At 45.6% G+C, this 445747-nt stretch overlaps 1 protein-coding gene and 2 long non-coding RNA genes across 11 annotated transcripts; all 3 read left to right on the top strand.

Moving 5' to 3' along the window:
- Positions 1 to 105049: 105049 nt before the first annotated feature.
- On the top strand, positions 105050 to 382066 carry SIPA1L1 (signal induced proliferation associated 1 like 1). Of its 8 annotated transcripts, XM_084792050.1 has the most exons (25): positions 105050 to 105181; positions 105674 to 105734; positions 162867 to 162933; positions 239293 to 239353; positions 273036 to 273141; positions 273911 to 275708; positions 291914 to 292044; positions 293501 to 293689; positions 304363 to 304537; positions 314041 to 314144; positions 316901 to 317058; positions 325067 to 325640; positions 326171 to 326445; positions 332139 to 332408; positions 345463 to 345609; positions 350040 to 350164; positions 352933 to 353051; positions 355043 to 355485; positions 365894 to 366133; positions 366827 to 366992; positions 372957 to 373203; positions 376204 to 376350; positions 377482 to 377596; positions 380377 to 380461; positions 381080 to 382066. In XM_084792050.1, the coding sequence occupies exons 6-25, from the start codon at positions 274211 to 274213 to the stop codon at positions 381221 to 381223; spliced, it is 5352 nt and encodes a 1783-aa protein (XP_084648176.1). In that variant the 5' UTR covers positions 105050 to 105181; positions 105674 to 105734; positions 162867 to 162933; positions 239293 to 239353; positions 273036 to 273141; positions 273911 to 274210; the 3' UTR covers positions 381224 to 382066. The 8 variants fall into 8 exon arrangements, with proteins under 8 accessions (XP_084648176.1, XP_084648181.1, XP_084648175.1 ...); XM_084792055.1 differs by lacking the exon at positions 273036 to 273141 and having other exon boundaries at positions 380380 to 380461; XM_084792049.1 differs by lacking the exon at positions 273036 to 273141.
- Positions 382067 to 390477: 8411 nt separating this feature from the next.
- LOC311603901 lies at positions 390478 to 443285 on the top strand. 2 transcript variants are annotated; one of them, XR_014781315.1, is made up of 4 exons: positions 390478 to 390607; positions 430524 to 430619; positions 431886 to 432099; positions 440925 to 443285. It is a non-coding gene; the product is annotated as an uncharacterized lncRNA (long non-coding RNA). The 2 variants fall into 2 exon arrangements; XR_014781316.1 differs by lacking the exon at positions 390478 to 390607 and adding an exon at positions 427307 to 427440.
- Positions 423176 to 426769, top strand: LOC311603903. Its single transcript, XR_014781319.1, has 3 exons — positions 423176 to 423249; positions 424673 to 424838; positions 426601 to 426769. It is a non-coding gene; the product is annotated as an uncharacterized lncRNA (long non-coding RNA).
- Positions 443286 to 445747: the final 2462 nt, after the last annotated feature.

Here is a 445747-nt window from a genome sequence, read left to right as displayed (position 1 = left end):
TGCTAAAAGTGGCCATTAGCCTAACCTCCCATGTATTCAGGCCCAAGAAGGACAACCGTGTAAGAACAGAGCTGGCCGTGTCCTCTGAGAGTCTCTGCCAGGACCACTGCAGTCCTGGGGCATAGACCCAGCATGTTGGGCCATGCCAACAGCACCTACATCTGCCAGCTGGTCCAGCCCTGCCACATGGATATGCATGTCATCAGAAGCTACCAACGTGAGGGAAGGAAGCTGATTTCTGGATATTGTCAGAACTTAGCCTATGAGAGAAAACAGGAGCAGTGAGCTATGGGAGACAGAGCCAGCTAGAGGCTGTGGGAAATGGCAAACCTGGGTGAAGGCTTTTGGTCTCTGTTCCCTCTCCTGACCCTGATGACTGTCCAAGGTGGGTGGCCCAACAGGCATAGTGAGACCTATGCTGTACATGATATATGTGTGTGTGTATGTATGTGTGTGTGTGTGTGTGTGTGTGTGTGTACACATGACATATTGAGTTGGGGGTCCTTGAGCAAGGCCCCCTCTTCAGTCCTTTGCCTCTCCTTCTGCAGCCAGCCAGACCTTTTCCAAGGGGCTAGCCCTTTCTACCTGGTCCTTTTCTTTGCATTTCAAGTTTCCAGTAGGAGAGAGCCAAGGAAAAACTGTCAATGGCTTATGACACCAGGAGATTTGGAGTGATTTCTCCTTCTGTCCACACTATCCGGTGGGCCGCTCAGCAGGATGTCCTGTGGGTGCCACAGTGGGGAGCCTGAGGAGCAGTAAAGGCTCCAGTGCAAGCAGATCCGGGAATTCCAGGGCCCTGTGTTAATTGCTATCTATCATGTTAGGACAAGCAGACCAAAGGAAAAAAAAAATGTCTTGAGCAGGTGGGACACTAGACTGCCTCCTCCCTTTCCAGTCCTCTAACAAGCACGTGCCCCCAGGGAGCGCCACAGCACAGCATGGCAGCCTCATCAGTCATGAAGGTGACAGGTTCGTTTTCAAGTGACACCTTGGCAAGAAACGGGCCTGTGGGAAGCATCTCTCACAGGTGCCCTCCCCAAAAGATCTGGCTCAAGTGACTGAGCTCAAAAGGGGCCAGGAGGCTGCAGCTGTGAGCGCTCTGGGGGAGGCGTCAGCTTGCTTGGCAGCCTCCTCCTCTCTGCCTGGGCCCTGTCTGGTTATCTCATCTTTCTTCTTTCTCTTGGAATGGACCTGCCTCTGCAGCTGGCTGTGCCTCTCTTGCCCCACATCCCAGCAGCCACACTGGCACCCAGCAGCCCAGCGCTGGCATGGCTCCTGCAGACCTGAGCCTGGAACGCCAAGCACACTAGCATCCTACAAGACATACCCTTGGGTGCTCTCCCTCGGCAGGGAGGATTGAGCAAGACTTGCCTTCTTTCATACATCAATGCCCTCTTCCCACAGGCATTTTTGAGGAGCCTGCCACATGCCAGGTAAATGAATGAAGCCTGGGTAAATGAAAGTTGCCTCAAGGGGTGCATGGAATGGGCCCCATTCCCTCCTCAGCCCCAGCTCCTCCTGACCCCCAATCCCTCTCGCAGGGCATTTTTCCAGGGACTGTCCCTCCAGGCCTGGCAATCAGGTAATGGCAGGAGTAAGCTGTGGCTCCTGGTATAATGCCAGCTGCCGCCTGCCACATGCCCTGTGGCATCTGACCATTCTGGCACAGCTGAGAAAGTGACGGGAGGGGTCCTGAGGATGAGACTGGGAAGAAAACCAAGAAACTTACAAGAAGAACATCGTGATGGGTGGATCGGGGCCCCGGGGGCGGGGGGCGAGCTGCTCAAACTATTGCACTAACCAAGGACAATACAATAGTAAACATTGAACCCCTACTCTCTGATCTACCCAATGGACAGGACATTCTCCACAGCTATGTGGAGAGCGAGGATTGACTTTGACATGAACTCTGGTGCTCCATATTTGACCACCTCCCCTTGGTGGGGAGGCCTGATGGCACTCGAGGAAAAAACAAGCAGGCTACCAAGATGAGACTTGATAGCCTATGGCCATATAGTGGAGGAGGAGGGCCCCCTCAGTCATAGACCTAGGGGAGGGATATGGGTGAAAGCGGAAGGGAGGAATGGGAGGATACAATTGATGGGATAACAATTGAGTTGTAATCTGACTAAATTAATAAAATTAAATTTAAATTTAAAAAACAAAACACACATAAAAGATGAGGTGAGGGTGTGCTAGGTCTCATTGGGTGGGGAAGGGGGTAGGGGGTCAGTCAGGAGAGGTGGCTTTCACGTTCTGAGCTTGGGAACCAGCTTCTCAGAGCCCGAGAGTAGTGCAGGCCATGGGGGAGGGGGACAGGGCTTCTGAGCCAAGGGAACATTCAGTGTGAACAGTCACACCAGCACTGAGGCGTGAACCAGCACCTGGAAACACACAGATGCTTTTTTTCTTCCTCCCCAAACCCTCCATTGCCCACTCAAACCCTCTGGTCTACAACTCCCCTTTGCCAATTTTAGGGACCCTTTCCCATGCCTCTCCCCAAAGGAACCAATTGATTTGCAGATGACAGGTTATTAGTGTGTGGCTGTCTGGTGCTGAGAGTATCTGTGCCGGCTCCTCCCTGTACCCAGCAAGTACAAAGCCAGAGCCTCTGGGAGTCTTTGCACAGCCCCTGGGAGCTAGAGAGTGTTCTGGTGCAGCACACTGCCACAGAGGGCATGTTTCCCCACAAGACCAGTTGCCCAAGGACTCTGTGAAGAGAACCCCAATGTCTAACACATCATAAGTGTATATTTCTCTTCTCATTCTAAACGTTCATTTTTGCATCTAGTGTTTAGTTCCCCCCTCCCCCTCCCCCACCTTTCCCCCTCCCCCTCCCTCTTTTCCCCTCCCCCACCCTTCCCCTTCCCATGAGCTCTAGGACTCTACAAAAGTTAGGCCTGTCCGGAGGGCAACTCAGTAAGAGTATATTGAGTAAATACAAAATTAAGTCAATGACTCTACAGACAATTAGAATAACATAGGGACCCAGGAAGAAATAGCTCACGTGACAGTACCCAAGTCTTCCCCTCCAGGGTTGCCCAAACATTCCTCAGCTGGCCTGCTGAGTCAGCTCAGCTGCAAGGATCACTTACTCTGGTGGCTTGGGCTTGGGCTTGGGCAACTTTGGGGGTCTGTCCAGAGGTAGGGTTCTCAAGGATACACTCTCTCTCTGGAGCCAGAACCTGACTTCTTCATGCTCCCTGGCCTGTCCAGCCCGCTTGCTTCTCACACTGCTAAAGGCATGAGGTGGCTGGGCAGAGTGGGCAGACTTGGAGATGTCTCCTGCTGCCCAGGCTCCTCTGCTTCAAGGACGGACAGCAGGGAGGCCAGTCCATGTAGCCTCGGCTCTCCTGCCTCTGAAGTAGGTGATAGACTTCTTTTCCTACTTGTTTTTATTTCATTTTTAAGATAGTTTTTTTTTCCTTTAGAGCAGTTTTAGTTCACAGGTAAAATGAAAGTAGGTACAAAGATTTCCCATAAACCTCTTGTCCCCACATGAACTCCCCCCCACTATGTTCCACCAGAAGTGGGACACTTGCTGGTGTGTCACTAATCTTGTGGACCACAGTTTCCTCGTGGCTCCTTCTCCAGGCTGCACTTTGTGTGTGGCCATTCTGCTTTTGGTAAGGATCCCTTTCTCTCTGAAGTCCCCTGGTTTACCCTGCTGGTGATCTGTTAGGTCTGATTCATTACAGAAGGAGATCTTAGTCACCGTTGCATCTTCCAGCCCGTCAGGTCTCCCCGATGCGACCTTGTCCGCAGATCAGAACTCCACATAAGCCCACGATGGGTCCTTCAGCCCCAGCCTGTCCCCCGACCTCAGACCGGACAGTGAAGAAGGAGGTAGGGCCACACCCAGGAACTTAGACACAGGCCCTTGCCACAGGGCTTTGGGAGATAGTCACCTTCGGGTGGAATGCTGTCCTACAGGCCCTAGCACAGAGGGACTCTGCCAGCCTGGCAGGCACAGAGTTTTCCTCTGACCCATAAGGGTGTCTCATCTGCAATGCAAAGGACTCGGACAGGATCCTGAAGATGGAAAAGGTGAGGTCCAAGGGTTTTCTAAGCAACAGAAAAGACTAGTGTGTGCCTGGGCTAGGCAGAGGCAGAGGTGGCCTTGGCAAAGGAATGAGAGAACTCCCAGGGGAAATGGGAGTGTGCTGGAAAGTGCCTGGGCTGGGGGGTGGGGGTGGGGCGGTCACTGGAGATATACTGTTTGCTCAGATTCATCAAGCTGTGCATGTCGGAGCTTTGCATTTCACTGAGCATCAGTCCCTCACAAATGACCTGTCCCCATCCAAAGAGGGAAGGACTCAATAAGGAAGCAGTTTCTTTCTCCTGAAAACCAGGTCTAGATGGACAGGTGAGCTCTGCGGAGTGAGTCACCAGGGACCCAGACTGGCAAGGTAGTTCTCATCAGGCTACGTTGTCATCACCTGTGTATCCAAACATCACCTGTGTATCCAAATGTAAACCCCAGGGACAGCCGGCGAAAAGGAGGAAGTCCAAAGAAGGCACACTGGGGGATGTCTTCAGAGCCACGCCTGGAAGTGATGCCCACAGCCTCCTTTCAGTGGGCTCCAGCCCTTTGTCAGATGCGTTATCGCTTTCCTGCTGGTGGAGAAGGAAATGGGTTTGGGTGACGTGTTCTTGAAGAGTGTATTTGTTTCTTTTCCTCATTCAGCCAAGCCATGGGCTCTGTGTGGAGTCCTGGGCAGACAACAGTGGTTAAGTCTCCAGAACAGGGCTCTGTGCTATTTGACAGATGCTCATAGGCTTTGTTTTATTTCATTCTCACAGCAGATCCAGGGGACTCGTTTTTGTTTATTTGTTTGTTTGTTTGTTTTAAAAGAGTGAGGCCTAGAGGGGTTGGTGGAAAAAAATGTTCCTGATGTCAACCAGCAAGATAGAAGTGGGGCCAGGGATTGATCTCAGCAGTCTGAGCCTGGTGTTTCACCGGGCCCTGTGCCAGGCAGACTCTCTGGCCAGTGTCGCGGAAACAATGCTAGTGGCCAGCGTGGAGGCCGCCCTCGCAGTCTCTCTGCAGCAAGCGTTTAAGACAGAGCCACAGCACACTCCTCTGAGAGAGTCCTGCAGCGTTCCTAAGGCTCTGGCTCTGACGCCCTAATTAGCAGGCTTCCTGTCAGGGTGTGTTAACCTGTGCTGGGTTGTGTGGGAAGCCAAGGGCCTTACCCACAGAGCTCTCCGCATGGCAGTTCACAGATACTCTGGGTTCATTCGGAATACTCTCAGAGATCACAGAGAAAGCACAAAGCAAGGCAACACAGGAGGTCAGGAAGAGCTCCAAAGAAAATAGCACTGGCAAAGCAAAGATCAATGGAGTTTTGACAAGTAGAAGAGGCAGCAGATATAACTTTGCAAGCTAGTATGTGACTGTGAAGGGTGGAGAAAGTCAGTAGCCTTTCCTTGTCCCTTTGCAGAACACCCAGGGGCCTTTTGATGAGGCACACCAGCTACCATCCTAGAGACTGTCTGCAGTTGGGGCTGGCAATCAATTCACTCATCATCTGGGAGGCTTCTGGCTCTTACTTAAACTGTGGTGGCAGTCCCAGGGGAGCCCTTGGGCATCCAGGGACAGAGCTTCCCACAATCCCCTCCACCTGCAGCTCACTAGGCTTGCCCCTGCTCTGTTGGGATAAGTTCCTGGGGAAATGGTCCTGGTCAGAGAAGTAGACGGGCGTTTGCGAACTTCCGGGCACAAGGTAGCATCCTGGGAAGGGGTGGGGCTGGGATTTATCATGAATCCATGGACTGAGTGGGTTCTTGAGTAGATACACAGTCACACGGTTACCTGAGCAACCTGGTAGCATTTTGGATTTTGGTCCCCTTTGATTTTTCTTTTCTTTTCTTTTTTCTTTCTTTCTTTCTTTCTTTTCTTTTTTTTTTTTTTTTGTCTTTTTTTTTTGTCTTTTTTTTTTTTTTGTCTTTTTGTTATTTTGTCTTTTTTTTTTTTTCCCAGAGCTGATGGAACCCAGGGCTTGCACTTGCTAGGCAAGCATTCAGCCACTGAGCTAAATCCCCAAACCCCCCCCCCCTTTGATTTTTCTAACCCTGTGATAAGGACTATAATTGTAACCCCCAGTCCCTCTTTTCAGAAGCCTTGGGGAAACTGCATGACCTGCAGTCAGCCCTCCCTAACTCTGTGGGGGTTTGCTCCCCTTTCCCTCATTCTGTCAGACTTCTCCAAGGTACATCGGCACACTTTCTCCGTAACCTCTTCCCTCCGTCTCCCATCTTTTAATTGGTTCCTGATTGCACATTACAAAACCCAAAACTGTTTTGTATATGCAGACTCTTTCTCTAAACGACTGGGAGGCAGTAGGGGGAGAAGGAAATAATCCTTGGTAGAGATGCTGGGTCCTATGCAGGCCGCTTCAGATGCAGGCTGTAACACCCAGCCTGTGGTGTACAGTGAGGGCCAATGGGAAGAGAACGCCCCCCCCCCCCCAGGGAGCCTCAGACCTTAACCAAGGTTAATGTCTGCACCTTGGCTGTACCTCTGGCTTTGGCGCTAACTCAGGTCTTACTCATGTCTGTGGAGACCACAACAGAGTTTTCACAGCTGTTTCTTGCTGACAGACTCAAAACCATTCCAGCACAGAGAGAGCCCTGACGTGGCCACTTAGGGACCCGCTGGGGCTCTCTGTCTCTAAGCTGTGGTCATAGGAGTATATTTCTACCACACGCTGCAGGAAACACAAAGATGACCCAGTGCATGGGGTAGGGGTGGGGTGGGGGTTGTCTAAATGTTAAATTATGCTATGCTGAGGTTGGAGCAGTGGCCTGAGGCTACTGTGAATAAGGCAGCTTTGAATGTCCTTGTACAAGGTTTTGTACTTTCAAGCAAGCTGTGAAGGTAAGGGAGTCAGCCATGCACAAAAGCATAGCAGCTCAAGTCCAGGTGGTGTGTCCCAGGGAGGATGAGGGGTCCTCTTGTGCCTAGAGGTGGAGAGGGGCAGATGAAGGCTGAGATATGGTAGCCAGGATGCGCAAGGCCTCAGAAGGCCTCCCGAGAACCTTGAGAGAGCCAGTGTCGGCTTCCAGCCAAATCCGTTTTACCTCAAAGGTTATCAGAGGTGACAAGAAGGGTGAAAGACATTGGACAAAGCTAGAAGACGACAAGGAAGAAAAGTATGGAGAGTTCCTCAGAGGCTAGGAACTCCAGTGAGCAGAGAGGGTGAGCCTGGGTGCTGGGCATGGTGCCTGCCTGGGACCCACGAGGCAGAGACGGTTCACACTGAGAAGAGGTGGCCCACTACAAACCCACACACCTGTCCCTGTGATCATGGCATATACTTACCTAGCAATCTCCCTGTGACATGCCGAGGAGGGGAGGTGGGCAGGTTCCATAGCCCGCTCTGAGTGCCACACTCTGTCATCTGCTTTCCCTCCCTCAACTCCCACCGCGCTCCCAGCTCTCTGTAATTTGGCTTTCACCCCAGGGACTACTCAAATAGCTCTTCTGACTACCAAAAATCTAAATTACCTAACTCCTCCTCCTCCTCCTCCTCCTCTTCCTCCTCCTCTTCTTCCTCCTCCTCCTCCTCAGCCTGCAAAAAGTCTCCCTGCATGTTTTACAGAGCCTTGCTACGGACATGGGGACCTCGGTCCAGCAGCCTCAGCCTCAAGTGGGGGGCGACTATAAATACTGTCACAGACCAGTCTGTGCCTTAGCAAGACACTGGGGCCTGGGAGGGGTAGTTCTAGCTGCCCATATTTTGGGAATGACAGTTCCTTCATTTTGTCACCTTGAGGAGTTAGGCTTTCCTAGGGAAGACCATCCCCAAACCTCAGTGGCTATCAAGCCATGGATGCAGTGGGGGGGGGGGGGATACCAGGAAAGGATGTGTCTTAGCTACTGCTGTGACTTGCAACCGATGTGTGTTTACTGGAGGCTGGCATGCAGGTGACTAGCCCGTACCTCAGTCTCAAGAGTAAAAACAGCATGAGTCATCCTTCCCCATAAAGATGCTCCGCTCTCGTTTCTAGTTTGTCGTTCTATTGATGTCACCATCTTCCCTGGCACGAGCGTAAAACTTACTCTCCTTCCATTTGCCCTCCTGTCTAATTCTGGCATTTAATCCATGACAAGGCATTGCTGACTCTACTTCCATAGGTTTTGTTTGTTTGTTTTCCAGTCTTTTTTTGAAGCTATTTTACTTTTGGTAACGTATGTGTTCATATGCGCGCGTGCACATGTGAGGCCAGAAGCGGGCAGCAGATCGCCTAAAGCTGGAGTGAACAGGCCGTTGTGAGCTGCCCCAGGACTGGTGCTGGGAGCTGGCCGCAGGTCCTCTGCGGGAGCAGCGGGCGTTCCTAACATCTGAGCCACCTCCGCTGCCCCTCTCACTGCTTATTCTGCTCTTCTCTCCTAGGTGCACCTTTGCACTAGTGAGGACCACTTGAGGTCTCTGTTAGTTTTAGTAAGTTTTATTTGTTTGGTTCGTCTTTTCATTGTTTCTTTTCGTTTTGTTTTAGACAGGGTCTCTTGCATCCCAGGCCGGCTTCGGATTCACTGTGTAGCTGAGGATGACCTTGAACTCCTGATCCTCCTGCCTTCATCTCCTGAGTGCTGGGCTAACAAGCAGGAGGCTACTACCTAGTTTTGCTTCCTTCCTCTCCTTTACAACTCTCTTTTTCCAGATCTGTACCGGCAGCCCAAGATCCTGACACTCGCCCTTCTTTCTGTGAGAGATCCTGAGCCGAATGGAGACCTCCTCACAGAGCTGAGAGTTCCTCTTCCCAGCCTTACCATCCCCAAAGCAGTCAGCTTGGGCATCTGCTGTGTGTAAGCTGTGTGTGTCTGGGTTACATCTAAGCATCTGTGAGTATGTCAGGGCCGCATGCTCCAAACAGTAGGTCCTCAGTCTCTCTGTCCCCAAGTGCTTTGGGGAGTAAATGCCACCATCCCAAGAGAGGACAGAGGAGGTTAGCTTACTGAGCCACCAAGGTATAGGCCTTTGGAACTAACTAAGGTCTGTCTTCCTTGGTGCAGACCAGGCCCCTGCCTTTCTGGTTTGCAATTTTGGCACCTGCTCACTCCTTCCTGCTGCCACATGACTAAGCTTTGGCAACTCGTGAGCATGACAGGCTCCCCCTCTCCTTCCCACCCCCACCCCCTCCCCCTCACCCCCACAAGTGTTCTTTACCTTCTAGTCCAGCCTGGTGCTGACAGCAATAGTTTTCAAACTGTTCTTCGGGATTTTCTTCCTCAAGTTTAGGCTTTGCTCCTCTCCAGGACTCCTTCCTCTACTGTGCTGGAGGGAGGAACTGAAAGTAAGACAGAAACTGAGCTTTCTGCGTGCCTGCGTGTGTGTGTGTGTGTGTGTGTGTGTGTGTGTGTGTGTGTGTGTGTGTGTGTGTCTGTCTGTCTGTCTGTCTGTCTGTCTGTCTGTCCTGGCTGAGTGGGTAACTCCCTAGAGAGACACTCATGCTTTCCTGTGTCTCCAGCACCCAGCCACTATTTTCTTTGTGCACTGGAAATATTCACTGCCTGTCAAGTGTTACAAAACTCAGACTGGAAGAACTAGCTGAGAAGCTAAGATGCTGGTCCCATCTCCTCTTCCACCTGGAACTTGTTTCTCCAGTCCTTCAGCCTCCCCAGGCATCCACAGTCCTCACTAATGCTGCTTCCATCTGATCAACTAGAGCGATGGTCCTCAACCTGCCTAACGCTGCGACCCTTCACTACAGTTCCTCAAGTTGTGCTGACCCCCAGCCAGAAAACCATTTCTGTTGCTACTTCATAGCTGTAATTTTGCCACTGTGATGAGTCGTAACATAAATACCTGTGCTTTCTGATGGTCTTAGGCAACTCCTGTGACAGGGTCATTTGTTCTGCACAGGTTGAGGGCCACTGGATTAGATAGTGGGGTGGGTAATTTATTCCCAAGATCAGAAAGAGAATGAGGTGGGTAGACGCTTCAAGGACGCCAATCAGATCAATATTTGGAAGATATCCTTGCTGCCACAGTCCATTCTAGAGTCTTAGCTTGTGTGTGTGTGTGTGTTGGTCTACCTTTGTGTACAGGTGTGTACTGCAGGCCAGCGGAAGACACTGGGTAACCTCTATCCCTCCACACCTTGTTCCCTTGAGACAGACTCTCACTGAGCCTGAAGCTCACCATTCTTTTGGCTAGGCTGGCTGGCCACTGAGCCTCATGTTCCTCCTGTCTCCGCTCCCCACAGGGCTGGGATTAGGCATGCACACGCAAGGCCATACTGGAATTTATACCTGGATGCTGGGGATCGAACTCGGGTCCTCACACCTGAACAGCAGCTTTTACCTGCTGAGCCCTCTGCCCAGCCCCTCTAGACTCTTAACCAGTTAGGGAGCCCTCTTCTCTAGGAACCGTTCAAGGCAGGCTGGTTTACCTGACAGACAGTCCTGTAAGAGAGGCACTGGCCCTGGCCTCTGGCATCACAGAGTAGCCTTACCATTTCCAGCCGCACAGGCTCCCTGCTTGGATCTCATGGGTGAACTCCAACAGAAATGGTTCCTTGGGACCAGAGACCAGGATTCTTCTGGATCTACCCCCCCCTCAACCAGCCCTGCCTGCTGGAGGCTCTTAGCTGTGCACTCTGATCAAAATAGCATTTACTGGCTGGTGGTGGCGACAGTGGTGCAAGCCTGTAATCCCAGCACTCGGGAGGTAGAGGCAGGTGGGCATCTCTGAGTTCAAGCCCAGCCTGGTCTACAGAGAGTTCCAGGATAGCCAAGATGACACAGAAACACCCTGTCTCAAAAAAAAAAAAAAAACCAAAACCAACTAACCAACCAACAAAACAACCAATCAACAACAGCACAACAACCATTCAAAGCCTGCCCATAGGTTCAGAGACCAAGACCAGAGCTCTCCTCGTCCCCCAAACCGCATGGCCCTACTTCTTTCTCAGGGCTGACAGGAATCTGTCCTGTCCCACAGAAACTTGCTGAGTCTAGCCGGGCTGCTGTGGATAGCGGTAGCTACTGCCCCTGCAATCATCTTTCTGTCTCTCCTCCCCACACACTCCTCACAGCATCTGCTTGCTCATCTCCCACACCCAGGCACTTTTCTTCTATAACTTCTATGGGGAATAGAACAGATTTCTGATAGAGAAACCCTAGAAAAGATGAATTATTGTCTGTGGGGGCTGGCCCAGTAGTTACCAAAATTTCTGAGGGGCCCCAGCTGGGGTGCCACGTGTTCCTGGGGAACATGTGATCGCTTCTCAGCAGTCTTAGTTTCATTAATAAGAACATGTAAGAATAGACTCAGAGGGAAGGTCAAAGATAATTTGGTTGGTATTTAAATGAAGACTAGCAGCGCAGCAAACTGCAAATCCTGGTAGCTCTCTGGAGAAGGGAGATAGAGAAAAGGAAGAGAGAAAATTATGCTCTTCTGAGTTGGGCATGGATGTTCAGCAAGTAGTCACAGCAGCAAAAGGGAGGCAGCTTCCGAGAAAGAGTGAAAAAGCCCAAAGTACCAGAGAAAAGACTCTTGGGCTTTGTACAGCATGAGAAAGACGATGTTGGAATGCAGAACTGCCTTGGAGTGGGGGGGACCAGATCCTTTGTGGCTTGGGGTGGGGGACCTTTTCTTAGCCCTCTTCTTGAAACTTGCTCTATCTCATACCTCAAAGACTAGATGTGTTTGGAACTCGGATAGGTGGACAAACCTCACAGAACCTCATAGCGGATCCTTAGCAACTACACAGACAGCAAGGACTCCAGGAAAGGAAAGTACGTTATCTTATTGAAGGGATAATTATTCCTCCCATCTCTTTAGTGCAGCATTAGGTGAATCTGCCTTCCTGAGGGGTGACCTTGCATTGGCCAAAGAAACTTCATTTTATGCTAGGCATCTGTTTTGATATCCACTAGCCATTCGTCTCTAACTCCTCCAGTCTCTAGAAGATGACTTCCCAGTAGCCCTGGCTTGGTGACCCCCCCCCCCCGAAATATACAGCATTGATATGACTGCTTATTTTGTTTCTGTAACCTGCTTACCCAGACACCCAAGGGTTGTTTTGGCTCACTTAACTTGACAGAACAGAGCAATTTTCCTTGCTTGTGTAGCTACTGAAGGTCTTCTTGTGGTTTTCCCCTTTAAAAAATCCTTCCCTCACCCCACATCTCACAACAATCTCAAGATTGGTTCAGAGACTGTTGTCCTGTTAGCAGCTAATCAATACATCTTTTAATTATAATTGGATTGAGACTATGGTTTTTTTCCCCAGTTCCCTCACAAACTCCATAACAGCCCCATAAGCCAGGTAATTGACAGATTACCTCTTAAGTTTTTGGTAGCTTGGAATGTTAGGGTCTCTATCCAGGCCAGACATAGATTCCGTTTTGTTGACCAGGAGGAAACAGTTCTCCCTTCATGAGCCCCAGCGCCACTATAACATCATGAACAGATTGTGAGATTAGCTAGGGATGGGACTGAACAGGGAAGGCCAGAGCCAAGGCTGAAGGAAACCACTCAAGGCAGCCTGAACCCCAGTGGATCAGTGGATCTGTAGCCAAGACATTATGGCTTGGAGTGGGAGGACCAGACTCTTTGTGGCTTGGGGGTATGGAGATTCTTTGTGTATTGGAGTGGGGCTCCTTTTTTCTTATGGTGGGAGCCCCCTGCTCCCTTTTTTTTTGTTTTTGCTTTTGTTTTTCAAGACAGGGTTTCTCTATGTAGTCTTGGTTGTCCTGGACTCGCTTTGTAGACCAGGCTGGCCTCGAACTCACAGCGACCCTCCTGCCTCTGCCTCCCGAGTGCTGGGATTAAAGGTGTGCGCCATCACCACCCAGCCTGGAGCCCCCTTTTTACCCCTCCTTTTTACACTAGCTCCCTCTGATACCCCAAAGACTAGACGTGTTGGGAGCATCGGTGAGACAGTTCCAGGTGTTGGTGTGCTCTCGATGGGCATCACAAGCGAGCAGGAGGGATGAGCTGAGATGTGGGAGTTAAGGTGAGTGTGATGTCAGTGCGGCGGACTCCTCTAACGCTTCCCCTTTGAGACCCTGAAAGAGACAGCCAAGAACAGCGTAAGCTGAGCCATGATCACACATGGCGGGGCAGGTGTAAAGCAGAAGCCAGCTGAGTTCCCTCCGTTACCAGTCTGGATCGGATCATCATTACGGTCAGACAACACTATGTCACATCAAAGTTACGAAGGCAATATTCAAGGCCCAGAGCAGTACAAAACATGCAGTGGTAGTTTACACTCATTGCACAGGATTAGCAGTGCGCTAGGGATATTCCAAGTGCTTCTGTAAGGCGTGATATCTCTTAATGGTCACACGAGGTTTGCTACATATAAGAGTTGTCTAGAGAAACAATGCAAGTGGAATATAGGTCACCAGAGGAAGGGGATTATCGCAAGGAGTTGGACCATGCGCTTACAGATGATCTACTGAGAGAGTCAGAAAGCTAGAGAGCCATGAGAGATGATGGCATAGGCCCAGTCCAGTCCGGATCCAACGGCCTAAGAACCAAAAGAGTTAGTAACGCAGTTTCAGTTTGGAGGGAAGCGCGCTTGAGACCCAGAAAGAACCAAATGCCAGTTCAAGTCCAAAGAAAAAGAGAGGAACCAACATCCCAGTTTCAGGGCTGTCAGGCAGGAAGAATGACGTCATTCAGAGGAAGGCCACTTTTTCTGTCCTTTCCAGGCCTTCAGTTGGCTGGTGAGACCCACCCTCATTAAGGGCAGTAATGTACAATGATTTCATTGTTAATGTCATTCCGGAATACCCTCAAAGGAACACCCAGAACAATGTTTGACCAAGTATCTAGGTATTCAGTGACCATTCAAACTGACACATGAAATTAACCATCAAAAGACAGGCCTGGGGCAACTCAAGAGTCCAGGCAGAGAGAAAGGAATGAAGAGTCTCTTCCAGATTAAAATAGGTAGTGATGGTGCTGGTGCTGGTGGGGATGGGTGTGTTAAAAAAAAGCAATAGTCAAATAAAAATGAATATGAAAGAGGTAACATTGGAGCTAACCCCTGGAGAACAGGGAGAACTGTCAGTGAGATAAGAGGAAAAGACAAAACAGGAGGGAACAGTGGCTGCAAAGAAATCGAGGCTGCAGCTATTGGCAGTGTAGCTCAATTGGTAGTGTCTGCCTAGCATGCAGAGGGCCCTGGGTTGGGTCACCAAGCTCAAGTCATCCTCCGCCACATGGGGAGTTTGAAATCAGCCTAAGTTACCTGAGGCTTTGTCTCTGAAAGAGAAAGGAAGAGAATGAGAAAGAGGAGGAGGGAGGGGAGGACCACTGAGAAGGAGGAGAAAGATTTTTTACATGCAGGCAGGTGGGGTAAAATAGGCAATGTCCCCGGCCGTGCTCTCGAGAAGCAGGCTCTGGGGTGGCACGTGTGTGTTGGGAGTGCTCCCCTAGTCAGTGTCTGGGTAAGTTGAGGCAGAGGCTCAGGGACGGGTAGGAGAAGCTGGCCTCAGAGCCGGGGAACTTTGTAGTCACAGCTGTTTAGAGATGGCCTAACTTAGGGTAAGGGCTCTGTTCTTGACACTCCCACAATGGCGGCCGTGAGCGGTGGGCATCCTGAGGAAAGCTGAGACACCGTGAAGCAGACTTGATTCGAAATTAACTCAGTAGCTCAGAGAGGTCTGTGGACAGCACCCCATCAGCAAGAGGGGATTAGTACTGAAAATGGTCCAGAGAGGGGCATCTCAGCACGCACTGCACATAAAACAGCACCTGACAAGGGCTCCAATGAGTGGTTGACATAAACGTAGACATCCTGAGGTCCAGCACTGGGGGTGGAGGCTCTCTGTGGGCCAGCACCAGGGACAGTAGACCTAGACCTGAGGGAGGCAGGGGACCTCTAACTGTTTCATGAGTGAGTGGTGACAGAATTCTTCTTTGGGGGGGGGGCGTTTCTGGTGTTTTTTTTTCCCCTCGGCAGGCAGAGGCAGGTGGATCTCGGTGAATTTGAAAGCCAGCCTGGTCTACAGAGTGAGCTCCGGGACTGCCACAGCTACATAGAGAAACCCTGTCTTGAAAAGCCAAAAAGAAAAGAAAGAAAGAAAGAAGCCATGAAGTTGAGAGTGAGCAGGAAAAGGGGGATGGATCTGGGAGGAGTTAGAGAAGATAGTGGGGAGATGAGTATGATCAAAATGTTTAATAAACTATATTAAAAAGTGAAGTGCGTGTGCATGTGTGTGTGTGCGCGCGCGCGCACGCATACACGCATTCTCTATAGGCTTACGGAGTGAGTCAGAAAGCACATTTTAGACAGCACTGGGCGGAAATAATAAGAGGAACGTCCCTCATACTCAGCTCCTCCGCTGGGTGGGTACTCTGCTGAGCAAGGGGTGCTGAATTCATGCGGTTTTCATAACAACCTTTCAAAGAGAGTATCGTACTCTCCTCTGTAGGATGAATAAACTTTGGAGAGATTCATAACTTCTCCAAGCATATGCAGCAAGCGACAGGAAGAGATTTGAACCTAACAGGAAATAAGAAAGACAGGCAGACAATCCAGGTTTCTATGATAGGAAATCTCCCTCCTCCCTCCTCCCTCCTTCCGTCCTCCTTCCTTCCTCCCTGCTCCATCCCTCCTCCCTGCTCCCTCCCTCCCCCTTCCTCCCTTCCTCCCTCCCTCCTCCCTGCTCCCTCCCTCCCTCCTCCTTCTTCCTCCTTGCTCCCTCCCTCTTTCCTTTTTCCATGGGAGAGAGCATACATATGTTTATGGGCTGAGGAGGAGTGGCAGAAGATGAACAATTAGCAAAGGAGTGATAAGCAGAGATGCAAGGGGGTGACAATTGGTGGAGGGACAGGCAGATGCCAGCACAGTACACGTCTACCTGTGACCTCTCTTCCTCTTCTGAGGGCCCCTTGCCTGCCCTCTCCACAAGGAGGAACTTGGAGGGCCTCTGGGGACAGAGAGAACCTTGGGACTTAGTGCTCCTGAGATCAGTTGTGAGCCCCAGGTTAGGGACGAGTTAAATGGACTTCTGTAGCAATGGCCCAAAGATCCACTTATTCACCAGAGGGCTGCTCTGGGCTGGTTCTGTTTGCAACTCGGTGATGTGTTTGTTTGTTTGTTTGTTTGATACAGGGTTTCTCTGTGTAGCCCTAGCTGTCCTGGACTGTAGACCAGGCTGGCCTTGGGCTCACAGAGATCCACCTGCCTCTGCCTCCCACAGTGTGGGATTACAGGAATGCACCGCCATGCCCCGCTTGTTTGCAATCCTGTAATGATGGGCTTCCAAGCCACATTTGGAATTTCTACTGCCCGGTGGCAGAGCCAGGGGAGACCCTCTTTTCCTAGTGTAGGAGGTGAAAGTGCCTGGCTGGAGGCTCCCTGTGGCTCTTAGGGAAAGCAGGGTGCATTGCTAAAGGTGCTACCCTACAAAAAGCATAAAATCCCCTCAGCTTTTAGGAAAGAAATCTATGCCACCTGATCAGCCCGAGTCTCTGCGATATTGCCAGGCAGCATGCCTTCTGTCTGCCCCTTATCACACACTCTAGTTACTAGAAACGCCTGTTGTACTCCTAATCGCAACCTGGGTCTTCAGCCAGCTCCGTGGCTGAGGACTCCCCATAGGTTTGCACGCCATCACAGTGGCAGAACCCAGAACACATCCGGAGCAGCCTGGCTCACTGCCTGCCGGCAGCTTGTTCTCTGCCCTCTCCAAGGATCTGGGATTTATTTAGCCCGTTTCCGTGGCAGCACTGGTGGCAGCAGCAGCATCTGCTTCCCCACGAGTCTGAATGAATCACGGCCACCCACGCTAACCCTTGGCACAGCACAACCCTGCTGGGGACAACTGATAATGAGGCAGCGGGGAGACGCGCCATGCACTTTCCTCCGCCTGGGAGTCAGACCCTGGGGTCAGACCTCATAGAGATGATGCCCTGGGCTGGAAGGCTCTCCCAAGAGCTGTCAGACCAGCTTCGGATAACTTCAGGATGGTTTCCTGTGGCCACTGCCGGCAGCTGCAAGGCTTCTTGGGAGATGGTTGCCGGATTTTGGACTCTGCTCTTACATCTCAACTTCACATTGCAAAATGCTCTTTCTCCAAAGCTAACTCAGGACCCACATTGATCTCTGGGTCCTCTGGCTTTCAGACTTCCCTTGTGCTATCCATCAGCCCTTCCTCTCGGCTGCAGCCTCTCAAACTGCATTCTTCCCCAAATGCCTCTCTCTGAAATGTACCTTTCCTTCATCCTTCTCGTTGTGGTAATCTGGAAAAAAAAATTAGTTCAACCTGTATCATCAGTGGCTGAAAAGGCTTAAAGCTAATCTCAGAAGTGTGTTCTCAGCAGAGAACCTGCTAGAATCCACATTTCCCACCATCCATTGTTCCTGCCGTGCCCACCCCACCCCCCATCCCAGATGTCCAACCTGGGAAACTCCAGGTGCTATGACAATCTGTAAATAAGTCTTAGGGGAGGGTTGGACAAAGAGGCTCAGAGGTTAAGAGCACTGACTGCTCTTCTGAAGGTCCTGAGTTCAATTCCCAGCAACCACATGGTGGCTCACAACCATCTAGAACGTGATCTGATGCCCTCTTCTGGCCTGCAGCAGTACAAGCAGGCAGAACACTGTATTCATACTTAAAAAAAAAAAAAAAAAAAAAAGTCTGAGGGGAGAAAACTTAGAAGCATGGCAGTTTGTGGTCCAAAGAAAAGGTCTGCATCTGTGCCATCTCCGTTGTCAGATTTGGGCCTCGCTTCTGCAGGGGCTCCCAGTACAGCTGTAAATGTCTCTGTTGTGTGTGAGGAAAACTGAAGGGGCTTGGGAAGTCAAAGGTTCAATTTGCACCAACTCTGGGGCCAAGAGTCCTCCCTATCTTTTCTCCAGATTACCTGAGTCCTATGGAAAGGAACCTGTGTGGGTGTTCTTTCTTTCTTTCTTTTCTTTGCCCAGATTGTGAGTCCCCCGAAATGACCACCAGGACTCGATATTGATGCAACATACACAGGGTCCTGTATTATGGCCTCAGAGCCCAGGTCACAATCCTTCCTGACGAGCAGGACAGGAGAGTGACCCGTGAGCTTCAAGGGCAGTGGGTTTATAAAAGGAAAAGACCATAAGGGGAGGGCGGCTTGTGAGTCACAGGAATGTTAACCTTTAGGCAGGTTGGGTGGAGACTGAGTCTAGAGGGGAAGTTTGGGGTTTTTTTGTTTTTGTTTTTGTTTTTGTTTTTGTTTTTAATCTCAGAGGAGCATTGGGAGCTAATTGTATGTAATCGCACCAGTGGAGTTTCTGGAGACTGCTGGCAGGTGTCATTCCCAGAACGCAGGGAGAAGGGTCACCCAGAGGACAGGCTCTCATACAGGACATGGCACTGACTTTGCCCTTACATGTATACATGTTCACGTGTCCTCTCTGCTTTATTCCTTGATTTAGGAGCGCTCCCTGGAGCTTGCCGATTCAGCTAGGCTTCCTGGCCTGCAAGCTGTGGAAATCATCTTGCCTGCCTCCCTGGCAATGGAACTGCAGGTACGTTATACAATACTGGCTTTTTATTGTGGTGCTGGGGATACAAGCTCAGGTCCTCATGCTTGCGTGGCGAACACTTTGCCGAAGGCGCCATCTCCCCAGAATTTGTGCGGTCCTTACTAACAGCGTAGAACACTTACCATGAAGGCGTAGGGACTGAACCGCGGGATGGGGGTGTGGGGAGCGTTCCCTGGGAACTGCCTTTGTCGCATCCTGGAGTAAGCCATTAACACTGTACCAACATGAACAGTGGCCCCCTGGAATTGAAGCCCCACCATCTTTTGTTTAAAGGAATGCAGAGCAGGGATGGTTTTTGGGGACGGCCATTGCCACTTCCCAAGCCAATACACTCAAGAAGTGTGCAGTTACTGACGGGTACCTCCCACAGGCTTTCACGGAGTTTAATCCTCTGCTGCGTTAAAAAGTTATCCCAGTAGCTGGACAAAGAGGCTCACGCCCACACTCCCAGCACTTGGGGGAGTTGAAGCCTGTGTCCAAGGCCAGCTGGGCTCCAGAATGAGCCTGTGTCTCAAAAACAAAGCCGAACAAATATGTAAGTGATCATCTGAAACTTGAAAAATATGCTATACACAGCAACACGCAGACCAAGGAAAAACCGGGGCCCCGGAGCAGCAAGGGATGCATGGCTTCTGAGGAAGGATGAGGCCACAAAGCTGTTGCGGGTTTTTTTTATCTGTCTGTCTGTCTGTCTATCTGTCTGTCTGTCTTGTTTTTCTTGTTTTTAACAAATGAAACTTAGGTCTAAAAAGGTCAGTGGCCTCTCCGACACAGACTCAGTGAAGCAAGCTGCTGGGCCTCTGGGCCTGGTGTGTTTTTCTCCTCACGGGCTAATAACTAACAGAACTCTCCATCGACGCAGCAATTTACCCTCCCCATGTACCACCGCGTCTTCTCTTGAAGCCTGGCCGCCTGCGCCGCCCCCAGCACCCAGCCTCAGAACTCAGTCTGCTCTTGACGTTCCCTTGCCTCTGGTGGGAGATGTGGGATGTGTTTCGTCGAGGGTGGAACATCCAGTTTTTCTTGCCAGGCCCTGCCTGCCAGCGTTTCCTTCACATCCACTCCCTACTTGTACGGGAGGGGGGGGGGAGGGGGGGGGAGCGTTGGGGGGGGTGGAGGGGTGGACAGAGTGCTACGTTTCTGGAAGGCATCTGGAAGGCTGTGGGAGGGCCCCTGCGGTAGCCATGGACCAGAAAAGGTGGAGGGCAGTTTACCAGTACCTTCTGCCCTGCAGCATGAACAGGCGTCCATCAGTCCGTCCGTCTGTCCGTCCTTTCACTTGAGCCTGCAAGTGACAACAGTTACATAAGCTTTGCATGTGGCTTCCAGGGTGCTTTTGAACAGATTCCATCCCAAGTCTATTCGTTTTATGGGGCCGCAAAAGACAGGGCAGAGTTGGGGTTTATCATCTCCAATCCCCCGTCATTTAGACTTTGGCACTTGGTGTCCTTTGTTCCGTCCCGACTGCTCGCCTCTCCCTCCCCACTCTCCCCTCACTCACCTTCAGCAAGTCCTGCTCCACCGAGCTGCACTCAGCCTCAGCCGTCCCCTCAGGGTTTGCTCTGGACCAGGCCACGGACGGCTGACCCTGAGGAGCTTGCTTCATCCTCTTCTCCCTTCTGCCCTTCTTCATCTTCCTCAGAACAACCACCTTCCTTGGGCTCCTCTGTGCACCGAGCAAGGAACTAAGGGTTTGCTGGAATTTTTTCATCTAATGTTGCTTTTTCTTGCTTGCTTTGTTCTGTGCTTGCTCGCTTGCTTTCCTGCCTTGTTTTTGTTTCTTGAGATAGAGTCTCACTGTAGGCCAGGTTGGCCTCCCGCTTTAGGAAATCACCCTGCCTCAGCCTCCTCGCTTTTCACATCTGGCATTATCGGGCCATGATTGCACTCTATCATTTCCCTTATAGATAATATTATGTCCTACCGTGCCTCTATATCATATGTCATATGCCATATATATGTATTTTTTCATGTGAAGACATATGGGTCAAGAGGTATGTAAATTGTTGGAGGCTGCACAGCAGGGAAAGGGACCAACTGGGATGCCCCCAGAGAGCCTGCTTCTGACACCATTCCTACGGTGCCTCGATGTCTCCCTGAACGTGTAAGCAGCTGACACCTGAACAAAGAAAAGGAGCCTTTAGCTTAGCACCATCCACACCACATTTTCCTTTTTGAGACTCAGCGCTTTTTAAAAACTGTGACATAAAAAAAGATGCGTGTATTTATGGTGTTCATATTTTAATCCGTGCACACAATGTGGAATAGCCAGTAATTTAATATATGCATTGCTTCACACCTATTTTCTGTGCTGAGAACACTTAAAATCTACTCAGCAATTTCCAAGTGTGTATAATAGACTACTGTTAACTCTAAGAGTTACAAAACAGAACAGAACAGAACAAAACAAAACAAGAAAACCCTGAGTGATTCTAAAGACCTTGGATTTATGTACCTTGGGCACCATTATCGTCTCGTTTACTGAGTGTTTGAAAAACTGGATGTGATTTTTTTTAAAAAATCATTTCTCAAGTCATTTTTCTTATCACCACACCTATATAAGGTCTCCAGTAGTCCAAGCTAACTTTAAACTCCCTATGTAGCCAAAGATGACCTTACGGACTGTTTGTTTCTTTAGTCTTCCTCCACCTCCTGAGTGCTGGGGTTGTCAATGTGCACAGCCACACCTGGTTTAGCCAGTGCCGGGGATTGAACCCGGAGTGAGTCGAGCACTCTACCAGCTGAACTCTACCCACAATCCTTGTTTTCTTTTATTTTTAGAGAGGGTCTCACCTGGTTACTCAAGTTGCCCTGGCACTCACTAGATAGCTTGGGACGGCCTTGAACTGGTGGCAGTCATCCTGCCTCAGCCTCCTGGTGCTGATGTTGCTGTTATGGCTACCATGCCCGGCTGAGAAACATTTTCTGATATCTCTGCAACACAGTGAACTTCCTGGCCTCAAGACGTATAGTCAAGACTGAGCTCATGGGCTGGTGCCAAAGGGGAAAAGCTGGAGCCAGAGTCAGAGAGCAGGATGGGTATTTTTTGACTCTCACCCATAGTTTTTGTTGTTTTTGTTTTTGTTTTTTTTAGAACTGGATCTTAATGTCAAGAGTCAGAGAAGCAACCAAAATAACATAATGCCTAGTGACAGAGAATTAAAGTTGAGCTGCAGAAATGTCTCCAGCTAAGATCAGGCAGCCAAACACGCCCTTTTTTTTTTCCAGGCAAATTTTCCTCTCCTCCCCCAGCTAGTGCATGCTTCCCAGCTCCCTCCCCACACACGTCCACCCACAGATGTGACAACTGCATCATCAGCCTTTGCCATAACATGAGCCTTCTTCATGGCCCCACTCAAGTGGCCCAGCTGTGACCAGAGAGAGGCCGTGGTGACTGTGGGAGATATTTTCTGTGCCCCCCCCCCCCCCGCCACTTCCCCTCACATATCAGTGGGAGTCACCCATATGTTCTACCTTAACACAGCACCTTTCTTTCGGTGAATGCTCTCACATGGTCCATAGCCCAGCAGGCTTTCCAGGTAGCTGATGTGTTATTACCATTAGCTGGCATCCCGGCTTTGCTTCCACTTATACCCTGCTCTGTTAAAAGCCTAAAGATCAAGAACAGTTGAGTAATTTTCTTCCTAGGGTTTCACACAGTTTCTTTCAAGGCCACCAAAGAGCTTTTCATCACTTCAAAGCAGAGAGAGCCTTTTCAATGGATGCTTCGGCTCCCCTCTGCAGCCTCCAGAACTGGCTTTCCTTTCACCACTTCCCCAGGGGCCCCTTTTCACCAGACACTTGTGACCATCCTTGGCTCCTCATTTCAGTAGCTCCCTCCCACCCCACCCCACCCCACCCCCACCCCCACCCCGAGTCAGGAGGTAAGTGAACTTAAACACAGACTCATCGTGATGCAGGCTGTATTTAGCTCCCTTCGTGCTATGCACCTACTTCGTCTCCGAGATCCTAAAGTCCCAGAGAAGAAACGGGTGTGAATACGCCCCTATCTCTCGGCTCAGTGCCTTTGCACTCAGTAAATAACCAAAACACTCAAGTTTCATTCATAAACGAATCCTTCAACCGTCCTTCTTTTATTAATTAAACCACGAGGGCAATAGTTTAAGTGCCACGAATCAAATAGCTAATCCCACTAGAACAGAGTTTAAGGTGCCCGCGTTGCTCTGAGTGTGGGCGGTTCTGTAATTGTGACTCTTAATCACAGCCGTTGTCAATTTGGTGGGGGATCGCCTGCAGAAGGGGGCGTGGCCTTGCCTAGGTTAGCTCGGCCAAAACGAATCCTTAAGTTGCTTATGAAGATTCATTTTGTTTCTTAAATTTTCTGTGTCTGGGTGCTTTGCCTGCGCATACATTCGTGAACCCTACGCATTCTCTGGCCTGCGGAGGCCAGAGAAGGATATCGAATGCCCTGGAACTTGAGTTAGGGATGGCTGTGAGCCACCGTGGGGGGCGGGGGGGGATCAAATGCCTGTCCCTTGCAAGAGCAGCAAGGGCTCTTAACCACTGAGGCATCGCTCCAGGCCCTTGTTTTTATTTTATCAAACCAGCAGGAAAAGTAAGATAGTAATAAACCTTGATATTGATAAAATGCAGCAAAACTAGTCCCCCCCCCCGCTTTTTTTTTTTTTTGCACATGGCACAAGCAATTGTTAAGAGTTCAGTTTCTAAATATGTGTTCTGGCTAGAGAAAGCCTCCTGTCCTCCCCAGCAAAAAAAAAAATTGTTTAACCCTTTGATGGACTAGAGAGATCTCACTAGTCAAGCAGAAATAGGTTCTGTCCAACACAGTGGTCAGCGAGTGTTCAGCCAGTCTGGCATAGGACAAGGCTCAGAAACAACTAGAATACGAACGCCCTCCTCACCCACCACCACCCATCCCAGGCCGATCCAGAAAACAGCTATCAAGGATGCATAGGAAGGGAGCAGAGGAAGCTCCTGCCAGGGGGCGGGGTCTGGCACCAGGGGGCGGGCCTGACACCAGGGGGTGGGCCTGACACCAGGGGTGGGCCTGACACCAGGGGGAGGGCCTGACACCAGGGGGCGTGCCTGACACCAGGGGGTGGGCCTGACACCAGGGGGCGAGCCTAACACCAGGGGGTGGGCTTGACACCAGGGGGCAGGCCTGACACCAGGGGGTGGGCCTGACACCAGGGGGCGGGCCTGACCCATGTGAGCCTGGACAGATCAACCCTAAGGGTGCATGAAGCGAACTGATAAGGTACCCCCAAAATCTGGGGAAATGGGGTGGGGTAGTTCTTGTTGCAAACCGACTCTATTCATGTCAGGCAAGGTCTCCGGTGAGATGTCCTCACATGACCTTCAGGTGTCGTGAGAGGTAGACAGTCTCTTCTCAGAGGGATACACAGACAGCACCACAGAGATCCCAACCACCCGGGAGCCCGGAGAGCAGTGAGCAAATGCCTGACAGTGCAAGCTGAAGGGGGCGGAAAGGGTTATTTCAGTTCAGAGTTTCAGAGCTGTCGGGTTGGTCAGTCGGTTGGTCAGTCACCACCTTGGAGAAAGAATGCTGGAAGGAGCCATTCACATTAGTGTCAGGAAATAAAGAAGGAGACAGGAAGGGAGTTGTACACTCATTATTATTATTATTATTATTATTATTATTATTATTATTATTATTATTATTATTATTATTATTATTCCTCTTTTGGTTTTTCGAGACAGGGTTTCTCTGTGTAGCCTTGACTGTCCTGGACTCACTTTGTAGACCAGGATGGCCTCGAACTCACAGCGATCCCCCTGCCCCTGTCTCTGCCTCTCGAGTGCTGGGATTAAAGGCGTGCGCCACCACCATGCCGGGCATAGACTCCTCTCTTGTTCATTTTCCTTCCTTTCCTTCCAGAGTGGTCAGTAAACAGAAAAGAAAGCCTAGACTGGCTGCCCGTGACTTGCAACAGCCAGTGCCCTAGGCTTTCCGCTCCCTTTGTGCCCCCTTGCCCGCTAGTGTCTGGAAAAGGGGGTGGGCTTTCTATGAATGCTCTGAGCCACCTTTGTGCTGCGTTTAGGCTTTTTTTAGACCAGGAAAAAAAAATGCTGAAATTAGGAGGCATTTGAATGCTCCTCCTCAAGCCCAGAAAAAGCTCTCTGCTGTTGCTATGTTTAAGAGCCCAGCAGCGAGTTGTTTGGGCTTATGGCTTACCGTTATGTAATAAATATGATTCTTTTTTCACCTTTGGAAAGCTGAGTGCTGCTTGCAAAGACTGAAAATGGTGGTCCCACAATGATGCTTGCCCCCGGGGACACTTGGGAGAGGGTGGGGGAGAAGACAGCAAAGTGCTTTGGGAGTATTCAAAGGGTTGAGAAGATTTGAATGACTATTCAGTTCCCAAAGGAGACAGTAGAGGGGGAAAGGAGAAGGGAAGAGAAAGAAAGGAGGCTGTGTGTGCAGCAAGGTAAGGGATGCGTCATCAGAAAGCACACAAAAGCCGGCAGCAGAAGACAAAGAGTCGCAGGAGATGTGGACCTGTCTATTGGAGACAGGAGATTTTATTAGCTCTATTACATAACAATTTACCCTGGTCCCGGCTGCTTAAAATAGCATGCACTTGTTATCAGGCAGTTGTGGAGTTCAGAGGTGCAGGCTCAGTTATGGTTTGAGTGTATGTCCCCACAGGCTTGTGCGTTTGCATACTTAGTGTCCTGATGGGGGTCACTGTTTTGGGGTGGGTGGGTTGTGGAGCCTTCATGGAGGCAGTGGCTCATGGAGGGGGCGTTGGAGGGGCCATGAGACCTGATAGCCCAGCCCCATTTCCTGTTCTATCTCTCCACTTCCTAAGTGTGGCCTAGTGGTGTGACCAACTAGCCTCTGCACTTGCTAATGGATCATTCTCATCTGCAGCCTCGACCCCTCCTCCAATAAGGGACTGTGTCCCTATAAAATACAACCCAAAATAAGCCCTTTCTTTCCTAAGATGCTTTTGTCAGGGTATTTATCACGGCAAGAAGAAAGTAATGAAGACGGGCATGGTGTGGCCAGTTCTCTGCTTGGACAAGTTCATGCCCGACACCTACATCACGACATCTACACCACAACACCTACACCATGACGCCTATACCATGACACCTACTCCATGACGCCTACACCATGACACCTACACCATGACACCTACTCCATGACACCTACACCACAACACCTGCACCATGACGCCTACACCACGACACCTACACCATAACACCTACACCATGATCAGCAGAATGTTGTTGCCCTTGGTTGCAGGACCAGGACTCAGTGTTCTTGCTGGCTGTTGCTCAATTACATCTCCTCGCCTTGTGCCCCTCCTCGCCGCACAGCTGGTAGTGGCTGTAAGGCCCCATTGTCACTAGCTCTGCACTGGATGCTTCTCAGTAACGTGATCCTTGTGATCTTGTCAAAAGAATTCAGATGAAACACACAGAGGACTGGGCAGAAGATAGAGTTAACTGAAGAAAAAAAAAGAGAGGCTATGCACTCTCAGAGGGTGACAGCAGACAGTGACCAAAGAGACCACAGTCCCAATCTATACTTCTGGCAGGCTTCGTGCCATTTCTAAAGCCTCTAGATTATAACAAGCAGGCTTTCCTGAGGGGCAATGGTGTGCACTTGGTCTTTATCAGAAAGCCTCTGGCTAGGGTGGGCATGTAGCCCTGCTGTACAACACTTGCCTCGGATGCCAGAAGCCCTAGGTTCAATCATGATTCGTTTTACATGATTGTTTTAGCACTGCGTAAGCTGGGTATGGTGGTGCACTCCTGGATTTCAGCACTTAGAAGGTAGAGGATTAGAAGTTCAAGGTCAGCCTTGGCTATATACTGGGTTTGAGGTCAGCCTGGCCTACAGGAGAACCTGTCTTAAAAACAAAAAGTCTCTGTTTAGATAGTAATCCCCTGGCAGCTTAGAGTGTTGTGCCTCCTCCACGGCCAGAGATAGTTAGGTCATGTTCTCCTGACCTATGGTCGGGTCCTGGAGTTCTAATTCTTGGTTTTCTTTTCTTATTTATTTATTTATTTATTTATTTATTTATTTATTTATTATTTTGGGGGACAGGGTTTCTCTGTGTAGCCTTGGCTGTCCTGGACTCACTTTGTAGACCAGCCTGGCCTCCAACTCACTCACATCAATCTGCCTGCCTCTGCCTCCCAAGTGCTGGGATGACAGGCGTGCGCCACCATACCTGGCTTTACTTTTTTTTTTTTTTTTAAAGAATTATTTACAATGAAGTTTAGTTGTTTAGGTGTTAAAATGTTTTTAGGACTAGAGAGATGCTTTCAGTTGATAATGACAAGATGTGATGGCGATTGATTTACATTCAGAATTTTAGATGCAGCAAGATAGGAAAGATGTTTTCTTCAAGGCTGTCAAATACAAACAGCCAAAACACTAAGAATGTAACATTTATATAATTCCTGATTGTGTCATGGTTCTTCTTGCTATAGGTAGTCTATTGTATATATGCATAATAATATAAATGTGTATGTAAAAATTTAAAAATGTTTAATTAATAAAAACATTAAATAAGAAAAAAAAGTTATTTATTATGTCTGCATGTATACCTGTAGGCCAGAAGAGGAATTAGATCACATTATAGATGGTTATGACCCACCATGTGGTTGCTGGGAATTGAATTCAAGACCTCTGGAAGAGCAGACAGTGCTCTTAACTTCAACCATCTCTTCAGCCCTAATCCTTGATTTTCAAGCTGCTGATTATAAGAGCAGTTCTGCCACCAGTGGTCAGGTCTGGGCTGTGTGCTTCCAGGGTCTTGGCCTCTTCTTGAAACAAAGGCTCCCACAGACTTGCAGAAGTAAGAAAAAAACTTTATTCAAAGCAAAGAGCTAGGCCAAATCAGACCCACTGTCAAGAGTAACAATGGACAGTGAATGTTTGGTCCCCAGTTAGTGGAACTATTCGGAGAAGGTTGGGGGGATATGGCCTGTTGCAGGAGATGTGCCACGGGTGAAGGGGGATGAGCTGTGAGTTTTAAAAGCCATGATTAAAAGAGATATGTGTGTGTAGCCCCCCTTCCTGTGTATTATGACGTGAGCTCTCAGCTACTGCTCCAGCACCGTGCCTGCCTGCCAGCTGCCATGTTCCCCACATCATGACAGTCCTAGACTAGCCCTCTGAGATGGTAAGCAAGCTCCCAATTAAATATTTTCTCTTATAACGTGCTGTGGTCATGGTGTCTTCTCACAGCAATAAGTCAGAGCTCTATAGAAAGGAGGGATTTGCTTACTAGTGGTATGGATGGCTGGGGTGGTTACCTATCTTGACTGACAGCTCCTGTTATATTATCATTTTTCTATTCTGTGTATCCCTTCTGATAATACATCTGATTTCAATTTTATGTCTGCTCAATTGTGCATAATGTAAGACAGCCAACAGGAGACTCTCTTTAAGTTCACTTAGAGACAGGGTTTTGCCTTATTGCACATGCACCCCAAACTAGCGCTAAACTTTCTCCTCTTGTGAATGGATGGAATGACTGGATGAGCTCCACGGGTCACGTTCATTAAGGAGACGGGACTCTTCTTCGATTGTCCAGAGAGGAGTGTGTGCAGCTCAGCTCAGGTTGGGGTCCTAGGTTGCTACTAGCTCACTAGATGCATTGTTCAAAGTGGGATGTGTGTGCAGAATTGCACTTGCAGATGAGAACTTTAAGCTGGGGGGGAAATGCATGATTAGAAGAGGTAGGTGTGTGTAGCCGGAACCAAGTGGAGTCCCTAAGTTGTTAAGCTGTTGCCTACGCTTGCCTGCTTCGGGGTCATCCCTCTTGTCCTCTGAACTTGTCAGTGTCTAACCAGCTTCCCAACCCCAGGAAAAAGCACTTTCATGCATCCAGTCTCTGTAATTTCTTTGGCCTCTAGACCTGCTTTTAAACATCTCACCTGATTAATTTAGACTCACCCAGCCACCTCCAAGCAGGGTATTTATTGTGCAGGGTGAATGCACCAGTGATCAGGGATCTTATGGGCCAGCTTAGAATTCTGTCTACATGGTGATCACACTTTGGTGCTAAGTGGGGCCCGTGATTTTAATACCCTACACTACGGGATGAGTGTTTGTGCAGCACCCCCCACCCTGAAATTCTTCTGCCAATGGTTGTACTTTTGAAGGTGGGTCCTCTAGGAGGCTATGATGAGGTAATAAGGGGGGAGGGAGAGAGAGATCCTGCAGGACTTTCTCTCTTTCTGTCATGTCACACTAGAGAAATGTAGTCATCTGCAAGCCAAAGAGAACTAGGGGACTATTGTACCAAATCTACTAGCACCCTGATCTTGGACTTTCCAACCTCTTAAACTGTGAGAAGTGAGAATGTGTTGTTTAAACTGTCCTGCCCACCCTTTGTTGTGACACTTGGAGCTAAAGAAGCCCAAAAGAAGGTCTCCTGAGCCTACCTCCACACGGGCCTTCCGGAGAACAAGCTGTTCGAAGGCTGTGAACGCGCACACACACCCATTATTCGGAGTTTCTGCTGAGTCTGGCTTCCCCCAGAGGACTTTTACTTTGCTTGGTTTTGTTTGTTCTCAGCGTTTTGAGGGAGGATCTTGCTATGTGACCCAGGCTGGCCTGGAACATACAATACGACCCAGGCCGGCCTGGTATGCACTATATTCAAACCAGGCTGCCCTAATTTGTACGTCACACTCCTCCTGGGTGCTCAATTACAGCCGTGTATTGCCACACTGGCTTTCCTAAAGGATAGTTTGTCCCCTTATTCACTCAGGCGATGGATTCCTGTGGTCCTCTGGTTCTTGTCCTCAGGGGTCAAGGAGTGGGTGGGGTCAGATAGCGGCCATAGTGTGGAATGTGAGAAACTTCTCAGAACAACCCACGCAATGGAGGCTACCTGACATCAGGCCCAGAGGAAAGCAACAACAAACAAGCAAACCATGAAATAACAGCACGAAGCACAGCCTTGCTCTCTTCTTGCAGAGGTACACATTTTAAGAAATGAGAAAACAAATCACACCCCTGCTGCTTTCAGTCCTGACTGGCATCTCCAGGAAAGCAGGAGATGTCCCCTAGGAAGAGCAGTGGGCGGTAACTGGAAAGCTAAGCAGCCCCTTTTAGCACTTGATGATTTAAAAGTCTAAAGCCATCAATGGCATTACAAAAGTAATATTGGCATTAATATAAACCAAACGCCACTTCCCAAGGAGTCATAATTCTGGCAATACCATTCCTGACTTCTCTGCCTGTCGCTCCATTGGAGCGTTTGTGCAGCTTTCTACATTCCGTGGGAAGCGACGTATCCTGGGTGTATCTTCCTTCATGCCACAAAGTAAGCATGTCTTCACCTTCCACCAGTGTGGTGTGCGTGTGTGTGCGTGCGTGTGTGTGTGTGTGTGTGTGTGTGTGTGTGTGTGACAATCATTACTGATTCTTGTTATCTCATGATGCTGGTCCCTTCAGATATGTCCTCAATAGAAAAAATATATAGGCATCCCTGACTCAAGACACTGGATTCCTGACGGCTCTGGCCTTGTTCACATCCACTCAACAGTTACTGACAGAACACCCTTTAAAAAAACCAATGAAGCATGAAATATGTGACATGAGATTTGCCCCACGCAGCAGATATTATATGGAAAAGTTTATTATACGAGCATGGGGAGAGAAGGAAAGGGGCCACCCCAGAGAAAGAAAGAGATGGAGAAAGAGAGGAAGAAATGGGAGAAAGGGAGAGAGGGGGAGGGGGAGAGGGAGAGAGAGAGGGGGGGGAGGGGGAGGGGGAGGGAGAGAGGGGGAGAGAGAGAGGGGGGAGGGGAGGGGGAGGGGAGGGGGAGGGGGAGGGGAGAGGGAGAAAGGGAGAGAGGGAGAGAGAGAGGGGGGAGGGGGAGAGAGAGAGGGGGGAGGGGAGGGGGAGGGGAGGGGGAGGGGGGAGGGGAGAGGGAGAAAGGGAGAGAGGGAGAGAGAGAGAGAGAGAGGGGGAGGGGAGAGAGGGAGAGAGAGAGAGAGAGAGAGAGAGAGAGAGAGAGAGAGAGAGAGAGAGAGAACAAGCCAAAAGAGGGTTTGTCCCTTTATATACTCCTAGGCAGGGGCATGCCCAGTGGTGACATCATAGGTTACTAGGCAGACTGGGGCAGAATCCTAGCCGCACTTCCTCTTGGTCAAATGCTGTAATTGCCAGCTGCAATAACCACAATCCTGTTCTCATATCCTTAGCCTAGTAGAGGAGACAGGTAGTAAGAGCGACCTTTTGAGAAGCAGAGGCCACAGTACCAACTGCACTGCCCTCTCTGAAGTGGGGTGGGCGGGCTCATCAAACAAAACAAAAACAACCTGCGCCCCAAGTACAGCTATCGCTACTTTTTCAGATGGTCAAAGAAAGATTGAAAGAAATGAGTTGACTTTCTCCAATCTGTCAGTCGCCAGGAGGGGCACAGTTTCTAGTCATGTGATCTGCCCTGACCGCTGTCGCCTCTTACTCGAGGGTTGGGTAAATAACGGAACAAAAGGCCGAGAAGTACAGACAAGGGGTGACTAATCCCTGAGTCAGAACGTTAACCTTCAGAGCGGGACGCTGAAGCCTAGCTATTTGTTTACGTTTTCCCCAGGGGACCAGGCTGAGCCTTCACAGCAGAGGCCTGGAAATCTGACTCCGGTTAACTATGGTTAGGTTCCCTCCATTTCTTTACTTCCTGAAAGTGGAAGTAAAGGTCGGATTTGCTGGAGGCTGGGAGTCGGGAGAGGAAAGCCTTCACAGGAAGTCTACAGTTAAGCACTCCAGAGCTATGCAGATTGAGGCTCTGGCAACACCTGGGGCCCCAGGTTCACTCCCCCCTCCCCCATCCAGTGCCTCCTGTAGCTGAGGCAAGGCACTGGTCACAGCCACCTGCTACCGGTTCCGGGCTGTATTAGCATTTTGTTTTGTTTTGTTTTTTTCCCTGGTTAAGCTCTTAGAAACTAGAAAAGAATCTAGGACCTGCATTAGGTCTCCTCTCCTTACTGAGAGCCTAACGTATACAGGATGGGGGAGGACAGGCCACTCTTCAAGTGCGGCTCAGTTCTCCACTCAGGGGGGCTGAAAGATCCCCAAAGGGAGACCCTCACTCAAGCCTCGGGATGGCGCGCACCCAAAGACACACAAACGACCGTCTTGCTGTAAACACATGAGGCAGTTTATTGGCGCAGCTCCTGGTCGACACGTATCTCACGCAGGAGACAGAGGGGTCGACCCCGAAGCCCAGGGGTTAGGGGTTTATATGGGCAAGGGTCGGGGGGAGTGGGAAGTTTTGGCGCGGCCACACACGATTGGTTGTTTCAAACATTTGAACATCAGCAAATTGCGTAGGCAGATCTGGGGTAAGCTCAGACTTAATCACATGGGAACAGTCCTTGGTTCCTGCTTTTTTTTGGAACCCGAGGGTCGATGTTTATCTGAGCTAACGACACATCTGGTTAAACTCAAACCTGGAACATTGTGTGCGGGCCTCAAGGGGGGCGGATTAAGCAGACACCATAAGATCAGATGAGGGGTCTTGGCTCATTACTCATTCGACCATGTCCGGTACCTGTTTCTCTCAGGAATTTGTCCTTGTGTATCCTCCCTATCTTTTATGGCCAGCCGGTCCCTGGAACACTGAGTAGGCCTCTGTCTCCTATCTCCGCATTCTTTGTGACTTATCATCTGGGACCTTGGGCTAGCATACCTGTCAACCTGCACTTATGAGTTAGAGAGCTCTGCTGTTCTGGTTGCTTTAATGCTAATTAAAAATTTTCCCTTTCAGGGCAAGCAGTGAGTGGACGAGTGGACGAGTGGACGAGTGGACGAGTATCCACTGGGAGATCCAGAAGATGTGAGCAAGGCGCCTTAGGCGTGGGTCTTTCCTAGACTTGCTTTATAGACTGGGGTGTGGAGGATCTTCTGGCCTTCTGGCTAATGCCCAGCAAGATGCTGGGGACACTCGGAATAGAACCAAGGGCTTCTTAGCCAAAGATGTCCAGAGAGGTAGACAGACAGACAGACAGACAGACAGATACAGATTAAATATGCAGCTATACATGTAGTTACAGCCCATTGGGTGCAGCATTCACAATGTGCTCTGGCACCCTATAGTGCCCTAGAAAGCGTTCATCAGCCAGTGTAAGTCCCCCCCAAGCCCAACCCCCCCAACCCTTTCTAACAACTCCATGGCATTTCCATAGATTTAAATTCTGGAAAGCTGTATCAGTCAGGTTTTTCTAAAGAACAAAGCCGATAGAATTAACTAATACATATCTATATATTGTCGAAGGGACTTTGTAGAGTGGCTCCAGGGTGCAGTCTGAATAATCCAGCAATGGCTGTCTCCCATGGAAAGGCCACGAATCTGGTCTTCAGTCCAAGGGAATGGACGGCTGCTCAGTCCCAGTCTGGTACTGGAGTCCCAGGGACACTCAGTCCACAATGCAATCCTGAATAAGCACGCTCTAACTCCTGTGAAGGAATGGCTCAGGATAGAAGAACTTGCCAGGGAGACAGGACGAGCAGGCAAAAAGCAAAAGCTCCTTTCTCCCATGTCCTTTTGTGTGGGCTGCCACCAGAAGATGCGGCCCAGGTTTACAGTGGGTTTTCCGACTCAAATAATCCAATCAAGAAAAATTCCCTCAGCCTGGCACGGTGGCTCACACCTTTAATCCCAGCACCCGGGAGGCAAAGGTAGGCTCTGTGAGTTCGAGGCCAGCCTGGTCTACAAAGTGAGTCCAGGACAGCCAAGGATACACAGAGAAACCCTGTCCTGAACCGCCCCCCCCCCCAGGTGCATCCAGCTGCTTGGGGCTTACTTCATTTCAAGTGTTGTCAAGTTGACAACCAAGCTTAGCCATGACGAAAGCTTACGTAGAATACCATTGGTACATATAATTTTTCTTTTTTTAATAACTATTAATTATGTACTTACTATATGTGTGTGTGTGTGTGTGTGCCTCAGTTATGTGCGCCATGTTCATGCAGTGCTGGAGGAAGCCAGAAGAAGGTGTCAGATTCCCAGGACTAGAGTTACATAGGGTTAGCATCCATGAGGTGTTGAGAATCCAACCGCAGTCCTCTGGAAAAGCAACACGTACTCTGAACCTAGCCACCGCTCTACCAACTCTACTGATTAGTTTAGTTTTTTTTTTTTAACCAATTGTCTGTTTTCTTTTTCATTCATTTTTCTACCAATTATTTTTATCAATTCTGTGTTTTGCTTTTTTTTTTTCTGGATGTTAGATGATTTTATTTCCTCTCTTTTTTATTTTCTTGTGTTTTGTTTTTTGAAACAGGGTCTCACTTTGAATCTGTGGCTAGCTTCACAGGGATCCAACTTCCAAGTGCTGGGATTGAAGGTTTGTGCCACCATATCTGGCCCAGTTTTATATTACACATTCTCTTGGTAGGAGTGCTTTGTATCTTGGCTGTGAGGGAAAATCTCTCCCTTTACATCAGGAAGCCGCTCCTCCCAACCAGACACCTGCGAGAGCAAGAAGCCCCCTTCCCATCACTACAGGCCAATGTCCTAAGGCACACACACATGTTCACGGATGTAACTAAACCTTGGTTCCTGATCACCAGTCGGTGTCACTCTTTACACACGGTGCACGTGTGCCACCGCTCACTCACACACGGTGCACGTGTGCCACCGCTCACTCACACACGGTGCACGTGTGCCACCGCTCACTCACACACGGTGCACGTGTGCCACCGCTCACTCACACACGGTGCACGTGTGCCACCGCTCACTCACACACGGTGCACGTGTGCCGCCGCTCACTGCCTGCAGCATCCAGATGCTCATCGCCTTGCCCACACTTAGTGTTGTTCCGAACATCTGCAGATGGAAAATACGTGGGAACACTTTCCCCTCTCCCTCTCATACGTAGTTCTCCGGTTTAAAATGTTACATCAAGTTTGAGGACATACAAACAAAAATTTCTGTGTAAACTTTGCACTCGTTCCCCCCCCCCCCAAAAAAAAGTTTGTCACGTTGGAGAGAGAGGAAGTTCTATAAAGTCTGGGTATTGAAGAAAAGTCCTGCTGAGAAAAGATTTCCTGGAGGTGGTTTGTGAGGTGGAGGTGTGCCTCTCTTTGTGTCCAGTCTAGCCACTTTGTTTTAATTTTAATCATGGCATGTTTTTTATTTTATTAATTTTAAGTGGATGGGGTTTTTGACTCCGTGTTATCTATGTTCATCATGTGCATGCAGTGCCTGTGGAGGCCAGAAGAGGGCATCAGATCCCCTTGGATAGAGTTATGGATGATTGTGAGCCACCAGGTGGGTTTTGGGAATCCAACCCAGATCCTCTGCAAGAGCAAATGTGCTTTCACCCAGTGAGCTATCTCTGCAGCCCTCGTGGCATCGTTATTTTAAAATTTTTAATTTATTATAATTTATTCATATTACATCCTGATTGCTATCTCCTCGCTTGTATGTTCCTGTTCCCACCCCCCTCTTCCACCGTCTCCCCCTCCCCTGTGCCCCTTAGGTGAATACTTTGTTATTTCACGTAGCCACATCTGTCAGTTATTTTGATTGCAATTTCTGGATTCCTAGTCTTCAGGAGACCATACCCATTTCACGATCATTTAAAAATTATTCTGTATAAACAAACAAACAAAAACCCCAAAGTTCTTCTGTATATATTAAAGTTAGTTTCTGTGTTAATTTATATGTTAGTTTTGCTTTATGTTTTAGCTCTCTAAGCACTAGAATTAATCCCTGGGGGATGTATCTTTACTCTGTACCCAAGTAAGCAGTATATCAACACTGACCGTTGACTAGTCTATAGTTTCTCTAACTGGTTTGAAAGTCATTGTTTCTTAGTCTGTTCTGTAATGCTACAATAGAGTCCCCGTGACTGGGTCCTTTGTGGGGCAGAAAATAATTTCATAATTCTAGAAGCCAGAAGTCTTAGATCAAGGTACCCCTCTGCTGTGTTGTCACATGGCAGAAAGAAGACGGGTAGAACATGAGAGCGGCCCCTTCAAACAGCCCAGTGATAGTTGCAAGTAACCTAGGAGACAGACTTCCGGGCTTCTCTCTGAGAGAATTTCCAGAATGGGCTAACAGAGGTTGGAAAGACAGCTCAGTGGTTACGAGTGCTTACAGCTCTTCTAATCTCCTAACCTGAGTTTGATTCCTAGCTGCCTGTAAGTTCAGCTCCAGAGGAATCTGGTACTCTCTCCAGGCTTCTAGGGGTGCCCCCCCCATAGGTGGCATACAGACAGATACATGAATTTAAAAAACAAACAAACAAACAAAACCCCCAAATTATTATTGTTGGGTTAACCAGGCTGGCTAGGTACCTAGACTGAATTAAAAACAAAAAAATCAAGTGAGGGGCTAGAGAGAGGGTCGGCTCTGTGGTTAAGAGCACTGGCTACTCTTGCAGAGGACTCGGCTTCAGTTCCCAGCATTCCGTGGTGGCTAACTATAACTCCAGTTCCAGAGGCTCTGATGTATGATGGGCCTCTGGCCTCTGTGATCAACTCTCTCTCTCTCTCTCTCTCTCTCTCTCTCTCTCTCTCTCTCTCTCTCTCTCTCAAATGCATAAAATATAGAAATCAATGTTTAAATTTTAAGTGAATTAAGTACCTCTTTAAGTGGGCACTCATCTCTCTCTGCTCCCTAACCACAGATGCAGTGTGCCTGGCTGCCTGCCTCATGCCCACCATGATGACCCCTCAAACTATGAGCCAAAATAACCTCGCCTTCTTCCAATTTTTTTTCATATATCTTGTCACAGCAAGAAGACAGGCAACTAACACACACCCTTTTCTACAATGCCACTAACTTATTCCCGACAGCACTACACTCCGGTTAAGGCCCTCCCAATGCTGTCACAGTAGGTAGGGATTGTGTTTCCAGTACATAAATTCTGAGAGACACATTTCAAACCAAAGCACCATGTAAATTAAGTTTCACAGGCTATAAATACTATGTGCTTTGTATCTTAAAGGATCCAGTTTTACGGTGAGATACCATAGAAGTGCAAACATTAGGGATCAGATCCATGGCTGGAGTCATGCGTCGGCAGCCACGTTCTCTGCGCACTGTGCACACTTGTACAGAGGTAAAAATATTCTTCTTTGTAACAAATCATTCTGCTACTAAGACACCTGTTAACGATCCATGTCAAGGAGTCTCAGAAAGTGACAAACCTTTTAAGTCATCAGGGTCCCCTAATAAGACAATTATTAAGGCTTCGAAGAGGACATTTAAATGTTTTATTTAGGACTTTTCTAGGTTTGGTGGTGCTAAAGTGATCCGGGGTTCAGTTGTTCCGGGGTGAGTCCCCAGGAGCATTCAGCTTGAGTTGGGTTTGGAGTTTTCCCATTCGCCTGCCACTGATACCACTGTGGCCTGGTGCACTCTTTGACGGCCTCCTCTGTCCATCAGTGGGTGTTCATCTGATCTCCCCACCCTTCTCAAGCCAGGTACACAGGCTTGCAGGTACCAGACTGGGTGTGGGAAGGGGGAAGGCTCACATGATCGCTGCCGTGACATGGGCCTTGTGTTTTAAGGGGGGGGGGAGGCTGGGGGAGGCTCTTAAAATCGGATAGATTGCCCCCAAAGATAAAGAGAGTGCAGCAGGAAACAACACAGTTGGTAATATTAGAGGTCTGTTCTCTTCTCCCCTCTGCTCTCTAGTCTCCCCTGCGTGCCCCCGGTTGTCTCCAGTTTCATTAGTGTCCTGAAGGAAAACACCTGACCTGGGCAGACGCTGCACTGTGGGAGCAGTGGAGAGAGAGCCTTGGAGGGGAGGGTGGCTGCCGATCTGGGCCAGGCATCCCCAGCCGCCCAGCAGCTGTTCCCCCAAAAAGGCCACCGCTGGAGCCCAGCCCACCTCTTTTCTTTTCTTTTTATAATTTTTTTTTTTTTAGAATTTAAAAAAAAGATTTATTTATCTATTACATATACAGTGCTCTGCATGCATGTACACTAGAAGAGGGAACCAGATCTCATGATAGATGGTTATGAGCCACCATGTGGTTGCTGGGAATTGAACTCAGGACCTCTGGAAGAGCTAATGGTGCTCTTAATCACTGAGCCGTCTCTCCGTCTCCCTGCCCACCTGTTTTCACATCAGACTCTTCCTACACAGCTAGGAAGCAGAAGACAACACCCACCGCCTTGCTGGGAGGAAGAAGTGTGTCCAATCTCACCCTAGGTAAATGTACGTGAGCTTTGTGTTTTGGATTTTTTTGTTTTGTTTTGTTTCGTTTTGTTTTGTTGAGACAGGGTTTCCAGTGTAGCCTTGGCTGTGTCCTGGACTCACTTTGTAGACCAGGCTGGCCTCGAACTTGCATTGATCTGCCTGCCTCTGCCTCCTGAGTGCTGGGATTAAAGGCATGTGCTACCATGCCTGGCTTTCTTTCTTTTTTTTCTTTTTCTTTTTCCTTTCCTTTTTTTCTTTTTTAGTGGGTTTTTTGTTTGGTTGCTTGGCTTTGGTTTTTCACCCACTCTGTTCTTTACACCTGGCAAAGTTTGGGTACCACATCATATATCTGTGCTTGTTCCAATGTAATTATTTTTTTTTAATTCCATGCTTAACTTCCTACTTCCTACAAGGTCCAATGTAAAGGCAAAGTATTAGTTTGTGCTTGCAGCACTTACTATGATGCTTCACTCCATGCTTGCTCAGGCTTATTTGCAGAGCAGACTGTAAAGTGCAGGAGGTCTGCAGCCATCCCTGCCAGCCTGGATAACATCCCGGGGGCCTGGGCCAGCATTTAGTGGGGGGCGTGGCTTTGAGCCTTCCCGCTGAGACCCCTCATAGAAATACGGCAGTATGGTTGCTGTGAGAGTTCCAATCCTTAGGTAGATCGGGGGTGACTGTGTTCCCTTTCCCAACTAACGGGCTGGCCTGCAACCTCACAATGGGGCTATTGTTCATGGAGGGACCAGGTGAGAGGCGCAATCCATCACTGCTGGGGCTCAGCCCGATTGAACCTCCAAGCCCCTTCCCAATGACAGGGAGACAATGACATCACCTCAGAGTCTATACAAAGAACTCACTATTCCTCCACGTTCTCTAACGGAGAATTACTTTTTAAGCTGCGTTAGGCATATAATGTCATTACCCAGACCCTCCCCGATTCAGTTCAAGGGCACAGATGATTTGTAGACATTCTCTCGAGTGAAAGAGGAAGCCAAAGCCTGGTTTGCTGAGGGTAAGAGAACAACTCAATTTGGAAGAAGAGCTGATTTCCCAGGTAACTGAAGGTTATATTGACCTTCCTCCCCGCGGGTCTAGTTTCTGCATCTCTTACATAGATTCTCAGTGACAACCCTCATCCCTTATCATTGTTAATATCCATTGTGCCGAAGATTTATTGTTGTTGTTTTTTTTTTTAAAGGTGCTGATTTCTCAAAATAGCAAAGGGCTGTCTTCAGGTCTCACGTAAAGACCGCAATCGAATGAATTTTAGTGCGTACAACCTGAAGACAGGGGTAAGAAATGAGAAACTGCTGGGTAGTTATTAGCGAGCTTGTTTACAGGAATTGAGGTTTATATGTGTCAGACGAGAGTAGGCTGGGCTCTTTGCATGAATTAGTTCATTTCATCTTTACAGCAAACATCGAGGAAGAGAAAATTTTACAAAATTTGTTTTGGTTGTTGTTGTTTGGTGCGTGTGTGCGTGTGTACGTGCATGCATGTGAGCTTGTGAGGGGTTTGCATCCATGCACGCATGCGCAGAGGCCAGAGCGGACACTGGCTGGCTTCCGTTCTTTTCTGTTTTATTGACTTGCAATAGGGTCTCATAGTGAACTCGAAGCTCATGATTTCATTGAGGCTGGTCTGCTAGAGGGGTCTCAGAATTCACTTGTTTCTTCCCACCCCGCCCCCTGTTCCCCCCACCCCACCCCACCCCCGCCACCGCCCTCCTCGCCAATGCTGGGGATACGAGCATGAGCACGCACTGCCATTCCTGGCTTTTTCCATAGGCTCTGGGGATTCAAAGCCAGGTACTTGCAGAGCACACACTCTTACCCACTGAGCCATCTCCTCAACCCTGAGAGGATTCTCAAGCATTTTCACTTCAGAGCTGAGAAGAGCAACCCACCTGTGGGGAGGTCTGGAACTTGTGATGCTACCTGGGGAAGAGAACTAGGATTCTGATGCTAACAGCATCCCGTGGTCCAGGCTCTTACCGACGGCATCGACAAGCAATGGCTATATCTATCTGTAAGCTGTGATTGTTACAAAACAAGCTCTGCTAGCTAGTGTTGCTTAATGCAGGGGTGTTTCAGTTATCAAATTCATCAAGAGCCTTTGTGAGAGGCACGTGTTGACTTTTTCTAGGTGACTAAACTGTGTTATTTAGGCTGGGGAGCTAGCGCAGTCTGTAAAGTGCTTGCCTTGTAAGCATGCGGGCCAGGGTTTAATCCACAGAACCCACATAAAACAAAAACAAAAAACCACCAGGTATGTCTTACATGTTTGTAATTCCAGCCTTAGGGAGACAGAGATAGGCAAATTTCTGAAGCTTGCTGGCTAGCCAGCCTAGACTATTTAGTAGCTCCAGGCCAAGTTCCTGTTTCCTTAAAAGGAAAAAAAAAAAAAAGGTTGACTGGGGGAGATGACTCAGTGGTTAAGAGTGCTGGCTGCTCTTCTGCACGGAGGACTGGAATTGGATTCCCAGCACCTGCATAGTAGCTCACTAGCATGTAACCCCAGTCCCAGAGGCTTGCTGCCCTCTTCTGGTCTTTTCCAGTACTGCATTCATGTAGTGCACAGATATGTGTAGGTAAAACACTCATACACATAAAATTAAAGTAAAGGAGCCGGGCCACCCACTCGGGAGGGAGAGGCAGGCAGATCCTGCGAGTTCAAGGCCAGCCTGGTCTACAAAGTGAGTTCAAGACAGCCAAGGCTACACAGAGAAACCCTGTCTTGAAAAACAAACAAACAAGCAAAAGGAAGAAAAGGTCAAAACAAAAAGTACGTGGTACCTAAGGAATGACACATATGCATGTACACTTGCAATTGCACACATATGTGCATCCCACCACACACACACACACACATAATGTGTTATTATCTCGGAAATGTCAAGTGTTACCTCTTGGATCCAACCCCTTTAGAATCTGCCATTGTCTGTTTGCGTCCTCTCGAAACACCTATGTTGGAATTCTAACCCTCAAAGTGAGGGGAGGAGATCTTTTCAGATCTCATCAGTGGCCACACTGTCCTCACCCCTTCCTCGCTGTGAGGGAGTAGCCATGGACAAATGAGGAAGCGGTTCTCATTAGACACTGAATATAGCAGAACCCTAACCTCCGACTTCCTTGCCTCCAAAACTGTGATAAATACATTTTTATTATTTATTAGCTATTTAGATCATGATGTTTTGTTATAGCTGAGACAGCACCTAAGGAATAAAATTTTTCACATAGGAGTTCAACCCCGTTCTGAATCCCAGCTTGATCCAAATGCTTGAGCTTGTATCAAACAAAAAGCTGTGACTAGCGGGGCTCGTGGGAACTGAGGTTCCTGATCAGGCTTTTGCTCTGATAACAGCTGCTCCAGAGGTTCCCCAGACATTCCCCTGGTTATAGTTTTGTGGGTGTTTCCTGTGCCACTCATGGAGAACTCACTCAGGCCAGTTTCCAACAAGAGACTCGCCTGCCTTAACCCAAGAGCCACTGGCCTTCCTAGCCCGCAAGTGTATCCCCTCTGAAATGAGCTTAAAATTTTAATCTATTCAGTGTAAGAGGAATGGGTGAGGGTTGGAGAGGTGGCTCAGTGTTAAGAGCTCCTACTGCTCCTGCAGAGGTCCTGAGTTCCATTCCAGCACCCACGTCTGGAGGCTCACAACAGTCTATATAACTCCAGATCCACGGAACCTGATGCCCTCTTCTGGCCTCCATGTGCAACTGCACTCACATGTGCACATAACCATGCATAGACACACAGATATATACATGGCCTAAAACAAGTCTTAAAAGTTAAAAAGAGAGGAATGGGTGGTGCACTGGGCAGCTGGAGTATCCATCCCACCTTGTACTGCTGAAGTGATGTTGGGAGACAATACAGAGCTAAAAACAGCTGATGTCCATCATCTGCTTGAGGCCAGGTGCTGTGCCGGGCACTCTACAGCATCATCTCAGCTCATCCTCACAGTCAGTCTTATTGTTTAGAGGAAGAAACAGGCCCGTGCAGGCCAGGAAGCTAAAGACTAGGAAAGTTCAGGATGTTTCCATGGAAAGAGCAGAAGGCGAGCTGGATGTTGAGAGTTGCATGGAGGAGAAGGGAGATAAGGAAACCTCACAGAGCTGGCTCAGTGCTTCTGCTCTCTCCACGGTGGAGGAGAAAAGGTGAATTAGACCATTCTGTGGGTGGCATTGCTAATCGATTTAAATTCATCACTTGCCTTGCCATTTGAGCTTAATCTTATTATAGCATATCTATCCGCGTATCTTTTGTTTGTGCGGATTTTACAGGCAGGGGTTTTTTTTTTTTCATGTCAGCCAAAGTGCATCCGTGTCAGGAGAAATTATTTTTGTATGTATAAAAACAACTGGCCCAATTCTGTGTTCTCCGAACCAACAAATGAAGTCAGTTTAGTTCCTTGTCACAAAAGGTAAAGAGCGGAGCGCTGTAGGAAGGGGAGCATATATACATAACTGCCTCCCTTTTATTTCTAGCACATGGTGTGGTGTCCAGAAGAATAAATTTACAGTGTTTGGCGGAATAGCTGAGAACAGCACATCCGGCGTGAGCTTGGCACGGGGACAGCACCCTTAACTTATGGCTTGCCCTGCATGGTAAGTGTGCAAGTATTTCCACAAGCCAGAGAAACAAGTCTGACTCGCAACATTCCACATCTGACATTCCACCTCTCTTACTCTGCTTGGCACCATCTCACTATGAAAATGCCTCTTATGAGGCACTGTTTCTGAGCTTTGTTCCTGAGTTGTTGAATTTCCTCCATCTTCTCGAATCTGTGTCCTTGGCTGTCATTCTTCTCGTTCCCATTTTCCATCTTCTTGTCTTTCCCCCCCCCCCGAAAGTGATTTTCCCAAAGACGTCTTTCAATCCGTGTAAGAGGGAAATGACTTCATTTTCCTTTAGCGTCTCCCAAAGAACTTTTTCTATTTCAAGGAAGCTGAGATCGAGTGACGTCACCTCTGTACATCTGGCAACCGGTCCTCTGCCCTCAAGAGCGAGCATCACTGTCAGCAGCCATGCAGTTTATGTGCACCCAGCCTAATTTCTGCTCTAATACTGAGTGGTCCAGGTCTTTAAGGTCACAGATTGGTGGCATGCGTCAATCATCACAGAATCTTGAGTTGTTGCTGGATGATGTGAAAAACATACGACTTCCTGTGGCACAGAACAGGAAGCAGACAGGCCTGTTGTAGCCAGCCCTCTGGTGACGTGAGAGCAAGCCTTGGAGTGCAACCAGCATTGGTATAGAATTGAGACAGGAAGAAACTGATGCCCTGCACTATCACAGCTGTCACTATAGTGCACTGTGACTCTGGTGTCCACGTTACCCAATAAAGTTGCACACCAGTCAAATAAATCCCCTCCACCTTGGTGTACTAACTATGGCAGGCTGGACTATTGGAACCACAGAAAGGGCTTTTCACAAACTTTCTTTTGTATAATGATGTGAAGCAAGCCCAATGGGCAGATGGCTCTCTTCCGAAGGGCTCTGTTGAGTTTGTAGAAACCTAAGTTTTGGATATCAAGCATGGTGGCATGTTCCTGTAGTCCCAGGACTCGGGAGACTGAAGCACCATGAGTTTGAAGTCATCCTCATCCTGGGCTACACAGGAAGAGCCTGTCCCTAAGGCTTTGTCATCTCCCCCGCCCCCACATGCCATGAAGCTGACAGGGAGCAAAAATGAGGGACAGACACCTTTGCTTCTTAAAAACTGTGGTCTGGAAATCACAGAAATCAAATCCATCCTTCCCTAGCTAAAACACAGTCACATGGTCATATTAATATAAAGGAGGCCAGAGAGAAAGCTTGACTTTTTGGTAACTCTTAGCCTCAGATAGGATGCTGGCAAAGATCAGTAACCCAGCATGGGGTCCATACTAACACAGAGGGCACATGGTGTCCCCTAAAGGTCCCTGTCCGTAGGAGCCTGTCTTCTACCTCTTTCTTCAGGCCCCTCCCACCTCTGGCAGTCACCACATTCCCAGAGAGCAAACTCATTCCACCGGGCATTAGTGAGCAATAAAGATTTCACTAGAGATCTCTGCGGCATCTGTTCTTTCCTCCAAGGCTTTCCTCCCTTGCCAAGGACTGTACCTCACCTGGCGCTCTTCTCTGGCCAAGCGCTTTCCTCCCAACATCAACAGCTCCTCAAAGTTTCATTGCTCTTAGTCTTTTTCCCCAACTCCAGCTCAGCTCTCAAGAAACTTAGAAAAGGCCTCTTCTTGGAACAGGGTTGGGTGGGAGGTTCTACTAAGACAATTTTTCGCCAGGAAAAAAAAAATTCATTTATGTGGAAAAAAAAGAACAGAAAGATATTCTGAAGTATTAAGTATTTGTCTCTAAGAAATCAAGACGAAGCCGGGTGGTGGTGGTGCACACCTTTAATCCCAGCACTCGGGAGTCAGAGACAGGAGGATCTCTGTGAGTTCGAGGCCAGCCTGATCTATAGAGCGAGTCCAGGACAGTCAAGGCTAACAGAGAAACCCTGTCCTGTAGAAGGGTTTCCTCTAGGAGGTGGAAAGAAGGAATAAAAAAAGAAAAGAAATGCAAATAAGAGCCACAGTGACATACTAATACACACTCATTAGGAGCACTATAATAAAACACACATCAGAAAAAAAGTCATTATTCACTATATTAGTCCATTTTCTGTTGTTGTAACAAAAACAACCCAGGCTGGATATTTTATAAAGAAAACAGGCCTATGAAATTAGCAATTTGGGAGGCTGAAGTCCAAGGCCAGGTGGCCTGTCTATTTGGTCTGTGGTACAGGTCCCCTTAGTCTGAGAAACATCATGGCTGATTTTTTTTTTCCTGAGATAAGGTTTCCCTATGTAGCCTTGGCTGTCCTAAACTCACTTTGTAGACCAGGCTGGCCTCGAACTCACAGAGATACACCTGTCTCTGCCTCCTAAGTGCTGGGATTAAAGGCGTGTGCCTCCACGCCCGGCCCGTGGCCGACGGTTTTATAGTGAAAGGCCATGCAAAAAGGAAAGACCTGTGCCAAGACACTTCCTCTCATTTTTTTATAACCACCATCTCATATGAAATGACTGGGACCCAGTGAGAAAGCAAGCTCACATGAGAACCACACCCAAGCTTTATCCAAGAAAAAGCCCAAGGCTGTGGAAAGAAGGGCAGCTTTACCTTCCTGGTAAAGTAGTACTACAGTGGAAAGCAATATGGAGACTTCTGAAAAAGCCAAGCCCAGAATTGCTCTATGATCTTGTAATTCTGTGTATATACCCTAAAGAGTTAGGGACTTGAACAGATGTTTGCACACCTATGTTCACTGGCAGCATTTTTCCCCATAACCAGATGGTAGAAACAACTATGTATTTTATTTATTTAGAGATGAATGCACAAGCCAAATATAGCATAGGTAAATGAATTTTTTTTTAAGCCTTGATTAAGGAAGCTCTGAAGTTTGCTGGGTCCATGGTTAAGCCTTAAAGGCATTACGCTAAGTGAAATAAGCCAGTTATAAAAGTACAAATATTGTGTGGTTGCGTTTATCTGAGCTTCCTAGAGGACAGACATTTACAGAGACATAATTAACAGTGCAGCAGTTAGCAAGGGCTCAGAGATGAAAAGGATGGGCGTTAGCATTCAATGAGCATAGAGCAAGGGGTGATGAAAATTTCCAGAAATAGGTAAATGTCACAGGGGCACAGCCATGCGAAGGTGTCATGCCATAACCTGTGCACCTAAAAATGGGCAATTTTATACTATGTATATTTTATGACTTCTGTTTGTTTGCTTTTGTTTTTGGAGACAGGTTTCTCTCTGTAGCCCTGGGTGTCTTGGAACTTACTCTGTAGACCAGGCTGGCCTTGAACTCAGAGACTCACTTGTCTCAACCTCCAAAGCACTGGGCCAACATACCTAGTGAGGTTTTGTTTGTTTGCTTGTTTTGCTTTGTTTTAGGGTATTTTTGTTGTTGTTGTTTTTTGCTTTAAAAAAAAATGCATCTTCCCATAGGCAGTTTACCTCAGTTTTGTTTTGTTTTGTTTTTAACTTGGTAGCTTATGACCTCTAGAAACCATATATTTGGGGGACATCGTCAAAGGACATTATCAACTTGTATGAAAACGTTCTTATGAAACTCAGTGCTATTTTCAATGGCTATAAGCTGAATAGTAATAACGGTAATGATAAGGCTGGAGAGCTGGCTCCACCGCTGTGAGAACTATCTGCTCTTCCAGAGGAACTGTGTGAGATTCCCAGCACCCACACAGTGGCTCGCAACAGTCTGTAAATCCAGTTCCAGGAGATCCAGTGGCCTCTTCTGGGCTCCTCAGGGAACCAGGCACACAAGTGGTACACAGCCGTACACGCAGGCAAAACACCCATACACATAAGAATAAAATTAAAATTAAAAACAAGTTTTTTTAAAAAGATAATTTAGTCACTCCATCTGTTCATTATTCGTTTTTAAACTGAATTTGTAAATGACATTAAGAACATTCCACCTGTCTTTATACAAGGCTTAGGGAGTTAATAGCTAGGGCTCTTTTTTTTCTCGGCGGACTTCCTATCCAATAAGAGAAAAGGAGCTAATTACAGTGTACAGTGAGATGAAACAATGGGCCAAGTGGAGAGGAGAGACAGAGGCTGCCGCCCGGGGTTTGAAGCCGAGTCCTCGCTAATGCCTTTAAGCTAAACCTTTGAGAAATGTGGGTGAACACTGAGTTGTATCTGAAGTTATGAAGAGAGAGGGAGGGAGTAGCCTGGGATAGCAGCAAGCCAAAGATGCCACGAGCCCCACCCTGCGAAGCCTCCACCTGGTCACAGGGCATCTTAAGACATTGACCATGCTGGCTGAGTGTGGGCAGGAAAGCAATGTGAGGCCATGACACGATGGTGTTGTCTTTACTGGGAGGATGACCCAGAAATGGGGCTGAACTCAGAAATCCATGCCAAAGCCAACAGTGCATCAGAGCCAGAGGAAAGACAGTGGCTGCCTCAACAGTGTGATTCTAGATATAGGCAGAACCGGCCGGAGCATTCTGTGCAAGCCGGGCACCGACCTGCGCCTGTCAGTGCCTGCTCAGGAGCAGCTGTTGAGCCTGTCGGACAGTAAAGAGAGAGGGCACCATTTTCATTAAATATAAAAGCTTAGGCAGTGTTTCCTGTCAGCGTCTTGGACTCAGCCAACACACACACACACACACACACACACACACACACACACACACACACACAGTAGATTTATTTCTAGAGGCTGCCGAGGGACTAGGACACAGCTGAGTAACCATCACTTCACTATGGCCCAAGTGATAAGAAGAGAGCATCTATGTCAGCCATTCTGTGTGGTTGGAGGCGGGGAGGTCATGAAAAGGAGCGAGAGGCTGTGTAGACTGATGCCTTGACCCCGGGCAAGCTCAAGGACAACTCACTGGCCAGGTTGTTATCAATCAGTGAGTCACCCCTGTCTGTGTCCTTTGCAGCGCCCCCCCCTCTGTCCTGCTTCCTGCTTTCTCTTGAGCATTTCCGCCTTAGGGTCCTCAAGACTCCCCTCCACATCCGCTGCCTCCCTTAAAGAACCTTTATCCTGACTCCGAAAGCCACGCAGTATCTAAGATCCACAAGTTTCCACAGCTATCCCCCATCTGTCCGTGGCTGGGGAACAGAAGAGTAAAGGCCCATCCCTGCGCTTCTGTGGAAAGTCCCACAACTCAACTCCTCTGGTGGTCCAAGTTCTCAGGATCCAGTGGACTTTGGTGAGTCAGGCCCTGACATGATCTTAGTCACAAGGCTGTAATTTCTACCCTTTTCCCTCCTTAGGAGGCTCCTTAATCCCTACAGGTGGGCTAGAGTCACAAAGAACTGGAAATCCCCTGCCTGAGGTCAAGGCACTCAGGTCTTGAAACACAAAGCCCTGGTTGCTCTTCCTGGAAAGAGATAGAAGAAATTATCTGTCCTTCATTTTTGTTCCCCTCTTGGAATAAGGAAGAAGGAGGAGGAGGAGGAGGAGGAGGAGGAGGAGGAGGAGGAGGAGGAGGAGGAGGAGGAGGAGCTAAAGTGATTTCTCAATGAGTCACCTCCTTGCACACTGACAGTCTCACTCTCCGATACCTGCAGACATATCAGCTGGCATCCCCAGTCTGGCACCATGAAGTCTGCCAGAGCCACTGTTCCAAACACCTTTTAGTTTACCCAGAAATCTTTCCCAGGTCCCTCCACTGTAACTCATGGGCACTCCTGCCTGAGAAAAGATTGCTGCTGCTGAATGGTACCTCCCACTGTTCCCCACCTATTCCTGGTGTTCTCCCCAGCACCCCAAAGTACCTGATCTGATTGCTGTACGGTAGACACAGTGCCACAGAATGCAAATGGCTGAAGGCTAGAAATCTGAGCTGTATGTCAGAACCCTCCTTCCTCTCATGTTTCTAAAACTACTTTGGCATTAGGGTCCAGGCATGTGAAGGCCAAGGGAACACTGTCATTTGTGGGGAAGCCAGCTGTCCCCAGACGCAGGCCAAGAAATCCTAGGACCTGATGGCCTGCCCTCAGCTATGTGGCCAAAGTGCCTTACTACTATACTTCAGAAGCGATGGGGTGGGGCCAATGCTGTTCATAAAGGAAGGGCCCCTCAGCTGGCTTTTCCCAGAGATGATGGAGTCATCAGCCTCCCTCCTTCCGGTCTGCTCACATGTCTTTCTTGACTTCCTCAGATGCTTAAACTCCAGTATCCATGAATGAGACATTTCTACTAAATTCCCTTATACATACATACAGTTATTTAAGGTGATTCTCAACCTCAGATTCTCTCTCTGTATTGCGGTTTCTATCCTGGTATGGCACCTGGTGAAGGCAAAAGCTAAATTCTCTCTGAATCCCAAACTAAGGGACTTGATCCAAGTTCTTCACAGAACATTCTCAGCCAGGCCTGGTGGGGCATACGTGTAAATCTTAGTTACTTTAGGAGCTTGAGGCAGGAGGATAGTGAATCCAAGGCCGCCTCGGGTTACATAGCAACTTTGAAGGCGGCCTGGATAACTTAGTGAGACTTTAAAATAAAACTTTATAATTGATTTAAAAGTATTATTATTGTTGTTGTTATTATTGTTGTTGTTGTTGCTGTTATTATTATTATTATTATTATTATTATTATTATTATTATTGGAAGGGCATGTGTATATGCACACGCTGGTACGTGCATGCTACAGTGTACATGTGGCAGGATGAGGACACCTTGGAGAAGTTGATTCTATCCTTCCACTTAGGATCTAGGAATGGAACTTGGGTCTCCAGGCTTACCTGGCTACTGCTTTTACCTATTGAACCATCTCACAAACCTTAAAATAAATTTGTCAAAGGGGCCAGGTATAACTCAGTGATCCAGTATTAGCCCAGCATGCTCTGGGTCAATACCTAGTAACATGCACACACAGAGGAAGAATCTTTAACATTGGGGTCTCCTTTTCCAGCCCAGCCCTAAGGACTTAGGCCAAGCCTCGCTCTAATCCTATATGTGGTGGCTGGGGTGTTTGGTGATGGTTTTAAAACCTCTTCTGCATGTCAGCCCCTGCCCTCCTCAGCCACCAATCCCTAGTCTAGGAGCTGTATCCGTTCACCTCCTCCTGGCTGTGGTTCACGTCTCCATCCTGCTGCCATTCCTGCCCATGCTCAGAGCATCTGATGAGCTGATTTATGTTTTCCAGATTTGTCGCCTCACCCGCATACCCAGGCCGGCAGATATTTTAAGCGCGTGAATCAGGGTGTTTGGCATGGCTTCCTCTACAGCAGAGCTCCGGCTGCAGGCATAATGAAGTTGGGAGGGGGAACAGTTCGACTTCTCAGGGAGGAGCTTTGTGTTGGTAACTAGTCTGCCTGGCAACAGCACAGTGGAAAGAAAGACACAGCCCTCCTGGGTACCGGTGTCAAAGCCCGCACCCCCACGAGTCAGTCTCTTCTGCATAGATTTCCTCCTGCAGGGGACTATCTCCTAACATACCGTGAGATATGGAGATGTGATGAGCAGCAACATCATCAGGCTGTGGCCACCCATGGGCCGGTTTTGAATGAATTATAAGAAGTACATTCCTGTACTAGAGTGGGTGGTAGGAAAAAAAAAACCAGCACAAGGCAGTGCTAGTTGACCCTATAACTCCGTGTGGGCATCTTGTTTGCAGAATGGGGCTGGAGGCAAGGGGGAGAGGCTGGCGTTCGCTTCCATGTAGCCTCCTGAGCATGCTTTGATGAGATGGTCCTGTCTTTTTTTACACAGAATCCGTGCAGAACGAGAGGCAGAGCGGATACAGGACTGGTACGGACTTCTCGACATCTCAGTGTGTAGGCCAGTGACTGACAGAGTCGAAGCTGAGCCAGGGTGTGCCGGGCAGGCCCTGGCCCTGGCTCTATTGATACTTGAGGTCTCCTGAAATGATGTCTGCTCTCCCCTCCCCGCCATCCTCCCCACCGTCTGGAGAATGAGCCGATGATCCCCACAGAAGTCTTTCCGGGTCTGGCATATTCCAGGATTCCAAAGTCAAAGATAGTTTTTTAGCACCCGAAGAAAGCAAATGTTTAAAAAACGCTCCTACAAACGTTTCTCTGTCAGCTACCTGAATCCTTAGCTTCTCCCCTCTCATCTCAGGCTGCACACAGGGCCTTCAGACTTCAGTGTCCCCAGGCATAGGCCGCCGTATCTGGGATACATTTACATTTTTAGCATCAGTGTAATTCTATTTGGTCTCATGCCACAGGAAGTTCAAGCCTGATTCAATTAAGGGGTTTTATAAAATGAGATTTTTAAAAAGGAAGGACGACGTGTTGCATATGTTTACCACCCCCCATCCACCCCCACCCCACCCCCGCTCTTTACATTGTTTTCGGGTAAAGGCACGTTGGGGGCAACTTGTACTCCTGTCCCAGAATCTGTTAGCAATCCACCGAGTCGAATATTTTACTGTCTTCTTTGGAGACATGGAATTTTCGGAGCTGGCAGGGGCTTGGAAGGTAGGCAGGCCCGTAAAACAAAAGCAAGGGGACTCAGGCTCCTCCTGACGTAGGTGCGGGCCTGAAAGTCAAGCAGGGAAAAAAAAAAAGGCCCGGTTAAACCTGGTGAAGGAGAAGGTGGTCAGCAACATAAAACGGAATAGGGCTCTCTTTCCGCTGACAGCTTCCAGAGCAGGGGCGGATCATCTCCTGTGTGTCAGAGAAAGGGTGGAGGCAACCGTGCTGATGACAGGCAGAAGGAGACGCTCACCCCAGGTAACAGCTGCAGCTGGATTTTTCCATAAAACCCACGCTGCTGCAAAGTAAACCTCCTTGGGAACAGAACACGGGAGACAACTCGGGACTCAAAAGGGAAAAAGGGAACATTGAGCCACAGTAAACAGAGAAACCAAACAGTCTCCGTAATTGGCCCGAACCTCAGGTCTGGGTAGACAGGCTTGTTGGCAGCAGAAGCTCGAAGGGAAACTTGAACGAAAAACAGGAGAACAAAGATCCTGAGATGCCCCAAATCTGAGTACCTGGGGACAGTCCCGAGCTATAAAATGGGAAGGCACTGTTCAAATGTGAAATGTTCTCCACGGATTCCCAGCTGGTGTCACTAATTCGGGAGGTGTTGGAAACCCTGAGGAATGGGCCTAGGTAGAGGAAGTAGACAACAGAAGGGGGACCATGCCTTTGAAGGGGGCAGCTTGCACGTCCCTTTCTCCTCCTCCTCTTCTTTGTTGCCTTGTGGTGAGCAGCTTCCCTCAGCCACGATGCTTCTCTGTTGCAGTAGGTCTAAAGGCAGTGGAGCCCAAACCCTTTATTCTGTGCCAACGGGTCCTCATGGTCACTCCTGAGGAAGAGATGGAGAATTCAGTAGGAAAAGTAGGACAAGAGGGTGTCGGAGGTCAAGGCACCAGATTCAATACAGTGACTCTGAAATGTCGAGAGCTCATCTTATTTCTGTAACTCTGGCTGGGTGACCATTTAAAGGAACTATGTAGCAGTTTTGGCGCAGCCAACAGAATAGGAGAATATAAAATGATCAGGACAGAATTATTATCTTTAGTCAATGTCATCAGATATTAGATCTGAGTACAAGGTCACTCTGTCTCCCCTATCCTTGCAAGCCGTGAAAGCACAGCAGAAAAGAATTAGAGCCATCTGAATATATCACACAAAATTATAGGAATAAGTATTGTCTCATGGAACAAGATGAGACAGGCAGAGAGGGGCGGGGCGTTTGTATCAGGGACCAAGACTGAGAGCATCTCACAGCTCCTCCTTTCTACTGTTTCTCACCCATCACCGGATGCTCACTTAGGATGGCTCTCCTCAAGTCATAGTAGGCGTAGATGTGGGCAGGGAAAACAAAAGGCCCTCACTTGCATAATTTCCTAGGAGCAAGGAATTCCTTCCCAGGAGCACATCCCTCAATTTTCCTTCATATCTTGTCAGTCAGAATTTCAGCACAGACTCCCAAGGCCAAAGCAATTGTCCATGGAAATGAGATCAAGAGACTAAGGGAAACTGATAAAGTGCGGGTCTGTAGGATGAGGACTTTCCCCTGGAGCACCTGGTCACCAGACGCAGGTGAAAACACTGGCTAGGCTTCACAAAGAAAGAAGAAAGATCCAAGTAACACATGGGGTTGCTCTGGTTAATGGCCCCAGGGGAAGGAGGTTGAGGCATCCTCTTCTTTGCTCTCTCCTTCAGGGACAATTGTACTAGCCAAGTAACCTTGGCTAACAAATTAGTTGACACACCCAAGGCTTCTTAAGGAGAGAACTCCCAATTCCCACTGATCAGCTCAGTGCCTTTTCTAGTAGGTTAAACTGCTCTTTCCTGGTAGCAGGTCCCAGGAATTAGATATGGCCGACTTGGTGGTCATGAGTCAGACCCATATTGATGGAAACAGAAAGGGTTTCAGAATCAGATCTGGTTCATTGTTGACTCAAATCTTTAGCTTTGAGACAAGGGGAAATGGCGTGATTTCTCTAGGCCCACCTCCACCAAACTGCTTTGGGTGTGTGAGTTCCATCAAGGGGCGTGATACTTTGGAGGCTACAATAACAGTGAGTGAGACATCTGTAAGTCCATGAAAACGGTGTCGTTTCAGGGGCTAATGGAAAAAGAGAAATGAGCAGCAACAGAAACCCCTACTCCCTCTTATCTCACCTTGGCACAACACAAAAGGAAGTGGCAGGGTGCGGGGGGCGGGGGGTGAGGAGTAGGGAGAGAGGTGCAGGACATGAGAGGAAAAATAACCAAAACTGCTGGTGTGTGTCTGGGATGGACCAGCTGCAGATGAGTTTCCTTCTTCTTCTTCTTCTTCTTCTTCTTCTTCTTCTTCTTCTTCTTCTTCTTCTTCTTCTTCTTCTTCTTCTTCTTCTTCTTCTTCTCCTTCTTTTTCTTTATTGTCAGAATCCTGAAGTCAAGTTCTGGGAAAATGTCACAGAGACAAGAGGCAAATGACACACTCTAGACCTTGTGTTGGGGACCGTGGCTCCCTGTCTTTCTGTCTCTCTGTCTTTTATCTTCCTGACAGTGTAAATGTGTTATGGGTCCCCTGTTAGGCTTTCTGAATCCACTGTATTCTTCTACTCTAACTAAACTGACCTACCATGTCCCAGACACCCAGCAAACAAATCTAACAGAAGCTGTGATGATGACGTAAAAAGACGTTGCCTTCCACCAACGACGATGCTGAGAGAATGAGGATCTTGATTCATTTTTCCATGATGGTGAGGCCAGCTAAGCAGTCAATACACCAATTGTCTCTTCCCTGAACTCACTAATAGCTACCATGTGGTTGATGACACGCTGCTAGTCTATTCTAAACTCAAGAGCCAACTCCTGTGGTCCCTGCAAACTTCTGCTACCTCTGAGATGAGTCAATAACACAACGAATTACAGATAGATCTGAGAATTAGGGACCTTTGTGTATTACCCGCTCCCCACCACGCCTCATCTCCCTCCATTTCCTGGGAGATTAACTTTCTTTGCTTTCTCTTTGCTGCAGAACCAGGAACTCTATGCCCCCCACCTATGGACCCAGATACACTGAACCAGCAATCCCAAGCCCAGAAGGGTGGAGCCCATTCCTCATCCCGGAAGAAAAGCCCCTTAACCTCTGGAGCAGAACAGTGCTCCTCACTGCTCATTCACCTTGATGGAAGAATGCTGCTCTATGTGGCCCCTCATTTTGTTTAAGATGCCAGGTATTGAGTCGGGCGTGGTGGTGCATGCCTTTAATCCCAGAGCTCGGGAGGCAAAGGCAGAAGGATCTTTGTGAGTTCGAGGCCAGCCTGGTCTACAAAGCAGGACAGCCAAGGCTACACAGAGAAACCCTGTCTTGAAAAACAAAACAAAAGATGCCAGGTGTTGGTTTCTGGGTGTTTATTTCTCCCAATTGTCCTCTTCTATGGCTTGACCCATCATAAGTCTGGCAGATGTTGGCCAGCCTGTAGAGTAGGAACCACTCTATAAAACCTTCCCAAGCCACCGGCTGTGGTGGCTCACACCTTTAATCCCAGCACTAGGGAGGCAGAACCAGGGGGATCTCTATGAATTTGAGGCCAACCTTGTCTACATAGTGAGTTCCAGGATAGCCAGCACTCCATAGAGAGATCTTGACTCAAAAACCCAAATCAAAAGTCCTCCCTACTATGTATTTCAGTCAATTGTTGAATGAATCAAAGAAAAAGTATGTCTTGGATTTCTGGTTTGTTAAGATTTCTCACCCCATGCCCCCTTTAAACATGCCAAATACTCTGTTTCCTCCTGTTCTACTAATTTATGTAATGATGGAAAAAGAATAGCTGGGCGTGGTGGCGCATGCCTTTAGTCCCAGCACGAGGGAGGCAGAGGCAGGCAGATCTCTCAGTTCGAGGACAGCCTGGTCTACAGAACAAGTTCCAGAACAGCCAGGGCTACATAGAGTGACCTTGTCTCAAAAAACCAAACAAAACAAAACAAAAAGAAAGAAAGAAAAAAGAAAAGAAAGGATAAGAATGTTGGAGGAAGGAGATTGATTGTTCTCTCAATAACAAGAAATGAGTCAGCAACTGCAAATTAATCTGAACATTTCTAGGTGATAGCAAAGAGGGAAGAGTCAGTACACACTGTTTCTTCTATAAGTAAGGCTTGCTTTTATTTAATGCGTATGTAGAAGAACTTCTTGTCATTAGAGACCGGAGTTATCTACTTCAATTATCTTGGTGGGTTTCAATTCTGCCTCCTCCTCTTCCCTTGAAAGAGAGAACATTTTTATTAAAAAGGAAACCTGCTTCTCTTTCTGCGGATCAGCACCTGTGATGTCACAGAAGAAAGTGTTTATCAAGAACCTCCTCCATAGGCGTGGGTGTAGGATCGTGGCTCAGATAACATTACTGAGTTCTGGTGTCACACCTCAAGAGGGACGAGCCTGAGCATACACTTAGATTAGTGGTTCTAAGCCCAAGTCAAGTGTTCAAATCACCGGGGGAGGGGTGCATGCCTTGGGCTCCAGCCTGGGGACTCCGGTTCAATTTGGAGTAAGGTTGGGCCCAGGCAAGGATGGTTTTTTAAAGTTCTCTGGTGACATATATGTGCATCAGGGTTGAAAACCACTGGCTTAGAGTATTGAGAGGTTTATCCATGCCTGGCTTTATGGTCCTGTAGACTAGAAAATTTCCTTCTAAAATTCCCAAGGAAATTCTTCAAATCAATTGGCTGTATGCAGGCAATGATGCCCAGCTCTGACACACACACACACACACACACACACACACACACACACACACACACACACACACACATACACACACTGAATGATGTACACAATGATGAACACAAACTTCTGCTTCATCTCACCCACTAAAAAGCACCATAGCAAGCCTGGCATGGTGGTGCACACCTTTAATCCCAGCACTTGGGAGGCAGAGGCAGCTGGATCTCTGTGAGTTCAAGGCCAGCCTGGTCTACAAAGGGAGTCCAGAACATCCAAGGCTACACAGAGAAACCTTGTCTGAAAAATCAAAAAAGAGAAAGAGAGAGAGAGAAAGTGTGTGTGTGTGTGTGTGTGTGTGTGTGTGTGTGTGTGTGTGTGTGTGTGTGTGTGTTTCTGGAGAGATGGCTCAGAGGTTAAAAGCATTGTTTGCTCTTCCAAAAGTCCTGAGTTCAATTCCCAACAATCACGTGGTGGCTCATAATCATCTATAATGAGATTTGGTGCCTTTTTCTGGTGTGCAGGCATTACACACAGGCAAAGCAGAGCACTGAATACATAATAAATAAATACATCTTAAAAAAAAAAAAGAAAGAAAGAAAACAAAAAAAACCACCGTAGCAACTACTTTGTCAAAATGCTCTCCTGACTTTCCCACGATGCAGGGAGTCTCAAGTTAGCAACAAGTTGTGCATTAGTCTTTGCAACAAATACTCAAAGAAAATGACTTAGAAGAAAAGGAAAGAAGAAAGTTTATTTTGCTCTGGTTTCAGAGTGGGCCATGCTTGCCTGGCTCCACTACTTTGGGCTTCAGGCAAGGCTGACCACCAGGGTAGTGAGAGAGTGGGGAGGAAGAGGCTATTTGCCTCATAGTGGCCAGAAAGTAGAAAGATGGAGACTGTTGAAGAGGACTGCTGAAGGCCTCTGCTGGCCTCCGTGTGATCAGGCACAGGCATACACACAGACACGCACATATGCATGCACATGCATACACATGTGTGCATATACATAATCCTTAACAACTGACAAGCTGTTCCTGCAGCCCTCTGAGAGACACAACTAAAAGCATGAAAAGACAAACCATAGACTAGAGCAAAATATTTGCAAAATACATATCTATTAAAGCATTTATAATTGAAAAGATACAAAGAGCATTTATAATTGAAAAGACACAAAGAACTTTTGTTTTGTTTTGTTTTTCAAGACAGGATTTCTCTGTGTAGCCCTGGCTGTCCTGGACTCACTTTGTAGAACAGGCTGGCCTCAAACTCATAGCTCTGACTGCCTCCTTGACTGCAACAAAACAAAACAAAACAAAAACTTTTAAAATGTGTGTGTGTGTGTGTGTGTGTGTGTGTGTGTGTGTGTGTGTGTATGTGTGTGTGTGTAGGTACAGCTGATTTGGAAGACAATTTGGCAGCTTTCTAAAAAGTTCCTCACTGACTTACCATATGATCCAGGAAGCAAAAAAGATGTATATTTTCTAGAGAGAAATGGAAAATGTGTATTTTTACAATGGCACACAATTGTCTATAATAACTGTTCTTAATTCTCACAAACCAGAAGCCACCTAGGTGTCCTTCTGTAGGCTCTCCACAGAAGGTGGAGTGATCCACAGTGATCGTCTGTGTGGCATCTGTCCAGTTCAATCACTCAACATGAAAATGAAAGGAGCTATCAGCCACAAAAGGAAAGAAGTTTAAATGCATATTGTTAAATTAAAAAAAAAAAAACCAACCCCAATCTAAGAACCCTGCATATTTTATCATTCTACCTTTTAACTTTCTGGAAAAGGCAGGATTATAGACAGCGTCTTACTTTTCTACTGCAGTGATATAGCACCATGTCTGAGGCAACTTAAGGATGAAAGCATTTATTTTGGGGCGTATGATTCTGGAGGATAAGTAGAATCCATGGTCATCATGACTGGAAAACATGGCAGCAGGCAGGCAGGCTGGAGCGGTAGATGAAAGCTTACCTTTTGAGACAACCCTGAGGAAGTGACACTGGAGATGTTATGGGCTTTTGAAACCTCAAGGCCCACCTTCAGTGACATACCTCTTCCAAAAAGGCCATCCCTCCCAATCCTCCCCAAACTGTTCCACCGGCTTCAGGCCAAGCATTCAAGCACACTAGCTTATGGGGCTGCTCTCATTTAAACCATCACAGACAATAAAGGGATCATTGGTTGCCAGCAATCCTGGGGGAAAAGACGAGCAGGCAGAGGATCTTAGGACACACAGCTGTTCTGTGCAGCACCTTAATGGTAGATACAAGATACCAGCTATGTGACAAACCTCACTTAGTGTATAACCCAAGAGCAGGCCCTGAGGTTAGTATATTCTCGCCTATAAAAATAGATTTACCCGGCTGGGGAGATGGCTCAGTGGCTATGAACATTGGTTGTTCTGTAGCAGAGAACCAGAGAACCTGAGTTTCATTCCCAGTGTCCACATGGCTCCTCACAAGGATCTGTAACCCTGGTTTCAGGGGATTCAATCTCTCAGAAATCCAGGAAAAATTCCAATGTACAGAAAAGGAACAAAAAAAAAAATAGATTTTCCCCAACATTAATAGGCAATGTTTTTCCAGGTATGTTATTAGCCAATACTGGTCAGACAAACTTATACAGGAAGCCTCTATAAAGACCTTAGATTTTCGAATCTTATGTCACCAGGTTTTGAAAGTGGGCACCACATATCAAAGCTAAGATGTGGGGAGGGTCAGCTAGGCATTCTTACCCACCAAGACCATCCCTGAATACCAGGGGGCTCCTAAAATTCATGCCTCAGGAAGACTTTTCAACCTCTTAGGCTAATAGTCAAGGACAAAGACCTGCATGATAATAGCCTGCTATGTTGCTGTTGCTGTTCCAGATTAAAGGCACATTTGAGAGCTGGGGATGTGACTCGGTTAGTAAGGATGCTTTGACACCGCCACCCGCCAGCACTACTTAAAACTGGGGGTGGTTGCACATGGTGGTAATCCCAGTATGCTGGAGGTGCAGGCAGGAAAATCAAGAGCGCAAGGTCATCTTTGGCTATAGAGAGAGTTTGAGAATAGCCTGGGCTGTTTGAGACCCTATGTCAGATAGATATCTAGACTGGTAAGTAGACAGACAGACAGACAGACAGACAGATGGACTGGAGGATTGGATGGAGAAGTGAGTGGGTGGATGATAGATAGATAGATAGATAGATAGATGTGCTTGTGTGTGTGTGTGTGTGTGTGTGTGTGTGTGTGTGTGTGTGAGAGAGAGAGAGAGAGAGAGAGAGAGAGAGAGAGAGAGAGAGAGAGAGAGAGAAAGAGAGCTGTTTAGAGGTGAATGAGAGACAGGAGTGTTTAGAGGCAAACTACTGAGGACCAAGATTTAGTTCAGTGAGGATGTGTAGATAGAAAGTGTACGTGCCATTACTTATCTACCAAGCCAGGATCTCCTGATATGGTCTGTGGAAATTAAAACCAAGTGGGATTGGAGGGGTCTGACACAAGCTGATTGCAGGCAAACAGAGCACCCATGGGGGTTGTCCAGAAGACTTCAAAGATGTGGCCAGGATACAGTGACATTTGCAAGCTATTCGGGGCACACAGGTGAGTGCCTAACATCACTGACTTCTGGAGAATGCAGAGATACACTTGTGGCCTGAATGCTCCTGTGCCTGATGGAGTGCCTCAGTGTCTCGGGAACTGAAAGGCACACAGAGCCCCAGGAGCCACAGACTGGAACCTGAAAAGCCTATGACACATGCCTCTCAAGGCATCTAGACCAGGCCAACTCCAGGATTCCCTGCAGAAAGGAAGCTGAGTTATCTGATAAAGATTGTCTTCACAGAGGTTTTTAAATAGTGTGGGAGGTTATTTTCCCTCCCCTCTCTCTCTTTTAAAGAAAGAAGTCACTGCAGTAAGGTACAAATTAGTCCCCAGTTGGTGTACTACATTAAGTGCTTGTCATCTCTCATGCCCAATAAAGTCCTTGCGTCCTTTTGGCCTCTGCTCCAGCAAGTTGTGAGAGACAAAAAAGTTAGTGACAGCTCAGTGGACACATATCAGTCCCTGATAATGATCTGTCTTTTTCCCTCCCCTCCCCTCCCTGCAAGAAGAAATAAGCCATCAAACTTCTTAAAAGTCATTCTCAGGTCAGGCGTGGTGGCGCACGCCTTTAATCCCAGCACTCGGGAGGCAGAGGCAGGCAGATCTCTGTGAGTTCGAGGCCAGCCTGGTCTATAAAGTGAGTCCAGGACAGCCCGGGCTACACAGAGAAAACCCTGTCTCGAAACAACAACAACAAATCATTCTCAAACAGCCAGGTTGACATTGCCACCAAGAGAAGAAAGATGCTGTGTTGCCTGGGTTGACAAGGCGTAGTGCTGGTAAGACCGAACGCTTCAGTATTAGCAAGGATGAAGGTTAAGGAAAGACTGTGGATGAAACCAGCCTCCTGCCCAGCCCTCTCCCTGAAGCAGCCTCAGAAGCTATGCCATTACTGTTTTACTCACTCTGTAAGCATTTATTGAGTTACAGTAGAGGTTTAGAGGCTGGAATTTGAAAAGACAATGTGTCTATACCTCTCCTACCAGCAAATGCCACAACAGTGTGATGACACAACAGTGTGATGACACAACAGTGTGGCAACTGTCTAGTTTCTCAGATTTAACCTGTACACAAAATCACTTGGGATCTTTTGTTGTTGTTGTTTTGTTTTTCGAGACAGGGTTTCTCTGTATAGCCTTGGCTGTCCTGGACTCACTTTGTAGACCAGGCTGTCCTCGAACTCACTGCAATCCACCTGCCTCTGCCTCCTGAGTGCTGGGATTAAAGGCATGCACCACCACCCCAGGCTTGTATCACATATTTAAAGGTGAAAACCACAATTAGCACATGGGGGTGGGGGTGGGATGTGGAACAAGGTGGTCAGTTCTGACTCAAGTTATTTTGCTAACAAGAAGTTCTAGCTAACTTTGAAAGTGTGCCTGCCAGTGTTTAGGGTACACCCAGAGTGTAACCAAATATGTAGCTAACAAAATATAAATTATGACACCACTGAATTATAGATAACAAAGGTGCAAACAGAGTGTAGCTTAGTATAAGGTCAGTTTGACCCTCTGTCAGGGGATTTTCTCAGAGCTGGTGGTCTTTGGGATGGAGTTAGGCTGTTTCTAACAAGATAGAGCCTGACAGCTTTTAACATGATCTCTTCACATGTGGGGGCATGCATGCATGTGCCATGACACTATGTGTGAAGGGCAGAGGACAGCTCATAGGAGTCTGTCCTGTCCTTCCACTGCCTGGATTCCAGGGATTGAATTCATGTCTTTAGGGTTAACTACAGGCACCTGTGTCCAGTAAGCTATCTTGCTGGTCCTAATCCTCCGATCTTTTGGTTCCTGTGATAAATGAGTCAACACAGGAATGCAAATTTTCAGTCCTGCGTACCTTAAAGGCCACCAAAGATGCTGTTTCTAGCGTGCCGACAGTCATGGCCATGGGGGCACTTTGAAGCATCCTGGCTAACCTGTAGGAACAGCAAAGACAAGTTCTTTAAGGGACACCTCAGAGTGCGGTCTTGAAGAACATGAAGGAGTTAGCCCAACAATAAACTGAAGAGTAGTTCCGCTACAGATTAGCATCAAAGGGATAGGAGTGGGCAAGACAAGACTGAAGATCACGCTTGCCTGGAATGCTTGGAAACTTCAGCTTCACTTTGAAAGCGAAGGGAAGCCACTGGAGACCTTTAATGGGGCCGAGGAGTGCTTGCTCAGGATTATGCTTTAGAGTGCTGTCGCTGGCCGCAAGTGGACACGGGTGGGAATGGAGCCAATTGAGGGCTGGCAGAACTGAAGGGTCACTCGCCTCACACTGCTTGGCTAATAACTGCGCACTAAGCCTGAAACCAAGGATTCCACTTTTTAATTGTCTCTCCACAGTTTAGACTAAAATAGCAGCGAGCGTTCCAGGAAAGGACGAAAGCTGCCAGGGCCTGATGCTAAGTGTGACTATTTTGAAGTCCAGATCCAAAGTACTTGAGCCTCAGTCAGCGCATCTGAAATCTGAGTGCGGCTGATCTCTGGGCAGTCCAGCGAGAGGCTCTCCAGGCTGGAAGGAAGCCCAGAGGTTGCTCTCCCACCCAGATCAGGAATCCTTCCCAAACACACCCAACAGGTGGCCCGAGGGCTCCTGTTCACCATTCTACCTTCAAAGAGAAGCTCACAGGCCTTCTGTTCCCTTGGATCAGAAAGTTCTTTCTCATGTTGAGCCAAATTTTTCCTCCCAGGGACTTCTACCCATTAGTCAGCAATGTCTCCTCCTGAGTCTCCTCTCTTCAAGGAAAAACCATTATTAGCCCCAGAGAGCGCAGGCATTAGGAAACGCTAACCTCTAGATCTCATATTTAAAATATAGCAATGGCTGTAAATGGTGTGGATATATTAATGCCGGGGAACACCTAAAAGTACTTACACTCATAGATTTTGTGTTATGTACATTTTAACACAATTTTTTTTCACTTAAAATATGCACAAAATAATGATAGCTCACTCTGTAAAGCACTTGCCTCGGCTGCATGAGGACAGGCGTTGAGCCCTCAGTACCCACATTAAAAAGATGGATGTAGCAGCATGTTCTTGTCATCCCTGTCTGGGGAGGTCTACACAGACAAATCCCTGGAGCTTGATGGCCAGCCACCCTAACCTAATTGATGGGCTCCAGGCCCAAATGAGAGACTCTAGTCTAAAAAAACAAAAACAAAAACAAAAACAAAAAACAAACAAACAAAAAACCTCACAGTAGACAACACCTGAGGAATGGCACCCAGGTGTTTGCACACACTTACACATGCATGTTCCCACACACCAAAGATTCAAGGAATAATACACTGACTAGTTAAAAATAACAGAACACAGTGGTTTGGTTTGGTTTTGCTTTTCAGGACAGGGTTTCTCTGTGTAGCCACAGCTGTCCTGGTAACTCACTCGGTAGACTAGGCTGGCCTTGAACTCTCTCTACCTCCCAAGTATTCAGGATTATAGACTTGTGCCACTACACCCTGCAACACAGTGCTTTGAAGTGAAATGTTTTGGGGCTCTTCAGAATGATGCTGAATCTTTTTTTTTTTTAATTTGTTTTTTGAGACAAGGTTTCTCTGTGTAGCCTTGGTTGTCCTAGACTTGCTTTGTAGACCAGGCTGGCTTTGAACTCACAGTGATCTGCCTGCCTCTGCCTCCTGAGTGCTGGGATTAAAGGCACGTGCCACCACTGCCCAGCCAGATGCTGAATCTTTATTTTGTACCCTTCCTAACACCCACTCATCTCACCTCACAATGTATTAGTCAGGGTCTCCACACCTCTTTGGTTCCCTCTACACCTTGATTCACTGGACCATCTGAATTTAAATTATGATCACTCATTCAGTTACATCAGGACAAAAAAAAAATATCCCTCATTGCTCTAAAACGTGCTTCTCATGAAAGAGAGAGTACACAAATGTTTTCATTCCTACATGCCGTGACCTTAGTCACTGTTGAAGTCACTTTATTTTTAAAAGAGGGGTCTGACATTTACATGTATGAATGACATTCTCAAAGAATTGTTTTGTTTTACAATTTTTGTTTTGTTTTGTTTTTTCATTTTTTGAGACAGGGTTTCCTCTGTGTAGCCTTGGTTGTCCTAGACTTGCTTTGTAGACCAGGTTGGCCTCGAACTCACAGCGATCCACCTGCCTCTGCCTCCGGAGTGCTGGGATTAAAGGCGTGCGCCACAATGTCACGCTTGGTTTTTTTTTGTTTTTCGTTTTTGTTTTTGTTTTTTAATGTGTTAAAATGGGAGGGTCTGAGAGAACACTGAAAGCCCAAAGGACTCTATGGTGATTGGTCAGTGTTTCTGCTTCACCCTGGTCAGAATGGTGATCTTGGGAACACAGACACAGAGTGCGGCAGAAGAGAAAGCAACAGAAGCCGCCGCGGTGTTTCAGGAGAAGGGGTGAGGCTGCGGTAGGAAGCACATGATTTGTCACATGTTTTGTCTCCTGTGCACAATCTGGGTTTTAAGGGTGTGTGTGGCAGAAGCAGAGAGGGAACCAAGAGAAGAGAGAACGAGATCTCAAGGGATTGGGGGGACAAAGAGCGGGGGACATTTGTGACATAAAGGCAGAGGGTGGACTGTTTAGGAGGTAGGTGTGGAGGGAGTGGGAGAAGCCACTGGGAAAGGGGGAAAAGTACAAACTACCATGACACGTATGTAATGACGTGTCTTCTGGGACCCAGTTAGCCTTCCACCAGGCTCTGCCTGTTACAACATCTATCAACCAACCCCACACTGTCCACCAGGGATCAAACTCCCAGCATATAAGACTGGGTGAGAAACCATACCTAAATCACAGTTCCACATCATCACACATCATCAGGGCTCCCTGTGGTCTGTAATGGCTCCTTCAGCCCTGCCCTCTCCTATCTGTCTTTGTTACTTAAAAAAAAAAAAGTCAAGCTAGGAGGTTAAGGTACAACACGAATCCTTAGAAACAGTGTCCGTGGCTTTCATCCCCAGCACGCACGCGCGCGCGCGCGCGCACGCACACACACACACACACACACACACACACACACACACACCTCAGAAAATGACCCAGGTGAAATACTAGGCATCTTGTGCTGCTGGCCATGTGGCTATGTCTGGCTTGGGTTTCCAAGAGCCAGTGAGAGGCTAGTAGCTACAGCTTGGTTGGCCTTGTCACAACAGAACCTTTTCTAGGAGCCCTGGCCATGCCATTCACTGATTTCTTTCCCTCCCACAGTGGCTCTGGATTACAACAAAAGGAAGCCCAGCGCCTGGTTGGGCAGCTGGACACACGTCCAACAAAGATCAGACAGACATAGACTGGGAACTGTGGGACGCTTACTACACGTCCACAACAAAGGATGAGAAGAATCTTGGGGTTTTGTTTTGTTTTGTTTTGTTTTAGCTTAAAGTCTTTGTTAGCTCCTACTTGGTAAGGAAAGGCAGGTGAAATTGCTCTGCTTTACTCCTGTCCTGCTCTTGCTGCTGAGGCCTGGGAAAGGGGGCTCCTTTGGGATCCTGGAAGGTTACCATAGTGGATGGCTCTACACTGTGGGCCCAAAACATATTCTGAGAAATAGGGCTCTCCAGTCCTGAGGTTTGCAAGGTTAGGGCAGGATCTTGAGGCATGATGGAGAAGCTCCATGTAGGGTACCCACTGAGTGGGAGGCAACGGTGAGGTGGGAAAGAAAGCAGGCTTGCTGTCAGAGAAGACTAAAAGGACTCTCCATTTTACTAGTGATTTAAGCAAATAGCCCTGGGCAAGCTGTGCAGCCTTTCAGGGCCTTTGTTTCTTCATGGCTAGGATGGGCGTTGTAATCCAACACTGCATTGGATAACCAGGAGAATTCCATTGAAGACTGACTTAGGGGACTCCTCATGCGCTCTCTCTCTCTCTCTCTCTCTCTCTCTCTCTCTCTCTCTTCATGATGTATGTTTTCTGCTAGGGAAACTGGTACTCTGCTGTGTTGCCGATCAAAGTATGCAGATTTTTAGAAGGGTAATCTGATAGTTTCTCTTAGCTATTTTTAGTTCCATAATCTTCACATTTTCAGTCCACTTCTAGGTGTGTATGTTAGAGTCATTCATAAGCAGGAGAATCACTTCAGTACATCAAAATGAAACCAGGCTGGGCAACATAGTGAAAACCTGTCTAACACAAAACCTGTCATCACTACTACCTACCACAACAAGCCAGGGTGTGGTGGCATAAGCCTTTTTTTTTTTAATTTGTTTATTATTATGTATACAGTACTCTGCCTGCATGCACACCTGCACACCAGAAGAAGGCATCAGATTACATTATAGATGGTGGTGAGCCACCTTGTAGTTGCTGGGACTTGAACTCAGGACCTCTGGAGAGTCAGTCTGTGCCCTTAACCTCTGAGCCACCTCTCCAGGCCCAGGCACACACCTGTAATTTCAGCACTCGGGAGGCAGAGGCAGGTCAATCTCTGTGAGTTCAAAGCCAGCCTGGCCTACAGAGTGACTCCAGGACAGCCAGGGCTACACACAGAGAGGCCCTGTCTCAAAAAACCAAAACCAAACCAAACGAAAACAATAACACTTAACAGACCATCCTAGTTAATTTCTATCACTGTGATGAACACAGTGGTCAAAAGCAACATGGGGAGGAAAGGGTTTATTATCACTGAAGGAAGTCAGGACAAGAACTCAAACAGGCCAGGAACCTGGAGGCAGGAGCTGATGCAGGAGGGGTGTTGTTTACTGGCTTATTTCTCATGGCTTGCTCAGCCTGCTTTCTTATAGGACCACCAGCCCAGGCACCACGCACAACCCATAGCAATCACTAAATAATAAAATACCCTACGAGCTTGCCTGAGGCCTGATCTTATGGAGGCATTTTTCTCAATAGAGGCTGCCTCCTCTCAGATGACTACAGCTCATCAAGTTGATCTAAAAGTAGCCAGCACAGTCCCCGAGCACTGGTACCTATGGACAACATGTCCTGGCATCCCCTACCATCAGTCAGAACTGAAAGAGACCTGGCTCTAGTTTTTTTAAAAAATATTATCAACAGTTTTCTAAAGCCTCCATGGAGGGCAGTCATCCTCCTGGCAATGCAGAAATAGATGTTATATAAGCCTTAGAGCTGTAGATTATAGAATACAAAAAGCCTTAGGAAAAGTGTGGCTTATTATGTCTTCTTATGGATGACAACAATTTAGGCCAATGCAGGTAACCCTGGCCTCTCAGCTAGAAGATGACAGAACCGCACTGCAAATTAGTTAAATTTATGAGTTTAAATTCTCCAGACTCAGCTGTGTCCTTCCCAGTGTGGCAATTTTTTTTTTTCCTCCCTTGGTTTTTTAGCTTGGCAGTAATAGCTAGTTGATAATCCAGCATCTAGTCTCCTTTTCTTGTTTTAAGTTACTTTTCCTTTCTAAGAGTTAAAAATACTCACCTGCAAGCCGTGGGGTCGCTCCGTAGGTTAGAGTGTTTGTCTGTCATGCATGAAGGCAGGCGCTGCATAAGCTGTTTTCCCCATTTAAAAGGAGAGAAGGAGCCGGCATTGTGGCTTCTTTACTCTTGCTCACATAACATGAAGCCATACTCTCTGGGGTGTCCGCTCTGCACTGCCCCTATGATGACAAAGGCTGGCAGGTAGAAACACAGGAGTCTGGGAGATTGGAACGTGGGTGACAGGCAGCACAGGGCCCCACACCAACCTTGGACTCACTACCCCTTGTCACTTTGGTTATGCCACTGCAGTCCTGTTTTCATTTCCCCTCCATCTACCAAGCAGAGCCGAGGACGCTGCAGGGCGTAGGTTCTCTCACGGCTATGTTCCCGTTCCTGTATTCACTTCTCTCCCAGTTCAACCACACACCATGCCCATTTTCCTGCCACCTCCCCGTCCCGAATGCTGCTGTTCCTACCTGCCTTACCCTTGGATGCAGATGTCCAAACCGCTCATCACTATTTTTTATTTTTACTTATTTGAGATAGAGTATCTTATGTAGCCCTGGCTGTCCTGGAACTTGTTATGTAGACCAAGCTGGCCTTGAGCTTGTAGAGATCCACGTGCCTCTGCCTCCCGAGTGCTGGGATTAAAGGCGTGTGCCACCACACCCAGCTAACATTTAAAAAAAAAAAAAAAGATTTGCGTCATTTTTTACTTATGTGTATGAGTGTTTTGCTTACATGTCAGATTATGTGCCTGGTGTGAGCATTCTGTTTCAGATTGCCTACTTGTAATATCAATTGCTGATCTGCCATGGGGGCGTGGCTCTGCCCAGGGCTAAGGACAGTGCTACCCCACCCCCTCCCTCTTCCTCTTTCCCTCTCTTACCCCTCTTCCTCTTCCTCTCTCTTCTTCTCACTCTTCCTGTCTCTGTCTCTCTCTCTCTGGGTACCCCTACCCCCTTTCCTTCTCCCCCATGCTCATTTAATAAACTCCTCTACAACATAGTTATCTGCTGCCTAGTACCTTCTTATACCTTATAGCTAATTCTTAAATATAACACCTGGTGTCCATGGAAGCCAGAAGAGGGCACTAGATTCTCTGCAGCTGGAGTTACAGATGTCTGTGAGCCACCATGTTGGTGCTGGGAATCAAATCCCAGCCCTCTGCAAGAGCAGCAAGTGCTTTTAACCACTGACCGGTCTCTCCCACCGCTACTCCTCTGAGCCTAGTGTGGTGGGACTGCTGGAGTGGAGCTTTTTGTCCTAAAAACTCATATTCCAGGCTCTCCATTGTCCTCACACCCATCATCACTGCCCGTGTCGTGGACAAGGTTGTCCCTTAGCTCAGTAGGACGCTGTGACCTTCCTTTTCCCATTTTCCCTGTGGCAGAAGCCTGCCTGTGCATCTGGTAAAAAAGATGCTAAAACCCGACATAATCAAGAGAGCAGTGGAGAGATGGCTCAGTGGTTAAGAGCACTTTCTGCTCTCCCGCAGGTCCTGGGTTCAGTTTTTTATTTTTTTTAAATTTTTTTCGAGACAAGGTCTCTCCGTGTATCCTTGGCTGTCCTGGACTCGCTTTGTAGACCAGGCTGGCCTTGAACTCATAGTGATCCACCTGCCTCTGCCTCCCGAGTGCTAGTATAAAAGGCGTGCGCCACCACACCGGGCTCTGGGTTCAGTTCTAAGCCCCTATGTGGAGGCTCACAACTGCCTGCAACCTGGCCTCTGCAGGTTCATGCATGTGGTGCATATACGTGTACTCAGCCACATAAACATAAAACAGAAGAATAAAGTAGACATTAGTGAGCACCCTAAAGGTCATCCTTGGGTCTACTCTCTCTCATCAGCCCGTGACAAATCATAGAGTGACCAGTTGGTTGCTAAATGCTGTCTCTCCTTTTCCAGCAGGCAGGCTCCTTGAGAGCAGGGGCCTTCATCCACCCTGGACACTGTCCCAAACAGCACTTGGATGAACAGAGCTTCCTCTAGAAGAACTTGTTTAGTTTCTGAACCGGAAACTTGTGGGAGAATCTTGAAATAGCCCTGCCTGGCTCTCGGCTGCTTATTTTTAGCAGCGGTGCTCCTGGGCGATGCTTGGACTCAGAAGTCTCTGGTGACATCTTTTTTAGCATTGGTCATTCCAGCCCAGGCTGTGGTTCCAGCACTTTATATGTTAAGCTGACAGCAGTGTTTGAACGGAGGGAAGGACTTGGAGAGGTTATAAAAAAATCTACCAGTGCTGAGATGTAAAGGCATTTTAATACCAAAGGTCAAAGACTGAGCTTTCTCTTATCTTTTTCCTGCTTCTAATCTAAAGAACATGCCCCAGTAATTTCCAAATGTAAACAGATGGAATTTGAAAGCAGGTGGATTGACATGCCTGTATTTGCTCAGCAAAAGCCAATAAAAAAGAGTTTTCCCTTTGTTCTTTTTCATTTACTTAAGCAAAGGATAGTATCACCATGGGGGAGCCTTCTGGGGTTCCTGACGCTTGGAAATGATTCCGGGAATAGGTGAGTCAGACTCCGGACACCTGTAAGTGTTAAAGAGGCAATTCGCACCTGTGAAAGGGAGAAGAAAAGTGTTGGTAGAGAAAGGAAAGAGGGAGAGAGAATGGGGACAAATTTCCTGCCGCAAAGCCAGGATGAAGTAGACCCACCTCCCACCACTGCTGCCAGACTTTTTTGTTTTTGTTTTTGTTTGAGACAGGGTTTCTCTGTGTAGCCTTGGCTGTCCTGGACTCACTCTGTAGACCAGGCTGGCCTCGAAATCACAGCCATTCACCTGCCTCTGCCCCCTGAGTGTTGGGATTAACAGCTGCCACCTGGTCTTTTCTGCTACCACTTGCTGCTTCTGCTTGGAGGCTCTGCTTTCTTGAGACCCAAGGGGTTAGATTGCGACGAGGTTCCTGGTCCTGATTCTGTTCTACCCCAGCTTGCTTGCTGCTCTGGAACGAATCAACAGGATCCCTGGCCTCTACAGGACACAGCATTCTTGGCTTTGGCTCTTCACTCTTTTGTTGTTATTGTTTGAGCACAGTCTTGTGTAACCCAGGCAGGCTTCAAACTTGCTATGGCGATGACGCTAAACCCTGCAACCCCTCCCCGCGCTCCAGATCCTTCTGTTTCCACCTCCCACGGGGTGAGGTTATACTCACAGGCCACCACACCTGAGTATCTAACTCATATGTGCGTCTGGGGAAAAAAATGTCTGCCACTTGGAAGACATTATTAGCCTCTTAGAGGATCAAGATGCTTTCTTTGTGTTGCAGATGACAGAAGACAGACCCGGGAGTTCAGTTGATCTGAACTTCTGTAATCACATATTCTTACTGGGGAAAAAAATGTGTTTTCTGATCATACTGTCTACAATGTGCGCTTTAAAATGATAAAAGCCGGATACCGTTGCATGAACCTGTAACCCAGTAGTGGGGGAACAAACTAGGAGCATCCTGGGGCCTGCTAACCAGTCAGCAGAGCTGAAAGGGGCTGGTTCCAGGTTCCCTGGGAGAGCCTGCCTCAAAAAATAAAGAGGAGACAAAGAAAGCCAATATTTACCTCTGGCTTACACACACACACACACACACACACACACACACACACACACGAAAATAGAGTAAAATCATGTCATTGGATGAATAACGTTACTAATCTTTTGGAAGCCGAGAAATCATATGTGAGTTTAAAACAAAAGCAAAGACTCCCCCCTTCTCCCGGGTGTAAAAAGTCTGCAGGATGGAAATGGGATCTGACTCAGCATCCAGCAGGGGAATGTGGCCCTGGGCTCTTGGCAAGCTCAGCTGTTCAAACCTGATGTGAGGCAGGGGTGGGGTTTAAATGTTAAGTCCATTGGAACATGCAAGTCAGGAAGCAAAGCTCTGTGGTGTTTCTCAAACCAAGCCATGCAGGGTATGGTTAGGTGGCAGAAAATTTTTACTCTGTTCCAGGACAGTCAAGGCTATACAGAGAAGCCCTGTCTTGGAAAACAAAACAAACAAACACAAAAAATATGAAGAAAGAAACAAAGAAAGAAAGAAAGAAAAAGAAAGAAATTCTTCCGGGGGCTGGAGAGATGGCTCAGAGGTTAGGAATGCCACCTGCTTTTCCAAAGATCCTGAGTTCAATTCTCAGCAACCACATGTGATCTGATGCCTTCTTCTAGAGTGCAGGTATACATGGAGGCAAAACACTGTATAATAATAATAATAATAAAACTTCTTTAAAAAATTCTTCCTCTGGTGAGTTTGGTTCTGAAGATGTCTGTGTGGCAAGCTTCCTCCTGCAAGGCGATCCCTGAGGTTAAAGGAGGATTGAGCTATTCTACAGGCTTTTAGCCTTTGGTTTCTGTCAATTTCAAACTAGAAATATTTAGAGGGTTAAGATTTTAAAAAGTTACAAATAAAGGTTTTGCTTTCTTCTTTGTATAACCAAAGATGTAAAATATTTTCCTATCACCTAACCATCCGTTCTGTGTATAATCTATCCCCTAACTATAATCTTACCTATCTCTATTGCTTTTTTGTTTTTTATTATTTTGAAGACAGGTCTTGCTATACAGGCCCAGCTATCTTGGAAGTTGTATAGAGTAAGTTAGCCTCATCTCTGTGGCTGTTCGCTGGCCCATTCCTCCTGAGATCTCAGATCTTAGCCATGTGCCGCCACACCCAGCCCTGCACCCAGTCCAGTTTGGAGACCTTGAGCCTAAATTAATGGTCTCATTAGGCTACCTTCCTTCTCCCCGGGGAAGTTAGAACAGCTGAGGGCTTTTTAGGTTGTCATATTGTGGTGAGGGAGGGGTGCTGCTGGCATACAGAAATCAGGAATTTATCAGCCTCGAATATTAACCGTATTGGAACAGAGAGACCATGCTACATACACAACAAGGAAAAAGCTGGTATCTTGCTTGATGGAAAGCTTTGAGGTCTGGCTGGGGAGCTGGCTCAGTTGGTAAAGTGCTGCTGCACAAGCATGAGGACCCGAGTTCGAACCCCCAGCACCCGCGTAAAAGCCAAGTGTGGTTGGTGGTCAGCACCCAGAATCCCAGTGCTGGGGAAGTGAACACAGGCCGATCCCTAGTGCTTCTGGTCAGCCAAGCTAGCGAACTAGATGAACTCCAGTGAGAGACCCTGTCGGACAGAATAAAGTGGAGAGTAACTGAGGAGAGACCTCTGGTCTCTGCACACAGTCACACACACACACACACACACACACACACACACACACACACGCAGAAAGTCGAAGGATCAACGATGGCTACCATCTCTTCTTCACTATCATCTTATGCATTGGTCTTTTGTCCTGGACTTGTCCCCTTCAGCATATGCTTCAAAGTCACCTCTACCTGTCCACTACGTAAAGGTGCCATAGAAGAGCTTTTTCCTATATACTCTCCTTTAGAGCACAGGCAACACGCATGGCTACGCAGCCTCCAAATGCCCCCTACACCAGTCAGGGCTAGGAGTGGGACCAACTGCAACTCCTGCTCCGTGGCACACATGGGCGTTTTAGGAGCACGAATGAAGCAAAACCTCTGTGTGATGAGGAAGAGGAGCGAGGGGCAGGGGTCCCCCTTTCATTCCTCTGAGACACAAAACATCCATCTGAGGTGAGGGTACTAGGTTCTGAGTCAGACCACCTGGCCTCAGGTTCCAGCTGCGCTGCTAATTGCTGGGTGGCATCTCTGTGTTTGTTCCTGCCCCACCCCCACCCCAAATGGGAATACTTTCAGATCTTAATTCCTGGGTTTATGTAAAGGTTGGTTAATCCCTGTGACAGCTTACAGAGCAGTGCCTGGTCTGTGTGAAGCGTTCTCGTAATTATACCTGAGGTATAACGGTGCAGGGTACATCCTAGACTTCCAGATTCCTAGGGTAGACATGACAGAGACAATATGAGGACAGACGGCCTGACAGCCATGCGTATGGTTCTTCTTACACCCTCCGGTGTCCCTAAGCCAATCTATTGGCCATTGTTATTTCTACAACTAAATATATATTTAAAAATTGCATCTGCCTATTATCTATCTATCCATCTATCTATCTATCTGTCTATCTATTTCTATCTCTTTCTTTGTTTTGGTTTGGTTTTTTGAGACAGGATTTCTTTGTGTAGCCTTGGCTTTGTGTAGACTCGCTCTGTAGACAGGGTGGCCTTGAACTCAGAGACCTGCCTGCCTCTGCCTCCAGAGTGCTTGGATTAAAGGTGTGCACCACCACCATCAGGGTTTTTGTTTGTTTGTTTTTATGTTTGGCACAGGTCTTGCTACATAGTCCCAGCTAGCTTAGAAATTGTTGTATAGAGTAAGTAAGCCTCAGACTTGCGGCCACCCTCCAGCCCATGAGTCCCAGCATCTAGGATTTTAGCCCGTGCTACAACACTCAGCACAACACAGCACAGCACAGCAGCTTGAGTATAGTTCAGTTGGGAGCCCAAGAGCCTAAACTAATGGTTCTTACTAGATCGCCTTTTCTTCCCACCAGGGAAATCCCTTTTTCTGGGCATCTTTACTTCCTTTCTCTGGTGCCCATTGTTAACACATCTGTCAGGATGAGGCTCACCTGGCAGGTGCAGGGAGTGACAAAGAGGCTTGGCAGCATGGCTGCTTGCTCATGCTGAGCCCTGCCCTGAGCCAACTGTTTGGTCCAGGCTTAGGCACCACAGCAGCACTGCCGCACAAAGGTTTGAGGAGCTCTCAACACATGTCAGACATAAATGACCCACAGACCGCAGCTGGGGTAGACTCACTCTGCCAAGGCAAGAGAAGGAAAAAAAAAAAAGAGTTACAGACCCACATCCTCCTGCGCCAATACCGGCTTTTCTAACTATGTAAGTGTTTTGCCTGGACTGGCCTGTAAACTGTGGATTATCCATTAGACAATGTCTGAGAAATGTGAATGGGGGAAAAAAAAGGGAGAGAGGAAAAAAACTAATCGGTTTCCTAGGAAAATGCCATATGTCTCATGAATAACTCAGATGTTCTTGCTTCAGGTGGAGAACGCTAAGGCTGACTGCAGAGCCGGGAGTGTAGCCAGAGACCGGCACAGCACAGTTGTGGTGTTGCTATTAATGCTGCAGGCTGTCCTGAACCAGAACAAGGAGAAAGAGTGATGATGATGATGATGATGGACGGTATTCTCAGAGCTGTGCATCTGTATCCTGGATGCCATCACGTCTTATAGCTGGAGGGTTAAGAGCCACTATGGAGGGTGTATGGTACCAGAGAATCCCACTGGGACATCTTCTGAAGACAGTCTGTATTTACTTGATCCCTAAGTTTTAGACATTCAGGGGGAACCAAGACAGGTTAAAGATCCATAAATATATGGAGAGAATTTATGAAGATCAGTGGCTTAAAAAGTGAAGAGGGGAGGATGGAAACTGTATCAACTGGGTTAGAGGCACATGCCCAACATCCCAGCAGAGGAAGGAGGATCACAGTTTGAGGCCAGCCTGGACTATACAATAAGTTCCAGGCCAGCCTGGGCTATAGAGGGCCCTGTGACAAAGCAAGCAAATACATACACGCCTGAAGGAGACCGGAATTCACAATGTGGAGACCTAGTACCTGTCCCAGAGGTGGGAGGGAGCTCAGCCTCGCAGGACTCAGCAGCTTAGGAAAACTAATTACAGAGAAATGGAATGAGGCCAAGCAGCCAGGAAGCGAACCCCGACAGAGGAATGAAAAGCCCAAGTCAGGCATGGCAGAGACTTAAAGAATATTCTGAGCCAGGCTGGGTTTAGAAAAGGTATAAGAACTGTTTACTGAATGCGCGTGTGCGACGGGAGAAGTGGCCAGGGAGTGATGTCAAAGGAGACTGAGTTGTGTAACATGGATCTCAAAGTCTTGGCTTCTGGCTGCACGACCTTTGCGCTCTCTACACCTCTTAGCTCCCTGGGCAATCGTGGTGAGTAAGATTGTGTATTCCAGCAGGCCCAGCCTTGCGTTGGGCATGCAGTCATCACTCAGGACATACTAACTCCCTTTCCCTGTCCAGTCTCTGATGCTAACCCTGTTTTGATCAGTATTGACCTATTTGGTTCACAACTAATGGAGGAGGAGGTCATTCCTTGACCTCAAGTGACATCACTGGTTCAGGCTCTAAAAGAGACAGGACATGTGGGAAGTGAAATTGTGACAGTGCTCTCACTGTGCCACAACTGTTTGGCCATGTAAATACCTTTCCCAGCTACTTGAGAAAGATAGTTAGTTACAAGCTGTGCCCCCAAGGCTCTGTGGCACCCAGCTGAAGCTTGATAATATTTTCTAAATGGATGAAAGTTACTGGTGAGGAAAGACAGGGAACAGTGCAAGGGAGTTGAAAATCCCTGATCGGTCTATTTCACCAATAAAGACTCAGGAGCCAGATGCTGTGGTGAAAAACCTGCTAGCTCAGAGAGGCAGAGAAAGCACCCAGCTCACGTCCCAACGGAGAAGGCCCAAAAAAGGCTCACAAGCTCAGCCTACAGCCCAGGAGGAAAAGGCCAAAACCCACAAGGTCTAAGCCTTGCTAGCTCAAAACCCAAAAGTCCAAAGGCCAAAGAACTGAGGAGCTCAAGAGCTAGCGAGCTAAGCTAAAGAAGTTCCAAACACCAACAAAGACCCTTCTACACACAACTCAAAGTCCCTCCTACTCTTTAATCCCTGTCAGCGGTTTCTTGCGCTGCCTCTTGATCTAGGGTTGACTTTATTAAATTCTGTGTACAGGTAGCTCTTGGATTAAAGATGTGTGTAAGGCTACTGAACCACACCTTAATTACCTGTTTACAATAAACAGAAAGTTCTTTGGATTAAAGGTGTGTTAAGGGCCCAACCACAAGAAACAGGGATTCACAATTCAATCTCTGGGATCACAATGGGATCAAATATCCTACAACAGCTGAGACTGCACAGAGACCATTAGGAGAAACTTGGGCATGGAACCAAAGAATAAGGAAGAAAATGGTCGACACATTCAAAGTGGAATTAGAGAAACACAGTTCACAGTTAAGGGAGAAAGAAAGCTATGCTGCCAACAACACAGGAAAAGAATACAGGTAGAAGAGTCTGCCTCTGTGTCTGTGTTAGACCAAGGTAAAGACAAGAACTCAGTGCCAGCTGGGCGTGGTGGCGCACGCCTGTAATCCCAGCACTCGGGAGGCAGAGGCAGGCAGATCGCTGTGAGTTCGAGGCCAGCCTAGTCTACAAAGTGAGTCCAGGACAGCCAAGGCTAACACAGAGAGACCTTGTCTCGAAAAACCCAGTGCCTTGCTTGGAATAAGATACATAATGACCGCAGATGGCAGAGTACAGAGCTAGTGGATCCTACAGCCTTCTGTATCCCATACAGGGAGAAAAACTCCTGACCCCAAGAAGGGAGCTACACAAATCGACAATCACACAGGGAAGCCTTCAGATGGTATGGCCCATGTGTGAGTGCTGAGCCTCTCAGAAGGAGTCCAGTTTCTCATGCTCTTGTTGCCCTATTCTGAGATCTTTGGCAGGCCATGAAAAACTAGAATGCTGTTCTTAAAGACTGGAAGCAAAGACAGAAGGCAGAGTCTTTCCCTAAATATTAGCCTTTAGAATCCCCCTGGCGCCTATTAAAAAGAAATGCATCATGCAGCTAAGTGTGGTGGTATGTGCCCATGATGCCAATACTTGGGAGGCAGAGGTAAGAGGATCAGGGGGTTGAAGTCATCCTTGGCTCAGTGGCACCTTGGAAGCCATTGGGGTTTGTGAGACCCTGTCTCAAAGCCTACCATCGCCACCCAAATGCATTCTGTATCTAGTTATGAATCTATGTGGAACTCAGTGATAGGAAGTTGACCAATGGAGTGATGTTCTGGGTGAGGTGGATGTGGAAAAGCTAATAGCTAACCCCCTACACACACACACACACACACACACACACACACACACACACAAACTTTCCCCATGGTGGAGCATACCCTGAGGCACTGTGTTGAGATCTAACATGAAAGCAACCCCTCTGTATTAGTTTAGTTAAAATCTATGGAACGTATTACTCATTAGTTCCTGTAAGGAAAAGCAGAGGACAGCAAGCAAGAGAGTCCCCAGAAGAGAGCTAGGCCAGACCAACCCCACTTCCCTCTGTGTAGATCGTAGGAAGACTATTGCAGTGCTCAACTGGCAACATGTCTGACACTGTCCTTGATTATAACCTTACAGTTAAAATCAAGATTCTGAAATGGTGCCAGGCGGATGTGACTCTTGGAGGATTTCTCGTGGCTTTTCTATCACTGTGCCCCTCTTGGCATTTCAATCAGTGATGCTAGCGGGGAGCAGGTCAAGTCCTGAGTGAATGTATGTTAATGACATGAGCATAGCCACAAAAAGATCCCAGTGCCTCAGACCCAGTACTGAATATTGACAAAGGGGTGGCCTTTAGTGAACACCACTGTGTCAGATAGTGTCACACGCAGCTTCCCCATCTTGGATGTTGACTTTGTTTGCAGAAGCTATCAGCCTCACCCTCCTCAAGGACGGCTGCAGCCCGAGACTGCTCCCCTACAGAGACCTTCCCCTGAGGTAAGCTAACCTGCCTCCCCCTTACTTGTGCCGTCCCTATCAAGTGCTGAGTTGCTGGGCTACGGTTGGGCATTTCCACCAGAACCCCACTGCCTACCAGATCTCAGCTTCTCTCTCTCTCTCTCTCTCTCTCTCTCTCTCTGTGTGTGTGTGTGTGTGTGTGTGTGTGTGTGTGCAGTGTGCATTGTTTCTTTATTCATTGTAGCTCCAGTTAGGTCATTCCTTAAGCTGTGCAGGTTATGACAAATGTCAAAAATAGTTGCTCTCCCTACCTAAGACTTATTCTTTTCTTTCTTTCTTTCTTTTTTTTTTCCGTTTTTCGAGACAGAGTTTCACTGTGTTAGCCTTGGCTATCCTAGACCCACTTTGTAGACCAGGCTGGCTTTGAACTCATAGCGATCTGCTTGCCTCTACCTCCCAAGTGCTGGGATTAAAGGCATGCGCCACCATGTCTGGCTTATTTTTACTTTTGAAAGTGTGTGTATGTGCATTGTTGTTGTTGTTATTATTATTATTATTATCATCATCATCATTAAGAGACTTTCACTATATAACCCTGGCTGGCCTGGAACTCAGTTTGTAGACCAGGCAGGCTCAAACTCACAGAGATCTGTCTGCCTCCGCCTCCCAAGTGTTGGCATTAAAGGTGTATGCTCAGCTAGTAAATATAATTTTTTTGCAACAGATTTTCTCTGTCTAGCCTTGGCTGTCCTGGACTCACTTTGTAGATCAGCTTGGCCTTGAACTCACAGTGATCCACCTTGCCTCTGGCCCCTGAAGGCTGAGATTAAAGGTGTGTGCCACCATACCGGGCTTGTAAATATGAATTTTACCACTACTTCATAAATAAGAAAACTAGGGCTCACACTGAAAAATTTAGCTTGTTCAGCATCGTAGATCCTTAAGTAGGTAAGCAAAGACTTAACTATAGGCTCTACAGGCTTCCAAAATCATTGCTGCTCTTATGACATGAAGCTAACAAGTCCAGCTGATGCGTTAGACAATTATCTAAAATATCGATTGTTCACCACTAGACACAAGAGTTGGAATAGCGATCTGAAGTAGAGGCAATAGCTGAGAGCCTAAACACAAAACAAATGACCAGAGGAAACACCAGCCACCCAAATACAAACCAGGAGAGAGTGGCTAGCAGTAACGCTATAGGAAAGTCTCTGGTTTCCTTACACGACATACTGAGTAAACAGTGTGTTATGGCTGTCAAATAACAAGGGTTCCAAGCCGGGCGTGGTGGTGCACGTCTTTAATCCCAGCACTGAGGAGGCAGAGGCAGGCAGATTGCTCTGGTTTACAAAGTGAGTCCAGGACAGCCAAGATAATATAGAGAAACCCTGTCTGGTGGGGGGAGGGGGGGGAGAAAAAGAAAAAAAAGAAAGAAAACAAGAACTTCAGTTGTCTTAACAGACCTAGAGGACCCCAAACAAAGGAAGACCTGAGGTGTGCCGGGCCCTGCTTTAATAGTACTCACCCTGTGGTGTGTCCTGGAATCATGTTTTTAGAGCGATGGTGATAAAAGTGAACTCAAGAAAGGCAGCAAGTGTGGGGAGCATCTGGGAGTACTCTGCCACAGCTAAGACAGAGGGACGTGGAAAGCTGTTTTCAAATGTACAAGGGCCATTTCTCAAGCTGCTATTTGCAACCAGAATGGATCCCGCTCTAGCAGAGGCAGCTAGTCTGTGGGGACACCAGCTCTGTCTGCCTTCAACAGTTATGGCCAATAGGGGCCCTAGGACCTGGCTATCAGATGCTGCATCAGACATTGACCTTCCAGAATAGTCCTTAGGGAGCTGCAGTAAAGAACGCTGGAACACTGGAGCTGGGATTGATATACAGACAACCAAACATGCTGCTTTCTGAACAAAACAGCACAAGTTAAAACAGTGAAACCAGAAACCTAATAGATACACAGACAAGATTCACTGTTTGCGACCAAGCCAGAAAATCTAAAAAGACATAAGGATAAGCCCTAAGAGGATGAAGTATAGCTTTGTTTGTTTTTCAAAACTAGTAATAAAACTCAACATGAGGACAACATTCATCATGTTCTGGGGGAAAGACTTAGACCTTTAGAATTTTATCCAGCGTATTCCATTGAAAGATAGAGGCAGGTAATGAGAATTTGGGGAATGTGGTATGGAAATGTGTCACTGGAATATACTATGTAATATTTCATTTAGGAAGTTGTTGATGGGGGCACTGGAGAGATGGCTCAGAGGTTAAGAGCACTGGCTGCTCTTCCAGAGGACCCTGGTTCAATCCCCAGCACCCACATGATAGCTCACAACTGTCTGTAGCTCCTGGTTGAAGGGTTCCGACACCCTCACAGAGACTTACATGCAGGCAAAGCACCACTGCACATAAAAACAAATAAAGGAATCGTTAATTTTTTTTTTTTTTAAGTTGTAGATGAGGCTGGAAAGATAGCCCAGCTGTTAGAACTACATGCTGTTCCCACAGAGGACCAGAGCTCAGTTCCCAGCACCTATAGCGGTTGGCTTACTATTGTTCGTTAGTCCAGCAGTAGGAGACCCCACACCCTCTTCAGGATTCTTTTTTTTTTTTTTTTTTTTGGTTTTTTTTTCTTTGGTTTTTCAAGACAGGGTCTCTCTCTGTAGCCTTGGCTGTCCTAGACTCACTTTGTAGACCAGGCTGGCCTCGAACTCACAGCGATCCGCCTGCCTCTGCCTCCCAAGTGCTGGGATTAAAGGCGTGCGCCACCACCGCCCGGCCTCCTCTTCAGGATTCTATGGACGCTGCACTCATGTGCGCAACTCCCTCACCACCACACACACAATCAAAATAAATCTTCTTAAATAGTTGCTGATGACTTTGAAATGTAGCAACTAGCGGATAAATCCAAATAAAAAGATGAAAGCATGGGAAAGGCATGTAAAAGACTCAGAAATTGCATCCCCATGGGATGTAGGCCATGGGAGTGACATAAATGTTACAACCTTGAGGTAAAGTTAACAGGGTCAAAATTCGGCCAGGTGTAGCAGTGCATAGCTGTACCCTTCCCACTTAGGAGAATTGGGGCCGGAGGAACAGGAGTTTGAGGGTAGTGTGCCCTGCTTAGTGAGACTCAGGAGGGCAGACAGGCAGTGTCTTAGTCAGGGTTTCTATTGCTGGGATGATACACTGTGACCAAAAAGCAACTTGGGGAGGAATTGTTTATTTTGTTCACAGTTCCATACAATGGCTCATCATCAATAGCTATAAGGGTAGGAACTCAAGCAGGCCTGGAACCTGGAGGCGGAGCTGGAGGGTGCTGCTTACTGGCTTGCTCAGTCTGATCTCTTCTCTCTCTCTCTCTCTCTCTCTCTCTCTCTCTCTCTCTCTCTCTCTCTCTCTCTCTCTCTGAAACAAGGCTCTCTGTGTAGCCTTGGCTGTCCTGGACTCCCTTTGTAGACCAGGCTGGCCCAGAACTCACAGCGATCCTTCTGCCTCTGCCTCAGCCTGCTTTCTTTTAGAACTCAGGACTACCATCCCAGGGTTGGCACCACCTACCATGGGCTGGACTTTCCCCATTGATCACTAATTAAGAAACTGCCCTACAGCTGGATCTTATGGAGACATTTTCTCAGTTGGATCCTGGGGATGCATGTGGGAGGATGGATTGTTTAACCTGAGTCTATTGTGCTTTCCTTTGGGGCCTGGCATGGCCAAGTCCGTATTTTACCATCAGAAGTTCCTGAGAGACCAAGGTGTCAGGAGGCAGATGCACACATGGGACGCTTGAATTCCTGGAATCCAATAGGGCCACCCTGGTTCAAGCAAGGCAGGACCAATAGCCACCCTCTGGCTCTAGACCGCACAGTTCTGGGTAACAAACAGCTAGGGTGGAAGCTTCCGGGTACTGAGGTCGTACAGGGAAGCTATTTTAACTTGCTGATTAACAAATTAGCAAGGGTGAGGAAGCCTAACCCTGAAAGATAGCATCTTATTGTTCTGAGCTCAAAGGTCCAGAGGCTTATCACTGGGCGGAAATCAAGGTTTCAGGAGGGCTAGCTCGCCACCACGCCGCCGGAGGCTCCCTCGGAAGTCCATTCTCTGTCTCTTCCGTGTTCTGGTTCCTGGGAGCTTAGCGGCACAAAGTTAGTGCCACAACATCTGCAACGTCTGCTTTCATCTTTAACCCCCTTTCCCATCTTTGTTAAGGGTGCACGTGATTGTCTTTCGAGTCTGCAAGACTAGGATAGCACCGTGTCTGGGAGCTCTCCTATCGCCTCTGCGAAGACCTTTTCTGCACAGGTATGGAGGCATCTTTTCGGGGGATGTTTCAACCTCTCCCCAGGCAGCATAATCCTGCATGTGGCCTGGTAGCTCCCAGTTCTCCAGATTCCTGACCATTCAAGAGTAGACGCTCCCTGATACACCAGCTGTGAGTTAACGCCTTTCAGTCTTGTGCCCAATTCCCTATGTACTCAGCCTACAAAAAAGTTTCTGTTTTGTGCAACGAAATCTCACAGCGTTCAAATCCATCAGTATCGTCACACACTGACACAATTGTCTCTATGTATCCCATAGACCTGTGTGTCCATGAATATCTGTGTCACCAGACTGCACATTTATTATGCCAATTGATACAAAGGGGAAAAAAAACATGGTCCTTTTCAAGTTATTTGTTTAGAAGTGTGCTCTGATATTTATTTTAAGCTTTTTTTTTTTTTTTTTAGCCATGTGGTTGTTGTGACAGATGGAATACAATGAAGGCTGGCTACGGATGTACCTTGGATCTATTGAAGTTAATACAATGGACTAATTTAAGAGGTTTAGTGGAATAAACCCAGATTTGGCATCCTCTCTCCTTCTGCTTGCTCCTACCTAAGGCAAAGTCTGTAGGAAATGAAACGGATTCAAGGAAACGATGATGGCTTTTGTGGGGAAGGGAAGGCAAGTCCTCAGACACCTGTACAGCACCTGCTGTCACCATGGGGCTCCGCTAGGACTCGATGCTCCAGCCCGTTCCTTCTGAGACATCCACCACTGGATCTGAAGTCTCACAATCCAGGCTGCTGCCGGGCGGTGGTGGTGCACGCTTTTAATCCCAACACTTGAGAGGCAGAGGCAGGCAGACTGTTGTGAGTTTGAGGCCAACCTGGTCTACAAAGCAAGTCCAGGATAGTCAAGGCTACACAGAGAAACCCTGTCTTGAAAACAACAACAAAATAAAAAAATAAAAATAACCCCAAACAATCCAGGCTTCTTGTTCCCTGACCTTATTCCCTGGCAGCGCCTCTTTATTCCTGCCCTGGGGCAGGCAGACACCTCTGCGTCCCTGAGGACCCACACTACCTATGAGGGATGAGGATCACTGCCTCTGGCTGAACCACCTGTCTACCTGGGCCCCCCTCCTCCAGTACAGTTGCTCCATTAGAGGTAGGGAAAGGCACGGGGACCTCCTCGTGGAGTATGTAGGGAAACTCTAAGACCCTGAACTCTCTTTAGCTATCTGGATATTTTGACTCCGTTTTCTGCACTCATGTTTGGTTTTGAAGAAGGTTGAAAACCAGAATCTGTGTCTGAACCTTCCTTTGTTTTTCCACAATTCCCAGAGCCAGAGAGAGACACAGGTTGGGCTTTTTTTTTTTTTTTTGTATTGGGTTTTGTTTTGTATATAGCACATCCCACTGACATGATCTTTCTGGAGTAGTCAGCTTCATGGCATAGAGTAGACACTCTATGCTGGAGGAGAAAGTCTGTCATCTGACCCCAAAGACCTCTAAGGGGAACCTATCATAACTTGAAAAGTTTTTTTCTTTGTTTGTTTTTGTTTTTCGAGACAGGGTTTCTCTGTGTAGCCTTGACTGTCCTGGACTCAGTTTGTAGACCAGGCTGGCCCTGAACGCACAGTGATCCACCTGCCTCTGCCTCCCGAGTGCTGGGATCAAAGGCGTGCACCACCACGCCCAGCTCAAAGTCTTTTCTTTCTTGATCCTGTCTGGAGCTCATGAACATTTGTTCCGGCCCGCGGGGTCATCAATGGGTACCTGTGGAGGGGGCAGACAAGTGGGGGGACAGGAGACATAAAGAAATGAGGGCAAGTCTGGATTCTGATCAAGCCCCGTTTATTGAAAAATTTCACAGAGTTTTTATAGGCACTCAGGCATGGGTATTTGCTTAAGCAAGGGTTGCTATGGATACCTAACTCTGGAATGCTCCAGCAGGTGTCTACCTTTACAGCTGATATAATCACAGAAGATGGAGAAATTCCAGAGAGAAAGGGAAGTTGTAAAAGATGTGGTTAGTCAGGAAAAAGTTCCCGGAACTGCTGCTCGCAGGCAGCTGGCTTTTAATCTGATTTTACCAGTAGTCTTACTGAAAAAGCTAGTTAATAGCCAGAAAGGAGTAGCTCTTACTATGAGCTCAGGGGTCTTAGAATGACTGTCCCCCACAATAAACCACAACAGGTGTCTAACTGCCGAACCACAACAGGGCCAACTGGTTTCTGGTAAATGGCAGACTGCTGGAGAAATAGGAGCCTAAAGGTATAGGCTCTGACAAGATGGCGGAACATTGGCCATAAAGCCTGTCCCCAGCAAACATTTTGTTGACATCAGGGAATTTGCCTGTGATCAATATTCTCAGATCTAGGCAACACCCATTCTTCACCCCCAAAACTGTAAGTCTTATAACTCTGTAACTCAATCCTAATGGTAGATGATTGCTGGGAACCAATTAAGGACATTAGAATGGATCTGTTTAGTTTTTGATTTTCAAAGCTGAAACAGAAGACTGTGAGAATATACCTTGGAGCAGGGTTTTTCCCTGTTTGTTTGTATTTCATGACCCTGAACATCAGGAGAGGGTGGTGCCAGGGGCAAAGTGTGGGCCAACCCTTTTGCTGTTAGAAGTTCCTCAGTGGGAATGTCTAAGAAGCATTAACTCATATATAACTCAGGCATTGAGGGGGAAATTTCCAGCTTTTAAAACGTAAGTTGAATAAAGACATTAGGGCCACAGAGTAATTGTTCTAGAAGCACATGTTTTCATCTAGGCCCTGTGTCTTCCCTCTCCTTTTCCAGTCACAGCCCCCGAGTTGTCACAGCACAAAATGACTCTGTAAATTAGTTAAGTATACAGAGAGAAATCCAGGCAAACGCACATTCGTGAGGAGAATTCTCATTAGGATTCCCAAGATGAGAGGCTGGGATTCTCACTTTGAGAAAGTGCCATAGAACCTTCTGATGATTCACCCGCGATGAGTACATGCAAAGATTACAAAGGATTTCTCCGGCCTGCTGTAGGAGAGCCCCCGGCCATTCCTTCTCCATTTCCTTCACCTTTACCACGTCCCCTGGAAGCTCCAGGGATGCTGGTGGCCTGAGGTTTTTGTGCTCACCGGGGAGCTATGGTGACCACTGTGGGAAAGTTCTGGCGGGTAGGCAGGGCAACTCTTTCTACCTTTCAGAGAAGTCCGTGTTGAGTGCATCCATGACCATTCCTGGACCAAATCCCATCTTGGTTAGCCCTTAGGTTTAAGGAGAAGGATAAAAGGCAAATGGGTGGCTGGCTTTGCCTCCTGATGTCTCCCCTGGCCTATACTCTTCCCACTCAAACCAAACACCTCCCACCTGTCAAGGGAAAAAAAAAATCTGGTGTTAAAATATAATCAGACTTGTAAAACAGAACATGGGGTGATTATTTTAATTACAAGAAGATTCTTTTTTTCCTCCTTTTCCAAAAGGAGCATTTGCCAATGGAGTCCTTTAAATAACCAATCCCTTGCATGTTTAAGAGGAGGAGTCATGATTGACAACGGTGTGACGCATAGTAGAGCTTTTTTTGAAACACATCCCATACATGCGTGCCATTTGGGTGGCCTTGCTAGATGAGGACAATGGCGCTCCAAGAGAACCAAGGCCACATTAAAATAGCATTTCTAGAATCAGAGTGGAGCAAAGTCATCTTTGAATGTTTAACGTCTGGCTCAAGTGATCTAAAGCTGAGTCCTTTCTGTCTCTTCTGCAGCCAGGCTTGCTTGGTTAGATTTATCCTGCAGCTGTTTCCAGAGATATGGAGCTAAGAGTTAAGCCCCCCAGAGCTGGAAGTAAGGCTCAGGTACCATGCCCATCGGTTCTATAACCTTGGAGGAGTTATAATTTCATCTCTTTAAGCCTTTGTTTTCTCACCAGGAAAAGGGATTGGCATGCACATTAAGTACAATAACATATTAAATATGATCTATAACACCCTGTCTGCCTGCTACATACTAAGTTATTAACTGCTATTAATAACTGCTAGATGAACAGGGTGCCATTCCAATGCCCAGGAAATAGGAGAACAGATGTCTTGTTCTATTCTAATTACACGATCCAGAAACCAGGCAAAGACTCAATACACAGCTTCTAATTATCCAGTTAGCTCGGAAGAACAATCTATATCAGATTAAATTCCCACCAGCTACCTTCAGCTAACATAGCTCACATTTCAGACATTCCTTTCTCTGCCACTCATCCAACGCATCGTTTTCTACTGGGTACAAAGGGCAGGAAATTCCTCCGTGTGACTCAGTGGCCTGTTCATTAATTAAGATCAGATCTTCTTCTCTAAGTGAGATATCAAGAGCTTTTCTTGCCACCGAACAAATGGAAGCAACTGTTAAAGTTTGCTCTTTAAAGGTGATTTCTGCTGTAACGTTCAACAGTGGTTCGGATCAGCGGCTCAGCTCCCACCAAAAACCTGTGAGAAATGCAGATTCCCAGGCCCCATTCAGTGATCCGTGGCTGAAGAAACCCTTGGGAGCAATATTGATCTGTCGTATGAATGGCACACCACCCTCTATGTTCCCAGCAGACATCGCTGCTGAGACCTCAAAGCTTTTCCACACGGTGCCCAGAGTCACCACAAATCAATCAACGTTGGCATGGCTGGCTAGCTCTTACTGCTGGGAAGGTCTCAATTAAGCATTGCTTCAGTGTCTTGGATTTTCCCTGCAGGAAGATTATGGCCCTGCCTAAAGAGGGCAAGACCTTCAGGACAGTAAGAGAGTACGTTGATTTCTGAACCTGCATGTCATCCCTGATGTATACAAGCCCGGTTGCTATAGAGCATGAAATTTCCCTCAGCAGAGCAGGCTTAAAGTCTGCAGGGCTGGCTCTCACCAGCAAGCTTAACCTCAATATAACTGCCGTTCAAACCCTGTAAAAAACTATGCTTAACTGCCCAACTGGGCTGCACGAAGGGCTCCTGCTAGCTACCTGACTACCCCCTAGCTATTCCAATATGCCACTTTTTATAAAAAGCTTGATCCCTCCAATTTTACACTCTGGCAACTGATTAACTTTTTCTTTTTTTTTGTTTTCTGGTCTGTTGCTCTTTTCAAAAAACAGTCTATCTTGTGTGAGGGGGAGATTTAAATGATTTTCAACAGGACACATATTCTACAAGTCAACTAAAGAAAATAGAGGAGCTAGGCGTGGTGGCGCATGCCTTTAATCCCAGCATCCAGGAGGGAGGCAGAGGCAAGTGGATCGCTGTGAATTCGAGGCCAGCCTGGTCTACAAAGTGAGTCTAGGACAGTCAAGGCTACACAGAGAAACCTTGTCTCAAAAAACTAAGAAGAAAAAGAAAAGAAAAGATAGGGGAAATTTAACCTTTTGCAGAATTACATTAATGTACATACCCCCAGGACCCTAGGAGAACTGACTATTGTAATCAATCATTTTCCACAGCTCTGAGCTATAGAGAAATCTGGTGGGTTGCAGGATTCTTACTTTCTCTGTGTCGTTTGTAGGGAAATGGATGGAACTGGAGATCATCATGTTAAGTGAAATAAGCTAGACTTAGAAAGGCAAATGCCACCTGTTTTCTAGCACATAGTAATTAATTTAGTTTTTTTTTTATTTTAAAGACATAAAGGGCTGGGGGATATCTCAGTGGGTTAAATGGCCACCTTGCAAGCATGAAGAGCTAAGTAAGATCCTTAGAACTCACCCTTAAAATGCTAAGCATCATGGCATGCGCTTATGACCTCAGCTTTGGGGAGGCAGAGACTGGTGGGCTCCTGGAGCTCTCTGTCCAGGCAGCATAGACTACTGGACAAGTTTCAGGCCAGTGTAAGAGACCTTGTTTCAAAATAAAAGGCCAGGGAACTAGAAAGATTTTATGTAAAGATAGAAAGGCGAGCCAGGAGGTGGTGGCGCATTCCTTTAATCCCAGCACTTGGAAGGCAGAGGCAAGTGGATCTTTGTGAGTTTGAGGCCAGCCTGGTCTACAAAGCAAATCCAGGACAGTCAAAGCTACACAGAGAAACCCTGTCTCAAACAACAACAACAACAACAGCAACAAAAACAAAACAAAAAGATAGAAAGGCAAGAACTGGCTCCACAGAATTTCCATGTGTGTGCATTGTCATGTATGTGCTCCTCTTCACATCACTCAGACAAGAATGATATTAAAATGCTAATAATATTTTAAAAAGTGGATATCACATGAGGAATAACACCTAGGGTTGTCTTCTGGCCTCTGCATGCAGATACATACATGCTTGGGCACGTGTAAACACCAAAGATCAGCAACATGCACACATACATATACACATGCAGAAAAAAAAAGATGTGAAAAGGGGTCTATTTGGGGGGAGGAGGGGACCAGCTAGCGAAGTAAGGAAGACAAAAAAAAGCAATGAGGTTGAATATAATAAAATGTATGCAAATATCATAATAAAATTGGATGAAAGCAAGTAGTGTAGTCTCATTCTCTCAGATGGACAATTCCTTGGGATGTGGGCACCAAGATTTGTGCAAGACATTACCATATTGGCTTGTTTCCCTTTCTTTGTTTGTTTGTTTGTTTGTTTGTTTGAGACAAATTTTCTCTGTTTTAGCTCTAGCTGTCCTGCACTCACTCTGTAGACCAGGCTAACCTGGAACTCACAGCGATCCACCTGCCTCTGCCTCCCAAGTGCTGGGATCAAAGGCCACCAATGCCCAGTGGTTGGTTTTCTTTTTTATTACACTTCTCCATTTACGTCTTTTTGTTGCCAGTGATGGTGGATTTTTTTGTATTATTTCTGGTTGGAGACAGGGTCTCCTGTGCCTTAGGCTGGCCTCCAACGTACTGTGACATTGAACTCTTCCTGCCTTCATGTACCAAATGCTGGGGTCACAGGTTATGCTTCCAAGCCCTGCTTCCTCTTATACGGAAGTTTAGTTATCCGCTCAGTAAAGATTATTCGCGGAGCATTAGATCAACCTATAATCAAATTTGCACTGTTTCTTTTTTCTTCACTATCTGTTGTGGTGTTTCATTATTCAATATCTGAAATGTGTGAAAGTTTCTTATTTTAAAAAATAGAACTTAAAAAAAAACAAACGAACCTCCTTTATCTTTGCCCATATTGTCTAATACATTGAGGCTAACTTGTACAACCCTTCAATGAGTGGGGTTACTTCCTCAATAGCATTTCTGACAGATGGCTACTGCTATTAGTGACAGCAGCTGGTATCTTGGGACTTTAAATATTCAAAGAAATTCAACACATATTCATAACCAGTGTGGCTTGAGCTTCTTCGATGCATGCTGGGAGTTCTCAGCTAGAAAGAAGACTCATGCTGAAATTAACTGGGACAATAACTCAATACAAGCTCCCACTCTCAAGCCACAAAGTGTAAACTGGAGTGTTGGAACGAGTAGGGCATCTGAGCAACAGGCAGTGTTAGTCCTTAGGGGTTACAACTGACTGCTCAGTTGAGGACATTTGTTTAGATTGTTGCAAGCTATGACTGGTATACTGTCCAGAGAATGAGGCTGGCAGAAGTCAGGTGAATTCACGGTTCTATTCATGGGTTGACCAGTTCTCCAGGGGATCTGGATTGGAAACCAGCTGTCTGAAGGTAGAGATGGCAGCTGCGGTGGGATGCACATGGTGCTGCCTGGAGATTAATTTAACTCCTAAGCAAATCAGACTTTAGGTCTAGGATATAGATGAACGATTCAGGCTCCACAGTGACGTATACTATCACATGTCCCTTGAGCATCCTGGGTCTTTTCCTTCCGTATTCTGGGCAGTCAATATACCCAGGAGTGAACCCTCAACTAACTAAGCCAACCACGGCAGTCACGGTCCCTGGCATCTTGCCTCCTTCGCAGTCATCGATGACATGTGACCCAGCTATAACAACGAGGCCAAGCAGAAGCCCTTTGGAAAAGCACTTGTATTTCCGTTAAAGGGGCAGAATGGACGTGGGGCTTAACCCTTCCTTGACCTGCCTGAAATTGTGGAATCAGTAACAAAACGACCAACCGAAGCACAGAAATCCCAACTCTGTTATCATTGATCCATGGAATAATCTCTGAGGCAATGTTTGTTTGTCACTAAGTAAGAATTCAAGCTCCTGTTCAAGCTCTTGATAGATGCTCCATCACTCACCATGAAAAGCACTCCTAGCTAACCTTCCCCACCCACAGTGGAAACGGACATCTTAACTAGTATCACATTCAGAGGATAGAGCTGGAGATGCGTGCAGAAGATGCAACAGATAGGTCACACTGCAATAGCATATAGAAGAGCAGACTGATGCCATGGTCTGATTAGATCTGAAGACTGTGGTGGGATTAAGGTTAACAAAGGACATTAGTTAGCACATTAGAGACTTAGAGAGACAAGGTTGAGACACTAGAGTCCTAGCAAGGCGTGCTAGGATACAGACAGTGTTCCTCTGGGGGCTAAGGAGTCCACATACTCCATCCTTGCTATCTAGAAAGCAAATTTTGGGCTCTAGACTGAGTCATGGCTAATCCCAATCTGTGTTCTAGCTCCTAGCTATAGGATCTTGACAAAACTCTTAAGCTACTTTACTTTCTACATTCCTCTTCCTTAAGATAGAAATAATATTAGCTCACACCTTGTAAATATGTATAGCAAGTAAATGCAATAATTCCTGTAATGGATTTAACTCAATATTAGATACATAGTGCAGTGGTTTGAAAGAGGATGCCCTCATAGGCTCATGTATTTGAATGTTCTGTCCCTACTTGGTGGATTGTTTAAGAAGGATTAGGAGGTGTGGCCTTTTAGGGGGAGGTATATTAGTAAGTGTGGGCTTTTAGGTTTCACAAGCCCACACCAGGCCCAGCCTCTCTTCTCGATGCTTCCATTTTGTGGATAAGATGTCAGCTCTCAGACAGGTGTGATGGCTCATGCCTTTAATCCCAGCATTTGGAAGGCAGAGGCAGATGGATCACTGTGAGTTCAAGGCCAACCTAGTCTACAATCGAGTCCAGGACAGCCAAGGCTACGCAGAGAAATCCTGTCTTGAAAAAAACAAAAAACAAACAAACAAACAAACAAAAAGATGTAAGCTCTCAGCTACTGCAGTGCCATGCCTATCTGCTATGCCTGTCTGTCTGCCATGCTTGTCTGTCTACCATGCCTGTCTCACATGTCTGTCTCCCATGCCTGCCTGCCTGCCCACCATGCCTGTCTGCTTGCCCGCCTGCTATGCTTGCCTGTCTGCCTATCTGCCATGCCTGCCTGCCATACCTGCCTGCCATGCCTGCTTGCCATGCTTGTCTGCCTGCCATGCCTGTCTCCCATGCCTGCTGGCCTGCTAGCCTGCTACCATGCTTTCCTTCATCTCTCCTGCCATGATGATCATGAACTGGCCCTCTGAATCTGTAGGAAAGTCCCCAGTTAAACGTTTTTTCTTTTTTAATAATCTGTCTTGGTCAGGGTGTCTCTTTGCAGCAATAAAACAGTAACTAAGACACACAGTAAATATTCAATATTGGATAAATCCAGGCATGGTGGCACTTACCTTTAACCCCAGTTCTTGGGAGGCAGAGACAGGTGGATCTCTGTGAGTTAAAAGCCAGCCTTGTCTACGTAGTGAGTTTCAGGACAACCAGGAGCTACATAGAGAGACCCTGTCTTAAAAAAAAAATCAATAAAGGATATTTATTTTATTTTGAGAAGCAGCTAAGTATATGGCCTCTAGTGTCAGAATACCTGGACTCAAATCTTACATTGATCACTTACTAACTATATGAACTTAGGTAATTCTCAGTGCCCTTATCTGTCAAGTGGAGGCCGAGATAATACTCCCATCCTTAAAGAGCAGTCATGAGAATTCAGCCAAACGGTGTGCATAGAACACTCAGCACAGTTAAACGACAAATAAACCCTGCCTCATGCGATTGGTAGCTGTACACTGAGCACTATAAAGAGTGTTTTAGACTCATGTCTTGGTATTTCAGTTTCTAAAGACCAAGTCAAGCAGAGTGGCATGTACTGTCATTGCAGCTACTGGACAGACTGGGACAGGAGGATCACTTCAGTCACAAGTTTGAGGCCAGCCTGGACAGTGTAGAAGGACTGTGTAGAAAGTGTTTCAAGAAAAAAAAAAATTAAAAGAAAGGAGAGAACTGTGATGCAAGAAGAGATGGTGGTGGCGGCGGGGATAACTGGTTGAGGGATGGACAGTGTAGACAGCACCACAGAGAGTGCAGGATTGAAGATGGGCAATAAGCGATAGGTGGAGTGGGTGTACGGGAGAGAGTGGGGAGGGAAGGACTCTGCCATCATATTCCGTTATTCAAAGACTGCTTTGTACATGCTATTTATCCTTTCCGTTCCTAGCTAACCTCGTGATCCTTGGGCAAATAAATTGTTTCAATAATGTAATTTAAGAAAATTTACCAATGTGGAATAGTTTTAGCCCTTGTTTCCTAATCACCCACCCCAATAAATCTACTGCTATTTAACAATGCACAATTCAGATTAGACCTAATCCAAGACATACGTAAGAGCGGAAGGCAGAGGAACTGGTACCAGGAGCCATTTGGCACTGGATGCTGCATATAAATTATGGTGAATAATGACAAACAAGATATGTGCACCATGTAGTTGCTGCCATGGCTGTTTTTGTTGTTGTTGTTTTTCTGTGAAGCGTAGTTTCTGCTTTTGGAAAGGAATCTATTAAGAGTTCTTTGAAACAAACAAAGAAATTTCTGTTTCTAGAATGAGGAAAACCAGCGTCTAAGACATTAGTGAGAGACCATCGAGACTTGTCCTAAGTTGGCCAGCATATGCTGCCAAGCTCATGGCTCACCATTCCCCAAATACCCACAGATGTGGGCCAGTCTTTATGAGGTCTCCTGGCTGTGTCCAGTTCCCATAGCAGGCTCATTTTCATCCAATAATGACCAGAATAGATGCTAAGAAACCATGAACTGTTGCCACATCCCCTGCTCACATGTCCTGTCACCAGCCTGGAATCAGCTTCTTTGACATCTCAGTTTAGGCAAAGCTTACACACCCTACATCCTGTGTGTTGCCTTTCCCCAGCACCCCAGTCCTCTGCTACAGCAGCATCCCTTTCGTTGCCGTTGGAAACATGCACCTTCCAGCTGTTAGGTTCCCAGCTTCTCAGGTCCCTTCTTGATAACCATTCCTGATAACCAGAGCAGCAGGGCAGAGCCCACAGAACCACAAGAACATGGAAAATCACGGACTGTCCTGGAAGTCAGCCATCTTGGTAACACATCCCTTGGGAAATAGTCTTCCAAAGTGACCCCAAACCAACTACCTCCTCCCCCCTCGCGCCATAGCCTTTATTGTGCTTTGGCCTCAGGAATCCAGTAGTCTATTAAAATATGAGCATATCCTCACAGACTCTCACCAGCAACCTCAAACCTTAAACTGTTGTGACATATCTGTCTACGAAGCTAAGTGGCTTCATGGCTCATGGCTGTGCTTCCAGGGGAGGCAGGGTCCTAGTTGGAAGGCTGCTGAGCTGGAAACGCCACCTCCTTCCATTTTCTCCTGAAGACGAAGTGTGAGTGTCCCGTCTTGCCACCACAATCCTAACAAACACTCTTGCAAAGGTACGCTTTCTCTTGGTTGTGGTTGACAAGTTTTCCCAGAGTGGTAGGAGCAGCCTACTTGCTCGCCTGGAGTCATTTGAGAATTTCCCCCCACAGTCATTAAGCCCCAGCTATGACTTCTTAGCGTGCACAGCAGCTAGCCCTCAAAGTTGCCCCAGCGTTTAGTTTTCCCTGTAACATATTGCAATTTATTTTCATGTCAGGTGCTGTTAGATAAACAGACATGAGTTATGAGGGACTAAAATTATCAGACAGTTGATTTTACTCTTTTTTTTTTTTTGGTTTGAATTATTTTCTTAAATTTTATTCTAGATTTCACTAGTGTGTTGATTTGGGGTAGAGGTATGGAAAGCGAGTGTACAAAACCTCTTTCATATTCTGGCTTCTCCTTGAGATTGTGCACTTCTTAGAGTCAAGGAGTGTGTTAGCTTCTCTGGCCATATATTATTTACTAGATGATAGGTGATCAATAGAGTATAGAAGTGTGATAAGCCAGACCTTGACAGACATAACTATTGCTTCCTGTCCCTCTCCAGAAGCGCTACCTTGAAAGCCCAGGTATCCCAAGACCGTCTGGCTAGAAAAGCTAGCCCGCAGCGCAGCAGCACTCACCTTCTGCCCATAGCTGCTAAAGTGCAGGTGTCTGGCTGAAGCCTCCAGCCCACCAGCAAGATACCCACGGGGCAGGAGACTCTCTCCAGGCTGTGTTCCCTCGAGGAATCACAGGTTACAATAGACGGTTATTTTAAGCCTCTGAGGTTTAGAGGGATTCGTCACACAAGAGAACAAAATCCTTGGGAGAGTAATATCATGTACGTGACCCTCCCACTCTCTCCCCAGAGATCAGCTTGTGTTCTAACAGCTTACTCGCACGTGACTAGTGTGAGATGGTGCACATGAAAGCAGGTTTTTTTTTCCTAGTTATTATAGCCGGCAGTAGCTAAGAATGCCATGGCACATTCTATGTGCTCTTGGGCAGTACAGATCAGAGGACCAGACCAACCTCGGGACATACAGCTTGCCAAGGGGATTATCTTTAGCATTCAGAATCTGAAGAAGATGAAACTCACAATTCTTTCTTCTGATCGAATAGAGGTATGCGGCTAATAGAACGGGGCTTAAATGGGAATGAGGTACGAATTGCATCACCCATGGTGATGACAGTTAGAACCACAGGATTAAATGAAAATTAACACAAGACAGACGCATTCGCTTTCTTTCTCACCTTCATGGTAGAGCCAAGGATACAGTTGCGAAAGAGAAGAAAGAGATGGATGAGATGGAAGACAAAGGGTTCCGAGCAACAGGAAAGATGGGCCAGGGAAAAGTTAAGCCATTCTGTATGCACTTAGAAGTTTGGATTTAGGGGATCTGGAAAACATGTTGCTAGTGTGTTATGGATTCCCCAAATAACTAATGAGAACAACTCAATAATAAAAGAATGACAGAATAAATAGTGATTTAGCATGAAAATTCTTGGGTAGGTATGAAGAAATTACAATGTCAGTCCTAAAACCTGACAACTGATTGGACTTGTTTTAAATGTTTTCTTGTTGTAAAGTGAGATCTCTCTGTTTCTTCCACGAAATTATCTGCGTTGATATGCAGAAGAAGGGACAGAAAAGTAGTGTAGAAACAGGAGAAATAATCAGCAGCCATTAAGATGCACCATCCTGGGCCGGGTATGATGGCGCACGCCTTTAATCCCAGCACTCAGGAGGCAGAGGCAGGTGGATCGCTGTGAGTTCAAGGCCAGCCTGGTATACAAAGTGAGTACAGAACAGCCAAGCCTACACAGAGAAACCCTGTCTTGGAAAAAAAAAAAAAGACGTATCATCTTGAGGGGCTCAGCAGTTTGGAGCACTGATTGCTCTTCCAGAGGACCTGGGTTCAATTCCCAGCACCCATACAGCATCAACTCACAACTGTCTGTAGCTCCTGTTCCAGGAGATCCATACATATAGTCAAATACCAATGTACATAAAATTAAAATATTTAAAAAAACAATTTTAAAAAAGACATGCCATCTTTTGAGAAATTTGGAATAATCTTTCCCTTTAAATGAAATCTCTTTTTTAAAAGTTAAGCAAACCATTCTTTTTTTTTTTTTTCCCTGTTAGACATGCACTGATGATTAAGTTTATATAAACAGCTGGCACCTGTGAGACAGCTCAGCAGGTAAAGGTAAGCCAGATGACCTGAGTTTGAGCATCAGGACCTGCTTGACAAGAGGAGAGAGCTGACTCCAGCAACTTGTCCTTTGACCTCCACGCATGCATAACAGAACACGTGCTATTCCCATATCATGCACTCACACACGATAATAATTAAATGAAAGTCTCTCACACACAAATAAATAATTTTCACTTTTTAAATAGAAAAACAATCACATGGCAAAAGGGGAGTGAGTGAGTGTACCAGCAAGATATATGAAAAGAAATACTAAAAAATTCAACCTCTAAACTGATTCTGTTGCTTCTTAGACAGGAAATGATCTCATCCAAAGACAGGGGTTGTATGTGTAAGTAACCTTTCTTATTGCTGTGACAAGGGACCTGACAGTATCAGCTTGCGAGAGGCAGCGTCTACTCTCACAGTTTGTGAGAGTCATGGCAGGGCAGGGACAGTGGCAGGGGTGTGAGGCAGCTGGTCACATGGTATCCACAGTCAGGAAGCAGGAAGTGCTGAATGCTGGTGCTAGCTCACTTTCTGCTATTTCCCTCTTTGTTCGGGCTGAGGCCCCAGCTGATGGTTTCCCATGCCCCTGCTGTTAGGATGGGTCTTCTCACCTCACTTACCCCAAAGGAGAAGCTCCCTCAGGAACATGCCCACAGACTTGTCTCCTGCGTGGTTTTAGATTCCGTCAGGGTTGGTGTTCACTATTGACCATCGCAATGTGATTATGAGAACCTGGCCAGTTGCTGATGGACAAAGTGAGGCCTAGAGCTTTCTGAGTCAGGAGGTCCTGAGGGCTACGCATTTTGTAGGGAACAACGAACAATCATCCCACTGTTCTGGAGCTTGTGGGGGTGGCACAAAGGAACAGAAGGTAGCAATGGTGAGTTAGTGACATTAGCTAAGAGCAGCTCTCCTGAGCTGTCAGAAGGGACCTCACAATCTCACTGGTGGTTAGTTGCTGTCGCCCTGCAAGCAAGCACACATTCAAAAAGAAGCCATTCCTTTTCCTACTCAAAAGAATCTGTTGGTAAAGATGGCACTGTTTTGTGAGCTGGGCTCTGAAGAACTCCTGCAGCTCAGCATCCTAAATGGGTTAATAAGGTCCAGACTTGGGAGTCACCTCAGTACTCTGTGTACTACCCAGGAGCCCACATTTTTACAGGCAGTGTGGGTGCTGCCACTGCACATCGTAGCCCAAGGCCTGCTGTACTCTCTCCGACAGTGTGATTGTCCACAACATGCCGCGTTCACCCAGTGCACCACAACATGCCGCGTTCACCCAGTGGTGCCTTTGCTGTTTCTCCCTCCAGGAATGCCCCCCTCCTACTCACCTGCTTCATGGCATAGGCCAAGCTACACTGGCTTCTTGGATCTGTATCCAGAATCTTCATTTCCTTTCTGTGAATTTTAATTATGCTATTTCCTGTGATGTCCCTCATACTTTAATTCCACTCCTCCGCATCTATGACAACACCTTATCCCTTAGCTATTTTAGACCCTGCCTGGCCTGAAACTGACTAGACAGACTAGAGATCTGCCTGCCTCAGGCTCCTGGGTGCTGAGTTTAAAGGCAGGCACCTCCACCATGACTAATTGTGTGTGTGTGTGTGTGTGCGCGCGCATTTTGAGTATGTTAAATTAAATTAATCTATTTTTTTGAGATAGAGTCTCCTTATGTAGCCCTGGCTGGATTGGGACTCTCTTACGTACACTAATATGGCTTTGAATTCATAGAGATCCTTATTTTGTATTTTTAAAGTCCATGCTTTTTGTTCTTGTCTTCCAAGACAGAAGACAAAGCGAGGCCTAGAGCTTTGTGAGTCAGGAAGTCCTGAGGGGTATGTGTTTTGTAGGGAGCCTTGAGCAGTCACCCCGCCGTTCGCCTCCACCTTGGGCTCCATCCACTATTGATTGTTTTCTATTTTTTTTTCCTTAGCATAAAAGTTAATCTAAGTTGAAGATAACGTTTCTCTCTTCCTAACTAAATGCCAGTCTTAAAGGAACGGAAGCCTCTTTGTGTGTGATTTCTCACTACATCTTTCTTATGATCTTATGATCTTCCTTCCTTCTATCTTGGGAGCTATCACGCTGTCTACTTCCCACACTCTGTCATGGCTCCTCCATGCCACGTTCTGGAACATGCCTCCAGACTTCAGCCGGCAGCTGCCTGGGCTGGAGGTGGGTGGGCACCTCACTCAGAGCTGGGACAGTCAGGCCCTCTTCTCTTCAGACTTTTTTTGCAGACGTGGGAGATGTTGCTTGGAATGGGCCCAGGAGGTATTCTCCCTGTGTAGACCAGAGAGATGGAGGAAACTGTTCCACAGAGAGAGGGAAGAGTGAGTAGAGACGAGGGCAGAGAGAGGCAGGAGACCGTGCAGCTGTGCTTGTGGAGCTCATCCCCCACCCAAGGTGCATTTTGGAAATCATAATAAATTTTCTTTCTTTCTTTCTTTCTTTCTTTCTTTCTTTCTTTCTTTCTTTCTTTCTTTCTTCCTATAACAAAGCCCTTGTTTTGTTCTAGTGGACCCACATATTCTGAAAAAACAAAGAGGCCAAGAAGCTTATAGACGGCCTCTTGGTAACCAGTCCAATTCACAGGGCCTAACAAAACACACATTACTTCACTTGGTTTTTTAAAAATGTACCTCAAGGCTGGAGATCTGGCTCAGTGGTTAAGAGCATTGGCTGCTCTTCCAGAGGACCCGGGTTCAATTCCCAGCATCCACATGGCAGTTCACAACTGTCTGTAACTCAAGTTCCAGTGGATCCGACTCCCTCACAGAGACATTCATGTAGGCCAAACACCAGATGCACATTAAAAATAAACAAATATAAAAGTATGTACCTCAAGGGTCGGTAGCACACACCCTTAATCCTAGCACTTGAGAGGCAGAATTGGATCAATCACTATGAATTAGAAGCCAGCATGTTCTTTACAGTGAGTTTCAGGCCAGGTAGGGCAATATGGTATAACCTTGTAACTTTTAAAAATATTATTATTGTTGTTATTGTTATTATTATTTTTTAAATTAAACAAATTTGGAGAGACTAACAAACTTTCCCTCAGCCAGGTGCCTGTAATCAATTCCTGCACACAGGAGGCAGAGGCAGGAAGATCTCTGGGAGTTCAAGGCCAGCCTGGTCTACAAAGTGAGTCCAGGATAGCCAAGGCTACACAGAGAAATCCTGTCTCAAAAAAACACAAAAAACCAAAACAACCCCCCCCCCAAGAAGAAGAAAGAAAGAAAGAAAGAGAGAGAGGAAGAAAGAAAGAAAGAGATTTCCCTGAACCAGAGAGCTACTAAGTCTAGAGGTAGAGGTTGGACATGTGACTAGGCTAGACCAAAGCTACCATGGTGACCTGTATGTTCTGGGCTAGACCGAATCCACCATGTGGACCTCTATGTTCAAGGCTAGACTGAATCCACCACAATGACCTGTGTGACCATGGGTGAGACACTAGTCTCTGTTCTTGCTCCTATACTGTAGAGTCAGCCTATGGGATTGGAATGAGCTCTGTAAGGCAGTTCAGCTTCAGGGAGTTGATCTTTGCTTTTTGGTGGGACTGTGCTTTGTGCTGCCCTCTAGAGGCGGTATGGAATAAGTAAAGTATAACTGCCCAGCAGGCTCACCTGGAAGCTGGACAGGGTTCTAAGAGGGAGCCACTGGATGCACCAGTCTTTAGGGTTCCACTGCCACAAAAGCCGGTATGGGCTGGCCATGCCAATGCAATGACTGAATTCCACTTGGGCAATCACGCCTACCACAAGAGAACAGCAGAGGGTGTGCATCACATCTATGCCCAGGTCTTCATCCCTGGCCACTCTGCCAACAAGACTGTGGTCGTTCCTGAGAACGGTGCGCCTCTGATTCAGTGAGAGAGCCTGCCTGGCGGCAACAAGGCAAAGAGGGGTAGAGGAAGACATCTGGCACCTTCTTCTGGCCTCTGCATATGCACGCCTGGGCACTCATAATTGCATGTGCTATGACACACATATTCATGCACACACACACACACACACACACACACACACACACACACACACACATGTACGCACACATGCCACACACACGCACATAAGCACAAAAGGAAGATCTTCAGGAACTCTGACCGAAAGTCCAGATTTTTGACCAGGAACAAACAGACCCCAAGACCCAGATCTCAGCATACATTTTGCCTAAAGGGATGGGATTTTAACTTTTGAAAAACAAAAAAGCAGAAAAAACAAGCTAACCCATCTGAAATTACTCAGATAGTTGGCTAAATTACAGTATGGAATTAAAGTTTTCTTTGAGGCAGAGATATTTCCTGTAATTTCACTGTGTGTGTGTGTGTGTGTGTGTGTGTGTGTGTGTGTGTGTGTGTGTTAGTGCACATATGCACAAAGAAATACTATAAAATTGTTTGCTGTGGATCTAGAAATACAGCACACTGGTAGATCATATACTTAGCTTGTGTAAGACCCTGGGGTCAATCCTCGGTGCTGAGGTAAAATTACACATAGTGGCCTTGGATATTTCTCACACCCAAGTAGATGCACTCATGATCAACTCCCCAGCAAAATGAACAAGTAAAGGAAATGAGACTTTATATCTGGTCAGTGACTTTGTGATGTGCAGGGTAAGTGGTGTGACCCTAAATACAGCTGCGCTGTTGGCCTATTCATTCTTCCCGCTCCTCTCTTAAAAGCAAGCGATGATGACTCCTTGCTGCTTTTACAGCAGCTCCTGGGTGGGCTCACAGACAGAAACACTACACACGCGCACACACACACACACACACACACACACACACACACACACCATCGCAGAGCTTCTCCTTGCATGCCACCATGCGGTGACTCAGGCGCCTCCACTGCTCTGGGCTCTAGGGAATGTTGTCTCCATAGGCTGCCAGTGTCACAAGACAGATGGGCCTGGGAGGCCTCGGCTGACTATGACTGTATCACAAGCAAGCCTCTTTTTGTTTCTGGGCCTTTAGAAGAGATAGGGAAGGCTGAGAGTGGTGGCGCACGCCTGTAATCCCAGCACTCAGGAGGCAGAGGCAGGCAGATCTCTGGGAGTTCCAGGCCAGCCTGGTCCACAAAGTGAGTCCAGGACAGATAAGGCTGTTATGCAGCGAAATAAAGAGAAGCCTTTCCTGATATCTAATCTACTATGAAATCAGATGAAAGGAATAAAGGGATAAGGGTTGGCTGAAAGAAGATTGCCAACCTCAGAGAGAATAGTTAAGTTCTTTAAAACAGAGCAAAAACTCCCTGAAAGGAAATACTATGGGAGAGATAAATAAAAAGACACAGATCAGAGACTCCTCCATTTATTTATCTATCTATTTATTTATGTATTTATGTATGTATGTATTTATTTATTTTTTCGAGACAGGGTTTCTCTGTGTAGCCTTGGCTGTCCTGGACTCGCTTTGTAGACCAGGCTGGCCTTGAACTGACAACAATCCGCCTGCCTTTGCCTCCCAAGTGCTGGGAGGCGTGCGTCACCACGTCTGGCTGAGATGCCTTCTTTTAAACATAACTGGAGCAGCATGTACTGATGGCTACACAGAAATAAACGATAGGACTGGTGGGCCAGAAATCTCCATCCTGCTGGGATCTTGGGAGCAGTTGGTTTTGTCTACTGCCCTCTGTTAATCCTTTTCCTTTGTTGTTAAATCGCAAGATCTGGCAGCTGTGGCACATGCGTACAGTCCCAGGTCCTGAGGCTAGAAGAGCCCTTGGCCACAGGAAGTTAAGGGAGTCAGAGCAACAGAGTGAGACCCCAAATCTAACAAACACAGAACAAAGAAACATGAGCCAGCCAACCAACCAACCAACCAACCAAGCGAGAATAGGACCATCTTGAATTGTAATTCTATTTCTGGGTGTTGGAATCCAGCAGTGAATACAGATGTGTAGCTCCCGCCATCGGGGGTTGGGGGGACTTCCACTGTAGATAGGAGATAGATGCTAAGCCAGGGAATACTTAACCAAGTCAGAAAGCAAAAGGAAGCCAGAGAAAAATAAAGCTGGTGGGAGCCTGGGGGGGTGTGAGGTCGAGTGATTGCTAATTACGGTGATTACTACGACAATTAAGGAGTGGAGGAAGTTGGCTTTGGTCACTCAACAAGAAGGACCTGAACACAAAGAAACATGGGAAGGCTAAGAAGTTAGCTAGGATGAGGCGACCATTTAGTACGTGCAAAGAGTCTTTTAAGGTTGTGCTGCTAGGGAGGAACCCAGGGCCTCACACCTGTACCTCACAAAGCATTGTACCACCTAGCTACACTTCAGCCCAATTTCCTGATCTTTATCTTCAGCCTGAAAAAGTTACAGAGTGTGAAAATGCACCGTAGAACCTGGGGCAATGGAGGAAAATGCGCCGCTAAGACACTGCCTGAGCCAGAAAGGGGGGTGTTGGAGGCTGTGGCTTGCCTTTGCCTCTGTGGAACTCCTGTTGTGCCTCCTCATGGTTGAGGCTAGCTGGAGTCCCCTTGGTAAACGGGGCTTGGAAACGTGTGTGTGTGTGTGTGTGTGTGTGTGTGTGTGTGTGTGTGTGTGTGTGTTGGGGGGGACACCCCCTGTCAGATCTCTCATCAGAGAGAACAGGAGGGCTCCAGAGGGTGAAAGGCAAACGACCAACATGGTTACCTTTGTACAGACTAAGGGAACTCAGGGACTGAGTCATGCAAGTAATTGGGGGAAGAGCTTTCCTGGCAGAGGGCTTAACAGATGTGAGGCCTGAAGGCAGGAGAATACCTGGCTGGTGTATTTAAGGATAGCAGGGACACCACTGTGGCTGAGTGAAAAAGGAAGAAGACCAAATAAGGTTTGTCTTAAACACATACAGGCTTTTTAATGAGCCACCACATCTTTAATCCCAGCACTCGGGAGGCAGAAGCAGACAGATTTATGTGAGATCAAGGCCAGTCTGGTCTACAAAGAGAGTTCCAGGATAGCCAGGCTGGCCAGGCTAGCCAGGATAGCCAATGTCCCTCAATGGAAGAGCATGGGATGGGTACGCAGAGCCAGAGGTCAATCTCAGCTAAGGACTGAGATGTTGCTGTAAGTGTCAGGAAGCAAAGAAGGGGGCCCTTATGCAGGTGGGCAGAGCGTCTAGGAAGGGGGCGGTGCCCAGCTCTCTTCTCAGATGAAAGGGCAAGGCCACCACAGTAATGATGAAGAAGAAGGTGTGACGCAGTCTTTATAGGGTAAGAGAGTGGAGAGGGAAGCACAGTGGCTCCTCTGTAATTTAACATGGGAAGCTAATTGATTATAAAGCAAGTGCTGTTGCAGACTTCTAATGAGTACTAGTCTGCAGTTGGGAGGATAAGGAATCCCATAGTAAGGCAGAGTTAAAGTACGCGAGGCTAAAAAAACCCAAACTCTCCTTTTTAACCCACACTGGATTTTGGAATCCAACACCGTTCACTAGGGCCTCATAAAGAGCGCTGAAGAAAATTAACAGATTTGGCTAGCACTCGGGGGCGACTGTTTCAAAGGGCTCTCTGGGATTCATGAAATAGGTGGCCTTGAGAACAGTGCCATGTTGGGCAGCCATTGTCTAAGGGTAAAGCTGTTACATTAACGAACAAGAACTGATTCATAACACCTAGAGACGTGATGAAGGTTTGATCCTTAAAACAGATCCATGGATGGATTGACGGTGAAGTGAGGCGGCGTGGTGGTAAAGGTACCTGAGGATTTGAGTTCAATTCCCACAATTTAGAGTTGAAGGAGAGGAATGAAGCCTATAAGATGTTCTCTGATCTTCACATGTGTGCTATGACACACACATGCCTACATACATATATGTGCACACAGAAGAAAATAAATGTAAATTAAAAAAAAAAGATGGCTCAGTTCCTGATAAACTGTGACCCCCCCAATACTCATCCTGTCTCCTTTACCTTCTTCCTTTCTTAAGTTGCTTTGATGTGAGCGCGCATTCATTTGATTTTTTCTTTTACTTGAATTGACATGTTTATTAAATGAAAAGGAATCTGTTCTGAGTTACTGTAAAAACCAACCACCAATAATGCATGCCCTTTACAACTATTACAGGACCAATATTTTTGTTGTCTTTGTTGCTGAGACAAAAGAAACGTCAATATAAAATTATCAACATGTAGCGAAACATAGTGAGAATGACTTATTATAAAATGAAACACTCATTCGCTTTTTTTATTGTTCAATATAAAAGGGAAATATCTGTCATTTATTGGAAACTTTTATAGGTCTGAATGCTACAGAATTTTAAAGCTGTAATAACTTAACACATGGGCTACCCCTTGATTTTTACAGATGTAGTGTTGGAGACAATAAATTTCTCAAAGAACCTCAATTATTAGTGGCATGGAACCCAAGCTCCACTTTCATGGTCCTGTGCATACTTTTAAATCACTGTGCCACTTAAGTTTCTTCCCCCCTTTTTTTTTTTAAGATTTATTTTATGTATATACCAACACTCTATTTGCATGTACACTTGCAGGCCAGAAGAGGGCAACAGATCACATTATAGGGTTGTGAGCCACCATTGTGGTTGCTGGGAATTGAACTCAGGACCTCTGGAAGAGCAGACAGTGCTCTTAACCACTAGGCCATCTCTCCAGCCCTTGCTATTTAATTTCTAATAGAAAAACTTTCAGGAACTTGAGATGGCTCAGCAGCTGGAGACACTTGTTTTGTAAGCCTGGTGATCTGAGGTTGAGCCCCAAAGCCCACATAATGGTGGAAGGAAAGGGAAAACAAATTTCACAAAGTGACATTTTACCTCTATACTCTTGTCTGTCAGGCACCTCCTCACTTTCTCTCTCTCTCTCTCTCTCTCTCTCTCTCTCTCTCTCTCTCTCTCTCTCTCTCTCTCTCTCCCACACACACACAGCAACAGTTAATCTAAAAGTTTTAATGTTTAGGGGTGAATTCTCTTTTTTAATAGTGAGTTCTGTTATATACCATAAAATCTATATTTATTCATCTTTGTTGACACCAAGACTTCATGCTTAACTTTTACCAACAGCAGTGTCTTAGGCAGTAATACAAAACCACTACAGATGTTTCTCCAATTTGGAAAGAGAATGAGATTTCTCTTTCTTTTTTAAAGATTTATTTATTTATTATTATGTATACAGTGCTCTGCCTGCATGTACACCTACAGGCCAAAGGAGGGCATCAGATCACATTCTAGATGGTTGTGAGCCACCATGTAGTTGCTGGGAATTGAACTCAGGACATCTGGAAGAGCAGTCAGTGCTCTTAACCGCTGAGCCATCTCTCCAGCCCCGAGAATGAGATTTCAATCAATAGCCCTTTGGACTTATTTTTATGTACACGGATATGCCTTGCATGCATGTCTGTGCACCGCATGGTATGCTCTGTGTTCCTGTAGGGTGTCACAGATGGGTTGTTAGCTCACCAAATGGGCGCTGGAAATTGAACCTCAGTCCTCTGGAAGAGCAGCCAGTGTTTTTTTTAACACCTGAGCCATCTCTCTAGTCCCTCAACGGCATTTTGGAATTAGGTACAAAGGCATAGTATAAGGATTTGTAATTAAAAAAAAAAAGTTTTGTTTCCTGCCCTCTATGGTGAACAGGATTTTTGAGACAAAGAGAAAAGAGAGAGTGTAACCACAGAAAAAGATATGATTTGTGCAGAAATGAAGAGTGGAGTTTAGCAGGGTGAAAAATTTGAATGTGGGGCAGAAACTGCTGTATGAATTCCAGATACTCTTCGGAGTTAGACAAAGTAAACGTACTGCAGACACACAAGGACTCTTACCTTCAGTTTTAACAACGGACATATAAAATACCTACTAGGTACAAAGCCTGCGGAGGCGTTGAGGAGTGAGCTGTCTTCAGGGGAGTTAGGATGGGAAAGGAATGCATCATGTGGGGGTTGGAGATGAGATTACACAGGAGGGTTGATAAACTGAGTACATGGAGGACATTCAGAAGTAGAGAGGTGCGCTGTCTTCTACAGCACAGAGCCTCTCCGGCCAAAAGCTCCCAGCTCTGAGATGCAGGTCCACATAAGACCTCCGTCCGCCTCCAGCCTTCCCTTCCCCACAGCTAGGCCGGGGCAGCGGGGGAGGCAGGTGAAAACTGCACTCGGCTGTTGAGTCGTCATGGCAACCAGAAGTTCCGCGGTCCTCACTACCCTGCTTCCACTTCCCCCGGCCCAAGCTGGGCTCTAATCTCGCGAGACTTGCCTGAGCGCAGAACCCCGCCGCGGTGATCTCACCCGAGACTGAAAGAGGGAGGAGAGGAGGGAGGGAAGGGATGGGGCGGGGAGAAGGGCCAGTGAAGCGCCGCCACCGCCGGCAACTTTGTGAGCGAGTTCAGTACGTGCGTGAGCGAGTGAGCAGAAAGTCAGTGCAGCGCCGAGTCCTGGGGGGGAGGGTCGGGGGGGTAGGGTGGGCCCGGGAAGCCGCCGGCCCCGGGCTCCCTTTCCGCGTCGTCCCTGCGCGGGTTCTCCATCACCCCAGTGGGCAGTTACCTGTCCCCTCCCCCGCGGCCACTCAACTCCCCCAATACCGTGCCCAGCTTGGAGCTTCGCAGCCGGGACGCTCCCTAGGCGCTGTGCGCTTGTTCCTGGGAGCTGGCGGGCGGGATGGGGGCTCTGGGGGCGCGAGCCGGGGCCCCGGCTCCTGCACAATAGTTGATGCCCGGGGACTGGTCACTTCGGCCCTTGCGGCGCCTAGTGCGTGGCCATTGCGGGTCTTCTTCGGAGCGGGGCTGGGGAGCCGCGTTGATTCCGCCCCCGCGGCTCCTACGCGGGGCGCTCGGAGCCTCGGATCTCCTCAGAGGAGGCGGCGAGCGAGCGCGCCCCGACCGTCTGCACGCTTTCTCTTTCTCCCCAGGGAGAGCGCGCGATCGACGCGCCCCGGACGCGCGGCGGCCCCGGGAAGCCTAGACCAAGCGGTAAGTGGCCCCCAGAGCTGGGCTAGGAGTGGGGGGCGGGGCGGCATTGCTGACAGACCCCCCTCTGTGCTGACCCTGGCCAGGGATTCGCGGCCAGGCGCTAGACGTTTGTAGCCGCTGAAAGTTTGATTTCCGATTTGGTGGCGTGCTGGCGATCGCGGTCCCGGCGGGGGCGAGTCTGCGCTCCGCCGCGTCCGGCGCGCGCTCACGTTCGCACCTCGGCGGTTCTGCTCCGGAGAGGCTCGGAGCCCGGTGTCCCCTCCTGGTGCCTGTGCTCACCCTGCGGCTCCCAATTCCTCAGAGCGACCCTTCCTTATCCGTCTCCCGGTGAGAGCTTTGCAGGTGTGCTGAAGGGGGTAAGGCCCAGAGGGTTAATGCTTGGGAAGGGAGAGGTTCGGCTGCGGGCTCGAGGGTGTTAATTTCCCTCCTGGAGACTGAGATCTGAGGATGCTCCAACCTGCGTTTCTTAGTAAATCATCGAGAGGGTTGGAGAGGAGTGAGGGTGCTGCATAAAGAACTTTTTCTCCACTTGCCCTTTCCAACTTTGTTCTTGACCTTAAAGGCAACTTGCCAGGTTCGTAAATCGCTCCATGGCATTTCGACTTGAGCAAGCAATCGCGTTGGGCAGGTTGAAATTTCATCGGGGCTAGCCGTGTCCAAAACCAGAGGCACGGGAAATAGCTAGCTTTCAAGGGAGGTGTTGTGCTGGATTGTTGGCATTCTTCTTGGAAGGGGAAGCTTTTGGGGACGGGTAACTCCCAGACTGCTTTGGAGCGTTATAGATTTGATTTTTTTCCTGACGGCTGGTTGAGAGGCAGCCTTCACTGAAATTCATACTGCCTGGTACACGATTATGTTTCCAAACTGGAGCCAGTGATGCGATGCAAATTTCAGAGGGAGGTGTCGACTTTCATCAGGTTCCAGGTCTATCTGGATGGACTGGGGTTGGCGTTTCCTCTATAAAGCGAGCCTTTCATGTTGAAACTCTGACTCAGAGTCTTAAAGCCATTTTTTTTTTTTTAAATACTGGTACTCTGTGGGAGTTAAGTGTCAACTTTCTCCTGCTTTCTCGAATGGAGTATATCTCCCAATGCAAAGGTTCTCTGGCTCAATCTTTTGGGCAGCCACAACATTAAGCCCTACCCAGTTGTACCTGCAACCTCGTTTAGGGACAGGAATGATTTTCTGTATCTTGGTTTAACGACTTTCCCATATCCCCCTTTCCTTTCCTGAAAGCTGCAATTAAGCTGCCTTTACCAGGATTTGGGGGGGGGGGAAGCTGATAGGATTATGCAGAGCAGTTAAAAGGTTTAGGCAAAGTCGTTTATGGTCACTGATGTGCCTAACTATGAGGTGACAACCCGGTTGTTAACTAGAATATCATTACTGAAGCATTTTCCCATGAAATATGTTAGTGACACTAAGGCATTAACAGCAGTGACTTCAAATGACCTGAGTGATGGTTTGAACATGAGTGGTTAGGGCAGGCGAAGCATTTGGAATGCTGACTTGCTTCCGTCTCACTGAAGACTTTTTTTCCTTACCTCGCTCTTAAAGGATTCTTGAAGTTGACTATCAGTAATTAGATTTCTCCAGTTGATGGAGAGAAGGAACAGGTTTAGCAGGTGGCCGGAGACAGTCAGTAGGTGTAGCTGATAGCCGCTGTGCAGTTCCCCGGGGTCTGCCACGGTCCTGCCGGTTTGGACTTCAGTTGTGACTCTGTGCCAAGGTTCTGTGGAAGGCTGCCTTACTACTCTGGGCCGTAGTGATGCGTCAGCATGTCACTAGAAGGACAGCCTGAGATGTGCTCTTCTTTTGACTCACTTTTCCAGTTGTATTTCCTGGCTTTTTATTGCATGTTTGCTTTGAATTACATGTGTGGTATTGATGGATTCTCCTTATTTGGTTTTCTTTTTAAGCATCTCTTTAAAGAGCTTCCTAAGAACTTTATCATCATGCTGTAGATTGAGGATGGGGTGAGATTAGCCTTTACATAGACTGTGGGGTCTTGGCTGACTCGAGTTAAGGTGCGCATATGTTGTCTTTTCAGTTGCAGTTTGAATTGTTAATCAGTGACTTTTAAAAATGATTTCTTAGAGTGCAGACAGCAGCATGAGAGGAACCAAATTCAGCAGATTCTTGGCCAACCTAGTGGACAGCTTATGAGGTGAGCAGTAAGGCTTGGCGTCTCTTGCCTATCTGTCTTTTTATTACCAAAGGGCATTGCACAAATCTATGACTGTCCGGAAGGTTTTCAGGTTAATTCTTCCATTTGAGCCCTTTGGCTCGCTAGCCAGATTGGACTAGCAGCCCCCACCCCCTCATCCTCCCCAGCCCCCCCAGCTCTGATGGAGCAAGCTTCTTTGTTTCATTTTACATCACAGAAGCTGAATCTCAAAATTTGAAAACTAAAATTTCCATCTAATTTCCCTGTATTTGTATCCCTTTGAGCCTCATGAGTCAAGTGGTATTTACTGAATGCCACCATCAGAGATGATCCTCTCGGTTTCTGGGACTCCAGTGACCTCTCTTGGCGTTAGGGAAGTGTTGGTCTAGCTTACTGTCATCTCTAAGGTTTTCCATATGACATAGTTTTGACCTTTCAACTTACTGAAAAGGTTTGAAATACTCGTCTTTAGAAGGTGTGGACTTCAAATACCTGCTCTGCCATTTTCTGGCTGGGGTGAACTTAAAAAGCAGCTGTGCCCCTTGCAGAACTCATGGGCTTGTGCTGCAGCACCAGCACACAGTTGTCTCCCAGCTTTGCTACAGAAATTGACCAAAATGTGTGTATGGAAATACATCGTAACTCTCATTTGCAGTTGTATTTTCTTACCCTCTGATGAGCAGATCCTTGGGTGGCTGGAGCTGGAATGGAGTCGGGGCATAGTTCCTTTGGCCCAGCTTTTCCAGTTTGCAAGTGAGGAGCTCCACACTCAGGGAGCTGACGTGATTTGGACGGTAGAAAACTAGGTATAGCTAGCATTCAGGATAACAGGCCTGCCTGCTTCAAACATGTTCCTCTGTTTCACCTTTTGTTCTTTTCCTATTGACTGTGTTGACGTTTGTTTACTCTTTTTTCCTCATACTTAAGTATTCAGTGATTATTAAAGAATTAAAATAAGGGAGAAGCAAAGCTGAAGGAAATAATAGCTACAATTAAAGTTGAAAAGCTATGAGGATAGCATTATTGTTGTGTTTGGTACCTAAGCTGTGGAATTATTCAGATAGCTAAGTTATGGGAAAAGGAGCCCTAAATTAAAATTTCTGCATATGGATGCAGAACATGGAGGCATTAATATTATCATGTTCATCATCATCATCATCATCATCATCATCATCATCATCATTAATGAAACCTTTATCCCCTTAGGGTCCTGATGCTCATTAGAAAGGTCAAACTTTGTTGTTGTCCCATCTTTTCCTTCTCTAAAGTTCATTTGCAAAAGAAAGGAGTTGTACTTTGCCAGTTAGCTCGGTGGAAAGGTTGTGGGGTGTGCGCTTTGGGTGATGGGCAGTCCGGGGAGGATTGCATGTTAGCAGGTGCTGATTGTGGGAGCCCTCTCTGGGAAACCCAGCACGTTTGTGTAGAAACATCCCTGCTGGTGAAGACTGACTTTTAGGAGAGGGGCTGCTTCTGTTCAGGGGATGGAGGGGTAAGTGTTGCTTTATTTCAGGGTTCACAGAGAGGTCTTTGTTGTGCTGTGTCTCTCGAGACTGGCGATCCAAACACAGGCAGATCACTTGGTGATTGGCCTTATGGCAGTTTTTGCTTTCACAGTTGTCTTTTATGCCTTGAAAGTTAAAAATGAAACATACTTGTATGATACTTTGTTTTCCAGATGCACATTTGAGCTGATTATTCCTAAATGACAGCTTGTTTCTTTGGATGAACTTTCATGAGTTCTGGTATGCGAACGGTGGGAAGGTGGGGTAAATTTCCCTGGCCCCAGCTCTCTTCAACTCCCAGAGTTTGAGCAAGGGACAGAAAGATGCAGTGTAGTCTGATTTGGAACCAGGAGGGTAAGGAGAGAAAATTTCATCTTCTCATCTCATCCTTCATCCATTTTCTTCATTTCTTCTGTCTAGATGGAATAAGATGACCCAGATGTAAAGAGACTTTTCTTTTGGGACAGTATTTCACTGTGGCCCTCGCTGACGTGGAACTCACTTTGTAGATTAGACTGGTCTTGAACTCACAGAGTTATGCTTGCATCTGCTCCCTGAGTGAATGTGTTTTCTTTTTTTTTTTTTGTTTTTTTTTTTTGTTTTTTTTTGAGACAAGGTTTCCCTGTGTAGCCTTGACTGTCCTGGACTCACTTTGTAGACCAGGCTGGCCTCGAACTCACAGCGATCCGCCTGCCTCTGCCTCCCGAGTGCTGGGATTAAAGGCGTGCGCCACCACGCCCGGCGTGAATGTGTTTTCTTAAAAACCTGGAGAGATGACCCCCAAAATGGCAAGGAGGGCCATTAGGGTCAAGGTGGTGTGCTGTGAGGTAGGTGACAGTTGCTTCTGGAGGTCTGAGCTGAGCCCTTCCAGCTGATGGGGTCTAATTGGTTACTTATCAGCTGCAGTTCTCTCTCTAATTAGATTTGTAGTATGCCTAACTTTGGGAAACAGGTAATTACATAATGTTAGACGGGAGACGGTGCTTTCTGGGGAATGCTGGCTTGGAGATGGAGAGTTGCTGGTTTTTCCAAACAGAGCATTTACTCGGAGACTGCTGGACCTTTTGAAAGGACATCCAGCCGCAGTTTCCTGGCTTCCTTTCTTCCTCTGAGCCCTTTACCAACGTGTGAACAGGTGCAGCCATTGATTGTTTTTGTGGTTCATTCAGAGCCTTGCTTCCTTTCATAATGAGTTCTGATCTCAGAAGATAGCTATTGAGAAATTTAAAAGCAGAGGGCAGTGAGCCAGCTGCCCATGTTCCTGTAGGCTGGGATCCTACCATCATCAGGTTCCGGATTTCTTCTTTAGCCTTCCTCCTCCTCCTCCTCTTTCACCTCCTCCTCCTTCTTCTCTTCCTCCTCCTCCAGTAAAGGGGGCTGACCCCAGAGCCTCACTAGTGGTAGGCAACTGCTGCACCTCTGACCTGCACCCTTAGCTCTGGCCAGTGTCCTCACCCTAAGCACCTCTGTTACTTTTCTGTGATGAATACTTCATGTAATGAATGGTAAGGTTCAGCTTGGTGTACGATAAACCCCTTGCATTTCCTCTCGTGCACTCAGAGAAGCAGCTGGTTCTGAACTGTGTCAGGAAAGAGAGTCTGTTTAGTCAGAGGGACCTGTAAGAGGATGTTCAAAAGTTGTGCTCAGTTTTACTGCTTGAGTCACCTTCTGTCCCTAGGACTGAATGGGAAGTCAGTAAGGCCTTGTGTTCTAACAAAGAGCAGAGTTGTGGCCTCAGTGCTGTAGAGGCCTCGCTTAGCCTTTGTAAGGCCCTGGGGTCAGTGTCCAGCTTTCCTACCTTCCCTCCCGCCCCCAGAACTGTATTCTGCCATACTGCTTGTCACCAGAGACTGAGAAAAACACCTGTCATGTGTAGCTGACCAGTTTTCCCTCCTTGCAAGCTCCACTGAAGACTTCAGAACTCACTAGCTGGCCTACTAGATGCTAACTTCTAAGTAGCCAGCATTTGATGTGTTTGTGTGTGTGCCTCCTAGTTCAGTTGTGTGGTAGAACTGTGCCTAAGCTTGAATGTAGCTCCTAACTCTTGTCTCCAGTTAGAGGAATTCCTATGCTCCTTCACAGTTTCATTCTTAAAATTAGGACCTTACTGCCTTGCTGATGTGGAGCAGAAAAGGAAGGATGAAGAGTCTAGAAGGAAGTTGAGTCTCAGTGGCTAAGGGCCCAGGAGTGCGTGAGGGTCACAGGAAGGCTTGACAGCCTGACACTCGCTGTGGTGGCATTGCTCTGGAGCTGTTTTCAAAGCACTGTAGCCTAAAGCAGCTTGGGTGGGATGTGCTGGGGGGGCCATATGCATCGTGGCCGGGGCCAGGCACCAGGATAACCAGGTGGCTGAGTGCTGCAGGACACTTGGAAGTGTCTTGCTCCTTTCCAGAGTGGCTTTGTATGACAATGGGGCCATTGAAATGTCTTTTTGGATAAGTTAAAAGGAAAGAGCCTCCAATCTTCAACAGAGTTCTGTTTATTGAAAAAGGTAGTTTGGAAGAAATCTAGAACTGGCTGTCTATAGGTAATGGGTCAGGAAATTTTGCAGTGTGCCTGAGACATGTCAATTCAGTTTGGTAATCGTATGGCCCACTTAAAGCAATGGTAAAAACACAAATGTATATATAGTTCAGTGTTTGTTTCCTGAGACACAGTTTCTCTATGTAGCCTCGGCTGTCCTGGATTTATTTTGTAGACTAGGCTGGCCTCGAACTCAAAGATCCACCTGCCTCTGCCTGCGAGTGCTGGGATCAAAGACAAACACCACCATTCAGTGGTTTTAAACCTACGACATTTTTGTGAAGGACAGCTTTAAGATTGGAAAAAAAAAAAAAAAGGTTTTACATCCAAAACTGTGGATCAGACAACTTTCACTCGCTCCCTTCCCAGTCCCTGGCAACCGCCATCTTTCTGTCTTCTCAATTTGACTATCCCGGGGTGTCACGCATAGTGGGGCTATGTGATCTTTGTCCTTAGTGACTGGCTTGTTTCACTAGGAATAATGTCCCCCGGATGAGCGTGTAGTACATGTCAGAACTGCCTTCCTTTTAGGATGGTGTGTGCGATGTGGTCACCCTTGGTTGTCCTAACTCTTTTTTCCCTTTTCTCTTCTCTTTTGAGACGGGGTTTCTTTGTGTAGCCCTGGCTGTCCTAGAACTTGCTCTGTAGGTCTGCCTCTGCTTCCCAAGTGCTGGCTTTAAAGGTGTGCCTTTGGTCTGAGGCTGGTTTGGAAACACTCACATACAAATATCCTTTCCAGACCTTGTGCTCAGTTCTTTTGAATGTTAATTTAGATGTGAGATTGCTGGACCCTGGATGGATGGTTCTGTTTTTAACTTCTTGAGGCGATTTCTGGTCCACAGTGTTTACCATCATGGTACTTTACAGTCTCACCAATATTCTCCAAGCTGCCAGTTTGTCCACATACTCGCTTTTTGCCCGTCCCCCACTTATATTGTGGCTTTGCTGCATATTTGAGGTGATATCTCATTGTGATGTTGATTGCCTGGTTCTGTCAAGTGTCCTCTGATGTTTCTTGGTCACCATCTGTTCAAGTCCTCTGCCCATTTTTCAGTTTTTTAAAAAAAGAGTTAATTTGTATATTCTAGGTATCAGACCTTAGTCAGATACAAAATTTACAAGTATTTCCTCTATAGGTTCTTTTTTCTGTTGGTTGTGTTTGATGCACAAAAGTTTTTTAAAGATTTAATCTTCTGCTGCGTGTATGCCTGCATGCCAGAAGGGGGCACCAGATCTCATTATAGGTGGTTGTGAGCCACCACATGGTTGCTGGGAATTGAACTCAGGACTTTTGGAAGAACAGCCAATGCTCCTAACCTGTGCCATCTCTCCAGCCCCACATAAGTTTTAAAAACATTTTTTATTTGTAGATTTGTAGTTTATGTGTGTGAGTGTTTTGCCTTCAATACACGTGGACTGCATGCATGCCAGGTGCCCATTAAGCCAGAAGAGGATGTTGGAGTCCCGTAAATTGGAGTTATAGGCAATTGTGAGCCATCATGTTGGTTCTGAGAACCGAACTTGGATCCTCTGCAAGATCTCAAGTACTCAGAACTGCTGGGCCATTACCCCATTTTTGATCCATTACTTCTTGATCTGTTTTTGAGGTAATTTTTGTGTATTCTTTAAGATAAGGCCCAAACTATATTTTTTGCATGTGGATCTCACATATTTCCTAATACTGATTGTTGAAAAGACAATACTTTTTTGCTCCTTGTTCAAGGTCATTTGGCCATATATAAGGGGATTTATCTCTGCAGAAGTGATCTCTTGTCTCTGTCTGACTGTCTCTCTTGAGGAGACCAGACATGTTTAAAAAAGGAAGTAAAGTGATTTAAATGGCAAATGTGAATGAGGCTATCTAATGTTGAGAATTGTGTGTTATGCAGAGTCCAGTGTCCTCAGGAAGCCTCAGAAAAGGCCTTGACTTGATCCTGAGCACTGAATGTTAACTCAGTGGGCATTTTGTGTATGCTGGGGCACAAGACTGGATAAAGGCCAGAGGTCAACCATGGGTATTGTACTTTGGACGCCAATACTTTTGTTTTTATTTTTTTGAGGCAGGTCTCTTACTACCTGGAGTTCTCTAAGTAGGTGAGGCTGGCGGGTTCACAAGCCCTAGGAACCTGCCTGTGTCCACTTCTGCCTCATGTGGCTCTTGTGTGTGTTCTGGAGATGGACTGCAAGATGTGTTTCCCTGGCCTCAGACTGGCTGTCAGTTCTCAAGCCACTTTCTCAGAGCCTCATGGAATGTGTCTTTAATGAAGTCTCTAGAAGTAATTAATTTTTTTACATTTATTTTGTATGTATGGCTGCATGAGTTTATGTGCATACACATACCTGGTACCCAATGAGGCCAGAAGAGAGTGTTGCATCTCCTGGGGCTGGAGTTACAGTCCAACTGTGATCTCCTGTCTGAGTGCCTGGAACTGAACCCAGGATGTCTAGAAGAGCAGTTAGTGCTCTTAACCACTGAGCCATCTCTCCAGCCTTTTCTTATTTACTCATCTAGTGAAAGCTACCTGTTTTACTTTACACACAAGACAGCTGCAGCTGTTTATTATGAAAGTAGTCCTTATGTCTTTATGTGAAGGGGGGGAAAAGTTTTGTTTCCTGGTTTCCAAGGAGATACGTTTTGGCAAAATTTATTTTATCAAGTGCTTTTCTAATTAAGAAAACTAAAGGAAACTGCCTGTAATATATCTTGGCTACAGTTTCCTTAAGGACCCAGGGGGTTCTGAAGTCTTACTTTCTCCTACTCCCACATCCAGGAGGGCCTGGAAACCTCCCTAGTTCGGGGTTTAGCCTTGTGTTTGTTCATCTAGTAAGTCTGTTGCTCATTGTGAACATGCACCCCAGTCACCCTTCTCTTGGAAATGGGGAGGGGTTGAGCTGAGTCAAGTTTCTTTTAGAACCCACTAAATTAATTGTTGTAACTAATGAAATTTAAGGCTTTGAGTGGTTGATACTAGAAACCTTTCGAAAGCTCTGAAGAAAAAGATTTAGGGTTTCCTTTTTTTTTTAAAGACTTGGCTCTGGAAGGTTTCTGTCGGGGCTTTTTGATGATCGGCATTTTGAGTTCAGCCTTTTTCCTGTTACTAGTATCACCCAAGAGACTCACTCCAACACCCTGTGATTGGTAGGGTTTAGCATGAGCCCCTGCTTGCTTGGGCATGGTGCACTTGAAATGCGGTCATCAAATGCAGTTGCACTGGAGGTCTGAGTGCCGGAACTCTGCTAGTCAACCTGGCGTTTGCCGGAGCTGCCAGGGAGCCCATGTTCAGACCACCTAGTGGGAGATTTGGTGTCTCTGTAAAGTTACCATTTCCATTTTAATTTGTTGTTGGGAATCTGATATGTTATTGATTATACATGAAAAGATTCAGTTATGCTAAGTGAAATATAAGGATTTCCTCCCATGAGGGAGGGCTCTCTGTCGCTGCTGTAAATCTGGCCTCACATTGCCAAAGAACACTGGAAGATCGTCCCAGCCTTGCCTCTGCTGCCTGCTACATGGGATTCTGGCTGTTGTTCTTTAATTTCTGGGTGAACGGGTCTCATGGAGCGCTCTAGATGGAAGACACCCTCTTAGAGGGATGCATCAGTAGCAGGCCTGGCTGAGGTGAGAAACCTTTGGGGATTTCTGTATCAAGTTGTAGTTTTAGTTACTTTAAAAATATTTTAATTTATTTTTTATGTGTGTGGGCATTTTTGTCAACACTTATGTCTGTGTACAAAGTGCACACAGTGCCTGTAGAGGCCAGGAGAGGCCCGTCAGATTCCCTGGGGCTGGAGTTACATATGGTTGTGAGCTGCCATTTGGGTGCTGGGACTTGAACCAGCTGTGTTCTTAACCTCGGAACTATCTCTCCAGCCCTCAAAGCTGTGTTTTAAATGACAGAGCGGCTCATAGACACGAAAGGGTGCGGGGTACTGTTCTCAGCAGAATATGATGGTAGAAGAGGGGGTGCTGAGCGGAGACTGGGCTCTGGGTGTACACGTCTGTGGGGCTGGCCTGGTTTGCTGGGGAGATGGTGTGCACTGCAGGTGTGTGGCCAGGGAGGACACAGTTTTCCCAGAGCAGCTGGTGTCATAGAGGTGCTATGGACCAAAGGAGATGACTGGAGGAGCAGGTTTGGGTGGGGAGTTCACATCTGAGTTGATTTGCAGATGGTGGATGTAAGATGCTTGTTGACACCAAGTAGGCAGAGGGCTGGTCCCTCAGTGCTCATGAGCTTGGGGAAGTATCTGCCCTTCTCAGAATTGTGGAGATAAATGAAGGCAGGACAGGCTGTCTTGTTTCTGGGAAGACTGACTACCATCTTACAGCCTGGGGTCTCTGGAACCACTTAGCTCATGGGCCAGCATGTGCCTGGTGAGAGGTTTCTTCTGCATCCGTCCTTGAGTTTTATTTTGCCTCTCCAGGTTGTCACAGACTTCCTTCTGCATAAAGTCAGGGAGGGTACTTGGGGGTGGTGCAGACCGCCTTTTAAGAAACATAGCTTTGACCAGAGTAACTTCATTTAAATGGAAAGGCGTGTATCGGGAATTATATTATTTCACAGATAGTTCATTATTTTAGGCCTTCATAAATTAGGTAAGTTAATAGTTGATCATCTAATAGGCTACATGTCTTAGGAAGACCGCTCTCTGTGCTTCTCAGTTCAGAATACCTATTTATATTGCTAGTTAGTTTTTTTAAAAATTAATTTATTCAGACTATATCTCAATTGTTATCCCCCCTTTTTTAGTTACTGTACTTTTTTTTCTTTTTTGGAAGGTGACATGTAAAATGTATTTGGACCTATTGGTTTAAAATTTGAGATCAAATAAAGATGTTGAAAGTACCACTCTTATATTTTGATAAATAACATTTTGAATATATTAGCTGTATTTCCTTAGAGGAAGCCGTGAAGAAGAAATGTGTGGCCTTATAGTCAATACCTTCCCTTGGGGCCAGAGAGGTGGCTCTGGAGTTCACAGATCTTACAGCTTTCGAAGAGGACCAGTTCAGCTCCCAGCACTCACTTGACAGTTCCCAACTGCTCCTGATTCCACTTCTAGGGGAATCAGATACTCTCTTCTGGTGTCTGTGGGTTTTTACATACATGGGACACACATACTGACACTCAGGCACACACGTATGCACAAAACAGACCTGTTTTCTCAGAGCCCAGTGTCGCGCCTATGAGCCCCTACAGCACACAGCCTGGCTTTGATGAGTTTTAGTCAGGGTTAGGAGGAGGGAGAACTTGTAGATGGCAGGAATGTGTCACCTCCGAGAACCAGTCGTCTACGGGGAGCAAGGCAGGAGTGCTCAGAGAACGAGAGCCTCAGCAGAAGCTCTTTTGGCAGATCTGTGATGTGAGGAAGTGAGTCAGGCTCGGAAGCCAGAGGCTCACAAAGGAATTTCCATTGCTGTCACTAGTAGACACCTTCCCAATAGTTGTCTGTTGCTTTAGACAGAGCTTGGTCATGGCTCTTGGTTCTTTGGGACAGTTTTGGACACAGACTGCTGTCTTGGATCGTTCAGCACAGTATGGCCGTAGACTCTGGTAGTGTTCGTTGTTCTCAGAGTTGGACTAAGCATCAGTCATGCTGGACTCACCTCCCTCTGTAGCCCAGGCAGCCTTGAACTTGGGATCTTTCCATGTCTCTTCATGAGTGTAGACTACAGGTTTGTGCCATCAAGGTTCTACTGGCGTTATTGTGTGTGCCCATGGCAGGTCTTCTGATATATAGAGAGAAGATAAAGGCACTGTGGAAGGTCTGGTCACACAGTGTGTTAACTGCTGGTGGTCATAGTGTTGGAGCGGGAAGAGACGTGATGCCTTTTGTGATGAGGGGCAGCATGGAATGGCGAGACCTAACTGTCTTTAGGTAGGTGACATGGAGGCTCTAGGGGGCCTGTAAAGCAAGAAAGCTTTCCTTTTTGGTAGGCTTTTGGTTATATCATTTATTTTTTAAAATGACTTAATTAATTTTTATTTTATATGCGTTGGTGTTTTGCCTGCATGCGTGTCTGTGTGAAGATGTCAGATCCTTTGGAATTGCAGTTACAGATAGTTGTGAGCTGCTGTGTGGTTCTTGGGAATTGAACCCTGGTCCTCTGGAAGAGCAGACAATGCTCTTAACCACTGAGCACCTCTCTAGCCCCTATATCCTCAGATTTATAAGATGGGGCCATTTGTCTGCTTAGTTGTTGAGACAGGTAATCTTTTTCCTGGAGTTGGCTTACTTTGTTTCAGTTTCTAAGAAACTAATGGTGCATAGTATAGTATTACCACGATTGCTGAAGTGGGTGTTAAAGTTTTAGAGCAATTGTGAGAATCCTCATAAAGGGATCTTTATGTTTAAATCACTTCATCTTTTCCATGCATGTTTCCCACCTTACAAGGAGCGGACTTAGTTTCCCTAAAATTTCCCTTTAGGTTCTCCAGATTACCTTACATGTTTCGGTAGCGTGTGTGTGGCGGTTTCTGCTTGTGAGATGCTGTCTAAGTGTCTGAAGTTACAGTACTAATTTTTGCATTCCTGAAGGTTTTTCTTAATCTTTTTCACTTCATCACTTACTATGCCACTTTCCCACTTATTCTGTCCAAGTCAGCATTTTTTGGGGGTATTCATAGAGTTGTGTGACCGTCTCTCTTCATAAACAGAATAATTTTCATCACCTAGAAAGACCTCCAAATCCATTTTCAGTCATTCTCCATTTTTCCTCATCCCTACCCACTCTCCCTGTTACTGTTCTTTATAGACCTGCCTAGTCTGTGAGTTTCATGTAATGGAAGCATGTAGTGTGCTGTATGTGATGACTAGCATCTGCCTCCCAGCTCCATCAAAGCACCACTGCTGCTGCTGCTGCTACTACTGCTACTTTTACTAATACTACTGCTTATTGTTGTTGTTATTATTATTGAGACAGGGTCTCACTTTGTAGCTCTGGGTGTCCTGAACTTACTATATAAACTAGGCTGGCCTCGGAACTCACAGAGATCCACCTGCTTCTGTCTTAAAGGCACATGTCACCACCTCTGGCTAGAGCACACCTTATTTCTTGTAAACACCTGTGCTTTTGGTAGTATTGTTACAGAGTCAGAAGTACAGAGTCCTTGTGTCCTGATGCAGAAACTGCAGCCTGTGCTGTGACCAGAGGGAAGGGCAAAGCTTCCAGGCACTGCATATGTGCGGCAGAGTGAGCTTTGGGGCTTTCTTAAACAAAGGAAGTCCTCTCTGGAGCTAAGCCCGCATGGGTTCAGTGCTGCTCCTTGCCTGAGCTATTATTGCCTTGTTTCCACTTTGAGTTTTTCAGGTATCATCGAGCCTTCCCTGCTCTCACTGTGACCACGCCTTGCCATTTCCCTTGTGAATGGGCTCCTGTTTTCAGCATTCTCCCTGTGTTTTGCTGCCACGCTCTCAGAGCCAGCCCTTCACCTTTGTATCTGAGTGGCGGGGCAGTCTCCTTCCTGACCAGTGTGCAGCTGTGACTCCCAGCAGGGCACGTGCTACCCTGCAGCCAGTGTGTCTCCAGTGCTGTGTGCATCAAACCCACACTCCTGCTTTTGTGATTAGCTTGTTGTCCCTTTTCCTCCCGGCTTATCTGGTTGCACTGTCTTTCCTTGCCCTTATATGCTGGACTGCTTTTTTCCCCCTTTACCAAGCATTCTGGTTCCTTTGAGCCTTTTTCTGCTTCCCACGTTAGTTGTATTTTCAGGCTTACTTTTCTTTAGTTTAAAAAGTATACACAGTCATGGGCAACCTTCTTTGCTTTCAGTCCCTTCTTGCCATGTGACCCAGGCTGACCTCAAACACCTACTTATCTTTTCACTGCCTGTGGAATGCTGGGAGTATAGGTGTGTCCCACCACTCCCAACTTGAACTCTAGTTGAATTTGGATCTTTCTCATCCTTTAAGACCCACCTCTTCACTGAGAATGTCTTAGATACTATGGCTCATCCTGTGTTTTCTCTCTCTGAATTTCACTTTGCTCTGTCATAGGCTTAGAAACCCCAGTGTGTACTAAGTACAGAGTTCCTAGGGTAGAACGTAATGAGAGTGAACACACATGTTTGCACATCAGAAAGGTCTTACCCACCTGCAGGAGTAACAGGCATCCTGCCTGAGACTCCATCCTGGACAGGGTCATTGTAAGGGGTCAGTTGGGCTAGTGGTTCTCGGAGTGTCAGCATCACCTGGGAGGCATTGTAAGTACACACACCTTCCGTTTCTACCTTGGAGTTTCATTCACGTTGAAGTGTATGGAAACTCCTCATTTAGCCAGTGCTCTCAGTCCTGAGAGTCCCTGGGCTTCTCAAAGACTTGCTGCATTTGGTTGCACTTGTGTTGTAAGACCATGTAGATAAAGATTCTGGTTTGGTCTCGTTAGGACATAGAGCCTAGAGGGGTATGCAGATGGCAGGAGAAACCGCCTGGTTTCCTTCCGGTTATACCTTCTTGGAGGATTGGGATCAGCCCTCATTTTTTGTGTTTCTTTATTTGTCCCAGAGGAGCAGGTGCTTAGCCGTTCATTGGGGCTGTCAGATGTGTTAGCCTGCTGTGCACTGACTTGGCTCCTTGTAGAACTTGATATTGTGTGTTTCATCCTTTTTAACCTTTTGTCTGAAAAGGACCCACCTAGTGTTGAGTTGTTCCACGACAGGAGCCTGTTGCTTCCTAGTCATAGATTAACATTGGTCACGATGGTTGAGGATCCACTTCACGTCACGTCATTCTTAATCTGTCAGGCCTGCAGGATAGACCTTCGCCCTGTGGATGGGGACCAGGCTGCTGGATTCACGTGGCAGGGCCCTTCTAGCATCAGTGTGCACTGCCGCAGCTGTATGCTCGGAAGTCCAGTTGTCTCAGGGATTTTGGTTGTGTGAGCACAGTGTATTTTCCTGTTGGACGTGCCAGAAAGTGTCTACATATAACCAGGTAGGCATGACCACCCAGTCAGCCAAGTGCTAGTTCACGCTGATGACACACACCCTCCGCCCATTTCCCCAGTGAACTGCTGTCCTCCTGGTGTGGCTTTAAGCTGGGATGCAGTTCATAATTAGTTCATGTTGTGCCACTTTCTTTTTTTTCCTTTTTAACTCATTGCTGATGACTAGGAATTCTTAGAGTTGTCACCTTTTGGTGTGCCCTGACTCCCAATTTGTCGTGGGACTTTGGCCTGTTAGTGTGACCTTCACAGTTAATATTTTCTATCAGAGTCCACCAACAGGTTTGTCCTATGTTAGATGCTGTACTTAAACTATCATATCTTGTCCTCATGAAATTTCTTTTGAGGTGGATACAGTGACTGCTTAGGAGATGAGGAGCCTAAGCTCACTGAGGAAGGCTAGGGTACCTGACTGGCTTCCGGACACTCCTCAGGTGGCAGGAAGAGTCCGTCCCCCCTACCTCCTGTTACTTGCTTCAGCAAGGAAATTGAGGCATTAGACAATGAGCTTTTAGGTAGAAGGTTAAGAGCAAATATCTCAAATGTCTAAAGAAAGGTCGTGGGTACAGTATTGAATTTCCTCCCTTGAGGGGAGTCAAGGTAGCAGACACTGAAAGTATTCTTTGGCCAGCTGAGCGCAGAGTTGGGGGAACAGCCCTACAGTGAGTGGGGGGAGCAGTCCCACAGTGAGGGGTAGCAGCCCCACAGTCAGGGGGAACAGTCCCACAGTGAGGGGGGAACAGTCCCACAGTGAGGGGGAGCAGCCTCACAGTGAGGGAGAGCAGCCCCACAGTGAGTGGGGGGAGCAGCCCCACAGTCAGGGGGGAACAGTCCCACAGTGAGGGGTAGCAGCCCCACAGTGAGGGGGGAACAGTCCCACAGTGAGGGGGGAACAGTCCCACAGTGAGGGGGGAACAGCCTCACAGTGAGGGAGAGCAGCCCCACAGTGAGTGGGGGGAGCAGCCCCACAGTGAGTGGGGGGAGCAGCCCCACAGTGAGGGGGGAGCAGCCCACAGTGAGGGAGGGGGAGCAGCCTCACAGTGAGTGGGAGGAGCAGCCTCACAGTGAGGGAGAGCAGCCCCACAGTGAGTGGGGGGAGCAGCCCACAGTGAGGGAGGGGGAGCAGCCTCACAGTGAGTGGGAGGAGCAGCCCCACAGTGAGTGGGGGGAGCAGCCCCACAGTGAGGGGGGAGCAGCCTTACAGTGAGGGGGGAGCAGCCTTACAGTAAGGGGGAGGAGCAGCCTCACAGTGAGGGGGGAGCAGCCCCACAGTGAGTGGGAGGAGCAGCCTCACAGTGAGGGAGAGCAGCCCCACAGTGAGTGGGGGGAGCAGCCCCACAGTGAGGGGGGAGCAGCCTCACAGTAAGGGGGAGCAGCCCCACAGTGAGTGGGGGGAGCAGCCCACAGTGAGGGAGGGGGAGCAGCCCCACAGTGAGTGGAGAGAGCAGCCTCACAGTGAGGGAGGGGGAGGAGCCCCACAGTGAGGGGGAGCAGTCCCACAGTGAAGGAGGGCGAGCAGCCCCACAGTGAGTTGGGGGAGCAGCCTCACAGTGAGTGGGTGGGGGGGGAGCAGCCTCACAGTGAGGGAGGGGGAGGAGCCTCACAGTGAGGGGGAGCAGTCCCACAGTGAAGGGGAACAGTCCCACAGTGAGGCGGAGGGCAGCCTCACAGTGAGGGGGAGCAGTCCCACAGTGAACTTCTACACACTGCAGAAGCCCACGGTGTTGGTTTGCACAGTTTCTAATATAAGCAGCTAGGTGGAATGTAAATATTTATAATTGTGGTAAGGCAAGTTTAAATCTTAACAGAATTTGTAATAAGGACAGCTTTTTTTCCCTAGAAACTTTCTCTTCTCAGCTCAAGTGAGACAGGAAACTTGAGGCATCTACTTTTGTAATGAGATGCTTGTGTTCTCATCCTGCATTGTGAATTCTGATGTGGCCGCTGTCTTCACCATGTGCTGACTTCCACCTTTTGCAGTAAAATTACCATGCAACCATCAACTCACAATCCGCTTTGTTTTGAAATGAATGTATTTTAAGAGCCTGGGGCATGGTAGAAATCTGCAGAAGCATCTAGACATATATATACAGAGTGACTAATGGAAGTGAAGGAATTGAAAATACAAAACCAAGTGTAAACACAGTCCTGTCTTCTAGGAAATGTGAACTTGGTTGATCACACAGAACTGAAACCACTAGCATAGTCCTCAAAGTGGTGAGAAAGGAGACTGGGGAGTAGTGAGAAGGGACACTAGCGCAGGCTGTGGTGCAGTGAGAAGGGACACTAGTGCAGACTGCGGTGCAGTGAGAAGGGACACTAGCACAGGCTGCAGTGCAGTGAAAAGGGACACTAGCGCAGGCTGCGCTGCAGTGAGAAGGGACACTAGCGCAGGCTGCACTGCAGTGAGGAGGGACACTGGCACAGGATGTGGTGCAGTGAGAAGGGACACTAGCGCAGGCTGCACTGCAGTGAGGAGGGACACTGGCGCAGGCTGCAGTGCAGTGAGAAGGGACACTAGCGCAGGCTGCACTGCAGTGAGGAGGGACACTAGCGCAGGCTGCACTGCAGTGAGGAGGGACACTAGCGCAGGCTGCAGTGCAGTGAGAAGGGACACTAGCGCAGGCTGCACTGCAGTGAGGAGGGACACTGGCACAGGATGTGGTGCAGTGAGAAGGGACACTAGTGCAGGCTGCAGTGCAGTGAGGAGGGACACTGGCGCAGGCTGTGGTGCAGTGAGAACGGACACTGGCACAGGCTGCGGTGCAGTGAGAAGGAACACTGGCACAGGATGTGGTGCAGTGAGAAGGGACACTGGCACCTTCTCCACCTGTACATTTCTGCTGAGCCACAGCTTCCCTGTGATGCAGGGTACAGCCTGCCTTTCTTAACACCCCAGCTGGGTCAGTTCTCCCAAGCAATTGCTTGAGACATTTTTTCATATGAAGTCATTCCTGGAGGTTTTCTGCTTTGGGCTGCTAGATAAGGCTTTTTGGTGGTTTAATAACAAGTCTGGGCTCGTGTTATCTTAATCCTTTGTTTGCTTTAGTATTTAGTGTTATTTAATCTTAGAAACAACGATTAATTTTGGAGGATATAGTTAAACTTGGTGTCTGAACAGAGCCGTGGTGTGCCTTCCGAATGGCAGAGAGCCCTGATGTGACTTAAAGAACTCAATTCCTGGTGCTCCATATTGTAGCAAGATTTTATAGCCCTGTTCTTGGTCTACCAAGGGTGGAACAGTGGATCCCCTGAGGAGGTACCTTGTCTGGAGTGGGAGACTACTGTTGCTAGCTTACCATGGAGAGCAGACTTTCGACTTTGCAGGCTTTCAAATGCTATCTAAGGGCAGGGACCGATGCCCCGTAAAGAAGTACTGTGGCACAGCTTGTTCGCCTCACTGTCAGTCTACCTAGTCAGATATTACCTAAGATCATTCACTCAACATGTGCTGAGCTATTCTGTGGCAGGTGCAGGCTATGGGTGAGACCTGTGTGGAGCATGTGTCCTTAAGATGCTTGTAGCTTGGGGGCAGGAGAGATGGCTCAGAGGTAAGGAGCACTGACTGTTCCTCCAGAGGTCCTGAGTTCGATTCCCAGCAACCACTTGTTGGCTCACAATCTTCTGGTCTGCAGGTGTACATGTAGGCAGAGCACTGTATACATAGCAATAAAGAAATCTTAAAAAAATAAATGCTTGTAGTTCATGAAGAACCCTAGAGGAAGGGAGACAAAGGAACCCATCTGAGTGCCCTGTCTCTTGTTTTTTCTTGTCATGAAAACAGTACAAAGGTCCTGTGGAAAATTTGGAAAATACAGGAAAGTATGAAGAAGAAAAAAGCTGTGGTCTTTGTACCACCCCAGAGGCCAGCACTTTAGCGCCACACTACCCCAGCAGCAAACCAAGAGCTTTGTCCAATAAAAAAGGAAGCTTCTAGCTGCTGTTTGGTAGGCAGAAGGGAAAGTGTCTCAGGGAACATTGGTGTTTTGTGGGGGTGACTATTAGGCTGCTGCCTCAGATTCTCTGGAAGACAAACATCAGAGTAAGCATAGCCAGAGTGGGGGCTGATCTTGGTTTCTCTGGGGTGGTTGTGAACTACAAGTGCATCCTACAACGTTGTTAAGATGGGTGCTGGTGTTCCAGATGCTTTTCTCAAGCACTCATTTCATTTGGCCTCTGCTGGAGAGGTAAAACAGACAATTTTAATAGTTGCTGTCTGTCCATTTTTAAGGTTGGGAGAGTGTAAGTTGGCAGTGATGGGTGGGGGCACAGCAAAGGGACATTTTATTTTTTTTTAAACAAATGCACACACACCCAGGCATACACGATGCCAGTCTGTTATAAACTAACATTTTTCCACAGTGTACCTATCAAATCTAGGAATTTTTATGTTATAGTTTAGATTTAGAAATGGATGTAGCAGCTGAGTTACTTGTCTGAGTCACAGTATTCTGTGTTAGGGGTGTGGCACTCAGAGCTTTTCCAGTCACAGACTGAGTTCCATTGTACCCCCCGTGGCTTTTTTTTGAAAAGGGGATGTGATGAAGGGTGACTCAGATGATTGAAAGGGTGAAGGAGAAACAGCCCTGTGGGGACCAGATAGAGCCCTGAACGCTTCTCCCTGGGGGTCAGGTGGGGAAGTGTAGCCAGTCAGGATAGGTGAGCAGATGGGTGGAGGAGGAGAAGGAGCACAAGTAAAAGTTTGGGCACTGTTGTGTTGTTGAACTTTAGGTAGGGTTTGTAACTGCCAGGTGAAGAGGCCGGGACGGGTGGTTACTGCGTGAGACATAGGTGTTTCCCTTGCACACTTAGTTCTTGTATCCATGTCCTCAACAGTTGGAGCTGTCCTGTGTGCAGGGCATGTGCGTGGCTTCGAAAGCAGCCATCCGTGTCCACGAGACCGAGCTCAGCTGATAGATGAGGTTGATCTGCTTGAGTGCCGGGACGGGGGAAACAGGCAAGAGTAACAGGATAACAGGATGTATTTGCATTTTGTGTCTGTTTCTCCCATTCAGCTTTGAAAGCTGGGCCTGTGCCTTTTGAAACACCGTGGTCCTAGAACTGAGTTTTAAATGCACCCCTGAACTACGAATAGATTCAAATCTGACATGGAGTTCATGGATGGTGTATTACAGCATCTTTATGTCTGGAAATGGCAGCCACACATCTCCTATATATGGGGACATCTGGTGAGAAGCCCTAACTGATGGCAATTCTGGAAAGTGGGCTGATGTGTACTGAGAAGTTGGGTTGAAGTGGCCATTTTGTTTTGGGATTCAGTCACCACTGAAGTTATGTAAGGTTCTGATGGCCTACATTTTCTGAAAGATGGCAGGTCTCCAAGGCCATTAGATCTATCAAAAGAAGTTCAGGAAGCCCCAAACAGCCAGATTCTGGTTGGAATTAGGGGTGCAAATAATGACTGATGAACAAAAGTGGGAGTAGCTCTTAAAGAAGCCGATAAAACCAGGGCCACTAGCAAAGAGGCCAAATCTAAAGCAACTGTCAACACACAATTCGCCGTGCTGTGCACTCAGTCCAGTTTCTTCCAGTGTTTTTCACACCTGTCCTTCTGTTCCCTCAGCCCTAAGCAGACATTAATGTACTTCCTGTCTATGAAATCTGCCCATTCTGGACATTTCTATAAATATTATCTTGATATGTGGACTTACATGACTGGGTTCATCACGTTATGATGTTTTTAAGGTTCATACCTGACCTTTTTAAGGAAGGTCAGTTTGAGTAATGTTCATAAGAGAAAGGAGTACATAATAAATACAAAAGCTCAACATAGGTCAATTAAAAGTGTGCTAGGAGGGTTGTGCTTCGTGTAGATAGGAAATGTTCCCGAAGCCTGGGGTGCACATTGGGAGCCAGTGGAATCTTTAAGAGGTGGGGCCTGTTGGGAGGAAGTTGAGTTACTGGGGTTGTCCTTGGAGGGATAGTAGCATGCTGGTTGAGGTATTAGCACACTGCAGTGAGAGGAGCAGCTCCTGCCACAGCCCAAAGCAAGGACCCAGTCAACAGTAGACTGGAGCCACAGGAGCCGGAAGCTGCCCCTCCTCTAAGCTGCTCGCGTCTGGTGTTTTGTAACAGCACGGAAAGCTAACGTTTCCAGCATGATTTACAGCTTGTAGGAGTAAGATTGAAATGATCACAGTGAGTTTTAAACCCCCTGTAAGTGTGTACACATACACACAGCTCATAAGGACACAGCCTGATAGGTGGATCAGAAAGCACCTAGTATATTTAAATTTCGTGGCTGGAGGGAGTGAGCTGGGTTGGTGGAGATGGAAGCTGCAGTCAGCCAGGGTGGCCAGAGTTCCATATGTCCTAGTATATTTTAAATACTCCCAGCAAGTTAAAAGGTTTTTATCTTTTTAAAAATATATATTTTTTTACTCAGGCCTCTTTTTACCTATAATTTGTGACCTCAGATGATTTAAATTGCTAAAAAAAATCAAACACTTGACGGTAAATCATAAAGAAATTTATTTTTAAAAAATGCTTTGGTATACATGTAATTTTACTATTTATTAAAGATGAAAGAAAACTTGAGTAATAATAGGATTGATGTGTTTATTTTCATGGAAAAAAATTCACTCTTAGCTAAGTATTTGATATTATGGGGCAAGCGTGTCCTCAGTTTTTCAGAGTTCACCAGTAACTCTGGTGTTACAGTCACCAGTGCTGAGAGTGTCAGTTCACATAAATGCCTAGGACAGAATGCCAGAAATATGTTTAGACTATTTCAGAAATGGTCTGAAGTGTGTCCCAAGCAGCAGCAGTGGTGTGGGGCAGCTGGCCACATCACATGCTGGTGCTCAACACCCCCACCCCCTCTTTAGTTCAAGGTCCCAGTCTATGAGATGGTGCCACCTGCATTTGGTGTAGATCTGCTGATCACTGAGACCCTTTAGGAAATGTCCTCAGAGATGTGTCCAGAGTTGTGTGGTCCAGGTGCCTGGAAATCCATTCAGATTGACAACATGGATTAGCAGCACAGCATCTCAGACCGCAGCTTATAAGATCAAACATACTCACACAGACCCATCCACAGATACACAAGTTTGATAGTAACTGCTAAGAAATAATGTTTGGAAAAATATGAAAAGTCTTTGTTTTTTGTAATTAAATCATATTTCTGTAGAGCAGGAAAGTGTATGTACATTAATAACACTGCAGTTTAAACATTAAAAAATTATTTATTATGTATATGGTGCTTTGCCTGCATGTATACCTGCATGCCAGAAGAGGGCACCAGATCTCATTATAGATGGTTATAAGCCATCATGTGGTTGTTGGGAATTGAACTCAGGACCATTTTGAAGAGCAGGTGACGCTCTGAACAAGTGAGCCATCTCTCCAGCACAGAACACTGACGTTTAAAGAAGCATGGCAGTTTAGACTCTAAGCCAAGGTGTTGCAGGTGGGAGCCCTTACTGGTACTGTGTGGCCTGACATGCAGTGTGTGTGTGTGTGTGTGTGTGTGTGTGTGTGTGTGCCCATATGCACATGCGTGTGCTCAGCCAAGGCTGTGGTAAAGTTGCATGATGCTTTAGGCTGAGCAGTATGGAAAACACTTTCATCCTATAGTGTTTGATTTTAGTTATTTTGGTAATTGTATATTCAGAAACTGCATTGTTGTTAAATGTTTTGTGCCCTACCCCAGTGTGGGGCTGTGAATTTTGAGTGCTGTGTTGTAAAAAAAAAAATGCCATTTGAATGCCAAAAGAAAGGGAAGGGTGCAATATATAAACACTGAGCAACCCTTTAAATTGTGTTCGTCTTGCTTTGTGAAATATTTTTTAACAAGTTCTTTGTCACTTCTCTGAGGACCTACAAGTGCAGGATTTATCTGCATGGCAGCTTCAGGAATTGCTGTAGTACTATTATGTTTTTTCATTTTGATGTTTTTGATAAATGAGCATCATATCCTTAAACTTGGGATAAGGTTAAGATGGAGGCTCAGTGATTAGAAGTCCTTGTTGCTCTTGCAGAGGACAGAGGACCTTGGTTTGGTTCCCAGCCAGCATGCACATGGTGGTTCATGACTATCTACAATCCATTTCCAGGTGATCAGTTTCTCCTCTGACATCCAAGGTCTCCTGCATGCACATGGTGCACACACATTCAGGCACACACATAAATTGAATAAATAAAAAATTAAAGGCTGATTAATATTAGGGCATAAAGATAGAGAAAATGAATAAAAACAGACACACAGTAGGCTGTTGTGTCATGTCTAGCCAGGAAATACTTAACTTTTTGAGAGCCACAGTGCCTGTCAAATACCAGAGGACACATACGGTACCCATGCTTTCACAGCAAAGCTCAGATTCATTTCTGCAACTCATCTGCTCCCGTGAGGTGATTGTTTCTTAGGTTTATGTAGCCACATTCTGAGTTTTCTTCTCGGATGCATTGTCTTGTTTTGGGGGCGGGGGTAGAGCACTCTCATTCCTTTTGTTATCAGATTTAATGGCCAGTAGTCTGTGATGAAAGCATGTTTGGGGGACACGGTCATCAGTAGCAGGGCCGCTCTGCTCTGAGGGCCTCCCGTCCCTGAGCTGGGGCGGTGCTGACCTTAGCAGCATCGTCTGAATAGCCTCCCTCATGCTCATGTCTACTTCCTGGAATTAAACATCTACTTTCTAGTCGGCAGAGCCTGAGCCAGGAGTGTGGGCATCATTAGCTGGCTTCAGAGGGTTGTACGCCATCTTTCAGGAAGGCCTTTGAGTATCCCCTGAAGAATACTAGGAGCCATTTGATAGCACAAAAGGAGTTGATTACTCAGAGACATCAAATGTCCTTTTTAGGAGTTTGGTGCTGTTTCCCAGAACAGTGTTAACAACCAGTTTTTTGTTTTTTGTTTTTTTCTGGCTCTGCTGACTGATGTTAGGGAACTGAATTTCTCTGTACCCAGAAGAGGATTTGAACGTGTATGACTGCTCCCTGCCATTTGCAGTGCGCTTTCTGTGTTGGGTGATAGTGTGCTGTAGTTATCGGCTGTGTCAGTGGCTCTGTGAGATCTATTCCCCGAGGGGCAGGGAAGTGAGGGAAAAGGTCATTGCTGCCTCGTGAATAAGTTCTGCCTTGGCACGAAGCGCTGAGCACTTGGCACACATAAGCATTAGATCACCGTGCCTGCTACTTGTGGAGGTTCTGAAAGTGCTACCTAACGCTGCAGGATTCTCCATACGCTTGGAGTGTGCAGGGACTGACGCTTGCTGTATCCTGTTCTCATCCATGTTGCCAAGTTGCTCTCACCACACTCTTTATTGATAGAAAATTAGTTAGACAAAAACCATTTTCTCCTCCCCGCATGGCAGAGGTGATGAAATGTATGAGCACGTACATATAAGGGAAGTTTCAAGTGCTGCTTGTGAGGATGAGCCCCGGCTGGAGACCGAGAGCTCTAGTGGGATGACCTGTGTGTTTCCACCGGGCTCAGTTCTTCATCTGCAGACAGTGGAAGGAAACATTTGCTGCCCGCGTATTGGTCAGGAGTTTTAGTTGCAGATACTAAGATCTCCTGATGTAGACAAAGTGAGTTATGACAGGAGGTAGCTAGCTTAGTAAAGTGTTTGGAGGGCTAAAGAAAGAGACTGGCTGGGTGTGCTGGTGTGTGCTGTGAGCTTCAGCGTGCTAGAGGCAGAGGCAGGCAGGTTTCTCTGAGTTTGAGGCCATCTGGCTCTCACACATAGTAAGAGGCCAGCCAAAGCTACTCAGAAATAAATAAAATAAAATAAAAAAGAGACTGTAGGCTGAGTTCCTGGGAATTGTTGACAGATGCCACTGTGCAAACAGCCTATGGTGGAGCTACATTGGTCAGGGTGCTCCAAATTCAAAGCCACAGCTAGAATCTCCTCACTTCAGCCCAGTGGACATTGTTGACCTGGTCACCCTGTTGCTTCTCCTTGTGACTGAAGGAGTCCCACAAGGTGTGTGTGGTTGGAGGTGCCCAGTTCACTAGTCTGCTGGTCGTAAGGGACAAGAAAGGCGGGAAGTATAACCTCCCTCCCTCAATTCCACATTTAAATTCTGTTTGGGGAGGTGAAGTTTGCATGTTATGAAATAGAGGGCAAAATGGCGCAGAGGTGACCCAGGGTGCCCTGAGTAGCCAGTGCAGTGACTACAGGCGTCAGAAGTATAAGATTGTACATTGTTTTTAAAGGCACTTTTATTTTAATAGCAGGTAACTGTGCCCCAAAGTGCTTAAACCTGTAGGTTAGCTTTGTTAACCTGCGGAGAGCATGCTGGTTGTGGGGCCAAAGACGAGATTAGTCCTTGGTGGTTGAGCCTTGTAGATTCCTTCTTTTAATCCCAGAGTTGAGAGTTCTCAGTGGCCTCCGTAAGTTCATTGCTGCTCTCCCACGACACTGGGATAGTATAACAATACATGTGGCCAGTTGCCTAGTTTTTATTTTTATAAAATGGAGTTAGTTTTTTTTTGGGGGGAATGGCAAGATGGCTCAGTGGGTAAAAGGCACCAGGCAGGATGACTTGAATTTGATGCCCCTGACCCACATGGTGGAGGGAGAGAGCCAGCTCTGCATGTTGTCCTCTGACCTCCACACCTATCCGCCGCACGGCACGTGTGACCTTGTCTGTACCAAACAAATACGTAACAGACAAGTGATTATCCCATTTAGGAAGCCAAGGCTGTAAGTAGCTGGTTGGTGGAAGGGCTTGTTGGCTTTGCAGCTTGGCCTTCTGAGAGGAAGGCGCGCGCGCGCGCGCACACACACACACACACACACACACACACGTTTTCAATTTTGTAGAAGTGTGTATTTTGCCTTCATGTATGTTTGTGCACCACCCAAGGTGCAGTGCCCATGGAGGCCTGAAGAGGGAGCTGGATCCTCTGGACTGGAGTTACAGCCATTGTGAGCCACTTTCACTAATGCCTTTTCTTCTACACTGTGGGCCTTGATGTGAACAGACTGTGTGGAGTTAGAGAGTTGCAGATATGGCACTGTCCTGTTGAGGTGCTGTGGAGAGAAGCCCAGAACTGTGGTTAAAAGTCAGAAGCCCGAAGCCAGGTGTGGTGGTGCACAGAAACCCTGTCTCTAAAAACTAAAACCAAACCAACCAACCAACCAACCAACCAACCAACGAAGCCATAAGACAGGATCTCAGATATGTTCTGTGTTCCTTAACTATGGAGTATCTTGGGGTTCTCACATTTAAAGTCATTAAGCGCTACAAGGTCATCATGGGCATCAGATTTACATAATGTGGTAAAGGACTGCCAACTGTAAAGTGCTGCTTAAAACCCACGTTTTTACTTGTTTCTATCCTAGTATATTTATTGTCTAACTTTCCTGGGGGTCATCAATTATAAAGTAAAATATAAACAGTTTTACTGAAATGTTCAGATAAGACAGAACTGGGCAGCAGTAAAACCTAGAGGCCACTGTTAGTTAAATACTTTCAATCCTTTGTATACATTTAAGAGTGTAAGCAGATATGGTGTAACATAGATCTTTTTAGTTGTCTTAATATAAGGAGTCTGTTTTGTGCCTTTGTGCCCTTTAAAAACCCAACAGCTTCCCATATAAGGCAATGTCTCAGCTGTTTTAATAGCTATGTACTTCTTTCCTTTTATTCTATTGTGATGGATAGTATATATATATGTATATACAATTTACCCTTGATGCTAGTGAAAATTAATAATATATTTTTATTAAAACATTGAGTAATAGTTATTATAAAATATTAGTTTATCTTAGTTTCTCAGATCTTAGAGATTGAAATAGTAAATGTGTTAATGTATGGAATCTTACGTGTGTGTGTGTGCGCGTGCGTGCGTGCGTGCGTGCGTGCGTGCGTGCGTGCGTGTTTCGAGGACTGAGCCCAGTCTCTTTGCACATGGTAGACAAGTACTTTCTCACTGAGCTATACCCTCAGCCTCTGAAATCTTAGATTAAAAACTTTTATATGTATGTGTACATGATGTTTGTTTGTCTGCATTTGTGTATGGGCGTGTGCATGCCATGACATACATGTGGAGGTTAGAAAGGCATTGATGGGAGTGGTCCTGGCCTTCCTCTTTAAGGCATGGCCTCCAGTTGTTTGCACTGTGCACATTAGGTTAGATAACCTGTGAGTGTCTAGGAGTTTCCTGTCTCTACCTCTCATGTCTCTGTAGGCATCTAGGACTAAAGGTGTGCGCTACTGTGGCTGGGTTCATCTGAGCTCTAGGCATCCAAACTGAAGTCCTCAAGCTTAAATGACAAGTAGTTCACCTACTGAGCCATAACTCCAGTTCCTGGGGAGTCAGTACTCTGTTTTTGTTTCGAGGCACTGACACACGTGTGTGTGTGTGTGTGTGTGTGTGTGTGTGTGTGTGTGTGTGTGTGTAGGTATACACACATATAGACAGACACATGCACATTTAAAAATACTCCCATAAAATTGATTTTGAGATGTTAAAAAAAAAGGAGGAAAAAAATGCTGTGAGAGCCATCAGCAGGCTGATGTGTGTGAATTGGGAAATGGAATGCTAGCACTACTCCTTATCTTGAATCATAAAGAGAATGTTCCTGAAGGGCTTGTTCAGTCATGACAAAATGTTCTCTGGAGAGTCGTCTTCTCAATGGGTGGAGCTACCTGAAAGTATCCTTAGAGTTCCTGAAGTACATAGAAATCTCAATATTTCTTAAAGGTTTTATATTTGTACGCATGAGTGTTTTGTGTTGTGTGTGTGTGTACCTGGTGCACACAGAGGCCAGAAGAGTGCACGGAGTGTCCTGGAACTGGAATTAGGACGTGAGCTGCCGTGTGGGTTCTGGGAACTGAGCCTGGGTCCTTTGTAAGAACAGCAAGAACTCTTAACCACTGAGCCATCGCTCCAGCCCCAAAGTGTGTCTAAATATTTTATTGGGGTGTGATGAGTGTTTGCAGGAGCTGTAAGGGTGCAGTTTCATGTGTCCTTTGTGCCCTTTGAGTCCTTCCTTTTGAGTGATAATGCTTCTGAGCTCTCAGTTTCCTTACTGTGTCTTACACTTGTGACGTGGCTGGCAGTTGGATCCATGTTTATAGGCAGGCCCTCAGACTTGGTAAGACATTAGGAAACATGCAACCATAGTTAGCTTAGCTGCTCTCACCCTGACAAATTCATGGGTGAGAGGAAATACTTATGGCTCGTGTGTATTTTGTGGCTGACAGCAGAAATGTGTGGACCTTGTTTCATTAAGACGTGGTCGACCTGCTACCCAAGTTTGATCCTCAGAAGGCACGTGGTGGAAGGAGGAACATGCCTCACAGGGTGTCTTCTCATCACTGTGCATGGCGGGAACCTCACCGCAGTGAGCTGACTAGCTAAATAAAAGTCGTGAATAGCAACGATGAATATCAAGAATGAATTTCTTTCTTTTCTTTCTTTCTTTCTTTCTTTCTTTCTTTCTTTCTTTCTTTCTTTCTTTCTTTCGAAACGTTTCTCTTGTGAAGCATTGGCTCTTCTAGAACTTGCTTTGAAGTCCAGACGTAGTGGTGCACGCCTGTAATCCCAGCACCTGGGGAGGCAGAGGCAGGTGGATCGCTGTGAGTTTGAGGCCAGCAGTGTGCCACTGCCAACCAGCTCAATAAACTCTAAAACCAAAACAGAACACAGTAGTTGGATACCAGGAAGGAATTGGGTGATAGTAACTTTAGCTCCTGTGGTCAGGAATAGACACATCAGAGGTGAGGCGATCTGCTGCGAACAACACGTTTGAAGTAGTGTTTTGTCTCCTCTTTCTCAGGTTGTGAAATCGCTTGGCTAGGTCCGGAAGCAGCACTGAGCTTGGTTGCCACCTGCTTGGGCTGCCGTTAAAGAGACACTTTAGATTCACTTCCTTTTCCAAATCTTAAAATTTGTTGTTTTGTCTCTGTTCTACATTTACAAGTATAGCTCATAGAATTTAGGTGCTCGTGTGTCTCTTCGGTGGCAAAGAGTGCCTGAGGAATCTGTCCCATCTCTCTGTAGGGATGCCACACTCCTAGTTTACTGCTTGCGTTGCGCCTGCACTTCAGTGTGATCCCTGCAAGTCCATTCCTGCAGCGCCTGTGAACTGAGGGGAAGTGGTGCTAAAGTTGTTTGGCACAGACTATGACTGTAAACACTTCTTTTTCCAATGTAGACTGGCTCGTGGTGATAGTAATGTTAGTTGCATAATCACAGGTTCAGCTTTACAAGCACAGAATGAGCAGTGCCCACCTACACATTTTTGCAGGAAGTTACCCATCCCATGGGATCTACTTTGAAAATCATTGTAGGGCCCTCTTGAGAGTCTTAGAGAAATGGATGTTAGGAATAAGCTTAGACGGTTACCACTATTTCAGAAATGTATGACACGTGTTCTTCAGGTTTGCACTGTGTTTTCTCCCGCCTTCCTTCCTTCTCTTGGTTCTTGATGTTTTTGTGATTTGAAAGCTGTTAGCAAAAGATTCTTCTTAGAAGTGCCCTCCCTCTGGAGCTTGAGCTGGGGGTGGGGTGACTGTCAGTCCACGAAGGATAGACATGGCGTACATGTGAGGAGCTGCTTTGTGCTGCTGTGGGTGGCTGAAGAACTGAAGTAGAATGCCTGAGATTTTGGACACACTATATATATTTTTAGGCAGGAAAAATTGGCTTGCTCAACTGACATTCACAGTATTTTTCAGGAAATTGGATGTATCAAGTGCTTTTTAATCATGCATTTAAAAATTAGTTTTTATTTATTTGTTTTGTTGTGTATGTAAGTGTATATGTGTTTGTGTGTGTGTGTGTGTGTGTGTGTGTGTGTGTGTGTGTGTGTGATGTATGTATAGGCTTGAGGACAGTTTGTGGGCGTCAGTTCTGCCTTTCCATATGTGGGTTCTGGGATGGAACTCAGGTGGTGATGCTTGGCTGGCCTCAGGCTTGGCAGCAAACACCTTTCCCACTGAATCATCTCGCTGCCTCACTGAGCACTGTAATTGCCCCATTCCTCAGCTTATACGCACAGAGATGCTTTACATTTTGTAGTATGCTTGTTTATATCCACGTGTCATGTGTTGTGCTCACGGTAATCGTCTGTAAACTCTTTCAGATAAACCAGATCCAGTGAAAGATCCTTTCTTAAAGGCTTACATGCTGATCACAGTAGGTTTTTTTTTTAATTTAAGTGTTATTTCACATTTTATTTTTCCTAAATAATGTTAAGTTTCAGTAATAAGTGAACTAGAAATGCAAGGTTTGAAGTGAGGACTTGGCTTTCCTGACTCTCCCTAGAGAGTCTTTTTTAGGGAGAATCATGTCTCTTCCCTATAAGGGGCGGCGGTGCAGTGTGTGTGTGTGTGTGTGTGTGTGTGTGTGTGTGTGTGTGTGTGTGTGTGTATGTGTGTGTTTTGAACAATAAGACCTCAAATGTTTTCCCCTTGTCAGCGTCCCTCAGAGTTCTGTTTCCTGTGGTCTGAACTGCTTGCTTTCTGGTTTTCCACAGTATGGCCTTTTTAGGCTTCTCATTACCACTCACTGTCTTGGGCTTTCACCTTTGATGAATTTTTATTTTTTGGATTAATTTCCTTTCCTTTCTCTTTATGTGTGCATGCATGCCTGTGTGCATATGTTTGTCTGCCTGCCTCTCTGCCCATCCCACCCCCCCACTGGGATATAAAATAAAATTTGTTTTATAATTGTGTTTTATAAAATTATGAAAGCATACTGACTTTCACATCATATGTGTGTCCTTCAGTCTGATTAAATTGATTTATTAGCCTAAACAGTTGTTTTGTAAAATTCTCTTGCATTTTCTATGTAAATGATTTCTGTGACCTATAAATAAGAAGTTACGCAGCCAGGCATGTGTCTTGAATCCCAGCCCTTAGTAGGGAGAGGCTTCTGGTCTACATAGTTCCAGGAGAGGGAGAAAGATCGGGAGGGGGAGGGGCAAGGAGAGGGGGAGAGGGAGGGGGAGTAGGGATCTCTATCATTCATAGTTTCTGGAGTTTTGTTTGATTGTTTTAGAATTATGAGCAGCTGTGAATTTTGTTAAATGCCTTTACTGAACTGGTCCTGTGTATTTCCCTGTTTATTTTGTTAGTGTGGAGTTATTATATTCCCTGCCCCCAATGTTAGACTAATCTTGATTAAGGTCGTAAGTGGTGATTTTTTTTCATGATGAAGCTTTTAGTACATATGACTGGATTTGATTTCCTACAATTTTTACTAAGGTTTTTGTGTCTTTGCTCATGAGGGATACAGGTCTGTACAGTTTTACATTTTGTAACTGATTTTCAATGTTCCCGTTAGCATTAATCTAGCCTTGAAAAGCAGGTTAGGCCCCAGTCCTTATCCGTTTCTTGAGGAAGTGTGTTTAATATTGCTATTACTTCCCTTTTGAATGTTTGGTAGGATTTACTAGTGAAATGGTCTGGATTTAGAATTTTCATTCTTTGAAAGATTATTTAGAAGCTTTTTCTTGTGTCAGATTTGTTCATATAAGTTGTATTTTTGGGTATAAAGTTGTGAGTGATATTTTCTTTAATGTGTATCAGAGTTTTGGCTTCTCGTTTTGTGTCCTGTTCCCTCCCTTCATTTCTAACGTTGATGGGATATGCGTTGTCTCTTCCTTGCTTTGTCTTCTAGAAGTTTGTAAGTTTGGTTGATTAAAAACCAAGCTTCTGGTCGGGCGGTGGTGGCACATGCCTTTAATCCCAGCACTCAGGAGGCAGAGGTAGGTGGATTGCTGTGAGTTCGAGGCCAGCCTGGTCTACAAAGTGAGTCCAGGACAGCCAAGGCTACACAGAGAAACCCTGTCTCAACCCCCTCCCCCCCCAAAAAAAGACCAAGCTTCTGGCTTTGTTCACTCGATGCCTTCTGTTCCATCCACTTCCAGTCTTTGTTCTTTTCCTCCTTGTACCAGATGCTCTTTTCTCATCCCTGAAGGATAGCCTTTGGCCATTGGTTTCTCCCTCCTTTCTCCGCCTTGTTTGGAGGCTGTTGATCAGGAGCGCACACAGTTTTGGTTGTCCAGTCTTCATGACTGCCACTTTGTTGTGGAGCTAATAATTGCATGAAACGTTCTAGGATTGACTTTTTGTGCACATTTTGTGTTTTTTGTTTTGTTTTGTTTGTTACTCTATTTTTTCAAGTGGTTCCTTTTTGCAAATGAAAATGAGCACATTAGGCGTATTACGTAGGATACAGACTCCCTTGACCCAGGATTCAGAGACGGAGTTATTACTGTTTTAATCTCAGTGAGTCATTTAATTACACTGCCTGTTTCTTCACCTGGAATGGGAAATGTAAACCTTGCACAAAGTAGTTCAAGACAGGAGTTAGTGGGGCAGGAGCATGTGTGAAGAGGACACGAGGAGCAGGTGATGATGCAGTGGCCATGGCTTCCAGGTCCTTAGGGATTGATGCGTGCTTATGTTTGTTTTAAGTAGCTGGTCCTGTACTTTGTAAAGCGGTGCTCACTCACTTCCTTGACATTTTTTGGAGCCCATTTAGCCCTGCTTGAAGACAGATTAGACAGCTTGCAAATGCTGCTACTAAGAGGCTCAGGAATTCACAGGCCTCCAGGTTGCTCTGGGTTCAGCCTGGTGTTTTGGGATACTTTGCAAAGACTCTGCCAAGTGTCTGGTGCTACTGACTTTTGTCTAGATTCCAGTTCTGGCATGTGAGCTCTATTTAGCTGTTCCAGAAAGCAGGGCTTGGCCTTTGGGGATGGGAAATAGATCTTTGCAGTTAGAGCTGGTAGAGAGCCACGGATGGGAGGTGCAGAAAGTAAGGGCATCCCTAGTGGAGTAGGGGTAATGTGGCTATTTTACAGTCCTTTCATATGCAGCCCTGGGGTTTTGTCTGCATGCATGACTATGCATTGTGCATAAACCTGGTGCCTATGGAAGCCAGAGGATGGCGTTCGTTCTTCAGGAACTGGAGCTACGAGTGGGTGTGAGTAATCAGGTGGCTGGCGGGAATTGAACCTGCATCCTCTGGAAGAACAGCCAGTGCTTTTAGCCACTGAGCTGTCTCTCCAAGCCTTCTGTTGGTCTGTTAGTTGTCACAGTGCTTCCGTGACCGTTGCTGCTGTCTGATAGAAAATGGGAGGCATTTGAAGATGGAGGCTCTGGATGTTACCCCTCTGATGTGCTGTGCATGGGAGCCTCTTAATGCGTATTTCAGAAGTGAGGGAAAATGGAAGGTTTCTTACCGTTAATTGGGAAAAATGGAATAAAAAGAGTCCAAATAATTGTTGTTATTAATATAACATGGTTGGTCTTTGGACTAAGTTTAAAGCATTCATTGGCATAACTTATTTAATGAGTTTCAAATTCCCTTTCCCCATTTAGCATATTTGGAAAACACTAGGTTATATAAGAAATGCTAAGTTTATAATAATTTTTATTAACTTTGAAGTTATCGGTATATTAGAAATATTTATTTATTTATTTATTTATTTACTTATTTATTTAATGGAAAGTTGAGCTGTGTGGCTCTGACCTTCGGTGGTTGATGACACATGTAAGCAGCTTTGGGTCTGAAAACGGTGCAGATTTGCCGCTTGTCTGTGCTGAGGGTCTGTGGCCCAAGTGATGCTCACAGTAATTGCTCTGGTAGGGCTGTCTTACTGAATTAGGAGCGAGTTGATGACTCCAGCAGAATGGTGGTTCTGTTCTCTGTTGGTCTTTGTGTGTGCTCACCAGCCTGTTTGTTCTTGCCACCCTCATCTCTCAGTGTACTTCTGGTATCTAAATCATGTTTCCTTCCTGTGACCCAATTCCTTTGCAGCTCACAATATCCATTGTGATGCTGTGAGAACTAATTATGTGCCCCTTTTTACAAAGACAGCGAGTCTACTTGAATTTTAATACATCTTTTCTTTTTGTTACTAACCTTAATTAATTTTTAGAAATTTTGCTTTTATTTTTATGCCTGTATGTATGTTTGTGTACCATGTGTGTAGTATCAGTGGAGGCCAGAAGAGGTCTCAGATCCTCTGGAATTGGAGTTAACATTGTTAGCCATCGTGTAGGTGCTGGAAACTGAACTCGGGTCGTCTACAAGAACAACATGTGCAGTTAATCATCAAATGCTCTTCACAGCAGAGCCATCTCTCTAGTCCCCTATACCTTTCTTTTCGGTGAGCCAGCACTACTGCCCAGTGATTGAGGGCTGTCCTTGAGTTCCTCCAGTGCTCTGAACTGTCCAGTGCTCTCTTGTAGAAAGAAGCCAGTAGAGCTTAGCATTTCCTTTTCCTCCTGCTACTGGAAGTTTAGGGTTAAATGAAGTAAGCCTTACCATGGTTTTCTTAAATGAGTAGATCTGTATTGGCGACAAGCTGTGACTCTGGTCCAAATGCCTTCCTGTGTCTTTCCTTAGAGCAGGGGCCCAAAGTTTACAAGGCTCTGTTGTTTGATAGTGGCACTGACACTGTGTGAGCCAAGATTTTAGGATAGTTTTAGGTTAGCTGTTTTGTACTGGAAGTTGAAAGCTGTAACCAGACAGAATAAGCTTTTATTTCCAGATAAACAGTGGTACCCTTGTAAACAACAGCAATAGCTAAGCAATAGGCTAAACAAACACACTTGAGAGCCTGGTCAAAGAATTGAAAGGGCTGTGTGTGGGAAGGACATGCTTGCCACAGCTGTGGGAGGGTGACTTGTTGGCGGTCGTTAGGCACTTTAAGAACAGATCTTTCTCTTCCTTTCTCTGTAGGAATTACTGTCTGTGTTGGGGCTGTGTAAAATCAAACTCATGGTTTCTCTGGGTAAAGGTTTTTATTAGTAAGAATCACCTGAGAGATGTTAGAGCCTTTGAAAGCTCTAGTCTGTTCTTTACTTAATTAAAGGAGAAATATTTTAATTTCTTGAAAGAATAAATACTGAATGTCCATGTGAGAAAGATACAGTGTTTGTTCCTCAGGGAAGGACCAGGATGGTCTGATAAGGAGCTACAGAAAGCCCAGTGTCCCATGAGAGACTCTGTGGCCATTGTGCTGTTTAGAGAATTGAAGCGATGCTGTCTTTCAGTGACTGAGGGAGAGAGGCTTAATACCAGACTTGGCTGGAAGCAGTGGACTTAAGTTTGAGCAGCAGGCACTGTGGACAGATTGAGAAGCTGTGGATGGATGGTTGAGCTTGGATGGATGGTTGAGAAGTTGTGGGCGGATGGTTGAGGAGCTGTGGATGGATGGTTGAGGAGTTGTGGATGGGTGGTTGAGGAGTTGTGGGCGGATGGTTGAGGAGTTGTGGATGGATGGTTGAGGAGTTGTGGGCGGATGGTTGAGGAGTTGTGGGCGGATGGTTGAGGAGTTGTGGGCGGATGGTTGAGGAGTTGTGGATAGATGGTTGAGGAGTTGTGGGCGGATGGTTGAGGAGTTGGTTGAGGAGTTGTGGGCGGATGGTTGAGGAGTTGTGGATGGATGGTTGAGGAGTTGTGGGCGGATGGTTGAGGAGTTGTGGGCGGATGGTTGAGGAGTTGTGGATAGATGGTTGAGGAGTTGTGGGCGGATGGTTGAGGAGTTGGTTGAGGAGTTGTGGGCGGATGGTTGAGGAGTTGTGGATGGATGGTTGAGGAGTTGTGGGCGGATGGTTGAGGAGTTGTGGGCGGATGGTTGAGGAGTTGTGGGCGGATGGTTGAGGAGTTGTGGGCGGATGGTTGAGGAGTTGTGGGCGGATGGTTGAGGAGTTGTGGGCGGATGGTTGAGGAGTTGTGGGCGGATGGTTGAGCTGTGGACAGATTGCTGAGTTGTGGACAGATTGTTGAGGAGTTGTAGACAGATTGAGGAGCTGTGGATGGATGGGCAAAAGCTGGGGATGGATGGTTGAGGAGCCAGGCACAGGTGATTGAGGAGCTGGGGACAGTTGGTGGAGTTGCTAGGGACAGATGGTGGAGTTGCTGGGACAGATGGTTGAGGAGCCGGGGACAGATTGAGGAGCTGTGGATAGCTGCTACACAGCCACATGATAGCGACAAGAGCTTTGGATTTGCTACCGTATGCACTGCAGAAAGGCAGATCAGAGCTAGTGTGTATGCTTGTTTGGTTATTTTTATGGTTTTTGACAGGATCATGCTTGGATACAATGCACTGTGATCACACTTGTCCACCATTATCCTCTCTCACCCCCAAGTCCTGCCAACTCCTTCCAGCTAATCACCCTTCTACTCTTTCCCCTTCCTTTCTTCCCGTTCTTTGTTCCTCGTTTTCTTCCTCCCTTCCTCCTTTTCTTTGCTTTTTTTCCAGGCCTCATGTGAATATAAAAGCTGTGGTATTTTCTTCATTGCAGTTGTCATTTCACATCCAGAAGACAGCAAGCGCCTCATCATGCCTCTCCCGTGTCTCTCTCAGGGTCTTTCTATTCCCTCTTGTGTTGCAGGGTTGCTGGTCTCTGGAGTGGGTGATGGAGGTGTCCTATTTGGGGCTGAGAACTCACCAGTCATTTTCTCTCATCACTTTAACCAGTTATGAGTCCTCATCTTGACTCATTGCTGAAACACGTCTCTGATCAAGGCTGAGAGCTTCACTAATCTGTGACCATAAACACAAAATACATTTACTAGGCCATTTAACTCCGATTTGTCAATGCATTAGTAGTATGGTATCCCATAGGCTCTGTGAGCTCTTTGACTAATTCTATAGTGCTAGGCTTGTATTCCCTCCTATGAGCAGACCTTGGACCTAATCAGGAAGCAGTTTGTTATCCCCAAAGTTTCATGATGCTCTTGGTTGTATCTTCCCAGGCAGTCCAGTATTGTAACACTCAAGGTCTATAGCGAGAACCGGGCCTTCTGACCTGGCTGGGTAGTACATCCTGGCGCTGTAAACACTAGCCAGCCGGGTGAATCTTACTGTGTGGTGTTGGTGGCAGCTGAGAGCACTGACTGTAGCCTGTGGAGTTATAGGAGTGTCTGGGGCTCACCAGCCACCGGCTCCTCATGTGGTGTTCTGCAACTGGCACTGGGATTTTGGTTTGAAAATGTGAGATTCCTAGTAGCAGCTGTAGCCACCCATGCAGAGTATTGCTAGTGTTTGTGACTGCTTACCTGCGGGAGTACTTTCAGTGTGTCCTGTGTCATTCCTGCCTGGGGAATGATAACACTGACAGAGTGCTGTAGGGTAGTTAGGACTGCCACGCCACTGTGCAGGGGAAGACACTGAAGCACAGCGAAGTTAAGAAACTTGTCTGAGATCACACAGTGGGTTATGACCCACGACTAGTCCAAGAGAGCACCTTGTTCGTGATGGTGTGTGCGAAGTGTGCCTCAAATGCCTGATGGTGACAGGCCCCGAGGTCTTTTAAAAAACAGTTCTATGTGGGCTGGAGATGTCATTTGGTAGAGCACCTGCCTTGCATACATGAAACCCTAGATTTGGTCCCCAGCAGCACATAAAGCCCACCATGGTGGTCTACACTCATAATCTTAGCCCTGGAGGTAGTATCAGGAGTTCAAGGCCCTCCTCAGCTACGTAGGGAGTTTTGAGGCCATGCTTGACTGAGACCTGTCTCAAAGTGATGATTTGAGCCATGTTCTCTCATTTCTTTTAAATAGCTGGTGTTTTTTGCCATTGGAGTGACTTTCCCCTCAACCACATACATTTGTGCTCATTTAAATACTCTGAGCACCACCATTAATTACTTCCTTTTCCTGAGCTTTTTAATCAGCCAGGAAGGAGAGCACTCTGGCCAGTGTTGTGGGTTCCCACACAGTGCCTAGCAAATGGCTGAGTTTTTATCCACTTCTCCCCGGTCTTTTCTTCCGTCCGTCGTGGAGTCAGATTGTGTGCCTTTCATGGCTGATGTTAGGCTTGTGCTGGTGCTGCATAGGGACCATTAAGTCTGGGAGATAGGGTGGTGGGATTTCAGGGGTGCTGCCATGGGCTCTGCATTCTTCTTCAAATGGAGGTGTTTGAAGCACTCCACAGTAGCCAGAGAGATGGCTCCAGTGGTTAGAGCGCTGGCTGCTCCTGCAGAATAGACCAGGTTTGGTTCCCGGTTCCCAACACCTGGGTGACACCTCACTGTCTGTAGCTCTACTTCAAGGGGTTCTGATGTCTTCTTGTGGCCTCCGTGAGTTCTGCATGCAGGTGTTACATGTATGCAGCAAAATACCTCCCCTCCCCCGCAAAAACCCAAAGAAACCCTGAACTGGCTGTCTTAGTTTCCTGTGAGAATAAAGGTGGGATTATTCTTATGGCTTTGTGTGGGACTGTGCATAGGTTTGTCCCTTCATGGAGGTGACATCTGAGTTGGCAGAGGACACACCAGCTGAGAGAGCTGTAGGAGCCATGACAGAGATGACAAGAGATGGGCCCACCCATGGCGACTCTTACTCCACTCACTGTTGACATGGGAGCCCCTGTGTCCTCATGCTGCACTTAGCACAGCCATTTGGGGCATGAAAAAAAAATCTCTCAAATCTTTAACTCCTTTGCAGAAAGATTTTAAAGGAAACATTTGCTGTGTTGTGGTTTAGATTTAAGGTAAGTCCCTAGCACAGGCGGTATGAAATCCAAATGCTTAGAATGCCTTTTTGGTGGTAAACTGCTGCGAAAAAGTAGGCCCATTTGGTCTGAATTAAACTTAGCCTGCAGAAATTCTTTAAATCTTAAAGCCATGAGGAACCTCTTATTTTACAAGCATGTTGCTTGTTGCCATCCAGGCTGGGGTTTTCTTTGGCTATCTCCCTCAGACGAACAGGGCCTTTCAGCATTGTGGCAGCAGGCTTGCAGGTTCGATCCAGTCTCTCTGTGTTTGTGGGGGAGCACTCTGACTGAGGTGAGGAGTTAGGTACTGGGGAGAGGCAGGGTTAATTGATTGTGTGGGGAGAAAGTGACAAAAGACTCTTAACATTGGAGGAGGTTGCTGGAATCCAGAGAAGTCTCTTTGTTAAGACGTGTCTCTTGCAATGCTTCTGAGGTACAGCCCAGAGCACTAAAAATAAACTAGAGGTGCCCACATGAACGCTTTGTTTTTCAGACTTTTAGCTATATGTTCGTCTTGTCTTCAGAAGTGCCAGAGAAAATTGTCTGCCCCTACTCAGTCAGGATCGTGCCCGACTCACTGTATTATTAATCTAATTCTCCTGGGGCCTGTAGGCCATACTTTTGGTAATGTGGGGGGATGGGTAGGCATCATCCTAGACAGCCAGTGGTTAGTTTGGGGCTTGATTTTAGGTTTTGATATCTGACATCTAGGATAGCCTTATCATTAGGTATACAGTGTGAGCCTCTGTGTAGTTAAACATTTCTAGTTGGTATATTAAGAGAAGATAAAAAGAAAGAGGTAAAATCAATTTTTAATAATTATTTATCATGCAAACATGTAATCAGTAAATAAATTATACAGATCCTTCATATGTTTTCATTCATGATAAGTCTTCAAAATCTGATGTAATTTTATACTTCTAACAAATTGTAGTTTAAAATGAATGGTGTCGTGTCCAGTGGCTAATAACCTCCCATACTGAAACACATAAGGCTGTGGATGTATGTGGTCTATGGAGGAAGCATACTAAATGCCTGATAAGTAAAGGAGGGAATTGAAAAAGGGACTGGGGAAGAAAGGCAGGAAAGGCAGAATGGTAGAACTTGAAGATGAATAGACAACGGAGAAACTCCTAGTTTGGGTGCTCCAGTACTTCCTGCTGGAGCTGTGACTAGATGTCATTTTAAAGTTTGAATGTTTAAAGTGTTATCTTGTTGCTGCCGACTTCCACCATGTTGATTTAGGGCAGGTCAAGGTGTGCTGTCTTCAAAGCTTCAATAGGTAGGTGCTTTAAGTCCCAGTCAGGTAGTTTCTTCTGTCACTGTAGCTTTTCATTGGCTTCTCTGAGATGTGCCGTCATCCTATGGACAATAGTTGGTTCTTAGATCGGGGAGACAGTCACAGATCTGCTGAGTGAGTGTTGTAACACAGAGGACTTAACTGCTTGATTCTTAGTCTTAAAGTTTGTCTTTAACTCAGTCAAAAGCGTGATGCGTACCATCTGGGCAGGTTGCATGCCTGGCTTCTGTGGACTGAGGGGTTTCAGAATGTTCATTACATCTTGAGAAGGTCTTCTGAAGAGGTGTCTGTCTGTACAAGTGGCTTCTGTATAGTTGTGTACAGAGGTGTGCTAAACATGTTACCAGGGTGAGCAGCTGTGCTAGCCCTTTAGTGCTTTTGTGATTGGATTTTGTTTCTTTGTTTCCTGAGCTGGCTTTTTCTCCTTAACTTTTAAATAGAATTGTAAAGCAGATACTTTTGGTATGCTTCAGTTTGTTTTGATTAAAGTGATAACCACAAACCTGAGTTATTTCTTAGAAGAACAGTATGGTATAGAAATAAAAAACACGAACTAGGAAAGTGGGTTCAGCATCCTTATGGAAGGAGAGATGGATCAGTGTGCAGATGTGTTAGTTGAGATGTTAATGTACAGCACATACTTTATACAGGCTATTCATGTGACAGCTTGTGAGAAACAGCTGCAGTTTATAGAAAATGGTATTTACTGAGAAAAAGAGGTTCAAAGTGTAATTTTAAACTTTCTGTAAATTAGAAGATATTGTAAAATATTTTTGCCACATTTTCTTATTTTGAAAAAATGTATCACAAATTTGGAAACAATACAAAATTTATTTAGTTTAAAAAATAAAGAAAACTGGGAATAGGGCTTCCTCAGGACCCCACTATTCCACTCCTTGGAATATACCCAGAAGATGCTCCAGCACACAACAAGAAACTTTGCTCAACCATGTTCATAGCAGCCTTATTCATAATAGCCAGAACATGGAAACAGCCTAAGTGTCCCTCAGTAGAAGAATGCATAAAGAAACTGTGGTACATATGCACTATGGAATACTTCTCAGCTATTAAAAACAAGGAATTCCCGAAATTTTTGGACAAATGGGTTGAGCTAGAAATGATCATAATGAGTGAGTTAACCCAGAAGCAGAAAGACTCAAATAGTATATACTCACTTATATCTGCATACTAGCCCAAGGGGCATGTCCCATGAAAGTCTTTACTTACCAGGAAACTGGGACAGAGGGGAGGACATCCTATTGGGACTCTAGATGAGAGAAGCATGGGAGAATAGCAAAGTAGAAGGATCCAGAGGGTCCTAGAAACCTACAAGAAGAACATTATGATGGGCAGATTTGGGCCCAGGGGTCCTGCTCAAACTGTGGCACCAGCCAAGGACAATATAGGCTGTAAACTTCAAACCCCTATCCAGATCTATCCAATGGACAGAACATTCTCCACAGTTGAGTGGAGAGTGGGTATGACTCTCACACGTGCTCTGGTGCCTCATATTTGACCATGTTCCCTGGAGGGGGAGACCTGGTGGCACTCAGAAGAAGGATAGCAGGCTACCAAGAAGAGACTTGATACCTTATGAGCATATAAAGGGGGAGGAAGTCCCCCTCAGTCACAGTCATAGGGGAGGGGAGTAAGGGGAAAATGGGAGGGAGGGAAGAATGGGAGGATACAAAGGATGGGATAACCATTGAGATATAACAAGAATAAATTAATTAAAAAAATGAAAAAAGGAAATAAAATAAATGCAGGCCTGGTGGTGGTGGTGCATGCCTTTAATCTCAGCACTTGGGAGGCAGAGGCAAGCAGATCTCTGGGTTCGAGGCCAGCCTGGTCTACAAAGCAAGTCCAGAACAGCCAAGGCTACACAGAGAAACCCTGTCTCAAAAAACAAAACACACACACACACACACACACACACACACACACACACACACACACACACAAATGCAGCTCTTTGTCATAGCAGAATCATTGTCTTGATTTTGATTGAGCAAGGTGTAAGCAAAGTTAGTTCCAGCTTGTCTTGTATGTTTGGGAGGCCACTCACAGGGAATTGGACTTGTTGTAGACAGCCACAGGAATGTCTTACCTATTTGTGCACCAGAGCGCTAGGAATGGGCAGGACCTACACAGACTTTCTCTTTTCCAGACTTGGGTGTTGTAAATTCACCTAAGAAAAAACTGATCTGAAACTTTTGAGGTTAAAGCTCTGATGGCCTGCAAGGACAGACCTGACTTCTTTCCTAAAAGGACAATGTAGACTCTACCTGGATTGGGCGAGGCGGGGCTTGGAGAGAGGGCTGGTCGTCCTCCCACAGCAAACACACCATCTATACGATGACATCTTGACAGTCAGGACTGTGGGTCTCAGCGCTGGCTGAACTTCACAAAACCAACTGTGGAACTTGAAGACCCTGAGACTCTCCAAACCCGTTGAAGTCAGTCTCTGGATTGGCCTACGTGTCAGCCAGTATTTAGATTGCTCCCCACAAGCTAGCTGAGACTTGATTGTGTAATGAACCACACACACACACACACACACACACGCACACACACACCCTACTCCTTACCTGTTTATTTATAATGATTTTTGATGAATTTCTAGTGTTGGGATGGGCTTGCTAGTGTCGGAGACTGGAAGACACAGTAGGGCCAGTGCTGTAGCTCTTGTGCAGGAAGGAAGTCATGAGGGGAACAGACGCCAGGCTCTAGGAGTTGACAGGCAGTGGCAGTGGTAGTTAGAAAGAGTGACTGTACAAAAAAGGGAACTGTCCAAGAATGCCATTGAGATAGTGTTGTATTGGCCGTCTCCTCCTGGGCATGGGGCTTCCCTGAGGTGTGGCTAATATCCCAGTGAGGCTGTTTCCAGCAGCTGTCAGTTCCAGATAGCTTTCTTGGATTGCATCTTAAGGTGGTGCCCCTTGAAGGAGCTCTGAGATAGTTAGACCATTGCTTTTAGTCTTTCAAACTCCCATTTCAGGTCTCCCAGCAATTCCATGGGACATGTTTTCCGTCTTTTGTTTGGCAACGGGCAGATTGTATGGCATACTTCTCAACTTACTGGCCAACAGACCACGTGATTATGATTCAGAATTGGGCCTTGTGTATGTTCCTAAGGTTTCATATAGGTGTGCTTACAAAATCCCTCCTGTCCTCATTGTGATACAGACAGGCAGGCATGGGGATGCAGATGTGTGTGTTTTATCACACGAAGAGTCCGATGAAAGCTGGAAAAGGAATGATGTTTGTCGGTTGCTTGTACTGGCCTCTGATTTTCTGTCTTGCCTGTGACTATATGAGTCCTTGTCTATTGTCGAGGTGGAAGAAAGGAGATAGAAGTGACTGCATTTGGAGACATAGGGTATTAGTCGTAATACTTCTGTGGTACTGACATTCCTTTTTTTGAGAGAAGGTCTCTCTGGCTCGGACTGGCCTGTACTCACTATATAGCATAGACTGTCTTTCAACTTGCCACGCCTCCTACCTCAGGCACTGAAAACTTAGGCACCGAAGGCACAATGGTTTGATAAGCCTGAAGACATAAAGTCTCTTCCTAAATGAATTAAAACCAAAAAAATCTCCAACCACCCTACTACTCCTTATTTATTTATTTACTTATTTATTTATTTTAAAGATTTACTTATTTACTATGTATACAGTGCTCTGCTTGCATGCACACTTGCAGGCCAGAAGAGGGCATCAGATCCCAGTGTAGATGGTTGAGAGCCACCATGTGGTTGCTGGGAATTGAACTCAGAACCTCTGGAAGAGCAGTCAGTGCTCTTAACCTCTGAGCCATCTCTCAAGCTCCCTACTCCTTATTTTTAAGGATCTTTATTATGGAAAATTTGAAAATAAGAATACCAGTGACCCCCTATAAGCTCGTGAGAACAACTGTTAACATCCAAACTACTTCCTTCCAGCATTTCTGAGTTTGGCGTTCTGTTTTGCATGTTTTATTAGTAACAATATTATGAGTAGTTTTCCATGTAAGTAATTTTCTCCTGAAATATGATTGTCAATGGTGGCTTTTCCCCACCTTTTCTTTGGTTTAAGTACTTTGTTGAAACATTTTTCAGGTGTCTGCTTGGATGCCCCTTCCCACCATGGCCTGTTCCTCCTCAGTGGGAGGCATGGAGGGCCTTGTGTGTGTTCATAGATAAGCACTGGGGAAACCAAGACTGTTAAGTGCACAGGGTTGTCTCTTCAAAGAGAAGGGCACTCTACAATCTGTTTTCTGCCCAGAAGTCTGTGAGTAGATATGGTTTAATAGCCTGGTGACCTTTGCTCTCTATCGTGATCTCCATCTCTCTGTCTGAGACCATGCCACCTTCCCCAGACCCTTATTGGGAGCTTGTCAATCTAGAGAACTTACCTTATGGAAGGTGTCACATGTCGTCAGTCTACAGATCCCATCTTTGTGGAAGATGTCACCACATATATTTTACAAAGAGTTTTGATGCAGTCATGTCTTAAACTTTATTGTCCATGTAGGACTAAGTAAATCATTACCAGGAAGGTTTTCACCAAATTGTGCTGTGCATAACTGTGCTGTGCTGTGCCTAAAAGAAACTCCTTGGCGCTAGACTTTGGAATTTTGAACCAACACTGACTGCGAAGTTGTGTGGAGCTCTGCTACCTTCTTACCTCCCTTGGATTGCTCCTTATTCCTTAGAGGAAGGTGGGGAGTTCTGTAGAACCACGGAGTGTTGGTTTTGTCACTGCTGTGACACTGGGCTTGTATTTGTGTAATTTTTCATGTCCAAGTCTTACATTTTCATTTCTTTGTGTATGCTGCCTGTGGGACAGTGGCTAGGTGGTAAGACTGTACAGTGCACTGAAAACAGAGGAAATTAAGAGCGACAGAAAAGGTCTTGTGCCTGTACCCAGTATCCTTAGTTCGTGGCCCAGTAGGATGGAGACTTAGCTGTCATACAATGAAGTGTTGAGGTGTAACTGTAGGAGAGTGAGGGAGAAGCAGATGGTGGTTATGAGAGCAGTCCAAATGAGCAAGGATGGGCGCAGCATCTTGTCCAGCACTTGCAGGCTTTGAGGAGTATAAAAGTGGTGCCTCTCAGAGTGTGGGGGCGTACCCTGCTGTGCTTGGAGAGCAGTGGGGTTTTTATATCTGCCTCTGACTGACCATTGATGGCACATTCCAAAGAGAGATGGTGCACATTTCAGGTACACAGTGTTTCAGAAAGCATCCCAGATGTTAAGTGTGTGGAGCACCGTAGCAAGCGACCAGAGATCTCAGGGAAACCACGGTTCTTGTTCCGTGTTAACTATAGGTCGTGTTGAGAGGTTCCTATAGGTGGTGGAGGCAAGCCTTCATCCAGTGCTTCACCCTTTAAGACTGTCTGAAGCTCTGTAACACTGGCTGGGCTCCCAGAGGACCAAACAGGCTGTGCTCAGCTTGCGTAAAGATAGATGTAGAAGAGTGTTTCCACTTCCTGCCCAGTGACCTCCATCTGCTGCCAGCCTCCAAGCCAAAGGAAGCCAAAGAGCTTGTGGATGGGAGGGCTCAGGGCAAGGTATGGCCCCCAGTGGCTGGTGTCTCAAAAGACAGGCTTGAATGTGGGCTGAGGTTTCAGGCATCCTCCTGAGCCTGCAGGAAGAAATCTGTGTCCCTTGACATGGCTGAAGGACATCCTGATGTGACCTGTGCCTCCTTGCCCAGTGCTCTCTCACCCTGTCATGTGCTAGCTTTGTTTGTTCCAGCGTGAAGTTTTTGCATAATGTAATTTCATGGCTGTCAGTGCTTTCACTGCTTCTCCTTACACTGTCCTTTTTCTTGCTAAATAAGTTCTTATTTCTTCAAGGGTATTAGCTATGGAGTTTCCCTGGTTTCCTGGAGTTAGCTACCTCATTGCACATACGTGTTATATTACTACTGAGGAATTTTAAGTTGTATAACGCATTTCTCTAGCTTATAATATTCTTGAAGACAGAGACTGTACATTTTGTCTGACTTTGAAGTACCTAGGAAGTACTCAGCAAATGGCATATTTTAGATATCCAATAATTTTTCAGAGAAATGAATATAATTGAGATTCAGTTTACCATTACCATGGCTTAAGGTTTGGAACTTAACATCATAGTATACATAGGTGAGATTTTTGGTTGGTTGACCAAAATGTTTGAGAAGTGTAGGAGTAACATTTTCTTGACTCCTTTACTAAAAATGTCATTACATAGTGAGGATTTGGGATACAGTGGGGCATTGTTAGTTTCTTCATGACCACATTCGGATACCTGTAGCCATATAGTCAAGAAATATCTTAAGACTCAGAAAGGTAAGAAGAGGGAAATTTAAAAAAAAATTTTTTTTTGGTTTGTTTTTTATTTGTTTGTTTGTTTGTGGTCTTTTCAGACAGTGTAGCCCTGGCTGTCCTGGACTCATTTTGTAGGCCAGGCTGGCCTTGAACTCACAGCGATCCACCTGGCCTGCCTCTCCCTTCTGAGTGCTGGGATTAAAAGCATGCGTCCCAAGGCCTGGCAATTTTTTTTTTCAAAGGTGATTGTGTTAAAGAAATGGCAAGCAGAGCACGATTAGAGAGGAACAGGTTCTGTAAAGAGATATCAGGTGTTGATTGTGCGTGACTGGACACACTGTTCTAAGATGCTGTTGGAGCCTGAAGTTTGCAAAAGCTGACTCCTAGAATGCATTCAGACCATCCTCATGCTAGCAAGACTGGCTGTAACAGGCGCTTTGCAAGCAGTGGCTCCTGTGCCTGTCCTGGGCCTGGACTTGGGGAGAGCGGATCTACTTAAACAGAGGCTTCTCGTTCCTACCAGGAGCATTTAAGCTGCAAGGTGGAATGTTTTAGGCATTGGAAGCTGGAATGAGCATTGTTGTCGTGCAGAGTGCTAGGAACCTCATCTTTAGAAAGCTTGCCTGTGTGCTAGTGTGCAAGCTAGTCAGGGCAGCGGAGCGTGGGGTGGGGTGGGGCCAGCTCCTTCTGTAGCAGAGTGCAGGCCTGCTGCCCTAGCGCTGTTCTGTGTTCGCTGACAACACCTCATCCCACGTCTCGTAGGGGTGTTTTTCTATGGGACACTCATTCTTTCTTTCATGGCTTCTGTCAGTCTGGTAAAAACTGGGTGGTGCTCCTCTTATTCCCCAGCTTTATTTCCTGAATTAAAAAACTTAAAAAAATAAAAATAATCCCTTCCAAATATGGAGATGTTATGGGGACTTTCTGTTTTGAATACAGAAACTCTGTGGGTTCTCCAAGTCTGTGTCACTGTAGGCTGGACAGGATGAGTGAGGTCCTGTTTCAGAGTCTAAGGATGACTGCCGCCCAGAGTGTGGGCCTCTTGTTCTCTATCTAAAATGTTCATTCAGAATCAGCAGTGGGTAGGGTAACCTCAACTACAATTTAAGTGGACATTTTATTTTAGTGATTTACATTTAAATTAAATCATAGGCATGCTGGCTCCCTCCGTCCCTCCCTCCTGTGTGCACACATGCCACAGCCTGAGTGTAGAGGTTAGATGACTTGTGAATATGGGTTTTCTTTCCCCTGAGTGGGTTCTGGGTACAATACAGGTCATCAGGGTTGGCAGCGAGTGCCCTTACCCACTGAGCCATCTTGCTAAACCCAGGCCATAGGAATTAATATTGAAAGTAAGCTCTGTCCTATATACTATATGCACATAAAAGGAAGTTTTCACATCCACCACTAAGTTCTATAGCAGTTTGTTCTGAGTTAGTAAGTGTACTCACTTATGTTTTATCAGCTTGATAGAATTACAAGGGCTCCAAGCTTTTTTGATCCTGTGTATTTAAAGTGAGCGAGCATTCACATTGTTCATAATCAGCAACAACTCTGAGAGGTGAGCCTTTACAGGCAGTTGGCACACTTGGGACTGTGCTGAGCTTGCATGGTCATCTTTGTAATTGGTGATGGTTGATCTCAGAAATGGTGTTGCTATGAGTGTCTGGCCCTTGCTTTATAAAGGAGGCAGACAGTGCTGGATGACAGGTCTCCATGGACAGTGAGCCACCGCCGAACCTTGCGGCTTCTCTTAGTAGTTTATCTGTGGTTCTCTGTGTCTGTGCCACCTTCAGGGTACTTTGTATGGCTTGATTTTAAAACATGTTTTAAAATGCACAGTAGCCTTTTGTGCTTTTGTTCTGGTGGTCCCCCCACCCCACCTGAATACACATGCTGGCCGTCCAACCCAGGGCCTTGTGTATTCCATTCCCTGCACTCCACTGAGCTGTAGCCCCAGGTTCCACTGTGCTGCTGGAAATCTAATGTCCAGATTGCTTTTTCCTCCATTGATCCTTCAGCCTTTGTGTTGTCTTGCATTCTTTTAAGTTGTTGGGTGCCCCTACACTTGATCTGGATTTCCCCTCCTTTAACGACTCCTCTGATAGTATCGAAGCTCTCAGAAGGGAAGGTCTGGTTTGGTAGATCCTTGGGGACCCAGGTTTCTTTGCTCATAATCTTATATCTGGTAAATGTTTGGGAAATGTTTGAGCTATAGTAAGTTGTTAAGTAAGTAGAGGTCAGCTAGGGTCTAGTATGTTTGGCTGTTGAGAGTGCAGATGGATCTCACTGGCCAGGGTTGTACTCACTTTGGAGAAGTTTCTCTCTGTCTGACCACTCCCTGCTTCTGGTTGGCCTTGATGCATATGCAAAACCTGTTCTCTCTGTTAGGAGCTTCTGCTTTTCTAGTTTTTATGATGTCATTAACTGGGCATTTCTTAGGTTCTAGAGAGAGGAAGAGACAGTTGATTATCTGCTAGTGTTACCCACCCATCTGTTTCCTGTGTATGACAAGGACTTGCACTTATACTGCCTGTTATCCGTGTGCTCAGAGACACTGCAGAGGCAGGTGGTGGCTCTCAGAAAGGTCATCATTAAGGACTTTCTTTCTTTCTTCTTTTTTTTTGTATTTACATTATCATCTTGTACTTATTGCCTTTATTGCTAATGATGACTATTATTAATACTGTATATTTTATTTCCCTGGTCTCTAAATTTTCCCCATTTAAAAAAATTTTTTAATTAAAAATATCTTTAATTAATTTACTCAGATTATACAACTCAATTGTTATTCCATCGCTTGTATATTCCTATTCCTCCCTCCCGCTTTCACCCCATTTCCCTCGCTTTCTAAGAGTGTTTGCTTTAGGTCACGAGCTTGCCATTAATGTGTCTTGTAGTTACCTTAAAACTAAAAGAACTGTTCTTGGCATGAAGGTAATGGCACGGGTGTGGTCTTCTAAAAGCCCTTGGCTGTCCCATGTCAGGCTTTACAAGAGGAAGCAGTACCTGTAGCTCCTCCCAGCGCTTCCCATTTGCTCCCTACCCTAAACCTCTGCAGGGCCTGGGCTTCCTTCCCCCAGCTGCTTCTTCCTATAAAAGCCTGCCATTTTGGCCATGCCTCCTCTCGATCCTGCTGCTCGGCTTCTCTCTTAGTCCAGGCCCATTGTGACTCCCCTCCCCTTCTGTCTTTCTTCTCTTCCTCTCTTATCCCCACTCTCATGTGTTCATTTTCAAGTCAGCTTACCTGTGTCCCCTTGTAGAGGGGAGTCGATCCCATTTTCTTGGATTGTCACATTGATTACATGAGGTAGAGAGTATTATGTGTCTGACATTATACATACTCACATAGTAGCTAGTATTACTATGAGGGAAATGAACTACTTAACAGGTTTAGATTCTTGACTAAATTAACATCAAGATGGAAATTTCTGGCTGCAGTAGGTTTGATTTGTGCTCGTTATCATAAAAGGACTTGTGGCAAGCTGGAGGTGTGAGCAGAATCTCGTGGCTACTATTGCTCCTGCCTCTCCGACTTAGGCTGGGCAGTCATTTTTTTCTTTTCCTTTTCTTTTCTCATCTCGTCTTTCCTTTCCTTTTCTTTCTTTCCCCCCTCCTTCCCTCCCTTCCTTTTTTCTTTCTCCTTTTTAAAAATATTTATTTTAGTTAATTATGTATATATGGACATATCTCTGTGTGGCTATGTACACATAAGTGCAGGTGGCTGTAGAGTCCAAAAGACAGCCTGGATCTCCAGAGTTAAAGGCTGCTGTGAGCTGCCTGGTGTGCTCTCTGCAAGAGCAGAAGGCATCTTTCGTCGCTGCTGAGTGACCTCTCCAGCTCTAGGAGCTGTCCTTCATGTAACACAGGAGAGACTATTTGTTTTAGTCTTCATGTGTAGTGAAGACTGCTGGGCGTAATTAAACAGGGAACTGTGTGCTGTGTTCCTGTCTCATCTACGTGGCTTATAGGTCACTTGCATCTGTGCCTTAGAAAGTTCCAGACTCCCATGTGCTCTTCAAAATTGTAGTTTTTAGAGGCACCAATCCATGTAGTCACATGTGTGCCCCAGCATGTATTGATCCGTGCATATGTGGAGTTTGAGATGTTTGGTAACATGGAGTCATACTGCTCCTCACCATGCACTTCCTTCTCCCCCATGTTATACGGAGTGTCATTTCATCAGTGTGGACTTCACCGTCCTGTGGGGACAGCCAGGTTCCTCTTTATGGTCTGTGTGACATTTCTTTTCTCTTACTCTCCTACCTGCTAGCCTTCCCTCATGGTGTGCATACCTCTAGCCTTGTGCATGTGCACACACTGCCAGCCTTCCCGCATGTGCACACAGCACTTTGCAGTGAAGAGGCCATGCTTTGGGCCCACAGGAAGTCCGTAGGGCACAAAGTGAATAATTTTATAGCTCTGGCCATATTGCTGTTTTAGAGACTGACATTCAGGATTATGACTACAGCCTTGTGACATTGTCTAAGCTTTCCTTTGAGGGACCTGCTTTTAAAAAAAGCATTAAACACACAAATACAAAACTATGATCAAGAACAGAAAAAAAGCAACTTACATTTTAACTGAAACAATTTTAACTGTCTAGAAGGTATTGAAAGAAATAAAAAACATAATTCTTTTTTAGGCTGTTCACAGGCAGAAAGTTTTCTAATTTTACTTAAAGTTCAGTTTCCCCCTAAGTTTTGGTACAGAGCCTGCGTAGCCTCCCTGTGTTCTTCCTGAGCGAGTGCCCGTTCATCTCATCGCCCGTGTCTACTGCTCCTCATAACTGCTTCGATTACGTGTAGTATTGAAGGGGCTTCTACGCAAATTTTGTCATTTGATTTTGACAATATTCTTGGACGTGAAGGAGATTTTCTGCATCTTACTGAGGACTTTCACAGTGCCACTGACTGGCTAGGAATTGAATGGTGGCACTCTCCAGCTCCTCAGTTCCTGCTCTGTGTCATGCCATGGAGTGTGCTTTCCCGTGCTGGCCTGGGAATAATTTAGATTCTTGGTATTGTCATAATTATTCCTTACTTCAGCAGAGTTTTATTACAGATACAGAGGTTGTAGAGTGTGATAGAATTTTCTAGAAAGGTTTTGCCCATTGCTCTTGTAGATGCATAAAATCGATCTACAGTGATGTGCCTCTGCTTTGTCTCCTTAACCTCAGGAGGAATTTGTGAACACACTCTTGTCCATACCCTAAGGACTTTTCTAGAAGTGGCTTAGAAGCACAGAGGACTTGCTCACAGAAGCTAGCTGGTCCAGAATCATGGCAGTTTCCCTCCTGCCCAGGTGGACATGACCAGTGCACTGAGGCTGTGCACTGTGGCATCTTCCTGGTCCCTCTGGAGATGACCATAATCCTGAACTGTAGCTTAAGCTTCCCTAACTCTTCAAGTGAGTGTACCTTTGAAGAATGTATTTTGGGCGTGGACCATTTAAACTCTGAAAAATTAGTATCACTGTATATGTAGCATATGAATGAGGCCACAGCCAGGCAGATACTCTTTTTTCTTTCTTCTCTAAGGGGTGTGGAGTACCTTCCCCCCCCCTCCCCAAACAGGTTGTCTTGGTGGGCTGCCCTCTTACTGACCCTTCAGTTAGAGAAGGAGACTTTTCCTCTCACTACATCGTGGATAATAGAGGTGGCACTACCTGGCACATGGTAGAGAAATGAATTCTTAAGTAAATATATTTTGGTCAGAGAGAGCCAGTTGTCCCACTCATAGGGAGGGGGCGATGGGCAGTTGGCTGGTGAACCTGAAGTGTTGGATTAGAACTCAAGGTATAGGCAGGAACTCACAGTTTTCAGTGGCAAAGAAAAAGAACAAAAGAAACAGAGTAACTGTGTGTGCATGTATGTATATGGGTCTTTTCCCTTTGAAGGCTTGGAGATGCCACTGATCCTTCTGCAGAAAGCACATAGCATCCCCACATCTTGGCCTCTTTTTCTTTTTCTTCTTGGTTTTTTTTTTTTTTTTTTTGAGACAGTAGCCCTGGCTGTCCTGGTCTTACTTTGTAGACCAGGCTGGCCTCAAACTCACAAAGATCCTCCTGCCTCTGCCTTCCGAGTGCTGGGACTACAGGTATTAAAACCTGACCTCTTGGCTCCTAATTGCCATTTTTTCACTAAAATGGTAGGCATTTTTTGACTATCAGTACTGAAAGTTTATTTAGAAATAACATACCTATGGAGTCTTATGTTTTAAAATGATTTATTTTTATTTTATGTGTATGTGAGTGTCTGCATATATGTGTGTGCATCACACCTGTGCTGGGTATTTACAGAGGCTAGAAGAAGGCAGCAGATGCTTTGACACTAGAGCCACTGCGTAGATGTGGAAACAAACTCAGGTCCTTTTAAGAGCAGCAAGTGCTATCTCTCCAGCCTCCTGCATGATCTTAAAGTGTCATGGAAGGAAAGTAACTTTTCTGTTTGAGGTCTGACAGATACTACCTTAGTTAAGAAGTATGCATTCACATTGCCATAGGCACGGTGCAGTTAGAGGAACTCTTATATAGATGTATTCCTCCTGTGGAAAATGCACATGAACCTAACCAGAAGGGACCACCAAACAAACACACACCAAGGAAACATTACACAAACTGGCCAGGATCTTCTTGATTGCCACAACAAGGGGCAAGGGAAAGGAGGAATTGTAAGCACAGTGCATAGTTCTGCATTGGCTCCGTTTGCTACAATAGACATGATTAGGACATTCAAGGAAGACAAACATTGTCTCTGAAATAGATCACATCTTTATGTCAACGCTGCATTCTGTTTGGAGAATCACACTGTAACACTTACAGGAGGATGATGCTCTTGATTGTATGAAATACTCATTAACCCTTGTAGGTGCTGACTTCTCTTATGGTCAGGGAAAAAGGTGATTTTCCTGTTGCTGCATCTTCTTATAGGTTTATCTGAATTTATTGAGTAAAGGAAGGCAAAGCCCTTCAGTTGTTTGAATAGCTCAGAATTATTAGTTTTTTACACACACCGTTTACAAAGCTTTATAGCCTTGCGGGCAGCTGCCCTGCCATACTGGCTTCCTTTCTGGTCTTGGTGTGTCTTTGGGTATGCAGGCTTGTCAGTAATTACTGCTGTCTCCTTTGTGCATTCTTTTATGCTCATGGTTTTCTTCTTCACCCATGTCTTGCCTTTGTGGAAACTGCTTCTTTGAATGGAAAGTGCGGTTTACAGAAATGACGTTGTCACAATGTAGACAGAGATTCCATATTCTAACTTACCGTGTGTGTGCTGTTTTCTCCTGTTTATTGATGGCTGTTAAAGCCATTTCTGTCTCTACCACACAGCATCTACTTTAATTCTGAGCATGTCCCAAGTTTTGAGTTTACTTTAAAAAACATTTATTTTTAATTGTGTGTTCATGTGTGGGTATGTGCATGTGAGTGCAGGTGCCCACGGAGACTGGAGGTGCCAGATCTCCTGGAGCTAAAGTTACAGGCTGTGATGAGTTGTCTGATGTGCTTGGAATCAAACTGGGAACTGGTTTCCAGCCCGGGAGTATTTTTAAGTGTTGGGCCAGTTGGTAGCTTGTGTAAAGACTGTGGACTTTCCAGAAAGCCTGTGACTTACTAGAAGGGATATGCTAGTGCAGCTAACGCAAGGACATGCCTTTGTTTTGAATGGTTAGTCCCCAAAGCTTTAGGATTGAACACTTTGGGAAGCATTCTTGGTGTAGAGATTTGTGTGTTAGGTGGCGTGGGGGACATGGCAACCACCTGCCTTTCTCCAAGAGAATTACCTTAGCTGTCTGAGAATCCACCCTCCTCCAGTGGGCACAAGACCCTCACTGAAAACACTGACCTACCCCGAGATCTCTCCTCCTGATGGTGAGACTGAAGCCTGTCACAGGCCCTGTTTTCCTTGGGTTAGGCTGGAGGACAAGCTTCTCGGTGGCAGTGAGACTGACTGACTTTCATATTTCCCCGAGTGATCAAGGAAAAGCTGTTTTAACAACCCAGAGTGCTCAGCACATTGTACTTAGTGACGCCCACACACGCAGGCTTGTCTTCTGCTATTTCCCCCCTTGCTGCTTTTACAGTGTAGGTGGCCTTCTCTGGATTGCTTTTGACAGGAAATTGAACAACCTTTCTTTTTTGGAACAGAATATATTTCACTGCTGAGAGTGGAAAAAACAAACAACAAAAAAGAAGTGTTTATATTTGAAATTTTATTATGAGTTTGATTTAAAGTCCAGGAAAATTGGGGGAGGGGTCAGGGTTATATTGCAAATTATGCAGTACTTTTCCTGAGTCTCCCTGGTAACTGCTGTCTCTCCGCCTTCAGGCTTTCTTTTCATGATCCTTTTGAGTTGTTACTCCTTGATCAGGAAATAGGTTTTGACCTGGTCTCAGTTTTTTTTGGCCTTCCTATTGTCTTATTTGAGCAGTGGAGGTGTGGTGAGTGGCCCTTGCCCCTTGACTGTAGGACTTGTGTTGGCCCCACTCATGTCATCCTGCCTTTAGGGTTCCACACTCCTTAGAGACACTTGTGGAGGGGCTGGTTTACCCTTGTCCTGAGGTGTGTGTGGGAGCTCCACCACCTACCGCAGGTTTTGCTGGGAGCCCCAGACTTCCTGTCCTTTGGGTTGTGAGCACCTCTCTCCACTCACCTCTGCCTGCTGCCTGGGCCCATTGGCTGTGCAGGGTATAGTGGTTGAGTGTGACTTGAGCAGTTCACACTCATCACTGAGGAGTCTGAAGCAGAGTACCAGTCGTTAGTCGGACTAGGTCTGGTTTGCTTCATCCGGAAGCCTTGTTCAGTTTGAAAGGAGCATTTCTGTTGGAATCTGGGTGTTCCTACATCATATTCTTTCCAAAATGACATGTTTGTTCGTGTACCAAGTGGTTTACCAGTACTAGTCAGCTGCCAGGTATGCCCTGTTTATGCAATTAGCTAGTTATAGCCCATTTCATTAAGACTAACAAAACAGAGCCTCTGATTTGAGTGTTAATGGCTATCTTTCCTCATTCTGTGGGTGTATTCTATACCTTAGAGGCCAACCTTGTGTAAACATCATGTCTGCTCTCTGAGCTGTGTGACTCAGAGTCTCTTCACTGGTTCTTTCCCTCACAGGTTGTGTCTAGAATTGTCTGTACCTTTTAGCTGTTGCAGCATAGGAAAGGCTGTTGCAGCTCCCTTTCCAGCTCACTTCTGCTGAGTTACATAACAACACGGTACTTGAACATATAGTCCCTGGGTAAATCCTGTTCTGAATGTGAAATTAAAGAAAGTCTTACAGTGTTTTAGGCTTGCTGAGTGAAGGATGGGACTTGTGCTGTTTAGGGTGACAGGCTGGATAGAGGAAACAGTTCTCTCACCAGGAACTGGGGTTACGTGATTGAAACCCCGCTTTGGTTATCATTACTGGCTTTAGGCTTCATTCTGTGTCACTGGGAAAGGGGTTGAAGTAGGGGTTAACCTCAGCAAATGTGGAGAAAAATCCTTTCTTGGGAAACTCTTATGAACATAGCTTGATTAAAAGATTTTTGGAAATTGAAATGTATTCCAACTCACTAGGAGCATGCGTGGTGGTGCACACCTTGATTCCCAGCACTCAGAGACAGAGTCAGACACAGGCAGATCTGGTTAAGTTCCAGGCCATCCTGCCCTGCTTACTGAGAGCTGTGCTAGTCAGGACTGCAGAGTCAGATCCTGTCTCAAAGACAGCCAAAGCAAAGCAGCCCAAACCGCACAACCCCTTTCTCTCAGTTACTGTTATTGAGCACAAGTCTGTATTTTTCTTTGAAGCATAATATATAGAAATGTGAGATACTTTATGGCTATGTTTGGGAGCTTATTATCTGTCTCGAATGAGCAGTATTTGGAGTTGTAGAATTTGGAGGCTAGAGAGATGGCTCAGTGGTTAAGAGCACTGTCTTTCTAGAAGACCCAGGTTTAATTCCCAGCACCCACATGGCAGCTCACAACTGTCTGTAGCTCCAGTTCCAGTGCTCTCTTCTGGATTCTGCAGGCAGCAGGCACTCATGATGACAGATGTACAAGTAAACAAAATACCCACACAACATAAAATTTAAAAAGCAAATATAAATTGTAGAATAAATTAGTGTGTATATTGTTAGTGTGTGTATCTGTGTGTGCATACATGAGAGTGTCAACTTGGTGACATTCCTCAGGGCTGTCTTCCCTGTTTTTGAGATGAAATTTCAGTGGGGCCTGTGACTGGACTAGTCTGGCTTGCCAGTGTGCCCATCCGCCAGTCTCCCCTCTCTTACTTAGTTCTGGAAACATGAGCGTACGCCACCAAGCCTGGCTTTTATGTGGGTACTGGAGAGTGAAGTTAGGTCTTAACACTGAGCTAAGTTGTCTCCTCAGCTCCCAGAATTGTAGAAATTCTAAATTCCACAAGCTAAAACGTCTGTTGCTTTGGAAGAAGGTTTCTCAGCCTCATTTTTGTTTCTCCTTTGGGCTGGGTGATTGATTCTTTGACTTGCGGGCTAGTAGTGTCCCTTGTTTGGACCCATTAGATGACAGTAGCATGTCCCTTTCTCTAGTTGTGACAACTGGTAATATCTCTAGATTGCAGGGTGATCCACAGGGTGTGGGATTGCACCCTGCTGAGAATCACTTTCAGAACCGTGTGTGTGTGTGTGTGTGTGTGTGTGTGTGTGTGTGTGTGTGTGTGTGTGTGTGTGTGTGTTGGAGGTGGTTGCCTGGGGTGTGGCCCTGGAATATCAATGTGTCTGTCTAAATCAGGTTTCAGAGTCAGTTCTTTGTGCGAGAGTGACTGTTGATTAGCCTAAGCTTAAATGTGTGGAGCTTCACATAAAGATTAAAACTAAAGGAGGCTTTAAATTACGATTTTATTAATGATAGTTTTTGGCCTTTTACTTAACTGCGAAGTACAGTTGCATATTTAAATTGAAAATATTATACTAAAGTTCATAATTATTTTAATCTAGGTTTTGAGAGACTGCCCCAAATTGGACTTACAAGCAAGATTTACTGCAAACTTTGAGATGGAATAAGGTGAGTGGATGCATCACCAGGTCAGGTTGGGGGAAAAGAGCGTCACTTAGACTCTGGTGTAGAAGGCTGCTACCCAAAGCAGTTTTTGACTTGCCCAGTGTGAGCTTTGTGTTTTTTCTTGCTGGATTTCCCCCTTTGCCGTTTTCCTGTTGATGGGCGGGAATGGAAAAACAGACAATGTGAGAAGCCTGCACAATTCTAGTCACTGGCTGACTGAGCAGCTTTCTCTGTTCCCAGAGTTGTTAGGGTCAGAGCTTGGCCGTCCTAACAGAGCAGGCTAAACCTCTGTCCTCCATAGGTCACCTAAGCAGGTAGTGGTAGTAAGAAACAGAAATAGGAGACTTAGTGTGGCCACAGTGGGAAGAGGAACAGAGAAAGCCGTCCACTGGCCCCTGCACGCTGCCCCAGTCTGTCTCCAATGGACTTTGTTAGTGTTAGGGCATAAGGTTTTCATAAGTCAAGGTGTGGGCCTGCTTATCACTGGCTCCTACGAGGTGGTCTGTGAGACTGTGTGGGGCAGGCTTCTCCTGTGCCTGGTCCAGGGCCTAGCCAGCCCTTCCTTATTTATAGGACAAGACTTTTGGGGACCAACTTTTGTGGCAGTAGTCTAACAGCTAAGGTGCAGGGGCCTCTCCTTAGAGAAGTGCCTTGGCTCTGGCAGGATGGTTGCTCTGACACTTTAAATAGTTGAAGCTTTTCCTGATTACTTAGGCTGCTTGGGTTTTCTGTTACAGACTTCTGTTTCTGTTCCAGGATAAATACGTTAAGACAGTCTTCTCCGTTTTTCTTAAGTTTGGTGCGTTTCTGTTTCAGCCTTGTTTTGAGTAAGGATCTTTCTGTTGACTTCTCATGGTGCAGTTTGAGGCGCTAAGCTTAGGGGAAGGAGATGGCTGGATCACTCCTCTCTTCCCCTCCTGACTTGCGTGCTGCCGTTGATCTTGGAGGAGTTTTTCATTTTAAAATACGCACCCATAGTGCCAGAGATTTATCAAGTAAGAAAGAAGAAATCACCCACAAACTCCTAGCCTTGTAATCTATTACCTCTGTTTATAACCACAGCCTAGAATATTTTTGATTTCTTGGTTTCCTAATGCATCAAACTCTTGTTTCTTTTTATAGTGTTCAAAATACATTTAATAGGTCTGGTTTTTCCTGCCATAAGTATGAGTGCTTTAGTTTTTGTTTTTGTTTTCCTCCCTCAGTTGTAAATAAGATGATTTTTATTTCTTTATATATATTATATTTTATTGCTTACAGTTTTATCACTAGTAAGAATATTGTTGGCTGGCAGTGGTTGTGCACACCTTTAATCCCAGCACTTGGAAGGCAGAGGCAGGTGGATCTCTGAATTCAAGGTCAGCATGGTTTGTAGAGTGAGTTCCATGATAGCCAGGACTACACAGAGAAACCCTGTCTTGACAAACAAACAAAAATATTGCCAAAAGGATGTAGTTTTGTGGCTTATATACATGTATATATGGCACTATGGTTTTATTTTGAGTGGAATAAAATTCTCAAATGTTGGAATTAAAAATATTATGGAAACTTTTGTTATTGGTTATCTAAAGACCATAGAATCCCATTTTAAGTAAGTTAGGGGTTATTAGAATTGTTTAAAAGAATATATGTGTTTAACATAATCTTAAAATTGAGATTTAGGGATGGTGTAGCTTAACTTATCAAATGATGTATGTATGGGTACCACATGCACATGTTTGTGTTATACTGTTGGACTTGGAAGATCTACAAAGTAATGTCACATGTCTGGTGATGTAAAGATTGCTAGGCTGCTCTGCAGAATACCTGAGAAGTGTGCTGGAGCCTTCATGGGGACTTAGCTTATTTTGTGGGTCCCCTGGAAAAGAGAGATAGTCAATTTTAGGATTAGTGTAAAGATGTTTTACTAGGTTAGTTGAATCTTTAGTTAAATAAACCATTATACCTGCTCCTCAGTAGCAACTCAGATTTAGCACAATAGCACAAGCTTATTCTAATACTTCCATAAACATTCCAGACCTTTGAGCTAGAAAGAGGATGCTGTGTTGATTAAAAACAGCCTAACCTGGAGTAAAAGAGGCATTCTCTCCATGCCTCAGTGCTGCAGTAGAGTAACTCTCCAGCCCTGCCTTGGCTTTATATCCGATTCTTTGGTTCTGTTACTTTGTACTTAGCCTTGATCTCAGACAGATGCTGAGACAAAGACCTCCAGAATTTTCCTATCTGCTGCCTTGTTACAAGAATTACCTAAGGAGCCAGCTCTTTGGGTGACTGGGTCCAGGTGGCAGCCAAGGTTACCAGAGCATCTCTCCTCTGTTCAGAGCTTATGGCTTCCCAAAGTCCCTGGGTAATGTGAGCACCAGTTTCAAAGCAGCTTCCTATGTCTGAATTTCCTCGGATTTCAGGCGAGAAACTGGGGCATGATTAGCTCAAAGTGTTTTAAGGTACTCTAGGATGCTCTTCCTAGACTCATATTTAATAGAGGCGGATTCTCAGAAGGCTTTAGAGTTCTGAACATTTTAGCCATTTGAAAAGCCATTCTTTCGGTTGCTTTTTAATTTATTATTATTATTACTTTTTTTAGCAACACATCTGAGAAACTCTCTTTTTTTCAAAAACAGCCACTGTGGAGCCACAGGAGTTGCAGAATGAGAGACAGGTAGTGCTCCATGATGGCACTTGCAGCTGTAATACTGAAGGGGAAGGAAAACCAGAGCAAGCTGCTCCACATCTGTGGTTCTGTGCAGCCAGTTTGAAACTCTCTGAGATAGATGGAATCTGTTCTGGAATATACCAAGGCTTTCTCTGTCTTCATTCAGATAGTGCCAAGTGATTACATTGCATTATGTTGTTGCCCTTATGGCTCTCTAGAGATGCTTAAAAGCATAGCTTTTATGCAGATGTCATGCTATTTTATTATCTTTATCTTATTATTATTATTTTTGAGACATGTTTTCACTCAGCTAAGTAGCCCAGACTGGTCTTGAACTCACTGCAAGCCTTAGTCTCCTGAGTCCTGGAGTTACAGACATGAGCCAACACATCTGAGCTGCATTCCATCTTTTGTTTTTGTTTTAAAGATTTATTTATTTAATGTGTGTACAGTGTTCTGCCTGCACATAAACCTACAGTCCAGAAGAGGGCACCAGATTTCATTATAGATGGTTGTGAGCCACCATGTAGTTGCTGGGAATTGAACTCAGTACCTCTGGAGGAGCAGTCAGTGCTCTTAACCTCTGAGCCATCTCTCCAGCCCGCATTCCATCTATTTTTGAAAGGACTTGAGCACATGGGTCTTGGAATCTGAGGAGCCCTGCAATCAGCCACTCCCCAGGTCCTTGAGATCCTCTGATTTTCACCTTGATCTTAGTCACTTTTCTGTTTTGTGATGAGGCACCATGGACCAAGGCTTATAAAAGAAAAGGCTTATTAGGACTTAAGAGTTTCAGGGGTGTAGCGTTCATGACCGTCACAGCAGGAGCATGGCAACAGGCAGGCATGGCCCCAGAGAAGCAGTTGAGAGCGTGCATCTTCAGATGACAGCCACAAGGCTGAGAATGGTGAGGGCTTTGAAACCTGGAAGCCCACCCCGGGAACACACCTCCTCCAGCAGAGGCCATGCCCCTAAGCCCTGCCGCTGCCACTCTCTTTTTTTTTTTTTTTTTTGCTTTTCGAGACAGGGTCTCTCTGTGTTAGCCTTGGCTGTCCTGAACTCATTTTGTAGACCAGGCTGGCTTTGAACTCACAGCGATCCACCTGCATACCTTTTTTAAAAGTTCATCCTTTTTTCTCCCAAGTACTTTCCTGCTATTGAAGGATGTACTTCCTGCCTTTCCTCGGGCATTCTGAGCATCCCTTCATAAGTTAAACCCCTAGTTACCAAACATGCCTAGGACAGCTTTAGCAGAGCTTTGTGTCTAGTTAGAGCTGGAAAGCCCGAAGCCTTGTCCTTTGGACTGAGTGGCTTAGTTTAATAATTAGAACTTCTGGGCACCGGTGGCTTTTCTTAGCACCAACATCGGAGGATGCTAGCCTGATCTGTCTGTTAGGTCTAGGTAGAGCAGTGGTTCTCAGCCTGTGGGTTGTGACCTTTTGGGGGGTTGTTGAATGACCCTTTCACAGGGGTTACTTAGCAGATATCCTGCATATCAGATATTTATATTACAATTCATAACAGTAGCAAAATTACAGTTATGAAGTAGCAAGAAAATAATTATGTGATTGGGTCACACAACATGAAGAGCTGTATTAATGGCTGTAGCGTCAGGAAGACTGAGGACCAGTGAGGTAGAGCATGTCTCATCACTGATGGAACACTCTCTGGGAGCCTGACTTGGCCTCCAGGTGTACTCCTCTCCTCTGAGTGTGGCTTGTCCAGTGCAGGGCTAGCTGCAGTAGTGCCCTGCCTCTAGTGGGCCTGATGTGGGCTACCAAACCTTGTGTTGTGTATGTACTTTCATGGGTGGGTACATTAGGAAATACATCATTCCTCTACTATTAAAATTATTAAAAATTGCACTCAGGAGGCACAGGCAGGTGGATCTCTGTGTGTTTGAGGCCAGCCTGATCTACAAAGCCAGTCCAAGACAGCCAAGACTACAAGAGAAGCCCTGTCTTGAAAAACCAAAACCAATATATATCAGCATTGTTCGTGACTATAAACATTGAATTAAGTGAGCGTACCTTTAAAAGCATCTTTCATATATTCTTTACAAGTACTCAGCTAGAAGCATAAAATGTATGGTGTTTGATGACTAAATTCTGTGCTTTACATATGAACACTTTCTCAAACTTTCCCAGGTGTTTATCTTTTGCTTTGCATTGTCCCTTCCTTTTGTGGACAGTCAGGTTTTGTATTCGTAGGTAAGTGAAGTATTATTTAAGTACCCCTGTTACTTCACTTGACTTATTTGTATCCTGGCCAGCTGCTTCTAGTGAGAGGGTGGTCAGGGAAATTGACAATCTCTCCTTTTGTCTTGCCCTGAAAACCCAATTAGAAAGGATAACAGTGGCCATATTTTCACCAGAGCGCATTTATTAGGCCTTGTCCTTACTGAGGAGTATTTAGAATAGCAAAAGACAAGCAGAGGTGTAGGCTCAATTTTCTTAACAAATATATTTTATTACGAACGTATTAACTGAGAGAGTACCTCACTTATAAATGGACTAACCTAAACAATAGGAAAAGAAGATTAAAGAATACAATAATGAAACCGTAAGGCTATCAGTTCCAAGGAACGATTTTCCTGCCGTAATCAGCAGGATTTCTTCTGCTGGAACCTGGAGTAACAGAACCTGGAACCTCAGCAGGAGCCTGGAGCCCTGAAGCCTTCCCTTGAGCGCTTCTCTCTAGAAGCATCTCGAAGTGGAGTGATGAACAGCCAAAACCATCCCAAGTCTCCAAAGTCCATGCCTCCTATTTTTGGCTCATTTTTATAACTCCTCTCAGAATTTGTTCAAGGATGTTTTTCAGCTGGTTAACAACCAATCTCCCCCACATGGTGGTTTGACTTCTAAAGGGATAAACATCACCTGCTCTCTCACAAGTCTTTTCTCATCCCCCACTTGTGATCTAAACAAAAGACATGTTTATCTTTCCTTCACAGAGGCTGCACTGGTACAACACAGGAGAGTGAAGACATGTTTTTGGGCTGGAGAAATGGCTCAGTCAGTTTGATACCCAGAACATGCATTAAAACCTAGGTGTGGTGGCACACACTTGTGGTCCCAGTGGTGGAGAGGTGAAGACAGGCAGATTCTTGGGGTTCCCTGGCCAGTTGGTTTAGCCTCATAGATGAGCTCTATGTCCCAGGGAGAGAGCCTGTCTCAAAATACAAGGTGATGGCTCCTGAGGAGAGGAGCAGCACTGGAAGTTGGCTTCTAGCATCCATGTGCACGCACAAGCACATGGTCACCTACATGTTCTCACACACACATTTTTGCTGTTTATGGGATGAGCCAACCCTTCAGGAGGTGTGAACAGAACAGGAAGCAATTTTGATAGCACGTTCTTCTAGACACTTCTTTGTGTTAGGACTGGCAGGAGACCCCGTCTGTGATGATGATACCTTGCCAGGCCCACAGCGCAGAGTACTGCTCCACAGCTGCAGCCTGTGGACTTGTCACCTGGCCCTTCCTGCCCTTCCCTGCGCCCAGGGATTTTCTTATCATGGACAGATGGGAATAGATGCTATGTCCAGCAGAGTCCCCCCAAACCTGGACTAGATCAGGCCAGGTACACAAACAAGGCTTTGAGTTTTGAGTGTTCTGCATCGTTCGCTCTCCCTTGGGAGGACAGTCTCACAGGGGCACTGAGGGCACAGCAGATGCAGCCCGAGATGAACAAGACAAGGTTTGGTTACTTAAGTGCTGATAGTAATCGAAATTATTGAAGGCGTATAGTAAGTAGCAAGGGCTGGTTGTGGAGGCTTTTATCTTTGGGTGTAAATGATTGGCACTGAGCGTGGTGTGATAAATGCTGCTGTTGCCTTTTTCTCTTTGTCAGCACCAGCTCATTTTCATCAAACCTTTCCTTACCTTCATGTTCTGTAGAACATAAGAGCATAGAGGCGCTTCCCATGTCCCTTGCTCAAGGCGTCTAACTTAAACTTACTCTGCTCACAGGAGTACCCATTACAGGAAGTTGAATCAAGTTGCCTTTGGAACATGACCTGCTTAAAATAGTTGTCATTTTTGGGGGGGGGGGTTGGTGAGATGATAATATTGTAGTTTTATTTCCCATCCTCCTTTCCTCTCTCTCCTCAGCGTTTTCACTGTATTGCTCAGGCTGGCCTTTAACCCATGATCTTGTTTCTCAGTCTTGGCTTTCCTTTTTTGGTTATCTAGTAAATTTGGAATTTGCATGCTGGGCAGGGTGTCAGCTTCTGTAATCCTAGCACCCAGGGAAGCAAGTTCCCTGCAAGGTCTGGGGTTCATAGTGAGTCCTTGTTTCAAAATGAGAGTGAGAGTGAGAGAGGGAGGGAGGCAGGGAGAGGGCTCGAGCGCACACTGATGGTAAGAACAGACTTAAGAAATCTGAGGCTCAGGCATCAGGATGGGGAGCTCATGCCTAGTGGATGTAGGTAGACTAGGTGAGAGTGGGGGTTGTACAGGGCTCAGACCTTCTCCTGCCTCCACCTGTCTACAGACATTGGCTTCTGGGAAGTCAAACCCTCTGGGGCAAAGTAGAGACCTCGGAGGAAGCTTGGCGTTACCAGTTCCTTTTGCAAGCTGGAAACCCTTAGTAATAGGGATTATATTGAAAACCTGGCTTGGTTTTATTTTCATTTTTGGTTTTTTGAGACAGATTCTGTGGCCTTGGCTTGTCTGGCACTTGCTCTGTAGCCATCAGGGTCCTGCCTTTTTCTCCTGCATCCTGGGGTTATAGACACAAGACACTGCCTGGAAGAGCCTGTCCTATTTAATGTGTCAGTCTTTACTCTCACTTAGTGTAAGAGGGAAAGTCGTGGATGTCTTTGTCAGTGTCTAACTTCCATGAACATCATGTCTGTAAGGTTGAGGTCACCTGAATGGTAGGTCTTACCTGAGGGAAACCATACTGTGTGTGTGTGTGTGTGTGTGTGTGTGTGTGTGTGTGTGTGTGTGTGTGTGTGTGTGTGATTTGTCTGTTCTGAGAAGACGGCTTTGCTGATCTTGTTAGGGAAGGTTTTTAAAGCAAGAGAATTTAGGGTGAGTGCTACTGGTCTCATCTTCTCAGAATGTGTTGAGGTCTGCACATGGCCAGAGTGGGCCTTTCAGAGGGTAGGTGTATACTGAATCAGTGTTTCCATAGTTACTTCCTAAATAAAAAGGGGTTTGTGGGTACTTGAGGTTAGCTTTCGTCAGCTTAGGTAATGATGGCTGCTGAGGACCAATAGACTCGATGTTTTAGAAGGAACTTAAAAAAAGAAGCTCTCACTATAGTTAAAATTGGACCCGTTTTTGTTGTTATTTAATGTTGACTCCCCCACTCCCAAATCAGTTGGTCAGTTGGTTTGAGAAATTAGCTGTGTTAACATTTGTCTAAAGTTTCCACAGAGCAGGTGAGTGCTCATGCAGGCTTTTGGTGGATCAATTCTGGAGGATTGCCCAAAAAATACCAACTGACTGGTACAGAAGCTCAGCTGCAAACCTCGGCCTGCAGCTCAGGGCAACTGTCGCCATGCGGGATCCGGTTCTCAGTGAGTACAGGGAGCACTACGGTTCCAATTCAGGGAGGCTGACATGATTGTAGCATCAATTACTAGGAAGTGCTTTTCTCCTGGACAAAAGAATACTAGTATTGGGTTTGCAGATTGATAATGAAGCACATCAGCGCAGGCCTCACGGGCTCCTTTAAACATTTGCGTCAGCTGTGATCTTGTGTTATTTCTTGCATATTCAAAACTGGTATTGTGTTATTTTTTGCATTTTGAAAACTGTTAGAAGAACTGTATGTACCATCCCTTATCAGCTCAGCCTGCAAGTCTTTTCTTCATTCTGCTGGTTGCCTTTTGACTGTTGGTATTCTCTCATGTACAAAGTTGAGTTTTTAAGAGAAACTTTGTGTCTTAAATTTCCTCTTACTGCCTGTCCCCTTGGTGTCTTGTCAGAGGCCATTGCCAAATCCCATGCTGTGAAGTGCTGACCTTTGCTTCGGGGAGTTTTTTAGTCTGGGTTTTTGTATATGAGTCTTGACATATTGTAAATTACATTTTTGCATGTGAAATTACCATTTCATTGTTTTATATGTGGAGATTACTTTTTTTCCCACAGCAGCATATGCTGAACAAGAGAACCAGGGAATGACCTCAGCTCTCTGTGGGTTGTCTGACCATGCCTCTGAGGGTTTGTTCTGGGAGTCTGGGGCCTATCTTGTTAGTCTTATGTCTGTGTGCTCTTACTACACTGTTTCGGTTACCGTAGCCTTCTCATACAGTTTATACAAGCAGACATGATCCCTTCATCACACTTTTTAGTTCAGACTTTTCTACATCACTGGCTATTTGTGTTTCCTGAAACTCCATTTGATGATGATGATGATGATGATTTGATTTGATTTTTCAAGACAAGAATTTCTCTGTGTAGCCTTGGCTGACCTGACTCACTTTGTAGACCAGGCTGGCCTCGAACTCACAGAGATCCACCTGCCTCTGCCTCCTGAGTGCTGGGATTAAAGGCATGCACTGCCACTGCCTGTCTAAATTTTTTTATATAGGAAAAAAAAAGTCCATGAAATTTAGATACTGGTTCCATTATATGTATAGATTGCTTTAGGTAGCATGACATCTTAACAGCGTCACATCTTCTAATCTGTGGACAGGGGGAATGTTTCTCTGTTGTCTTTTTTCAGCTTTTCTCACAATTTATACCTTTTTGGTGAGCCAATCCTTATTTTCTTCTATTGTTTGTTTGTTCCTAGTTTCTGTTTTTGGAGTATTGAGTTTGTTGGGTGCTTCTCCGTCTACATCACTTGAGCTGTGGGGGAGTGTTCATTGGTTCTTGTTGATGTGGTGTATTGCAGATAGGTTTGCATGTGGCAAATCAGAGTACATTCCAGGAGTAGTTTCCACTTGGTCTCCTGTGTATAGCTCTCTAGTGTGCTGCTCAGTCAGCTTGCTAGGATTTGCTGAGGATTCTTGTTATTGGTGTCCGCTAGAGCTGCTGACCTGTAGCTTTCTCCCAGTGCTTTTGCTTGGAGCTGGTGTCACGAGCACGCAGCCCTCTTAGGAGTTGTTCAGAAGCGATTCCTTCTCTCCGTATTCTTGTTTTTGTTTTTTGAGACAGGGTTTCTCTGTGTAGCCTTGGCTGTCCTGGACTCACTTTGTAGGCCAGGTTGGCCTTGAACTCATAGCAACCCACCTGCCTCTGCCTCCTGAGTGCTGGGATTAAAGGCGTGCGCCACCACTGTACTCTTGGAGGTTTGAGGATTGATATTCTTCTAAATACTCACCAGAAAAACTTTTCAGTTCAAAACTTTTTTTTTTTTTGGTCAAAAGAGATTTTTGGTTTCTAGTTTCCTCTCTTTACTAGTTACAGGGTCATTAAATTTACATTTCTTCATGATACAATTTTGGTACATTTTTGTGTTTCTAGAAAATCGTCTGTTTAATGTAAGCTACCCTACTTGCCAGATTTCTTATAGTCCCTTTTATTTCTGTGGAATCAGTGGTAAATTAGTAATTGTGAATCTTCCTCCTTTTGACGTAATATATATCCGGCTAAACACTGGTGAGTTTCATTGACCCCCCCCCCCCCAAGAATAAACTTTTGGTTTCACTGCTTTTTCTCAGTGTTCTTCCTTCTCTCTGTTCTGTTTATTTCTGCTTCCAACTTTATTCTCTCTTCCTAACTTCTGTTTAGTTTCTTGTCTTTCTGGTTCTATAATTTAGAGTTAGTTCACTGATTTGGAATTTCCTTTACATGGAAGCATTGACTGCTCTGCATTTCTCCCCAGCCCTTTCGCTGCTGTAGTACCGTATGTTTTGAAATGTTGTCTTTTTTCTCTTGGTTCAGTTGGCTGGTTAACTGCTTTACTTTTTTTTTTTTTTTTAAGACAAGGTTTCTCTGTGTAACAGCTCTAGCTGTCCTGGAACTCTCTCTGTAGACCAGGCTGGCCTGGAACTCAAAGAGATCTGCCTGTCTCTCCCTCCCAAGTGCTGAGATTAAAGGCATGTACCATCATCGCCAGGCTAATTAATACCTATGATTTTGTAATTTTTTTCCCCTCTTGTTTCATTTCTGTAGCTGACTTCTGACTTCTTTCTCTTGTGGTTGGGGAAGATATTTTACACAATACCTAGCTTTTACAGTTTATTGGGACCTAGTTCATGGTCTGGCTGTAGTTTATTCTGGACAGTGTTGGAGAAGAATGTTCATCATGGTTTGCCTGCTAGTGTCTGTTTCCAGTGGATGTCGCTGGCTACTTGTGCCTCCTTTCTTGTGTTCTTTCCAGTCTTGGAAGTAGAGCATTAAAGTCGAACACTCATTGTAGAACCATTCCTTGTTTCAGGATTTTAAAATATATTGGTGATCTGCTATTAGATACACAAAGCTTGCTGTGCTGGGCCACATGTCAATAATACAATACCTCTTTATCATGCACACTTGACTAAGGCTGCTTCATCTGGTATTAGGGCAGTCACCCCTGCTTTCTTTTGGTAACTGTGAGCATGGAATGTCCCCCACCCCTTTTTTAATCATTTCACTTTCAGTCTATTCTGTGTTTGGAGCTGAACTGAGTCCTTTATAAAGTGAGTGTCTGCAGATAGCTCCTCTTTGAAAAGATCCATTGTACTATTTTTTGTCTTTGAATGGAGACAGAGTTGAATCCAGTTCTGTTTAAAGTCGTCACCCATGTTTTTTCTGTGTCTTGTAGCTGTTTTTGTCCCCTGTGCTACCGTCTTCTGTGTTTGATTTTTTGGGGGAGGGCTGCAGCTGAATCCATTTAAGTTCCTTTCTTTATTCTTCTTGTGTATGTTCTATAGCTATTTTCTTTGTGGTTTCTATGGAGATAACCTTTAGCATCCTAAAGTTATAATGTCCTAATTTGACTGTGTAGCCACTTAACTGCAGTGACATCAGTCTTCCTGCTGCTCTAGGGTCTCTTCATCCCTTCAGAGCCATGGTCATCACCCCTTCCTCACTGAAGCATAAACTCCTGGTGAACTAATAAAAGGCCTAGGATGCTAGTCTCTGAAGTCATGTACAAAACACACGTGTAGGCAGAACACAACAGCCTTTACATCAGTAAGGTTTAAAAAAAGTATTAGCCTGAAACCAGCTACGAGCTGAAAAACAGAGTAATCAACAGTGGTTGCTGTATTAGCTTTTTAATTTGCCCATGTGTTTTTATCTTTACTAGGCTCTCTTTTCTTTGCTGGATGTGGATACGTTCTTTTGTCTTTGTCAGTTTTGATATTTTTCTGTTGAAAAGTGCACGCCTGAACCTGATAACACGTAACCCTGGAATTCTGGTTTTCTCTCGTCATTGGCTGTTGTTGTTACTGCTCCAGCCTGTCTGTGTGCCCGGACCAAGGTCTCCTCAGATCTTTTGGACTTCCCGTGGGTGTTTGGTCAGGTTTCAAGTTTCCCTGTACATGCAGCTGCATTTGAATGTCTTCTTAGTCGTTTCCCTCTCCTGTTGTAGTTCTGGCTCTAAGCCCAAGAACTTGGAAGTGCTAGCAAACTTCTGTCTCTTGAGATGCACCTCTCTGAGCTCCGATTTTTGAAATGTCCAGTTTGCTAATATCTGTGTGTCATATGGGGGGAACCAGAAAACTCAGAGTATGTGTGCTGGCCTTTTACATCCTTTCAGTCACTTCAGCCGTGAGGAGAAAGGCTTGCAATTCTCGTGAAAGGCGTCACAGCAGTGCCCTGAGCTCTGTGATGGGCACACATCCCAACAGCCCCACTGTGACAGCCCCACTCCTCACCCTTGCTAGCATAGGAGCTCCTTTGGACTGTCAGGGCCTCAATTTAGGCCAAACCAGGATTAGTGACTTTGAAGCTGAAAAGACTGTCAGGACTGGCTAGTTTAGTGATGTGGAGTTGGAGATCTTATTAAAGATATTTTAATACAGGTTTAAGCTTGGGATTTATGAGAGACTTTTAGAAGAAAGTCACACATAACCTAAGTGACACATGTCCTCCTCAGGGTGGGAAGGGAAGAAGACCTACCCAAGTGTAGCTGTGGGCTTCTCCAGGGAGAGTAAGCAGTTAACTGTCTGTCCCCTCGTTAGCCCTGCCTCTCAGGTTACTTCTCGAAAGGTTTGGAGCTCAGGAGATGCCTTGGCTGGAGTTATAACCTGATAAGGAGAAGCCAGAAGCCACAAGGCTGACTAAAGGGGTTTTGGTGCAGGTTTACGGCTGGGAAGACAGTGGCCCTAAGCTGTTGGGTAGTTGTTCTGGAATTCTTGCTTTTCTGTTGATAACAGCTTGGCTTGGATCTCAGACTGAGGGAATCTTTCTTCATGTTCCCCAAATATTCCTCTCAGTCTTCCTGCCCCCCATGGCATTTGGCCCATCCAGGACAGTCTGGAGCTGAGGTCATGAGAAGATGCCACAGTGGTAGGGAGTGATACTGACCAAAACTAATGCGTACACTGTCTCAGTCTTCCCTGGGCAGGGACTCCAGCGCTCTGCTACCCCACACAGATCCGTCAGTGCGGTTGTTGCCTAGGTGGGAACAGACCCTTGCTGCTTCCTACTCTTGAATTTGGGGTTGATTTTGTTTTATTTGCAGACATATTATCTTTATTTCACTGGTTCTTTAATCTTGAGATGATTAGCTCTGCAGAGTTCCTAGGAGATATAAAAAGACATTTAAATAAAGGCAATAAATGTGTATTTCTATGGTAAAATCCTGGTTTATGTCCCACCTCCCCTTCCAGCTCTCTTACTTGTTCTTTACATACCAACACATTGACTTGGCCTTTTAATTTTTATTTATAATTAGAAGCATTGGGTTTCTATACTTTAAAAGCTAAATGTAATTGATTATACTTAGTATATGTAAATTTTTCCTTCAGTGACATTTTGGAAATCTGCCTATCTAGTTCAACCAACATTTGGCTTTGAATTACTTTTAACACTAATTCTCTTGCATTATACTTTGTCACTAGATATGCTAGAGATTGCCGCAAATGCATGCTCACTATTGTTACAGTTGCCTCTAACAAGAAGCATCATTTAGAATGTATACCTGGGAGGCTGAGCTGGGCACAGGGCTTGTTCTTAGTGCTTCTGAGGCTCTCCCAGGGGAGACTGATATGTTCTGAGGGCCGAGGAATGTGGTATACCCAGCGCAGGGCCTGCCTCATTATCCACATCACAGGCAGGGCACGCAGGGTTAAATGGGAGCTCCTGTGGGGCAGGAAGGGCAGGTGCCTCTAAGTTTCCCTTAAAGGACTCCTGGTCTCAGCAAAAGAGTGCATGAAATCTCTTTCTCTCATAGCAGGAAAAACTTCTTTATTTCTTCTGATTGCTTATAAGGTAACCAAACTGTAATACTTGATGAATGTTCTGTTCAGAAGCTCTGATTTTTGAACAGATTTTGAAATGGCCAGTTTTCATTTGCCACTTTTTGCTCCGCAGCTTGCGCATCTCTCTCTCTCTCTCTCTCTCTCTCTCTCTCTCTCTCTCTCGTTTCTTTTCTTTTCTTTTCTCCCCGAGACAGGGTTTCTCTGTGTAGCCTTGGCTGTCCTGGACTCGCTTTGTAGACCAGGCTGGCCTCAAACTCACAGCGATCCACCTGCCTCTGCCTCCTGAGTGCTGGGATTAAAGGCGTGCGCCACCACCGACCTGTGCTCCACAGCTCTTATCCTGTCTGTTGGCCTAGCCCCTCAAACCCTCTAGTTGGAGCCCTTAACAGAATTCTAAGCTGCACTTCATTCACACATCACATGGTGCTCAGGAGCATGAAGCCCTGCAGGGTGATGAGAGCGTGAAGTGTGCAGCGCCATGTCTCAGGGAAGGCAGGCTGTGAGCTGGCCAGAGCCAGAGGAAGTGCCTAGTGCAAGCTCCCTCTAGTAGTCAGAGCGGCACATGCTGTGCCATGTGGAAAACAAAGTAAAGACAGCAAGTGGGGCAGATGCTCAGGAGGGAGGCCATAGGAGGCTGCTCAGAGACTTTGCTGCTAGCCCTGACTGTGCACATAACCCCCTCCTGTTGCTTGTGGCCCCTGACTGTCTTTTGAAAGCACAATGGCAGCTTTTTCACAGGCTGTTTCTTTGCCAGTATCTTTGTGGCACCTTTCTTTCCTTGGAACCATATTCATTTCCTCAAGAAGGTATTCCTTCGTTTCACCTTTGTAGGTGGATATTATTTTGGGTCCTGATTAGCTCAGTTATACCCTTTACTGTGAAAATGTTGTCTAGGTACTTTTCTGTTGCTGTGAAGAGACACTATGACCATGACAACTCTTACAGGAGAAAGCATTTAATTGGGACTTGCTTACAGTTTCAGAGGTTTAGTCTGTTATCACTAAGGCATGGAACATGGCAGCAGACATGACAGGCTTTGTATAGGAGAAGTAATTGAGAGCTACATCCTGATCTGTAGGCAGAGAGAAAGGGGGTGTAGGTGGTGTTATGGGGGGAGGGGACCTGGTCCTGGCATGGACCTTTTGAAACCTCAAAGCCCACCTTCAAGGAAATACTCCTCTAACAAGGCACAACTCCTAATCCTTCTGAAAAAGAGCCACTCCCCCAGGACTCAGCATTGAAACATGAGCCGAGCCTGTGGAGGCCATCCTCGTTCAAACCACCGCACTTGGGAACTTGTAGTTTTCCTACCGAACTTTTCCCTGTGTTCATACTGCTTCCACAGGGCTTGTGTCATAAACTTAAAAAAAAATACTTAGAAAAAAAAAAGCCCCTAGAACAAAGCCATTTTCGCTAGCTGCCCAATGTTTTGTTGTATTCAGTCAACAGATTATTATATTTGTATTCTGCGTTAGCATACTAATTCCTACATCCCCATCTGCTTCTCATGAATCACCTTGTAAGCCAGTAATTAGCACTAAGGATTATGTTATATAAGCTGTAGAAAACTCTCCTTTGATGGGTCTCATGTCCTGCATGTGGATGAGCTCTCTTTTGTCTGCTCTTTTTGTCATGTTTTGCAGCATGGGAGACTAAAACGTATTTATCAAGTGGCAGTGAGTGCGCAAGAAGAGAACGCACTGCCTGTGCCTGTGGAGAGCAGCCGAAGGACGCTAACACCCCAAGGGGCTAACACCCCTAACAGCTGAATTAGCAGTCACTGGATGTGGGGGTTTGAATGATGGATGACGCCACAGGCCTTGGTGTTTGAATACTCCCACTCAGAGGCACTGTTTGGGGAGGCTTAGGAGGTGGGACTTCTGGGAGGAAGTAGGTCACTGAGTGTGGCCGTCTCTGCAGCCACAATGGCCAGCAGGAGGCATGAAGGTAGTTTGGCTCAACATGATTCAGTAGGCTGTGTTGGTTTAAACCTCAAGAGTCTGGCCCCAAGTAGTTTATTTTAGGCATATTGAAGCACATTACAGTTTGGTGGAAAATTTCCCAATGATAATTAACTCCATCCTGTGTGCACAAGAAAGCTTAAGACATGACTGTATAGCCAGGCGTGGTGGCTCACGCCTTTAATCCCAGCACTCAGGAGGCAGAGGCAGGCGGATCGCTGTGAGTTCGAGGCCAGCCTGGTCTACAAAGTGAGTCCAGGACAGCCAAGGCTAACACAGAGAAACCCTGTCTTGAAAAACAAACAAACAAAACAAATAAACCATGACTATATTGAAGGTACATGTGACAAATTCCGTAATGATGGGATGAATAGATTGCCATGTGACACCTTCCATAACGATAGGTTTTATAGATTGATAAGCGTCAACCTGTAAGCGTCTGGGGGAGGATCCAGTGGTCTGACAGTGCAGAGGACACCAGGCCATTAACCATGTTCTTTCCCAGGCTTCTGGGTGGTAAACAGGTTAAGCATCCCTCTCTTTGAAGGGACAACTCTGCGTGTTTAACATTCCTGGCTCTCCTGTTGCTCATCTGTGAGCAAAAGAACCTCCAAGCCTCCCCAGCTGGAGTGACCTTTAAGAGTTTAAGGATTCCAGCTAGTTGGGGTTTGCTTTCTCTGCTTCCAGTTTGTAGTTCAAGATAGGAACCCTCAGCTCTCAGCTCCCAGCTCAGTCACTGTGTCTGCCTGCTACAAGCGTCCCTCCTGTGGTGGTGTGGACGCGTTCCACCTGGAATTGTCAGCCCCAAATAAACCCTTCTGAAGTTGCCCAGGTCATGGTGTTTTACCACAGCAATAGAGAAGTGGACAACAGTAACACACTGGACAACAGAAGTGTTTTAATGGAATGCCTGCATGTTGCCCATTATCAACTTGGCTTTCATCTGCTGAACTCTTACTTACACGGCAGCTTTCTCTCCGCATCAAGAGCTGAGCTTGGCATAGCTCCCCACCCCCCAAGTAGAAAGCGAGTCAGGTGTATATGTAGGGTGGTGAGGGTAGGATTTGAAAATTGACAAGATACAGTACATACCCTTTGATGTTTCTCATTGGCGATATGTAAGAGGATGTTTTTCTGATAACGTTCTTTTTCAGGATTTACTTAGCTACTACATGGCATTTATATTTATGTATGTCTTCTGTCAATGGAAGCACAGCACACTGCTTCCGTTCTAGCTGAGGAATTTTCCTTATCATTCAGTGTCTCGGTGACAGGCTTTAGGCATTAACAGCACTACAGCAGCTGCCAGGATTTGGATGAGTTTTAAGTCCCCCAAAGGGCAATGTGCTAGAAGCTTGACTCCCAGTTTGTCATATTGAGGTGTTGAAACATACAAGAGGGGGGGCATAGTGAGGCAATCATGCCCTCACAGCACTACCTTTGGAAGAGATTAGGGCAGGTCTTCTGAGGAGTTCATTCTCACTAGTGCCAGTAATTATGTGAGAGAAACTGGTCCCTGGATCTCATTTTATTTTTCTCTTGACTATGTTCCCACCGTGATGCCCTCACAGTAGCTACCATGTTGCATAGTGGCCAGAGGCCCCTACCATAAGCCAAACTGATAGGCCACCTAATTTAGGACTTTCAGTGTCAAAGCTTCAATCTTTGTACGCTACCTACTCTCAAGCATTTTGTTATAGTAATAGAAAATACACAGTGGCTAACCTTGACTTCCAACTATACAATTTATTTAGAGGGATTTCTGGTTTAAAGACTATTATTGTTAGAGTCTCTTTCAAGTATTAACACCTCCCTCCAAATAAAGAACATAAATGTGTCTTCTTAGCAGTAGATACTGCTTTCTTCCCTCTTGCCTATAGTACACGACTTCGCTTGCATCTCACTTGGTTTGAGATGACTTTTCAGCGTGTTCTCCAGGCTTCAGTTACCTCCCACCTCAGCTTCCTGAGGAGCGGGGTCTAAAGAGCTGTGCAATCCTGTTGTTTTACTTTATGTACATAATGTTTATTCTTTAAGACACGTCTCAGTCTAGGTTGGTGTTGACATGAGATGTAGCTAGGGATAACTCAGACTCTTACTTCCTAACCCTCCCGCCTGGAGTTATAGGTACACTCTGCCGTGTTCAGCTTGGCTTAGCTTTGTGACCTTTGTCCATTTCACAGGTGAAAAGTGAATTCTGCTATTTTCCTGTCCATTGCTCAGGCCATACATGAACATGCAGTTTCAAGTGCTTAACGGTAATTTCCCAGTATGTGGACTTACTCTTGTGATCTGCCTGCTCATCTGTCCAGATGGGCTCTTAAATAAAAAACAAACCCTTTCCTCCCCACAGGGTTTATATTTTGCCATTTATAGTAACTTTTGCCATCTGCAGATTTCCCAAGTTCATGATTAACGTTCTTGTTATTAGATTTTTATGTCCTATTAGGAGAAATGTGTGCTCTTCAAGATTTATGAAAAATGCTGCTTGCTTTTTTTGAAGACTGGTGGATTCTGTTGATGTAGAAGCATTCTTGTTACTGGGTTTTATTTGTTGAGTAGTCATGCCTTTGCTCTTCCCCTGATCATCTGGTTATGCCATCACCATTGCTGAGACATTTGTTTCTCTCTATACTGGTTTTAGTATGTGTTACATAGAAATGTTACATGGAATTCCCTCAAGGGTTGTTGGGATTTTTGGGACATCTGCTGATTTGATGGCCTATTCAGGAACCAGTTTTACTCCTTTTTAATTATTACAGGTTCACCACACTTTCCACTGTCTGACAAATGTTACAGCTAGCCTTCCTCATTAATCTTCTTTTCCATAATTAGCCTAATTATTCTTCACTATTTTCCCACAGGAACTGTAGACTTAGCTTTTCACTATTCTGGAAGAACATCGTCTTAGTCTTACTGGAATTGTAGCAAATTTACATGGAATTTCGATTTGTTTTAGAGGCTTTGATCTCCTGGGCAACAGTTTCTTACACCTCAGATAGTTTTCATCTTCTCTGTTTTTGTTTTTTGTTATTGGTGTTGTTTTGTTTGTTTGTCTTTCTCTCAAAACAGGGTTTCTCTGTGTAACCTTGGCTGTCCTGGACTCTCTTTGTAGACCAGGCTGGCCTGGAACTCACAGAGATCCGCCTGCCTCTGTCTCTCAAGTGCTGGAATTACAGTCACGTACCACTGTGTCCAGCCATCTTCTTTGTTTTTTAAAAACAATTTAGTTTAGGAACGTTTATTACTGATCATGTAGAGGTAGTTACTCTGAAACTGACTTCCTGTCATGGCAAACCTTCTGTCTTCACATATGTCCTTCCACTTCCCTGTCTTTAGTAATGTGAAGTACTCTCTCAGGGTCTTCTGTGATCATGTGTTGGGTAATTAGCTGTATGTTTCCCACCACAGTGCTCTGGGGTCTTCAGTGGAAAGTCACTTGGGAATACATTGGTTGCAGTGTAAAGTGTGCAGGAGTGTGACTGGAACTCTAGCTGTGTCGTTCTGAGTCTGCTAAGGCCTTGTACAGACCCTGTGGGCAGTAGTGGTACCCCCATTGCATCATCTCCCATCATGCTCAGTGTCTCCTTGCCTGTTAGTAGTTGCATTTTGTAAAAGATGTGGAACTTTGAAGAATTGGTTCATAGCCCATGCTGGGAACTTTTAGTTTGATTTTTATGTTTTTTGTGTGGGAGAAGAGAACAATCTCTTTCAGCATGTTGGTTCATTAGTCATTCTTTTTTCCTCTCAACCTTCTTTTTCTTTCATTTCTGCGGTGCTGATGTGGAATCTGGAATCTTGCATAGGAGATAAGCACTACCTCCCTGAACAGCGGTCCCGCAGCTCTTAAATGACCACCCATGTATCCCCTGGTTCTGGTAACTCTCTCTGCTTAGTGAAAGTCACCATAATGAAGTGAGCTCCTGAGGAGCATGTCGGGGACAGACATGCTGACCGTCGGTCTCTTATAACCCTTCTCATCATGTTCACAAGACTCCGCCCCTCTCCAGCCACTTCAGCAAACTTTGATCACTTCTGTGGTTCTCAGACTGTCACACCCAGGTCATCACAATGTTAATGTCAGTTCTAGAGTCTCATGGAGTACATCGACTCACGCATAGTCAAGGAGACTTCAGTGCCCCCCAGACTTGATCTAAAACCTTACTGGAAACAGAATCTTGTCTTCTGTGACTGAGCATCTGGCTGAAGGGTCAGAGGACAGCGCAGTCTGGCAGTGTGGGAACTGGGAGGCACTGTTGGAGCTTGCAAGCACCCAGAATGCCCCTGAGATTGCTGCCCGGGTTTCCGGCTTTACCCTTGTGTGCTTCTGCTGCAGCTCGTGTGCCTCCCTCCTGGACAAGTTGGAAAGCCGTGGGCTGGTTGCTATGGGAATTGATGGGTGCTTCTGGCAGAGGGAGAAGGAAGGTTCTTGGAACTGACTCAAAAATCTTCAGGGAGCAGGGCGTTTTTTCTTTTTCTTTTTTTTCCTTCTGCCTCTGGCTTCCCTGCCTTGCTGCTCTTGGATTTGACTGGGGACAGCCTCTCTTGGCGTCCTGAGGACTGGGTGGTCTGCACTAGGAAGACTTCCAGGAGCAGGGGTACTGAGTGTGGGTCAGCAGGTAGCTTCTGAGGCTTTACTGGAGTCACAGCGCCCCTGTCTTTATACTAAGAATATCCTGTAGTACCCTGTGCATAATTCCTGAGTCGTGACCTTTCTTTCTTCACAAAGACAGGGCATTCATTTTTATTATATATATGTATATATAAATACACACACATATAAATAATTTGTTTTTGTTTTGTTTTTTTCCCAACAGGGTTTCACTGTAGTTATTCTGGACTTGCCTCTGCCTCTCTGAGTTTGGAGATTACAGGCGTATGCCACCATGCTGGAGTTAAAATATATTTTATAAAGAGCCAGGTATTATGTCATACACCTTTAATCCCAGCACTTGGGAGGCAGAGGCAGTTGGATCTCTGAGTTAGAAGCCAGCCTAGTCTACATAGAGAATTCTAGTAGGACAGCCACGGCTACATGGAGAAACTGTCTTGGAAAAATATGACCAAATTTTATTCACTTAATTTAATTGATGAGTAATTTCAAACCTGCTTTAATGTAAGCTAGGTTGTTTTTATGACAAGTCATGAAAAGTGAATGTGAAATACTGATTTTCCTTCAGGGAAGAATATGAATGACTCCTGGGTATTACAGTGCCTGATGGGACAGAAGAGCTCCCTACATTTCCAGTTTCATCTCACTGTTTCTGTCTTTTCTGCTTTTTGTATTTACCACTAATGACAGTGTTTCTAGGTAAAATGACCTGGCATTGCATCCCTGGCTAGATGTGACCATCTGCCTAGATTTGTTCAAACCTTAACTGTGGGGCCTTAGAGGTGACGGTCACGTAGTAGAGGGACTCACATGATTCCAAGTTACTGTGAGAGTTTGATAATTTCCCTTCTGTGGGAGGGGACCCAAGGAAGGGCCAGAAAAAAAGGGCAGTCACACACAGGTCTCGCCCACTGAGAGCCCATGCTCTTGTAGCCAGTGTAAGATCATGAAAAGTTAAGGGCAGTGTGTGGTGGATGGTGAGAGAGATGCACTAATGAGGTGGTAACTGCAAGGCCAAGTGACTGACCTTCCCAGGGACACTCTAGAAGCCTGGTAGGAGAGCTGATAGCCATGGGGGAGGTAGTAGTCTGTTCACTCACAGGCAGTTGCTGTCTAGCCGTTATGATTTGAATGGAATCTTCTAGAATAAGCAACACTTTACCAAGTGTTGTCCCTTGTTTCTTAGCCTCAAAAATGTCTACCTGGGTTCTGAAGGTGACCTCTGAGGAGAAGTCACATAGAGAAGACCACTAACTCCCAAGGCTTGCATCAGAGAGAAGAGCTGTGAGGAGGAGGCTGGGGGTGTGGGCGTCAGCCCCGCGTGACGTGCACTGTCTGCTGCCTCAGTGTAAAAACACAACCCTCACCCTAAAGGAACGGACACAGCTTATTCTGGAGCCAGATAAGAGTGACTGTGGCCCAGGGACACAGATTCAGGTCACCACAATACCGTGTTCTGATGTGGTAAGAGTTCCATGTAGTTTTTGTAGTAACAGAACAAATACATCAAGGCCTTTTTCATTGATGTGGTGGAAATGGCAGGCGGGCACTATCTAATGACATTCTTCGGCTGATGGAAACAAGGGTCTGTTATTGCATTCCAGAAGGGTTTATCTAATAGTCATAAGAATGTTAGCTCAGACACAGGGTAGACAATAGGTGGCTGTTCAGTGCACTAAGATAGCCCAGGATAATTTGACTCCTATCTCTTCACAGTCAGTTAATCATTAGGTAGTATGGTTCACAGATCTCTCTCTTTCTCTCTCTCTCTCTCTCTCTCTCTCTCTCTCTCTCTCTCTCTCTCTCCCTCCCTCCCTCCCTCCCTCCCTCTCTCCCAGGAATTGGTTTGCCCTTCTGTTTGTTCTCTTGTTATAAAATAAATGCAGCTCTTTACTGGTAAAAGAGGAGGCAGCTGAGGTTCCCGATGTTTCTGCTCCGCCTAGCTCACCCAGGCAAGGTCAGGCTTTTGTTAGCATTGAGATTTGAGCTCATGACATTAAATGTTGCCCAGAGTTGCCGGTCTTCTATAGTTAATTACATTGCCTTTTGTTGTTCAGTCTTAACTATTATGGTAGAACAGAGATGTGTATGATGTTTATCTCCAAGTGCATGCTTGTTCTGTATGAGGGGCCCACCCTGTAGGAACTCAGCAGAGACACTAGGAAGTGCACAGTGAGGTGGCCCTTCAGTTAGGTACAGTAGTAGAGATGAACTTTGGAATTGTAGAGCAGTGTTTTGAGGGGACTTTCTGACTAGAGGCTGTGTGAGGAAGGGCGGGAGTGCTATGTAGAGTGCCCCACTCAGCGCATCTGTAGTGAAGGGCATGAGAAGGGCACAAAGAAAGCAGGTGAGAAGGTAGGCTGCGGCTGAGCCCTGCTGGAGAAGTCGGATCCCCCTCTGTAGGAGTGGGCACGGATAAGATTTTTTTTTTTAAGCTGGACAGTGGTGGCGCACGCCTTTAATCCCAGCACTTGGGAGGCAGAGGCAGGCAGATCACTGTGAGTTGAAGGCCAGCCAGGTCTACAAAGCAAGTGCAGGACAGCCAAGGCTACACAGAGAAAGCCTGTCTCAAAAAACTAACCAACCAAACAAACAAAAATTTGTTTTAAAAACCTTTAAAAGACAAAGACAAAGTTAAGAATCACTCCAGGTGTGTGGTGCAGCCTTTAATTCCAGCACATGGCAGGCAGAGGCAGGAGGATCTGTGAGTTCAAGGCCAGTTTAGTTTACAGAGTAAGGTTAAGAGAAAAGGAAATGCAGCAGGAAATGAGCGTGGAAGCTGGGCGGTCAGTAGCACACACCTTTAATTCCAGTTTTTATCCCAGCAGTGGGATAGCAGAGGCAGGCGGATCTCTGTGAGTTTAGACCAGCCTGGCCTATAGAGTGAGTTCCAGGACAGCTAGGACTACACAGAGAAACCCTGTCTTTAAAAAAAAAAAGCAGTGGGGTTGGGGGAAGGACAAAAGACAAAGAAAAATTCAGATTTACCCTCTAGGAAGTATTTGTTTTATGGGCTAGAATTCTGACTATATAGTTCTCGATGTAATCTTGTTAGTATGGTGATCAGAGGTCAGAGCAACAGAAACACAGGATTGTTGGGAATCTGTTGGAATCCTAATTTACAAACACGGCCTTGTTATTAACCTGAGTTATTTGTGAGTCAGTCTGAGCTCTGAAGTCCACAAAGGGAGTCTTCTTCGTGATGCATGTGACCAGGCCAGCCATTTAGGTGGGACCACGTGTGGCCCTTCTTAGTTCCAGAAAAGAACTAGCTCTGGCCACATGTCCTGTGACCTCTGTCCTGTCTTATTGTCCAGAAATTCCTAAGGGCCCTGGCTAAACCTTTAGCTATGTAAAGTCTTTATAGAAATGCAGCTTTCTGCTTGCTATCAAGGCAGGAATTATACTGCTTTACCAAGGACATAAAAAATATAAAGCCATTAGCACCAATGTGAGGAGGAAGTTTGTTGACATCTAGTTAGCACTGGCATATTGTCCAGTTGAGCTTAGCAGTGGTGCCAGAAGGGCACAGACTTAGATTGACCACTGCACCATGTTCTGGTCCATCTTGTTCTCACTGTCTGCCGAGTCTCTAGTACCTGGGGCACAGTGAGTGCCAAACAAGTGCTGACCACATGGATGGATGCTGGGCAAGTTCCAGGTCACCGCTCCTGCTGTCTCCTAGGAGTAGCTTTTGTAGTGGGTGGAAAAGCAGGTAAGCTGCTTTTTGGGTTTTAGTCAGTCACGAAGGTTTTAAAATGCCCTGGTCATTCAGCTTGTTTCCAATGTTGGGCTGTCTATAAGTACTCTTCAGTTCCGTTTAGACTCAATAACCAAATGGAGCTGAAGTAACTGAAAACCATTCCATCTCATGGAATGCCAAACACATGGTGTAATATTCTCTTCTTTTTGCTTTCAAAAGGGTCAAGATCCCAAATTAACATACCTCCTTCCTAGCCAAGATTTCAATTACTTGATTCAAAGCCCAGAGGATAGATGGAAATCCAGGGAGCTTTGCCAAAACATGGAGTAGCAGTGAGATTTCTTCCCTGGCAGCCTGGAAGTTTCCTAATTCCAATAATTAATTATGAAAAAGTATTATTTTGTTAACATTTAGTTAAGACTTTTAATAAGTGGATACATTTTATATAAATATTAATTTTTTTCCCTTGACAGACAAATGAGAACATTGAAAAAAAATGTCCTTAAAAGTTTTCTGGCCCTTATAGAGCCTGCACTTCTGTGACTCCCGTGTGCTGGCCCTCACAGAGCATGCATTCTGTGACTTCTATGTGCTGGCCCTCACAGAGCATGCACTTCTGTGACTCCCGTGTGCTCACCCTCACAGAGCCTGCATTCTGTGACTCCGTGTGCTGGCCCTCACAGAGCATGCACTTCTGTGACTCCCGTGTGCTCACCCTCACAGAGCCTGCATTCTGTGACTCCGTGTGCTGGCCCTCACAGAGCATGCACTTCTGTGACTCCGTGTGCTCACCCTCACAGAGCCTGCATTCTGTGACTCCGTGTGCTCGCCCTCACAGAGCATGCACTTCTGTGACTCTCGTGTGCTCACCCTCACAGAGCCTGCATTCTGTGACTCCGTGTGCTGGCCCTCACAGAGCATGCACTTCTGTGACTCCCGTGTGCTCACCCTCACAGAGCCTGCATTCTGTGACTCCGTGTGCTCACCCTCACAGAGCATGCACTTCTGTGACTCCCGTGTGCTCACCCTCACAGAGCCTGCATTCTGTGACTCCGTGTGCTCACCCTCACAGAGCATGCACTTCTGTGACTCCGTGTGCTCACCCTCACAGAGCCTGCATTCTGTGACTCCGTGTGCTCACCCTCACAGAGCCTGCATTCTGTGACTCCCGTGTGCTGGTCCTCACAGAGCCTGCATTCTGTGACTGCGTGTGCTCACCCTCACAGAGCCTGCATTCTGTGACTCCTGTGTGCTGGCCCTCACAGAGCCTGCATTCTGTGACTCCCGTGTGCTCGCCCTCACAGAGCATGCCTTCTGTGACTTCCGTGTGCTTTGAAACCAATGCAGTGGAGCAAGGTATGCTGCTCACTGGTGGCTACTGGGAGACATGGAAGCGCTCAGTGCTGCTTAAGCTGGAGCCAGGCTTTAGCAGTATGTGGACATAAACTTTGTGCTTAGAGTTCTTGAATTAAACTCCCCAATGGCACATGCCTTTGACCCCCACCCAGCACTTGGGAGGCAGAGGCAGGTAGATCTCTGTGAGTTCGAGGCCAGCATGGTCTACATAGTGAGTTGCAGGAAAGCTAGGGCTACGTAAAGAAACGCTGTCTCAAAAAACAAAAAAAACAAAAAACATAACAAAAACAAGAACAAAAACCCCAGCAGCAGCACCACCACCAAAACACAAAAACAAACCAACAACAAAACAAAACAACAACAACAACAAAACACAAAAACTTCCCCAGATTTTATTTAGACTGTTAGGCATTCTGGTATCATTTTCTCTTTCAAAATATGTAACATTTTATAGTTTTGTTTTGCTATTTTAAAATCTACTTAAACACCATTACCTAAATCCTTCCATTCCATTCAGGTATGTATATATGTATGCATGTACATGCTATTTATCTCTTTAGCATAGGTATGTGCCATGAGCACGTGTTTGGAGGTCAGAGTACAATACTGGAGTTGCTCTCTTTTCCCACCATGTGGGTTCCAGGGACCAACATCATGTTGTTGTGTTTGGGGATACATGTCTTTACTTGCTGAGCCTTATTGCTGGTTCCTAGTTTCCCTTTGTAAGTTTTAATCTAATATCCAGTCTGAAGAAAGCAGTTGATAATACACAGATAGGACCTTGGTATACTGAGTCGTCTTTTGCTTTTGTTATGTATTTTCATAAGGAAATTTTCTTACACTCTATAAGGAAATTTTCTTACACTCTATAAATTTTGAGATCTGTAAATTAAATCTCTTCTACTTAATTTGTGGTTGTTAATAGTTCTTTGCAGTCCCCCCTTATGGGGTGAATAGAAGTTGAAGTTGGCTTTCAGCTGGAATCCACTTGTCAAAGTGAAGTGGTACACATTCATTACCCATATTTATTGAGGCTAGATACACAGAAAGACACTTGGGAAACAACAATCTGCTTGTGGGATTACTCCCTCAGTGCCCTCGATAAGGTGTACTTTGTAGAGAGTAGACTTTGAAGACGCAAATGAACTTGAGATTTAAAAGAAAATGCATGTGTAGTCACAGTTACAGGAGCTCCTTTCTCCGGAGAAATGTATGTCAGTTAGACATGACAGAGAATGCCATCCATGTTCTTTCATTGGAGATCTGGTTCCATCCTCCTGGTCTAGAACATATGTCTGTGGATGCCCTTGTTCCTTCGGAAGAGACCTGAGCTAGATTATACACAATCACTTTGGGCTATAAGAGAGCACATGAAATGCGGGCTGTAAGGGGCTGTTTTTCTTTAGTTGTCAGTTCCTGCCCACCCAGCTCTCAGTCATGAGATTGGGATAAAGGAAGGCACTTTAGATTAGATGCAGTGCTGGCAGAGGTGCTCACAGCTAGGTGCTCTGAACACTGGGCTCTGGTTTCTGCCTCTTCTTGGTGCATTAGCCAGTGGCTCATGTTCCTGAAAGTGATACCCATTTTCAACTACTAGGTACCCAGATTCTTAATAGAGTCGAGCTGCTATCATCCTTCCCAGCTCTCTGTGGACACAAAGACAACTTCATTTACTTCAATGGGGCCAGGATAAGATCCTCATCAAATTAGCATTCATCCTGAGAAAGTCAGTGCGACATTCAGTCCTTTCCTTGGGACTAAGGCATTTTGAAATCAGAGCATCATTAGAAGGAAGACACACAAAGTGCCTTGTCTTCTGGTTGGTCCTGAGGCAGGAGATGGGTATTGGTTGGAGTTCCCAGTGCCTGGGACTGGCTCCCAGCCATGGTTCCCAGGTTATATTTCTTTTGCTTTTCTTTTTCTCATCTTGGGAGTTTGGATGGCATTTATTCTTTGCAGATAGTCTGTGCTTTTAATGTGACTGTGAGAACAAGTTTGTCCTCTCCCTTGCTTTGGTTTTGGGGAACGGTATTGATGTCAGGCACCTGCAAGGCAGGCTTGGGAGGGGGCTCCTTCACTGCACTGACCACCGAGGGACATACTTGACCATCTTTACTTAATGAGTAAACACCAAATCAAGTAGATACTTATAATTTTTTGGTGTCAATGGGTGACAGAGCCACTGTTGTGTTAACATTGTGGCCTCCTGTATCCCTAACTAGAGAGTCAGTTGCCTGAGGCCTGGGTTAGTGTAGAAGTGGATGCAACACTCCACCTCTAGAGACCCAGAGATCTCTGAGTGTCTGTTGCATAGAGTAGGAAAGCTCAGTGGCTTCCTTCCAGTAAAATTACTTACGGTGAAACTCAGCCCTGTGTCTTCCTTGGGAATTGTAATTTGAGCCAAAGTTTGATTTTAGCCTTGCAGAATTTCTGTGTTCTGATGTGATTTGGGGGAGACTAGACCCGCTCTCTCAGACTGGCTACCTAACCCCGACCTCCTGCGTGTTGTGCTTTTCCCCTTGTATGAGGCTGCGGGTCTGTCCCTGTCCTCTGCCTTACTTTTTTAGATGAGGTCTCATCCTAACCAGCTGCTTGCTGCACAGCTTGACTGGCAGGCTAGTGAAGTCTTGGAAACTCACTTGTCCCCCGACTCTGGCACAAGGGTTACAAGCGCATGCCACCATGGCCAGCTTTTTATGCTGGTTCTAACTCAGGTCCGCATACTCACACAGCAAGCACTTTATCCTCTAAAGCACCTCCCTTGCCTGTGTGTAATGATTAAAGTCCCTGTGTGCAGTGGTGGCGCACACCTTTATTCCCAGGACTCGGAGGCAGAGGTGGGAGGATCTCTGAGTTTGAGGCCAGCCTGATCTACAAAATTAGTGCAGGAGAGCCAAAACTACACAGAGAAACCCTGTCTCAAAAACCAAAAACAAAATAGAACAAACAAAAGTACCTATGTGTTATTAGTGTTTGACATTAGTATTGTTAAACAACTCTTAATAACAAAACACTTTGATTTCTATACTTTAGTTTCTATTACCAACAGTCAATTGACAGATATTCTTATTTGAAATGTGCTTGAGAATGTATCTTTTTGGGCTGGAGAAATGGTTCAGAGGTTAAGGGCATTGACTGCTCCTCCAGAGGTCCTGAGTTAATTCCCAGCAACCACATGGTGGCTCACAACCATCTATAATGTGATCTGATGCCCTCTTCTGGTGTGCAGGTGTACATGCAGGCAGAGCCCTGTATATATAAATAATAAAACAAATCTTTAAAGAAAAGAAAAGAAAATGTATTTTGGGGCTGGAGAGATGGCTCAGTGGCTAAGAGTGCCACTTGCTCTTCCAGAGGTCCTGAGTTCAATTCCCAGCAACCACATGGTGGCTCACAACCATCTATAGTATGATCTGATGCTCTCTTCTGCAGATAAAGCACTCATATGCAATAAATCAGTCAGTTAATAAATCTTTAAAAAAAAAGAAAGAAAATGTATTATTTCTCCCAGTTACTGTAGTCATTGCATCAAACAAAATAAGCCATACAGGACTTACAGACAGACCCACCATCTGTGAGATCGGCTTTCCTTTGCCTGTTTGTTTGAAAAGGAGTTGTTCTTGTGGGCAGTGAGATAAGTCACAGAAGCTTGTTTTTATTGTTTATGTGTAGGAGTGTTTTGCCTGCATGTATGTCTATGTGTTAGGCATGCCTGGTGTTTGAGGAGGCCAAAATGGGGAATCTGATCTCTTGGAACTGAGGTTACAACCATTTGTGAGCTGTCATGTGGAATCCTGGACCTCTGGAAGAGCAGCCAGTGCTCTTACCTGATGAGCCATCTCTACAGCTCCCGAGAGCTGGCTTTAACTAACTAGGAGAAGGGGCTGAGGGGACACTATTCTCCCTGGTTTTTCTTTTACTTTGTGCTTTTCTGTGCATGTTTGTATTTTTTTAGTAGCAAAGTTGGAAGAAATCTCATGGTATTTCTGCTTTTAAAAACTTTATTTATTTATTTTATGTGTGAGTGCTCCAGCTGCATATTCACGTGTATGCCAGAAGAAGGAGTCAGATTCTAACGTGGATGTTGTGAGCCACCATGTGGTTGCTGGGAATTGAACTCAGGACTTCCGGAAGAGTACAGTGTTCTTATCCGCTGAGCCGTCTCTCCAGTCCTGGTATTTCTGATTTTTAACGTTTAGTTGCATCTTTAAATATTTTCCACTCCTTTAAATAATTTTTGGAATACTATTTCAAATTACTTTGTAATACTATACCTTGTCTTAGACTAATTTAACTGATGTGTTGTAGATGGAGCTTCTATGTATTTATTTTGCATGTGTGTTTAATAGAAATGCTTGATTATTTTTTAAGGATAATTACCTAAAGTAAGAGTCACTGGGTCAGACCATTGGGGTAGCTTTAACTTCTTCATATCCCCTCTTGATTCACTAGGGATAACTTACTGCCTTTTCCTCTTGTTTCTTTGAAAACCTATCTTTGAGAGCACACTGACATTTATTGAGTTGAATAGACTGCAGAAAATGAGGGATGGCTTCAGCTCAGACAGTCTCACAGGGCAGCAGTTCGTGGTCTGTGATCTAACGATATGGAGCAGAAGCTAGGAGTTGTAAAGGACTCATGGAAACGTTACCTTTTGCTAACCTCTGTGTTGGCATTGCAGGAAAAGGATGCCACAGGGAACAGCACTTTACTAACCACGTTATCCAAATGCTCAGACCCTGATCCAAGTTGATCTGTTATGCTGGATCTGCTATGCTTTGCCCCAGACTGCTTTGGGGAGTCTGATGTCCTTGGAGTTTTAAGCTGGGTCTGCGCTGCATTTAAAAATGGTAGCAAATGCTTTGCTCACACATCTGATGAATTCTGCCAGCATGGCAGCCCCACTGTGGCATTTGGTGTCCATGTTTTCCACTTCTTTTCTAGCAACTATGGGGATTTAAGGCAGGTTGTACTGCTGATTTTTTTGTTACAGTGTCATGCAGGGGATTCATTTTTCTTTTCCAAAATTCACTGGAGTTAGGGCTCATTATTGCAAGTTCATATTTTCCGTGCATTTGTGTTGTCCTTCCATCTAGTGTCATGAGTGACATACAGTGTTCCGTGACAAAGCTGGTTTGTTGTAGCATGCAGAACCCCTGTGAGGGAGATGGTGAGCAAGTGGGTTCCCTGCAGATGGATGAAGTGACTGAGAACAATCTAATGGCCCATAGTACACAGCAGCTGCCTGCCTTCCGTTGTGCTGTTTACCTTTGTTCTCAGTGTTGTCACTCAGCAGTAACAACACCAGCCACCAGGGCTATGGTGATAATAATGGGTGGTTTTATCACTTAGTAGCTGTGGACCGCTCAGACTTTGAAGGTCCCAGTGTCTATCAGCCTCATCCTGATCCCGTGAATGTGATGCTGTTCTCTTACAGGGTGACAATTTCCTGGAGGTCTGTCGTATGTCAAAGGGTAGTGGAGACTTTTCCATGAAATCCTTATATATGAAGTTCCAAGCACATGCTAAGCTTCTAGCCGCTGACATGTGATGTCTACATAAAACATGGCTCTCATCTCAAAGGAAGAGAGAGTTTGTTCTCACTCTGAATCTGAGTGGCCATGGTCAGGGTGTGGATTCAGGTCACCCTGAGTAGCATGTTCCCATGTGGAAACAGTTCATAAAGTTCATATAGCCACAGAACAAAGCAAGCCATAAATCCAGGCACCTTTTCAAATGCCCCAACAAGCAGGACTAGTTTTCCTATAGCCTCAGATGCTTCCTAATGGCATCCTCAGCTCTTGAAGCAAACCTAAAAGAGATAATCACTAGCATGCTTTGTAAGGCAGAGTGAGTGAATTAAGCCCACCAAAAATAGACCAACAACATCCCAACCCCCTGCTCTGGTCAGTCACTCAGCCTCGTAGAATCTTTAGCATAGGTGTGGTTTTTCCTGGGAACTGCAATTCACAGTGATGAGAGTGATTAGAGCGCTGGTCTAGTTATCCTTTCTGTTTGTGCATTGCTCATTGTTACTCAGTGAGCTCACTGTAGGAAGTGGTTGTGTTGCTGCTTGACGCGCAGGCCGGGTGTGTGCTTGTGTTGTGGAGGTCTGTGCTGAGTGTAATCTTCTCCTGGGGCTTGCGGTTTCATGTCAGCTACCCTCTCTGTGATTAGTGCCTGGCTAATCAAGTCAGCTGCTTGTACCTGTGACTCCTGCTTCTGTCCTGCTGAGCTTCCCGGCAAAGCTGAGCCACAAAGCCCTGGGGCTAGCTGTGCTTTGAGGCACTGGCTCCTTTGTATGCCTTGCTGTGACACTGAAGCCCTGTGTTCCAAATGCCCTCACACTCTCTGAACAAGGACAGCATGTATAGTCAACATTGGGATTTCAATTAAAAAAATAGGTGGAGAGACTTGGTTTGGGGAAATTGAAGGTGTTTTTGCTTTTCTGTTGAGCAGTAGCCAAGGCTGTTCTTATTAGCCTTCTTTAAATGAAGAAAGGCCGCTGTGTAAAGCAGTTACTTCCCTCCTCGCCTGAGGCCCAGCGCTCATCAGGATGTTTGCTGGAGTTAGAGAGTGCTGGTTGGTGCAGTACAGCAGCGTCCTTCTGGTGGCTGGTGTCAAAGGGACACTGAACTAGTGGTGTTTGTGTTCTAGACTCATTTGTGCACAGAGCAAGACTGTATGGGAGGATGGAGAAGAAAGTGGAGATCCCTTCCCTGGTTCTGGCGCTCTGGTGTGGTGAGGCTGCGGAGGCCAGCTCCACAGCAAACTTGCCTCTTGATTTCTCGGTGAACAACAAAAGGGCTTGGCTTTTCTTTTAAGAAGAGTAATGGAGCCTGAAGCAAAATTCCACTGCCAATCACTTCTGAGCTCCTTGGAGCTGAAGTCAGCATTTCAAGGCTACAGGTCTGGTGACAAGGGGCCCACCATGTGTAGTTTCTCAGATCGCTTAGCCTACAACAGGCATGCAGTAGTATCTGGAACCCTGGAACCTCCAGAGGGCCATCTTAGAGCCAGACATGGAGCCATAGCTGATAAGGAGATCAGAGATTCATGCAAGGATGAGCTTACTACAGCTTAGAGGAGGACATGACACAACACAGGCACACATGAGGTACGCAAGGATGGGATTAGAAGGAATTGATGGAAGCCATGTGGAGATAAAAGGAAGAGGGCAGGATCTCCAGAAGCAGAACTGTTCTTTAAACAGAACAGCTGAAGGGCCACAGTCACTCCCCTCAAATGGCTTGGCCACAGTCACTCCCCTCAAGTGGTTTGGCCACAGTCACTCCCCTCAAGTGGCTTGGCGTCTTGGGGACGACGCAGGAGGGGAAGGGAGGAACTTTGGGGATGGAAGATTCTACTTCCAGGCCAGTTGGCAGTGGTAGTTGCTAGTGGATTTGGGGTGTGGGTGTTTTTATCAGAAGCTTCCATAGGTGTTAGCGGTCAACTTTCCTGCAGGAGCATCTCCATCCACCCTTCACCAGGGACTCATCTCAATAGAGGAGGTGGGCTTAGAGCTGCCCTGCACAGGAAAAAAAGACGAGATGGTGGTGGATGCCTTTAATCCCAGTACTTGGGAGGCAGAAGCAGGCAGATCAAGTTCACTGCCTGCTTGGCCTGTATATTAAGTTCCAGGCCAGCTAGGACTTCATTGTGAAACCCTTTGAGAAAAAAAGGGGAAGAAGAATCTGGCTGGAGTAAAGCCTCCTGTAGGGTTTTTCTTCTTATGAATGAATCATACATAGATCACCCAAAGAGCACAGCCGTGACAGTACAGTTCAGGGAGAAGCTTTCCCATCATTAACAAGATGGCCTGCCAGCACTGTGTTGAAGATTGTCTCCGGACGCAGCCCATTGGTGCTTCTCCTTGGTGTCATGCTGGCTAGTCCCCTTTATCTGCCTTTTCCCTCTGAAGGTTCAGAATCCTGTGCTGAGACAATGCGTGCTGTGTGGGCGCCTCCTTTACACTGCCCGGGAGGCTCTTACAGGAATCACCTTTGTTCTCATATTAACATTTGACAAGACCCAAAGAGGACTTGCTGGATCCTTTCTGGTTCCTGTGCAGACAGTGGGGCTGACTGCCCTCCCTAAATCCGTGTTTTTGTCCTGCACAGGTAGTTCTCACACGGTTGCAGGATGCCCAGAAAACTGCTGTAGTGAAACTGCAAGAAGGTGATTTGCAGGTCGGCAGGGCTGCTGTGCCCCTGGACCTTTACCTGGCAGTTGTTCAGTTTGATCTTTGCCCCTGTGTCTTTATTTGATCAAGTGGGTGGTTGGCAGCAAGGGTTGATTCCAAAGGGTTGCTTCTGTTCTTTTTCTCATCTGCAAAGCACTTGGAGAGTTTCGGAGAGGAAAAACTGTGTCTAGATTTCTATGTTGTTGAACTTCTAATTGGTATGATTGTTGTTAGATTTGCTTCTTGAATGTTACGGATTTAGATAATTCCAAACCCTTACTGAGAAATTTTCTGCTGACAGTAATAACCGTGGTAGACATTATCACTTGACATCCGCCTGGGCTTTACTGAATACGTTTCCTATGGATGTTGGTTGGTAATAAGGCAGATGGTTTCTGCAACTCACACGTTGCTGAGCCAGAATTTGAACTCACATCTGTTTGCCTTTAGTCTGCCTTAACTACCTTGTTCTGTTGTTTTTCTTGTTGCACTTCCCGCCTACCCCTCCCCCAGTGTTAATGATTTTTCTCCTCGTCTGCAAAACACTTGGATGCTGCTCCAGCTTTATTCTAAAATAACTTTGGCTTGTCATGAGTCCTTTCTGTCTGTAGCACTACCTATTGGCTCGGCATCTTAGCTACTCTGATCAAAACTCCTCCATTTACTGTTGTGTTGATGGTGCTTAGAAATCATGGACTTCTTTTCCCTTTGTACTGCTTAAGGGAAAAAGAAATTATTATATTTTACATGTGGTATCATTTTCTAAGTGGCAGATCAGTGTAAACAGCTTCCAGCAACCCCCTGAGACAGTTTAAATACTTCTGCTGATCTTCAGAACAGCAAGTCAGGCTTTGCACAGCCTCACAGCCAGGGACTCTGCGACGCAGAGAGGTGAGGCTGTAGGAACACACTGGGAGGTTCATCGTGAACAACTCACAGGAGGGGTGACACGATTCAGAGTGGAGCCGGAGTTTAGAGGAGGTAGAGGGCTTGCCCCAGTGTCTATGTGGCTCTGAGTTGGACATCTCTCATTTTTTTGTTAAGTTGTTGACATCTGTATATTAAAATGTAGCTCTGTCAGTCTCATGTCCTGAATAATGAGTGGACAGCCCTGTATTATATTCTAGTCCACCAGCACTGGGGTAGGGTGGTATGTATTATGAATCCAACTCAATAGCATGTCTAGACAGAAGCAAATGTGTAATTATGTAAAATCACAGCTAAGGAATTCTGGCTGAACAACTTTAATAATTATTGGCAACTTTGACATTTTCTATTACTTTGTATCCTTGCAGCGTTAGCCTATTATTGCAGAAGAGTTATTTTTAGATAAGGCAGAATGTCTAAGATGTATTAGCTTTTAAAGTGAAAACTATCTTTCATCCAAACAACCTTACATTCCTTGGTTTGGAGAATTGAGTAAATTTGACTAAGAGTCTCTGCTACCTGCGTTACTGCTGAACAGGAGCTCCTTTGAAAGCAGCCTAATAGGATGTCAGAGCTGGCATCTTCTTTGAGTTTCTTTTCAGTGGAGACTGTCTGGCACTCTGCAAAGTACACTTCTTTAAAGACAGCTCAGGCTATGTTGAATCTATCTAAGCTTCATTACCTGCTGTCTTTGTGTAGTCGAGGCAGTGTCTCCCATGTTAGTCTCCAGCCCTTAGTTCTTTACAGGAGAGAGTGGCCAGCATCCCTTCCTCTGTCACCCTGTCCTCCTCCCAGCACAGCAGGCAATGGACATTGCATCACTGAAGCTGTGTGTTCCTTAAGTGTTGTGGATACACATTCTCTTCTCTTGAGACTGAAGTCTCCATCTCTTCCAGCAGTATGGTGTGTGTGTCTGCCTACGCCATGTATGGGTATCTGTCTCTGTCACAGGGTTGTTTGATGACACAGTTTTTAATATGACAATCTTTTTCATTCATGGCTACTAGTTTTGTGTCTTAAGACGTTTTTTTTTTTTTTTGTTTGTTTGTTTTGTTTTGTTTTTTTCCCTAAGTATGCTGCTTTCTTCTGATACCAGTCTTGGCCTGTAGACAGCCTACAGGATTTCATTCTGGACACTTCATGTTTTGGGCTTTATTATTGATGACCTGAATTGACATTTAACACATGCTTTGTTGTTGAAACACTTAGCCCAGTAAAAGGTCATTTTGTAAGTGAGCATTTGAAGCATTCTGATATTTGGCCCCTTTCTGATGATCAGGTTAAAGATGTGTTAGGTCACAATCTGCATCTAGTGCTTTGGTAGAAACCTTTTTTAAAGCTATGCTTCCCTTAACAAAACAGTATTGCTAGTGCAGGTTGAGTGTACTTTTGGTAACTGAGTTTCCTGTTCTAACGAAGCGAGTGGTAGGAAGAACAGAACAAGACTGAAAACTTGGTAGGCATATGTGGCATCAGGTAGAAGATGCCTTAGTTATGCACTCGTGTTTGACTTAGCCGACCTGGGAGGAGCTAAGAAACTTAATCATATGTTTAAGAAGTTGAAGTGGACCTGGGCAATGCAAGGTGTTGCACACCTGTAATTCCAGCACTTGGTTTTGTGGGCTACACACGGAGACTCTGCTGGGGTGGCAGTGGTTGTTGAAATGGAAAAATCGAATTGATTCCATTATTTAACCTGTCAGTTTGATGTGTTTTTATTAGCTCTATGATGGTCTTCGCCCCCATTGTTACTGTCTGGTTTCAGTTTCACCAGAGGCGTCCGGGCTTTCTATTATTTGAGTTTTCTCCCCTGATGTTTCAGTAACCAACAGGTGTGATGTCAGCACTAGTCAGTCTTCTGATGGTGGATTCTTAGTGCCCCCATATGTACTGAATTGAAACAGACAACAAATACTCCATTATCCTGATAATCCAATCAGTTCTGAAGTGCTTTAGGGGAGAAGGGAAGCCTCACATGTTGAGTAGAAGAATGGATGCCCAAGGCCCTAATGCTCCTTGGGTATTTGAGGACAAGACAGGAGGAAACCAGGGCAGCTACCAGAGCAAGCTTCTGTTCCTTGTTAGGCTTTCAGGTGAAACTCAATTTACCTTTGCTGGGGAGGCCACTCTTCGTCTTTGGCTGAGCAGTTAAGGACAGTGCTGACAGCTGGGGGCTTTCCAACGATCCTTGAGTGACATCTCAGAGCTGGCATTCTCTGTGTTGCCTTCTGCCCACTGGACAGTGTCTGAGGGAGTGGCAAGGGCATTGCGCAGCTCAAGGACCCCACAAAGCCAGCTTGTCTCTCAGGAAACATTAGCTTCAGTTGACAACTCTCAGAGAAACTGGGACAGTTCCCAGGCCGCTCTTCATTTGCTGGGATGAACAACAGCATTAGTAGAACCTGCTTGGAGGCAGAGGTAATAAAAATTCATTGTTCTAATTATGTCCTCTTAGCAGGGTTATATTACATTATGTTTACTTAACCCTGAAAATAGTGCCTAAAGTGGAGATTTTTATTCATTATCAACTAACTTAAATGTCTGTTCTGAAGACTGGCATTTGTTTTGCTTAGTGTTCACCACTACTTTTGACTAAATGGGTATTTTTAGTCTCAGGCAAGACTTTTTTTTTTAAGATTTATTTTATTTTTAAGGTGTGTGTGTGTGTGTGTGTGTGTGTGTGTGTGTGTCTGTCTGTCTGTCTGTCTGTCTGTCTGTCTGTCTGTCTATATGGAGTGGAGACCAGTCCTTGGATCCTCTTGAACTAGGCCTATAGATGGTCATGAGCCTTCTGATTTGGGTTCTGGGAACTGAACTCAGGTTCTCTGAAAGAGTAGTAGGTACTCGTAACCACTAAGCCATCTCTCTGGCCTCCGATCAGTTGGCTTATTTATTTTTTTAAATTAAAAATTATTTATTTATTATATATACAGTGTTCTGCCTACATGTATGCCTGCACACCAGAAGAGGACATTAGATCTTATTATAGATGGTTGTGAGCCACCGTGCGGTTGCTGGGAATTGAACTCAGGACATGTGGACAAACAGCCAATGCTCTTAACCTCTGAGCCATCTCTCTAGCCGCTGACCAGTTTTTCATGAACTATTTTTATATTGTTCACAAGAACCAAATTTAGTGGCCTTATTTTGATTTGGTTGTTCAGTATGTATGTAGTTGTTGTTGTTTTAGCTCTCCATGCTGGGGAATAAGAGTCAGGGCTCCACACACACCTAGACAAGCACTCTACTGTGCTTTAGGCCCAGGCCCCAGATTTAGACAACAGTCTTGTCTTTTGTTGTATTATCTACAGGAACACTTTCTCCCCTTTCGGGGAGAATGATTTTAATTGTCACATGAAACTAGCTGTTCTCTTTGTTGCTATTTTAATGTCCACACTTAGGCCAACATTAATTTCTGTTGCTGATTGATTCTGTATGGCCCTGGGTGGCATGGAACTGGCTGTGTAGACGATGTTGGCCCTGAGTTACAGCGCTCCACCAGCCTCTGCCTTTTAATGAATGTTAGGATTAAAACTGTGGCCCATGACTGGCAGTAGTACCTATTTTAAGTATTTTATTTAATAAGCCCCAGTGTTTAAGAAATAACTGCAGTATTAATAATCATACGAACTAATATTAATTAATAATAATAATTTTGCAGCATATTATCTCTACTTTAAATGAGTGTTTCTAATGACATCATTGTCTTTGTTACATTAATGGGTGATTGAACATGTAGAAAAAGGTCTTTGAATTAGATTGTAGAAGGTTGAGCTTTTAGCCTTTGTAATTATTTGTAATTAAATATGTGAACAAAATTACCTTTAACTAATTGTACATACAAAATAAAATACTTTTCATCTGTAGTGTAAGGATGATTATAGTTTATAAGTATATTTCTAAGTGTAGAAGTAAAAATTTTAAAATCAAATTCATATTGATCATTTAGTGATCTCATTGGTCACTGTCATTGATAGTGGTTATTGATGTTCATAATAACCAAGAGCGAACCAAGTGAAGAAGAAATGTGCACATTTTAGAAAGAGTCTCAGAAAGACTTGTTTGCCCAGAGTTTTCTGGTTCTCATTTTCTTGTTCTTTTATTACTCTCAGGCTTTCTATAGTAAAGACGTATGGAATTAGGCTACCAGGAGTTGAGGGGGTGCTTGTGGCAATCTGTCAGAGACAGGGCGATGAGTCTGAGTGCCTTCCAGAGTGCACTTTGAAAGCACCGAGGAGTTGGGTTTGTAGCCAACATGAGAGGGAAAGCAGGTTGAGAGCGGAAATGCTGTCAGAGCTGGTTTCTGGAATGAGCGCATTTATTGGGGCGAGGAGGAAAATCAAAGATCTTTAAACTGTTTTGGGAGATGAGATAACTAACAGAGGTGCCTCTACCTCATGACAAACCAAGGGCAGTCCAAGGCGCACTTACCCACCAGCCTGTTGAAGGATTAGCCTGGCACCATGAAGTGCAGTCCCCCTGACTGACAGCTACTGCTGCCAGCCGGAGCATCACCAACGAACATAAGCCCCCAACCAAGATCAGAGTGTAAAGGACAGTTCTGCTCAATTCAGGTCATGTTTTCTGTCATTGTAAGTCACACTTTCATAGGCCCAGGAATTGTTTGTTTTTAATATTAGAATTGCACCTGCTGGGCCTGTGCCAGCAGTCAGGGCTTGCAGTTGGAGCACAGCTGCCCTGGCAAGTGGGGGAGGGGGTCGTGGACGACTGTCTTAGGCAGAGGGTCTCATTCCCTGGGTTGCTTCCTGCCTACTGAAACATACAACGCACACAGCTCCGCACACAGACTTGGAGATTATGTTAGCCAGTTTAGATTAAAACTACAAAGGAGGACCCTAGAGTGAACAAACTGCGGATAATGCAAACATAAATGAGCTGCAGAAATTTGGCAGAGCTGAGCCTTCTCCCGGCATAAGCTTGTGTGAACTGAGAAGTTAGCCAGGAAGTGAATTCTGCCTAAGAAAGTCCAGGGCTGGGCCTGGAGAGATGGCTCAGTGGTTAAGAGCATTTTCTATCCTTGCGAAGGACCTGAGTTCAGTTGCCAAACACATATGGGTCAGCTTACAGCCACCAGCAACTCCACCCCAGGGGAACTAATGTCTTCTGGATCTGGAGGAACTTGAACAACCTTTCCCCCTTGTTTTTAGGGGGGGAAAAAGAGGAAATCAGTTCTTTGTAGAATAACCAGGTAGATGTTGAGGTCACCCAGAGTGGTGGGGACTCTGTTGGGTAGCTTGGACAGAAACTGTAGACTTTGGTAGAGTAGTACACTTTCTTATCTTTACTGAGTCTATCCCTTGGGATGGGGAGGAAGACAGCCCTTAGTTAAGGAACATACTTTAAAAGGCCCCAGCCTGCTCTAGAAATGCCTCTCTGGAGAGTGGTGTCCTGTGCAGGTAGGCTTGGCTTGCTCTAGTGTTGATTGCTTACCCACCCTGTGAAGTTTTTTAGCAGGGTCCACACCCAGAAGCAGCCACGCCTACTCCAGAACAACCCGCCCCTCATGTTTACAGCTGAATTCTTTAACTATTTCTGTATGAACTTGTGAGAATAGTGTTACGGAAATCTTTACTGTATTCTATCCACCCCCAATGCCCCCCCTCCCTGTGGTGCCCCCCCCCCCCCGCCCCCACCCAAACTTGGTGGTAAGGTTGGGAAACCAGACAGTATTACTTCAGGTTGGGATGCCTTTTTAAAATTACTTTTCATTTATTTTTTATTTTATCTGCACTGGTGTTTTGCTTGCATATTTATCTCTGTGAGGGTGTTGGATCCCCTGGAACTGGAGCTATAGGTAGGTGTGAGCTGCCATGTAGGTGCTGGGAATTGAACTCCGGTCCTCTTAACCGCTGAGCCATCTCTGTATTACTTCCAAAGGTAGAATTTTCCCCAGAGATTAAAAATGAGCTCAGTAGCCATGGTCAGAAGAAGGGGAAGGAGGGAGAATTCTCCATGTCCTTAGGTTCTGGTATTGGAAACCTTTAGGGGAGAGAACAATGAGAAAAAAATGAAGTTATTCATAGCTGCTCCATTACAATAAAATGTTATTGTAATATTTTGCATGGTAACACACCGTGGGTATTTCCTGCAGGTGTGTGGTGTGTATGTGGGCGTCCTTGAATAGGCAGAAGAGCACACTGAAGGCGACCTGAGGGCATCATCTGTCTTGCCCTTTTAGTGCTGTATACTGGTTTTGCTTGAAAAAGAAAAACATCAATTAGTACTTTATGGGAGTGGAAGGCTAGTAATAATTTGACAGACTGCTGAGACATGCCTTAGGAACCAAATTTTCCAGCATTTTGAGCCTGGTGGGATCTTAAGAGTTAACAGGGGAATTGCAAACCCTTCTCAAGCCTGGTACTGAGAGACTGGCTGCAGAACCTTGAAAAGATTAGGTGGGCCAGGCCTTCAGGATTCCTGCTTCAGAGCAGTCTGTGAGATGCTTTGAACTGGCTGAAGGTGGCATGCTCCTACGATGGAGAGAAACTTGTGACAGTCCGGAAGCAGTCTGTCAGATGCCTTGGGCCGGCTGGCTGAAGACTGGAGGCCCCGACAGTGGAGATGAACTTGTCACTGTCCAGACAGTCAGCTCCCTGTCCTGTCAATACTTTTGGAAGTTGCTGGCCTGCACTTCCTTTATGTTAGATAGTTTTTCCTTCTGATGGGGTTGAAGACTAGATAACTACAGTATTAATATAAGTTTAGTTTAAAAAACAAAAACAAAAACTTTAGACATTAGGATAAGAATTAGTAGCATAGGACAGTGGAATACTTTCTTAAAAATTGTTAACTACAAATGGACTGGTCCTTACAAATGTTGACTTAATGGATAATTCTTATTTTGTTGTATATAGCTTATTTTATTAAATAAAGGAGAAATGAAGGAGAGATAAACCTGTTTTTGTTATGATCCCAAGTGTGGGATGGGGAATGGTCTTGTGAGAGAACAGGTGAGGTTAATCCACTAGAAGGCTGCGTGCGGGAGCTTGATTGTTGCCAGCTGAAAAGATCCCGTGAATAGACTGTGGGAGGAGCTATATAAATGAGCCAAAGCTGGAGGCGGGGCCTTTGGAGACTTGGGATGGTTTTGGCTGTTCATCGCTCCACTGAGAGAACCACTCGAGGGAAGGCTTTGGGGCCTCGTGGCTCCGGGCTCCTGCTGAGGTTCCGGGTTCTGGTTACTCCAGGTTCCAGCAGAAGAAATCTTGCTGGCAACGCCAGGAGAATTGTTCCTCGGAACTGATATCCTTACAGTTTTGTTATTCTATAATCCTCTTTTCCTATCGTTTTGGTTAGTTGGGTTAGAAGGGACGTATGCTCAGTTAATACTTTCGTAATAAAATATATTGGCTAAGAAAATTGAGCCTACAACCCTCCCTTTGGTGTCTGTCTGGTCAGGGGGTTGAGAACATCAGATCTACTGTGAGGACTGCAGAAATGGGAGTTGGCTTCTGTTCCCTCTTGGAGGCAGCATGGTGTCTGTGCATGAGTATGGCTTCCTGCTGAGGAAGTAGAGGAGTTGTGTCAAGTCCCTGGAGACAAAGGTAGCATGGCTTGTAGTGGATGGTGTTGGATGTCTCTGAGCTCTTGCGTCTGGTTTCCTGCTTGTAACCCCAGCATCTCACAAGCCAGGAGCTAGGTCCCTGGGGACGCCGACTGCTATCCAGCAGCCCGATTTTGTGGATGAGCAGCTAGCTCTGTAAAGAAATGATCTGAAGATATTTTTTAAAAGTATCCCGTAAGTCATCTTTGCTCCAATAACATTTTGTAGTACATTTCCCATTAACTCTAGGAAGGGCTTCTGTGGCAGAACTCAGTATACAGTCTTTGTGTTACTTACACAAAGGTTGCTATTGATTTGATATATTTCATGTTAGTTTTAAGAAATGAACATGAAATGAAGTTGCCCTTCTCCCTTGATGCTTATTTACTGAGTTGCATGGTGATTTTGAACCAGGACTCCCCCACCTGCCCAGCTCTGTAGGTGTTTGCCTTCCCCCCCTGCAGCTGCTGCTGGTCCCGACATCTTGCCTGTACTTTTCCTGTAGGTTTCACTTGTGTGGGCCGTTGACAGAAGCGGGTTTCTCTGGTTCAGTGGAATGCTAAGAGTCATCTTAGTGGTGAGGCTGCTGGTTCCTCCCAGTTGTAGAATTTGGTGCTGTGATTTGCTGAGGCTGTTTATCCACAGCCCACTGAGTGGCATTGGCTGATACAGGTTTTGAGTTCCACACAAACTTATTATGAACATTCGTGCATAAATCTTTATGCAGAGGTATACTTTCATATCTATTGGATAGTTGCCTAGAATTAGGATTATTGGACTGTGTGGTTGTTACACAATTCATTTATTTAAGATGAATTCTCCCTGTGTTGCTTAGATTGGCCCCAACTCTGTGAGCTGAAGTGATATCCTGCCTCATCCTCCCACACAGTTAGAAAAACGGGTATGTGCCACCATGTTTACCCACATTTAACATTTTAGGATCTTGCAAACCATTTTCCTGAATAGCTGCATCACTGCGCATTCACATCACAACATGTGTGAGCTCCAGCCACTCAGCATCCCTGTCCACACTTGGTATTGTCAGGGTGTTGTCGTTTGGCCATGTTGGTGGACATGCAACGCTGTCGTAGCTTTCTACATCTGGAGTTTTCCCTGATGGCTAATGGCAGGATGTTTTGTTTCACAGTCTGCTTACTGTTTGTTTCTCTTTGTTGTAAAGAGTGTCATTGGGTTCCCTTCTGCTCAGTTTAAAATTGACTTGTTACATTTCTTGGTTGAGTTTTTCAGAGAACTTCTTTAAAAATTTTAATTTTTGTTTATTGTTGTTTGTGCATGTATGCATGGTGTGTGTGCTGTGTGAGTTGGGGGAGGTGTCTTGTGTGTTTCAGCTAACACGCAGAGGTCAGAGGATACTCGTGTGTGTGGTTGGTTCTCTCGTTCCACGTTTACCTGGGTCTGGCCCATCAGAGGACTTTTAAAAACAAATCCTGAGTGCTTTGTTGTATATGTGACTCACAAGTATTTTTTCTAGTGTTTAATTTATTTTTATATACTCTTTTTTTTTTTTTTTTTGGAGGGGAGAGGGGCTCATTTTTTGAAATGGTCTCACTATGTAGCTCTGGCTGGCCAGGAACGCACTATGTAGACCAGGCTGGCCTCGAATTTCAGAGATCTGCCTGCTTTTGTCTCCTCTAAGAGCTGGGATTAAAGGTGTATTTGTAATTTATATTTATATTTATAAAAATAAAGCCACGCCCAGTTATATTTTTGTATATTTTTAATAGTGTCAATTTCCTTGGCAGAAAGTTTTAATTTTGAAGACGTATGATTTGTCTTTTTAGTTCTTCAAGATGGGGTTTCTCTGTGTAGCCTTGGCTGTCCTAGACTTGCTTTGTAGACCAGGCTAGCCTCAAACTTACAGTGATCCCCCTGCCTCTGCCTCCCAAGTGCTGGGATTAAAGGCATGCACTACCATGCCTGGCTGTTTTGTTTGTTTGTTTGTTTTTTAAGACTTACGTTTTGGGAATAAATGTCCAGAAAACTCTTTGGCTTATTATTCCAAGGCTATGAAAATTTGCCTTTATATTTTCTTTAGGAACTTTCATAGTTTTACAGCTTACAATTCAGTGTAAATAATGATTTATTTTGTTTTTAATATATATCAAGGTTCCTTTCTGATGAGCCAGTGTCTGGGTCTTTCATCAGTTATTGAAAATATGGCTTTTTTCTTGAATTGCCTTGAATCATTATGAGTTACATTTTGTTTTGTTTTGCTACTGTAACAAAATGCCCGAGGAAAGCAACTTTAAATGAAAAGGGGTTTATTTGGCTTTTTGAGAGGATGCAGCCCACTGAGGTGCAGAAGACACCTTCTTACCAGGGGACCAGGCCCCACAATGTAGATAGGAAGCAGGCCTGGGCTCTAAGACCTCGTGGCTTACCTTCCCCAGTGACCCACTGGCTCCAGTGAGGCTTTACTTCTTAAAGGTTCTACAGCTCTCCAGAGCAGTGACATCAGGTGAGGACCAAGAGTTGGAACAGACGAGCCTCTGAGGAACATGCATTTTCAATCCATAATAGTAGTGTCACGGAAAGTCACTTGATGAGCTTGTGTGGATGGGCTTCTCTGGTATTCTCTTTTTCACTGAGGGTTCCCCTGGTCTATTTTCCAGTGACAAATTAAAAAGAAAAAAAGAAAAAGGTTTAAAAAAAGCTGCTCTGTGAGTTATGTTATGGTTATGGATGCCCCAGGTGGAGGGACTGGACAGTGTGTGGCTCTTTGATCTTACCCTGGAATTAGTACTTACTGTGGTTAAATAAGAAATTTAGAGTTGTGTTTGGGATAGGTTGTAGAGATCCTGAAATAATAGCTGATCTGTGCAGAGTTGTTTCACTTAGACTTAAAAAAAAAAAAAAAGAAAGAAAGAAAAGAAAAGAAAAGAAAAAAAGGTGCTGCTTTGGCTGATTGACTCGGATGGTACAAGACTTGAGCCATGTGGGAAGTTGCCACTGTCATGGACTCAGTGTTAAGATGCCAGCTTGTCTCCTTCCTATTGACAGGGTAAGATGACAGGATAAGGTAGCCATTGCAAGGCCATTGGTGAATGCCATTCTCATGCCTGGCTTCTGCTGCAGGTGTTTTGCCCTCTATTCTGTTCTCATCAGTCACCACACCACGAGCAGCTTGGCTTCTGATACACACTGAGTTGAGTTGTCTTTGTTCTAACCTCCTTTGTCTACGCTTAAAGGGGGATTTGCGAACACGGAGATGAGAACGGAGAGGGCGTACACAAGCCCCTTCATTCCCTAATGACTTTTCAAAGTATTGAATAAATATTATTATTCACACAGCTGGTGAAAAACAAATACAGTTCAGTGGAATACTAGGGGAAACAACTCCACGGTGTAGAGATTAACTAATTTACTTTACGTTATTGTTTATCAGTAGAAAACCATTAAAAATCAGTATGGAGGGAACTTTATGCGGTTGATCATACATCTCTGGAACTCAGCCTCAGGAGACCATGTTAATGGAGTCACAGCAGGGTCTAGGAACACACAACTAGGAAGGCCTAGTATAAGGTGGTTAAGAATAACCCACTTCACATTTAAATTATAGAAAATGAGAGTAAAAGATAAAAGATGGCTGGTGATCCTGTTATTAATAGAGAGAGATAGCACATGGTAATTAGTTGCATTCTAGTTTGCTGTGCTTTTGTTATTTAAGACTGATTGTAGAAACATTTGTGGAACACAAGCCACCTTCCTCTGCCAAGTGCCTCACATGACAGGCTGACAAGAACCCTCGCAGGCTGGCCTGATGAACGGGGAGCAAGTGACACAAAAGAAGTCAGTGTATGGGGTTGGGGTTCACATAGTCTGGCTCTGGACACTCTGCTCTGACCTGGCTAGCCTAGTATTCCCCAGTTGATAGTTTATGGTATCAGTAGTGAAATGCTGGCCTCGTGTGCTGACTAGCTTTTTGTCATTTGACATAAGTCAGAGTCATTTGGGCAGAGGGACTCTCAGTTGAGAAAATGCTTCTGTATAAGATTCACATGTAGGGGGGCTGGAGAGATGGCTCAGAGGTTAAGAGCACTGACTGCTCTTCCAAAGGTCACAAGTTCAATTCCCAGCAACCACATGGTGGCTCACAACAATCTATGAGACCTGGTGTCCTCTTCTGGCTTGCAGGCAAGATATTGTATACATAATAAATAAAGAAATCTTTTTTTTAAAAAAAAGATTCTTCACATATAGGGAAGTGTCTCAGGAGTTTTCTTGATAAGTGATTGTGCGGGGGTTTGGGGGAACAGCCCCTGTGGACGGTGCCACCCCGATGCATGTAGGTGGTCCAGAGTTCTGTAAGAAATGCTGAGAAAGCCACAGGGAGCCAGTCAGTAAGCGGCACTCCTCCATGGCTTCTGCTTCCATTCCTGCCTTGAGTTTCTGCCCTGACTTCCTGGGTGACAGAATGGGACCTGAGAGGTGTAAGACCTGATAAACCCGCTCCTGCCCAAGTTGCTCTTGTTCATGGTGTCTTATCACAGCAGCGGAAGCCCACCTAAGGCAGCTCCTATGAATGCAGTCCTGGGTTTGCTACCAAACTAACAAACTAACCATCATCAAAATCCAAATCACACAGAATCTTCTGGAAAACCTACCACAGTTGAATTGAATTAAATTCTGAAAGAGGAGCTGAGAGTGGTGGCACATGCCCTTAATCCCAGCACTTGGGAGACTTGGGAGACTCTCTGTGAGTTCGAAGCCAGTCTGGTCTCCAAAGCGAGTTCCAGAACAGCTAGGGCTACACAAAGAGAAAACCTGTCTCGAAAAACAAAAGCAAACAAAAATTTTGAAAAAGAAGAAATTAGATCACATTAAGTATTAAATATTAATTGTGCATTAAAATTTAGCTGAAGTATATTGTGATCGTGTATGTCAAAGGGGAAAAAAATAAGCATTAGATTTAGTGATTATTGATTGTGAACCAGACCAGGATAGGTAGGAAAGCCTCACTTTTAGGATTTGTTGTCATGAGAAATTTCTTCTGCCAGTTTCTCCCATGTTTGCTTGGTGTAAGTAACCAGAAACGTCTCCTCAGGCGCACTGGCTGAAATGAGTCTTATGAATACAGTGCCAGGGGACCACATCCAAAGAAGGGCTTGGATAGGACTGGCTTCAAGAAGCGAGGAATTTGCTTGTTTCCATAGGGACAGCTTAGGGTCCTGATGGGGTTAACCTCTTATCCTCTCCAGATGGTCTGGTGGAGGAGGACTCCTTGTTCGGGTTTAGAGGAGATGACTCCTCCTCTCCATCCTTTCCCCTCTCACCCAATTAATGGCAGTTAGAGATGTGATGCTTGTAAGAGAGAAGGACCCTGAAGGAATTGAGGAATGGTGTTAACATCCTGTGCAGATGGACATTTGTGCCTGGAGGCTTATGTTTATACAGTCTTTCTCTGTGAGTATCCAGGCCATAGCTGACACAGAACCATCCCAGACAACTTGTGTGGTATTTTTCCCTTTGAGGAACACAACTGTTGGCTAAGTGCAGATAAGATCTTTCATTCAGATCACAGAACAAGAGACTTCAGAGCTGTTGGCCAAGGACATATCATAGTGTTTGGATGCTAAACTTTTTTTTTTAATTTAATTTTATATGCATTGGTGTGAGGGTGTCAGATCCCCTGGAACTGGAGTTACAGACAGTTGTGAGCTGCCATGTGGGTGCTGGGAATTGAACTCAGGTCCTTTGGAAGAACAGACAATGCTCTTAACCACTGAACCATTTCTCTAGTCCCTGGGGGGTCAAATTTTTAAAAGCGGTCAAAATTTAAATACTTTGAATCAATTAGTTACTGATTTTGAGATGGTCTTATTCAGTAATCCATGCTGTTTTTGAAATCAGTATGTAGCGTGACTGCCTAGACTGGCAAGGTCATAGGTCACGGTCCACAGGTCATTAATATCAGGTTAGCTTTGAGCTCACAGCTATTCTCATGCTAGGATTACAGGCTTGAGCTTAAAATATTCTTCACAGAAGCCTAAATATTACTATTATTTAGTAATTGTGTAAATACCGGGAGTCAGTTTTTGTTCACACATAACATTTGATTATAAAAAGCATTTGAGTGTGAAGCTGTGTGGAACACGCTTTGTGTTATTTTAGGATGAAATCGCTATGTTTTTTAGTGAAAATGCCTCCCAGCTCATCATTTCTTTATATTTATGCCTTGTGCAAACTTACAAATAGACGATTTGAGTCTCTTGTGCTGAAGTCATTGGTAACTCCTGGGAGAGTGTATCTGTGCAGAGCTCTGTGGAAATCAAGGCGGAGAGACGCTGAGGTGGAGTGCTACTTCTGTGGCCTTACTTTGTTTTCCGGGAGTCCCGTCACCCAGCTCATTCCCACATCCCCACCAGAGTTTCTGAATGCAAGTATGTCTGGCTGTGTTCATTTCTTGCTTAAAGGGTTTCTAAGGCTTCACAACACTCCATACGTCATCTGCATGGTCTTAAGTCCTGTGATGGGGTCTTGCCACGTTATACATCACTCCTGTACTGACCTTCCTGACTCTGAAATATTGCCCCTCTTCCAGGTCGGGGCTTTGTGATGTCCCTTGTGCACCTCAGGCCCTGTACAGAAACCTGGCCTCAGTGTGTGTAGTGCAGTACAGGCTGGATACCGAGGTTGCAGTTTGAGGTACTACAGTTGAAGACAGGAGCTGGGAGACCTAGTTTTCAGAAATTGTGTGATTATATAATTTTACTTGTTTTTAGTGCTTTTTATATTATATTTGACATGCAAATACCAGTTAAATACTTAAAAGTCTTTTTAGTAATAAGTATCAAATTAACAGTTACAACGTGCCCATTCTGTGTTAACGTGTTGGGTCTTTGTGTGTGTTAGCCTCCATTTTCCAGCAGTGGCAGGAGCGGAATAGTCCAGGAACTGCGGCTGGCAAGCAGGAGAGGCAGTCTCTTGCACACAGCCATGTCTGCTTGGGGACCTGTTGGGTATGCTGAGATGGGAGAGCTGCTTTGAATCCCAGTGCGTGGTCCGTTTTAGTCCGTTTCAGCAGAGCGCTTTGCAGTCCTGGAATGCAGTGACTTGCCTCACGGCAGCAGTCTCTGATGGCAGGCTTGTTGTTAGTGTGCAGCAGTACTTGAAACAGGATTAGGTAGAAACAGAATTGTTTTCTTACAGTGTCTCACTTGGATTTTGTTCATAGCCGCAACACTGTCTGTACACTGAGTTACAGTGGCAGGTGATCTGACCTTTTCTCTTCAGTCTGTGACTTGATTCTACCCGAGGCAGGTGCCCCCCTCCTGCAACCCTGTGTGATCGCTAAGCAGTGCTGGGATGCTTGATTCTTTGGGAGTAAGGGATAGAATGGGCATTTCTGCAAAAACGAAGGAAAACCGTGTCTCACTGTTGGATGAGTTGTTCTAAATCAGCCATAGTTTTTAACACATAAAGTGCCAGGGATATGGAGTGCACTAAGAGTGCTGTTGTATTTAAATCTCTGATCATAAGATAGAAGGCAGCCAGTGGCAGCCAGAGTTTAGACTGTCGACCCTAAGTTGACCTTTATCCAGCCCCTGCCTGGCTTCTAAACCAGGAAGAAGTCTTGTGTACCTAGCTTGTCTTACCATGATGTTGATGTTTAACATCCTTCCCACTGTACCCTGCCTACTTGGCCTCTCTCCAAGGATCCATGTTATGCTCCTAACCTCCCTCGTTAGAAAACACCACAAAGCATACTGTGATTTCAAAGGCTATTTAATCACAAATGAATGCGTGATGAGAAAGATGGCAGTCGGAGCTAGGTACTACTGCTGCTTCTGGATTTGAAACTATGCTTCCCAAGCACTCTGAGCTCTACCTGGAGTGAAGCTTGTGAGTGACCTGTTTGCACGGGGCTTGAGTTGTACATTGAGATGATGGCTCCAGCAAGCTCCAGAGAGGCACTCAAGCTGCCAGCATCCCTAGTGTGAGGACTGCTGGAGCTCCAGCCCAGATGTCTGCAAGACCAGGGCTACGGCCGGAAGGGCCGTTCTGGAAGCCTTACCCGTTTACTTGAAACTCTATGGCCATCCCTGACTTAAGAGGCTCAAATGTAGTGTTTGGGTGGGCATGTAGCCAGCCCAAATAACATCTTATTTCTATTACAAAAGACTTGAAATGCTGATTCTTTGCCATCAAACACAAACTTATTTTTAAGGCATGAATCTGCCTTAACAATCTTCCCAAAATTTAGAGGAAACTAATGTTATTTGGAAAATTAAATTATTTTTCAATTTTTCCTCCCTCCTTACCTCTGTCCCTTTCTCCCTCTCCTCCCCTTCCTCCCTCTCTCACTCCCTCCTCTCACATTTTCTCTCTCTTTTTAAGTCAGTCTTATTGTATAGTCCAGGCTGGTTAGAATTCACAGAGATCTGTCTGCTTCTGCCTCCTAAGTGCTGGGATTAAAGGTGTGTACCCCTGCGCCTGGTGCTTTTTAGAATTTTGAAGGAAGCATTTTAGCTTAGATTGATACTAGATGCGGTACAGATTCCTTCACGATTTGGGAATAGAGGTTGATGTAGAAATGTTCCTGACAAGCCTGTCCTCCTGAGCCTCTCCCATAGTAAACGAAGCCCTCTGGGTACCATTGGTCAGTACTGTTGTCTGTCTTGCTTTCTAATTTTCTGCCTGGTAACCTTTTGGATGGAAAAGTCTGCCTGTTTCCTTCAGACTGGGGAGTTCTGTTGTGCCCTCAGCTTTCTCTTCTCTCAGCCCTTTCAATGTGGTACAGTCTTTCAACAGGTCACTTCCTTGCCACTGGCCGCATGGGCTAGCACATGTTGTCACCAGTGTTCTCTGGCCTTTGGTTATTGCATCTCAGAGAGGAAGCTGAGGGCTCGTGTGAGTGAGTGAGCTAGCCCATGAGGAGCATGCTAGACCTCAGGTGCCTGCAGTTGGGAAACATGCTTTGTGATGACCATCATTTCTCCACACTGCACTGTGATTGTATCTGTGCCGTTAGAGCCACACAGCCCAGGCATTGCTACCTATGCTTGTTAGAGTGACTCTTGTAGGCTTGCATATATGTACAGTGCTAGTGAGTACTTAACATGTGTGTGAAGAGTAAGTGGGTGAGCAGGAAGAGGAGAAAGAGACTGTGGCTTTCTATGTGCATTTTGACCCACCCAGCCCTTGGGGTCAGAAGGCAGTGAGCTGGATAGCTGCTGGGGTCTAAAGAGTCAGGTTTCCCCTATGCTTGTTACGCACGAGGAGCTTGGACCTCATGCGTTCTGCATGGCGCGCTTCAGTGTGGTGAAGCTGAAGACCGTTGAGGGACTCAGCATTCATTTTCTCCAGGTTGTTCATCACACACTTGATTCTTGCTGGGTGCTGGGCCCCAGAGCTGTAGTGTAAGCAGGACCAGGCTTTGCCTTTAAGTTTTTCCTGGTGGGGGTGGGGACAGACACACCTATGTACACCTGTCCTTGGTGTGTAAGTGCTGAATTGATAGACTAAGAATTAAGACATAGAGCCAAGCATGGTGACTCATACCTTTAATCCCAGCACTTGGGAGGCAGAGGCTGGCGATCTCTTAATTCGAGGCCAGCCTGGTCTACACACAGAAATGTAGTTGCACCTGGCTGACAATCTGATATTTTTGTTTTCATGACAGACTAAACAAATTTACTTAAATAGTTTTACTGGATTTCTGTTATTTTGGCTTCTAGAAATAGTATGTAATTTATCTTCTGTATTTATGGATATTTTTTCTCGAGATGTATTTATTTTTATTTTTTTACCTTTGTACTGTGGTGATTTTCTTGACATATATATTAAAGTCTGTATAACTGCACTACTGGAAAGCAATTTTGAGACCAAGAGCTGGATGAGACAGCTGGTATAGGTCTGTAGTCCTAGCACACAGGCAGGTAAAGCAGGAACATGGGGAATTCTTGGCTAGTCTGGGCTGTACAGGGAGAATCAGTTATTCAGTATCTCTTTAAACACTTCTTATTAGAAAGGTATTCTCAAGACATTTACTAGGCTTCTTAGAAATTTAGAGTAATTAAAAATTTACAAAGATTATATCAATCCCAGCCATAGTTACTTGGCAGATGTATAGTAGGAAATTCACTGTTCTTTCATCTTCTCACCTCTGAGTAGAGGTCATAAGAAAACTCTGTTTCCATTGTGTGTGGGACTGTTTTGGTCAGGGTGGCCCGTGAACTTGTACTCTGGAGCAAGCAGTTCCTGTGAGGCAACTTAAATAGGTTTTTGTTGGCATGCTTGTGGGATATCTCTGTGCTCTGTGCAGCACTAAGATACGCCCATGACTTCATTCTGTTGTGTGGAGCAATCGGAAATGAGTTTCCCCAAAGCACTGCCATGTGAAGAAAGGCCCCCTTGTATTGGTTATGTGCAGGATGTTCCAGGACCCCTCAGCTCCAGGATGGCTGTCTTCCCAGCTGCCTCCTTGCCTTGTGGAGGACACCAGTTGCAAAGAGAAGGCTTTGTCTGTTGCATATAAAACCAATGTTGTTTAGGCTTTGCTCAAGCAACTTAAATTGCTTAAGAGCCTGATTAGACATTCTTTACCAGATAATAATTTAAATGAAGGTCAAATTTAGAATCCAACTTATATTAGTTTAAAAATAGCCCTTGCCTCTAGAAAGCTGACCTGGCACACACTGGGAGCCCGAGAGTCTTATAGATGAATTCAATTCCACACGTCTATTAGGCTGTCAGAAGCAGGGGGTACTTGAGACCACGTGGAAGCCATCTGGCTTGGGACTTGGGGCTCAATATCTGGCATGTACAGTTGCTTTTTTTATTCACTAGAAAATAAAATCTCACTTTATATACAGTAATTTTATTGGATATGTTTTAGTTTGATGAGGAAATATTAGAGAAGATGGTGGAAAAAATTGAAGGTTCATTTTATGTTGATAAGGTCACTGTGGACTATGCCTTGTAGCTTATTTAGAAAAGCTAGGGATTTCCCTTAAAGGGCAAAGTAAACATCATTAACCCAAAGATGGGACTATGAGAGGAAGAGCAGTTCTTTCCTGAGGCTGGAAGCCAGCTACCAGGTCCTGTAACCTAACACGGCTCACTCGTGCAAGTGGATGACCAGTATACAGCACAGATGATTCCCTCAGCCTCCGTGTTACACACCTGTGTGCCTAACATAACGTGTAGTGTGTAAAAGCTTGGGCTGGAGCATTTTTAAACAATCAGATAAATAAACATACATTGCTCTTGCACTGGAGTATTTGAAGTGTTGCCTTAAATTTTATTTGGAATTAAAAAAAATATGGCCAAGCTTAAGACAAACATTTGAATGAATTTTACTTGGCAGGAGGGGGGAATATTACAACCCGAAGGTAGTATTTTTTTCTACATGCCTTAAAAATGTAACAAAACAAAACAAATCAAAAAACCCTCAAAACAAAACGCTGTGTTGAGGAGATGTTTCAGTGGTTAGGAGCACTGGCTGCTTTTCCAGAGGACCCAGATTCAATTCCAGGCGCCCACATGGAGGCTGACAGTCACTGTAACTACGCTTCCAGAGGCCCTTTTTCATGGGCACCAGGTGCATCGTGCACAGACATATACAGCAAAACACTTAAAGTGAGATAAAAAAGTAAACACATTTACAAAGTTTTTATTTTATTTTCAACCCCCCCTTCTCTCTCTCTCTCTCTCTCTCTCTCTCTCTCTCTCTCTCTCTCTCTCTCTCTCTCTCTCTCTGTGTGTGTGTGTGTGTGTGTGTCATGTACATGTGAGTGCAAGTACCAGTGGAGGTCAAGGGAGTCAGGTGCTGTGGCGGTCCTGCTGTGGTAGGTTGTAGCATGCCTGTTGGGAACGGAATTCAGGTCCTTTGTAAGAACAGTAGTGCCAACTGTGTCATCTCTCCAGCATGTCCCTGCCATGTTTGTTTTTAGTACAGGAATCCTTACCTTAGTTCCTGGATACCATTTTTCACGTAGTCTTAATGGTTGTCATCACTCACCTTGTTGAATAGTTCCCCTGAGGCTAAACCCTTTTTAATGATGCTGGCATTTGACAGATGATGTCTTTTTGATATTTTCAGCAATGGTAAATCACATATTATTTTGTAACCCTACTGCCTCTATAATGTTTATTATTATTATTATTATTATTATTATTATTATTATTATTATTATATCAAAGCAAATGTCTTTGAAAAGAGAAAATATGAGGAGGTTCTAAGTGCATTTTGTTTGTAAGGAAACATTGTCCATATTGTTACAGTAATTGGCATGGTTCTGACATAAGGTTACTATGAATATTTTTAGATTATATAAGTGATCCTTGGGATAGCATCAAGATTACTATGCTATACTAGAAATTCACTTGTCTATATAGTGACATTGTCTGAAACAATGGTGAAGGCGTCTATGGTTTTCTTTATTTGTTGTGTATCTATTAAGACATTGCTAAGTACTTGCTTGCAGTAGCCACTTTTCATTCATGGCACAAATGTCAAATCTGTAAAAAACAAACAAATAAAAAACAAAACAGGTTTTAAAAAAAGGTGGCCTTTAATATTAGCTACCCAGTGACAATGTGTGCATCTTACAGAGACTATTTTCAGATAGTGGTTCAATAGGAATGGAGGTGTTTTTTGCTAATACAGAGACATTTGCTTTTATAACGATATTTCTAATATCTCAATTTTTAATGTTTTGTAGGTTACTTAGTGCTAGTATAAACACCCTTCTTTCCCCTCAGATTCCTCCCTTTGCGTGGGTAGAACATCCGTGTTTACAAGCTAAAGAAAACCAAATCCACATATTGGTGAATTTCTGACTGTTACAAAGGAGGTGTCAGCTACTAATTGGCTCTGGGTAGTCCCTCTGCCATCTTGATTTTGCTACCCAGTGATGCCTTCACTACAAGAGATGATTTTGCAGAACTGGCTGTGGCTCTTGGAGACTGAGCTGTCTTCGGGTGTTCTCTAAAGCCTGAGTGGCAGTTGGAAGCACCTCTCTTTAGTTGTAGTTCGGTTTGGCTTTTTTCTTGAGCCTTCCTGTATATCAGGCATCATCCTAAGCTCTGGGAACATAGTATTTCTCCAAATGATCGTTGTAGGATGTGTGGGTTAGTGGAAGACACGAAACAAATAGGACCACCGTGTGACAGTTTCTACACCTAACAGGAAGTGATGAGAGCATGTTTTTCTTGGTAGTGTTGGAATACTCTGATGATAAAGAGGTTTTCAGTCACACTAGGGATGGATTCACGGCCTCACACGTGCTCAGCTTGCTTTTCCCACTGAGCCATAGCCTCAGCCCCTGATGTTTATTAAAAACCAAATTAAAAAAAATATAAAGCAAGAGGAGCAAGAGCCTTGTGGACTACATTTCCAGCAAACAGTACACGAGAAATTCCAAATTATCTCACTAAGTTCAGTGTGGATTTGGAGTTAGTGCCTCAAAATTTGGAAGATTGTCCTGCTTGTCCTGCAAGCTTTTGGACCTGTCAATAATGTGAGATTAGATATGAGGTGTAAAAAGAGTGGCTTTAGGTAAGTACGGAAAACAAAGTGACAGGAACATCAATGGCAGTCCTTTACTGATGTTTCTCTGAGGCATGAAGGGATTGGCTGCTCGGGCTCACACCCTCCACCTGCAGAGCTCTGCCTCACTACTAGAGTTTAGGTTGTAGGAGGCCTGTACTCTACTGCCTTACTCGTGTCCTTAGCCTTGAACAGATCTTGATGTGGAGGAGGCGCTCAGACCGTCTTCGCTTGTGTGGAGACCCGGGTTCTGTCTCTATCCTGAGGAAAAGAAGAAAGGACTGACTATGCTGTGAGGAAAATTGTCCGGTGTTTGCTGCTGGCCCATGTCTGTCAGCACATTCTGGTTTAAACTTTTCTGATAGTGAGGAACCAACAGAGCCACCATAGGCACGGCCTCTCGCCATTGACAACAAGGTCTTTGTTTGGACCCATTGGGAAATCCTGGACTGTATTCAAGGCAAAGAAGTACAAAGAAGCGGTGTGTTAGCTTAGATTTTCCTGCCTGAATGCATGGCTACAAAAACTGTTTGGCAAAGGAACCAAGTGTGGATCCTTTGAAATTTCAAGGGAGATGAGGCAGGAGAGAATTTGTTAGCATAATGTTGGTTTTATTAGTTCAGAAGTTTGAAGTTTCAGTATAACTATGTTTTCCCAGCAATATAAAAGATCACCTTGGTGCTTCACGAGGAGGAGGTAGGGGAGTTGTCTGCAGGCCACATTCTCAGTGTGTGCCTCTTACTTACTCCCTTTCGTTGGGAGTACCTGACAGAACTGTTGGTTCTGTGGCCATTGTTGATGGGCAGCTTTACCCTTGCATGGAGATGGTGCCCATACACGTGCCAAGCACATATTATTTCTACTGTAGTTCAGACTGGTCAGGATGCTCCAGCATTGTCTCCTTGGTGTTCTAGAAACTTTGAAGGCCAGTCTTCTGAGTAGAGCATTCAAGGAACCGTGATAGTGTGTTGGCCTTGTGACCTGGAGCGGGTCATCGCCAAGCTGTGTTGTTTCACTACTTGTGGCTCCTGAGCTTTAACCCTGGCTGTTAGTTCTGTGGGTACAGGGCGGCTTCATTGGACACCCGCGGAGGGCGTTCCTTGCACTCATTTCACTTCCTCCTTAGGAAGTGTGTCATTTTTATACATGGATTCTGCTTGCACTGTTGTCTTTTCTCCTGTTTCCCTCCAAGGTGTGCACCCACCACACCTTTCCTTTGGCCTCTCTCTCTCTCTCTCTCTCTCTCTGAAATGTCTCCTGGCGAGATTCTGGGCTTTATCTAGGGCTGTGTTTGCATTCGTAGCTTTCTGTGCTCTGCAGGACAGTAAAGTAACTGAATTGACCGCTAGGTGACTGAGGACATGTACTGACATCGCCCACTCCTGTTACAGGGAAAGTAGTTCTTGCTAGATGGCAGCTCAAGATGGGCAGTTGGATTGTTACTTCACAGGACAGGACAAACTGTGCATGCATTCTCTGAGCAAAGCTGATGACTGAAAGTTGAAATTGTGTCCAAACGGATTAGGATATAGTTAAGCTGTAGATGTACTTGGCAGATATGGTCAGGTGTTTTAGGGGAATGCTCTTAGTTAAGCAAGAGTTTCTTTCCTCTGAAGTGGCGTGTGCAGCTTCTCATTAGGTGCTCTGTAAGTTAAAGGACTTTGTGCTCTAGAGAACTGGTAGTGTTGACTGAGGAAAGCTATGTTCAATATTTACTGTACATCACTGCAGGCCCTTATTTGGACAGGCATTCTCTGACTTGGTAGTGTCACAGCACGCATTATCCAGAAAGCAGACCTCTGCTGGCTGGCAGCTTTCATAAGCTTCTCTCCAATTTGGAGCCCTTTAACTTTTGCTTTACTTTACTTTTTGCCAGTAACTAGCCCCAGTGTTGACTCAATGTACCTTTGTACTGCAGTGGCCCCATCTGGTTTTTGGTATTAATTGGGTTGAGGAAGTTCCTTTTGATTAATTGCTGTTTGTGAGAGTTGGTTTTAATTGAGAATGTGTATGTTCATATGCCTGTATGTGTGTGTGCCCATATGTGTACATAAGGGTGTGTGTGTGTGTGTGTGTGTGTGTGTGTGTGTGTGTGTGTGTGTGTGTGTGTGAGAATAGAGGTCAATGTTGCATGCCTTCCTTACTTTTTCTCCATCTTTTTTGGTTTTGTTTTTTGAGACAGGGTTTTTCTGTGTAGCCTTGCCTGTCCTGGAACTCTTTCTGTAGATCAGGCTGGCATTGAACTCACAGAGATCTGCCTGCCTCTGCCTCCCAAATGCTGTAATTAAAGGTGTGCACCACTGCAGCCTGGCTTCTATTTTTGAGACAGGCTTTCCCAGTAAATCTGAAGCTTACTGTTTTGACTAGACTGGCTAGCCAGTGAGCCCCTAGGATCCACTTGTCTTCCCTCCCTAAAGGTCGGGGGTTTTATTGACATGTCACCACACCCAGCTTATATGTGGGTGCTGGGGATCTGAACTTGGGTCTTTGTGCTTGTATAGCAAGTACTTCCCTACAGGGCCACCAACCTAGCTGTATAATCCTAAAAAGAGAGGAGGTTGTATGTGCGCCTCTATGTGTATATGTGTGTGTGGCATCCCTTGTATTATATCTTTGTCTTGTTTGGTGGGAAATTGAATTCATATGGTGACTTGGAAACTTTCTATTTTCTAGAAATTTGTGAAGTCTTTCTTTCTTTCTTTCTTTCTTTCTTTCTTTTTCTTTCTTTCTTTTTTTCTTTCTTTCTTTCACTGTGTAATAGAATTTGACAATAAAGCCATCTGGGCCTGGGATTTTTCTGTGTTAAAAGATTTTTAATTACTAATTCAGTTTCTTTTTATAGAGCTCTTTATTCTTTTCTCTTGAACCTGTACGCATTATGCCCCTATACCTTTCTTTTTGTTTGATGTTGTTCTACTCGCCACATGGTTTGAATGTGACTTGTCTGTCTGAAATCCCAGTGGAACTTAGTCTCCTCTGTAAGGCATTATGTAGGTGGAAACTGATCTCATGTTTTTTGTTAGGACTAGGTGAGGCTACTGTAGAGCCAGTATGTAGACAAGGGATAGACACAGGGCGTATCACAGGCCCCGCCACACCACAGTGCTTTAGAGCCCCACCAGCAGGAAGGCTTTCCCAGATGCAGGCTTCAGCCTTAGCCCAGGACCACAGGCCTCATGTCCCTCCTCTCACCCACGCCCCTTTCCATGCCCTATGACTAAAGGCAGGAGGTGGCTCTCAAAATCTTTGCAGTCTTTCTGCAAGGTCAGCAGTGGTTGCTCTTCCCTTAATAGGGTGATTGGGGGCGGGGTTCTGTCTTTGTTGTTGTTGTTGTACCTGTGGGTTTATCCAGACTTGCTTTGTGACATTGCAGCTGTTCTTCCTCTCCAGGCCTTGGTGTGTGTGTCCTGTATCTGTCAGTCTGGATGGCTGAGTCCTCCTTGTACGTAGTTCCCTGTATTTTATTTTATTTTTAGTTTGGTGGTTATATCAGGTATTTAAAGTGGATACAGAGGTCTTGAGTTACAGGTAACTTCTCTCTCTCTTCAGATCTGTCTGCTGTAGTTGCATTCCTCTGGAGTTCTGTTACATCTCCCAGTGAATTGACCCCGCCATCACTGCACACCTTTCTTCTTTGTCGCCTAGGGATTTTATGTCTTAGAATCTTCTTTTCCCTAGTGATAGTGTAGTAGTCCATACTGTGCCACTGTCCTCTGTGCCTGCAGCGCCCTGCTGTGTTCTGGAGCCAGCTCTTCTAGCTGCTGTCTTTGAAGGCTGTTTAATGTCAATTGTGGTTAGAATGTTACAAGATAGCTTTTATATAGAGTAAATTGTATCACAGTTCCATAGCTGTATTTGTCTGAACAGTGCTAGTGGGTCCAGGTGAGAAAGGAATGCTTCCACATTACTGTGCAGTTTTAGGCCGCATATGGTAGTCACCGGTGCAGGTTCTTGTGACTTCTGTCACCGGGAGTTAAGAGAGTCCCTGTCTGAATTCCTCCCGCATTCTCCTTCATAGCCGGTGGCAATCTCTGCTCTCTTCTTATGGCCTCTTTTCTTTTGAGATTGTTATTTAATGTAATGACTTAATAAATAGTCTTCAAGTGTAAGGAGACTGCCTTCTTCCTCTTACCTTGCCTTTGGGATCCATCCAGCTGATTGTGCCTATCTATAGCTTGCTGCTTTGTTGTGCACATACAGTTTGTTTGTATAGTAGTTTTTGTTCCTCTACATACGTATGTAGGGATGTGATTTTGAGTCCTCGGTAAGAGTGTTACAGAAAACTGCCAAGCTGTTTTCAGGAGTGGTCATGCCATCATGTTCCCCCACCATGTTTGAGAGCTTCTGAGTGGCCATGCCACGTGGGCGATGTGCCGTGTGCTCCTGCCATGTTTGTTTGAGAGCTCCCTTTGTCTTCTTTACCCATCCTGGTAGGTACAGAACATGCCACCCCATGCTTTTAATTTACTCTTCTCAATAGCTTGTGATTTTAAATGTCTTTCACATATTTTTTCATCCTTCTTTTGTCTTTGGTGAAACTTCCTTCCAGTTTTAGGTTTTCTGAGAAAAAAAAAATTGAGGACCCTGGGATGATTTCTTGATAGCAGGGGTCACTGTGGGATTGCAATTGTCAGGTGGTTTGATAGTGTAGTGCTGCACCTGCCCCTCTTTCCGGTCTCTGTCCTTGGTGTGAGATCCCTGACCAACCCCCTCGCCCCCACTTCCTTTCAGGTTTACTTTTAGATTGCTTTTGTGCGGTAATCATGACTCAGCTCTCAGAACTGTTTGAGAGTCAGTGAGGTGCCCTGAGAATAGCCCAGGAAGCCCTCAAACTCTGGGATCCCTGCAGTGCTTTCTGACCAGACCCTGCAGCCCACCCTAAGGTTATGGGTCTATAGCTGCACCAAGAGTTATCTGAAGGGCTCAGATGCATGGCAGCATGGCTGCATGGCTGCATGGGCACCAGAGCCTTTGAGAAGCCTATGGTTTCTATTGAACAACCCCAAATGTTAGCACTTTTGTCTTTGGGAAATTTGTCTACCCACTCTTAGGCTTTGGCACAACTTTCCCTGGCTGTGCCAGAGTGCTTCTGTTAAGTTAGTTATTGAGACTGACAAAGAGCCTGCTGTTTCCCCTATTTAACTATAGCTTTTCAATATTCATTGTAAGGTCTTATACGAAGTTTTGATAATGTCATATGGCCAATTTTGTTGAAAAGCCTCTTATGAGCTGGGTGTGGTGGCACTTATCTTTACTCTCAGCACTTGGGAGGTAGAAGCAGGTGTATATTGGTGAACTATATAGTGAGTTCCAAGACAGATAGAGCTATAATGAGACCCTGTCTCAAAAAGAGAAGAAGGAGGCTGGAGAGATGGCCCAGAGGTGAATAGCAGCAGCTACTTTTCTATAGGTCCTGAGTTCACTTCTCAGGAACCACGTGCTGACTCACAACCATTTATAATGAGATCTCCTCCCCTATTCTGGTGTGCAGGTGTACATGCAGCAGAACACTGTATACATTATAAATAAATAAATCTTTAAAAGAAAAGAAAAGGGAAAGGGGTAAAAAGGAAAGAAAGACCTCTTAAACAATGGCATACTTTCAAACTCGTTAGAGTTTTCAGTGGAGAGGGTTTATGTGAATTATTAGTATTAATATAAAAAGTGACAACAAAGACTGTATTGGGTGTCATTGTAACATAAAAATGATAAATCATGAGGAGCTGGTAATCCTGAGATTCGCTGGATAAAAACCAGTCCAACCATTTTGGGCCAGATTTGAAGCAAGCTTTATTAAATAATTAGGTACTGACTAGGATATGGACTTTGGTCAGGTCCATTCCCTGGAATTTCCCAGCTGAGTTGCTCCAAGACACTTGGTAAAGGGGCTTATAAAGACAAGCTCATAGGCCACGATAGTTTCCCATGAGGCTTTGTTGGAAAATAACAAGAACTACAACTCCCAGCATCCCAGGAGGTTACGTGACCCTTGGGCAGGTGGGCTTGCAGGTTAATTTTGGGTGTTTCAGAGCTTTCCATGTTCTTTCCACATTTGCTACATCATTTGATGTGATTAGTATAAATGATGCTTTCCTGGCTTGGTGGGCAGGAGGGAGATTTCTCTGTATGCCCTTGTCATCATTCCACCCACTTCTGCACAGTACAGGCTGCTGGGCGTGCTGTCAAGGAGAGCTTGTCTACAAGTAACCATGCCATAACACGGCAGTTACTGCACAGTCCAAACCTTACGTTATCAACCCCATTGTTTTTGTTCTCATTTCAACATGTGAACTGGGCTAGCAAGTTTTTCAGTGGTAATAGAGAAGTTACTGGTCTCCATACATTGTCATTAGCCTAATTGTAGTTAGGAGATCTTAGGACCATAATTTGATTTTCTTCCTAATGAATAGGTAGGACCTATTTTTGAGGGATATTGTTTAAAATGAGTGGAAAATAAAATGTCCTTGACTACAGTGACAGCATGAGATGTGACTACCTGACACCAGGGGCCTATTTCATCCTAATAGTAGGATTTATGTGCATGGGTGCCTGTGGAGGCTAGAAAAGGGTGCCAGATTCTCAGGAGCTGATGTTACAGGCACTTGTGAGCTGGACATGGATGCCGGGAATTGAATTTGAATCATCTGGAAGAGCTGCAGTGCTCTTGACTGCTGCGCATCTTTCCAGCCCCTGTGAATGAATGAATTCCCCCCCCCCCACTCCCACCCCTCCTCCCTCTCTCTCTCTCTCTCTCTCTCTCTCTCTCTCTCTCTCTCTCTCTCTCTCACACACACACACACACACACACACGAACAATTAATTATCTGTGCTATTTTGCTTTGAATTAAAATATTCATATAGGTGTCATAGGCATAGCTCAGTGGTACATAGTAGTATTATCATATTTAAAGTCTTGGATTTAGTCCCTAGCACAGAACAAACTAAAAACTGAAAACACATTGTATAGACTTGTTTCGGGTGGTTAATTCTCTGCAGGAAACATACTGCTTAATGCTGACGTAGTCTAAGGAACCTGTGCCTTTGGTGCTGAATTTGGAAACCAACACACAGAACATGCTGGACTGTCATTTTACCACTGAGCTATTTCATACTCAACTGTAAATGTTCTTATTTTATATAAGTGGTAGTATTTGAATTTATTTAAATTGGCTATCTGAAGTTGATAAATTGAATGGCAGTAGGATTAAGAAGTTCTTCATAAAAAGAAAAGAGAGCAAAATGACAACCCATAATAGGAAGAGATTTTGCATGACTTAAAGCTGTAGGATATAAAGAATAGTACTCCATAACTGCAGTGAGAGGTACAAGACAGGAAGATGTGTATTATTTTGCTAAGAAGTCCAGAAACTTCTAAAGATGCCCACAGAGCCATTTATTAGGAAGTACAAATTAGAAGCATGGTGTATAGCATATTAGTCTTCTCAGCTGGATAGCAAGTGAGACAGTCCACTCATCCAGGTCTGAAGCAGCTGAGGTGGGCCACTCATGCTGGTGTGGAGTAGGTGAGGTGGCCACTCATGCTGGTGTGGAGTAGGTGAGGTGGGCCACTCATGCTGGTGTGCAGTAGGTGAGGCGGCCACTCATGCTGGTGTGCAGTAGGTGAGGCGGCCACTCATGCTGGTGTGCAGTAGGTGAGGCGGGCCACTCATGCTGGTGTGCAGTAGGTGAGGCGGGCCACTCATGCTGGTGTGCAGTAGGTGAGGCGGCCACTCATGCTGGTGTGGAGTAGGTGAGGCGGCCACTCATGCTGGTGTGCAGTAGGTGAGGCGGCCACTCATGCTGGTGTGGAGTAGGTGAGGCGGCCACTCATGCTGGTGTGCAGTAGGTGAGGCGGCCACTCATGCTGGTGTGCAGTAGGTGAGGCGGCCACTCATGCTGGTGTGAGTAGGTGAGGCGGCCACTCAGCTGGTGTGCAGTAGGTGAGGCGGCCACTCATCCAGGTGCAGAGCATGCATTTTGATCCTGGAAGTAAAACTTGGCGCAACCTTTGACTTAGCAGCTGTACTCCTAGGGGAACAGGTCCAACAGCAAACCCGCACAGGTGTGCTCCAGGAGAAAGCCCATTTTCATAGCATGTTCAAGCTAGAAAGTAGTGTTCATCAGTGGCTCTTGGGAAATGATACATTGGTGTGTTGCTTACGACTTGATGTAAGCGTCCTTTTTCTCTTGCTGTACCTGGCCAGTTCTATGGTGCGGGCGGTCACACTGGACATCAGCTGTGGAAGTCACCAGGGCCTGCCAGGGTGGCAGCAGTGTCATTTGAAAATTGAGCGGCAGTTACATGATGGGCCATATTGGTGAAAACTTAAAAGATGCACTTGACAAGTGCATTGTAACTGTAAGTCATTTAGCAAATCCCGTTTCCCACTGTGGTTCACATCATGTCCTGATCCTGGAACACTAACAAGTCACTGCAGCTTTTTAGTCTTGGCCCTAACTGCTCTCCAGAACCTTCCTACTTCGGGGATTGACACATGCTTTTGGCGATTTTAGTTTTACTATTTCAAAGGCCTTGGTGAACCTTGAATATTTTAAAGGACCAGAAAAAAGTTCTTGGTTACTAAACTGAGAATAACTACCATGGTTTTATTAAATATAAAAGCCTGTCAGTGTTGAAGAAAATGTTTTGAAGAACCAAAATAAAGCACCAAAAGAGGGCATCAGAGCACATTATAGATGGTTATGAGTCACCATGTGGTTGCTGGGAATTGAACTCAGGACCTCTGGAAGAGCAGTCAGTGTCCTTTACTCCTGAGCCATTGCTCCAGCCCCAGTGATACATATTTAAATAGCCCCCTGTCATAATGATTTAACTGATACTTTTACCAAAAATGTATTTTATTTTCCTTTTTTTTTTTCTTTTCTTTTCTTTTTGAGACAAGGCCTTCTGTAGTTCAGGCCTCACACTTGCAGTGTACTCTGAGGTGACCTTAAACATCTAATCCTCCTATGTCCATTTCTCAAGTGCTAGGATTGTAGGTGTGTGTCATTATTTCTGGTAGGCTTAACATTCTGTGTATGTGTGTGCCTGCATGAATGTATGTGTGCCGTGTGTGTTTCTGCAACTTGCAGAGGCTGAGGCCAAAAAAGGTATCACATGCCCAGAAGATGGACTTAGAGGCAGCTGTGAGCTACCATGTGATTGCTGGGAACTGAGCCTAGGTCCTCTGTAAGAGCAGCAAGGGTTTTAACTGTTAACCTAGCTCTTAAAGCCCCCAAGTTTAATATTGTCTTATAAAACCATTTTTGCCTCTGAGTTTTGCTTAGTAGAAACTGTTTGTCTTAAGAGTTTATTATGTTTAGATAAAAGTGTGGCACCTCTCTCTGATATATTTTTCTGTACTGCAGCATAGTGTCTGGCAGTGGAATGCTGTGAAGTGTGTGTGTGTGTGTGTGTGTGTGTGTGTGTGTGTGTGTGTGTGTGTGTGTGATGCAGGATTCATGGTCTTCACTGGTGAGCAGTAATAAACTGCTGAATAAGGGTCATGAATATCATTTAATCTAATAGTCACTAGTCCGACTGAAATGCATCTTTTACATTTTTACAAAACAAAAATAAAGTAGCTTGAAATTGCATATGCCAAATTTTGTTTTGGTTTTGTTTTGTTTTTTGTGATAGTTACATAAGTAACCTGAACAAGGAGGCTGTAAAGGCAGGAAGATGCTTTACTTTATCCCTGGTAAGATACGAAATAGTATGTTGTTCAGAATACAAATGGGGCTTTGAAAGGAAGGCTGTGCTCAGGTTGCAGTGTCCTAGGAGGTTTCCTGTTTGGTAGTGTGGAGTCGGGAGAACACTGCTAGCACCATGGGGGACATTTGCTGCTCCAATACAATGGTTTAATTTTGGGTCTAGCTGGGAGCCTCCAGCTTTTCCAGAGCCAGTACATGGAGCTTTCACTTGACCCCTTAATTTCCTTCTTGATGAAGTATTGTTGGAGACATTTTCTAATCATTGCGTCTTCAAGAAGACAGGAAGAAGCTTCAGGTGGTGGTCTACGTAGTGAGTTCCTGGTTAGCCAGGGCTACATAGTGAGACTGTTTACAAACAGACAAGCAAGCATACAAAGAACATTGTCAAGAAATACCTTTTCTAGACACAGTTGAATACTTCCTGAGGGCAGACTAACAAAACCAAGCAAACTGTGGTCTGTAACACTAGCCTCTGGCCACAGGAACATCAAAACCCAGTCCCTCAGTTCCCTTTCCATCCCTGCTTCCTATTTTTCCTCTCTACTGATCATTTGACAATTTATTTTCTGAATCTTTACTTTTAAAAATTATTTTACGTATGAGTGTTTGCTTGCATAAGTGTGTGCCTGATGCGCACAGAAGTCAGTGAGAGGGAGCATTGGATGCCTTCGGACTGGAGAGTTGCATATGGTGGTGAGCTGCCGTGTGGGTGCTGGGAGTCGAACCTGGGTCCTCTGCAAGAGCAACAGGTACGTTTAACTAATGAAGTAAATTTCCAGCCCCGTACCTTGAGTCATTGCGTTGTGCTCTGCCCCAGCGCAGGTCAAGTCACCCTTCTTTTCTTTTTCATATTGCCTGCATCTTGCTCCCGTCTGTTGCTTAGACTGCTCATAGATACTCATCTCCGTTATGTAGTCATCACGTTTTTACATTCTCCTGGAACTGTTCTTTCCTGGGTCCTCATCGACTTTGCTGACTGCCTAAAGCTGATGATCTCCTTGCATATCATTTGTTACGTCTCATTGTCACTGCTTTGTGGCACCGGCTCTCCTTTTCTACATTTTCTTCCTATTTTATCTATTTCATTAAAGCAACATAGAAAGATGAAAGTATTACTTCATAAATCTACCCACTGCAGTATAATAGCTAGTTTCACTTTTTGAAAGTATTTCCATTTTTGGACTGGCCACATAGAGCATTTTCTTTCATGTTTCAGGTAGTTGTAATCTTACTTTGTATCTTTTTTTAAAGCAAGACTTCACATGAAGTAGTAGGTTGCTTACCATTGCTGCTCTTCTGTTACTCTCAATTTTTCTTTTTTTATACTTCTTTATGTAGTGGTAGATGTTGCATTACCTAGAAGGTTCCAGAACATGATCAACACCTCTTCCATCAGTTTATCTTGAGAAGGACCTGTGTCAGGGGAAGAGTTTTTATAAGCCTGAAGAGGTTTGTACCAAAGAGGAAAAAACCAAAGGGGGTACCTGATAGAGAGGAGAGAGCGATGATTCGCGATTGGGGAGGGGCTCAGCCGACCCCCCTTCATATATTTGGTCTTAGTGATTATGCTTATTGTAATGTACTTTTTTCCTCTTTTATGATTGTCATATTTCTTTGGCTTTAAAGGGCATCATCTTTATTTTCTTGTATGAATTTAGGCATTCTTTTTGTTTTTTCAAGACAGAGTTTCTCTGTCTGGCCTTGCCTGTCCTGGACTCATTTTGTAGACCAGGCTGGCCTCGAACTCATAGCAATCTGCCTGTCTGCCTCCCGAGTGCTGGGAATAAGGGCGTGCACCACCCCTGCCCAGTGAATTTAGGCATTCTTGAATTACTTATTTCCCTATTTCTGATTTGCATGGAATGGTGGCAGATTTAATGTTCTTGTTGTCAAGCCTCTTCTCAAGGCAGGATGTACTGGCTCTTGATTGCAGAAGCACAGAGCTTGGCAGGCCAGGTTGGGTGCACCACATTTTCCATAGTGTGAGGTTACCTGCTTTCTAAGTACAGCTATCAGCTAAGGCTGAATTCACTTCCATGTTGTCTGAATAGTGTCCAGCTTCTCTAATCCCAAGAGCTCCTGTCATCCTCACCAACGGTTAACACCACAGAGTCTCCCCAAGATAGGGGACTATCATAGGTGACACTGTCACCCAGTGCCCACTGTGTGTTCTATAATTCTACCAGGGACATTTGTTAGAAGGTTCATCTTCCTATACTCAAGGAGTCAGTGGTCTCAGTCACAGTTCTTGACGCCCACTGGGGTACTGGAGTTAGTTGGGGCATGAGCAAATGAAGGAGTTTTTTTTTACCTGGTATTACCAGTCAAGGTGCATTAGAAAAGCAGAACCAGTAGTTGTCTTAGAGCATATTTGTATAGAAATGTATATATGTGTATGGAGAGATTAAGAGCATGTTACTGACTAGAAGAATTGGCATAGGTGTTTGGGATGGCTCAAAGCAGACACTAGCAACTCAAGTAGGCCATGTGGCAGGGCTTCCTTGTCCTTTTTGGACCCTTTTTAGCCTTTTAGCAGATTGAATTGGAGGAGGACCAGCCACATAATTTGCGGTAATCTTCACAATTGTTGGCATTAGCCACATCTAAAACACCTTCATACTAACCCCCAGATGAATGAGATTTCTTCTCTTCTGTTTGCTCTACTTGGAGGCCCAAAGACGAGGCATATGCCAAGGACTGAGTTATACCCCAGAATTCTAGATTGGTCTTCAACCAAGTAGCTGAGTACTATAGGCTGGCCAAGTTACTACATGGACCAACCATCACACCTTCCCAGCCCTACTCAGTGCAGAAAGACACTATGGGGTTGGTTAGAAAACCTGCAACCAGCCCCTTGACTCTTCATGCTCTGGGCAAACTTTAGCAACTGTTGTTTGCTGACCATAGAACATATACAGTGCTGTTAGCCACCTTCCGGAGAGATGTCTTCCCTTTGAGTAATTGGACAGTCAGGATTTGAGCCTATTTCCTCATGCTTATTTTTAGGGAGAAGATTTGTATATTGGTTGGATTTCAGATTTTTCATAAAGAACCTGATTATTTAGAATTCAGGCCAAGTGCACAGTTGTTACTTAGACAGGAAAGCAAACATTGCTTCTGATTTATTCATGTGTTCCGAGAGAAAGAATGGAGAATTCCTGCGCCAAATCATATTAATAAATTCGGTGACTGTTTGGCTGATACTTGGGGTGTACCCTTGAGAATAGAACTAATGGTTTGCCAAAACATCCTTCTAGTGTATTCCATAACAGTTTATTTCTTCTGTTAACCTGAATAATTGCTTCTTCTACAAGCAAAGACCTCATTTCTCCTTAACAGTGAAAATCTCGTCTATGCGCTGTGAAGTTGCACTTTTTGAAGCATTGCTATTAGTTAGAAGTCAAACAGGATGAATTAGAAGTGAATCCACCTGGGCTGCCACCGATGCCTCTGTGTAACTCTCATCTATCTTAGAACTTTGTATCTACTGTCATACAAATAAAACATAGCCGTAACCTGAACTTTGAACACTATTATACAGTCATTTAGACCCAAGAAAAAAATGGTACCTTTGATGCCAAATTGAAATATGTATCTTATAATTCTTTCAGAATACTAGCATCTGTTCACTTGAAAGGGTCCAGGAAACCCTTTAGGGTGATTTCTCTGTCTTCTGAATGTGTGCATCTAGTCTAGCTGTGGCCAGGTTCAGTACCAGTTAGAGCTGCTGCTCATGAGAAGACAGCTAGGGTCTGATCGTCTGTGAAATTGATCAACTTATGTGAGGGATTTCTCTCACTATGTCTCCTTCACTGTGTTTGACAGTGAATTTCCATGAAAGTCACTATGGTTCCTCTTGTCTGAGTTTTTCTACTTCTCTTTGAAGATACCCTGTTTAAAGGAGCCTTGCAGAGTGAGAGTGAGCTGGCCCCTTTAAAGGGCACCTGTGGAGTTCTATCAGACTTCTTTTACTTGGGCTTCTTTTATGGACATAGTGTTGACACCTTCAGAGCTCCCCATCTGAGGCCTTTAGCCTAGAGTGGGTGAATCTGCCTGGTTCTCAGCTGCTGCCCTCCAACTTCTCTAGGCATAAGTGAGTTCAGGCCATACTCACTCCAAAGCATTCAGGCGTTGTCGGGCTTGTCAGTCTACATACAGGCAAGTGTGCCCCACCCACAGCAGGATTCATTCAAATATGATCCACCCTGGCCTCATGCGCCTTCTTTACAGCACAAGTTCCATGATCTTTGTGCAGCACAGGGTGGTTTTTGGCCTGATAACCTCTCCCTTTCCCAGTGGTTCTCAACCTGTGGGTTGCAGCCCATTTGATAGGGGTGTCACATGACCCTTTAACAGGGGTCACCGAAGACCATTAGAAAATACAGATATTTACACTATGATTCCTGACAGTAGCAAAATTACAGTTATGAAGTTGCAATGGAAATAACTGTAGGTGGGGTCAGCACAGCATGAGGAACTGTACTAAAGGACCGGGGACTAAGAAGGTTGAGAACTGCTGCTGTAAGCCCTAGTGGACGTGTAACCAGTTCATTTGATATGGCTTAAAACTCCCACTGGACAGTGAGCTCTGGGTTGCAGAGTGGATTTGGGGACTTGTCTGTAAGTTTTTCTCTACAGTGTGTATTTGTTTTCAGTCTAGTTCTCTTGGTTTGAGAAGTCACATTCTTCTATTTGCCATAGTACAGCCAAGTGACACTCTTTTGACAGTCATATCTTGTCTGTGGCCAACACACACAACCAGTGTTTTGCCTTTCGCTGCCTACCCTACTTGCTCTTGTGAGGAACGCTGCACCTGGACTCAGGGAGTCCATATTTAGTGATGGTGGCACAGCCTTCATATAACTTAAAATTTTATTTTATTTTTTAGATTATGTTAATTTCTGACATGGCACATTCAGCTTTAGATTTCCTAGCTAATATCTTTCAGTTGCTGTTGGGGTTTGAGTAGTTGACAGTTTCCGTGCGCTTGCCTTCTCATAAACAGAACTGTAAGGGGGAAGTTACTGGATGATCAGATGTACTCATGGGTCAGTCCTGTCTGAGTGCACCAGGATAGACCCATGGCTCCTTCCTGTGTGGCTGCACCAGGTTAGATCCATGAGTCTGTCCTGTGTGAGTGCACCTCTGTACTCTAGAGCACCTGAGTGTCTCATTGTTGTACGTCTTCGCCTTCACCCTCAGCTGACTTTGAGTGACATCAAATGATAGGTGTATGAAGGTGCCTTTTTATATATCTCTGGTTGCCAGTTGGTTTGCTTTGGTGTATTTGGTTTTTGGTTGGTTGGTTTTGGTGGTGCTATAGCTTGAACCCAGTTTTTTGCAAATATGAGGCAAAGTTACCCCGACCCTGTCTGGTTTTTCCAGTTGTTAAGGAAACTTGCTGTGGCTTCTGTTTTCGCTTTTCTTCACAGCTTCTTCTGTTTTTCTGTCTAATTATTTGCCTCTCCTGTATGCCTAAGAGTTTCACATGCAATCCGTTGTTGCTTATGACCTGCTGTTTTCCTGTCACCCTTTTCAACAATTCCTGTATTGTCCTAATGTTGAGAGAACTTATATCAGTGCTTGTGCTTTTTCTGCTTTGTATTGCTAACTTTTATGAAGTTGTAGATAATCTTTTATTGTCTACCAAAAGTTATATAATATCTTGCCTTTCACATGCAAGTTAGGTTACATTGGGATTATTGTTATACAAAATGTGGAGTGGAAATTCAGTTTAGTTTTCACATAGGTGAACAGATACGTATAAGAACCATTGTTAAATAATTAAATAGTAAATAATTCAGTTTCTGCATTAATCTACCATCCTTGCTGTGTAGTAAGTAGTAGTTGAGAGGGAAGACAGATGGCCTCCTGACCTTGTTATAGAGAACTGACATTCTTCTTGATCTTTTCTTTGTAATGTAAGACTCAGGCACAGCTTGTCAAATTTCTAACACAGCTATGGTTATGATAGATAGATAGATAGATAGATAGATAGATAGATAGATAGATAGATAGATAATGGATGGATGACGGACAGTAGATTGATAGATGTTAAATTGATAGATAACATATAAATATGAAGGCAGGAGGAAGCACACATGCATGTGCGGCCCCTCTCTTCTCCCAGTGAGTATGCCCAGAAGTATTTACTAGCAACAACTGCATCTGGCATCTGGACTTTTATTTGTAAATGCCATTCTTGGAGAAAGGAACCATTTTGGAGAAATGGGTAGGGTAGGAAAGTCCACACGGAGACTTTGAAACATCTCCTTTTAGAAAGTAAAGGCTTGATTTAAAAATTACAGAGTTGTGTCAGATGACCTGTGGGCTTTCTTGAACATTTTATTGTTCAATTCCAGGCAGATTGGGCTGCCATATAAACCATGGCAATAACTGATAACAGTAAAAATAGCAGCAATAAGGGTTAAAACTGAATACGTGACCGATGGTGGCACTGACTGAAAGCAGGGGAAACTCTTTCTTTCTCTTGTCACCAATTATTCTGCTGTCTGGAACGCCTTAATTGTCTTCCTGATGTGGATCCACATTACAGTGGGTTCTCATTTGGCTTCGGGGTCACCCTAAACTGAACTTTGTGTTGCTGGGAGACACTTTGCTTTTTCCTACCAGCTGTTGTGTTCATGGCTCAGGTACCTGCATTGAAAGGCAGATAAACAGGAGACACTCATAACAGGCATACTTAATAGAAGTTTTATATGCCTTAGGATCCTGCAGAAGGAACAAGGTCAAACAAAGGAAATGGGATTGGGTTGGGATCATTCGGGCATGGCTGCCTTAGCCGGTGTCTTCATCTTAAGGTTTTGTCTTTCTGGAGATGGGAGCATTCCTTCAGGCACAGGGAGAACACGTCTTCATGAAGGTCTCCTCTTTCAGCAGAAGGCCTGAGGCCCCCCCCCCCCCCCCCCGCCTCTACACTTTGAGTAGATGTCCCAGGGCTTAATTTTTAAGGTGCAGCCTCTAGGGCACCCCACTTTCCTGCTGGGGTCAGCTGTGCAGTAGAAGGATCAGATTTCAGTGTCACCCAGGCGGCTTGTCCTATCTCTTCACTGCTCTCTTGGTAGAAGCTCACTGGAATGAATGTAGTTGGCACTGTGGAGCCTGTGGTCTGTGGTCCCTGGCTTCTGTATAATCTCTGCCTCTCCTAATCATTTGCTTGCCACTCAGGAAATTACAATATTGAATTAAAGTTTATGGTAAATGCGTTATCATCCTTGATGGTGAGATGAACTCAAGATATTATTAGAATTGTTGAAAGCGTACAGGCTTAGAAGTCAAAACTAGTCTAAGCCAAGTTTGTTTCTTACTTGAAAAGTCGAAACTTCTTGCCCTATGAAGATTGGAAGAAACTGGTGTACTGGAAATATGTTTGCTTCAGTCCGTTAAAATCCTTAAAAGCTTTAAAGCAGCCAGAAGTCCAGATCAGTAACCCCCAGGTCGTGTTCCCCAGCTGCTAAGGCTGCTTTGGATCCTGTGGGGCTTTTCCAGCAGAAAGTGTTAAAGTGTGTGTGCGGGGGTTGAGGGGGCGTCTTATTTCAGTGGCTCTTCACTTTCTCACCTGCTGTTCTCCTTTCTCCTCTCTGTGGTATTCACCTTGTGCTGTGCCTGTGTTTGTGTGATCATAGGGAGCTCATTCTCCAAGTCCTGTGTGTGGCTGGGAAGAGGGGCTGCTTCTGTTCAGACACTGCTGGGGACACAGGCTTTGCTGGAGCAGTGTGTGAGGGTCACTGATTACAACATCTTCCTTACAAAACAACTGTTAGGATGCTTTGTTTTCTGTCCAAAACGAAGGCAGGTGAATCAGAAACAGACACCAGAGTTTTCCTCTCAAGCATAATATGGAGATAGCTCTGAATGAAGAGAACCCTGGGTTAGGCCCTGCCCCAGCCTTACTGTTCTGAACACAGAGGCATCATGTAGCAGTCCCTGAGTCCTGCATGCGCCTGGCTGAGAGGCATGATGTCCATCAGCATAGTGTTGCTCTGCTCCACCCCTCCCTCCTTGCTCTACAGTGGACAAAGCTATACTGTGTAGCTTGGCTGTCTGTGTTTTTTTGTTTGTTTGTTTTGTTTTTTTATTTTACTAATTTATTCATATTACATCTCAATGGTTATCCCATCCCTTGTATCCTCCCATTCCTCCCTCCCTCCCATTTTCCCCTTATTCCCCTCCCCTATGACTGTGACTGAGGGGACCTTCTCCCCCTGTATATGCTCATAGGGTATCGAGTCTCTTCTTGGTAGCCTGCTATCCTTCCTCTGAGTGCCACCAGGCCTCCCCATCCAGGGGACATGGTCAAATATGGGGTGCCAGAGTGGCTGGCTGTTTTTGTAAATAAGATTTTATTGGGATAGACAAACTCATGGGCTGGGGACACTTTTGTACTTCAGAGGTGGGCTAGATAGATACGACCTGACTGTGGCCAGCAAATCATAAAACACTGCCTGGGCATTTACAGAGGCAGAGGCTGATTCCTCCTGTATACCGCTTCACTGTGTGCCCGTTCATGGTTTGTTACCAGGGTCTGCCCATTAGTAATACTGTTTCTCTTAATGTTTTTAGAGTTTCTTGGGGGACCTCTGTGTGTGCATTTCTGGCAGACAGCTGTTCATGGAGATGGTGTATTTGTAGTCTGCGATGTTAAATCCTAACAGTTTTCCAGTTTTCACATACAGTAATGCATGAGAATTAACTTGTTCACATCCTAAGATGTCTTTCAATGCAAACACAGCTCTTACCTCAAAGGAAGGGAGGGTTAGTTTATTCTTGAGTCAAATAACGTCTAGGTTTTAGGACCACAGGTTCGAGTGGCCTCAAGAAACGGGCGCCAATGTGGTAGCAAGTTACTTGGAGTTTTACCAAACAAAAGAAAGCAATTAGTAAAGGCACTTTTGCGCTACATTGATGGAGAGCTCAGGGAGGTGGTTACAGCAGAGGGGAAGGCTCACAAGGCTCAAATGCTCTCTGATGAAGTATTTGGTTTGGGCCTGATAAGAGCTGCCAGCGTTTTGATACATTCCAAAAGGTTTCTCCTGATATAGTCAGAGGTGGGCAAGAGGTGGCTAAAGGACCACTTTTAGGCAGCCTAGAGTAGTTTAAACCTGTATTTGGAATGGCCTAACTCTCCACAAAGTGCTAACTAGTCACCCAGCCTTGTGGAAGCTTTACCATGGGTGTGGCTCTTTTTTCTGGGAAGTTCATCTCATATATAACATGGTCTGAGTTTTATATTTTAGCCATTGTAGCCAGTGCCTATACCTTGTAGTGGAACATGATGCGCTTGCAGTTTGACTTGGGGTTTGACAGTGATAGATGAGGCTGGGTGTGTTTCCAGATGATACTGGCTGTTTTAAGGTCTGATGTGGTGGCCTGTCTTTTTACTGTCTGTCTTACTTGTGGCAGTTCTTCATGTGTTTAGAATGTGTCCTTTAGTGGTGGATACATGTGTTACAAGGGTCATTTTCTGTTTTGGAGCTTCCAGTTTCTCTCTTAAAGCTCTGCAAACTTTTTTTTTTTTTTAAACAAACCATTAGTAATGCATCACGACACACCACACCACAGCCAAGAACAGAGAGAAGTGAATGTACCCATGCTCCCTGCTTCTCCTCCGCTACCCTTTTCTCAGAGCCTATATGGCTCAGCGCTCCCCGACCAGGGAGTGTGGTTTCCCACAATGATCTGCGCTAACAGTCCACGCAGTCCCCCACAGACATGCCCACAAGCCAGTCTCATCTAAACAGTTGCTCAGTTCAAACTTTCTTTTCAGGTAATTCTAGATTTGGCAAGTTGACATTTAAAACTAACCATCATAAGGTCTTTTTCTTTGAGAGTGTGATTTGCTATTGTTTTTTGATGTTCTTATTAATTTTTTCTGTTTATCTTGATGTTACCTATGGTGGCCTCAAACTCCTCAGCCTCCCAAATTGCCAGGACATCACCACAGGGGACTCCTGCTGTACTGTTATTAGAGCTCCAGGCCGGGCAGGGACAACACTTTTATGTTATTTGTGAATATTAAAAGCCATTCCAGTCTCCAAGAGTCTTTGTTGAAGCAGATGTACGCATCTTTTTCTGCTCAGGACTGTTTCCTCAGATCTCTGAGTTTAGAGATTTAGAAATGAAGCTGATTTACTCAGGTTTATGCAGTATTAGGAATAGGTTAACTGAGGGTCACAGAGGTCAAGCTAACATGCCGTCTTACGCTTTCCTCTAAAGCTACATAAGTTTGAGGTCCATTTAATATTTCCCCCTTTTTGTTTTGTAAGTGCAGAGCAGTATTACTCAGTTGAAATGCAGTGCTTATCTTGTTGTTTGAAAGTTCGATCTGGGGCTAGAGAAGCAGCTGAGCAGTAAACAGCCCCCTGTTCTTGCAGAGACCGCATCCATGCCCAGCGCCCACATCAGCTCACAGCCGCCCGCAACTCCAGCTTCAGGGGCTCCAGTGCCCCTTTCTGGCCTCCACAGGCACCCGTAGCACAGGTACTTAACACAGACACATACACATAAATGAAATAAAGTTCAAAAGATCAAAGTCCAAGGCTGCGTGAGGTAGCACACACATTTAATCCCAGCATTCCAGAGGCAGAAAAGGATGTTTATGAGTTCAAGGCCAGCCTGTTCTACACAGTGAGTGTCAGGATAATAGAGAACCTGTCTCAACAACAACAACAACAACAACAACAACAACAACCCCCTTGATCTACAGTTGACACAGATTATCTTAAAAATACTTATAAAACTCTAGTATTCCTTCATAAAGGCTAGCCTGTCTACTTCAAGACTATGTGAGCATTGCAGTCTTAGTGGCTTTTCTTCTGCTCTGACAGAGCTTTTCTCCTTTGTTTGCAGGTTATATGTCACTAGTGTGGATGCTGCTGTCTTAAGTCTGTGGCCATGGCACCAGAATACAGTGAGTACCCAAGCTTAGCTTAACATTGCAAAGTGTTGGCTCTCTGTGTTTGAATCCCTTCCTGAGGATGGCGCCCCCAGATGCATGGAGCCAAGTGGACCATGAGTTAGTTACACTCCAGCATGTGTGTTTTGAGCTTCTGATTGCAGAGAGATAGAAAAGCAAGAGAAACCTTACTTCCCCCTTTCAAAGCGCAGTTCACTTGATCTTCTGGGGTTTGATTTTTTGGTTTTATATACAAATACATCATTATGCTCATTTTTTTCATGTTCCTGTACACATAGTACTTGTCTGGACTACTTCCTGTAACAGCTAGCAGAGTGGACATTCGGCCCGTGCCTTTTCCCACGTGCCATCCATTCTGTGTTACAAGTCTGAGAAGCTGACCACAGCGGAGGGTGGGCCTGGTGAGCCGCAGTCCCAAGCTGCTGGTCCACAGCTGCCTTGCCAACTCTTGCTCCATCATCCACTCTGGGGCAATGCCTGGCCAGGGGAATGGCCTCAGGGGCAGCCCTGTGCCCCTGTTACAGCTTGGGAGACCCTGCGGCAGGTGTGCCTAGAGCTTCCAGCAGAGCTCAGGGATGCCTCCGCCTCTCCTCTGGGTGTCACTGTGCTGCTGTGAGGCCGAGTGTGGCTTCAGCCTGCTGACTGCCAGCCTGAGCAAGAAGGCCACACAGGATGGAAGACAGGGTCCAGGATCCAGGATCCAGGGCAGCCAGCCCCGAAGCCTGTCCCTTCTCGGGACACCCAGTATTTGAGCCAAGCCATTTCCTTTATGTTAAAGCCAGTTTGAGTTGGAAGCCAAAACATCCGAATGATTCACTTAATCCCCATTTTATTTTTAGTAATCCATTAGTTTCCCCCAGGGAATGTGGGAGTAATTGCAAAGCAAGGCAAAATAATACCATTAAATTAAACTGGCACGGTGTTGGTGTTGACTGGCATCCTCTTTGCTCTCAGCGGGAGTCAGCTCTAGTGAGTTAGTATTCGAAAATGTGAGGATAAAGACAGCACTTTCAGATTCTCTCTCATTTTCATTTTCACCAGAAGCTTTTGCCTGTTACTCAGTTGGCCACGAATATTAGAACGGGTCCTGGGCCACAGGCACGAGCAGGTTGTATGGACCCATTCTGTTCTCTTTAGAACACAGTATGTGTATGTTATTAACATTTGTTTAGTTCTCAAAAATTAATATGAATGTTTCAGATAGAAAATTGGGGAAAAAAAAAAAAGAAACGTGGGGCAAGGAAGAGCACACCGAGTTCCTAGCATGTGAGAATTTTGTCACGCTCTTTCCCTGCCCTGGGGACCTCTGCTTCTGCTCCTTATCTTTCCCCTGTGTTTGTACTTTTATCATATGCTTTTCATATGCTTTGTTTTCTTTCTTTCTTTCTTTCTTTCTTTCTTTCTTTCTTTCTTTCTTTCTTTCTTTCTTTCTAAGATTTATTTATTACTATGTATACAGTGTTCTGCCTGTATGTACTCCTGCAGGCCAGAAGAGGGCACCAGATCACATGGTTGTGAGCCACCATGTTGTTGCTGGGAATTGAACTCAGGACCTTTGGAAGAGCAGGCGGCTCTTAACCTCTGAGCCATCTCCCCAGCCCATCTGCTTTGTTTTCTGATGAGATGGGTATCATGTGTCTGAACTGGTCTTGACCTGCCTTGAACCTCTGATGTTTCTGCCTCCACTTCCCACTGGAATTACAGCTGTGTTCTATCACACCTGACTTGTGTGCTTTTTGACTTCCAAAAAAAATGCAGATGCTACACACCCAAGGAGGTTTAGAAGAGATGCAAGGCCAAGATTAGGATCGTAGACACTTTCAGACATGTGTTAGTGCGCATCTCAGCAGCCTGTATTTCTGTACTTTAGTATTCAGATGTTGGTGAGTCTGAATCAACACTGTGGCACCTTTTATCTTGGTCACTCCCAAAGCTCTCTCCTTGGCTGCACGGTCTGCTGCTCTGAATCCCCTGCGCAGCTTCCTTCAGTGGTCTGCACCCTGCGCTCAGGACACAGACTTCAGGCAAACTTCATCTATACATTTTTCTGCTCTGTGCCAGTAGCTGGTGGCCTACAAAACTGACCAGTTTGGCATTCTACTGCTTTTGTTTGTGGCAGTGGTTACAGAAGACACAGCTCCTCCAAGTCCTCAGAAACAGTACCTGTGTCACTGGGAGCCTCCTCAGGAAACTTCATTGTGCCCTGTTTCCCTATGACCCAGTGTTGGGTCTTAGAAACCCTGTTCGTTCTTTCTTTCTTTCTTTCTTTCTTTCTTTCTTTCTTTCATTCATTTTTGTTTGTTTTTGTTATTAATTATATATATGTTGTGGAATTAATATTTGATATTGATTCATATAATTATTAAGGCACATGTTAAAAGAATTAATTCTATTAATATTAAGTAATGAGGGTTATTAATATACTAGTAGTTATTTCTTAACTGCTATTTTAAAAGTAAAAGACACAGAAATTTATTATATTTATTATAAGCCTTAAAGCTCTGGAGCTGGGGAGATAATAACCTCTAAGCCACCTTGTCTACTTCACAGCCGCAGTCCCCACAAATTCCATATGGGCTGCTTCTGCTCCATCAGGCCAGTCCTCAGTGCATGCTGCTCTCAGCCCGCCCTGTCTCCTGGTTACCTCATGGGGGAGCTGCTGTTTTCTTCCTCCTCCTTCTTTCTCTCTTTGTTGTGGTCCTCCTACAACCCCAAAACTTAGGAACCCTAGCTCTGCCTCCCTCTTGTCTGCCCAGTGCAGGCTGTACACAACTTTATTAGCCAATCAGAGATAATTTGGGAGGCAAGGCTCACACAGCAAGTCATTTTGGATACATAAGAATTTACTCCTAGGACAGTAAGGATCTCGGGAGTGGGAGGGTTGGGGGAAGAGTTAACATTTGAATACATAGGAGCTCCAGATCAACCTCAACTTATATGAGTGTTTTGCCTGCATGTATGTCTGTACACATGTGTGTTTGGTGCCCACAGAAGCAAGAAGAGGAAATCAGATCCCTTGGAACTGGAATTACAGCCAGTTGTGAGCCATCATTTGGGCACTAGAAAGCAAACTTTGGTGTTTTGTAAGAGCAGCCAGCGCTCTTGAACTTCAGACCATCTCTCTAGCCTCCATATCGTAGCATTCTTGAGAAAATGTAAGCGATTAGAAAAAGCTGCTCCTGCTGTTGGCGGTGTCTGGCCCTCTCTCATTGGGAGCAGTGTTTGTAGGAGCAGGAGCCGTCTGGTTGTTTAGTCCTTCACTCAGAATCATTCTCGTTCTACTAGTGCAGCGTCGCAGAAAGACAATAAACAGAGGACTAGCATGTGTTAAAATCCAAACTAAGATTTCTCCCCATCACACTTTATCTGTACAGAAAGAAAAATCAGTGTCTTTTATTGAAATTAAATTGTAAGACTTTGTTTTTCACACATGTATTCTGTTGTAAGTAATGGAGTGGATTTTTTTTCTAACTCCTGTGTGTGTGTGTGTGTGTGTGTGTGTGTGTGTGTGTGTGTGTGTACACTGTCCTGTGCATACATGTGTGAGCAGGCATATGTGAAGGTTAGACGTTAATTAATGTTGAGTATCCTCTACGACTTCCCATCTTTTTTTAGGTGAGAGAGTTTGGACAGGATATCTCTAGTATGTAGCTCTGGCTGGCCTGGAACTCTATGTACATAGAAATTCACCTGATTTTTTAGTGCTGGGATTAAAGGTATGTGCTATGATTGGCCCCAACTTTTGTTTTTAGCTGAAATCTCTTACTGAATCTTAAAACTTGCCATTTCAGTTAGATTTACTGATCCAGCAAGGCCCCAGAATCCTCATGTTACCATCACACCAGGCTTTTAGGTAAGTTCTAGGATCTGAACTCAAACCATCACGTTTACATAGCAAGTACTTTACCCATTGAACTGTCTCGGTAACCCCTGATCCAGAGTCTTGCATTTAAAAGTTTCAGCCAGATATAGTGTGTGCGCCTGCAATCCCAGCACTCTGTAGGCCGAGGCAGGAGAATCATATACCCAGAGCCAGCCTTACCTATATAATAATGCTGTTTCTAAGAAATAAAATGGTCGCCTATGTTAGATTTGCAATACAACATGGTAATACTCAATCCATGAAGTGTAAGAAAGTACACCCTTTGGTGACAACACAATATGTTCGGTGTACTGGAGGCAGAGCATGCTAGAGCACACTTTTAGTACCAGCCCTTTTGTTAAAGTTATTTTTATAAAAATGTGTTTGTTTCTCAATTTCTTTCTTAACCCAGCTATCACCCAAATAACTGAGACTCTACTATATTTGTTTGACAAGCTTCACAGCGCAACAACTGAGCAATAATGACTCTATTCTTAATCCTCTAGGCTAGTCTGGCTTCCTCCCAACATAAATCACCAAGGTACTTGTGCTTTGTGGCATTTTCTGCTCCAGCTCCTCTCTCCTGACCTCTCCTTGACACCTCCCTATGCCTGAATCCTCTACTTCCTCCTCTGACTTCTTCTGCATGGCAGGAAGTCCAGCCCTATTTTGTCCTCTGCTCAGTGATTGTCCGTCAGCTGCTTTATTGGTATAGCAGGGCCATTTGGGGAACAATGTTTACACAACATTGAGATGGGAGATTCTCAGAACAAAGATTGCAACCAGATATGGGGCAGAGGAGTGGGTACAGAAATCCACATTTGAATTACACAATAACCTTATGCTTTCACCCTTTGAAGCTAGCCTGGTTTATATAGTGAGCTCCAGGTCAGCCAAGGCTATCTAGTAAGACTCTGTCTCAAATAAACACAGCACATGTTCACACACACACGTGTGCACATAAAATAGGGGTGTTGTTTTGGATGTTTGACCCAAGGAATTTAAATCCTAAGCCTGTAATAAGCCTTATTTCTTTTCCTTGTTTAAATGACTTTGACGCTATTTGTTCCTCAAGGAAAGCCCACTAGAATCTTTCCTACAGACAGTTCATCTCGCCAGTACCGCTCTGTTTCCTATAGAATTGTGTCTTCTGCTAACCTGTATGAGGACTTGTTGACTTGGATTGTTTTCTTTCCTCGGAGTGACGCGGTGCCTTTGTGGGCATGGACAGTGGGCCGAGGAGCTTCAGCAGATCTGTAATTAGGCCCTGCCCTCTGTACCCCTGATGACTGGAAAGTGTTGGCCATAGCCCAGTCAGTCTGGGAAAGTGATACATGAGTCATCTAAACGGGCACAGATCATCCAGAATGTTTTCTAGTCTCTGGTCTGAGGCTGAGGTAATAAGAAAGGAGACTTGGTCTGTCCTTGAAGGATTAGGACAGCCTGACTGCACATGGGTGAAAAGTATAGCAATATTTGTGCTTATAGCAGTTCTGGTTTCCAGGTCTTTTCTAGAAGGCTGACCGCCTCAGCCTCCCCACTGTACTCGGTGCCCACTGTTACCTTTCTGGAAGGGGCCTGCCAGGACTGACTGTGGCCTGATCTCCACAGGATCCCCGAGACTACAGCAAGCCTGGCCACTGCTGTGTCTGATTTGCTTTCAACTCCCACCCTCAATCTTTCACACTTAGAATGGAAGCTTGATAGTTTTCCTTTCATGGAATAATGTTCCCAGTGACCTCCTGGGAATTAAGTGGGTGAAAGTCATGTTTTGTGTTCATTAATAAACTTAAATTATTTTCCTAATAATACTGTTGATATATTTTAATTTACATATTAAAAGAGTAAAATGTTCTCTTCCCGTCTTCATTTCTAAAATGTTCTCTTCCTGTCTTCATTTCTTTTAGAGCATGTTTAAAATAATCATTGAAAATTGCAGAGATTTGTAAGTCACTCAGATAGAGATTAACGGCTCTTCTTAGAGTCTCTCAGTTGGTAATTTCCCTCAGGTTTCTCTGAGGTAGTGTGTTTTCCCAGCTCTCCTTATCTGTTCAAGCACAAGCAAGTGTATTTGTTTTTTGTTTGTTGCTTTGGTTTTGGTTTTTTGAGATAGGGTTTCTCTGTGTAGCCTTGACTGTCCTGGACTCACTTTGTAGACCAGGCTGGCCTCGAACTCACAGTGATCCACCTGCCTCCCAAGTGCTGGCATTAAAGGCATGCACCACCATGCCTGGCTTGTAGGTATATTTGTATAGGTCCCCTCTCACCTGTAATGGGGATTGACTCTCTAATGTGGATACATTTTTATTTTCCCATTGGAACACTCACTTTGGCAGGAAGTAGAAGAAAGTGCTAGCTTGCCCTGTGACTTGTTTTGTAAACCTGTGCAGTTTGTGACTGTATTGAGTACATGCGAGCTGGGTTCATTGTCCTTGTCAGTTGAGGCTTTTTATGAGACTTTGCTGATTTATTTTGGAGTTGATACGATGTCAAAGTTATAAGGTTATTAATACATCTGCTTATACTAAAAGATTTAGGATGACTTTCTAAGAAACTGGTTAGTAACGATTCTGTGCTAGTGAATTCCCTTCATGAAGTTTGCTACTGAGACCTAGGATTAGGCAGTTAGGTTGTGTTGTAAAGAGTTCCTGCTAAGTAGCGTGGCCCTGGCTCTCATACTGACTTGTTTAGAGCCCAGCTAACCTCGCAGTCACTCTCTCTCTGTAAGTTGGAGCCAAGAGACCATTCTGTAGCACCACAAGCAAATCGCTCAACCCCAGCACCCCTAGTCTGCATGTTGTGCAAATGACTGGATCATTCTTTAGTCAGCACCCATAACTGGTTACTGGAGGATACTGGGTTCACCATTAGTGGCTGTGTGACATCACTTGATGCTTTCTAGGTCAGTTGAGTAAATTATGTCTCCTGTGGTGAGTATCTCTAGCTAGTGGATGCAGTGGGGTCAGCCACAAGTTCTAAAGTTCGTGGGTAAGAAGGCATGCACTGGGAGTTTCTTGTTGATGATGATGTCTCATCTCTAGAAGCAGTGTTTCTCAGTTTCCCCAGATGAATACTGATCCCCAGAATTGCTTACCACGTTCTTGCCGCCCCACCCCCACCCCATTTTGGTAAATAAGATAGGTTAGTATGTAGAGTTAGCAATCCTTTCTGTGATCTGGAAAGCCCTTTCTTGGAAGCAAAGTGTGTGCCAATTGCCCCTGTCTGTTTTGTTTGGATATTTGAGCCTCTTGTTTTGCTGTGGTGTGGCTCCGTTTAAAGCTGAGGAAGGAAGCCAGTGCAGTTGTCCCCCTGTGTGAAAGCTGCTTCTAAAGGTTCAGACGCCAGCTTCTGTTCTTGTGATTCCGTTCTTTAATTGCTTTGTTGCTGCTGGTTTGTTTTTGTGATGTTTGTTTGTTTGTTTTGTTTTGTTGGTGACAGGGTTTTACTGTGTAGCCCAGGCTGTACTGTAACCCAGTGTGGCCCAGGCTAGTGTCACATTTCTGGTACTCCTGTGCCTGAGTCTTCTGAGTGCTAGGGCTGTTGGTGTGGGCCATTACACAGTTTCTTGCATATTGGTGATCATTTAGGACAGCATATTTTCTATGCATTTGTTCAAAGTATTGAGAAAATCTTAGTTAACTGTCTGATGGTAGCAGAGTTTAGAATAGCTTTTGTGTAAAATGACAGTTACTTGTGAAATGTAGGAAACACAAACAGAAAAATGAAAACAATCTCTGGTTTTATCATCCAGGTATAACCATCACTAACATCATTTGATGACGTGTTCTCATAGAACTCAGAGCACATGACTGGAGGGCCTGGGGACAGGCACATTAGTTGTTACCGAGGGACATCCTGCAACTGAAAGCAGCTAGAGCCTTGATGTGTGGAGTACTCAGTGTCTTCAGATTGTCAAACTCCGGTTCTGTTGGTTCTGGGCCTCCCTTCTGTGAGCTAAGGGGAAGAGAGGCTCCTGGAGGAGAAGCTGGGTGCAGCCTGCTCAGCTATCTTGATTAGGGTGCATTTCTCTGTCTCTGTCTCTCTCTGTGTGTCTGTCTGTCTCTCTCTGTGTGTCTCTGTCTCTCTGTCTCTCTCTGTCTCTGTCTCTCTGTCTCTCTGTCTCTGTCTCTCTCTCTCTCCCTCCCCCCCCCCGAAATCTCCCTCCCCACTCTTGTGCTTGCACATACACATCTTGTCTGTCTGTCTGTCTGTTTGCCAATGAGGCATTGCCACATGAACACACTGCTAACTAGAGAGGCTGGCCACTTACTTTGGAGAGCTTGCTTTGCTCCTGTGATAAAGACAGAAAGAAAAGACAGATTGCCAGTGGCTGTGTGTGGTAGCAATTGAGGGCTGAGTATGTCCACACCCCTCTGATATATTGAAGTTTATCCGTCCTTTCTGAGAGGTGCCCTCTGTCCTGCGCCCCCTTCCGCTGTGCTGCAGCAGGTTAGAGAGCTTGACAGAGCTGCATTCTAAAGAGCGGTAGGAGCACACTGTGCTTGTCCTGCTGCATTATGTCATGCAATTACTGGACTCTTGCTGTCTGGATTTCAGTTATCTCCTGCGGTTGGAACCTATTTATCCTTTGTGGGGTTTTGGGAGTTCCTCAGCATCTGTTTGCTGACATCCTTCACAGAAGCTAAAGGCAGCTTGGATGCTACAGCCCTCTCTTCTCCCTGTGTGCTTCTCAGAAGTGTCTGGGCTCAGCAGAGGTGTTCTCCCGGAGCCTCCTGCCCCAGACATTGCGGCATGAACAGCCAATGGGAACTTTTCCCTCTTCTTCCCAAGTATGGAGTGCAAGCTGCCTCAAAGGAACTTTGCCTTTTGTGGTGTCTCATTTGAGTGCTTGTAGAAAGCAATTTTTGTTTTCTAGTCAAAATTTTACCATTTAAAAATAGTAAGTGAGCCCAACATGGTGGCATACCTCTGTAATCTCAGGACTTGGGAGACTGAGGCAGGAGGGGCCAGTCTGGCCCCATAAAGCCTATCTCCAAATAAGAGATAAAGAGACCAGTGTGCCTCTGTTGTCTGCTTTCTTCTTGAGTGGCTTACTGGCACATAGACATGCTTTACGACTTGTATGGCTGGTCTGAGCTCTTGTCTGTGTGCACGGATGGTTTATGGTATAGCATCCAATAGAGTCTTTCAGCCAGGATGGTAGGAAGTTAATGGAGGACTCAACCTAGCTGCTTGTTTGCTGCTTGGACTCGTGAATTCCAGCAGTCATGGGCTCAGTGGTCCGCCATGTGCATGCAGGTGCTGTTTCCTTACAGGCACCATTAGCAGGCTATTATTGCAGATGAGCTTTTGATGTAGACACCGTCTTCAGTCCTCAATATCTAGTGCTTTCATTGGGAGTTGCATTCCCACTGCCATTCCCCTTCCTTTGTTAGTTCTGACCTCCTCCTCCTCCTCTTCCTCCTCCTCTTCCTCCTCCTCTTCCTCCTCCTCCTCCTCTGTGGACCAGGGGAGAATGAGAGTGGATGGAGCTGTGAAGAGTGTCCAGATGAGCGCTTTGCCGTGTGCAGACTAAAGCCTCGCTGCTTCTCCAGCTGCGCGCACGCTGTCCTGAGCAGGCTCTGACAGCCCGTGGCTTTTGAGCAGCAGCTAACTTGTCTGAGTTTGGCTGGTTTTCGTAGCTGGTTCTCAGTTAACAGGTTTGACTGAGTGGCTGGCTTGCTGGAAATAAGCCTGCCATTAAAACAGCCTAATTTCCTGTCAGAATAACCCCTCTTTAGTTAAGTCTGCAAGGAAACAACCTTAGTTGAACTTAGAAAAAAGACAAAGTCAAAGAAAAGAAGAATCTTCCTTGCTTTTCCACTGGGATTTCTATATTTTCCTAAGAACAAGGCCTGATTTCCTCTAAGTTTGAGGATGAGATGAAGCGCTGTCTACCACCCAGTGGGATAGTTTACAACTATCTGCACCTTTGTGCTGTTTGGTCCTCCATGAACTAGTGGAATTAAGATTTTGTTCTGAAAACTTAGCGTGTCCTTTGATATTCTTGAACTCTTTGAGAGGTGGAAACACAGCTTGGAATAAGTGCTTCAACTCTGTACCAACCTGTTTTCATAGGGAAGGCGCTTCATGCCGTGAAGTTCAGCCAGGCGGGGTGGGGGTGGGGCGCAGCAGACTGAAGTCCTGTCTGTCTAACTCCATATGTCCTGTGCTGCTTCTGGGGCTGCAGACAGCCACTGCCCACCCTTCCGGATGCTCCCTTGAGGCAGGTGTGGTTGGGAGAAGCTTGCATGTGTATTGGCTGATATTTATGCAGAAGAGCAGACCCAGGCCTTTGTGTTTCAGTGCAGTGGTTGATGGGAGGGAAGGGATAGGAGACAGAAAATGAAGACTCTTGACTTTTTGTCACTCACTGCAGCCATGCTGGGTTGTTCTCCTCTGGAAGAGCACAGAGCTTACACAGAGCTTTTAACAGCTACTTGACTGTTTTTTTCATGGGAGAAGAACAATGTCTTGATTTTGTTAGCTAGTGGCCCTTGTTTCCCGTCATCTGTAGAAAGCCATTTGTTGTGTTTGGAGGATGTCCATGAACCACCTGCTCAGGGATGCTCCCTGGATAACAAATATAAAATGTTCTTTAGTAAACTATGCAGTGCCGCATGTGGGAGAGAACATTGTCATGACTACCACTCTGTGCTGGGGGGGGGGGGGTCCGGAACAGGGATTCCCTGCTTAGCGTGTGCCTTCTAGCTGAGAACCAGCTGTTTTTGATGAGACCATTTCCAGTGAATAGCTAGAGGGTTTTTTGTTGTTGTTGTTGTTTTGTTTTTTTTTTTGGTTATTTATTTATTTATTTATTTATTTATTTATTTATATTAAGCCGGCCACAAAGTTCTTGGCCAGAAGAAAATTTACTTTTATAAGACTGTTTTGGAGACTCTGTGTCTTAGTCAAAGAGAAGATGGCTTCTCTGTAGATGGCCTATGTTGAACTCTGTGTAGAATGCCTCTGTTCGCCAGCTTAACTATGATCCACTGGCTTTTCAGCATGTCCATGTGAAATGATGTCTGTAAAGAGGAGCTGTGATTTAGACCACATGTAATGAGATTTGTAGGGAGAATTAAAGGGGAAGGCATCCTCTCCCCAAAGAAACCAAGTGATGAAAGAGGGTTGGGCTGCAGAGAAGAGCTGTGCTCATCTGTGGGATTCCAGCAGCACCTGTGGGCAAACAGGAGCTTCCTGTTTCAGGTACCATCTGAGTGCCCATTGAAGGGTAGGGCCATCTCTGGTTTGGAAACCGACCCGAAAGTGCTCCTGCCTTGGCAGAGTGCCTCATCAGAAGCCCTGCCTTGCATTCCCTAGCAAACCTGTATGGCAGGGAACAAGGAGCTCTAAATATCCGGGTCACGGAGACTTGACATCCCTTGTGTCTGGCCATTTGCTCATGATGAAAAAACACTGTGGAACACTAATTGCTTGAGCAGCAGCTTGTTTACTGAGGTATGAGACAGTCTGATTGTTGCTTGTGCTGTGGGTTGTCTAGTGGGTACAGTTGGTATTTATCAAGATCCTGAAAAAGGCCTAGGCAAAGCACAGCGTAGGACCCGCCGGCTACCACAGTGCTGGAGTTGCCTAGAATGGTGTTGCGCAGCAGAGAGTAAAAATAGTCCAGTATAGTAGTGTAACAAAGGTTCTGCCATTGGCCTTGGAAGCAGTGTTTACTTAGTGAGAAAGTGCTCATGTGCAGGCGCAAGGGAAATGCTTGACATGCCTGAGACCATTCATAGCAGGACCATTGTGATCTAATTAGCTTTTCCCTAAGGACTGGTAACTGTGAGCATCCTCTTGTGGGTTTCCTTTGTTTGTTTGTATGTTTGTTGTGTTTGTTTTGGTTTCATGACAGGGTTTCTCTACCATCCCTGGCTGTCCTGGAGCTCACTCTGTGGACCAGGCTGGTCTCAACCTCATTGTGATCCGCCTGCCTCTGCCTCCTGAGTGCTAGATTAAAGGTGTGCACCACAGCTGCCCACCTTTTGTGTGTGTTAATTAGCTATTTAAGTAGCGAGTGTCTTTTGTGGGGATTATCTTTTCCACATCCTGTTTCTTATTATCGTGTTGTTGACTCCTTGGATTTTTGCATGTATTCATATAGTATGTTATGAGTGTGACTCCTTGTCCAGCATTCTTCCTGGGCCATAACTTGACTACTTGTTCTTGAAATATCTCTGTTGAACAGAAAGTTTAATTCTAAGAAGTGTTCACAAACTTAACCCTGGGAAGGTAGTTTCCAACGTGTGCTTCAAGAGGCATTAAGGTTTTATCCCTTACAAGCTTAGGTCAATGATCCATCTCCAGTTTTGTGTCAGTAGGAAATAAAGCAACTGTTGGCCACCTTTCCCCTCCTGTATACCCATGTATTGGAAACCTGTCAAATGCCCGTCATCGCACTGCACCTTGTCGTTGTTACACTGGTACACACTGAACAGTGACTCAGCATTGTAGTAAGTCTTGGCGTCAAACAAGTTTTTGCTTTTATGCCTTTGTGTTTTATAGAAACTGCAATTTTATATATAATTTTAGCTTGTGTATGTGTTATAAAAGACTGCTGAGGGCCGAGCGGGGTGGCACACACCTTTAATCCCAGCACTTGGGAGGCAGAGGCAGGTAGATGGCTGTGGGTTCAAGGCCAGCCTGGTCTACAAACAGTCCAAAACAGCCAAGGCTACACAGAGCAACCCTGTCTCGAAAAACAAGCCAAACCAAACAAAAAAAGACTGCTTAAAAAAAACCGATTTATTATTTAAGTATACAGTGTTTCACCTTCATGTACACCTGCACATCAGAAGAGGGCACCAGATTTCATTACAGATGGTTGTGATTCACCATGTGGTTGCTGGGAATTGAACTCATGACCTTTGGAAGAGCAGCCAGTGTTCTTAACCTCTGAGCCATCTCTCCACCCCAACTGCTGATTTTTAATAGAGTTTTATTTCATCCTATTTTCTAATTTGTGGAGAGTAAATATTCTGATAATACTGTGTCTTATGTCTGTAAACTGTTTCATGTAATTTCTACCAGCTATGATTTGTAAATTCCACTATGGCTTTGCATGTTCATTAATTCTATTAGTTGTTTGGAATTTTTAATGTTCCTATAAATGTAATTTTGCACATTCTTTTTTTTTTTTTTTTTTTTTTTTTTTTTTTTTTACTTGCTAGTGCCTGGGCATTCAGTTACTGCTTGTATATTGTCCTGAGATCTTGCACACCTTCTGAACTCATTTGCTAGTTGTAGTGTGTGTGTGTGTGTGTGTGTGTGTGTGTGTGTGTGTGTGTGTTACCAGGTGATGAGCTTAATTCTCTAATCATGACTGTCTGGGAATAATGGCAGTGTTACTTTTTCCACCCTCTTCTTTATGCCTTTAATTTCCTCTGCTTCTATTCATCTATTGACACTGTAAACTAGATGTAGTTAGCATGGACACCCCCTCCACCCCCCAAAAACCTACTGATCCTCAGGCAGACACCAGGTTCACTGGTAAGTCTTGTGTGGCTCTGCTCCTGAGGCCCTGCAGCTGTGTGCTGCATCTCTAAGTCAGCAACATTGGCCTTCATCCCTGCACTTTCTTTTCCTCTCAGTGATGCACTAACTACCCTTTTTAGTTCTGCAGCATTCCCCAAGGAGTGGCTTTTATCTTTTCTTTCTCACACCTGTGAAATTCCCACTTAACACCTCCCCTTCCCCCCCACCCCAGGTTTTCTCTACATAGCCCTGGCTGTCCAAGAACTCACTCTATAGATCAGGTTGGCCTCAAAATGAGGTATCCTCCTGCCTCTGCATCCTGAGTGCTGGGGTTAAAGGTATGTACCCACCCCAGGTTCTTGTTTATTTTTTGAGTCAGCTCTTGCTGTGTAGTCCCTGCTTCCTCACTTTCAGCTTGCAGCCCTCATGCCTGACTTCTCTCATCTGGGCTTCCGTCCTCTTAGTTTGGGTAAATACTGAGCAGGTAGTCTGTGACTGGCCCTTTAAGTCAGAATCACCAGGTTAACAAAATCTGACCTCTGACCTGAAAGGCTCACCGTGAACTGTGGGAAGTGTTCTGGAGGAATGGTGATTTCTTGGAGCTCCCTGGAAGGGAGGGCGGCCTCCCTTGGGCTGGTCAGTCAGGGAATCTGGAGAGCTGAGGGTTCTCTCTGCTCTGTTGTCCCTTGGTGTGTCATGTTCAGAGAATAAACATGGCCTGCCTTCCCTGTTTGGATTATATCCACTCTGGGAGTTTCTAGTTGACTTCTGGGCACAGTGCCTGCCACACCCAGAGAGCATATTGCTAAGTCAGGGTTGTAGTGTTCGGCTTAATTTTCATGCCTGTCAAAGTCTTATGTGACAAGGTCCTGGTGCACATCACCTCTCCAAGACAGTCAAAAACTCAGTCCTCCTGTCTCAGCTTTGAATGCTGGAATTATAGGCATGCTATGCCACTCCTAACAGCAATATGTTTTTCAAATTATATGTGTGTGTCTTTGTGTGCTCCCCTACTCAGTGCGTGTATTTAAATGAGCCAGTGTGCTGTGGCTTTTGCATGTGGAGGTTAGAAGACAACCCTTGGGGGGGTTGGTTTTTCTTTTTATACTGTGTGAGTCCTGGGATCAAACTCAAATCTCCAGGTGGCAGCGAGTGCCCCTAACTCTTGAGTGGTCACAGGCTTGGCATCGTGTTTCTCAATGAAGAAGTTTACTGAAAATTTGTAACTTTGGTCATATATGCCTTATGACTTTTTTATTTTTATTTTTTTTGTATGCTTGTTTGTTTTGAGACAGGGATTCTCTGTGTAGCCCTGGCTGTCCTGGGACTCACACTGTAGACCAGGCTGGCCTCAATCTCCAAGATCTGCCTGCCTTTGTTTCCTGAGTACTGGGATTAAAGGCCTCCACCACCTGGCCATTTGTTTTATGTTTTATTACTGGATGGTAATCATGACAAATTATGGAAATAATTACAGAATTACTACTTCCCAGGTTAGTTTTGTTTAAACCTTTGAGCCTGATGCTCAGCAGAAGAGCTAGCTAGCTGCCTTTCCATCTCTTCAGCCATTGTCCCATTGATCACATGACTTCTTGTTAAGTAGCCCAGCTGCACCTTTTTTCCCCATTGAATATGTAATTTCATTTTATTTTAATTAATTAATTAATTCACTTATTGGTTTTTCAAGACAAGGCTTCTCTGGGTATTTATTTACTTATTGGTTTTTTGAGACAGGATTCCTCTGGGTAGCCCTGGCTGTCCTGGACTCACTTTGTAGACCAGGCTGGCGTTGAACTCACAGTGATCCGCCTTCCTCTGCCTCCTGAGTGCTGGGATTACATAATTTTATTTTTATTATTTTTTAATTAAATAGTTTTACATATACATTTATATTATTACACATATATACAATAAACTACCTATAGCAAGAAGAACCATGATACAGTCAGGAGTTATATAAATGTTACATTCTCAGTGTTTTGGCTATATACATTTGGCAGCCTTGAAGAAAGCATCTTTCCTACCTTGGTGAGTCTAAAATTCTGAATGTAAATCAATATCATATCTTGTCATTATCAACTTAAAACATCTATCTAGACCTAAAAACTGCTTAACCCTTAAACAACTAAGCTTTAGTTGTAAAACTAAACTATCTGGTCTTCTACCTCATCAGAGACTTGGGAAGGAATAAAATTAATTACCTGATTATACAGGAATTGCAGCTTGGCAGCCTCCCAAATGAGAAGATGACAGAGACAGTTTGCTGCATGAACAGTCACCAAGAATTTAGCCGCACCTTTTAAAGCCTGGCCGTAGCACAGAATTACACTTTTAAAAAACTGTTTTCTTTATTTGAGTGCTCTATCTGCATGTACACCTCCGTGCCAGAAGAGGGCACCAGATCTCATTATAGGTGGTTGTGAGCCTCCATGTGGTTGCTGGGAATTGATCTGAGGACCTCTGAAAAGAACAGACAGTGCTCTTGACTGCTGAGCCATCTCTCCAGCCCCAGAATCACGCTTTTAAGGACCTGCCAACACATTTTAGTTTTGGGATTCTTAAATTATTAAGCTTAGGACAATGTCTTACTGAAAATATAATAAATAGATGCACAGGAATTAGTATAGTGGTTTCTTAAAAACAAAGGTGAGTAGTTAGGCATTTATAATATACAAATTGAGCAACACATTGGCATACCATTTAGAACTTATTAAATTTGTTCCTACAGCTGTACGAGTATAGGGTCAGAGCCTGGCACCCTGCTGTAGGCTGGAGCTCAGTGGTACAACCCCTACCTAACCAGCAAGAGGTTGTGGGTTCATTTCTAGCACTACAGAAATAATCTGTAAATTCAATAATGTAATGAAAGGTTTGAGTCCGCATTTCAACCACCAGTGTTTTATCACTTTCAGATGTTAATAACACTGAGAGATAAACAGTTTTTAACATTTTTATTTGTATTTTTATGGTAAAGAATGTGGTAAGTATATAATGTATTTACAGATCAGATATGGGAGGTGTGTGTGTATGTTCGTTCCTTTAAAATGCAGTTAGCAGTAATCAGCTGGAAGCTGGTGTTTAACACATTACCCTGAGATGTTCATATGCAAATATTCTTAAGTAGAAATAAAGTCAGTTTGACACAAGCATGAAGACATGTTGCAGAGTGGCAGATGCTCAGGGTTTGACCATGAGCTGTGGTCTCACGTGGGCCCCGTCTGTTTTTTTCTGAGGTTTCCTTACATACGGTCATGCATGCTTCTGTTCCCTACGCCATCTAACTTGGGTTGTGGGTGTTCTTATGTGCTGTAGAAAATCTGGACTCTCTCCCCTGGCCCTCAGCGTCACAGCAGAAAGGTTCACGTCAGTGGATCTGTGGTCAGGTGCCTGGCAGAGACCCTTCCCTGCCATCGCTTCTCTTTGAAACCTTCCTGTTTTGTTACCATCTCTCTTTCCAGTGGGAGGTTCATATTCTTGTTTTTCTTCCCCCTTCTGCCCCTGCGTGCCTTCCCTTCTCTCCCTGCTCCTTCCTTCTGCTCCCTTCCCACCTCAGAGCTTTTCCTGCAGCCACCTAGCCTTCTGGGCCTCTCTGCATCATTTTGATGTTTTATTTATTCTCTCATCATCTCTGCCCAGATTGACTGGACAGAGATAGGTCAGCCACAGACAGTTGATAGTTTCAGACACAAATTAGTCAGTTGGGAGGTTTCTGTTCAGTGACTCAACAGAGGTCACCAGACACATTATACCAATCTCCTGTTTGAAATAGACCATCTGTTGAGGCATTGGGGTGATTGTTCTTTTCTGTGAAAATCAGTGTACCCAGATAAATTGCAGTCGAGGGTGGCTGACACAGGCATTTTATGTTGCATTCAGCTTCTCCAGCGAGTTCTGCATAGTCAAAGGGTATGGTCGTCAGTATATAGGCAGTGGCTCCATGCAAGACCATAGTCAGTGCCTTCAAGTAGTTGGTCTGTGACGAGCTGCCAGCTCAGTTTTGTGTCCTCTTTTGTCCTCTCCTGAGGGGCATCGCCCTAGTTCCACAACATTAAGCACTGCCTGCCTCTGACTCCCCATCCTGTATCTCTGACTCAGACTTTGTTCAGATTGACATGTCACCTGTCTCCCGAGCGCTTGTAGAGTAGGTTCAGTTGTCTCCTGGGGAAGCGCTCTTGGCTTGACACATGTCTGGGGCGCTCTCCTCCTGGTTCCCGGGACTACTTTAGCAGTGAGCCCCACTTTCTAGAAAGTCTGTTGGTTGTCTCAGCTAGTGTCCTAGCTGTGTCTCTTGTACTCAGCATTCCATAGGAGAATGTGTCACTTCATTGCTCCAGCTGAATGCTGTGGAGTTCAGCTCTTTAAACTTTCTCTAACCATGAGCATGTCTGTGGTCTCACCTCTACCTGTCCACTTCCGTCTAACTGGGACATGTTTTGAGCAGGGCCTGGAGCCCACCCACCCCTTCATGACAAAAGCTCTGTTTAGAGCTAGGGTCTTGTCTTGCTTTATTGCCAAGGGGGACTCAAAGTCCTGGGCTCAAGGAACCCATGTGACTCAGCGTCCTGAAGCACTGGGACTCTGCATCTGTGTGCTCTACACTTTGTGGTTTTAATAATGACGCTAGGCGTCAAACCCAGGGCGTTCTGCACACTAGAACAATTGCTCTACATTTGAGCTACATTTCCAGACCACATTCCTCTTAAAGTCGAACCCCCTTTTCTTTGTTTCTTTCTCTCTCTCTCTTTCTGTCCGTCCGTCCTTCCTTCCTTCCTTCCTTCCTTCCTTCCTTCCTTCCTTCCTTCCTTCCTTCCTCTGTTGCCCTGGCTATCCTAGACTCATTTGTAGACCAGGCTGTCCTCAAACTCAGGCCTCCCGAGTACTTACTTACTTTCTTTTATTTTCTTTTTTGTTTGTTTGTTTGTTTGTTTTCCGAGATAGGGTTTCTCTGTGTAGAGTTCTCTGTCCTGGACTCACTTTGTAGACCAAGCTGGCCTCGAACTCACAGAGGTCAGTCTGCCTCTGCCTCCTGAATGCTGGGATTAAAGGCATGCGCCACCACGCCCAGCCTCAAAACCCATTTTCAAAGCCTCCCAGTTTCCCATAGTCTGACACCCATCTATCTCATCAATATCATGGTCCCCCTCCTTTTTGAGCCATAATGGCTTACTTTACCTCAGATGTACTATGTTTGTTCCTGTTGGGGGTTTCTGCTCCCTCCTGACAATGAAAGGCCTTTCTTGTGGAGTGTGGGTGGATTCACCTGTTTCTTTTACGAGAACCAGAGCTTGACAACAAGTGTCTGCCTCTGTTGTTCATCACCTTATTTTTTGAGACAGGGTTTCCTACTGACCCTGCAACTTGCTGGTTTGGGTAACAGTAGCCAGTGGGTCCCCAGGATCTGCTTGCCTCTGTTTTTTCGTGTGGCTTTTGCCAAGGTTGCTAGGGCTCAGTTTGCCTTGCTGCTGTTATCCAGTGCTTTGCAATGGCCCTGGCATCTAGCGGCCCTGGCGTCTTCCCAGTAGATGCCAGGAACACACTCCTGCTCTGTTTTGTGATCATGAATGTCCCCAGATACCGCCAAGTGTGAAGGCAACCACCGCAGTTGAAATCCACTCTTTTAAATATTAAAATGTCTTCTTTAGTTCAAAAATGAAGACAAAATCTCTTTTGTTTTGTTTTTTATTTTTATAAAAGGAACATAACATTTTAAAGCTATTACAGAGATTGTTCAACTTACACCATTACTTGAGTTATAAGCATCTGTTTTCATCTTACATGTTTCTGTAGTTCCACATTAAGCTTTGCGTTAGAAACCTTAAAATATTCTGAAGGGATTTGTTCTCTCAGTGTTTCTATATTTTCCGCCTGCTCTCATCACCATGGAGCTAAACACTCTGAAAGACATCTTAGGTTAAAAACAGTAATGACTGAACCGGAAACATTTTTTTCCTTCGTGTTCTTTTCTCCTCTCTTCTGTTCCTCCTTAACCCTTCATCAACCAAATGGGGTATTGGGATTCAGAATGGGAAGGGCACGCTGCCTAGAACATGCACCCCTGGAAAATGACCAGCCACTGTGTAATTTGAACAGATACATACATGAACACTGAGATAAAGGAAGCTGTATGAGAAATGCCTGGGGAGGGGGCGTGTGTTTTATACATCTCCGTGCGTCAAATACTGCATGTCACTCAGGAGCCCTGACAGTGTACAGAAAACAGGACAGAATGTGTGCTAGCTGGTTTTTTCACATGATGTGTTTGATTCTTGGATTAAGTTCAGTCCTTACTAGCGCCTTCCCTCCCTCCTGTCAGTGCTGGGGTCAGACTCTAGGGCCTACTGTGGGTTGGGCCAGCACTCTACCATTGAGCTACACCTGTAGCCCCTGGCCACATGTTGCTAGGAGATATTATGAAACCAAGTACCTGGAGAGCTCCAAGCCATCAAAGTTAGAAAAGGGCTTCTGTGGGGGCCGCGTGCCCAGTGGTGCATTGCTTGCTTAGCATGGCCAAGGCTGTGGCCTGCCGTCAGCATGTCTCATTCATCGCCACAGCAGCGGTGCACCAGGGAACCGCTCACTGTGCTAACTTACTGTGTGGTGGCTCCTGCCACCCAGGCGCACACCCCCATGGCTTGTGAGGATTTAGGTTTTGAATCTCAATATTCTAATCTCTACTCTCTAATTTTGAAGCATCTTAAATACATGCAAACTAGCAGCAGATGTCAGTGTTTCCATTTTCTGTTTAATTTTAATTATAACTTTTTTGCAGAGGAGGGCATAGCCTTCCATGAATAGTCTCCAGGTTTTTGTTATAGTGAACACTGCTTAAAGAACTTACCCTATCCCCACCCCACCAGACACACACAATGGTGCTAGACTCTCCCAGGAGCAGTCGGGGGTCTGTGGGGTGGGTGGGGGATGCCTCATTTCAAAATTGTAGCAAAAATAATTAAGAATTCATGATTTTATCATATATGGCAGTAATACGCTGAGATGTCCATTTGAGATACTGGACCCTTTTATTATCTGGTAAATGAGCATGAAACAGCAAGGGCATTTGAAAACTAGAACCCGGTTCTTGGCTCATTGTTGGAGTATTCTGTCCTGAATTCATCGCTATAAACAGGATGAAAACTTTTCTGCACTTGCCTCCTAACCAAATGTTAATTTTGAAGTGTCCAAAACAGGTTTTCTGATGGCTGAAAAAACAAGGTGCCTCCTTCCATGTAGAGTAGGAGAGTGCTCCCATGAGCATGAACTTGCAACATTGTAGGAAGATTAACATACTTTTCTGTGGATACTTACTGAAACACAGTAGAGAGACTTTTCATCAATGCCCAAGCTTAGGCTTCTTACAAACATCTTTGTACATTTTAGTGGACTTACTACGGTAGGAATTAGATTTTGAGGTGGCCCTTTCCATGGATCGTTATCATTTATATACTCATACTGTTGTTTTGTTCTACTTATAAGCTATTTACATGTGTTCATTGGGTCACCAAAATACTATTTATTTACAAGTAGCTATTTGTAAGTGGAAACCACATTTATCTGTTTGGATGTGTTTGTCCTCTTAGTTAGGAATGCAGTGACAAGCCATTCCAGCAGCCAGAGCAGATACAAATTTTGCCACATAGACTGTCTTGGGATTGACCACTGCACTTGACTACATCAGAAGGCTGACACGCATTTGGTAATGCATCTGGGGATCCTGGAGCTTTGAGCTTGATTCCACCAGTGTCTTTAGTCATGCTGGCCTGTTAGTGTTCTGTGTATCCTGCTGCCCCCCAGGGGAACACACACCCTGGCCATACCTGTGCTTCCATCAGGGAGCTCAGGAGTGGTAAGAGGTAGGATGCTTCAGACTTCTGCTTAGTTCTCATTCCTCAGACCAGTCGCTGGGAGCACGAGTGACACAGAGAATGATCTGTTCTTGGGGGCTAGGTTAGAATTCTGCACACCTGCTAGAAGAAATGAGTAATCTGTGGTGAAGAATTGAGAGAGAGGCAGCAACAGGTAGTAAGCAGTGTGCCACACCTGAGCTAAGGACAGTGTGTACCAGTGTGATTAAAAGTCCTGGAACTTTGAATTTCCTTGATTCTTGACTTCTTAGAATAAGTTATGGACCACGTTTTTGAGAATATTTTTTCAGATACTTTTTTCTAGTCAGACTAATTTTCCAGGTGACTCAGATATTAGGGTAACAAATACTCTGCTTTGGAGTCTTCCTTACTGCTAATTATATTATTGGGAAAAAATAGGAACTTTGTCATAATACTTAATTTGAAAACTGAAACATGTTTGATGAATTTGGGATTTTTGTTTTGTTGTTTCTTTCTTTCTTTGTTTTCAAGACAGGCTTTCTCTGTGTGGCCCTGGTTGTCCTGGAACTTGCTCTGTAGACCAGGCTAGCCTCCAACTCATAGAGATCCAACTGCCTCTGCTCCCTCCCCAGTGTTGGAATTAAAGGTGTGTGCCATCACTGCCCAGCTTGAGTTTGTATTTTTTTTTTTAAGAATGTTTTTGTTGCTATCTAAAAGTTTTATTTGGTTTTTACCAGTAATGGAAACACTGTGAAGATGATTCATTTTCACAAATACTGACTGACACTGAGCAGAGGTGGGCAGGCATTGAGCAGCACTCAGGTGAACAGGCAGTGAGCAGCTCACAGGTGGACAGGCAGTGAGCTCACAGGTGGACAGGCACTGAGCTCACAGGTGCACAGGCGCTGAGCTCACAGGTGCATAGGCAGTGAGCTCACAGGTGGACAGGCAGTGAGCTCACAGGTGCACAGGCACTGAGCTCACAGGTGCACAGGCACTGAGCTCACAGGTGCACAGGCAGTGAGCTCACAGGTGTACAGGCACTGAGCTCACAGGTGCGCAGGCACTGAGCTCACAGGTGCGCAGGCACTGAGCTCACAGGTGTGCAGGCACTGAGCTCACAGGTGCACAGGCACTGAGCTCACAGGTAAATCAGCAGTGAGTGAGCAGCACAAGCAGCTCCAGTTTTTGTGCTGACAACTTTTAAGTACAAACTGCTCCGCAGGACCAGATCATTGGAGGAATTTCTTTAATGTCCTATTGTTCTTAACTCTTCTCCAGTTACTGCATTTTTCAGACCATAAGACGCACTTCCCTCCCCCTCCCACCCAAAATGTGTGCGGGGGGCGGGGGGTGGGGGGACGGTTAAGGTGTGCCTTATGGTCCGATTGCTGTTTTTACTGTTTTCCTTCTCTAAAAACTGGGTGCATCTTATGGTCAGGTGCATCTTATAGTCCGAAAAATACTGTATATATCATGTTAACTTCCTTTCACTCTCAGGAATGTTTTCATTTGCTTATTGTTGGTCTCTTTCTAAAGCTAACTTCATAGAAGCAGGGACATTTGTCATCCTCCAGTTTTATAGCCCTTTGGGAAGAACGGAAACATGATAGTATTTATAACGGTAGTGTAACTAGTGTTAGTTACCATCTCCTTTTATGCATAATAGATACCTTGATTTCATCTGTTACTGGACACCAAATGCCATGTTTAGAGACAGATTTTTCTTTGAGACTTGAGACGCAATAGTACTGCCTCCTGTCTTTTTTATCTTAATACATTGTTATTAAATACTTAAATTTTTTAGTCTTTTCCTTTTTACTTACAAATCTTGAAAGAAGCGCTTTACATTTTGTGTTTTTCTTTGTTTTATTATAACTGAAGTTCTATTAGGATTTTACTGTCTTTCTTTCACCACACACCCCAGTTTTTATGATTTTATATAGAAGTTTGAGGTTTTGTTTTTATTTCTAAATTATTTTTATAAGTGATTTTTCTATCATTGTAAAGAAGCACCGTGACTACGACAACTCTTTCAAAATAAACCATTTACTGGGTGCAGTGGTGTACGCCTGTAATCCCAGCACTTGGGAGGCAGAGGCAGGCAGATAGTTTGTGAGTTCAAGGCCAGCCTGTTCTACAAAGTGAGTCCAGGACAGCCAAGACTGCACAGAGAAACCATGTCTCGAACCACTCCCTCCAACAAAAAACCTACTTAATTGTGGCCTTCCTTACAGTTTCGGAGGCTTAGTCATTATCATTGTGACTGGGAACAGGGTAGTACACATTGTGCTGGTTAGCAGCTGAGCGTGACATCCTGATCCACAGGCAACAGGCAGCGGCGGTTGGGTCTGGCACGGGCTCCTAAAGCCCTGAAGCTCACCCCCACTGCCATACTTTTTCTGACAAGGCCACACTACCAATCATTCTAATCCTTTCAAAGAGCTCCGCTTCCTGGTGACCACCATATGAGCCTATGGGGGCCATTCGTATTCAAACCATCACAAGGTTAAGGGTGTAGCTCTGCAGTAAAGTACTTGCCTGTCACACAGAAGGTCCTGGGTTCTACTTCATAAAGAACAATCAAATACCTTTGCTGTTTATAACACAGACTCACTCTTCTTTGATGTAATATTAATAAATAAGTTATCATGGGTGTTTTGTTTTCTTTCAGACGTATTGTCAGCTTTTATTCTTGACAGTTTCTTCCTTATTTTTATTCTCTACTCACTGTAGTGTTAACTTGATTCTTAAGTAGGCAGAAGAAGTTACTTTCATAGGAATCACCAACACTTTCCCACTTCTGTTCTTGGGGTCATGATATTTCTCTTTCGCCCTCTGAACCATGTTCTCTATTTATCTCCCCTTGGAAGAATACTTGGATTTCACACCATAAAACTTACTATATTACTGGTGGTGAGAAATGTCAGTTGTTTTGTACACATTTGTTTGTTTGTTTTGGGTTTTCTATTAATTCATCCTGCTGTTTTTCATTTTTTATTTTCGGATTCACCTTCGCTGCATTCTCTTGTGTTACATGATTCATTGGTGTGGACGTTATTCTGGTTTGACTTCTCATTTCTCTAGACCATGGAGAGCTACTCAAATTGGGGGATTTTTTTTTAACTGTCTTCTGTATAAGCTGTAATTACAGATGCCCTGAATTTGGCTTTGGGAAGGAGATTTGGTGATTTGACTGAAGTTTCTTTAGCTAATTTGTTAATCAAACCAGAGCACATTGCATTTCCAAAAAGTGGTTTTCCAAGTGTAATTACTCCTTCCACTGAAGTAGTGCCCTAGTGTTCGGTCCAGTGTGTGCAAACTCCCTCCCCTTGGGTTAGTGAGCGTGTGGCTTTCCTCCAGTAGAGCTGGCTCATCTGCCGCCTGGCAAATCCTTCCTCATAAAGGAGCACCCATACACAGTACGCTTTGTCCTTCTTTTCCAGTGGACATGCTTTCTTGACTTTCTTACTGAGCTCTCATTGCTTATAATAAAAAGCATAAATGTTTGTGATTTCCTGTATACTATTTCCAAAGTAATTATGCTTCTCTGGAAAAACTCCTTTATAACAAAAGATTTATAAAGAGGGAAACATTTTCTTTCTAAAAATCACCCTTCTCCTTCCTCTCATTTCTCTGAGTCCTTTCATTTTCCCACATGTTGCTTTGTGTGTATTCTCTTGTATAAACCTGTTTATAGAGTAGAATATAGGTCTTTCTTTCTTTCTTTCTTTCTTTCTTTCTTTCTTTCTTTCTTTCTTTCTTTCCTTCTCCTCCTCCTCCTCCTCCTCCTCCTCCTCCTTTTTCTGAAACAGGGTCTCTCTGTGTAGCCTTGGCTGTTTCTCAACTCGCTTTGTAGACCAGGCTGGCCTTGAACTCAAAGTGATCCACCTGCCTCTGCCTCCTGAGTGCTGAGATTAAAGGTGTGCACCACCACATCTGGCTAGAACATAGGTATTTTTAAAGCTAACAGTACATCTTAAATTTTTCCTCTTAACTACCTGCCAGCTCATAATGCAATAAAAATGGGGAGAGATGTCATTTTGAATGTATTACCTTAAAGAAAATTACTAAAATATTAACTCAAGGAAGAATTTAGTAGTAGGACTAGATGTGAGAGAAGTGGAGAGCACCAAGTTTGTAGTGTGCTGACAGCAGTGTTTAGAAAAGGTGGTTACATACTCAGTCCCATAACAATACAAGATTATAATGTGCCCTGTAATAAACATAGCCAAGCACATTCAGTGGCTTCATGTTTTGTTTTGCCTCCTGAGATGAGGTCTTCCTGTGTAACCTAGGCTGCTCTACTCTTGAACCTCTTGCCTCAGCTACCTCAGTGCTGTGATTACAGGTGTGTGTCACTAGATCAAGTTACAGTGCTTTATGATTTAAAACATTTCAAAGCTAGTTTAAGAACTAAGAGCTACTGTGTATTACTGAGCAGAAACTTTAGCATTTAAAAGAACCCAGTGCTTCCTAAATTAATTAACAAAATGGATTAAATTAAAAGATAAAGTACTACAACCAAGAGACTTTTCCAAGAACCATTACTGAATGATTATAAAATTAATTGAGGCTGCTGATGGGGTCAGCAGGGCTTGTTATAATGCACTCACACTAAATTGGTGTGGCATCCAGATACACACATATATGAGGGGACCCCTAAATATAATGCTGGGGTACCTAGGCCACTTGTAAGCTACTAGGCTTCTTTGTAGAGAATGATCCTCTTCTCATTGTTACTGACAAAAGATAAAACTATAAAACCTTTAAAGATGGAAGGAGAAGAAATAAGAGACTAGAATTGTCAGCAGTTTTGGTTGTGACTAATTTCATGGTGGTAAATGTTTAGCTCTGAGTGTGGTTAGAGATTGGAGGTTGCATTAACCTGCTGACACCCACAGGCTGGAGGGCCCGGTCTGACACCCACAGGCTGGAGGACCCGGTCTCTGGGAAGAGCACACTGAGGTGGGCTGGATCTCAGGAGAAAAAGAAAGTAGAAATCTTCAAAATGCACCCAAGAATCATTTTTGAAATGATGGAAAATGAAGATTTATTTAAAAGGTCTCTCAAAGATAAAAGAACAGATGTGCGTGTGCCACACCCACGTCCCCCAAAAAAGAAGTACAACATGAGGGAAGAAAATAGGAAACTGTCCAGGATGTAGGTAACCTACAGAGGCCACCCCAATCTCAGAATTCCAGTAAAGGGGTCATAGCAAACCTTTTTGCTTTGTGCAGGTAGAAAACAATGATGTTTTATTTTTCTCTTTGCTTTATTCACTTTAGAAAGAAACTAAGCAAATGGGTAAAAGAAAAATCATTAAGTCTATGATAAATAAGTAAGCAATTGAGTAAAGTGATAATTATAAACCCTATGTACACCACATGTGTCATTGGAGCTCTCCGCTCTAGCAGCTGAAGAGAAGAATCATGGAATGATGCCTGGAATATTCTAAGGACAAGTGTTTTATTTACTCCCCTTGGCTATAGTCCCAGCACTTGAAGTCCAGGTAGACAGGCCAGATTGCATGCTATTGCAGTCTACTGCATGCTAAGCACACATCCCGTCAGTCTACTGCATGCTAAGCACACATCCCGTCTGTAAGCTGTAGCTCTGTCCCTGAGAGCGTGTTTCAAGATGGACTTGGCATTTCACTTTACCATAAAAATAAAAAGAGGGCAAAAAAGGACTGAAAGGCTTCCTGTCATCAGGTTTAGTTTTTAAGCACTTGACTGGCGACTGGTTTGTGTTTTACCTCACTGCCCCACTCCCCAACTGTAAATGAAAGTTGAAATGATCAAAGAAAGTCTAAGGAAAATCTCATTCAGAAATAAAGAATTTTAAGTTTGAGGTAACAGATAAGAAACTGAAGGTTTTATATAATGCATAGCTTTCTATGTATACACACTTAGTTTAAAAGAAGCCTGGGAAGATATGGTGAGCATTAAAGATGTTTTATAACTTCGCCTTAGTTCTTGGGAACAGGGGCCAGACTCATGGACATAGGGCTTCTTGTTTTCAGAGCCAGGATCTATATAAAGGGCTCAAAGGTGACAAGTGAAGTGAAGTTGTTAGATCAAGTTCTGTTGTCAGCTCCAGATGGGGGCGCTGGTCCTCTGCTGCCTCAGAACAGTGGCCTCCTCACTGCTTGTCCGCCTTTTCTGGAGCGGTGAGTACAGCAGCAGCGAGCAGCTCAGCACACTTGGCCTTACCTGTGCACTGCTCTCTGTGCACAATACAGACTGTCCTGAGTGCTGTGCTGAGGTTAAGGTTGGGGTGTCTTAAAAAAGGTACATGGTGGGCTGGTGCCGAGCTTCCCTGGGTAGAGTGTGAGCATGCGCTAGGTTTGCTCTCCAGCACTGCGTAAAACCAGGTGTGCGGACACATCACTGTAATAATTCCAGCTCTGGGGAGGTGAAGGCTGGAGATGAAATTCAGGGTTCCTCAGCTACACAGCCAGTTCAAGTCCAGCCTGGGGTACACGAGACTCTGTCTTAACTTTTTTTTTGTAAGAAGCATATAATTGGTTTATTAAAGAAAAAACAACTTGAAAAATGGGGACAAGGATGTGACTTTTGTATTTGAGGATAAAAGGTCAAAATCATTTGCCAATCATTGACTTGAACTTCCCTCCCATTTCTGTTCTGGGTTAACCACTCCGCCTGTCGCTGTTTCCTGTGAATGCCCCTGTGGACTTCGCAGGAGTTTGGATTGCTGAACCTGTTGGCTTACTTTAGGCATTTCAGTGCATCAGTGAGTTTAAGCAGGTCACTCACAGCTTTTTAAAGCAGCTATTCATGTGTGCCTGTTTTCATGTTCTTCGATGGTAGAGGGCCGAGGGAGAGGTGAGCACCTGTTAGTCTTCATTTCCTTCTGCTGTGGACAGTCCTGAAGCCAGAGAGCTGGAACTAAGCCCCAGTGAGGTTACCATGCTATGGTCTTCGACCATGTCTCTCGCTCCCCACCCCCCTTTTTAAAAATTAATTTATTCTTGTTACATCTCAATGGTTATCCCATCCCTTGTATCCTCCCATTCTTCCCTCCCTCCCATTTTCCCCTTACTCCTCTCCCCTATGACTGTTTCTGAGGGGGATTTCCTCCCCCTGTATATGCTCATAGGGTATCAAGTCTCTTCTTGGTAGCCTGCTATCCTTCCTCTGAGTGCCACCAGGTCTCCCCCTCTAGGGGACATGTCGACCATGTTGCTTGAACACAGTGCCACGGAGCTGCCACTATACTTCTAACTGTTGTGTCAGCCTATGAACTGTTAGCACTGCTCTAGCCCACCCCTACATTTCACCTGGGATCCTGTGGCCTTTATTTCTAAGGTTTAAGAGTACTGTCATCTTAGATGACCAAACATGTAGAGTTAATCATGGGATTCCAGGGCACTGGAGGGGCCCTGCTGCAAGAAACCTGGCTGGGGATCAGACCTTAGAGGCTGCAGTGGTCCTATCCTGTCTAAGCTGCAGGGTCTACTTGAGAAAACACAGTGGTGTCTCCTGACATAGCCTCTCATTACTAGAAAAGAGTGTTCTGGAAGAGTGGCCTGCTAAGTCCCGGTAAGCAGTGGGCCTGAGAACCTGGATCACAGGTGGCTCCACCCTGGCTCTTTAATCTCTATGGGCTTCTGCTTTCCGGCCCTGAGATTCCTCATGTGGAAAATCTGCTTCCCACCAAGGGCATCTTCACAGAAGTTGACAGTTTTGTGTTTGGAGTGTTGCCTTAGTAATTCAAGCCCAATCATCTGGTAGTTCTTAATGAAATGGCACCTTACCCATTTCCTGCCACCCATGAAGGGAGCCCTGTGGAGGGAGCCTCTGCTTAGGCCTGCATTCCTGTCCCCCTTAGGCCAAGATCCATCTGCTGGCAGCTGAGATCCTTTGAAGTATCCCGGGTTGACCACTGTGCCTTTTAAGAAGTTAATTACCATGTTTTTTATTCTCCTGGATGCATTGCTAGTAGACCAAGGCATTTGTGCTGGGGGGCAGGGGCGGGGGTAGACTTCAGAAGTGACTTGGTTGTACAGGGAAGCCTTTTTCTCCTATATTAGCTAAGGATTTTTCTGTAACCGTTCTTTAACTGCCAGCCCAGATGTGCTGAGCACAAGCCCACTGCATAGAAAGCACCTGTGTTACCCACAGTCCCTTTATCTTGTGTTGCCGGGTGTTTCCCTCTGAACTGCTGCTCTGTTCGTGAGTCTGGACCTCACAGAGGCTGATGTGCAGACTCAGTGGAGATCTGTGACTGAGGCAAACAGCAGGTCCCTCCGTGCTGAGCCTTTAGGCAGAGCGTACTGAGCCTTTAGGCAGAGCCTGTCTGGGAGAATCCAGATGCAGTAGCAGACAGAGGGGGCTGTGTGCAGTCTGTGTTTGAGGAAATGCTAGTGTACAGGGGGTGGGCCCATGTGCCTGGTATTTCTTTTTGAGTCTTCCTTAGTCAATGTGCTAGAGTCCTGAGTGCAGTCTGGGAACTGCTGCTGTTAATCCTTGAGCACTAATCTGAATTTGAGTTATAAGCGGAAGGAACTGTTCTTAATGCCACCCCTTTACTCTCCAAGCTAACTGGTGCACTTTTTCAAGTGCACTTCTTAAATTGTCTTTGGAGCATAAAATGTTCAAACAAACAAACAAACAAAAAACCCGTCATTCCCTTAACAAAGCCATTTTGAGGCTCCTTTCTGAGCTGTCTGGTTTCCTACACATCACTTGTCTCTTCTCTCAGCTCCATAGCTGCAGGGAATTGAGGCTGGAATGTGCCTTTCTGTGAGGGGTGGGGGGTAGGGGTGGGATGGGGGTGGGGGAGCAGATAGCTGGCAGCCTGCAGAAGTGTTCCTGCTGAGGCGGGTCCCTCTGGGAGTCCTTATTAGGGGGCATTTAGTATAATCAGTGGGTGGTGGAAGGGGAAGCATTATCTCCAGGTCATGCCATCTCTTTCCCTTTGACCCCAGAGAGGAAAGTCCACACTGCTAGTCTCTTCTCCTAGGCTTCCACCTGCTCTGTCATTGCCTGCTCTCTCCAGCAAGCTGCTCTTTGAGGCCACAGTGTCATCATTTTAAACCAGGCTGGCCTATATGAGACCTTGTCTCAAAGAAGCAAGCAAGAAAATTCTTTTGGTTTAAATAGAGCCAGTGATGGAAACTTTTTAATCTGTAAATCTGTAGGTTTCACAAAGGATTATGGGTGATGATGCCCTAAGAGAGGTCATCGTACACCTGCCTTACTTGGTGTGGGCAAATAACTGGATTTGAGCACAATTGACAAGAATTTCCTGCTAAGTACCTACCCTGGTATCTAAGTGCTGCCCTGCCCCCGTGTCGTTTCTCTTCCCAATGCTGTTTTCTGTGAGCACAGGGTCATATTTGACCATCACCTGTTCAGTTTGTAAAGTTGGTGAGCATTAAAGGACAGCTCAGGATGTTGGAAGCTCTCCTTTCCCTGGTCTGGTGCAGTCTGCATTGCTCCCCCCGTTCCACAGTGTCTTGTGGAAGCTTTAAGCATGCCTTCATGCCCTGGCAAGAAAGTCTGCGTGCTGTTCTGTTCATCTAGTTCTTCAGTTCTGTGTTCTCCTTACTTCTTCACCACTGTCCAGCTTTCTGCTGGTAGGAATTTTATTATTTTAGAAATTATAAGGAAAGATAATAGCAGTGCCATGATCAGAAATTTAGGGCTAAGAGGACAGAGAGGTAGTTAAAGCCTGGTCAGCCAGATACCCTGTTTGGTATAGTATTCCCAGAGTACCTATTATCACACAGACTGCCTTATGTCAGCATCACAGAGCCAAGGGAACAAGGGCTGCTTTTGAACCCTCATGTGAGCCACATATGTCATTATTAGGGGCTTGATAGTCTAAGTGGCTGACTAGCTGTGGTTTAGTTAAGACCCACCAGGAAGCAGTTTGTTTTATGAAAGACCTCAGAGTGAGCATGGACAGTACCGGAAGGAAACATTGTCTATGTGCCTATGTATACCTTGTTATGACCCGTATCACACTTCACCTTCTTACCATCTGCATCCCCCATTTCTACCTGAGCTTCTCTTGAAGGAAAAGTTGATGGTCTCAAGTATTTCTAGCACCAGGTGTACACCATGCTTAGAAGAGAATGTGGGCATTCTGGGAATTATTTACAAGAGAATGGAACATCTCTTCTGGAGGACTGAGTGATGTCCAGCAGTGGGCAGTGACTGTACAGATCTGGGATGATGCAGAGGCTTTCCACTAGTAGAGCTGAGCTCTGGACCGAAGCTCCTCTTGTTGGGATTGGAGTCTAACTAAATGGATTGTGTGGAAGTCATAGTGTGGATAGTTGTGAAGTTAAAGATGCGGTAAGGAAATGTTTTCTGATGCTGCTCTTTCAACATATGCAGGTGATGTTAGTGATGCCGCATTGCTCCTCTGTTTAATGCTATTGCTTCTTGCCATATATAACAGTATCTGGGCTGGTCTGCTGACATGCATTTCAATTGTTAGTGCTCATCAGCATGTTCGCTATTTCAGTCTACTCTTAAGGAATAGGGTGCAAAGTGTTATTGATCTGCATGGAGAGACATCCTGCTTTTTTGTTTTTTTGTTTTGTTTTTTTTTGACACAGGGTTTCTCTGTGTATCCCTGGCTGTCCTGGGCTCACTTTGTAGACCGTGCTGGCCTCGAGCTTACAGTGATCCACCTGCCTCTGCTTCCCCAAGTGCTGGGATTAAAGATGTGCACCACCATGCCTGTCTGACATCCTGATTTTCAGTTGGTGGCTTAATCAGCATCTTTATTTCTATATTGCCCGTTAGTAGAAAAAATTTATATTGTATCTCAAAGGGAGTTGATGTTGCTAATAAATAAAGAAGCGGGGAAGCGACAAGGAGGAGTGAGGAAGGTGTGGGAAGCTGGATCTTCACAATTGAAGGAAATTTTGTTGTTTAATTCAGGTGTTCATCTCTTTAGCTTTGGGTTATCAAACTGTGTTCTCTCCTCTCCCCACATGTGCTCATCTATATTTTGAAATGAAGAGTTATCATAATAAGACTAAATTGCTAAGTCTATTCGCAAGTGGGGCTGGAGAGATGGCTCAGTGGTTAAGAACACTTGCTCTTGCAGAGGACCTGGGTTTGATTCTCAGCACCAGTGTGGAGTTCACAGCTCCCTGTGACTCTAGTTTCAAGGAATCTGATGCTTCCTTGGGACTCATGCTGTGCATAAGTATATACATATGTATGTATGTATGTATGCATGTATGTATTTGCAAGTAAAACATTCATTTGCACAAATAATAAATCTTAAAAATAAAAATAAAAAGTGAAGTGATTAGGAAAGAAACTATTGATGGTGGAGACGAGGCATTTCCAGGTGGGTTTTATTTCTTCTGCCTCAGTTCCAGCTTTTAGTTTATTCCTATAATGGATGTAACTTCCCTAATTTTAAAAAGTCATGTTTGCAAGCAGGGTTGGTGGCATATGTCTGTAATCTAAGCACCTTGGGAAAGTTGAGGCAGGAAAGGCCTGGTGAGTTGCAGCGCAGCCAGGACTACAGAGTGAGAATCTGTCTCAAAACAAAGGGTAGGGAGGAGTCAGCTCTGTGGTAGATCGTTTTCTAAGAATTGAAACGTGGCGAGAATAAGCTTTGATCATAGTGGGACTGGTCCTTTAGGGGATGAATATTGTAGAAATGAAATAGAAGATAGTTTGGGTTTTTTAAGTCTGTGAGAATACTGGAAACATCTGACTTTTAAGAATTACTTTATGCTAGTATATTATTTCCTTGAAAGCTACCCTCCTGTGTTCCACCTTTGTTGTTTTAAGCAGGGTAGGTGCTCGGATTGGTCCAGTTGCTTGGTTGCCCTTCCACTTCAGAAGTGGCACTTCTTGAACCACAGCTGTGGCTGCACGTTCTGGCCCTGGCTGCTGCTGTAAGCAACAGTTAGCAGGTTGTTCTGTTGAAAGGCTTACAGTTGAAAGAACAGCATGTAAAGTTCTGGACTGTAAAGGAAGTCATAACGATCTGACTGTAGAAGTATCTAGAAAGCTCAGAAGCAAGGTTTAATTAGATAGCAGTGCAAAACCATTATCCCTTTCACAAAACACGGGGACGAGGACGTGAATGAAAACAATGGGCATTTATCTGACTGGCTGACCAGACCTAGTCTGCAAGAGCCCTGCAGTCTGTAGGCAGGGAGCATTTTTGAAACACCCCTAAATGTTCCAGCTTTAAATAGCAACGAGTCTCCTAAACTGATTCTGCGTACTGCTGGAGAAATGAAAGCCGGCTGCCTTGGAGGCAGGAAGCCTACTAGCGAGATGCTTAATTATCGTGGAAGTAAGTGCTTGTTACCGTTGAGTGCAGCATGCAGTGTGCGGTCCTCCTCAGTGTCAGCGCGTGATTTGTAGACAATGCCGCCCTGTCAGCTCGGTGCTGGTTCAGCAGCATCTTTCCAAACATGTATCTGGCAAGAATTTAAAGGCCACCTCTTGTGTAATTTGTGGAATGCTGGAAAAGGATCCTCTGCCTCTCTCTTCAGGATGTACGCACCCATGCAGGATTCTGTGCTCAGACTCTGTGCCTGCTGTCTCCTGCCTGACGAGCTCATGAGGAAGTTCGTCTTCCTGTCGTCACCTGGAAGGATGGTAACAGTTCTCTGTAATCTGGTGAAGGACATGGAGCGGGCTGCCCAGAGCAGCATTTTGTTTCTGTCGTCGTCATAAATTAGCACTGATGGGGAGGAGGAGGCTGCTCTGCTTAAGGGAATGCAGGCATTTTGTGAATTAGCAGAAGACTTCCAGCTCTGAGAGTAGATGAAAGTAAGGAGCTTGGGGAAGGTGGCTGTGAGTGCTGGGCTCGTTCTGCGATCTCTTCCTGTGGGTTAGAAAGTGCAGGGTACGATGGCTCCAGGAAACGCTGCCTGTCTTCTCTGTGCCGTGTGTGCCTGCTCTTGCCAACTATGGTAAGCTTTTGTAGGGAAATAAGTATCGACTTGAAATATGGAAGGTATTATAAAGTGAGTGCTGCAGCATAATCGGTAAAATCTTGTTGACTTTTGGTTCTCAGAACACTGCCCTGCTCGCTCCAGTTATCGGGAAGGTTGGTTTTGTCTCCAACTTCTGGTCAGCACAGTGGCATGGTGTCTACATTATTAGAGGTCATGGGCGCAAATGTCTCCGCTTCCCTCCCAGCTTAGCAAACAATTCAGCTGAACCGAGGTAGTCATAGCGCTCTTGTAGCATAATTGATGGGGTTTTATTACTTTTTGCTTTTCTCTTTCATATCAGCTTTATTAAAAACGTGGATCTTGGAACTGTGCATTGCCTCTCCCTTTGTCTGTCTGATTTTGGCTGCTGCTTATTTCTTCTGGATGTATCTGCCAAGTACTAATTCAGGTTGTCCTCCTCTCTTTAGGGGGAGCATGGGATCATGGCGACCACAGAGCCCCAGTGATGCACGTTCTGCTCTGTCTTTTGTGAAGGAAGCCTTCTGTTAGAGGAAGCACAGGGACTGCTGTGGATTACAATGTTTGGAAGACCTGGATTTTCAGTGGTCTGAAAACACGGCATCATTTAACCTTTTAAATGAAAAGGCTTAAGATCTCAGCGCTATTGCCGTATTTTCTGGAAGCTATTCTCTAAAGCAGGAGTGCAGATTTCAAACACAAGCATGGCGATCCTTTCTTCAGGGGTTTAAGTGGTTGCTTTTAACATCATGACCAGCTTGAAGCGGTCGCAGACAGAAAGGACTGTCACCGCTGACAGAGCCTCTGTTGTCAGCACAGACGGCACCCCCAAAGTTCACACTGATGACTTCTACATGCGTCGCTTCCGGTCCCAAAATGGCAGCTTAGGATCATCAGTCATGGCTGCAGTAGGGCCCCCACGAAGTGAAGGTCCTCACCATATAACCTCAACCCCTGGGGTCCCCAAGATGGGGGTTAGGGCAAGAATTGCAGATTGGCCTCCAAGAAAGGAAAACGTGAAAGAATCTAACCGTTCAAGCCAGGAAATAGAAACCTCAAGTTGCCTTGAGAGCCTGTCCTCCAAAGGCAGTCCTGTGAGTCAGGGAAGTTCTGTTAGCCTCAATTCCAATGACTCAGCCATGCTGAAGAGCATACAGAACACCCTGAAGAACAAGACGGGGCCAGCGGAGAACATGGACTCCAGATTCCTCATGCCCGAAGCCTACCCCAGCTCCCCCAGGAAAGCCCTTCGCAGAATCCGGCAGCGCAGCAACAGCGATATCACCATAAGTGAGCTTGATGTGGATAGCTTTGATGAATGTATCTCCCCCACCTATAAGTCGGGGCCGTCATTGCACAGGGAATACGGTAGCACATCTTCAATCGACAAGCAGGGAACGTCCGGAGAAAGCTTCTTCGATTTGTTAAAGGGCTACAAAGATGACAGAGCTGACCGAGGTCCAACTCCAACCAAACTCAGTGACTTTCTCATCACTGGTGGGGGCAAGGGTTCCGGTTTCTCCTTGGATGTGATCGATGGGCCCATCTCACAGAGAGAGAACCTCAGGCTTTTCAAGGAAAGGGAAAAACCACTCAAGCGACGTTCTAAGTCGGAAACTGGAGACTCCTCCATTTTCCGTAAATTACGCAATGCCAAAGGTGAAGAGCTTGGGAAGTCATCGGACCTTGAGGACAACAGATCAGAAGACTCTGTGAGGCCCTGGACATGTCCAAAATGCTTTGCCCACTATGATGTCCAGAGCATATTGTTTGACTTGAATGAAGCCATTATGAACAGGCACAATGTGATTAAGAGGAGAAATACCACCACAGGAGCATCAGCGGCCGCAGTGGCGTCCTTGGTCTCTGGACCTTTGTCTCACTCAGCTAGCTTCAGCTCTCCTATGGGTAGCACAGAGGACCTCAATTCCAAAGGAAGCCTTGGCATGGACCAAGGAGATGACAAGAGCAATGAACTTGTCATGAGCTGTCCGTATTTTCGGAATGAGATTGGTGGAGAAGGTGAGAGGAAGATCAGCCTGTCAAAGTCAAATTCTGGCTCATTTAGTGGGTGTGAAAGTGCCTCCTTCGAGTCCACCCTCAGCTCTCATTGCACGAATGCGGGAGTGGCAGTTCTTGAAGTGCCCAAGGAAAGCTTGATGTTGCATCTAGACAGAGTGAAAAGGTACACGGTGGAACACGTGGATCTTGGCGCATACTATTATAGGAAATTCTTCTACCAGAAAGGTGAGTGGATGATTAGATTTTTTTATTTTGCTCTACTCATGGAAAAAATGACAATTGTGTGACATGAGATGTGCTTGTGAATTGTCTTTCTTGGTGGTAAAATGTTTCAATAGCTCTTTGTTGTGATTTATTTATTTGCGTTTTAGGGAGAGTTCCAAAGTTTCCCCCTTTGGATATTGAAATGTCTTCAAATTAAATATTAGGGGTTTTTAAAAGAATAAAACCTGTTTGATTTTTGTGAGTGAAATTAAACTCTGTTGACTTGTTGTGCCATCTTCAGGGACAGATTTGTAAAGTTGAGACTCAGTTACAGCTTCTTTGTTGTTGTTGTTTTAACATTCCGCTCCATTTTTTAGTACTTTTCTTTGCCTCCTGAGTCTTTTTTTTTTTAATCAAAGTTATAATATTTTTGTCCCTTTCACAGGACCTCTGGTAAAAACAGATTTTATTATTTGATTAAAATCTCAGAGCCAATGAGTCTCAGGCATGACTTGAGTGTAGGCCTTGAGCAGAAAAGGTACTAAAGATGGGAAAGTGGGGCTGGAGAGATGGCTCACCTGTTAAAGGCGAGGCCCACAACCAAAAATATAAGATGGAGAAGTGTCTTTAACACTTACTGTGTGGTTTTTTTTTTCTAGTCTTGGAGGTGGTAGACTAAAGTATGTGTGCATGTGTGTATCTGAAATTGTATGTGTCTTATCTTGTACTTTTAAGAAAAGCACAATGTAGTGTAAATAGACTTCATCAGTTTTCTAGTGTGTTTTGAACAGCATTAAAATTGAGGACTCTGTCTGTCCTGTAGGCACCCAGCTAGAAGCACACCGATCTCCATCCACTGTGGTCTCTGGGGTAGACCAGCTGTCTCCACAGCCAGGTCAGGAGACCTGTGCCGGGAGGCTTCGTGCTTTGTACCTTCTCCAGTGAGGTTGTGATTACCTGCCTCTGTTGCAGTATTTGAACATTACTTAGATTTATTCTCCTTCTGACTTTATGAGTTTGCCTACTGTAGAATCTCAATGTTTTTAAAGAGTATTGAAGGACAGACTGACCAGATTACAGTTTTACTGGTAAAAGAATTGAGTCCCATCGCTAAACAGTCCTGTCTCTCTCATTCCTAAGTATCTACAGCACAGCTTCTGGAATCAATAGAATGGAAATTTCAGTTTTACTTCTAAAATGATTTTTCTGGAGTTCAGGTTTAGAAATGATCTTTCTTTGTGTGTGAGAGCAGAGGGTTTCTCAAACTCACCAGCTTTGTGTTTGGGGCTGGTGGTTCTTAAAGATGGACACTGTTCTGACCTCTGTAAGTTGGCATCCTTGGTCTCCAATCCTGGATGTCTAGGTTTTCTCCATGCCCCTCCCTGCCAGGGAACACAGACTAAAATATGTCTAGTATTGCCAGATGTTTTTTGGGGATCAATTGCCTCTGATCAAGAACTTCTGCTCTATATTGTCCTAGAATTTTTCCAAGCAGATGTTCACGTCTCTGAGAAGCCATCTTGTTCCACCTGTCACTGCCACTGACTTTGAGTTTAAAATATACATTTAACAGATAAATTTAACATATAAGTGAACATATTTTTTTCTCTATCTACATTACTATTTTTTCTCACTGTGTAGTGTAATAATGCTCATCATGAACAGTTTTCAGCACTTGTGACCCAGGCACTGTGCTAAGCCTTTGATACAGCAGTTTCCATTTCTAACCCTTAATGCCCATGAGGGAGGTGATATGTTGCTAATCATAATTTCTAGAGGAGAATACTGTGGCTTAGGCAGTAGACTGTCATGGAGCTCCTTTGTACTTCATCACTGTCCCCTCATTTCTGTTATACAAGATGAAAGTAAAGGAGAACTTCCTTTTAAGTATTTCCATCTTTCAAAGGTATGAAATCAAAATTTGAATACCTAAGATTGCAAAGCAAGTCAACTTACTGATTCATAGAGCCTCATAAGCTCAAAAGGCTCATAAGCTCAAAAAACAGTTAGTTGGTTAGACATAGAAAATACCCTGGTTCTAACCAGTGTAAGTACGACTGCTTGATAGTAAATAGTGGTAAGTACTGGTTAAATCAGGGCATTGATGAGAAGGTACCTATCTGTGATATTTAAGACACAACGAGGCATTGGTCCTGTTGGTACACATTCTTCTCTGACAACGACTCCGCTTTTAAGTGCTGCCTTGTGTTACTGGCCTAAGCTAGTGAGGTCCTCTGGTGCTGAGTCTGTGTAGTAATCCCTTGTCACTTCTCTGGCTGTAACGTCTACCTCACAGCTGTCTTCTCAGGGACTATGGGCTTCCTAACGCCATCAGTTCAGTTTTCATAGACTCTGCCTTTGTCTTTCCTGCTCATTTAGTCAGCTTCCATAATTAAAGAAAGTCAGTTGGCCTCAGCAGCACTGGGAAGATGCAGCCAATTCTGTTTCCATCTTGAAGTCCAGCTGGTGGGAGCAGAAAGTACGTGTGGCACGAGGGACGGACAGCTCGTGACACTGGCACCTGCCAGCCTGGTGTCGGGAACAGTGAAAAGTGGCTTATCCAGGAGGCTAGTCCAAGAAAAGTCACGGAGCATGCCGACCCTTAGAGCACTTTTTGGTTGGCCGACCTTGGAAACTCTAGTCATTTGTTACATATTGATAATGTCCTACAAATGACAACTGAATAATATTAAGCAGAAATTAAACTCAGCAAAAGCATACTATATATGTAAAATTAATATGATGGTGCAAAATACAATTTAAAACAATTTGTAATTTTCACATGTACTTTTGGCTCAGTGAAATCTCTTACTTGTTTCCCTCAATCTCTTTGTGGAAAGAGTATAGTGCAGGCAAGAGGCGTTTGCCCCTAGCAGCAAGGCTGCAGCACCCCTAGGATGGCTGTCACCTCACTCCCTTTAGGTCCTCTCTGCATTCAGCTGTTTAATGTGTCCTTGACTTCACTGTAGCTGTCTCTAGGGAAATTGCTAATAATAATTATTGTTGCTCATTTATGTTATGGTAAATATAATATTATTATGTTATTGTTATTATTTTCTTTACTGAAGCATAGCCTCAGTCAGCGTCATGTGTAATATTTAATCATGTTCAGCTGATGAAGCTGTAGTCACTTTGATATTACATTATCTTTGTAAACATTATATCTTGTAGATATAAACTTTAGAGGCCACTTGACTCCAACATACAAGCTGAGTTTACTGGATAAACTCTGGACAAAGAGAAAAACTGCCCCTTTCATTTGGATAAGCCATGCAACAGCCACACGCATTCTGCTGCTGCTTCTCTTGTCCTCTCTTGTTGGGTTTTCACCCAGCATGAAATGACAGGGATGATGTAGTTGACACACATTGTGTTTCTGCTTCATCTTTATGTGGTCTCCTCACTTAGTGCTTTGTGGACACTGGCATGAACCTGTCATTGTAATCGCTGTTCAGACAGATGATGGTACCGTACTCTGGGAAGTAGGGTAACACTGATTTAACTCTTAAGAATATTTTCTCTGAGAACATACATAGTTTTGTGTTCAGTTTTTCTGTGGTCACTTCAATCAAAGTGCCAAGGAGAGTTATAGATGGCAAATGCTAAGCTGGAGAAAGTAATTCCAGTGTTACCTGTAGCTGGCATGGCTTGTAGGAAAGGCCTCTTTCCCAGCTATTACCTGTGCTATGTGGCCCCACAGTGGGTTTTAGGTTTCCTTGCGTTTACAATTCAGGTGTGTGCTTTCTGGAATTCCACTAATGGAAGAAAGGTGTGCATGGGTTGCTTTGATGGTGGTAGTTACTGAGACAATGAGTAAAAGTGTTAATAGAGAGAGACAGGTAGATAGAGACAGACAGACAGAGATAGAGACAGACAGACAGAGATAGAGACAGAGAGGAGAAAGGAGAGAGAGAGATGGTATAGGTGAAGGCGGGGCATTGCTTGGTGTCAAGTTATAAAGAAGCTCTGATAAAGCAAGGTTCCCTTTTGCTCAGTGGCCAGGAGAAACTGAGGACAACTGATGGAAAATAATAACTCATAAACTGCTAATTCTAAGGCAGTAATTTTATTGTTCTTACCTTCTTCCTATAGTGCACATGTGCACATGTATACACACACATACATATAAACAAACAAATGTGCTTTCACACATGTGCTCACTGTGCACATGCACACACACACAAATCTTAGTATGCTGAGCCCCATGATGGTCACTTTGAAGAGACAATTTAGATTTCATTTGTTCCCGTGAAGGCTGCTTGCCCAGTTCTTTGCATCTTGTAGTCAGCCATCTTTAACAGCAACTCTTTAATGCATGCTGAATAACATTATTTGTGTTGAGTGACAACTTCTGCAGTTATGTGTTCTGTTTCGTTATCCAGACCTTTTGTTTTGTTTTGTTTTTTGTTTTTGTTTTTTAATGTCCTAGTCTATTAAATCAACATCATTAGGTCAGAAAGAATGTGGAGTGAAAAATGGATACTGAGAGCCAACGAGCCCCCCCTCCATCACAGCTTCTAGCTAAACTCCATACTACATGGCTAAAAGCACCCGGCTAAGGAATAACTTATACTGAAATACACATATTCCTGTAGGTCCTTAATGGTTTTTTCTCAAGAGTTCTTCTGTGTGCACATGTGCACTTTATAGGGAAGGCAGACCCCGCTCGTCTGATGCCCCTCATAAGTAACTGTCATTGCCCTGGCTGTGTGGTGCTCTCTCTGCATGTAGCCTGTATGTGCTAACCTCTGGCTAATGGCTGCTCTGGTTCTCTATGTGGAGTTAGAGCTTTCACTGTTTCTAGAAGAGAATGAACAAAGATCTCTGAGGTTGTGGAGGACAGGGTCCTGCGTGTGACAGGCCTTACAGTGCATTAAAGAAGGCAGGGGCCATGTGTCCTATTTTAATAGATTGAGAATCCTAGTTATTGGCTAGTCCCTAGCTCAATGTTTAAAGTAGTCTGAGGCTTGTTTCTGTTTAGGCAGAAGCAAGCACCTTGGAGAGCTTAGACCTCACAGAGAACGCCTTGGCTCAGAAAGTGAGGAGAGTCTGAGCAGCAAACACCTAGCCACGAGTATTCCTAAGTCTGGTCATGTTGTTAAGAAAAGTACTACGTATTGGATGCCTTAGTGGTAAGGGCGCTTTCTGGATACCGAGTGTTTAATTTTCTGAGTTAGATTATTTCATTATCTTTGCTAGCCCCTCTTAGTCTCCTTTTTCCTTCTTGTCTCTCATACCTGTCTCTCTCCTGTTCTCCAAGCCTTAGCTTTGCCTACCTAACTTCTGCCCGGCCCAGGTGTGTAGGCCTTTTATTTAGCCAATCAGGGATAATTTTGGAGGCAAGGTTACATAGCATTACTTGGGGTATGTGATAGTCTGCTCATAAAAGACAGCACGCAGGCCTCAGGGAGCAAAATAACTAACAGTTACTATGAAGCACCAGACCGTGTGGTAACAGGCAGGTGCCCTGTACCACTCTGGCTGCCATCTTTATATCTGCTTAAGGCTTCCAGAGCGTCACACACTAAGTAAAGTGTTAATATGGCCTCTTTAGAAGCCGGCATCCTCTCCTTCTGTGACTGTGAATGCCCAGCCTCTCTTACTCATAGAGCATTTGGGCTCTTAAGGTGCCCAAGCCATCACAGCTCAGAGGTTATAGATGCTGAAAGGATGCACCCTCACTCACCTCCATAAGCTTATAGATCAAGATGGATCATCATAGCCCCCTGCTAGCTCAGACTCTGGACCACATCCAAAGCTATCCTTTCAGATCCACTCATGGGAACATAGTTGTTTGACAATAAAATCAGAGGTGAAAACATTGCCCATTTCCTATGTAGAAAGTTCCATTGAGAAATTAATTTTTAGAATTTGATGCCAGTTCTTTTCTGACTGTTTATCAAATGCCCACCTTTTGATGGCAGGCATATTTGTGTGCATATTTTATTTAATATGTCTAGTTTATTATCTCAAGACCCATAACTGAATCTAATAATTCACATATTCAGCCTTCAGTATGACAAACACATTTGCTTTTACATTCAACTTCTGTTTTCTTATTCTGGCTTACTGGTTTGGTTTTTCACATGCCTCAGTCATCAGTAGCCTCACAATCTTTCCAAAAGTTACAGTGAATTGCATTGGTTGTCCCTGCCATGTACCTCTATTTCCCGGCTTTCTCAGTTCTTGCTACAAGTCTCAGCTGCTGTTTTCTGTCTACACTGGGATGGCTTTGAGGGGCCCTCTCTGATGCTCTGTAGAAGTTCAGACTTAACTGTTATTTGGCATTGCTCTGCTTCAGTAAATACCACCACTGTTGCTGGTCTCTTGTTATAAGGTCCTCTGACTCCATTGTTGTCAACCCCCAATCACAGCAGTGTGTGGCGAATTGTATCTAAGGCTCTCTATGCGGATTACCAACTCTATACATAGTTGCAAGTCTTCCGTGTCTCTCGATGGAATCCTAGCAGTAGACCCAAGTCTTTCTAGGTGTCTACAGTCTTCCCTGCTCAGAATCCAGCCTTTGCTAGGGACTGCCTTTCCTTTAACCAGCCAGGTTGTGTGATAAGCAGATGAGGAGAAAGGTACAGACAGGCTGCGGGCCTGGTGATGGCACCTGTGGAATACAGGATGGAAAAGAAGCAGAGCCTTGTGAAGAAACCCTTCAGCCCATGGTGCAGCATAAGAGAAAAGGGCACGGAGGAAGAATTAGGCAAGGAGAGCTTCAGACAGGGCTGGTGTTAACAAACATCTTGTCCAATGTAAAGGAGAAAGATGAACATTATCAGAAAAGTCCCTGACAGGGGAGCAAGTACCTGGCCATATAGTTTTCTGCCTCACCCTGTCTTCCATGCTCCATACTAACTAGGGGCTGCTCTGGTAGAGTGTGGCTCAGCTGCTAAACTGCCGTAGAGCCCAAGGCCAGAGACTCAGATAATTGCATTTCTTACAGGGCTGAACCACCTGCAAGTTCTTCCTAAAGGGAAGTCAGTGTTACATCCCAGTGGCTGCTGCATATAGAGGACAACTGAGCCTCCGTTCTCCCGAAGAGAAGAGCCAACTTAAAAAATAAAGACCCAGATAAAAGCATAAGGAGAGCTGGGTCTGGTGGCTCATTCCTTTAATTCAGTACTTGGAGGCAGAGGCCTAAGTTCCAGGACAGCCAGGGCCATACAGAGAGACTGTTTTAAAAACAAAAAACAACTACCTCCCCCCGCAAAAAGACGGGGGGCATAAATAAGCTTGCTTGTTATAGAAAATAAGTATGGCAATACAGAAGATAAAATTTATTTTCTATTCACAGTACTACCCCAAACATTTTTGTCTGGTTTTAAATATAGAACTAACCACATGTTCATTTACTTATTTACTCAGTTGTGCAGATAATATTTAGGACCTGTTTTGTGAGTTATTTCCCTGGAGTTCTGAGGGCCTACCCTAACACAGGAAAACCTCAGCCAGAGTTGGCACTATGAAAGTTGTGACCACTCCACCAGGTCATGGCATTGTGGGGTGAAAGGACAACAAGCAGCGTGGAGAGTAGAGTAGAGCCTAGGGCAAGCAAACAATAGACTCCTGCCCTCCCGGCGTTTATAGTATGGTTATTTATTGTGAAGAATGAGAAACCCTTACATATTAACATTTATCATGAAGAATTTCAAACTCCTCTATATGGAACTTCATTTGAGTAGATAGTAGAATGCTTGGATTTGTATTTATTTATTTTATTAAAGACGTCTTGCTGAATGTCTGTGTGGTATGTACACCCACATAAGTGCAAGTACCTTTGCACACGTACCTTTGCACACGTACCTTTGCATGCTTGTGCAGAGGTCAGAGGAGGAGATGAGGCTCCATCACTTTTGCCATATTCCCTTAAAACAAGGTCTCTCACTAACCCTGGGCCTAAACCGTTGCCGGGGCTGACTGGTTAGCAGTCCTAGGGACTGTCCCGTCTTGGTTCCCGCAGTGCTGGAGGTAACAGGCACACACCACTATGCCCAGCTCTCAATACACTGATGTTTGAATTGTTCCCTCTTACTCAGTTCTCCATCCTGAACAAGGCACTGGCACACAGCTCTGTGCACTTCTTCTTGTTTGTTTGTTTTTGTTCTTTGAGACAGGGTTTCTCTGTGTAGCCTTAGCTGTCCTGGACTTGCTTTGTAGGCCAGGCTGGCCTCGAACTCACAAGAGATCCGCTTGCTCTGCCTCCCTGAGAGCTGGGACTGTGTGTATGCGCCACCACATCTGGGTTCCACATCTGGGTTCCCTGCTGTTGTACTGAAGCAGCCTTTCTGTTGGGTTTTATTTTGAGCAGTTATATTTTTATTCTCAAAGAACTTGGTTTTGTTTTCCTAATAGTGTTTCCTCGTTGCTGTCCTTGTGTTGCTGTGTTCTCCCCAGTTTGTCTTATTTTTAGAAATTTTTTTCTGAGCTTTTCTCTCATGTGATCTGTCTTTGAAGTTGTATATTCTGCTTTTCTTTGGTTTTGTTCTTTGTGGTTTTTGTTGTTGCTGTCTTAATCCAGTTTGTGGCAAAAAGTGCAAGTATGGGGTGAGTTTTTCCTTCACAGTTCTGAGGGGTTCTTGCCCCAGCATAGCTGAGGGCTAGTCCTGTGGTGACAACTCCACCAGGACGTGCCATTGTGGGGTGAAAGGGCAGCAAGCAGCATGGAGATTAGAAGGCAGCCCTCCCTTGCAGCCGTGGGAGCCCTCCTCCGTCCTCCCAGCCCCGTGCAGCAGTATGTCCTTCCCTGTCCCAGTGGCTCTGGAAGGAGCTCTGCCTGTCCCCCAGCCTTGCCGCCCCTCCAAGGCTCAGGCCCGTGCTCAGAGCTCATCCCGTCTCCATGGCACTCTTGTTTCTGCAGAGCACTGTGCGGCTGTAGTCAGTCACAGCAATCTAAACACACCTCAGCGACCAGAACCACGGGTTGAGTTGCTTGGGGAATGTCTTACAAGGGAATGTTTGATGCTAATGTGTCTTATGAGCTGACAACTTGGGTACAATGCCCGAGAGTCCCCTGTGAATGTGGCCTTGTGCTGTCATTCTCCAGACACCCAGTCGTGTGAGAGATTTCTTTTCTTCTCTTCAGGAAATGAGACCTCAAGTAGCCATATGTGGTTACAGTGGTTTTGTGGGTCTCTAGCGGCATGAGCACCTTCCCTGAATCTGTTTCCACTACTGTACACTCATATAGGCATGCAGATGGATTAAGTCTGAATTGTAGCATTCTTGTAGCTACTTTGAACTGGTATACTTTTGGTTTTTTAACACGTGGAATATATTTTTTGAAAGATAATTATCAGACATTTGCCATAGGAAGATGACAGCCAATAAAACACTCGTGATTCCAGGACGCATTTCCTCTTTATTTAAATACTTTTCTTCCTATTTTTGCTGTTATCATTTAGGAGTTTATTAAGATCAATGCAGCTTAATAATAAACTTTTCTTTTTCTTGGCAAGTAAGGAGACTGTTGGGGCCTGCTTAAGCAAATGCTGGTTTGTTTTAGTTACTTGGTTGGTTGATGGATTGATGGATTGACTTTTTTTTTTTTCCAGTTGAGATTGAGCCCAAAGACTTCAGATTTCTAGGTAACCATTCCACCCACTGAGATAAACCTGCCACTAAGATAAGACAGCCTTCCTCCCTTCCTTCCTCCCTTCCTCCTTTCCTCCCCTCCTCCCTCCCCTCTCCCTCGATCCCTGTCAGACAGGGTTTCATTACCTATAGTGATCCTCTGCCCCATTTTCAAGAGTTGCCTGTAGAGCTGACCTAGAACTCAGGATCCTGAGCACTCCATGCTCTTGCACAGTGGTAATCACGGGGCTTAGGGCCTGCTTCGGGATAGAGCCCTGGCGTGTGGCCAGTCATGGACACTTAGCTCTCATGGAAGCTCTGCCCTTCTAACTAGAACTAGCCCTTTGGGATGAGACAGAGAGACTTTCAAAGTGGCGCACTTCTTGAGAAGTTCCTTTAAGCAGCTGGCTGGCCTGCTCTTACCTCCATTTCTGTCAGTTTTGCCTTCATTTTAAGAGCACTCTCTTTCCCACCTTTATTTCTGTTGCTGTTATTTTCAATATTTAGTTCTTCTAGCTTTATCGTCTCCAATGTTAATATTTGTAGTAAGAAAACAAATAATAGGAATTGATTGGGCCCAACAGGCAGAAACGGACAGCTTCAGAGAAGCCCATGCTCTACTTGGGTGCATTCCTAGTTTTATGCAGATTCTCTGGTGAATGGTATTAAAGGTCAGAGTTCATAAAGGGTAAACTGTAATGACAGTGACACAACTAGACACCCACCAAGTGTTCTGTTTAATAGTGTGAAAAAAGAGAAAACATGAGATGGTTGCAACTTGGCCTTGTACATTGGCCCTGGTTCTTTGCTTCCAAATACAGAATAGGACTTCTCTCTTCCACTTACTGCAGCCCCTGCCCCATGATACTGCTGTCTTTTTCTAGAGAAAATGGGGGAGTTTTGACTCTCTGTGCAGTCAGTTGGAGGTAACTCTAAAATTAGAATGTTAATATTTTTGTGGCTTTGAGGTGTGTTGCCATGGTGGTTCCTAAAATGTTTGGTACCATCCACACTGCTGCCACCAATGTGTGAAGCCTTCTACTAAGAATTTCTTTGTATTGTTTTGTTTTTTCATCTTAGGAGTTGTTTCCAATTGTGTTAGGCATAAAGTAGCTATTTTATTTGGTTTTTCTTAACTTGTGCTTTTTTACTGTTTATTTTCCCTATTTAAAACTTCAAAATTGATGCTTATGTGTAAATATTTAAGCCACAAATTATAATTTTATAAGTTTTGAGTAAAAATAAGGTATCTCTTAATTGTTGATGATTGTGTTCAGTTTAAAGTACAGTGTCCCTAAGACACTGTCTAGGTACCTGGAGTACTAACACAATGATAACAAACATGAGAACCAGAATGAGCCATCCAGAAACTGCTGCCTGAGTGCTGTAACTCTTCAGGCTCAGCTTTACTTTTCTCCTTTACAGTTAAAGTGCCAGGCATGGCTTTTTGACCACACACACGTGCCCACGTAGCTTATAAGTAGGTGAAGTGACTGTATTGACACAGTTCCTGGAGTTTACCACCATTCACTTTTCTTCTTTTTAAGAATGTCAAATACTCATTACAATTGTAAATGTATTGACCATAAATAAATCTCTTTATATAGAGTGTCCCAGAAACAGTAGAATTCCTGAGGTTCTGTGTACTGTTTTGCTAGGCTTCCTAATCCACAAGAAGAAAGTAGGGCTTTGGGTGTGGCTATAAGTATATGACTCTTGCTGAGTTTGGCTCCCCAGAAACCATGTAAAGCATCAGTGGGTGTGGTAGCCCACGTATAGGTGGAGCGAGGGAAACCCCAGAGCGGCCTGGCTAGCTACACAGCCAAAATAGCCAGCAGTTGGCACCACAAAAGACCCTGCTTCAATATGTAATGTGGTGAGGCATCGCGAAAGATATTCAGCATTAACCTTGTGCCTCCACATGCGTATACATACATGAGCCTGTGCCCACATACAGGTGAGTATACCTCCGCACATGTATACACTACATGAATATACAAACCAAAAAACTCTTAGGATAAACATCAGATGTTCATAAGATCAGTGAAGATTGGGAGGGCTCAGCATCTATGTCTCCCGTCAACATAGAAAACGTTTGCATATCACGGAGTAAAGCAGAACATGTGATCTAAGTAAATAGCACATCCTTTTGGCCACCAGATTTTAACTATTTGCTGTTTATAAAATTCTAGAGACTTCTGGGAATACAGTGTAGCTATAATTGCTAAGAAAATGAGCTTTGACAGCCTCAGATACTCAAGATTTTGTACTGTAGTTTAGTGCTTGTGCCTGCCCTAAGTCCCAGCTGCCATACCTCTAACAGGGGAAGAAAGCACCTTAGTCTCATGGTTGATGTGATGCTTTGGCGGAGTGCTTTGCTTTGGTGTGTTGCGTTATTGTAGTCCGAGGATTGGCGTGTTGGGTTGCACGTCACTGCTGACTCTGCACTGTTACAGTATTTGGTGATGTAGAGCCTGCTAAGTCATCCACCACCAGCATTCCCACTCAGGTCTGCAGCTCTGCTCCCCATCCCCTCTCTTCTTCCTGTCACATTCCTCACCCCGGACTACCTGCCCCAGATTCTTCTCTTGCTTCCCTTCCCCTCTCATCTTTTCACCCCTGAGGAAAGGTGAGCCAACTGTGGATACGACTGGAAACGCTCCCTGTCTGTTCTAGCCAAAAATGGACCTAGAGAGCTGATAGAAGGGAAGACATTTTAATTATTTTCATTTATACACCCTGGAGCAGAGGCCAGGATGCTGAGACAGAGAGATGCTGAAAGGGACAGACAGAGCCAGGCATGGCCAGAGGGCTAGACTGATTATGTGAACTCTGACACATTTGTCTTGAGATCAAAATCTAAAAACTAAAATTCAATTCATGGTGGCATGGTGAACTAACCTCTTCTCTCCTGGGCACAGTACATCACATTAGGCTTTTAAATTGAGCGAACTGCATTCATGTGTCAAAAGAGTTTACTTCTGTTCCCATAAGTCTATATGCAAAAAGAAGTGCTGTACCAATGTGGAGTTATACTGCGTAATAAAATGAGGTAAGAACTCTGAACTGGCAGGTATGAGCCTGATGGTGCAAGCATTACACAGGGAGCCAGGCCAGAACCTCAGTCTGTACCATGGACTGACATTGATGGAAACTGACCAAGATGCTGCTGCTGTAGAAATGATAGCTAGAACTCCTCCTTTCATTTTTAAAAATTATGTGTCTGTATAAAGACCTCAGTTCAAAAAGATCTCCAGCCTTATCAAATCAGAAATGGGTGTGTTTGAAGATAGAGTCTAAGGAAAATGTTTGAAGTTAGTTGATAATTATCCCATTTACCTTTGCCTCGACTCAGAAATAGCTGGGGAAAATGAACAAATATATGTCAGGTTTTGATGGTGCCCACCAAAAAAAGAAAAGAAAAGAAAAAAAAAAGAAGAAGAAAAGGAAAAAGAAAGAAAGAAAAAAAAGAAGTGTATTTGTACTTTATATAGAATTTAGTTTGTTTTAAAATAATACTTTTATGTCCCAGTTAACACTAAAGTGACTCTTTAAATTCATGCTTTTTGTTTAATAATATTTCTACACCTTTGTATGTGAAAAAAAGAAATATCTGCTTTTTCACTAATCTGTTTGGAATTTTTTAATACTTTCAAAGCATTAGTTTTACTGTGTAAATTTCTCCAATGCACTCCAGTTTTCAGCTTTTCTTTTAGAAGACACCTCAGTGGCACTCAAGGTGAGGCCAGATAAGAGGATGTAGTCAAATGATGTGTGGTTGTGAGGGTTTGGACAACTGAATACATTTAATAGGCCCTCAGATGTGAGAAGACTGGGTCAAAGACTCTCAACTTGTGTCAGGTCATAAAGACTTTTTAGGAAGCCATGGAAGGTATCCAAGGCCTTTGAGAACCCTTGAATAGATTTAAAGCTTCATGGTGATCAGTCAGGTTTGCATTTTAAAAGGAGTATCTCACTGCCCTGTGAACTTAAAGGAAAGCAAATAAGGTAGGCAAGCATAGACTGAACATGGGAGAAGAAAGAAAAGACAGTTGAGAGACTAAGGGTGTTGAGTTCTAGGGGTGTCCCTGGTGTTACCTGGCACAGGGTGAGTTTGGAGCAGATGCTGTGTAGTTCCAGTGGGAAGGTTCACATAGAGCTAGCAGTGGAAAACCCCAGGATGGATGGATTACTCAAGAATGAGAAATAAAACCAAGCAAAAGCAGCCAGCATGGTTGAAGGATAATCAGAAGAAGGTGATTTCATATTAGGAAGTAGGAATGTTCTAGAAAAAAATGACCATCTGTACTAGATGTTAGTTTGAACACAATAGGAAACAGAAGCATTGGTTGTTCTCACTCTGAGGCAGCTGCATAGTGGAAGAGAATAATGGAGCTAACGTGAAGGCACACAGAGAAGTTTCTAGTGGGAGGAAGAGGAAACGACTGCTTGGATTTGTGAATAGAGATGGAGTACTAAGAAAGAAGAGGAAGCAGTAAAGACGAACAGGTGGTGCTGGAGGCATGTGTATGTTCCTGCAAGTGCAGACTGAGCAGAGGCCAGGATGGAGGGCGATGTGGCTTTGGATTGTAGGGAAAAGGAGGCTAGAGGCCTGTTGAAGGTCAGTCTGTGTGCATCGAGGTGGCGGGTGGTGCGCTTGCTTCTGAAATGCCTTTTGCTTTCCTGTTTTCATGTTGACAGCATTAGCACTTGCTGAGGTTGAAGGGGTGAGGGAGGACTGTTTGAAGCAGTAGCCCTGCAGAAGAGGAGAGCTGACCAGGGAAGCCTCCAGCCTGAGGTGTTGATGGTGAATCCATAGTGGCGTATCTTTGTGGCTTTCTCCCGAAGCTGAAGCAGCAGCCACACCCACCTGAGGTGTGTGGTGTATGTGACCTAGAGTCTCTGAACAGAGGAGGTTCAGAGTGTGTGGCCCACATGCCCCTGGCAGGTCTACTGCTGTTGTGTCCTGCAGTACTGATGTATCCTCTGAGGGTTCCTTAGTGCTCCTCAGTAAATGGTCCTGATGCTGTCTTGTTTTCCTTTAAGTTCTTGTCAGCTCTTTTATGCTGTTTCTGTCTCCCCACTTTCTGTTTTCTTCCTTGTTGTCAGTTGTTTATCACATTGCTGTCTGCATGCAAGTCTGTATCAGCCCTACACCCTGGACTTTGTCAACACCGAGAATTATCTGTCACCTCTCTGAAATAGAGCTGTGGGCTGGAAGACCAGACAACCAAGCTTGTTAGAATTGTGTGCAAAGTAAGAGTAAATAACCTGTGAGTGTGGTCATGTGCTGTGCTTTGAGGGTGTATGTGAGTGTTTGACTTCTGTGGTGTTTATTGGATTGCTTCTCAGTTGTCCACATATGAAATGCTTGTTGCCTGTGTTTCCATTGTGTCTTCTTATTTTGAATTTCCATGGATTATAATACTCTTAGAACTTGCAATGTCTATGACTATTTTGTTCAATTGTACATTAGTATTTATTTACAAAGTATTTTCATGAGCATTTCCTAAATTTGAAAACCATATGACTAGATATGCTAAGTTACTTCTTATTATTCTCATGGATTTTCAAATACCTATGTATTTTGTATGGAAATAACATGTTCTCAAATATGTATTTTATGCCAATAATATACATGTCATGACTTAATTATTTAGTCATGTCACATGTAGATGACATAGAACAACATAAAGCAAATGTTTTGGGAGTTTAAAAAGTCTGCTTGTCATATACTTTCGTGTTGAATGGGTTTCCTCATCTGTGAACATTTCATGTACATATCAATTCTGATTTTTAAAGGTATATATTCAAGAGCCAGTAAGTCTCAGTTTTATTATTTTCTATATATAATTCTTTCAGAGCTAAGGATTGAATCTAGGATCTCATGTACAGTAGGGAGTCACTCCACTGATCTGCACCCCTCTACTCCCAGTTAATTTAATTTTGACTCTTTCCTTCTTGTTAGATGGAGACTTTTTGTATACCCTACCCCACCCCACCCCACCCCGCCCCCACCAAGGCCTCCTAAGGCCTGAGGCCTTTAACAGTTGAGAGCATTGAGAATCACATGAGCCCCTAGGGCACAGTGACTAGGAGATACTGATCTCCCTGACTGTTCCCTCACGTTCTGTGGCTGCAGTTTGTCTCCCTCCATGGGACTTGCCAAGAACCTTGGGTCTAGCCTCCTACCTCCCAGGGCACAGCAAAGCCTGTCCTCTGAGCGCTCCTCTGCCTGGCAGAAGCTGCCTGGGAGTACAGGACTTCTCAGGGCCTCTTCTTTCCAGGACAGGGACATCCTTTAAACCGGAAGAAGTCCCTCTTCTCAAACTCTATTGCACGCCTAAATAAAATGTAAAAGACCCTAACATAAGGGACAGATAAACTGTAGCCTATTAAAATGGTAGGACATGAGGAGAGCACACACTAAGAACTTAGAATAGTAAGTTGTAGAGTAGGAAGAACCAGGGGCCTTCTCTGTGCTGTCCTCTCAACAAGCCCTGTGTAGCTCAGTGAAGGATGTTAATTTTGTTAAACATGCTTATATTGTACTGGTAGTTTCTGGGACGTGATCTTGAACTCAAACAGAATGTTATTTTCCAGTATTGGATACATTTTCTGATTTTGTTTTATCTTATTTTGCTAAGAACACTGGAACTATTTTGGGGCTGATGAGAATCTTGGTCCAGTGGCTGTGAGCATCCGAAGGGAAAAACCAGAAGAAATGAAAGAAAATGGATCTCCATACAACTACCGAATAATTTTTAGAACTAGTGAGGTAAGTTACAAGTGAGCAAGATTTGAGACTTAATCCAATGAGGGAAAATGGAGCAGAAGCAGTAATGAGATTAAATTCAATAGGATAAGGCCCCAGTGTCCTCAAAAGAAAGGAGGCCTAGGGTTGGGGAGATAGTTGAGTTGATGAAGTGCTCGCTAGGACCTGTGTTCAGTCCCCAGCACCATGTGTCCAAAGCTGCCATGGTGGCTTGCGCTTGAAAGGAGGCGGAGATAGGCAGATCCCTGGGCCTACAACCTAGCCTACTTGGCAGGTTTCTGAGCAACTCTGTCACTTAAAGGGGGGCGGGGGCACACCTCAGGAATGACACCTAAGGGGACCTTTGGCCTTTTCACACATGTGCATACACATACCTGCAGAAGAAAGGACTATTCTTTTGGTGATGGTGCCGGGAGCAGGGTTGCTTAAGTCTGATATTTCAGTCTAGCTCCAGGACAGTGTGGTGCAGGAGTAGGAGTTTTCATGCAAAGAAAGACAGGTCTGGAGGAAGCTGGAACCCCTAAGGCTCACAGATTCAGGCCACATGGAGAGCGCCCAGCACCTTGAGCCGTTTCTAAGCTTGTGTGACATTGTTCCAGTGCTCAGTGTGTCACTGCCTCATCTCCTAGTGCACTTTAGCATTGTTCTCATGTATCAATGCCTGATGCTCCTGAGGTATCAAGAAAAGAATGGCTTGGAAATTGGTTTAAACAGAGCATTTGGCTTCATTTTCCTCACTGAATGCAGGGCAAGTTTCAGGGCTTGGCTTCACTTCCTAATTGTCTCTGAGCTTGAACTCTGGGGAAATTAAAAAATGGGTATTTTAAAAGGCAAGGTTTTTTTTATTTAATATGTTATTTGTAGTGCCCAGGGAGGCGGTGAGAACCTGCCTGTGTTCATGGGCTTTTCCTGTGTCAGAGCTGACAATGCTCAGAATCAGCCCTTTTCTGTCTTCCTAGATCTTCCAGACTTCTCAAACCACCCTTATCTTATTTTCTTTTTTTTTCTTTTAGTTATTTGCCATCTCTTTATATTTAACGTTTTTCTTCCCTTTTGTTCATGTTTTATTTTACCCACATATACATTTGTTTTATATAGACTTAGATTTTTCAAAAACCTACTTTATTTAGGGTTCTTAAACATTCCCTTATCTTATTTTCAAGTGGTATCTTCCCCCCCCCCCATACACACACACACACACACACACACACACACACACACACACACACACACGTCCTTTAACAGACATGCCTTGCATTCTCTTCAGCTTGTGTGGGCTCTTGGAGTGTTGGCGTCGTTTTTTCACATAGAGTACCCTGTCTTTCTTCTCTCCCTCCCTCCACCTCGTGACTTGACCATTTGCCAGTCACAGTTTAGCTTGGGACAGAGCTGCCATCCAGGCCTCCCGAGATTCAGTGTTTCATAGTGAAGCCTCACCATAGCCCTGTCTCTCTTGTAGCTCATGACACTGAGAGGGTCTGTCCTGGAGGACGCCATTCCTTCCACAGCCAAGCACTCCACAGCCAGAGGACTGCCTCTGAAAGAGGTGTTGGAGCACGTCATCCCAGAGCTCAACGTGCAGTGCCTGCGTCTGGCCTTCAACACGCCCAAAGTCACGGAGCAGCTCATGAAACTGGATGAGCAAGGGGTAGGTATGGCACCGCAGGAGCTCGTCCTTGCTGCCTGCGCTTCCTACTGGGCTTCCAGGCACAGACCTTGATGTTTCTTCTTAGGTGGGGAGAACTGGGCGGTTGATAGTAAAGGATGCTCTCTTTGTGGCTGTTCATCAGGGCATTAGCTACATTCAGCTCTCTGATGGTCACCCGCACGTGTGATGGGTTTCTGAGTGTGTGGGGGAAAGGCCTGGCATATCAACAGTAAGTATAGCGATGGCGTTACTCTACCAGTAATTAGAATGGTAATGGCAAGCCCTCCTACGTGTGTTCTCCAGATTCTGTCCTCGCTGTTGAAAATGTTATCCCAGTTGACCTTCTGACCTTAAGAGAATGGTATTGGTACCATCCCCATTTTTAAGAAAAGAATCCAAGGCATAGAGAAGTTACATAATAAGTCAGTTTCACACTCTTTATAAGTTGACACAGTCCTGACTGTAAGTAAGCTTGTGCCGTTAGCTATTAACCGCACCTTTCCTAAACACTTAGATTTTAGAAAGCCTATCTTAATATGCCAAAGCTGCATTTTACCTAGGGGTGTGAAAATTTAGAACTAGGGTGTGAGTCAGCAGCATTATTAAAATGCCCGGGATTGCTGCCTCCACTTTCTGTCCCCAACCATGATGCCCTTTGGTCAAGGTACTGAGAGATTAGATGACCAGTCTAGAGGCTGCAGAAAAGAAGAGTCTCCTGTGACCTGAAACCCTTACCATCCACCGTGTAAACCATGATCTGCTTGAGTAAATTGAACACACGGCTGACATTGTAGACATCATGCCTACGTTACCTTACTTCTAACTTCTTCTAGCTGTACTGCACCCCAACATTGAGTAAAGGAGCTTGAATATTGCATATAAAATTTGACCAGGATGAATGCATTTTTATGAACAAATTTTGTCTACATTTCTTTAACTAAAAATTCTTATTTTTATTAAACTTAAAGTGAGCACCTCTCCTTAAAAACCAACTTCACGGTATGTTAATCCTTTCCCTCCATTCAGTGAACACACAAAATGAGTCAGGAGTTGATGGAGCTCTCTGAATACGTTTTCTATCACGCTGCACACAGTGCACCAAAGCTAATATCTCCTCAGGATGAATACACAAAGAGTCTCGTAGCATGTAACTTTGGAGCACATTGAATGCTTCAGAAGGTGGCCGCTGCATGAGCTGGAGTGCCCTGCGGATGGCCTGCCAGCACGCACTCTGGACATTAATAAAGGCGGAGGAACTAGGATGGCTGGGCTCAGCTTTATTAGTTCAGTCATTTCAATTACTGTACTCACCCAGGAGGGAGAAACCCACTCAGGCATTGATAATATAGTCACATATTTAACATTCCCAATCTCTTCAGAGCAGATTACTTCATATAAAGAAGGTGTTTATTACCATTTCCCTTGTTTTAAACATATTAAATTTAAAAATGCATGTCCAGCTGCGGGTTGTTATGGGACGTCTGGCCCATTTTGTGTTGTCTTAGTGATTGCAGTGTTGGGCCGCAGATGGTGCTGATCTGTGATGAGCATTTCATGGTCCCTCCAGCACCGGAAGCATAACAGGAATGCCGTAATGAGTTTAACTCAGTTACATTTATTCAATTCACAAAATTGGCCATTATTCTGTAATTATTACTTTCCTATTCTTGGTTACTAAAATATTTCTTCCTTCATAAATTATTAATTATAATATATGTCAATTATTCTCTTTGGTTAAACATTGTAATGTGTCCATCAGTAAAGCTCCCTGGTTTTATTTTGAAAAAGGCGTCTTAACTATGTTATCTCACGAAATAAGGTTTTCCTTGCAGGCAGCCATTTTCTCCAGTGGTGGGATCTAGCAGTCAAAGCGTGGTGTTCTGTGTGGGTTTCCCCGTACCTGGACTTCACTCTTCTGCTCTTGCTTCTGTTTTGTCTGTCCTTACACACAGCCTTCCAAGCTGGGGTCATACTGTTACACACTTCAGCAGAGTCACCAATGCCTGGGAGCCATCTTGAGAAGTAGATTCTTTGGTGACTTTACAAAAACATACTTTAAAAAGAAATGCACTGGGCAGAGGTGGCATACACCTTTAATCTCAGCACTCACAAGGTAGAGACAAGCAGATCTCTGAGTTCAAGACCAGTCTGGTCTACAGACTGGGTTCCGGGACAGCCAAGCCTTCACAGAGAAACCTTGTCTTGGGGGGCGAGGGGAAGGAAAGAAAAAGTGAATGCATGCATGTACATGGGTGCATGAATGCCTCTCAAATCATTGCAAGGCATTTCTGGTTTTCATCTCTTTCTTTTTACTTTTTCTTTTTTTTTTTTTAATTCAGGCTTTCTATATGTCCTTGTATTAGATTCTCAGTGGGATGCCAGGAAATTGGTCTGACTAAAAGAAACTTTCAATCTTACTGATTATCTTTTTTCCCTTAGTAAGCTGCTAACAAAAATATACTTGAAAACAGAAAACACAAATATATTTACTATATTGTGGCATTTTGTTTTCAAGTCCTTGTCTTTTTGAGTACAAAAAGCAAAAATGAACCCAAGCAAAACTTTTTTTTTTTTGTAAGGTATACAACAAAGTGCTGCCCCAGCATCCGGTCACCCATCTGTCATTTGACTGAGCCGTGTGTGCTGGAGTCAGAAGAGATTCCTGAAGAAACTTCATTTTGAGACATGAGTGCATGTTTGTGGCCTACCCACGCATTCCCACTCTCCTTGCTATTGTTTGGGGGTTCTCTTTTTGAATGGCCATTTTAATTCTATTGTTGTGTGAAAGGAGAAGATACAACTGAGTTGGCAGCGTTCCGCACTGGCCACAGTTTATTGGGGCTCAGAAAATCTGTTGCACTATTGCTGAGCCTCCGTTACCCAATCGGGAGCATTTGCAGGATACAAGCACACTAGATAGGATGCTTTGCAGTGTTTGATTTCATCCTCACAGTGTCCTGAGCAGTTTACGCTGATCATTGGCCTGCTTTATGGTGTCAGGGCTTTCGGGCCATTTTCTGCCCTCTCACTCCTTGCTGAGTCTGAGCACAGGTCTGCATAAATAACTACCTTTTTAAGAATTGCAATTTTTCCTTTACTTTTTCTTGTCTTGAATTACTTTTATTCTTAAAGGAAATTGTGAAGTGCTAAGAATTCCACTCTCCATTCTGTGAGCTTTTAATATCTTTGGTCAATTCAGGCACTTATAAGTTATGTCAGTCTTGTCTTCAGCAGTCATTCTAAACCATCTATATCCCGTTTATTTTTTTCATGGGGAATGAGAGATTGTCATGGCCTGTTTTGAGTAGTTGACGAACGGGTAACACTCAGTACAACACTGGGCACTTGAAGAGTCGAGGGATCTCGGCTGCTATTGATGGTAATAAGTGATCATCCCTTGGTCACCTTTTATGTGCATTATCTTGTTAAGTCTTTGCCACCTCCTATGGTAGTGCTCCTATTAAAAAATAACAGTGTGCTTCTACAAGTAAGCACGACAGGTGCACTCTGCAGCTCCTTGCAAGTTGATAAAGACCGTGGAAAATAAATAGGCTAATAAAATACAGCTCATACCCATGAAGGAGACAAGGTCATACATGATACGGTAACAGATGGCCGGCTTAACAAAATGAATGTAAGATGCATGCAAACAAAGAGAGACATGAATGCAGGCCAAAGGACATGAGTCAGGATTGGCTGACAGGAGCAGATGAGGGGTCCCTTGAAGGGGAGGAGGCTTGCATCAGACCAGAGTAAGTGATGAGGTGTTCCAGACTCACATCAGTAGGATCAAAGTTAGAGGGAAAGGCTCCATGTGTTCATGGAACAGCAAGCAGACTCATTGAGCAGGAGTGTGGAACACATGCAGGAGGGGAGTAAAAATAGGGAACTTTGAACGGTGATTAAGCCAGGTACTATGTGAAATAATTTACATGAATTATCCAGGCACACAGACTTCATAGCCCACATTCCTAACTAACCCCTGTGCTGTACACCCCACCCTGCTTCTCCTGAGTGGGAGGAGCCTGTGGTCTGTCCTACTGCTAGAGGCTTCAGTGTCCAGGATGGAGTATAATGTGCTAAATCCAACTAAACTAGAGCAGAGCGGCTTACATATGTCGAAAGCTCACTTGGTGCTTTGTAGCAGAGGAACCAGTAGTCCTGCTTTCACTACTAGGAAATGTCAAGTCATGAATACCCAGTAGTGATTTTGCCTAAATGAATATCCATTTTAAAAGGTGTTCATTAGAAATACTGAAAATGAAAATGTTATTTCTCAATTTTTAAAGCAATTACTTTTCAAGCTGTTGAAGTTACGGAGGAAGCGCAGTCTCGTTATTGTACACCTGCAGCACATGCTAAGCATGGCTCTCAGGAAGAAGGCAGCGCCTATTTCCTAATAATAGCACTGATCATGTGATAGCGTGTGAATGGAACTCTGCTGGCTTTTTCTGTTCACTGCCACAGTGCATTGCTTTATTGCGAGGCAAAGTGAGTTTGACCAGCCACTGTCATCTTTATTCAGGCAGCCTATTTTGAAAAAAAAAAAATGACCTAATAGGAAAACATTCTATCTAAAACCAATTTTCCATGAATGACACTTTGGCAGAACAGTGACGTCTCCGGAATTTAAATCTCTTGGATTATGAGATTAGCCAGTGCATGTTTGACACTGAGATGGCATCAGGTGACTCCTGGACCTAGGTGTACAGTCTCAGGAAGTGCATTGATAGTTGTCAGGACGGTGCAGCTGTTTGTTGGGAGCCACGCATCCACGCTTGATTGGATGGCAGGATGGAAGGACCCTGTGGGTAGTGTCACTGATGGCATTAGCATTGGACACCCAAAGGTATGGGAAGAAGGCAGTGTTTGCAGCGAGGAAGAGCAGCGAGACTAAGAGCCACAGACCGTAAGCACTCGTTCATAGTCTGAAAAGAGTGGCTGATTGGCCAGACAGTTTATCCTTGTTGGTTTTAAATTACAGGTTATCTTTGAAATTCAACCTTAAAGTGAAAATTTAGGCTTTCTCTCCCATATAATCGGCATGGTGCCTTCAGACAGCGTGGCCATGCTTCCTTGAGAATCTCAGTCCTTCCTCATCCTGTGACCCTTGGCTCCCCCTGTCACAGGAGCACATTCGTGGATGGCTGATGCTCAGTACCCCGCTACTACAACATACACAAGGAGTTGGTTCCATGTTTCCTTGGACGCTTCCTGTTTACTTAGTATGTTTTACAGACCTTCGCATGCCTGCAAAGGTCTAGTCATTGTTACTTTGCCTAAACTCTGTTGTGTTGCTCCATCATTGTTGGATTAGTAACTTGTTTCTCTTTTGATGGACATCAGAGTTGATTTCAGTCTTTGACAGAAGATGCTTTAACAAAGACTTTTCATATGTAACCGAAATCCATCTCAATGTTAAGTTAGATGTATTTGTCATCAGCTTAGTACCCTCAAATGATTCTCTCTCTCTTTTTTGACAATGCATCTTAGAAGATTAGATTCTGTATGTGGAATATTTTATTTGCATTATGTCAAAGATTAAAAATAGATTAGCATATCTTCTGTGCAAATGTATGTAATTTTGAAATCTGTAAAAACAAAAACAAAAACCTTCCCTATCTAACTCAATACCTATGTTGTTCCCTTCCTCCCTTCCTTCCTTCCTTCCTTCCTTCCTTCCTTCCTTCCTTCCTCCCTTCCTCCCTTCCTCCCTTCCTCCCTTCCTTCCTTGAGTTTTTTGTTTGTAAATCCTAATAAGGATAAAATTTATAACCTGCACTTAAAAAAATTTCAATACTGATGTTTTCCCAGTCTCTGCCAGGAAGATAATGAAGAGACTCATTTTTAGGAAGAAATTGAGAGAGTTACATTTCTGGAGTCCAAACCAAAGTGAACACTGTCCATGAGTCCATGCTCCCAGTAGGCAGAACAGCTCCTTGTAGGCCAGCTGTCCCCCCTGCTTCCGCCCCCCCTCCCCAGAATAGCCAGGGAACCCAGCAGGAGAGCACTATTAGAAAGCAGGTTGAGACTCTTGCTTCTGAAAAGATGGAAGAGCGCCTCCTACTTTTCCTGCTCGTTACAGCCAACAACCTTGGACACCGTAGAATATGAAAACAGAAGAAGCTTGGAGGCTAGACCGGAGGTGGAGTGGCTGAGGAGCAGCTCGGGTCTGTGGATGGCACAGGGATGAGCTCCTGGCTTTTCTTTTCAGCTCCTAGTTTGGATTATGATGAGGCCAAACACTACGAGTCCTGATAGGATGAACAAAACTTTTAAAAGATTTTATAAATTAAAAACTAAAATCATAGAGGCAGGCAGATAGATCTCTGTGAATTTGAGGCCAGCCTGGTCTACAAAGTGATTCCAGGACAGCAAAGACTATACAGAGAAACCCTGTCTGAAACAAAACAAAACAAAAAAACCCAAATAAATAAATAAATAAGTAGAAGATGTTTAAAGAACCCCTCTCTTGGCGTGGGCAGCACTGCTGGAGGAAACAGATGGGGAGCAGGGCTTGCATCTCTGTGCCATCAGACCAGGTACTTAGGAGGTCTCTTTAAGGCTTACCTGCACTGTTGTGAAGCTGCTTGGAGGACAGGAATTCCTCCCCCCCCCCCCCCCCCATCCACAGTAGCATCTCTGGAGCCTAGTGGGCTGCTGGGACTTCCCAGTCCAGCAGCGGTCACCCTTCTCCTCCGGTGCCAGGAGAGACCAGGTGAAGAGCTGTCATCCAGAGTCTAATGTGGATTAAGCAACTGGATCACCTTGTTCTCCCAACAAGTGTGTGTACCTTGAGCCCTAGTAGAATTTGGTACTGCAGATGTGATGTGGGCATTGGTCCTCAGGAAAGCAGGAGTCTAGAGACCCTGGAGTACTTATGTCCCATGCTTTGAGAACACATGTGAAAGGACTTTTAATATGTCACACCCCATAAGCATCAAGGTTAAACATTTAATTCTAAAGGTATATAAAACTGGCTTGTCCTCATGGGGCTGGTCATCCCACTGTTCTTTTGGCTCTTTCTGGGAAGATGGGTGATACGCAGGACTTGATAAGATGTGCCTGAGAGCCGTATTACTGAGATAAAATAGGCTGCTCCTGAGCTCAGGCTGGACCCACCCTCCTCCCAGGAATTCAGGAATTCCTGAGTCCATCCAGAAACAAAACCCTTCCAGATCATAGCGGTCCTTTTGGATTTGGGAATATTTCAGATTGAGCATCCCGATTGCAAATTCAAGAATGCTCAGCTTGTATGTTTCCTGACTCTGTGTGAAAGGAAGCAGTTTGGCACTGTTGGTTCCGGCCAGTGGGCTTTTGACATGGATTCAGAATGGCTTCACTTTTGCTGAGATACAGATTTTGTCCTATTGGACTGACTATCATTAAGTTTTTACAGACATAAGCACCTATTGTGAGGCCTGGTGGCGTACACCTTTAATCCCAGCATTCAGGAGGCAGAGGCAGGCTGTGAGTTTGAGGCCAGCCTGGTCTGCATAATAGTGAGTTCTAGGACAGTACTAACTAGTAGCCCTGTCTCAAAACAAAAACAAACAAGAAAACAGAACAAATTGCTGAGCAACTAAACACTTGGATCAGGGCCCCAGAGGAGCAATTGTCTGAGGCACAGAGTGGTACTCTGTTACTAAGAAGCCCAGACATACTCATCAACAAAATTTACACTGCACAGACCCACCCTGTTTCCAGGGTAGTTCTCAGTTCACTGTTGCTATTTTGCATTTTATATTTAAGCATTATATATTCATATTCAAAGCCCACACAGATATATTTTTTCCTCTCCAAGAAAACAGAGATCTGTTGCATTAAACAGCTAGCAATCCCAGATGCTCAAGCCGTTGACCCTGATGCTGACTCAGGTGTTGCTGGCACCTTCCCCTTCTCTGGCCATGTTTGTGTTGCATTTGTGTAATTCCTATACAGCGCCACAGATACCAGCAGGAAACATGGTCACTAGCTAAGGAGTCTCGAGTTCAGAGAATGCCACCTACGTTTGATTTAATTAGAGCAGAAACTGAGTTTATAGTCATATTGTCAGTTGAGGAGAATAGAGCAGGTGGCATCTGGCACAGTCTTAAACTGAAGAAAATGTGACAATCTAGCAGACTTCCTAATCCTCTTATAAAACACTGTTCCTTTCAAACCAGGGAAACCAGAAACCAGCTGGCTGTGTGCGGGTGGGACTGACCGTGGCATGCTATCAGTGAGTAGACGGCCACATTGTGCCCTCTCCTGGAGTCTGCCTGTCTGGTGCTTTCAGGTTTCCTTATCTTAGTCCACAGTGGACTCTTTAACATGATAAATGAGCCCTGTTGAATTTTGCAGTGAAACCTTAGGCCTGTAAGAAGTTCCTTAAAATCCTACAAACCGACAAGGGTAAAATGCTTCTCAGGGAGCAGGGTGACTTTTGTGTTTGTGGCCTGTGCGAGCTGATCTGGGAGGCGCAGCCAGACAGCGCTGAGCGCAAAGCTCCCTCCTGTCTGCAGATCAGTATCTCTCTGCCGGTTCTCCCTGCAGGGAGGAGCTGCTGTGTCAAGGACTGCCTTTGTGAAGGGCAGAGAGCCTGCCCTTCCCAGTGAATTCTCTCACTGTCCAGTATTAGTTTGCTTAGCTACTTTCAAGGTTCAAATTGAGGCTTCACTTTTGTCCCCATAGGTGTAGGGACAGGTAGGCAGAGTGGGTCCTATGCAGTTGAGTTCCTGTCTGTGAGGTTGTTGAGCTCTCTTGTCACCTACGCAGGGTGAAGGGACACCAAGTAAGCAATCAGTCAAAGGAGTTCTTTCCCAGGATGCCTTTCTGTGTGAGTACTGTTCTGAACCAACCATGTGATTTAGAATGTTGATAAAAGCAGAATATTGATAAAGGCCCATAGGCCTCAAATGGCAGGGTCCTGAATATATTCTCAGAATTCAGAAATTTTAAAATTATAGAAAGGGAATAAAATACTGCACAACATGTTAATATTCCCAGTGTGATATGGGATAGCACCCCACAGTCAAACACATGAATATTCATGCAAGAGAAATATGAATATTCATACCAAGAAGAATAAATTAAAAGTTAGGATGTCAACCAATTATCAGTTTTTGCTGCCAAGTGTGTTTGCTTAAATTGATTTCTTTCATTTTTCAACTTGAGAATTGCAAATAAATGGCTTTGGACCCATGTGTTGAGTGACAGCCATAGAATATAACAAGACTGTCAGGCAGGCTTAGTGGCTCACCCCTTTAACCCTAGCATGTGAGAGGTAGAAGGCTTATCTCTTGAAAGATTGAGGTCAACCTGGTGGTCTATATAGGGATTTCCAGGCTAGCCGGGCCTACCCAGAGATACCCTGTCTAAAACAAGGAGAAGGGAGCAAGACTGCCAACCGCAGGACCGCCCACCACAGGACTACCCACCGCAGAAATTGCCTTTCTTCCATTCACTGTCAGATGAATAGGAGTAAGCTTAGTAGACTGTTTTGGGGTTCAGACAGTAAGTGTGTTTGGCTGTACATGGTATTTGGCAGGTAGCAGGTCTTCAATAGACACTGGCTACCAAAATTCTCCTTACCAGGCATGGTGGCTGCACTTGTAGTTGCAGGTGCTCAGGAGGCAGAAATAGGAAGGCAGAAATTCACATGTTGAGCTTAGGAATGTGGGCCCATTCTTTTATGCCATGCTAAGTTGAAATCTAGTAAATGCTAGGCAGACATAGCAACACGTGACCACCTTACCCGTCTCCCCGTCTTCCCCTCCCCCCCCCTAATGTTTTTTTCCTTAGATGAAATGTTTGGACCAGTGGCTGCAGCCACATGGTGGAAAGGGCCTAGAGCTCAGCATTGGCCATATTAATTCTCAGTTTCTACATTTCTAAGTTGCAAACTTGCTTCTTATTGAGAGTTCAGTATTTTTTTTTTTTTGAAAATGTTTTGTAGAATGACAAGGCTTTTTAGTGATGAATAAGTGTCGTGATTGCCACGAATCATAGTTCCATCTGGGGACTGCTTCACTCTAAGTGCAGTGTGAAAGGGGCATTTGTCCCCAGCTGACCTGCCATTAAGAAGTCCCCTCCAGAATTCCTCTCAAGGCACTTGCCTTTGAGGATAGTGTAGAAGTTTCTCTAGCTATGTGCTAGCGATGCTGGTCTGTACCCAGGCGCTATATTAGGGTCACAGTTTAACACATTGTTCAAACGGTGGAAGTGCAAATCTGCTCAAATTCTTCAATACCAGGTTTATTAATGGACCTTTTAGTTCAAAACAATATGTTTTAAAGTATGTTTTGATAAATAGATGTCTGCTTTTAAATGTGTAAAGGCCTCACATTTGTAAAGAGAAAGCTCGTTGATTAATTGGCAGTTTTGGTCAAGCCATTCCTCAGTTTTTCATACTTTGTAAATCATGAAAAGAAGTTTCCCGAAACCCCTCCATCTGCTCTAATGCTGACATGACACGCAGCAGTTCCAGTTTGCTCCTCTGTCCTTTTCTTTCACCTGAGGAGGATTAGAGGTGTGTGTTCCACTGTAGCTTTTGGATCTGAGACAGAAGAATTAAAAGGATTCCCTAAAAGAGTGCTAGCTATTTGCTGGGCATGTGCCCTGCAGGACTGTTGGCACTGGAGGGTAGAGTCAGTGGGTCTCCAGTTACACCCCTGTGTCTCCTTTCTCCACAGCTGACCTATCAGCAGAAGGTGGGCGTCATGTACTGCAGAGCCGGCCAGAGCACCGAGGAGGAGATGTACAACAACGAGGCTGCAGGCCCCGCCTTCGAGGACTTCCTGCAGCTGCTGGGAGAGCGGGTTCGCCTGAAAGGATTTGAGAAGTATCGCGCACAGCTTGACACCAAAAGTAAGAACCACGCCTTTCTGTTGTGCTTGATTTTCCCCTGCCACGCTCATGTGCATCTGCTATACCATGCATCCGTAGGGCGGCACTGCCACGTACCCGGCTGGCAGAGGAGGGGAGGAAAGCAGGCAAGAGGATGCACACCACAACCATTGAGGACCTCAGCCAAATGGCTGGGATGGGACTGGATTGTACTGCTGTCGCCAGAGCTATGACTGGGTTGGGGTGCAGACGCAGATGGTCCCAGCAGGTGCAAGTGCAGAGAGCTCACCACATACACCTGAGAGCTAGGAGGACTTAAAGTCCAGATCCTTAATCTGATTGTAAGACCTGGAAGTTTTTGCTTTTATTAGTTTATTATATAATCCTTGGACTCTATGAAATAGGCAACCTTTGCTTAGCTTTCTTGTTTACTTTTATGTTCTTTTTTATATTATAGTGTTACATGCTTACGTGTTTTATACATGGTGTATATATGTGTATGTATGTATATGAATGTATGTATATGTACCACATCTGCCACCAAATGCCTGTGGAGGTTAAAGGACAAATTTTGTGGAGTTTGTTCTTGGTTTGCCTTTTTCTTTTTTCTTTCTTTTCTTTTTGTTTGGGGCGGCGTGGCCCAGCATCTCACTATGCGTCTTTGGCTGACCTGGAATTCACCATGTAGACCAGGCTGATTTTGAGATCACAAAGACCTCTCTGCCTCCTCAGTGCTGGGATTAAAAGTGTGTGTCACTACACCCAGTTTTCTTGTACCTTTATGAGGGTTCAAACTCAGGTCGCCAGGCTTTGGGACAAGCATATCTACCCTCTGGGCCATCTTGCCCTTCCCCCCCTGCCCCCCTTGTATTCTTTTAATGTCTAGGAGTTCATTGTTTCTGCTGCCCACAGTTATGTTAAGGTGGTGATGCATGTGTGTGCATATGTGTGTGCATGTAGATGTCAGGAGTCAGCTGTGGATATTGTTCCTCAGGAGTCATGCACCCTGTGTTTTGAGATGGGCTCTCACTGACCTGAAGCTCACCACGAAACTAGACTGTGTGGGTGGTGAGCCTCAGGGATTGGCCTGTCTCTTCCTTCTTAGTGCTCAGTCACCACGTGTGTGCCACCATATTCAGCTTTATTAATGTGGATTCTGTGGATTCATACTCAGAACTTTACCCATGAGTCATCTCTCCAGCTTCAGTTTATCATAAAATTTTTTAGCTATACACTATTTTTGTGCTATATTTACCACTACTTTCTATCTCTTCTCCGTTACTGGTCCTCTTCCTCCCCCAAAATAGTGTCCCTTCTGCTCGTTTGTTACAGGAATCTCTACGAAAATAGGCTTGTTAGTTTGGTTCCATATGTTCATTAAAGGCCCAGTGATGAAGTGATCTGTGTAACTACAGTGCTCGCGTCCTCCAGAAGCCCACAGGAGGAGGACATCTAGATGCTCAGGTGTTGGTTTGGGAGGCACCTGTGCATGGAGAGGAGTTCAGTTTCATCTCACAGACCATCCTGCAACAGTGTAACTGGTTTCTCTCTGAGAGGGTCTTTGGATTAGCATGTATGTGTTGCATCTTACAATAATCTCTCCAGTTTTCTGTACAGGAAATTAAGTAAGGCATTGACTCATGAAAACAGAAAAGCATTCATAAACTCCACTGCAGGGAAGTATTTCCTGTTGCCATCACTTTGCTGTTGGCACCTTAGAGAGGACGTGCAAGGGAGACCATGAAAAGCCATAAGTAGCCCAGCCCCTTAAATATTACGTGCCTGCCCCATCCTGCTTGCAGCCTCATAAGATCTTAAATCATTAGGTGCCCTGCAGCTCTCTTTGTCATAATAGTCTGATATCCACCTCACAGGGTTTGTGCATGTCGCAGTATGTGGAGTACAGTTCATCACTGCAGAGAACTACTGCAATAGGTGCCCTGCTTCTAGAATGAGTGGTCAGCTGGCACCATAATAAGACCGTGTGCTGTTTGTTGTTCTACCTTCATGATGGGGGTGATGAGATACAGGCATCCCTGAGGGGTAGCAATGCACTGTGGTGGCCATTAAGGCACCCGCGTCACTAACATAGCACTTTGTGTGCACCAGCCCAAGTCCTCACGGTACGGCAACTAGAGGAAGGTGGGCCTGGATTGCACAGTTTCGAATTGTGAAATACATTCCACAAAAGTGTTCCTCTGACTGAGGAGAGTCCAGAAGAGTTATTTCTCTGCTTTTACAGAATATGCCTTCATCCATTTTTTCCTTGCTGTGACAAAATACTCAAGGCTAGGTAGGTGATAAAGAAAATGGGTCGGCTCAGTTCTGGAAGTATAAAGACTATGGTGCTGGCATTTGCTCCTGTGAAGGCCTCTCAGTGTGGAAAGCACAGGTGGGGGAGGTCACACCACACACAGGAAGGAGGTGGACAGGTTGATCCCTACCCTGTTACAGCAGCACTCATAAGCACTTGATTACAGCGACATAACAACCTGTGGGGTCCACGGCCTCTCACTGCTCATACTCACTGGGCATGGGCACATGCAAACCATACCGAGACCATAACAGGTACTGCGTGTCTTAAAGTGAATGTGGGTCAGAAAATCCTTCACTTGGAAGCCCCAAAGAAGAGTATGCATAATTAGCTCCTAGCAGGGCAAAGACTAGAGTCGATGTGCCTTATAATAGGCAGCAGTTGGCTTCTGCTGACTCCAGCGGCCCCTAAGCAGAAACAAGACACCTGGAGACAGGATGCAGCTCCGTGCATGCCATCTTTTTCTAATGTTATGTCAAGAAATTCTTTTTATACAGTTCTTAAAAGCGGGAGGGGAGGCTATGTTGGCACATGTCTGTAATTCTGGAACTCGGAAGGCAGAGGCAGGAGGATTAAGTATCTTGCCCTTGGCTAGATAGTGACTGTGAGGCTACCCTGGTTACGTGTAAAGACCCTGTCCCAAAGGTCCATACAAATTCCTCCCTGCAGTAGAGTGCATGCAGATCCATGGATGTGCAGCTTTTACCAAATTACAATATTTTATATGATTTTTATGTGTGCTTAATCTCCCACGTTATCAGTTAGACACAGGTTGAGTATGTCACTAGTGAACCAAAAGCCAGTGATGCTGTACTTTCATTTGTTCAGCTCTTCCCACACCTTTGTGCTTTGTCTTGACAATTCCTGTATCTTTCCCTCTCTGAGCCTCATTAGGGTCATCTTGTCCTTTAAATTGTTGAACATTTCTATGACAGTTAAAGTCTTCTGTTGCTGTCTTCCCGGATTGTCCTGGTGAGTTACGTAGAACTACTTCGCCTAGCTACTTACCCGTGAGGCGCTACATTTTGTAGTTGTCAGTGTACTCCCCAAAAGAACCACTTGGTTTACCTAAGACTTGGCTAAACTTGGCTACAGCTTCCTACAGTAACCTGTGGTATTCCTGAGCCATGGTGTGTGACAACCTGACCACCATCCTGTTGAATAGAGTGTTTCCAATGTGCCTGTTTGGGATTCACATGTCTTCCAACTCTTGTTCATGCTGAGTCTTGCTGCTCTGAGCTCTGCCCTCCTGGGCACTCTCAGCTCAAAACCAATGTTCTGCGAGCATCCATCACCTCAGACTTCCTGAACTCCACTGTATAGCAGCTTCCCCTTCAGAGGCCTACCTTGTGTCTGTGCCACAAAAGTCTATGTTGGCAGAGAACTGGGACACTATAGAACACACCTTGCTTCCTTGTTGCCACCCCCACCCCCACAGGGACCACTAACTGTCTAATGCTATCTTTTGTTGAAGCCAACTGGTTCAGATGTTTTATCAAAATTTCTAATTTATAGTGAGAATTAAGACTGGGACAGCAGTTCCAGATTCATTCTGATTATCTGCCTGTCTGTCTGTCTGTGCATGCATGCCATGTTAGTTAAGCCCTACAAACTGCTAGGTAAATGAGCTTTGGATGCATTCATATGCCCATGCCTGGGTTCCTAAGAAGCATTGAGGAAATGGGACAGAACTGGTGGTAAAGTTGGTCAATAAATGTTCAGAGAAGGCTTGCCCATGAATGCGTGGGTTAGCCTTCAGTCTCTGTCCTTCACTTTCTGCTGCCCTTGAACCTTGTACACCCACATGGTCTGTGAGATGGTGCTACTCAACATGTGTTAACTGTTGTGATTCCATTCTGCTGTGAGCCAAGAGAGACAGGAAAGGAAAGCCTGGGAAAACAACCCGTTTCTTCTCTTTCATACTCATCTGTACAAAGTCCATTTCCTCATCTCAGAATTAAAGACTTAGAGCAAAGAATAAGCTTCAGACATGTTGTTGGCAGGAACGGATCTCTGCAGAAATGTGTAGCAGTGATTTTTTGGCCTCCTATTTTTCCCCTGATTTGTTTGGCAAAGCCTCTGGATAATTCCTGCACACAGTAAAGAGGAAAATAAACTTCCCACCACACCATTTATTTGAAAGCTCGGAACTACCCTCGTTTTAAGCTATACTTATGGATGATTATTTGGGACATTATTTGCTGAATGAAGCTTGGTTGTCAACTCAGCACATGGGGGGGTGGATACTGAAGCCCGTGTAAGCTGCCCTTAGCACCCCACCCTCACTAATTCACTGCAGTGTCCTGTGCCACCCTCAGCAGCCCAGCTGTGGCCAAAGAGCAGCTGAGATCTGTGATCTGGACTAGATTTATTCAGGCTTTGTAAAGAACACAACCTTGGGGGCTGGAGAGATGGTGCGGGGGTTCAGGGCCCAGGCTGCTCTTCCTGATGACCTAGGTTCAGTTCCCAGCACCCACGTGGTTGCTCACAACCATTTGCAGTTACAGGAGATCCAGTGCCCTCTTGCATTTCATGGGCACCAGGTACTTACATGTTATACTGACATGTATTCAGGCAAAATAGTCATAATAAAAATAGAAACTCTTTAGAAAAAGGAAAGCAGTCCTTTGTAAGCTTTGTAAGCGTTGATGGGGGAAAGCGATAAGGCACACACAGGCCCATTCAGAGTTCTAGGTACTGAATAAAAACTACACAGAAAAAAAGATGCTTTCTCAGGAAATATACTTTCTAATTCTAACTGAACAAAAATTTTAAAATAATTCTTTGTGTGTATGGTTATGTGTTTGTTTGTGTGCGTGTATAGTGTATAATTTGTCTGTGTGTATGGTATACGTAGGTCGGTGTGCGTATGGAGTGTATTATACGTGGGGTACGTATGTGTAAGTATGGTATGTGTATGTATTGTGTGTGTTGTGGGTGTGGATGTGTATGGTATGTGTGTGTATGAGGTATGTGTATGATGTGTGTGTGGTATAAGTGTATGGATGTATGTATAATGTTTGTGTGTATATATGTAGGTGTATGTGGGTTGGTGTGTATGTATAGTTTGTGGTGTGGAGTGTGTGTGTATGGTATATATAGTATGTGTTGTAAGTGTGGTATATGTGTGTGTGTATATATTGCGTGGGGGGGTGTGTGGGTGTGAGTGGACACACATGCACATGTGACAGTACCTGTGTGGAGGTCAGCGGAGGGCTTTTGGGAGTCACTTTTCTCCTCTTGTTAAGGCAAGGTCACTCTTATTGGTTCTGCTGTGCTGTGTCTTCCAGGTGTACTCTCCTGTCTACCTCTCATCTTGCCTGGGAGTGCTGGGGTTACAGATGTGTGTACCCCTACATCTTGCTTTTTTATATGGGTTTCTAAGGATTAACTTTGGGTTGTTAGGTATATATGTAAAGCATTTTTAGCTGAGTCATCTTGCTGGACCTAACGTTTAAATTCCAGCCAAGACATGCACTGAGGAGCTTATGGGCTCGCACTTTACCATACTTTGTTTCACCCAGCCGTCACACCATCAAGCACACCAAACAAAAGAGAAGTGACTGTATTGATGGGTGAAATACACCCCAGAGTCTAGAGCTTGCCGTGTCAGAAACATGCCATTGTTCCAGAAGAGCATAGTCGATTCCCAGTGTGACAGACTTCAGCATCCCTGCTCCTGAGGGCAGGGCATGTGCATGTGAGCTCTGTCTAGCATGGAGATCTTAAACAGCTACTTAACTCTTGTGCTGTTTCCAACTAGGTAGGAGTTATAGCCAGGTCCAACTCATCCTTCCCAGACAGTTCCACCAACTGTGCAACAAGCATTCACGCAGGAGTTCATGGGAGCCATTCATTTCAAACCACCACGGTCACTGGCATCTAGTTTATTTATTGCAATACCCAGAGTTTCTCATGCCAGACAAGCACCCTCTCCCTCAGGTGCACCTGCAGCCTCCGTAGAGAGTGGAAGTTAGACAGTTTGCAAAGATCAAGTTGGCCTATATCCTGCTTTGTCCTAACTTTCCCTTAGCACTCAAGGAAAAGTTCTATGGATACCTGGTTATGTTTCCTCATTCAGAATCACACACACGTTCTGGCTCCAAGTTAAGTCAGGAGTCAAGAGTACCAGTGGCATTGGCTGCACCTTGGAGCAGCTTCTGCAGGCTTGAAGCGCCATCAAGCGGAAACACTGCTGCTAACCTCTGTCTTGCCCACAGCTTTCTAAGCGCATCAGTGTGCTGCTGTTCTGCTATGGTCTTACACAGTGGCCATTCTTCCATCCTTTGGTGGTATTCCCAGTCTTAGTACTGTCTGCTTTGATTAATGAATGTTTCATTTGAGGCTTTGAGACAAGGTCTCATATGTAGCCCATGAGACATCCCTTCTCCCTGTGCTGCGTTCCTGGGTGATAGATGAGACCCCCTATGCCTGCATTGACAGTATGGTTGAGTGCGGCAGTGTTGAGGGCTGTGTGCAGCTCACTGATGGTGTGAGTTGCAGGTGGTCGTGTGGCTGTCAGATGCCTGATTAACCAGGTGTGGAGGTGCACGCCTGTACCCCCAGCTCTTGGGACGCAGAGGCAGGTGGATCTCTGAGTTGAGTCCAGCCTGGTCTACAGAGAAAGTTCTAGGACAGCCAGGGCTACACAGAGAAACTCTGTGTTGAGAAACCAAAAAGAAAGAAAAAAAGAATTGAGCCCATCTAACTGTGCTAGGAAGTAGCATTAGCTTTCTGAGATTGCTCAGTATGTGTTCTCTTCAACAAGATTTAAAAAACACCAACTTTGTTTCATTTCCCAGATTGTCATCCTCTGATGACACTAGAAGTATAGCACAGGCACTGAGGATTGCAGTCTTGGGGATGATGAGAACACCCTTTGCTCTCTGGTGGCGTTTACACTTGCACCGTGTACATAGCAACCTCGGGCCTGGGGAGGTGCTTTCTTCTAGGAAAGAAATTTCTGTCTCGTTATTTTGGCCTTAGTCTCGTCTCTAACCTTACATAACCATTTTCAAACTGTTCAAAATATTAGCAAAACTGGGATTTCTACAGATCCCAAGAAGCAGGCTGGTCAGGCTGCATCCATTCATAAGGAGAGAAGTATGCAGAGAAAGAAAGAGTTAAAAGTAGGAAAGCAAATTGTAGTCCAGAGAACTGCTCCTTCCTGGTAGTCATGCTTATAAGCAACGGCAGCTGATGGCAGTGGCAGCTTTTTCTTTTTCTATTTCATTGGTTTTTTTTTTTTTCTTAAAATCAGCTTGAAACACATCAGAGCTGCCACATTTCACCTCAAAGTCTTGCAAGACATTTATAGCAGGTGATCTTCAGATATTTATAAGTTTCCTAACCGTAGGTAAGTTCCTCATAGCTAAAACCAGCCTTAAACATTTGAGAAGATACTTCATTGTATTAATGGTCTTCTGTGGTGGTGGTCATTAATATTTATAAGATTTTTTTTTCTTGAGTACTTACATGTTGCTGTGTATTTTGCAATTTTGTTCTATATTTAGCTTATTTCTTTGCATTTTTCATGAGCTTCCAAATGAAGTTCCTCCAGTTAAGCTCCAGCCTAAAGCACAGGCTCAGGATCATGTTTCTGAATCTGAGAGTCACATTGTCATCTGCTTTGAGTGAAGCTCAGTGCTCAATGGGGACTCCTGTTTCAGAGGTCTCTGGATCAGCTGTTGAACTAGACTCCTTTTTGCGGCCTCACGCCCACTGTGCAGCATCTCTGGGTGTGGCCTGTGAGCTTGCCTTTAAAGTGACTCCCCTACCAGTGCTTGCGTGTTGATTTTGAGAACTACTGCCTGTTAGGCAGGCCAGTGATTTTGTCTTGCTCTGTCACTTGCCAAAGCACAGCAGGCACCATTTAGTACAGTCAAGTCTTTTGGTCCTTAAAAGTCTGGTTGGTGGCGTTAGTCTACCCAGAATGAATGCTCTTAGGTTCTTCAGGCAACCCATAAATCCAGGACCTCTGAGTCCCAACTGGCTGGGGTTTCTCTGACTGCAGATGTTTGTGGGTACCCTGAGTGATTGGAAAGGCATTTGTATTTAGGCAGTAAAGGTTGTTTTTCCTTAGGGGAAGTGAGAGTACAGCATGGTCTCAAGCCTTTAAAATAAGGTCATTCTTGCGACCTTGCTCTCCAGGATTATTCTCTTACCACTCTTGATTGAATTGGAAATATTAACTTGGTTCTTGATGTCTGTGAGGGCAAATGGAAAATTATGTCTTTCATGCATTCACACACACACACACACACACACACACACACACACACAAACACACACACACTCTAGATTGAATTTATCAATTCCTTCGGTTGTAAACACAGACAACCAGTTAACTGTGATTTTTACTGCCAACAGAAACAGACATTTAGTATCATATCTGTCAACAATAATATTGCTTATGCTCATGACTTCACCACATTCAGTAGCTTCTAGGTCATTTGTTGGATCTCATTATAAATCTTTACAGCATTTATTTACCACTTTAAATTTAAGTAATCACTCTTAAATTTTTTATTTGTTTCTCTTATTTTCTTTTTTAAGACAAGATCTTGCTATATGTAGTCCAGTCTAGCCTGGAACTCACATTGTAACCTAGGGTAGCCATGAACTTGTGATGCTCTCGTGCCAGCCTCTTGAGTACAAGGATTACAGGATATACAGTCAAGCTTGGCAATAGTGTATTTTAGGTTATTTGAGAACAGGTTTTTAGTTTTTACATTTATACACACACATATGTGGTGTGTGATGTGTATGCATGTGAATTTGCACATGTGTGGATGAATGGGCACATGAATGTGTGTGAGCGTGGCACCAAGGGTTGCCATTAGGCATCATCCCTGATTGCTACTCGGCTTGCTCTGCCGATTCCCCCTCCCTTCATCCTGAGTGCTGGAATCACAGCCAGCACTGGGGAATCTAACACTTTATCCAGTGATCTGTGTCCCTAGAGAGCAATTTAGTTTATGCATTCACAGATCTAAGGAAACATCCATTCTGAGAAAATTCCTCGTCTATAGGCTTTCCAGGACTGCAAGAGAGAATTGGGTATTTAAAAATGAGTAAAAACCTCTATCATAGGCCTTATCGCGGCTCTTTACTTCCTAAATCACTTTTCAAGGTCGTTCTCTTAAGTGAATTCTTCTTCCGACTCTTGCAGTCGTCTCATCAGTTGTATCTTATTTTTCATAAACTGCAGCTGACTCCACTGGAACCCACTCTCTGTACACAACCTACAAGGACTATGAGATTATGTTCCACGTCTCCACCATGCTGCCCTACACTCCTAACAACAAGCAACAGGTAAGACATGCTCTGTCGTCCGTGCTCCACTCACGGCATTTTCCCCAGAGGCCTAAGTGGCGAGTTTGTAAAACACAACTGGAATTTAGTATTGCACCTGTCACAGCAGCAGATGCTTTGTGCTTTGTGGAAGTAAGGAATAGCAAGTGAGCCGAAGACAAATGAGGAGGCTCCAGTTCTAGGTGAACAGCCAGCTGGGTGGCTTTGCGAATTAATCACTTGCTCTTCACACCAGGATTGAGGTTTTCCTGGAATCTGAAGAGAACAAGTTGAAATCACTGTAATTGGATGACTCTGCAGGGTGGCAAAGGACCTACGCAGAGGGTGAAGATTCTTCTCAAGAGGCCTGCGCTTAAAACAGCAAAGTACTAATATTTCACCAAGAATCCAAGGGAGATTGAACACAACAGGGAGAAACAGTCAAGGGTGTCACAGTGGGCCAGAGCCGTGTGTGTTCTTCACTAGGAAATGGCAAGGCCTAGAATTGATCATGTCAGGTACAAATACATTAGTTCTGCAGAGAGCCAGGGGCACACCTAGTCACCAAACTCAGAGAACTGAAGAAACCAGAATGTGGCAGACTGTTAGGGAGGCCAGTGGAAGCTTGACAGTGCTGTTTGGACAGGATTGGCAGTTAGGATTTGGGCAAGTATTTCAAAATAAATGATGATGCCAGACTGAGATTGAGAAGAAGCCAAAAGTGGACGGTCTCTCCTTCTGTACCTACCGCAAACTGGCCCAGTTCCACTGTGACTTTCTAGTGGTTCAAATGGCCTCATTCTCTGCTGTGCTCAGGCAGGTAAGGCCAGCTGCAGGATGAATCAGTGCTCTTCGAGGTGTCTGTGTTAGTCCCCCACTCAGCTAACCTCACGCCTCCCGGTTACCAAAGTGATGAGAAATAGGAAACAAAACAGGGAGTCAGCCATGGCTCTTCTGTAAACCCACCTGAAGAGAGCTCTCTGATCCAGGCTCTGTGGACAGTCTGAGTGGAAATCACCATTCTAAGAGAGTGAGAGTGAACTTATTCTGACCAGTCAGTAGAGCATTAATGAATAATCTGAGGAAATAAAAATCTGCCACTTTGAAGAGAGACATGAAGTTTGTCAGGGTACCATACTTAATCCCAGGAAGTAGCTGTTGGAGTACAGCCAGAGTAAGTACCATTTCAGGCAACTATGCACACACAGAGTTTAATTTGGGGAGCCAATGGAGGCAAAAATTGTAACTTAAAATGTGACAGTGATCTGTACTGCTACATACTAGGAATTTTCATTCTCTAGCTAATTAATTGCTTTCCTTCTGTGTCGATAACTTTGCACTTAAGGATATATTTAAAGAGCATATCTTTTTAAATAGTTTAACTTATTTAAAAATAAATATAACTTTTTACATTTAGCATAAGATAAATGGATGGAATCCTTTATTAAAACACGAATTCCACACATCACGACATATTGAAGAATGACTTTGCAGGAGAAAAAAAAGATAATGATATTAGTGTGGCAACAGAGGTGACATCTGATTTCAGCCCTGATCTCCCTGGAGAGTGAACTTGGCATGCTATATTCTCGGTAGCAATCAGTTCAGACCAGGCTTCATTTCCACACTGTCAGGTGCTTAGATGAAGCGAACCACCTCACTGGGAGATCGCTTGAATTGCTTTCAACATCCTAAGGGTAAAAGTGTTCCCCAGGGCTGGAGAATTAGCTTGCCAACGTTTTGCCCTTCCACAGGGCCCGGGTTTGCTTTCCAATACCCACTTGGTAGCTTACAGTGATCTATAACTTCAGTTCCATAGGATCCAATACCATCTGCTGGCATCTGTGGGCATCAGGTATGCATGTAGTGCAGATATTCATACAGGCAGAACACTCATGCTATAAAATAAAATAATTCACATTTTTAAAAGTATGTTTACCCAACATTTTTCTCCAAACTTCCAACTCTAAAAGGCTGCTGCCTTCCAGCTGGCAGCCAGCACTAGGTTATTGGTTTTATGTAATTTACATGCTTTAATGTCCCCAAAGAAGTTAAATAAAAAATAAGTTGTGTGAGTGCAGGTATGTGTGCAGCATAGTCGATGCCATGTTTGTTTACTTCCTTTTTCCAGAGCTTCCATAAAACAGGATGAGTGACATAAGCCTCACTCTATTGTTCTTGTGCCATGGTCACACTGTCTGAGAAGCCTCCTCAGAGGGCACCGACTGGCTTGAGGCGCCTGAGTTGGACGACCACCACAGAGAGTCTGTAGCGTGGATCCCAGGTGGTCGGAAGCAGCTCTCTGTAATTAAGGAAGCTTTTGAAACCTGAGACCTGACCCACCTTTAAAATGCTACTACTTGTGGAATAATACTAATTTCTATGCTCCCAGCTTGCAACACAAACTGTCTATCAGGAAACCCCTTCTCCACATTTTCTGTGAAGGGAACTGCCACGTAATTGTGTTTTAATTACTTCAGCCGTTCCACATCTCTAAAAATCTTCCCCAATGGCAAGTTTCTTGTCTGAAAACAGAACACAGCTGTTGCTATAGAAACTGAGGACATGGACATCTCAGCTATAAGTTAACTTTGTTTGAATGGCTGCATCCTTTATGCAAATTTTCGAGTATTCACTTCCAGGCTAAAGTGTTGACAGGAGCTGTGACCACCTGCACCAGCACATGATGAGTGGAGTAGGTGCCTTTAACATAGACAATGGTGGATGGTGTCTCCAAGTGTCCACACTAACGTTGGTGCTTGCTTGTTCTCTTGTAGCTCCTGAGGAAGCGGCACATCGGAAACGACATTGTGACAATAGTTTTCCAAGAGCCTGGGGCACAACCATTTAGCCCTAAAAACATCCGCTCTCACTTTCAGCATGTTTTTGTCATTGTCCGGGCTCACAACCCCTGCACCGAGAGTGTCTGTTACAGGTAGGCATGGGGCTGCAGTGGCTGAGGGGGAGGTGGGTGATGGTCATACTCAGGGTCCCTCTCCCCCAGCTGTTCTTTCTAGGGTACAGTGGGAAGTCTGTTACTGTCATTTTTATCTCTACATAGTGTGCGCAGTTGGCTGAATTCACAGGATGATGTAACTGGTGGTGTTGGCATTCCCCCGGCTTGTTGGTTAGACACCTGCCGTTTGCATTTACACCTCCTCCTTAGGTGCTGTCCTTCATCCATACCATCTGGTCACTGACTAATTACTCAAACTGCTAATTATATATTTCTTTTGGCATGGCAAAAGCAGAGAATAATGTTCATAATAAATAGAAGTTTGTTTTTAAAAAATGGTTGCTATTTTAAAAAGTTCACTACTCTAACATTTCTGAGCATACTCTTAAAGGCTTTTCTGTGTTTTATTAGACATCTGTGGTAATTGTTTCAAATACCCCTGGCATTTCCCATGTGCTGTCTACTGGGTTTGTGCAGAGGATTTCCTACTATCATGTAGGTAGACAGTAAAACCCTTCTGAATAACACTGGGAAGTCTGGCCAGTGGACTGCCACACAGTGTATTTTAAAGGAAGCTTTTTCTTTTCATGTCTTTGTTTAAACCACCACTGTCCAATGGAAACAGTGCAGGCCACATACTAATTTTGTTTTTTAATAGAAGATTTTTTAAAACTTATAATTTAATTACATTTCTCCCTTCCCTTTTCTGCCTTCAACCCCTAATATATACCCATCCCCACTCCTTCAAATTCATGGCCTCTTTTTTCACTAAGTAGCCAGATTTTTTTCCCTAAGGAACTCATAGGTAACGTTATTTGACACTGTTTTTGATCCAATGTTTTGTTTTATTTATTAAATACAGCTATCATTACTAAGTCATTACTTCTGCATTATAAGCTGTAATTTTAAATACTGATACTGATTGTGACCTTACCCTCTCTTGGTGGTGGTGTTCTGTTTTGTTTTCAAGACAGGGTCTCACTATGTAATTCTGGAGCTCACTCTGTAGACCAGGCTGCCCTTAAACTCACAGTGATCTACCTGTCTCTGCCTTCTGTATGATGGGTTTAATGGGATGAAAGGCGTGTACCACTACACCCAGCTAATTGTGACCTCCCTTTGGACTAACTTGACTGCCTTTTAGCTAGAGCACATCTTGGGTAGGATACTAAATTTTCATTGAATGAACTTGATCTTTGTTAGGATTTCATAACACTTATTTTTTTTTCTTTCTTTCTTTCTTTTTTTCTTTTTAATAACACTTATAACTGAAAAGTATAGTGGCATACTCAGGACATTTTGTAAGTTTTGTCTGAATCTTGTGTCCATTTTTTTGTTTTGTTTTGTTTTTGTTTGTTTTGTTATGTTTTTGTTTTTGGTTTTTTTTTTTTTTTTTTGGTTTTTTCGAGACAGGGTGTCTCTGTATAGCCTTGGCCATCCTGGACTCACTTTGTAGACCAGGCTGGCCTCGAACTCAGAGCGATCCACCTGCCTCTGCCTCCCGAGTGCTGGGATTCTTGTGTCCGTTTTTAAAGCTTATATTAACTAAGTTTTATCTGGATTCAGTGTTCCTCGTCACACTAACCACATTTCAAGTGCTCAGTAGCTGTGCTGAGTGCTCGCCACCAACCTGCAGCACTGAGGGCAGGAGTCTTGGCTGTCTTCAGGGTTTTCTTTTCTTCCTTTTTTCTTTCTTTTAAAGATATATTTATTTATGTATATGATGCTCTATCTACGTGTACACGTGCATGCCAGAAGAGAGCATCAGATCCCAGTATAGATGGTTGCAAGGATTTGAACTCAGGGCCTCTGGAAGAACAGACAGTGCTCTTAACTGCTGAGCCATCTCTCCAACCACAGGGTTTTCTTTTGTTTACACCTCACATAGATATTTAAAATGCTGAAAATTGCTGATTTTTCTGCCACTCTTTGAAATTCCTGCGTAAGGACCCCATCTCTTTAAATTGAATTTTATGCTTTAGGTATGAATGTTTTGGTTACGTTTGTGTCTATGCACCATGTACTTGCCTGGTGCCAGCAGAAGCCGGATGAGGGTGTCAGATCCCCTGAAACTGGAGTTATGGATGGTTGTGAGCTGCCAGGTGGGGCTGGGATTGAACCTGGGTCCTCTTGGAGAGCAGCCAGTGCTTTTAACCACTGAGCCCATGTGAGCCCATGTTTTTAACCCTGCCATGTGATCCTCATGGGATTCTGTACTGGGAATAGGGCACCCTGGTTCATAACATGACATGGGCAACCTGCAATTCCCCAGCTGCCAGCCATGCCTGAAGGCCTTGCATATTGGTCATCAGTGTGGCTATTTAGCCATTTAAATCCAAGAGCATATGTCAGTTTGTAACCATACCAAAAGAAATCAGAGAAAATTTGGAATCTGTGACCTTCTGTTGCTGTAAACTTACCCCTGTGTCCTCACGGGGTAGGCATAGTTTCTGGGTCATGTTGGATGTCAGGAAGCATCTAGAGGCCTAGGACAAACAGTGTTGGCTCTGCTCTTGCAGGCTTCAGTGTTGGTGAAGAGGAGAGAAAGAGTTTATTTTCTCATGAAAATACAGTATCCTGAGGCAGAATGGAACATTTGTGTTGCTTTCAAGGTGGTCCGTGGGTCCTGCTGTGAGTTTTCCTCATATCCTGGCAGCCCACTCAGACTACTGGGGATTGAATTCCAGTCCCTGTTGTTAATTTAGAGTATTTCAAATGCTTTTTCTCCAGAGATAAGGCTAGAACCCAGGGCAAGCACTCTACTACTGAGCTAGATCCCAGCTTTCAGATGTCGCCGCCCATTTAAATGTTCTGAGGCAGAACCATAGCTCAGTAGTGGAGAGAACACTTGTCTGCCCCACATTTCCAGCCCCAGGCCTCCTGGGCCCACCTTTTCCACTAGAGACGCTCACTTGTTGTTTTGTCTAGCTATCACCTGCTTGATGTGTGATACCTGGAACATGGAACCCTAATTTTTTGTTTTGTTTTGTTTTTTGTTTTTCAAGACAGGGTTTCTCTGTGTAGCCTTGACTGTCCTGGACTCACTTTGTAGACCAGGCTGGCCTCGAACTCACAGCAGTCCGCCTGTCTCTGCCTCCTGAGTGCTGTGATTAAAGGCGTGCGCCACCACTGCCCAGCAGGAACCATAATTTTATCAAGTGCCTTGCTGTAATGATTTGGAGGACAGGGGCAGTATGAGGATAATAAATTACAAGGATACTTAACCAAGAAAACAAGACTCAGCGTACTGTGTGTTGTAAAACACGGCTGTATGGAATTTAGTGGGAAACAGAGAGCCAGGTCAGGAGTGGTGAGTGGGTGTGTAGCACAAAGTGTAGGGATAGTAGGACATGGCTGCGCTGTAGAGTAGCCCTGGGGCAACAGTTACTGTGTCTCCATGGAAGACAGTTTTGTCATTTGCTTATATCTTTCTTTAGTCCTGAGCCTACCATGTATGTACCAGAGAGAACAAAGAGAATTTCCTACCATGGATCCAGAGAATGTGAACTAAGTTTGTCCTGTGGTTGATCAGAGTGCCCTCCAGCCTCGGTTTTTATTTGTGTAATTGCAGTGAGCCTAATTGCCTGGTCCCAGCTGATAGATCCGATTAGATATAACAAATCAAAAAGACAAAGGAGCTGTGTTAAATTAAAACTACACTGAAACCATCAGTATATGATTATTGTTAGGAGATAGAAAAGCCATCCACATCAAAGTTGCAGATTCAGTAATCTTAGCCAACTGGACTCATCTGATTTCAGAGCACCCATGGGGCTCCGCCATTTTCAGTAATGAATCAGTGGGTGTAGCATTTACCATCAAAGGTCACAGACACTGCAAAAAGAGACAAATGTGTGCCTCGTAATGGCAGAGTGCTACCCCAGCCTTGTCCCTTTCCCAAATCAAATTAGCCTGTGATCAAGCCTTTTCATCAAGGCACTGACAGGAAATACAGATGATCAAGGGGCAGGGTTATTCTGCACAGATGTCACTCTCTGGGCAACCAACAGCCAGTTTCCTCAAAAGATGCATTGCAAGAAAGAAAATCATAAGAAAAGTAGACAGGACCCTATAGAACGAAAAGCTGGTGAAGATGAACTAATCAGGGTGACATGCATGAGGCACGGACCCAATCTCTAATATTGTCCCTCCCAAATAATTAATTAATTTCAATGTGTGGATTATATCAAGACAATATGTCACGCATGCACAAAAGAGACAACCTTTAGACATCTGAAGGAATTGAAAATGGGACCATAAATTGATGAAATTAAAAATGATTAATTTTAAAACTAATAATAACTAGTTATACAAAATGACCTATGGTCTCCAAAATAGATGTTAACTTGGGTCTGTGGCTATATTAAAGGGATGTATGTTACCTATTTTCAGTAGTTTAGATGTAATAAATATTGGAGAGTGGCTGTGATGGAGTGCAAAGGATACTTAGAGTTAGGCCAGCTTATGAAATTGTGGAGATCTCAAATTCCCCCTTCTATGCAGTAGATGGCTGCCTATAGAATCTGCTTCAGATGCAGCCAGCAGGCAAGCAAGTGTGGTGCATGCACTTCCACAGGCCTGCCTGGTCTCTTCTCTTAGAAGAAGGTACCTGGGAGGTTCATCTATGAGGAAGAAGTCAAAGGAGGCAAGAGATGCACCAAGCCGTGGTTCGCCCTACAGCTAGCCTTCCTGTCACACTCTTTGCTAAAACTCCACAGCCCAGCATCCTGTCCAGGTCTTTCAGGCCTGTTCTTTCCTCTCAACCCCTTCTAGACCATTTCCCCACCTGACCTCGCTCTCACGAGGGACCTAATCTCCCCAGACATGTGCAACTCTGCGGCTCTCTTGAGCTGTTCTTGGGCAAAATGCTCCCCCACACACGTGCACACCCCATCTCTGCTTATGCTGCTTGCTCTATGATGTGTGCACACACACCTACACACACACACACACACACTTTGTTGGAGCTCCCTGAGCGTTGCTGGGGAGATGAGCACTGTTAGAATCCCACGGCTTCTGGACAGATGAGCTGCATATGAATGTGCTCATGTCCTGGCCCAGGCCTGCTCCCTGGAAAGTTCTTCCAGCATTGTTCTTTCTGTCTCCAGCTCCACAAGGGACCACCTCTACTTCTGAGGTGTGGTCAGTGTTTCTCCTTCTCCTTTTTTTGCTATGCAGATCCTGGTGTTTTCTAAAAAGTGAAAGATTTGTACCCACTGTTTCCCTAGAACACTGGGCATCCTCTGGGTCTCCCTGTTGTTTTCAAGGGCTTTGGAGAGTGTCCGTAGATCGAAATGCACACACATTGCCCTGGTAGAGCGTAAACTTGAAGCCAGGTTGGAAGTGAAGCTCATGATTTTATGCAAGTTTGAGGGCCAGTGAGCTTTCTAAAGTCCCTTTCAGTACTGGACTTCCTCAACTGTCAGCCTCTAAGCTCAACCCACCTAGTCCTCCATGATGCCAGGTGAACTGGTAGCTTATTACCAAGGCACAAGGCAGCAAAGGAGGCTGAGGGAAGCGTGTGAGCGGAGGCTCTTTGGAACCCCTTAAAGATAGCAAGGCCCACTTACAGTTAATCTTAGGGAACCTATATTTAGACATTCTAGACAAATTTGTTTTTGAATTGAGACAAAATATTCTAATTAGCTTAAACCAGGCTTTACCACCAAGACTTTAACATCTGTGGCACCTAAGTCAGTGATCCGCTTAACCTTGTGGGACCTTGGAAGTTAGTGCGGCTAAGACAAGACTGTGGGAAAGGCTCCTTCTAGGCGCTCACCTCCTCACCTTCTTCCCGAGGGTTCTGTTTCTAATACTGCAGGCCTGATTACTGTCTGTATCACTCACCTCCCATGTGTGGTGAATCACAGATAATTACATGGTAAAGACTCAGTTCTCTCCCTCACAGTTCGTTCTAGAAGCTTCTAATTATTGGTAGGCTGCCTGTGTGTGTTTGTCTAAAGTTCTGTAGTTTAATAAATAGATCTATGTACTCTTGCAGGCTCGGGGGCAAGTAGACATGCTCACAATCACACCCTGCTGAGTGTGTGCCTCTTCTTAGTTAAAATAAAATCGCAGCTGTTTCCTGAGGTGGAATAATGGTCTGAGTGACGTTAGCAAGAAAAGAAACTGCCAACTTTAAGATGAGAGGTACTAAATATTTCTGGGTCCTCACAGGATCCCTTGTAGAAAATCTACAAGATCTGGGTTGCAGCATTTCCTGCTCAGCTTCAGAAGGGGGAAAGCTAACACGATCAAACTGAAACTACACAGCTGCCAACAGCCAAGCCTGACGGTTCACACTGAGGAGAAACATTGCCTGTGTAATTGTGTGTAATTAGGTCCTAATGCATGCCCAGGGAGTCTGAGGCAGCTTCTGCAGTTAGAGCATGGGCACTGGCTGACACCTCCCTTTGTCATGAAGTGAGCCAGGCAGATAAACTTGTGAAAAGCATGTATCGTGTCCAAGATGTCTCCCAACAGTATAACTTTTTTGTTTCACCAAGTATAATTTCTAAGTATAAAATCTTCACTTGTAGACTTTTTTTTTAAATCCCATTTCTGTAAGATACTGAAAATTTTCTAAACTGTTCTGAATATCTTAAAGTGAGACCTCCCTACCCCATCTGGAGTAGGGTGAGACAGGATGTCATTCTTTAAGCTGTTCTGAAGCTCACTGTGTAGCCCAGGATAGCCCAAAGCTCCCAGCAGTCCTCTTGCCTGAGCTCCTGAGTGGCTGGGATTATAGGGGCGACTCTGACAGACCTGTACAGTAGCGGGGCCCTCAGCTCACTTTGAAGCACATGCTCCAGCTGTGCCCTTTCTTGAGAATTCAGACAAATGGTTCCAGAGCACACAGTTTCATGCCAATTCACTTTTAAGTCATGTGGGAGGGGATCATAATCTTCAGCCCCTCCGGGCTTGGGTAGGGGTTATGAAGCGTGATCTTGAAAGCTGATATGACATACAGCCTCTTTATTTCTACCCAGCTTTTTGTTGCTTAGGAAATTTTCAATATTTTTCTCTTTGAGATTAAAATTAATAGATAAGTATAGATGTTTATGGTCATCTTTCATGGGCCATTTTTTTTAGTTATGTGTATACAAAAGGAATGATGGGAACAAGCTTTCCTAGGTCAGTCTGACTTAAAAGAAAAAGGAAAGGGAGCTATGTTTATTATAGCATCACAGACGAAAGCCCAATGTGTGGACCAAAGAATAGCTCAGGCAAAAACAAACAAACAAACAAAAAACATGATTTTCAGGTACTGTGGCAATTCTCTAAAAATCATAATTACTGTTGACTTTTTTTATTTTAAAGTTATGCTTTTAATCTGGTCTCACAATGCCTCATAACAGAAGCCAGCAGTCACTTGGCTTTATTAGAAATCACTCGTTTCTCATAGGTTATGTATCCTCTGACATTTCCCTGTGAGCTATGTTTTGCCTGCAGGCATTCTGTCTCAAGTGGGAAACACATTTATGTTTTGACAGAGCTCTGATCTGAAAGGTTGTGTGATTATAGCAACCTCCACTGGGAATAGTCTGTGGGTATTTAAAGTAGCTTTCGTTCTCTTGTGTGGAACATCATAGTAAGTCACTCACTCACGCACATGCGTGCACACATGCACTATGATGATGTGGATAGTCTAGCTGCTGTAAAAGGGACGTTTTGACTAAGCTTTTAGGTGGAAAAGGATCTGTATGGAAAAAACTTAGAGCCTAATGGTTGAATGGAAAAGTTTACTCATTAAGCAGAAATTTGTCTTCTTTCTTGTACAAAACGAGCAATTGTTTTGCCTTTAGCATACGCCCCTCCCTTTCCTTAGCACTGGGGATCCAAGCCAGGGCCATGCTTGCACCACTAGAGCAGTGCTTTACTACTGAGCTGCATCCACTTGTCACAACACATCTTACCCCACACTGTAACAGAAGACATTCTCGCTGACACACATCATCTCATCCTTTGTTCTTTGCTTGTGTGTTAGTGTGGCTGTCACCAGGTCCAGAGATGTGCCTTCTTTTGGACCTCCCATCCCCAAAGGGGTCACCTTCCCCAAGTCAAACGTGTTCAGGGACTTCCTTCTGGCCAAAGTGATTAATGCAGAAAATGCTGCTCACAAATCCGAAAAGTTCCGGGCCATGGCAACAAGGACCCGCCAGGAGTACCTGAAAGATCTGGCAGAAAAGAATGTCACCAACACACCTATCGACCCTTCCGGCAAGTTTCCATTCATTTCTCTGGCCTCCAAGAAGAAGGAAAAGTCTAAGCCTTACCCAGGAGCTGAGCTCAGTAGCATGGGGGCCATTGTGTGGGCAGTCCGGGCCAAAGACTACACCAAGGCCATGGAGTTCGACTGCCTCCTTGGGATCTCCAATGAGCTCATCGTCCTCATCGAGCAGGAGACGAAGAGCGTGGCCTTCAACTGCTCCTGCAGAGATGTCATAGGATGGACGTCCAGTGACACCAGCCTCAAAATCTTCTACGAGCGGGGAGAGTGTGTGTCAGTGGAGAGCTTCATTAGCAGCGAAGAGATCAAAGAGATTGTCAAAAGACTGCAGGTGAGACGTTGCTTCTCCTGTCTCAGTCCTCCTTCATAAAGGTTTCAGGCTACTAAAGCCAGGGCCCAAAGCTCATGCGGCACCATTGGCTACTCTGGCAATTCCCTTGATGATGTGTGAAACAACCCAGTTTATCTGACACTCCTAGGAGGACACATTGGCTGGGGATTTGTGTTGAAAAGTCATGGTCATGTGACCTGATCTCACTGCCCTGGTGGCTGTGTTGCTATAGTTGCTGAAAAAGCTGTCAGAGTAGCTGCCACCGTGGTTTCCTCCCACCCCCCAAGGGCAGTTGCATTCAGAATACAGGTTCTCTTTGCTACCATCTCTCTGTGGCTCTTGCCAAGCTTTCCCTCTATGTCAGGAATGACACTGGGTTCTGTAGAGGCAGAGGTTGTGTTTGAAGCAGCCTGCCCTTCAGCCAGCTCTAGGGTGTTCGGGAATAATCTAGGGCAGCCTTTTTCTAGTTCTGCGTCCACTGTGTGATAGCCCACAGCTCCTAACCCACTGCCTCTCATTCCCTTGTCTAGTTTGTTTCAAAAGGTTGTGAATCAGTGGAAATGACCCTTCGAAGAAATGGGCTAGGACAGCTTGGCTTCCATGTCAACTATGAGGGTATCGTGGCGGATGTAGAGCCCTACGGCTATGCCTGGCAAGCGGGTCTGAGGCAGGGCAGCCGCCTGGTGGAGATCTGCAAGGTGGCGGTGGCCACCCTGAGCCATGAGCAGATGATCGATCTCTTGAGAACGTCTGTTACAGTGAAAGTTGTCATCATCCCTCCCCATGACGACTGCACCCCACGGAGGTAGGTCTGAGTCTGCAGCTGAGCTCAGGGCTGCCGGGCCACGTGGAGGATCTCTTGGTAGGCAACGAGGTAGCCAGAAAGAAGTTGGTGTCTTGTGAGTCCCTTCATGGAAAGTCTCCCAGGATGCAACTCCATGACTGACTAACTGGTGCCAGTCTAGGATTTGCATCTCTGGGAGAGTAAAGTTGCTGCTCTAGACATCTGCAACACCCATCTTGAGCATCTTGCACTGGCAGCCAGTAAACACAGAACATCAGGCCTTGGCCTGTCTGAATTTTCCCCTTCGTGTTCCGTGATGATCATACTGTCCTCACTCTCCCACTTATCTCCTTGCTGTTTAAAACCCAACTGTTGTTTTAAGCCCTACTGTCTGGGTCTGGACAGCTGGGCCCGACTTCCAGGCTCTTTCCTGGCAACATCTGTGGGGCCAGGAACTGGCTTTAGATGAGTCAGTGCTTGATGCCTTAACAGCTTGTCTGTAGCCTCCTCCTAGAGGGCGGAGCCAGAGCTCCTTCCTGCTTAGCTCCTGCAAGCCAGCAGCACTCCAAAACGTCACTTCTTTACCTTTACCTCTGGGGAAGTTGCTTGCTGGAACAAATCTTTTTCTTTCTTTCTTTCTTTCTTTCTTTTTTTTTTTTTTTTTTGGAGGGGAGGCGGGGGAGAGGGGAGCTTCGAGCCAGGGTTTCTCTGTGTAGCCCTGGCTGTCTTGGACTCCTTTTGTAGACCAGGCTGGCCTTGAACTCACAGCGATCCACCTGCCTCTGCCTCCAAAGTGCTGGGATTCAAAGTGTGTGCCACCACTCACAGCAGGGCTGGAACAAATCTTAACTGTTTTTTTCTCCACTAGGCTTGCCCACGTTATTTTTGTTAGCTGTGAAAAAAATCTGTAGCCAGGTGGTGGTGCCTTACACCTTTATTCCCAGCATTCAGTAGGCAGAGTAAGGCAGAGGCCAGCCTGGTGTACAGAGCAAGTTCCAGCACAGCCAAGGCTACACAGAGAAACCCTGTCTTGAAAAACCAAAAAATTAACAACAACAAAAATACGTTGTTTACTTTTAGCCACTGTTTCTGAGAAGTTCTCTTTGAAGTTTTAGTAGTTAAAGCAGGGTGTGGTGGCCCATGCCTTTAATCTCAGTACTCAGGAGGGAGAAGCAGGCAGGTCTCTTGAGTTTGAGGACAGCCTGGTCTACAAAGTAAGTTCTAGGACAGCCTGGGCTGTTAAACAGAGAAACCCTGTCTCAAAACAAAAAACAAAATAATTATAATAAATAAATAAATCCAAAACAAAATTCTTATCTGACCTCTAAAATGCCCAGACCTGTGTGTCTGAGCGATCATGATTTGTGATTGGCAGATGGGTTACAGTGGGTTATTTGTGCTCCTTAAAGACTAAGTGGAGTACAATTAAAATCAGTCTTTTCTCAGAATAGCATTTTATTTATGCCATTTACCAGGTGGGCAGCCTCAGGGTTGTGTGCCTGTGTCCAATACACTGAAGTCCTTTAGTCTGAGCAGGTTAAGAACACTCTATTCTTGATAGCCAAGTGTTCCAACTGTAGTTCAGCTAGTCTGGGATATTTGCAGGCAGGATTTCCTAAAACTATCCTATTTGTATTCTTGTCTAGGATAGCAAGGTCTGTTGAGTGCTATCAACCTTTCTGAATTCTCCAAATCTATTGTCATTTATATTAAATATTCTGCTGGCCTGGGATTCACAGCATGACAAATGGTGGCTCCGAGGGCAACAGGGCTCTTGTCCAGTACATTCTCCAAGCGCCCAGCCCTGCTCTGCTGTCACCTGCCTGCTGTCCTTCCAGCTCCCTAACAGGAGACAGTATATATAATCAGGGAAAAGGACCCACACTCTGGGAGTCACAGGCACACTGGTTCTGGTCTTCTTCCCAGGCTCCAGGTTTGTGTGGGAACTGGAAGGAAATAGTTGCTGTGAGCTCAGGAGGGCGCGGTGGAGTTGTCTTGCTAGGAAGGCGGGCCTGCATTGAGGGTAGTTCACTGTCAGTGTTCATCGCGGCTGTGCTTACCACGCAGTGTTAGGAAATGCCATTGGCTGAAATTTTAAAGTTCCATGTCTTAGGGAAAAAAACAGGCACACGAATTAGTGTATTTAATTCTTTTAGCAATCCTATGAGGTGCCTGTATGGCCATTGTTCATGTTTTTAAGAAACCAAGTAGGGCCTATGTGATGATTCAGTGACTCAGGTCATTCCCACCAAGCCTGGTGTCAGATCCCTGGATTCCACTTGGGGGAAGCAGATTCCACAAGTTGTCCTCTGACCTTGACCTCCACCCACAGTGGCATACCCTCACAGTAAACAAACAAACAAATAAACGATAATCTTGTAAAAAGAAAGTAACTAAGTAACTTCTTATCCTCCTCTGGCATCAGAATCCAGGCTGTAAGCAGTGCTCCTTAGTGGCCAGAGCCTTGCCCTGTATGTTATTATAAATCATGACTGTGCTGGTAAATTTATGCAATCCCTGGTTTGTGGGGTCACTTCTCCCACTGGCCTCTTTGAAGCTGCCACCATGATGTTGTTGGACCAGATGGGACAACCTGTTCTGAAACCAGTGCAGGCAACTCCCACACTCCAGAGTAGGAGCCACAGCTATCTTCCACTGGAAAATGCCCACGCCATCCTCTCCACGCTCACACATGTCAGATGCTGAGCCAGGAAGCTGGGTGAAGGCTCATTGCTAAGCTGTAGCCCTCCCTGCCCCTCTGTGCAGGTGGGAAATTGTACACTGTGCAGATGCCTTCGGAGGCCTGAAAAGTTGTTCGCATCTGCAGAAGTGGCTTCAAAGGGAACAGTGGAAGCATTAACACCTTGCTATAGTTTTCAACAAAAAAAGATAACGCTCTTCTGTCTCTCCTCCACACTTCACACTCCCACCGCTGTTTTCCCGGCAACTAACTACTCTGTTCCCTGACTAGTCACTCTCCTCCTTTGTCAGCTTCCTAAGCAGCTCTCGGGTAAGGGAGGGCAGGCCTCCTTGAAGCTCACTGCCCGATGCTGCTCGGTTCTTGCAGTTGCCAGGACCCTGAAAGTATCACGTGTCCACACAGCCACAGTGACCACACGTCAGGCAGACCTAGAGTGTGTATGCACATTCATTTTTGAAAGGATAGCTAAAAAAAAAGTAGACGCTAGCTTGATAGCAATCCCCCCAAAAGATTTAAATAACAGAAAATCAAGGGTCTTTTCCTTGTTCTTAGACAACAGATCAACTTCTTCACAAACTGCTTCCAAGCTGTAGTTTAAGAAAAGGGACATAGGGGCTGGAGAGATGGCTCAGAGGTTAAGAGCACTGACTGCTCTTCCAGAGGTCATGAGTTCAATTCCCAGCAACCACATGGTGGCTCACAGCCATCTATAATGGGGTCTGATGTTCTGTTCTAGCATGCAGGTAGAGCACTGTATAAATAATAATAAATAAATCTAAAAGAAAAAAAAGACATAAAGGAAAGCCAAACCTCTGAACCCCTGCCACATACCTGGTGGGTCTTGTTGCACTTTTCCTCAGCACCCTTTGGCTGCTTCATATTTTAATAAAATGGCAAGGTGAATGGAAAGTGTTGCCAAAAGAACAGCGGGACAGATAGGAGGACAGCACAGTGAGAGCAGCTTCACAGGCCTCCCGAGCGCCCTCATCCAGCCCCACTCCCACTAGTGACAAAGCCCTTCACCTCTGTCACCTTTCCAGAGTCTGTGACTACCAATGTCTGTGACCTCTGGGACTCCAGCCCGTCTGTCCACTTGACAAAGGAAGTAGTGGCTAGGTACTCCTGATGGCACAGCCTTAGTCAGCAGGGTGCTGCTCAGTAATCAGGGGCCATTCAAGAACTAAAAACAGTTGCATAAAAAGACCAAATTATCTTTAGTACTATTATTTTTCTTGCTGGGGATTTGAGAGTCCAATTATCTTCTAAACAGGAACGGCTTGCAAAGTGTTTCTTGCTTTGAAAGTGAGAGCACACCGCCTTCAAGCTAGACCTCATACATTCAGATCTCGTTCTCCAGATGCGCTTCCATTGGGAGGAGCTGCATGCCGCTTTAGAGCCAACGTCACAGCTTCTAGGGACCAAGCTGCTCATAAGCATTCGGCTTTTAAAGTTAGGTAGTGGCCCTTTTGTCACATTTAGCACTGAAACAAACAGTAATGCCTGCTGACCACAGCTCTAGGTGGGTTTCCAAAGGGTGCAGGCTGTTCCTTCAGTTGTAGGCTATAGTTGGAGTGAGGTGTGATTCACTGGGTGAAGGGTATAGGCAGAGAGTGGTGTTCTCTAGTTAGGACGAAAGTAAGCCGAGCCTGCGGGTCTGCTGCTCTGTGGGTTCAAACCCGGCCTGCCTCCTCCTGACTCAGAGCAACCTGGGCCTCTGTGCTCATCCATAATGCCAGGGTAGTGCAGGATAGCTCCCCTGTCATGGACTTGCTGTAGTCTGTCTTACAGTTAACTTCGCCACTCCATTTTATTCCCAGGAGACCATGGAAAGCTTTTCATGACTACTTACTTGTGGCAATTAAACTGGCCATTAGCTTTGTCATTCAGTGGACTGTCCAGTCTTGGTTCCATCTATCACTCTTAGGTTTTGCAGAAATAGGTAGGATACGAGGCTAATAAGGTGTTCCCTTGCCGAGATGGCAGTAGGAGACAGCAGGTGGCCGCAGTTCGGTTCCCATGAACTGCATGAGATTCAGGAAAACAAAATATCTCAGGAAGTTTTCAGTGCTAACTATATGTTAAAATTATACAATTTTGGACAGTTAGGGTAAAACAGAGCATCTTAAATCAATTGCACCAATTTTGTTTCACTTTCTAAAATTAAAATTGCAACAGTGGCTCATCCATGCAGCTCATCCCACTTGCCCCAGGCCTGCTCCATGTGCTCTCCAGAGCCTCGTGAGTGACTTCACAGCTGCTCTCTTCAGCCTCCCTTCAGATCCCTCCTGCTTCTCAGTCTTCAGTGATGAAGCTCTGGTGCCCAGGCTAATACTGTGACAGGATAGAGTCTGCCTACCTGGTTACGGGCAGGTAGAATCCCCTCTCGTCATTTAGATATAAAGAGTGGAACGTGAGTTCCTGAGGCCTGAGGGTTCAGGTAGAGCAGAAGTGACAGGACATGTGTCACTGACCATGGGCGGCCCTGTGTCACGCAGGAAGCGCGATTCCTTCCTTTGGGAAGAAATGAGGTCAGGTTTCAGATCATGCTTGGTCTTCTCTGGAGACTTAATAAACTTGAATTTCTGTAGTCAGATTTTCTCCCTCCTAAACTGCCTTTGGCTCTCTGGTTGGGCTTGGGGTCTTTCCTTGGCTCTGAGGGGCTCTCCTCGCCCACTCAGAGCTGTGCTCCCCTGAGGCTCCCAGTCGCAGCTCTCAGTGGCAGTGTACAGAGCGGCTGCTTGCCTGCACTGAGCTGCCTTTCCCTCCTTCGCTCTCCATGCCCCCAGCTGGCCCGGGCTCTGTGGGGTTCTACAGACTCCGCATCTCAGGCTGCACAGCTGGGACTGAGTAAAGGGAAACTTGGCTGGTTCTTCTGCGGCCCTAGGTTATCAAAGAGAAATGGCCAGGCCAAAGATGGAAAGAGGGTTCAAGACTGTTAATGGCAGTCAGCGCGTCGGCACCAACACGACAAGGCAGTAGTCACTGTGTTCCTCCTGCGCCTTCCTCCTGATAGGAGTTGCTCAGAAACCTACCGCATGCCAGTGATGGAGTACAAGATGAATGAAGGCGTTTCCTACGAGTTCAAGTTTCCCTTCAGGAATAATAACAAATGGCAGCGGAATGCCAGCAAGGGAGCTCATCCGCCCCAGGTTCCATCCCAGCTGCAGAGTCCTATGACCTCACGGCTGAATGCTGGGAAGGGAGACGGGAAAATGCCTCCTCCAGAAAGAGCTGCCAACATTCCTCGAAGCATCTCCAGTGATGGGCGCCCACTGGAAAGAAGGTGAGTGCCCTCTCAAAGGCCACTGTGGTCTAAGCCCCACACGCATCAGCACTAGCTCCAGCCTCCCTATGTTTCTCAGAAGTAACACTGAAGTGCCCAAGAGTAGCTTCCAGAGCATGGAGCGTTCCCAGCAGAGTGTCCAGCCCCCTGCAGTGGGGGTTGTATGTGCTATGCTTTTTAATTTCTATATGATTATCAACAGAAATCCTCACCTCATAGTAGTGGCCAACAGGATTAAAACCTAGAGAGCAGATCCTAAGGTGACAGTGACTGTATTACCCTCTCCAGCATTCTTCCTTGCTTTAGGCAACTTATAAGGCAAAAGCAGTGGGATGCAAAGGCTTGGCTGGATGTCTGTGTTTCTAACGTTTTATTTGAGAAGGACATTGAGGGGAGAAACTCAAGCAGCACGGTAGATTTCTCATGACTTGGAAGATAGGAGAGAGCAGTGGGGTGAAGGCAGCATATGAGAAAGGGCTAAGGCCTCTCACGCCGAGCTAACTAAGAAAAGGCAGAAGATGGAGGGCCTGGAGCGTACGGAGCCAACTCTAGTCAGACTGAAAAGTCAGAAAGATTGTGCCTTGACGAGCTGTCATGGTGTTGAACCATAGTTCTGTGAGCTAGCTCTACCACCTCCAACCTGGGCCTCGGCCTAGTATAAAGTGGATCAAGTTCTTTCAGATGTACGTAGCATTTGGATCTAAGGTCATTGCTCTGCAGATGTAGTCCCTTCTGCAAAAGCTGTGGCGATGGTTTCTGTCTGAATTACTTGCTAGAATCATCTCTCCTTCTCACTTCTTCTTCTCACTTCTGTTCATATTGCTCACACTCCCGATGTTTCTGTGGAAGTCTTTGGAGGTAGGGCGTTGTCTGTGTCCCAGAACTGAGGTGGGTAGAAGAGTCCTGTGACAGAGCCTTCTCCAGCAGGACAGGCTGCCACCACTAGTGTCACTAGGCATCAGTCTTCTTCAGGGGCAGTTGGAAGTGGAGCCCTCTCCGGAGGCCTGCTTTGGTAGTCCAGCTTTGAGCTTGTGTAACACTGTCTCTTAGCCATCTTGGCATAGTTGAGAACCACATAGAACGGTTTGTAAAAGCTCACACATAAAAGTAGTCTTCTAACGTCCTTCACTGCTTATGAAGATTTATGTTAAGGGCTTTGCTGTTTACCCCAGTAAGACTCCTCGCTCCATCCTGGACTCGTCTTGTTTTCATTATTTTTGAGAAGGAAAAGCCTCCAAGAGCTCTCTGAATAAATGCTTTGTTTTACTTAACTCCAAACTTGGCTCTTCCTGAGATGTGTTAACTGTAATTCCTGGTTTGGCTCATGTTTTGTAAAATGAACCTGGGAAGTCACTGTTTAAAAGGCTCCGTTTCTTCTTCCCCAGAACAATCCAGAGGCTTGAACACGTAAACTCTGGAGACATTTTCTTTCACAGTGTTCCTCACAATACAGTGGTGGAATGTGCTCCGATTCTGTGTCCAGCAGAAGCAAAGCGTGGGAGAGTTCAGCAAACTGCCATGAGGAGGCAGAAGTGCTGGCAGTGGCTCCATGGCCTCAGTGCTGCCTTAGTGTGGAATCTGTATTGCTGTGACTAATACTGTGACCAGGAGTAACTTGGGTTTAAATAGAAGGGACATATGTTTGGGGGATACTAAATCCCACTCACTGCCTTCTGACTCCAAACTGTGGGGTGTTCTCTGAGACCCCAAACCCCTAGAATCCTAGATTCTAGGATATTTTGTGAAGTCTCATCCTTATCCTAGCTGTTAGGATGTTTGGGCTGTTGAAATGCATGGCAGTCTTCTCTTGGAAAACATTGTTGTCAGTTTCCTGTCCTGTCATTCCCAGTTTTTAATTTTACTTCAGGCAGCTCCCACTCCTCATGCCAGGGACCTTTAAGATAAGTCCTATGTATGCAGCCCACACAGATGCCAGTGACTGGGAGCCCTGAGCTTCCCGTAGCCATTTGATTCCGTTCTTTCTGCCCTAGAAAGTTGTGCCTAGCTGTGGAGAAATCATCTCTGGAAGCCTAAGTCAGCAGCAGTCTTCAGTGCCCGCTCCCGTGCGACACAAGCCTGCTCGCTTGCCTGAGTCCAGCACAGTTCTTTTTGAATAAAAATTTTTTTTTTACTATTTACAGAAACCTACTCTGTATTTCATGGTTTGCAGAACCAGGCCCACAGGTCATTTTTTAAATTTACAGAACAGATTATTTTCTTTTACTACTTAAGGACATAGTGTATATAAAAATAACATGTTGGTGTTTGGGATTCTTAGCAAAAAGTTGTCAGCTGGCTAGGGTTCTTTGTACATTGTTCAGAGAAAGTGCCATGCTAGAAGCGGTGGCTCAGTCACCATTTGAAGTCTGCTCCGTTTCATTTGTGTGTGAGGATTTTATGTTCCCCAGGTGCCCTTCTGATTAGAGTCTTGCAGTGTCTGTGGACTGTATTTGTTATCAAAGTTAATATTTATTTTTGAGGACTAGGTAACCTGATACAACTGTGGTTTGGGCGTCAGGTTTATCTAGAGTTTAAGGGTGGGAACAGAGTGAAAGCAACTCTTGTAGCACACTAGGCTTGTTGCTGCATTGCTGAGTTTAGGCATGCCAGGGGTTTAGTCATAACTCTAGATGTGAGTTAATATACTCAAAATCCAGCCATTCCAAGGGCTTAGATACGCAGCCATCATTTTAGTATAGGAAAGAGTTTTCCATTCTACTTGTTAAAATGATCACAAACCTTTACTGTCTGGCGTTAGGTCTCTCTGGGCCCTGAGTGCACTGACACCCTCTCCCTGAGTCGCAGCTGCTTGGGTGGACACAGGATTTGCATCACAGAACATGGAGCTTTGCTGGCCAAGTCCATGCTGCCATCATGGTCTCAAAGCCCTGAATAGTGCTCAGCCGCAGCCTGTTTGCCAACATTTGCCGCCCCCTCTTCAAGATGTTTCCTTGTTGCTGTGATTTGGATATGTGTGTGCCCTGCCCCAGAAAGGCCCATGTGCAAAGGCTTGGTCTCCAGGTGATGCTGTTGGGAGGTGCCATGAATCTGTAATGTGTGAGACCCAGTGAGAAGTCTGTAGAGCACTGGGGCACAGCCTCAGAGAAGATCGTGGTTCCTCCTCTCTGTTTTGTGGCTTAGAATGTGGGCATTCTCTGCAGTGTGCAGTGTGCACCATACCATCCTGTACACACCACAGGAGACTAAAATAGTGGGTTCAGTCTTAGAACTCTGAGCCCAGAACTGTGAATTCGAATTCTTGTCTTTCATACTTGGTTGTGGTGGTGGTGCCTACTTCCTGGTTATTCCCTGGTGTTTTGCCCCGCCTCCTCATCCTTGTTGCCCCTCCTATTTCTTTAACCCCACGTTGGTCAGCATCTCTAGATTGGCCTCCACTTCAGTGAAGTCAGTCAGCCTCTGTATGTAGGAAGTCAGTCAGCCTCTGTATGTAGGAAGTCAGTCACCCTCTGTATGTAGGAAGTCAGTCAGCCTCTGTATGTAGGAAGTCAGTCAGCCTCTGTATGTAGGAAGTCAGTCAGCCTCTGTATGTAGGAAGTCAGTCAGCCTCTGTATGTAGGAAGTCAGTCACCCTCTGTATGTAGGAAGTCAGTCAGCCTCTGTATGTAGGAAGTCAGTCAGCTTCTGTATGTAGGAAGTCAGTCACCCTCTGTATGTAGGAAGTCAGTCAGCCTCTGTATGTAGGAAGTCAGTCAGCCTCTGTATGTAGGAAGTCAGTCAGCCTCTGTATGTAGGAGTCAGTCAGCCTCTGTATGTAGGAGTCAGTCAGCCTCTGTATGTAGGAAGTCCCTAGTTCGAGGGTTTGGTCTTGGCCTCTTTTTTAAGTCCTCATAGTCATACATCTCTCTAAGAGTCTGCACCTGTCTTTCAACACTAATGCTCCATTCTCAGTATCCAAACCTGAGTTACCCTTTACCTGGCTCCTTCCCTTTTCACTTCCTCCTTTCCCATCATACCCACCTTGATGAAGCCATTTCTCCTGTATTCCAGTATCTCATCCTGACCTAGGAGTCAGCCGAACCTCTATATTCTCACTCACTTCTACCCTCATCCAGTATCCTTCAAGATAATCCTCATCTTTTGAGTTCTCTGAGAGAGAGAGAGAGAGAGAGAGAGAGAGAGAGAGAGAGAGAGAGAGAGAGAGAGAGAGACAAACAGACAGTGTGTGTGTGAGTGAGAGAGACAGAGACAGAGAGACAGTGTGTGTGTGTGAGTGAGAGTGTGTATGTGTGTATGTTTGAGTGTGTGTGTGTTTGTGTGTGTCTGTGTGTCTGTGAACACATAAATGACAGACCAGGCTCAGCTGACTTTCATGGGTGTCACCAACCAAGCTAGGGAGCCAGACTTGACCTTGAGCACTGTGCAGAACTTGAGTGTCAGGGAAGGCTTGGCCTCAGGCACAGCTCCATTTTTAATCACGTGACTCTGCTAGCAGGAGGCTGCTTCTCAAAACTGGAGGCTTCTGGCGCGCGCCCTTGCCTTCACTTCCACCTCTGACCTACAAGTAACTGTTCCCTGAAAGTGTCATGTCCTCCTTGGTGCACACCCCAGCTCAGCCTGGTCCCTGCCGCTTCTCACAGCACGGCCCCCATCCGTCTTCTGAAATTATTTTCAGTTTCTCCAAAACTGTCTTTTCCTGTCTCTGCCTTAATTGCCCCCTCTGGGAATGTTGAGATCATCAGATTTGCTCACAGAATTTGTTGTTTTGTTTTAATCCTATTTGTCTAAGATTCCAACTTACCCTGACTTGTTCATCATTATATTTTAGGAACCAGCACACACTATGTCATCTAATCCAGTGAGCAAAGGACCATACACTAATAAAGGGGCATTTTTATGAGAACAGGTGATAAGAGGAAACACTTTTGTTATGCTAAGCATGAAAGATTTTGCTTATGTTGGTTCTGTTTAGCAGACTCTTCATTTTAAAATATATCCTGATAAAACTTGTCTAAATTGACTCCACATGAAATACAACTTCTTGGCTGAATCTCCTGTGTTATTGAGCCTGAGTTCCAGTGGTGGGTTTGTCTTCAGGATAAAGGAGAAAAGCGTAGGGCTGGGCAGGCACTGGGGAACCTTCTCTCTTGTGCTGGCGTCTGCTGTGCACTAGGGTTCTTATGATCCGCAGCTCCACGTGGTTAGATGATATTCCAAGGATGGATGCTGTTCAGGCATTCAGAAAATGAGAGAGCAGCATGAGCTTGGCAAGCCGCCCAACCCATTTTCATGTGCTCACCCCAGGATAGCCCAGAGAACGACAGGCAAATGCTCCAGTGTGGTGCCAGGCCCAGGCTCCTGAGCCGCCCGCAAGCTCTTCCTCCGGCCTTTTGTTTTCTTTGCTGTGTTTTGTACTCAGCCTTGAAAAATCTTACCACAGAAGCCCACTCCCGTACAGCCATCTGTGTATTAGGTGCCCTGCCTGCAAACCAGAGCACCACGGCTGCAGGCTGTGCACACTGGGCACTGCAGAGGTACAGCTGATGAATCTGCCCTCCGCCTTCCTTCCATAACCATGTGTGGGGGCTAGTTTGTTTTCAGGAACACTATGGATTCTTGAGTGACAGTGTCCTGGTCAGTTCAGGTTGTCTGATGTGCTGAAAACAACTGTGGTGGCCAGGGTACCTGAAAAAGTCACCGGAAATGTTGCAGAATCCATCTGCCTCCCCCCACCCAAAAAAAATGGGACTTAAAGGTGATCTTGTAAAGTTCAAGTCAATTGGGTTGCAGGAAGAACTGTCTGATGACATGTGCTTCCATTTGGCCCAGCCTAGCCTCTACCCCTTACACATGTACACAGCCCATGTGACTTTCATGACTAACCTGGCTTTCTAAGTCCCATGTCAAGTGCATTTTCTTCATCTTACTTCCCTTCCAATGGCATTACGTCTTACTTGTATACTACTTAAGATCTGCAGGTGACTGCTGAGTTTCTGCGCACCCACTGTAGATCTCTTAAGAGTCTTCCTAGTTAACCACATCATCAGCCCAGTTGGTTGTGTTTAAGCCTCTTTATAAATAAGGTCACATGGTGACCAAGAGATATTCTGCAGGGTCTCAGCGAGTTTCTGGTGCAGCTGAGCTCAGCACTGACTCATCTAACTCCAGAGCCTGCTTCTCAGCCAGTGTGCTGCATGAGTGCACTGCCACTCAGTAAAAATTAGTGAGAAGAATTCCCATCAGTGTCCTGAGTGGGCTCCAGTGACATCCCCTGGAGTCAGAGTCAGTTACACAGGCCCCACACTTAAACCAAGTCCATACTCTGTTATTATCTGCGGAAATTTGGAATCCTGTTTGAACTGGGGAACCTGCATTCTCATTATATGCTGGGTCCCACAAGTTAAGTGGCTGGTCCTGTCTATAATTAGTTTTGTTTTTCTTTTCCCTCCTCCAAAATCACTCTTAGATGTAAAATTGATTCTTGTCAACAGGCACCATGGTATATGCCAGGCTGTGAATGCTCACAGCTGTGCCTGAGCATTATGCCTTGTTTGAAATGAACCTTGTAGGGGGCCATAAAGGGAAGATTTCCAGACCCTGGATGAATGGCTGATGGGCTGAGGTCGGGGCCAGCAGTAGCTCTTCACAGAGGACATAGTAGGAAAGTATGACAGAGAGGGCTGTGAGACACTTGAATGTGAACATGACCTGTGCAGAAGACACTGGGTAGAATGGTCGTGCTATAACCTCGACTTGCCTTAGAGACAGTTCTTTTACATCATTCTGGAAAAGTCCTGGTTAGTCTGTACACTGATGAGGACAGATAACTTGGTCCTGTTCCCTGAGTGGATAGCGTTTTAATTGCTAAGTTGTGGCAAAACGCTGTGCTTAATTATGGACTCCAGTATCTAATTTGTCAGTCAGGCTGCTATTTGAAACCCTCGCAATTGTTTTTACTATCGGTTCAGGCTTGCACTTGGGTGACAGAGGGCCTTGTCTCTGGATTCATCTAAGCAGCATTGTCACTTAGGAATAAAAAGAAGGAAATAGAAGTGTAATTAATCCTAAATACTCAGGAAACTAGCTTGCCACTGACTATGTGGGCATTGAGAAGTCGAGACTGATGGATGGGTAAGTTGTAATCAGTTGCTCCCTGCAACAGTAAGTTTTAAGCGTCACTTCTATACATGCTGACTGTAGGCCTGTGGGTTGATCCACAGAAAGTGCAGCGCATGGATCGTGTTATTACGTATCTGGGATTAGCTTTGGTAATTTTCTCTAGTATAATTTAATCCTTTGAAAATTCCACATAGTGTATTTTGAGCATAGTCCTTCCTCTCCTACCCAACTCCTTCCAAATCCTCCCTTAAGCTTCACGTCGTCTTCTTTTTCTTCTTCTTCTTCTTTTTCTTCTTCTCCTCCTCCTCCTCCTCCTCCTCCTCCTCCTCCTCTTCCTCCTTCTCCTCCTCCTCTTCCTCCTCCTCCTCCTCCTCCTCCTCCTCCTTCTTCTTCTTCTTCTTTTTAGCCAATCAAGTTCAATTGGTGCTGCCCATATACTCTGGGATATGAGACGTTCCACTGGAGTGAGATGCACCTACCAAGAACTACACCCTTAGAGAATACTGATTGCCCCTCCCTCAGAGGGGCATCAACTGTTTATACTCCCCAGGATCTTAGTTACTTTCCTCTTGCTATGAAGAGACACCATGTGCGAGGCAACTTAGAAAAGAAAGTGTTTGATTGGGGGCTTGCTTATAGTTTCAGCATGGCAGAGAGCATGGCAGCAGGGAGGGCGGGCATGGCCCTGGAGCGATAGCTGAGAGCTTATCTGATCCACAGGCAGGAGGCAGAGAGAGGAAGGAAGACAGGCAGAGAGGTGGAGTAGAGAGAGTGCTAACTGGTAAAAGGCATGAGCTTTGGAAACCTCAGAGCCCACTTACAGAGACATTTTCCTTCCAACAAAGCCACATCTGCTAATCCTTCCCAAACAGTTCTACCAACGGGGGACCAAGTATTCACGCGTGAGCCTGTGGGTGCCATTCTCATTCAAACCAACACACTCAAGAGTTTCCTTCCCCTCTGGGCTAGAGTGTTGACTGGCTGGGTCCTGTGCAGGTCCTGCACAGGCAGCCACAGCTGCTGTGAGTTCATAAGTATAGCCGTGCTGTATGTCCAGGAGGCACTGTTTTACTCTGTTCCTCGCTGACCTCTGGCTCTTAGCAGTCTTTTTACTCACTCTTCTGCAGTGGTCCTTGAGAGAGTTTGATGTCCCGTTTGTGGCTGAGCACTCCACAGTCATTTTTCTCTTCAGTTTGACTAGTTATGAGTTTCTGTGTTAACAACTGCCAACGGCACAGAGAAACTTCTCTGATGAGGTCTGAGAACTGAACTGATCTGTGTTTGGAGAGAAAGAGAAATTACGAAGGCAATTTGATTTCGTGTCCATTTAGCAAAATAATAGTAGATTCAACCATGAGGATTTTTTTTCCCCAGACAAGGTCTCTCTGTGTAGCCTTGGCTGTCCTGGACTCACTTTGTAGACCAGGCTGGCCTCGAACTCACAGCGATCCGCCTGCCTCTGCTTCCCAAGTGCTGGGATTAAAGGTGTGCACCACCACGCCTCGCTATCATGAGGTCTTATATTACAGTATTAGGTATATGTTTCCCCCTGTGGAGTAGACCTTAAATCCAGTCAGAAAGTGGTTGATTGCCCTCCTAACATTTGTGCCATTATTACACCCATAGACATATCCTAAAACCCTGATTATTATTGCAGTTCACAGACTTTATTGATGGCTTTCCCCCAGCAGCCAGTGATACTTGAGGAACAACACCCAGTGTTATGCTTCAGCCTTTGCATGCACGCGCACACGCACACACACACACACACGCACACACACACACATACACACACAAGATTATTGCTTATTTTCTGTGGGATTGATGCATTTCATAGCAATTGAAAGGTATTTAATCTTCATTCTCTAAACCTATGTGGTCATTAATATTCAGTGTTTTATTCCCTTTAAAATAGAGCAAAGCAGGAAAAGCACGATTATTTTGTAGGAAAAGGCTCTGTGACCTTATTCTAAGTTACTGGGACAGTAGTCCCTAACGCAGACACATTTTGGTCATAAGGGCCCAGCACAGGTCAGGGAGGTCAGTGTGCTGAAAGCCAGTGAAGGCTCTGCTATCCTTTTCAGAGTACCACTTCAGAGTGGCACAGTGCCCAGCAACAACTAGCCTCCAGCTCTGCAGAACTGGACTGCCAGCACCCAGGCTGTCACACCTTCTGCTCCCAAGTAGGTCTCTTAAACATTGGTGTGGTGGCATCAGAGTCATAGTATTGAAACCAGCAGAGCTGTACTTGGCAAGGGTAAAGCTGGTTCTGAGCTTTCTTTGCCCAGCATTCATGTATTTGGAGATGTCAACACACTGGGGTGGCATCCCTCCAGCTGCCCTGTGTGGCTTCTACATGTGGACATCAGAAGACAAGGCCACTATTGAGTTACATAATGCAGAAGAGCGTGAAGTAAGTGCCAGCCTTCTGGGAAGGCTGCTTTTTCATTTTGGACTAACTCCAGTAACCAAATAGAATTTTCTGATACATTTGCCAAGTAAAAGAGCTGATGTTGAGAGTGAGCGTGAAGTGTTTTAGTTTAATGTATGTTTTGGAGAAATGACTACAGAAAGCAAGTTCTAAAGCCAATGATAAAAGTTATATCTTTGCCTAAGGAGCCATATGACCAAACACTTTCCATACCTAACCATATGACTCACCTGTCTAGATGTCCCATTGGCCCCAGCTGGCTCCTTTCCTACTGCCATTGTGATTTTCCCACTTTTTCTAAAGCATTTCTTCCCCTCTGCAGTGAGAGGATCAAAGTGGTACAAAATGGAACCACATCTGAAGTCGGCCAGTGTTAGCTGCACATGGACGACAGACTGGGGGGCAGAGAGGCGAGCAGCATCACACCGCCTGGATGTGTGCGGTTCCCTCAGTCTTACTCAGTTTTCTTGTGTGTAGCTCGCACTTTGCCCTGCTCCTGTGCTCCAGTCCTGCTTATGTCTGAATGGATTGTGAGAAATCTGAGGAAAGCCTTAGTAGAAGAGCGTATGAGGACATCCAGTTACCTCTTGGTCACTCTCCTATGAAAACACGGTACTGGGAGTTGGAGAGATGCCTCAGTGCTTAAGAGCATTGGCTGCTCTTCCAGAGAACCTGATTTGGTTCCCAGCTCCCATATGGTGTCCTACAGTGTCTGTAGCTCCAGTTCCAGGAGATTTGACACCCTCTTCTGCCTTCTCTGAGCACTGCATGCACAGGAATCACAGATACACATGCAGGTAAAACACCCATACTCAAAATAAAATAATAAAATAAAAAATCATGCCTTTAATCCCAGTGCCCAGGGAGGCAGAGGCAAGTGGATTGCTGTGAGTTCAAGGCCAGCCTTGTCTACAGAGTGAGTCCAGGACAGCCAAGGCTACACAGAGAAACCCTGTCCTGAAAAGCAAACAACAGCAAACAATAATAATAATAAATAACTAAAATTAAGTGGATCTTAAAAACAATCTACCCCAGATACAGTTTAACTAGGCTCCTCTCATCACTACGTCACAGCTGCCTCCAGACACCCTGGACCCTGACATCGTCATGAAGGTCTGAGTGGGGAAACAGGAACGGGTGAGGACAGGAGCAGATAATGCGTGCAAACAGGTCTTATTCTAGCCAGAGCCTGAGGGACACTAGACCTTAGCCGCCCGAAGCACGCTTGTGATGGTGGTGAAAAATGCTTAGAGGTGGCCTGGTGTGGCTGCCCGTCAGTCTCCAGACACTAACATCTGCACATCCTAAGTTCACACTTAGAGCAGCCTCCTCGGGTTCTGCTCCATCTGTGCCAGCGATGGCTTTGTGCTGTGATCTTAGCCCCAGTAACTCCAAGCACACTGGTTATAATTGCTTTTAGCAAATTAAAAATTCTAAAAGCCAACACTTTTCAGCTGTTCTAGACCCTTCCACAGGTCGGAATGCCTGGGTGTGGTGGGCTTGGGTTTGGGAGTACTTCAGCAATTAATAGCACTTGCTGCTCTTGCAGAGGGCTTCGGTTCAGTTCTTAGCGCCCCAGCTGGGTGCCTACAGTCTCTGGGAGTCTCTAAGTTCCAGGAGTCCAGCAGCCTGTTCTGGCCTCTGGAGTACCAGGCATGCGAGTGGCACACCTTTGTACACACAGCCAAAACATTCATGCATGTAAAGTGAAGATAGGACAAAGTCTCGTGGGAAGACAGATGGACGTAAGACTGACCACTCTCTGTAATGTGCTGTGAAGATAAACAGAATAGAGGCTCTGCTCTGTACATTCAAATGTCATAGTGGAATTGGGGCTAGTGGAAAGAGAGGAAGGCTTTGTAGGCAATGAGTGAAAGTAAAAGGATAATGGCACTCTGAGCCCTAGGAGGCAGTCAGCCTGCCCAAAGACGGGATGCAGGGAGCATGGAGCGGAATGGAATCAGGGCAGGTGGCTCAAGGCCTTGTAGGAGGTAGCAGAGTTTTGGTCCTCTATCCTGTGGACAAAGGGAGACTTTGGAGAAGCTTCTAGCAGCTGCTTGCCATAGTGGAAGAGCACTGGAAGGAGGTAGTGGAGAGAGCCTGGGAGTCAGTCGCGGTGGAGCCAGCTTCAGCTTGTCCTCGGGTGCTAGCGCACAGCTTGTGTGTGGTCCGTGATGATGAAGTCTGAAGGATGGCGGGAGGAGCGGGGGAGCGTTGTTTCAAGATGCTCAGTTTGATTTAACAAATGAAGGGGGCCTGTTTGGTTCATGACACAGGGAGAAAAGCTATTAGTTTTGAAGAGGCTTCTTCAGAATTGCTGAGGAGAGGACTAAGGAGCTAAGACAGCCAGAGAGAATTCAGATCTGCCTCCTAGATGAGAGAGTTAGATTCCTAGCAGCTGTCCTTCCATCTTCATTGGGAAAGCATCTTGGTATGGTTCTGTCAGCCTTGCTGCCACCTGAGCTAAACCCGTTCCCATCTGTGGACCCACTGGAGGAATGTCTGTATTCCATTAGCCAGGGTACAGCCCAGGGTTTGCACTCTGCTTGGAGCTGACCATGCCTTCACAGTAGAAGTCTGTTGACCAAGCCAAACCCACCCAGACTGCCTCAGAAGGAATCCCTGCCTTCTCTGGACAGCCACTCACACACAGGGAATGCAGTAGACTCAGCCAAGAAACCTAGCCTATTGTGACCTGGGCAAATGGCTTAGAAGTTGTCCCTTCAGCTGTCACGTGGAACCAGCGTGCCCTAGTGGGGGTCCAGGCATCTGCAGGTCTTCACTTTTGAAATAAAGTTGCCTTGTTATTAAGCCTCGTCACAATTGTCAACACTTAACAGATACCCTGGGGCTGCCCTGTTGCCTAGTAGAATAGAGAAGCTTGAGGGAGAATGTGTCTGTCCTGCCTCAAAACTCTAGCCTCTGCCTTGTTAGTCAGTTGACCAATAGCTGGGGCTAAGATACAACACATTTCTTCCGTGAAATTGTCTAAATGTGTCATTTTAATTCCAATTCTAGGATTGTTTTGGCATATAGAGTTTTCTTTTTAGCATGATACTGTTATCAACCAAAATGATAAGAACTAATTGTCAGAGCCTGAGTATTGTAAACTGTGAGTGATGAGATAGGAGATGAAGCGAGCACATGGAGAACGTGCTCTTGCTGTGACCACGGGGTGGGCAGCGTGAGGGACTGGGAGTAACTGCTGGCCAGTGTCACTGGGGTCCAGTTGCCCTCTGCCCTGTCAACCTGGAGACTGCATAGCGCTGGTTGAACCCTGCCAGCTTTTTAGAAGCATGTATGTTTTCTAGGTCTTCCCCCCTATAATTTTTGATAGGTCCTCCCCACCTTTGAGGCAGTTTTCCAACTGTTCCCTTAAGAGCAGTGGTAGGGGAGGTTTCTTTCGTCGGCTTCCTGCTGGCTTCATTTTCACTGTTTCCATGGTGCTGGTGCCCTTTGTGGCGTTTGTGATGTCCTCTGCTGTGCGCTGCCTTGGGGTTTTTCTCTCTGAGTTGTTGACTTCATACTTTCACTTCATACTTTCAGGTTGTCTCCTGGCTCGGACATTTATGTGACAGTCTCATCCATGGCTCTGGCAAGATCCCAGTGCCGTAACTCCCCCAGCAACCTGTCTTCGTCCAGTGATACTGGCTCTGGGGGTGGCACTTACAGACAAAAATCCATGCCCGAAGGGTAGGTATGCCATATGTCCTCCCTGGGGAGTGGCCCATCCTCAGTGTCCTCCCCTGTGTTCAGACATGTACAGTGATACCCGTTCAGGCCTCCCAGAACCCCGTGAAACTGCCAGGGAAGGCATAGTTAATACTCCAGATAGAAGGCTGTCCCAATGGTTAGGCCAGACAACTTCTGAAGCCATGATCTGTCAGTCCCTGTGGAGACAGCACCAGCTTCTCCATCACACACGCCATTTAGTATTGCCAAAAAGGTTTTGTCACTTCTTATTATTTCCTCCAAAGTGAACTCAGCAAAACACTGCTGGCACTGGAGTTCACAATGCTGCTGATAGAGAGAAAATAGAAACCACACCCAAAGCTTCAATTTGTTTTATAAAATGTCTGTATTTTGTTGATTTATTTTATGTTGTTGTTGGGTTTTAAGACAGTTTTTCTGTGTAGCCCTGGAACTCCCTTTGTAGACCAGGCTGGCCTTAAACTTAGAGATCTACCTGCCTCTGCTTCCCAAGTGCTGATGCTAAAGGCATGCACCATCATGGCCAATAGTTGTTGTATTTTTAATCGTCATTGACACTAAGTGCCCAGAAGTAACTGCTTGCTGACTAAGCTTAGAACAGGCTGGGGCTGGAGCTCAGGGTTAGAGCACCGCCTAGCATGCGCGAAGCCCTGGGTTCCATCTACAATACCACTAGAACACAGAACAAAACTTTCAAGGTAAAAAGGAAGGAAATGCATCTCAATTTTAAAGGCCGCTGAGGAGTAAGGGTGCTGGAATGTCTAAGGCTCACAAGGTATTGGCACAGACTCACAGCATAGCACACATTTGCTCAGAATAAGAAAGCCAAGCTATGGGTTCTCTTTGGTGGACCTGGGAAAGATTCAGTTTCTACATTTTTCCAAATAGATGGACACGTGATTTGATTACTTTTCTGAGATTTCACCGTGTCAAGAATTAGCAAGCTACTGATAATACCCTCATAGTGGATACTTGTTTATTATGACTAGTGTTGTTTTTTTTTTTAAAGATTTATTTATTTGTATGTGCATGAGCGTTCTGCTTGCATGTATGTATGTGTGCCATATGTGCACTTGCTGCCCTCAGGGGTCAAAAGAGGACATTGGATCCCCTGGATGGTTGTGAATTGCTGTGTGAGTGCTGGGAATCAAACTCAAGGCCCCTGGAAGAACAGCTTGTGCTCTTAACTGCTAAGCCAGCCCCTCAGTTTTCATAAGCATTGAGGATGATTTCGTTGGGGGGGGGGTGCTACATGTTTATGTTAACAGAAGGAAGGTGATTAAAAACCATCCCAAAATACTCCTCCTCCACACCATATCTACCAGTAGCCTATCTGAGGTGCACAAATCTTATTGTAATTGCTTCAGTGATGACTAGAAAATAATATTAGCTTTTTTTCATCAGTCCTTGAAGCGGGATTGTGAGTCACTTACTGTACTGCACCACAAGTCCAACTAATTATTTATTTTAATTAGAGTTTAAATGGTATGGTTTGTCTTCAAAATGAAGAAGTCAGCATTCTTCCATCCTTCGGACAGCACTAAAATGTAAATGAGTGAACCAAAAAAGAAAAAGGTTGTTTTTTCCCCCCAGTCTGTGACCTACGCTAAATGTTTAATAGTTCATGTGGAGACTTTCTGGGCATGAGCCCTGTGCCCAGCAGCTCCGTCTTTGTTAATAAAGAGGTGACTGTTCCATTGGGTGTACAGTAGCTGACTCTGTGCCCTCGGTGTAGTGAGGGGCTTGCAGTCTTTGTGAGCTCACCTTGGATTGCTGATGACACCACACAATTTCTTTTATACCTGGGGTTGATCTTAAATAAAAAGAGATGATGATGATGATATAGTGTTGCCTCCTGTATACTAAAGCTGTTTTGGTGTTGTTACTTTGGCTTTTGGTTGGTTTTGGTTTGGGTTTGTATGTTTGTTTTGTTTTTTGAGACACAGTTTCTCTGTGTTGCCCTGGTGTTGGCCTCAAACTCAGGAATCCTCCTGTCTCTGCTTTCCAAGTGCTTAAGACACGCAGCACTGCACTCAGCCATTCTCCACTACAAAGCTATTTTTATGCACATCTGTGAGGCAAGAGGCTGTCTGGCTCACTGTCTGGTGGTCTCACTGCTGCCCATGAGTGACGTTTGATCCTGAAGTTACTCTTACCCAGTAAAAGCAGCCTTGTCCAAGTCGTTGAAGTGTTTGTGCTCTGCTGGGCACCCGTTAGTGTTGGGCATGCATGACAGCATAGCAATGACCAGTGTACAGTGGCTCTCCATGGAGCCCTCCCTCTACTCAGTGGGCCTTGTGTCTGCACCTGTATGGCGTGAATTTGTTCAGCCTTTGGTCCTAGGACATTGAGACTCTGCTACTCAGTTAGGAGGTCACACTGAGTAGGCACATTCTCAGCACCCAAGCCATTTGAATAGGGGAGAAAAGACACTGTATCAGCTTAAGATGGGAACCAGGGGTAATGAAAAAGCAACTCGGTTTAAAGACTGGAGTGAGGAGGTAGCACAGGGGTAGAGTGTTTGCCTAACTAAGTACAAGGCCCTGGATTCAGTCCTCAGAAAAACCAAACACCACCGCCACAGACACATCACTGAGGCTGTTCTCCCATTTTGGAAACACGTTTTTGATGCCATCCATAAGAATTTTCTTCTAGCTGTCCCTAGTGAGGGACTACGCTTGTCTGCAGTGGCTGCTCGGAGCAAGAGGTTAATGTTACAGAGGAGAAGGTTCCGGCCACTGTGAAGATGTTTCTTGCTCTGGAGAACCTGACAGTTTGAGAGGCTGCATGCCTGGCCACTGAGTGTGCCCTGTGTGGCCGAGTGATTGCTTTCAATTGCTTTCAGATGCCACCAGTGTCTCCCAGCATCAGGTGTGTCTCCACACCGGCGCAGCAAAGCTCTCCAGGAAGAGGCGAAGTGTGAGATTTAGAGCTGCTGTCTAAAGCCTCAGGGACAGATGTTCGTCTCCATTTCTCGCACCCACGTTGCATGCGTGAGGACTGAAATTGAGACGTTGCAGGTAGAATTGTTTTTCAAGACAGATTTTAAAGAGTCTTGGAATTTACTTAAATGAAGATAGGAAATGGTTCTTTAAATTCTGAGATGGAGAAAGTTACTTTTTAGCTTCTTCTGCTACAAAAAAAGGAAAGCAAGATTGGAATCCATGTCTAACTGGAACCCTTATCCTTTGATATACATTTAAAATAGGTCAAAGTGAGGGGTCTTACTGCTTAGGAGGAGAAAGCAGAATGGTGAATCTCCCCCTCCCCATATTTCACAGTCAGGGTTTCTGTCTTAGGCTGCATGCATGCAGAGATGGCTTCACGGTGAGCCTTACAAAAGAGCTTCTGGACAAGCAGCGTTTGCCACAGCAGCCGGGAAGATAAGTTCTAAATAGTTTACTTGTAGGAAATACTTTTATAGCCTTCTGTGCTTTGCAAGCCTTTTGCCTGGAGTTTGCTGCCTAGAGCTCTGTGATGCAGTCACAGTGTTGTGTGTAAAGAGACCAAGACAGTGCTTGGGGGCTGTGTTCAGTTCTACTGCATCACCGCTCCAACATAGCCCCAGGTCTTCCCACTCCCAGGGGTCCTACCCTTCTCAGGATAGCTCTTGCAGGTCGTGGCCATGTGTCAGTCATCCAGGTAAGGCACAGGAACAACAGAGGCCTATGTTACATAAGGTCTTTAGAAGTTCATTAGAAACCCTGGGAAATGTAGTTATTTTCCATATAAATACTTGAATTCTACACTCTGGCCATTCCTGGTCTCAGAATTCATATTGCTGATATTAATAGAGACATGGTATTTCATATGGTCTAGTTAAACATTATTACTTTTTCAAGGGGAAAATTAGACTAGCTCACTAAATACCTACATTTCTTTCTAAAGGAAGATATTTACCATTTTACATGCCAGCTTACCTTCTTCTGAATTGCCCTTCCCCAAAGCAGTTTAAAATTTACACAATTAGAAAGTGGCTTGCACATAATATAAGTGGTAGTTGCCCTTGCTTTTCAGACCACAGAGTACTGTGCTCAGAAAGTGACTGATCCCAGAGAGATTTAATGACTTAGTGCATCACTGAATTAAGAGAAACAACTCCGTCCCCAGAGATGTTGGGAAGATGTATATGAGTGACTTAAAGTGGGTCTGTGAGCAATGGCGCTCTGAAATTGACTGTGTGGGCTGGTGAACTTGGGTTTCCTCCCCTCTGCGCCTTCGGTGAGCTAGCTCCTTGCCCTAGTTAACACTTGATTTTAATAATAAGCGTACCTTCCTAAGTAGAGATGTGTATCTACGTGCACAGACGTGCAAACAGAAACTGGTAAGACCTGTCATCAGAACTGGGACTCTCTTCACCTTGTGGGTGAAGATTCTGATGTGTCTTGCTTTTGTTTGGGGAATCATCACAGGTTTGGGGTGAGCCGAAGATCCCCAGCGTCCATCGACAGGCAGAACACTCAGTCAGATATTGGTGGCAGTGGAAAATCCACACCCAGCTGGCAAAGAAGTGAGGACAGCATTGCCGACCAGATGGGTAAGTGATTTGTATCAAAGTGCTCTCAGAGCACAGTGACCTCTTGATATCATGAAAGCATGCATTTATAAAGGACAGCTCCAGTTAGCAAGTGTGCGTGAGAATTTATCTCTGCTAAATTCTGCGCATGTGAAAGCAGCAGATGAGACCAAGGGATATCAGTGACCGCAGACTTCTACCCTAATGACCCGGGGGTTCTGTTTTAAGGCAAAACTGATGAGTTCTTCTACCCTGAGTCCCTCCCTGCTCACTTGTTCTGGTTGTTGGTTGGTTTTGCCTGTGCCTAGGAAGATTTAATATTCGTGGTTTTTTTTTAATGTTATAGAGGACTTTATTAAATGAGCATGGGGAGAGAAGGAAAAGGGGGAGGGGCAACACAGAGACAGAGGAAGAGAGAAAGGGGTAAGAAGATCAAGATTAATATTCTTAATGTTGAATTTTAAGGAAAAGGAAGTCACTGTACAAGGTGGGAAGAGAATGAATTTTTGTTGGGTCACATCTGTAGCTTGGATAGACACTCTGTCCTGCCAATGGATATTTTTAAAAATTCTTTCCCCTCCAGTTTTAAACTACCAGCTACAATGTCTTAACAAAACAGCAGGATGGGAAAAATTGCAGTAGTGGGCCCTCTGAGGCTGTGGGGAAGAAATTTAACCATCTCCAGGAGCACCTCGAGCACTGCTTGTAACAATGGCATTTTACCACTCAGCAATTAAACTTTAACAGACACATCGGAAACTTGATGTCAGCACAATTCATACATCACAGATTTGTTTGTGAAGTCTCAGATTGTGTTTTCTGTCCTGTCATCCTGTACCTCTGTCCCATAGTGCTTTCTTTTTTTCTGAAAGTATTGTCATCAGTATGGAATAGGGAAATACACACTTCATGCCTAAAGGTTGATGGTTTTGTCCTGTGTGAGCGACTGTCTCCAAGTAAATGTCCGAAAGTTGAAGAAGAGAAATGTGATTCCTAGGTCCCAATAACATACTTTGTTGTAGTAACTTATCTGATGTACTGTGTTATTGTAGCCATCTGTCGCTCCCCAGTCTTATCCCGCCCAACCCCTGCTCTGGCATATGACTTTATCCATCTGTTTTGGTGCTGCTGGGATGGTAGCGTCTCATCTGAGCAGGCTCTGGCCAAGGCTGCAGCAAGCCCTTTGTATGGCCAGTGTCATGCTTCCACTCCTGGGAAGTCACACAGGGAACTGGAATAATAGTTACACAGCCCATCATCATATGCGTCCCTCATACGAAGTGCTTTCCAGACTTCACCCTCCGGCATCCACTTCAGTGTATGGCACCTCACGCTTCCAGCTTAAGCCTGGTTCCAGGCTACAGAGTGAGACCCTGTTTCAAAACACTGAAATACATTCTTATAATTTGAGGATCCCAGTATTCCAGGAAAATAAGCCAGCATTTCCTAGTTGGTACCTCAGAGGGAATTAGCCTTTCAGCATTGAAATAAGACTAGGTTGTCTGTGAAGGTCACACTCAAGGCCTGCACAGTCAGGTTACGAAAAAAGAGCATGGGAAAAAATCCCCTAGTGATGTAACTGGATGTGGTGGCACACACCTTCAATCCCAGTGCACAGGAGGCAGAAGTAGGGACATCTCTATCAGTTCGAGGCCAGCCTGGTCAGCCAGGACTACATGGTCAGACCCTATTACAAAACAATGTGTGTGTGGGGGGGGGGGTGTTTGTGTGTGTGCACGCGCGCTTGCACACACGCGTGTGTGTGAATCTCATGATATTTTAAATAAATTTGTCTTTTTTGTTTTAATTGGGTGCCTTTATAGCTATCTTCAGCTTCATGTGTCCTGTGGGCCTCAGGTTGGACATACCTGACAGCCATCCTAGGGAAGATATAAGAAGTGTGAGTCTTAGGCTTTTTGTGGCTCAGTAGGTGATCCATTGAGTTGATCTTCCCACACTTGGTGTGGGTGTAACTGGTCCCTGCTAGGTAGGTCACCATCTCCTGCCAGTGAGCTGTCAGCTACTTCTTCGTGACAGTGGGGCCAGGCTCACTCCTCCCCGTGGATGCTTGTGTGTTTCTACCTACTGCTCCTGGTGAGGTGGCAAGGCACACTCTAGAGGCCGGCTGCAGGTGAGGAAGGGAGTTGGAAAAGTCGGTAATTCCTGTTCTAGGCAGTCAAGGGTAATGCACTACCTCTTGTTTTGTGTACCCCCATCTTGAGCCAGTATGGCACCCTAAAGAAAATGATCGTTTGAAGTAAACTAGCTGCTGTGTGTCTGTCCTGTCACACTCAGCTCACGGTTATAGAGGACCTCAGGAGTGCAATTCTGTTGTCCTCGAGCAGCATGAATTCACAGGTGAAATGTCCCCAGGTGTCACAGTAATGGTGTGATGTCACCCATGCCTATGTAGGGAGTGGACAGCAGCCAGATTAGCCTCGCTGCAGTGACTATGAGTGTAACTGTGGATTCTGAACTTCTCCAAAGCAGCAGTTGGTTCCAAACTTGCTGCATTGTTTGTGGCCTTCGGTTTGGTGGCATTTGGCTTTGCTAATGTGTATGATGTGACATGTTGTCACCAGCTGCGAGCTTTATCCATCAGCCACCTACTTTCTGACATCAGCCACCTAGTTGCTGTCTCTTGTGTAGACTCCTAGCAAGCCTGCCACTAATACGCAGGTTTGGCTGGTCAGTGAGCTCTGAGAGATGAGGTGGAGGCCATCTCCATGTGTCAGCTGCATTTGTACCTGTTCAGTGCCTGCACCATAATGTCCTGTGCTGTGTTCCAGAGCCCACATGCCATCTCCCAGCAGTATCAAAGGTGCTGCCTGCTTTCCGAGAGAGCCCCAGTGGGAGATTGATGCGGCAGGATCCAGTGGTTCACTTGTCTCCAAACAAACAAGGCCACGTAAGTTCACCATAAGCTTATCGAGATAACTGAGTTAAAGCTAAGTACTGTAGTTCCTGTAATATGAAAACAGGGCCCGCCTGCTCCACCCCTGCTCTGTGCAGCACAAGACAAGGTACCCTACACTTGGGTTTGCACAGCCCACAGTCTGAGTTGCTTTGATATAAACTCTATTCTGAGGAGTAGTTCTGCATTCTCTCAGGTCTTTAGGAAGGTTCAGGAATTCGGAAACAGTCCTGATGTGAGAAGGAGAGCTGTGACAAAGGTTTCACGCCTCCACATAGCTGGGAGCATGGGTGAGGCTGGGACAGACCACCAGTTGGGGCGGGCACACAGCTGACCACAGCTCCCCTTCTCCTGGCTACATGGCAGCATGTCCTTCTGTCATGATCACATGGTTCTCACTGTCTGTGGGTACCCGAAGTGGTTTGCAAGTTGCCATTCACTCTGTGCCCCTCCTTTTGTTTCCTTGCAGAGGGTGTATTTGTTAGGTTAGGGAAACTCTCCATTTCACAATTGCTGACTTCAACGATGCTCATATTGTGTCAGTTTTCTTCTAGAAAAATGAATATTGAAGCTATAAAACAAGCAAGTCTGTGTGTCCTGTACTTTGCGATGTAGATGTGATAGGAGCCCTGATCTTTCCAACTCTGCTTGTATGTGACTGCTCTGAACCAATCTGAATTTATCTTTCTCGTCATCAATTTTTATACTAACTACATAATAAGATAGTATTTGGAACGCATTGGTCAGATCAACTGTGTTGCTTAAGTTAATTTTGCCTATTTTTTTTCTTACTTTCTGGCTACTAGAACATTCCAAATTGTATTTCAGCTCACTCTCACACTTGGCTTGTGCCTACTTTTGTCTATTATGGTTAACACTGTTATAGATATACACATATACTTATTTTTTGTGATTGTGCATTGTTACCTCTCTTGAGTCTGCACCAAGAATGGAATTACAGCTGTTTTCTCATAGCTTCCACTGCAGTTTGTATTCCTGATAATGCGCCCCTCCTTCGTCTGCTGGTTTGAGGTGTTTTGTCTGTAAAGCCCTTGCTATGCTTTTATCTATGACCCTTGTGGCCAGCAACACTGAGCACCTTTCCATGTGACGGTTGATATTTAATTCCCTTCTGTGGAGATGGCCCTGCTCACATGTCACATCATTTTTAATTGCATTACTTGAAACACAAAAGCTTTTAGTTTTGACAAAATCCAGTTTACTGTTTTTGTTTGTTTTAGTTTTCCTTCTGTTTCTTGTCCTTGTGATGTCATATCTGAGAAACCATGTCGTCCATGGTCACAGAGACTTATACTTATTTTTGTCTCATGTTTTAAATGTTTAGCTTTTACATTTAAGTCTTCTAGAATTTTTTTTTATACAGTAAAGATTCAACTTTTCTTTTTTCTTTCTTTCTTTCAATTTTTTTTTTTGCCATGTAAATATCTAGATGTCTCAACATCATTTATTGATGAAACCTCTGCCCCCATTGAATTAGCTTGCCATCTCTGTAGATGCTAGCTTTCAGCATTGGTTGGAAAGCTGTCTCCTAGCAGATGCTAATTGGGAATCACGAGAGTTCAGACTTAACTCATCTGGATCCTGCCTGCTTGCTACTGAGCATGGCTTTTAGAGTCAAGAACACTTGACTTGGTAATGTCATTTCCTTTCTCTGTCAAGATACGGAAGATACCAATGACAGCTTGTATTTTTCCTGGCTAGAATGATCTCCATGTCATTGTGTTGTTGTGTTGGCCTAAGTGAAATAACAGGAAATGGATTCTTGGAGGACATGTCCTGTCTCCGCCAGGGACGCCATAGATGAGTCTGTTGGTCCTAGCGCGAGTCCCAGGCACACAAACCTTATTTTGACTTATTAGAGTTTTGTAATCAGACTCATGCTAGAGTGCCATTCCTGTGACGCGTTCTTGGTGTTCAAGGCACGAACCCTTGCACGTGAGTAGTAACTCCTGCTTCCGTTGCAGTCTGACAGCCACTACTCCAGCCACTCCAGCAGCAACACCCTCTCCAGCAACGCGTCAAGTGCCCACAGTGACGAAAAGTGGTACGATGGGGACCGCACAGAGTCTGAGCTCAGCAGCTATAATTACCTACAGGGCACCTCCGCTGACAGTGGCATCGACACCACCTCCTATGGCCTCAGCCATGGCAGCACGGCCTCCCTGGGGGCTGCCACTTCATCACCCCGTTCGGGGCCAGGCAAAGAGAAGGTGGCACCCCTGTGGCACAGCTCCAGTGAAGTGCTCTCCCTGGCAGATCGGACCTTAGAGACTGAGGGCCATGGTATGGACAGGAAAACAGAGTCCTCCCTGAGCCTGGACATCCACAGCAAGAGCCAGGGCGGCTCAAGCCCACTGACCAGAGAGAACAGCACCTTCAGCATCAACGATGCCGCGTCACACACCAGGTGAGTGCCCTGCGGGCCTCTGCGTGCTCTTGGGGTTCCCCACCTTCCCCACTTTAGTGTGCAGTGATGTTCTCAGGGGCACTGGGCTTCTTGTATATTTACTTATTAGCACTATATTTTTATATATTTTATGCTGTTTATTTCTTACAGAATAGTTCAGCAACTTAATGTGTTATTTCAATCTGGGAGACATTTTTGCAGATATATTCATTGTAAAGTTGGTTTTTTGGGTTGCTTTTTTTTTTCCTAACTGCATTCCAGAATTAGAATTTTCTAATTTTGATTCTCACCATTGATATATAATAAATATAGAGTGCTACAGATTTTCACAGATACTTGAAATTCTTGACTGTATATATTAAATAAAGTAGCCTATCCCAAGATTGGCAGCTTTTCTTTAGGTGCCCAGCACCTAATTTCCCAGCTTTGCCCTAGCCCATCTCACAGTGACACACTGATGGTCGAGATGCCCTTCACAGAAGGATAGCTAAAATGTGACATGCCTCTTTCACATCAGAAAGCACACTTTCTCCAATGTCCTTGATTACCACTCCACTAAGCAAAATAAATGCTGTTTTTCATTTCCTTAAATCCAAAGTGTGATAGGCCTGCCTGTCTTGCGAAGGAAGCATTACGTTTCTGCCCTCCACCTCTCAGTCTCTGCTTGTTTCTCCTGGTATGGTTGTCAGTTGCTGGCCAGTGTGTGACTATTTAACCTGGCTTTCCCACAGAAAAACGGCACGGAAGAATAACAGCTTTTGAGTTTCCAAATGAGAAGTCATGCATATAATCTGCTAATAAACCCCAGATGTCCTGGTGGGGAAAGACATTCACTTTTCTCATACTCAACTCAGTCAGTTTAACGTTCAACTTTCTTACAGTGTCTCTGTTCTCGCCAGGACGGTTTTTAAGTTTCTCTTCTTTTCATGGTCTCACTGTGCAGTTGAACACATTTCACAAACTGTACTTCTCTTTGTCATCCTCACATCCCAGCCTGCTGCTGTTTATTTTTGAGGTTGTATTTTATTTACACCTCTCCCTTCCCTTTCCTCCCTTCAAACCCCTCATCATATGTTCCTCCCCTCTCTCCTTCAAATTCATGGCCTCTCTTTTCATTAACTGTTATTACGTGTGTGTGTGTGTGTGTGTGTGTGTGTGTGTGTGTGTGTGTGTGTGTGTCTGTGTGTGTGTGTGTGTATTCCTAAATATAACCTCTTTGGTTCATACAATGTTATTTGTGTGTATGTTTTCAGGACTGACCATTTTTCTTTGCACAGTCAGTTGATGCATTCTTCTCTAGAGAGAGCCATCTTTCCCGCCCCCAGCTTTCCTTAGTTTCCTGCTGTTCTATGTGTAGGGTTGAGGCCTCGTGGGTTTTCCCCACATGCAGCTTGGCATGTTTGTTGGTGTCATCCTTGTTCAGCTTGCATTTGAGTCGTCATGTTGGTGAGACTTTATGGATGTAGCTTCTGAGGTTACTAGAAGTTTTTTTAAATGACTGTGGTCTGAAAACTCCATGGTCCTCAAGCAGCAATGACCTTAAGAAAGTGGCCTCAGAATCTTAATTACCCAGAATCCCATTGTCTTGCAGTTGAGGAGCTAGAGAATTTGGTTGAGATGGGGCAAGGAATATGTTTAGAAAAGTAGAACAGAAAGATGGGACCCAAATACTTTTAGCATACAAACAGCACGACATAAAACGTACCTGCGGCCTGCTCCTGGCATGACCTTCCATCACATTAGCTAGACTGCCCCTCCCTCAGGATGTGTCAGACAAAGCGCTTCCTAGAAACCTAGTCCCTTTGGTTTTAGTTGCTCCTGTTAGAAGGACACCTTTTTCTAGTGACAATACTCCCTCCACCTGAGGAGAGATCCTGGGTCCCACCTGAGGCAGCAGGAAGTGAGTCAGGGAGAGAGTGTCTAGAACAGTGTGATCGCAGAGCCAGCTTGGGAAGAGCTGGACCCTGGTGCCGAACCACAAAATGCTAAGGCTGTGCTGCTGACAAGTCCAGGGATCTGCAGCGCCCCGCTAGAGGCAGACACCTGGGTTTTCGTTGTCCAGATGTGCTGACAAGAGTTGACAAGGCCTTGGAAAGGATTATCTAGATTTTCTGCTTCAGATGGGCCATGTGGAACCATTGAAGTCATTGCTAAGAAACCCTGTGCTGTTGGAAGTCAAGCTTAGAGGAGAAGAATGTGGCCTTTGAGGAGAGCGGCAGGTCTTCCTGCCCACCCAGGCCTGAGTCACACTTTCTAGGCCCGGCTCATAGGCACGCTTTGTAACCTAGGCCTGTTGGTCTTGGCTGAGTGAGCTGGATAATCAGAGCTGAGGCAGCCTCCCCTTTCGGGAGGAAGAGAAGACTAAGCCACCAAATGTGCATTGCTTGGGAAGCTGAAATCACAGCAAATTAGGGTGTGTGTGTCCTCAGAAGACAGGAGGCAATTAATGTGGTGATCTCTTGACAGTGCATAAAAGAGCTTGTACCTGGGACTTGGTGACAAAGTTTAAATTACAGTGATTAAGTTCCCTGCATATTTCTGGCTAAGCTGGGCCTTTCCCTCTGTCCTCTGGTCTCCCTGTTGATGAGTGTGCAGGGGTTTTTTGTTTTTTTGTGTTTTGATTTTGTGTGTGTCCTTGAGAACTGCATTGATACAGGTTGGTAATTACATAAGGAAGTTTATATTTGGATGTCATTAAAGGAAGCAATTCCTACAGATAACTTGCAATGGGGGGTAAAGAATATGCAACCTAAGTGCTAATTTTTTTATATACTTGTTCTTTCCCTTTTATATCTTAAAATGAATCACTCCAAAAAAGAAAAAAAAAAAGACGTGAGTGTAGGAGAGGTGAAAGGAACACTAACGTTATATTCATGTAAAAATGTTAATACTTTTTTTTTTTGAGACAAGGTTTCTCTATGTAGATATAGGCTGTCCTACATCTCGCTCTCTAGAGCAGGCTGGCCTTGAACTCACACTACCATTGTTAGGAGGCTCTTGTCACTGACAAAAAATGCCTGGCACAGACAGCTCACTAGAGAGAGGGGAGATTTACTTTGGCTACTGGTTTCAGTCTAAGATACGCTGGGTCCATTGCTAGGGTCTAGGGTGTAAGGTACAACACAACATGGTGGCAGTAGGAATGCTTGGCAGGGCTTGTCCTACTTCCTGGTGGCCTAGAAACCGAGAGAGATATAAGCACAGAGGGGCAGCAAAAGCCCCCAGAAGCCTATTTTGTCTAGCAAGACTCCTAGCTCCAAAGTCTCCACCACCCCTCAGTGATGCCACTATGTTGTGAGTCCACCAATGGGTCACTACTTTATCAGCTCCAAACTCTTCTGATCTAGTCTCCTCTTGGCCAAGCTTAGCCAAAGCCTGAGCCCTTAGCCAGCAGTTCTCAACCTGGAGGTCACAACCCCTGTGGCAAACCTCTGTCTCCAAAATTATTTACATTATGATTCATAACAATAGCAAAATTACAATTATGAAGTAGCAAAAGTGAAAATAATGTTATGGTTGGGGGTCAGTACAACATGAGAAACTATATTAAAGGGTCACAACATTAAGTAGGTTGAAAACTACTGCTTTTAGCACATTAGCCTCTGTGGGAGAATGTGTCACACTGAGTTAGCACATTATCCTGGTGTATTAGTACCCAGACCTCTTCAACTGTTGTTAGCCAGCCATTCTGCTCGCCCCAAAGCTCCCATTTGCTTCCCAAGGGCCCCCTGAGAGCCTGTAGCCAGGGGGACCCACTTAGGCAATCATATACCTATTTGTGTTGTCCCCTTGTAGAGGACTTACCACCTAGCACACTGCTTAGCTCCTGTGCTGTGTCAGCAAGTGGATCCTCATGGACAAACAGGAAGCACCTAGTCCTAATGCTCCCACTTACTGCCTGATGACTCAGGTTCTCCACTGACTGAGATAACTCATGCCACGTACGTTCTCAAATCTTCAGAAAACCTCACTAGTTCCAGGCTTCCTGGAGACACATCTGCTTTCAGGGTTAGATTTTAGCCCTTAAGTGTGTTAGTACTTAAGACTCTGTTTGTGTAGTGTGAACTTTTAAAAGTTATTTCTATATAAAAGGTGTGGAAAAAGCCTGTAAAATGTAACAAGAAGGAATTTGGTCATTCTGATATTCACCATGAAAACTACCTGCCTGTAATACAGCTCAGTTTTATGAGCAGGCCTTTTCCGGTTGACCTCAGAAGCTAATGAAAGAGAGAATGCTCCCTACTCTGTTTAGAAAATTTTCCATTGTTTTTATATGCAGCATTTTTTGCCCTAAATATTTTCTGGCTAGAATTTTGTCAGTTGTTAACAGTTCCTTGCTTGTCTTCTTTGACCCGCCCCCACCCCCACCCACCACCCACCCCCAAGTCCTGGGAAATGCACCCGCGGCCCTGCATTTGGTAGCCAGATGCTGTACCACTGAGCTGCATCTCCACCTCCTTACTTTTTTATTTTGAGCAGAGTTTTCCTAAGTTGTGCAGGCTGGCCTTGAACTTCGGATCCTCCTGCCGTAGCCTCCCAGGTAGCTAAGGATCACAGGCCTGCACAGGAGGTCTCAAAGTCTTCATTTTTCCTCCCTAAGTTGAAAACACTGTTTTTCTGTGTATTATGGACTAATTAAGATTTGGATTGAGGGCTGGAGAGATGGCTCAGCTGTTAAAGGTTAGGCTCACAACCAAAAATATAAGAGTTTAGTTCCCATCACACATAGCTGTCTCTCCAGCCATTAAAAAAAACAAAAACCCCTGGAGGTTGGATTGAGGGCTGTGGGCATCTCTGTATAGGTAAGTTTCATTTTGTGCAGAACTCGGCCTATGGTCAACATTAGGGATGCATTGCTTTGAAGCTTTGTAAGCTTCGGCCAATCTGGATGAAGTGTCTTATTGAATCTGCTCCAGCCTATAGGAGTGATTACTATTTTATCTGGACTTCTGTGAGCAGCAGGAGTGGAAAACAGAACCACTGTGGCTGAACTTTGAAGTTCATGCGCAGCAGTGAGCCTCTGTCAAGCTGCCCCACAGCCTTACCCATCAAAGCAGCCTTAACTCAGCTAATGTGAGAAGCCTAGGCCTTCCAGCTGCATGAAGTAGAGGCCCAAAACAATGCAGCAAGCGCAGAGCCCATTATTTGCCATTGTATGCATCCTCTTTGGGTAAAAATTTATGCATATGCTTCATTAAGGAGAAAAAAAAAGTCTCTGGAAGAAGCTCCACAGCCCCTGGAGCAGTCTTCTGCCGCCAGTGTCTTGCCGCATCTCTAGCTCCAGTCAAGGCCTCTTACTAAGCGAGAAATGGTTTTGCCTGCCAAGTGGTCTCTACACATGAAGTCAGGTGTTTGTTGTGATGGTTGTTGGTTTTTGTTTTTTACTTCTAAGGTTAAGAGAAAATCTGTTTGATTTTCTTTGCCTTAACCTAGCTATTGGGTATAAGTCAATGAGTATATGAAAGAAAAGAAAAAAATATATTACTCCCATTACCACAGGCAAGTCAAGCAAGAGACTCAAGTATGTGGATTTGAGCCTGACACCTTTGCTGTGTCTCTTCTGCCACTGTGCAGCTCTGTGGCCTAGGGCCAGTCACGCTGGCCCATCTGCTATCCGTCATCATACGATACTGGCTCTGTTGAGAATGAAAATGTTACCAAGTGCGTTGCCCTGGAAATGTACCCAAGGCAAGAGAGAGAGTCTTCTCTTAACCTTCATCCCTACTGCGAGTGGGTGCTTACTATCCGGTTATAAGCATGTGGCTCTCACCCCTCTCATGGCAGTTTTTTTTTCTTCTTTCAAACCCATTTATACTTTCTTTGCTCAGCCAACCTTCCTTCCTTCCTTCTTTCTTTTTCTTTCTTCCTTTTTTCTCTCTCTTCCTTTATTTCCCTTTCTTTCTTTCTTCCTTTCTTTCTTTCTTTCTTTCTTTCTTTCTTTCTTTCTTTCTTTCTTTCTTTCTTTCTCTCTCTCTCTCTCTCTCTTGCATTTCTTGACACCAAACTTGAACATGACACCGTCTCTGCTATGCCCATTAAGATGGTTATGTTTGCTGGGTGTGGTAGCGCACACCTTTAATCCCAGGACTCAGGAGGCAGAGGCAGGTAGATCTCTGAGTTCGAGGCCAGCCTGGTATACAGAGTGAGCTTCCAGGGCAGCCATGGCTACACAGAGAAACCCTGTCTAGAAAAACAAAGATGGTTATGTTCACAGGTATCTTGTTGGCTCCTTATTTACATAGTTGGGAGTTACAGGTGGCTTGTCTGTGGTCCACGGTGACCTGTGAGTCCTCTTCAATACCCACCCGACCACTCACTCCTCAGGCTGTATGTGCATGCTTTCTGCTCACCAGACACTTGCTTCTTGCAAAGGCGCAGCTTTCTTTCTCGTGCTCGCTCTTTCCTGCCAGCTTAACCACGAGACTTCACTTGCTGGTCTCCCCAGTGCTATAATACTAGCGTCTCCTGAAACCTTCCAGAACCATGGAACTGGTAGTAGAGAACTGGCCAGTGTCGAACACAATGGGGGGAGTCCTGGCTCCATCATTCTCCCTCATTATCTGTCACCCAGACACTTGTTATTTGCATGGCCGATCCCAGGAAGCCTGTCAGCTGCCCTCTCTTGGTCATAGGCCAGCATCCAGCCTATGCCCAGATTTTGTCACAGCCGTTTGACAGGTGACTAATTACTGCTTTCCCTCTTTGAAAATATCATCCTTCACAGGGTAGGACCAAAGCCCAAATTCTCACGCCATGCTTGAATAGTAGATGGTTGCAGGCATCCTTTCCTGTAGCAGGCAGCAGCTGGTGCTGCACAGCAAAGAGTGGCTTCCTGGTGATGTAGACATTTAGAAGGGCGTCCCCAGCCAGAGCGCTTAGGAATGCTACCTGACAGCTTGATTGATGACATCTGTGCTCCCCTACCCTGCTTGTTCCTCTCTTTGCAAGCAGCAAAGAGCAGCGTTTCTTCTGCAGGTGGCCAGCCCTTCCTGTAAAGGTGCATGTAATGTAAACAGGCTGCGGCACCTTTGCCCATGGCTTCCTTTGAGCCACGAGTCAAGAAGTCTGGCAGGTCAGACTGGCCTTGGTTTCTGGCCACCCTATTGCTTTTTCTTTGGTTTTTATGTATAGTAATGTATGTGTGTCCTCTCTTCCTTCTCAGAACTCATGTCCTAGAGTGGCCAAAATCATCCAAAGCTCTTCCGTTTTTCCAGGAAAGGCAAAGCATCTGAGAGCGTAGATGAAAATGAAAATTGAAGTCAGCGTCCAGGGACATCCTGGCTGCATTCTCATGATCTGGTCTGGCTGTGCTCATAGTTTTTCATTTAATAGGAAAGGAATCGATACTGCACTTGTCGCCCCAGTGCATCTGTCTCTTTTCTTTCTGTTCCATGTTATTGGCTGTTACCTTACACTGTTCCTAGGAAGGAACTCAAAGAACTGGGGTGAGACAGAATTGCAGTGCACTGAACTAACAGGAGTTCTCCAGGGTAATGAAGCAGATTCACCTCCCCCCCCCCAACAGAGCTATCAACTTACAGTTGGCTGTAGCATAGTTAAACTCCCAGAGTCCCTTGGTGGAGCATGTGGCTGTAGTTACTAACTTGAGATGGTTGTAGGCCAGCAGGTGGTCAGCATCAAGGGCCTCCACCCACAGCCTGGGCTGGAATTATATCAGAAAGGAAGAGATAAACCTGTTTTGCAAGATGCAAAGTGTATATGCTCGCATAGCAATTTTAAGTTCTAAGAAATATGAGAATCCTTTAGAAATGCTCCTTTTTCTTTCTTTCTTTCTTTCTTTCTTTCTATCTTCTTTTCTTTTCTTTTCTTTTCTTTTTTTTTGTTGTTGTTGATTTGTTTGTTCATTTTGGTTTTTTCGAGACAGGGTTTCTCTGTGTAGCCTTGGCTGTCCTGGACTCACTTTGTAGACCGGGCTGGCCTCGAACTCACAGTGATCTGCCTGCCTCTCCCTCCCGAGTGCTGGGATTAAAGACATGAACCACCACGCCCAGCTTAGAAATGTTTCAAAACACGGATTTCTTTGACTCAAGAAAATGTCATCTGAGCCCGTGACTCTGCACTGATAGCTGCCCTGCAGGGCCAGGGCATTGCTTCAGTAACATGGCATTGTGGCTTCAGCGCCTAGATCTGGGCAGACAGGAAGCGGGGTTCGGCAAGTTAGAGGAGTGTGGCAGTTCAACTGGATTCAAGCAGTGGCTCTCAAATGGGGTACACATTTTGGGGGCAATTTCTGCCAAGTCTGCAGACACTGATACAGCTTTGTCCCATTAGCATCCCTGGGATTAGAACCCTGGGGTGCATGTTTTGGAGGTGCCCCAGGTTACGCCTTAGCTTCCAGGGGGTGTGTACACTAAGCAAGGAAGACAAGCCAGCGAATTTTCATTTGTTTCTGCTTGTGCCTTTGTTCCCATATGGTACCAGTTCTTACTGGGGCTGTCTGGGTATAACCGTTAGTAAACAGAAGTGTGCTGGCTGGCATCTCACACCTGGGACCCAGTATTAGCCATCATATTCATAGATAAAATGGATAACCATGCTCCGTGGTCAGTTAAGCAGGTATCCTGGTGAGGATACACTTAAGCAGAAACAGCATTTGTAGACATAATCATCTCTTACAATAAAAATTAAGCAACATCAAGTTTTAAGTACAGTTTGAGTAAAACACATGTATGCATTCCTGAGCGTGCCTTAGCTACACATATGTGTGCCTTTTCTTACCTCGGTCGGTAGGAGAGCGATTGCTGCATCTGGAGGGTACATGTTCAGCCTCAGCACAGGCTGTGACATAGTTGACCAAAAAGATTGTAACAAGGCTATATTGCCAGCATCTGTAAGAGTTGTAGCTGTACCATATCCTCTCTGACCTGAGATCTGTTCATTTAGCACATTCTGGTAGATGTGCGGTATCCTTATGGTTTAATTTGTATTTCTTGATACGTGGTGATGTTTCTAGGCTTTCTATTTAATCGTTCTTTTGAAATTACTGTTTAAATCATTATCTGTTTTATTTATTCACCTAGATGCCTTGTTTGTTTTTAGGAGTTTTATGTAGTGAATAAGGACATACTGTTGCATATGTCTTTATGCGCTGTCAGCTGGATAGTGGTTTTGTTTTGTTTTGTTTTTCTTTTTCTTGTTTTTGTTTTTTGTCTTGTTATGTTTTGTTTTTCAAGACAGAGTTTCTCTGTGTGGCCCTGGCTGCCCAGGAACTTATTCTGTAGACTAGGCTGGTCTTGAACTCAGAGATCCATCTGCCTTTGCATACTGAGCACTGGGATTAAAGGTGTGCACCACCACCACCTGACACTTTAATGGGCTTTTATATTTTCAATGTCATTTAAAAACACTATGTGTCTATTATAAAAATGTTCTTCCATGGTGTGGTTCAAAGCCTGTAGGTCTCTGTGTTAAAATACAATCCAGGTATGCTTGACTTTCTGTAAGGTTTGAGGCCAGGCGTCAAGATTTATTTTCATTGATAAATATTATGTCAGCCAGTAGGATCTGGGTTTTGTTTCTACTGTAATACTTTAAAATATTGTGATAGTCTCAGAGTTGCAGAAAAGTTGCCAAGCTAGAGTTCCCGTACACCCCACACACCCTTTGTTACCATCTCCTGAAGGCTGAGTGGTACTTTGTCACATCTGCATATTACTACTGATACCTTAATATTTGTTCAGTCAGGATTGTTAGTTTTTGACATCTAGAAGTGCCACTGAGGAGTGCAATTGTATGTCTGCTGTAGGTAGGAGTCACCTGCCCTTAGATGTCTCCTCAGCAGAACTCTGCAGAGCTCATAGTGTAGAGATGGGCTCCAAGAGACCTCCAGAAGGGAGTATTGGGTTCATGGATGTGGGTAGCTGATATAAGTTCTCCTTTCCAGCCTTGAAAAGTCTGCTTTTTTCAGTCTTAAAACTTGTCTGATAATGAGCAGCCTCTTTGAGTCAGTATGAATGCTACATGCTACACAGACCTCAGCATGCCCTTGGCCTTGGATGTCCAGGACAGCTGTATCCCTTACTTGATCTTTCCCTGATCCTTAGCCCAATCTTAGCATCCCCATGACCCCCAGATCTGATGGCACCCTACAGACACACACCCTGTCCCTTGCCCCTCCCGGACATAAGTGGGGCAAGTGTGTCTGAAAGTGCCCCTCCATCTTAACTGCTTTTACTCTTAACTTCAAGTGCAGGCCAAGCCCCATGACTATCACTTTGAAAGCAGACATTTAAATTAACAGGGAGAGAAAAGGAAGGCGCTAGCCATCTCTTTTAATCATTTCTTCAAAATTCATTTTTCCTAACCTGGCCTTCACCCCCACCTTGGACACCACTTGGCTGACATGGCTTATACACTGCAGTCACAGTCTCTGTTCTGCCCCCCACAGTACTATGAGCTCCCGACACTCTGCCAGCCCAGTGGTGTTCTCCAGCGCCAGAAGTTCACCAAAAGAGGAGCTTCACCCCGCCTCATCCTCCCAGCTCGCACCTTCCTTCTCCTCCTCTTCCTCATCCTCCTCTGGGCCTAGGACTTTCTACCCTCGCCAGGGCGCCACTAGCAAGTACCTGATTGGATGGAAAAAGCCAGAAGGAACCATCAACTCCGTGGGATTTATGGATACCAGGAAGTAAGAGATCTCCTCCCTTTACTTACTGGTTGGTTTTCTCTGCTCACAGAAGGAACCGGGGAGTCTCTTCTGGCAGATGATGCTGGGCCGGGGCTGAACCTGGAGGGACTGGCTTAGTGCAGGGATTTTTGTTTTCTTTTTTTAAATGAAAAGAACTTTTTTATGTAATATATTCTGATCACACTTCTCCCCTCCCCCATTTGCTAAGTGAATTTGTAAAAATTATTTCTCTGCTTCATTGCTTGAGTAAGATGTACTGTAAACATTTTGATCTGAGATCTTTAGCTGTCCTAGGAAAGAGCTGTATGAAAGACCATTTGGAGTAGCTGAGCCTTTCCGCAGACGGCTTCTTGACTGGGCTAGGAGGGCCAGGAGGATATTAGAAAATGAATAAATTCCCCAAGGATAAAGGACTTCTCTAAGTATATTCCTGTCACTTTGCTACCATTCTATAAAGGTGGCAGTGAGGCTCTGTCTCTGATCTGCCGGGTCTGCTGCTGGCGTTAGCCAAGCAGGGTGAACAGTTTGCTGTAGAGGAGTGACTTTGTCTTGTGTTTCACATTGGCTCTGCTGATACTCCAGGCTCTGACCTTTGTGGATTGTGATGTAAACAGGACCCAGACCAGTTGTCTGTCACCCTTCTCATCCCCCAAGAGCCAGCCCTACTGACTGCATCTCCACCCTTCTCCCCAGGCGTCATCAGAGTGATAGTAATGAGATGGCCCACACCAGGCTTCGCGCCTCAACCAGGGACCTGCGGGCGTCCCCGAAGCCAACCTCCAAGTCCACCATTGAGGAGGATCTAAAGAAACTCATCGACCTGGAGAGCCCAACACCCGAATCACAGAAGAATTTCAAGGTAGAAGGCAGGCTGGGGAAATTGGCAGAGAAAAACTAGGCATGATGGGCTCTTGGGCTGAGGGTTTGGGGACTCCTCTTCCTCAGTCCTTGCTCTGTCCTTGCAGCCACATCTTCTTAGTATCCTGTTTCTTTTAGTGTTTGCTATTCTGAAGTGCATGACTCCTTGGTCCACACTTAAATTGTGTCACTTCCAGGACGTTGTAAAGACACCTGTGTCTCCCTTTTCAGCTGGAACATTTTTCATATGGTCTCCAGCCTGCCTTCTGCCCGGAAGGTCCTTTTTCTCACATGTGTCCTGAGTATATCTGCTGGTCTCTATGCCTACACTCTGCTGACCACAAGTAATAGACTCTACACATCAGGGGACAGCCTCGTAGCCAGACTCAAGGGTGCCTACCTTCCCTGGAGCCGAGGCTTCCTCTCCACCCATCTCTAATGCTCACTCAGCATTTGGGTGCGGTTGTTGGTGGCCTGCCTTCCACTCAGCTGTTTGGCAGGTGTTTCTGCCCACCTCCTAGCAGGGCCCAGAAAACTCCTGAGGGTCCCCTGCATCTGCATTCTCAGCAGTGAGGGCCTGAGGAATTCCTCCTTGCCCAGGAGAAAGCAGGCCACTCCAGGAAGGTCCTGGTAGTGACTCTGAGGGTTTTCCTCCTTGAACTTTGAATTTAATGATCTTCAGGGTGACTAGAAAGCTAGTTTCAGAATACTGAGAATGCTAGCTAGAAAATTCTTCCCACACACCAGCCTCCACTGTAGTCAGCGTGAGTGTGCTCGGAGTAGCCATGGGCCCCTGCGTCTCCAGACTTCTCTGTGCTTGTGTGTAAATGCACACCACCCACACAGATCAGCTATACCCCTAATCTGAAATTCAGCCTTTATGGGAATTACGTGTATCCCAGGGGCCACTCTCAAGTTTTGCTGAGAAGTAACTGGCTTATTAACATGATTTATGTGACTAGATGGTTTACAGATACAGCCGTTCCTGGCATCTGTCATTCTGTTTCGGAAGCCAGCTCTTAGCAGTTCTGAATCATGATCCAGGGAACAAATGGTTCCTTAGCAACCTTGAGGAAGATGGTGCTTGAACCCATCAAAACCCAAAGTGACAGATGAAAACCTCAAAACCCCAGTTTCAACATAAAATTATTTTATATGTGCTCCTTGAGGCTCAAGGATAGTAAAACTTGCCCCGGAAGGAATCTTTCCGCTAAATCCTACTTGAACATTTTTTTGGCCGGGGGTAGTGAACTCAGAGCCTCTATTCTTTGGATTTACTTGTGCAGTGGGAATAGTTGAGGGTTAACGTCTGTCTGCCCACATTGCAGGCCTTGGCGTTTATCTCTGAAATGAGTTACTTTAGTGTTGCTGTTTGAATCTGTGTGAGACCCTCTGCAAGGGCAGTGTGCTCCTGCTGGCTCTGGCCTTTGCAGCAGGGCAGTGCCTGGGTTTTCTTCTCCAGTCGGTCCTTCCTAGGCTGGCTCTGTTTCAGGCGAGTTCAGCTAAGTAGCTCTGGTGTGTCTTCCAGATGATCATGTCTCTGTGTGAGGGAAGCTAGCATTGCCTTGAGAAGCCTCCCAGGCCAGTCGTGGCTCAAGGCTTCAGGCCAGCAGGAAACATCAGGAAGAGGCCTAGGAGAGCCATTTCTGAGCTAGAGTGGTAGAGCCTGTTCACATGCTGCTGTGGGCTTCCTGTCCTGTGAGCTGTGAGTCCCTGCTTTTCCACTAGTGGAGCTGAGTTAGTCAGTGCTCTGGCCTGAGAGTGTTCATGGAGCTGTAGCACTCGCCGCACAGGCAGAACGATCGTCTTGCTTGCTTCAGGCAGTGTCCTATCCTCCTTTCCAGTCAGGTGGACCGGAGCAAGGGGTTCCATGTAGACCTAATGTGTAGGGAAAGCTACTAGTTTACTGTGAAAGCTGGTGACTCCGTATCACTGACAGCCAAAGCAGCCGGGTATGGTGAGAGCATGGGTGAACATCAGCCTGCAGGACACTGTTCACCTTGAAAGGGCCAACACGGGATGAAGAAGGTCTGAGTCCCTGCGGGCAGGAGTGGAGGTGAAATAACAAGCCACCTTTGCTGGGCTGTGATCAAATTGGGGGACCAGTGGTCTCCAAATGCTTCATTCGGTAGCTTTAAAGTTCAGAAACATGATTTTACTTTAAAAACATCCACCAAAGCTCAAATTGTACAGCTGAACTTCTGTGGTGGGAGAGAAGGGCTGGCATGGGCTCAGGGTCCCCCTGACCCTCTCCCCATCAGTGATTCTCTAAGAAACCCCTTGGGGTCCTTGGGGCACACTTTGAGGACCCCGTGCACCTGTCTCTGTGCTCTCTGAAATCCAGGACTGGCAGCACTGGTCAGGAGCCCTGGGGATCCGCACAGCAGGTAGTTGGTGGCTTTCTATACCTACAAGCCCAGGAAGTTGTGAGCTGTGTGCTGAGAGGTTTTGACAAGCCACGGGACTGCGGTGTCTTAGGGGCAGCCAGCTCCCAGCCAGGTGGCATCCTTCCCCGCCTGCCCTGCTTCCCTGTGGGTCAGCACTCCCTAATGCCTAGTAAAGTGTGCATCCAGAGAACTGCTGATCGTTCCCAAAGAAGCGAAATAGGAGTTGTTTAGGGTTTCTCTCCCAAAAAGCCTCAGGCTGGAGATGCTCATTGGGAATGAAAACTTTCTTCTAAAGCCTGGAGTGGAAAAAAAAAAAAAAAGACCCAGTGAGGGGCTGGAGAGACGGCTCAGAGGTTTAGAGTACTGTCTGCTCTTCCAGAGGTCCTGAGTTCAGTTCCCAGTAACAACAATCTGTAGTGAGATTTGGTGTACATGCAGATAGAGCACTTGTCTACATAAAATAAATTAATCTTTAAAAAAAAAAAAAGAAGAAGAGGAAGAGAAAGAAGAAGATCCGTTGAGATGTACTGAGGCAGGAGCATTGTCTGATAGTTCTATAGCCTTGAAAACAGAAACAAGGTGATTTAATTTTAGTAAAACTAGTTAGAAATCCATATAATATCTACTCCACTCCAAAAAATAGTGAAAGAAACAGTCACTGCTCGCACAGACTGATCATAGGCCAGCTTGTGCATACCATGGATTTAACTCATCATGATTTTAAAAAATATTTATTTTTGTATGTGGATGTGTGTGATGGGTATCATCATGTTCTTTGTGTGTGTGTGTGTGTGTGTGTGTGTGTGTGTGTGTGTGTGTGTGTGTGTGTGTGTGTGTGTGTGAGTGTGCCTGCCATGGTGCATGCACACACCTCCTCTGAGGTGTCTTTCTCATTATTGTTGGGTAGCATTCTCCAAGCTAATTGGCCCTCAAGCTTCTAGAGGACTCTCCTGCCTCTGCCTCCTCTCTTACCACAGAAGCGTGTCTTAGTGTTGCATCATGTGATGGAACTTCTTATAAAAGTAAGCATTTAATTGAGGCTTGCTTATAGCTTCATGGCAAGAAGTGTGTTGTCATACAGGCAGACATGGTGCTGGAGAAAGAGCTATATCCTGCCTCGCTGGCTGAGAGAGACTCAAAGCCCACCCCCAGTGACACACTTCCTAATCCTTTTGAATAGTGGCACTTCCTGGTGACCCAGCATTCAAAACTATGAGCCTATGGGGGACATTCTTATTCAAACCTCCGTAAATTACGTGGATTGCAGACGACATGTGTCACTTCAAGCTTGGATCGCAGAGATCCAAACTTGAGTTGTCTGGCCATTCTGAGAAGTGCTTGTACCTGCTGAGCCACCTCCCTGGCCCCACATCCTCAGTTTTTAACTTAACAAGATTGTTAGTACGTTGGTTACACTGTACTCTTATTTACAATGTGTCTGATTAATAGTTTGCATAGCAGCTGGGCGCTGTGGTTTGTAATCCCAGCACTCAGGGAGGCAGAGACAGGCAGATAGCTGTGAGCTCAAGGCCAGCCTGGTCTACAAAGAGTCAAGGACAGCCAAGGCTACACAGAGAAACCCTGTCTCAAAAACAAAACAAATAAAAAGCAAACAAAAAAGGGGAAAATAGTTTGTGCGGCCATGGAAGGTGGGGTATTGGCTTGATTGGGTTGTTGGGTGAAAATACACCAGGCCTAGTGCATACAGATAAGCCCCAGTGCCAGCTTTGTTTCTGTGTCTGTGATTCCAGCCACCTAAAGGAGCTATTGCTAAGTTGTCCCTCTTTGCTCGCTCAGATAGCAGGAAGTCACTGCAGCAGGGACTGAGACTTCCTTTGCCCCATGCTGCCCCTGTCAAGGTAAACAGTGTCCTGCAAAAATACTTATTAGCCGGGCGTGGTGGCGCACACCTTTAATCCCAGCACTAGGGAGGCAGAGGCAGGCGGATCTCTGTGAATTCAAAGCCAGCTTGGTCTACAAAGAGAGTTCCAGGACAGCCAGGGCTACACAGAGAAACTCTGTCTTGAAGAAAAAAGAAACAAAGAAACTGACTAGTGATTACTTGATTCAGGCATCCACCTGGCCTCCAGCTTGCTGGATGTGTGAACCCTGGGCCTGTTGGGTCTCAGTAAGATGGGTTTTCAGGAGCTTTGCTATTTACAGAAAAACCTAAAGCCACATAGCATGGTGGACATGTCTTTAGTCCCAGCACGTAGGAGGCAGAAGCAGATCAGCCTAAGGTAAAGAGAGCTTTGCCTCGACAAAGGAAAAAAAAGTACATCTGCAAAAAAAAATGGTCTCCTTGGGCTGGAGAGATGGCTCAGAGGTTAAGAGCACTGTCTGCTCTTCCAGAGGTCCTGAGTTCAATTCCCAGCAACCACGTGGTAGCTCATAACCATTTATAATGAGATCTGGTGCCCTCTTCTGATGTGTAGGCACACATGCAAGCAGAGCACTATATACATAATAAATAAATAAATAAATCTTAAAAAAAAAAAAAAAGGAAAACAAATGATCTCCTTGGGTCAGCAGATGGTGAAAGGACTTGTCCTGCAAGCTTGAGGGCTGGAGTTCTATCTCTATATAAAAGTGGAAGAGAAACCCAAGAGGCCCTTTGACCTCCATACATTTGCCAGTGGCATATGTGGCCACACACATACATCACACAGTAAATAACATTTCTACAAAGATAATTGTCTTAAATACTAATGACACCCATCCACCGGGAGAGACTGTATTAGAGCTTGTTCTTCAGCTGCTCGTGGCAAGAGCAGCCGTTACGCGCTCAGGTTCTGCTGAGGGTGAAAGTTTCTATTTGTGTGAAGTAGTGTTGTGACTGCATGTTAGTCTGTGCACCACACACGTGCCGAGGCCGGAAGAAGGTGCTGTATCCCCTGGAACTAGAGTTTCAGATGGCTGTGAGCCACCCTGTGCGAGCTGGGAATTGAACCCTGATCCTCTGCAAGAGCAGCCGGTGCTTTTAACTGCTGAGCTGTCGCTGCAGCCTTGAGTGTGTGCACTTAGGTGGTCATCTCCAGGTTGTCATCTGGCAAGCTTCTGAGGCTCCCTGCCGCTGCTCCTCAGCTGTCCACCCCTGTACTTCACCCCTCATCTTCATTTTTCAGCCTCCTGGCAGGCGCCATTGTGAGCCAGCGTTGCGGTGAGCAGGTGTGGTGGTCCAGGCAGGTGCTTTGCTCACATTTATGGCTGAAGAGTCTAGTTGTGGGAGATTACATGATCTGGCCAATGACACAGGGTTCAAAGAAAGTTCATATTAAGACTAGGAGTGCAATACCTTTACTTAGGCAGGTGGCTCTCTTGAGTTCCAGGTTAGCTAGGATAACATAGTAAGACACCACCCCCCAGCTCAAAAACAACCAAGAAAATGATTATTTTGTTATTTAGTACCACATAACCTTGATAGCTCATGAGTCGGCTTCACCCTGAACAAGGGTACAACCTCTCTCCCTGTAGGACTAGGTGGGGCTCAACCTGAGGCAGCGTGTCCCTGCTTCACGCACCAGGCCTTGGTCTTGCTCTGTGACCCGCCCCTGACTCCAGCCTTTCTTGTTTTCCAGTTCCACGCACTGTCCTCTCCGCAGTCGCCTTTCCCCTCCACCCCCACCTCGCGAAGGGCCCTGCACAGAACCCTGTCAGACGAGAGCATTTACAGCAGCCAGAGGGAGCATTTCTTCACCTCCAGGGCTTCGCTTCTAGACCAAGCCCTGCCCAATGACGTCCTCTTCAGCAGCACCTACCCATCTCTCCCCAAGTCGCTTCCACTGAGGAGGCCATCTTACACCTTGGGAATGAAGTCGTTGCATGGTAAGTGTGCCTGCAGCTGGGCAGTCCTGTGGATGGCCCAAGGCCCAGTACGACAGCCAGCCATTTGTTTTCCTGGGGGATAGTTTGGAGGAATTCCGTTCTCTATTCCATCCTCAGTCACACACCTCAGCATCGGTCAGCACAGGTTGTTAGACTTTACGCAAGAGCTGCTGAATTGCTCTGAGAGACCCATCTGAGAATCAGTGTTCTCCTCAGATGTCCTAGCTAGTGGAATACCGTTGGGCAAATGGAGCTAACACGAGATTAGTAATTTCATAGAGATATGTGCCCTGCTTCCGTCAGCTGCCACAGGATCCCAGATCGGCCTGTAGTTGCTCTCCCATTCCCAGCCTGTAAGAAGATTGCCCTCACTGTCTGCCACACTCATCTGTTTACTGTCTGGCCAGCCAGTGGGGGGATCTTCCAGGAAGAGGGTTAGGACCCCTGCGCCTCCTAGGTCATGTGTGCTGTCTTGCTTTATGGCCTGACTAGGTCCCAGTTTTACTACAGCTGTATTCCGGGACTTTAGTCTTAAATTTTTCTTTTTTCTCTCTGCCTGCATCCACTCCAGGCTCACCTGATAGCCATGGCTGAATCCAGTAGACACACAGCCCAGGCCCCCATGTCCGATCCTTTACTGCTCACATCATTTTAACCAGATTCTCTGACTTTTCCCTTCTGAGCACTCTGCTGCAGTGGTCGTGTGTGTCAGCCCCATGTCGCTTCCTGTCTCTGGAGCTGGAGCTTCTCAGCCTGCTGTCCGCGCTGCACCTTCCTGAGCCCTCCCTTAAACACACGAACTCTCCCACATCTCCTCCACCTGCTCAGGGATCATCCTTCTCCCTTTGCTCCTTCCTCCACCCACCCTCAGCGCCAGAAGTCACTGGCAGTGAGCCACAGTCATCACAGGAGGCACTGCTTCCTGCTGCCACCCTGTAGAGCAGCCGTTCTCCCGCCCCAATGCTGCCGCCCTTCAGTAGAGTTCCTCATGTTGTGCTGGCCTCCGTCCATAAAATGATTTTCTTTACTACTTCATAATTTTGCTACTGCTATGAATTGTAATGTAAATATTTTTTGGAGATAGAGATTTGCCAAAGAGGTCATGACCCTCAGATTGAGAGCCACTGCTCTAGGCTAAGCCCCTCTGTGGAAGCCTCAGGCACTTTCTTCTCCTTCCGTCCTCCCCGTTGCAGGGACCGCTGTTCTGAACCTCTCTAGTCCTGTGGTCCTGCCTGTCTTGAAAGCTTTTCTAGTCTCCCTGCACCTCTCTCCAACCTTCACAAGCAATAAAAAGTAGTAATAACCCCCCCACACACACACACATATGTGCACGTGCATGATCATATTCAGAATGCTCTAGCTTCTAGAGGCTTAGATTCCAAGAAAACAGTCCAGAGAGCCATGGGGACGGGAGGGGCGCATGCCCTGGCTGTGCACCTTTCCCTACCTCCTGCTAGAAAACAGGTGCATCTGTGCTGAGCCCCTGCTCCACACTCAGCAGCTTTGTTTGGTGTATTTGAGGGACGGAGGTGGTGGTTTAGTTTCTTTACCCTACGTGGGAACTGGGGTGTCAGGGATGAAAGGGCAGGAAGGTTATAAGTGGCACACAAATGATCTGTTCCTCCTCCATACCCTCGGTGGGATCAGGGCTAAATACAGCTGAGCATTGACATCTTGCAGGATTTGTTGACTTCCATTTACTCATAATCTCACTCATTTTCAATACATTAGCAGCCAGCAGCTGCACCGCAGCACAGTTCTCTGCATGCTTGACAGGGAAAGCGTGCACTGCATATACCCTGGCTCACCAGGCTGCCTCGGGGCCACAGCTTTGCTCCCTTGTAAGCAGGTATTTCTGGAGCTGTGTTACTTTGCAGTGAGCTTTGCTGAGCTCCGTGTTTGCAAGGCATTGGGTATTGGTGCTATGGCACATTTGAGGGGTGTCCTCATGGAGTTACATACAATGCTGTTTCCATGCTGGCTGCTGGCTCTAGGAAACCTCCACTTGTCCGCCTCCACAAGCCTGAGCAGCAGCAGACCGGCATCAGGGGGCCCCTGGTACCCTGCGCAAGAGTTTTTATCATTGTCCGCCATTACAAGTCTTTAATGTTTGCAGTGAGTAACTTTTGCCTTAGAAAACAGTGGCTTTTGGATGTGATTGCTGTAACATTGCTGATCAGGTGATACCTAGGGTCTCCAGGATGGAGACTGATGCCAGTGCCCACGGAAAGTCCCCTCCCGAGGCTGGCTCCTACGAGAGACTTAGCATTGTCAATGTGGTCTGTTCTACTTCTCGTACTACCTCATGCACCCAGCCGTGGAGCCAGTAGACCATTCCTGGATACAAAGCACAGAGCCAGGGCTGCCCTTGTCCCTCTCCGCTCCTGAGCACGGAGCCTGTAGAAGCTGGGGCAGATCTTGGCTTGTGGCCCAGATAAGAAGAGATCCTTTTGCTCCTCTTGTAGGTGTCAGCCTCCCTTGGCTGTAATCCCAGGCCAGCTCTCGAATGGAGCAGGCCTCTTCTCCCCCAGGGATTTTTTTAACACTGTGAGAGGAAACTGAACACTAGAACTACCTGCGCCGCATGCCCACTGAGGACAGTTGGTGCCTCTACAGCAGTCCTACACATGGCCTCAGTGCAAAACCAAGTTTCTTAAGACTTACATTTGGGAGATGGTGGGAGGTGATTTTAAAATGGAAAAAGATAGCTGGGTGCAGGGGTACACATCAATAATCCCAGCACTCGGGAGGCAGAGGCAGGCGAATTGCTATGAGTTCGAAGCCAGCCTGGACTACCAAGTGAGTTCAGGACAGCCAAGGGTACACGGAGTAAACAAATAAATAAAAATGGAATGAGACTAGAACAAGGCAGGTCAGCTTCAGAATGGCCACTAATGGCCTGTTAGACTAGCCATCGATTCCATCAGACAAACGGTTTACACGTCTACTGTGGTGCCAGGATACATGGGTACAAGTGTTATCCTGCTGTCTCCTCTGTAGGAGAGTTCTCTGCCTCCGACAGCTCCCTCACTGATATCCAGGAGACCCGAAGGCAGCCTATCCCTGACCCTGGCCTGATGCCCCTGCCTGACACTGCTGCAGACTTGGACTGGTCCAACCTAGTAGATGCCGCCAAAGCCTATGAGGGTGAGTTTGCTAAGGACTCACACAGGTCACCAGAGTCCTGACGGCCAAGCCACAGACCTGATCAGGTCTTACCAGTTGGCCACCCTGGTCACACTGAGAGTTACCTACCCAGTTGGAGCTCATGGTCTGATGCTAGCTGGGAGTATTTCCTTTACAGAGCAGGAACTTGGTGTTTCCTGTATGCAGAATTCATAATGTAACGGCCTCTAGGATGCTCTGGTCTAAACACAATGTGTTGACATAGCTGTCTGCTGTCCTCCTTCAGGAAAGGCTGAGTTTTGTTTAAGATTATCCTCCAGGCTGTTTTGATGATAAAATGTTCTCTCTCAAGCTTTGGCAGCATAGTCACTGTTCTTACTAGAAGACTTGACAGTGGCCATTCTGTCTGGATCCAGTGTAGACATGGCTTATGAGGCCACAGAATTCAGAAAGAGCAGCAGTAGAGAGCAGGCTGGTGTTACCACCTTCCTGCTTTTTTGGCTCATGGGAACTTCTGGATTCTAACCTGGCTTGTCAGTTTGCTGACCAATCTCCATATAAATTTTAAGTTGGGATAACAGTCTAAACAGTCGGTGAGGACAAAATGCTAAGCCCACCACAGTGGCCAACATCCTGTGGAAAGTACCTTCAAGAAGTCTCAAAATAGCCAGGCGTGGTGGGCACACCTGTAATCCCAGCACTTGGGAGGTAGAAGCAGGTGGGTCTCTGTGAGTTCGAGGCCAGCCTGGTCTACAAAAGTGAGTCCAGGACAGCCAAGGCTACACAGAGAAACCCTGTCTCAAAAAACAAAAACAAAAACAAAAAAAGAAGTTTCAAAGCATTTAATTTTAGCTTTTCAGGGCATTTATATCTTTATCTCTTGGTCTAGAATTTGGCACAAGGCCTCTTTCTGGAGAGCTGTCACTAGAACACTGCTTTGCAAGAAACGGGCTAGAAATGGATGCACAGCAACTGTCTTTTCAAGGGCACTTGGTGCTGTTACTGTCCCTTAAACTGGGAGGGGTAGAGGCTATGGATTCCAAGCGTACCTGTGTGTTGGTTAAACCTGAGCATCCCTTCGGACCTCTGGCTGACTGTGCAGGCGGGGCCCGCGATGTGCCCTGTACGTGATGCTTTCTCGCTTCTCTTCAGTCCAGAGAGCCTCCTTCTTTGCTGCTAGTGATGAAAACCACCGTCCCTTGAGTGCGGCCTCCAGCGGCGACCAGCTAGAGGAGCAGGGCCTGGTCCAGATGAAGTCCTACAGCAGGTTGGTCACGCAGTGCTGAGGGCACGACTGTGCACCGTGTGTCGCCCCCAGTAGTGGCAGAGGTGACGAAGAGGAGATGGACGGCCATGGATGAGCTGAGTGAAGCTCAGCTGCAGTGCCAGACGCTTGGCTTTTTAGTTAGAACACTTTATAGCCGACTCCTGTAAACACAATTAAACTGATTTTGATGGCTTAAGGATAAAATTATGAATATTCTTTATTGTTTAATGTCATAAATCATCTGTGCCCCCTAGGGCTTATTAGGTAAAATAAGAAAACTCACTGGTCACAAGTGCTCAGTCTGGGAGTTAGTCTTTGAGTCTGGTTTTTGAGTTTTCTCAGTTGCCATCATGGCCCTGTTGGGACTGTATTCATGTCTGCTCAGCTTCCAGCACCCTGCCTCAGCTCTCCTTTGTTTTTTGTTTTTTGTTTTTCTTGGTATGTTTTTTAAGAGGTATTTATTGTTGTATATACATGCTCTGCCTGCACACACACACCTACAGGCCGGAAGAGGGTATTATAGCATATTATAGATGATTATGAGCCACCATGTGGTTGCTGGGAATTGAACTCAGGACCTCTGGAGAAACAAGCAGTGCCCTTAACCTCTGAGCCATCTCTCTGGCCCCCTCAACTCTCCTGTTTGTTAGAAAACAGGACAGCAGGCTGGCTGGGGGCGTTGGTAGATGGAGCAAATCGGTAGTAACTGAAGCTCCAAGAGCTTCTGAATTAGCCCGTGGACTTTGAGATCTACACTGTGGGGAGCAGAGTTTCCTGTTGCCCCTGAGCTTCCTGTGGCTGAGGTGTGGGCTTTTTCCTAGCATCCCAGCTGCCATTTGTGGAACACAGTGTGGCACCTCCATGCCAAATAGTCAACAGCTGGAAACCCCTACCCAAATCCTCCCGGAGTAGGTAGGAACCAAGGTATCTAAGCCAAGTGTGGTAATGCATGCCTGTAACTCCACACTATGGAGGCAACGGCAGCAGGACCTGGAGTTCAAAACCAGCCAGGCTGCATTTTGAGACCCGGTCTCAGTAAAAACCAATGTATCTCACATCTACATATATATTCAGATACCTATGAAATGTGGTGAGAAGCGCCTAGTAACAGGGACCGGGAGGCTGAGGTAGGACTTCTGAACAAGTCTGCAGGGATGTGAGCTTAGTTTCTTATTGACTATGAGTTCAACAGAGAGATGCCACTGTCCCTCATATCATTGGGACAGCTAGAGTGAGCAGAGTGACAAACTGCTCAAAACATTGGGGAGGAAAAAGGAAACCCAGAAAGTGCAGCCCCGGGATGTGCTCCACAGAGAGGCGTAAGTCAGACTTCTGGGAAGAGGTCGTTACTACAGATCCTAGGATGAGGGGAAGATGGGAAAGCAGATGCAAATGGCGTACCTAGACCTTAATACGCTGTCTCCCCACTCAGAGTTCACTGTGAAGACCCTGTGGGGTTGTCAGGCTCTTGAGGGCTCCTTGGGGGCCAGCACCCCCAGGGCTCTGTGAGAGGCAAGTGCTTCCCCGTGCACATCTGTCCTTCAGCCCAGCCCAGATCTGACTGGCCTGAGGTACCACACTGAGGATTGCAGCTGACCACTTCCCTTTTATGATCCATTTGCTGCCAACTTTTGGGTTTGTCTGGGGAGTTTGGAAATCAGTATCACTCATCAGTGGCCTTGTATGCAGTGAGCCGTGGACTTTGCTTTTGAAGCCTGTTATAGACGTAAATTTAAGAGATCAGTAACACAGTTCACTATAGATCAGGAATTTCAGCCTGAACTTTGACCTTTGAGCTACCTTTGAAGAAAACTCTTTGCTCCATGACTGAGACAACCAGGAGTTACATCTCTGGCTCTGCAAAGAGTCCTCTGAGTTTTCCCTACATAGGACCAGCTTTCTGTTGTATAAGTCATAGTCACATGACTTGACTAGAGCTGCCCCCCAAGAAACTGCTGGCAGCTCACAGTCATATAGAAGAGGAGAGGGAAGAGCTGACAAGTCCTCAGCTGTGCCTTCTGGGGCCAGCAGCATCCAGCTGTGTGGTCCTCAAGTGCTGCCACACATACTCCACTAGCAGGCGTGATTAGCAGTTTAACCTGCCTTCCTGGTCCTAATGGAATTTGAGATGGTAGGCTTAGGCTGACAGGCTTTTGAAACATGCAGCCTCATATTCTCAATATTTAGTAAACCTGTTTAGACTAGCTGAGCTGTGAGCCTTGTGTGTAGCTGTAATGGCCTGCATAGAGGCTGAGCGCCCTGGGATCGTTAGACCTGCTCTGTGCTGGTGGCCCTAAAGCTATATATACATGTGCCACCACACATACATCTCTCTCTCTCTCTCTCTCTCTCTCTCTCTCTCTCTCTCTCTCTCTCTCTCACACACACACACACACACACACACACACACACACACACACTTATACACTGGTAGTTTCCTTTGAAATCCCTAAACTGATCTTGAGGATAACCCTACTGTGTGACTCTTGGATCTGCCAACATGCTCTTGTGCTATTAAAGACTATTTTCACCCATTGTCACTAACTCTTTTGTCATAAGATGTAGTGTCTTTAACAAAGGAAATTATTGATTGGCTGCCATTCAAACCTGCATCTCCTCTTGTTAAGATCACCATTTTCTGTTTTTAAAGTAAAAAATGCACATTGGGTTGCCATGATGAGTAATTTGACATTGAAAAACATTTTACAAACAAGGGGGGAAAGCCAAGTCATCAGATGTGGGGGTGCCTGCCAGCATGGCCTTTTGTCTCTCCTTCCTAGCAGTAAGGACTCCTCTCCCACTCTGGCTTCTAAAGTGGACCAGTTGGAAGGTATGCTGAAGATGCTTCGAGAAGATTTGAAGAAGGTAAATGTTCTCAGAAGACATTGCCCAGGCTGTGGGAGCAAAATACCCTTAATTGGGAGACCTAAGGCTGTCAGTGAGACACATATGGCTGTTCCCTGCACAGTGTGCCTAGGGGCAGCATAGACGTCGGTGCCATTGGCACATGTGCTATGAGAGGCCTTCATTGTCCTACTTACAGTAAAGCCTTTTGGCTTTCTGTCCTACTTACAGTAAGGCTTTTGGGAAAGCCTTAAACTTCAGCCTTAAAATTCTCTGGGCCCTGGCCTGGCTTCCAGCCCTTGTGTCAGATGTCAGTAGCACAGGCTCCCATGGAGTTCTTGTTTGAATCTTCAGGTCAGGGCAGCTGAAAGTCGTGTTTCTTGGCTGGCTTTGACTTTATCGGGCACCAGGGGCCTAAAACTTAGAGTGGCTATAAAATATACACTGCTGTAATTGCCTGCAGAGCCGCCCCTGTAGTGCTAAGCTTTCTGGGAGCCCTGGGCTTGGGTCTGATGTGTGTGGGTATCTACTAAACTGAGGAGTGGGAAGAGGCCACCCAAGGGAATTAAAGCTGCTTCTCCTGAGAGCTGGGCAGGCAGTGGGCACTCCTAGGTCACGTGTGCTGGGCTTTTCCTTCAGGAAAAAGAAGACAAGGCCCACCTCCAGGCGGAAGTTCAGCATTTGCGCGAGGACAACCTGCGGCTGCAGGAGGAGTCCCAGAACGCCTCGGACAAGCTGAAGAAGTTCACCGAGTGGGTCTTCAATACCATAGACATGAGCTAGGGCCAGCTGAGGGGAAAGCGGGAGGGACAGGCTGCTCTCCGTGGCTGCCCTAGAGCACCCACTCATCCTGCCTTGGGAGGAATTCTCGGAGCCCCGGGTGCCCACCCTGCTCCCGTCGGACAGTGCACAACACGACAATTGCAGATCAACAATCATTATCTGCCTTTTATAGAAAAGAAAAACAAAAAAAATTAAATAAAAAAATTTTAAAAAGTAAAATAAAAGTTTAACTGCTAAAATGTGGATGTCTTTATTTTTTGCACAATATCTTTATCTGTTATGTATTTACAAAGAAACTGAGCCCAGCCCTGAGTGCCCCCGACCCTTAGCCCCTGCTTCCATCAGCTTGCTGATCTATTTCAGGTACCCCAAGATCCCCTGTTCCCTTGACAGATGTCTTTGTTCCTAGGAAATAAACGTTTTTCTTTCTTAGCTGTGTTTGGGGTGAGGAGGAGTGTTTCCTTGCTGCTTCCTTCTCTAAAATGCCTGTGAGAGGGACTTTAAGGAAACGCCCACTGCCTGGTCTGTGCGGGCTTCTGCCCTCTGCAGCTGCCTGCTGGAGTCCCGCAAGCCAGCGCCTCCCCCTTCCCATCCGTGCATCTTGTCCCTTCTTTCCCCAGAACAATGGTCCCCAGTACATTCCTGAGAGCTAAGACTCTTTGTTTGGCTCAAGTGAACCCCACTAAATTAGAACCAACCTCTTTCACTGTCCTGGCTCCTAACATGAATTGGCATCTGAATTTTCCCAAATGAAAACTTTACCTTATGCATTTTAAACACCTCTTGGTCAAAAGTCCTTATATATAGTTTATGTTTGAGATTTTTAAAGACGGTAGCAAACTTTTTTTAAGCTTGTTCAAAATGACTAATTGACCACTCCTCCTCACCAAAGCAAGACTTCACCAGTGTTTCTAATTGGGAAAAGCTGACAGTGAATGTTAAGCCGTGAGTTTAACCCTTGCTTGTTTGGAGCAATGCCTGTAATGAAATGGCCTTTTGGACCCTGCATGTTGCAGTGTGGAGTTTGCACACAGCATTTCTGCATCCTTCCGAAGCCAGCCAAAGGACTCTGCTCCAGAGATTCCTCCTGCGCTGCTCCATGCCTCCGCAGGGATGCAGGCTGCTCTGGGCCCCTCACCCTCACTGCTGTAGAGCTCAGAGATGTGGGGCTGGCCAGGGTCGACTGGCTATGAGCTGCACGTTCCCTGCTGTTAAGTGGACCTAACGTCCTGCATTCCACCTATATGGAGCCCTCCTGACGCGCACACACGCCAGACCTTTTATCCTATAATTCCACAAATGATTGTGAGTTCTCTGTGGGTTTTTTTTTCCTGTTAACATTTCTACTGTGGAATAGGAGGATTTGGGAATGCTCTGTAAAGATTACAGTGAACCCTTCTACCATATGAAGGAGATTGTACATTGCTGATGTCTCTGTAAATGAGAAATGCCGCTAACATCCGAGCAGTCTGAAGTCTTGCTTATCTCTCTTGAGTTTCCTTTTTATTTGGTTTTCCCTCTTCTTTGGGGACTGGGAGCAAGCTATTTATTAGTTTTGCAACAGAGTTCTTGTTTGAAGCCTCTAAAGACTACTTGTAAAATTCAAACAATAAAATTACTTTTAAATGCTCTTTTAAAATGGGTTGGTGTTATTGCTCTGGGTTTTCTTATTTGAGAGACCACCCAGGAACTCACTGGCCCTGCTTCCTGATTTATTTTATTTTATTTTTTATTTTTGTATCAAGTCCCATTAATTCTAAAGAGGATACTGCAAAGTCTGTCCTTTTTAGAAGCTTAATAGGCTGCTTCACTCCCTGTTCACAGGTCCATAGAGAATCCCACCCTTTCCCTCTCTGCACACAATTATCCCCAGAGCCTTGTGTAATCGGTGCATTTTCCATCACAACATTGTGGTCCATGAGACCAACACTTTTTTTTTTTTTTTAGCTGACTCCATCCTTTAACTCAGATGTGTGCTCAGGGAATACAAATGCCTGTTAATATTTGTACAAAATATAATTTAAAAAGTTAGCCCACTAGAGAAAATCGGTGCATCCTGAAGCCAGACAAAAACACACAGAAGAATGCCTTTTTAATCCAGCACATCCCTGCTTCTCCCCGGTGGCCTAGCTAATTTGAGAGCTAGTAGTAGTTGATTCAACAAATAGATTCTGGAATTGCGCCTCTAAGAGGGGATACCACAAGCCGCTCTGACTCACAAGCTAAAAGATCTGTCCAGCACGCCTTGGGGTGTGGGGAGGCTTGGGGAAACGGCTCAGTACGGTGTTTGCCTCACACACACAAAGCCCAGGGATTAATCTTCAGCCCTGCCCAGTGTGGTTTCTAGCACACTCAGGAGGTGGAGGCAGGATCAGAAGTTCAAGGTCAGTCTGGGATCTATAAGACTGACATAAACAGAATAAACAATGAAGACGGCTTGGCTTTGTGCCTTGCTACTGAAGGTCTTGGCAGTGGGTAGCGGCCATTGGGCGTCCTTGGTGGAAGAAATCTAGATAGGACAATTGCCTGGGCCTCAGAGCTGTTGTGTGTGATAAGAGGGTGGGAGTTCTCCATAGAGGAGGATGAAGGTCACCGTTCAAGGGCAGGTGGTTGAAGGCACACCCAGCACTTAGGAGGATTAGAGGTTTACAGACTGAGCTCAACAGTGAGACCCTATGCAAAACACAGATAAATAGTCCAAAGACAAAAGAAACAAGCCCATCTGACAAGCGTTTTGCTTTCTGCTAAATGTAAGGGATTCTGGTCTCTGCAGAGGGTTCCTGCATCTACAAGGGTCTGCTTTGTCCGGGTGAAGAAATGGGGGTTTAGATGCAAGACGGTCCATCCTGATAAGGAACGTAGCCAGTGAATACTTGGCAACTGTTAGCCAGAAGCTGTGTAATAGAAAATAATGATGCCACAGAAGTCTTGGGATGTTTGCCCATAAGCTCACTCTTCTACTAACGGCCTGCCCAATAGGAATCCTCATCCTTCGATGAGAAGGGCATTTTACTTAGACTGAGGCCCAAATGATATCTCACAATCTCATGCGAGGTCCTAGGCAAATTATCTAACTGCTGCTAACAGCCTCATTGCAGGGACCCAATGTGTAAAGCTGGTCACTGCCTGCCCATGGGGAATCCTGACATGTCAAAAGCCTAGTGCAATGGAAGAGTCACAGTGAGCTGGTCAGCGTGTCGGTTTGAGTACAGTGGTACCTTGCCTGGGGCTTGCCGCCTCATCACCTGGGCAGTTGGTTAAAGTCGCTTGGCAGCTTCCCAAAAGCTATGGTTTAACAGGGATGGTACAGGATATTAAAATGTCCAGCAGGTTCCCAGGTTATTTGGGATGCCATTAGAAGTGTCAGTGTTAGAAGAAGCAGACACTAGGTGCAAAGACACTTGCCTGTGGGTTTTCCAGTCACGCAGCACCTTGCAGGGAGAAACTAAACTGTAGCTAGTGTTTGGGTTGTTTTGTTTTGTTTTTTTTAAGTCCCTCTTTCCCTATTTTTACATGAGGCCAGTTGCCAAATTAGCTAGGGGTGACCCTGATGACCTTGCTGTTTGACAATTCAGATGGCAGTATTGCTTAGGACAGGGGAGCCCAGGGTGGCAGTTGAGCTCCTGACTCAGGACCTCAGCAGATGGCCACCGGGAGGTATAGAAACTGGGCTGGTGGGTTCCAGGCTGGGAGTATTGAAGGCAAGTAGGCCGCTTCTGAAGTCAGCCCACTCTTAGTGCCCAAATCTCCAAGAGTCAGTTTCCCAGCTGCCCTCATACCTGATCTACATTTAGAGAGCTTTGCCCAAATGCTCACTCGGTACAATCGCCCGTTTCCTCTGTCTCTGGCCAGAGAGAGGACAGAGATAGGAAGGGGCTGTTTATCCTCTGTATCCTCTGCACAAAGTTTAGCCCAAAGACTCCAGGGCACTGGCTGGCTTACTAAGATGATAATCACTGCCCTGGTCCTTTGTTACTCTTCTCTCTACATTGTCCTCCCTGGACCGGACGGAGTATGATGCCCTTCCGGACCTACATCCTTTTATTTCAGACGTTTTCCATCTTGCCTTTGTGTGTCTGAGTCAGCCCCACCTTTCCCCTTCTCTCATTACCCTTCTCCGTCTGCCCTTTACCACACTCCCGTTCAGCCCTAGGAACAGGCACCTCTCAGGTTTCCTTCCACGGAGCCTGTATCGGCCTGCCTCTTCAGTGCCTCAGCCAGCCTTCACAGCCCAGCCACTAAACAGTCTCAGCTCATCTCACCCCTCCCTGTGGACTTGTCATGACCCATGGTCAACTGTGGTGACCCCTCCCCCCCAAAAAGCTTAGGCCTCTCTAGGTAAGTGTGCCCACACATCCTACTGGTGCATCTGTGTTTCCTCTTCCCTACAAAGGGCTGTGTGCTTTCAGCGGGCCCATCTTCCCACAAGGCCTAGACCTTGCTAGCATACCCAGGGTCTCTAGTGCGCACCTCCAGCCACAGCTCTCCTAGGCATTTCCTAATTTAACATCAAAGAAAGGAACCCCACAGTGTCTGTATCAATAAAAGCAGACTTCCTTTGCAAACACAAGTGGCTCAGGAGGGACGTGCTGTAAGGACTCCCAGATCATCACACACACACACACACACACACACACACACACACACACACACACACACACACACACACACACACACACCATGTACCCTGGATCTTGCTAACAAACCCAAGGAAGTTATTTCCTGTCTCAAGCCACCGCAGGAAGCACAGGTGTACACACACCAACCTTCCCAGGCCTGAGTTCCTGGGAATGAAGCCCTCTGAGGAAACACAGTTAAGAAGGAAGTTTTATCGCAAATTCAAATAGGAAACTAGGCTCTACCAATAGTTGCGGGGAGGTGGTTCCTCAGTCGCTTGCCTTCCTGAAGAGGTAGGATGGATTAGTATCTGACCTGGTAATTTTTCTAAAGTGCTTACAAGTATTCAAAATAAGAAGCTTAACCATTGCTTCGCGATCTTAGACAGTAAATACGCTTACCCAATGTTTTCCTGGTGCGAAGGTAAACCCAGGGTAGTCACATTTCAAATTAATGAGGCTATGCCTATTAAGCAAACACAGTAAATGGGGCAGCAGCTGTAGCAGGAGCTAGGCTGTGGGTCAGGCACTGAGGGTGGGTTGTTGGGGGAGGGGAGGAGAGGTCATAGGCTCATTGCTCACGACAAGTGTTCGGTGGGTTGCTGGGTGAAAGAGAACCCAGCTTTGCTCTTTGTGACCCTAGAAGCAAATATCAGGATCAGTGGGTTAAAGGTACAGCGGCTAGATTTTTGTTTTCAAGGTCAATGGATTTGGGGTGGTTTCTGAGGTTGGGGTCAAGGGTCAGCTTGCAGCCAGTTGACAAAGATATCATTTCCTCTATCTTTAATGGACCCTCCTTCTCTCCCTCTTTCTCTCCCTCCCTCCCTCCCCCCCCCCTTCTGTTTTTTTGGAGACAGGGTTTCTCTGTGTAGCCCTGGCTGTCCTAGACTCACTTTGTAGACCAGGCTGGCCCTGAACTCACAGAAATCTGCCTACCTCTGAGTCCTGAGTGTTGGGATTAAAGGTGTGTGTGTGTGTGTGTGTGTGTGTGTGTGTGTGTGTGTGTGTGTGTGAGAGAGAGAGAGAGAGAGAGAGAGAGAGAGAGAGAGAGAGAGAGAGAGAGACCATGCCCGACTTGACCATTATCTCTCTTAAACCTTAGAACTATGAGGCAGAATTAGGACCGGGAAGGTTCTACCCAGTCTGAGTTCATTACCTCGTTACTTTCCTGCTCCATGGCCAGCCACCTGTGCTTGTGTATATCCACCACTGCTTGAGGCTGCACATTATAGCTGTGATTGTGTGTGTGTGTGTGTGTGTGTGTGTATGTGTGTGTGTGTGTGTGCACATCCATATAGGTGAAGGTACAAATGTGTGTGCACATGTCTATGTGCATGAATGTGAAGGCCAGAGGTTACTAACCTGGGATGCAATTCCTCAGCTGCTGACCACCACTTATCTATGTCTGTCTGTCTGTCTGTCTGTCTAATGATGTAGTTCTCTTACTGGCCTGGAGCTCACAAAGTCGGCTGTGAGCCCCCTCCATGATCTACCTGTCTCCCCCTCTCCGGGCTGAAATCATAAGAATATTTTACTGCTCCAAGCCAGTTATGTGGACTCTGGGGATCAAATTCAACTGAGCCATATCCATAGCCCCTAATTTGTTTATTTTTTAAGTCCTTTTGATTTAGAGAAAAATCACTTCCCTTTAAGTTTTGTGGGTCCATCACTTCACATTGTACCCACAAAGCCAACTTTATCTTCCCAGGTGGCAGTCACTGAAACACTGGAAAATAGCGGTTCTTCTGTTATTTACTAGAACAACAACAACAAAAAAAATCTCAATTTTTCCATCTCTTGCTGCAGCACTGTGGTTTCTGAGCTCTCCTCCATTATGAAATAGTCCTATAAAGCATATGTTAATGATAAAACCACTTACGTATATTATCCCATTGAGTTCTCACGGCAGCCCAGCGACAGGATGAGGTCTATGAATGTCCCCATTTATAGAAGCAGAGGCTTTGGGAGGTCAAATCATTTCCAGCAAAATAGCGGACGAATGTGGAGCTGGGACTGAAAGCTAGGTCAGTGATGCTAGAACCATTGCAAAACCACAGGCTCAGTGAACAGCTCCCTTTGCAGAGCCTCGGCGTGCAGTAGCGACGCCATTGGATGATCAGTGCTGGGAGGTGAAGAGCAGAGATGCCGGCTGAGACTGTCCCAAAATATCAGGGGACGTGAGGACGGCCTCTTGCGGGAGATGTTTTAAAGTGCCGCCATGCCCTCCCTCATACAGATGGTTCTCACACGCATTTCACTTCAGAGAAAGGCCTTCCTGTCCAATTCCAGGACAGAGCTAGAGGCCATGGAGGCTTGCGGTCCTGTTAGACGTGAGAGAGTGATGTTTGGCTTCGGGAGGCTCCCCCTCACTGCCATGGTTCAGAAATGAGTTCTCTTAGGAGAGAGGAAGGGCCTTGCCACGGTGGGGGCCAGGGTGGTATAAGGGACAACATGATGGGTCCTTAAGGAGAGATTACCCCCCTAAAACCCTGGGGAGCTTCCTTCAGAGGGGTAAAGGACAGAGCTGCCATGGACAAGATGGAGGAGGCCCGGAGGAAGAGTGTTCAGAAGGATCACACAAACGAAGACAGAAATCTGACATCTGGATCCTCTCGGGGAACAGCAAGAAGCTCTACACCACACAATTTAGTCCAACACAACACAGCCTACCTGCCATAGAGCACGCAAGAGCCAGGCACTAGTAGGGCCAGAAAGTAGAGGGCGTCCCTCCCTTCAGATAGATGGTGCTAGTGTGTGTCAGGCTGATACAAAACCATTGAGCACAGTGCAGCATGCTACCACAGGGATGGGAATGAAGTCTTATTGGGCTTGAGATACCTCTATGATTGTCCATTAGATCATGAGGCAGGGGCCTCTCCTGGGCAGTCGTTTACTCGGTGCCAGATGATTCGCAACCACATCTAAACTGCACCCAGCATTTCCTTTTTTCTAAACCAAGAAGCTTTGCTTGGTGGAAGCCAATCAAAACCTTTGTTTCAAAACCAACTGTAAATAATGTGTGCAACATTCCTTAGAACTAACTACAACAATGCTAGTTTTTTGGGTCCCCCCCCCCTTGGACTCAATCACATCTCATCGTCTGTGTAACTGCGGCATCCCTATACTGGCGCTGCATCGTCAGTGAACAGGTGGGAACCACGATTTCAATGCAGGCCCCAGTTCCCTGGCAATTTTAAATACAAAGAAGAGAGTTTCTAGTCTACGCTTCTCAGCCCATCTGTCGGAACACCGTGCCCAAGGTCCTTGCAGTCTGCTTGCTAAAGCAACAGACCCACAGAAACATAACAAGCCCAGCTCTCAAGTGTAAACCATAGCCCGAGTCCAGATGCTTCTGCCAGCCTGCCAGTACTCCACAGAAGGGCACTGGGGAGCCAGCGCTCCCATGGGGACTTCTTCCTCCAGCCAGAAGTCCAGATACCTAGGACGATGCAGTCTACCTCATAATTAATCACTTTATCAAAAAACAACCTCCATTTTATTGACCACGTTGCGGGGTCACGGGATTGGGCAGGGCTCCGTCTACCCCGCTGGGTCTGCCGGTCACTGGCACAAAACCAGGTCGGTTTGCAAAGTTCAAGACGGCATAACAGCATTCCTGACACTTTGGTGGGGGCAGTAGAAGGGCTCAGATATCCCTTTCCCAGCTGTAATAATCTGGAAGCTCTTCCATGGACTCTTTCCTGCAGGGTAGCTGGGCTTTTGACACAGTATTCAGGGCTTCCACAGGCTGGGTGGCAAATGCTGGTCTTCTTTAGGACATGTAGGTGCAGAACAATGATACTATCATTTCCCTACACCTTGTCAAACAAAGGGGAAAGAGAAGCCACTCCTTAGAACAGACCTGTCATTCTCCTTTGGTCCCTACTGAGGGCAGCTTCTTCCTCTCTAAATCCTCCATTGGGGGCAGACTTCCAGAAACTTCTGTTGGAGCTATAAGAAGCACAGCACAGGCAAGCACTGACTTCAGCAGGGGGCCCTTAACTCCCATCCTTCTGTCCTCGTGGGGACAAGGCAAGGCCTCGGAGAGCATCACAACTGGACAGTGGGGCCAGTTCCTATCTCTCCTCCTGGAGGCTGGTGGTCTGTAGTTGATCGGATAACTCACATCCCTCTCCTGTCTTCTCAGAAGCAGCTATCAATGCTGGATTTACCATCAGAAGAGACCGACAGAGGGTAAGCCATTGGCACTCACCCCATGTCTCCTTTGCAACTAAGGCCAGGAATCTCAGTGGCTTCTCAGTGGCTGCCTATTGTAGCAAGCCCAGGGAAGAGCTGATGTGTGCTGAAGTTTGCCTTGGCCAGTCAGGGCCAGGGACTAGGAAAGTCAGCTCTTCATACTTTCCCCTCACCTGTAAAAAAAAAGTCAAAGCTTGTAGAATTTGAAGGCCCCTTGTGTGCTGCTTAGCTTTGTCAACCTGACACAAACTGGAGTCTCCTGGTGAGCTGGCTTATCTTATGTCAACTTGACACAGGCTGGAGTCATCTGAGGGGAGGGAGCTACAACTGAGAAAACGCCGCTGTAAGATCCAGCTGGAAGGCGTTTTCTTAATGAGTGATTGATGGGGGAGGGCCCAGTCCGCTGTAGGCAGTGTGACTCCTGCTGCGGTGGGCCTGGGGTATATAAGAAAGCAATCTGGGTAAGCCACGGAAGCAAGGGGGAAAGCAGTGTTTCTCCGTGACCTCAGCTTCAGTTCCAGCCCTGACTTCCTGCCGTGGCATCCTTCAGGATGGACTGTGCTGTGGACGTGTAAGCCAAACAAACCATTTCCTCTTCAAGTTGCTTTTGGTCAGTGGGTGATGTGTGTGTGTGTATGCGTGCACATTTTAATCACAGCAACAGAGAACCTAAATTACCCCACGGCCTCTGTGAGGACACCTAAGGGCTGCCAGAAGGGCAAGAGCCTGGAGGGTCGTGAGGAGCAAGGTGGCACTGGGAAGTCTCACTCCTGAACTCCACTGCAGCACTAATGACAGTCTTAAGTTGCCAGGGAAGTGAATTCAAGTTTTCAGAGACACGACGTCCTCTGCTGCCATCCTGGTGTACTGAAAGGCAGCCTGGCTGTGCGTGAAGTCCTTCGTGTGTGTGTGTGTGTGTGTGTGTGTGTGTGTGTGTGTGTGTGTATGTGTTTAGGGGGGTGTGGTGTGTGCATGCATAGAGTGTGTGCATGTGCGTGGTATGTGTGCATATGTGGTGTGTGTGTACATGTGTGTGGTGTGTGTGCATGGTATGTTTATGTGTGGAGTGTGTGTGTGGTGTGTGGAGTGTGTGTATGGTGTGTGTGCATATGTGTATGTGGGGTGTGTGCATGTGCATGTGTGGTGGGTGTGTGTATGTATGGAATGTGTATGTGTGAGATGTTTGTGTATGTGTGTGTACAAGTGTGGTATTGTGTGGTATATGTGTGCATGTATATATGGTGTGTGTGTGGTATGTGTGCTCACATGCACACACACACTCAATATGGGGAATCTGTCATTATAACCACCTCCAGCTCCCCTGAGTACCCTGAACCAGCTGCACCCAAATCCTTAGCTTGCCAGACTACCAGCCTAGTTGTAAGGAGCAACCAGATGTAGAATTGAGAGAAACCTCAGCCAAGCCAAAAGACAAAGAGATCTGAGGTGTCCTTAGTGAGTGTCTCCTGGTGTCACTGTGCCCCTCTGAGAAGCATATTGTTCAAAGGCATTGGGACAGCAATTTCCTGTGTGAATGCTTATCAGAGTCTGTGTCTCCCAACTCTGTCTCCATAGCTTCTGTGCTGTTGAAAGCTGAGCTTCCCTGAAAGGTCCAGGGTGACCACTGTGTCAAGTTAGGGACAACGTCACCTTGCCACTTTAGCCCTCCTTTTGGACTGTTCTGTAGTATAGTGGTGGGACGGACTTTTCCTGTTGGGAGGGGCAAGGCAGAGACAGACTTGGAATCCGTGATGAGCATCATCCAGGTGTGGTCTCCCTCACATCAGTGAGCTCCTGAGGTAGCCCCTCTGAGAGAATGACTTTACCGAGTTCACGGGACCCATGATCAATGCCTGTGTAAGACACCGAAAGAAGAAGAGAAGAGCAGGAGCCCTCAAAGTCTAAGACATTATTGCGGTTGGGGGGGGGCACTCAAGAAATCCCCAGCCCTTATCTGGAAAGCTGAGGAGTCAAGTGAACACAGGGTGCCAACAGTTCCTGTGCGAGCTGAACCAGCAAGGAGCTGGGAGTCTCACAGGCTTCCCTGGGGTATGAGTTGGAGCCATCTTTTCTTCACATCTCATAAGAGGCATTTTATCCCAGATTGTGACTTGTTGCTCTGTTGAGACTCAGCACCCCTAAACATCACTTAGAAGTGGGGAGGAGAAGGGAGGAAGGAAGAGAGAGAGAGAGAGAAAGAGAGAGAGAGAGAGAGAGAGAGAGAGAGAGAGAGAGAGAGAGAGAGAGAAGGAGCGTGCTATGCTTAGATTTACTTAAATGACTCTCTCTCTGTCTCTCTCTGTCTCTGTCTCTCTCTCTCTCTGTCTCTCTCTCTCTCTCTCTGTTTGTGTCTGTCTCTGTCTCTGTCTCTCACCCTCCCTCTTACACACACACACACACACACACACACACACACACACACACACACACACACACACACACACACACACCTCAGCACCACCTCTGAGGGAGGCTGGGGTAGTAGAAGGATTTCAAGTCTGAGGTCACCCTAAACTACACAGCATCACCCTTTTTCAAAGAAACAAAAACAACTTCAGGCCCCTTTAGATGGCTCACTAAGGAGGTCTCCTTACTGCTGCACACATAACGACTTCTGCTCTCAAGGCAATCTTGCTAACTTCCACAGATTAACAGTTCAAAGAAGTTCAGAGGGAGGAGGCGGTGAAGTTTCGTAGGAATGCTGTTATGCCATCTTGAACTTTGCAAACCGGCATGCTTGTGTGCCAGTGACCGGCAGACCCAGTGGAGTAGAAGAGTCCCCTTGATGGTCACCCAGCGGAGCCCTGCCCAAACCCGTGACCCCGCAACGTGGTCAATAAAATGGAGGGTATTTAGGAAAAATGAGCTTTGAGCTACTCAAACTGGCTTTGTTGGCTGCTTATTGGGAACATGTGAGAGCGAGCTGTAGTCGAGAGAGTCTTGAGTTTTGGGGAAATCACAGTGGGGCCAAGGAGAGGTGATACTATGGGTGTGGGTGTGAGTAATTCACTTTAGTAATTCTGAATTTCCCAGAGTCGCATCAATGTGGGCGGAGCCAGTAGGTTCCGGAACACAGTGACCCTCCCAGTCCAACCCTGAGGGCTCAACAGCAGGCTGCGGGCGCCCTCTGCTGTCTGTGTCTGGACTGGCAGCCAAATCCAGCGTGCAGCTTCTAAAGCTCCAGAAGGCGAAGATCCAGGGCTACCAGCTGGTGGCTTTCTCGGGGCCATAGCGCCGTCAAAGTCTGCGTCAGAGTGGGACTGGCCAAGCTGACTCGTTGAGTACAGTGTCGTTCAAAGATTTTTTTTTTAATTTCTGGAGGCGGAAGGACTGGGCAAATGAGGAGGTCTTGGTAGGATGGGGGTCAGGAGTGGGGGGAAAGAGCCTCTGTGGCGAGGGTCCCAGAAATTCCATTGTTTTCTCTCTCGGGAGGCTCTCCCAGCTTGTAAACCTCTCTTCATATCACTGGTGGCCTCTGGGAAGCTGCAGCTCGTCAGGGAGGGAGGAAGTCAGCTCTTACTCTTTACCAGGAGTTCTGGCAGTGATCTTTAAGAGACTGCTAGGCGCTGAGGCGCAGAAACACGTACTATGCCTTCCTTTTTTTTTGTTTTTGTTTTTGTTTTTGTTTTTTTGGTTTTTTGAGACAGGGTCTCTCTGTGTTAGCCTTGGCTGTCCTGGACTCACTTTGTAGACCAGGCTGGCCTCGAACTCACAGCGATCCGCCCACCTCTGCCTCCCGAGTGCTGGGATTAAAGGCGTGCGCCACCACGCCCGGCTCTATGCCTTCCTTTACAGGAGTCCCAGAAGCATCAAGAGGTGATGCCTACCTACCCTACCTGCTCACTGTACTCCCGGACTGGAGGAAAGCAGGGATAATGGCGCATGCTTGGAATCCCAGTGCTCAGATGCTGCTGCAGGAGGATCTGATAAAGGCTGAGTCCAGCCTGAGCTACAAAGGGAGCTCGTGTTTAAAAATAAAAACAAATCAAATAGCAAAAACCAATGAGGCGGGTGGGTGAGGGGGAAGGGTCAGGGCCGGGAGAAAAGGGGAAAGGATCAGTGCCAGGATCCATTACAGTAACGGAGTAGGTCATCGTTACACTGCATAAAATGGGTATAAGAAATGTTCAGTTTTTTTTTTCTCCCTTCATACTCTAGAGCCAGCCTCGTCTGGCTAAGCTGAGAGTCCATTTCGGTAGCTGCCGAAGCTGTTTCCTGTCCTCTTGCTCTTGCATAGCAACTAGGAGTCTGGAAGGAGATGCCCAGCCAGGAGGCCCCTGCTCACTTCCTACACGGAAGTCACCGCCCAGCTCTCCAGACATGGTCCCGAGGCACCTACCCACCCCCAAGTGCTGCACCCATTGTAGGGACCTGGACAGGTCTGTCCCCTCCTGAGCTTGAAGCATACCTGATTCCAGCCTTGCTACATCTCCAAGCCTGGCCTCGCACTGGTTCACGGAGGCCACTAAGCCTGGGCAGAAGGGACACCATGCTTTATAGGGCCCACCTAGGGTACAGTGTGTGAGAGGACACACCAGGTGTCCCTGCAACCCACACATGACCCCAGCGTCCATATAGGCTCCCCTGTTACTCTGAACTGATGACCTCGTCACTCGCACGGTTCAGGCTTTGCAATAATGCTGTTGTCTGTCTTCACAAAGGAAGGGGCCGTGACACGTGACAGTGGCTTCATAGCCACTGTCAGAGCTGGACATCACTAATGTAAGAAGGATTTGAGAGTGAGGTTCTAGTGCCCAGGGCTGAGATGAGACAAATTAACCTGTCAAGTACCTCTTAGCATTGATGCTGGCTTTGTGCAGAGCAGAGTATGACATGCTAAGTGACACTGGCTTGCTCTCTTCCTCTCTGGTTCATGGTTTTGGTTCTGTGATATGCACAGCTGGTGTATGCTGGGACTGGGGGACATTTCTGCAATGCCGAGAAATTCATATTCTTCTTAAATGCGTACACGGGAAGGTATATAACAGTGGTTCTCAGCCTTCCTAATGCTGCGACCCTTTGAGTGCAGTTCCTCACGTTGTGGCATGAAATTATTTCTGTTACTACTTCATAACTGTAATTTTGCTACTGCTATGGATCATAATGTAGATATCGGATATACGGGTGACCTCTGTGAAAGGGTCGTTTGACCCCAAAGGGGTCCTGACTCACGGTTTGACAACCACTGTTCTAGAGGTAACGTTTGAAGTGAGATGCTCGTCTTCTGAGTGGCAACTATACAGCCAATGAGTAAATGGTTCAATCTGTTTATACAAGTGTGATTCTAGATGTTAGAACTTGCAGGAAAGACGACAGATTCTCAGAAGTAGCTTTATGTTAGCTGGCACAACTGTATACACTGTGGGAGCTCTGTGTAGATCATACATTTTAACCATTCGCCTTTCTCTAGACCCCTTTTCTCACCTGCTGGTTCCCTTCTTTCTTCTTCCCAAATATAAAAGTTGTCCTAACTTACAACTTGCTATTTACTGTGAAATTTGTCTTTTAAAACATAATAAAAATGCTAGTGAGTATTTTAGAGGGAAAAAGCTTAACTGAAAACATGGCCCATTAATATTTCCTTTTCTCTATTATGATAATGTGCATTCATTGGAAAGGTGTGCACAGGAGCAAGTACAAACACAGGGCTTGCTTTTTAGATCCTTGAAAATATGAGACTGAGTCAGGAAGATGATTCAAAGCAGAAACTGTGGCAGTGAGGACCTAGTGAGGAGACGCAGAACGCAGTAAAGACATAGGAGGCATTTGGAGAAATGGACTGTACAATTTTAACAACCGGACACGCTAAAAGTGAGCGGCCTAGCGTGTCACAAAGCACTCATACTCTTATTAACACTGACAATGGGAGACTGGATCCAGCCAGTCAATGAGCCCGGCAAGGACAAGGAAGTAGACGAGACAGTCAGAGGGAACACTGTGTGTCTGTTAGTCAGTCAAGCATAATGTCACTGTTAGAAGCAGCCACAGCATAACGCTCATGAAACAACAGACCATCCGCGGCTTTACTAGAACTGACTCTGAAATGTGATGTAGCAACCAACATAGGAAATCTGGATTAAAAACTGAAGACATACTCTTTCTCTTTCCAGGGTGGAAATTTCAGAATAAGACTATTGGCTTATATCTAATGGAGTAAAAACAACACATAGACTAGAGCCAAATTAACTGGCTCCCCAGGACAAAAGACCTATTGCATAACAGACGGTAATAATCATTGACGGCTAGAAGGACATAGACACCCAGAGACGAACTGAGTGCTTTAAATCATTTTACAAACACAGAAAACACTGTTCTAAGTGAAGAACTGAAAATAAATCTCAATTGTAGGCATTAATTTAAAGCAGAGGTTTCTATGAAAGACACTTCGTTTTTCCAGGCCTTCAGTTGCACTGACTGGGCTGGAGGTGGAGGGATGTGCTAGTATTCTGGTCATAAAGGAGAAGCAATGTTCTCAACCTTCCTGAAGCCACGACCCTTTAATTCAGCTCCTCATGTGGCGGTTGACCCTTCAACCATTAAAATTAGTTTCATTGCTACTGCACAACTGTAATTTTGCTGCTGCTCTGGACCGTAATGTACACATCTGATATGCAGGATGGTTTTAGGTGACCTCTGTGAAAAGGTCATTCAATCCCCCAAAGGGGTTGTGACCCACAGGATGAGAACCACTGGCCCAAGAAGACACCTGAGGACAAGATGGAAGGCCTTCTAGGGTCCTCAGCCCAGATGCAAGTAGGGCTGTTTCCAAACGGGCCACACAGAGGGGCCTCTGTGGGCCTAGAGACCCGCATCCTGATGTCTCAACATCTTGCTGCTTGAAGATTTAAACCAGACATGGCCGAGGCACATGCAATTTTAGCTTCTCTTGATGCTGTGTATTGTCTCTGTGAACATTTTAGCACTTTATCGTTTACCCAGAATCCAAGTCCAGGGCTGTGGCCGACCAGATCAATTCTTTACATTGCCAGCTCAGGATAGAAGAGTTTCCTGGTTCTTGTGTCTTTTAGGTTTCAACTTGTGGTCCAATCCTTCACCTTCCTATATCTCACAGAAAGAACATGAAAAGAAAAAAGAAGAAAATGTCCAGGCTCACAGGGTTTCTCAGCCAGCCTGCGGAAGAAAACAGAGAGTAGACCTCCTAAGGAAGATCAAAAAAGTAGAAACCTTATCATAGGTTCAAAACCAGAAGTTTCTGTTTGTTTGCTTGTTTTGTTTTTCTTTCTACTTTAAAAATAACACATGCAAAGTCCTCTTTTGAGTTATAGGATGCGGGATGTTTTCCCTTTCCCTTTCCTTTTCTTTTTCTTTTTTCTTTCTTTTTTATTTTTTTCTTTCTTTTCTTTTTCTTTCTTTCTTTCTTTTTTTTTTTTTAAGCTAGAAAGATTATGATTTATTAAGCTGTAAGTACTATGCTGGGCAGATTATGAGCTACTTCAATCCCATTTCCTTTTAAACCCACATAAACACCAATCTGAGGACTTCTGGGGCTGCTTCTGTTCCATCAGTCTGTTCCTACAGCCACGTGCCCAGAACCATCTTCTTTCTCAGCCATGTGGCCAGCTATATTCCCAGCATCCACAAACACATCTGCCCTTTTCCTTTCTATGTATGTACTGATGGATGGCCTGGGCTGAGCTTAGCTAAATAATTTTAGAGAGAAAATGCAGAAGTTTGCCTGCAGGCCCCTCTGGCTCCGAGCATGAATGCTTTGTGCAGGGCCAAGTGCATAGTTAGTGCAGGGGCACGTGGTCACTGTTTTTCTAGATCTGTTTTCTAAAGTAGTTAAGTTGGTGTTACTCTGAGGGCCGAGGCAAGAGGGTAACAAGCACTGCGTCAGCCTGGGATAGATAATCTGTTTTTAAAAAGCTAATTAGTCAATGTTAATTCTAGTTAATATCAACACTGAGCAATTAAGGAAAGCAGGAGGCATCTGAAGCGAGTTTTCCTGAGAGCCACTATATACCTGCAGGTGTGACTATGGAACGCTTGTGTGGGTGTTCCTGGCAGCTGGCTCCTGGGTTGTTTACTCAGCACTTTAGTGTCCATGGGGGCCAAGCAGGTGGTGTGAATGAGGGAGGCAGGTTTGCCAGGCCCTGGGGACCGCTGGGAGGTGTGGGTGCAAGTGTGAGGAGGCATTTGCAAGGCTGAAGAGAGTCGTGGGCCCCTCCTCCTCCTTCTCTTTAGCTCTCACTGCCTCACCTGTCCCTCTCTGGCCTCAAACAGAGGGTGTCCCCGGGGAAGTTGGCCCTGAGTGTGACCCTATGGAACTGTGAGCCTGGTCACCGAGTCACTCGCCTTTAACGGAATCAACAAACATTTCTATCTTTTTTAGAATGAAAAGGTCTGGGAGATGTAGCTCAGTGGCGAGTGCCTGCCTAGCACGCATGGAGAAAGTACTGGGGTTGATTTCCAGATACACAAGAAATAGGCACGGTGCCACACTCTTGTAATCCCAGCATTTGGGAGGCAGAAGCAGGAGGATCAGAAGTTCAAGGTCATCGTTAGCTACATAGAGAGTTTGAGACCAGCCTAGGCTTTGCGAGCCCTGTCTCAATAAGTAAATAAATACAGATAAGACAATGTACAAATCTCCCTGTTAATTTTGAAAAACTCTTACCTGAGACACGAGGACCAAAATTGGAGCCACGGCTCCTAGTGAGAAGCCCCTACATTTTCATGAACGGAAGCTCAAAGGTTAACACGCCTTGCCTGACCCTCTATGGCAGGCAGCCCACAGCCCACAGTCTCTCCTGCTGCTGGCTGAGGGAGGCAACAATCCTCTGCAGCCATTTGCTCATGAACTCCCTTTCTGAGTTCCCTTAATGAAAGCAGCGTGATTGGCTTTACCCCTAGGCTCCACCTTCATCAAAGCCCCAGCTTTAGCACACTATTTTAATTTCCTCATCACCTTAATTGATTCACACTTCAGGGGTGCTGTGTTTTAAGCATTTGCATTCCCCCACAAACTCATAGGCTGAAGCCTAACTTCCTATGTGAGAGTCCTGTGAGGTGGGTCCTTGGGGGAGGTCATGAGGTCACAAGAACTCCACAGTCGGGAATGGAGTTAGTGCCCTTGAGGGAGCCCTCTGTCCCCCACTGCTGTGCGAGGACGCACAGAAAGTGTCAATCATGTGGAACAACTAAGTCTGCTGGGCTCCCCAACCTGCAGTTCCCCAGTGGAGGGGACCAGGGTATAGCTGCTGGAACAGACTGAATAGAGGCCAGTACATAACCTTCACCCCAATAACACGCATCCCCAAAGACACATCCTTTCAGACTCCCCCTCAGACTTCCCTGGATAAACTGCTCTCTTATTGCCCTGAAGCGTGTTGCTATGGAGCCGTTGCTGTGTGGCAATTCTTCCATATAGAGGCCACTCACCAGGCCAGGCTCTTGAGGTCACATCTGATTTACTTTTGTTTCCTCACACCAGCTAACACAGCTCCCAGCACATCCTAGGTAGGTGATCTTTGTTTAAAGAAGGGCCTGGAATTCCATTACCCAAGTCTCAGGTGCTTGCAAATAGCTCTGCACTCTTTAGCCCGTTCCTATATTAGTATGAGCTTATTAATTTGGAGTCACCACTAATGGGCTGTTTGGAGAGTTTAACCCTCACACGATAACATTTTCTTCAGTAGGTGTTAATATTGCTTTTTTTTTTTTAAACCGGTTTAATTGTTTACCTGGCTGGAAGAAAGCATTTCATTTACATATAAGTAACTTATATTTTAAGGACTGTATCTTCCTTTTAAAGATTTGTTTTATGTTAAATTATGTATATATGAGTATTTACAGGTACCTTGTGGGGGGCGGGGCAGACGATGGTGTCAGAGCCCCCTGGAGCCGGAGTTATAGGCAGTTGTGAATCACCACATATGGGTGCTGAGAACTTGCAAGAGCAACAAGTGTTCTGACACTTCCTTATACACACACACACACACACACACACACACACACACACACACACACACACCCCACACTGAGAATAGATCTCAGAGTTTCACACATGTGAGACAAATATTCTACCACTAAGCCACGCCCCTGCCTCTTATAACGTTTTATGTATGAGTATTCCTGCTCCTTGAAATAAAATATATTGGACACAATGCCATCTTTCAGAATTTCAAGCCTGGGGCTGGCTGGGCAGCTCAGCGGGTCAGAGGACTGGCTGCTCTTCCAGAGGACCCAGCAGCCACATTGTGGCTCACAACGTCTGTAACTCCAGATCCAGGGGTTTGATGCCTTCTTTAGGCCTCCTTGGTATGCACATGTAGGCAAACACTCATACACATGTAACAAAAATGAATAAATCTTTTTGAAAAATTAAAAAGTCAGCTGGGTGGTGGTGTCACATGCCTCTAATCCCAGCACTCAGGAGGCAGAGGCAGGCGGCTTTCTGTGAGTTCGAGGCCAGTCTGGTTTACAGAGAGAGTTCCAGGGTAGCCAAGGCTACACAGAGAGAAACCCTGTCTCACATAAGCAAAATGTCAGGACCATTTCTACAGTTCTGTTTCTGTGTAACAGTCAAGCTCTGAATGGCTGCTCAAACTTAAGTGTTTTTGCCTTTGTGTTGATGACATGCAGGGGTTTTGGTGTCTTTTCCTGTTACCCAAGACTCATCACATATGACAGGAACTTACTTCCAATAGCCCACTAGTCTAGTAATGTCTCCAACAGCCTACTAGTTCTGGTCTCATTCTGGCTGGAAGACCAGGTTGCTAGGACAGTGGTGCTGATGTGTTTAATCAGAGGCTCTGAGTAAGCAGCTCTTTAAAGAGGAAAATGCTTCAAGGTGTGGATATCACAGTGCAAATGCCCCATAGGGTGTGAGCATCACTGTGCAAGTACCCTGTAGGGTGTGAGCATCACTGTGCAAGTACCCTGTAGGGTGTGGGCATCACTGTGCAAGTGCCCTGTAGGGTGTGGACATCACTGTGCAAGTGCCCTGTAGGGTGTGGGCATCACTGTGCAAGTGCCCTGTAGGGTGTGGACATCACTGTGCAAGTGCCCTGTAGGGTGTGGGCATCACTGTGCAAGTGCCCTGTAGGGTGTGGGCATCACTGTGCAAGTCCCTGTAGGGTGTGGACATCACTGTGCAAGTGCCCTGTAGGGTGTGGGCATCACTGTGCAAGTCCCTGTAGGGTGTGGACATCACTGTGCAAGTGCCCTGTAGGGTGTGAGCATCACTGTGCAAGTGCCCTGTAGGGTGTGGGCATCACTGTGCAAGTGTCCCATAGGGTGTGGGCATCACTGTGCAACTGCCCTGTAGGGTGTGGGGCTTCAGGGTATAGAAGTCACTGAGCCACAGGGATGGTCTCTGCTGCTGCATTCTGTGTGTGTGGAAGTCATAGAACAGTGCTGCAAGTCTTACACTAAGGTTACAGAGCACACGTGTACTCCTTTGTTCCAGAAAACACTTAGTCTCAAAGGACATGAAAGCAAAAGAGGTCTTAAGGCATCGGCGTGGCTGAGCTGTTCTGACCATTTAGACCCCAAATCTATTCATATGCAAGGTCGAATCGTTTCATGGAAAAACAGCCCAGGTAAGGCTGAGTTGCGCGCTGCCATCCTTGTCACTCATTAAGAGTGCTGAGAAGTGTGTGCCTTCACAGGACACTTAACAGGCTGCGTTAGGGAGCTTGAAGGGAGAGGTGACTGGCTGGGCTCTTTAGCTGCAAAGAGTACTTCTTTAATTACAGCAATTCTGAGCGTTGAGTGCTGGTGGGTCTTAGCTCTTAGTGTGACAGCTCGGGGCTTTAAGTGGCCTTTGCCTCCTGAGTGCTGAGACTACGGTCATGTGCCATCCCCCCCCCCATCCCCCAGCCGTGGCACCTTTGCCTTCTCGCACATCCTCAGTCCTTCACTGTTTTGAGTCCAGAAAGTCTCTGCTTCAGGATGCTCTCTGCAGCTCGTTTAAAATAAGCAGCATTTTATTTATCACTGTTACTGCAGGGAGGGAGAGGGAAAGGGAGAGAGGGAGGGGGAGGGGGAGGGGGAGGGGAAGAAACCAGTGTACCGCGGTGTGCGTGCGGATCAGGGGACAGCTTTGGTCTGGAGGTTGGCCTGTCTTCCAGCGTGGGTTCTGAGGTTGAACTTTGGCTTTGTCAGGCTGAAGCATCAAGTGCTCTGACCTGCTGCGTCATTTCCCAGCTCCACTGGACCGCTAGAGCCACTGTCTTGCTGCTGGCTCTGGCAGCGCCGTGTGTCATCTGTTCTTCGTGTCGGTACCTCTGTCCACTGTACCCCCACATAAAGCAGTACTGCTACTTGGGTGAAGCTTTAGCGGGGCCTAGGTCACAGCATGAGGCAGACATGGCCGTGGGACAGGAGGAACACCTCTCAGGCCGACCTGCTGAGAACGAGAGGAAGGTGGCTTATACAGCCAGCTGCGCAGGCGCACAGCCTCCTCTCTGCCAACCACGATCTTTTTATTTGATCATACTGGCTTGAACAGGCCCACTGCGCCTGCCTATGTCAGCTGCCAGGAGTTAGGGAGAGGATCCTCTGAACTCACTGAAAACATCTGGAGGGCTGTGGGCCAGGTCTTGCAGCAGTGGCAGAATGTCCCCTAAGTGGCAGCTGGTAACAGTGGGAGCCTCTGGCAAGAGTGAAGTTCTCCGAGTAACTATTTGGAGCAACCCTAGCTGTCACTATGACAGCCCTTCAGCTTACTGAAAGCTGGCTGAGTGACAGATTTGTAGTTTGGGGACAGAGGTAGGGCAGAAGGTGTTCTCCGATGAAACGTTGGGAGTGGCCGCACCGGATCTATGGAGACAAACGCTGGTTCTAAATCAGCCTTCATCCCACTGTGGCTTCTGTTCCCAAGCGACCAGCTGCGGTGGGGCGGGAGACTGGCAAGGGGAGGGGCCTGAGAGCTGTCCATCAAACAGCAGAGTTGCACTTTAAAGGAAACAAAACAGTACGTGGATCGTGCTGTGCCACGCAGGAGGGTCCAAGGTAGGGTCCCCAGCACCCACGTGGAAGTTGGTACAGTGTGTACATCTAGAACCCCAGAGCTCAGCGTAGCGATGTAGACAGGTGGATCCTGGGGCCTTGCTGGTTAGGCGGTCTAGCCAATCACTGAGCTCCAGGTTCAGTGAGCAACCTGGTCTCAAAAAAATGAAGTGAAGGGCAATAGAGAAACACACCCAGTGTCAACTTCTGGCCTCTGCATAGACATGAAGATGCCTCCTGCTCACTCGCCCACCCTCCCGCCCACCTGCCAACCAGCCCAGTCCCCCAAGGATAAAGAAAAGCAACATTAAAGAACCCATCTCTGACCTAACATGATGTTTACCTTGTAGCGAATTTTGTGTAACCACACTTGACTGTTAGGCAGAGCTGAGACCTCCTAATCTGTTTCCAAGCCTGACACAGGCATGGCGGGGAAGTGAATGCACCCCCCTCTGCTGCTGAGTGGAGGCCTGTGCAATTCTCGCACTGTGGGTCAGGGGCCATGTGACCACACATCCGCACAAAGGAGGCCTCTCTGTGGCCTTCACCATGATGTGCAATTCTGCTGATGCTATGGCCATTGGAGACAAACTGAAAATTGAATACTGTTATATAATTCTGAGGATTGGGGGACACCCCACCCCCTCCCCCCAATATGCCCTTGACTTAGAGTCTGCCAGATGAATTAGCACAGAGATTGAGTTTTGGATTAATTCTAAGTACTTTATAAAAAATTATTAACTTTTTTTCCCCCCAGGCCAACGTGAGGAAGAGCCTCCCACTGGGTCAACTCTGTCCCAAGACACTGTTTTGGCTGCACCTCCTGCCCCAGTGCATACTGTTTAGTCATTTGCAAGCAATTTTGTACCCACTAATAACATATAATTATAGATGAACACACATGTAGACATATACAGGGACACAGACACACACACACACACAAACAAACTTGCACATACACACACACTCACACACACACACACACTTGTGCGCGCGCACACACACACACACACACACACACACACACACACACACACATACACAGAGTAGATATTATCTGCAGTTAAGGTCAGAATCATTAGTACCTGCTCAGCACGGCAGGCTGGGAAATCCAGCTTTGCTCTTGGCCCTAACTTTCCCTTTGCCTGTTGGGAATGAGTCTCTCATTGTCAGGAGGCAGTAGGCTAATGTCAATCATTTAGATGTATAAAACCAACCGAGCCCCAACTAAAATCACTGGTAACCTTGGTGAAGTGGATGTTTCTAGTTTCTGTGAAGGTTCAGTTGTGCCATGTGATGTTTTTCTGGAAGATGTCTTGTGAGAGGGCATGTGATGGTTGCCGGGAGCAGACATGTGAGAGGGTGGGTGATGTTTGGAAGGAATAAATAGGACCACGGACAGCGGGATGATGCTTTTCGCAATGCTACATGGCAACTCTTTGCTGGTCTTCTCTGGTTTTCACTTCGCCGAGAACGTCTCCTGGTACTCTGGCTGATTCTAGCCACTTCTGCTGATAGTGCTGACTAAGCAGAGCCTTGCTGTTTCTGTGGGACTGTGCCACCATTACAGATTCCTGCTGCTGCTTGGTGTTGGCTATTGGACTGGACTGCTGGTCTCCTGACAACAGCCTGGAATCGGCCTGAGGAACAACATGTAAACAGGCGCACAACCCCTATTTTTATTATTAACAGTCTTTCTTCCCTTCCTCTGGTCAGTGGGTTAAAAGTAAGGTTGAAGTACTTCAGAACCCTAAATAAAGCAGGTTTTGAAAAATCTAAGCCTACAATCTGGGACACTGGAGAGCTCTGAATGAAAACTGTTTTCAAGTAGAATTACAGAAATAGTGATGGTCTTGGGAAGGGATTCCTACTTAAGGCGCCCTCCAGAGTGGAAACAATTTTGTCAAAATAGGCCAAGGTCCTTTCAGTGTCAGTCAGATGAAAAGAAGTCAAATGAATGAGTTAAAACGGTTCTTCCAACTCATTGTTATTTGAGAATAATGAGCATAATGGCCGGTGATACAAGTCATGCCACGTGAGGCTTAGGGTGTCCAGAGTTAGCCATCTGGCACGGAACAGTGCTTGTCTGCGCTCACGCGTAAGTCTTAAGTTCTCTATTGCCACACAAGACACCCTACCTGTTTCTCTCCAGGACCCAGGCTCTAAAACTGAGTCCTGAGGATAGAATGGTACAGCCTAAGAGCGTGAGAGTGGATGAAGACCCCCAGCTCCTGGGCTACCCAAGGAGAAACCGGAGGCCACACAGTGTCCTTGCAGGCAAACAGATCACATTTGAATTTCTCCCTGCTCCTATCTTGAATCTCCTGATCATTTTTTTCTTTCTCTCAGGGAGGAAGGAGAAGGCAGCTAGAGGAGGTTTGAGTGCAGTCTTCATGTGCAGTTAGCTGTCTGGACAGTGGTCCTGCTGCCTCACCCTCCTCAAGGTTACAGGGACCAGAGGAGGCACGAGAGGGAGGGGCCTCGGGAAAGGAAGGGAGCTTGGGGACAACTGTCTCTCAAGCAAATGAGGGGAAGGTGACTCACGTGAGGCTGGCTTTAAACACAGCAGCCAGGACCTCAGAGAACACACGAGATATGCACTGTGTCTCTAAGGTGGCTCAGTGGGCAAAGGTGCTTGCAGCCAGCCTGACGACCTGAGTTTGATGACCCAGAGCCAACATGGTGGAAAGAGAGACCTGGCTAGTGCACGCTGCCCTCTGAGTTCACACGTGCACTGTGGAATGTGTGCTCCAAAATAAATGAAAGGGACTCAGGGGGGCTTATGGGATTCCCAGAGGTAGATACAAGATGGCGGCAGAAAAAGCAATGTTTTTACTAGGGCTTGAGCTGGTTTTTTTTGGTTTTTTTTTCCCCCAGCAGGGACAACCATCCTAGGAGAGGTGATTTTTTTTTAAAGGGGTAATGGAGACAGAAGCTACTTAGCAAGCAAGTGCAGTGGGGTGTTATTTTGACATCAGCTAAGTGCTGTTAGTTCCTGGGAAGTTTGCATTCCTTCCCTAGACATCCACGCCAGTCACCACTCCCAGGGAGAGATGTTAGAGCAAGTGCAAGCAGCACTGTAGAAAACCCATAGTTTGGGGTTTCGAATTTTCAGATGGTTTTATATTATAATTCTGATTGGGATGAGAGCCAACTTTACTTTTGTTTCTCTTTCTCAATCTCTCTCTCTCTCTCTCTCTCTCTCTCTCTCTCTCTCTCTCTCTCTCGTGTTTATGAGTGTATGTGCATATGTGAATGCATGGGTTTTTTTTGGCGTGTGTGTGTGTGTGTGTGTGTGTGTGTGTGTGTGTGTGTGTGTGCGCGCGCATATATGAATGGACATGGAGACCTGAGGTCAATGTCTCCCATCATCTTCCATTGCTTTTCCACCTTATTCACTGGGGCAGGTGTCTCAATCAAATCCATGGCGTCTGACGTGGCGAGTTTGCTTGCTCCGGGCATTCTTCATCTCTGCCCTCTGGAGCTGGGATACAGGCCACATACCTGCCCTGCATTTATGTGCATCTAGGGATCTGAACTCTGACCTTCAGGCTTCTGTGGTAAGCACTTCAACACCAAGCCACATCCCCAGCCTAGAAAGCATTTTTTAAAAAACAGACAAGGTCTCATGATGTAGCCAATGGGCCAGTGTGTCTGTCCAAAACTCGATCAATAGTTGGCTGGCTGAGAGCAGAGGAGAGCTGAGGGGATGACATACGGCTCTGTGCTCGCTCACTCACCGTGATGCTTGATTCTGGGAGGGAGGGAGGGAGGGAGGGAGGGAGGGAGAGAGAGAGAGAGAGAGACAGAGACAGAGACAGAGACAGAGACAGAGACAGAGACAGACAGACACAGAGAGACAGAGACAGAGAGATACAGAGAGACAGAAAGACAGACAGAGACATGGATTTACAACCTTTCTCATACATGCTAGGTAAGTGCTCTGCTTTTGAGTTGTATTCCCAGCCCCCTTTAAATTTAGGGGTACAGGGCAAGAGGGCATATGTCTCGCTGTCAGTCTGTGCTGAGGTCCTTACAGATGGTGGTGGCTGAGATGGTGACAGGGCAGGAGGTGTTAAGGTGGCCAGCCTTGAGTCCCCACTACTACAAGGAGCCATGCCTGGAGCTGAAGCCGCCAGTGGACCCATGAAGGCACAGAAGTGTTTGTATGTGGGAGAGAAAGATGGAGTGACAGCTAGCTGTGGGACGGAAATGGTGTAGGGTCTGGTGTGTTCCTCCTTGAGGGAGTCCAATGTGTGGAAGACAAAAGATGAAACTCTTTAGAGTAGTGGCTCTCAGCCTGTGGGTCATGACTCCTTTGTTGGGGGGGGGATCAAAGGACCCTTTTACAGGGTTCACCTAAGACCATTGGCAAACACCGATATTACAATTCATAACAGTAGCAAAATTAGTTATGAAGTAGCAACAAAAATAATTTTTAAATTTAATTTAATTTTATGTGCATTGCTGCGAGGGTGTCAGAGCCCCTGGAACTGGAGTTACAGACAATTGTGAGGTGCTGGGGATTGAACCCAGATCCCCTGGAAGAGTTCCATCTCCAGTACCTACACAAAAAGCTGGGTGAGGTGACTCAAGTCTATAACCGCGATGCTGGGCAGTGGGGACAGAGGCGGGGATTCCTACAGCTCAATGGCCAGACAGTCTATGGTCCATATCTAGTTTAACATTGTTTTTGTTGTTGTTGTTGTTGTTTGTTTGTTTGTTTTTCAGAGCTGAGGACCAAACCCAGGGCCTCTAAGACTGAGCTAAGTCCCCAACCCCTATTCTAACATTCTTATTTAAAATAGTATCTCCATATGAAAGGAATAACCTCTGGAAGAGGGCCACTGCTCTTAACCTCTGAGCCATTTCTCCAGCCCCAATAAACATACTTTTATGGTTTCAGGTCACCACAACATAAGGGATTGTATTAAAAGGTCACACGGCACTAGGAAGGTTGAGAATCACTGCTTTAGGGTTTTCACTCACTCCTCCTCCTGGAACTGTGAGCTCCCTAAGTTCATTCACTCACTTAGATGCTAGCTTGCCTATGATGTCAATGCTCCACGTGTTTCTGTTATCTTCGGTGTCAATCACATGCCTAGAGTTGAACTCCGGAACCAGATTTTCCCAGCTTTATACAATGCTGCCTCCCTGTCCTGGAGGCAAGAGTCAAGGCTGAGTTGAGTTGTCCTTCTTGGCCCTGTTCTGTCCCTCTCCTTCCCCTCCCCCTCCCCTCCTCCCCCCTCCCCTCCCCTCTCCTTCCCCTCCCCCTCCTCTTTCCTTCTCTTCTGTGCTAGTGATTGAAGAGAGTTCATCACAATTCTAGGCCAGCTTGGACACTGAGCTTTGCCCCAGCCTCTTTTCTACTTTTGGTATTTTGCTCACGCACTATTTTCGTTGTGGTTTTCAAGATAGAACCCCACTATAGAATCCAAGCTAGCCCCCAGCTTGCAGTCTTCCTGCTCCAGCCTTCCCAGTCCTGGAACTACAGGTGTGGGCCAGCACACTGGACTGGAAAGAGAAAATTTTCAAAACTTGAAAGCGGAGACCAGGAAGAACCTTTGGGTTGATGTTTAGGTAAGAGAGGAAACTTGCACTGTCTCTCTTTGGAGCCTTCAGCCACTGTGAGTTACTTAAAAAGATGCGGACAGAAGAGCTAATGTTCAGAAGTCAAAGGCGTTTAACCTCCCACCTTCCAGGCAAGCGGATGCTCAACTTCTCTAGGTGTCAAAGTCAGGATTTGGCATCTTGTTAGCTTCACGCCCCTTAGCTTAGTATTCTTCTTCTTGGTTCTAAGGCTTTGGAGCAAACAAGGCAATGACTGTGTTCTACGCATTGCTAAGGTATGACAACAGAAAGGGAGCCCTGCACATATCAGCCATCTTTAAGGGGTGTGTGTGTGTGTGTGTGTGTGTGTCCCTGTGGCTGCCTCTTGCTTCAAACCATGCTTGTTCTTAGGCCTTTTGAGAGCAAGGATGGGTAGCAAAGCAGACTGTGCTGGTTTAAGTGAGAATGGGCTCCCATAGGCTCATATGTGTGAGTATTTGGTCTGTAGTTGATGGAACTGTTTGGGAAGGATTAGGAGGTGTGGCCTTGTTGGAGGAGGAGCGTCAATAAGGGCAGGATTTGGGGGATCCAAAAGCCCAAACCATCCTTTGTTCTCTCTCTCTCTCTCTCTCTCTCTCTCTCTCTCTCTCTCTCTCTCTCTCTCTCTGTGTCTGTCTGTCTGTCTGTCTGTCTTTGCCTTGTACTTATGAATCAAGATGTAAGCTCTCAGCTGCAGCTCCAGCACTAGGCCTACCTGCCTGCTGCCATGCTCTCTACCATGATCTTCATGGACTTATCTCCAAGAAAACTTTAAGCCTCAAATAAACTCTTTCTTCTATAAATTGCCTTGGTCATAGTGTCTCATCACAGCAATACAAGACTAACTAAGGCACAGACTTACAGAACATACTTTGGGTAGACAATCAACCTTGATATTTCTAGAAGAGTCCATTAATATAGCAGCAGACACTGCAGACATCGCTACCTCCTACATGTAGTCTAAAATACAAGCCTGTTTTCTACATATCCTCTAGAAGTGCATAGTTCCAAGTATTCATTATTCTGTTGTAGGGGAAAATAGAAGTGACAGAGGCATTTCATCTGGGCAGGTGCATGGATAGCCACACTGGTCCCTGGGGTAGGTGAGAGGCAACTGTGGTAAAGACATAGGTCCAGCCCACCCTTAAACTGGTTAGTATGGGGTCTGAACACAGCTCCCTTTCCTCATGTGACTTACAAATGTCGACATTAGTCTTGAGAACTGGCTGAGAAGTGCAGATGGCTCAGCATGCATCTGTCACTCCAGGTGGGGAGGCAGGGTGTCAAGCTCATGCTGGTAGCTCATTCGAGGCTGCAACAAATGGCTTCCTTTCTGGTTGGGTTGAAAGCAGAAGGCTTCTCTTTCTGTCATTGTTCGCGTTGGCTCTGATGTGAGAGGAGAGAAGGCGACTGCATGGCTTGCCAAGCCCTTTCCCTGCTGAGATGAAGAGGGGAGGATGGGCTGCCAGCTGAGAGGGCATCTGGGGCTTTCCAATGGTCACTGCACCCATGGGGGCAGAAATGACACCTTCATCTCACCATAAGGCCAAGAAAGGCTGTGCCAGAGCCTCCAAGGTCAAGGGCTTTTTCCGAGAGGGAAAAAAAAAGGAGCTAATGAAGGAAGCCACAAAGAGATGGCATGGGGACCCAGGCTGCCAGGCTGTCAATAGCCATTTCCCATTGGCCTTCGTTATGTGCAAGACAATTAGGAGACATTCAAGGCCAAGTTCCTCAAGGACAATGGCAAATAAACAGCTTTTGCAAGCATCTGCGACAGGTTCATAGATTAACTGGGTCATTGTCTCATTTGCACTCAGCTGGGACTGCCCTCCCTGCCCTTCAGAAAGCGCTTGGCAGTTCATTCCCAGAGTTTTGAGGAATCTGGGAAGATAATTGGTAAATTCAAAAGCGCCATTCAGAGACTAAGCTGTGATGGCTGAGGCAGGATCACACTGGGCAGTCAGACGACCCCAGCCCAGGAAAGCCCCTACATTGGGTTTGGTTTTGTGTATTCAAAGGTGAGACGAACCAAGCAACTCGCCCATGATAACCAAACTGGCAAGGGGCTGATGCACATGCTAGAGTGTCAATTTCTTCAGTTTCCACAGGAAACATAGATCAGTATTGGGCCAGCTGGTCAACCTGAGCATGATCGGGGAGATGGGCTGCTCAATGTGTTCATGAAGCCCAACAGGCAAAGAAACGCACTGGTTGGGTGTGGAGTGGACACACAACCCCACCACCCCCTTCTAAAATACACACACACAACTGTGGCATTCAGGGCTTGGGGTGTCTGGAGTTTTCAGAGGTTGGAGATTTAGATGAGAAATAGCCTGATTTTTTTTTTTTTAATTGGAGTCTGGGGAGATGGCTCAGTCAGTAAAGTGCTTGTCAGGCAAGCAGGGTCTGAGTTCAAATCTGGTAATCCTTCATGAAAGGCCAGCACACGCTCGCAGTCACAGTCCTGGGGAGACAATGACAGGAGGACCTCAGTAGTCAGCTAGCCTTGCCAAGTTGGTAGGCTCCAGGGTCGGTGAGAGACACTGCTCTCACTCAGGTAACAAGGGACAGGGGAAGGCACATGACATTAATCTGTGGCCTCCACAAGCATGTGCACACGCAAACACATTCATATGCTTATACCACACCCATGCACACACGCAATTAAGCACAGCCGTGGACTGCATAATGATGTATTGCTCAACTCTGGGCTGCATACAACATGGTGATCTCAAAAGATTAAGTTGCTTAGTGACTACTACATAGCTGCCTTTGTGCAAAGACACTCTAAGGCAGTGGTTCTCAGCCTTCCTAATGCTGCCACCCTTTAATACCGTTCCTCAAGTTGTGGTGAGCCCCCACCACAAAGCTACATTTTGCTACTTTATAACTGTAATTTTGCTACTGTTATGAATTGTAATGCAAATATCTGATATGTGACCCCTGTGGGGGTGGTGACCCCACAGGTTGAGAACGGTTGCTCAATGACATTTTCACAGAGGCACAGCCATTGTAGACTTTGATTAAAATGTAAGCAGAGGGTTGCTTTGAGAGCTAACTTTGGAGCAAATGGGCCAGCTGGTCGACCTCAGTGGTTACTACCTCTGTTTCCACACAGTAGTTACAGATGGTGGGAAAGGCTGAGGCCTCCTCCTGACACATCTGTCTCTGCCTTTCTACCTTTCAGTGAAACTGAGGCAGGAGAGAAAGATAGGGAAGCTTGAAAGGACACCGGAGTGGGAAGGAGCCTTTCATTCTAGGGTCTGTTAAAGAGGAAGCTGTCGGGAGTCCAGGACTGACTTCCAGGGGCTGGGAGATGAAGGCTCCATGGGGAATGTGCTTGTTGTGTGAGTGAGGACCTGAGTTCCATCCCCAGCACCTACAGGAAAAGCTGGGTGATGTGATTCAAGTCTGTAACCTTGATGCTGGGCGGTGGTGGGGACAGAGACAGGGATTCCTGCAGCTCAATGACCAGCCAGTCTATGGTCTATACCTAGTTTAACATTTTTTTTTTTTTTTTTTTGCAGAGCTGAGGACTGAACTCAGGGCCTTGTGCTTGCTAGGCTAAATCCCCAACCCCTATTTTAACATTCTTATGTAAAGTAGTATCTCCATATGAAAGGAATAACCTCTGTGTGAGTAACCTTCACAGTAAATCTTATTAACAGTAATAGAATGTGTGTGTGTGTCTGTGTGTGTACACACACACACACAGGAACAAAATAGCTGGTTATACAAACTGGTGTTCCCACGTGGTTCCCACTATCCCCACTAGATGGGGCTTGTGCTCTCTAGTTGGCCACACTCAGGAGTCTTCCCTAGTTTCCACCTGGCATCAAGTGGCAGCCGCTGGTCATCATAACTATCTGTTTCTTTCTCTTTCTTTCTTTCTTTTACTTTTATTTTTTTAATTCATTCATATTACATCTCAATAGTTTTCCCATCCCTTGTATCCTCCCTTTCCTCCCTCCCTCTCATTTTCCCCTTACTCCCCTCCTCTATGACTGTGACTGAGGGGGACTTCCTCCCGCTGTATATGCTCATAGGGTATCAAGTCTCTTCTTGGTAGCCTGCTGTCAGGCCTCCCCATCCAGGGGACGTGGTCAAATACGGGGCACCAGAGTTCGTGTGGAAGTCAGTCTCCACTCTCCACTCAACTGTGGAGAATGTCCTGTCCATTGCTAGATCTGGGTAGGGGTTTGAAGTTTACTGCACGTATAGTCCTTGGCTGGTGCTATAGTTTGAGCAGGACCCTTGGGCCCAGATCAGCCTGTCATAATGTTCTTGTAGGTTTCTAGGACCCTCTGGATCCTTCTATTTCCCCATTCTCCCATACTTCTCTCACCTAGAGTCCCAATAGAATGTCCTCCCCTCTGTCCCAGTTTCCTGATAAGTAAAAAATTTCATGGGACACACCCCTTGGGCTAGTGTCCAGATATAAGTAAGTATATACCATTTGAGTCTTTCTGCTTCTGGGTTAGCTCACTATGATCCTTTCTAGTTCAATCCATTTGTCCACAAATTTCGAGAATTCCTTGTTTTTAATAGCTGAGCAGTATTCCATAGTGTAAATGTATCACAGTTTCTTTATCCAATCTTCTACTGAGGGACACTTAGGCTGTTTCCATGTTCTGGCTATTATGAATAAGGCTGCTATGAACATGGTTGAGCATATGTCCTGATGTGTGCTGGAGCTTCTTCTGGGTATATTCCAAGGAGTGGAATAGCTGGGTCTTGAGGAAGACCTATTCCCAGCTTTCTGAGATAGCACCAGATAGATTTCCAAAGTGGTTGTACTAGTTTGCATTACCACCAGCCATGAAAGAATGTTCCTCTTTCTCCACATCCTCGCCAGTGGTGTCACTTGAATTTTTGATCTTAGCCATTCTGATGGGTGTAAAATGGAATCTTGGAGTCATTTTGATATGCATTTCTCTGATGACTAAAGATGTTGAACATTTTTTTAAGTGTTTCTCTACCATTCGATATTCCTCGGCTGAGAATTCTCTGTTTAGTTCTGAGCCCCATTTCTCAATTGGGTTATTTGTTTTGGTGGTGTTTAATTTCTTGAGTTCTTTATATATTTTGGATATTAGACCTTTGCCAGATGAAGGGTTGATGAAGATCTTTTCCCAGTCTGTAGGCTGTCACTTTGTTTTGTTGACAGTGTCTTCTGCCTTACAGAAGCTTCTCAGCCTCATGAGGTCCCATTTATTCATTGTCGACCTTAAGGCCCAGGCTGTTGATGTTCTGTCCAGGAAGTTGTCTCCTGCCAAGATGGAGGAATCTCCCTTGTTTGTGGATTGGGAGAATTAACATAGTAAAAAAGGCCATCTTTTTTTTTTTTTTTTTTTTTTTTTTTTTTGGTTTTTCGAGACAGAGTTTCTCTGTGTAGCCTTGGCTATTCTGGACTCACTTCGTAGTCCAGGCTGGCCTCGAACTCACAGCGATCCGCCTGCCTCTACCTCCTGAGTGCTGGGATTAAAGGCATGTGCCACCACACCCGGCTAAAAAAGCATCTTATCAAAAGCAATTTACAGATTCAATGCAATCCCCATCAAAATACCTACACAATTTCTTAAAAGACATTAAAAGGTCAATTCTCAATGTCATATGGAAAGACAGAAAAACCAGAATAGCTAAAACAATCTTATACAATAAAAGATCCTCAGGAGGAATCTCCATACCCAATCTCAAGCTGTACTATAGAGCAACAGTAATTAAAACAGCATGGTACTGGCATGGCACATGCACACACACACACACACACACACACACACACACACACATAAATAAATGTATTACCTTTTTTAATGATGAAGTATCTTTGTCTAATCAAAAACTGAAAATGATTGCATAATCTATGCGGAAAGTAAAGGCTTACCCCCCTCCCTCCAAGACTCGGTTTCTTTGTGTAATAGCCCTAGTTGACCTGGAGCTCTCTTTATAGACCAGATTGGCCTTGAACTCACAGAGATCCACCTGTCTTTGCCTCCTGGGTGCTGGGATGAAAAGTGTATGTTACCATGCCTAGTGCTGGTTCCCATTTTTAATGTGTGGTGTTTTTGTTTTTCTACAGTTTTTTATTAAATATTTTTTACATATAAATATTTATTATTACACATATATACAATAAACTACCTACAGCAAGAAGAACCACAAAACAATCTAGAGTCATATATATGTTACATTCATAGTGTTTTGGCTATTTGTATTTGGCATCCTTGAAGAAAACATCTTTCCTATCTTGTTGAGTCTAAAGTTCTGAATGTAAATCAATATCTATCATATCCCGTCCTTATCAACTTAAACCATCTATCTCGACTTAAAAACATCTTAACCCCTAAACAGCTAAGTTTAATTGTAAATCTAAACTATCTGGTCTCCAATCCCATCAGAGACTTGAGAAGGAATAAAATTAATTACGTGAGTATACTGTGAGTGCAGGTTAGCAGAGAATTTTGGGTGATTGATCAGACAGCAAACTGTCTCTGTCATCTTATCAGGTGGTGTTTTCTTAGACCTCTGTTGGCCTCTGGAGTTGCAAGTAGGCTGTAAATAGCTAAAGCCCTGGCAAAGGCTGCCTGGGATCTGAGCCTTACCTTTGCTCCCCAGGCTGCAGTACCTACTCCTGTCCTGTAGTGGAAGAAAGAAAAATGGTGGTTGCAGCTTCCAGAGCCCTTTAGGTCAGTTTCTCTCCCCACTCCCAGGGTTTCTGTCCTTGACTCAAGCTGTAGACCAGGCTGGCCTCAAACTCACAGAGAACTGCCGGCCTCTGCCTCCAGAGTGCTGGGATTACAGTCCTGCACCACTGTGCCTGGTTCAGTTTTCATTTCTTACAACTCCTAGAGCAGTGATCCTCAACCTGTGGTTCAATACCTTCTGCGGGATGAAGGTGGGGCTTTAAGGACCCTTTCGCAGGGGTCTCCTCACCTAAGACCACTGGAAAACAGATAATACATTAAAATTGCATTCATAATGTAATTATGATTCATAACAGTAACAAAATTACGGTTATGCTGTAGCAATGGAATAGCTTTATGGCTGAGGGTAACCATAACCCGAGGGACTGTATTAAAACATCACAGCGTTAGGAAGGCTGAAAACCGCTGCCCTTAGAGCTCTCCTTTCTTACAAAACTTCCATCGCACTGTCTGCACTTCACACAAACAGAATTGTGGTTGCTGCTAGAGCTTCTTTTTCCAATCTCCCTTGAAATACTTGAGTTATTGCACTAGAAGTGTTTCTGCTGAAGGGAGACTTAAGAGCTAATAGAGATATGAGCGCAGCGGTCTTGCCGGTCCCTTAGGAGATGACTGGGGGAGAGAGTTGGAGAGCGAAGATGATAAACCAAGGTAATGCCGCATGCCGCTTGAAAGGAAACACTGTAACTGGGGAAGGGGAGAGGGCAGTCCCAGCGCTCTCGCTCTCTCGGCTTGAAAACCCACTCTGCTAAACGGAAGCTGTTGGGAGAGGTTCAGTTCTTAAACTTTTGACTAAAAGGTAAAGAAAGAAGAAAGAAATAGTTCAAACTTCAGTACGGGCAGACGTTTCCCTAATGACTCATCTTTTTAATGAAAATTTTCATTTTAAAATTTGAGGCAGAATTGTTTTTATTATGTACCCTAAGCTGGTCTCAAGCTCACTATGAAAGGACACTCCTCCTACCTCAGTCTCTTGAGTGCTGGGATGACAGGTGTGGGTGGAGCGTTTACTTGGAAGGGCCAAGAAAAAAAAAATGAATGTTTCTTTGCAAAGGTGATGCTGGAACACAGACACGCTGTTCAGACCATGAATCAAATCGTCCCCAGATCGGGGTCTGAAAAAGCATGAGGCAGGCAGCTCTGGTAGGTGTTGCATTAGTCCAGTTTTCATCCTTGGGACAAAAGAGCATAGATAGGCAGGCCAACTTTTTAAGAATGAGGCTGTTGTTGTTAGTTTAATGGTATGGCCTAATAAATGTTTATTATTAGGCTTATAATTATTCTGGTGGCATCATTAACCTGTTTTCACAACCAATAAAAGACATAGACACCTGTTGTATTTTGTAGAATGCCCCTGGGGCATGGCACATATTAACTTCTAGGCTACCTTTCATTATATCCCATGCCATCTGTTTCTAATAATTTCTATCTGGGCTACCTCCAACCATAATCCCAAAATACTTGCTAAGGTTGTTTGGGCCATCTCTTTCATGTGGGACTTTAGAGTTCTTCTTTTTGACCCTCATGACTCCTTTCTATCCCATGGCAATCCTCCTCCTCCTCCTCCTCCTGCTCCTGCTCCTCCTCCTCCTCCTCCTCCCCCTCCCCCTCCCCCTCCTCCGGTACCTGTTTGCTTCCCCATTCTCTCCCCAAAGTCGAGGAGCCATTGCCAGCCTACCTTCCTCTGGTCCTGCCCAGGTATCGGCTTTCTTTATTCATCAAGCAGCGAGGCTCGGCTTACTTTATTCATCAAGCAGCGAGGCTCGGTTGGACAGCAATCTCTGGGGCCAAGCAATTAACAAATACAAAGAGTCAGATCATACGCCAAGGGTGTGAAGCCGACACCAGCTCAGCTCTGAGCAAGGACCTCACGGTGGGGCTCATGAGAGCAAGATCAGTTAGCCAGGCCGGAAGCCTGAGCGCCTGGCTTCCGCACTCCCTTTAGAGAGCGTGCCCGTGGCCATTTACCTGCAGGCGTCCTACTAGGTCTTACCTCTTGCATGTTGCAGCACCTCTCAGTACCGCCACCCTAGGGGGTAAGCTTGTAACACAGGAAACTTTGGGTGACACTTTAAACCCGTGACCCAAGTACGGAAGTCACTACAGTGATGCTTTTGTTTATTCAGGGCTGCTTGGCCGGCTTTATGGGGTACAATCTTACGCAGTCAGTGCAAAGAGCAGAATTAACTGACTTCCAAAAGCCTAAAGCCAGCGCATTAGAGGCCTCACCCCAAGTCCTGCCTCCCTTTCACTTGAGGTGCCTACTCTTCCTGACTGGTAAAGATGCGGAGAGCCTCTGGTCTTCTTAGTCACTCTGAGATTACAAAAAACAACCAACCCAAACAAACACCTTTTAACGGTGGTAAGTTACAAAATCGGTCTCAGCAAGTTAGGATGTTCCACAAAATAGCCAGAAGTCTAGCTACTTTTGAAGGCAGTGAGTCTCCCCTCCCCAGAGCTCAGGCCTCTTCCATGAAAGGATCTCGGGGCGGCTGATTTTGTGGCGCACCACATGGCTAAAGGATGCACAGAGAGCCGGTAAGACTTACTTCTGCGCATGTCCGTGCGGGTGTTTCTGCAGAAGGCTAGCATTTGAGTAGGTATTCAGTTCACTTGCCCCGGTGCAGTGGGGTGGACATCTATCGTGCAGTCTGTTGAGTGGCCAGACAGAGCAGAGGGCACTGTGCTGGGAGGACATTCTCCTCGCTGGACGCGCAATGGCGCTCCTCGTCCTAGGGCAGGGGCTTCTCACCCTTCCTGGTGCTGCACCCTTTGCTACAGTTCCTCATGCTGTGCTGACCCCTAAACTACAAAATTATTCTCACTGGTACTTCATAACTGTGCTTTTTCTACTTTTACCAACTGTAAATATTTTAGAGATAGAGGTTTGCCAAAGAGGTTCCGACCCACAGGCTGAGAGCCACTGTCCTCTTCTTCTCTTTCTCCTTCTCCTCCTTTTCTTCTTCTTCTCCTCCTCCTTTTCTTCTCTTCTCTTTCCCCCTCCTCCTTTCTCCTCCCCCTCCTTCTTCTTTCTTTTTTCCTTCTTTCTTTTTTTCTTCCTTCCTTCTTCTATTTCTTCTCCTCCTCCTCCTCCTCCTCTTTTGTTTTTTTGAGACAGGGTTTCTCTGTGTAGCCTTGGCTGTCCTGGACTTGCTGGCCTGAATTGAAGATATTCGCCTCCCTCTGCCTCCCGAGCACTGGACTAAAGGTGCTGCCCACCACTGTTGGTCTTGTTCTGGGCCTTCTGCTACAGTCTGCTGGCTTGCTGGCCTTCAGGCTTGGGCTAGAGCCACACCATCAGCTTTTCCTGGCTTTCCAGCTTGCAGACTGCAGCTAGGAAATTTCTCAGCTTCTGAAGGTGTCTGGGTCAATCTTTTATAAGATTTTGTATGATACGATTATGACTATAGAAGCTTACATGATTATAGGAGCTGAACAGTCCCATTTGTTATATATTTAATTGTATAGCAATAATGTACTTGTAACAAAGATGTACAGTGTATGTGTAACATGTATATTTATATAATAAAACAATTCAATGTAATAAAATATATATTTATAGACTATATAACCGATATATACTATTGGTTCTGTTTCCTTGGAGAATTACTCAAAGACTGGATTCTTTAAAATATGAATTTATCAGTCATATTAATGCTCCTCACTCTCTCTCCTTAGTTTGCCAAACAATTTCTCATGACTCTAAGGTGACTAGGAAGAGGGAAGAGGGTGGAGAAGGCAGGAAAGATCTTACCAGAGAGGCACAGGCTGGCCACAGGGCTGTGATTAGGAAATAGAATTTAAGGAACTCTCAAAGTTAGTGCTGAAGTAAGAAACACTGTAATAAAAAATTAAAAGTAACTAAAATTAACATAAAGATCCGAACGTTCAAAATGCTGAACTTGAAATAAAGAAGCCAATCTTTGGCTTATTTCAGGCTGACACTTGCCTCAAGAGAAACTGTAGACACAGCAGTTCTCCCAGGTAAGGGAAGCAAAGATTGATTTCAAGAATACTATTGATGAGTTTGTGTCCACCAAGGCCAAAAAATTAAAGTGATAATAAATCTATTTTGGGTATAAATAAAATATTTAAAGTAATGCGGTTTCTAGACACTTTCAATTGTTTCCATTGCTTTCAATAATGTTAATGTTCTGAAAAAATTAAGCATTAAAAAAAAAACAACTACATTAAAAATGTATGTAGAGGACACGTCAGGTGCCAATATAACTTGATGTAGTATCATTATCTTGTTTATTTAATTTCTGGTATTTTTGTACATAATAAGTGTTTTTACCTTACTCTTGATTTTTAAAAATACTGTACCAAAGTATCTTAGTTAGGGTTTCTACTGCTGTGAAGGGACACAATAACCATAGCAACTCTTTTTTTTTTTTCTCAATACAGGGTCTCTCTGTGTAGCCTTGGCTGCCCTGGACTCACTTTGTAGACCAGGCTGGCTTTGAACTCACAGAGATCTGCCTGCCTCTGCCCCCCTGAGTGCTGTGATTACAGGCATGTGCCACCACGCCTGGCTCCATGGCCACTCTTAATAAGGAGAACATTTAATTGGGGCTGGCTTACAGTTTCAGAGGTTTGGTCCATTTTCATCATGACAGGAAGCATGGCAGTGCACAGGCAGACACGGTGATGGAGAAGGATGAGAGTGTTAGCTCTGGATCAGAGCACAGTAGGAAGAGAGCAACACTGGGCCTGGCTTGAGCATTTGAAACCTCAAAGCCCATTCCCAGTGATGCACTTCCTCCAACAAGGCCACGCCTACCCCAACAAGGCCACGCCCACCTCAACAAGGCCACACCTCCTAATAGTGCCGTTCCCTAGTTCCCTATGAGCCTATGAGAGTCTTTTCACAAAGTATCATTTATCTTTTAAAGGACAAACTTTATAATAAAAACTTGAAAAAAAAAACCAACCACATACCAAAATTAGCACTCATCTTGATGCATGTATGTTAGGTTTTGTCAACGGGTCACAAAACTATAGTTACCTGGGAAGAAAGAGCCTAGCTGAGGAACTGCCTTCAATAGATTGACCTATAGACATATCTGTTGGGCATTTTCTTGATTAATGATAGATGTTGGAGGGTCCAAACCACTGTGGGCGGTGTCACCCTGGCAGGTGGGCCTGGGTCGTATGGAAGAAAGCTGAGCAAGCCAGAGAGAGCAAGCCAGAAAGCAGCATTCCTCAGTGCTCTTTGCTTCAGTTCCTGCCTTGGCTCCTCCTGCCTTGCCTTCCCTTGTTGACAGGCCATTGCCTGGAAGCTGAAGTCAATCCTTTCCTTCCCTGAGTTGCTTTTGGTCAGTGTTTTATCATAGCAACAGAGAAGCAAATTGACGGTAGGGTGCTTATACGGCTCCTTTAACTCCGTTCTGCCCGGAAGTGTCGTACTTTCCCAGACCTCACCCAAACACTGGCATGGTGTGCGAGGCAGGTGTGGAGACTGACTTATCCCTACTTGCATAGCTGTTTCTCTTGCTGAAGATGTGTGTGTGTGTGTGTGTGTGTGTGTGTGCCCCAGCTCTATACACTCACGACTTCTTCCTCTCTCTTATTTCAACATCCCATAGGACACTGCCAGCTCTCTAGGCAGTTCTTGGGCAAGGTCTATAAGCTACTCCCAAAGACTCTCTCAGAGGCTCAAACTTTCCCAGTAAGCAGGTCCTAGGGCCTGTTGTTAAGAGGTCATTTCTAGTTCGCTATGGTCTGCATGTCGGTCTCTTAACTTGCCAACCCCTCCCACAAGACTTCATACTAGTCTTCTAAAGTGGCCGCCTTGAAGCCCCTCTCACAAAGCTTGGCTTGAAGGAATGGCACTGTTGCTGAGCAGTGTCACTGTTGCTGAGCTGTGTGACTGTTGCTGAGTGGTGTGACTGTTGCTGAGCAATGTTCACTTTGTCTTAGCTTTTCTGTAGCACTCTTTCTGTGTCCCTGGGCCACATCTAGCACACGGCGTTGCGCTACTCACTATGCCTTCTCAGGTCCTCCAGGATCTGACCACCCCTTGGACTTCCCTTGCTCTTGATGATCTCAACAGTTTTGAGGAGCATCTGTCTGGTAGTTGTAGGACATCCCTTTGTGGAGACTTGCCTGATTGATTTCTCATGAGTATGTTGGTGCCATTGGCTTTTAGGAGGAAGTTCACAGAAGTATCACTTTTTGTTATTATGCCATCACATTAAGAATACATATTGTCAGTGTAATTTATGAACATCAGTGTTGACATTGATCACTGGTTAATGTGGTGTCTTTCAGATTTCACCAATGTCAAAAACCCCCAGGAATTACAAAGCAAGTCCAGGACAGCCAAGGCTACAAAGAGAAACCCGTTTTTGAAAAACCAAAATCCAAAACGACAACATCAACAAAACCCCAAACAGCAACAACAACAACAACAACACAAAAACAAAACAAAAACAAACAAGCAACCCCTCAGGAAGTCATGGTAACTTCAGGAGTATGAGAGTTTGGCCATTCAGATTGGTACAAACCCCCAAATGTAACCTATTTGAACTACAGTGTGCCTTGACACGATTCTTTATTTCTTGACACTAAAATGAAAGAAGGCTAAGTCTTGGGTTTGAAGACCACCTCTGGGGAACTGGTATCTTCTGAGAAGACAGCACCTTGACTGGGTTCCTCACTTGTAATATTGTTACAACCACCTAGATTGTCCTCAGACTTGTGTTATCCTGGTGAGACCTTCCATTATAAAATGACTGCAAGAGGAACATTCATTGGTCTCCTCTCCTCCTCTCCTGCCTTCCTCTCCTCGTTTTTAGTGAGCCACTTTGCCCCTCCATTTATTCCTCCTTGTTTGCAGATATCCACCAGTGAGCCACAGTGAGCGAATTACGTGTTCCATGGAATGGCTCTTCAACTTGCCCAAAGGAGGTCGCAAATCAACACAATTTTCAACCGCACGCCATTTTAAAGGAAGCAGTCAAAGTCCTGTGAGCTAGCCGCTCCTTTCGGGCTTCAGCACAGTCAGAAGATAACAATGGGGTTGGCTTTAGCCTCTTACCAAGAGCTCCAGAATCTTTTGAGCATGGAAGGGTGCATCGTTTCAGTGTGGCTGTCTCTTCTGTGTCTACAAATCCTTTCAGACCCTCCTCATGGGGCTCAGCTGAGTTTTCTCCTCCTACTTGATTCGTTTTTTCCTTCTATTTTTCTTTTATTGGAAACAGATTTTTCATACAATATATTCTGATTACAATTTCCCCTCCCCCAACTCCTTTGAGATTCCTCCTCGTCTCTTCTGAATCCACATCATTTCTGCCTCTCATTAGAAAACAAACAGGCATTTGAAGAAGAAGAATAAAGTAAGATAAAAAAAACAAACTAGAATAGGACAAATCAATCAGTCAATCAATCAATCAATTAACCAACCAGCTAACCAACCAAAGAAAAAGCCAAATAAAAAGCGCAAGGAACACACGCAGATGCAGAAAAATACATGTGTATACACACAGGAATCTCATAAAAACACAAAACTGGTAGCATAATATATATGCAAAAAACCTGTAAAGTTTAAAAACAAAACAAAAGCCAAGATAAAAGATTATGAGAGAGAAAAAAGTAATGGAATTTTTGATTTCTTTGTAAACTCAGTTGTGTTACGCAGGTATGTTTTTATTTTAACCCCAGGTGTGGGGCTTTGGTTTTGGTTTCAATATGTCTGCAGCTGATAATTGCCTCCTGAGGGGTGTGGTCTTTGCTGTCTGGTAAGGGCCTGCCTTGTGCAGCACAGGGAAGGATGTCATCGATGGCTCTGAGGAACATAAGTAGAACCCGTGGTGTGTGGCATGTAGCGGCTTGGAGGGACCAGAGACAGACGGTGTGGTGGCTTGGAGAAAGATGGAGAGAAACGTTTCAACACAGCAGCTTGGAGGAGAATGCTTGCCGCATTGGAAGTTGACAGAGATTGGTATTGTCCCCAAAGAACCTATTGACCCTAAACAGCAAGAAGGAGTGAAGGAGTCTGTGCCCCCTTTCTCCACTAACCTCCTTTCTCTCTTACCCAGGGTTAAGGGGTTGGTATAAGGGAGGTAGAGGCTTCAATACCCCACATAAAGTAGAGTTTAAAACCAAGCGTCTACAGAAACACCTCCAAAGATGTCACTGAGTTAATTTTGTGTTGCGTGTTGCTTATCTACTTCTGGGCATGGGTCTACCCTTAAGAGTGGCTTGTTCTCCGGTGACACTCTGTTGGAGAGAACTGCTTTTTCGTTTGTGACTGGTTATCAATTGGAGATAGCTTCTTGGTTATGGATGGTGTGTGTGTGTGTGTGTGTGTGTGTGTGTGTGTGTGTGTGTGTGTGTGTGTCCATTCTCCTCTCGATGCTGGGACCCTATCTGGCACAGACCTGTACTGCTGTAGTCTCTGTGAGTCCATGTGTGCACTGGCTTTGCTGTGCTTAGAAAGTTTTGTTTCTTGATGTCCTCCAACCCCTCTGGCTCTTACATGCTTTCTGCTTCCTCTTCCATGGAGCTCCCTGAGCCCTGAGGGGAGGGATTTGACGGAGACATCCCGTGTAGGGCTGAGTGTTCCAAGCTCTCTCACCCTCTGCGCAATGTCAGGTTGTGGGTCGCTGTATTCGTACCCTTCTGCTGTAAGAACAAGCTTCTCTGATGATGGCTGAGCAAGGCCCTGATCTATGAGTAGAGCAGGACGCCACTAGGAGTTGTTTTATGGTTTATGCTCTTTCATCTGAATAGTAGTGTTTGGTTTTCCTCTAGGTCCCTGACCTAAACGGTCTCAGGTTCTTGGCTACGCAAGCTGTGTCAGGGACGGGTTCCATCTCCCGGAGTGCACCTTAAATCTAGTCAGACAGATATTGGTTGGTTACTCCCACGAGCTTTGTGCCACGATTGCACTAGTACATCTTGCAGACAGGCCATCATTGTAGACCCAAGAGTGTGTAGGTGGGTTGGTGTTTACCTTTATCCGTTGCTGGTATGCAGAGTACCTTCCAGTACTGCGAATGAAGATTTTAGGTAGGCAACAGCTCAACCTCTTCGCGTCCAATGAGTTGTGTAGGTGTTGCTTTCAGCAATAAGGACTTGTCACCAGTTTGTAGGGAGCGACTAGATGCTTCATTTGGTGATGAGAGATGCAACCTATTTGATTCTTTTTTTTTTTCTCCCCGAGACAAGGTTTCTCTCTGTTATCTTGGCTGTCCCGGACTCACTTTGTAGACCAGGCAGGCCTTCAACTTATAGTGATCCACCTGCCTCAGCCTCCCGAGTGCTGGGATTAAAGGTGTGTGCCACCACGCCCGGCTCCTGTTTGATTCTTTAACAGTCTTTGAAAGCAGCCTTACATTTGCCAAATTTGCTTTTTCTTGCAGGATGTCTGGACCTGGCATCATGTTTGTCAGCCACAAGAGTTCCCAAGAGTCACTGGGGCTGCACACAAATGATCTGTAAATGCCGTATTGCGGTGATTGTTCATTTTTATTACACGAAACGTTAAACATTGAGATTGCTTACATCTCCACAACGATAAAGCCTCAAGTAAGCACTAGCGTTCGTGCTCACCTCTCCCACTGTTTAGAAGTTCTTTGCTAGTAACCCACTTTTTACGGCTTGGGAAGAACCGTCACGGTTTCTGTAAGAGGCCATGACCTTTCAGTTAGCAGAGAATATGATTTTGTATGCTCCACGTGAGTGGCGCTGGCGCTCAGGAGAGGCAGCTCATGCCACAGCCATGGCTGCAGCTGCGCACCAACAGGCTCACCACAGTTCCTTAGATCACCTTCCTCAGAAGGTCGGAGTCGTGGCCTTCGTAAATATGACTATCCTAAGTTTTCTCACTGATAAAGACATCAGAGAACCTGGTTAAGGACCAGGGGCTTATATACTGACATTTACAGGGAAATCTGAAAGTGTGGACACACACTGCAGCCGGGAGACGGCGCTCATTAACCTTTCCAGATCAAAAATTCTGTTGTTGTTTACTGGGAAAACGCAAAGGCAGAGACAGACTCAGGTGCATGACTTCATAGTTGTCTTTGACAATCAAAAGTGACTCACTTTGCTGCTGCTCACAGTATGATATCCTTCTTAAGGCTCATGACTCTTAATATGATAGTAAGAATACATTTTAAAAAATTGTAGCCAGGTGCAATGGTGCTTACCTGTAATCCCAGCACCCGGGGAGGCAGAGGCAGCTATATTGCTGTGAGTTCAAGGCCAGCCTGGCCTACAAAGTGAGCTTGGAATTATCAAGGCTACACAGAGAAACCCTATCTTGACCAAACAAACAAACAAACAAAAAACCAAACCAAAATTGTGCTGATAATACATAAAAAAAAAAAGGGGGGGCTGTAGGGACGGTTTGGTAGTTCAGAGCACGTGCTGTTCTTCCAGAGGGTCCGAGCTCAGTGCTTAGCAACCATGTCAGAGGGCTCACAACTACCTGCTACTGCAGCTCCAGGGAGTTTGATGCCATCCTCTGGACTCCACAAGCCGACACACACACACACACACACACACACACACACACACACACACACACACACACCCCATACACAAATAAAATATAATGAACTTTGAGGCTGGGCAGTGGCAGCCCACACCTTTAATCTCAGCACTGGGGAGGCAGAGGCAGGCAGGTCTCAGAATTCAAGGTCAGCCTGCCCTCTCAGAGCAAGTTCCAGGACAGCTGGGGCTACACAAAGAAATGCTGTCTAGCCTGGCAAGGTGGCTCATGCCTGTAATCCCAGCACTTGGGGAGGAAGAGGCAGGCAGATCTCTGTGAGTTTGAGGCCAGCCTGGTCTACAGAGTGAGTCCAGGACAGCCAAGGCTACATACAGAAACCTTGTCTTGAAAACAACAACAACCAAAGAAGAGAAAGAAACCCTGTCAACAAACAAACAAAACAAAAACAAAAAAGAATTAGAGACTTACCCACTTTTCCAAGGCAGTAGATGATGGTGTGGGGGGCACAAGCCATTTCAGTCTCTTCTAATTTTTTAAAAATTAGGATGGCAGCATTGATGGTGAAATCAGGAAAAACACTAGTAGGCGTGTCTCCTCATGGAAAGTCACTTCATGAATATTCTTTGTAACTCACAAGAGCCTCGGAAAGCCTGTTCAAGCATCACGTGGCAAGGGCTGCCTGATAGAGGAACTTGCATTGGCAGAGTTCGAGACAAACTGTGATTCAGAATCCTGAAAGGTTTTGTTTGTACTACCTCGGCCAGGTTCCCCTGGCTTCTCTGCTCACTAAGTACTGTTTGCTGAAAAAGTGCTGTAGTTACTATATTTATGCAGATCTGTGCTTATTCATGTTATAATACAAAGAGACTTTGTCTCCATGGAGAACACGCGGCCATGTTTCCCTCCGGCCCAGCTGCCTCCGCCCACCTGCACTGTGGGTCCCACTCCACACCTGGCTGTCTGCTCCTCAGTACCTGTTTCCTTCTGCTTCCTGTTTTCCTCGGACTGGGTGAGCAGGCGCATTGTGACACCCGAGCTCTTGTTCCATGCTTGAAAGCTTCCTTTCCACTGTGGCTCTCCGTTTTGAGTGCCTGGTACATTTGGAGTTTGGCTCACACTTTCCTGGATTTCCTATAGGTGGCCATTTAAATTATTTCAAGGCTTTTTTGTGGGTTCTTTTCCTTTTTTTTTTTTCAAAAAATCTTGTAATTGTCCGCTTACGTTTCCTTCTCACTTGTGTCCACATAGTGTCATGTCCTCTCTTGCATCATTGGATCTCTGTGCAATGGATATCCTTACTTTCTCTTCTCTCTGTGGGTAGTTGGAAGGGCGGGGTGTGTGTGTGTAGAATATTTTAATGTGCTCTAGACTTTGTCTGTGATTGTATTTGATGCCTAAAATGTGAATGCCTAAGACTATGGTAGTTGACTAAGATGTGTAATATTTAATAATTGACCAAGTGCACCATTTTACTTGATGCTCATAACTTTGATGTAGGATTTATTTATTTATTTTATTTTTAGTGACAGGATTGACTCACAGCCTTGTTCATCATGCAAGTGCCAGCTCTCACTTGGAGCCACACTCCAAGCCTTATTTTCCTCATTTTGACTCTAAGAAGCTGAGATTCAGAGAGGCCAAGTGACTCTCCTAAGGCGGTCCAGCTACTAAGAGGTAGACTTGGGTTTCATTTGCCCTCCAAAGCTTTGACAGCTGTGCACTTGAGAATGCTCCTCAAAGATGCTGAAGTGGCTCAAGTCATGCTGGCCTGGCTCTAATGGCCAGGTTCCCTTCACTATGGCCTGCCTACCTCCCTCACTATGCCATGCTATTAAACTCAGGACGTGTGATTTCATAGTCTTGTGATTCGTGGTGAAAAGGTACCTCTACAGATGCATCAAGCCGTGTTATGATTGAACGGCTATGGGCAACGCCTGATATAAAGAAATGCAGCCAACTGATTGGTTCATACTGTTCTTCAAATACTTTGCAATTGGTTGAAGGACTTGAAAGGTTATTTCCATATGGGGTGGAAAACACCAGCCTTGTTTTGGCCTGTCCATCGTGTCCCTATTGGGTCATAAGCCCCAACTGTGAAATAAATTGATGTGGTAAAGGGCTTCAATTCATTCCTTCACTAATCCACCAATGCACAGATGCATTTTAACAATGTGGCTGGTGCTGTGTAGGCCGTACAGCTGCCAACTGCATGAGAGAGATGAAGTTGTCTGTCCCTTGGACTGTCTTCTACCCTTTATTTGTTTCTCTTCCCAAATTGGCCTCATTGATAAATCTCCTCCCCCAGTTTGTCATTATCACCTGTCAGTTTATTGACCTACTGAGGACAGGTGAGCTTCTTAGGGCGGCCAGGGGCCTGGCAACCTGACCCTAACCACTCCAGTAACACATCTTCCCAGTTCCTTTCTGTTGCTGCCTTGCTTCCCGTTTGCCACGATGGAATGAAACCTCTTGTGCTATGAACTGTGTCCGCTTTCCTCCCAGGCAACCATGGGCACCGAGACTGTGAGACAAGATGAAGCTTTCCTTTTTTTGAATTCTCTCAGGTCACAGCTGAGATATATGTAACCAACACTGGTACCCACCATGCCACTTCAGGAACGGAACACGCATGCCACGTTGAGGAGCCCCCACGCATTCCTGATTTACTGGGTGTTTTGGCCAAGATTTGTTTATTGGTTTTTGTCTAATGCCCTTTCATCATCTGAGTCTGTAATTTCCTCCTCGTAGTTTCGACAGGAGGAATGATATTGTTTTGCAGATAATGAACCATCTGGATGCCCTAGGAATGCACCTGATCATGACAGATTAGTTTTAATAAACCATTGAATTTATAATTGAGAAACATATGAGATTGATCTATATGTATAAGCTTTGATAGAATTTGATTCTAGTTTAATAAAAAGATAATTGAACAGGGCTGGAGAGATGGCTCAGTACTTAAGGGCACATGTTGCTCTTGCGGAAGACACAGGCACCTCTGTGGATTTGCTAAGACAGGGCTGCAGTGGGAACCATCAAAGTTGTTCCCCTTGGGCTGGCCTGGTCCCTCTTTCCTGTGTTGAGCAGTGAGAAGACGGACACTGCTCCAGACAGGGTATGACTTTGAGTGCAGATGTCTGAAACATCTTTCCCACCCACAAATCACTGTCAGGAGATGACCTTCTACCCAGAATTCTCTAGAGCAGTGGTTCTCCCCTGTTGGGGGGATGGTCTGATGTATTTTGATGCTAATTACAGCTTGCTGTCAGTGTGACCCAACTTTTGCTTAATAAAAAGCCATCCCACCTGGGCAAGGAAGAGATAGGTGGGGCTAGGAGAGAGAGGAATTCTGGGTAGAAGAAGGAGTGCCAGGAGGAGAAAAGAGAGAGACCTGAAGTGAAGAGAGGAAGGCCGCTATGGGTTAGATGGAGGAGAAGCACATGGCTGGCGTGGATGGAGAATCTGGCCCAGATGAAGAACATGAGCAAGTATTTGGGATTATGGATGGGAGGTAGCTTGATAGAAGTTATTGGAAGCAGATGGCATGGGATTGAGGCAGGGATCCCATGCCTGAGGCCCCACTATGGAAAGTAGTTTAGAGGGTTGATATCTGCTCTGCCCCAGGTTAACTAAGGCTATTTTAAAGTATAATAAGTGTCTGTGTCTTGGTTGATTGCTAGCAAGGCCTATAGATGATACATGTAATTTAAAAACAATACTCCCCATTTTGAACGCTGTGACCCTTTCATGCAGTTCCTCATGTTGTGGAGACCCCCAGCCATAAATGTATTTTGTTGCTACTTCATAAGTGTAATTTTGCTACTGTTATGAATTGTAATGAAAGTATCTGATAGGGGTCATGACCCCCACACAGGTTGAGAACCACTGTTCTAGAGGCTAAGCAAGAAGCATCTCTCACAGAGAGGGATGGGAACATCGCGTGGCTATTGATTTTCTACCTTTTGGATGTGTACTTTTTGACTTATTGGCTTATGGATTCTCTTTCTCCTTTCTAGTATTAATTTCTGCTCTGGGGGGGGCAGATATCATCCTATGAGTGGCAGTGAAGCATTGTCTGTGCTAAGGAAGTCCCCTTCTGTTGAGTTACACCCCAACATCCAGTTTTTATTTGAGTTCATTCCTTCCATTTCTTTGCATCCCTTTTGTTCATTTATCAGCTATGACCATCTTGAAGATGATTCTCCTCGGATTCATTCAGACTGTATCTGTGTCCTGTAGGGTCTGGCACATCGTGGTTACTGCTGTTCTTCCCGTTAGATGCTGCCATTTCTGGTCCTTTTTCAAACCCTAATGTTCTTTAAGAGTTTTCCCCAAATTTTTTTCCTTATGTGAAAGGATCTTTTAATTTACTACTTGTTTTAATTGTCTTCAGGAGACACTCTTCCTACTCTTTGGGATTTGTTGAAGTGTTCTTTGTGGTCTTAATATGTGGTCTTCCCCACCCCCCCAAAAAAAACCTCGTAGGAGAAAAGAAGGCCTATTTCCAGTTTTTAGGATATGCGGTTTAATGTATATCACTCAGATGCACCTGGTTAATTATTTAAGTATCCTATATCTTATTTATTTATTCTTTGCTTTACTGAATGCTTTTTGGCTTTAAATCTAGCTTACCTTGTATTTAATATGATGACCTCTGCAATTTTTTTTTTTTTTGGTAATTTTTTGTTAGTTAGCATCTGTCTTGAATGCTTAGCACACACTCCCATTTGCATCCTTGTGCTGCTGTCTTTTTGCAGGTGAGAACTGTGTGTGCTGAGTTAGGTTGTGCTGTGTGACCCAACCTGAAAATCTCTAACCAACAAAATGAACCATGGTCGTTAATGGCTGGACAGGTATGTGTGGCTTGCACGCTGTCATTTTGATTTGTGTTTTATTTTAACTTAATGAAGTATTTTATTGTGTGGTCCTTTTCCTTAGCACCTATCCAGTGTATAGTGCTTCTGCTAATTTTTGACTCTAAAAATAATGTAAGATCATAATTTCATTTGATGCCCATGCTTTTTCCTTTTCTCTTCTTCTTTCTATTTTATGTGCATGGGTGCTTTGCCTGCATGTGTGTCTGTGTACCACATGCTTGCAGTGCCCAGAAAAGGCCAGAAGAGGGCACTAGGACTCCTGGAACTGGAGTCATAGACCACTGTTAATCATCATGTAGATGCTGGGAATTGAACCTGGGTCTTCTAGAACAGCAGCCAGTGCTCCTAACTGCAGAGCCATCTCTCCAGCTCTTTTATCTTCACCCACTGATAGCACCTGGGAGGGGTTATCTGGATTACGCTAATTGAAGTGGGAAGACCTGCCCACTGTGGGTGCCACCGTTCCCTACACAGCGATCCTGGTCTAGGTTAAAAGGGAAGAAAGTGAGCTAAGCCCAAGTATGCATGCGTGAATTCTGTTCCTGATGTGAATGTGATGTGACCAACTGCCCTAGACTCCTGCCGCTGTGGCTTCCCTGCTGTGACAGACCTCAGCCTGGGCTTGTGAGCTGAAGTACATCTTTTCTCCCCCAGATTACTGTAGTCAAGGTATCTTGTCACAAGAATAGGTAGGGGAACAAAGACACCCCTTCCTTCCTGTATGATTTACGCCATCAGGGACACTTACACCTCATATGCTATCCCGCAGCATCTCTCCTGACACTAGCTGTGGTCTTCCAGAGCAGAAATCGAAAAGAACAAACCCTTTAATTTTACCTTCAAATGCTTTACTTACTGTTTTGGCTTCCCATGTTCTGCTGGCGACAATTATTTGGGGTTTCTTTAACCTCTCTGTATTTCTGCTGCGTCCTCTCATCATTCTTTTGTTTCCGTCTCACTTTATTCTGTTTGTCCCTGGTCTAGTTAGCCATGGTATTTTCATGCCTGAGCTCTTCCAATTGGCTCCCTCCCCACCCTACCCCCTGCCACCCCCAGCTCAAGTGTTATCTCCTCTCCATTCTAATTGTCTTTTTCTGGCTACTTTTGCTTGTCAACTTGACTACATGTGGAGCTAACTAAAGTCCCAAGTGGCTAGGCACACCTGTGAGGGAGTTTTAGTTAACTGGATCATTTGAGGCCGGAAGATCACACCTTTAACTTGGCCACACCTTCTGCTGGCAGCCTATATAAAGGACGTGGAAGAAGGAAGCGTGCTCTTTTTGCCTGCTTGCTCTCGCTCTCACTGGCGAGTCCGTTCCTTTTGTTAGCATTCGAGGCGACTTCTTCTGGAGTCCAGTGTAAACTGAAGACCAGCTGAGACGTCCAGATGCGTGAGCTGAGCTCTTGGACTTTCCATCAGGAGACAACCATTGTTGGACGAGCTGGACCATAACGTGTAAGCCAGTCTGATAAATTAATCAGTTCTGTCTCTCTGGAGGTCCCTGAGTAATATGGCATGTATTATTTATACATAGTAATGGGTTTCATAGGACATTTTCATGCATGTATGTAATATATTCTCTCCCCCCGCAATTTCCCCTCTTCTTCTCTTCCTCTTTTTCTCTTGCTATGTAGCCCTGGCTAGCCTGGAACTCACTATATAAAACAGCCTGATCTCAAACTCACAGAGGTCTGCCTGCCTCTGCCTCCTCAGTGCTGAGATTAAAGGTGTGCGCCACCATATCCAGCCTTTGAATGCGGTCGCATATGTGTGTCTGTGTGTGCTCACGCACGTGCATAAGCCTGTTTGCAGGAGACTCCATTGGTGCAGAGTAACGTGAAATGGGTAGTCTTTAAAATGGAAAGGCTTCGGGGTTGGGGGATTTAGCTCAGTGGAAGAGCACTTGCCTAGCAAGTGCAAGGCCCTGGGTTCGGTCCTCAGCTCTGGAAAAAAAAATACAAAGGCTTTTTATGTGTCTGGGCAGACTGCATTCCACTACCCTGGGTCATCAGGGGAGGCGCTGGATGGTCCATCCCACTGTATCTTTGACCACGGGAGACTGAGGAGGTCTGCTGTCAGCAGCCAGCGGTGAAAAGTTGAGCTTGCACTGGAGAACAGTTCACCTTCAGGAAGGGACTTTTATGACGCGTTCTTAGCCACCCTTGAACTCTCGTGTGCATGCTTTCTGCCTTCTGTTAGCTGCTCTGAGGACATCTTTTGGCATATCCTGAAGCTTGTGAGTCCTAGTTGTTTCCTCCTAGCTTAGCTAAAATTGAACTTTCAGTGCACTCTCCCGGACTCTTCTTTTCCTTGGTATCTGTGTGACATCAGGAGGAGGGGCGTGGCACCCCAGTGTCTGCATCAGGTGTCCTGCAGTTGGACCTTAAGTAAGAGCCAGCTGTCGTGCCCAGCTTACAGTCATCCGGTGGCTCCATGATTCGGGGAATAAAAGCTACCCTGACTCTTAGTGTGCACCACCCCATGTCATGTCCAGCTTTTGTACGTCCCCCCCTGCTTGGTCTCAAGTCTCTCTCGATGCGCTTCACGCTTCAGTTATACTGGCTTCCCTTTGGGCTCTTAGGACCTGGGAGTTTCTTGTCTACTAAAGGCTCTCTGACTAGGGATTCCCTGGGGATAAAGCACTGCCCCTCCCCCAGCATCCTTAAACGACACATTTTCAGGGATGTTATCCAGTACCTCAGCCTCCTGGCTTCTTGCCCCTCCTTTATGTTTTTCATAGACGCGAATGCATGTTTATTTTTCCTCCATCCCATTTTCTTCATCCTCCTTCCTCCCCCTCTTTTCTTTTCCCTGTTTCCCCTCTCATTTCTGTATTCCTTCACCCCTACCCTGTGCCCCTCTCCTTTAGAGGCACAGTGTTGGAACTAGGGATGTCTCGCTCACTGTCACGCCTTGCACAATGCCCGTCAGTGATGTGTGCTCGATGGGCACGTGTCACACAATGATCATGCTGATGACGGATGAGCAAACGAAGACTGTTTTCTTGTGCGGCTGCCACGTTGTTACTAGACAAAAGCTCTTCGAGTCTTGTTAGGAAGCAATCTCTGTTGTCAAACAGCATTCTGATTCAGCCACCTAACAATGAACTGGGATGCAGGACGGATGCAGGTGAAACAGGTTTCAGGAATAGAGGACGTCACATTAACATAGCTGATGGCTAGTTTTAGGACAACTTGACATAGGCTAAGAGTCATCTGGGAAAGGGACACCTCAACTGAGAAAATGCCCCCACTAAAGTGGCCCACAGACAAGACCATGTGGTACAGGGCCCTGTTCGCTGTGGGCTGTGCCACCCCTGGGCAGGCGGTCCTGGAAACTATAAGAAAGCAGGCTGAGCAAGCCGTGGGGAGCAAGCCAGTGGGCAGCACCTCCGTGGCCTCTGCTTCAGGGCCTCCCTCCAGGTTCCTTGCCTGCTTGAGTCCCTGCCTTGACTTCCCTCAGGGATGGACTGTGATGTGGAAGGGTAAGATGAAATAAGCCCTCTTCTTCCCAAGTTAACCTTTGGTCATAGTGTTTTATCACAGCGCCAGAAACCCTGACTAAGATAACATACTCTTTGCCCAGTGCTCTCTTCCCATTCATTGTAATGTATTATATTACTACCAGTTGCCACCTTGACCCCTACTTGCTCACCTCTTAACCAAGCTGGAGTTGCGTCCACTCCCCCCTCACTTAAGTATTAAAAGAGGCAGTCCCCGTTTCTCGGATGGAGTCAACCCTTTCCACAGAAGTCTGGAATCATCCTCTTAGGCATTATCCGAAGCTCTCCTTCTCTTGTCTTATCCTCAAAGGCTCCCACATCCTCTGGCTGGTGACACTTCCTTCCTGCGTTTCCATCTCTAGTCTAAGAATAAATGCCTTTCCATCTCTTGTTGGCCTTGTGACTCTAAGACGGAAGAAGGACACGTTTGGGGGTCAGAATAGTAACACTATTTCAGGAAGAAGCCAGAGCTTGTTATTTGGGCCGGAAAGCAACCGGGTTAGAAGGAGGTCTTGAGATTATTTCTCAGAAGGGTTAGTTATAGGAACAGGAATATTTTGTTGTGGAAAAAGCCAAGTTTAAAGGCAGATATTAATAGCCTTCAAATGTAGGAGGTTTAATCTCTTAGAAAATTGTTTTCACCGGAAGAATCATCTTGGGAGCTTGTTAAAAATATGGAATTCCAGGCTCTCCCAGATACTTGACTCCTAGGCTATAGAGTAGGACCAGAGAGTTTTTATTCTGTTTTGTTCTTTAATAAGTACCCCAGGTAGCCCTTTTCATTAGGAACTGTTGAGAAATACAGTTATAAATGGTGGTGGTATTACTGTAGGAAAAAAGGAGGGCCCTGGCAGATGTTACAGACAGGCAAATGGACCCCATGGGGAATTTGCCTCAAAGTGGATAGGGCTGCCTACTCAACTGGAACCTTCTAGAACTCACCAGCCCTTGTGTGGGCAAAGGAGATTCTTGCTTAAGTGACTACTATCTTGGGTTTCAGGAAATTCAAATACTTTAAGAAAATGTGTATGGCTGTCTTGCCTGCACGCATATTTGCATGCCACACGCACACCTGGGACCCTTGTAGGTCAGAAGAGGCCATTTGGATCCCTTGGCATTGGTGTTATAGACAATCCTGAGCCAGCATGTGGGTGCTGGGAATCAAAGCTGGGTCCTCTGGAACAGTAGTCAGTGCTCTTAACTGATGAGCCATCTCTCCAGCCCAAAGATTTAGTTTTATTATTAATTTTAATTGTGTGTATGTGTGTGTGTGTGCATGTCTTCTGAAGCTGGAGTTACAAGTTGTTATGGCCACCCGATGTGTGCTGGGAATTGGACTTGGGTCCTCTGCTAGAGAGGTACCTGCTCTTAATTCCTGAGCCATCTCTCCAGCCTCTCAAATACTTTTAAGTGTTGGGGGTAGCAGTGATGGGGGTGGGGGGATAGGAGGAAGCGGCTGGGGCACTGTGAAACCAGAACTAATAAAAACCAGGCAACAAAACTAAGTAAAATGGTGCCCACACACATGGAAAGCAAAACCCAACAGGAGCTCAGCAGAACCTAAGGGGGAAGAAAAGGAGGCACAGCAGTTCGCTTTATTTACCAAAAACTCCAAGTTCTTGAACACAAAAGGAATGCACTGGCCCTCAGAGCCTCGGGATAAGCAGGATTGGTGAAGTGCGCTGCAGTCTGAATTATTAACTAGATTAATTTAAAATATGATGGCTTCCCAATTAGCATGGCAAACTGGCTTGCATCCGCCAGCAAAAGACAATGATGAGGAAATGGATGCTTGAAGAAGGCTCCCAGGGCCCCTGTGAGACTGTGCTCATCTGGTTAGTGATTCCCCAGGCAGCCCTGGGGCCAGGAGGCCTGTGGGCATGCTGACCCCCAGGTGACAAGTCGCTAGTGAAAGATCTGGTCCGTCTCTGGATCTGGTGGTGGAGGTTGCTATAGAAACAGAGGCTGGCTCTGGAAAGTAACTCTAGAATGGCCTGAGGGAGGTTCAGAAGGGTAAGGGTGATCATTAATGCTTCTCAGTGTTTATGAAGTCACTTGTATTATTTAATGTTCACAAGAATCCTGGGAGATGCGTTTAATCATCCCCATCCCACAATGAGAAAACAACCTCTGAGAGACAATTTAACTCACCCACAGGACCAGGGATGTTGCCCCTTCACCAGCGTGTGCGTGTTAGTTCCTCAGGATTAATCTGCGCGAGATTTCAGACTGACCCCGTACCTGACTCTAAAGCACACAGGGGTTTCTTCTGATAGCCTAGGGCCCGCTTTAATGATAACCAAAGTATGTTGCAAGCTTTAAGAAAATTCCAGCAAGCCAGAGGAGAAGCTGGTAAAAGGCACTAAGGAGCAGGATGCCAGAGACGTGATACAAGTGAATCTAAAGGGCATGGACTGCCTTGTAAAATCTTACAGATACTACAGGGAAAGAAATGCAGGGAAGAAGCAGTTGCGTGCTCACAGGGTGGGGTCTTCAGAGTTGTTTCTAAAGGACAGCCGAAGAATATCTATGACATTTTAAAATGTACTTTTGTGCATTTTAAATGACCCCAAAACTCTACTCCATTGCCTTATTTTTCATTCATACATACATATACATAGATACATATACAATACATACATACACACTACACACATACATATACATACATACATACATACATACACACTACACATACACACACATGCATACATACACACACCATATACACACATACTTAGGTAGAAGCAAAGGTGTGAAGACAGGGCTATTTGTAAGAGCAAAAGACTAGAAGCAACAAACATGATATGGACTGGGGATAAATTAAGCACTTAATAGTAAAATCTGAAATGAAAAGGAGTTTGCAAAGCCCACACTTAATCACTGATTAATTCTACTCCTTGACAATGACAGGAAGGCCCAGGAATAGCCAGAGTACTTTAGAGAGATGTGTAAAGCCTTGACCCTTGTGTGATGATTTGCAAATAGACTTTTATTTTGGAGCCTTTCTGCAATGCAAAAAGTGAGCAGAGGAAATGCTGTCCTGATCTAAACCCACAGAGAAGCAGAACATCCAGAAGGTTAGCTGTGAGAGAGGACAGAGGCTGGGGTGGCAGCTTTTGGGGTCCAGCCCAGGGTTCCTCATGGTGTCCAGTGTTTGGAACACCAGCCTTGTTGTGGGGAGGACACTGAGGTGGGTAAGAGCAAAGGCTCTGTGTAAGGTTGTGGCAGGCTCATTGCTGCATAGTGCCTTGCGTGGCTGGCAGGATGCTTTCTCTGGCTCCCAGGGAGTCCTTTCTCACCCTCACACAAGAGAGCTAACATCTCTGGCCAAGGGCACAGGCACTCCCACTATGGTTGCCTGAGAACCCTCTTCTGTTCCAGGATGGAAGAGTTTCCATGCTGCCCACTGCATTTGAAGTGATGGTGACTTTGGAGGTGGACCAAACTAGCTTTTGAAACCAACTTTGAAATGCCCAGAGACTTTTGAATCAATGGTTGAACACACTGATGTAAATATTAACTACATATAATACTAGGAATGAAACACAGTTGGCAGGATGCTTACTTAGGATGCACAGAGCACCCGGTTTGGCTCCCAGGACCACAGCAAACGATTGTGATCTTATTCAGAGCCCAGGATCCCTGGATAGCTGAGTGGGTGGAGGAAGAAAAACCCACCGAAGCTTTGAGGATTATGAGTACTGCTCTACTCAGACCAGAACTTGGCACACTGGCAGATTCTACAGGAGCCCAGTTGTGGGAAGCCACCGCCTCTGCTGCTGCTGCTTTGGAGTCACAGTTAGAGCAATACCACTAATGCTTTAGGCGTAGGCACTGTTGTACTGGAACCACAGAGTTGAGAACTGACTGTTTGAGGATGCCGGGTCGGGTCCCTGCCCCCTCCGGAACTTCGCTGCCTCAGTAGGAAGCAGCAACCCACAGGGGTCTACTGTCATGTTTGTGGTTTATCATCAGAAACAGAAAGGGAAGGAGGAAAGAGAAGGGACTCTATCCTTCTGCGTTATAACATCTGGCCACCGCCTCCTGTTGGGGGACTGTAGACTAAAGCTAACGGACAAAGGAAGACTTGAATATCCTCAAGCCTGCTCGAGGCAGATTAGTGTGCAGGAGACCCAGAGGGAAGGACAAGAGCTAAGCGAGCAGCTTAAATATGGCTCATCTTCTGTACGTGTAGTGGATTCTTTTGTTCTCTCTCTCTCTCTCTCTCTCTCTCTCTCTCTCTCTCTCTCTCTCTCTCTCTCTCTCTCTGTGTGTTTTATCAGTTTTTGGCATAGTGAATTAACACTGTCTCCTTGGAGTCCTGTTCATACTACCTTAACCTATATGACTGGCTACATACGCACGTTGAAACTTTGAAAATTATGCACTGTCCCTCTATTGCTGAAGTAAGACTCTTTGCTTTAAATCTCACTAGTAGGTGTCCCACTTAACTAAACTGGCAACTTTGGACAGCCCGGTGTCACCTGAGCCTGGATTCTCAATTGAAGGATTGCCCACCATCAGATTGCCCTGTGCACGCATCTGGGAGGGATTATCTTAATTGTTAATTGATGGGGGAGGGCCTAGCCCTTGGTAGGCAGCTCCATTCCCTGTGCAGGCGGTCCAGGGCTGTATGAAAATGTTAAGTGTGATCTGGGGATGAGCCAGTAAGCAGTGTTCCCCTATGATCTCTGCTTCAAGTTCCTCCTTTGAGTTTCTGCCCCGACTTCCCACAAGGATGGACCACAACCTATCAGCTAAATAAACTCGTTCCTCCCCGTGTTGCTTTTGGCTGGATTGTTTTATTACAGCAGTAGAAAAGAAACTAGAAGGGTAGTATGTTAGAGTCTGTCTGGCACCGGGGTCCCCCAAAGGAGGGCAGTGGTAGGGATCCTGGTGCAGGCGATACAAGGAAGGCAGGCTCCTGTTGTTAGGAGACAGCAAGTGCAAACAACAGGGCGGGGAGAGAACGGCTTCAGCTTGGCCCAGAGGCGAGCTCTGGAGTGTGCATGCACCGGGGTCAAGATGTAATCGACCAGGCACAGAGGCTATTACATGGCGGAGGTGAGAGTTGCCCATTCTTAGAAGGGCCTGTGACCAGCATCCATAGAGATCAACACAGGGCACCAGCAACACAGCTATAACACTTTTGTGGAGGGTGATGCCATTTCCCAATTTTAAATTTTAACCATTTTAATTTTTTTTTTATATTTTGGCTGTATCTTGATAAATCAATATATAGTTTGACTTTTTGATTTTTTTGCTTTTATGATTATTTTTCTTTGTCCTATCATTTCTGTTGAGTTACAGTTACAAACTTCATTGGACAGAATTTATGTGGGTTCTGAGAGACGTATATCTGCCAGTGCACATAGCCAGTTCCTCAAATGATGCTTAGAACACCACTAACCATTGGGGATGTTGCTCTATATTTAACTAGTGGTCACTTCCCATCCCGTTGGCAGACCATATATCTATGGTTTAGCATCATAGATAGGTTTTGTTTCTTTGGAGCATCATAAAACTTGTGTCATAAAATACTTAGTTTGCTGGCTTCTTTTACTCAGCAGAATATTTTTTAAGATTTCCCTATGATTTTTGCATACTGTAAAGTCATGTACTTTTTTTTTCAAACTAGAGTTCCGCTTATAAACATGCCACTTAAGAACCCATTAGTCTTTGTCTCACTTTTAGCTGTTACTAATGAAGTTGCTATAAAAATATTTGTTCAAGGAAATTTGTATGCATGCTTCTATATTTGGAGTTTTTAATCAACTTTGTTGAGGAACAACTTACAATAAATTGCACTCATTTAATGTATTCAATCTCAAGCCTTCATTGATAGCACACTTCAGAAGCTGTCTTCACAGCGGAAGCCCCAGCCCCTGAGAGCAATGCTGACTGTTTTTTTTGTCACTTTAAGCTAGCCTTCACTTTCTAGAATTTTAAATACGTGGACTCATACAATATACACAAACTCTTTCATACCGTTTTCTTTCACTTAGCACAAAACATTCAAGATTCACTCATCCATGTTGCTATACAATTCAGAACTTGATTATTTTGTTAAATGTTTAATTTTTTTTTGACCATTTTATGCATGAATACTGTATTTGCACTCTTTCCCTCCTCCTCCTAACTCTTCTGGTCTGCTGTCCTTCCAATTTCTTCTCAAATTAATAGCCTCTTATTTTTTTAATTATATACACATATTTTTATATATAATTTAAATTATATAAATATTATATTATATGCAAAAGCATATATTATGTATAATTAATTGTATATGATCAATTATATAATTATATATAAATTAACAGCTGGATTCACTTAGCAGTGTACATGTGTTTGTGTTTAAGGCTGACTTCACTGAGCTCTGTCACCTATCAGGAGGCTTGGTGCTGGACAGAATTGAGTCTCAGCCACCGTTAACTGCCTGTAGCTCTTCAACTAGGGCGGGCCTTGTGAGATTTCCTCCAGCCACACTGACATGTCAGCTGGTGTCGGCATTGCTCAGGCCTTGTTTAGACAGCCATAGGCAGCCATACTGTTGAGATTTCGTGAGTGTAACTTCTCTCTCATGCCCTGAAGACGTGTGCAGTTACGGGCATCCTGGTCCTTTGGGTTTTAAAATCTGTCTCCTCTCTGATGCCTGCTGAGCCTCTAGTGTGGGAATTGTGTTACATATGGATCAATGGAGGATGCACACTCCATGGCCAATTGTTCTCTCATTTTGACCAGTTGGGTATCTTTCTTTCTTTCTTTCTTTTTTAAGGAAACAGCACATTTAATTTAAAGAAAAACTACTTGAAAACAACTGCAAGAACAATGGGCAAAGCGACTCCTGAAGAGGGCAAGGTGGTTACACAGCCTGGAGGGCTGGAGGGAAGGAGCATGCCTCGGAGCTGGACAGGGTGTACGTTAAATGCAGATGAACTTCCTTGAGGGTGGTGGGATCCCCAGGACATTGCTGATGACCGGAACACGTGCGAGCTTCTCTCTGTGAGCGTCCTGTACATCTCAAGAGGCAAAGTCTCCACTCTCCTATGGCAGCATCCCCCTTCTGTCTCAGCCAACTCTCGACTAGAGCAACGCCATCTCCCGGGACAAAGAGCTTGAGGACGTCCCGTTTTGGTGATTTATGTATCTCTTCATATGTCTCTTCATCAGTCTCTATCGTCATCCCAGGTCCTTCTCGATCCTCCCAGGATCATATTTAAATGTTGAGCATAAGCATGTAATCTGCCTTGAAGCTCTTGGTCATCTCTCATCCTCACATGAATTCGCTCACCCTAACTGAGCCCGATGAGATCCAGGGGCCCCTCTACAGTACTGGTAGTCTGCTGCTGATCTACGTAGACAGCCATGTTCCAAATACTGCGCCCCGTCCCCTTTTTCTTTTTTAATTAAGACATTTCTCCAGACTCCGTTTTTTTTTTTTTTTTCCTTTTTACCCTGACTTGGACTTGAACACAAAACTCGGCAAAGGCAGGTCCATACTCCTGACTGGGATCACTTCCTGTTGAGGCTGTCTAACTTCTGGGCACCTGAAAGAAGCTGCAGCTCCACTTCATCTTTTTACCTTTCCCTCCTTTTGTCCCTTGTGCTTCCTGTTTTATTATTTTTACTACGCTTTTAGTGATCTTTTAATTTGTCGTACTGTGGAAACTTATGGTTTTATTTTTTTTAAATTCTCCTTCATATGCATTTAATTTTGTATAAGCATCTTTTGATATTGCACAGTCTTTTTTCTTCGCCTCGGTGTTTCTTTTGTTCTTTCTATTGTACTTTTAATAGCATTTTGATTTTTTATTATTTTCTAAAGTTGTCTTAAAGTGAAAAGGCAGAGAAGGCATTTCAAGCTCACCAACCTAGAAATTAAACAGACGTAGCTATACTAATATCTGACAGAGTAGGCTTCAAATCAAAATTAGTCAGAAGACTTAGAGATGGCCATTTCATATTGATTAAGGGATTAATAATCCATCAAGAGGGCATTTTGGTTTTAAGCAGTTATGCACTGAACATTGGCATATCCAAGTCCATAAAACAAACACTCCTGGAAAGGTAATGGTTCAAATCAATACAATAATAGTTGGTGAATCTGATATTTCACTATTACCAGCAAACATATATTACCAGACCCCCTTGTCCCCACAAAACTGACAAAGAACATGTTAGATGATATCACAGATCACTTAATAGCTATCTATAGAATATTCTACTCAAAGAATATAGAATATACATTCTTGTCAGAATGTGTATGGATTTTGTTGTTAATTTAACAGTAAGGTCTATTAATGCTTATTATTTGGCCTGTAATTGTTACACAATCAATAAAAACACAGACACCTGATAGATTTTAGAATAGCCTTATTTCACCTGGGGCAGGGCAGACATTAACCCCCTAAACTGCCTTCCATTATCTCTCAGCCTCTGTCCCATGCCATCTGCTTTAATCATTTCAATCTGGGCTACCTTCCACCCACAATCCCCAAATACTTGCTAATGTTGTTCCTCTGGGCCACTTCTTCCCATGTGGAACTTCAGGGTTCCTTCTCTTGGTTCACACGGCTCCTTCCTACTCCATGGCTATCTTCTTCTTCCTCCTCCTCCGGTAACTGTCTGTTTTTCCCAAGATCTTTCTCTCCTGAAGCGCGAGAACTTTCGCCACATCTACCTTCCTCCCGCCCTGCCCAGGTATTGGCTTTTTATTGGTCAACCAGGGAAGCAAGGTTATACAGCAATATTTGGGGTACACAGGTGTCTGGTGTAAAAGACAGCAACCAGCCTGCTATCCTTCCTCTGAGTGCCACCAGGCCTCCCCATCCAGGGGATGTGGTCAAATATGGGGCACCAGAGTTTGTGTGGAAGTCATACCCGACTCTCCACTCAACTGTGGAGAGTGTCCTGTCCATTGGCTACATCTGGGTAGGGGTTCAAAGTTTATTGCACATATTTTCCTTCCCTGGTGCTATAGTTTGAGCAGGACCCCTGGGCCCAGATCTGCCTATCATAATGTTCTTCTTGTAGGTTTCTAAGACCCTCTGGATCCTTCTATTTCCCCATTCTTCTCTCATCTAGAGTCCCAGTAGGATTGATACCCTATGAGCATATACAGGGGGAAGATGTCCCCCTCAGTCACAGTCATAGGGGAGGGAAGTAAGGGGAAAATGGGAGGGAGGGAGGAATAGGAAGATACAAGGGATGGGATAACAATTGAGATGTAATATGAATAAATTAATAAAATATATTAAAAACAATTATCTATAAATAAAGGAAATAAGTAAGGGGGGTAAAAAAGACAGGAAGCAGACCTCAGGGAGTAACATAGTCAACAGTCAAGCACAGCATCAGACTGTGTAACCCTGTTACAGAACTTTCTCTTAAATAGACCATATTTAGTACACAAAACAAATCTCAACAAACAAAAGAAAATGGAACGAAATTCTTGTGTTCTGTTTGATCACAATGGAGTAAAACCAGAAATTAACAGCAAAAAATTATAGAAAATATATGAAATCATGGAGATGGAAAAACACATGACAGGAATGATGAATGAGTCATCAAAGACAATCAAGAGGGAAATGAGTAAGATATTAGGACTGAGTGAAAGTGAAAACATAGCATGTTAGAACCTGTGGGGTACAACGAGCACTGCTACACGTTGGAAGCTCAGAGCTCTAGATGTCCATGCTAGAAACAACACAGAAAACACCTCAAATAATAATGCACTCCAAGGTCTTAGAAAAACAAGAGAAAGCCAACCCCAAAATCTGTACATGGAAAGAAATAATAAAGATCAGGGCAGACATTAGTGAAATGGAAGTGAAAAGTACATTGCAAAGAGTCAATGAAACAAGAGGTGATTCTTTAAAAAGATAAAACAAAACCCCTTTCATAAAATCCAACGTCCCTTTAGAAAAAAAGCCTTGAAGGAATTAGAAATAGAAGGAACATACTTTAAGATAAAGGCTACATAACACAGACCTATAGGCTAAATAATAGAAAATGTGGAAAACCTCAAAGCATTCCCAGGAAAATGGGAATAATGCAGGGGTGTGCAAATGTAGCTAATGAAGCCATTCATTTTCTTATACACTGATATTAAATCAGGAAAATAATCTTACCCATCAGGGCTTCACTCTAAATAAAATGCCTAGGAATAAACCTAAATAAGGAACTGAAGAAACTGAATAAGACTCTGCAAGGTAGAAAGACCTTCATGCTCCTAGAGCTATAGGATTGACAGTGTGAAAATAGATCTTTTACCAAAAGCATCCTACAGTTTCGATGCACACTCTATCAAATGTTCTTTACAGAAATATTAAAGGTGACCCTAAACTTCTTCTGGAAGCACTATGTTCCTAAGGAGCTAGAACAAGCAGCCCCCTGATTTTTTGACAAAGGTGCTCAGAACATAATTTGGAGAAAGACAGCTGGGAAAACTGAATATCCACATGTAGAAGAAAAAACCCCTAGATTCTCATATTTCATGCTGTAAAAAAAAAATCAATTCAATCTGGACAGTTGTGGTACACACCTTTAATTCCAGCACTCTGGAGACAAAGGCAGATAGATCTCTAAGTTAGAGGCCAGCCAGGTCTACAGAGTGAGTTCCAGGACAGCCATGTCTACACAGAGAAACCCTGTTTCAAAAACAAAATAAATTCAATATGGATGTAAGACCCCCAAACTCTGGAACTCTTAGAGGAAAACATAAGAAAACAATTCTGGATATTGAAGCAGACAAGAAATTTTTAAAGCAGGGCTCTGCTAGCTCAGAAAATAAACCAAAGAATTGACACAGGGACTGCATGAGGTCAGGAGGCCTCTGCACAGCCAATGAGACAATCAGCTGACTGAGTGGACGGTGCATGGGATAGGAGAGAACGTTGCTCACTATACATCTGACGAGGGATATATTCTGTAAAGATTAATATAGATTCTACAAAGAATTCTAGAAATGAAGCACAGAAGAACAAATCGTGCAGTCAATAGATGAGCTAATGAATTGAGCAGGTAGTTCACAAAAGAAGACCAGTATGTATTTCAAAGAGTGTTCAATAGCCTTAGACTTCAGGGAAATGTAAAACAAAGCTACTGCACACTGCATGCTGGGAACTTGGCCAACCCAAGGCTTTTTCAGAGGCCCTGAGGAAAGGACAAAGAGAATACTGGTCACGTCCTTGCCTAAGGTCAGAGTTGGCAAGGTCTGGCCTGGCCTGGGGGCCGGGCTTTGAAGAAATTAAGCTTTCAGTTCCCGGAAACCTGTTTTTACCCCCTGAAGAAACTGGAACTACCAGTCCCAAGGCCTATGTGCATGCAGTTGGTGGCACACTTGAGATATCCTGTGTTCCCTTGGCACGGCACTGCTTGATTAGCTAGCTTTCTGCTGACTGTCCCATTTCTCCCCTAAAAACCGAATATAAGATGCTACACGTTTTAATAAATTTGCTTGGCACGAGCCATGAGCTGATGCAAGACCAAACCTCCTGACCCCAACTGTCGAGTCTTCTTTATTTTATTTTATTTTTCATCCTTAGTCCTCCCCTCAAGAACATGCCAATGAGTTACAGCCTACTGGTCCAGGCCAGT

Source organism: Acomys minous (assembly GCF_964271855.1).
Source record: "Acomys minous genome assembly, chromosome: 8".
Classification (NCBI taxonomy): domain Eukaryota; kingdom Metazoa; phylum Chordata; class Mammalia; order Rodentia; family Muridae; genus Acomys; species Acomys minous.
This window is presented reverse-complemented; position numbering and strand designations above follow the sequence as displayed.

What these genes read in the sequence shown, in the direction of transcription:
- SIPA1L1 (XM_084792053.1), top strand. Translation starts at nt 274,211, where the DNA reads ATGACCAGCTTGAAGCGGTCGCAGACAGAAAGGACTGTCACCGCTGAC. An exon ending in TAATTTTTAGAACTAGTGAG is followed by an intron (nt 292,045 to 293,500) that starts GTAAGTTACAAG and finishes TCTCTCTTGTAG; the next exon opens with CTCATGACACTGAGAGGGTC. An exon ending in ACCGAGAGTGTCTGTTACAG is followed by an intron (nt 317,059 to 325,066) that starts GTAGGCATGGGG and finishes CTTGTGTGTTAG; the next exon opens with TGTGGCTGTCACCAGGTCCA.